Source organism: Bufo bufo, chromosome 5, assembly GCF_905171765.1.
Source record: "Bufo bufo chromosome 5, aBufBuf1.1, whole genome shotgun sequence".
NCBI classification, from domain to species: domain Eukaryota; kingdom Metazoa; phylum Chordata; class Amphibia; order Anura; family Bufonidae; genus Bufo; species Bufo bufo.
In genome coordinates, this window is record NC_053393.1 from 411270024 (window position 1) to 411846739 (window position 576716).

The 576716-nt window shown below is 42.4% G+C and overlaps 2 protein-coding genes across 7 annotated transcripts; one reads left to right on the forward strand and one right to left on the reverse strand.

Moving 5' to 3' along the window:
- The first annotated feature begins 325 nt into the window (after window positions 1-325).
- NR1D2 (nuclear receptor subfamily 1 group D member 2) lies at window positions 326-54615 on the forward strand. 2 transcript variants are annotated; one of them, XM_040433116.1, is made up of 8 exons: window positions 326-697; window positions 18200-18517; window positions 23959-24047; window positions 35586-35730; window positions 38475-39139; window positions 40280-40465; window positions 42386-42596; window positions 51028-54615. In XM_040433116.1, the coding sequence occupies exons 1-8, from the start codon at window positions 682-684 to the stop codon at window positions 51222-51224; spliced, it is 1827 nt and encodes a 608-aa protein (XP_040289050.1). In that variant the 5' UTR covers window positions 326-681; the 3' UTR covers window positions 51225-54615. The 2 variants fall into 2 exon arrangements, with proteins under 2 accessions (XP_040289050.1, XP_040289051.1); XM_040433117.1 differs by lacking the exon at window positions 42386-42596 and having other exon boundaries at window positions 51028-51191.
- Window positions 54616-107055: 52440 nt separating this feature from the next.
- On the reverse strand, window positions 107056-454117 carry THRB (thyroid hormone receptor beta). 5 transcript variants are annotated; one of them, XM_040433126.1, is made up of 12 exons: window positions 453998-454117; window positions 378763-378857; window positions 346948-346980; window positions 274476-274522; window positions 201553-201616; window positions 129389-129489; window positions 123949-124096; window positions 117857-118062; window positions 117463-117609; window positions 116921-117179; window positions 111805-116201; window positions 107056-111774 (listed from the first exon to the last, which is right to left on the reverse strand). In XM_040433126.1, exons 5-11 carry the CDS (start codon window positions 201569-201571, stop codon window positions 115960-115962), a joined length of 1122 nt encoding a protein of 373 aa, XP_040289060.1. In that variant the 5' UTR covers window positions 201572-201616; window positions 274476-274522; window positions 346948-346980; window positions 378763-378857; window positions 453998-454117; the 3' UTR covers window positions 107056-111774; window positions 111805-115959. The 5 variants fall into 5 exon arrangements, with proteins under 5 accessions (XP_040289060.1, XP_040289062.1, XP_040289061.1 ...); XM_040433128.1 differs by lacking the exon at window positions 346948-346980; XM_040433127.1 differs by lacking the exon at window positions 274476-274522.
- Window positions 454118-576716: the final 122599 nt, after the last annotated feature.

Sequence of the window (576716 nt, forward strand, 5' to 3'; positions counted from 1 at the left end):
ATCTGAATACGACATCTCAACAGACGTCTGACAGACAGATGGCTGGAGATCGGCTTCATCCCAATGACTGGGGAATGTCAGTGTAACATCGTGTCCTACAGAAAACATGGGGGAGGGCACCTGTTAGCCCACTTCTGGCAGACATGTGTTAGGACCTGCTGCCTGGGAGCTCTGCCCACCTAGAGGTGGAGCTGCTGCTGGAAGAAGCATGTTCTGCTATGGATAATTCATGTCAAGCACAGAGATCCGCCCCATGGAGGAGGCTGTGTCACAGCACAGAGCAAACCTAGTTCCAGCAGGCTAGACAGAACAGGACACTGGGGGAGAGAAGGCTAGACAGAGCAGGACACTGGGGGAGAGAAGGCTAGACAGAGCAGGACACTGGGGGAGAGAAGGCTAGACAGAGCAGGACACTGGGGGAGAGAAGGCTAGACAGAGCAGGACACTGGGGGACATCCACTCTGACAACTGGTTGTATGGACACCAAGGCGACTTGTTGCACATCCACAGCAGCCAGGAGGAAGCAGGGCACCCAGGGCACCAGACCTTCTCCCCCGACATGGATCTGCGGGCAGAATGAGTAGCTGAAGCCAGGAGGGAGAGAAGGAGGACGCGGGGAGCCCCCACCTGCACGCTGAAGACCCCTTTGTGCACAACCTCTAAGCCGCAGCCGGGTCTAACATGGAGAGTAACGCAGGTGAGGCTGGGATTTCGGGGAGGGAAGAGTTAAAAGGGCACAGGAATAGCCGGGGACGGAGCTTTTTAACACTTTCGTTTCCAGACTGTGCATAACGTAGGGTTACGTAGACTTTTTTTTTACCCCAGCTGTTGTCAGACTACAAGTCCCAGCATGCTTTCTGTAAGCCCCGCTGCCAGTATTCAGGAGCACTGCTGTGACTGGGGGTGATGGAGGTGCTGGCCCGGCGGGCAGGGAATGCTGGGTGACAGGGAGGAGGGGGCGGCCGCCGCCAGCGTCTCCAGTCTGGCTCCTGGCATCCAGCGCATTCACATGGACTGGCCGCCCTGGCCATGTGCGGGCTGTGTTTACGTTCTGCCCCGCGCGCCTTCTGATTGGACGTTAGCGCTCGTGACGTAGTGATTATATAATGAGACAGGGCGCCGAGTGGCTCTCCACGTGAGGCTCCCGGAGGGGATGCGCTGTCGTGACCTACTTTCAGCAACACGTGGATTCCAGACTTGAACCCTCTAGCCAATCAGCGCCGGGTCCGAGTGACTGAAGCCACCCCCCTTCGTAGTCTTTTTCAGGCTGGCTCCTGGCGCTCGCTGATTGGCTGGACGGATGGGACATGTGACGTTCGTGAGAACACGTGTGTCGGGAGCCGCGGGAGAGCGGCATGAGTCGGGCCTTGTGACTGCGGAGGAACGTGGTGCCCGGGGGATTAACCGGACGCGTTTCGTGTTGGTGGTGTAACTGTCACACGGACGGTAGAGTCCGTATTCCTTCACCGGTAGACGGGCAGAATGAATAAACGCGGTTATATGGCACCCACTGATATTACTGTAATATACTAGTTGTTCCTTGTGTACATTTAAAGGGGAGCTCCACTTTAGGATTTTTTTTTTTTTTTTTGCCTATGACTCGGTGATTTTTCTCATTAGTTCTGGTTTGCTGTACTGTGAAACACGGTTAATTACAGTTTTTATCTGCACTGTGTAATAGTTGCATTAACACAATGTTTTTTGTTGTTTAGCCTTAACTGTAGGGCAAGTTCACAGTCACCTGAGGTTTGCAGAAATCCCTCTGCTTGCTGCCTCATTCAAATGAATAGAACTGATTTTCAGTCCCCAAAAATTCTGCATCAGAATCCGCATCGTTGCGCAGGCGTGCTAAGTAGGGATTTTATTTCTTTTTAATGGGCTTGTCCCTTTAAGTAGATGACAAGTGACTGTGGGCTGGGTGTCCTGTGCCCCCTGTATGAAGGGTACACACAGGGGGAGATTTATCAGACTGGTGTAAAGGAAAACTAGTTTAGTTGCCCATAGCAACCAGATTCATTTTCCAAAGGAGCTCTGATATGTGAAAGGAGGAATCTGATTGGTTGCTACGGGCGACTAAGCCAGTTCTACTTTCCTCCAATTTGATAAATCTCCCCTATAAGTCCTAGTCCTATAACAGGGATCGGCAACTTCAGCTCCCAGAATCCGCTTTTCACTTCTAGGGCAGTTACAATAATCGCTGAGTAAGTATGCATGCTGGGAGTTGTAGTTTCACAGCAACTGGGGTGCCGAAGGTTGCTGATCCCTGTCCTATAGTAACCACATTAGGCCTCGTGCACATGACTGTATTGTTGGTCCGTGTCTAATTGCAGGTCACACATGGACACGTTCATTTCTATGGGTCCACAAAAAAACGGATCCGTGTGCCGAGCCGCAAATTATAGAACATGTTCGTTTCGCAGACGAGAATAGGCTTTTTTTTTTTTTTAAAGTGCTTCACTTGAAAATTGTGGTTCACTCACAGACCACATCTGTATGTTGCAGATCTGCTATTTGCGACCCGTGGGAGGCCTAAGACTTCGGGCGCATGCACAGGAATGTGTGCCGTCTGTGCCCGTATTGCGGCTTGCAAACAGCGGGTCTGCAATATACGAGCATCGGCACGTGTTTGTGTGCATGAGCCCTTAGTCAGGCTGGGAATGCTCGTTTGGTTGACAACCATCACACCCAGTCTCCCCATACACATGTCTGCTTGAACAAGCAATCATCTACACTCACCTAAAGAATTATTAGGAACACCATACTAATACGGTGTTGGACTCCCTTTTGCCTTCAGAACTGCCTTAATTCTATGTGGCATTGATTCCACAAGGTGCTGATAGCATTCTTTAGAAATGTTGGCCCATATTGATAGGATAGCATCTTGCAATTGATGGAGATTTGAGGGATGCACATCCAGGGCACGAAGCTCCCGTTCCACCACATCCCAAAGATGCTCTATTGGGTTGAGATCTGGTGACTGTGGGGGCCATTTTAGTACAGTGAACTCATTGTCATGTTCAAGAAACCAATTTGAAATGATTCGAGCTTTGTGACATGGTGCATTATCCTGCTGGAAGTAGCCATCAGAGGATGGATACATGTTCTCATTCTGTTTACACCAAATTCGGACTCTACCATTTGAATGTCTCAACAGAAATCGAGACTCATCAGACCAGGCAACATTTTTCCAGTCTTCAACAGTCCAGTTTTGGTGAGCTCGTGCAAATTGTAGCCTCTTTTTCCTATTTGTAGTGGAGACGATTGGTACCCGGTGGGGTCTTCTGCTGTTGTAGCCCATCCGCCTCAAGGTTGTGCGTGTTGTGGCTTCACAAACGCTTTGCTGCATACCTCGGTTGTAACGAGTGGTTATTTCAGTCCACGTTGCTCTTCTATCAGCTTGAATCAGTCGGCCCATTCTCCTCTGACCTCTAGCATCCACAAGGCATTTTCCTCCACAGGACTGCCGCATACTGGATGTTTTTCCCTTTTCACACCATTCTTTGTAAACCCTAGAAATGGTTGTGCGTGAAAATCCCAGTAACTGAGCAGATTGTGAAATACTCGGACCGGCCCGTCTGGCACCAACAACCATGCCACGCTCAAAATTGCTTAAATCACCTTTCTTTCCCATTCTGACATTCAGTTTGGAGTTCAGGAGATTGTCTTGACCAGGACCACCCCCCCTAAATGCATTGAAGCAACTGCCATGTGATTGGTTGACTAGATAATTGCATTAATGAGAAATAGAACAGGTGTTCCTAATAATTCTTTAGGTGAGTGTATTCTCAGTAGGAAGGTGGAGGAGACTGCTGCCAGTGGAGTCTTCCCTAGGGATGAGCAGATGGATTGTAACTTATGAGCAGGAGTTCTTCACCTGCACGGGGCAGTCCGTACAGGTGAAGAAGCACCAACCTGCCTGAATGACAGGGCAGGACACCTCGCCCGCCCCTGACAATATGGCATCTGCACTGCTGCTCCGAGTAGAGGCACAGAGGCTCTGCTACTGAAGCCCCAACTGCGCATGCTCTGCTAAACCTTGGGTAGTGACGCATGAACAGTCGCTGCTCCCGAACTGGAAGAAGAGCGCCTGTGCCACCACTTGGAGGAGCAACGCAGATGCCAGATTGTCAGGGCTGGGTGCGATGTCCTGCCCTGTCATTCAGCAGGCAGGTGGGCGCTTCTTCACCTGTGTGGACAGCCCCTCACAGGGAAGAACTGCCAATGAGATAAATCAGTTTGCTCATCTCTAGTCTTATCTCCAACAGAACAAGAGGATTGGGCACTTGGAATTCAGCATGTCCAATCCTTATCTACCTGACCTCTGCCCCTAGGTTCCAGCTCCATTGGTCCACCACTGCCTTCACTGTGCTTTGGTCCTTGCGTGTAAACTTCTGGCACAGACGGGGGCACGTGTGACGCTGCAGCCTTAAGCGGCACTTTACTGCAGTGCAGTCAGTCATTCGTTTTCATGTATGGACCAAAGCGCAGTGAAGACAATGGTGGACCCACTGAACTGCGATGCTAGGGAAGCTCGTTCCCATCACCGCCTGCCATTGGCTGTCATCCCGCAACGGTGGATGTTTTCATCCACACGACGGGGAGATGCAGTGGCGAGCTTCAGAAGCGATGCGAGTGCCAGGGAGTGAGGTAAGTACAATGTGTATGAGGGGCCTGGGCATATGAGGGGACATTTCAGGGGTCGGATAACCACTTTAAAGAGGACCTTTCACCAGGATACATGTATTGAAATAGTTATATTACCTTACAGTGCGGCCCCCAGTGATGTCTCTCCGCTTTTTCTTTTTTAAAGGACCCCCCCCCCCCTTCGTCTGCTATGGTCCTCGTTTGTTTTGGCGCCTCATATGCTAATGAGGCGATTCGGTTCAAGTAGGCGAGGACTTGAATTTGTCCTGGTCGCGGTTATCTTCTCCCTGGCTGCAAGCGCATCCAATCAGAGCGCCCCACTCTTAGCCAGGAAGGAGGAGCTCAAGTTCTCGCGAGATTCGTGAGAACTTGAGCTTTTACACATTCCGAACCGTGCGCCATCTTGGAATCGCCGGTGGATGCTGCTGCTGCCGCCTATGCCGCCGCCGCTGCAATGCTCTCCACCGGGGACTCCAAGATGGCGCACGGCTTGGGATGTGTAAAAGCTCATGTTCTTGCGAATCTCGCGGGAACTTGAGCTCCTTCTCCCTGGCTAAGAGTGGGGCGATCTGATTGGATGCGCTCGCAGCCAGGGAGAAGATAACCGCGCCAAATACTGATGTGTTATCACTGAATGTCCTAACACTACAGAGCTGGACACGTGAACTAGTACATGGTTATTATGCTTAGTAGCAGAGTAAAGTCCACCCAGTTAGGGCTTGTTCACACGACCGTGCCGTATTTTGCGGATCTGCAAAACATGTATTCCGCCTGTGTGCCTTCCGCAATTTGCGGAACGGACGGCCCTTTATAGAAATACCTATTCTTGTCCGCAAAACGGACAAGAATAGGACAGTATTTATAATTTTTGCGGTGCCACGGAACAGAGCAACCGATGCGGACAGCACACCGAGTGCTATCTGCATCTTTTGTGGCCCCATTGAAGTGAATGGGTCCGCACCCGAGCTGCAAAAAATGCGGCTCGGATGCAGAACCAAACCATGGTCGTGTGAATGAGCCCTTAATGTGTGCCCTACAGGGGCAGCCCGTCAGTGCCTCTAACATACTGCAGATTGCATTACAAGGGAGCAGAAATAACATATCCGCAGGTCTATGGCGACTTGTACGTTAAACAGATACCATACTCTGACGTCTGTCACCCATACGATTGTACTGCAAAAAATGTGTTTAAATGGGTTGTCCGGTTTCGGGATAAAAAAAGACAACCCTCTGGATCAATCTGCAGTAAAGAACAGGTAAGTACTTACCTCATAGATCCCACACTGCCCCTTTGGCTCTTCCAGCAGACCTCTATCTATTACTGGCCTCAGCGGTACACCCGAGGAGGTCAGTGCTTGGTTATAGCAGTCAGATGTTGATGTGACATCACCGCTCCGGTCAGTTAAACAGACCATTTGGGAGAACCAGAGTGGCATTGTGGGATCTGGCTGGTAAGTACTTACCTGTTCTTTATGGCAGTTTGATCTGGAGGTTTGCCCCCTTTCATTCTGACGCTACATTATTCCATATTTTTTTCCCCAGTATACTGGAGGCCAAAATGACACTGGTTTCACCTCTGGCTAATGTAACCCTATGGACACTTTTAGCGCATATTTCAGGAGCTTTCACCTTTGGCATAGATCTCATAGAGCCCCATAGCAAAACTTAGCATGGGCCCCTATCCTCATCCAGTTTTCTAGTATGTGTGCATCAGTCACTCCTGAGCAATGCAGAATGCTAAGCGCAATGCCCCAGATTTCTGATGAATAACTTTTTTTTCTATTAGGGTCCATTCACACGTCCGTTGTTTCTTGCCTGATCTGTTCCGTTTTTTGCGGAACAGATCTGGACCCATTCATTTTCAATGGGTCCTGAAAAAAATCGGACAGCTCAATGTCTGATTTTTTTTTTCAGGACCCATTGAAAATGAATGGGTCCAGATCTGTTCCGCAAAAAACAGAACAGATCAGGAAAGAAACAACGGACGTGTGAATAAGGCCACCAGCGGACACAATTTTAATAAAAATTCTAATGAAAAAAGTCAGCTGTGGCCTCAATCATTTTATCTGAGTTCTATGTCAGTAAAGTGAACAGGTGCTTCATAAATATGGTACTCATTCTGACCACCATATATTCACACCAGACATATAATTATTGTACAATGATAGATCTGTTTCCCATGTATTACAAAGCTGTCTGCCTGCTGCCACCACTAGAGGGAGCTCAGTGAGTAGGAATTTATACAGGTACAATTGACAGAATTGGAAGCTGTAATCATGTGCAGTAGCTCCCCCTAGTGGTGGCTGCAGTGTTTTCACATCAGAAAAAGGAGTTCGACACTAGGCAGTCTCCCTCCATTGAAGGTACGCCACTGTGTTGTGGCTCCATTTCATGTCTTCTTGTTGCAAAATGTTTAATAAAAAATCTGATTTAAAAGAAAAGATATGCCACTGTGGATGGCTTGGTTTACTCCAAAATTTTGGAGCATGCCCCCTTCATCTTTGTCACGCCCCTGGAGGTGCAAAAAGTGTCTAAAACACATGACCAATTTGGTGCAAGGCATGTGCACCAGCTTTTTGCCACAATTCTTATGCATTTTGCTTCGTAAATGATAGTCAATGGCCGACCACATGGCTTCTGAAAAGAGACACGCAGGCTATAGCAGCACCACTGCCTGTTTCCCTTACCAGCAGTTTTGATAAATGTCCCCCAGTCTGTAAACCGCATCCCTAGAGTTATCTTTTAGGATGAAAAAAAGAAGTTTTAGTGTTTCCAACTGGTCAGTTGACCCACTCCTAGGCTTACAAATACTGAGCAGAATACTACTGTGTGAATTAGGCCTGAGACAGGGCCAATTTTCAGAGGTTGGTAAAACACCACCCTTCCTTCTGTAGTCGATGGTTGCATGATTTTGTGGTTAAAACTGAGGCATTACCTTCAAAATGTTATGGCCATTGGCAGCCTCTGGGTGGGATGTTGGCCTCATGCAGCAGCTGCAGTGTGTGAACTAAGCCTTTAGGTACACTATATGGACAAAAAGTGTGGGGATACTACACATTACACCTACGGGAGCGTTTATGACAGGGGTGGCCAACCCGTGGCTCTTGAGCTGCATGCGGCTCTTTGATTCTTCGAGTGCGGCTCTAGCTGTGGAACCGGGAAGCACTCGGGCGGCTCACTCTCCGTCCCATGCTCAGATCTCTTATCCTGATCGGGCACTGTAGCTCCAGCTCACTCTCTACTATGTCCTGATGCACACAGTTTGAGAACGTAGTACCTGGAGACACGGATTTTGACCTGACGTTGTGCTCATCAGGTCACAGTGGAGAGCGTGTCAGACCTGTAGAGTGGCAGGTGCCCGAGCAGGAGCCCAGTGTCTGATCAGGAGGGGGAAGAGATGTTTTTAAAACGATAGAACTCACCATGGGGCTCTGATATAAGCATGGGAGGTTTTGATCTGGGCAAAGGGGGGTCCTGATCTGGGAAATAAGGGGGGGGGGGGATCTGAGAAGGGGGGAGATCTGAGCATTGGGGGGGGGGATCTGAGCACTGAGGGTCTGACACTGGGAGTCTGATTTGTGTTGTCTGATCCGAGCATTGGGGGTCTTATTTGGAGGTCTGATGAGGTTCGGGGATTTTATTTTAGGTCAGGTGAGGATTGGGGATCTAAATTTAGGAGTCTGATGAAAAATATTTTTTCTCTTATTTTACTTTGTTAAAACCTAGGTGCATCGTGTAGGGTGAAAAATACAGTGACTCGTATGTAAATGTATAGCTTGTGGCTCCTGGTAGTCATAAGTTGTTGTTTTTGGGGGGCTCTTTGTGTCTGTAAGGTTGGCCACCCCTGGTTTATGACATCCCATTCTAGGGGCTGGATTTTATACACCTGTGGCAATAGGAATGAATAAAACTGAATTAATTTGGAAGTGTGTCTCAGTACTTTATTCTAGTGTTGAGCGAATCTATCTCAACAGATCTGAAGTCGATTCGTTCTAACACTTCATTTTAATGCTGTATGCAGACCTGTCTCCGTACAGCCTTAAAATGTGATGCCTCTGTGGAGACCAAATTAGTTTCACCCAAAGTCGCTCGAGACTTCAGTGAATGAATTCGGTATTCAGTTCTACATCTTTAAAAACATTTCAAGTTCGGAATCCGAAGTTAGGTTTAGTACCGGCTGGTACCAAAGGGGTTGCCCCATGACAGACACATCGCCTGCCCACAGGATAGTGGATTTGTCTGATTTACTGGGGCCCCACTGATCACAAGCTTTGGATTCCTGTGTTCTCTAGTTTGCATGGAGCAGCAGTCCATTTAAAGGGGTTTTCCGAGAGTATAAAAAGCCCCCCCACACTGAATATACTTAGCTGGCTCCCCACTCCGCTCCTGGTCCCCGCACTGCCGCTGCTGCTTCTCCCCATGCGCGGATGAAAACATCCGGTGTCGGGGACGAGCAGCCAATGGCAGACTGGAACGAGCCTCCCTAGCATCGCGGGTGATGCTATGGATGCTCATCCCCATCTGCCATTGGCTGCTATTCCCCTCGACACTGGATGTTTCCATCCGTGCATGGGGAGAAGCAGCAGCACTGGTGTGGGGAGTGGGGTAAGTATATTCAGTGTGTGGGGCCCAGCAAATGGGGGGGGGGGGCTTTTTATACTCTCGGATAACCCCTTAACCCCTTTAACTGTATGGGACTGTCAGATGAACGGCGTGTAACTGCTGCACCATTCAAATGGGTAAGTGCATAGCCCTTGTTCTTGTGATCAACAGCAACCTCTATCTTTTTACGTTGCGGAAGAACGGAACCTCAGAAAGCACTCCGTAGTGTTCCGGAACGGGACCTGTGTATAACAGATTCGCAAATGCGGTCCGCAATACTGGCACAGGCTTCACACGGTCACAGCGGCCTCCTTTCTTCAAGTCACGGTAACCACGCCCCCTTCGCTGTGATTGACAGCGCTTATGCACGACAGTTCGGCTGGCTTTACCGAACTGCCATCTGTCAGTCACAGCGAAGGGGGCGTGGTTACCGTGACTTGAAGCAAGGAGGCCGCTGCCTCCGTGACTTCAAGCCTGACTAGAGAAGCGCAGGGGATTAAAGATCGTTTTTACAGATTTTGCTTCATCAGCTCTGCAGCTGCTCCTTCATTATCCTCCACACTGACAGGGAGGGGGCAGCTGGTTTGGTTCCAGCTAGAGATATGGGCTTTATATTTTTTGAAAGCTGACATTCCAACCTTCAGACAATACCAGAATGACAGCAATATGTTCAGGACATGGGAAGATATCACTGATAGAAATCAGGATGCTGTGTTGCTTGGACTTTAGCTGTCATTCTAGAATGTCAGCTTTCAAACAAGACCAGTTGCATGTTTCTAGCTGCTACCATTCAGGAGATATCACCATCTAAAGCAGCCCTCCCCCTCCACTTTCTGTCGTAACCCAGGCACTCGGGGCTGTGCTGCTCCTCCCAGTGCCCTCCCCAGTACTCAGGGATGTGCTGCTCCTCCCAGTGCCCTCCCCAGTACTCAGGGCTGTGCTGCTCCTCCTCCCAGTGCCCTCCCCAGTACTCAGGGCTGTGCTGCTCCTCATCCCAGTGCTCTCCCCAGTACTCAGGGCTGTGCTGCTCCTCCTCCCAGTGCTCTCCCCAGTACTCAGGGCTGTGCTGCTCCTCCCAGGGCTGTGCTGCTCCCCCTCCCAGTGCTCTCCCCAGTACTCAGGGTTGTGCTGCTCCTCCTCCCAGTGCTCTCCCCAGTGCTCAGGGCTGTGCTGCTCCTCCTCCCAGTGCTCTCTCCAGCGCTCAGAGCTGTGCTGCTCCTCCTCCAAGTGCTCTCCCCAGCGCTCAGGGTTGTGCTGCTCCTCTCAGTGCTCTCCCCAGCACTCACGGCTGAGCTCCTTCTCCCAGAGCTCTCCCCAGCACTCAGGGCTGTGCTGCTCCTCCCAGTGCTCTCCCCAGCTCTCAGGGCTGTGCTGCTCCTCCTCCCAGTGCTCTCGCCAGCGCACAGAGCTGTGCTGCTCCTCCTCCCAGTGCTCTCCCCAGCACTCAGGACTGAGCTCCTCCTCCTTCCTGTGCTCTCATCAGCACTCAGGACTGAGCTCCTCCTCCCAGTGCTCTCCCCAGTACTCAGGGCAGAGCTCCTCCTCCCAGTGCTCTCCCCAGTACTCAGGGCAGAGCTCCTCCTCCCAGTGCTCTCCCCAGTACTCAGGGCAGAGCTCCTCCTCCCAGTGCTCTGCCCAGTACTCAGGGCAGAGCTCCTCCTCCCAGTGCTCTCCCTTCTCTTGTTTATATCAGAGAGGAGACGGCTGCACATCACAACGCTGTAAGAAGAGGCTGCAGAATAGGAAAGTAGCACACATTTCTGGGTGTTATTATCATCAGGTAAAACTTATTAAATTTTAAAGCACAAAGGCATTTATACAGCAGGGTGTACTATACAATTAGGGTATAAAAAATGAGACAGCAGTTACACTTTTGGATTTGGCCATTGATTTGCTGCAAAATCTATGCTGGAGTCCCTGCACCAGTATATGCCACGTGTGGCTGCAATCTGTATACCAAAAATTCCTAATATAACTGTCCTATTGATTTAAAAAGGATTCTGGATAAAAAAAGAATTAGTATGTCAATCATTGCTGGGGTTCCCAAATGTAAACCACAGCGGGTAGCCGCATGTGAATCTGCTGTAGAAATCCAAGGTCTGGTATGTCTGGGTTAAAATAAGGAGATAAAATGATAAATTGGGCTTAGTCCAAGAGAGCAGGTGACACATTTCTATAGAAAATGGATTTTCAATGTGTTATACGTGCTGTGCGGAGAAAACACGTGTTCTGTTGCTTTGATCCCACTTAAATGAGACACAAGGACATTCTTAACCAAACATGTGTTTTTAGTATGCGGTGGGAGTGTGACAGCCCCAGGGGAATTATGTAAGCATTAGGAGCTGAAGGAAGAGGGACAAAGGGACAAGGTGTACAATAGAACGCTAGATGGGGAGGAATCGCAGAGCAGTCAGCACCTCAACTATTCTGTACATGTATGAATTTCTAAACAGCCTCAAGGTGTTTTTTTTTTATTTCAAAAATGTTATTAAGAATCAAACAAAATTTTCCATACAAATTCATCAAATTCATATCCAACTCATTATTACTTTTATTCCTTTTTAAGCCTACCCTTTAATACCCTCCCTCCCTCCCACTGCGGTGCGTCTCTCTGAATGAGGAGGAGTCAGGGCAAGGAAATTTAAAATTTCCAATCACCCCATATCCTGATCCATTTTTCTTCTATATTTCTTTGCTTATAGAGAACCTTTTCATATTTTTTAATCTCATTAACCAAGTTAAGCCATATAGTCAGATTTGGAATATCCTGTAAATACCAAACACGTGTAATCAAAAGTCTTGCTAAAAACATTACTTTTATCAAAATAATTATTTTGTATTTATGACATTTTACCTTGGAGAGATCACCCAATATCCAGCATTTCACCCTAAAAGGAATCGCTACTTTCAATTTTTGGGTAATAAAGTCGTGAATCGCAGCCCAATATTCTTTTAATTCTTTTAAACAAAACAAAAAAACGTGAAGTCAGCACCTGGTGAATGACACCGTGGACAATTGGATGTGTTCTTTACACCACATTTATTAAGTCACAGTGGCGTAACATAAATTCCATGTAAAATATTAACTTGAACTAAAACGTGATTAAAGTTGTGGGACACTAATCTTAGATTAGACAATATGTTCTCCCAGTCATCTAATTGTATGATTAAACATTCAACTCCCCAAGCCCCCTGTCTAGGAGAGGATGTGTTATTAAATAGTGCTTTAACTAATCATTTATAAAATTTAGCAATCTTAAGCTTGACCTGCATTTCCCATTAGATCATTTAAAGGTGTAAGAGTATCTACCTGTAAGACAGATTTTTCTTTAACACTGTACAGTGCCGAACGTAACTAAAGATACCTAAACCAAGATAAATTAATTATTTTCTCTCTTTGTATTAACTCCAAAAATGAAAGTATTTCCCCATTACTCACCTGTGCAACATAAAAAATATTTTTCTGCCAATACTGATCTCCTACCAATTCATCTGAAACCTGTAAATAATAATTGTGCCAAAGAGTGGTACAACCCAAAGATCCCTTTATTCCCAACCATCCTCTAATAGTACACCAGGACTTGCTAAACAGTTTTCCAGCCTTTCTATATTCCTGTTGTATTTTAGATAATTGGTCGGATTCTAGTAAGGTAAACATGCTATCATAGGAAGATCTACTCACTAGGATCCTGCATAATGGACTATTCTTCCATTCGCAAAAAAGCCATAACTGTGCGGATATAAAGTAACCCCTAAAATATGTTCAACCCTCCCTTTTCCAAGGGTTTATAAAAGTGTTCCATTTTAAGTCTTACACGCTTTCTTCCCCAAATTAGATCATTAATAATTCTCAAGGTTAATGTAAAGAATTTATCCTCAATCCATATTGGGGAGTTCCTCAGAATGTATAAAAACTGGGGTAGGATCACCATCTTAATTAGGGATATTTTATCGGCTCTAGATAGAGGAAGTCTGAGCCACGTCGCAATTTTGGCTCTCGTTTTAGTTATGAATGGAATCAGATTAAGGAACAAATAGTCTTCGATCTTAGGAGATATCAACGTGCACAAATATTCAAACGAGTCAGAAATCTTCAAGATATTCAAAACTGTCTAAGTGCAAAAGAGTTGACCAATTGATATCCAGACCTGATACTTCACCAAAGGAATTAACCATTTGAATAATTCTAGGGAGTGTAATATTAATAGTCTGTATAAAAAAGAATACATCATCTGCATATAAGGAAATACGATCCTCCCATGTGAGGATCCCAAACCCTTCAATTCCAGAATCTTGCCTTACTCTAGCAGCAAGAGGCTCGATATATCGAATAGTAATGGGGAAAGGGGGCATCCTTGACGGGTACTTCTATTCAATGGAATGCTGTCTGTCAAGCCCCCATTAATATTCAACCTGGCCTTGCGGGACTTATACAGAAGCTTAATCACGTTTATAAACCTAGCTCCGAATCCCATTTTTTCCAAGACCTTCCAGAGGAATCTCCACTCCACCCTATCAAAGGCCTTAGAGGCATCAAGAGACAGGATGGAGCTAGAGACTTCCCCTGAAGACTGCATATTCGCAAATACTCGATGTAAATTATAATGCATACCCTTGTTAGGGATGAAACCATTCTGATCCGAATGTATAATTGATGTAATAACCTTAGCAAGCCTTGTAGCGAGGACCCTTCAAAGAAGCTTTACATTGGTATTTAATAAGGAGATTGGCCTATATGCTTCCATATCTAAGGGGGCCTTGTTTTTTTAAAATATTAATATTATTACGGCTTGTAGCATTGATTCCGGAAGGGTACCATCCTCCACTGATCCCATGAATACCTTCAATAAACAAGTGAGGATAACCTTCCTATATTTACAGTAAAATTCATATGGGAATTCATCTGAACCAGGGGAGGAGTTTCCCGAGCAAGCCTTTATTGCAGCCTCCAGCTCCTGCAGAGAGAATTCCTGATCGAGAGATTCTCTTTTTAGTATGCGTTAGAACTGGTAGGGAAATAGAATCCAGATATGCATCCATCATTTCATCTGGGATATTCTTATCTGATTTATATAAATCCGCAAAATACTTAACAAACATTCCTTTAATAGATTCTAGATCATCTATAATTAATCCTTCAGATGAACGAATACTTGTTGTTTCTTCCTTTTTTTTTTATCCTGATTCGAAACCACTCTAAGCCAACAGTTTCCCTGGGCGGCTCGATTCGTCAAAATATTTTTGTCCCTTAAAGAAAAGCTTCTGCTGTGCCTAAGGGTTCATTCAGACGGCCGTATGCTGTCCGCAAAAATGCGGATTTGTTTTTTTGCGGATTAGATGCTGGCCAATTCACTTCTATGGGCCCTTTTCTTCCATTGCACGGCTCAGCAAAAAAATGAAACATGTCCTATAATTGTCAGTGAAAATCAGGACATGGCCCTATTGAAGTCTACGGATCAGCAAAAAAACGGAATGCAATCCATTTTTTTGCAGACATGCTGAACTGTCTGCAAAAAAACGGATCTGCACTTTTGTGGACGGCATACGGCCATCTGAATGAGCCCTTATCCAGAAGAAAATCTGAATATGCCCGGCTTGCCTTTTCCATAATTTCCCTATTTTTTTCTATTTTATTCCTGGAAGATACCTTCATAGCATCTACAGCTAACTCTTTTAGTTCCCTCTCTTTCATACCATAACCCTTTCTCAAGTTATAAATGTTACTAACAAATAGGCCCCTCATGAATGCCTTAAAGGCATCCTATACCAGTTTGGTTTTTGCGGAATTATAATTAATATCCCAAAAAACAGACAATCTCCTGTTCCATCATTTTGTGGCTATCCATTATTGAAATCCAATGGGCATTTAGTCTAAATGGGGATCTTAGCCGATTTTTATTGTCGGTCATAGATACTTTCAGAGTAAACAGTACATGGTCCGATAGAGCCCTGGCCTCATAATTCATTTGCTTTATACATCTAAGATAGTTTTTATTAGGCCAGATCTATCCTAGGCATGGAGTTTCCGGATTTACTTGCACAGAAATACACTCTTTTCCCCTTCCCTAAATATCCCATACATCTTTAAAAGTCTGCTTCCAAACAAAATCGTGCCAAGGGGGATCCGTGTTCATGGGTATAGGTATCTCCCCCCATTGAGATCCTATCAATTTCTGGATTAATGACAGAATTAAAGTCCCCATTAACTATCAAAGGACATTCAGGCCATTGATCCATAAAGGTTAACAAGCAATTAAGTACATAAAAAGAAAAGGGTGGGGGGGAATATAAATAAAGGCCAAAATACATAGTGTGCCAGCAAGTTTTCCATAGAGAAATACAAATCTACCTTCCTTATCAATAAAGGATGCCCAGCAGACAAAATCAAACTGATTATGAACTAACACTGTCACTCCTCTAGAATAACTAGAAAAAGTTGAGTGATAAATCTGTCTGGCCCATACCCTATCGATCCGCCTGACCGTTTTCTCGGTGAGATGAGTTTCAACTAAACAAACGATCGCTGGTAGATGTCTTTGTACCAAATCAAGAACCGCCTGTCTTTTTAGCTTATCCCCCAAACCCTGAACATTCCAAGTGAAGATTTTAATCGACATCAAATCAATCGATTGATTCCCAGAAAAGAAAACTATTCAAGCTCCCAACCTCCCATTCCCTCCCCGAAAGAGACGCACCGCAATCTATGCCAAAAACCCCCCCAAACCACTTGATCCACCATATTACTGCACCAGATCTCTTTCCCAAAACCACTCCACCCCGCGACTACCACAAAAAAGGAAAAGAAAAAAAAAACATTTAGAAAACAAATGCCTATATATTGTTCCGATCAAGCCAGTCTGTCATGAGACCTGGGGTATCAAAAAAACAGTTTCCCCATTAAAAATTATCCGAAATTTAGCTAGGTAAACAAATGAGTACATCATGTCCCTTTCTTGCAGCCGTTTTTTAACCACAGTAAAACTTCGTCTTTTTTCTTGGATCTCTTTCGAAAAATCGGGGAAAAAAGGACACTTTACTTCCATTGTATAAAATAGGAGGGCATTCCATAGCCCTTCTCAAAATGATATCCCTGTCCCGTGAGACCAATATCTTTGCCAGAAGTGCCCGTGGCTGCCTTCCCAGGATAGGTTTTTCCCCTGGGATCCAGTGTGCTCTTTCGACCAAAAATAATGGCGAAAAATGCTCTTTTCCAAATTTCTCCAAAATTAAGGTTTGTATAATTTCAGCGGAACTTTTCCCTTCTGCGCCTTCAGGTAGACCTATAATTCTCACGTTGCATTGCCTCGACCTGTCCTCCAGATTCACCACTTTTTTTTTATTCACACTCCGTACTCAAAGTAGAAATTTTGGATTTAAATGTTTAAAACAGCCCCATGTTTAAAAATCGTGGATTAAAACAGCCCCAAGGTTAGCAGCGGCTTCCTGCAGACTAAAAGCATTTTTTATGCCTAATTATTTCATATTTTAAAGTGAACCTTACATTAGGCCCAGGGCAATTTGCATTCTTCCAGCAGAGTCATGTGTTGGGCATGTTGCTGTTTGCATTTACTTAAGGGGTTCTCCAGGAATAACAAAAAATGAAAATACTTAAATATTATTTTATAATAAATATATTCACAAATACCTTTCATTACTGAGAATGGCTTGTTTTGTCTAGAGAGCAATCATTAGGAGAAATAAAATGGCAGCCATCCTATCAGTACACAGAAAACCTGTCCTAATCACTCAGGAGGACAAGTTACTTCACCACAAGAGTCATAGTGCTGCCTCATCCTCCTCTCTGCTCTGCCTGTCAGGAATCATGATCCTGAATACAGGTGAATCTCTGTGGGAATGGAGATGATGAGGAGACATGAGAGGAGGGAGAGGTGTGGATAATGAGCAGCAGCTCTTGTATGCAGCCTCCATTACCACAGCTCCACATTACCACAGTCTGTCCTGTCCGTCCTCTCTGTACTTCTGTCTCCTCATGAACTATATTCCCCAGGGATTCAGTTAAAGTTCTTATCATCTGCATTCAGGATCATAATCCCTGACAAGAGGAGGAGGCAGCTCTTTACCTCAGTGTTGTAAAGTAACTTGTCCTCATGTGTAATCAGGACAGGTTTTATGTGAACTAATGGGACAGCCGCCATTTTGTTTCACCTGATGATTCCCCCCCCCCCCAGACAAAATGAGCCATTATAAATAATGGAAGGTATTTGAGAAAGTATTTATAATAAAGAAATATTTAAGTATTCATTTTCTTAATTCCCAGAGAACCCCTTTAGGAACATATTTAACCCCTTGTACCCCGGGCCAGTACACTGGCACCGGCCGCGTGCACCCCGCATCATGGATGCGGAGCCATTCACTTAAATGGTACGGAAGCACGGATCGGAAGCACTACGGAGTACTTCCGTGATGTTTCTGTTCATGCCTCCGCACCACAAAAAAAATAGAACATGTTCTATTTTTTTACGGTGTGGACGGATCACGGACCCATTCAAGTCGAATGGGTCTTGGTCCGTCTCGGCCGCCGCACGGATGTTGCCCGTGCACTGGGGACCGCAAATTGCGGACGTGTGGACGAGGCCTAAATGATACATGCTGCGGTTTTCTCTGCACAGACCATCGCATGTGTGAGTTGGTCCATGGACTATAACGGGACAGTGTTCAGTCCGGATAGCACATAGACGATAACAACGCCTGCATGAATGAACGCTACTTGGGGACGCAGTGCCAGTCCAGTGCTGCAGCCCCTCCATATCTTATCGAAATACCCTTTAAGCATCAATATCCATATTTTGAGGTGTACATTATGGATAAATAGTTGAATTGTGAGTGACAGCACAGATTGTTTCAGAGCAATATACCGTAATATTAAAGAATAGTGTTCTATTGGTGTACATCATGTGTGCCATCATAACTGGCCATGTCTTTTATTGTCTAGGTGGTGTTATTGCATACATCAGCTCCTCAAGCTCAGCCTCCAGCCCTTCCTCCTGCCACAGCGAGAGCTCCAATGGTAGCTTCCAGTCCTCATCCTCCTCTCTTCCATCCTCTCCCAGCAGCTCTGCTTCTGAGGGCAGCAGCGGTGGGAGCAGCGGTGGGAGCAGCGGGAATGCTACAAGCAGAAGTGACCTTCCAAGTGGGACCCTCACCACCATAGAGGAATCTCAGAAGAACCAACAGGTGGACACACTGTGCATAAAAACAACCTATACTAGTGCAGCAATCCTAACCAAAGGCCATGGTGGAGTCACCACTAGTAAGAGATTCTGAATTATTGCTTGTAGTACTGAATCTTGCCTGTGAAATAAAACACCTGCCGTTATGTATGAACCTATAGATGAAGCTTTTAGAGGGGTTGTATGATATTAAAAAATGTACAGGGTCATTTATGACCAGATATACGGTACTTTGGTGGTGTATATCTGGCGCAGATTCTGTCGCACGCCATGGTGTGGCAGAATCTGCGCCAGGTCTAAAAAAACTGGGCTTGGTGAGGAAGGGGACGAGCCAGCAGGCCCGTCTCATTCATCATTTTCTACGCCTGGTTTAGTCATAGAAAATGGTCTAAAGGTAAGACAGCAAGGAAGCTGCCTTACATTTAGAATCGGTGCTGGATGCATTGAATATATGTAGAGACTTGCGCCTCTTCACAACTCCAATGAACCGTATTAACCCAGACATACTGCCTGGTAGGGTTAATTCTGATGATTAAAATTATACCTGTCTTTTGAAGATTGATTGTGGTGTTCCAGAGAAAAATGCTAATTCAGTGCGACCAACACTGGAAAGTTAAGCAAATCTGAGGTGCACAGAGTAACTAGAAAGTCTTTTTTCTCAGGAACTCCGCAACCTATTTTTCACAAGATAGATATCATTTTGTCAGCAGGGTCAACCCTACCAGGTGGTATGCCTGGTTTAATAGGTGTGATCCTTCTGACTGGTCCTCTTTAAAGAGGACCTTTCATGGGTCCAGACATTATAAAATAAGTAGCAGGTTATGTAGGGCATAAAGCAGGTATCTAATAGCCCTTACTATTTTTCCTGGGCACCGCTCTGTTCGCCCGCCATGCCCCTGTTGAATTCTCCCGCCTGGTATGCTAATTAATAGAATTGGAACAGGGAGGAGGAGACGCCTGGGTTTCTCAATGGGCGTCTCCTTCTCCCTGGCTGTAGAGCGGTCCAATCACAGCAGAGAACGTCACAGCCTGGGAGAAAAAAAACCTCACCTCACAGGGAGAAGGAGACGCCCATTGATAAACGGGACAGTCTCCTCCTCCCTGTTCCGATGCTATTCATTAGCATACCAGGCGGGAGAATTCAACAGGGGCACAGCGGGTGAACGGAGCAGCTCCCAGGAAAAATAGTAAGCGCTGTTAGATACCTGCTCTATGCCCTACATAACCTGCTACTTATTTCATAATATTAATTCAAATATAGCCCGCACCTGCTAATTACCTGGCGTTGCCCAGAAAGAGGGTGCTCCACGTAGATCAATGAAAAATCCAGCAAGCCGCGAATATTAATCTCTTATATATACACATAAATTAATCAACGTGACATCATCCACCCCCTTATGGGTGGGAACAAAAAATAAACCAACCGATTTCTTGGTTTCACTATAGAATGGGAACACACATAACACAATATTGAAAATAGCAGATCAGCGAGTCGATAATGTCTACAATAAAGGAAAAGAAAGAAATTATTTGAATCAAGCAGTACGAAAACATACACATAGTCTCATAGCCTTACAACCTCATGATCGTGATTTAGACCCTTGGGATGCAATGTATCAAGAGTATGTATCCAAAATGCCTCTCTACGAAGTAAAAGCTTTTTTATATCGCCTCCTCTCCTTGGTCTCACAACTTGCTCCAAAACCTGAAACCTTAAATGAGATATAGAATGTCTACATTTATCAAAGTGGTAAGGCAACGGCAGTAATAAATTTTTAGTCCTAATTGTGGACTTATGCTTGCATATCCTATCCCTCACCGTTTACATAGTTTCGCCCACATACGCAAGCCCGCATGGGCATTTGATCAAATAGATCACATTTTTTGACTCACAGGTAAAAAAACCTTCAATTTTGAAGGCCTTTCCTGTTTGAGGATGGTATACCTCAGAACCCTTCATTATATGGGAACATTGAAGACAATGCAGGCACGGAAATGGGCCTTTTTTAATTGTTCTCAATGGGCTCTGTCTCAATGTTTCATTATTACTCCCTAAATCTGCATGGACTAATTTATCTCTCAGGCTGGGGTTCTTTTTATTACAAATCAGCGGCGGATTTTTAATTTCCTCCACATCAGGGTACGCTTTGGTTAAAATACTCCAATGTAAAAATGTATTACTGCCGTTGCCTTACCACTTTGATAAATGTAGACATTCCATATCTCAGTTAAGGTTTCAGGTTTTGGAGCAAGTTGTGAGAGCAAGGAGAGGAGGCGATATAAAAAAGCTTTTACTTCGTAGAGAGGCATTTTGGATACATACTCTTCATACATTGCATCCCAAGGGTCTAAATCGCGATCATGAGGTTGTAAGGCTATGAGACTATGTGTATGTTTTCGTACTGCTTGATTCAAATAATTTCTTTATTTTCCTTTATTGTAGACATTATCGACTAGCTGATCTGCTATTTTCGATATTGTAAAAATTCTTCTGTTATGTGTGTTCCCATTCTATAGTGAAACCAAGAAATCGGTTGGTTTATTTTTTGTTCCCGCCCATAAGGGGGTGGATGATGTCACGTTCATTAATTGATGTGTGTATATAAGAGTCACTGTGAATTATGACATGTATCTGTTGATGAAGGCTATATGCCGAAACGCGTTATTTTGAAATAATCTACTGAGCAATAAAGAAGATTAATATTTGCAACATATTGGCGGCTTGCTGGATTTTTCATAATGTCTGGACCCATGAAAGGTCCTCTTTAGGTTAATGGAGCTGAGCAGCAATACTGCACACACAGCTCATGTTCAAGAATAACGCTATGGCTGGAAGACAGCAGCCATTTAGTAAAAATTTGTATGCAATCTCTTTAAAATGGAATGTCTTTTGGTAGACAGTCCACTGACAATTTTCCGATATACTTCTTAGGGGTTTTCCCCGGTATTAGATCTGGCAGGGGGGCTCAAAGGGGCTGCGGGGGCACTGCATCCTCTTCAGATCTGACCCCCACAGATCTCATGTTAATGGCTTATCCTGAGGGTAGGCCATCAATATGCTGATCATGGAAGACCCCTTTAACCACGCAATTAAAAATGATATGAAATGTCTTACTGCTGGGACCTCCATAAATCAAGAGGATGTGGATCACATGTGCGGTGTTTGAATGGAGTAGTGGTCATTCCGTTCAGTCCCTATAAGACTTAGGCTACTTTCACCCTAGCGTTAATATTTTCCGGTACTGAGATCTGTCATAGGGTGTCAGTACTGGAAAAAAAAACGCTTCCGATTTGTCCCCATTCATTGTCAATGGGGACAAAACATAACTGAACAGGACGGAATGCTCCAAAATGTATTCCGTTCCGTTCTAATACCAGAGAGCAAACCGCAGCATGCTGTGGTTTGCTTTCCGTCCTGAGATGCGGAGCAAGACGTCATGACCCACAATGCAAGTCAATAGGGACGGATCCGTTTTCTCTGACACAATCTAACACAATAGAAAACGGATCCGTCCCCCAGTGACTTTCAATGGAGTTCATGACGGATCCGTCTTGGCTATGTTACAGATAATACAACCGGATCCGTTCATAATGGATGCAGATGGTTGTATTATCAGTAACAGAAGCGTTTTTGCTGAACCCTGCCGGACCCAGCAAAAACGCCACTGTGAACGTAGCCTTACAGAGATCGGCGAGTACAGTGCTTGGCTGCTTTCGTCAGTCGTATAGACTGTGAATGGAGCAGCAGCATGTACTGTATGTGCGATTGCCACTTCATTTTAAACAGGGGACATAGTACCCCCATCTCTTGATTAGTGGGGGTCCCAGCAGTGAGATACTAATCATCCGTCCTGTGGATAGGTGATCAGTTATGATTTTAGGAAAAACCCTTTATTTTGACACAATGGGGTAGATTTACTAATTCTGTTTAAAATGTAGACAGTATAAATGTATACAGGTCTAAAGATGTGCCAAAACTTATCACAGAGGTCTACATGGAAAATAGATTTGGTGCATAGTTAGACACTTTTATCTAATTTTAGACAAATTATTGGTTGGCTTGCTCCAAAATTTAGTGCAATATTGGTGCATACAGTGTCACATTGTAAGCCGTGCCTTCTTATGTTACGCTACAGCTCTTATTGAGCTGGAAAATCAAAAGAGGTGAGCAAGGAGTAGTGGATTACCCCATAAATAGGTCTAAAGTTTGATGCAACATTGTTTCCCAGAAATGTGCCAAATTTTGTCACGTTTTACAATAGTCTAGGCTCCATCCCATTAGAAAATTGCAGACTGCTGGCAATTTGTTCATAAATTTCTGGTAAGAATAATAGAGGAATGCCACAATTTAGAGCCATAAGAAAAGATGTTATTCCATTGGGAATACAAGTAGTTACTAAGTCTAGGGCTGCACGGCGACACTGGTCACGGCCAGGATAGCAGAATAGCGGTGATCCCATAGAAATGAAAGGGATCGCCGCGCCAGTAGCAAGAAATGCAGCTGTGTTGGATTTCTTGCGACTGGCGCGGTGATCCTATTCATATTCATTATGGGATGACCACTATGCTGAAAACCTGCCCGCGACCATTGTTGCCTTGTAGCCCTAGTCTAAAACAGACAATCGGGAGAGGTGACAGGTCCTCCTTAGGCTAAATTCACACGACCGTATGTGTTTTGCGGTCCGCAAAAAATACGGATGACTTCCTTTTGGCATCCGTATTGCATCCGTGTTTTTTGCGGATACATTGTAAGAGCAAAACGGACAAGAATAGGACATGCTCTATATTTTTTGCGGAGCTACGGAACGGACATACGGATGCGGACAGCACACGATGTGCTTGTTCGCATTTTTTGCTGACCCATTGAAATGAATGGGTCCCCATCCAATCCGCTAAATAAAACGGAATGGACACGGAAACAAAATACGTTTGTGTGAATGTAGCCCTAATATAATGCAAATTTAAAAGCAGGGCATGTGTGTGTATATATACAGTATATACACACATATTTAAGAAATACAGGTGAAACTCGAAAAATTTGAATATCGTGCAAAAGTCCATTTATTTCAGAAATGCAAATTGAAAGGAATTGCATTAATGCAGCTTAAAATTAGAATTTTGTGAAAAGGTTCAATATTCTAGGCTCAAAGTGTCACACTCTAGTCAGCTAATTAATCCATACCCCCTGAGCAAAGGGGGACCTCAAAATTGTGACTTTGGGGTTTCATAATCTATAAGCCATAATCATCCAAATTATAACAAATAAAGGCTTGAAATATCTCGCTTTGCATGTAATGAGTCTATCTCATATGTTAGTTTCACCTTTTAAGTTGCATTACTGAAATAAATGAACTTTGCACGATATTCAAATTTTTCGAGTTTCACCTGTACATTGACAATATTGTAAATTGTGTCGTGTTCCTCTGGATCAGCTTGCAGGATAACAGGCCGAACTGGATGGACAGATGTCTTTTTTCGTCCTTATAAACTATGTTACTATGTTATGTGTTAATCTTTTTAGAATTCAATGGAATGATTCTTCTGTGTAAAGTGTGTGGAGATGTGGCGTCTGGATTTCACTATGGAGTCCATGCTTGTGAGGGCTGTAAGGCAAGTGTCATTATTTCTACTGTAGTAATTGTTTATGTGGTGGATTATTCGTGTAGATTTCCTGTGGGTATAATATATATTACAGTATGAATATTAGGCTGTTCAAAAAATAGCAGTACCAGCATTTTTCTTTAAAAACTCAAAAATGTAATGTATAAACTGTTTTTTTTTTTTGAGATTTCACTTGACTTTGAATTACTGAACTAATATTTAGTGGCATAACCATTGTTTCCCCTCACCCATGACGGCACCCAGTGCGACTCAGGACCTCCCATCAGGACAGGAAACCTGAGAAGATAAAAAGGACACACCTCCACCCAACACCAGTTCAGGTTTCCTGTCCTCCGGATGGGAGTTCCTGAGAAGCAGCAGTATTTCTGTGGGACGTACCTCAAAGAAGAAGGCAGCGCTGGGGGGGGTCTGTGGCATTGCCGTGGGAAGACCTATCCCTGGGGAGCGGTAGTTCTGTGGCCGTGCCGGAAGCCGCTCCCCACAAGTCTGCCTGCGCCCGCACTCGCTGCCGGTCCTGCGGGGAGCCGCTGTGGCCGTGTTCAGGCGGCTCCCCACGCCGGCTTGCCCAGTTTGAGAATGGCGCCCGCGCGTCTGAGCGCTTATGCGCATGCGCGGGGCCATCTTTCGGAGGGCCGGCCGATGACGTCGGGGGGGGCGGGGCTTCTCCCTCGACGCGCAGGACCCGGAAGTGAGGGCCGAGGCGCGTCTTTTAAATCTATAAATGCGGCGGCAGGTGCAGGCAGCCAGCGGAGGCACAGTGTGTTTGTGCTGAAGTAGGATCCAGCTAGCAAGCATGTCGGAGCCTACAGATGGACGCGCTGAACCCCTGGACCCCTTGAGGCCTGCAAGTCCGGTACTGGTCCTAAGGATGGGGAAGGAAAAATTCACATGGTGAGAACGTTCCTTTTTTACTAATAAGGTGTTTCTGTCTTAGATCCCAAAGCCTCCAAAAAAGTCGTCTTCCAAGTCAAAACACAAAGAGTGTGCAGATTGTAAGACGACTCTATCTGCATCCTATCAGAAACCTCTGTGTACGGCATGTATAGACAAACTGGTAGCGGAACAGTCCCAGACCCTTACAAGATCTATGAGGTCCTTAATCAAAGCATCCTTCAAGACATTCAGTAAAGGCCGTGCCAGATCCCCGGATAAAGCCACAGAATGTGATAGTATGGAAATGGACTCGTCCGATAGTGAAGCCAGAGAATCCGGGCAGTTAGATTCCAGTAATTCAGATTCCTCGGACGAGGAATATTCAGGGAAGTCCTTCTTTTCCCCTGAGGATACGCAGCCATTATTAAAAGCGGTCCGAGCAACTATGCAGTTGGAAGACATTAAGCAGACCAGATCAGTTGCGGATCAGGCCTTTCAGGCATTAGGCCCTAAAAAACATAGGGTTTTTTCTATGCATGAAAGCATGCAGGCGATTATTAAAAAAGAGTGGAAGAATCCTGACAGAAAGTTCTTCATACCTTCCTCTGTTAAAAGAAAATACCCTTATGAAGAAAAAGTGTCCTCAAGCTGGGATAGGGCCCCTACGGTGGATGCACCAGTCGCCAAGATTGCAAAAAAGTCTGCCCTCCCATTTGATGATTTAGGTTGTCTTTCTGACCCGTTAGACAAGAAAGCGGACATATATCTTAAACGGGCTTGGGAGACGTCGGCCGCCTGTCTCAGGCCGGCAGTCGCAGCCACCTGGGTTTCCCGGTCGCTGAGACTATGGATTGACCAGCTAGAGTCACATCTTAAAGAAAAAAGACCTAGAGAAGAGCTCCTAGCTTCTCTCCCCACCTTCTCAAAAGCAGCTGATTTTTTAACGGATGCCTCCACTGATGTGATGCGCTTTTCCGCCAGAGCCTCTGCTATGTCAAACGCGGCTAGAAGAGCTATTTGGCTTAGATCCTGGAAGGGTGACCAGGGATCTAAGGCCAGACTCTGTGCCCTTCCGTGTGAAGGCGACAGATTATTTGGGTCATCTTTAGATGACATCCTGGAGAAGGCCTCTGACAAAAAAAGGGGGTTTCCTGTCCCTCAGAAGCCCCCCTTTTTTCGTAGGCCCCAGCAGAGCTTTAGAAGGCAGAGGGGCAAGCCCTACGATAGGAAAGAGAGAGATCGATTTCAGAGGAAATCTAGCGGCTTTCTTTTCAAATCCCAAGATAATAAAAAAGATAAGCAGCAATGACGCCGGGCTCCAAGTTGGGGGGAGACTCTCTTCCTTTCTCCCTGCTTGGTCAAAGGTCACCCAAAACAAATGGGTTTTGGGAGGGATAGCAGAGGGAGTCAGATTGGAGTTTCTCTCCTACCCCCAAAATTTCTTCACCCACACTCCAACTCCGAAAGATCCCTTAAAATCCACAGTTTTAGAGGCAGAGGTTCAGTTGTTATTGGACAAAGGAGTCGTTTGCCAAGTTCCCATAGAAGAGGAGGGCAGGGGGTATTACTCCCCACTCTTTCTAGTAAAGAAACCCAATGGGTCCTTTCGAATGATTCTAAATCTAAAACGACTAAACAAGTTCCTGAAATACAAAAGATTCCGGATGGAGACGATAAAGACAACTATAGATCTGTTATACAAAGATTGCTGGATGGCAAGTATAGACTTAGAGGATGCTTATTACCACATCCCTATTCATCCCTCCTCCCAAAAGTATTTGAGAACGGCTGTCCAAGTAAAGGGCCAGCTTCTGCACCTGCAATACAGGGCCCTCCCGTTTGGGGTCTCACAAGCCCCGAGAATTTTTACAAAGGTTGTGGCGGAGATGGTGGCATTCCTCCGATTGTCCAGGATAGTGTTAGTACCCTATCTGGACGATTTTTTGTTCATAGCCCAGACGAAGGTACAGTTACAGACGGATCTTGTCCTGGTGTGTTCTCTATTGAAAGATCTGGGATGGAAGGTCAATCGAGAAAAATCTTGCCTAACCCCCTCTCAAAATTGCGTATTTTTAGGGATGCAGCTAGATTCCACGGCTCAGAAAACATTCCTTCCTCAGAAGAAAATAGTTTCAACAAAGGAACATGTTTGGATCCTTTTCCGCTCCTTCCGATGTTCCATCAGGAAGGCGATGGCAGTATTAGGGCACCTGACGGCTACGATTCCCGCAGTGCCGTTTGCTCAGATTCACACAAGATCGTTACAGTGGGATATCTTAAAGAAATGGAATGGTCTTCCACAAACACTAGAGGAAAAATTTCATCTCTCCTCCAGAGCAAGGTATTCCCTCCTATGGTGGACATCCGAGAAGAATCTTTCGGCAGGGATGCCCTGGTCCTTCATAGAACCCATACGGATAACAACAGACGCCAGTCCGTGGGGTTGGGGGGCTCATTCAGATGGGAAATATTGGCAGGGAAGATGGGATTTAAGAACCCGAGCCTGCACATCAAATTACAAGGAACTCAGGGCAGTAGAAAGAGTTCTAAGGGTGGCAGTTCCAGATGTCTTGAACAAAAAACTGGTCTTTTACTCGGACAATTCAACAACAGTGGCCTATATAAATCACCAGGGCGGAACAAAAATACCATCCCTAATCTTCCTCTGCCAGGAAATTTTCAAAATAGCAGAAGACAGGAACCTGCTCCTATCTGCAATACATCTAAAGGGAAAAGAGAACACGGTGGCCGACTTTTTAAGCCGAGTGGAACTCAGCCAGGCAGAGTGGAGTCTGAACGGAGAAGTCTTTTCCCAGATTGTCTTAAGGTTTGGGACCCCAACTATAGACCTCTTCGCTACCCGGAAGAACAGGAAGACAGAGAGGTTCTTCTCCTTAAATCACACAGAGAACCCCACGGCCGTGGACAGTCTGGCCCAGGATTGGAGCCGAGAACGCGGCTATGCCTTCCCACCTATTTCCCTAATTCCACAGGTACTGAAGAAAGTACGGAGGGAGGGAGCCTCTATAATCCTGGTAGCCCCGAAATGACCCAAAAGGATCTGGTACTCCACCCTGTTAAATCTAGCCAGAAGCCCCCCCTGGACGATCCCTCCAAGGGAGGACCTCCTTCTCCAGGGGCCTGTATGCCACCCCAATCCGGAGATTCTACAATTGGCAGTGTGGAGTTTGACAGGGGCATCTGGTTGAGTAGAGGGCTTTCTAACAAGGTGGTTTCCACCCTTTTAGGCAGTAGGAAAGCTACAACAGCCAGGAAATATAATAGAGTGTGGAATATCTTTGCTTCCTTTCTAGGGTCTAGCCCTGATCCATTTAAACCTCCAGAAATACCTAAAGTTTTAGACTTCTTGCAGGCAGGTTTAGACAAGGGACTCAAAGCCTCCACCCTAAAAGTACAGGTATCAGCCTTGAGCTATTTTTTCGACTACCAGTTAGCAATGCATCCTTGGGTCAAACGTTTTCTTTCTGCCGCGGCCAGAATCCATCCTTCTGTAAGGCCTCTTTCCCCCCCATGGGATTTAAACAGGGTCTTGACAGCCCTAACCGATAAGCCATTTGAGCCCTTGTTAGAGATCCCAATTGACATCCTGTCCATTAAAATGGCTTTTCTACTGGCAATCACCTCTGCTAGGAGGGTCTCGGAGATCCAGGCCTTCTCTGCACATCCACCATATACTGTCATCCAGGACAATCAAGTAGTAATTAGGCCCCTGCCTTCCTTCCTTCCCAAAGTTGTCTCGGATTTTCACAGGAGCCAGGACATTGTGTTGCCTTCCTTTTTTCCTAACCCCTCCAATAGCAGGGAAAAAAGTTTTCATTGCTTGGACGTTAAAAGATGCTTGTTAGTTTACCTGGATGTTACGTCTTCATGAAGGAAAGACGAGAACCTTCTTGTCCAGTTTTTAGGGGGGAATAGGGGTAAGAAAGCATCCTGCGGGGTTATTGCCAGATGGGTGAAGAAGGCCATAACAAAGGCTTACATCTCCTTGGGTCTTTCCCCTCCTTCTGGGTTCGGGGCCCATTCTACTCGGGCAGTGTCTACCTCATGGGCTGAAAGGGCTGACGTGTCCTTAGCTCAGATTTGTAGGGCAGCTACATGGAGTTCCCCACATACCTTTCTCAAACATTATAGGTTGCAGCTCCATTCTGACGCCTCATTTGGGCAGAAGGTCCTGCAGGCTGTGGCCCCCCCCTAGACTCTACTTATAGTCTATCTCGCACTGGGTGCCGTCATGGGTGAGGGGAAAACAACATTGCTTACCGGTAATCGTTTTTCTCGATACCCATGACGGCACCCGATAGTTCCCTCCCCATATATAGATACATATACAGATACATTTATAAATATATATAAGGTATCAGTCAGGTCTATATGAAGTAATATAGATTTAAAAAAAAAAAAAGGGTCTTTAATCCCTTATCACTTCTCTCCGGAGAACAATTTATTTCTTCCACTGGTGTTGGGTGGAGGTGTGTCCTTTTTATCTTCTCAGGTTTCCTGTCCTGATGGGAGGTCCTGAGTCGCACTGGGTGCCGTCATGGGTATCGAGAAAAACGATTACCGGTAAGCAATGTTGTTTTCTGAGAACTGCTTGACTCTTGAATCTGCATTGCATGGAGCGAACCAACTTCTGGACAGGTATTCCAGTCCAGGAAGATGGGACTACATTCCACAGTTCCTGCATATTTCGGTTTTGCCTTATAAACCACATTTTTGATGTCACCCCACAAGTTCTCTATGGGGGCGATTGGGCTGCCCTCTCCATTACCTCAATCCTGTTGTCTATAACCAAGATGTGTTCACTTACTAGCGTGTTTTGGGTTGAAAAACTCATTTCAAGGGCATTTCTTCTTCGGCATAGGGCAACTTGATTTCCTCAAGTAATTTGATATATTCAAACTGATCCATGATCCCTCGTATACTATAAATAGGCCCAAAGACATGGTATGAGAAACATCCCCATATCATGATTTTTGCACCACCATGCTTCATGCCGTGGCTTCAATTCAGTGCTCGGGAGTTGTCTGACTTAGTGAGGGGCACTTTATAAGGCCGAATGCACACGGCCGTGAACGGTCCATGGTATCCCGGCCTGGCATCCTGCTGAGAGCAGGAGCGCACGGCGTCATTGGTTGCTATGACGCCGTGCCCTTCATGCCGCCGCTGCACTACAGTAATGCACTCGTATGATCTATACGAGTGTATTACTGTAGTGCAGCGGTGGCATGAAGAGCACGGCGTCATAGCAACCAATGACGCCGTGCGCTCCTGCTGTCAGCAGGAATCTAGGCCGGGATACCACGGCCTAAAGGGTTTAGGCCATTACTGTGGCATAAAAAAGTCAAAAATGATGGCGCATGCCAAGATTGCTCCATAATTTCCGACTTTTTGAGCTTCTCACCAATAAAGCGGGCAGGGCTTCTTACGTAAGTTATAACTGAAGTTTGTGCCATCTTCGGGCTAGCGTAGACTTCAGTTTCTGGTGCACAGATTTCCAGAAGTGCCTCTTAATAAATGACACTCATCTTGTTACGGTGCACAGAGGATGAACAGTGGCATATGGAAACACCAGTCTTTATAAATGTTTCTCACTGTCTGCGGCCACTAAACCCAAAAAGAACAATTTTGCTTTCATCAGTCTACAAAATGTTGCGCCATTTCTCTTTGGGACAGTCAATGTGTTTCTTGGAAAATTTTAACCTATTAAGGACATGTCTTTTTTTCAACAACCGGACTTTGGGGGGAGTTCTTCCTGGTAACTTGGGTTCACTTTTCTGATTGTAGCAGTATTCACTGGTAACTTCAAATCATCTTTGATCTTTCTGGAGGTGATCATTGGCTGAGCCTTTGCCATTTCGGCTATACTTCGATCCATTTGAACATAGTTCCCCACTTCCATCCATGTTTTTCAGGTTTTGGTTGCCACTTCAAGGAATTTGAGGTCATTGTAGCTAAACAGCGTATAATTTGCTTCTATATGTGGATTCCCTCTCTAATCAACTTTTTAATCATGTATGTTCTTCATCAGAAAAATGTCTGTAACAACCAATTTTCCCCAGTATTTCAGAAGGAAATGCACTATAACCAACATGTTCAACATTTTCCTCCCTCCTACTTTAACCCCTCAGTTACCACCAATATGCCTTCTTATGGTGGTCACTAAGGGGCCTTAGGCTCGGCCATCGCCATTTTATGGCAGCCCAGTGTAAGCACTGCACAGGTCTCCCATGCAGCAGAGAGCAGGGCACGGTTGTAACATAACAGTCGAGCTCCTGCTCTAATGGCCTGGATTGGCAGGAGTACCCCACAAATAAAATTTCAGGGTGCAGATGTCAGTGCATGCAGGCAGGGGCCTAGTGAAGGCCTCAGACCTGCCTCTATCGTTTCCCAGCCTACCTGTGAATGTCAGTATAGCACTGACATTAAAATACAATGCAGTACAGAAATAGTGTTAAATAAAAAATCCAAGTGAGAAAAAAAAAATTTTAATTGAAAAATTATCATTTTTTCAATGGAAAAGATTGGAAAAATGAATTCTCCACATATTTGGTATTGCCGCGTCCGTAACGATCCACACTACGCAATTATCATGTAATTTATCCCATACAGTGAACGCTGCAAAAAAAATAAAAAAAGACAGAATTTCTGATTTTTGCTTATTCGTCACAAAAAACTGAATAAAAAAGCGATCAAACCATGTATGTCCCCCAAAATGATACCAATGAAAATGACAAATTTTTACAAAAAAAATTATGCCCTCACTCAGTTCCGTAAAAAGAAAAGTAAAAAATGATGGGTCTTAGGATGAGGCGATGCAAAAATATTTTCTTCTTTGTGTTTTTATTGTGCAAAAATAGTAAAACGTGAAAAAACTATATGTACTTGGTATCGCTATGATCGTACTGACCCAGACAATGAAGTTATCATGTTATTTATACCTGTAGCAGTATTGCTGTTTTTTTCCCATCTCCCTCTCAGAAAGTTAATAAAAGTAATGTGTACCCCAAAATGGTGCCTTTTAAAACGACGTAAAACATATAGCTACATAGACAAAAAAAAAAAGTTATAGCTGTTGGAAGCCGATGATTAGAGATGAGCGAATTTCTCAAAAATTCGATTCGGCCGGTCCGCCGAATTTTTCGAGCAAACTGCAGGTGTCCCGCATGAGCTGCCACTGGCTGACATCGAAGTTACACAGTGAAGTATTTCTGTCCTCTTGGATCATCAAGAAATCGTTTATGGCCTTTCTCTGTATAGTCGGTACAACATATGGAGGGTGGAATTCCAACGAGTGGAAACATCGCATATCAGCCTATGTTGGGGAATGCCATTCTGCCGCTGCAGTTTAAGGAAGGTGTGCTTTGCGGTGTACGAGTGGCTGAAGTGCATGCAAAGTTTCCTGCCCATTTTTAGAATGTCTTGCAGAAGACTTCAGGAACCGCTTGACAACTAGATTGACCACGTGTGCCATGCAGGGTGCATGGCTCAGCCCTCCTTGACGCAGCGCTGACACCATGTTCTTCCCGTTGTCGGTCACCATGGTTCTGATTTTCAGTTGTCGCGGAGAAAGCCAGGATTCAATTTCTTGATGAAGGACACGGAGCAGTTCCTCCCCTGTGTGAGTCCGTTCGCCCAGGCAAACGAGGTACAGAACAGCGTGACACTGCCGTGCCCTGCACATGTGGTATGCTGGAGGGGCACTGTGAATTGTCCCTGCAGTGGAGGCTGAGGACACGGTGGAGGATGAGGAGGCAGAGCCGGACATTGTCGCAGGACCAACGGCGTGAGAACGTGGAGGCGGAAGCGGCGTCACCTGGCTAAGTTGCTGGTGTGGCTGTGCAAGAACCACATTCACCCAGTGGGCCGTAAAGGACATGTATTTTCCCTGACCGTAGTTACAGCGTCACGCGTTGGTGCTGCCGTGCACTTTGGCAGACACCGACAAGCTCAAGGACTGACTCACCTTCTGTTCTACATACAAGTGCAGGGCAGGTACTGCCTTTTTGGCAAAGAAATGACGGCTTGGGACTCTCCACCTTGGCTCGACACAAGCCATCAGTTCTCTAAAAGGTGCAGAGTCCACCACTTGGAAAGGGAGAGACTGCAGCACCAGCAACTTGGACAGGAGCATGTTCAGCTTCTGCGCCGTTGGATGAGTGCACGCATACTGTTGTCTCTTGGCAATCGCTTCAGTGATTGATTGCTGACGGAATGACTGACAAGGAGCAGGAGCATCAGGACCAGCAGATGATGGGAAGGACAGACAGCTCCCTTCAGCTGAGGTGGTGGAGCCTTGACGGCCTGAAATCGGGTGCGTTCCACTGGGTGATGCAGCGGTTTTCGCGACAGGCTGGACCACCACATCGGAGCCACTTTTCTCCCAGGCCACTTTATGGTGGCGCCTCATATGTTAATGCAGGGCTGTGGTGCCAACATTGGCACTCTGTCCACGCTTCACCTTCTGCTCACAGATTCTACAAATGGCCATGTTCACCTCCTCCGGCGGCTTAACAAAAAACTGCCACACTGCCGAGTAGGTGATTTTACCCCCAACACTCCGCACTGACTGACTGCACTGCTACTTTCCGGGAAGGTAAGCTTCTGCAAAGCGGGTGGTCTGCCCCAGGCACATTTGGCTCCCAACCTACCTCTGCTGCCACCCTGCTGACTCCCGGCCACGCTAGTGACTTGCTGGCTGCTGCCTCACGGGCAAGCTGCCACCCTCTTCTCCCGATGATGATGAAGCCCCTAATTCACCCGGCTCCCAAGTGCAATCAGCTGCATCATCATAATCGAGTACTGTCTGCACGTCACTGATGTCCTCCTCAACGATCTCTGGGTCAGGAGCCTGACCGCTCGCAACACCAGCTCCCATGCCACTCTCCTCATCACTACTTGCCCGCATCCCGGAGGAAGCTCCTCCACATCTTGGCTGGCCAGTAGCTGCTGACTGTCCTCTAGTAGCTCGTCCCCGCGCTGTATAGTGGAGCTGAGCCCACAGCATATAATACTTCTCTGCCTGAGGGAACAGAAAAGGACAGAGGCAGGTTGAGGACAGGTGAGGGCACAGGGCCTGCTCCCAGGCCATGCCAACTAAGGGTTGTGTCTGACGAACCCACCTACTCTTGGCTGGGGGGTGTCTGATGTCACTTGGGACGAAGTGAATGATCGAGTCAACCATTCAAGAACCGCTGGGTTGCTGGTCAAGACACGACCGCTAGATGACACCGGGAGCTCAGGCCTCCTGCTGCGACTCCTGCTGCCACGCCCCCTTACTCTGCTGCGACCTGTGCCTGCGCCAGAAACATTTAGGGCTCTGCCACTCCCCTTTGCAGGGCCTGGCACTTCTCTGTCTGACATACTCTTAGATCAAAAAAATAAATAAAAAGGAAATTAAAACACCCCAAAAAAGTCTGTAATTTTCTCACTTCACCACACAACGGCTAATAGGCACTTTTTTTCCCACTTACACACACCACAAAAGGCTTTAGAACATATAACTTCATCGCTGAAGGTAAATAATATATATTTTTTTGCCACTAATACATGCCAAAAAGGGCTTTAGAACATATAACTGCACTGCTGAATGGCAAATAGGCCCTTATTTTTTTCCACTTATTAATGCCACAAAAGGCTTTAGAACATATAACTGCACCACTGAACGGCCACTAATACATGCCAAAAAGGGCTTTAGAACATTTAACTGCATCGCTGAACGACAAAAAAATATATATATATATACCGCTGAACAGCAAATAATATATATTTTTTTGCCACTAATACACACCAAAAAGGGCTTTAGAATATATAACTGCACTGCTGAACGGCAAATAAATATTTATTTGCCACTAATACACGCAAAAAAGGTCTGTCATTTTCTCACTTCACCACACAACGGCAAATACTTTTTTTTGTGCCACTAATACATGCCAAAAAGGGCTTTAGAACATATAACTGTACAGCTGAACAGCAAATATATATATTTTTGCCACTAATACACTCCAAAAAGGGCTTTAGTACATATTCGTGCACCTCTGAACGGCAAATAATATATATGTTTTTTGCCATTAATACAGGCCAAAAGGGGCTTTAGAACATATAACTGCACCTCTGAACGGCAAATAATATATAGACATAAAGATGTGTTAAAGTTATTAAAGGGGTTCTCTGGGCTTTTAATATTGATGACCTATCCTCAGGATAGGTCATCAATATCAGATCGCCGGGGGTCCAACACCTGGCACCCCCGCCGATCAGCTGTATGAAGGGAAGGTGCGCGTGTGCCTTCTCCTGTCTCTCTTCCAGCTCCCTTCATACAGCTGATTGGCTAGGCTGACGGGTGTCGGACCCCTGCTGATCTGATATTGATGATTTAATAGGTCATCAATATTAAAAGCCCTTTAAACATTATGTGACATTTGATAAAATTGATGCAAATTACGGAACGCAGACTCCTGCAAAACTGACTATAAAAATGCTCTCCTCCTTTGTGTAGGCTGAAGATAGGTCAATACATAATAAGATACTATGGGAGGAGGGTGGTTTTTGGAGGTCTTTTCTCCACTCATGGCAGATCATGCATTTTCATGCTGAAAAACTGACTCTAATATAAGGACTTATATGTGTTCTTAGGGTTTTTTTAGAAGAAGCATTCAACAAAACATCCAGTACAAAAAGTGCCTCAAGAATGAGAGCTGTTCTATCATGAGGATGAACCGAAATCGATGCCAGCAATGTCGTTTCAAGAAGTGTCTGTCTGTCGGCATGTCAAGAGATGGTATGTATCAATCGAGCATCCATTGTTTTCCTTCAATATTTCTTTATATTTGACGAACCTTGTAATTATGAAACCCCCACCTCATAGCGTTTTATGGGGTTGTTCTGCAGAAGTTGGAGGTTTAAATAGAAGTGCAAAGTTCTTATCAAAATATACCTGTGTGGAATACTGTAAGAATTGTGTGCTATTATACAGTGTGTGTAGGTGTATAGATCCATATGTACAAACCCTGATGTAAATAACACAACAGTATAAAGCTGGCCATAAACAATGGTGGGCTCAGCCCACACACTAATGTGTGTGAGGAGCTTCAACTCTCCCCGGTAGATGATGTTGGGGGAGACAACAATTGGGCGAAACGAATATCCGAACCTTTTGTTCTCCCGGGAGATAAGCTGTCGCCATAGATGTCTTCGCTTCCCCGATAGAATACACAGACGAAGCCGAACGTGTTTGTGTATATGGGTAAGCCAGGAGTGAGTCTAGAGAGATAGCTGTTGGCCGAACGATCGTTCATCTGACAGTTATTGAATTGATATGGGCAACTTAAAAGGGTTTTCCGAGATTTTATTGATGACCTATCCTCTGGATGGTGCCGCAACTACACAGCTTCTACCAATGTTGCTGCTTTCATTGAAGTGAATCGGGGCAGCTCTGCAGTAACCAGCTCCGTCCACTACACAAAGGACAGAGCTTATATTTCCGGCACAAAGCTGTTCTAAACCAGCTAATCAGAGGGATGGCAGGGTGTGAGACCCCCAGCAATCAAATAATTATGGCTTATCCTGAGGATAGGCCATCAATAGTAAAATCCTGGACATCCCTTTTAAATGGGTTTTCCAACTGATTTAAAAATTTCCAGAAAACCCCCAAATGTGTTAAACTAATATAAGATCATATACAGTCCTGATCAAAAGTTTAAGACCACTTGAAAAATGGCAAAAAATCATATTTAGCATGGCTGGATCTTAACAAGGTTCCAAGTAGAGCTTCAACATGCAACAAGAAGAAATGGGAGTGAGACAAAACATTTTTTGAGCATTCAATTTAATGAAAACACCGAATAAACTGAAACAGGCTGTTTTTCAGCTGATCAAAAGTTTAGGACCACACCTCCCAAAAAAAAACTAAACCCCCCCAAAACAGAAATCCAACTTCCAAACATGAACTCAGTAAGGAGTAGCTCCGCCGTTATTGTTGATTACTTCAAAAATTTGTTTCGGCATGCTTGATGCAAACGTTTCCATGAGGTGAGTGGGAACATTTCTCCAAGTGGTGAAGACGGCCGCACGAAGGCCATCTACTGTCTGGAACTGTTGTCCATTTTTGTAAACCCTTGCCATCCATCCCCAAAGGTTCTCAATTGGATTTAGATCAGGCGAACACGCAGGATGGGCCAAAAGAGTGATGTTATTCTCCTGGAAGAAGTCCCTTGTTCTGCGGGCATTGTGTACTGTAGCGTTGTCCTGTTGAAAAACCCAGTCGTTACCACACAGACGAGGGCCCTCAGTCATGAGGAATGCTCTCTGCAACATCTGGACATAGCCAGCGGCCGTTTGACGCCCCTGCACTTCCTGAAGGAAAAAGCACCCCAGACCATTATGGCACCCCCTTCACTGTGGCGCGTAGAAAACATCTCAGGTGGGATCTGCTTGTCATGCCAGTAATGTTGGAAACCATCAGGGTAAAAAAAATTCTCATCAGAGAATAAAACTTTCTTCCACCTTTGAATGTACCATGTTTGGTGCTCTCTTGCAAAGTCCAAACGAGCAGTTCTGTGGCATTCAAGGAGACGAGGTCTTTGAAGAAGTTTTTTGTTTTTGAAGCCCTTCAGTCTCAGATGCCGTCTGATGGTTATGGGGCTGCAGTCAGCACCAGTAAGGGCCTTAATTTGGGTCGAGGATCGTCCAGTGTCTTGACGGACAGCCAATTGGATCCTCCGGCTCACTGCTGATGAAATTTTTTTGGGTCTTCCACTTGACTTTTTTGTTCCATAACCCTCAGGATCATTTAAGAAATTCCAAATGACTGTCTTACTGCGTCCCACCTCAGCAGCGATGTCGCGCTGTGAGAGACCCTGCTTATGCAGTTCAACAACCCGACCACGTTCAAAAAGGGAGAGTTTTTTTGCCTTTGCCATCACAACATGTGACTACCTGACAATGAAAATGACAATGAATCCACATCTTTGCACAGATTTGGCCTTTTAAAGGCATGTGGTCCTAAAATTTGGATCAGCTGAAAAACAGCCTGTTTCAGTTTAATCGTTATTTTCAATTAATTGAATGCTGAAAAAATGTTTTGTCTCACTCTCATTTCTTCTTGTTGCATGTTGAAGCTCTACTTGGAACTTTGTTAGGATCCAACAATGTAAAATATGATTTTTTGCCATTTTTCAAGTGGTCTTAAACTTTTGATCAGGACTGTATTAACCTCTTTATCCATTGCCATTTCCAGCTCTGCCACTCTGATCACTGGCCTCAGTGGTATATACAGCATGAGACCACTGAGGCCAGTAAATGGCTGCAGTGATTGCATGGAGTTAATGGCTGCAGTCTGTAAACACAGGGCAGAGGTGGCAGCCTGGAGCAGCAGCACTGGAAACAGCAGGAGATAAAGTGGTGAGCATACAATATTTTATCATTTTAACACATTTCGTGACTTTAAGTTTTATGTTTTTTAACAGGCTTGGGAATTCAAGTAACGATCTCTCTCTTTTCACTTTTTATGTCCTTCCTTGACAGCTGTTCGTTTCGGGCGCATTCCAAAACGTGAAAAGCAGAGAATGCTGATGGAGATGCAGACTGCTATGAAAACCATGATGAACAGCCAGTTTGTTAGCTCAGGACACCAAGAAGCACTGCCAGATTACCAAGCTTCACCTTCACTTTTGCCACTTGTGCCCCCACCTGTTCAAGAAAAGTTGGACACTAGTGGTCACAATTACTCAGATAAAAGCCTCACTCTACCTGCATCTTCTTCTCTTCCTCCGCCATCATTTGATGTTAGCAAAGAAGATGTTATTGGTACAGTAACTAGGGCTCATAGAGAAACTTTCATGTATAACCAGGAGTCTTCCAAAATCAAAACCGAAGCAAACCACCAGATAGAAGAAAGAATGAATAATGTAAAATACATCAACAAAAGCAACAATATCTACTCCAATAATGGTCTCAGCACTGCTCACTGTCCCGCTAGTGGAAACCAGAATTATATAAATGAACAGCACAGAGAGAAGAACATGGCGGGTTATTCTAACATCCATGCTGTTTGTTACTCCAATGACAATAATATAAACATTTCCAATGGCTTCTCCCACAAAGATTGCCGCAGAGGAGCCATGCTTGATGTACCACAGGCTGAACATATGAATGGCTACTCATGCAAGAGGGGAAGGAGAATGCATCTGGTACAGAATTCATTGCTTTCCTTTTTATTGCTAGAAAAATCAAAGGGGTTTTCCAGCCGCTGAAATTATTTTAAAACCAGCTCACAGTACCATACCCCCTGCCAATCCCATTCCAGTGCTTTATGGGCCCCCCTTGTTCCTGACTTCGATGGTGACCTACCTCAGCCATTTCCTATGTGTTGAGATGGTACCAGGAAGTGGACACCAGCAGCAGCCCCTAATCCTTGGAATAGGAGTGGCAGGGTAATGGTGCGATGATGGTGAGTATCCCTTATTTTATTGTTTTAGTCCAATCTGAGCCCACATTTTCAGTGGCTGGACAACCCCATTACATTTTCTAATCACATTTTCTTAGTTTGATACCATTTCATCAGTAGTGTAGCTATCTTCTAAAAATCACCCCAATATGTTCATGAGCATTGAAGGCTTTCCTGGTCTGTGTGAGTCTTCTTCCTAGGTTGACGGAGGTCAGTTACTCAGGCCTGTATGGCAAGTTCAGGTTAAACAGGATAATTTTTGGAAATACACTTACTGACAAAAATAAATAAAATAACGCACCATGATAGAACTGTTGGATTGCTGCAAAACTCGGCATGCAGTTATGTCTCAAGTCTTGCCACAAGAGGGCGTAAAAGTGCTTCCCCAGTATTCCATAAAAAGGCTTCTAGAGGCTACTCTTTGGTAGTGTACCTCTTAGCGAGAGATAGTTGACTGTTAGACATACCTCAATTTGCCCAATTGACAGACTCTGAGTGCGCATCTGTGGACCAACAGAAGCAGGATGGTCATTTCGACAAATTGTCCACTATCTAGGCAGTTCTGACCTAGCTGTTAGGAGGTGGTTATTTAGCAGTGGTTATGTGAGGGTGTTCACACAAGGCAAATATTGTGTCCAGGCTAGAGGTGGCCCAACAGGGTACTAGAGCCTCCTTTCAGTTGTACAGTTTTACCAAATAAACCTATCCTTTCACTCTGATATTGTAATCACTTACATCTATCTTTATTACATTTCCTCCTATAATGTTTCATTCAATTCCAGCATCTCCTTGGCGCTTTCTTTTTTTGTCAATGAGTGTCTACTGATTGCCACCTTGATTTGGATTTTGCATCATATTCTTACTACTTTTATACATTTTACAGGTTTGCCCTATGAGCATGTCTCCGTTCATGGACCCAAATAAATCAGGACCTCAAATCTGGGAAGAGTTCTCTGTGAGTTTTACCCCGGCTGTAAAAGAGGTTGTAGAATTTGCCAAGCGCGTTCCAGGATTTAAAGATCTTTCCCAGTATGATCAGGTCAACCTGCTGAAGGCTGGAACTTTTGAGGTTAGAATTTGATTATGAACATTTTGCTTCACTTATCCACAGGATACAATAACAACAATCGAAATATAATTATCCAGTTCAAAAAAGTTCAAAATGAATTACCCAACTGGTTCCCGCAGCTCCAGACTTCAGTCTCCAAGTCCTTCACAATCTTGAAAAATACCGCAACACTCTTCTTTTACCAGAAAAGTGTAAACTTTATTCACCAACAGTGGCGTTTTGAATGATATTGATCTGTGTGATTTGAAACATCGCTGCTATGTATGTTTGGTGAATAACGTTTACAATTTGCTGCTAAAAGAAGAGTGCTGCTGTCTTTTCAAAATTACTTATCCACAGGATAGCCATTAAGGGTCTCCAGGGGTCCCCGATGATCAGCTGCTGTCCGCTTAAGAGCTCTTCTTGGAGTATTGCAGTGCAGATGTTGCTGTAGTGGAATAGACAAAACCGTTATATAGGCAGCCTTAGAGTCAGGCATCAATCCAACATAATTTCACAAGAACCGCAAAAACATTTTTCTTAGTTTTTCATGTTCATCTACTGTTCATGTATCAGGAGGCTGTATTTGCCCATTTTTATTAATTATTTTCAATTATATAAATCTTGTAAAAAGACATTCAAATATATCAAACTCCCTTATTAACCTCCCCCTCTCCCCCATGGGTGTAAGAAGAAAAAAAAAAAAAGCCTTTATCCGTTTTCAGCTTTTATTTTCAAGAATCACTTTTTCATATCACATAATTTCCTCTACTTCTGATCCCTATTCTCCTACTCTAGATGTTTCCCTGGCTGCCTATTTCGTAGATGTTATTAATCGGGCTATAAATACTAATTTATCATTGAGCACAGTGGACCTTCCTATTATGAGGCCTTCATCTCACCTAATATTGCTCATGAAAATCTATCTGGATTTTTTTCTGCATTCCCACCACACATGTTCAAGATCTGCTCCTGTTAACTCACATCTATTACATTTATCCACGGCATGTAACCCCATTTTATATAATCTATTAGGTGAATCATACAATTTAAGTATTATAAAGTTTCTATTACCCTTTGTGACATTGAAGTCAAGTGCCCTATTAAAAAAAAAAACTCCCCCTATTAATAATCACTTTCATCCATTTTGCAATCAAATGCAACTCTGTGTACTGTTACAGTTCAGTCATTAGTGCTTTGTATATCTGTGACACAACTTCTTAAACTACAGATTTAGCAAGAACTAATGTGTGTTATTGACATTGAATCTTTCTTCATCCAACGTGCTAGTGCACCAGAGGCTGCAGAAAACTGCTGATCGGCGGGGTGTTGGACCCCCAACCATCAGATATTGAAGACCTATCCTGAGGCTAGATCATCAATATCAGGAGCCTGATAAAAATGTCACTATACACAATAGTGTACTGGAAAATATGAAGCCTGCACTTTGTAAATTTTCACCCCTGGGGGCCTTTCAGGGGGGACTCCCATGTGGCCAGACCTGTGGAGAAAAATCATACTTATCTGCTCTCCTCTGTTGGGTTCCAGCTTCTTCGCTTTCCCCACACCTTTCGGGTCTCCCCGTGTCAGCATCTAGTTTGACACAGGTCACACAGCCAACTACTGGCCACTGCGGGGACATGTCCCCCATGCATCACGTGACACTATGACATGATGCATTGGGGACACGTCACCACTGCGGCCAGACATTTGCTGCCGCGGCCACAACATCCACTTTGGCATGGGGAGACCAGAGGGGTGCAGTAGAGTTGGGGGAGAAAAGGAGGCAGAACCCAGCGGCAAGGAGCAGGTAAGTATGCTTTCCCCTTTAGGTTTGGCCATTTGGAGGGGCCTCCTAAAAGACCATTGGGGGTTAACAGCCCCTTTAATGATGACCATAAATATCAAAGTTTGTTACCATCTTTTCTTTTGTTTTGCCAGGTATTGATGGTACGGTTCGCATCATTATTTGATGCAAAGGAGCGTACTGTTACTTTTCTTAGCGGAAAGAAGTACAGTGTGGATGAGCTGCGCTCTATGGGAGCTGGGGAGCTGCTCAACTCTGTTTTTGAATTCAGTGAGAAGCTTAGTGCTCTGCAGCTTAGTGAGGAGGAGATGAGTTTGTTTACAGCAGTTGTCCTCGTCTCTGCTGGTAAGATCTAAAGGATATTTTCTCTTTTTCTCCTCTTCTAACAAATCCTGATCACTGTGTCATTTATTGCAAATGCAGTGTCGTTGAGTGCATAAAAATCCTTAAAGAGGACTTGTCACCAAAAAATGCAATGCAATCTGAAAGCACCATGTTATAGAGCAGAAGGAGCTGAACGGATCGATATATGTTTGTAGGAAAAGATTCAGTAAAACTTGTAATTATTACATTTACATCTGCAGCCCTGTGAAGTGCTATTGGTACAGGAGGGAGGTGTTATCAGTGATTGACAGCTATCTCTTATACACACAATGCTGTCCATCACTGATAGCCCCTCCCTCCTGTACTGATAGCTGTTCACAGGGGGTAGAAAAAGCAAAGATATAAATGTATAAATTACAGGTTTTACTGAATCTTTTCCCACAAAACTAAATATCAATCTGCTCGGCCCCTCCTGCTCTACAACATGGTGCTGTCAGATTGTATAGCATTTTTTGGTGACAGATCCTTTTTAAATGGGTTTTACAGTTATCCCCTATCCACAGGGGATGTCATAAATGTATTTTGGTGAAAGCCATCAGAGGTCTCATTCATGTGCATCCTTCAAGGACTCAAAGATTCTTGATTCTTGTGCTTGATGGATTCACATTTGTCTTAAATGCAGTGTGCAAGATATCTACATCATATAAGACACACACAAATAGGTTATCCTTGGGTAAACACTTGTAGAATATGGTTAAAGTGAGTCCCACACAATGAAGCTCAGTACAGAAGGTGGCATCTTGCTGGTAGCATCTACCTGGTGAAGATATTGATATATGTGTCCTTGTCAATCAAGTTTTATATATATATATATATATATATATATATAGTCATCCACAATGATTCCTTGTACCTTCCTACATACCTTCCTTCTTTGTTCAACCCTGAGGGGGTGGACACATGCCATACAGTATACCGGGGACAGGGCATTCGCGTTACCCTGCAACCGGCCTGCCCTGTGTTCTACGGAGAACTTAAAGTTCTGTAAGGACAGGAACCACCTGGTGACTCAGGCATTTCTCTCTTTGGCCTGGCTCATCCACTTAAGAGGGGAGTGGTCAGTCACCAGGTGGAACTTTCTCCCCAACAAATAGTAGCAGAGAGACTTCAGTGCCCACTTGATAGCCAGGCACTCTCCACTATACTGTACCTGGTCTCGGCTGGGGTAAGCTTGCAGATGAGGAAGACAAAGGGATGCTCCTCCCCGTTAACTTCCTGAGACAGTACAGCACCGAGGCCTACTTCGGAGGCGTCCATCTGTACTATGAATTCCCGCTTGAAGTCAGGCGTCACCAAAACTGGGGACCCACACAGGACTAACTTCAAAGCGGAGAACGCTTCTTCCGCCTGATCATCCCTGCGAACCATCACCAACCTGCGTCCCTTCAAGAGCCCTGTCAATGGCGCGGCCACTGGAGCAAAGTGGGGAACAAACCTCATATAATAGCCCACCATTCCCAGGAACGACTTTACATGCCTAGTGGTGACAGGTCGGGGCCAATTCCGAATCGCCTCAATTTTGCTTACTTGGGGTTTGATAACTCCTCGCCCAATGACATACCCCAGGTACTTAGTCTCCTCTAACCCTATCGTGCATTTTTTGGGGTTAGGGGTTAGCCCAGCCTTCCTAAGGGAGTCAACTACAGCCTGTACTTTGGGTAGGTGACTTTCCCAGTCGTTACTGTGGATGACGATATCGTCCAGGTACGCCGAAGCGTACCGACAATGTGGACGAAGTACAATATCCATTAGCCTTTGAAAGGTGGTGGGGGCGCCATGCAAACCAAAGGGTAACACCTTGTAATGATATAGCCCCTCCGGTGTGATGAAGGCAGTTTTCTCTTTAACAGCCTCTGTTAAGGGCACCTGCCAAAACCCTTTCGAGAGGTCCAAAACTGAAAAATATCGGGCTTGTCCTGACCTTTCAATTAGCTCGTCGACTCGGGGCATGGGATATGCATCGAACTTAGAAATCTCATTCAATTTTCTAAAGCCGTTACAAAACGGTAACATTCCGTCCGGTTTGGGTATCAATACTATAGGGCTGGCCCACTCACTTTTAGACTCCTCTATGAGGTCTGGTTGCAGCATTAGTTGTATATCCTCCGAGATGGCTTGTCGCCGAGCCTCGGGTACCCGGTATGGTTTTAACCGGACCTTCGCCTGAGGCTCAGTGACAAGGTAATGCCGAATTGTGAAAGTGCGTCCAGGGAGGTCCGAGAACACATCCGTGTTCCGGCTAATAAACTCCCTGGCCTCCTGAGCCTGTTTAGAGGAGTGGCTGTCAGCAATTCTTACTGTTGCATTCGCTTCCCTTGCTTGAGACAGAGGGGCTGGAACCTCTTACCCTAGAAAACCTGGCCTCAGGCTGCCTTCAGTACAGGTTTCCCTATCTTTCCACGGTTTGAGTAAATTCACATGGTACACCTGCTCCGGCTTTCGTCTCCCTGGCTGGTGTACCTTGTAGTTTACCTCTCCAATTTTCTCAAGTACCTCATAGAGCCCCTGCCACCTGGTCAGGAACTTACTGTCCACGTCAGCACCAGAACCAAAACCCAATCACCCGGGTTAAAGATCTGCACTCGAGCCTGCCGATTGTAGATCCGAATCTGGGCTCGCTGAGCGGCCTCCATATGCCTCCTGACAAGAGGCAAAACGGTCTCTATCTGCTGTTGCATCTTGGTACTCAAGGACACTTTTATGCGGAGTGGGTTGCTGTTCCCACGCCTCTTTGGCTACGTACAACAAACCACGAGGATGTCTGCCATATAGTAATTCGAAGGGCGAGAACCCAGTAGAGGCCTGGGGCATCTTTCGCACAGCGAACATGAGATAGGGCAGAAGAAGGTCCCAGTCCTTCCCATCTTTAGACACCCTTTTTAACATGGTTTTTATTGTTTTGTTAAACCTCTCAACGAGACCGTCTGTTTGCGGATGGTACACGAACGTCCGTAACTGTTTGATATGCAGCAACAGAGTTCCCTCATGACCTTGGACATAAAAGGGGTCCCCTGGTCATTCAGAACCTCTTTAGGTAGCCCCACTCGGGAGAACATTTCCATTAGCTCCTTAGCTATAAGTTTAGCCGATGTATGTCGCAGTGGCACTGCCTCCGGGTACCGAGTGGCGTAGTCTAGGACGACCAAGATGTGTTGGTGTCCTTTAGCGGACTTCGGTACTGGGCCTACGAGGTCCATAGCGATTCGCTTAAACGGTACCTCGATGATCGGGAGAGGTACCAAAGGACTGCGGAAAAGGTGCTGGGGGCTAGTTGCCTGGCAGGTCTGGCAAGACTTACAGAATTCATCCACCTCTCTAGACACACTGGGCCAGTCCTGACACCGCCAGCAGACTATCGGAGCCGGGTCCACAGGGGGTACATCCGGGGCGGGTTTGGTTGGCACAAGTCCTCGGGTCTGGGGTGAAGATTTATGGGGTTTGACTGCCCCCTCCTGAAAGAACCCCCCTTAAGATTCTTAGTAGCCTCGTAGCGCTCCACCAGGTCCACCATCTTCAGGGCATTGCCAGGGGACACCTGGCCGATCCAGTGCTGGAGAGGGGGTGGCAGAGCCCTCCAGAAGATATCTGCCAATAGTCTATCCAGCATAGCCGTGGGACTCAGCACATCAGGCTGTAGCCACTTTTGCAAGAGGTGGAGTAAGTCATAATATTGGGGTCTCGCAGGCTCATCAGGCTTAAACCCCCACTGATGTACCCGCTGGACCCAGAGCAACACATTCACCCCCCAGTCTGGCCAAAATCTCACCCTTTACTTTTTGGTAGTCGGCCGCTTGATCGTCCGGCAAGTCGAAATACACCCGCTGGGAATTGGAGCCTAGGAACGGAGCGACAACCTCGGCCCACTGGTCTCGGGGTAGCTTCTCCCTTGTGGCCACTTTCTTGTACATCGCCAGGTAGGTTTTGATGTCGTCTGCGGGTGTCATCTTAGGAATCGCTGCACATACTGCCTTCCGGGCATCGTGGACGCTCGGGGTCGCTCCTGCTGTCTGCAAAGCCATCACATGTTGTAGCAGCAACTGGTTGGTCTCTTGCTGCTGCTTATTAGCCTCACGTTGGTGCAGGTTTGTCTCCCGCTGCTGCAGATTAGCCTCCATGAGGGCCTTCACAACAGCCTCCATGTTGTCGTGGGACACTGGTAGTAATACAGCTGGTTTAATGTACGACATATATCCGTGCCTGAAAAAATGCAGAAACCAAAAATATCGGCGTTCACGCCAGCCTCACTGTTCTTCCCCGCATCCTCCACCAATTGTGGGGATTCGCTCTGGTAGACAGGACAAGCGGGTGCAGTATAGAGGCAAAGACATGTTTGTAACTCAAAAACTGCAGTGTTTATTCACACTAGTTGCAGGTTCACAGTATGACAGTCCATTTTCAGTATTGGTGTTAGTTCACACCCAAAACAGTTCATACAGAAAAACATTCACCTTTGATCCTTGGTGTTTAATCCACACCCGGCTGAATGCTCAGACTCAGAAAGTCCACCTGCCGGCTTTAGGCGGCCTGCTCGCCCGACAGACTGTCTTCAGCTTTCAGACCACACACAGGCCTAAGATCTCAGCAGAGTTTCACACAGCTCCAGTGTCAGAGAGGAGTAATCCTGACACTGCTGGCTGTGTTTTTACAGGCCTGTCAAAACCCGGCTTGTACCGTGGGGAGTAGTCACCGGATCAGCTATTTACAGCCATACTAGATAGCAAGGTGTCACACAGCAACTGCTGCTGACACATGAAAACTGGCTCTTACTCCACCGGGGCCAGGAACCTCGGTGACACATACCTATCATCCACGATGATTCCTTGCACATTCTTACAATATATGTGTATATATATATATATATACATACATACACACACACATAGGCAGGTGCTGGCTGTATAATACAGCAGGCACCTGGCTGCAATGAAGGGGATCGGCGATTACGCTGAACCCGGTCATTTAACCACTTAGATGCCACAGTCAATAGCTATTGCGGCATCTATGGGTTAGCCCCTTCCCTCTTCCTTCCAATTGGAGTCCCTGCACTGAAATTGCGGGGCTCTGATCGGTTAAATTGACAGCCTGGAGCCTTCTGAAGGTTCCCAGGCTTGCCATGTTTAACTGCCTTGTAAAGCCATTCCCGAGGAATGGCTCAGCAGACAGTGTCTCAGATTCTCACAGACCGCAATAGTATTTTATTGCAGTCTATGGGACAAGCGATCAGAACATTGCAGGTTCAAGTCAACTTAAGGAACTAAAAGTTACTGTAGAGAAAGTTAAAAACAAAAAAAAACTCCTATGAAAATATTAAAAATTTTAATTACCCCCTTTCCTAATTCCAAAATTTGCCTTTTATTCACCTTGCCCCCCCCCCCCCCAACAAAAATTTCATAAAAGTGATCAAAAAGCTATATATACTCCCAAAAATTGTACCAATAAAACTACAGTTCGACCCGCAAAAAACAAGCTGTCATATGGCTCTATAGATGAAAATATGAAAAAAAAAAAAGCTATGGCTGTGAGAAAATGGCGATGCAAAGAAAATTTTGATTGTTTTTCAAAGGTTTTTATTTTTTTAAGTAGTAAAACAAGAACATGAAAAAAGAGAACGTCATTTTTAGTGCATACTGAACGCTGTAATATCCAAACCCAACAAAACCTTGGCATTTTTTCATAGTAAATTAATTGGTGCAATTAAAAAATACAACTTGTGCCGCCAAAAATAAGTCCTCATATGTCTATGTGAATGGAAAATTTAAAAAGGTATGGTTCTTGGAATGTGGGGAGAAAAAACAAGAATGCAAAACTGAAAATGAGCCTGCTCCTTAAGGGGTTAAGCAAGGCATAGGAACTATCAGGAAATTAATGTATTTAGGTGCATTAATGGTGTTACAGAATGACTTGGCTAACATACAGTGATTTCATTATTGTCCATTCCCTGATGCCTATCTCTCTATCTATCTTGTATCTCTCTATCTATCTATCTATCTATCTCTCTATCCATGAAGTACAGTTTCCAGTCTTAGGAACCCAAAGATATCATACAATGTCCATAACTGGCAGCTAAATAATGACCATGATAACAGGCCATCGGTGCCTTACTTCTTCCATCAAAAACCTCTGTTTTCTAATCCAGAGATTCTAAATTTCCTTATTTTTTCATTTCTAAAGGTTAATGCCATTTTGAATATTCGAGATATCGGCTTAAATATGATGCCTGTGTTGTGTTTGCAGTTTTGGAAATTACTTATAACTTGTAATAGTGATATATATACTGTAGTAATACTAAAGAAGCACTCCAGCAGTTTTGGACGTATAATGCAAACACACCAACCATATTCTAGCCATATTTGTTTCACCCCTGCTCAGTTGCATGAAAACATTTTAAGCCTTTTCATTATGGGCAGCTGTCATGTGATCCCCAGTCTGACTACTAGTCCAGAGCTTGCTCTTCTGTATAGATAGGATTTTGGGCTCTTCTGTTTGGCTGACTTCCTGTGAACTACAGGATTACATCATCAATCTAATCCCTCCTAAGGTTCACTAAGAATTTCTGTATGTCCCACCATGCATAGAGTGCTAGGGAAGATATAATTTCTGTGTTATCTAATAGACCAGGAAGAGCCATGTGCAGAATCTCCATTGTATTCTATGAGATGCTGCTTCACACTACTGTCTGTTGCCTCCTACTTGTAAGAGCTGACAGGGAAAAACATATTCCAAGCAGGAGGTAGGGTAGGCAGGTTGAAACTGTATCATATAGGATACATTGAGACTCTGTAGATGGATTAGGAGACAGATGTTCTATGTCACTGATCTATCACTGGCTACTCTTATGTCACAGAGAAAGTGCAGTGTGATGAGACCCTGCCCCCTCTGTCTCAGCAAAGCTAGAGGCAGGATGGGAAATGTAGGCTACAATAGAGGAGCCACATCTGAGGAGAAGAAGAAATCAACATGGCAGAAGACAACCCATAAATGGCACATCAGCTAAAATAAGGAAAACACACATGCCTGTACATAGCCTGTGCTGCACTGTGTAATGCTGAAATGAACTTTTAAAGCGTACCTGAGTTTTCAGGTACGCTTTGCACAATGGCTGTGCTTCTTTGTATAATAATAACTTTGAAGGAATAGATCTTTTTTGGGCTTCCCTATTTTTAGCCATATTATTCCCTGTTTCAACTGCACAGCTAGATGCATTTCTGTCAGAAGTAGAGGGCGTCTCCCTTCTGTGGAATCTGCTGACACTGTACTGCTGTGATGTCCTTTCCTTTACTTCCCACTATGTTTGTTTTTTTCAGGCCCGGAGCTCACAGAACAGATAAGGAGAGGGAAATCACAGTTACGGGCACACAGGAGGCTCCTGTGATGTCCAGAAGCAGTGTAGAAGCAGTTTATTTATCAGGCTCAGGATCTCAAGCTGTGTCTCTGTTAGTAGGGACAGATCTTTCCTGACAGCAGGCATTGTACTGCAAATTAGGTGGAAGTGAGACCCCTAGTGGCCATGACTTCACAGCTTTTTTTTCAGGTGGATGCAGTCATATTTTTTAAATGAAGTGATATAGAAATGTGCTAGTTACACCATTCTCTAATAAATGAAATGGAATTGTGTGAATGTACAGTAACTCTTTAAGCAATGACTAGACCTTGACCTGCTAAATACTAATTTAATGTTACCCTTATCCAAGTTACTTGAAACTTGAAGTATAGAAATAAGGCACATATGTAAGGAAATAATATGAGATGTCACTCCCATCATGTCTCAGAATTAAAGGGGTTGTCCAGGCTTTTTCTATTGATGACCTATCCTCAGGATAGGACATCAATATCAGATCGGCTGTGGTCCGACACCCCCTCCATCTCTCTTCCTGCTCCCTGCAGCTGTTCCATAGACATACAGAAAGAGAGACGGGTGACGTCTCCTCATACAGCTGATCGGCGGGGGTGCTGGGTGTTGGACCCCTGGCGATCTGATATTGATCACCTTTCCTAAGGGTAGGTAATCAATAGAAAAAGCCCGGCAGCCCCTTTAACCTTGGAAGTTACTTTGATCTGATTGGCACTCCTTGCCATGTTCTTCAAGAAACCGACAACAGCCTGGAACACATTTCTGGCCCTGAAGTTCCTACATTTCAAGCCCATTTAACATTTCTTTATCAGAAGAACAATACATGCTAGAATAATGTCCTTAGTACAAGGTTGTGGAGAAGTAGAAGAATTAACATTTCTGACTGCTTGTGCATTTTATGTGCCCCTTCTTCTCTAAACGTCCTTCCACTGAACAGTTAATATACTTATCTACTGGATGTATATCCTGTGCATATGATATCATAACTGGACCTTCCAATTACAAATGATATATTAGTATTATTTTTCTTTTGCCTTCTAGATCGCTCTGGTATTGAAAATGTAAACTCTGTTGAAGCATTACAAGAAACACTGATCCGTGCACTGAGGACTTTAATCATGAAAAACCATCCCAACGAGGCCTCCACCTTTACTAGGCTCCTCCTGAAGTTAGCAGACCTGCGTTCTCTCAATAACATGCACTCAGAGGAGCTTTTGGCTTTCAAAATTCACCCATAGGCCTATAAATGACTAATGTTCGACATCTACTGTATAATGTGTGACAGATTAGGAGTTCCTAAGGGTATGTTTGGAACAATACATCTATTACAAGTGCAAAAATAGCCTATAGAAGAGGAAGAGTCTTTTGTCAACTAAAATATATGTGCAGCCCACTAGAAATTAGTGAAATGACTGAGGCTTTAGTCCCTAGAGGATATTTTTTTTTATGAATATTGGTGCAGCCTACAAATTGGCTACCTCTACACAACGGAGACAGCGTCTGCACTTTATGCTTCATTGCTTTATAACATACAGACTCCTCGAGCCTTATTCTGCGTTGAGTAGGAGGTATTTCGAATTTGGAATGGATCTGTAAAAAAAAAAAACATAACACAAAAAAAATCGAAGAAAAATGTCCGTCCGCCTAGAAGAGAGAGAAATGTGCTTTATGTGCTTTATGTGTTTTAAACCATTTAAAGAACCAAATTTTGTTTCACCAAATTTCTGCTGGCCGTGGTCAAGGCTATATTAGATTTCTTTATTTATATAGCTAAGTACACACCCAGCACGCTTGTCAGCTTTTAGGCGTCTGGAAAATCCTATATCTTACAAAGTATGTATCTTATCATTCCTAATGCTTTGCTGGTCAGTTATGTGCCTCCACGAAGATCTGGATTGTTGTCTGTCACACAGATTTTTAGCGCGCATGAGTGGATCCATTTTCTGTATTTATGTGTTTTGAAGCTGTAAATAGTCCTGGTCAGAGAGTTACAGATGAATATATGTCGGCTTCCTTGCAATATTTTAAACTGTGAAGGAAGCTGTTACAAATCGTTATTATGTATAAGAATTTTAAAAATATGTAAAGATATCCAACTATTGAAAAAATGTATGCTGCAGACATTTGTTACATGGAAACCTCCCAGTGCAACTGGGTCTTTTGCGGCCAAGCTGCAAACTCAGTGACTCGCTGTACAAAAGGACTTGTTGGGCAAGTAACAGCAATGGTTAAATCCAGGCAAATCCAAGAACGTTGCCCACGGCTTGTGCATATAGGTGTTCGCGGGACACAGTTTCACCTCAGTCAGCATCCATGTATAATATTGTATTTGGGCAATATATAATGCCCCCTGAAGTGCTGAATGCAAATGAGCAGCACAAAGGGACACAAACATGGTGGACCCTTCTGCCGTACTTCACAGATTGTCACAAACATGGCGGAAGCTCATATCGTACTTCACAGATTGTTATAAATCCAAATGAGGCCTCTGCTGCACTTTATAGATTGTCACAAACAGGGAGGAAGCTTCTGCCGTACTTTACCGATTGTCACAAACATGGAGGAAGCTCCTGCTGTACTTTACCGATTGTCGCAAACATGGAGGAAGCTCCTGCTGTACTTTACCGATTGTCGCAAACATGGAGGAAGCTCCTGCTGTACTTAACCGATTGTCGCAGAGATGGAGGAAGTTTCTGGCCTGCTTCACAGATGAATGAACCCTTTGTGGATATGTGTCTCCTTTGCAAAGAAAAAAAGATACTTATAGATACTTGTGTGTTCAGCACAATACATGTGCAGCATAAAAAGTATGTAGAAATGTAATTTATAAGTTCTTAGCACTGCGCTAGGTTTTCAGCTAGAGTAGATAAGATATGCACTTTATATTAGGAGCGAACCAGTTTTCACAGTGCTTGTCTCAGTGACTAAGACCATTTTTGCAGTAGTAAGGGAGACATGTAATAACTCATCAGTTATAATAAGATCCAACTTTTAGCAGCGGTGTAAAAAAAAAACATTCATACCCATTTCTCCGATGAGTCACAGGGTTTTTTTTTTTTTTTTACTAACATCTTTTATATTTTCATGTCCCACCATTGGGCTAATTAACTACCCAACACAGAGGGCTAATCTTTCTCAGAGCTGCTGCATTTGACCTTTAAGGTGATCTCTGTAAAAGGATACATTTTTTTTTAAACTTTGGGTAACATCCCTAAATCCTATAAAATCTGATGCAAAGCTGACTTATAACTCTGCATTTATGAAAAAAATGTTTGATTGTGTCTCCCTATTGGATTCATGTTTAACAGTAAAAAACACCCCTTCAGCCCTAAAGAAACTTTAGGACAACACAAAAAATTGCATCATTTCCTAACTGCCATCATTTCAACCACATCAGGGTTTCTGGTTTTTGTGTTATGTAGGGTTGAACTGCAGCCTAGCATGAGGCTTCTCGGTGCCACTCTACTTATATTATGGAGTCCCTCTCTTCTACTGGATTATGTTTGAGACACATTCCCCAGTGTATGTCTTGTACATAGTGCAGGTCAAGGTGGAGTGGGATGCACGAGTGCCCTGACATCAAGGAGACGTTAGATGCCATGCTAAGCCATTCACTGGCAGAACATCCCTAGAAATCTAAGAACAGCAGGCATTTTGGTGGTGGATGTGCGCCAAATATACTGGGTAAAATTGAGCAGTAGGTTTCCTTAAGAAACCACAAAACTTAATATTTTCACTGTGTTGCACCAAAAAGGGCATGATTAAGGTTTTCTTTTGTTGTTATGTTTTGCTAATATATATATTAATGTGGTAAAAAGAAGAAATGTGTGATCAGTAATCCTTTAACCTCTTGATTGAACTCTTGTTATTAATGTTTTTATTTATGTATTGCATTTTATGTGATTCTTTTATTTCATGTGCCATACACATTTTGTTCTGTGTTTCTTAATTTAGAAACAATTTATGGCCCATTACATATAACTTAGAATCGTACCGATCTCTTATATTCTGATGCTCCGTACCTGCACACATCTTGAAGCAGGTTTGTGTTGTGATCACTCACACATGTTGCAGGCAACCATTCTGTCCAGTAAAATGCAGTGCTTACAGATAACCACAGTATCAGTCATTGATATGCCTGCCATTGAATTGATTGGCTGAAGCCAAATGGTAGGCTCAATTTAAACCGAATGGCTGCCATCAGAGATCTGAATGCACTTAGTTATGAGAGTTTGACAGCTATAAAATATTAAATCTATATTCTTTGAAATATTTCAGTATCCCACAATTAATTCAGGTGTACTATTTTCATGACAAGCTTCTGTAGGTTTTCCTTTATTAGCCTGTTGACAAGTTTAAAGGGGTGTTCCAGGCAGAGAAAACTCTTCCCTGTTAAATATATATATACAGTATATATATATATATATAACTGAAGCACTTACTAATGTACTTGTTGTTTGGCAACTGAGCTTTTCTTCGAGATTTTATTTCCCCCTTCCCCAGGCAGAAAGTTTGTTAGCTTTTGATTTCACACTAACTGTTGTCTCAGCCTCCCTGTGTTGAGAGGAGACGATACCTCGTTGCACTTCCCCCAGCCTCTTCCCTTCTGGTTCATGTCAGAGTTGAACTTTAAAGGGCTTCTGTCGCCCCACTAAAGTCATTTTTTTTTTTTTTGGGCTAGTAAATTCCTTATACTGCGATATATGAAAATATAATGGCCAGCCGGAGGAGAAGATCACAGCTGGCCCTGTCAATCAACACGACGAGGGGGCGTTTTTTTGCCGCCCTACTTGCTGGTAGAGACCTAATTTACATATTATAAAAGTTCGTTTTTATAAGAAACTGCTGAAGGAAAGTAAGTAAGACCATTATATTTTCATATGTCGCAGTATAAGGAATTTAACTAGCCCAAAAAAAAAATATGACTTTAGTGGGGTGACAGAAGCCCTTTAAAGATTGTTCAGGAGAGGTCAGAAAGAAACTGGAGACCGAGCCATCAGATGAGCACTCTGATGGATTTATCACAGAGTGGTATTCTGCATCTGCAAAAGACAATCAAACCATTCTTTTTTTCATAAAAACCTATTATAGCCTAAAATATATTGAAATCAGTAAAAAAAAAATAGGCTTTAACCTTAAATGTGTCATTGAGAACATTGACACATGTTATAGGTATGGCCGTTTAATTAAACTACTGGTGGCTTTCCAGCTACTTCTGAATATTCTTTTGCCCATACAAAAATGAAGGACTTATTTTATGGGATGTATTGCCCTGATAAGTTATGTTCACAGATATATTCCCCAAAAATCGGCAATATCACTAGTTCACAAAATTGGCGCTTCTACTGGGTATTGGTAGTAGGTTAACTCTATGGCAATCCATGCTCATAAGCCTCATACATGACCTCACAAGTCACAGGTGCCATATTTTATATTAGACCATTTATAGGACACAGGTTATTCCTCTTATCACATGCCTAACTGAATCTTAGTTGTTTATTGCCTAGTTTAAATATCTCAGAAAGAGTTTGGTCACTCAGATGCCTGGACATTATGTCCAAAAGCTTAAAAAACAAAACAAAAAAGACCCTCTTAATCCCAGGCATCAATTATGGTTAAAGGGGTTGTCCAGGTTCAGAGCTGAACATACCCTTATTTTCGCCCAGGCAGCACCCCTGATGTTGGCATCGGAGCTCTGAACCCGGACAACCCCTTTAAGAGAGAATGAAATTCTAGAACTGCTGCTAAAACCGATGTTAGGATTTTATACCCAATTTACTGTCGCTATCTAGTGTGCAGTAGTCACTCCACTTATAGGTTTTAGCTAACACCCCTCAGAGCCCAGCCTTTCTACAACTGTCTTGGTTTTCATAGTCCTACCTCTCTCAACTTTGCCAGTCTTATTTTTGTTTTTTCATGGGGCCTCATGTGGACCCAAGCCTTCTGAGCACTCCTTTAAGGACAATGTGTTGCATGACCGAAAGAAGACTTAGAAAAGTCATGCAACCAAAAACATTTGTGCAACTTGTCTGTCATTTGCTGTCGCACAACTATTTTAAAGCTATGATTTGCCTGTAAAACTACAACCAGATTGCAGTGAAGTCACAGCAAGCCACAGCTGCATGCATCTTTGAATGAGGTCTATGATGACAAAGTGACATGCGAACAAAAATCCAACATTGATGGATTTTTTGCATCTCGCATTACATTGTCATGGCATGTGACATTTTGCATCGTGACTCTGGCAATCTTTAGATGTGATGCTGCAGTGAGACATTGTAATATTCATGTCTAGTGACACAAGTTGACGTGCCTGCCTAAGTTGTTTGAGTGTGTACATGCCTACGAGGGGTGCTAGAATATTTTCTGTGGTTTCTCCTGAAAGCTAACTAAAGAGGTTCTCCACATCTTCACATGGACAATGTCATGGTGTGTCTGCCAAGCTGCTTAAGCTTCTTTTCTCTATGTTGCATTGTTTTGTCTGACAAACCAGTTACTAATACTAACAACAAAAGTTTGTCAAAGGGGTTGTCCCAGCTCACCATTTCCATGAGGAGATGGGACTAAGCACCAGCCCTGGAGGCCAGGCTTATGGAAATAGCCAAGCGAGTCACCACTCTACTGCTTCTGTAACTACTAGAGTAGCTTGTTGTGCTCCTCGGTTTTTGTAGCCCGGGTATTACAGTAACAGCGGTGTATGGGCCCGCTTGGCTGTTTTGCATAAGCCCAGCCACCTGGGGTCAGCACTCATCATGGAAGCCCAGCCACCTGGGGTCAGCACAGTCCCATCTCATCATGGAAGCCCTTTAAGTTAAATTGCCTGGCAGTGTATCCCAACTTCCATCCCAGGTTACTCAGCTCAAGGCAAAGAGGCAATTAAATAAGGACAGAGAAAGGGCAAAGGACTAAAACTTTATTTTTCTCTACCTCTTATTGCTATTTTACTATTGATGTGAAATAATCAATGACAGTGGAGATCCTCTTTAATGAAGGACAGCTGCTCTGTCCATATTGCTTGGTAGTGGACAAGTGAAATGTCAGCACAGCATGACTTAGTTTCTAAAGTTTTGTGCTTATTTTTTTCTGTGGGCCCTACAATTCGGTCAGACTGCTATGTAATTATGCTGCTTTAGACACAGTGCAAGGTTATGTTAAATGGCAATTATAAATGTGTTTGTTGCATGTAGACACAAAAATACCTTAAGGGCTCCAGAGGATTATAGCCTGTATATCGAAGCAGTATAGACAATTTCAAAACTGGAGTAGGAATTGCTGTAACTTTTTTTATCAGAATATTTTTATATTGCTTTATTAACAGAAGACATATAGACACATACACGCATGCACAAAATAAATATCACAATAAATCTCTCAAATGATTTGTCAATGTTTGCAATGTTTATATGTACAAGATAAAGCCTTAATTTGCATTACAGTACTAATTTAACAATGCATTGAAATCATGGTAAAATTCTACTGTATTTCCACTAGCTTGGATACGGCACGTGAAAAACAACATCATGTTAATACTGTACAGTAATGTAGGTTAAGCTTATACATGCTTGGATTGGCTGAGGCTACATGCTTATGGCATAGGGAAGAGAAAAGCCTTATCTACTAGAGCAGAGGTCCTCAACCTTTTATGACTTGTGAGTTTGAGTGATGGTCAGGAGCTATATTCACGTCAAAATGAGGAACACAAAACCATGGCATTTTCATTTCCAGATTGATATTTCAGCTTCAAATTTGACATGCTGATACTTTACCCCCACTCTGACAATATTTAGGGGGTAGGATATGTATGTGTTATTCATGATCAAGTGTCAATGAATGCAACGAACATGGCAGATCAGAGTAGTCATCAACATGAAAGAGAGAAGATACCATAGAATTTAGCAACACAAGTAATGAATACTCAGTATTATCCTGATGTGTACCTCAAATATGTAGTGCTCCTTGTTGTTGAAGTGTGATTTTGTATATTGTAATAGATAATGCTAAAATAGGGAAAGTCCAAAGTCTAATTCTTAATACACTCCTCAATATTGAAATTGCAACACCAAGAAGGACAAGCCATTAGGTTATGCAAATCGTGGAAGTAGCAGATGTACAATCTGCAGATCAAAAATCAAGTCATATGGAATGATTGGGTGATGCCCCCTGTTCCATCAACGTTGCACCGCTCAACGTTATCACCGATTTTTGCAAATTGAGAGGACAAAATCCTTGGACTGAGAGACCTTGCTTTATCACTCCAGCAGATCTCTACTTTCCTTGGCCGAGATGTCAGCACTGTTCCAATGTTGTGTGTCTCAGTGGTTGAGACAACAACGACGAACTGGACTGACAGAAAGAGGTGCACAGAAGTGAACCTCTGCACAAACAAATCATCTGATTAGAAGAATGGAGCGTAGTGATCCATTCTGTACTGTAAGTAAAGTTGGACATCATATCCCAAGTCTTTGGTGGCAACCATTGTCTACACAATCCATCAGAAGGTTTTTGCACAAGATTGGGCTACAAGCCAGACATCCAGTTAAGGATGCTTTGTTGACCTTATGCCACTTCTCTCAAAGGCCATCATGGTGCACAGCAAGATGGCAGTGGAGGCAGGAATGGAGGTCTATCCTCTTCAATGATGAGTTCTGCTTTTATGGTGAATGCAATGATAAACAGAGATTGGTCTGGAGACCACGAGGGCAACTCCATGAAGAGGTCTTTATAAGGGAATGTCACAACAAGCTTATTCTTGGGATTATGATGTATGGTAACCTGACCCTCTAGTCTTATTTTCAGGTACACTAACAGCTCGGCATTATATTGATTTAGTCGTGGAACCAGTGGCTTTCTCCAAAGTGTCCCAGGAACCATTCAACAGGACTACTCCAGGCTGCATGTTGCTCGTGCTACTGTGAGCAGCCGCGTGGGCCTAAACCTGCTACTATGGCCTGCAGCTGGACATGTCTTCCATTGAGGACATCTGGGACATCATTAGTCAGCAATTGCAAAAGGGAACTGCCAGTAGCAGATCTTGATAATTTGCATGCCAAAGTGCATTCATCATGGCAGAACAATTCTCACACAACCATTAATAACCTCACTGATAGCATGCCAAGGTGTGTAAGTTAATATATTTTTGCGCCTTGCACTCATACTCAATACTGAAAAAATGGAGATGGCAGAACAACAGATGTTTTGAATATTTTGTTTCCATTTTTATCATTTGCATATCATTAACATGTCTTTCAATCCTGTGATTTCCATAATTCCATGACTTTTCCCTCTTGCTGTTGCAATTTCACTGTTGAGGAGTGTATCTTTGCATGTGAAGTAGGCATCCATGCAAAGTCTAATGCCAGCATCTATAACCCGCCAACTGGGGTTTGCTTATAGGAGAACTCCCATATGACTTAAATAAAATCCTGCTGGAAAGTTTTTAACATGAAAAAGAATGCATATATTATTCTTGTGCTGATTGAATTTACAAACCTTTATGAAAAAAGTGTATGTACCTGAGTGCTCTTCTGTACTCTGGCAGGTCAGTGGTGCCATGAAGGCCAGGTTCTCTTCCGTCTTTTCTTTCCTTTTCTGAATTATGGTACAAAAGAACGTTGGAATCTGTAAAACTTGGATTCTGCTTAGTTGCGCTGAGGCGCATTGTCCCCATGACAACAATGAACTGCCAGAGTTCAGGAACAGGCAGTATTGTCATGAGGACGTAAAGTGAAGAAGCTTTTCATACAGGAAATCTGTAACTTCAACTCAGAAAACTGTGCAAGAACAAAGTATTTATAAAAAATAAAAAAAAATCATGTTTTTTGCATAGATTTTAAGGTAGTTCTCTGGTAAATGTTCTCCACCTAAATTTATACTCAAAAATACCTAATAGAAAGCATGTTGAGTACTTCAAGCAATATTGCCCCTTCGTTATGCAGTACTACTTGGGCTTTGAAATGATGGCAGAGATGGCAGCAGAGAAGGGGAAGTGTAGCTTGGAAGCAGTTAGATCAGGCCGTTCTTCATCTCAACCTGTTATTAAGCACATTATTCTAAAAAGACATTTAGGTGGAGAACCTCTTTAATACTTATTTTTAGCTTCATTCTGTATCATTGAAAAGAGTAGGTAAAAGGATTTTTAAATGGCACTTCAGCAGGATCCATTATGCCGTGGAGCTTTGCACTAGCTAACAATAATCTGTTTCATGTCATGGGGGTGCTGAAATGCTGAAATTATTGATACCTCTACCAGAAGAATTAACTCAAATATTGTGTTGTCCTTTATACTGTACTGTGTATTTCCACAAATGAATACAATCAGGTCCCGGGCTGCATTTCTGAGAGATTTTGTACTGTACTACAGTAAAATGACCATTATTGCCTGCAAAGATTCAACGTAAGATATAAGTCTCTATATAGACATTTGTTAGTATAGAAGTGATCCTAGGCTGCATAAGGCTGTGTGCTTTACTGTGGACCCTCTAGCAAGTAGGAAAGTCACTTCCATCCTTTTCTCCACTTTAACTGAATGTATTTTTTCTAGAAGTATAGCGTAGATACTATTGTCTCAAAATATGGTGAAAGAATTTGTATTGATATGTCTGTGCTGATTGATGAATTGCTCCTAAAAACGCTAAAAAGGTGGAGAGGTGATATGTTTGAATGAACCACTTTAACAATCATTGTGGAAAAAAATGGTTGGGGCAAAAGAAAAAGGTGCAAAATGTTTCCACCTGGACATGTAATCCATTAGTTGTAATTTCCTGCTACATGGAGATGTCTGTAAAAGTATATGTTTGTTAGCCTTTTCAAATAAACAAGTTTATACAACCTGTGTCTGTCGTAGATTTATGCCCATCGATTATCTCTAAAGAAGACATGATGCATCAAAATTCTGAAATAAACTGCAAGTGTAACTGGAACAATACAGTGCAGGTTCTCCATACACATTAAAAAGTCAGGAGCGGTCATCCTGATGACAGATAATCTTTCAGGAAACGGATCTCTCAAAGTAGATTCATTCATCCATCAGTTTCATAAGTATGGGGGGGGGGGGGGGGGGGTTCAGTCAAAAATAGGTCTACTGTATGTTTTCTCCAAACCCTTTGGAAGCTCATTGGTACATCTTCATTCCTGGTGGAAATGAAGTTGATGGTGATAAATTTCCATGATTTTTGGATTACATTTTTTAACTTAGGTCAGTGTTGATGGTTGTATTACAACATTCAACAGACCGGCTAATGTTATTTAAGGGGGGTCATTTATGAAGACGTGATTTTCATATGCCAGTCTTAATAACAAGTGCACTGGAGAAAGAGGCATCTAATTTAGTAAGAGGGGCAGACCTCTTAATAAATATATCACATCTTCTAGCAGTCAGTGCACCAGAAAAGCAAATCTATACCAGCTATAACCTGGTATAAAATTGTGTTATAATTTACACTGGTTTCTGGCTCCCACAAAGCCCATCCCACTATTTCAAAAGTGGCAAGGACATGGTAAAATTGAAAAAGTCATAAATTTTTGCAAAAAATGTCCACTTTTAGTACAACAGCCCTAGTCTTTGACAAATTCCCTCCGTTGTCCCAAGTCCTTTGTAAAAGAAGCAGTGAACAATAATATTGTGTATGGCTTGATTGCAAGGTAGGGGCAACTAGATTCCAAGAAAACTATTACTGCATGGTCAGAGTTTGCTGAAGATAAACCTTCTTGAAGCCCCTTAATGTTTTGGTCTCCTTAATGTACACACAATCCCAAAAATGATGTCCTTATAACTGGTGTGCACATCATGTACTGTATACTGCAACGTCACAGCATAGGAAAATAAACATATAGTGACATCACAAACAGGTTAAGAGCTATCCTGGATAAGAGCTTATTTACAGCAATTGGCAGTAGCCATCACTTTACCTCCACTGAACGAGCAGCCAATTGTCGGCAGTGTAAATGCGCCTAAGGGTCCATTCACATGTCCGTATGAATGGTACGGATCCATTCCGCAATTATGTGGAACTGGTGCAGACCCATTCATTTTCAATGGGGCCGGAAAAGATGCGGACAGCACACAGTGTGCTGTCCGCATTCGCATTTCCGGTCCGTGGCCCTACACTTCTGGTTCGCGGCTCCGCAAAAAAATAGAGCATGTCCTATTCTTGTCCGCAGCTGTGGACAAGAATAGGAATCCTCTTTATAGTGCCGGTGATATGCGGTGTCAGTGTTTTGCGGACCGCAAAACACTACGGATGTCTGAATGGACCCTTGAGGGTACGACCAGATGAAGACGTCGTGCTGCAGTTGGGATATGGCTCCTTGGGGCTGTACAAGTCACAGCATCATCATATTAACTAATTACAACTGCATTATTTATTTGGTTTTTATTGTTAATGGCTGTAAGATTTTGTGGGTTACTGTCCAGCCATTCACAATGAAGACCAAATAAACAGTGGGTTTCTAATTATTTATTATAATGCTGCTATGACTCATACAGCCACATGGTAATCAGACCATCCCAACCACGGAAAAGCCGTTCCCTGTACTCTTAGGTTGCTATCATACCCAGTTTTGTGTCACGTGTTTTTTTTAGGTTAAAGCAAGCCTCAAAAATGCCTGATTGTTTTGCATTTTTTGTAGCGGCTTTTGAGGTGTTTTGCCCATATGGTGTGTTTTACAGTAAATGTACTGTATGACTGTTTAGCACTTACTGTTCTCTGTCTTCCCAACACTTACTGATTAACCAAGGACAGTACTTGGAAGATAGAGAACAGCGCTGCAGCTAACAGTAAATGCTAAACACAGGCATACAGTACACTTAGTGTCAGCGCTGATTGCTACAGTCCCACTCCCCTATATCTTCCCAGTAAGTTTTATGGTTAGTGCTGCAAAGATAGGGATATAGGCAGGGACTTTTAGCATAACTCATAATAAACTCCCTATTAAAATACACTGCTCAAAAAAATAAAGGGAACACTTAAACAACACAATGTAACTCCAAGTCAATCACACTTCTGTGAAATCAAACTGTCCACTTAGGAAGCAACACTGAGTGACAATCAATTTCACATGCTGTTGTGCAAATGGGATAGACAACACGGGGAAATTATAGGCAATAAACCCCCCCCCCAATAAAGGAGTGGTTCTACAGGTGGTGACCACAGATCACTTCTCAGTTCCTATGCTTCCTGGCTGATGTTTTGGTCACTTTTGAATGCTGGCGGTGCTTTCACTCTATTGGTAGCATGAGACGGAGTCTACAACCCACACAAGTGGCTCAGGTAGTGCAGCTTATCCAGGATGGCACATCAATGCGAGCTGTGGCAAGAAGGTTTGCTGTGTCTGTCAGCGTAGTGTCCAGAGCATGGAGGCGCTACCAGGAGACAGGCCAGTACATCAGGAGATGTGGAGGAGGCCGTAGGAGGGCAACAACCCAGCAGCAGGACCGCTACCTCCGCCTTTGTGCAAGGAGGAACAGGAGGAGCACTGCCAGAGCCCTGCAAAATGACCTCCAGCAGGCCACAAATGTTCACGTGTCTGCTCAAATGGTCAGAAACAGACTCCATGAGGGTGATATGAGGGCCCGACGTCCACAGGTGGGGGTTGTGCTTACAGCCCAACACTGTGCAGGACGTTTGGCATTTGCCAGAGAACACCAAGATTGGCAAATTCGCCACTGGCACCCTGTGCTCTTCACAGATGAAAGCAGGTTCACACTGAGCACATGTGACAGACGTGACAGAGTCTGGAGACGCCGTGGAGAACGTTCTGCTGCCTGCAACATCCTCCAGCATGACCGGTTTGGCATTGGGTCAGTAATGGTGTGGGGTGGCATTTCTTTGGAGGGCCGCACAGCCCTCCATGTGCTCGCCAGAGGTAGCCTGACTGCCATTAGGTACCGAGATGAGATCCTCAGATCCCTTGTGAGACCATATGCTGGTGCGGTTGGCCCTGGGTTCCTCCTAATGCAAGACAATGCTAGACCTCATGTGGCTGGAGTGTGTCAGCAGTTCCTGCAAGACGAAGGCATTGATGCTATGGACTGGCCCGCCCGTTCCCCAGACCTGAATCCAATTGAGCACATCTGAGACATCATGTCTCGCTCTATCCACCAACGTCACGTTGCACCACAGACTGTCCAGGAGTTGGCAGATGCTTTAGTCCAGGTCTGGGAGGAGATCCCTCAGGAGACCTTCCGCCACCTCATCAGGAGCATGCACAGGCGTTGTAGGGAGGTCATACAGGCACGTGGAGGCCACACACACTACTGACCCTCATTTTGACTTGTTTTAAGGACATTATATCAAGGTTGGATCAGCCTGTAGTGTGTTTTTCCACTTTCATTTTGAGTGTGACTCCAAATCCAGACCTCCATGGGTTGAAAAATTTGATTTCCATTTTTAATTTTTGTGTGATTTTGTTGTCAGCACATTCAACTATGTAAAGAACAAAGTATTTCAGAAGAATATTTAATTAATTCAGATCTAGGATGTGTTATTTTTGTGTTCCCTTTATTTTTTTGAGCAGTGTAGGTTAGTTACACATAGGGAGGCAGTTGCTGTGGCAGACAGAGCAGAGGGAAGCTGAGAAGCCCGTCTCTGCATCTTGCAGAAAGCTGTATTCAGTGCTCAGTAAAATGCTGAAAATAGATTTTCCTTAGCTACGCCCAGGGGACACATTAGAGGCATGTGTTAAATAAAATTATAGATATTTCCCTAATAAAGCATTTTTTAAATGTCAACATGACTGTGCCTACACATTTTTTAAAAAGTTGAAATGACAATTACACTTTCATCTTCATTTTCTTGTGGTTTTGCATTAAAGGGGTTGTGCCATAAATTATTTTTTACTCTAAAGTTGATTTTTATTAATTCCTCCTTGGATAGTTTTTTTCTTCTAAATTTACTAGAGATGAGTGAACCAGTCAATATCGTTTCGGGTCCGGTTCGCCAAATTTTAAAAAAATTTCAATTTGGACCTGAATCGGTTGCTCCAATTGCCCTGAAAGTTGGTATATAACCCCCTTTAGCCTCCTAGGACTCATCATTTTTTAGGAAAACTTGTTATCTCTTTGTTTTCTCTCTCTTGTCCCCAAGCTCTGGCACGCAATGACGGCAATAGTAAATGATGTCTCAGTGACACTGACATACATAGCTATGGGTAAAAGATACTATAACTGACATTATCTCTGGGATAGCCTGACGCGTGTTTGAGGTGAATAATAATATGTCATCAGCAAAGGCTGATAATTTCAACTGGTCCTGTATGAATACCATGGAATAAAGGGAGCGATTGTAGGACTCTAATTGAAGGATCTAGGGCTAAATTAAATAAGGCTACTTTCACACTAGAGTTTTAGTTTTCCGGTATTGAGATCCATCCCCATTCATTGTCAATAGGGACAAAACTGAACTGAACAGAACGGAATGCTCCAAAATGCATTCTGTTTCGTTTAGTTACGTTCCCATACCGTAGAGCAAACCGCAACATGTTGTAGTTTGCTTTTCGTCCTGGGATGCGGAGCAAGATGGCATAACCCCAATGCAAATCAATGGGGATGGATCAGTTTTCTCTGCCACAATAAAAAAACGGATCCGTCCTCTATTGACTTGCAGTGGAGTTCATGACGGATCCGTCTTGGCAATGTTAAAGATAATACAACCGGATCCATTCATAACGAATGCAGCTGGTTGTGTTATCAGTAACGTAAGCGTTTTTGATGAACCCTGCCGGATCCAGTGAAAACACTAGTGTGAAAGTAGCCTTACAGTGGGGATAATGGCCATCCCTGTCTCGTTCCTCTGCCCACTTCAAATGAGGAGGAGCAAAAAGAGTTAACCCATATTGTAGAGCGGGGATTATGGTACATCATCTGGACAGCAGTACAGAACATGGGGCCAAAGTGTCGTAACCGGAGGATTTCCTGTAGATATCTCCATGACACTCGATTGAAGACCTTGTTAGCATCTAGGCTAACTAGGATATTCTTAGTTTGTCGATGTACTCTGCTTTATGAGATCGCCCCAATCGCCGTTCGGATATTGTAGGTAATAGATCTCCATAACATAAACATACAGAGGAGGCTATTTTATATGCTAATAATACAGAGGGGGCTATTATATATACTAATAATACAGAGGGGCCATTATATATATACTAATAATACAGAGGGGGCTATTATATATACTAATAATACAGAGGGGGCTATTATATATACTAATAATACAGAGGGGGCCATTATATATTATAATAATACAGAGGGGGCATTATATATACTAATAATACAGAGGGGGCTATTATATATACTAATAATACAGAGGGGGCTATTATATATACTAATAATACAGAGGGGCCATTATATATACTAATAATACAGAGGGGGCTATTATATATACTAATAATACAGAGGGGGCTATTATATATACTAATAATACAGAGGGGCCATTATATATACTAATAATACAGAGGGGGCTATTATATATACTAATAATACAGAGGGGGCCATTATGTATTATAATAATACAGAGGGGCCATTATATGTACTAATAATACAGAGGCAGCCATTATATATACTAATAATACAGAAGAGGCCATTATATATTATAATAATACAGAGGCAGTGGCGTACCGCCAATATAGGCAGACCACGCCGTTGCTATGGGGCCCGCAGCACAGAGGGGCCCGGAGCACACAGAAGGCCCCGTCCCCTTAGTTTATTTTAGACAGTACACAGACTTGTGGTGCAGGCGCAGCGGGCCCTCGGCACTTGCGTTTGATCGGCGGCACCCGCACCCCAGACCCCCTTCTCCCCCCTTCCCCCCCCCCTTTCCCCCCCCCTCCCCTTCCCCAGCGTCTGCAGTCTTGTCTGACCTGCCTCTTAATTCATCCGGCCGGGCTGTGGGCGTGTTTTGGTTCACACTGGCCAATCAGCGCAAGGAGGCAGCTGCTGATTGGCCAGTGTATTGCAGGCAGCAGGAGCTGCAAGGCGCTGCTCATACATACAGAGTGCGTGAGCATGCAAGGCAAGTAGGCGACGCACACGGCCCCCTGCAAAGCCATGCTGAAAAAGTCATCTGCCACTGCCCTGCCGTTTCCCGGCGACAGCAAGTGCAGTGACACTAGTGAGTGAAGGCCAGACTGAAGGACTGCCCGCTCCTGACCAGACACGGAAGCTGGTCTGTTGATTGATTGGTTGGTGGTTGTGTTGTCTATGGGAAGGGATAATGCCAGCAAGAGAACTCCTAGGGAGGGAGGGGAGGCTCATAGAGGACAGTGTGCTTTCCTCCTACACTGTCCTCTATGAGCCTCCCCCCATGAGTCCCCCCAACCCCTAATGCCCCTCCAAAATGCCAAGGGGGGTGGAGTAATAGGAGGAAAGCACACTGTCCTCTATGAGCCCTCCAACCCCTAATGCCCCCCAAAATGCCCAGGGGGTAGAGAAGTAGGAGGAAAGCACACTGTCCTGAGAATTTTGGGGGGCATTAGGGGTTGGAGGGGCTCATAGAGGACTCAGGAAACCCCTTGCTGCTGATGCTAAGTGTGCACATAGCCACCAATCACATTCCCCCAAGCCACCCATCCCCCAACACATCAGTCACCTTTGGGAGGGGGGGGGGGGTTATGATTGGTGACTATGTGCACACTCAGCATCAGCAGCAAAGAGTTAAAGGGGTTTGGGGTAAGAGAAGTGATGACAAAATGGCGCTGGTAGCAAAGGGGTTAAGATGTGGGGGATAGGCTGGCTTTAGCACAGTGGACACAGGCAGGAGGAGCGATGTGTATGCGGGCTCCGACCCTGCACTCGTTCAGCTATGCTCGCATACATATCGCGCCCTGTGTCCACTGTCCTGTGCCCACTCTGCTAAAACCTGACATAGCCCATCTATGCCCGGCTTTACCAAAGCAGACAGGTATGTATGTGTGTGTGTCTGCGTTTGTGTCACCATCACCATGCCCACAGTGTTCCTATGTCTTGACGCAGCTGCATCAGGACGTTCTGCGCGGAGCAAGAAGATGGAAGAGGAGGCAGCGCCGCCAGCATGGATTCCGTGGAAGAGACACAGGGAGGAACACTAAGGACACAGGTAAAACTACCACATGATCTACTCTAGTGTTATCTGTGGTTTTACATAGGACTGCAGGTAACACTACCACATTATCATCACTAGTGTTATCTGTGGTTTTACATAGGACTGCAGGTAACACTACTACATTTTCGGTAATCAGAGAGCCATCACTGTGTTATCTGTATTCAGAGAGCTATCACTGTGTTATCTGTGGTGTTACATAGGACTACAGGTGGCCTCTACTACATTATCTGTACTCAGGGAGTTATCACTATGTTATTTGCAATGTTACATAGGACTGCAGATAAAACTTTTATGGAATATCCACAGTAGTCCCATAGATTCAGATACCACAGGGTTTTGTTCCTACGACATTCCCTTTGCCGCAAAAATGACCTGTGCCCTTCATTCTCTGGGTCAGTACGAATACGTACGAATGTATGTATACATTTCTTAATTGGCAAATGGGGGGGGGGGGTGGCAGGGGAGGAGCCAGGACAGGAGGTGGGATGGACCAGGGGTGGGTAGTGGGCGGGGTTAGGGGGCCCAATTCAGATTCTTGCTATGGGGCCCAGTGATTTCTATGTACGCCCCTGTACAGAGGGTCTATTATATATACTAATAATACAGAGGATCCATTATATATTATAATAATACAGAGGGGGCATTATATACAAACCGGATTCCAAAAAATATTCAGAATAGAACATAAATCACGGAACAAAAGTTTAAACTGAGAAAATTTAAAATTTTAAGGGAAAAATATGTTGAATCAGAATTTCATGGTGTCAACAAATCCCCAAAAAGTTGGGACAAGGCCATTTTCACCACTGTGTGGCATCTCCCCTTCTTCTTACAACACTCAACAGACGTCTGGGGACCGAGGAGACCAGTTTCTCAAGTTTAGAAATAGGAATGCTCTCCCATTCTTGTATAATACAGCGGGGTATTATATATACTAATAATAGAGAGGGGCTATTATATATACTAATAATACAGAGGCGGGCAGTATATATATATATATATATATACTAATAATACGGAGGGGGCCATTATATGTACTAATAATACGGAGGGGGCCATTATATGTACTAATAATACAGAGGCAACCATTATATATCCTAATATTACACAGGCCCCTCTGTATAATTATAATATATAATGGCCCTTCTGTAAAATTAATGTATATACTGGCCCTCTCTGTATAATATATAATGTGGCCCCTCTGTATAATATATAACTGACTTCTTAGTTTTTTCTTCTATTTATACTGATAATGCCCCCTACCTCCATAGTGCCCCCAGTATGGCCTGCCTTAGGTTCGTTACACAAAAAAATACTAACTCGCCTCTCTTCCTCACTCCATCACTGCTTGTGTCATCCCGGCCCAGGCGGTCAGGAACACATCACAGTGCCCTCCTGCGCCGCGTCATCAGTCATCTCGCGAAACCCGATGCAGGAGGTCACGGTGAGGTAATTGCGATCTCCTGCGCCGTTCTACTGCCTCATAGGCTTCAGGCCTGGCCTGAAGCCTATGAGGCAGAACGGAATGGCCCTCCTTGAAATGCCTGCTGCCTTTCGCCCCCTGCAATTTGGCGCCCTGGGCAATGGCCCCCGCCTTCCCCCATGCTACGCCACTGATCTGGAGTAAGACAAAAAAAAACTTGAAGAATGAGCCAATTCTCCTCATTATAAGTGGGAGTACTAGGAGATGAGCGCTCATCTCCATATCTAATCCATCTGTATCGCCGTCCTTAGGACAGCGATACAGATGCCTGTGCTGTGCTGCGGCAGGGGAGGGAGAGGTGTGTCCCTCCCCTGTTCTTCTGATAGGCCGCAGGCACTAATGCCTGCAGCCTAATAGAGGCCGGCTCAGACGAGATGACGTCATCATCACGCGCCTGAGCCGGGCAGCACACAGCAGGGACACAGGCTGGAGGACCTGCATCGCATCTCTGCTGATGGAGGTAAGTATCAGTGTATTTTTTTTTAGTTTTGTTTTTTTGGAGGGGGGGATCTGGCACTATGGGGGCACTAAAGGGGAGAACGGTACTATGGGGCATCTGGTGGTACTTTTTTTTTTAGGTCGCACTTCTTACTGGCACATTATGGGGGGGGGGCATGGGGGAGAGGAGCACTATGGGGGCTCTAAAGGTTTTTTTTTTTTTTTTTACACATTATGGGGGGGCACTATAGGGGAGAACGGCACTAGGGGGCATCTGGTGGCACTATAGGGGCATTATTTGGGGGGCACCATGGGGGAGAGGAGCACTATGGGGGCTCTAAAGGGGCTTTTTTTTTTTACACATTATGGGGGCACTATAGGGGAGAACGGCACTATGGGGCATCTGGTGGCACTATAGGGGCATTATTTGGGGGCACTATGGGGAAGTGGGGGTTCTAAAGGGGCCTTTTTTTCTTATTGGCACATGGGAGCATTATGGCATCTGGTGGCACTAAGGGGGCATTTTTTACTGGCACATTATGGGAGGCACTATAGGGGAGGGCGGCACTATGGAGGAGTGGAGCACTATTAGGGCATATGGTGGCACTTTGAAGGGGCATTTTTTACTGGCACATTATGGGGCGGCACCATGGGGGAGAGGAGCACTATGGGGGCATCTGGCGGGTCTAAAGGGGCTTTTTTTTATTGACATATTATGGGGGCACTATAGGGGAGAATGGCACTATGGAGCATCTGGTGGCACTATAGGGGCATTATTTGGGGGCACTAAGGGGAAGTGGGGGCTCTAAAGGGGCCTTTATTCTTATTGGCACATTATGGGGGCGTTATGGCATCTGGTGGCACTAAGGGGGCATTTTTTTACTGGCACATTATGGTAGGCACTATAGGGGAGAGCGGCACTATGGGGGAGTGGAGCACTATTGGGGCATATGGTGGCACTTAGAAGGGGCATTTTTTACTGGCATATTATGGGGGACACTATGGAGAAGGGGGAGAGGAGCACTATGAGGGCATTTACTGGGGCACTATATAGGGGTATTTTATACTGGCATACATTATGGGGACATTAGCTCAACAGCGGGCACTAAGTGGGGGTATTTCATGTACTGTCATATTGTAGGGAGAATTATTAGTACTAGGAGGTATTATGCAGAGCTTTGCTAATACTGGGGGGCTATGAGGAACATGATTACTAGTATGGGCACTATAGGGGCATTATTAATACTAAGTGTGCTCTGGCAGAGAATTATTTCTATTTTGGGGAGCCCTGTTACTTTGGGGGGCACCCTGACACAGTATCAGCTTAGCACAATAATTTTTGGGGGACATTATCTTTATACTATTAGTGTCTGGGCGCAGTTATTTTTTTAGAGCACTGTGTGCCAATAATTGTTGAGGGGGGCACTATCTGTGTGGTAGTAGTATTTCCAGGGGGACTGTTTCTGCAGTATAGTATTGGGGGCACAGCGGGCACAGTATTGGGGGTGGCAGGAAAGGGTGTTCAGAAGATGTGAAGATGATGGAAATGTGGGAAACTAATGTCTGTTTGTCAATCTCTGCAGAGACGGGAGATGGCTGAAAAATCATCATGGCGGTCTGGTCTGAATGGAGAAGATGAGGAAAGAGAACATCTACAACAAAGGTGACATCACTGGATGTAAGAGGTATGGGGCGCTATGTAGGAGAGGAGATGCTCCGGCTCCTCCCCCTGCCATTTGCAGAAGGAGAATTCAGAGCTGGGTGAAGACGGTCAAGGGGGGCAGCAGGCCACGGGCGGGTGACAGATGGTGGGGGAACCACAAGCCTTGAGCAGGATCAGGGGAGGGAGGAGAGCGGAGGAGCTTCCTGGCTGTAGCCGGCTGTCTATTGTATAATGTGAAGCAGGCAGTGCAGCCAGGACAGACCTCCCCCTCTCTCCGTATGATGTGTAGAGACAGGCCGCAACTATAGAATGTCAGCTGTACAGTGTTTGTTGGGAGTGGCCTATTATATGTAGGAGGGGCTTTCAATAATGGGCGGGGCCAAAATATTTGATTTTCCTGCCAGGGTTTGCCAGGGTTTTAGAATCGCCAATTAAAGAATCAGCGCAACACACTACACCCTTTCCCTGCATTTTTTAATATAAAGGGGTCTTTGAAAAATTTAATTAGCACAGCGCACTACACATGCCACATTTTTTTGCCTTTCGGACCCCCCCTAAACAAAATTCCTGGGTGCTCCCCTGACCTATTCTGATCAGATATGAAAGTGTAAATTTCTGCAAATTTCCCAAAATATATTGTTACTATGAGTTTGTACTAGGAATTGGAGTTTGTATGTTCTCCTTGTGTTTGTGTGGGTTTCCTCCCAGACTCCAAAGACATACTGATAGGGAACTTAGATTGTGAGGCCCACTGGGGACAGCAAGTAATGATTATATCTGCAAAGCTCTGTGAGATATGTTAGCACTATATAAGTAAGTAAAATAAGTAATAAATAAATGTATAGATATGTGTAGGGGGAGGCCATCAGATCGTCGTGCATCCCTTCACAGTTTGGATCTTCTCATCATCCTAAGTAGAAGCAGAGACATAGTGATTGTCAAGAGCAATTAGAATGAATGACGGGAAGGAGCAGACAACTCCAGGGAAATCACCATCATTATATGTAAGCATAAATACTGTCTGGACCTGGTGTTCAACCAGCTGGATTATTAGAATAGAAAAAGACTCACTAGAGTCGAAACGTTTCTCTGTAATGATGCTTGTTTGGTGAATAAACCCGCTTTGCATGTTGATACGATAAGGAGTGCTGCGGATCATTTGTGGATTGGATTATTAGAATGACACCTCTATTGCATACAGTTGCAATAAAAAGTATGTGAACCCTTTGGAATTATGTGGATTTCTGCACAAATTGGTCATAAAATGTGATCTGATCTTCATCTAAGTCACAACAATAGACAATCACAGTCTGCTTAAACTAATAACACACAAAGAATTAAATGTTACCATGTTTTTATTGAACACACCATGTAAACATTCACAGTGCAGGTGGAAAAAGTATGTGAACCCCTAGACTAATGACATCTCCAAGAGCTAATTGGAGTGAGGTGTCAGCCAACTGGAGTCCAATCAATGAGATGAGATTGGAGGTGTTGATTACAGCTGCCCTACCCTATAAAAAACACACACCAGTTCTGGGTTTGCTTTGCACAAGAAGACTTGCCTGATGTTAATGATGCTTCGCACAAAAGAGCTCTTAGAAGACCCATGATTAAGAATTGCTGACTTGCATAAAGCTGGAAAGGGTTATAAAAGTATCTCCAAAAGCCTTGCTGTTCATCAGTCCATGGTAAGACAAATGGTCTATAAATGGAGAAAGTTCAGCACTGCTGCTACTCTCCCTAGGAGTGGCTGTCCTGTAAAGATGACTGCAAGAGCACAGCGCAGACTGCTCAATGAGGTGAAGAAGAATCCTAGAGTGTCAGCTAAAGACTTACAAAAGTCTTTGGCATATGCTAACATCCCTGTTAGTAAATATACGATATGTAAAACACTAAATAAGAATGGATTTCATTTGAGGATACCACAGAGGAAGCCACTGCTGTCCAAAAAAAACCCATTGCTGCACGTTTACAGTTTGCACAAGAGCACCTGGATGTTCCACAGCAGTACTGGCAAAATATTCTGTGGACAGATATTCTGTGGACAGATGAAACCAAAGTTGAGTTGTTTGGAAGAAACACACAACACTATGTGTGGAGAAAAAGAGGCACAGCACACCAACATCAAAACCTCAGCCCAACTGTGAATTATGGTGGTGGGGGCATCATGGTTTGGGGCTGCTTTGCTGCGTCAGGGCCTGGACGGATTGCTATCATCGAAGGAAAAATGAATTTCCAAGTTTATCAAGACATTTTGCAGGAGAACTTAAGGCCATCGGTCCACCAGCTGAAGCTCAACAGAAGATGGGTGTTTTAACAGGACAACGACCCAAAGCATAGAAGTAAATCAACAACAGAATGGCTTAAACAGAAGTAAATACGCTTTCTGGAGTGGCCCAGTCAGAGTCCTGACCTCAACCCGATTGAGATGCTGTGGCATGACCTCAAGAAAGCGATCCACACAAGACATCCCAAGAATATTGCTGAACTGAAACAGTTCTGTAAAGAGGAATGGTCAAGAATTACTCCTGACCGTTGTGCACGTCTGATCTGCAACTACAGGAAACGTTTGGTTGAAGTTATTGCTGCCAAAGGAGGTTCAACCAGTCATTAAATCCAAGGGTTCACATTCATTTTATCACCTGCATTGTGAATGTTTACATGGTGTGTTCATTAAAAACATGGTAACATTTAATTCTTTGTGTGTTATTAGTTTAAGCAGACTGTGATTGTCTATTGTTGTGACTTAGATGAAGATCAGATCACATTTTATGACCAATTTGTGCAGAAATCCATATCATTCCAAAGGGTTCACATACTTTTTCTTGCAACTGTATATTTGCCAGTACAGGGAGTAACATACTGATGAGTAATGTCTCCATTATATCATCATTGTAGGTAACATGGAGCAGCATTATTATACAACCTCATGTCCTGCCTGATACCAGGTCCAGAGGAAAAATGATAATGACCACAGAGGTGATACTGTTTACATCATCCCTAAAGGAGGTGGATCTTACCAGAAAAAGCTTGGTGACATTTAGGAGAATCCAGCCATGGGTGAAGGAGTGTCGTGTCCTCTGGCCACAGCAGATCTGTGTTCTCCAGAGCTACTTGAATGATATACATGGCAGCAGTGCTGTCCTCTCCTCCAGTTCCTCCTAGCTGATGGTGTTAAAGAATGGATGGTCTCTAATGTTCTGATACACCCCCAGCCACCTCTCAGCATTTTTACACAGGTTTTCTTTTAATAAGGTGTTGTACATCAGTGTCCAGCCAATATGAGATATCTGGCTTGGCTCTGGTGATGGATTTGTACACCTCTTTCGTGATGGGGGCCATACTAAAATGGGGAGCATCCTGACAACATCCTGGAGACTGCAATCCCCAGGCTCCCCCAATCAACTGCTGTCATACTCCATTAATACAAATACCTCAGGGGCCATATACACATGTGCCCGTCACTCAACTGGTCTTATTGGAGGTGGTGACGCCATCTTGGGCTAGTCCCAGGTCTATGATACGGATGTGTCCATCTCCATCCAGCATGATGTTCTCTGGCTTTATACAGTATCTCTGTAATGAAATAAGATGACACATGAAGAAAAGAGAATGGCAAATCTGTCCAGTGAGGCAGTGACACAGGAGACATGGGATAGTAGGACTTTGGGAAAGCTGGGTGCATTACTTCCATTATTACAAGGAACTAGGGAGATGTGAGGAAGTTCTTCTTACCGGTGGACAATGTTGTATCCATGGAGGAACTGGAGGCCACATACAATCTCTGCTGTGTAGAATCTGATGGAGTGAACGGAATATAGTGCCAATGACATGAAATCCTTTTCTACCAACATCATATTATTACTAAAGTGGCTGTGATCACCAGCACAGCGGAAGTGCTGTTTATGGCGGCCTGTAATCTCTCTATTCTCCTCACAGCTCTCTGTCTAACTTGTCATGTCCCCTTTTATTTTTCACCCTTTGGTCATTTTCTTTACAGTGTTTGCCCTTTTGTCTCCAGATCGGTCATTTACTCACCTCCCTGCGTCACCTTTACAAATCAACTGCCCGGGCGCCGCTTCAACCCTTTGCGCCTGGGGCACCCCTCGGTCTGCCACTATGTAAAGTATGCCACTACTGTCAGATAAGGGCGAGTTCACATCCACATTATGAATTCCGTTATTGCTTTCTGTTATAACATGAAAATAATGGAAAATAATGGAACTCGTAAGACGGAATTCAAAACGGAAACCTTTAGAGGTATTCCATTGTGATCCTTCTGATAGAGGTCTATGGGCAAGCAGAACGGATCCGTCTAGTTTCCATTATGCAGGACGGAAAAGAAAGTCCTTTACTCTATCGCAAATTTAATCTGTATATGCCCCTGGACTGCAGCCGAAGATATTTTTGCCAGTAAAAGCAGTGCTTGTTGCTGACACTGTCATCAAGGAATATATTCAAAACTTAGTTTTGATTTTTTAAATATATAGGGTGATGCATAAATTAAAACCGACTTATTCTTTAAGTTATTTACATTATATACAGGCACTTTGAAATCAGCACCTTGGTACCGCTATGGGTACCACACACCAGATTATGCTAACTTTTTAATGGGGGAATTTGACAATGAGCACAGTTGGTCTTTTCTCATCTACAGTCATCATATAGTGTTTTTCAGTAGATTGATGTACATTGATGATTTTATTTTTTTGTGTGATGGGGTAGCACTAGCTCTGCAACTAATTTCTGTTAGCAGCTAAGCTACAATACATGGGGTATTCATTTTATCCTTAAATATACCAAATTATAAAAATTGAACTCTTAGATATTCTAATACTGTACTCCACTATCCTTACCTTTAAAGACTGCATTATCGTCACTTAATTGAGCCACAGTTAGGTCATATAACCTGGAGAACAGCTACACCTTGTGGTCAGACTATTACATTAACTATACAGATCAGGATTAGGATATATACATATTAGGATTTTAACCTATTAAGGCCATTATCATTACTATTATTCAAACTAAGTACTAATTTCCACTTGCATGTGCTTTTTGAATTTTACTTCCTTCTGTAAAGGCATAATATTTAGTACAATTATTTATTTTAATGATTCAGTAATATTTATATATATGTAGTTATGTCACTATATTATGGAATGTTTGACTAGAAACAAATGCTGTCTCTTTACAAATACTCTGTCATAATCTATTTTCAACTTCGTTTCCAGCTGCCCCAACAAACAGCCACCAAGCGCTGCACCACAGATGCCAGCCCTACCCTTCATACAAATGGATACATTATACACAGATAATGAATGAGAAGTCGGATATGCCTATACAAATGAATATATATATATATATATATATATACACATGCTCTCTCTAAACATCCTCCTCTAAGCCAGTTAAAGGAAAAATACTTTTTAAACCAGCACCTGGATCTGAATACTTTTGTAATTGGATGTAAATAAAAATTTTATAGAGTTACTAAAATCTGTATAGTGTCATCTGCTGTTTGCTCTTTTTCAAATTTCTCTGTCCTGCCCACTGAGACAGAAGCACATGCTCAGCTCCATCCTGCCACTGCCACCAGCTGCAGCAGAAAGGACACACCCCATAAGACTGGACCCATCCCCTAAGCTGATATCTTGAAATAAATCTAGCAGAACAAGTGGAGAAATGAATGGGGAGATCTCTGGATCCATTTGAGTTACAGGACTGGTTCTAGCTTTGTTAGAAAAAGGTTGTCTTATACTAGATTATGCATGATTTTGATTTTTTATATTAACAATGGGATAATCTCTTTAATAATAATAGTCATTATATTAATTGTTACTGTTAATTGTTCATATCCACTTGCATTTAAACCGGCTAACTATTACTAGGATTGGAAGAAATGAATGTCATGTTTCTACCCTCTAGTCAAAGGGAGAACACTATGCCCTGCTGGTAGTGTGCCTGAACTTAATTCACCACCATTATTTATCAAATGCCTTTTAACCCTCTGCGTCTAGAGGAAAGAAGGTTTCTACATATTCTGCCCAGCAGAGTTTAAGAATCATTGCAGATCACGTCTGCGTCAGTTTTGTTATTTCTGTAGTGATTAGTGTAGTTATAGCACCATCTAGAGGTGTTAAGTTGTATTACACTTTTTTTTCCTGTTCCAAAGACTACTGCATTGTGGGTGATGCAAAACATTGTGAGAGGGCAAAGCATCCTGGCAAAGAGAAGTCTCCAGTCACCAGGACCCATCAGCAGAGCTGTCCTTCTGCATATCTCTTTCCTAAACTCCACCATCCCTGTAAAAGCATATCTGGTGAGAAATCTACCTTTGTTTTAGGGATATTGTGTGTTGCAGAGCTGTTCAGCTAATCGTAATTGTTACTCAGGGAGTTGTTACTACTGTTAGTTAGACATGTAGTCTTATGTATAGGCAGCCATTTTACCATGTGCTTCAGTGTTATGCAAATGTTACAGTACATGCTATTTTATACGTTATATTTATACATGCTATTTGTATTCTTGTAGTTTTACCAAACAATCCTGCTATGCCAATCAACAATCCTGTTTTATCAATCAATTTCACTTGTACAATCTCTTACTCACGCGCACCGCACAGAGAGTACAACCTGTTGATCAATAAACAAGTTAGACTACAAATACCAGTCCTCTTATTTGGAAGACAGGAATGGTTTATGCTGAATGTCAGATTGCACACTGTGTGAAGGTGTAAGAAGACATGCGTACAAGATTGTAGCGGCTGCCATACAGTCACAAGAAATGAGAGTGCTGACCCTAGCAAGTGCAGTACGATCCAGACCATGATGAAGTACGTTTATACATAGACTGAGTCCACACAGAGGCATTAAGCAGCCAGCAAAAGGCACACAATGTCCGATAGCCAGGCATCATCATACAGGACCAGATCACGAGCAAGCTGCTCTAGCAAGTCCTCAATAAAAGAAAAAGCTGCTCACCAGTGCAGAAGGTGAGGCTGCAAAAGTAATGTCTTCCTTTCCTGCACAAGAGATGCAACTAAAGAAAGAGAGAGCACGCCTACAAGCATCAAAAGAAAAAGAGAGAGCACGTTACTGGAAGAAGAGACAGCACACCTGCAAGCGTCACTGGAAGAATAGACAGCATGCCTGCAAACATCACTGGAAGAAGAGACAGCATTCCTGCAAGCGTCACTGGAAAAACTCTGCGCAGAGAAAGAAGCAGCAGCCGCAGTGACCAAAGCAGAGTTCCTAGAAGCCTTGGAGTTCCCCGAATCTGAGAAACATAGCCAAGTACTTGGGCCAGACCTAGATGAACAAGATCCAACACAGCGTGTCTCAGAATAAGTCCATGAGCATCCCAAAGAAGATGATGACTATGATCCAGAATATCAGTAAGCCTATTCAGAGTGTCAAAGATCCTACTTTGAACCACAGTACATCGAGCAGGACAGTATGCGACAAAACGATGCTGACCACAACTACCGCCCTACAGAACGAAAGCTACAACTTTCACTTTGACTTAAAGGGACAACCTTCGCGTCAGAATGGTATTATACAGACTTCACTAAGCCACAAAGCCCTAAAAGATATGCTGATACATCACACACGCAGCATAACAACAGCACACCGGGTAGTATCGGCGCTAACCAGGCTGCTGTGGACTTCGCTAAGTTCTTTCCCAAATGGGAGCTGGTTACCAAAGGACTTATAAAGTTCACTGATCGCCACGAGAACTACAGGGCATGGCGAGCCTCCTTCCAGAATGCCATAAGGGATTTAGATCTTTCCTATAGTGAGGAGTTAGATCTCTTGGTAAAGTGGCTTGGAACCGAGTCTGCTGAACATGCCAAAAGAATCAGAGACATTAACATAAACTATCTGGGCAAAGGCCTAAAGATGGTGTGGGAAAGACTTGATGAGTGTTATGGGTCAATAGAAGCTATAGAAAATGCTTTATATAAGAGAATTGATAATTTTCCCAGAATAGTGGGTAGGGGTTACCAGAAGCTCAGGGAACTCAGTGACTTGTTGATAGAGGTACAGGTTGCTCAGGCAGAAGATCTGCTGGGGCTAGCATTCCTGGACACCGCCAGAGGTGTCAATCCGATTGTCCAAAAACTCCCTTATAACCTACAAGAGAAGTGGATCACGCATGGTTACCATTATAAACAGTTTCATAATGTACCATTCCCAACCCCCTTTGTGGTGTTTGTAGACTTTGTTACTCAACAGTGAACCTGAACTGTAAAGTTCGGGTTTGTACCGAACTTTACGTTTTTTAGTACACGGACCCGAACCCGGACTTTTTCACTGAAGTCCGGGTTCGGGTTCAGTGTTCGGGTTATTTTATTCTAATACAGAGGCGTTCCCATAGTGATGGGGATGCTTGAAGTTAAAATATACCATCGGATTGGAGAAAACTCAGATCCGATGGTATATTCTAAACCAGAGGTGTTCCCATGGTGATGGAGACACACCTCTGTCAGGTGGGGGGAGGGGCGCACTGCCCACCAATGATTTTAATACTGGGGAGGGGTGGAGGGCGCACTGGCCACCAATGATTTTAATACTGGGGAGGGGTGGAGGGCGCACTGCCCACCAATGATTTTAATACTGGGGAGGGGGGGAGGGTGCACTGCCCACCAATGATTTTAATACCGGGGAGGGGGGAGGGCACACTGCCCACCAATGATTTTAATATTGGGTAGGGGGGAGGGCACACTGCCCACCAATGATTTTAATACTGGGGAGGGCACACTGCCCACCAATGATTTTAATACTGGGGAGGGCACACTGCCCACCAATGATTTTAATACTGGGGAGGGGCGCACTGCCCACCAATGATTTTAATACTGGGGAGGGGCGCACTGCCCACCAATGATTTTAATACTGGGGAGGGGTGGAGGGCGCACTGCCCACCAATGATTTTAATACTGGGGAGGGGGGAGGACGCACTGCCCACCAATGATTTTAATACCGGGGAGGGGGGGATGGCGCACTGCCCACCAATGCAAACATTGTAGAAACATTCCTGGCACCCAACCTCTGACAGGGAGCTGCCACCCGTGCAATTAACCCCTCAGGTGCCGCGGATGGCAGCGCCCTCTCAGAGGTGAGTTCCCATCACCATGGGAACGCCTCTGTGTTAGAATATACCAATAGGTTGGAGTTTTCTCCAATCCGATGGTATATTTTAACTTCAAGCGTCCCCATCACCATGGGAACGCCTCTGTGTTAGAATATGCCATCGGATTGGAGTTTTCACTCAGATCTGAAAAAGCTAATAGTATTATTTTCCGTTATAACCATGTTAAGTTAAGTTCTGGTCCCCATTGACTTTAATGGGGTCCGGGGTCAAGTTCAGATCAAGTTCGGCTCCTGAACTCGAACTTTGACCTGAAGTTCGGCCGAACCCGGCGAACATGAACATCCAGGTGTCCGCTCAACTCAACTTTACATTGTCATGTCCCTCTACTCCTGGTGTCAAACCTCATACAGGCCGTTTAAGTCTTCTCAAGACGAGAACATACCCAAAGATCTTACCAAACAATTCCCCCTGCACAAGAAACCACATCCTCTACTAAAGTGCAGAGCCTTCAGGGAGAAGTCCTTAGAGGACCACAAAGAATTCCTCAACGAAAACAACATCTGCTTCAGGTGCTGCGCTACAACATCGCACTTTGCCAGGAACTGTAAGGTCAGTGCGACATGCACAGAATTCGGTAGCACAGAACTCAACACGGCTTTACACCCTGGACCACCCTGTCAGGTATCACCCCAGACAGAGGAGCATGACGGAAAGCAGATAGACATGGACATAGACACCGCAGTAGTCACTTCTCACTGTACAGAGATCTGTAAAGGACTTGCAGGAAGGAAGTCCTGCTCAAAAATCCACCTTCTTCGACACCTTCAACATCGCAGGGCCCGGTTCTCCCTACTCCTTAAGGACATGTGCAGGTATCGTTGAGATGGCGGGGAGGAAAGCAACTGGGTACAAGGTAGAGTCTGTTGATGGTCAGACCTGCTTGTCACTGCCAATCATACTGGAGTGCAATCACATACCTGACAATCGGTCTGAGATACCTACACCAGAGGTAGCGGCATACCACCCCCACCTGAGGCATATAGCTCACCTGATACTGAACTGGACCCAGAAGCCCTGATAGTTTTACTCCTTGGAAGAGACATACTATGAATTCACAAGGATAGAGGACAGATTAACATTCCCCAAAACGCTCCATATGCCCAGAGACTTGATCTAGGATGGGTCATCATAGGAGACGTCTGTCTAGGAGGAGCACACAAGTCGATCTCAGTTAACAGTATGCTCACCAACACACTTAAAAATGGACGTCCTTCCCTATTCCAGCCATGTCCCAGTAGTTTCCTGATAAAAGAATTGCCCACAGTGCTCCTGTGCCTTGTCCTTTCGCAGATACCTCCTGTGAAGACCACGCCTGCGATGGTGAGCAATATCACTTAGGGTGCACAGTCTTACAAAGGACAAGAGAAGACAACAGGATCGCAATGTCCATAGAAGACAGGTTGTTCTTGGATATCATGGATCAAGGAATAGTAAAAGACAAGTCAAAAAGCTGGGTCACACCTTTACCGTTTAAACCCAGGAGACAACTCTTACCTAACAACAAAGAACTTGTCTACAGTCGATTTATCTCCCTCAAACACAAACTTCAAAGGACACCAGAGACGAGAGAACATTTCTTTACCTTCATGGAAAGAATATTCCAGAACAACCATGCAGAAATGGCACCCATGCTCCAAGACTCCGAGGAGTGTTCTTACTTACCCATATTAGGCGTGTATCATCCTAAAAAAACAGGGCAGATACGAGTAGTATTCGACTCAAGCGCCAGGTGCGAAGGAGTCTCGCTAAATGATGTCTTACTGTCTGGTCCAGACCTCAACAACAGACTTCTGGAGGTACTTCTACGCTTCTGCAGAGATTACATGGCAAACATACAACAGATGATCCACTGCTTCCTCGTCAAGGAAGAACATAGAAACTACTTGAGGTTCTTCTGGTACTGTAACAACGACCCCAATGAATACACTGTACAGTACCGAATGAGAGTGCACATCTTTGGAAACAGTCCTTCCCCTGCAGTCACTATCTACGGTCTAAGACATTCAGCCCGAGAGTGTGAAACAAAGTATGGGTCATATGTCAGATCCTTTGTGGAAAATATTTCTATGTGGATGACTGCTTGAAATCCACACTCACAAAAAAGACCGCAATCAGTCTCCTGAAAAGGGCTCAAGAGATGCTCGCTTTATCTAATTTGAGGTTGCATAAAATTGCCTCCAACAGCCGTGAGTTAATGGAGGCCTTCTCACCCCAAGACCATTAAAGTGATCTAAAAGACTTGGATCTTAGCACCGACTCCCTTCCCATGCAGCGGAGCCTCGGTTTGCTCTGGGATTTAAAGGAATACACATTCACCTTCCAAATCAGCAAGGAAAAAAAATACTTCACACGCAAAGGAGTCCTGTCCACCATAAACAGCTTATATGATCCTCTGGGATTCGTAGCGCCTGTTACCATCCAAGGTAAAATGATGTTAAGAGACTTCACCACAGAGACGTCTGATTGGGATGATCCACTTCCCATGGAGAAAAATGGCCTGTGGACAGGTTGGAAGAAGTCTCTCGAAGTTTTGACCAGCCTTCACGTGGCACAACCCTATGCTTCCGTGCCATCAACTGAAGTCAAGATGCAAAGACTGTATATCTTCTGCGATGCTTCAGTCAAGACAATTGCAGCCGTAGCATACCTAAAGACCATAGACTTCAAAGAACAATGCCATACAGGGTTTGTTATGAGCCGGACCAAACTGGCGCCACTTAACGAACACACGATACCCAGATTGGAACTCTGTGCTGCTGTGCTTGCAGTGGAGTTGGCTGAACTTATAACAACAGGAATGAACCTGGAAATCGAGGAAGTTAAGTTTTACATGGACAGCAAGGTAGTCTTAGGATATATTTGCAACGAAACCAGACGTTTTTACATCTACATCTGCAATTGGGTGCTAAGGATCAGAAGATCCACTTGTCCTAAACAGTGGCACTACGTGCCTACACAGCATAATCCTGCGGATCCCGCGACTAGATCTGTCGCAGCGAGCCACCTTAAGGACACAACATGGTTTAGGGTCCTGCATTCCTGTACTGTTCAACGTATTGCAGTATTGGATCTAACACATTTAAATAGGTAGACCCAGATGCTGATGAAGAAGTCCGACCTGAAGTATCTGTTCTACATACAGTGACTTCGGACCACCAACTTAAATCCCATAGTTTCAACAGGTTCTCCACCTGGATGTTGCTTGTTTGTGGTATAGCCTGTATAGTTTATATAGCTCAGTCTTACAAGTCGACATTTGAAAAAGCTTGATCCCACCATTGACCAAAATGGGTTGCTAAGAGAGAACCGAACCCGAGTTCGGGAAATGTTTTTTTACAGTACAAATTAATTTATGAAGTTATTGCACGAAGTCTCATGAGACATCGCAAAGCAATAACTTCGGCTCATCGGAGCCAATACATTCTAATAGAACAAAGTTTTATGCAAATCGACTTCGGATGTTTCATCCGAAGTTGATTCGCTCATCCCTAAATATAATACATGAAAACTGTCATCCCCATAGATGCTCCTGACACCTGCAGAAAAAATTCCCCATTAAACATGAAGTAGTTATGCTCCAGTAAATAAAAAGAAAGTGTAAAACATAAAACATTAAAAAAAATTTACGTCTTCAGGAAAAAAAAAAATAGACAAAAACCATTACAATGAAGATATAGCCCGATCCTGGGGTATTGTTATCTTTATACCCTGCTCATTGTATTTAAAGAGAATCACTGATAAGATGGCTGACTTGACTACTGAGCTAAAGAGCAGCTTTAACCCCTGTACGTCATGGGTCTGATCCCTAAACATAGCGCCCGCTCGCGCGTGCAGCAGGCGCCTTAGCGGCGGGGTCTCTGCTATTTTAAATAAGGCTGATCGCATACATCTTACCTTTCAGATGCCATGGTCAGATGTGACCACGGCATCTGCGCAGTCCGGAACCGGAAGTCACACGCTTCCGGTCCGGTAACAGCATTTCCCGGCTGAGATCGGGGGACCTATTACTACGATCTAATTGACCGAAGCCCCAAGCGGGCTTCCGAGTCAATTAGATGTATATATCAATACAGGCCACTAGGTGGCAGCCTTGTATTGATATAGTGCAATTGAAGTTTTCAATGATGGCTATTTAGCCATCACTGAATACTATGGGCAATCGAACGATTGCCAGTTATTGTCACCCAAGGTGACTTGAAAAAAGTCAAATAAAAAGTCAAAAAAAAAGTTTTTGCAAATATAGGAAAAAATAAATAAAACTTCAAATCACCCCCCTTTCCTTAAAAAAATAAATAAAATACTTAACCAATAAAAAAACTAACATCATGCGCATCGCCGCGTGCGAAAATGCCCATACTATTAAAATATAACAATATTAATGGCATACGGCAAATGGCGTAGCGGGAAAAAAAATAAAACGGCCAATTTGCAATTTTTTGGTCACTTCAACTACCCAATATTTTTTTATAAAAAGTGATCAAAAAGTTGCACACACTTAAAATTGGTATCACTGACAAGAACAGATCGTCCCGCAAAAAATTATCCCTTACACAGCCCTGTACACATAGCTACAAAAAAGTTATAAGGGTTAGAATATGGTTATGAAAAAAAAAAAGAATTTCCTCAAAGGTTTATTTAATTTTTTTTCAGTATTAAAACGCAAGAAAAATTATTCAAATGTGGTATCGTTGGAACCGTACTGACCTGGAGAATGAAGATAACAGGTCAATTTTACAGCATAGTGTACAGTGTAGAAAAAAAAAAAAAACTTTATCAGAATTGCGTTTTTACAAATTCTACCCCATTTGGATTTTTTTTTACCGCTCCCTACTACATGGTATGCAACCGTAAATCATGCCATTAGAAAGTACAACCTGTCCCGCAAAAAATAAGTGCTCATAAGGCTATGTAAATGGAAAAATAAAAAAGTTAGGACTATGGGAAGGTGGGGAGTGAAAAACGAAAACACAAAAATGGAAAATCCCAGGGTCCTGAAGGGGTTAAATTAATAATTTGCCATAAACTATATATCAACCTGCATTACATAGTGACATCTTCTCTTAAGGTTTGCATTGTAGAATTAATTATCTGTATAAATTTCTCAGGTTCCCAGAAAACAACAAACGTAACTGATGTGCATAATGTTAACAATTACTTTGTTATAGTATGTGTCTGAACTGAGATGATTAGAAAGACTAGTGTTTGGCCACAAGATGTCGCTATGAGTGTGCTGTAATACTGCAATACAGTACTTTTCAATTGTTAACTTTGTTTTGTTTTTCTTTCTTTTCCATTTTCCTTACAAAGTTCTCAGGCATTGCCATGGACAAGAGGATGCACACAGCCCTGTTTAGTGCATTCCACAGTTTTTATAGCACTTGAGATCTTCTATTTCTAAATCAAATGTCTGGATGACTTTGTTATGGGGCTTTGTAGCATTATAATCACATTCAATCACACATCTATCTTTCCTACACATTCAATCACAGTCATTTTTTCTTTAGATGTTTCTACTAAAGCCAACAGGCCTTCTGATTCTCCATCTATACTGATTCTTCTGATCATACCTCCCAAATTTCCCATGATTTGAAACAGACAGTCCCTTATTTTAAAGAGGTTCACTGAGACTGGGAACCCTTGCATAGATGGGTGGGCATGATGCAAAGGTAAAGAAAAAGTTTCACCTGTGACAGGTGCTTTGGTCCAGCATCCAGCTCCCTTCTCCTCCTCTTCCAGTCCTCGTTTCACTGGAAGTGTGACATGCCGTCTTCGAGTCTACATACAAAACAATGGCATCAGCGGTGGCAGCGGTCACGTGCCATGCCTGAACACATCACCACTGAGGCTACAGATTGGCCGGCAGCAGTGATGTACATGGTACATCTCACTGCCAGTCCAGTGGGAACTGAAAATGGGGAAGCTTACTGCTGGACCTGAGAGCCCCTGACAGGTGAGACTTTTTTTTTTTTTTTGCACCCTGCCTGGCCATCTCAGCAGGAATTCCCAGTCTCGGTGAACCCTTTTAAAGTGTAACTGTCATATTTTCACTCAAAATTAAAAATTTAATATTGTTGCTGCTGCAGTAATATACCATAATCACTAATTACAGTCATGGCTGAAAGTGTTGGCACCACCCCTGACATTTTTCCAGAAATTAAAGTATTTCTCCCAGAAAATAATTGCAATAACACATGTTTTGTTATACATGTGTATTTCCCTTGTGTGTACTGAAACCATACAAAAAAACTGAGAATAAAAAGCCAAAAATGATATGGTTTCACACCAAACTTTTTCAAACTGCTCCAAGTCTCTCATATTTGAAGGATGCCTTCTCCCAGGCAAAGCACAGAAAGTAGCCAATAATGTCCCACCTAGCATTTTCTATCTATCTATCTATCTATCTATCTATCTATCTATCTATCTATCTATCTATCTATCTATCTATCTATCTATCTATCATCAGAGCTGTGTCAGCTTGTATTTGTGGAAGAGTTGTAATGTTCATTGGTGCTATCCTAGTGCAATCTTGCATTTTTTGGGAGATGGAATTTTGCCTTGTTTTTTTAGGATGTTTACTGTATGATATAGAAACATAGAAACATAGAAACATAGAATGTGTCGGCAGATAAGAACCATTTGGCCCATCCAGTCTGCCCAATATACTAAATACTATGGATAGCCCGTGGCCCTATCTTATATGAAGGATGGCCTTATGCCTATCCCATGCATGCTTAAACTCCTCCACTGTATTTGCAGCTACCACTTCTGCAGGAAGGCTATTCCATGCATCCACTACTCTCTCAGTAAAGTAATACTTCCTGATATTACTTTTAAACCTTTGCCCCTCTAATTTAAAACTATGTCCTCTTGTAGCAGTTTTTCTTCTTTTAAATATTCTCTCCTCTTTTACCTTGTTGATTCTCTTTATGTATTTAAAAGTTTCTATCATATCCCCTCTGTCTCGTCTTTCTTCCAAGCTATACATGTTAAGGTCCTTTAATCTTTCCTGGTAAGTTTTATCCTGCAATCCATGTACCAGTTTAGTAGCTCTTCTCTGAACTCTCTCCAAAGTATTAATATCCTTCTGGAGATATGGTCTCCAGTACTGAGCACAATACTCCAAATGAGGTCTCACTAGTGCTCTGTAGAGCGGCATGAGCACCTCCCTCTTTCTACTGGTAATTCCTCTCCCTATACACCCAAGCATTCTGCTAGCATTTCCTGCTGCTCTATGACATTGTCTGCCTACCTTTAAGTCTTCTGAAATAATGACCCCTAAATCCCTTTCCTCAGATACTGAGGTTAGGACTGTATCACTGATTTTATATTCTGCTCTTGGGTTTTTACGTCCCAGGTGCATTATCTTGCACTTATCAACATTAAATTTTAGTTGCCATATTTTTGACCATTCCTCTAGTTTTCCTAAGTCCTTTTCCATTTGGTGTATCCCTCCAGGAACATCAACCCTGTTACAAATCTTTGTGTCATCAGCAAAAAGACACCTTACCATCGAGGTCTTCTGCAATTTCGCTGATAAAGATATTAAACAATATGGGTCCCAGAACAGATCCCTGAGGTACCCCACTGGTAACAAGACCTTGGTCTGAATATACTCCATTGACTACAACCCTCTGTTGCCTGTCCCTCAGCCACTGCCTAATCCATTCAACAATATGGGAGTCCAAGCCCAAAGACTGCACTTTATTGATAAGCTTTCTACAGGGAGTGCAGAATTATTAGGCAAGTTGTATTTTTGAGGATTAATTTTATTATTGAACAACAACCATGTTCTCAATGAACCCAAAAAACTCATTAATATCAAAGCTGAATATTTTTGGAAGTAGTTTTTAGTTTGTTTTTAGTTTTAGCTATTTTAGGGGGATATCTGTGTGTGCAGGTGACTATTACTGTGCATAATTATTAGGCAACTTAACGAAAAACAAATATATACCCATTTCAATTATTTATTTTTACCAGTGAAACCAATATAACATCTCAACATTCACAAATATACATTTCTGACATTCAAAAACAAAACAAAAACAAATCAGTGACCAATATAGCCACCTTTCTTTGCAAGGACACTCAAAAGCCTGCCATCCGTGGATTCTGTCAGTGTTTTGATCTGTTCACCATCAACATTGCGTGCAGCAGCAACCACAGCCTCCCAGACACTGTTCAGAGAGGTGTACTGTTTTCCCTCCTTGTAAATCTCACATTTGATGATGGACCACAGGTTCTCAACAGGGTTCAGATCAGGTGAACAAGGAGGCCATGTCATTAGATTTTCTTCTTTTATACCCTTTCTTGCCAGCCACGCTGTGGAGTACTTGGACGCGTGTGATGGAGCATTGTCCTGCATGAAAATCATGTTTTTCTTGAAGGATGCAGACTTCTTCCTGTACCACTGCTTGAAGAAGGTGTCTTCCAGAAACTGGCAGTAGGACTGGGAGTTGAGCTCGACTCCATCCTCAACCCGAAAAGGCCCCACAAGCTCATCTTTGATGATACCAGCCCAAACCAGTACTCCACCTCCACTTTGCTGGCGTCTGAGTCGGACTGGAGCTCTCTGCCCTTTACCAATCCAGCCACGGCCCATCCATCTGGCCCATCAAGACTCACTCTCATTTCATCAGTCCATAAAACCTTAGAAAAATCAGTCTTGAGATATTTCTTGGCCCAGTCTTGACGTTTCAGCTTGTGTGTCTTGTTCAGTGGTGGTCGTCTTTCAGCCTTTCTTACCTTGGCCATGTCTCTGAGTATTGCACACCTTGTGCTTTTGGGCACTCCAGTGATGTTGCAGCTCTGAAATATGGCCAAACTGGTGGCAAGTGGCATCTTGGCAGCTGCACGCTTGACTTTTCTCAGTTCATGGGCAGTTATTTTGCGCCTTGGTTTTTCCACGCGCTTCTTGCGACCCTGTTGACTATTTTGAATGAAACGCTTGATTGTTCGATGATCACGCTTCAGAAGCTTTGCAATTTTAAGAGTGCTGCATCCCTCTGCAAGATATCTCACTATTTTTGACTTTTCTGAGCCTGTCAAGTCCTTCTTTTGACCCATTTTGCCAAAGGAAAGGAAGTTGCCTAATAATTATGCACACCTAATATAGGGTGTTGATGTCATTAGACCACACCCCTTCTCATTACAGAGATGCACATCACCTAATATGCTTAATTGGTAGTAGGCTTTCGAGCCTATACAGCTTGGAGTAAGACAACATGCATAAAGAGGATGATGTGGTCAAAATACTCATTTGCCTAATAATTCTGCACGCAGTGTATGTGGGACAGTATCAAAAGCCTTACTAAAGTCTAGATAAGCGATGTCTACTGCACCTCCTCCATCTATTATTTTAGTCACCCAATCGAAAAAATCAATAAGATTAGTTTGACATGATCTCCCTGAAGTAAACCCATGCTGTTTTTCATCTTTCAATCCATGGTATTTTAGATGTTCCACAATCCTCTCCTTAAGTATGGTTTCCATTAATTTCCCCACTATTGATGTCAGGCTTACTGGCCTATAGTTGCCCGATTCCTCCCTACTACCTTTCTTGTGAATGGGCACAACATTTGCTAATTTCCAATCTTCTGGGACGACTCCTGTTGCCAGTGATTGGTTAAATAAATCTGTTAATGGTTTTGCTAGTTCACCGCTGAGCTCTTTTAATAGCTTTGGGTGTATCCCATCAGGCCCCTGTGACTTATTTGTATTAATTTTAGACAGCTGACTTAGAACTTCTTCCTCTGTAAAGACACATGCATCAAAAGATTCATTAGTCTTCTTTCCTAACTGAGGTCCTTCTCCTTCATTTTCCTTTGTAAAAACTGAACAGAAATATTCATTGAGGCAGTCAGCTAGTTCTTTATCTTCTTCCATATACCTTCCTTCTTTTGTTTTTAATTTGGTAATTCCTTGTTTTAGTTTCCTTTTTTCATTTATGTATCTGAAGAATGCCTTCTGGCCTTTTCTCCCTGACTGAGCTAATTTCTCTTCTGCCTGTGCTTTGGAAGCTCTTATAACTTGTTTGGCCTCTCTCTGCCTAATCTTATAAATTTGTCTGTCATCCTCGTTTTTTTTTTTTTTATAATTCCTAAAAGCTATCTTTTTGTTTTTAATGATTTTGGCCACTTCTGCTGAGTACCACAGTGGTCTCTTCCTTTTTTTGCTTTTACTGACAAGCCTAATGCAATTTTCTGTTGCCTTCAATAGTGCCACTTTTAAGTAGTCCCATTTCTCCTGGACTCCAATGAAACTGTGTTCCAGTCTGATAGGGACTTGTATACCACTAATCTAATTTTAGAAAAGTCTGTTTTTCTAAAATCTAAAACTTTTGTTTTTGTGTGGTGTGACTCAGTCACTGTACTTATAGTAAACCACACTGACTGGTGATCACTAGATCCCAAGCTTTCCCCTACAGTAATATCAGATACCAAATTCCCATTTGTGAATACTAAATCTAAAATGGCCTCCTTCCGGGTTGGCTCCTCCACTACTTGCTGTAGAGATAATCCCAGTAGGGAATTTAGAATATCTGTACTCCTGGCAGAACTAGCTATTTTGGTTTTCCAGTTTACATCTGGAAGATTGAAGTCTCCCATAATGATAACTTCCCCCATCAATGTCATTTTAGCTATTTCCTCAACTAGTAGATCATCTAATTCTTTGACTTGGCTAGGTGGTCTATATATCACACCTACACGAGTTACCTTATGATTATCAAGCTGCACGGTAGCCTAAACTGACTCTAAATTGTTCTCGCTAACTTGTATCAAATTAGATTTTATGTTATCTTTCACATACAGGGTCACCCCTCCCCCTTCTTGCCTTCTCTGTCTTTCCTGTATAGAGAGAACCCTGGTATTGATATATCCCAGTCATTACTCCCCTTGAACCACGTCTCAGTAACAGCCACTACATCTATATTCTCAGATGCCATTATAGCCTCAAGTTCATTGATCTTATTCCCTAGACTGCGAGCATTTGTAGACAAGACTCTGAGCTTGTCATTTCTTAACCTTTGTGCTACTGGCCTCTTCTGGCATTGTTCCGGGGGGCAGTTGGACTGCTGGATTATCACTCTTTTGCCCCCCTTTCCTAGTTTAAATGCTTCTTAGCAAATACCTGGAACTGTTCACCGAGGACATTCGTTCCTTTGAGAGAAAGATGCAAACCATCTTTCTTGTACAGTTCTTTTCCATTCCAACAAGAGCTAACATGAGACACAAAGCCAAACCCTTGGTTCAGACACCATTCACCAAGCCATACATTGAATTCCTTAATGCGCATCTTTCTGTCATGCTGAAGGTTATGCACAGGCAAAACTGCAGAGAATGAAACAGTTGATGCAACCTCCCGTATATCCTTTCCAAGTGTGTGAAAAGCTTCTTTCACCTTTGAAACCTCATTGCAAGCCAGATTGTTTGTCCCAAGATGGAGAATAACATCCACTTCCCTTTCCTGCTTTGCTTGCCTAACAATATTAAGGATCCGTCGTCTATCCCTGCTAGCGGTAGCACCAGGGAGACATCTCACAACACCATTCTCCTCAAACTTCACACCTCTTATGATGGAATCGCCCACCAACAGCTGCTTACTATCAATCCTCACCTTCTCCTTTTTGTCTTTGGCTGCAGTCTTACATACTTTAGGCATGGGAGATGATTGTTTCTCACCCACTGTGCTTGAGCCATCCTCCATGTTCCTCTTGCACTCTGAAAGTGCTGCAAATGAATTATGGAGAGCCACAGACTGTGGGACATGCCTTCTATCCACAACTCTCAGTCTACCAGAACCTACAGTAACCCAACTTCCAATTCTAGGGGGCCTCTGTGGCAGTGGCATTGCAATGTTCTCAGCCTGAGTTTGTTTATTGGTTAATTTTAAAATCTCATATTTCAAAAAGGTAATTTCCTGCTGCATTATGGAGAGCTGTCTACAGATCAGACAGTATCCAAACCTCTGAAGAGTGGAACCTGAAATAAAAGCACAACAATTCCTGCACAGAACCAGGTCTGCCATTGTAAAGAGGGGAAAGATTTTAAATTAGATTGTATCCACCTCCAGATTACCTCCTGAGTATCTCCTGAATATCTCAATGCTCTTGTAGATCAGCTCTTGGTAAGCAGTCTTGGAAAAGCAGCAAGCTATAATTAGCAAGCTAATACTGTGTGGCTATATATACACACCCTCCCACAAAGGCTCCTCCCCCAACAGCAAATTAACACCTTACTTGCCTATGCTCATTTGCAATCAGACAATAGAGATACTGTGTCTAGCAAATTCCTTACCCTGAAGTTCTGCTCTCTTGAAACACAGTGTCTGAGTATTCACCAGAAACACCACTGAAGTTCTGCTACAGTGGAAAAACTCTGAGTTAGACTAAGTTGGTCTCCTGAATATCTCAATGCTCTTGTAGATCAGCTCTTGGTAAGCAGTCTTGGAAAAGCAGCAAGCTCTATCATTAAAGCTGTTTCATATCGCTTATTTGACTCCAAATAGAATAGCCAGGATTTATAATACGGATAATGATAAATGTTATAGAGGGTGTGGGGGAAAAGAAACATTAAAAAGTCACCGTACTTTCACATAATTTAATTTAATAGAGAATGATGTTATCAGCAAATTTATAAATCTCTTACGATATTTTTCAGACTATAAGATGCACCTAGGAAAATAAGAAAAAAATAATATTTTTCATCAGACCCCAAGCTGCATCAGACCCTCATCCGACCCCCAAGCTCCTTAAGCCTCAGATAAGACCCTCAGACCCCCAACCTCCATCTGCCTCAGATGAGACCCCCAACCTTCATCATCCTCAGCCCCCCATCAGAACCCCCAGCCTACATTGGCTTCAGATCAGACCCCATAAGCCTCAGATCTGACCCCCATTAGACCTCAGATCAGACGTTAAAAAAAAAAAAAAATACACTTACCTCGCTTGCTGTAGATCCAAAACTCCCCGCTCCCGGCTCTTTTTGTCGGCCCCGCGCTGCACTGTGACCTGACGTCGCACAGCATCAGGTCATAGTGCGTGTGCTACATCCTGATGCTGTACGCAGTCAGGACAGTGCAGAGCTGTTCCCAGAAGAAGATCAGGGAGGGTGAGTAGAGCCATCACAGTGCTTCCCTCACTGCTCCCTGTGCCTCCTGCATGCTGATGACCGCTTCCATAATGGAAACAGTCATTCACATTTGGGCTATAACACGCACTGCTATTTCCCCTTTTGGGGAGAAAAAACTGCGTCTTATAGTCTGAGAAATATGATTTTAAAAATCTGCCTGTATCCACCTAAAAAAAGTGGTAAAGTGATGGCCACTAGGGGTCTCACTTCCACCCAATTTGCAGTTCACTTCCTGTTGTTAGGTAAGATCCTTCTATTGTAAAAGAGACAGTTCACAGGAAATAGGAGCATGTAAGAGCTAACTGATCTGCCCCTCCTTATTAGCTTTCTGAGCTCCCTAGAAGTAAATAAATATAATGGAAAGTAAGGAAAGTCGGTCACTGCCAGGGGAGGGCTGGCAGCCTTAGTCCTGGGGGGCAAATCCAGTCAAGTGGCCCATTTTTTAGCCCCGCCCATTATTAAAAGCCCCTCCTACATTTAATAGGCCACTCCCAACACACACTGTACAGCTGACATTCTATAGTTGCGGCCTGTCTACACATCATACGAAGAGGGGAGGGTCTGTCCTGGCTGCACTGCCTGCTTATATAACAAGCTACAGCCAGGAAGCTCCTCCGCTCTCCTCCCTCCCCAGATCCTGCTCAAGGCCTGTGGTCCCCCCCACCATCTGCCACCCGCCCGTGGCCTGCTGCCCCCTTTCGTCATCCTCACCCAGCTCTGAATCATCCTTCTGCAAATGGCAGGGGGAGGAGCCGGAGCATCTCCTCTCCTACATAGCACCACATACCTCTTACATCCAATGTCACCTTTGTTGTAGACGTTCTTTTTCCTCATCTTCTCCATTCAGACCAGACCGCCATGATGATTTTTCAGCCATCTCCCATCTCTGCAGAGATTGAGAAACAGACATTAGTTTCCTGCCACCCTCAATACTATACTGCAGAAACAGTCCCCCTGGGAATACTACTACCACACAGATAGTGCCCCCTTAAACAATTATTGGCACACAGTGCTCTAAAAAATAACTGCGCCCAGACACTAATAGTATAAAGATAATGTCCCCCAAAAATAATAGTGCTAAGCTGATACTGTGCTAGGGTGCCCCCAAACAGTGCCCCCCAAAATCCCACCAATATAAATAATTCTCTGCCAGAGCACACTTAGTAGTAATAATGCCCCTATAGTGCCCTAGTAATCATGTTCCTCATAGCCCCCCAGTAGTAGTAAAGCTCCCCATAATAACTTAGTACTAATTTTCCCTATAATATGACAGTACATGAAATACCCCCGCTTAGTGCCCGCAGTTGAGCTAATGTCCCCATAATGTATGCCAGTATAAAATACCCCTATATAGTGCCCCAGTAAATGCACTCATACTGCTCCTCTCCCCCTTCCCCATAGTGTCCCCCATAATATGCCAGTAAAAAAATGCCCCTTAGTACCCCCCAGCAGATGCCCCTATAGTGCTCCTCTCCCCCACAATGTGCCAGTAAAAAAATTCCCCTTCTTAGTGCCACCATATGCCCCAATAGTGCTCCACTCCCCCATAGTGCCCCCAAATAATGCCCCATAGTGCCGCTCTCCCCTATAGTGCCTGCCATAATGTGCCAGTAAAAAATGCCCCCTTAGTGCTACCAAATGCCATAGTGCCCCCCATAATGTTCCAATACAAAAGGCCCCTTTAGAGCCCCCACTTCCCCATAGTGCCCCCAAATAATGCCCCTATAGTAACCCCAGATGCCCCATAGTGCTGCTCTCCCCTATAGTGCCCCCCAGAATGTGCCAATAATTTAAAAAAAAGCCCCTTTAGAGCCCCCAGATACCCCCATAGTGCTCCTCTCCCCCATGGTGCCCCCCCATAATGTGCCAGCAAGAAATGCCCCCATAGTGCCAGCTCCCCCCCCATAGTACAAGCCCCCCATAGTGCCAAGCCCCCCATAGTGGAAGCCCCCCCATAGTGCCACTTCGCCCATAGTGCCAGCTCCCCCATAGTGCCAGCCCCCCCGTAGTGCCAGCTCCCCCCATAGTGCCAGCTCCCCCCATAGTGCCAGCTCCCCCCATAGTGCCAGCTCCTACCCCATAGTGCCAGCCCCCTTATAGTGCCAGCCCCCTTATAGTGTCAACCCCCCCCATAGTGTCAGCCCTCCCATAGTGCCAGCCCCCCCATAGTGTCAGCCCTCCCATAGTGCCCGCTCCCCCATAGTGCCAGCCCCCCCGTAGTGCCAGCTCCCCCCATAGTGCCAGCTCCCCCCATAGTGCCAGCCCCCCCATAGTGTCAACCCCCCCATAGTGTCAACCCCCCCATAGTGTCAGCCCTCCCATAGTGCCAGCCCCCCCCGTAGTGCCAGCTCCCCCCATAGTGCCAGCTCCCCCCATAGTGCCAGCTCCTACCCCATAGTGCCAGCCCCCTTATAGTGCCAGCCCCCTTATAGTGTCAACCCCCCCATAGTGCCAGCTCCTACCCCATAGTGCCAGCCCCCTTATAGTGCCAGCCCCCTTATAGTGTCAACCCCCCCATAGTGCCAGCTCCCCCTATAGTTCCAGCCCCCCATAGTGCCAGCCCCCCCATAGTGCCAGCCCCCTCTATACTAGTGCCAGCTCCCCCTATAGTGCCCCCCCCCCATAGTGCTAGCTCCCCCAAAGTGCCAGATTCCCCCCCATAGTGCCAAATCCCCCCATAGTGCCAAATCCCCCCATAGTGCCAGATCCCCCCCATAGTGCCAGATCCCCCCATAGTGCCAGCCCCCCCATAGTGCCAGCCCCCCCATAGTGCCAGCCCCCCCATAGTGCCAGCCCCCCCATAGTGCCAGCTCCTCCCCCATAGTGCCAGCCCCCCCATAGTGCCAGCTCCCCCTATAGTGCCAGCCCCCCATAGTGCCAGCTCCCCCATAGTTCCAGCCCCCCCCTATAGTGCCAGCTCCCCCTATAGTGCCCCCCCATAGTGCTAGCTCCCCCAAAGTGCCAGATCCCCCCCCCCATAGTGTCAGATCCCCCCCCATAGTGTCAGATCCCCCCCCCATAGTGCCAGCCCCCCTTATAGTGCCAGATCCCCCCCCCATAGTGCCAGATCCCCCCCCATAGTGCCAGCCCCCCTTATAGTGCCAGCCCCCCGCAAAGAAGAAAAAAAAAAAACAACACTAATACTTACCTCCATCAGCAGCGATGCAAGCCTGTGTCCCAGCTGTGTGCTGCCGGGCTCAGGCGTCGCAATGATAATGACGTCATTGCTCTGCCTGAGCCGGCCTCTGATAGGCTGCAGGCATTAGTGCCTGTGGCCTATCAGAAGAACAGGGGAGGGACACGCCTCTCCCTCCCCTGCCCCACAGCACACAGCACGGCCGCAATGACATCCAGGGCCGCGCCGCCTGTGGTGATGATCGGCGGTGCGGCCCTGAAGAATAAAAAAAAAAAAAATTTTTTTTTTTTTTTTAAGACGCGCGGCCCAGTGGCCGTTTATTTCGGGCGGCCTGGGGGGCAATTGCCTCCCTGCCCCCCGGCCCAGCCCGCCCCTGGTCACTGCCGTACAGTACTGGTAGAAACCATAGAAGGGAGACACACCCTGCTTGTTAGAGAAATGCATCTAGCTATACAGCTGAAACAGAGAACAATATAGCTAAGGAAGACATATGGGAAGCCAAAAAGACCTGTTCCATCACAGTTATGCTTCTTTTTTTTTTTTTCTCCTTTTTATTTTGAAAACTCAGGTACGCATGAAAACATATGTGGTGTGATTGTGGTATAGTAGGAAGGTTTTAGAAGGAAGTTACAGAGATGCTGGATTGGTAGGAATATGAGGAACTTGTCTCCTGAAGTGTGTCTATTGGGAATATACTTGCAAAGAGTTCCCAGGGAAATTAATATTTTGATTCAGAACATACTGGCAGCTAGTAAAACATATCTGGTTAGGAATTGGAAGTGTTCTTCTCTTACTATATATGGGAGGATTTGATAGGATAAATTTAATAAAGTGTGGGGAAAGATTAGATGCAGTTAGATATGATAAACTGGCAAGATTTGAAGGAATATGGGAAATGTGGGAAATTTTTCTGTCTAATAGACAAGTTTAGGCTTCAATGTAATTGATGGAAACGATGAATGAGGTTATTAAAATATTTAAAAAAATATTTAGATTTTTTTCTTTCTTTTTTGAAAATTAATAAATTAAATGGAACAGGGTGTTCACTGTATGGTATAAAATGTGTGATCATTTTATTGTATGGGTTGTTATGGATGTGATAACAATTATGTACAGTTTTTTATTTGTATTTTTTTACATAAATAAAGAACTTCTGTATTGTTGTGTATTTTGTCAGTTACAGTAAAACTGACATAATGCCTACCAGGGCCAGCCATAGGCATCCGTACATGGCAGATCTAAGGGTCATTTTTAGGCCACTGGCTGCCATAGCAACTCCTTAGCCACATGTGATCATTATCACAAAGGAAAAATGGGGTGAACGAGGGAGCTGGCCGCAGCTTATTTTTCTGCCTGCAGAGCTTGCACACTGCTAAGGTTTTGTTGGCTGGTACTGAGGAGAAAAATTCCCAAATGTGAGATATCTGCACACAGCCACCACCAGCAACACTCACAACATTTCTACTACTACCTGAGCTTGCCCTGGGTCTCACAGGTTTTGAGCCTGCACCAACAAGCTGTCCACGGTAGAAGCAGGCATTTTTTGGATATCTTGACTGTACATTGGATCTTTATTGTCACTGCCACACTCCTCCTCTGATTTCACCACCTCCTCATCACTTTGATCCAGTTCTCTGTCCAACACAATCACGCAATCATTCATCATAGTTATCAGTGTCATCATCTCTGCCACTTTTCTCATACTGTGATATATCATGAACTTCCTGCTCGATTCTGACCTATGTGTTTGCCCGAGTGGGACTACAACCAAGGCTACCAGTGCTCCTACCACCACCACCACCAAGGCTGCAAGTGCCACTACTAACACCAGCAACACGACTGCATTTCAGTAATTAGGCTCTCTGCCTCCACCTGAATCTCCACCTCTAGGCAATCTAAACACTGACCACTAGTCTGTGATAAGTGGTCATTTTGTAATTAAATGTCCACAACAAAATATGGCAACTGTGACATGGGAGGCTTGGTACACTTATTAAAGAAACTTTCTAACAGTTTTTCATAACAAATGCGTAATTGGACAGAATCCAAAACAATGTACCGTAACTGTGAAAAGGGAAAATATGTCAGTACAGGTTTGGTGCACTTATTAATTTAAAACACATTGCAACAGTTTTTTTTTTAAGAAAGAAAAAATGCGGAGGTTTGTGCAACAATGGCACATAAAAACATTTTTTTATGTTAATTGGGCTACTAGCTGGCTCCTATTACATTAAGAAAAAATTAGTACTGTAGCTTTAAATATTGATATAGAGTGCAAGCAGAGTCTCAATGAATGCCTTCAGCACAATGACATATACTAGTAAACTATGATGAGCCTGACCCTGCCATGTCCCTAGCTAAAATATATCTATCAAGTATATCTAACTAACTACCTATTATCTTCCATAACACTGTCCCTCGTTGATACTAAACTAGCTGTATTGTGTGTCCAAAGATAAGCTATATCTATCTTTGCTGTCCCTCTCTGCCTGACATTCTGTCACATCCATTTACAAGCTCAGACTACACATGGCTTCCCTTACTGGGATCTTATATAGTGCCTATGACACATGTAAATATCATCCCTCCTGATTGGCTGAGGCTGACTGCAAGGCATTATGGGCAAGCCTGCCTGCCAGGACCCTGCCCGGGAGTTGTGTAATCCTCCTTCTTTATCTTCTGTACCCTTCTGAGTTGTGTAATCCTCGGGAGTTGTGTAATCCTTCTTCTTTATCTTCTCTACCCTTCTGATCTGTAAAATAGTGGACGCAATTTCAATCGATTTGCCTGACTCAAATCACAAACGATTTATACATTTATGGGGAAGCTGAATTTTGGGGAAATTATTTGATTAGTTTAGAATCAATTCGCTCATTTCTATTAGGCACCATGCCAGGACTCAATTGTAATCACTAATTAAAGTATTATCTCAGTGTGAGATGGCAGGTGTTTTTTTTTAAATATAGATAGTCATATTGATAGACGTTTTATACTGAACTGCTATGAATTTTGCACACATGGTGGGTGGGGGGTCCTTTACGTAGCATGTGATGCCCTTTTAGCCATAAAAAAGTTACACACCTCCATTTTGCAACTATTTAAGCACCTGTGCGACAATATTTTGACGCATGGGAGTTTTTGCACCACATTCAACACTTAGGAATGTGGAAGCAGTGGCGGCGGGCCACTCCCTCACACATGGAAGCAGACAGGCACTCTCAATAATGTATGCACATGAGCATTATAGTCAGCCTCCTGCTCCAAAGGATTTCGGCCATTTAGCAAGTTTTAAACTTATTTTTACACTATGGTGCAATGTAATCATGTAGATCATTGCTAACAAACGTTCATAGGAACGCTCGTTAGTAATGATCTACGTTTATAATAGCGCCGCCGATTACCCGACGAATGAGCAAACGCAATTTAAGCATGCTTAAAAATCCTCTTTTCCTGTCTAATCACGGTCTGCTGCCGGCAAATAATGATTCAGTATGGGGATGAGCAATGGCAGTAACAATTGCTCCACCCCATATTAAGGAGGGGATCGCCGCTGCATGTAATAGCACTGCGGTCTCCTCTACTGACGAGCAGGCGATTGTCAGGAAGGAACGCTTCTTTTTTTACGATTGTCAGCCGCATCTGCTGGAGTAATACCGGCCTTAGATGTTTATGATATTTATGATATTTATATTATGCAAATTACTAAATTATTTGAAGCAATCATGCTTACTGGTTTATACAAACCCTGGATTTGATTCAATGGCATGGATTTAAATGTTAGGTGATTCATTACGATTGAGAAAGACCCTATAGGAATCAACACATGGTGGTGCATGTACTTCAATAAACTTTTCCATTGCAAAAAGTGGTGTATAGTGAATAAACTTTTTTTTATTAAAAGATGCTAAACAAATTTTTTCACATCAGATTTAATTTAAAATGTGAACTATGAGACTTGGAAGAGATCACATTGCAGAAATCCAATGAGATAGTGTGAGAAGGCTGTCCACACACAGGGGAAGATTTATCATCTCCCTGTGCCAGAAAAGTGGCATTAAAAAGTCACAAACACATGTTTTTGTGACTTTTTACATGTGACTTCTGAAAAAATTGTCGCAAGTGTCTTTTCTTAAGACACCCTTGCCACATTTTCAAAAGGGGGGATGGTCAGCCACTGCAAAAAAATGTATTTTATTATAAGCCAGTTTTCTGGTGCAAATGAAGGCAGAAATCTAGATTTCTATTTAGGGGCACAAATTGATGAACAACTAATTTATGATGAGGCTTTAGACTCGTCATAAATTAGGCGCATCCATTAGTAGCGCAGGGGATATCAAGTCCACAACAGAAAGCCTTGATAAATCTCACCCACAGTTCTCTTACTGAGCAGATCATAATATAGTGCTTCTAGTAAGTATCTCACAGCAAACTTAGAACAAATAATAGACTCATTTTGCTGTATTGTCTGTGTGGTGGAACGAGGGCTGCTATTTCTCTTGTCTTGTGAAAGAGAATACTGATCACAGTACTTCGTTTGGGAGAACATGAGAAGCTCATTGAGGAGATTCATCAGAAACTACTGCAGATGCAGAACTGTAGGATAGGGGACAAGATATAGTGTTTCTAATGGTCCCTTTACACGGGACAACACAGTAGGCAATTGTCGGGAAGGAAGCATTCCCTCCCAACAAGTGCCTGCATGTCAGTGGAGGAGGCCCCTGCATTTACATGTAGCAATCTCCTCCACAGATGGGGAGGAGCGATCTCTAATGCCATCACTCGTCCCCTTAATGACTAGTTGTTTGCCGGCAGCAGATACTGTTTACACAGCACGATCTGCTGCCGGCAATGTTTTGTGTGACCGCATAAATTATCTTTTAACCAATGAACAAGCGTTTCGGGTAACTGCTGGCACATTTACACCGCCAGATAAACGCTAATGATCATTCCTATAAACGCTCGTTAGCGATTATCTGAGAGATTCTCGGCCTGTGTAAAGGGCCCTTTAGTCTGTAAGAACAGGATGGCAGATAGTGCCTGCCCTTTGTGGAGCTGAACTCATGAAAAGGTGACCTTTAGAGCCAGAGTCTACAGAGGGGTAAAACTACTAAGTATATAACATATAGAGGACATTACCAGAAATAGTAGACTACACTAGAAGACACAACTTGCTGTAACTCATGTTTATTTGTAATGCTACAAAAATGACAAAATCTTAGCAATATAACTTAACACTGTTTTCAAAATACAGCCCATCTATAAGTTTGCATGTGATCTAGATTTGTTGGGCAAGAAAATTAAACATTCCATTTCTCCTTTCTTTATTTCAAGAGTAACAAGTTACCATCAAGGTTTGCATGTTACTATCATACAGAGCTTCAAACAACGACGAAAATGCAGATAAGATCTATAGTACAGCAAACGTCTCATCATGTCTGTGTAGTTTCATATAGATATGTCAATGCTAAACCAAAACAATTCCTAATCAAATGTTTCTGCCTAGGAAGGACTTCTTCACTTTGAGTACTAGAGGTTGGGAGGTAGCTGCTCAGTATCAGAGTCTGCCATGATCAATTGCTTTCTACATAGCAGTAGCAATTAACAAACATTAGAAGCCTAATCGTCTGAATCTGAGAGGTACGAACATTAACACCAGTCTGTAGGCCTAATAAAATCAGATAAGGTTAATTGGCGTAGAAAGGATGCATGGATGCTTATTACTGACTTGACTAGGTTAAGAGCATCGAGTCAGGGATATAGTGAGCACCAAAATGTTTGTCTTTCAGTCTACAGTGTAAAATGGACACCCTAGCTACACAAATTAATCTCCACATTAATAGGAGATTCGTGACATATTACTAAGCCAGAAGTTAGAGCAGAAGTCAAAGTTTCTTAATTCACTCACGAAAATATTGACATTTACTGTTTTCTTGTGGCAGCCATTTTTGTGAAATGCCCATATTGGTTGTCATTTTTAAAAAGATCTCAAAATATACAAAATGATTGAAAGTTTTATCAGCTTTTGAAAGTGACAACCAATATGTCACTTTTGTAGGCCTGTTTGCTGCAGAACGTTTACGTTTAAGATAATCATTCAATTAAATGTTTTTGGGTTTTATACAAAGATGACTTTCTCTGTTTTTCCATCATAGCATCACTCTACATGACTGTTTATGACTTACTTAGTATCTGCGTCCACAGAAATGACACATTTGTGATATATTTACAGTTTTTGCTTCAAAAGATTAACAGCTCTTAAATATATATATATATATATATATATATATATATATAATGATCAACTATCAGCCAATGGCTCTAGTCCTGGTTTTTAGTTTGCATACTGTTGTATTTCTGTTATTTCCAGGACAGCTGAACTGACAATTCAAGAACAGACCATTTTGTAAAAAAAAAAACACAATAATGTAGTGTATTCATGTTCTAAATAGGGACTAGCCTATTTTCTTGCATATTAGATAACATCATGGCTGGTAATGTGGACTGGTTTACCACGAGTGCTAACTGAATTGTGCAGGATCTATAATCACATTACATGGCAGCTATGAGTACCTTCCACATGGTAACTTTTATCTTATCTATAGAAAGAAGGAATGCTCCTAAAAACTGTGAATTGTGATTGTCTTTTGCAGAAAATAGACTGTAAAATCTGCTTTTTAGGCAGATAGATTGTGCAATACAAAACCACACGTTTGCAGACAACTGATGAAAGAATTCAGGCTGATGGAGGGTTCTTTAGATATGAGAATAAAAAAATTACCATCTTAAGACATAACTGGATAATTTGTAACCCAAAAGCATTAAAACTAAATGAAACGTGTTAGAATTATTAAAGTGAGTGACTATGAGATATTGTAACATAAAAGGGGCTGCAGCCTCAACATTTTTTTCTTCTTTGTAACGTACAAGTATGTGTACATATATTATAGAAAAAGTGAGTTTGTTGAATCATATCAGGTATGCATCTGTTCTCTGTAGATGTCCTTCCTTGAAAATAAACCTTACGGTGGCAGATTCTCGGCCTGTGTAAAGGGTCTTAAGAGGTTTGTGCCAACAGGCTGGTCCTTTAAACACATCATTAGCCACAGACTATTCATCTGAGTAGACCTTGTTAAAGGAGTTTTCCAGCCAATTCAAATTTTGTAAAAAAAAAAGTCACTTTAGTGATTCCCGGTCACACCTATTTCGACACTTCCCAGTTCCCAGTCAGTCGCAACATTTTGGTCTCTCTTGACCACTCAATGAATCACAACAGTGACTCACCTCTGCCAGTGATTGGCTGAGTCGTCATTCCCTGTGTCCCAAGAAGCATCAGGTAGTAGAGGACTGGCAGGAGACCAGGAATCATTGGAATGGCACGGGATCTGTGAATATGACTTAATGTTTTACACCATTCTGAGCCTTGTTAAAATAATTGTGACAACCCATTTAACGATCTGATGTCATACCTATTTTGTTTGAATTTCTCTCAACTTGGGTGATTTTTGTTTGATCTTATTAATGTGTGGACAATCCGCACTGAAGTCCGCAGGGAAATCCGTGCGGTCAATCCGCATCAATTGGTGTGGATTTGCGTGCGGATTTGGTGCAGATTTTCCACATGCAGATTTTACTCTCCCCATTAAAGTGAATGGAGAAAATCCGGTCAGGAAAAAAAAATATTGACATTATGCGGATTTTAAAATCCCCACCGTAGGTTCAAATCCACATGGAAAAAATCTGCACCGTGTGCATGGGAATTTCAAATTCTCATACAATACAATATGCATGACCTACAGTGCGGATTTTCCGCAATCCAATCCTGATCGTGTGTGTTTACCCTAATACAGTGAGATCCACTATGCAAACTGAGGTCTTCAATTAATATGGATAATTTCACACAAGTGTTTTCGGTCCAGGAAATGCACTCAATTTGATGGCTACATTTCCCAGCCTGAACACTGCTCTTCTGACCCGAACTCACTGCATCATAATGACTTTGGATACTGTGGTTTCCTTCCTGACCGCATGTCTACTATACTGTACTCATGGAATTATAGGAGTACAGTACAGCAGGCCAGTTTCACAGTTCCACACAATTTAGACCAAAACTTTTCTTATTTTATTCTCTGCTGGCATAGAAATATATTTAAAAATATTTTACTATTTTGGATGCTACTGAATATAAATATCTCATAATATAATTAAACTTTCTTTAGGAAAGGTAATATATAAGGATTCTTTTCCATTTACTAGAAGTAAATCTAAATCTATGCTGCTACCTCTATTTTGTAACTCAAGGGTATGCAAATGTCTTTGTTTATATATGGTACAGGTTATAAAGAACAGCTGCACAGAGGGAATGAAATGTGAAATCTTAGGGCTGTATTGGGCCTCATGTACACGACCGTATGTATTTTGCCGTCCGCAAAAAATGGATCCACAAAAAATACGGATGACATCCGTGTGCATTCCGTATTTTGCGGAACGGAACAGCTGGCCCCTAATAGAACAATCCTACCCTTGTCCGTAATGCGGACAATAATAAGACATGCTCTATTTTTTTGCAGAACGGAAATACGGACATATGGAAATGGAATGCACATGGTTTATAAGCTACATGCAGGAGGAGCTGAGCAGATTGTTGTACAGTTTTATGTGAAAATATTCAGTAAAACTTAATTCATTTAAATTCCTGCTCCTTCTGGGCTTTGAAGTCGAGGAGGCGGTTCTATCAGTGATTGACAGCTCTCTCTGTGTACACAGTCATAGAGGGAAGGCTGTCAATCACTGATAGGACCGTCTCCTTGACTTCACAGCCCAGAAGGAGCAGGAATATAAATAAGTTACAAGTTTTACATAAAACTGTACAACAATCTGCTCAGCTCCTCCTGCTCTATAACATGCTGCATGTAGCTTATAAACCATGTTCAATGTGACCAGGTCAATATAACATCTTAAATAGATCTCTGCCCTATTGCACGTGCCCTAATTAGTTCTTATGCTAGTTACAATAATTGTACATGTTATTTCAATGTAGACATCATTTTTCTCACTGGTGGGGGAATTTATCTATTAGGTCAGAAAACATTATATTAAATTAAAATGCAATGACACAAAACTGAAATGCAGTTGAAACTTGAAATGCATCCGGTATTTTTTTGGGCAATCATGTAAGTGTGGTGTCCACATAGTAACTACGGCAAACACAATGAGTAGATAATGATTTCCTCTTTAGTAAACCATTCTTACAGTTAATTACACAGTCCTTTTAGTATCTGATCCAGATATCAAAAAAGGATAGCCTTTAACACTTTTCAGCCCATTCAAAACTGATACAGGTAGAGGTCAGCAATATATGTACATACTAAAGCATAGCATTAAACAATTAAACAATACAAGTGTTTGATTTCACTGAGGGTCATGAAGCACCGCTCATCCCTCTCAGTCACATGTGCATATTTGAAGATACATGGTTCTTGTTACATGTGTTACATGACTGAAATAACATGAGTAACAAAACACTGTGTTGAAAGGACTGCTCACCTTCTACGGACTTGAACGTATTAGATTATTCACCATTGCACATCATGCTCATTTCAACATTAAAAGCTGTATGTTATCAGAAAAATGCTTTTATTTTCCCCAGGAAACAGTACCATTCTTGCATGGATCATGCCTGTCATGGCAGCTAATCCCCATTTACTTAAAGGGGCTGTCTCATCATAGACAATAGGGGCATATCGCTAGGATATGCCCCCATTGTCTTAAGGGTGCGGGTCACACCACTGGGACCCGCACCTATATAGAGAACGGAGCCCCGCAAGGTGGTGGCTGGAGGACTCTGGTCCGGCCACCACCCAGCCTGCTCCCCATAGAGGTGAATGGGAGCGTACCACACATGTACAGCCCCCGCTTCCATTAATTTCTATGGGTCCGATGAAAAAAGCCGAGCCAGCGCTTGGCTTTTTCGCCGGCCCCATAGAAAATAAATGGAGGGCGGCTGCGCATGCGCAGTGCGCCTTCCTTCACTTGCCGGGCTCCATTCTCGATATAGATGCAGATACCAGCGGGGGGACCCCCACCTATAAGACAATGGGGGCATATCCTACCGATATGCCCCCATTGTCCATGATGAGACAACCCCTTTAAATAGGGTTGAGCTGTAATATAAGACACAACTGATGGGCAAAAGTGGTTCTGTTGCTGGAGGAAAAGTAGTTTTTCATCGTATACAACCCCTTTAATGATCAATTTTGTGCTTTTCAGCCAAGTCTTCACACCATATATCATCTGTGTGCACTGTCTGTAACCTAGAAGACAAAGCCGTACTATATTCTGTGCATTAAATAGTATTCTATGCAGATCAGCTTTAGTTCAAGATGACAAGTGTTACTATAAGACACTGGCCAATATAGATGGAAGCAAGATGTATTTGGTGAAGTTTAAAAAAGAGAGTACACCAATAAATAAAGTCCTCTGAGGGTGAGGCATGCATTTAATAGTCATGAGGTTGGCATTTGAACTCCTGAGTGTGTCTGAACTGTCCTGTAGTGTATTAGGATTGCGGTATATAGGCATTGTAATAATCACATGATTGTGTAATCATTTATAGTTTGGAAACATGCTTTAAAACCATAATGTATTGTCATATAATAGAAATATCCTCCCTGGATGTTTCATATTAAATACCAGTAGTGATTTTAGCTTAGAAACTGCATTGATTTAAATTTCACATGTATAAAAACCAGTGACAATAATCTATCTTCTATTCACAAATGGCAATGACTCACTGTTCTGATGGATACAAAATGAATTTCAAGAAATAATGGCTTACATCTACGGCAATTATAGCATCATCTGGAAATATATTTTTATTATTTGTACCTGAATGTGTAGCAGTTTTAGAGATTTTATTTGGTGTACTGTTTAAGGCAAGTGAATATTTTAAAGACATTATAACAAAGAATTATGAAACACATGAATTATTTTATCTCACGATAAAAAGCATAAAGTGCCCACCTAAACACGTAATCCACCTACAACCCTGTTCACTGAGTCTACCTACTCACAGTTTTGGTCTATAAGTAAATGGTAATACAAACGTGTGAAGATTCATATTTGCATATGTAAACATGGCCACAGTACACTATGCGGTATGGACCTGTACTGCAGCCGATATGTTGAATTGTTGGATCTAGGTTCCATATTGTGCATCCACTCCACAATACAGATAGATACAATTTACGTAAATGTGAATGAGAAATGTGTACCAACACCTCGGAACAGACCTGGATTATCATATATAATCTGAACACACACAACACAATTACAACTTCCTTTTTTTATACAATGAGTGTATCATCACTTATGACGATCACTGTTAAATGTAATATAATAGGTTTTAAAGCTCTACTGAGAGATGGTTCCTTCAGTTGATGATGCAAAATATGGTACTAAATATAATTTTCAGAACCAGTTTTCACCTGTATCGGTGGAAATTTTTTGCTGTAGACATCAATCCAACAGCACCCTAATGGTTAATCCAAGGGCCGACTGGCCATAGACCCCATAAAGAACTTTTCCGGAGCGTTGATGCCCCATAGGGCCACCCAAGCTCTTCTCACTGCCACTGGCCAGGTATATAAAACTAGGAGAACTATAGAGATCATTATTAGAGGAAGTTTAGGCAGCATGCTGAACATAGGCTGGCTTGGTGTCGTAGCCCACATCTCACCTCCTAAGCCCTAGAGACAATTGGAGGACAGAACTTGGCAGCTATTGATGGCCACCACAGAGGGACAGCTTGTGGGAGGTATTTTGTGTTGCACTGTGGTAATTAGTTCAGCAGGATGGTATTCTGTGCTGCACTACGGTACTACTAACCCTACCAACTTGTATCGGCCCTATCTACTTGTGTTGCCCCACCTTCTGTTAATTTGGACAAACCTACAACATTGGGGCCACTTTTAGGTTTTTTTCCAGGGCCACCAGAACAAGACCCTCCATGTTTAAGCTCTCCACATGCCTATTTTGCACTGGCTATTCTAGAAGAATAGTTTTGTTCTAATCTGGACATGTCAAAGATATGACTGTAGGACATGGTTGTTTAATAATGAAGAATAGCTTTTATTTTCAGTTTTGCAATACAAATCATTTACATAAACGGCATTCACAAGAAATGACTAGTAAATTCGTTAACAAAAAAAAAAAAATCTGGTAATCCGTTATTGAAAACTGAATATAAGAAACATTACAAATTCACTTTATTGCTGCCACACTGTAGAACAACCAATAGGGCAGGTTCATTGGGTGGCAACAACTATGAAGTGACAACTGCTGCTTACTAGGATAAATGAGCCACATGGCTTATACCAAGACTGGATTTATGCCACGGAGCTTTGAGGTACACCCCATCAAGTAGCTGTATTATTTTCACAGACAGAATATTTTGTAGCTTTCCTAGTCAATTTTGAAAAAAAAAAAAAAACACACATTCCATCTCATCTCATATAAATATAACATGAATTCAATTTCTTGCCAACAAAAGAAAGACATGCATCCTCTGCAAGACATGAGCTGCTCCGAAATCTGTCTGTTGGCACCTACCTATCATGCCTGATGATTCAGTAAATCCAACTCAGCTTGTACAGACAGGTAAAGGGCTTCTCTATTTTAGATATTAATTTTTGTACAAAAAGTGATTAAACTTTCCTATTTACCGCCTGTTGCTATTCACTGTCCCCAAAGATCAAGCTATAGAGACACAATCATGTCCAAACAGTGGACCTGTTGCCCACATAAATGTGCACACTGGGGCAGATTTACTAATACTGTGTAAATTTAGACTACTGTACACAATCAAACTGTGCAAAATTTATCATAGTAGCTGATTCTGGATGATACATTTTATGCATCTTTAGACATTTTAGTCTAAACTTTTACCATCAATTAGTTGATTTACTTTGTGCCAGAATTTCCCACCAAAATTAATGTGCACAGAGTCACAACTTAATCCTTGCCCCCTTTAAGCTGTAACACTTTCCTTCTGAGCCAGGCCTAGTTGCCAAGTGAGGCACAAAATGTGTCTAAGACACTTAGTTAATATAGCTCACTACATGTGTGCAGGATTCAGGTTCAGTTTTAGCAAGAATTCAGGCACAAGTAAATCTGCCCCGGTGTGTTCATAGGCTTTGCTCTTTTGATCAGCATATGTAGAAATAGACCACATGAGTGTAAAAAGCCAGTGAGAAAGATTGTACGCTTTACATGCTGGAACGGTTAACATTTAGAAGAAAAAAAAAAAAAAAACCTTGAAGGGTGGTTTCACATATGTATACTTTAAAAAAAAGTATTCACTGTTTTTGTGTCAGTTTTGATACAGTTTTTGAGCCAACACCAGAAGTGAATCCAGTAGGAATGAAAAGTCCTTCCTTGATCGCTCCCATTCCTTTCGATTCCACTTTCGATTCCATACAGCCACGAAAATGGGGGCTTTTTAAAAAAAAAAAAGAAAAAGAAAAACAATGTGCGGAACCACCCTAAACCCTGAAACACATTGACATAGTGAAACTGTTAAAAAGTAAGTAAATAGAGGTGGCTCATGTATATCTCTAGATGTACCATACGGAACATTTACTACGGTACATCATTGTGAAATCTGAAAATGGACAAAAGTCCTTGATGGACATTATCCATAAGGAAACAAACGTTCTTCATAAAATCTAAGTCTATAAAACCCTGTACCAAGCCTCTTACATATAAGACATTCTGTGCAACAACAGCGCAGTTCAGGAACTCTATCTACTATAAGTGCTAGTTTACAAGATCACTGCTATCTGCCTTTTGGACTGTGACGGTGTCTGCATTGTTTTTTGTGTCGCTTTTGGACTATACACACAGGAGTCGTCAAGTAATGGTTTTCTATGGCTGGAATCATATATGCAGTTTTTGTAGCCAAAACCAGATGTGGATTCAAATTTGTCAAGAAATCTAAAGAAAAATTCCTGCTGGATCCACATCTGGCATCAAAACTGCATGTGTGATTTTAGGCTTATGGCAACATACATTGACAAGCTATGGACAATGTACACTGTAACATTTTTATGTGCTCTGAAATTACAATTTAGCCAAATTTCCATGCTCATAATTGTGTGACGTTTAGAATTGGATTTTACAATAGTAATAAGTGCAACGTTTTGGGTTAAAAGTGGAGTCGCAGTCTGGGACTACAAAAAGGGGTTTGTTTTTCCCAAAATAACCACCTTCTCAAAGTGTCTGGTATGAAGATGACTAGTAGCAGGAGCTTGAGAAAGATCCCACTCCACAATAATATACATGTTTTGCAGCTGAGTCCCATTAAGCTCAGTGGTGGTAATGAGCAATACCAGTTATAACCACTGAACACCACCTAATGTACACGACCGTAATTTCTCGGTCCATGGCTCATCCGTATGCTGTCCGCATAAGTGCGGCTACATGTCTGTCCTGCAAAAAAATAAAATAAAAATAGATCGCCCTATTTTTGTCCATTTTGTAGACAAGAATCTGTATTTTTACAATAGGGTGGGACATGTGGGATGGGAAATTGCGGGACTTACACCGCTGGTATCTGTGTTTTGCAGACCCATGGTCTGCGGACCACAAAACAGATACGGTCATGTGCATGAGGCCTAAGACTGAAGCTGGTTCTAGGGAAACAAACAGTTTTTCTTCTCTCATACAACCCCTTGAACCATTACTGGTATAGTAAGAATGCAGTCTAGCTTTAGTGCATAGGTCCTGAATGAAGATCATGTGATGATTGTCTTCAGTGACAATAGATATCTATTCCACTAGCGTACAATCTAAAGCTTACCTCTTTTGAATTAATATTTGCACAGGATGCATAGTAGGTATATTGTATAGAATTTTTTTTTACTTATATATTTTTTCTGCTTTACCAGTCCCTGGAAACATTCAAGTTTATGTTTTTATAATAAAAAGTTTTTATCGTTATAGCACTCCATACACAAATACCAATTGTAACATTCCAAATAAATGCTGGTTTGTTTCTAAATGTGACACATATATTGTCCATGCTACAAGTAGTCTTTTCTCACTGTGCATGCTAACTAGCCACACTATTAGGGTCCATGCAAACGGCCATATTACATACTATGTGCTACAGATATGTAATATTGGACCAATAGCCTGCTGTAGGCCTGTGCTGTACCTCTGTGCGCCCTCAATAGGGTATGGTGGTTATTCTCACTGATACGTACAGAATCTATAAGAATAAAAATCATAGCCTGTCCAATCACATGCCGTATTACAGCAATATCCAATAGAAGTATTTTATTGAGTAGGCCCAATACAGCTGCAGAGATTGCATATATGATATTTCTGTCCCCAATCGTAGAGAAGAGTATGTGCATCAGGAAGACACCATATGCTTCCACACAAAGCACCCACAGCTCTGTAACATGGGTGCATGGTCCATGCATACTGCTTTACTGTATGCATAACCATAACTCTGTATTAGAAGATCATCTTGGATGTGTTAGTTTAAATGTTTTGCAAAGGTCCTAACATGGTTTACATTTAGTTTTTGCTTAAATGGATATTCCAATCTTAGACATTCATGGCGTATCCACCTCTAATGTCGTCATGCCTGGTGAGGAGGCCACATGGAAAAACAGCCAAGCCAGTGCTTACGTAGAAGTGAATGGAGTGATTCGTGCACATCAGCCTTTCATTCACTCTCTGGCCAGGGAGTGCCTCACCAGGTGGGTCAAGGGACCATAGTTTTAAAGATAGGTGCAGGTCCCAGAGGTCCTGTCAGTTCTATTGATGTGCCATACATGTCTAAGATACCTTATTCAGTCAACAAGACTTCAGCCCTGCAGCAAATAATTTCTTCCATTGGATTGCATAACATATTTACTTGATATTAGATATGATTTTAGAATTAATGTCTGCAAATCTCTCATGTAATATGGCGTTATAAGACCTAGATAATATTTGACAGTGTAAAATATTTTCTATCAGTTGCTTAAATCCTCTGTAAAAATGAATCACCCATCCAAGAATCAAACATGGTGCAATGGAGCCGGCTATAGGAAAGGACTGAAGATCCTTCATAATTCTCTGATACCCAGTATTGACTGAAACAATAGGAGGGTGGGTTTGCAGTGTGAATAATATTCCATTGAAGACTTACTAAAGTGGAGACCCTGCTGTGTTCAACTATTTACACGTTAAAGTCTACATCAACTGTATACATTTAGTATATGATCTCTATATGCCGACATAGACCAATTCCTAAAGCAGAGAAAGTATATATTCAGAGCAATGGCTTTCCCAGAGAGCGTGTGACATGCCTTCCCCAATCTATGTCGCCGAACATATTTGGGGAAATCTCCAAAATGAACATAGGCACAAAATATAAACTATGTACACAGTCTTTTAATTGTGCTTCTAAAAATGTAAAAATAGTGTCAGTTTCAGAAGTCTCTAAAAATAGTCCAGCACTAAAGAGAGTTTGGAGGGACCCCACACCAGAACCCCTGCTTTTGAAAGCGCCACATATCAAAATCATTTTCTTTATGGATAAGCTTTTGAGAGCGCTACACATCTGAAATAATTTCTATATGGGTAAAGTGGCCCAAATTTCTAGATATACAGATAATAACTATATAGTAACATTTATTCGTTTGGGCACAGTGCACAGCATTGGCATTTTTAGCACCAGGGAAGTCCCAGATCTCCCAGCACCAGCAACATTTGTATCTGCACAATCCCTCTCCTTCTCTGCCAGCGCCCCATGGTGCCACAGGTATTCTACCAACAAACATGGTTGTCAATAGTAATAAGTGTGAAAAATTTGCTTTGTACTAACAGGCGGTTCCACCTCATTTCTCCAAAAACTATCCACCAGCCAAAATAATCTCAATTAAGGAGTTCAGTATGGGAAAAGTAATCAGCAAGAGGCCAGAAATAAATTATCCGGGAACATATTATTTAAAATATAAATTTGAATACACATTGAAAAGAGGTGATTAAATACAAATAATTGAAAAAAAAAGCATCTGATTTATAGTCAGCTACCTATGGAGAAGCCATTGCTTTTCATATATCAATAAAAAGCCTCCTCTTCAACACCTTCTCGCCTAGACATATATAACCTTTTATGTTTTACAATAAATTGAATGTGAAATGCAATAGTTTTCTCACACTATTCTTTGTGTAAGCACAAACGTATCTCAAAATGTAATATATGTACTAGAATTAGTGAATGTATCACTATATCAGGCTAGAACATATGTCATGTGTGTAAACAATGATAAAAAACATAGATACTTATATCTAACGGAGGTTTCTGGCTTGTCAGGTGATGTGTAAAGGCACATGGCTATCCTCTCTGGCTTTCAATGACCAGACGTGGGGGCTTTAGGTTAATATAAAATAGAATGTTAGACACATACACGCAGTTTACTTTAAAGTATCTCACCTGAAAATACTATACTACCATGCAAAATATGCACAAGAATATGCAAAATTGAATACAACATATATACTATGTTATTGGTTTTGGTTTTGCTGCCAGTAGCTGGGTAGCTATTATGTATCCATTTTTATTTTATATGTTCATTTTATAATAGAAAAATATGTCTGGCAAAATATATAATCTGGCATGAACTAGAGCCCTGAATGTGTAATGTGGATAGTCTTGCTTTCTGGCACTGAAGCAGATCTGAACATGCCCTAAGTAACTGCTTCTCTGCTAGGCACTGTTAGAGTATGGGTAATGAAGGAGGTAGTACAATAGAGTATATGGATATATCACAGTTCAGGAGTTCAAATGTCATCCTCGTATGGCCTGGTATTACGACAGTGTGAGGTTACCAATTTCTAAAGTGCCAAGTGATCATCATGTGACTTGTGGCACAGTTCATATCGTCATGCAAAAGTAAGGGGACCAGAAAACGGTGAGACAATAATGGAATTCCTAGAGGTTTACTTTCAAATACCTGAGAAGGGAATGTGCAGAATCAAGGAACTAGTTCTGTACAGTCATCCTATTAACACCAACTATATAACCAAGAGTGAGCAATGTAATGTCATATTTTAACATCCAAGTCAGCTTAGCTTGTTTCTTTCCATAATAAAAAAAATAAAAGAGGGTTTTGGAAAAGAGGAGTTAGAGTAAAAAAATACATTCTTTCAGGATTATAATTTTCTGAAGTATAAAGGTAGAATTTTTTAGGGTTTTACCAGGCTAAATTCTCTTTTACAAACCAATTCAAAAACATGCTACCAATTTATCCCCATCCTTGGGCACAGTCTGTGCCAAAAAAGGGGCGTTCTCATTTGTTTAAAAAAAAAATAATTTAAAAAAATATCATCTAATGATAAAATCAAATATCTGCCTTGTTCTAGGAGGAAACGGTGCATATGCAGCTGTGAAAGATTAGAACTGCCCCACATTGCACAAATAAGTGATCACCATGGGAGATGGTCAGTAGGGTTTATAGCCGCAGGCACAATATCTGAGAATACCTTTTCTGTGTAGGATCCGTAGTGCTGGTGAATGCAAGTTAATATAAATTTTTCTCTTTTTTTTTTTGTACATTTTCTTTTTTCCAATAACCACTTAAGAACTGGAAGGACTGTCAAAAGCTCGGATGAATAATGTCTTGACAGCCACTTCAGCGCGAAAGGGGTTAAATGTCCACGGATAAACTTCACATCAAAAGGACAGAATAACAAAAAATACGATAGTCACGAGTACCCGCATTAGAGGAACATTTTCATCCATGTCTATTCAGAACGGACGAGAACAAAAAAAGTGACGGAGGCAATGGAATGGAAGGGGAGACCCCAGTAGTGACGAGAAACCAGAAGCACAGTCTCTTCTAATCCTCAAACACTTCCAAGAACAGTGGTGGAAACAGTTCAGTGGGGCACTCCACTTTCATGTGCAGGAACCGGCTGGCATGGCAGGCTCCAATCATGCGGAGGTCGGTGACTTTCATCAGCAGTTTTGGCCAAAAGTGTGCAATGTTGTGTTTCCTGTAATTAATGTAGTGTTCAAATGCCAAGAGGAAACCTTCTTGACACTTTTCTATTCTTGCCACACTGGAGAGACCAGGGCGATCTGCCAATGAAAAGAAAAGATTTTCAAATATAATTTTTATGAACATTTTTATACATACATACTTGATCCTGTCAGTTGCTGCATACTATACCTTAAGAATAAGAATTTATTTTATCATTAAAGGGGTTTTCAGAGAGGTTTTTTTCTGATGATCTATCCTCAGGATCTGATCGGTGGGGGTCCAACACCTGGGACCCCCACCAGTAAGCTGTTTGAGAAGGCAGCGGTGCTCCTGTGAGCGCCGTGGTCTTTTCTCTGCTTTTCCCTTAGCTGAATGACAACATATTCAAGTGTCACATTGCCATGTTACAATGTAAAACACTGTGCTTGGAAAGATTTTTCATTATAGATGATTTGCTTAACTAAATGCCTGCACAAAGGGTACGGCCACATGTGGCGTTTACACTTTTAATTTGCTGTAGTAGAACTACGGTAGGTGCAGAAATTTCACAGCATTTATGGCGGCAGCAGCAGAGTGGATGTCCCATGTGTCCATACCATAGCTGAACCATGTAACCTCTCACTGGTCCATTCATATAAAATATGCGTCCTTAGGCGCTCACCATCCAGTTGCATACCATTTGATCACAGGTCACCCAGGGACCTCTAGCCATATAACAGGAGGCTACAAGAATATTGTACATTTCTCTTGTTCCCAGCATGCAGTGCACATCAATGTAAAATATAATACTATAATAGACAAATCTACTAGCTCCCACCTGATGACATAAGCAGCACAGCCTGCAGCAAGGCGACTTCGGTATCATCAAGATTAAATGAGGACAGCGATACGCCTAAATCAAAGATGGCATCAGATACCACCCCTAGTCCTCCATTTTTCAGCTGTCCTCTTGTGACTGCCATCTCCCCATTCAGTGTTAATGTTTCACTCTCTGGGTCATATCTCACTGCGGCTCGGAGTGACATTATCTCCATGCAGCAGCCCTTGAGGAGGATGATCTGGTCTTCACATGGCAACTGGAAAAAAAACATCACAACTATAAGTTTTATATAAAAGAAAATGGTGACATTTTACAGCCTCTAAATAACGTTCATGCCCTAGGCTCTCTGCACTCCCCATCCCCTCCCCCCTGCTTTGAGTGTCAGCTCTTGCATCCAGTCCGCTGTCACTCACAGCATAGGGGAGGGTCAGGAAAGCATTCAGTGCAGAGATCTCGTTTAGATTGACTTGTTGCCATTGGACTCATCATGTTTATCTGGTCAGTCACTCTTTGTAACTGTTGCCAACCAAATTTCTCACCTCGCAAAACATAGGTAATTTTTTGGCAAAATCCACCACTCTTGTAATTGCTGGGGTGATTATTTTTGTAAACTGGCTGAAGGCTTCTAAGTCGACCTTTCCACCCTCTGGAGCATTAACTATAGGAGCCTGCCCAATATCTTCTGGCTAGTGAGAGAAAGAACATAATAAAGACATAAAATACTATAACATAACACAAAAAATTCCTCCTCTTGCAATTGGATGAGAACAAGAATGAGAAACATGTATAGTCTCCTAATCTCAGCAGTACACAGCCCCCTAAAGTCTCATACACATGTGGTCAACAAGCCACATGCCATCCTCTCTTCGCCAAGGGCATCGCCACGCAGGCTCAGTAAACCAACACTACCTGTCCTTATCACATTTTACTTACCAGAAATTTTCTTTTCTGTTTCCAGTGACTTCCCTGTGCGTTAGTGGCCACATGAGCTTCAGCGACCACCTGTATGAGCTCCCACTCTTCTGCCGTTGGTTCAGGCTTCTGTACCAGTGATTTTTGCAGTTCATCCTTGCGCCTCTTTTCTCTGTTTTCTTCTATGAGCTTTCTTTTTGCCAAACGTTTGCTGTCATCCAAAACCACTAAAAATAAGAATCAACATGCATATCAATATTCAGGTATCCTGAATATGCTTTTCTGTATGACGCTATATGGATCATCTAGCTAAAGATAATGGGCAACAAGGTGAAATGGAACAGAAATGTTTAGTAAATACAAGCTTTAGTGTAAGCTGACTACATGGCTGGCATTAGCTGGCATATCACCCTGATATTTGGATGCAATTCAATGGTAGCTATTAATCTATAAAAATTACTTTGTACTATGCATTTATACATGATACAATCAGTATCCATGCATAAATGCAGAAATATGGAGAGAATTTGCAGAGAATAAAGAAACACGGTAGCTTTCATTCATACTGTAACATACTCCATATTTAAGTATTTTACCTTGGATGCAGACAGTTTAAATGAGTTTTCCCAAACAAGTTAAGAGTTTTCTGAGATTTTTATTTTTTTTACTGATAACCTACCTATCCTCAGGATAGGTTATCAGTATCTGATCTGTGAGGGTCTGACACCCGGAACCCCCGTTGATCAGCTGTTTTAAGAAGGCAGCGGCACTCCTGTGAGCAACAATGCGTTCAGGCAGCTTACTAAGCACAGGGCCATATATTATATAGCGGCTGTGCTTGGTATGGCCTCTCAGCCCCATTCACTTGAATGGGGTTGAGCTGCTCCTAGGCCACGCGTCAATCAGCTTAGCAAAAACAGAGATGGATGCAGCACTCACAGGAGCACCGCTGTCTTTTCAAACAACTGATCGGCAGGGGTCCCAGGTGTCAGACCCCCACCAATCAAATACTGATGACCTATCCTCGGAAAACCCCTTTAGCCTTACATTCCCGATATTAGATTGTTGCATATCATAATGGCCAATGCTCCAGCTGACATCAGGGTCTGACCTTAACATTTTTACTATGATTTCATGCCTTAATTCCACCAAGTGAGAAGGTCTCTTTTGTAATGTTCCCTTCCATACTTGTTAACCGATTAACCCAAACTTGGTGAATTTGAAACAAAGGACCACTTTTTGCCCACCCTTGACAACTTATCACAATCAGTGATCCTGGAGTCATCCTTTGCAGCCCTCATGTCTCTCTAAGCTTTGGAATGGTTCCCTAACTTGTCAATTTCTGAACTAGGCCCATCAACAAGAGTGACATATTATATGCTACAAATTGTACCAGATTCTCACACAGGTTACAAAGTAATTTTCATCTTTAATTCCTATTTGTCACAGTCCTATTTCTTCTCCTCAGGTCTGTCACGGACTGGCTTAATGTGGTAGAAACTTTAAGAGCTCTCCAAATTTTTTAATTTTTGAAACTCCTTTTTACCACGAGACATACTGTAATAATAAATACTACTATCTTTGAACGACAGTACTTCTATAGGGCCTTATTCAGAGGTACAAACCAACTGAAAAAAATTGCGTGGTGTTAGGCAGGAAGTGCTCAAACCCATATGCAGTTGTGCATGTATATACAGGGGAGAAAATCCTGCACTTGTGGCCCGTTGCTAATGGTGATCCCCAGCAAAAATGTATACAGTGGAGGATGCCCGCAGCGGACCACAATAAACATCCTACACAAGATAGCAGTTATGTGGATGTGATAACCAATATAACAATATGAAAATATTTGCAAAGACAGGTGCACTCTGCGGTCTTACTAAACCCTCAAACTGATGTTAAAATTTAGAGATTAGCCAACATATCCTACTATGGAGGACATGTCTGAGCCCGAGTACCGCGCCAAGGTTTCCCCGAGCTACTTGAGAAACCTTTTAACATCAGTTTGAGAGTTTAGTAAGACCGCAGAGTGCAGTGTGCAAATATTTTTATATTGGTTATCAGATCCACATAACTGGTATCTTGTGTAGGATGTTTATTGTGGTCCGCTGTGGGCATCCTCCACTGTATGCATTTTTGCTGAGGATCGCCATTAGCAATGGGCCACAAGTGCAGGATTTGCTACCCTGTATATACATGCACAACTGCATATGGATTTAAGCACTTCCTGCCTAACACCATGCCATTTTTCAGTTTGTTTGTATATAGAGATGCCTGGAGGTGTATAAACTCCAAATTTAAATGTGCCTGTTTTCCATCCACAGGCTACATTTTGGTGCACCTGCGAGGCCTGGGCCATATCAGCCAGTCTTGGGTGGGACTCGCACTCCTCCCTCCTCCCATTGCAAGCATGGCTACATGCTGGAGGTAACTGGTGAGTTGTCTGTGAGTCTCACGCTCCTGTAATTCGCCCACTGGCCCCTGGTATTGCCCATACGCCACAGGTAGGTGAGTGTTGAGCTACTTGAGAAACCTTGGCGCGGTGCTCGGGCTCAGACATGTCCTCCACAGTAGGATATGTTGGCTAATCTCTCAATTTTAACATCAGTTTGAGGGTTTAGTAAGACTGCAGAGTGCACCTGTCTTTGCAAACCTTATTCAGAGCTTCCTTCGCCTATATCTAGAATGAGTTGAATTCCTCCTCCACTTCCAACAAGTTGGGGTTTATGTATTGTTTGGGAAACAGACTTAGGGGTTGTTTTACCTTTAAGTTTAGAGTGCATGGTTTATGATTAGCTAAGGAAACTGGCAGTAAACCCTGATAGAATCTTCATCAAAAGTATTCCATAGAACATATATGGTCCCATGTAGACTTCATCAAATGTATCCAGGGATTTCACTCCTCTGTTACAGAGGATACCAAAAAATGAGAAATACTCTCCACATCTGGTGGCCCTGGTTTGCAATACGGCATTTCTGGAATTTTATATGACGTGTGTCAAATTTCCCAGGTTGAAGTACCTACCGTATGTCAGCAACCATTTTCTGATGGGAGACAGCCCTCAAAGCTTCCCTATGACTCATATAAATTATCACAATATACAATATATCCCTATGGCTGCAAGGATAAACATTCAGGGACATTTATTAAGACTGGCGCCTTCCTGTACATCAATCTTGATCCTTCCGCACTGGAGTGAAATGCGCCCCTTAATTAATTAGGCGGATCTCTGGCAGTCCGTGCGACAGAAACTGAAGACTACGCCAGCTAGAGGCTGGCGTAGACTTCAGCTATAACGTGCACCAGTTTCTGGAGTAACTCATAGTAAATCTGGCAGGTCATACTAAGCCCCGTCTCCTCCTGGCACTTTTATCACCACTTTAGAAAACTGGTGAGAAGCTTCAAAAGTCGCAAATTTGGGCAAATATTTTCCTCCTAGCATGTGCTGCTGGGCTGATTTATAGCCAGGTGAGGTCAAATACTGGACCGGATTTTGGCAGCACCTGGCTGTCCTTAAATTGGAAGCTGGGCTCAGAAGCCATGTCTCTGTGTTGGGATCTGGGAGCCTTGTGTCTGGATGAAGGTTTGCTACCTGTTTGGCGTGAAAACAGGTTGGTGCTGCTATGGTCAAGGACTCTTTGAGGCAGAATTGCTGCATGGTGTGAATTACCACCAACACCAGAAGGTGACTTTTTGCTTGATTATAACTGCTTGTTTTGTCACTTACCTAAAGTGTGAATAAAACAGTGAACTGTTTGATCCAAAGAACTTGTTGTTGCCTCTATACTGTGTCCGCTAATCATGTCTACCAGAGCGAAACCCCACACTACCTAATTTAAAGGCATATTGTTTTTGATCTCTTTTTACATGAACGACCACACTCATTCTTTTGTGTGTTTATTGTTAATAATCCTTTATGTTTATATATTTTATGCCTCCACATTGTATTACAGTATGAACCATGCTACTGTAATTTCCATAAGGAATGTTTGGATTTTGTGTAATAGATGAAAGTAATTTTGTCTTAAAGCCTTTTTATACGGGATGATTTTAGGGGCAGTTATCAGGAACAAGCGTTCATAGGAATACTTGTTCCCAACAATTAGCTTGTGTAATTTTGCTGTAGATCTGCAGATGTGTAATCAAGTATGTGCTGTCGATAATCAATACAAGTGAATGAGGGAGGAACAATCATGGTAGCAATAGTTTCTCCCTCATCTACCTTGTATTGTCCAGTATAATAGGCCAGTGGAAATGAGCGCTGATCAAGCATTTGTCAATCAGTGCCTGTCCATCTTGATCATCAGACACTATAATAATACCCTTATGCATTGGTTGACACGTTGATAACATAGCCTAATCCAGCAGAACACTGGCATATCCCTGCTTCCATAGCTGAAAGTCCTCTGAAAGTAAGGACTGATTGGGAAGGTCAAACAGTGAGTGCATCACCATGGGGGAGATTAGGCATTATTTGGCTTGAAATCAATGAACCATAGGTGTAAAGCACAGAGGTGCAAGGCCCTCCAGTGTGAGAGCTGCTCTTTCTAGTGACTCTGCTCTGATGGGTCCTGAGAACATGCATTTAAATCAGAATAATTCTGTAGAATGTATTATACAATAATTCATTATTTATAGAGATGAGCAAAGTTTGCAAAAATTTGATTCGGCTACTTTGCCGAAGTTCACAAAGAAATTCGATTTGTGACAAATTACTTTGCCGTGAATCATATTTCATTGTATGTAGCGGGTGCAATGATGGTGAACGGTGATCGCGCCACCACCATCATCATTGAACCCCTCAGATGCCGCGTTCAACCCTGATCTGTCACATTGAAGCCTTTGAGGCCTCACCTCATCCATTTGTTCGCAGAGAGGCCGTCACAGCCATCTTGATTGAAGAAAACGCACAAAATATCATGCGCGCTGACGTCACTACATCATCACACTGGGCAGGCGCAGTGACACCATTACTAATGACATCACCGCGCCCGGCCAGCGTGATGACATCACACGTTTTCTTCAATCAAGATGGTCTTGACGACCTCTCAATGGATGAGGTGAGTATTTATTTTTAGTTTTTTTACCGCCATTTCAGGAGGAAATTGCCAGGAAATTCAGCTTCGTGATGGTTTTACTTCGATATGCTCAACACTAATTACTTATAATATGGATGCTCCAAAAATGCACCCATGTTACAAAACCGGAGTGAATGGTGTAAAAATGCAAAACGTCAAATTTTGCGCAAGTGAGTGTAAAAAGTAACACATTTTTGCATAAGCACATAAATTTTGCACAATCGAGTGCAAAAAAGTTGCAAAAGCCCTATTTTGCGACTTTTTGATGCCAGAAATCTGGAGTGAAGGTATGATAAATCAGGGCCTTTGAGTGTGTTCACATAAGTAAGGCCCTGATTTATCATACCTTTTTCCGCTACTAATCCAGGGGAAAAGAGGGTGACATGTTCCAGAGTGTACCATTCAAACACACTGCCTACGGCTCCATAACACAGAGCTGAAGGAATTCGGATTGGCTCCATACAGCTCTGTGCACTTTGCTGTGTGCAGGGGGCTTATGGTTTAGTCATAGCAAGTAATTTAAAAGTAAAAAAAAGGACATTAATTTGAGATATGAGATATGACTCTAGTAATGAAAATGTATACAACATTTTAATTGCAATCTTACCAACTTAGTGGGGAGTTCATGAGTGCAGTATTCCAGGAAATCGGCAAAGCATGATTAATCTGGGATACAGCTTCAACTTCACAATTTAGTAAAATTTCTTGTTTTTAGTTTACAAAATAGACCCATTCATCAACACAGTCTTGCTTTTGATAAAATGCAGATATCGTCTTTTTTTTATAATTTTTTTTTACATTTTTCAGTAATAGTCTGAGCACAGACTGTCTATTGCTTTCAGTGCTATTCCATACAAATTCTAGTTAACACAAAAGAAGTACTGACATACCGTAGCAGCTTATTTCAAGCCCAAAATATACTGCATGTGATCCATTTATGTGATGTACGCTTCAAGTTATTTTAGAGAATGTATTAAACTGCGTTCAGCACGCAAGACAAAGTAAGCCACAGGCATGGCTTATGAGCTACTTACGATCTGTTGCCATGCCAACGGCAATGCACTTTTTGAATCGACATTCTTGGCACTGATTTCTTGTTACTTTGTCTATCACACATTTTCCTTCATATTTACATGAATAGCTGGGATGAAGGTTCTTCTGAATTGTTCTTCTGAAAAAGCCCTATAATTTGACAAAAATCACTATTATAATACATACAGTATACCTTTTCCAATTCCAAAAACTTTCTTAATGGGATAAAATACTGATGATTTATCCTGAGGGCAGGCCATTAATATCAGATCAGTGGGGTCGGAGTTCCAGGCACTGCCGCAGATCAGTTATTTGAAAAGGCCACGGAGCTCTGGTGACGTTATGTTCTACAGTCACACGGCCTATGTGCAGCTTAATCCCACTCTGGTGAATGGGCCTGGGCTGCAATACCAAGCACAGCCTCTATACAATGTACGGCGCTGTGCTTGGTATGCTGTGAGGAGGCCACAACGCTCACAGGAGTGCCGTGACGACTTCAAACATCCGATTGTGGAGGTGCTGGGAGTCAGACACCGACAGATCCTGAGGATAGGTCATCAATATTTTACCCCTGGAACACTCCATTAATCTTATTAATATTAATAGGGTATATAAATATGTGTTTACATTTTTATATTTTTACATTCACAGTACTTGCTAATTGAGCAAATATACAGGTAATAAATTACAAAATGTTTAAACTGCCAGTCACTGAAAGCTATCTCTGTATACACATTTTACTAAATCTTTTCCCACAAAACTACTGTATTTTTTTAGACTATAAGATGCACTTTTCCCACAAAAAAACGGGGAAAATGGCAGAGCGCCATATGGTGTGAATGCTAATAATCACTCCCATTATGGAAGTGGTTATTAGTATGCAGGAGGTGCAGGAAGTGTTGAGTGAAGCTCCATGGTCTTCTTCTGAACGCTGCATCGCACGTGTCCTGACTGCACACAGGCACGCACTATGACCTGACTCAGTGCAGCACGCGCTGTAATAATACCAGGGATCAGTGAGTTTTAGCACAGTCTGGAGTAGAAGAAGTAAGTTCATTTATTTATTTATTTTGACTGACAGAGCTTGGGGGTCTGATCTGAGGAGGAATGGGGGTCTGATCTGAGGAGGAATGGGGGTCTGATCTGAGGAGGAATGGGGGTCTGATCTGAGGAGGAATGGAGATTTTGTTCTGAAGAGGAATGGAGATATGATAGGGGTCTGATCCAGAGGTCTGATGGGGCTCTGATCTGAGGTTTGATGGAGCTTGGGGGTCTGATATGAGGTCTGAGTTGCAACGGGAGTATAATGGGGGTCTCAAACAGAAGTCTAATTGGGGTCTGATCTGAGGTCTGGTGGAGCTTGGAGGTCTGATTGGGGTCTGATCTGAGGTCTCAGGAGGAATGGGGGTTTGATGGAGGTCTGATGAAAACATTTTTTATTTTCCTTCTCTATATCCTAGGTGCATCTTATGGAGCGGAAGGTGCTGTATATAACAATCTGCTCAGCTCATCCTGCTCTCTTTAAGCAATTTGGCACAGCTACCGAGCTACACAAGTTTGTATTACAGTAACCTGGTATGGTTCACCGCCACTGCCAAAGTGTGCAGCTTGCAAGCCACCGCTGCTTTTTTCATTCTTATGGAGAATTTGTGTCACAAAAAGAGGTGGGAACTTGATAATGGGGATGTAAATTTCCTCCCTAGGCTGCTCAAAAATGATGTCTCTTTCACTCATCAGGTGATTTAAAAGGTTGAGTTCACACACTGCTGATTTGTTGCAGAAATGTCTACAACTGCCCCATTCATTTATATGGGGCTAGCAGAAATCAACCTACACGCTGCAGATTGATTTCTGCTAGCTAATGAATGCCTTGGCTGAACATGTCCTAACAAATTCTTTGGTATTCATATTCAAGTATTCATTTGGCTTTGTGATAGTGACTAGTGATAGTGATTATGATGAATATAGCGACTAGTGATAGTGATTAGGATGAATATAGTGACTAGTGATAGTGATTAGGATTAATATAGTGACTAGTGGTAGTGATTAGGATGAATAGTGACTAGTGCTAGTGATTAGGATGAATATGGTGACTAGTGATAGTGATTATGGTGCATATAGTGACTAGTGATAGTGATTAGGATGAATATACTGACTAGTGATAAGGATAAATATACTGACTAGTGATAGTGATTAGGATGAATACAGTGATTAGTGATAGTGATTAGGATGAATATAGTGATTAGTGATAGTGATTAGGACAAAGTTTGTACACACCTGTTAAAAGGAATGTTTTTTTTACACATTTTAGAATATTACTACAGCTAGAACTAAGCGGTAATACAATGCAAAACTAATTTCTATTTGAGATTTAGGGAAGTAACCCTTTCCTTTATAACGCTTGGCACAATCATGACATTGTTACAACCACATTCATAAGGTAGCTGCCAGCAATGCATTTCTAAAAGTCAACAATGAGTTTCTATTAATGTTACGCACTAGGCATCTCCAGTCCAACTAATCCTAAATCATCTCTATTGGGTTTAGGTCAGGGTTCCAGGAGTTTAGGATGACCAGGATGAGTTACAAAGATATCCTTTAGTGAAATTGCTCCCATACAGCCTGGAGCAATCTGCAATCTGCAGGCAGCACGTTATAGAGCAGGAGGAGCTGAGCAGACTGATATGTAGTTTTACGGGAAAAGATTCAGTAAAACTTGTACTTTATACATTTATACCTCTGCCTTTTTTCAACTTAAGTCAACCCCCATGTACAACTATCAGTGACTAACAGTTATCTATATATACACACTTAAAAGGGTTATGCGAGACTAAAAAATGTCCCCCATATGCGCGGGCCCCTCGCACTGAATGTACTTACCTGGCTCCCTGCACCACTCCTGGTCCCCACACCACCGCTGCTGCTCTTCCCCGTGCGCAGATGAAAACATCCGGTGTTGTGGGGAGCAGCCAATGGCAGGCAGGGACGGGGACGAGGCTTGTCCCTGCCTGTCATTGGCTGCTCCCCCCTGACACAGAATGTTTTCATCTGCACACGGGGAGAAGCAGCAGCGGTGCGGGGACCAAGAGCGGCGCAGGGAGCAGGGATCCAGGTAAGTAGATTCATTGTGAGGGGCCGGGCATATGGGGAGGGCCATTTTTTAGTCTCGGATAACCCCATTAAGGGTGTATTAGATTGGCTGATTATCGGCCAGTTCATCATTAACAAGAATTCGCAGGAACGCTAGTTAACAATGATCTGGCAGTCTAATATTGCTGCCGAATGCCCAATGAATGAGCAAATGCTTGTTAATCGGGCAGTTGTAATTTTTAAGCACGCTTAAAAATCATTGGTTGCCGGCGGCAGATCGTGCTGTCTAATCACGATCTTCTGCTGGCAAACAACTAGACAGCATGGGGATGAGCGATGGCATAATGATCGCTTGTCCCCATACTGTGGAGGAGATCGCTGCATGTAATACAGGAAATTGCCAGGAAGGATGGGTCTGCAGAATCGGACTGTCTAAAACCGCCTTTACACAATGCTATCAATCACTGATAAGACCTCATGTACAACTGAAGTCAGAAGAACAGATATATAAATGTATAAATTACAAGTTGTACAGAATCTTTTGCCACAAAACCATATACATGCATTTTGTGGTATACCTTTAATTCTGTATAAGTTAACAGGGTCACCAGCAAAGCACCTCACACCTTGAAGCCCCTATCTGCCATAATTCACAATGGGAACCAGATATGTAAACATCATCCGTTCAAGCTTTATGTATCTAACAAAGACAGTAGTTAGAGTGAAAATTTTCCCTGTCCAATGACTCTGACTGATCACCTTCAGTGGTGGCTTTCAGGAAGCAATTCTACCATTGAGGCTGGATTTGCACAGTCTTCTCTCTGATGTTTATATTGATTTACTCCTTGAATTAATTTAAGTATTTAATTTTCACTAATCCAAAGGGCATTTGTTTTCAAAATAACTTTGCATAATGGTTGTGCTTTTTTCTACAATCATAAATGTCAAGGAATTTGTCTTTTTTGGGCTTCCCTGGAGTCTTTTTTCAGCTATAATATTCCTTGTTTCAGCTGCACAGCTAGATACATTTCATTCAGAAGCAGGGGATGTATCCCTTCTATGAAATCTGCCAGCACTGTACTGCTCTGACGTCCTTTCTCTTTCCACTATGTTTGTTTTCAGCTCTAGAACTCACAGAACGGATAAGGAGTAGGAAATCACACTAACAGAAAGGCAGGAGGATCATGTGCATTCAGAGGTAGTGTTGAAGCAGTCCTAATATCAGGTTCAGGATGTCAACTAGCTCAGAACAGCCCCCACTCCCTCTCTAATGTCTCTGTTACAACGGATGGATTTTGCCTGACAAGAGGTAGTGGACTTCAAATTAGGTGGAAGTGAGACCTCTAGTTGCCATGAGTTTATGGCTTTTTCTTTCAAGGGGATGCATGCATATTTTTTTGCAAAGAGGGATGACTATTGGCTTTCAGGCCAAGGGTGGCAGTATTTCTGAAACTGCGCAGTTTGTGAACTGTTCTCGTGCTGCTGTGGTGAAAGTGTATTGTGAGTGGACAAATGATACCATAGTGACATGGCAACTGCGGAGCACCATGTATCATTGATATGAGAGGTGAACATTGACTACGAAGGTGCGCAAGGGCAGACCAACAAGATACATAGAAGCAGCTCACTGCCATAATGAACCAGAGGACTATCAAACGTGTGTCTAAAACAACAGTTCAGTGAACCCTATTGCATATGGAGCTTTGAAGCAGACAGATGATCACTGCACCTCTGCTAACAAAGTTGCATTGGCAGACAAAGCTTCATTTTTGTGGCAGTGTGGGAATTGGACCTCAGCTGATTGGCAAAGGGTTGCCTTCTCTGACGAATCACATTTCCTGCTTCATTGAATGGATGGACCTTGGTGTGTCAGGAAGGAAACATCAAAGAACAAACACCCTGCAACCACTGCTGGAAAAACACAAGCTGGTGGTGGCAGTGTTATGGTCTCTAGGTTGTTTTCGTGTTATTCTCTGTGCCCCACTCCATGAGGAAAGCACTCTTAACTGGTTTGGGTATGTATCCATCCGTGCAGATTACGTACGCCAATAAATGTTGATTATCTTCCCTGGGGCGGATGGCATCTTCCAGCAAGACATTGCGATGTCACATGGCTAGAAATGTCCAACACCGGTTGAATCCCCCACGCACCCTCAAGCAGCTGTGGGATTCACTGCAGTCAGGATGGCTTTAGATACCTGTGACAACCTACCAGGACCTTACTCAGTCACTCCCATGCCGTCTAGCTACTCTCTGAGCTGCACACAGTGGTTACTCTGGATATTAGCTGGTGGTCATAATAATGTGAGTAGACTGTGTATATTGCGTGGGCACATATACGTTTTTACTTACCTTGCAGCCTTCACAGGTGATGCATCTATAATGATATCCTGTAGCCTTGTCTCCACACACAACACACAGTTCATCTTTATCTAAGTAGCTGGGTATGTACCCTGTTGAAAAAAAATAATGTTCCATCATCATTTCAGCTAAACTCCACATTGCTCCAAGACACATATCTAGCTTTTAGATTTTGTACTAGAATATCAGCATTTTGTAGAGAAAGGTCACACAGTGAATAAAGTGGATAATGGCATAGCGGGTAGAGAATGTAAGCCCTATTCTCTCATTTAAAAATTCAGCACTATAAACGAATGAAGAGTATAAAACCAGTTTTATTGTAGAATGGGTCAGGTATGTACAAGATCACAAATTGCTATGTCACCTTATTCATTCTCTTTTAAAAGCAGAGGGGACAGGACCTAATGGCTGCTTTTACCTTAAAGGGAATCCATCACTAGTTTTATGGTGTCCTAACTAAGGGCAACATAAACTAGTGACAGATCCCCTTAGTAAAATGACACAGCCATTTTGCTAAAATCTTATGCTAAACAGCTTGAGCACATGCCGAACGAGTCTCCAAATTTATGAGCTCCTGGCTCTCTCTGCCCACCTGCTACTGATTCATATGGGGAAAAAAAACTGTCAATCAGTGGCAGGTAGGCGGGGAGAGCCGTGAGCTCATGAATATGGGGACTCATTGGTATGCGCTGGAGCCGTTAGAGCCCCTCAGCAGAAAACTGGTGACAGATTTCTTTTAAAGGGTTTCTCCAGGAATGATTTAAAATGGCCATCAGCAAACTGTCCTAGAATGTGAGCAGAACTTTTTGCCTCCACTTGCAGAGCTGTCTAGAAGGGTTTGTGGGCGGGGACTCACTACACAATACGCTCCAACACTTGCATATACTACATATTGGTGAGTTTTCCTGTCAGGCTGCTCAGCCATGATGACATATTGTAGGTAGGTTCACATCATTACGATCTATTGTAGAGCAGTGCAGTAAGACTCCGCCCACTCGCCCTCCTAGGCAGCTCTGCAAGTGGAGGAAACCAGTCCTACTCGCATTCTAGGACAGGCTGCTGGCGGCCATTTAAAATCATTCCCAGAGAACTTCTTTAAAGATTTGTACCCATGACACTGGCTGACCTGTTACATGTGCTCTTGGCAGCTGAAGGTAACTGAGTTGGCACCATGTTCATATGTGCCCGCATTTCTGAAATGAAATGATGTTTTAATATATGCAAATGAGCCTCTAGGAGCAACGGGGGCGTTGCTGTTACACCTAAAGGCTCTGCTCTCTCTGCAACTGCCGCGCCCTCTGCACTTTGATTGACAAGGCCAAGTGTGACGATGTTTTCACTGCATGTCCCTGTCAAAGTGCAGAGGGTGCGGGAGATGCAGAGAAAGAGGAGTCTCTAGGCGTAACGACAAGGCCCCCGTTGCTCCTAGAGGCTCATTTGCATTTTCTCAGCAATGCAGACACATATGAACATGGGGCCAACACAGATGTCTTCAGCTGCCAAGTGCACATGTAACAGATCAGCCAGTGTCATAGGTGCAAGTCTGCTGACAGATGCCCTGTGTTGAGGTGTGTCTATTTGTAAAAGTGGAACTGCTCATGTAGAGGTATGAATGCAACATGAGTGTCTGTGTGCAAGGTGCCTGCATGTGTGTAAAAGCATCAGTATGAGTGTACAAGTGTGCGAGCATTCCTGCATGTGTAGAAGTACGAGTGCTTCACACTGGCTCAGTCACTATCACTTTTATCCCACCATTTTGACCTGAGCTCTGAGATTTGCATTTACATGTGTGAATGTTGGTGTCACCGAGGTCAGAGGTTAACAGCGAAAGATCTCTGTAACATCATGTGATGACGTATCTACAGAATGGCGAAAATCCAGAGCTGCTGAAACTAATGAGCAGCAGTATCTAATCCTATCATGTGTGATACATCATCACACATTATAGGATTAGATACAGCGGCTCATCAGACTGTTTCAAATATTACAGGCTTAGGTACAGTGGCTCAGCTGATATTGTCTGCTGAGCTGCTGTATATAAGCCTGTCATATGTGAAACTGATGAGCCACTGTATCTAATCCTCTCATGTGTGATACTGTCTGATGAGCCACTGTATCTAATCCCATCAAGTGTTATAATCACTGATGTATTAACTTTTCAGAAGTGATAAGGTACAGTACAGTAATATTGTATTTGCTATACAAACAATATCATTGATTAGTGCCCCTATACATAACCTTGCTTGGGGCCCAGTAATGCCAAGTCTGCCCCTTCCCATATAATACATTTATAGCATATCCAAAAGACATGTCATTAATATTGTCTAGTAGATGCAGGTCCCACCGCTGGGACCCAGACCTATTTCCACAATGGTGTTCCCTAAAACCTTGTTTTGCCAAGTGAGGTGGCCGCTCTGAACAGAGAGGTGGCTGCCTTTCCACAAAGCCAAGCATACTTGTACACTCATTATTCACAGTGGACACTCACCAGGAGGGAGGGGGTTGGGGCTTCCGTTCTGGAGATAAGTGTGGGGTCCCTTAGGAGAGACCCATATATATCAGATTTTTATGGCATATCGTGTGGATATAATATAAATGTCTAAAATGGATATACCCCTTTTATAAAACGAGAATTAGTTGATAACTGAGGTTGGGCTTGTTCAACTTTGATAATTAACTGCACTATATTATTTGACTTGTTATCCAACATCCGAAGTTCTTTTGAATAAAACTTTATTCCAATACTGTCAAGAGCAGGAGCATCATTCAGTATTAGAATGTATTAGCTTCTATGAGCCGAAGTTATTGCTTCGCGAAGTCTCGCGAGATTTCATGCAATAACTTCATAAATTAATTTGTACTGTAAAAAAAACATTTCCCGAACTCGGGTTCGGTTCCAAGTGGTACCTTGGAGCTCCTGCTCCGTACAGTATTGGAACGAAGTTTTATGCGAATCGACTTCGGATGTTTCATCCGCAGTCGATTCACTCATCCCCGAAAAAGACATTAACTGTTTAAACCCAAGAAGTTATATAGCAACAACCAAAATAATCCCAGTGTTCTGTGTCGGAGTCTGTATTTCCAAAAAGATTACCGCTTCATCCTTATATGCTTTTAAAGATTGGTGTCCGCCAATTCTAGTCCCAAAATACCAAATTTACTCAACAATATTTCATATTTATAATTGCAGAATTTATATTACGCTCATTCTTGGTAATTGGCTCATATAATTGTGCTGGCGATCAGTCGATAAACAAGCAAACGCTTGTTTGTCGGCTCATTTTTGTCATTCATCAGGATCTAAGATGCGCAATTATCGGCACCGCATGTGGATGTGCGGCCGATAATCAGTAGAACTAAATGAGGAAGAACGACTATAGTAGCAATCATTCCTCTCCCATTCACTTTGCATCGGCCTGAGCAATAGATAATATACAGACAGATAAATAGATGGTAAAGAGATGATAGATAGACAGACAGATAATATATATATATATATATAGATAAGTAGATGAGAGAGATAGCGGATAGATGAATAGCTAGACAGATGGACGGACTGACAGATAGATGATAGATAAATAGATATACAGATGATAGAGAGATAACTAGTTGATAGATAGATAGATAGATAGATAGATAGATAGATAGATAGATAGATATATTGTGGTATGAGATACAGATAGCTGGATAGATGAAACAACTTTTCTGGAGCCTGTGGTATGAGGGGACTAAAACTTTGCATCGGCCATGGATGAAGCCACAATCACTTAATTTAATGGACTTGTGATCTTTTCATTTTTTGTGTACCCTGGACCTGCTGACTGGTCCCAAGCACCTCCTTTTTATCTATGTCCTGCTTTGATAGATAGATAGATAGATAGATAGATAGATAGATAGATAGATAGATAGATAGATAGATAGATAGATAGATAGATAGATAGATAGATAGATTAGAATATTAGACAGATTGACAGATGCATTGATAAAAGTTTTTTTTTACCATAGATAGATTTATAGACAGAGAGATTGATAGGATTGACAGATATAGACAGATAAAAAGAGATAGATAATAGATAGATAAATGCATACATTAATAAATAAATAAATAAATAGATGAGAGATAGTTGATGACAGAGGTAGATAATTGATAGATAGTAAATAGAGAATAGAGAGATAAATAGTAGATAGATACAGAGCGATAACAATAGACAAAAATATGCAGTTAAATATATACTCTATAGATATGTAACATACTGAAGGACTTTTTTTTTTTAAATAAAAAGCTATTCTTATGTGTCAGACAATATATTCACTAAGTGTGACAGTTTTCGTTATGCACTGTACCACAATCACAGTGGGAAGGTTGAAAGGGGACACCTGTTCTCTTGTGTTTTAATTGCTATAGAGTCTTCCTTAAATCCAAATCAATGCTGATCAATAAGGACAAGTACGTCCTTTCAGCAACCTTCTGTCCTCACCGCTGGATTAATTGCCCCTTGAAGAAAATTCAATAATGTTGATTTAACACTAAATATATATTTACACTAAGAAGACATGACAGGCTCGGTCAGTACAATAGTGCGCCACATAAACTCCCCATCAACATGTCCACATATGCTGGCAGCTGATGGAAGTGGCCATAGAACTGAATGGAACTAATAATGGAGATAAAATAACATCGGCATTTTCACAGAAATACAGTACATACAATACTTGCTAAACAGAGTTTTGTCATTTGGGACACCCTGCCATGATCTCACAATGCCTTACTGCTGGTTTTCTGAAATGCAATGAGATATTGCTGTGTTTGTTATGAACGAGCAAATGTCAAATTCTCCTCTACTATCCCAGTGTCCAGCAAGTAGGCACTAGAGCAAATATATAGTCTCTGGTTACTTATTTGAGCTGTAATAACCGTAATACACAGCTTGAATAAAAATAAAATAATAATGCAAAAAAAAAAAAAAGTCATCTCTCAGTGCATATGAATACATAGTAGGTAAGTACAGTTAGAAAATGCTCACAGTGTAGAGAGCGGCATCACTGGTGAAATCTAGGAGGCACTGGGCAATACACAGAAAAGATCTGAGCAGAAACTTCAGACGGGCTAAATGCTGGACACGGGGTAAATGTCTGCCTCAAATACAAAGAAGAATGTAAATTGCTATGATTGTACCTTGTAATGGTGACAGTATAGTTACACTTGGATAACCAAGTATGGAATATATCAGAATTCAAAAAATGCATTAATTGATGTGATAGATACATTACGAGAAAGAACTTGTATGATAAGAGTTCACCTGTATCACTATTTTAAGGTGTAGAAGGAAAATCACAGTCGTAAAAGGTATACAATTACTAGATAATTACATACAAAGTAATATCGAGCAGCCTCCAGGCGTCGCTATATAAAGACGTATATTGCATTTCGCATTGTAAATGTACCTCTTGTATATCTATGTGAAAAGTAGGGGTTAATTACACAAAACAGCGCCGGTCATTTCCTCGTCTACATGGGTAATGGAATTTACCGAGCACAGTACACACATAGATCAAGCAGCGGGTATCGAGACCCCCCAATTTGTATCTGCCTTCTGATTAATAAAGAACAGCACAAATCTAAAAAGGCAGAAGAGAAATTCTCTCGAGCCGAGAAATGAAAACGCTTTAATCTCCTAGCAACCTGGAATACGACAGGATGTGAAGGATGGATATGTGTTAAAAATAAATAATAATCAAATGTGCAACTTTAAAATCAAACCTAGCTCTGATGCTGGAAGCAAGCACGCAGGTAAAGCAGACAGGCAATAACACGCACGAAAAACACGGAAAGACAAAATCGTCCCTACCTTTTTTCTGTGAGAACATCGGAGACTGCCCCTGTGAAAAAGTTGCTTTTTCCTCCGAGAAATACTCAGGTTGGTTGTATGAATTCAGGGCCATGTCCATTTCTGAGTACTCGCTTTTAAACATGTTTCCAGGGTAACTAGAGTTATAAGCCTGATTCACCGCCCAGGCCTGATCCATATATATATTATTGTTGTGTAGGACATAAGCCTCACAAGAACTGTAGTTCTCACTATCTTCTATATAAGTGCAATAATCAGTGGGCTGCATGCAGAAGGAGTTAGAAGAGCACTGGGGCATTTCATACATTTCCTGAATGCAGTAGTTCATTTTGATATCTGGGGTGAGCTTCTACTTTACGTATGCACCACACATGCATGCATACACATGGAACGAGGGGAGAAAATGATAAATATACAATAGTCACTGAAGTCTGCCTCAGAGCTAAGCACCCGGTACGATTTGGAGCAGCACCTTGTGTGCTCGGATCCTATTTATATCGAGGATGCTACCGAGAAGCCAAACATGTTGTAAAAGAGATTTATGGCAGTTTAAGGTCCTAATCTATGAGCCATGGATAAATCCTAGGAAGATGGCTTCACAGACAGGTAGCAGAAGGTATTAGAGACGCAACACAAGGCGGGTACACTACAATCCTGACTTTATTTAATTTTGGGCAATAACTTTGAGCATTCATATTCAAGGCTAGTCAGTGTGACATATTTGACAACTTCAGAAGCAAAGCCTAAGTGAGTTTGAGGGCTGTGTAAAATCCTAAAATCAATAGGCTGAAGTTTTTAACTCTATCCTTTAAGAAATTCAATAGGAAAAACCTAGATGACCCATACTAGAATCTAAAAGGTAAACACTCTAACAACATAATCCACAATCAGTTCTATTGATTTGGTGTTACGGCATTAACAACCTTCTGCGTGACAGCAGGTATTGATTGCCATTCATGGACTGCTTTAGTTCTTGATTAAACCATCAAACTTGTGTAAGCTTTTCACACACAAAAAAAATCTATTGATAAGCTTACACAAGGCGGAACATTATTATGAATAGCAAATTGCTCTACATGGAGGTGTAGGTCTTTGTACAAACTTGGGGTCCATTCACACGTCCGCAATTTCGTTACGCATTTTCCGGAACGGAATTGCAGACCCATTCATTTCTATTGGGCAGCACGATGTGCTGCCCGGATATGGAATTGCGTACCCGCACTTCCGGGTCCGCAATTCTGTTCCCGAAAAAATAGAACATGTCCTATTCTTGTCCGCAATTGTGGACAAGAATAGGCATATTCTAATAGTGCCGGCAATGTGCGGTCCGCAAAATGCGGAACGCACATTGCGGCTGTCCGTGTTTGGGGGATCCGCAAAACAGGTTACGGACGTCTGAATAGAGCCTTAAAGGGGTTTTCCAGAAATATTGGTGTTTTATGTAATGCCCCCAGCTTTCCTCCTGAAAAAAAAATAAAGATTCATATGTACCTGCTCAACACCACTCGGGTTCTCTGCTGTCTCCATCTTCTGGTCCCTGCACTATTTACATCTGACTGGTCAAGGGCATGGTCAAATGCTCCACTCCAGCCAAGACTGGCTTCATCGGTGATGTGGTCACAAGCAGCATGTCACCACTGAAGCCAGTCATTGGCTGGAGCAGTGCATATGACCATGGTCATGGCCAGCCAAATGTAAACAGTGTGGGGACCGGAAGATGGAAACAGCAGAGGACCAGAGCAGTGCGGGATAGCTAAGTATGAATCCTCTTTTTCATGAGGCAGGCTGGGGACATCACATAAAATATAATTATTACTGGAAAACCCCTTTAAGTTAGTCCATTTGCTATCAGGAGGTGACACACAGCACAAATCGCTTCCCTGTCCTGATGGTGTGCCACTTCTGCAGAAAACTGCACAATTACATTTATAAGTAAAGGTTGGCAACAGTACAGTGCATATACAGTCAGGTCCATAAATATTGGGACATCGACACAATTCTAAAATTTTTGGCTCTATACGCCACCACAATGGATTTGAAATGAAACGAACAAGATGTGCTTTAACTGCAGACTGTCAGCTTCAATTTGAGGGTATTTACATCCAAATCAGGTGAACGGTGTAGGAATTACAACAGTTTGCATATGTGCCTCCCACTTGTTAAGGGACCAAAAGTAATGGGACAATTGGCTTCTCAGCTGTTCCATGGCCAGGTGTGTGTTATTCCCTCATTATCCCAATTACAATGAGCAGATAAAAAGTCCAGAGTTTATTTAAAGTGTGCTATTTGCATTTGGAATCTGTTGCTGTCAACTCTCAAGATGAGATCCAAAAAGCTGTCACCATCAGTGAAGCAAGCCATCATTAGGCTAAAAAAAACTAAACAAACCCATCAGAGAGATAGCAAAAACATTAGGCGTGGCCAAAACAACTGTTTGGAACATTCTTAAGAAGGCGCGCGCCGGAGAGCTCAGCAACACCAAAAGACCCAGAAGACCACGGAAAACAACCGTGGTGGATGACCGAAGAATTCTTTCCCTGGTGAAGAAAACACCCTTCACAACAGTTGGCCAGATCAAGAACACTCTCCAGGAGGTAGGTGTATGTGTGTCAAAGTCAACAATCAAGAGAAGACTTCACCAGAGTGAATACAGAGGATTCACCACAAGATGTAAACCATTGGTGAGCCTCAAAAACAGGAAGGCCAGATTAGAGTTTGCCAAACGACATCTAAAAAAGCCTTCACAGTTCTGGAACAACATCCTATGGACAGATGAGACCAAGATCAACTTGTACCTGAGTGATGGGAAGAGAAGAGTATGGAGAAGGAAAGAAACTGCTCATGATCCTAAGCATACCACCTCATCAGTGAAGCATGGTGGTGGTAGTGTCATGGCGTGGGCGTGTATGGCTGCCAATGGAACTGGTTCTCTTGTATTTATTGATGATGTGACTGCTGACAAAAGCAGCAGGATGAATTTTGAAGTGTTTTGGGCAATATTATCTGCTCATTTTCAACCAAATGCCTCAGAACTCATTGGACGGCGCTTCACAGTGCAGATGGACAATGAATCAAAGCATACTGCAAAAGCAACCAAAGAGTTTTTTAAGGGAAAGAAGTGGAATGTTATGCAATGGCCAAGTCAATCACCTGACCTGAATCCGATTGAGCATGCATTTCACTTGCTACCCCAAGAACAAGCAGGAACTGAAGACAGTTGCAGTAGAGGCCTGGCAGAGCATTACCAGGGATGAAACCCAGCGTCTGGTGAGGTCTATGCGTTCCAGACTTTAGGCTGTAATTGACTGCAAAGGATTTGCAACCAAGTATTAAAAAGTGAAAGTTTGATTTATGATTATTATGTCCCATTACTTTTGGTCCCTTAACAAGTGGGAGGCACATTCCTACACCGTTGACTTGATTTGGATGTAAATACCCTCAAATTAAAGCTGACAGTCTGCAGTTGAAGCACATCTTGTTCGTTTCATTTTAATTGTGGTGGTGTATAGAGCCAAAAATGTTAGAATTGTGTTTATGTCCCAATATTTATGGACCTGACTGTATGTTCATATACAGTTGTTGTAACATATATTTTGACATTGCTTCCATCCTGACCAAGCTTTTCTCATTTTGTGCTGAAACATGACCTTGAATTGGTAAATAAGTGTCACGACCATGGTCGTGACTTCTGGATCCGCATGCAGTTGCCTGCGGTTTGGTTTTATTGTCAACCACATGGTGAGGGCTGCTGTTATGTTGCCTCACATGTGGTTGCCGCTGGCAACATGTTTGTACTTGGCAGTATAGCAGCCTGAGCTGTTGCTAGGCAGCTTGCTGTCAAGTGCATGCGGTTACACCTGGTTCGGTGTGTGTGTGTATGCGTGCACTTTCCATGTTTGGTGTGCACGGGGTTGTTTGTGTGTTCACTTCCCCTTTTAGTGGCTGTCTTCCCTTCCCTGGTGTGAGAAGGGTTAAATCCCTTCCTAGTATGTGAGCACTGGGTGTGTCTGTGTGGGTGTGGCTACTTGGGCCTATATAGCCTCTGCTGAGAGCAGTAGTCAGAGGGGTACTTCAGCCATGGTCTGCTGGAGTCATCCTCCTACCTAATACCATCTGCCAGTGAGGGCCACCCTTGTGGTCATAGCAAATGTTTATATGTGATGTTAAGTTGATATGGCTTTCCTTTCATGTTTAATGCAGCTATGGATCTGGGTTCCTGTGTGTGTGTATGTGTGTTTGCTGTGTCCGTTTATGTATGGTCTGGACATCAGCTTGTGAGCACGGGATCCAGTCAGCAAGGCTGTGGCAGGTAAATTTGAACTAGAGTTGTTCTCCTGCCATATCCATAGGTCTGTTTATGTACCCCATCTCCTTGTAGCTTGGCCACTTTAGACTCCTGTTTCTCCGCGTCCAGGAGGAACGGGCTGTCTACCCAGCTCCTAGCTCAGGGATCTGCGGAGGGTTAGTAGGGATCCGAGGTTCCGGAGCATGAGCCCTCCTACCATCAAGGTCGGCTCATGCAGCTAGGAGTCAGGGTCAGATTAGGGATGCGATAGGAGGTGACCTGCTCCCTAATTCTGTGGTCCTGGCCAAGTAGCGACCTACCATCTTCTGGCATCGCACGGCTGAGGATTTCCCCCATCCTCAGCCGTGACAATAAGCTGAAACTCAACACAGATATCTGTAGCATGATTGCTAGAGATGAGAAAATTTCTTAAAATTTGTTTCAAGTTTGAATCGGTCAGAAGATTCAATTTGGGTACAAATAAATTTAACCAAAACTGAAAGTGCTCAGATTGCCCTGAAAAGTTGTGTATAACATTCTGAGTTCTCCTAGGAATATAGCTCCTTTCAAGTTCTTTAACACCAAGAGAGCATCAGTAATGTGAAAGTGACAGTGACATATAGTGGCATGCAAAAGTTTGGGCACCCCTGGTCAAAATTACTGTTACTGTGAACAAGTTGAAGATGAAATAATCTCTAAAAGGCATAAAATTAAAGATGAAACACACTTTTCAACATTTTAAGCAATATCGGTGCATTATTTTGGTTTTGTACAGTTTTGAGTAAAAAAAGGAAAGGAGTACCTTCCAAAAATAATGAAACACAAGGGGATTTGAATGCTCAGACCAAGGTCTCAGAAGATTTTAAATGGACTGTTAGGGTTAAGGCTTGTTCACATTCATCATTAGGAAAGACCAGGTGATGCAAATTTCAAAGTTTTATAAAAATACAGACTCCTCTAACCTTGTCCCAAAAAGCAGCAGCCATTGGTTCTTCTAAGCAGCTTCCTTAGTAACAGTAGAGGTCAAAAGAAGGTCTGGAAGACCAAGACAAATTTGTGAGACAACTGCTCATGGGATTGATAGAAGGGAAAATCAGAACCCCTGCTTGATTGCAAAAGACCTTCAGGAAGATTCTGGAGTTATGGTATACTGATCTACTGTTCAGCGACACCTGAACAAATATGGCCTTCATGGAAGCGTCATGAGAAGAAAATCTCTCATTCATCCTCACCACAAAATTCTGCATCAGAAGTTTGCAAAAGAACATCTAAACAAGCATGATGCATTTTGGAAAAAAGTCCTGTGGACCAATGGAGTTAGAGGCTATGTACACCTTCAGAGGCAATTTTGTTTATGACTGCATTTTACAGATTTTTGGACTTTATTAAACATATTGTTACAAAGGGTTAACTGTTTTTCTAACTGTGTGACTAGTACTTTCACTTTCACTTCGTGCTGGTCATCTAATAAACCTCATCTCTAAACTACTAACTACTAAGTTAGCGAGAAATATTTAGAGTCAGTTTGGGTTACCTTGCAGCTTGATAATCATAAGGTAACTCGTGTAGGTGTGATATATAGACCACCTAGCCAAGTCAAAGAATTAGGCTGAGTTCACACGGGCGTTGCGGGAAATGGTGCGGGAAATGGTGCGGGTGCGTTGCGGGAACATGCACGATTTTTCCGCGCGAGTGCAAAACATTGTAATGGGTTTTACACTTGCGTGAGAAAAATCGCACGTTTGGTACCCAAACCCAAACTTCTTCACAGAAGTTCGGGCTTGGGATCGGTGTTCTGTTGATTGTATAATTTTCCCTTATAACATGGTTATAAGGGAAAATAATAGCATTCTGAATACAGAATGCATAGTACAATAGCGCTTGAGGGGTTAAAAAAATATATAAATAATTTAACTCACCTTAATCTACTGGCTCGCGCAGCCCGGCATCTCTTCTGTCTTCATCTTAGCTGTGTGCAGGAAAAGGACCTGTGGTGACGTCACTCCGGTCATCACAGGATCCATCACCATGGTAAAAGATCATGTGACGGACCATGTGATGACCGGAGTGACGTCACCACAGGTCCTTTTCCTGCACACAGCTAAGATGAAGACAGAAGAGATGTCGGGCTGCGCGAGCAAGTGGATTAAGGTGAGTTAAATTATTATTATTATTTTTTAACCCCTCCAGCGCTATTGTACAATGCATTCTCTATTCAGAATGCTATTATTTTCCCTTATAACCATGTTATAAGGGAAAATAATAATGATCGGGTCTCCATCCCAATAGTCTCCTAGCAACCGTGCGTGAAAATCGCACAGCATCCGCACTTGCTTGCGGATGCTTGCGATTTTCACGCAGCCCCATTCACTTCTATGGGGCCTGCGTTGCGTGGAAAACGCACAATATAGAGCATGCTACGATTTTCACGCAACACATAAGTGATGCGTGAAAATCACAGCTCATGTGCACAGCCCCATATAAATGAATGGGTCCAGATTCAGTGCGGGTGCAATGCGTTCACCTCCCGCATTGCACCCGCGTGGAATACTCGCCCGTGTGAACTCAGCCTTAGATGATCTACTAGTTGAGGAAATAGCTAAAATTACATTGAAGGGGGAAGTTATCATTATGGGAGACTTCAATCTTCCTGATGTAAACTGGAAAACCAAAATAGCTAGTTCTGCAGGAGTACAGATATTCAAAATTCCCTACTGGGATTATCTCTACAGAAAGTAGTTGAGGAGCCAACCCGGAAGGAGGCCATTTTAGATTTAGTATTCACAAATGGGAATTTGGTATCTGATATTACTGTAGAAGAAAGCTTGGGATCTAGTGATCACCAGTCAGTGTGGTTTACTATAAGTACAGTGACTGAGTCATACCACACAAAAACAAAAGTTTTAGATTTTAGAAAAACTGACTTTTCTCAAATTAGATTAGTGGTATACGAGTCCCTATCAGATTGGAACGGTTTCATTGGAGTCCAGGAGAAATGGGACTACTTAAAAGTGGCACTATTGAAGGCAACAGAAAATTGCATTAGGCTTGTCAGTAAAAGCAAAAAAAGGAAGAGACCACTGTGGTACTCAGCAGAAGTGGCCAAAATCATTAAAAACAAAAAGATAGCATTTAGGAATTATAAAAAATAAAAAAAAACAAGGATGACAGGCAAATTTATAAGATTAGGCAGAGAGAGGCCAAACAAGTTATAAGAGCTTCTAAAGCACAGGTAGAAGAGAAATTAGCTCAGTCAGGAAAAAAAGGCGATAAAGCATTCTTCAGATACATAAATGAAAAAAGGAAACTAAAACAAGGAATTACAAAATTAAAAACAAAAGAAGGAAGGTATATGGAAGAAGATAAAGAACTAGCTGACTGCCTCAATGAATACTTCTGTTCAGTTTTTACAAAGGAAAATTAAGGAAAAGGATCTCAGTTAGGAAAGAAGACTAATGAATCTTTTGATGCATGTGTCTTTACAGAGGAAGAGGTTCTAAGTCAGCTGTCTAAAAATGAATACAAATAAGTCACAGGGGCCTGATGGGATACACCCAAAGCTATTAAAAGAGCTCAGCGGTGAACTAGCAAAACCATTAACAGTTTTATTTAACCAATCAGTGGCAACAGGAGTCGTCCCAGAAGATTGGAAATTAGCAAATGTTGTGCCCATTCACAAGAAAGGTAGTAGGGAGGAATCGGGCAACTATAGGCCAGTAAGCCTGACATCAATAGTGGGGAAATTTATGGAAACCATACTTAAGGAGAGGATTGTGGAACATCTAAAATCCCATGGATTGAAAGATGAAAAACAGCATGGGTTTACTTCAGGGAGATCATGTCAAACTAATCTTATAGATTTTTTTGATTGGGTGACTAAAATAATAGATGGCGGAGGTGCAGTAGACATCGCTTATCTAGACTTTAGTAAGGCTTTTGATACTGTCCCACATAGAAGGCTTATCAATAAATTGCAGTCTTTGGGCTTGGACTCCCATATTGTTGAATGGATTAGGCAGTGGCTGAGGGACAGACAACAGAGGGTTGTAGTCAATGGAGTATATTCAGACCATGGTCTTGTTACCAGTGGGGTACCTCAGGGATCTGTTCTGGGACCCATATTGTTTAATATCTTTATCAGCGAAATTGCAGAAGGCCTCGATGGTAAGGTGTGTCTTTTTGCTGACGACACAAAGATTTGTAACAGGGTTGATGTTCCTGGAGGGATACACCAAATGGAAAAGGATTTAGGAAAACTAGAGGAATGGTCAAAAATCTGGCAACTAAAATTTTATGCTGACAAGTGCAAGATAATGTACCTGGGGCGTAAAAACCCAAGAGCAGAATATAAAATTAGTGATACAGTCCTAACCTCAGTATCTGAGGAAAGGGATTTAGGGGTCATTATTTCAGAAGACTTAAAGGTAGGCAGACAATGTCATAGAGCAGCAGGAAATGCTAGGAGAATGCTTGGGTGTATAAGTAGTGGAATTACCAGTAGAAAGAGGGAGGTGCTCATGCCGCTCTACAGAGCACTAGTGAGACCTCATTTGGAGTATTGTGCTCAGTACTGGAGACCATATCTCCAGAAGGGTATTGATACTTTGGAGAGAGTTCAGAGAAGAGCTACTAAACTGGTACATGGATTGCAGGATAAAACTTACCAGGAAAGATTAAAGGACCTTAACATGTATAGCTTGGAAGAAAGATGAGACAGAGGGGATATGATAGAAACTTTTAAATACATAAATACAAGGTATAAGAGGAGAGAATATTTAAAAGAAGAAAAACTGCTACAAGAGGACATAGTTTTAAATTAGAGGGGCAAAGGTTTAAAAGTAATACCAGGAAGTATTACATTACTGAGAGAGTAGTGGATGCATGGAATAGCCTTCCTGCAGAAGTGGTAGCTGCAAATACAGTGAAGGAGTTTAAGCATGCATGGGATAGGCATAAGCCATCCTTCATATAAGATAGGGCCAGGGGCTATTCATAGTATTCAGTATATTGGGCAGATTAGATGGGCCAAATGGTTCTTATCTGCCGACACATTCTATGTTTCTATGTTACTAAGAGGTCATAAACGCTAATTAAAGCCACATTCTTATCAGTAAGATAAGAACTGAGCTATAGTGAGTATTTATGTCAGAGAGCAGAGATAAGGAGCCCGTCAGCTCCCCAACTGATGGAAAAGAGAGAAAATCCAGAGGGTGCTACTAGAGCATCTCAGCAATGTACAGAAAAAAAGGCTCCATATTTTTAATAAAGACCAATTAGAAAAATAACTTTTAGCTCACAATGAGTACAATGCAATAATAAAAAAAATGCCCCTAGCAGTTTTTATTTGTTTTTGCGTTTTCTTCCCTATCTTCCTTAAACCGAACTTTTTTTTTTTTCTATTCACATAGCTGTAGGAGGGCTTATTTTTTGCGGGACAAGTTGTACTTTCTAATGCCACCATTTAATATGGCAAAAAAATTCCAAATGGGGTGAAATTGGAAAAAAACACAACTCCTCCACCGTTTTACAGGTTTTGTTCCCACGGCGTTCTGTTTGTGGCAAAACTGACCTGTGCCCTTTATTCTCTGGGTCACATACCACATATGCATAGGTTTTTTATGTATAAATAGTGTGAAAATAAATGTAAACTTTGAAAATGAATTTTTTTAACATCACCATATTCTGACCCCCATAAATTATTTTTTTATAGTTATATCTACTGAACTGTGTGGGAGCTCGTTTTTTTGCGGGACAATCTGTAGTCTTTATTGATACCATTTTGGAGTGTGTGTGACTTTTTGATCACATTTTATAAAAAAATAAATTTAGGTAAGAAAAGTAATGAAAAAATTGCAAATTGGCCATTTTGACCCTTTTTTCTATTACGTATTTCACCATATTGGAAAAATAGTTTTATATTTTAATAGTGCAGGCATTTTCGGTCCCGGTGATGCCCATGATGTTTATATTTTTTGCTATTTATTTATAAATTGTTTTATTCTACAGAAAGGGTTTGATTTAAACTTTTATATTTTTTTAATTTTTTATATATTTTTTAATTTTTTTTTTAAACTTTTTTAAATGATTTTCTAAGCCTATAATTGAGCCTACAAAATCCATTTTTATTTTATTCTGAACAATCATCGGTCTTTTAGACCCATTATTTTTACAGAATTGCTCATTTCTTATGTTGGCCTTCCACCTGCTGGCCAAAATAAGAATTGCAGCTTTAATAACCTGGGCCGCTTCAGAGAGACCCAGCGCATTGAAATCGATTACCGTCATCCTCATTGACTGCAGAGGATGCCGGTAAGAAGCCAGTGAGATCACTGCATCCAAAGGCTTTAATGACTGCGATCAGCATTATTGCCGGTTGTGTTCATTAGCCGTGGGTCTCTGCTGTTGAAACAGTGGAGATCTGCCGGCCATGATGCACGCATGAGCGGGCCCCATGTTTGTCTATCGCTCCAGCACCACACATGTACGGTGCCGGTAGTAAACAGGCTAAAATAGAACTCTTTGGCTACAACGAGCAAAGGTATGTTTGGACAAAAAAAGGCACAGAATTTCATAAAAATAACACCTCTCCAACATTAACCCCTTCAGTACCCTGCCATTTTTCACCTTAAGGACCAGGCCATTTTTTGCAAATCTGACATGTGTGACTTTATGGGGTGATAACTTTAAAACGCTTTTACTTATCCAGGCCATTCTGAGATAGTTTTCTCGTCACGTATTGTACTTCATGACATTGGTAAAATTGAGTGAAAAAAATAAATTTTTATTCATAAAAAAATTCCAAATTGACAAAAAAAATTTAAAAATTTGCAAATTTACAAATTTCAATTTCTCTACTTCTATAATAGTAATACCTCCAAAAATAGTTATTACTTTACATTCCCCATATATCTACTTCATGTTTGGATCATTTTGTAAATGCCATTTTATTTTTTGGGGACGTTAGAAGACTTAGAAGTTTAGAAGCAAATCTTGAAATTTTTCACTTTTTCAGGACAAGTTCAGGTCTGAAGTCACTTTGTGAGGCTTACATAATCGAAACCACCCACAAATGACCCCATTTTACAAACTACACCCCTCAAGGTATTCAAAACTGATTTTACTAACTTTTTTTTACCCTTTAGGTGTTCCACTAGAATTAATGGAAAATAGAGATACAATTTCAAAATTTCACTTTTTTGGCAGATTTTCCATTTGAATAAAAAAATTTCAGTTACAAAGCAAGGGTAAACAGCCAAACAAAACTCAATATTTATGGCCCTGATTCCGTAGTTTACAGAAACACCCCATATGTGGTTGTAAACTGCTGTACGGGCACACGGCAGGGCGCAGAAGGAAAGGAATGCCATACGGTTTTTGGAAGGCAGATTTTGCTGGACTGGTTTTTTGACACCATGTCAAAGCCCCCCTGATGCACCCCTAGAGTAGAAACTCCAAAAAAGTGACCCCATTTTGGTAACTACGGGATAAGGTGGCAGTTTTGATGGTACTATTTTAGGGTACATATGATTTTTGGTTGCTCTATATTACACTTTTTGGGAGGCAAGGTAACAAGAAATAGCTGTTTTGGCACCGTTTTTATTTTTTGTTATTTACAACATTCATCTGACAGGTTAGATCATGTGGTATTTTTATAGAGCAGGTTGTCATGGCTGTGACAATACCAAATATGAAATTTGGTGTTGTTTCAGTTTTACATAACAAAGCATTTTTTAAATAAAATAATTTTTTAGTGTCTCCACATTCTGAAAGCCATAGTTTTATAAATTTTTTGGGCGACTGTCTTGTGTAGGGGCTCATTTTTTTCGGGATGAGATGACAGTTTGGCACTATTATAGGGCGCATATGACTTTCTGATCGCTTGCTATTACACTTTTTGTGATGTAAGGTGACAAAAAATGGCTTTTTTTAACACCGTTTTTTTTTTTTTTACAGTATTCACCTTAGGGGTTAGGTCATGTAATATTTTTATAGAGCAGGTTATTACGGATGCTGCGATACCTAATATGTCTACTTTTTTTTAATTTATGTAAGTTTTACACAATGATTTCATATTTGAAACAAAAAAAATTCATGTTTTAGTGTCTCCATAGTCTGAGAGCCATATTTTTTTAAGTTTTGGGGCGATTATCTTAGGTAGGGTTTTATTTTTGTGGCATGAGATGACGGTTTTATTGGCACTATTTTGGGGTGCGTATTACTTTTTGATCGCTTGCTATTACACTTTTGGGATGTAAGATGACAAAAAATTGTTTTTTTTAAACCGTTTTTATATTTTTTTTTTTACGGTATTCACCTGAGGGGTTAGTTCATGTGATATTTTTATAGAGCAGGTTATTGCGGACGCTGCAATATTTAATATGTCTACTTTTTTTTATTTATGTAAGTTTTACACAATGATTTCATTTTTGAAACAAAAAAAATCATGTTTTAGTGTCTCCATAGTCTGAGAGCCATAGTTTATTTAGTTTTTTGGCGATTATGTTAGATAGGGTATGATTTTTGCTGAATGAGATGACGGTTTGATTGGCACTATTTTGGGGTGCGTATGACTTTTTAATCGCTTGCTATTACACTTTTTGTGATGTAAGGTGACAAAAAATGGCTTTTTTACACAGTTTTTATTTAAAAAAATTTCCGCTGTTCATCTGAGGGGTTAGGTCATGTGCCATTTTTATAGAGCTGGTTGTTACGAACGTGGCAATACCTAATATGTATACTTTTTTTTATTTACCGTATATACTCGATTATAAGCCGACCCGAATATAAGCCGAGGCCCCTAATTTTACCCCCAAAAAATGGGAAAAATTATTGACTCGAGTATAAGACTAGGGTGGGAAATGCAGCTATAATGCAGAGTGTATGTGTATATAATGCACACACTCTACATTATATACACACATCTGCAAGAGGGTGACTCAGATTGATGGGAGTCTGACTCTGACTCCCTGTATTTAATGCAGAGTGTGTGCATTATATACACACACACTCTGCATTAAATACAGGGAGTCAGACTCCCATCAACTGGGCATTTATTTATTTTAATTTTTTTTTATTTTTTTGTTCCCCCCCCCTCCTTACTTCATACTTGGCCAGGGAGGGGGGAATGTCCAGGGGGAGTGGGGGGCTGTCCAGGGGGAGGGGAGGCTGTGCAGGGGGCGGTACTTACTGCCGGTGTAAATCTCGCGGTCTGCTCCTAGTGTAAATCTCGCGAGATTTACACTGGGAGCTTAACAGAGGTGCCGCGCGGACGTGCTGGGAGCTGACTGGAGCAGCTGTAAAGGTAAGTAACAGCTTCTCCGGCCCCCAACATGTCATGGTCTGTATTATGGCAATGTAATTTGCCATAATACAGACCTAGACTCGAGTATAAGACGAGGGGGCTTTTTGAGCACAAAAATATGTGCCAAAAAACTCGTCTTATACTCGAGTATATACGGTACTTAAGCTTTACACAATAACAGCATTTTTCCATATTCTGAGCCATAGTTTTTTTTTATTTTTTGGGCGATTGTCTTAGGTAGGGGCTCATTTTTTGCGGGATAAGGTGACGGTTAGATTTGTACTGCCTTCCATGCCATCGTGTCCCCGTCACAGCAGCACGGAGACCCGATGGCAGCTCCGATCCCCGCCCGACATCGCACGTGCAGCGGTCAGCGCTGACTGCGGCACATGAAGGGTTAATGCGCCAGCATCAGTGATTTCACCGATGCTGGCGCATGCAGCAGGGGTCGGCTATCAATGACTGCTGGACCCCTGCTGCGGATTGTGCGGGCGCAGCTCCTGCACCCGCCCGATCCCCATGAAGTACATGTACCTCACAGGTCTTCAACTCCCGCAAAGAAATGACATGTACATGTATGTCATGGGTCCTTAAGGGGTTAAGCATGGGGGTGGATCAATCATGCTTTGAGGTTGTGTTGTAGCCAATGGTATGGGTAACATTTCATAGTAGAGGGAAGAATGGACTCAATGAAATTTCAGCAAATTCTGGAAGCAAACATAACACTAACTGAAAAAAAGATTAAGTTAAAAAGAGGATGGCCTCTACAAATGGATAATGATCCTAAACACACCTCAAAATCCACAACAGATCATCTCAAAAGGTGCAAGTTTAAAGTTTTACCATGGCCCTCATAGTCTCCTGATCTGAATTCAGTGAAAATCTGTGGATAGACCTCAAAAGAGCAGTGCATGCAAGACGGCCAAGGAATCTCACAGAACTGGAAGACTTTTGCAAGGAAGAATGGATGAAAATCCCTCAAACAAGAATTTAAAGACTCTAGGCTGGCGACAAAAAGCATTTACAACCTCTGATACTTGCCAAAGGGGCTGCTACTAGGTACTAACCATGCAGGATGCCCAAAGTTTTGCTTTGGGCACTTTTCCTGTTTTGTTATTTTGAAAATGTACAAGATTAAAATAAAATAAAAATTGGCGTAAAATGCAAAGGGAATGTGCCAACTTTAACTATGCCTTTTGGAGATCATTTCATCTTCTACTTACTTAACTGTTCACAGTAACAGAAATTGCGATCAGAGGTGCCCAAACTTTTACATGCCACTGTATATATCAGGGCTCCAGACTAAAAAAAATATCAAGGAGCCATTGGCTCCTAACCTGAAAAATTTAGGAGCCAAATTTAAATTTTTAGTCGCTAAATTTAAAATACATATAATTACGGTATAATAAAAAAACAAAAAAACAAAAACACATGTCTTACCTAGGGTTGTCACGATACCCAAATTTTGACTCGATTTCGATACCATAAAAAAGTACTGCGATACTTGATACCACGTAAAAAAAATAAAACACCAAAAAAGCCGCGTGCATTCCAGATTTTATGGAACGTCTGGACCATAATAGAACAGTCCTAACCTAATTTTTGTCGGGACAAGGTTACAAAAAAATGTCAAATTGCAGGTTTTTTATATTTTTTTCTATTACGGCGTTCACCGCATAGGAGATATTTTTAAATATTTTAATAGTTCGCACTTTTTCGGGCGTGGCGATATGTAATTTTTTTTATTGTTTATATATTTTATATGTAAAATTGGGCAATGGGGTGATTTAAACTTAATATTCTGGTGTTTGTTTTTTTAACTTTTTTTTTTAAAACTTTTTATTTAATAACCATATCCCCCTTAGGGGCTAGAACCTGGGATCTTTCATCCCTTGTCCTGTTCACCCTGATAGATCTCTATCAGGGTGAATAGGACTTTACACTCTCCCTGCTACTCTATGCTTTGTGCACACAGCAGCAGGGAGCCAACTATGGCAGCCATGGCTTCAGTAGCTTCCTGGCTGCCATGGTAACCGATCGGACCCCCAGTGCTGCTGGGGCTCTGATTGAAACTGCCACTGCCACCAATGATTATAATACTGGGGGGGGGGGGGGGGGGGGGGTCTGTCCACTGCACCACCAATGAATATAGTTTTTGCTTAATTCAAACGCAGGCTGCGCTGCGGGTGCCGGCCATATCCCATCCCTGGCACCAAGCCACAGCCCCTCCCCTCCTCCTCCCTGCTATCAGCCCATTGGTGGCAGCGGCACAGGGGGGAGGGACTGCCTCCTTCTCTGCTGTGCTATCGAGAAGAACATGGCACGCGCAGCGCGGCCCATGTCATTTCCTCCTGTGTGAGAGGCAGAGCAGCGGAGGGTCTAGGCGCAAATGGCGACAAGACTACAAAGTCTTGTCGACATTTAGCAATTCTAAGTCGCATTGGCGACCATTTTGAACTGAAACTAAATAAGAGTCTTGCAGGTATGATACCTTTTACTGGCTAAAAATGAAAGCAATGATGTTATACATCAAGCTTTCAAGACAACTTAGGCTGGGTTCACACGAGCGGATGCCGTGCGTGGCATCCGCTCCGTGAATGACAGCCAAGACCCGATGCAGACTGCAGAGGCACGGAACATTAACATGACTGATAATGCTCCGTGCCTCTCTGTGACCTCTTTACTACGAAATCACAGTTGTCACTGTGATTTCGTAGTAAAGAGGTCACAGAGAGGCACGGAGCATTATCAGTCATGTTAATGTTCCGTGCCTCTGCAGTCTGCATCGGGTCTTGGCTGTCATTCACGGAGCGGATGCCACGCACGGCATCCGCTCGTGTGAACCCAGCCTTAGGCTTTTTCATCAGAATCCCCAACTTGCCTCAGGATTATAAGATCTCTGGGACATTCACATGTTCTGTTGTGTACCTGATTCGGTGCACTAAATATCGGTCTCTATGTTGGACATAAAGGGCAAAAACTTAAAGCAAAGATGAGGTCCCATCGCCACACAATTAAAGAGACTAAGCATTTTTGTACCTCAGGACACAATGAAGAACATATAAAACCAATCATATTAAAAGGCAATTTCAAATTTAAAATAGCCAGAAGAATGTGGGAATATAAATTTATTACATGGTTTGACACAATGAACAAAGGTTTGAATGTGTCCTAAGGATTCAGTATATTGGGCAGACTAGATGGGCCAAATGGTTCTTATCTGCCGACACATTCTATGTTTCTATGTTTATAGCATACTACAAGATAATCTGTGGCAGATATAGTGGGAGGACCAGGTCTCTGAGATAACATCCCACTGCTTCTCTGTAAGCTTATTATGGACCCATTTTCTAAGCTCTTTTTCTTATTTGGTTGTTTTTCAAATGTCAATTTATTACACCATGTTTCTGCAATTTTGCGTTTATATTAGCGTTTCTTCAAACACTGTTATATTATGCCTGATGAAGAGACTTGCTATATAACATGATAGCTTCTATTTTTGTTAAAACAGACTAGTAAGTGGGTAGGCATGTGTGTGCAATGTGTACATATGCTTGTGAATATATTTATGTAAGTACTATATGTGCATGTGTCATAGTGTGTATATGTGCATGTAAGTGTCACTGTATGCATGCACGTGTGTACACATGCAAATACTATAATGGTTAACATTGTGGCATTTTGAAGCTCACCACAAAGTATTCAATTTGTGCATCTGAAATCACGCTACCACCTGCAATGTATTCCATGTGGAACCATGTGGCTTTGTGCACATGGTAGAACTTTCAGCTTAGAGAGGCAGCCAGCTCTAGAAAGAGTCCTAGTTGTTCCAAACTTTTTCTCATTTAAAGCTGGGTTCACACCAGAGCGTACTGAACGTACGCTCTGTATGCGCGATTGTACGGGCGTTTGCAATCGCGAATACAGAGACAAGCGAACGCCCAGTGTCGCGCGTTCCCAGAAGTCTATGTACGGGAACGCGCGACACTACGCCCCCAAAGAAGCTCCTGAACTTCTTGGGGCGTTGGGCATTTTACAGCGCGATCGTACGCGCTGTAAAACGCCCAGGTGAGAACCATGCCGATAGGGAAGCATTGGTTTCTCCTTGTTGAGCGTTTTACAGCGTAGGAACGTGCTGTAAAATGCTCAGGTCTGAACCGGCTGTAAGAATGAAGAAGTCTACTGTACTCATGGGAAATTTCAGTGCAGAAGAATTTTTTGGTACCTTCCAATCTTGTCTGAGCGTTAACATGCAGTTTTTTCCTCCTCGTGGCTTGGTTTTTTCTCTGGTATGCATTGTCAGCTGTGAGACCTGATACAGCCAGGGGAGACCCTTTCCAATCAACTGAATTTACCATAGGTGGACTCCATTCAAGGTGTAGAAACATCTTAAAGATGATCAAGATAAATGAAAGGCCCCCAGGGCAAAATTTTAAGTGTCATGACAAAGGGTGTGAATAATACTTTTAGTACTTCCTTTTTAATAAATTTGAAAAAAATGTATAAAATGTTTTCACTTTCTCATTGTGGAGTATTTAGTGCAGATTGATGGAGGAAAAATTGTTTATTAATTTTAGTACAAGGCCACAACAACAATGTTTTCATCCGCACATGGGGCGAAGCAGCAGTGGTGGTGCGGGAACCAGGAGTAAGTATATTTACTGTGAGGGGCCCGGCATATGGGGGGCATTTTTATAGTATTGGATAACCTCTTTAACTGTTATATCTTTTTTTTTCATAAATGAAGCAGACAGGTAAATACAAGAAACATACGGTAATATATTTTATCACAGAAAGATGCTTCCTTCTTCTCTTATCAGACTCTTCTCCTGCTCTTCCTTCTGTTCTCTAAATTTCAATTCACTGTTTGTACAATTCAAGACGATCTGCCTGCTGACTGAAGGATCAGATTATATAAAAGTCTAAGGGGTGAGGGAGAGGGAGAAGGGAGGAGCTGCTGCACACAGACAAAGGCAAGAGACAGATCACAAAGAGTGCAGGCTTGTATGTGATATAAAGGGGTTGTCCCACAAAATATATTCTACAGTTTTCAAACCAGCACCTGTATCTAATTAAATGTAATAAAAAAATTTGCATGGCCACTGAGTTATTCAATAAAATGTATCTGTATAACGCCACCTGCTGTTTTTTTTATTTTCTTATTTCTTTGTCCTTCTTACTGAGAAGGCCGCACATGCTCAGTTTCATCCTTCAACTGCCTCCTGAGCTGTGATAGGGGTAGAGCTATAGCAGAGAAGACACTCCCCTTGAGCTGTCAGCTTGATATAAATCTAGCAGAGCAATGAATGTGGAGATCTCTGGATCCATGTGAGGTACAGGCAGGGCCGGCTCCACCCATTAACAGAGTAGGCCACCGCGTAGAGCGCACTCTGCCTGGGGGCGCCAGCACTCTGGAGTCCGAATCCCAAGCACTAGCACCCGGCCACCGCCCGCGCCCCGCCCCCTACTTGTGAACATCAGCTCCTTGACTTCTTCTGTTCCTGTACTTGCCGGCCAGATGCTCTGCGAGTGCGAGCCTGCACGGGCATGAGTTTCTTCAGTCACTTCGGGTGCGCAATCCCACGAGACCCGTGACCTCCCAAGGTGGGTCTTGCGGGATCACGTGCCGAAGACACATGATCTTGGCAAGAGCCAAGGCAATGTGGACCTGGAGCACAGCGAGGAGCAGAACCTGGTGAGCACCCCTGGCAACCGCACTCTGACAACCTGCACTAGGGTGTCAGAGGCTGCGGGAGAGTGACTGGCAGCAGGGTGGCACACACTTGTGTACAGGGGTCAGGGCACACCTGCTGCTTGACTAGGGGCCATAGATTCTGACTGGCACAGGGTGCCCAGCAGTGGCACATGGAACCTAATAGGTGGCACAGACTGTCTAAAGGGCTATAAATGGTACAGGGTGCAGGACAGTGCCAAACTCGCAGAGGGCACAAGGCAGCATACTGTTTTATGTTGCCCTGGTGGCACAGGATTTCAGACAGTGGCTGAATGGCGCATGGCAGTGAATAGGTGGCACTGCTCGTGTTTGGTGTGCCAACCTGCTGAACAGCGCAGAGTGATTGGCATCATTGGGAGGGTACTAGGTGGCAGACAATGGCTGGATATTATATATACATGACCATAGTCAGACTGGCACAGGGTACTTGACCATAGTCAGACTGGCACAGGGTACACAACCATAGTCAGACTGGCACAGGGTACAAGACCATAGACTGTCACAGGGTACACGACCATAGTCAGACTGGCACAGGGTACACGACCACAGTTAAATGTTGCAAGCTTTTGCCTAGGGTGGCAAAAATCCTTGCACCAGCCCTGGGTACAGGGCTGGTTCTAGCTTTGTTAGAAAGAGATTGTCATGCACTATGATGTCTGATTTCAATTTTTTTACATTATTCATGGGATAACCCTTTTAAAGAGGACCTTTCATGGGTCCAGACATTATGAAATAAGTAGGGAGTTGTGTAGGGCATAATTCATGGATGTAATATTGCTTACTAGTGTGTCTGTCCGCCACTCAGTTCCCCAGCTGTGGCCCCCATTCACTTTGCATGCCTGATATGCTAATAAATAGCATCACTACAGGGAGGAAGAGACTGTCCCGCTTATCAATGGGCGTCTCCTTCTCCCTGGCTGTAGAGCGGTCCAATCACAGCGGAGAGAGTCACAGACTGGGAGAAGGTGCGTTTTTTTTTCTCCCAGGCTGTGACGCTCTCCTTTGTGATTAGACGCCGCTACAGCCAGGGAGAAGGAGACGCCTATTGAGAAATAGGGTAGTCTCCTCCTCCCTGTAGTGATGCTATTCATTAGCATATCAGGCAGGAAAAGTGAATGGGGGCCACAGCGGGGGAACGGAGCACCGGACAGACACACTAGTAAGCAATACTACATCCATGAATTATACACAACTCCCTACTTATTTCATAATGTCTGGACCCATGAAAGGTCCTCTTTAAGGTGAATTTATAACGCATAAATATCGAGCCTACGTTTGTATAAAAGCTCAATCTGATCTGACCTTTACGAGCAAAACACTTGTTCATAATGTGAAATCATTGGTGATGCACACACATAAACCATTATTTCTGGACAGCAGATCATACTGTGTAAACAGCAATCTGCAATGAATCTGAAGTAGTAAGAGGAGTAGGCAATTATCAGGAAGGAACCGTTACTTCCCAATAAGTGACTGCTCAGTCGGTAAATGCGCCTTCACCATGTTATTTAACTGCTAGATTCACATATAAAATGCTCAGTTTAGCTGTATAATAGGGATCAGATTATTCTGTTAATCCATGTCTCGTGTTGGAGCATAAGTGATAAGCAGCTAGTCACCACCTACCAGCTCTGAAAAAACTGAAAACTAAAGACAAAAAAAAAAAAAAAAAAAGCTAAAAATGCTAGATATAATGGACAGAAAGTGGCTTTCCTCATGTACACACATGGCAGGTTATTCTGACAACAATTACCTGAAACAGTTACACCTTCAGTATCAAATTGGGCCGCATCTTTAACAGGTTAAATCAAGACTAATTGCAAAGTTCTTTTTTGATTGAAAGATTACTCAAAATGGCTGTAATCTTGGTCAACTCAATACAAAGAACTTGCACAGGATGAATTTGCTCAAAAGACTTTACCAGGGGTTATTCTTTGTGTGTGGAGTAAAGGTGATTCAGACATCAAAACATGAAAGGCTTCTTTACAGTAAATGTAGTCAAACTTAGAAATGGGGATAATCGTACAGTGGCTCACCAATTTGGTATTATGGTCAGAGGTGCTCTGTCATCGGCACACCCAGAAGCCGTTTAGTGAAAAAAATAGGTAAGTATATATATGAAGGCACACTCGCACTTGGTGCTGTACGGAACAAATGGATATACACTGATTGTGCAATTAGCTCCTTTATTAAGACGGTTTATAGGTTGCTGTATATAGGGATTACTCAACCTATGTAATAATATTAATAAAACACACTAAATACCCCCCAAATAATACAGGTAAAAGCAATAGTAATAAAAGTAGACCACATAATAAAAGTACTACCACGTGTTGACGTATCTTATATTTGTCTATATTCTCCAGACAAGCGGTGAAATTGCTGAGGTCACCACCCAGTTGGTGAAAACAGTGACAAATATCCACTGATATAGTCTGATCTGACTTCCGATATGGGACAAATTTAGCATAAAGTTGTTGGGTAAATCAAGCATAAGCATTGTTACATGAAAACATATATAGTGAAAATAAAATGCTGTTTGTCAATTGTTCAAGCCTCTGCACTCTTGTGATTGGAGTGTAGACCTAGAAACCAGAGATATTTGGCAGTTCTTCTGGTCACTAACGAGTTTCCAATTGGAGGTGTTTAGACTGTAGTGCACTTTATGGTGCCAGAAGCCGATTTCCACAGATAATGCGGTTCATAGTTATGTCCCCTTTAAATGTCTAGATCCTTATTGCGACTTATACCCTATTTTTCAGTGTTTGCAGCTTGAGGCAGTTCCAGAGAATCATTTGTGTATAAAACTGTGGTTAGTTACAATGAATCTCTAGTAATTGTTCACCGTCCGGTTTTGACCGTAGTTGTTATATGGAATGAAACGTAATAAACAGCTTATTGTTGAGCTACTAGTAGCTGATAAATATATTTCCAGTACATTACCGCTCCGTCGTCTCTCTGGATTCGGCAAGTGATGCGGTTGAATTTGACCTGAGGGAGAAACTGGTGGTCTGGATCTGCTTGGCGTCCCACGTGGTTGCTAGGTGTCAGTGTAGAGCGTCCTGCTTGTTCTTCCCTAGAGCGCTGATATGGTGCGCTTACACTGTCTCCTTGAGGGCGAATGGCAGTTGAACCCCTTTTTTCTTTTAGAAATGAGGAGTGAATATCGGCAGCAATCAGCCAGTCCACAAGGATCAATAAAATATTTTATACCAAACGCATTTCGGAGCTAATCCCTGCTCCTTCTTCAGTGGCTTATATGGTATACAATATACACTCACCTAAAGAATTATTAGGAACACCATACTAATACGGTGTTGGACTCCCTTTTGCCTTCAGAACTGCCTTAATTCTACGTGGCATTGATTCAACAAGGTGCTGATAGCATTCTTTAGAAATGTTGGCCCATATTGATAGGATAGCATCTTGCAGTTGATGGAGATTTGAGGGATGCACATCCAGGGCACGAAGCTCCCGTTCCACCACATCCCAAAGATGCTCTATTGGGTTGAGATCTGGTGACTGTGGGGGCCATTTTAGTACAGTGAACTCATTGTCATGTTCAAGAAACCAATTTGAAATGATTTGAGCTTTGTGACATGGTGCATTATCCTGCTGGAAGTAGCCATCAGAGGATGGATACATGTTCTCATTCTGTTTACGCCAAATTTGGACTCTACCATTTGAATATCTCAACAGAAATCGAGACTCATCAGACCAGGCAACGTTTTTCCAGTCTTCAAAAGTCCAATTTTGGTGAGCTCGTGCAAATTGTAGCCTCTTTTTCCTATTTGTAGTGGAGATGAGTGGTACCCGGTGGGGTCTTCTGCTGTTGTAGCCCATCCGCCTCAAGGTTGTGCATGTTGTGGCTTCACAAATGCTTTGCTGCATACCTCGGTTGTAACGAGTGGTTATTTCAGTCAACGTTGCTCTTCTATCAGCTTGAATCAGTCGGCCCATTCTCATCTGACCTCTAGCATCCACAAGGCATTTTTGCCCACAGGACTGCCGCATACTGGATGTTTTTCCCTTTTCACACCATTCTTTGTAAACCCTAGAAATGGTTGTGCGTGAAAATCCCAGTAACTGAGCAGATTGTGAAATACTCAGAACGGCCCGTCTGGCACCAACAACCATGCCACGCTCAAAATTGCTTAAATCACCTTTCTTTCCCATTCTGACATTCAGTTTGGAGTTCAGGAGATTGTCTTGACCAGGACCACCCCCCTAAATGCATTGAAGCAACTGCCATGTGATTGGTTGACTAGATAATTGCATTAATGAGAAATAGAACAAGTGTTCCTAATAATTCTTTAGGTGAGTGTATTTATCCTTGTGGACTGTCTGATTGCTGCCGATATTCACTCCTCATTTCTAAAATAAATTATTATTACATAGATGTGTTTTATTAATATTATTACATAGATAGGTTGAGTAATCCCTATATACAGCAACCTATAAACCGTCTTAATAAAGGAGCTAATTGCACAATCAGCGTATAATTATTTGTTCCGTACAGCACCAAGTGCGAGTGTGCCTTCATATATATACCAAACTAAGAAATGCCCTATGCCAGGAGGTATTAATGGCAGATACTATAACAGCATTAAAAAAAGGACTAGATCTAATGGCATACAGCATTGATGGTTATAATTAATCTGGCAATTAATGTGGTTGTGTTGATCTGAGAAATGTTGAACTTGATGGTCTTGTTCCTTTCTGCAACCTATGTATCTATGTAATAATGTACAAAGCCTTTACACAAGTCAAGGCAAAAAGCCACAACTGCCCAGACTGGACAACTTTATATGCGGCATGTTTTTGTACGTTTTTGTTTCTGTACTACAAGGTGCTGGAACAGTTGTTACCTTGGAAACAAATGAGACCTTGCAAAAATCGGAAACTATGATTACTACACTATAAAAGGAGCAAACATTTTGGACAGCATTTTCACATAGGCAGGTGCGTAACATAAAAACCTTTTCCCGGAGATGCTACACAAGAGCTGGCACACAATAATGATTCCAAATGTGATTTAGTTGTACTGTCTAGTCAAGAAATTATAAAATTTTGCATCTACTGGAAGACACGGCAGGGGGACAAGTTAGTCAACCAGTTACTCTGCAATTACTCTTGTGTACATCACTATAACATAGTTGTTACATATTATACTCTTCTAGAAGGGAAGTTTCATCTTTTGTGACACGTTAAAAAAGGATACTATGGAAACACGTTGTGAGTAATTCCCAAATAAGCATCATGCCACATAAAAGAAACGTGAGCATGTCTGAAAATAAAGACACTACCATGGGAAAATCTAATTCTCTGTAGCTTTCACCCGGCCCCATTAGTATTATATAATTACCTAATTTTTGTGTGGCTCTAAAGGAAAGCTTTACTAAAATACATTGCATTAGCAAAATGATAAAATGCCATTATGAGAAATTACATGGGTGTTGTCAGCCCCTGTCCAAATGTAGTCCTTGTAATACATGGACAGCAATTCAGCTAAATAGGAGCCATGCAATGGCTGTGGGGGAGGTGTCAAATGTACTTAAGGCCTCATGCACACGACCGTTTTTTTTTTGCGGTCCGCAAAACGGATTTCTGTTGTTCTGTGATCCATGACCGTTTTTTCTTCCGTGGGTCTTCCTTGATTTTTGGAGGATCCACGGACATGAAAAGTGAAAAAAAAAACGAAGTCAAGTTTGCATTGAAAATGATAGGAAAAACGGACAGGGGATCATGGACGCGGTTGACTATCTTGTCATCCGCGTCCGTGATCCGTGTCCGTGATCCGTGTCCGTTTTTTCCTATCATTTCAATGGCAAACTTGACTTAGATTTTTTTTTTCATTTTTCATGTCCGTGGAGCCTCCAAAAATCAAGGAAGACCCACGGAAGAAAAAACGAACACGGATCACGGAACAACGGAAACCGTTTTTGCGGACTGCAAAAAAAAACGTCTGTGTGCATGAGGCCTAAGTGGGAACAATGGATGACCAACTCTTTCTGGGAGGGAGATGGGGAAAAAAAACAGCAATACTGCCACTAAGTTTTTAAGTTATAGATTTTGCGCCATTCATGTTTTAGCATAAGTAACACAATAATTTGATTCTCTGGGTCAGTACGATTACAGCGATAATAAATACGTACAGTTTTTTTTTACAATAAAACCCCTTTTTTTAAAAGAAAATGTTTTTGCATTGCCACATTCCAAGACCAATAACTATTTTCTTTTTCTTTCTATGGAGATGTGTGAGGGCTTGATTTTTGTAGGACGCCTTGTAGTTTTCATTGGTATCATTCTGGAGTACATAACACTTTTTGATCACTTTTTATTGCCTATTTTTGGGGACGAATAAGCAAGAAGCAGCAATTTTGGCATTTTTGTTAGTGGTTTCTTTCAATAGCGTTCACTGTACAGGATAAATTACATAATAATTGCATAGTTCAGGTCATTACAGACACAGCAATAGTGATGGACAAACATCTGCCGGGACGGTTCGCGAAGGCGATCGCGCGAACGAGATCAAATGTTCGCCAACCGCAAGTTCGCGGCGGGTCCCATTCATTTTAATGGCAGGCGAACCTGAAAAATCTTCAGCTCATATTTGCAGCCAAGAAATAATTACTAGAAGTGCACAAATAGTCCCACAACATGGACAGTGACATACCAGATGTATTATTTGAATTTGCGATCTCCATTCATAATTTTTTTCAATGCGAAATATCGGCAATATAATTTTCGCGTACGCGCATGCGCAAATGCACTATGCAGTATCCAAATGCAGTATAAAGAAAGTATATTGGTATATAACACCCCGCTTCAATCAGTTTTTTTGTGGGACGACTTGTATATCACACCAGTAGAAATTATTTGTTCCAATAACGCTTGTCCCTCTATATACCTGCAGTATCGCAGCAGAACCACACACAACTGCCGCACAATACAAATGCACTATAATATACTTTCTAACATAGAAAGTATATTATAACATTGTACAAGGAAGGCAATCCATTAGAATATACATAAAGATAAAACGTAACCTTTAATAATTTTACTATGAGGGTTCATTCACACTTCCGTAAGTGTTTTGCGGATCCGCAAAACACGGACACCGGCGATGTGCATTCCGCAATTTGTGGAACGCACATCGCCGGCACTATAATAGAAAATGCCTAATCTTGTCTGCAATTGCAGACAAGAATAGGACATGTTCTATTTTTTTGCGGAAACGGAAGCACAAATGCGGAATTGCGGATCCACAAATGCGGCTGTGGATCCGCAAATGCAGATGCGGACAGCACATTCCAGCCCCATTGCGGAATTGCGGAACGGATGCGGACCCATTTTGCGGAAGTGTGAATGGAAAAGATATCCCTCAAAATGAAAACAAATTAAATTATTAAAGTTAAGCAAAATGCATAGATGTGGTAGGCAATAACAAGTGCTCTGCGGCACCAAATCAGAAACCATATGTCCTACCACAATCCGGGGGCTTCCAGTGGACAACCATGAATCCCGGAGGGAAAGCAATAAACATCTATCCCTGGGCTAGATGATGATGTGGTATTGAAGGACAGGGTGGGCAAAGAACTGTCCCTGATATTGCCCTACAGGGGGGCGCTATTCTGGCCCTGATAGCCTAACCACAGACCACCTGTCCGGAACCTTACCCTATATAAAAATGGCCCTAGTAAGCCCCTAGCCCCCTGACTTCCAGGTGATCACTATATAGATCTATGTGTTTTTGACTCATTATAAAAGTATATTATAAGTATATCGCACCCCTCTGTGTATCACACATATCGATAGCACACCTATACCAGTGAATAGTGATCTGGATTATTTAAGTCTTAACATCGTTTTCTGATTTAAGCCACACCTATACTAGTCCTTAAAATGACTTTAGTGTCCCTATTAGTTAGCGTTTGGTGTCCCTAACAGCCTGTCTCTGCTCCACACAGCAACCTCTCCCTACACTGGCAAAACACTGAATGTACAATGGCGGCCAGATTAGGTTTATTTATAAAGTAGGGGGTATGTCCATGTGCTGAAATGTCTCAATTGGCTGTCCTGTACCACCTGATGGATGTGTCATGGGTCAAAGTTCTTCATAATGTAAAAGAACATGGCGGGCACGAATTTCTCCATATGTTCGCATGTTCGGCGAATCACGAACACGCAAAGTTCGCCGCGAAACGACCGCTGGGCGAACCGCAAGGCCATCTCTACACAGCAATACCAAATATGTGGAGGAGATTTTTTTTGCATTTTTTTTCATTGAAATGCTTTTTTCAATGGAAAAAGGTGCATTTTTTTTACTTAGAATTTTATAACTTTTTTTTTTTCCTTTTTTTACCATTTAATAGTCCCACAAGGGGACTATAATAGGTGATCTTTTGATTACTTCTAAAATACTTTGCACTATATTTTATTTGTTCAGTGCTATACTGACATTCACCAAAGAGGCACAGCCAGCTGGGAAATGCTGGAGGCAGGCCTTGGGCCTTCAGTAGGCCCTGGCCTGCATGCACAAATAATGGCATCTGTAATTATTTGAATGTAAGGGGTTAAACAGCCTGGATCGGTGCTCCAGCTGATCTGGGCTGTTAAACCAGGAACACGGCTTTTATGTTACAGATGTGCCCCTGCTCTCTGCTGCACGGGAGACATGCACAGCACTTAGACTGGGCCACCAAAAAAGGCAACGTCCCACTCTAAGGCCCTTACTGACCGCCACAAAAAGGTGTATTTGTAGTCACTAAGGGGTTAAAGGAGTTTTCTGGTACTATATTATTGATGGCCCATCCTTGGGATAGGTCATCAATATCAGATCGCTCAGGGTCTGACACTGATCTGATCAGCTGCTCTGCACAGCCACTGATGCCCGAAACTATACAGCAAAAGAGATGGAAGCACAAGGTTCCATCCACTGTGTAGTGGTCATCACAGAGTACTGCAGAAAAGCTCCTATTCAAGTGAATAAGAGCTGAGATGCAGTATGTCGGTGCCAGAAACTACACAGTGGATGGAATCTTCTATCCACTGTACAGTTTCCCAGCACTGATGGCTGCCTGAAATAACAGACTGGTGTGAGTTCCAGATAGCCCATAAATATCTCAATGTCGGAAACCCCTTTAAGTGTGGGTTGTGAACCACATCTTGAAGCTCTTATAATTATAGGCTCTGGAAGTTAAAAGGCATTTTGAATGACCTTACTTTACAGCCAAGGCCTAAAAATATTACTCTAGCCATACCAGCCCTATATTTGAACACAATGCAACAGTCAGCTTTACAAACAATGGAATATATGAATGAAATTACGTTTTTGTGAACAATAATCCCTGCGTCTAAAGAGTCATTGTTGAAACGTTCACTACACCAAGAAACGACTTGTTTGTCACTCAATTGTACCAATCATCTACTTGTGTAAAGGTCCCTTTACTCTATACCACAGTGATAACTCTCTGAGTACATATATAATGTAGAAGTCACCTGCAGATCTGTGATGGGCATACAATTATTGTATTTTTACTGTTTCTTTCTCTCCATCATCCTCTCTCTTCAATCCAGCTGCATCCTGTCACCAGTTTACTTCCCTGCAGTCTTGTTCTCCGTGCTTCTCTCTGGCTTCCCCTCTTTCCTTCCGGTCCTTCAATCGCCCTTCTGTAGCAGAAAAGCCAATGTTCTTATTTGCCAGCCACATCCTCCTCTGGCTTGCTGAAGATCCAGATGCTGGCAAGGAAGTGGGGCCAGCAGAAATTCCCCCCTGGCCATGAAGTTTTCTAGTACTCCTCTGTCTAGTGCTGCCCTATAGTAGCGCTGTGCTGGACAGAGGACTTAGTCTGTAGGGTATGCCAGGCCCTGATGGTTTGGACCCCCTACTAGTGCAGGGCCCTTAGTATCCGCTACGGTGGTAGTTACACCCCTGTACATAGTGTTTATTAAAATGTACATTAAAAGATGAAATGAAAAAACTCTCCAAATAAAATAAAGTATAAAATGCACAGCACAAGCCAATTCTATAATAGAAAATGGTCTCTGCAAGAGAACTAAAAAACTATAACTACAGGGGGTATTAAGACTAATACAATCAATCGATAATGCTTCCAAGTGACACATTTCTTTTTCTCATTGCATACTATTTAAACCTGTTACTGTAGAACTGCTCGCTATCTGAAAGGTTAGTAACAATTGGCATTTAGAAATGTATCATGGACCATTGTAATATGAACTTAAGAGGTACCATTTTGAACTGCTGCTCAGCATGATTATAACATTGAATCAACAACTCACAAACATCTCATATGAAGAATCTGCAGGGACTTCAATGTACCACTGGCGCCTTGATTTGTTTCCCAAAATGAACAATGTGGTTTGTGCAATCTGATTGTAGAATTATTGCTGTGCATGGCCTCACTAGACGAGACAGGCTAGTTACATTATTTGACCTGTCTTCTTTAATATCACTGAAAAAATTAACCCCTAAAATGTAACCTTTACTAGATACATTTAAAAATGATACACAAAGCTCCAAAATAGAAAATAATACACTTGTGTACACAATACATCAACAACAAATATCCTGTGCCTACTCCTCAGTGTATAATCTTATAGTGTACGCACAGATAATCAGAGATCAGCAAGGACAATATGATGAAACTTAATCTGCATATTAAAGATCACATCTATGATGCAGAAAAAAACATGGTTGTGAACCATAACTCACGGTTACTTGATACCATTCACTGGGTGCCAGGCAGTCTTCAGGGGTAGCAACCGACAAATGGGGTGAAGAGGAGGTTCTATCCTGTCGGGTATTTATCCCTGGGATGACCCTACCGCTATCCCTACCTACAAGCGGAGCCCCCGATAGGGGGCGACCCCATTTCTAGGTGGCTAAACCCTGAAAAGCCCTGGATGTCCCTACTATAATCTCCTCTGCCCGACGCGTTTCCCCAGGTGGCGGTATCCACGTGGTTCATCAGAGGGATAAACTTGCAGCACGCAGACGATGAGCCAATACTGCCAGTTGCTAAACCAGATGGTCTAATGATAAATACACAAATAAAATGTGGGCAGCTAGATAAAAAGAGCATACCCCCATTAGGAGCAGTGCCTCTTTGCTCAAATGTTGCCGGCGTCTGACGTCCCTTCCCCCACTTCCGGTCACATGATATAATGATGGCACTAAGTAAAAGGTAGATAAAGCTCATTATGGGCACCAGAGTGATACAATCAACTGTCCCCAAACAATAAAATAAATAGCTGAGCTCTAGATTAATAATAGACAGTACAAAACTTTTGGCCAAAGGCGATCCAGTGTGGGAGTGGAGTATCCAACTCCCAGTGTAACGCACTGGTGGAACGCCAAGGAGGTGAAACGCCCATGCGTTCCACAGTCCGGAAGTTCCTCGCTGCTTGAGCAGAGGGATCCCGGCCCATACACTTGCTTGGGTCCCATTATGTTAATACAGAAGTATACAAAACAATACAGGACACAAGGCAACCCCTTATGGATCCATAAGGGGTTCTCTCCCTTAAAAGGTCGCCCCACTGTGTCTGCTGTTGACTCCATAACCCAGAACAGAAGTATTTACATTGATAAAATCCTCCGTCCCTTTGTGGTCTCCCCCCCCTTCATATTTAAGGGACACGACAGACTTAATGTTAAAAATTGATAACATCACGGTTGATGATAAAGTTCTTCAAGCCTCAATTGATGTTGAAGGACTCTATACTAGTATCCCGCATAAAAGTGGTCTTCAGGCTGTTGAACATTTCCTTAAATCCAGGGGTACTCATTTTACTAATTTTCAAATCACATAACCTGTTTGTTCTTACTAATTTACAGTTTGTGCTTACCCCTAATTATTTTTTGTTTGAGTCCCGGTACTACCACCAGCTCAGGGGCACGGTGATGGGGAGCCCATGTGCCCTCAGTTATGCCAACTTGCTCCTGGGCTGGTGGGAGGATACCATAGTTTTTGTGGATGACCTTGATCAATTTACATCTCATATTGTTTTTTGGGGTCGTTATATAGACGACATTTTGATCTTGTGGGATGGTGACATTGAACTTTTTAAGAACTTTGTTCAACGTCTCAATGTTAACACCATTGGCCTTGGATTCACAAATGAGGTAGAATGACAAAGTATCGCTTTCCTTGATATCCGGATCTCTAAGGGTACTTTCACACTTGCGGCAGAGGATTCCGGCAGGCAGTTCCGTCGCCGGAACTGCCTACCGGATCCGTCAAAACGCATGTAAACTGATGGCATTTGTCAGACAGATCAGGATCCTGATCCGTATGACAAATGCATTGAAATGCTGGATCGGTCTTCTCCGTGTGATCCGGAAAAAGGATCCGGCATTCATTTTTTTCACTTTTTTGCGGTCTGAGCATGCGCAGACCGCAATGCCGGATCCGTTTTGGCGGAACACCCGGAGCCAGATCCGGCAATAATGCATGTCAATGGGAAAAAAGGCAAGTGTTCCGGAATTTTGGACGGAGATAAAACCGCAGCATGCTGCGGTATTATCTCCGTCCTGATAAGTCAAAAAGACTGAACTGAAGACTTCCTGATGCATCCTGAAAGGATTGCTCTCTATTCAGAATGCATTAGGATAAAGCTGATCAGTTCTTTTCCGGTATTGAGCAGCTAGGACGGTACTCAATGCTGGGAAAAGAATAACGCTAGTGGGAAAGTACCCTAAGACCAATGGTGAATTACATACCACTACCTACCGTAAACCAACATCTACCAATAGTTTGTTACGTTGGGATAGTCACCATCCCTTAAGCCTAAAAAGAGGCATCCCAAGGGACAATATTTGAGAACCAGAAGAAACTGTTCATCTAATGAATCATTTCGGACTCAGGCAAGAGATATGCGAGATAGGTTTATTCAGAAAGGATATCACTGAGAAATTCTAAAGGAGGCGTTTAACCAGTCTCTTCATAGAGACAGGCAATCTTTGCTTATTCCACAGACAGACCTCGTTACCACGAACAACACTATGAGGATTGTGGGTACTTATGATACCCAGAATCAAAAAGTACAGGGTATTTTGAGACGATATTGGGGCATTTTATTATCAGACCCAGACCTGAGGGACAGTATTTCCCCTAAACCACATATAAGAGAGGAAGATCTATTAGGGACCGACTAGTCATTATCAAACGCCTCCTCATATGGGTACGTGGATCAGTAGGAGACTCTGTGGAACTTTTAAATGTGGACAGAATTGTATCTTTTGCCCTCTGATTTGGAAGTCCACAAGCTTTTTGAGTTACTCTACTAATAAAACCTATATTATGAGAGACTTCACAAACTGTAGAACTCAGGGTGTCGTGTACCTGTGTACCTGTCCATGTCCACTTGCTTACGTCGGGACGACCAAGAGGGAACTACGTTGGAGGGTGGGGAACCACACTGGTGATATCAACAACCGGAGAGATAAACCTATAGCGAGACTTGTCCTAGAATATCATTCTGGTAACTTTAAAGTCTTGCGATTTCCAGTGATTGAGGTATTGTGTAAATCGCCAAGAGGTGTAGACTGGCATAAAAAGATTCTGTGTAAGGGGGCCCAGTGGATTCACCGCCTAAAAACCGTGAGACCACTGGGTCTCAATGAACAGATTTCCTTCTCCTGCTTCCTGTAGCTGCCTTGTGTTCTGTGTTGTTTTGTATACTTCTGTATTAACGTAATGGGACCCAAGCAAGTGTATGGGCTGGGAACCCTGTATACTTATCATGGCCAAGAATGGCTTTTATCCATAACAACTATCTAATTTGGAAGACCCTGGGCTTCTATATATTTAATTCAGTGAATACATTTGCCCAGTATGTATATTGGCTGCCTGTCTTTTTGTTTCCCCAATTTGCTAGCACCTTATGTGGCTCTATATGGCACTTCATATCCTTTGTGATGCACTTGTTGGAGATCATGGGTCATGCGCAGTGGATCCATAAGGGGTTGCCTTGTGTCCTGTATTGTTTTGTATACTTCTGTATTAACATAATGGGACCCAAGCAAGTGTATGGGCCGGGATCCCTCTGCTCAAGCAGCAAGGAACTTCCGGCCTGTGGAACACATGAGCGTTTCACCTCCTTGGCGTTCCACTGGGAGTTGGATACGCCACTCCCACACTGGATCGCCTTTGGCCAAAAGATTTGTACTGTCTATTATTAATCTAGAGCTCAGTATATCCAAAGAATAGGCAGCACTCCAAATGTGGTAAAAGGTGATGACCCGTTTATTCCCAGGCAACATTTCAGCCCACTCACTGGGGCCTTCGGCAAGCTTGACAAAGGCCCCATTGTGTGGGCTGAAACGTTGCCTGGGAATAAACGGGTCATCACCTTTTACCACATTTGGAGTGCTGCCTATTCTTTGGATATACTATATTGGAGAAAAGGTTGTCCACCTTTCCAAAGGATTTTGCACCCTTACTACTTTCTTCCAATGTGCTGCTGTTACTCTTTGTTTTTTTTGTTTTTTTATCTAGAGCTCAGCTATTTATTTTATTGTTTGGGGACAGTTGATTGTATCACTCTGGTGCCCATAATGAGCTTTATCTACCTTTACTTAGTTCCATCATTATATCATGTGACCGGAAGTGGGGGAAGGGACGTCAGACGCCGGCAACATTTGAGCTTTAAAAAGAGGCACTGCTCCTAATGGGGGTACGCTATTTTTATCTAGCTGCCCATATTTTATTTGTGTATTTATCATTAGACTATCTGGTTTAGCAACTGGCAGTATTGGCTCATCGTCTGCGTGCTGCAAGTTTATCCCCCTGATGAACCACGTGGATACCGCCACCTGGGGAAATGTGTCGGGAAGAGGAGATTATAGTAGGGACATCCAGGGCTTTTCAGGGTTTAGCCACCGAGAAGTGGGGTTGCCCCTTTCAGGGCGGGTGCTCCGCTTGTAGGTAGGGATAGCAGTATGGTCACCCCAGGGAAAGAACCTCCTCCCCACCCCATTTGTCAGTTGCCACCCCTGAAGACTGCCTGGCACCCAGTGAATGGTATCAAGAAACCGTGAGTTATGGTTCACAACTATGTTTTTTCTGCATCATAGATGTGATCTTTAATATGCAGATTAAGTTTCATCATATTGTCCTTGCTGATATCTGATGAACTGTGCGTACACTATAAGATTATACACTGAGGAGTAGGCACAGGATATTTGTTGTTGATATATTGTGTACACAAGTGTATTATTTTCTATTTTGGGGCTTTGTATATCTTTTTTAAATGTATCTTGTAGTGATGATCGAGCATGCTCGGCTGAACACCTGTTCGGCTCGAGCATCTCGATGCTCGGCACATGGCGGTACTCAGCCGAGTACCGCATGTGCTCGAGCGCCACGCTCGAGTCTCCTCTGCGCGCTTTTTTTGGCTGCTACCCAGGTAAGTAGTGCCCTCACTGTAATGCCAGTAGCCATGTTGGCTACTGCCATTACAGTGATTGGCTGGCCGGAACCCGTCATCGGGTGCTATATAGCACCCGATGACGCATGTTCGGCTTATTTGTAGTCAGAGAGAGCTGAGCATAGGAAGGGACAGAGAATGTAGGGAGTGTAATTGAATATTTTTTTTGGTACCAAAACGTTGCAGAGACCCAAAAGTCCTTGTAAGGACTATTGTGTGTGACAGCAGCAATATATGTTTGTAGCGCAACCTGCGCTAAATTGCTCAGTGTTAGGGAGAGCTGTGCATAGGAAGGGACAGACAGTGTAGGGAGTGTAATAGGAAGATTTTTATCCGAAAAACTTCTCAGAGACCCAAAAGTCCTTTTAAGGACTATTGTGTGTGACAGCAACAATATATATTTTTAGTGCATCCTGCGCTAAATACTGTGTAATAGGCCGCTGCGGACAGTTAAATTATTCGCGCCACATCACTAAAATATCAGTGAAATCCAGTGTACCTTTTTTCGTAGACACTGCGAACAGTGACATTACCTGTGGTACCTGTCCTGTATAACGTTTCCTAATCACAAATACCTTTGTAATTTTTTTTTTTTTTGCGCATACACTTCCAAATCCTACGCTACTGTACGTGCAACATACTTTCAAGAATATATCACATTTAAAATAAAGAAGGCTATCAGTAAGGGACGAGGAAGTGGCCGTGATGCTGATGGTGCACGCAGAGGCCGTAGCCCTGGGCGCGGAGAAACTGTGCCTGCTGCCAGAGCACAAGAAAAACAATCATCCACGACATCTAGCTTAGTTTCCAAGTTTGCAGGGTGGCGTAGGACACCACTCTTGAAGTCAGACCAGTGCGACCAGGTGGTCGGTTGGATTGCAGCAGATAATGCTACCAGTCGGTTAAGCACCACCCTGTCTTCCAACAAGTCCAGTCTCAGTAACCAGGAGTCTGGTCAACACAATCCTCAACCTGATCCTCCTTCCTCCCACCATGTACATTCTGGCCAAACAAGTGATCCCACATTTGGATATTCCGAGGACCTCTTTTCATCACCATTACTTGATTTGGCCCTCTCACCAAGCTTGAAGAGGGACATGAGATCTTGTGCCCTGATTCCCAACCTCTTGACCATCCACCGTCATAAGAACATGATGGTGAGGCACGGCAATTAGTGTTTAATGAGGTGGTTGATGATGAGACACAGTTGCCAATGGGTCACCCGCAATAACTGTCTCAAGAAGTTAATGAAGAGGATGAGAAACAGTTGTCAATCACTGAGGTTGTGGTTAGGTCAACAAATCAGGAGGATGATCAGAGTGAGGAAGTGGAAGAGGAGGTAATGGAAGATGAGGTCACTGACCCAACCTGGGAAGGTGGAAAGCCAAGCGAGGACAGCAGTACAGAGGGATAGGGATCTGCAGCACTGCAACAGTTTGGAAGAGGCAGTGGGTGAGTCTACAACTGTTCCACGGAGCACCCCTTGCGGAAATCTCCCTTGCCAGGGAGTAGATGTTCCGCAGTATGGCGCTTTTTTGAGGAAAGTGCGGATGACAAAAGAATAGTAGTTTGCAACCTGTGCCATACGAAAATGAGCCGGAGCGTGAACACTAGCAACCTCACCACCACCAGCATGATCCGCCACTGGCATCCAAGCACTGTAATAAATGGGGCGAACGCCTGGGTCCACAATCTGTGTCTGTGGGTCACACCACTGCCTCCTCTTCCCCTATGTTACGTGCTGGCCAATCCCCTATCGAAGGCGCACCTGGACCTTCGCAAGCACCATCAGCGACCACATCCACTTCCGTGTCCCAGCGCAGCGTCCAAATGTCCTTACCCCAGGCCTTTGAGCGCAAGCGAAAATACCCAGCCACCCACAAACAGGCCCTAGCACTAAATGCGCAGCTTTCCAAATTACTGGCCTTGGAAATGTTGCCATTTAGGCTTGTGGACACTGAGGGCTTCCGCAGCCTGATGTCGGCGGCCATCCCGCGTTACGCAGTCCCCAGCCGCCACTATTTTTCAAGGTGTGCCGTGCCCACCAACATGTGTCCTGTAACATCACACGTGCTCTGAGCAATGCAGTTACTGGAAAGGTCCACTTAACCACGGACACATGGACAAGTGCATTCGGTCAGGGATGCTATATTTCCCTGACTGCACACTGGGTGAATGTTGTGGAGGCTGGGAGCGAGTCCCAGGGATGGCACAGGTGCTACCGACACCAAAGATTGCGGGCCCTACGTCGATCAGGGTTTCCGCCAACACCTACGTTAGTGGTTCCAAACCCCACTTCTCCTCCTCTACTTCTACCTCCGATTTATCCGCGTGCAGCACCAGTCAGTCATCAGTCGGTAGCTGGAAGCACTGTAGCACTGCAGTGGGGAAGTGGCAACATGCCGTGCTGAAGCGGATATGCTTAGGGGACAAACGGCACACTGCCTCAGAGCTGTGGCAGGGGATAAGAAACCAGACTGAGCTGTGGCTCTCGACACTCAACCTACAACCAGGCATGGTTGTGTCGGATAATGGCAGGGGAGCTGACCCTGTAAAAAATTATATGGTCAGCTCACCTGCAGGCCCTCGCATAAAAATTTTTACAGGGTCAGCTCACCTGCAGGCCCTTGCATATAATGTTTTAGAGGGTCAGCTCACCAGCTGGCCCTCGCATATAATGTTTTACAGGGTCAGCTCACCAGCAGGCCCTCGCATATAATTTTTTACAGGGTCAGTTCATCCGCAGGCCTGCACCTAAAATCTTTTACAGGGTCAGATCACCTGCAGGCCTTTACCTAATTATACCTAATAGGTAATTCCTTGGATGTGGTAGCCATTTCTCAGGCTCCCTCTCCAGAATCGAACCCGTTACCTGTAGTCACCATGGTTTGTGCTGACAATAACATTGAAAGTTGATAGGCCAGACATTCTAATGGATCGTCACCGTCACTGGGATGTGCCATCTGCTCCAGGTTATCTAGAGTCACCAAAGCGGCAGCAGGCCCTCACCCATAATGTTTTAGATGGTCAGATCAGCAGGCCCTTTCTCCAAATGTTTTTGAGGGTCACCAGCAGGCCATCAATCATAATTTTTCAAGGTTATGTATGATGCCCTCATTTATGCGTAACAAAGGATGTATTGTAGTGCCGGTTCCTTGTAATTTTTGGGAGCCCTTTCACTTAGTGCATAGGCTTTATGAGTGTAGGAGTCCCACTACCTGAACAATTGTACCTGTCACGTTGGGGAGTGGGGAAAACCCCCTACCGTACAATGTCAGGACTAAGGGAAAGCAGCTAGGCCAGGACGCCGGAATAAGGGAGCAGGTCACTTCCTATTGCATCCCTATACCTTGCCCTAACTCCTCACCGTATAAGCGGACCTGGATGGTAGAACAGCTCATACCAGGATACCTTTGGCCCTGAATCGCCCTGATAATCCCTCACATAGGAGCAGGGGAGAGATGACCTGTTCTTCCCAGACACGGATGAACAGGAGTCTTAAATGGCCTAGCAGCAGGGAAAGGAAAAGACCATATGCAGCAACAGAGTCGGCAGGTAAGAACACCAGAAACACACTTACCTGCTGCAGCCACCATGACTGGAACCCGTGCAAAAGTACAGGTGCCCACACACCAAATAGGACACCGTACAAACAACACTACACACAGGTATCCAGCACTCCAGATTCTGCCTGGGCCCGAAACAGCAAAGTGCACTGCAGCCCCAGGCAGCACTGCATACAGACTTATGGTTCACCCCTCCGGGAAACCAGCCCCCTTCCGGAGGTACAACACACATAGGATAATGTCTTGCACACATGTAGGGACAAACACCAACAACATTCCAGAAATGTAACAACAAACAAGACGTACAACAAACCCTGCACATAAACCCACACCAAACATACAAAAAGTGAGGTTGGGTACACTGAGGAAACAAGGGAGACAAAATAATGACATCGCAGATGACATCGATGTCCTACAAGGTGGTCCTCAAGGACTGGGCAGATAGAACACCCTAGACTGGAGCAGAGCTCCAGCACCAACGACAGCTGAAGTAGAACTGACTCCAGCCAGGAAGCCACAGGAGATAAAAGCCAAGTGACCACACCCAGTCAGGGAGTTAACCCTTACAGCACCAGACAGAGGGAGGCTACAACTTAAAAGGGAAGTGCACACACCAGCCAACAAGCAACACGTTACCACAGGCAACAGCATGCGTGGCAACCATGTCACGACGCACACAGCAAAAGCCGAGACACTACCACCACATGCCATAACAGCAACACATTGTCCCGGGCAACTGCAAGTGTGGCAAAAGTGTCACGGCGCACACAGCAAAGGCCGTGACAGAACCACAATGTGAATGAGGCCCTCCTTTATGTGATATACAGGTTGTATCAGAGTGCCTCTTCCTTGCAATTTTTGGCAGCACTTGCACTTTAAATACAAGTAAATATACACGAAAGAATGTTTCCTAACAATGTTTCCTCTAAAATCGATTTTATCTTCGGTTTTGTGCGTATTATTGTCAGTCTGTAAAAGTGGCGTACTGCTCGGACAACATCGTTTCCAGCAGCGATTTGGGAGTCCAAGATGCATCCAGACATCCTCCCCATGCTTTTCCTGAACTATTTCAGTGGTGTTTTTTTTATCAATTTCTGACCATTTCCTATGAACCAGGCACCCTCTCCTCTTCAGAGCTGGTAGAGCACCCGAGCATCCCAATGTGTTCGGCCCGAGCCCCCGAGCACTATGGTGCTTGATCAACACTAGTATCTAGTAAAGGTTACATTTTAGGGGTTAATTTTTTCAGATTTCTTTATTCTGTGAGCATGTATCACATGTATTTTTTCCTGCCGTGTCAAATCTGTAAATTTCAATGTGCTTTAAAACAGAATAAGTACCCTTATGCTAATGACACATGTTGAATTTTGCTGCGTATTTCAGCCAAACAGGCCTAATTAACTAATAAAAACCAGGATGTCTGTAAATTCATAAGTTGATCATTTCTAAGACGCAAATTCAGAAAACAGATTGTCTAAACGTGATTGTTCTTCTACTAGTGTATAAAATATCTACAGAACTGTACAACGGCTTACAGGTCTGCATAACTATTCCAACCAAGCAAGAGATCCTACAAGTCCAGTCACCAAAGAGAATAAATTAAAAGCTACTTTTTAGATGGCCTGAAATTTTCAGGATGTGAATATATGTAAAGGGAATTGCGGAATGCAGAACCAGTGGAGGATATTGTGTCAAAGGTTGGAAGTATCTTTGAAGACCTTGGAGATTAAGGAAGAAATCCCCTGTTGGTCATATCTGTGTGTATTGCAGCCCTCAATCAGTATTTGGTGGAAGAAGGTATATAGCAATAGCACCCCTCAATTAGTATTTAGTTAAAGAAGGTATATGGCACCCCTCAAACAGTATTTTGTGGAAGCAGGTGTATCGCAGCCCTCAATCAGTATTTGGTGAAAGAAGGTATACAGCAATAGCACCCCTCAATCAGTATTTTGTAGAAGAAGGTATATGGCACCCCTCAATCAGTATTTGGTGGAAACAGGTATAAAGCACCCCTCAATCAGTATTAGGCAGAAACTGGTGTACAGCAGTTTTTGGTGGAAACAGGTATATGGCACCCCTCAATCAGTATTTTGTGGAAGCAGGTGTATTGCAGCCCTCAATCAGTATTTGGTGGAAGAAGGTATATAGCACCACTCAATCAGTATTTGGCGGAAACAGATATATAGCCCCCCTCAATCAGTATTTTGTGGAAACAGGTATATGACACCCCTCAATCAGTATTTTGTGGAAGCAGGTGTATCACAGCCCTCAATCTGTATTTGGTGGAAGAAGGTATATAGCACTCCTCAATCAGTATTTGGCGGAAAGAGGTATATGACACCCCTCAATCAGTATTTTGTGGAAGCAGGTGTATCACAGCCCTCAATCAGTATTTGGTGGAAGAAGGTATATAGCAATAGCACCCCTCAATCAGTATTTGGTGGAAGAAGGTATATAGCAATAGCATCCCTCAATCAGTATTTTGTGGAGGGAGATATATAGCAATAGCACCCCTCAATCTGTATTTGGTGGAAGAAGGTATATAGCAATAGCATCCCTCAATCAGTATTTTGTGGAAGGAGGTATATGGCACCCCTCAATCAGTATTTGTCGGAAACAGGTATATAGCACCCCTCAATCATGATTTTGTGGAAGAAGGTATATCGCAGTCCTCAAGCTGATTTTTTGGGGCAACAGGTATATCACACCCGTTGCAAGTAGTTACTCCAATAGCGTTTGTCCCTCTATCTAGCTGCAGTATCGCAGCAGAACCGCACAAAACTGCTGCACAATACAAATACACTATAATATAATTTCTATGTTAGAATGTATATTATAAGTATATCACACCTATGGATAGCACACCTATACCAGTCCTAAAAAGGACTTTTGTGGCCCTATTATCTAGCGTTTGGTGTCCCCAACTGTCCCTGCTCCAAAATGCAACCTCTCCCTACACTGGCAAAACACATAATGTAAAATGGCTGTAATATCGGGTTCTGTTATAGGGTTACGGGTGTGTCCATGTGCTGAAACGTCTCAATTGGCTGTCCTGTCCCACCTGATGGATGTGTCATGGGTCAAAGTTCGGCGCTATGCAAAAAACTATGGCCATATGTTTGCATGTTCGGCGAATAGCAAACGAGCAAAGTTCGCCATGAAACGACCGCCGGGCGAACCGCAAGGCCATCTCTACCTGCTAGTTCAGCTTCATCCATCCATCCAAGCTAGGCTTACAGCTTTGTACAACGTGTAAGTTTTATGAACATACAAATAAAGGTTGGAGAATTGTAGAGCAAAAGATGGGCACAGCGTGTCTGCTGTCGTGGTCAGGACCATGGTTCATGATTACTGTCTTTCACAGTAGAAGTAAAGACAACTTGGGGTTTTAGTAAGTTTATTTCCAAAAATGATTCCCATCTCTACATTCTATAGGAGGGAAAAGTCACATGATATTTAACTAACAGTAATTTCCAACCATTTTACCATGGGTGCACACAGAAAAATGTTACTTTGCTACCTCACAACTACTGTAGGAGGTACTACTCTTGCTGTGTTCGGGGGAAACTCTAAATAGGTTACAAGGATTCCCAGGGTTATATGGAGCCAGGCTTGGGAAACACTGTTTTTTACTATTATCATTATGTATATATTATATTTAGTAATTATAATGGAACTGACAGTAGACATATAGGGGGATATTTATCATGAGTTTGATTTGGGAATCAGTTTTGCTCAAATCTGCATTCTCATACTTTGCACCAAATGAATGAAACATCAGGTTTATTAAATTAGGTCTAACACTTTTGTCTAACAAATGCTAATCCAATTTTTCTATGTCACCCCCTATTGGAGTCAGTTTGCAACTTTTTCTTAAAAAAGTCGCAGTGATAACTCTGGAGTGAAACTGATTAACATAGCTAACCATGCCCACTTCACCATCCACTTTTCAAAACTGGAGTGAGTGGTGCAAAGTCACAGTGCCAGTAACCCCAAAAAGTAGCAACTTTTTGAAGTCAGAAGCAGGGTGTGAAATTCCACCCATATTTTATATAATAAGACTGAGCCCACAGATTAGATGTAGATCATATCTTATTTAAATGAAAACAACAAACTGGTGTATACATCTCATGCGGCAGCATTAGCCTTCTCATCAATACACAGATGGCAACTTATCTACAATGGGAATGGAACTGAACTGAAGAAATATCAGTGAAATATGGCATATTTAAAAACATTCTGCTACTATCTGCTTTATATACCAACACAGGAATTAAAATATCACAAAGTAGCATCTTGAGGCCGAGTTAGTGGTTAACACTGTAATCTGGGAGCATCTGTCAGGAGAAGGCATTCTGAGGTAAATAACAGCTAATTCTAAAGCAGCACGGCGCTTAAAACCAGTTTAACTCTTTTCTGAGGTGACAGTCACCCAAAATACCTAATCCCTCCTCGAGTGTCCTTAGATGCCAATAAACTACGTCTGTGGCTACCTCCTGATAAGTGCCTTTTTAAAGGGCACCACATGCTTTCTAAAAGCTCATTTTGACTCTAAAAGCGCACACTGGAAAAAGTGCGTGGTAAAACCTTCATTTCAACATACTGTCAGAAGTGTACATTGAGACATACTGTATATGTGCATATACAGGAAAGGTCCATTATACCTGCACTTGGTGGCCCAGAAATCTAGACAGTAGGGCAACGGTGAAAAATATCTTTAAAGGTTTTGCCTAATTTGACGATTGTACATGCATTATTAAAAACAGTGAATGTTAAAATCCAAGCTGAGGAAAACAGCAAGGAAGTAAAGAAATCTTAGGAGGTGACTACGAGGAGATACAGATCTGTGTGGTAAGGTCAATAATCGTTATAACAGATATATAGTTACAAAAAGCTTGTCAATGGATATGTATATCATACGTCCAAGCAAGCAGTAGGTCATTAGCATGAACTACTGCTCAGTGGACATGTGTATAAAGCATAGTGTGATACAGCATACATATCTACAGATATGGCACATATAGCGCTGTTAGTGACAATAAAAATGCAAGCAGACAAATTGAACCTTACTATGACCCCAATATGTGTTTCATGATGAGCACTTCTTCATAAGGGTTACAAACATTTTAGTTAAGCTATAAAGATTGATACTCTAAAATATAGTAGGTTACCGTTCAAATTGTATGTGTCTTCCTTCACGTATAAATATCTTAATATGCTGGATACATAAGCAGAATGTAATTGTACTATACATAACATTATATATACATCGATTTCTTAGGCCTTCTTGCTTCTTTTCTTATTCCAATGCATAAGATTGAATTTGCCGCACAATAAAGGAAGACAACACTGATCGTCTTCTATGTCCATTATGGCCTTCATTCTGCTCCTCGGTATTGCTCTGTAGCACTCAATAAGAAATGACTCCCTTATATGAGCATTTACCTAGGGTTTTGGGTATATACCTACACAATCTAACCATCTCATTGTTAATAATAAAAACAACTGACTTAGAAATGGAAGCTTTCCTCTACTTCACAACACAAGTTCAAAAAACAGTTCATACTGTAGTTCATACTGAAAACACCACAATATGAATTGAATTACCTTTCTTGTCTTCCACTTTAACACTGCCATGCATATCATTCAGCCTATTTATTTCCATCTGCCTTAATTGAAAGCTTGATTCATTTATGTGTCATCCGGATACATTGTATAGCACTGTTGTAAGTTCATTAATTCATAGTTCTCCCAGCAGCACGTCTTGTCTTCAATTGATTTGTCAAAGGAGTTGCGTGAATGAAACCTCGTCTGCACGTCCCATTTTGTCATTTCTTCCAGGTTTGGGCAGGTTGCCATTTTTAAAAACTTGCTTAGTTGTGAGATGTTGGCCAAAAATATCTTTGTTTTCATGAAAAGTTAGTAATTCTCTATCATTACCACCTGTCCATTCCGATCATCACGACATGCATAGTACATACTGCCTACAAGTTCTCATTACAGTGGTCTTCAGAAACCTCTGCCTTAACAGGCATGCTTCAGCAATATATGAGCTTTTACTCTATGATCATTTAAGGTCTCCCAGGTCAGGGCTGGTCGTGAATAATATTTAGGCTTCTCACAACTTAAAACATTGAGGATTCACCCTGGTGTGACTGTTCTTACCAGATAGTGACCTGGCTCACACCTCCTTCACCTAAGGGTGACATTCCCGGAAACTGACAATGAGCCATCAGCTCTTTCTGGTTTGTACATAATTACTTAAAAACAGACAGCTTTTTACTGGTGACTATGTAAGGGCACACTTAGATGGTCACAAACAAAGTACTGCAAAGGGAAAGAAGACACTTGTTTTAAAAATGTAAAACAAATGTAAAACTTAAGGGAGTTGTATCACTTCAGCAAATAGCATTCATGATGTAGAGGAATTTAATGCAAGCCACTTACTTATGTCTTGTTATCATCCATATTGTTTCCTTTGCTGGCTGGATCATTTTTTTCATCACATTCTACACTGTATGTTTTCGTGGTTACGACCACCCTGCAATCCTTCAGTGGTGGTCGTGTTTGCACACTATAGGAAAAAGCATCAGGCTGTGTGCGCTCTCATGGTCCTGGCCACCAGAGAGGCCAACTCTTTTTTCTATAGCGTGCAAGCACGGCCACCACTGAAATGAGCAGTGTATTATGTGATGGAAAAATGAATCCAGCCAGCAAAGGAAGCAATATGGATAATAAAAATACATTATTAAGTGCCTTGTATTAACTTACATAATAAATACTATTTGCTAAAGTGAGACAACCCCTTTAAACTATGTTTTAAGACATTAAAGGGGTATCTCCATCTCATACATTGATGGCATATCATTAGAATGTCAGAATGAGGCCCTTGAAGTGAAGGAGCACACCATGCATGCGTGGCGTGATGTCTATTCACTGCTATGGGAGATCCGAAAACAGGCGAGCAAGTATGCTCAGCTATTTTCGTATGCGTGCACGGCCACCTCTCCATTCACCGTTATGGGACTGCCAGTAATAGCCGAGCCAGCATTTGGTTATTTTTGTAATTTCCATAGTGGTGAACAGAGAGTGGCTGCGCATGTATGGCTCCTCTCGATTCACATGAAAGGGCCCGTTCTGGAGATTGGAGCAGGTTCCAGAAGCCTAGTGATATGCTGCCAATGTCTGAGATAGAATTCCCTTTTAAATGGGTTTTGCTATTAACAACATTTATCACCTATCAACAGGATAGGTGATAAATGTATGACCACTAGAACCACCAGAATCTCAGAGGTCTCCAAGTCCCCCATGTGAATAAAGCAGAGGTGCTTCACAGGATATGCCATAAATGTCTGATAGAAGGGGGGGGGGGGGTGTCTGGATCTTAGTCTCACACCTGTCTCTAGAATGAGGGTCTCCTAGCCTGCCTGGTGATTCGGCTACTGTGAACAAAGAGGTGGCTGTGCAGCGCTCTCTCTACAGGGCTATGGGACTTCTGAAAACAGCTAAGTAGGTGCCACTGTAGTAATGCACAAAACATTTCTTTGAATTTATTATATCAAGATACTGATATCAAGATTAAAGCACTACATTACCAGAAAATTAAAAATGAACACCCACAAAATGTAATGTGATTGAGCTGAAATTTACAAATTATAAACTGCTAGCGGTGCTTGATCAATGGTCACACAACCACGGTGGTGCAAGCTTATTTATTGGTTCTGCAGCGGGTATATGCTGAGACAGGGTCATATTAATACTGGTTGGCATCTCCCCTTGCTGCGATATAGGCTGCCACTCTGGCGTGGTAATGGTCATATAGATGCTGGATATCCTCCTGTGTATGTCATTTTAAGCTCTTTTAATGTGGACATGTAGTTCAACCAATGTGGTTATTGGCTGCTGTGCATTGAAGATCCGTCGCCACTTCCAGTCACAGACATTATTGATGGTGAGAAATCTTGCGGTTAAGCTGCTGAATACCCTGAAGAGCATGGTGTGTAGCCTGTGCGGTGTGTGGGAGAAGATTTTCTTGTTGGAGCACCGCATGAGGAGTCAAAAAAGGCAGTAGGTCTGTTTCCACAATGTCTTGGACATACTGAAGGTTGGTCAATGGTTCCCCCATGAATACCAGAAGGGAACAGCCATGGTAGTAAACGGCACTACACAGTATGACACCTGGTGTTGGTCCCGTATGTCTCTGCGCTATGCATGAGGGCATTAAACACTCTCCAGCTCTGATGCAGTCATCAATAGCAAACACTAGCATTCAATGATGAAATACTAATGATTAGTGTTGAGCGACTCAAAGTATCAGAGGTGGCCTTCGATTAGAATTTCAGAAAAAATTAAATTAATCATGAAGCCGAATTTCCTCATGCTTCATGGTAACAAATCAATTTTTCCTGAAAAAAGAACTACTCACCTCATCCATTTGCTTGTGGAGAGGCCGTCCGCTCCCGTCTTGATTGAAAAACACCTGCCAAAGGACCTGTGGTGATCACGTTCGCTGCAGGTCCTTTGGCGGGTTTTCTTCATTCAAGATGGGAGCAGACAGCCGCAAGAAAGTGGATGAGGTGAGTATTAGTATTTTTTTTAACGTCCAATTAACCTCTGAAAGGCTGAATGTGAGTCACAGATGCCACGATCAGCATTGAATGTGGCATCTGAGGGGTTATATGATGGGGGCGGCATGATTGCTGTTCCCCATCATTGCTCCCGCTCCATACAATAGAAAGTGATTTGTGACAAAGTAATTCGTAATGAATTGAATTTCTTGTTATAGTTTGGCGAATCAAATTTTTCAAAACTTGGCTCATCCTTACTAACGAAGGCTGCATCAGAGTGGTCAGTAAGGCGCGCTTGTTAATAGTCCACAGGATGCAGAATTTAGGGACTATTAAAAAACATGTCGGTTACATGACTTCTTATTTCATAAATGCTCTGATTAATGCTTTTTTTAATCATATATGATATGAATTCTCTTTTATAGACTGAATTCCTAGTTTATAGACTGTAATATTTTCATAGACTGTTTAATAAAGGAAATGTGAATCAGTTCACCATCAGCTAATGAGCACAAACAGTACAGTTAATGCTTTCATAAACAAAAGACATTAGCAATTTGTAAGAGCGAATAACATCTTATATGCAATATTCTCATGGTATCGTAACATTCAAACCTCCCCTTACATGACCTCAATCTTTCTGGATTAGGTGCTAGTGTAATCAAATGAGAGCAGACCTAGAACTAATAGTATGCTATCAAAAACATCCAGATGGCGTAAATAATTTGCATAATATTGAGCCTCAGCAGTCAGAGATAATGGAAACATCTAACTTTTAATTGGCGAACGGTCCTGCGCACGCTGTGCTACTTTGCTCCCAATTAACATGTAATAAGGCCAGAAATTTCCAAAATAATTCATGGACATCGGAAACTTTCCATTTTTCCATTTCTATTTGCATATGTTCTATTGACCTTTAAAGAAACAATATGATGAACAAATGAACATATATGACCAACATCAACAAATATGGCATTCCATGTTCTGGATCCATAAACCTGGCTAAAATATCATTCATCATTCTTTCTGATAGGTATTCGCAATATACCCAACACAGACAGAAATGCAAATTGTAATTGTTAAAGGGATCCTGTCACTGGGATTTTGTGTATAGAGCTGAGGACATACGTTGCTAGATGGCCGCTAGCACATCCGCAATACCCAGTCCCTATAGCTCTGTGTGCTTTTATTGTGTAAAAAAAACTATTTGATACATATGCAAATTAACCTGAGATGAGTCCTGTCCTGAAAGGGCTGGAGGGGGACAGAAGAAAGATAGTTTACAGACTAACCGGATCCCAATTGATAATTTCCACATATACAAACATGAAGCAAAAACATAAACCAAATGCATGAGTGCATTATGGTGTAATATAGCTACAGTAGAGGTCCATTAGCCTTCTACCTCCATATGCCTCTGATATTGTTGTTATTGGATTCCATATGAATATATGTAGTGGCACACTCCATCAAACACTGTATGTACAGTGGTATTCTGCCGTACAACCCATGTAGCCGTTCCCAATGCCTCCTATAAGCTAGGTGACAATGTTATAGATCACAGGCTATTCCGCCATCCTGCTTCTTTTATTCCAATGATTTCAAAGTCTATCAACTTGGCAAAATGGCTTTAGTGCGTTGTAGAGGAATGTGAAGCAATCAACGATCTCTACCCAAAAGTAGCCTTTGATAGCTTTTTTTTATAGGGCAGCAGGGGAAGCACTTTTATACCTGCTTGTGGCAAGACCCACTGTCTAATCAGACCAGGCCTGTAACGATATACTTATCTGTCAGAGACAGAACTGCAGGCACAATTTTGCAGCAATCCGACATTTCAATCTGGAGTGTTAATTTTTGTCAATGAGTGTAGATATGGAGGAAGGATATTTTAAGTAGGTGATTAGTATATAGAAGTAAGTTAGACTTCATATATGTATTAAAAATCGGTGTTATTTTCCCCCTTGTTTCCTGTAGATTGCTTGCACAGAAAAGACAGCAGGAGAGTGCACACAAATGTATTTTTCTTCTCTTTCCGTTCCATTCATTTTTTTTACAGGTCCGTATAGGGAACCATTTATTTCAATGAGGATTGGAAAAAAACTGAAATTACTCTGTGTACATTCCATGTCAGTATGTGTGTTCTGCAAAAAAATAGAACATGTCCCATTCTTGTCCGTTTTGCAGACAAGGACATGCATTATTACAACGGATCTGCAAAATAAACAGATGCAGCACGGCCGTCACACAGATGTCATCCATTTTTTTTTGTGGATCCGTATTTTGCAGACCGCAAAATACATACAGTCGTGTGCATGAGCCTTAACAAATTATTTGTCTTTCATCTCTCCCAGGCATCAAAGGTTGCTTATGACTATTGTACTGTACAGTCGTGGCCAAAAAATTTGAGAATTACATAAATATTGGAAATTGGAAAAGTTGCTGCTTAAGTTTTTATAATAGCAATTTGCATATACTCCAGAATGTTATGAAGAGTGATCAGATGAATTGCATAGTCCTTCTTTGCCATGAAAATTAACTTAATCCCAAAAAAACCTTTCCACTGCATTTCATTGCTGTCATTAAAGGACCTGCTGAGATCATTTCAGTAATCGTCTTGTTAACTCAGGTGAGAATGTTGACGAGCACAAAGCTGGAGATCATCATGTCAGGCTGATTGGGTTAAAATGGCAGACTTGACATGTTAAAAGGAGGGTGATGCTTGAAATCATTGTTCTTCCATTGTTAACCATGGTGACCTGCAAAGAAACGCGTGCAGCCATCATTGCGTTGCATAAAAATGGCTTCACAGGCAAGGATATTGTGGCTACTAAGATTGCACCTCAATCAACAATTTATAGGATCATCAAGAACTTCAAGGATAGAGGTTCAATTCTTGTTAAGAAGGCTTCAGGGCGTCCAAGAAAGTCCAGCAAGCGCCAGGATCGTCTCCTAAAGAGGATTCAGCTGCGGGATCGGAGTGCCACCAGTGCAGAGCTTGCTCAGGAATGGCAGCAGGCAGGTGTGAGCGCATCTGCACACACAGTGAGGCGAAGACTTTTGGAAGATGGCCTGGTGTCAAGAAGGGCAGCAAAGAAGCCACTTCTCTCCAAAAAAAACATCAGGGACAGATTGATCTTCTGCAGAAAGTATGGTGAATGGACTGCTGAGGACTGGGGCAAAGTCATATTCTCCGATGAAGCCTCTTTCCGATTGTTTGGGGCATCTGGAAAAAGGCTTGTCCGGAGAAGAAAAGGTGAGCGCTACCATCAGTCCTGTGTCATGCCAACAGTAAAGCATCCTGAGACCATTCATGTGTGGGGTTGCGTCTCATCCAAGGGAGTGGGCTCACTCACAATTTTGCCCAAAAACACAGCCATGAATAAAGAATGGTACCAAAACACCCTCCAACAGCAACTTCTTCCAACAATCCAACAACAGTTTGGTGAAGAACAATGCATTTTCCAGCACGATGCAGCACCGTGCCATAAGGCAAAAGTGATAACTAAGTGGCTCGGGGACCAAAACGTTGACATTTTGGGTCCATGGCCTGGAAACTCCCCAGATCTTAATCCCATTGAGAACTTGTGGTCAATCCTCAAGAGGCGGGTGGACAAACAAAAACCCACTAATTCTGACAAACTCCAAGAAGTGATTATGAAAGAATGGGTTGCTATCAGTCAGGAATTGGCCCAGAAGTTGATTGAGAGCATGCCCAGTCGAATTGCAGAGGTCCTGAAAAAGAAGGGCCAACACTGCAAATACTGACTCTTTGCATAAATGTCATGTAATTGTCGATAAAAGCCTTTGAAACGTATGAAGTGCGTGTAATTATATTTCACTACATCACAGAAACAACTGAAACAAAGATCTAAAAGCAGTTTAGCAGCACACTTTGTGAAAACGAATATTTGTGTCATTCTCAAAACTTTTGGCCACGACTGTATATGTCATCTCCCATCTTATGTGGAATAATGTCTTTTATGTAATAACTGATTTAGTCCGTGAGGCATTTTATTGATTGTGGCCCATTGGATATTGATTGTGTGCACATTTTGGCTTTGACAAAGACAAACACTGGTTTTGATTTTAAAGTAATTTCTCCCAAAGAATTTAATCCTCATCTGTAGGAATGTCACCTTCTCTTTCTATGTAGGAGTAAAACCAGATTTAAAAATATATGATATTACTGTAAAATGGATAGTATAAAAATTTTAAATAGTAGTACTACTTAGATTGGAAAAGTGAAGTTTTCCTTTCTTGTGAATTTATTATTGATAGGCGAGGACATGCTTCTCATGTACACGTGGTGTACTTGACATATCACATGCACTCAGCATGTGTGTTTGTGTCAAGTGCATTATATGTACTGTACATGTATATTGTATTCACGTTTAACTGGATATGCATTTTTTGGAAAAGAGCAAGCATGTAATCAAAGTTATAACATTGGGAAAGTTGGGTAATAAAACAAGAACATCTGAAAACAAAATTACCAAGCGGTATGGAGTGTAAATCATCATACTAAGCACAAGGATACATTAGATTCTGTGTGTTAATATTAATATTACACCACTGCATTTGTGGTTTAGTCAATTATCAAAGGCTTATGTTTATACAGATATTATGGATTAACATTTTTATTGAAGATAAATACCAACAAATAAAGATATATTAAAAAAATTTATACTTTTTGTTTCACACCCAGATAATTAAAGACAATGTGTTATAGGTACACATTTAGTATTGAAGCATTGCCAGTCATTGGGTCAAATACTGTACAAATAATTGAGTATTATGAATATATACACAAGTGGTTATTTCTGAACCACTTACCATCCCATTTTGGGTCTTACTGGCCAAGCAATTTTTTTTCATCATCACATTTCAAGAGCTATAACTTTTTTATTTTTCCATCAATGTAGCTGAATGAGGGCTTGTGGTTTTGCAGGACAAGTTGTAGTTTTTAATTGCACTATTTTGGGGGTACACATAACTTACTGATTAACTTTTATCAACTTTTTTTGGGGGGAGGAAGAATGGGAAAAAACACCAATACTGCCACTGAGTGTTATGTTATAAATTTTGCAGTGTTAATTGTTCAGCATAAATGATACCTTTATTCCCTGTACAATTACAGCGATATCAAATACATAGTTAATTTTTTTACATTTTACTACTTTTGCATAATAAAAACTCTTTTTCTAAAAAAGAAAACGGTTTTGCATTGCCGCATCCCAAGACCTATAACTTTTTTATTCTTCTTTCTACAGAGCTGGGTGAGGGCTTGATTTTTGTCGGACGACTTGTACTTTTCATTGGTATTATTTTGGGGTACATAACACTTGGCTTTTTATCCCCGGGGATCAACACAGATGCCTTCAGCTGCCAAGTACACATGCAACAGGTCAGCCAGTTTTATAGGCACAAATCTGCTGTCAAATGCCATTAAGAGATGCAGCAATAGCAAATATGCAGAAGAGAGTCTATTTTTACACTTTTTTCCATTGAAAAAAGGTGTGTTTTCAAACTTTTATTAACTTTTTTTTGGCAGAGAACCTCTATGGTTCCATGGCAACGTTTCTAAACGCAGTGTTGGAGCAACAAAACTATTGGACACATGTTCTTTTGTCTAAAGTGCACCTAGACCTTCAGCTACACTTTATTGAAACCTATTGTAAATGTGCTAAAATAAATATTACTACTTTAATTTTTTTTTTTTAAATCTACTTTTCCTAACTAATGCCCCTTAGAATCCACACAAGGTGTTCAGCACATGCATACTGCACAATACACTAGAAGACTCTATGGCTATCTTGGAGGGGGGGCACTGGGGGTATATCAAGATATCTACATGTAATAGAGGGGAGACTCCAAACAAGACGTCTGTATAAGAAGACTACCCTGTCTATTGCATCTACCATCCTGGGCTCTGGCCAGCAGCATAGGAGGAGATTCTCCAAGATTTTATTTCAGGTTAAGTGACTGTATGTGATCTGTATACAGTATGTTTTTTTATCACTGCTTAGTACATTTTTTATTCACTTAGCCATTGTTTAAGCTATTTATTCCTGTATCTTAGAATCCATTTATTGATGCCATGACCCAGACGTTTACCAGTGTCAAATAATCTGCACCAAACATTTGTACCCCCCACCCACACAATCAATAAAGTTTAAATTTTATACTGTCCTTATCCTGTCCAACTTATAGAGTAAAATATGCAGACCGCTTCTCTAGCGAAACCCGATACATGTTGCAGTAATAGCGCTAACAAGTATTACAAAAGGGGGATATCTAATGTATTTCTGACAGATAGAGAAGGTTTCCATCAGTGTCTCTATAAGTGATTGTTTTCAATTACCTTTACAAAATGAATCAATATGACAAACCAGAGCAAACTGGGCTCCTACACAGGGCTACACGGTTCAGTGGCAGCACTGAAGTAGGTGTAGGGTAGCCCAGCTCCATTGTAAGTGTAGCGGCCATGTTGGGTAACTGGAGCTTAGCTACCATTCATTAAGAGCCTGGGAAGCCCCTTAATAAATTGAAGGTCAGAACCTTTTCCCATACTGTGCAAGCACGGCCACTGCTAGATTGCAGGGTGGTCATAACCAAGGAAACAAGCAGTGTATAATGTTATGGAAAAATGAATCAAGCAAGCAAAGGAGGCAATATGGACAATCACAATACATTAGGAAGTGCCTTGTATTAACTTTCTCTACATGATAAATTAATGGAAACCTGAGGATTGGTTGAAAGGGTCCAACCTTGGGCACCATATTTCATTTTATATATAAAACTAATCTGCATTAAAATGTTGAATTGTAAACCCAGAGCATTATATTGAACGGATCCTGTGTTACAGCCAAGAGATACATTTACAATTCTGTACCATTTAGGCCCCTTTCACACGGGTGTTGCGGGAAAATGTGCGGGTGCGTTACGGGAACACCCGCGATTTTTCCGCACGAGTGCAAAACATTGTAATGCGTTTTGCACTCGCGTGAGAAAAATCGCGCGTGTTTGGTACCCAATCCCGAACTTCTTCACAGAAGTTTGGGCTTGGGATCGGTGTTCTGTAAATAGTATTATTTTCCTTTATAACATGGTTATAAGGGAAAATAATAGCATTCTGAATACAGAATGCATAGTAAAACAGCGCTGGAGGGGTTAAAAAAAATAAAATAAATTTTTTAACTCACCTTAGTCTACTTGTTCGCGGCCCGGCATCTCCTTCTGGCTTCATCTGATCTCTGTGCAGCAACAGGACCTTTGGTGACGTCATTCCGGTCATCACATGGTACGTCACATGATCTTTTACCATGGTGATGGATCATGTGATGACCGGAATGACGTCACCAAAGGTCCTGTTGCTGCACAGAGATCAGATGAAGCCAGAAGGAGATGCCGGCTGCGCGAACAAGTGGACTAAGGTGAGTTAAATTATTTAATTTATTTTTTTAACCCCTCCAGCGATGTTTTACTATGCATTCTGTATTCAGAATGCTATTATTTTCCCTTATAACCATGTTATAAGGGAAAATAATAATGATCGGGTCTCCATCCCGATCGTCTCCTAGCAACCGTGTGTGAAAATCGCACCGCATCCGCACTTGCTTGCGGATGCTTGCGATTTTCAAGCAACCCCATTCATTTCTATGGGGCCTGCATTACGTGAAAAACGCACAAAGAGGAGCATGCTGCGATTTTCACGCAACGCACAAGTGATGTGTGAAAATCACCGCTCATGTGAACAGCCCCATAGAAATGAATGGGTCGGTAGTTAGTAAATCTGGTTTTTCAGTACAGTTGCAGTAATACCCAATATATATGTTTTTTGTCATGTATTAGTACTTTTAAAAATTGATAAAGCAATTTTTATAAATAAAAAAAAAAGAAACAAAATATGAAAGAAAATTCCATTGATGGAGGTAAAGGGCTTGTTTTTTTATTTTTTATTTTTGTGAGCAGTAGTTTTTATTGGTATCATTTTGGGTAACATACAACTTTTTAAATCTTTTTCATTTCTTTGGGGCGATGAAGTGACAAAAAAAAAATCACAATTATGCCATGGATATTTTTCTTTTGTGTTCGTCACACGGGATAATTAACATGATAACATGATAATTAAGTCCCTTAGGGGACTTGAAAATGTGATCTCTTGATTGCTTGCACCATACACTGAAATACTACTAAACTGCAGTGTATGATAAATTTACCGATATTACCGATAAGTCTTAACATGGCAGTCTTCATAAGGCTCCAGGCTGCCATGATAACTGGACAAAGGGAGCGCCCCTCCTCTGTCTAACTGCTCAGATGCTGTGGTTGCTATTGACAGTGGCATCTGAAAAGTTTAATGGCCTAGTTTGGGCTTAACAAATTGGTTTTAGGAGTTTAACACTGGCTGCACCTGCCATCAAGAAGAGGGCTCCCGAGCCCACACCATGCACTCCGTGCGCACCTGTGACATGTTATGTCAAGGTACACAAAAAGGTTAATTAAATGACTCTTTCTGTAGAATATTTCTTTAAACTATAAATCTAGATCTTTGATAATAATGGACAATACAGCAGAAGAATCTTTAAAACATCACATCATGATTTTTAAAGATAATTGTACAGTACAAATAGAAAGGTGTTGTAGTTACCTTTTCTATCCTCTCCCCAAAGAACTGAAATCTTTCTCTTAACACTAGCAGAACTCTGCTGAATCTGACCCTTGCCTCTCATTTGTATACTGGAGCCATTGGCTTTAAGCAGGTAAAACCAGCAGGAAATTGAAGAGACAAACTAAAAAAAAAACAATAACAAAAACAGAAACCAATGATAAAGTAAAGATGTCTAGAAAAAATAGCGATCATTATATGTAGATATGTTACAGGATGTTTAGGATGACTGCTATGGTTTCTACTTATTTGTGGCCCCAAGCTAAACCTAATTTTATTATATACAGCTGTGGAATAAATAGTATGTAGCCATACAGTATTTACCCTGTCCAGAGTCCAGCTGACCACATACGTCATGTTTGTTGAATGGATGTGGACATACCATAAGCAATCTGGGCATTTGTACAGTGGCCCAGTTGGTAAAGGGCACACTGTCAAATAGAAGCAGTTTTAAGTTGTCTAGTAGACTGCATATACAGGACTAATGCATGCCATAGCTCAATCACTAGCTGATTGTTGGAGAGACATGAGGGGATGCTCTAGTCTAGGGTAAGCTGGCAGCCCATACACTATTCTTACGTATGTATATGTTTGCTCCTGAAATAAACTGAAGATTATCATGCTTACAACGTGCTGCGTAGGGGTAAGTTCATATCAGCGTTCAAAATCCGTCAGCCTGCCGTAGTTCACTGTATGCTGCATTGCCGGATAATGCAGCAAACTGCCGAATTCTCATTCAATATAATGGGATCGGGTGGTGATCGCCCGCCTGCAGAGGTTTTTATATAGCCGAAACCTGCCATTTATGACTGAACAGGCTGCCGCTTCTACTAACGCTAGTGTGAATCAGTTTATAAAGAAAATGAAGTTGATCTTCACTGCACAGTCATGTATAGATGTGGAAGCAATACCTGCCTGGTAATAAAACGATGAGATCCGGTTTAACTGGCCATCCATGCATGTCACTAAATTCTTCATTGACAATTTGTCAAAAGAAGTGCGTACGTAATATTCCTAAAATAGTAGGCTTTAATAAGAAGGTTTATTGCTGGAATCCTTTGTGATTCCATGTAATATGTAAGTACATACTAAGTATAACTAGCATATAACAGGATAAGAAAAACAGTTGCTTTTTATCCAAAGCCATTTCATCTCCCTCGTCATAAATGAAGCACGGCATCCGGCAGCTTGCCCGGTTGCCATAGACAGATAATTAAAGACAATGTGTTATGAGTACACATTTAGTATTGAAGCATTGCCAGTCATTGGGTCAAATACTGAACAAATAATTGAGTATGATGAATGTATATACAAGTGGTTATTTCTAAACCACTTACCATCCCATGTTGGGTCTTACTGGCCAAGCAATTTTTTTCACCATCACATTTCAAGAGCTATAACTTTTTTATTTTTCCATCAATGTAGCTGAATGAGGGCTTGTGGTTTTGCAGGACAAGTTGTAGTTTTTAATTGCACTATTTTGGGGGTACACATAACTTACTGATTAACTTTTATTAACTTTTTTTTGGGGGGGGAGGAAGAAAGGGAAAAAACACCAATACTGCCTCTAAGTTTTAAGTTATAACTTTTGCAGTGTTAATCTTTCAGCATAAAATGATACCTTTATTCCCTGTACAATTACAGCGATATCAAATACAAAGTTTATTTTTATTACATTTTACTACTTTTGCATAATAAAAACTCTTTTTCTAAAAAGAGAAAAAAAGAAAATTGTTTTGCATTGCCGCATCCCAAGACCTACATAACACTTTGATTGCTTTTTATCCCCTTTTTTGTGGGGACCAACACAGATTCTATCAGCTGCAAAGTGCACATGCAACAGGTCAGCCAGTTTCATAGGCACAAATCTGCTGTCAAATGCCCTTTAGGGCTGCAGCAATAGTAAATATGCAGAAGAGAGTCTATTTTTGCACTTTTTTCCATTGAAAAAATATTTTTCAATGGAAAAAGGTGTGTTTTTAAACTTTTATTAACTTTTTTTTTTGGCACAGAACCTCTATGGTTCCATGGCAACGTTTCCAAATGCAGTGTTGGAGCAACAAAACTATTGGACACATGTTCTTTTGTCTAAAGTGCACCTAGACCAGGGATGGGCAAACTGCGGCTCTCCAGCTGTTGTAAAACTACAACTCCCAGTATGCCTACAGCAGGGCATGATGGGATTTGTAGTTTTACAACAGCTGGAGAGCGGCAGTTTGCCCATCAATGACCTAGACCTTCAGCTACACTTTATTAAAAAGCTATTGTAAATGTGCTAAAATGAATATTACTACTTTAATTATAAATTTTTTGCTACTTTTCCTAGCAAATGCCCCTTAGAATCCACACAAGGTGTTCAGCACATGCATACTGCACAATGCACTAGAAGACTCTATGGCTTTAGCTGCCCAATTGAGATGGTGTGTGAGGAATCGAAAGAATAAATGCGTTCGTCTTCTTTTTGGGGAGTGTAGACCATGGGCGGATCTTTTCCATTCTCTCGAAAATGGTATTTTTAAGAAGAATATAATAACAAACCCGTTTAGTAGAATGCTTGGGTATATCTGGCAACAAATTAGAGATATGGTGGGCGTATCTGAATCAGTTCAGTACACCCCATTGTGGGGGAATGCACACTTACCACAAGTTATGCAACTAGGTCACGCTGAATATTGGGAAAAACATGGGATATATTTAATTGCACAAGTTTTTCATAAAGGACTGATTAAGCCCTTAAATGAAATTTTACCAGACGTTAAATTAGGACTTATTGATAAATTTCGATATGAACAACTACGTCACGCTATATATTACACGGAGAATAAGAATTATTTGAAGATAGTAAGGAACACTTTTTTAGATTTCTGTCAAGATATGACACTTAACACTTCTATATCACACATTTACGCTAAGTTAAAATATGAACATACAAAAACGACCACATTTAGGGGTGAGGCTAAATGGGAAAGAGACCTACATAAAGGGGAACCTATTATGTGGAACACAGTGTACAGAAATATTAAAAGATCGACTGTGTCACCCGCCCACGCATGGATCCTTTTGAAAATTATACACCGCCTCTATTATACACCAGCACTACTGCATACCATTTATAAAGATAGGAAACAGAATAGGAGATTATAAACATCTGCTGTGGGAATGCCCAGGGATAAATTAATATTGGATTAAAATATTCCGGAAATTGCAGGATTGCTCCCCTATGAAGTACCAGGCATGCATTGATTATGTTATCCTGGGTATACTCCCAGAGACAGACAAAAACAAAACTGAGCAGATACTGTGGTTCCGGGGCATTGCACTAGCCAAAATAACAATTGTTAAACACTGGGGCACCATGAAATACCCCAGTTTTCAGGAGTGGATGGAGTGGATGAATAGGGTGAGGCAGTACGAACATATTCTAGCCCAAACAGCAGGGAAAAAGGCAGTCTGGCTGCGGATCTGGGGTAACTGGAAATAATGACAGTCGAGGTAGATGCGGCAGTTCTGCGGAGGAGAAAGGGGGTAACTGGAAACAATGACAAAGATGTAGACACGGCAGCCCCGCGGAAAGAAAAAGGGGGGGTGGAGGGAGGGACAGGGGGGTTTATAAATAAAATGGAAATTTAGTTTAGGACGAGATGAAGTTATTAATGCATTCATACTTCATTGTGTTGTGATATTGAAACAGAAGATTGTTGTATTCTATCTTTTTGAAAATAAAATATATTTATAAAAAAAAAAAAAAAAAGACTCTATGGCTATCTTGGAGGGGGGGCATTGGGGGTATATAAAGATATCTACATGTAATAGAGGGGAAACTCCAAACAAGACGTCTGTATAAGAAGACTACCCTGTCTATTGTATCTACCATCCTGGGCTCTGGCCAGCAGCATAGGAGGAGATTCTCCAAGATTTGATTTCAGGTTAAGTGACTGTTTCTTTACTTTGTTCTGTATGTGATCTGTATACAGTATGTCTTTTATCACTGCTTAGTAAATCTTTTATTCACTTAGCCATTGTTTAAGCAATTTTTTTTTTACCAGTGTCAAATAATCTGCACCAAACATTTGTACCCCCCCACACACAAACATCAATAAAGTTTACATTTTATACTGTCCTTATCCTGTCCATACTTGTAGAGTAAAATATGCAGACCGCTTCTCTAGCGAAACCAGATATATGTTGCAGTAATAGCGCTAACAAGTATTACAAAAGGGGGATATCTAATGTATTTCTGACAGATAGAGAAGGTTTCCATCAGTGTCTCTATAAGTGATTGTTTTCAATTACCTTTACAAAATGAATCAATATGACAAACCAGAGCAAACTGGGCTCCTACACAGGGCTGCACGGTTCAGTGGCAGCACTGAAGTAGGTGTAGGGTAGCCCAGCTCCATTGTAAGTGTAGCAGCCATGTTGGGTAACTGGAGCTTAGCTACCATTCATTAAGAGCCTGGGAAGCCCCTTAATAAATGGAAGGCCAGAACCTTTTCCCATACTGTGCAAGCACGGCCACCACTGCTAGATTGCAGGGTGGTCATAACCATGGAAACAATATACAGATGACTGGATCTCAGATTGGCGCTCGTAAAGAAATCTTCTTCTTTATTACATATTCTTTTTGCCAAATAAAAACTGATGTTCTATGGTAAGCTGGCAGCCCGTACACTATTCTTACGTATGTATATGTTTGCTCCTGAAATAAATTGAAGATGATCATGCTTACAACGTGCTGCGTAGGGGTAAGTTCATATCAGTCAGCCTGCCGTAGTTCACTGTATGCTGCATTGCCGGATAATGCCGCAAATTGCCGGATAATGCCGCAAATTGCCGAATTCTTATTCAATATAATGGGATCAGGTGGTGATCACCCGCCTGCAGAGGTTTTTATATAACCGAAACCTGCCATTTATGACTGAACAGGCTGCTGCTTCTCCTAACGCTAGTGTGAATCAGTTAATAAAGAAAATGAAGTTGATCTTCACTGCACGCAGTGTACAGTCATGTATAGATGTGGAAGCAATACCTGCCTGGTAATAAAACGATGAGATCTGGTTTAACTGGCCATCCATGCATGTCACTAAATTCTTCATCGACAATTTGCCAAAAGAAGTGCGTACGTAATATTCCTAAAATAGTAGGCTTTAATAAGAAGGTTTATTGATGGATTGATTTGTGATTCCAGGTAATATGTAAGTACATACTAAGTATAACTAGCATATAACAGGATAAGGAAACATAGTTGCTTTTTATCCAAAGCCATTTCATCTCCCTCGTCATAAATGAAGCACAGCATCCGGCAGCTTGCCTGGTTGCCATAGACCGGGGTACACTACTGGCTACGATAAATCTGCCCCAATGTTCGCAGAGTGCCAGAGTGCTGTCACGTGTTGTGTTTGCCTTTGTATTTTAGGCAATGGTGCGCCCCTGCACAAGTATGGCTTCCCCATTCCTTTCTATGGATGGCTCTGTAGTATTCACTTGAACCGACATAGCCATCCCATAGTAGTGAATGGGGGTGCCATACTTGTAATTACACTGGTCACCACTGAAATTGTTGTGGCCAGCAGGTAAACAGAGCAGAGAAAACAGCACTTGTGTGAACGCTCCCTTCTCTTCAAACAGCTGATCGGCAGAGGTGACAGGAGTTGGACCCCCGCTGATCTGATATTGATGAAAATTTTAACTTTTTTACTTTGTCGTTGACATACACTCACCTAAAGAATTATTAGGAACACCTGTTCTATTTCTCATTAATGCAATTATCTAGTCAACCAATCACATGGCAGTTGCTTCAATGCATTTAGGGGGGTGGTCCTGGTCAAGACAATCTCCTGAACTCCAAACTGAATGTCAGAATGGGAAAGAAAGGTGATTTAAGCAATTTTGAGCGTGGCATGGTTGTTGGTGCCAGACGGGCCGGTCTGAGTATTTCACAATCTGCTCAGTTACTGGGATTTTCACGCACAACCATTTCTAGGGTTTACAAAGAATGGTGTGAAAAGAGAAAAACATCCAGTATACGCCAGTCCTGTGGGCAAAAATGCCTTGTGGATGCTAGAGGTCAGAGGAGAATGGGCCGTCTGATTCAAGCTGATAGAAGAGCAACTTTGACTGAAATAACCACTCGTTACAACCGAGGTATGCAGCAAAGCATTTGTGAAGCCACAACACGCACAACCTTGAGGCGGATGGGCTACAACAGCAGAAGACCCCACCGGGTACCACTCATCTCTACTACAAATAGGAAAAAGAGACTACAATTTGCACGAGCTCACCAAAATTGGACTGTTGAAGACTGGAAAAATGTTGCCTGGTCTGATGAGTCTCGATTTCTGTTGAGACATTGAAATGGTAGAGTCCGAATTTGGCGTAAACAGAATGAGAACATGTATCCATCCTCTGATGGCTACTTCCAGCAGGATAATGCACCATGTCACAAAGCTGGTTTCTTGAACATGACAATGAGTTCACTGTACTAAAATGGCCCCCACAGTCACCAGATCTCAACCCAATAGAGCATCTTTGGGATGTGGTGGAACGGGAGCTTCGTGCCCTGGATGTGCATCCCTCAAATCTCCATCAACTGCAAGATGCTATCCTATCCATATGGGCCAACATTTCTAAAGAATGCTATCAGCACCTTGTTGAATCAATGCCATGTAGAATTAAGGCAGTTCTGAAGGCAAAAGGGGGTCCAACACCGTATTAGTATGGTGTTCCTAATAATTCTTTAGGTGAGTGTATGAAAGCTTGTTTTACGTGGGACAAGTTATATTTTTAATGCCACCATTTTGGTCTGACAGTGTGAAAAAACATGCAATTTAGCCATCGTTTTTAGGGTTTCATTTTTACGGTGTTAAGCACGCAGTAAAAGTAAAATTTTTACTTTAATCTGCTGGTCAGTGTGATAATAGATTTATCAAATTTTTGTGTTTTTTGTTATGTTTTACTACTTTTCAACAAATTAAAATGCTTGACATAAATGTTGACATATTCTGACACCTATAACTTAGGCTACTTTCACACTAGCGGCACGGAGCTCCGACAGGCTGCTTCTCGCCGTGTGCTGCCGTGCTTCTGCCGGAACTCGGTCCCGCCCCCATTATAGTCATTGGGGACGGAGCGGCAGTCCAGGGGCACACGTTCACTAGCGGCAGAACGGATCCGACAGGTTGTTCACCCGAGGGAACAGCCTGTCGGAGGTCCGTGCTGCTAGTGTGAAAGTAGCCTTAGTTTTCTACTGATGGATCAGTCAACCTGTATTTTCTATTGATACTACTTTGGGATACATGTAACCTTTCGATAATTTGCTAAATGTCTGATATATAATATATATATATATATATATACACTGCTCAAAAAAATAAAGGGAACACAAAAATAACACATCCTAGATCTGAATTAATTAAATATTCTTCTGAAATACTTTGTTCTTTACATAGTTGAATGTGCTGACAACAAATTCACACAAAAAAAAAAATGGAAATCAAATTTTTGGACCCATGGAGGTCTGGATTTGGAGTCACACTCAAAATTAAAGTGGAAAAACACACTACAGGCTGATCCAACTTTGATGTAATGTCCTTAAAACAAGTCAAAATAAGGCTCAGTAGTGTGTGTGGCCTCCACGTGCCTGTATGACCTCCCTACAACGCCTGATGAGGTGGCGGACGGTCTCCTGAGGGATCTCCTCCCATACCTGGACTAAAGCATCTGCCAACTCCTGGACAGTCTGTGGTGCAACGTGACGTTGGTGGATAGAGCGAGACGTGATGTCCCAGATGTGCTCAATTGGATTCAGGTCTGGGGAACGGGTGGGCCAGTCCATAGCATCAATGCCTTCGTCTTGCAGGAACTGCTGACACACTCCAGCCACATGAGGTCTAGCATTGCTTTGCATTAGGAGGAACCCAGGGCCAACCGCACCAGCATATGGTCTCACAAGGGGTCTGAGGATCTCATCTCGGTACCTAATGGCAGTCAGGCTACCTCTGGCGAGCACATGGAGGGCTGTGCGGCCCTCCAAAGAAATGCCACCCCACACCATTACTGACCCAATGCCAAACCGGTCATGCTGGAGGATGTTGCAGGCAGCAGAACGTTCTCCACCGTGTCTCCAGACTCTGTCACGTCTGTCACATGTGCTCAGTGTGAACCTGCTTTCATCTGTGAAGATCACAGGGCGCCAGTGGCGAATTTGCCAATCTTGGTGCTTTCTGGCAAATGCCAAACGTCCTGCACGGTGTTGGGCTGTAAGCACAACCCCCACCTGTGGACGTCGGGCCCTCATATCACCCTCATGGAGTCTGTTTCTGACCGTTTGAGCAGACACATGCACATTTGTGGCCTGCTGGAGGTCATTTTGCAGGGCTCTGGCAGTGCTCCTTCTGTTCCTCCTTGCACAAAGGCGGAGGTAGCGGTCCTGCTGCTGGGTTGTTGCCCTCCTACGGCCTCCTCCACGTCTCCTGATGTACTGGCCTGTCTCCTGGTAGCGCCTCCATGCTCTGGACACTACGCTGACAGACACAGCAAACCTTCTTGCCACAGCTCGCATTGATGTGCCATCCTGGATAAGCTGCACTACCTGAGCCACTTGTGTGGGTTGTAGACTCCGTCTCATGCTACCACTAGAGTGAAAGCACCGGCAGCATTCAAAAGTGACCAAAACATCAGCCAGGAAGCATAGGAACTGAGAAGTGGTCAGGTCACCACCTGCAGAACCACTCCTTTATTGGGGGTGTCTTGCTAATTGCCTATAATTTCCACCTGTTGTCTATCCCATTTGCACAACAGCATGTGAAATTGATTGTCACTTAGTGTTGCTTCCTAAGTGGACAGTTTGATTTCACAGAAGTGTGATTGACTTGGAGTTACATTGTGTTGTTTAAGTGTTCCCTTTATTTTTTTGAGCAGTGTATATATATATATATATATATATATATATATATATATATATATAATATATTTGGAATTGTACATGGCCTGATGAATATGTGATGTCCACAATGAAACGCATTGCCTTTATCTGTTATTCTATTTAATAATAAAGGAAAAAACTTTTTTATACTCCTTCTTTGGCAGCACCGGACAGTTTTTAGTTTTTTTTTTTCCCCCTTCATTTAATTCACTATTAACTCACTCTAGCTCACTGATGTATTATTACATCACTAAACATAGGTATTTAATGCTTGGTGCCAAAATTGTTAATCATTGGGGATTGTCTATCACCCGCACTGTGTTGTGCTGCCACTATATGCCCTAACAGCATTGTGACTGGTTTTCACAACAACAAGAGGTGATTGTGGTACTACACAGCCTCCCAACACCTTCTGGTGCTTTATCTGGCGATGCGTTATTTTGGCGCGGTGTGTTTTTTATCTATAGATTCGATAGTGAATAAAGGAAGCCCAAAACTTTTACAAAGTGGAGTTAAACAATACGTATCAACTAGACATAAGCATACTGAACCTTCCACAAGTCAGGATTGGGTTAAATATATCAAGTGTCTGTTACAACATGAAAGATATACTGTATAGATCTGGGAAAAGCATTCATAGAAACAGAAAAATGTGCCAATGAGCTGAAAAGTAAGAATATATATAATCTGTTATATATCTACTAACCTTTTTTGCATGGTGTATATGGGAGGGAAGGATGATTTTGTATTATTATTGTAATAAAAGTAGAAAATCAGTGATGTTGCATATGTGAAGTAAAAATAAAATGCATATTTATTTTTCAAATTCAAGTTTCAATATTTCATGCATCATTTTGTAATATGCAGGCCATTAAAATGCCATCAGTTTGAAATTTTCTTTAGGCAAAGTTAATAAAATAATTATTAAATTGATTCTCCATTGTATATTATGAATACAAATCTGTGAACCACCAAATTGGAAGAAACAGTGAAAAGTGAAATGATTTATCTCACACGATGTTGATAAATATGCGTAGAGATGTTTCATTAGTTTTCATGTCACCTACATACTGCAGTGAGATTTCTTAAATATTTTCAACATTTTAAAAAGTTGCAATTCATAAACGTTGCTAAATCCTGGCTACGTAGCAAGTCACAGTCACTTATCAATTCACTTTTAGAAAGTGACGTGCATGGCGCAAATAGCTCTAATCTCTGCCACAAATAGTAAATGCCACAAATAATAAATGTATCTCACAACAGATAAAACACCGTTTTGGATTACAAAAGGCACAAATACAATGATACAATGATAAATATGGGCCATTATTTTCAAACTATCACAGAGCTGAATGGTAGTCCGTCAGTCAGCCTTAAAGGGGTTGTCTGGGTTCAGAGCTGAACCTGGACATACCCATAATTTCACCTATGCAGTCCCCCTGGATCGCGCAGGGCAAGGGCTCTTTTATTTAAAATAACACACTGCCAGGCGGAGGCTTCTGCCCAGCAGTGTGTTCGGTGACGTCACCTGCTCTGATGGGTCGGCTTTAGTGCTGCCCTAGCTGTTTTACAGGCTAGGGCAGCGCTAAAACCCGCCCATCAGTGCCGGTGACTTCACCGGGCTCACTGCCAGGCTGAAGCCCCCACCTGGCTGCCCTAAGGAGAGCCTGGTTCGTCACTAGAACTCCAGAAAAGGCCTTTGCCTTGCGTGATTAAGCGAGAGCATGAACTGCAATAATGCTCAAGTCAGGGGGCATATTCTCTTAGTAATGAATAATTAAAGATCCATCTTAAAAGCAATGGCCATACCTGACATGCTGCTAGGCATTATGGATAGGTAGAGCTGTGCATTCTTCTAAGCATCACAAGTAACCTGAGAAAAGAAAAGAAAACTCATCAGAAATGATTTGCATGTATTTTAACCAGCTATACTGTATCCATGACATCATTTTGCTGTATGACAGTATGTTTGTGCTTTTATGATAATAATACTGGTAAATGATACAGATGCAAGGGTTGCAAGACACAATCACGGGCTCAGAGATGTAAACCTTTCCCCCCCTGATTCCATGAGAGTCTTGATCTTCTTTGCTCCGTGATCAAAAAGCTGGTTGGGCACATTTGAATAGACAGTTCCCATGATCTGAATAATTCTGCACCAAGAAGGCAGCACTATACAGACCAGCATACCCTGGGTGGCTTCCACTACTTTAGTGAGAATAGCAGAACAGGCAATCATCTGACCCTTCTCCCATAATACAACAAGAAGTAGGGAAAGGACTAGTCCAATGTAAAGTGTTTGCGAAAGATGACCATTTGGACACCAAGATTTTTTTGCTGCTTTTTTCTGTTTCCAGTCCAAAAGAGCTCAATGCAGAAATACAAAGATATTTACAAATGTTACTAATAGGCGGAGCTTCACTTTAAAAGGGTTTTCCAGGATTACTATGGTTTTTAACAGATGAGCTAATTTAGTTATTTACCTCATTCTGGTAGGTAGCACTTCCTGTTGCTGTATCCAACCAAGCCCATGATGCACTTCTCCCATCTCTGCCACTAATTCAGCACCGCCCCTAACAACGCCCAGCTAGTTTATAGCTCCTCCCACCCAGCTAGTTACACAGACACTCCTCTATCACTGCCCCTGTTGCTGCTTTGACACACCCATGTACATAACATCACAGGAAATACGCAAGAGCTACATGAACATGGTCATTTGACCACAGCCCAGAATGAAAATAGGAGCAATAAGGGTGATCGTGACAACAGATTTTTGATCAGGAGGGTCTGAATGCTGCAGGAGAGGCAGGGGAAGGAGTTAATAGAAAGTCTATTTGCCTGTCTTGCTTTTATCTCCTTCAGCAAGGAGAGACAGTGCGCTATGTGAGAGCATTTCTCTCCTTGTTCTAGCAATTGGTGGAGGTCTCAGCACTCAGACCCCCACCAATCAAAACCTTTGATATATCATTATGACATAGGAAAACTTTTGTGAAAGCTCAGTGACCCTTTAAAGAATGTTGATTCAAATCGGAAAACCCATCTAAGAAATATTAGTTGAGTTAGGCTCTGTACAGATTGTCAGAGCTTCTGTTGCAAGTTCCACCCTTTTTGAGGAAAACTACACGGCATGAGAAAAAAAAACGATGGAAAAAACTCTGCGTTCTGGCTTCCATTATAAATGGACGAGGTAAGAGGCATGTAGGACTCATGCTATGTTCACATCTGTGTTGGAGGTTTGCTTAGGAGCTTCTGTCTCGGATTCTGTCATTTCTGTATGCAACACTATTTTTCCATCAAACGATGCACTCAAGAGTGGAACCCAACAGGCAATGTTATAGGTCAATAGGGTTCATCCGGCAACGCTGCTGTCCATCATGCGATGGATTTCACACGGCATCATGTTTTCCATTTAAATTTGAAACCATGACCAAGATTTGAACAAAGGCACAGTTTATTTAGGTTGAATCCAGTTATAATAAACTATTGGAATGTCAGAGGTTTATACCTTCAACAAAAGGAATAGATACACAATCTTTTAGCAAAAATGTAAGTCATGTTTAATAAAGAGGGTAAATTGAGGATGGAAGATGAACCATGAGTGATAGAGGGGATTCAGCTCTTCAGGGGAACATTTTAGAGCCATCCAGCAATTGGGACCTCCTGAAGTCCTAGTGGATACAGACTGCTCAATGTACATAGAAATAAGTGGCACCTTTGAAGAAAATATCTTAAAATAATCTGTAAATGGTTTCCCCCCCCACTATTTTGGTTGCTGTCCATATTTAAATAGCAACCATTAACATAATTTGTTGCTTGTATTTTTTCTTTCTTGATGGATTTTTGTAGTGTTTCTGAATAATTCAACTACAGCTGTCAACATTTCACCTGAGAAATGACATTCTGTATTTACAGAGCAAAAGGGAAACTTCAAAAGATAATTGAGACATTCGTGTGGAAATAAATGCAAACCAAAGAAAGTTTGGGAAAAACACTGCATGAAAGTTAAATTGCCTCCTTCTGTACGACAATGTACTTTAAGATATCGACAAATGCTTTTACATTTCTTTGCATGCATAATTATAATCTCTTGGACCATAAAAGTAGTCACAAATACAAAATAGGGATTTTTAACCTGGCACTTGGATTTAAGGTCAGATTACCAACATATTAAACTAACTTTTTTTGATTGGTGGTGCCTTCACAATTCACTACAGTGAGGTTACAGGGGGAATTTAATACTACTAGACAGGGCCACACCATGCATGAGGCAAGTTGGAGATGCCTCAGGTAGCAATCTTCTTTGACCGCATGGAGCATCAAATTAATAAATTAATCAAAATCAGTCCTCATATATTTATGTATACATTTTGCTGAAGTCTGAGCAAAATGGTCGCAAAAATATCATCATGATTTGCTCAAAAACACCTTGTTTCCGACAATATTCTAAGGAAATTGCAGCAAATGTGTAGCATGTTGTAACAATTTTGCACAAATCAGTACAAATCCATAGATTTACATAGTGTCTATGCATGTGTGGAGTAACTGTGTATAGTGTATGTGTAAATATTAAGGAGAGGACCCCCAGTAGAGTCTGAATTTTTTGGTCTGATCCACAGTCTGAATTTATTTAGGAATTATTTTCTAAGGTCTTGTCAGGGTCCGAATTTGTTTAGCAGTTTGGTCTGTGCACTTTATTCATTTTGAAGTCTGGGCCCTGGTTTGAACTCTGAATTAAAGGACTTGTATGGGCAGAAAAAAAACTTTACTGTACAAGTAACACACGCACTAATAAACTGTTGTTTTTGTAATTGCGCTCTTGTGTAAGCTGTTATCTCTCCCTTCCCCATGCAGGAAGTCTTGTAGCTTCTGATTTCACACCAGGCAGTATATTAATAAGTGTTTTACTTGTATCCTATACATTCAAAAGTGAGAAATGTTTAATGCCTAGACAACTCCTTTAATTTTGAGGTCATGTCTTGGATCTGAATTTATTTAGGGGGCGGGGAGTGTCAGAGGTCTGAATTTATCTAGGAGACTGGTCTGAGGACTAAATTAACATTGAGGTCAGGTCTGACTGGGCTAGGTTCTGGTACAGTATTTATGTAACAAGCTTGACTCTCCAGTGCACACTCCAATGGACTGTGCATGGTAGGTAATACAATTCAGATTTTACGCAGCATATAACCAGAAGTTTTCTAAACACTATATACTGTCACCATTCAATCTCAATAGGGCTGAAGGAACCATCTGAACTCGCCTTTCTCTGTTAGCCCCATAGACTTTGAATGGAACAGCTCCACAGATGCTCAACTGAAGCTCCATTCAAACTCTTTCTCACTGCGGTCCTGCGATATAATACACTCATGTATAAGTCTCATGGAGTAACATTATCTCTGCATTGTGGAGAAAAAATAAGGATGTAATATTGATGAAAAAAATGCTTGCGTGAAAACAGCCTAGAAGACTGCGATACAGAATAAGAGTTTGAGATTTTGAAGACCACAAACATACAGAACAGAGGGGGAGATTTACTGTCCCAGAATTATGGCTTAATTTGTGGCAAAAATACCCCACTGTTGTACAAGCCTTGCAGCACATTTATTATTGCTTTTAGATACTTTTGCGCTTCACTCGACAAAAGGTTTAGAAGTAAAGAAAGTGGAAGGACTTAAAATGTGACAGGTCAAGTTTTTTTTTCCCTTTTTTATTTAAAATGCAATTTATTACGTTTCTTTATAACAATTATATTTTTTCTTTCAAAATGTATTTGTATTTTTCAATTCTGGTGAACGTACTGGTGTGACATTGAATGAAATATGAGTGAAAACAAAAGCAGAAAAAATTGTGTTCTGGGGCACTGAACACTACAACTGTAATTTATTGCACATAAGTCATTAAAAACACTTAAAAATAGACAAGCAGAGGGCAATGTGCTTCGGAGGTGGTCCGCCTCCTTCCTCAGGCCAACGAATACAGACACCATTGCCAATTTATAGCAATGCCCCAGAAGTGAAAAATAAGTGCAAACGTCATAGTATGAACCATACTGTATTGAAAAAATTATAAATAAATCATAATAAAAGAGACGCAGATCTAAAAAAAAAAAAAAAACATAGATACTAATATAAGTGTCATATTATGAAATGATTGTGATGTCAAGAAAAATTACCCAAAACACATGAATATTAAATGGAAAAATAAAATAAAAATTATTACATAAATGAATATATGAATGTGAACAAATTATAATAACAATAATAATATTTACCATACATTATTGAATGTTAAAGCAACAAATTCTGCTATTTATCATCATCAATGTTGAGGTTCGGGTTCCAGCATGGATATCCCACTTGGTTGGGTGCAGTGTTCATTCCAGAAGTGTAAGCACTTCTCAAAGTTGTGCCTGAAGTAGCACAACTAGTTCTGGTAAGTGCAATTACATTGCCGGCCATCATTGTTATTAACAGTGCTTCATTAGGAGGCGCCCGGTAGCTCTGTTCATTTTGTACTTGAATGCTGACTGTATATTTTTTTCAACAAATGCATATTTAGTGAAGATTATTTTAGCTCAGTCATCAAATGGTATAATACACATATTTTACATTGTTTTATGAAGAGACATTAGTATCTGACATCCTGATTTTAGCACTTCATTCAGATGTTCATGGAAAGTCCCGATACTGAACAGCACAGTTCAAAAAGACACAAAATATACAAACTGCACCACCTAGTGGAAATTTAGAATATTTCTGCTTGTGTGTACAAAATAAATTATGAAATGGAAGTCATTTGCCATGAACATATATGTATTAGATTGTTTTTGATGCATTAAAGTTTGAAGATTTCAATGCAAGTTAAATTAAAGACTTTTTCATTTATGGCTTTGTTTGATTAAATTAAAGCTAAATATATTTAGATGCAGAAAATATATATTGTGGCGGAAATAACCTCGCCACTGGCTTTTGGAGGGGCCTGTTTGCCAGCCTTTTGCCTCAGGATTATGGCCCATATATTAAAACTTTGAAGGAGAAGGTAGATCGGCCGCACAGCCTAAATCTGTGGAACTCTTTTAGGCAGAAAAGCCATGCTTGTGGTCGGTCAAATGTGACTTGCTCGGATCTGGGTGATTTCTGGATATGTTGTTCGCCCAGATCAAAACTATATAGAGATGTATAATGTATAGGAATATGTGGGGCTTTGGGGTGTTTTCTGTGTTTTGGAGAAAAATGTGTGTTTTCTGCCTGTAAGTGATTCAGTTATCCCATTGTGTTTGGTAATTGTATCACAGGCCGAGCCCATTGTGTTTATTGTGCGCTGCCATTTAGGCTTTGCTGGGTATGGTAAGTACGGATTTACTTTCCCTTATAAGCAATGCTTCCGGAAGAATAAATGAGCTATAATACCATTGTATCCCAGAGCCTTTAAAGGGGTTTTCCAGGATTACTATGGCTTTTTTCTTTTTTTTACAGATATGCTCAAGCAGTTGCTTACCTCATGTATATCTTCCCCATGCTTTTCAGTTTGAACTCTTACCCATTTTCATCATGTAAACCAGTCACTCTGGTTTGTTTCCATCCTATATGCAGCACTTCCTGTTGCTGTATCCAACCAAACCCATGATGCACTTCTCCCATCTCTACCACAGCTCCAGTACTGCCCCTAACAGGGCCCAGCTAGTTTATAGCACCTCCCACACAGATAGGTACATAAGGTACATAAACACAGTACATAAACACTTCCCTATTACTGCCCCTGTTGCTGCTTTGACACACCCATGGACATAACATCACAGGAAATAAAGTGTACGGGCTAATTTTTTGCGGGATGAGGTGACTGTTTTATTGGTACCATTTTGTGGGACATACGCCTTTTTGATCACTTGGTGTTGCACTTTTTGTTTTTTTTTGACAGTTATTATTATTATTTTTTATGGTGTTTATCGGACTTGGTCGATCATGTGATATATTTATAGAGCCAACCGTCACGGACGCGGCAATACCAAATATGTCTATTTTGAGCTTCCTGCTCGGTGAGCGCTGTGTATGCAGCGATCCAGAAGGCAGGGACACCTGGCCACTGTCCCTGCCTTCTCTCTGGGTTGCCCTGCTGTCACTGACAGCGGGCAACCCGATCAGCAGCTGCACGCTTAGTGTGCAGCTGCAGTTTCTGAATGGACGTTCTGGAACGTCCATTCAGAAATAGAGAACCACCTCCCGGACGTTTATAGTCAACGTGCGGACGGGAGGTGGTTAAGGTGAAATAAGTCTGTGTCCTTAAGGAGTTAAACTTAGTTCTGCCATTTTTCCCTAGTGTCATGCATACAGTTTTGGAACAAGGGCCAGTGTAACAAGAGGTTGAGTCTCTATTCACAACAGCTTCGAGACACCATTGTAGACTCCATCAGATTTTCTGCATACAGTGCTTTTTTCCTGAAATGACACACCTCGGCAGAACCTGAAAGACAATTCCATCAGGAAGAAAGCTTGAGCTGACAATGACCAGACACAGGACATGAATAGAACGTACTCTTAGCTACTACTGAAAAACCAGTAGTGAATCCTATTGAAATAATTTTCTCATTTATTTAGGGTACTTTCACACTTATGTCAGAGGATTCCGGCAGGCAGTTCCCTCGCCGGAACTGCCTGCCGGATCCGGCAATCCGGATGCAAACGGATACATTTGTCAGACGGATCTGGATCCGTCTGACAAATGTATTGAAATACCGGATCCGTCTCTCCGATGTCATCTGGAAAAACGGATCCGCTTTTTTTTTTTTTTTTAATAGATTTAAAAGGTCTGCGCATGCGCGGACCGGAAGAACGGATCCGTCAATGCGGCACTAATACAATTCAGTGGAAATTAATGCTGGATCCGGCATTCTGGCAAGTGTTCAGCATTTTTGGCCGGAGAAAAAAAAACTGCAGCATGCTGCGGTATTTTCTCCGGCCAAAAAAACGTAAGAGGGACTGAACTGATGCATCCTGATGCATACTGAACGGAATGCTCTCCATTCAGAATGCGTTAGGATAAAACTGATCAGTTTTTTTCCGGTTTTGAGACCCTGTGACAGAACTCAATACCGGAAAAGAAAAACGCTAGTGTGAAAGTACCCTTAACTTTTCTGAGCTTATAAAGTGCTGAATAACAAGTGACCTCAGGCAAAGGCATCCATCAGCGCTGTGCTCTCAGACAGGATGTGTGATCACACCCAATTTCTAAATGTGCTCAGCTAGTAAACAAGTTGAGGGCTCCAGCCACAGCCTGTCGCACCATAAATACAACACAACAAACATTTCTACTTTAACCCTCTTGCTGCCAGGGGTGTTTGGACATTTTCAGTTGTACAAATAAAACCTAGATTTCATGCAAGGTTATATGCACAGCAAGTTATACTACTTAGGCCTAAATTTACATGCACTTATCTTCATAAAATCACCAGAACTGAAAAGACCAAAAATCTTTTTTTATGCTGCAAATGTTTAAAGAGGACCTTTCACCGATTCTTACCCTATGAACTAAGTATACAGACATGTGGAGCGGCGCCCGGGGATCTCTCTGCACTTACTATTATCCCCGGGCGCCGCTCCGTTCTCCTGCTATGCCCTCCGGTATCTCCGTTCCCTAAGTTATGGTAGGCGGAGTCTGCCCTAGCGCTGGCCAATCGCATTGCAGAGCTCACAGCCTGGGAGAAAATAACCTCCCAGGCTGTGAGCTCTGCGCTGCGATTGGCCAGCGCTAGGGCAGACTCCGCCTACCATAACTTAGGGACTGGTATCTCCGCCTACTATAACTTAGTAAGCGGAGATACCGGAGGGCATAGCGGCAGAACGGAGTGGCGCCCGGGGATAATAGTAAGTGCAGTGAGATCCCCGGGCGCCGCTCCACATGTCTGTATAGTTAGTTCATAGGGTAAGAATCGGTGAAAGGTCCTCTTTAAAAAGTAATCTACAAAATACAGGGACAACACTCCCTAAAAAGTAAGTGACCCACCCAAAACTATATATTTCCTGAAGGCAGACAACCTGGTGGTTGCAATTGTCTTGATGGACTGTTGACAACCACGTCCGCCTTCATGTAATTTTGTGACAAACATGAATTATTTTAAAAGATGCATCAAAACAAATATACGTAAAATGCACATCCAAGCAGAGGTTTACACATAAAAATAATATACTAAGGAATGCAAAACTCCTATATACCACAAGTGATGTCATGATGAAGGACCAATATTTTGCATATGTTTTTGATGTCTGGATTTTATCCTTAACGAATAAAGATCATTTTTTTTGGGGAAGCTGGATTTGTTCTATTTTTGATACCACAAGGGTTTACATCAACAACTTGTGCTGTAAAAAAACACAGGAATGGAGGCCATCTATTATTTGGTCATCATCCACGTTTTAAAAATGTAACTGTACACAGCAAACAGCTACAATGTTACAAAAATCTACATTTGCTGAGAGTACAAAACATACTGTGTATATATATCCTGATATTTAATAAACACAACCACCTTCATGCAACTTTGCAGCAAATAGTGATTGTAACTGGAAAGAAATTCTAATTTGCAACTAAAATGCATATAAGCCCCAATGCAAATAAAAAATAGTCTGCAAAAAACTGTAAGATGCGAGGAGTTTACATACACCACAAATATCTACTGCATGTGTTAAAGAAATGCTGCACGTGATGAAAAAATGAAAAAACTGCAGGAACGTAGAAAACAACTTTGAATGCAAGTACTGGGAATTATGTAGCATACTTGAATACTTTTCCATCCCGCTACAAGCTGTAATCCAAATTAAAAATGATAAATCCTTCACCCTATTGACTTTTATGCAGGTATAATATGGGTGCTGGAGGAACTAAACCTCCAGAAGTTCATCAGAAAATGAGTTAGAGAGCCATACCGCTGGTTCTGATAAACGGCAGGAGGTCCATTTGTCGCATCCATAATATGGGCATAAAATAGCCCCCTGTCTGAAAAGCGGCTAAATGCTGGTTTTAAAAAAAAAATTGGATTTGAGTTGATATATTTCACCTTTATTTATAAAATAATAAAAAATTTACCAAAAATTTGGAAAAATGCACAATTTTCTAAATTTGAATTTTTCTACTTTTAAAACAGATCGTAATTCCTCACAAAATAGTTATCGGTCAACATTCCCCATATGTCTGCTTTATGTTGGCATCATTTTGTAAATGTAATTTAATTTTTTTAGGACGTTAGAAGGCTTAGAAGTTTAGAAACCATTTTTACAATTTTCACCAAAATTTCCAAAACCATTTTTTGATCACCAATTCAGTTACAAAGTGATTTTGAGGGCTCACGTAATGGAAACCACCCATAAATGACCCCATTTTAGAAACTACAACCCTCAAAGTATTCAAAACTAATGTTTCAAACTTTGTTAACCCTTGAGGTGTTCCACAAGAATTAAAGGAAAATGGAGGTGAAATTTCAAAATTTCACTTTTTTGGTAGATTTTTTATGGTAATCAATTTTTTCTTGCAAAACAGCAAGGGTTGACAGCAAAATAAACCTCAATATACATTACTCTGTTTCTGCAGTTTACAGAAATACCCCATATGTGGTGGTAAACTACCCTATGGGCAACGTGGCAGTGGTCAGAAGGAAAGGAGCGCCATATAGATTTTGGAGACAGATTTTGCTAGAATGGTTTTTAGGCACCATTTTGTATTTGAAGAGACCCTGACATACCCCTACAGTGGAAACCCTCAAAAAGTGACCCCACTTTAGAAACTACACCCCCTAAGCGTTTTACAGAATTTGGAAACACTTGGCTGTGAAAGTGAAAAGTTTCATTTCTTCCAAGAAAATGTTGCTTTAGCCCTAAATAATTTTATTTTCACAAGGGGTAACAGGAGAAAAAGCACCCCATATTTTTTTGCACATTTTCTCCTGAATACGGCAACACCCCATATGTTTTGGTAAACTGCTGTGGGGGCACATGGCGGGACTCAGAAGGGAAAGCTCGCCATATGGCTTTTGCAGCGCAGATTGTGATGGATTGGTTTACGGGTGCCATTGGTTTTTATTTTTTAAGTGATTGTCTTATGTGGGGGCCCATTTTTTGCGGGATGAGGTGATGTTTCCATTGGTAGCATTTTGGGGTACAAAAGACTTTTTGATTGCTAATATGTCTATAATTTTATTTTTGTTACGTTTTACACAGGGAAAGCCTTTTTGAGCAGAATAAAATCTTGTTTTTGTGTTGCAATTTTCTGAGAGCCATAGTTTTATTTTTTTTGTCCGATTGTCTTAGGTAGGGTCTATTTTTTTGCAGGATAAGATGACGATTTGATTGGTACCATTTTGGGGTACATAAGACTTTTTGATCACTTGGTATTACACTTTTTGTGAGGCAAGGTGAAAAAAATAGCTGTTTTGGCATAGTTTATTTATATTTTTTTACAACATACACCGGAGGGGACATATAATGTGATATTTCTATAGAGGTGGTTGTTATGGACGCGCTGATACCTAATATGTATATCATTTTTATTTTTGTTAAGTTTTACACAGTGAAAGCCTTTTTGAACAGAATAAAATCTTGTTTTTGTGTTGACAGTTTCTGAGAGGCAAATTATTTAAAATTTTTGGGAGATTGTCTTAGGTAGAATCTCATTTTTTGCGAGATGAGATGACGATTTGATTGGTACCATTTTGAGCTAAATACTCCTTTTTGATCACTTGGTATTACACTTTTTGTGAGGGGGTGGATCATGTGATATTTTTATAGAGCAGGTCGATACGGACATGGCGATACCTAATATGTCTACTTTTCTCTTTTTCCCTTTTTTTTTACTTCATTTTAGGAAAAGGACACTTTTTTTTTTTACTTGAAACTTTTTTTTTTTTTGACTTTTTTTTATTACTTCATTTTTATCTTTATTTTCTGTCCCACTCTGGGACTTCAACTTTTGGGGGTCTGATCCCCTTTACAATGCATTACAATACTTTTGCATTGTAATGCATTGGCTGTAAGTGTATTACCATAGCTGTATAGCACTGGGATTTGTAACCCTGTTTCCAGCGCCGTACATGTACGGCGCTGGTATCCTATGGGTTAAATGATGATCGTTGATTGTGTTGATAGGTCTAGTCATCGTGCCTAGCGGTGAAAGGTCAAACAATGCACATTTACATTACCAAAATTCATTAACGAGAAATGATAATTTAATAGTTGGCATCAATGATTTCACAAGTGTTGAAGGCCATTTTCGGTAAAATTTTTCACTTGTTACATATTCACATTGCAGATTATCATCCACCATGAATGGTAAGCTTTCAAATCATAACGATAATCTACTTGTCTAAAGGAGCCTTAACTTCACTCAAGCCGTATGCTATAAATTAATCTAGGATATTACTGTGTCCTTTTATAGGAGTTACTAGCAGAAGGACAAGGCTTTGCACATGTACATTTCATATATTTTAATTAATGTTTGTGTGTGTTGTTAAAAGATAATCGACAGTATCCACTATTACAGTGACCTCTACAGTACCCCGCCCCTTTAACAGTGACCTCCACAGCGGCCTGCCCCCTTAACAGTAACATCCACAGCGCCCTCCCCTTTAACAGTGACCTCCACAGCAGCCTCCCCTTTATTAGTGACCTCCACAGTACAGCCTCTTTCACACGAGCGTGACGGATTAGGTTCGGATGCGTTCAGGGTGCGTTCAGTTAAACTCGCAACATTTTGCAAGCAAGTTCAGTCATTTTTGTCTGCGATTGCGTTCAGTTGTTCAGTTTTTTCTGCGCGGGTGCGATGCATTTTGATGCGTTTTTCACGGGCGTGATTTAAAAACTGAAGGATTACAAACAACATCTCCTAGCAACCATCAATGAAAAATGCATCGCATCCGCACTTGCTTGTGGATGCAATGCGTTTTTCATGTAGCCCCATTCACTTCTATGGGGCCAGGGCTGCGTGAAAGAAACAGAATATAGAACATGCTGCGATTTTCACGCAATGCAGAAGTGATGCGTGAAAAACAACGCTCATGTACACAGACCCATTGAAATGAATAGGTCAGGATTCAGTGCGGGTGCTATGCGTTCACATCACGTATTGCAACCCACCCCCTTAACAGTGACCTCCACAGAGTTATGATTAAAGACCATGTAAGGTCCGAAACATGTTAACCGTCCACGGTGGTGGGTGTAGATACATGCTGTACGTGATTTTATTTTGAAGACCAATAAAGACGAACAACCGTGTGGATTTACCTTTGTGCTGGAACATTTCCTTTTCACGACCTCCACAGAGCTCCGTTCCCTTAAAATGTGACCTCAACAATGCCCCACCCCCTTAACAGTGACCTCTACAGCACCCCGCTCTTTAACACTGACCTCCATAGAGCACCGTCCCCTTAACTGCGACCTCCACCGTTCCCTGCCCCCATAACAGTGACCTCCACAGCGCCCGCCCCTTTAACTGTGACCTCCACAGCATCCCGCCCCCTTAACAGTGACCTCCATGCATCCCGCCCCCTTAACAGTGACCTCCACAGCAGCCCACCCTTTTAACAGATACTTCCACAGCGATCACCCCTTTATTTGTGACCTCCACAGTACCCTATCTCCTTAACAGTGATTTCCACAACACCCCGTCCCCTTAACAGTGGCCTCTACAGCAATCTGCCCCTTAACACTGACCTCCATAGTGGACCGTCCCCTTAACTGTGACCTCCACAGCAGCCTGTCCCTAGTGTGGCCAGAGGTCTGGTTTTAGGCTGGACAGTCCGGCTTTCAGACTCCCTGTCCTCCGTCCGGTGCAGGCCGTGGGGACACACAGGGATGTCCTTTTGAACAGCTCACTCTCAGACAGCAGCAATGTGCTGTCTGAGCGTGAGCTGCAGGGAGAAAGCCACCCTTCCTTCCACCCCTGCAGCTGACAGAAGTTGATTTTTACCTTCATTTTTTCAATCCTTGTCGGCTGCGGAGTGGGAGGGGCGTTGTCTAACCAAGTTGGGCGTGGCTTGGCGGGCCTGGGGGTGGAGTTTTTAAGTCCGTCTTTTGAGGGTGGCCTGAATGGCCACCCTACCTGCCCCCTTAACTGTGACCTCCACAGCACCCTGCCTCTTTAAAGCTGACCTACAGCAGTGAAGAAAAATGGCTGGGGTGTAAAACTGTGTATGTGGAGACTAAATCAACTATAATAGTTTGACCCAAAGCATATATATGGGTACTTTATATACTTATTTACAAATAGTCTTTTGGACTAATAATTGCCTTGTTTTTACATATGCCTCTTGTTTATTGTTATTAAGACTTAACTTTTATTACATAGTCAATTAAAATATCTCTTAGGACCGAATAAATCAATGTAAAACTCTCAGTTGTGTTGCATCCTTTTTCTTATTCGTTAAGTGGCAGGGCACTGTTCTTTTCATAGCGCTCCTATTATAGCAGTGGATCGTGGCTGCGCGCTGCTACCAGCCTCCTCAATTGTCTCTGTCCCTTTCGATTAGTGAATTTAGACTTCCACTTATAACCATAGAATGCTGCACTCCTGTTCCTAAAATTCCCTTAAACTCTTCCCCCCTGCCTCCCATGTCTATAGCTGGCACCAAACCAGAAATATGAGCAGTTAAAGCAGCTGCCCTCCTTCAGTCTGGAAGAGAATGAGGGACCAATTGCAGAAATTGTTATTTTTACCACATAGTGAACACCATAAATAGATTCCACAAAATAATGTAAAAATAGCTTTTTTTTAATCTTTCCTACTAAAAATAAAATAATAAAAGTTCTTTAATACACTATATATGCCCCAAAATGGTTCCTAAAAAAAAAAATACAACTAATTGTGCAAAGTAAAAAAAAAATTGGAAGAAAAAAATTAAAAAGTTATGACTGCTAGAACACAAAGGGGGAAAATATTATTGGTCCTTAAGGCTAATATCAATTATGTCACTAAGAGGTTAAAAGTGTAAAAGTGTCCCCTGAGTTGTGTGCCAACAAGATTTGGGAGAGTTTTTCCAATTTGAATGTGACTGTTAGGAGGTTAAGGAACACTTGGATCTTGGAAGAAGGCTTCTGGATTGTTCTGGGTATGGTTAGTTTATAAAACTAAAACTAATCACTTGTTTATGAAGTCAAGACGTAACATGGAACAATACAGCAGTGCCCTCAGCTTCACAATACTTAATATTCAACTCTGCCTCTAATAGAAAGACCACATGTGAGAGTAATTCTCCTTCATAACAAAGACCATTGGCTTAGAATTTATTGTGCTGTACTGGCCTTAAGATACCATTGTGATACTGTAATGTTGTCAGCATTTCAATATACTTTGTTTCCCGTTTGTTTTGGCATTCGGTAGGGAAATGAGCAGTGTGTTACTGGTTCTTGTCTTAGATTTAGAGGGAAACAGGCTTCATATCATTTTATGATCCGACAAAAACAGATCTTTCAACATTGCATAGAAACAGAATTGGACAAGATAGGTAGCTTTCTGTGTAAAATCTATTGCAGGAAATAAGAAGTTGCACCCTGTAGAAGTTGCTATTTATTTGGTTCTATGAATAGGAATCTGATCAATTGCTATAGACAACAACCATAACGATTTGTCCAAATATTGGTGAAGGTGCTGCATGAGCTCTCTAGGACATTTATAACCGCTAATAGGGTATATTGACAAGGACTTGATGAGACAGGCCCTTAAATGAGAATTTACACTCATTATGTAGGAATGGCCATACACAAATAATAGGAAGGAAAAGTTTGGTAAGTATTTTTGTTTTACTTAAAGGGGTTATCCCATGCCTAGTGTAAAAAATGAAAATCAGACATTATATAATGCATGACAATCTCTAACAAAGCTAGAACCAGCCCTGTACCTCACATGGATCCAGAGGTCTCCACATTCATTGCTCTGCTAGATATATATCAAGGGGAGTATCTTTTCTGCTGCAGCTAAGGGGGCGTGTCTCAGCTCTGCCTATCACAGCTCAGGAGGCGGTTGAAGGATGAAACTGAGCATGTGCGGCCATCACACTGAGCAGGACAAAGAAATAATAAAAAAACTAAACAAATGTCAGGTGGCGCTATACAGATACATTTTATTCAACAACTTAGTAGCTATGCTAAATTTTTCATTACATGCAATTACAAAACAGTTCAGATCCAGGAGCTAGTTTGAAAAATTTAATATGCTTTGTAATATAGTGGCCCACCCCTCTCGTCACCGTGGTGATGGTGCTCTGCCAAAAGTGATTCACCTAATCGCTTGACTTTGAATGATTATATAATAATAATCTGATCACCATATATTTACACCATATTTATATTTACCACACGCTGCAAGTATATTAGATGTTAGCTCTTTTACTTGATATCATACTGTTTAACTATATGGTCCTATTTTATGCTGTGTGTTTTTATCACCTATTTATCAACCTTTTATCTAATAATATCATATTTATTAATAATGATTAATATTATATAATAAATCTGATATATATGAAATACAGATGGTGAGTGCCTGCTAATTAATATAATATAGTTTGAAAAATGTAGAATATTTTTTGGTGGGCCAACCCCTTTAAAGAGAAACTGGGATTTTTCTGTTTGGTAATGACTGCCATTTTCAGAAAAAAGTGACTACAGGAAACAAAGCCACATTGATTGTCACTTTTGCTTTAACTTTTCAGAAATCAAAACCAACAATCTGTCATCATGTTCTATCAGTAACAACGGGACAATATTTATGCCATACACTAGTGTGTAATGGCATAAGAAACTGCTAAATTACCTCCAGGCTTATCTTAGCGCGCATGGAGTTGCCATCCCACTTCTTCCAGTGCCCATGGGTAGAAAATATAAGTCGGCCTCCATAGCCTTTCTAACATGGCTCCTGTCTAGTTCTGCGCATGCTCTGAAATTGGTCAGGAGAAGCACAGATATGGGACATCCAGAGGAGCATTGTACGTCCTGTATAAGCATCTGAGCTGACTGCTTTCAGTGTATGTATAATAGAAAACAGAAGTGCCCACTTGGAATGGCTATGGAGGCTGGCCATTATTTAATTTGCTACCCCTGGGCACTGGGAAGGAGTCCATTCCACACACGCTAAGCAGCTTCTTATGTAGTATATGGCACTCCTGGAGTTTATGTAGAAAGCAGAAAACCCCTTTAAGGTAACAGAAAGATGACAACCAATGTGGATGCACTTCCTTTTGTCACTTTCACAAAAATGTCAAAGTGTTATTCTCTCTAATATGGCCATTTTAGGTGGAAATATTTTCAGTAAAATAGAAAGCAATGAAAAATGTGAGGAATGCTTATAGCTGTATTCCAGAATACAAATGTTTATAATGAATCAGACAATAAAGTGACACAGCAGCAGGAACCAGCCTGCGTAACCTTATTTTAACCTCAAATTGTCTCAGACTTTGTTATTTCTCTTTACAAGCCAGACTGTCATAGCAACCCGTGCTAGCTTGGCAATTAATAATTTCTGAGCTGCATACAATTTGTATTAGGATGTACTTAGATAAAACAATGACCCATGGTGAACAAGGAACCACCTGTCCTCAGGGTGACACATTAGCTTGGCACAGCAGCTACCATTACAGATTATTATTTCCAGAGGGTTCTGCACCAGACACTGATTGACAACGTGCTCTCCATCTGCAAACATGACCCCAGTATGTTATTGTACTATTATTGGACAACTATTCCCAAAATAAAAAAAACTGACGCCCATTAGATACAAATGAGAGCATCTATTCTAAAATTCAGAAATTAGAAAATTTTAATTTCTCAAAAAGTTCTGATTCTACCACACCCACATTTTGTGACATTTGATTAAGGAGTATCAAAGGCAATAAAGGGACAGAGAGAAATAGGGGAAAAGACTTTTCCAGATGACTTTCTGAGTGAAATGGAGCCAAACTGAATCAGATAGTTGATTCGACCAAATAGGATGAAAATCAAATTTGAAAAAATTTGCTCATCTCCAGTACCCGCTACAAATCAAAGTACTGGACAGTGGTTCGTAGATATATGTCACCCTCATTCAACTTTGCACGAAAAATAAAACAATAAATGCCGCATAAACACAATGTCACATGAAAAAATAAGTTAGAAGACAAAATAATAAATAATAGTTCATTTTACAGGTACACTACAGTTCAGAAATGGATATAATGGAATGTCGCACTCGAATGGGGTGGTGATCTAAACAGAGGTGCTCCCACTAACAGACAACACCCAGTCTGAAAAATCGGATAAATATAATAAATAGAAGTGGGGCACTCTCTTAAGCAAAAAGGGATCTTTAATACATATAAATACAATAAATTCACAATAAAATAGATATCTTCACAATAAAATAAATATACGGTTATTTGATAATAGCAGCAGATAATATATGAAACAGGAATCCTAAAATATGATTAAAAGAGCAAAAATAAAAAATACATTAAATTACGATCAGTATAAATATAGATCCCAAAAGGTGTTCCAGTTTTTAGATATTCAATGTTGTTCAGAATAACTGGTATTCCTTTATATTTTTCCCATTTAAAATATTGAAGCGGTAAGGTGTTATGAATAAGTCCAAATTGGAAACCAATCTCCAATGTGTATCACAATCACTGAGCGATTCCAGAGCTTGCAAACTTATGGACAATCACCGGCTGTAAGTGGATGAACCCGCAATATGTATCAAAGTCACAAACATACAATGATCAGAGTTCCAAAAGATGTAGCCTTCAGTCCTATAATTTGTATCGAATGCGTCTCACAACAGAAGCTCCAAGCCAGTATGGCTTTCAGTAATTCATATAGGCAGTAATGTGACTGCCGATGCGTGTAGCGGCGTCCCGCTGTAGTCAAATAGAGCGATCGCTTAAATAGAATATAAGGTATGCACACTCTTACCCGGTCGTCTTTTGAGCTGGACGGGGAGCCCTCGACTCGGTGAGTTGTGTAGGTGTACTCCCGGTCTCAAGGGCTATTACCTCCAGTTTGAATCCTAGCGCCAAAATGATTTGTTTGTTCCACGTGGTTTCTATGTCACCAGTAGCGTGGTCGACCACGCTACTGGTGACATAGAAACCACGTGGAACAAACAAATCATTTTGGCGCTAGGATTCAAACTGGAGGTAATAGCCCTTGAGACCGGGAGTACACCTACACAACTCACCGAGTCGAGGGCTCCCCGTCCAGCTCAAAAGACGACCGGGTAAGAGTGTGCATACCTTATATTCTATTTAAGCGATCGCTCTATTTGACTACAGCGGGACGCCGCTGCACGCATCGGCAGTCACATTACTGCCTATATGAATTACTGAAAGCCATACTGGCTTGGAGCTTCTGTTGTGAGACGCATTCGATACAAATTATAGGACTGAAGGCTACATCTTTTGGAACTCTGATCATTGTATGTTTGTGACTTTGATACATATTGCGGGTTCATCCACTTACAGCCGGTGATTGTCCATAAGTTTGCAAGCTCTGGAATCGCTCAGTGATTGTGATACATATTGGAGATTGGTTTCCAATTTGGACTTATTCATAACACCTTACCGCTTCAATATTTTAAATGGGAAAAATATAAAGGAATACCAGTTATTCTGAACAACATTGAATATCTAAAAACTGGAACACCTTTTGGGATCTATATTTATACTGATCGTAATTTAATGTATTTTTTATTTTTGCTCTTTTAATCATATTTTAGGATTCCTGTTTCATATATTATCTGCTGCTATTATCAAATAACCGTACACTACAGTTCAGATGCTTCTCTTATTAAAAAAAAAATAATTATAAATAATAAAAAAAACTCAACCACAGGTCATTATCCACATGGAAAATTTAGGCATCGGGTGGATGAAATTTCTACAAATATAATTCACTCTGTTGATTCTGTAATCCGCTGTGGATTTTGCATCCTCCAATCTGAACGTGTGGATAAGCCCAAAAGACTATAATCAGTCATCTTGCAAACCATGAGGCATAGATACACAAAGTATATTAGAAAATTCCAACACTTCATTATTGTAACAAAACCAGTTGCTTGCAAGACTTTACCTATAGCAGCTACCTTTCCCAAAGACCTAAGGGTAGATTCACATGACCGTTAGTTTTTCATGGGGGTTTTACATCAGTGTGTTCATTCTCTTTCTGTTAGTCTCGTCTATCCGTTTTTAACATTCATTTTACATGCATTTTTAATGCCTATTAAAAACTAATGTTAAAAACCGATGACTTCCACTGGCTTTTTTCTTTTTTAAAAACAGCAAACACTGCAGTGCTCTCAGTATGTATTATGCCCCCTTCATAGTGCCCCCAGTATAAATAATGGCCCTCTTAGTGTCCCTAGTAGTTATAATGGCCCCCAGTTGTGCCCCCAGTATCTATAATAGCCCACAGTATAGACAGTGCCAACAAATAAAAAATAAATACTCACCTCACCACAGGCACTCACAGGAACACTCACTCCGCACTGGAGGCAGTAGGACCTGACATTCCCAGTATGGTCAAGTGACATTACAACACTGGGAGCGTCAGGTCCTGCTGCCTCCGGACTGGAGAAAATTTTCCCACGTGTGCCATAAGTAAGGAGAGTATTTTTATTTTAACTCCCTGCCTTCTTCACCACTCATATACACATTTTAATGTTATTAGCAGGTCCATAAATGGGTGCACTTCTACCTAAACAGCCATCACAAGGACATTTTTTTTTTTCTATGAATGTACCTAACTATGGAAATCAAAATCCCCCAGGACTTAAGTACAGCATAATAATATAACAACGGGGCAATCATCAGAAAAGATATACCAAGCACGTATCAGATTGACACACAAAAATATAGCATAATGAACTTATCAACTGATGACAGAAAACTGGATGAGGGTGGCAATGGATGAGGAAGATGGAGTCTGGCAATGGAACAGAGAGCAGATGGGATGGGGTACGGGTTGAGAACAATGAATGCATGTAAGAGGAATAAAACCTAGTAGAAGATGACCCTGAACTGCTAAGTTCAACAAGTCAGTAGAAAATGAAAACCTAAACAGCAAACAAGCTGAACTCACAACAAATATAACTATGGTCACTGCCTCTCTGACTAGCCATGCTGCACTTACCTGCTCCACCACACTGCCCGACGAGCCGAATCAGGCAAAACGTGTCGAAGCCGGGGCTTATCATGGTCTTTCTATAGTATTAGGGAGCATGTTAGGCTAGGGTTCGCTGTTCCCCTCCTCTTTCATCTACTTAGGAATTGTGGCAGTGCAAGCCCCGGAAGAAAAGCTTATGGAATTGCCTGCAATGCAGATGAAGTGTTGAAGAACGATATTTCTTGGAGATTACATGATTGTATTCATCATCTCTGCAAGTGAGGCATTTTCAATCTATTTTTGCGGTGTTATGAGATTAAAGCAGCGCCAGTCATTGTATCTTGTGACAGGAGTCGGGTATGTCAGATTCATAGACATTAAATGGAGAAGCAGGGCACATGCATGATCACAATTCCATTCAAATTACTCAAAGCGGGCCTGTAGTATGGAGGAACAGGGGTTGGTAATCTGTGGGGTTTCCAGTGGTGGGCCACCCAGTGAACATACTTTATTCAACCATCATTATCATGAGGATAGGTGATAAATGTATTTGGAGGGTATAACGCCTTTGAATTACAAATAGTTTATCCTTTAACAAAATGTGAACATAAAAAATACACCTAGACACATGGAGGGGCTTTTACTAAAGATTTTACACCATTATGGTGGCGTACAAACTTGAAAACTGATGTAAGTTATAGATGAAGTCTACACCAGCCAATAGCTGCTCTAGACTTCAGTTTCTGGAGCACGGACTGCTAGAGAAGCTACTAATTTATTGAGAGGCATCTTCCTCTTAATAAGTTAGGTGCATCTCACTCCAGCACACAGGTATCAAGACTGGCGCATGGAAACACCAGTCTTGATAAATGTCTCATTTACTTCAGATTTACCATAATCTGTTGTGAAATAAATAATGCCTTCTAGGAGACAGGCATGGTTGCACCTAGACTTTCTGCAGCCTGAGGTGAAAACTGAAACGGCGCCCGACTCCATGCCAAATTCTCAACCTAACCCCTTCCCTCCAGCCCTACTATTAAAGAAATAATTGGAAAACATAACATAGAGGGTAATACAGCACTACAACCCTCTTACACCCAGTGATATTTCCTCTGATGTAGACGTTTTCTTTCCTCAACTTCTTCATTTGGACCAGACCGCCATCAGGCATCTCTCGTCTCTGGAGAGTTTGACACACAGGCATCTTAGTTTCCTAGTTTTCCATAATCTTCCCCACCTTCTCAACACCTCATCCTTCCACCACAATTCTGTGCCCGCTGTGTTCCCCAATACTATACTGCAGAAACAGATAATCCACCAGAAAATACTAGTACCACACAGATATACAATGCACCCTTTAATAATTATTGGCACACAGTGACTTAAAAAATAAGTTAACCCTTTGTGACAGAATGGCTCAATATTTTTATTAAAGGCCAATTGAAAATATGATTTTTAGGCAAAAATGAGTAAAATGCAATCATAAACAAAAATTGCCTCCAAAGGTGTATATAGCCTTTAACTTTCTCATTTTCAAGCTCCATAACATCTAGTCTTTTGCTTGACCTACAGACAGTTCACACACTATTTTTTAAAGGGGTTCTCAGGGAATAAAGAAAATGAAAATACCTAAATATTACTTCATTATAAATATATTCTCAAACATCTTTGATTAGCTATGATGGCTTGTTTTGGCTAAGGAGAAATCATTAGAAGAAATAGAAAGGCAGCTGTCCTATCAGTACACACAAAACCTGTCCTAATAACACAGCAGGACAAGTAACTTCAGAATAGTGATGTACAGCTGCTTCATGGTCCTCTCTGCTCAGCTTGTCAGGAATTATGATCCTGAATTAAAGGGGTATTCCCATCACAGACAATGGGGGCATATCGCTTATACAACGAGAACGGAGCGGGGAGAGCTGTGGGTGGAGGACCCCTGATTTCCCGGGGTCCGTCCACCACCAAGCACTGCTCCCATAGAAGTGAATGGGAGCGCACCGCGCATGAGCGGCCCCTGCTCCCATTATTTTCTATGGGGTAGACGGAAATAGCCAGCTCGGCTATTTTTGGCGGTGCCATAGAAATTAATGAAGGGCGGCTGCGCATGCGCAGTGCATTCTCCGTTCATTTACCCGCTCTGTTCTCATTGTAGGTGGGACCCACACCTATCAGACAATGGGGGCATATCCTAGCGATATACCCCCATTGTCTGTGATGGGAATACCCCTTTAAGCTAATAAGAACTTCAGTTGAATCTCTGTGGGAATGGAGTTCATGAGAAGACGAAGTACTGAGAGGACAGACAGGACAGGCAATGTGGGGCTGTGGTAATCGAGACTACGTACAAGTGCTGCTGCTCATTATCCACACCCCCACCCTCCTCTCTGTACTTCATGTCTCTTCATGAACTCCATTCCTACAGAGATTCATCTGAAGATCATATTAAACTGTATTCAAGATCATAATCCCTGAAAAGTAGAGAGGAGGAGAAGGATGAAGCAGCTGATTAGCTCAGTGTTGTAACCTGTCCTGCTGTGTGATTAGGACAGGTGTTCTTTGCATTAATGGACGGCAGCCATTTTATTTCCCCTGATGATTGCTCCCTAGAAAAAAAACGAGCCATTATAACTAATGAAAGGTATTTGGGAATATATTTATAATAAAGTAATATTGAAGTATTTTCATTTTCTTAATTCCTGTAGAACCCCTTTAACTGGCCGGGGTTATTCGAAAATGACAGAATGGAGTTTGCTGTCTTCTACTTTACAGTCTGGTTGAGGACATCTGAGAACCTTCATTTACTGGTAGTGTAAATGCTACAGGTAAACAGATCTGAAAAAATGCAATTTAATGTGTAGCAGAATTCATTGAAGACTAAAATAGTAAATTGACTGTGTTCACTAGTTATTAAAAGACTGCTCCCAGGAGCCTGGGAAAGATTCATTTAATCAGTGAACCATCTACTGACTTCAATGATAGTCCATCCATTTCATCCACAAGAATGGTTTTTATATAAACATTTTGTACGCCATTCGGGAAATATGAAAACATTTTCCTCTCCTTCTCCAATAAGATGTGCATAATTATCATCTATCAAGACCCAGCATGAGCTTATTATCCAAGTAAGAGACTGTGCCCAGGAGCTGTAATATACTGTATAAAGTAAAGCAGTATCCATAATAACTTATCTGGCAGTCACCATTCTCTCCATTAGCATATACATTCAGGTCAGCGTGAACTCTGTAATACCGTATATAGGCCTCAGTATTCCATTTATTCTATAAGAAGCACCAATATTTTGGCTCCAGCCGTTGTAATCACTTTCTCCTCCTATATGTGCTACAATCCATATTCCATTGTCACAAAAAAGGAGCAATAGCTAAAATATGATAATATTAACAACAGTTAAACTTTATCTTCTTGCTAAGCAGTGACATTGTGAGAGAAATGAGCGACTATGGATTTGGAACACTATGCCTTTTAATCTACTTTGTATATGATTTGTGTAGCCAGCTTTTTAAAGGAAATTTATCATCAGAAAAGGACATACTATTTAAATCAACTTTTTATGTTAAAGGGGTTCTCCAGGAATTCATAGAATAAAATTACGGAAAGGAAATCTGTCACATGGATTATCACTATTTCCTTTTTTTAGGTTTAATTTGGAGGAAAAACACTAATTATTATTAAAAAGTACCGTATTTTTCACCCCATAAGACACATACTCCCCCCCCAAAGTGGGGGAAAATGCCCCTGCGTCTTATATGGCGAATACTAATAAGCGCATCCATTATGAAAGTGCTCATTAGTACCGGAAAACCAGGAAGTGGTGAAGGCTCTGTACTTACCGCTTCCTAGTCCTCGCCTGTCAACGCTGCGCACAACGTGAGGGCGCTCTGTGGCCTCACGCTGTGCGCACCAGTTCACAGCACAGCCGACAGCAGGAGGAAGAGGATCGCGATGTGAGAAGAGTCGCCCAGGAGCAGGAGAGGTAAGTGGGTTTTTTATTTTGTGATCTGAGGCTGAATTATGGCAAGGGGCTGCTTACATATGGATGGGGGCCAAGTACATACGGCTGGAGACTGAGTACATATGGCTGGGGGCTGATTATATTACTGGGGGCTGATCACATATGGCTGGCGGCTGATATGAGGTATGGGGGTCTCATCTGAGGTCTGATTGGCGGTCTTCTTTATATTGGGCTCTGATTTGAGGTCGGATTGGGGGTCATTCACATTGGGGTCTGATCTGAGATATTATTATCATTGGGGATCTGATTGGAGCTGTGAGCTGAGGTCTGATTAACATTGGGGCTCTGATTGCTGATCTGAGGTCTAATGAAAAATATATTTTTCTTATTGTCCTCCTCTAAAACGTAAGTGCGTCTTATGGGCCAGTGTGTCTTACAGGGTGAAAAATATGGTAATTTATATTCAATTATAGCCTTCTATTTCTTAAATATTGAAACTGACAAAAATGTATTATTGCAATGGGTTCCCTATTTTGTGACGATCGCTTTCATATGTAACATGTATAGGTTTGAGCGAACGGGGCGACGGTTTCGGTTAGCGACTGCATGTTTGTTTTTGTTTTCCTTAAACATTTTTTATTTATATTTTTTATTATTATTTTTTTACTTATATTTTAATTTATTTTTGGCACATAATATGTCCCCCAGGAGGTCATTAAAAGACCTCTTGAGGACACTGACTTTTCTTTCTTCACTGTTTCCACTGTAACTGAGCATCTACAGAAGCCCCAGTTATAGGGGAAAACAGCCCCCTGTGGGGGCATTATACACAGGCAGAGCTGATCAGGGTCTCCTTAGACCCTGCAGCTCTGTTTCTGCCCCTGTCCCAGACACCCCCAGCAGTCATGTGACCAGTGGAACTAACAGAGGAAACGCCTCAGCCGCTTCCTGCTCTCCACCGTGCGCTCATGCGGCACTGTCCTCCCGACACAGGAGAAGGCACAAGCGGTAATAAACCGCTCCTGTCTTCTCCTCAGGGTCCCCGCTGTGTCTCACAGCCGGGACCCGACCTGCTCCTGCTAGATTGCAGGAGGCGGAGCTTTAATTCCATTGCTGATCAGCGCTAGGATTAAAGCGCTGCCAGAATGTTTATATACCGTACGTGCTATCTGAACGGGGCATGTGCAGATAGGACGTATATACTCAGAGGACAGTCGGGAAGAGGTTAAATTATAACTATTGCCATGTAGAACATAATACCTGGCAAAAATCATCTTTGTACGATATGCAAATTAGGCTGTAAGGTGCCCAGAGGGGCGTTATTTTCTTTTAACGGTGCCCTAAGCTATGTTGAAATTTCCTGTTCTGTATAGATCACTTTTCAGCAGTCATCTCATTATCATCACAGCAGGATTGCAACAAAATATACCCCCCTACATATAAGCCTATATATAGATATGTATAGATAACATTTTTATATAGATAGCACTGAATCCACCATTCACAATAGGTAATGGTCACAACTTATCTACTCCCTTCCTGTATGTACAGTGACCTCTGCACAGTTCACAAAGTACGTCTAGAATACTCACCCATAGAAGTCAATGAGTCTCCTCCAGTCTACTATGTATATGCCCCCAAGGCCGGTTCTAGGTGAAATGGGGCCCTTGGGTGAAAAACAATAAGGGCCCCCCCCCCCCATGACACTTGACTTTTACAGAAGAAACTGTATATTGTGGGGCACGGTGTATGCTATATGTGTATAACATAAACATATTTCATATGAAAACTTACAGTTGCTTGGCCCTTGGGGATCTCGGACGCCACTTCAACACTTTGGCTGGGGGGCTCGGTGGAGCTGATGTTGTGTTTTATCCTAATGAGAAACATTTCATAATAAGGATTTGGAGAATGGGCAGAGGGATAGCAGAGCAGGGAGAGGCTGGTGCAGCTACTAGGGGGTCATACCATGAGGGAGTAATAAAGCCCACCATAATGCCCCACAGTAGAAATAATTCTCCTTATAATGTGACAGTGCAAAAAATACCCCCTTGTAATGCCCCCAGTTGAGCTAATGTCCCAGTAGTGCCCCCATAATGTGCCAGTATAAAATTCCCCTATATAGTGACCCCAGTATATGCCCCCAGAGTGCTCCTCTCCCCCCTCCCTCCTAGTAACCCCCATAATGTACTAGTATAAAATGCCCCATATATAGTGCCCCAGTAGATGCCCTCAGTGTCCCCATAATTTGTAAGTATAAAATACCCCTTCTCAGTGCCCCCGTAGATGACCTCATAGTAGTCCTCTCCCCCCTTGCCCATAGTACCCACCATAATGTGTCCCAGTATAAAATGCCCCTATTCAGAGCCCCCATATAAAATAACCATTCTTTGTGGCCTCAGTAGATTCCCCTATAGTGCCCACCAATAATGTGCCAGTAAGAAGTGCCCCCAATGTGCCAGTAATAAGTGCCCCCATAGAGGTCCCCCAATAATGTGCCAGTAAAATGTGCCCTCATAGATGCCCCCAATCATGTGCCAGTAACAAGAGCCCCCCACCATCATGTGTCAGTAACAAGAGCCCCCCCATATCATGTGCCAGTAGCCAGAGGACCCCCCCATCATGTGCCAGTAGCCAGAGCCCCCCCCTATATCTGTGCCAGTAGCCAGAGCCCCCCCTATATCATGTGCCAGTAGCCAGAGCCCCCCCTATATCATGTGCCAGTAGCCAGAGCCCCCCCTATATCATGTGCCAGTAGCCAGAGCTCCCCCTATCATGTGCCAGTAGCCAGAGCCCCCCCTATCATGTCCCAGTAGCCAGAGCCCCACCCATCATGTGCCAGTAGCCTGAGCCCCCCCATCATGTGCCAGTAGCCATAGGCCCCCCTATCATGTGCCAGTAGCCTGAGCCCCCCCCATCAACATGTGCCAGTAGCCATAGGGCCCCTCATATAATGTGCCAGTAGCCATAGGGCTCCCCCTATAATGTGCCAGTAGCCATAGGGCCCCCCTATCATGTCCCAGTAGCCATAGGCCCCCCTTATCATTTGCCAGTAGCCTGAGCCCCCCCATCAACATGTGCCAGTAGCCAGAGCCCCCCATCAACATGTGCCAGTAGCCAGAGCCCCCCATCATGATCCAGTAGCCACCAGTATTGTACACAAAAAAAACAAAAAAAAACAAAAACAAACACTTATACTTACCTCCTTAGCAGCGATGCGATGCAGGCCTCTTCCGGCCTGTGTCCCGCGCTGTGCGGTTCAGGGCTCAGGCGGCGCGATGACGTCATCGCGCCGCCTGCACCGGCCTCTGATAGGCTGCCGGCCTAGTGCCTGCAGCCTATCAGAGGAAGGGGAAGGGACACACCTCTCCCTCCCCTGCCCTGCTGCACAGCCATCTGTATCGCTGTCCTGAGGACGGCGATACAGATGACTGGAGATGAGCGCTTCCACAATGGAAGCGCTCATCTCCGTGTGACACTGACTGTCCTGCCTATAGTTAGTTGCGGGCCGGCGCTGGGGGGCCCCTAAGGACTCCGGGGCAATTGCCCCCCTTGCCTCTATGGAAGCGTCGGCCCTGTATGCCCAATTTGGCTGCTGTACACCATATGGGTGATTTATCAAAACTGATGTAAATGAAAACTGGCTTAGTTGCCCAAAGAAACCAATCAGATTCCATATTTAATTTTCCAAAAGAGCTTAGAAAAATTAAAGGTGTACATCTGATTGGTTGCTATGGGCAACTAATTCAGTTTTTCATTATACCAGTTTTGACAAATCCCCTCCCCCATCTCTCTAATTGCTGTTAATAACAGCTTAGGCAAAATGGATGTAAAAAGACGCATCTAAAATTAGAAAAAAATAGGAGAAAAATAGGGAATACATTTTTCCCTATCTGATTTTAACTGGCAAAATGAAGTATAGGTTACCTGTACTTTATATTGCCAGTTAAAAGCAAATAGGGAAAAATGTATTCCCTATCCTTTATTTCAAATATTTTTTTTCAGTTTTTTTTTACCCTTAAGATTTAAGAGGGGTTCCACAATACCACAGATGAGTTCCAGTAAAATCATGGCATTACTGTGACAGCAGCTTTAGTGTTTCCCTACGTAACACAATGCTTTGGGAAAACCTGAGGCCACATGGGTACAGCCCACCAATATTGCTGCAATTTATTGGGGACTTTGTGGGGCCCTAGTCTTATGGTTTTACACTACACAACACCAAGTCTTTAATTGATGTTTTTTTTTTTAATAGAGTACAATCTGTACTATGAAGGATTCATTGTAGAAAATGTACAGAGCTCTGCTCATTAAAGACAGCTAACTGCAATCAATCTTATCACTCAACCAATTTACACAGCAGAAAGTCTTCTTTTTTACCTTTTTTATTATACTGTTCTTTCAGGACACAGTCGAGGAAATGAAGCGGGCAAGAAAAACATTTCTGGCATTTTAAAATAAATAAATGCACATTTATTCTTCATTTAAATTCAGTACAGAATGTACTCATTTAGGTTGCGCACATAATGTAAACAAGGACACAAAGACTGGTAATAATTTAGATTCTGACTCATCACTCCGCATAAAGATCTCAACAGAACGCAGCAAAGTTACTTGATTCAACCATTGCTGGAGGGGTCACAATGAAGAAGAGAAAAAAAAATAAAGCTCACCTTTAAACGAAGTATAAGGCTCTATTCAGATCAGTTTATGGGATACATCTGCAGTATATATTTGGACAGGAAAAACGACTGCTTAAAGGCGCATGCACACGGCCACTACCAGGCCGTGCCCATATTGTGACCCGCAAATAGCTTGAATGGGTCCGCAATCGGGAAGGTTGGTGCGGAACAGAGGCATGGAACCCCATGGATGCACTATGGAGTGCTTCTGTGGGATTTCTGTCCGTGCCTCCGCACCGCAAAAAAGTAGTGTATGCTCCACTGTATGTGTGTATGATCTGTCTGCAGAATACGCACGGATGTTTTCCGTGCATTGGGGGCTGCAAATTGTGGTCCCCAATGCACGGAAGGGCCGATCAACGGCCGTGTGCATGAGACCTAAAGGGAATCTGTCACCAGTTTTATGGTGACAGGTATACTAAACTAAACGCTTGATCACTTATTTTAATTGACAGCTGTTTTGCCAAAATCTTATACTGAACAGCTCCAGCTCATGCAGTTGAGTCTTCCTGGGTGATCATGAATATGAGGACTCATTGACATGAGCTAGAGCTGATCAGTATATTATGTTCGGCAAAGCAGCTGTTGGTCAGCAGTTAGGCCAGTGTAGAACTGGTGACAGATTCCCTTTAAGCTTGCCCATGGGTTTATATGGGCCAATTGTGATAAATGATCCTCTTCTGGCATACATTTGCCATAAAAAAAAAAATGCATACATTTTTTGTATTGATAATGTATATTGCATAGCAAAGTCAACCATGTTATTGAATACAAGGGAATCCCAAAAAAAGGAAAAAAAACAAGTGTGGATGATGGGGGCATAAAGCCTTCCATGCAGTGTGCATAAAGCCATAAACGTAATCTCTCATGCAGTGGCATATCTATACGGGTTACAGCAGTCACATTTGAAAACTGGCCCCTAAGCCAGGGGGGTCCATGGGCCTCTCTCACCACAAGCTGACTCTCCCCATAATGACCAGCATTCATCATAGTCTTTCTGAATGGTTCTGTGGAAAAAAGGCCCCTGATGTTGACAAAAGTATAATTTGCAAATGGCGACATGATTTCTCAGTTTTGTCACTATTTGTGACTAGCCCTGGCTACCTCCATTTGGCAGACACACCATACTCTGCGCACATCGGCTAGAACATCCCACCCCGTAGCACAGGATGCCCAGTGAAAAAGAGATTGAGGAAATCCTGTTAACTCCATTCCTGTTCCCTTCAGTCTGCTATGATCTTCAGGTATAAATACTGTCGGGAAGGGTGAAGGGATATGAGGTTGGAGGGGAAAGCCCTAAATGAGGACAGATTCTTAATACTAAGGGGGTCATTTAATAATTCTTAATAAAGCCCCGCACTGGATCTATCTTACATTTAGACCATTTTCTATGCCTAAACTAGGTGTAGAAAATGGTAAATGAGAGGGGCCTGCTGGCCCGTCCTCTTCCCTGCCCATGCCACACCCACTTTTTTAGACCTGGCGTGAGCGGGGAAATCTGAATCTGCGTCTGAAATACTCCTAATATAGGTGTATTTCAGGTTAATAAATTACCCCATAAGCTTTGTCCAATTTTTGCATGGCTGTAGAGTTCTTCTAGATCCCTAACCACCAGATCACCACACATCTGCTAACGTCTACAAGTGGTTTCAGGAACCATATCATGATGTTGGTGCACAAGCTTCAATTTATTTTCATGACTGTTCAAATGAAGTATTTAATTTCAGAGGAAACATGTTGTTTTCATGACATGCTCTTTCACAGGGCCCGGACAGGTTTAGTTATGGTTTAGATGACCTTGGGATATACAGCCGGTAGTACAGAACATGGAAAGTATGTATGTCTTTCTCTATAAAATTCATTTCCTTATACACATACTTGGTAGGATATAAGAGGTCAACCCACACTGATGAGGGCCGCTGCAGATTCTGGGCAGTGGAAAACTAACATGGTATTTGCATTGAATCCCCAGCAGCCAATATTACATCAAAAGGTGTGGATTTTGATTAACCTCCCTGGCGGTATGATTATGTCAGGAATTTTGTACCAAAAGTGGGCACAAATGACAGTAAAATGTCAGGCAAGGGGCACTGTACAGTCATCAAATGTCAGATCTGAGGTTATACAGTGTAATCCTCTCAGATTACAATGTATAACCTCTTTTATGTGTGTTTTTCACTTTTTACGTTTATATTTATTTGAATTTCCCGCCCAGTTCGGCTCCCATGCGCAACTGCTGCTCGCAGGAACGGAACCAGGAAGTCAAATGCTGGCCGGTGTTCTGCCAGATCTCTATACCTTGCAAAAAGTCTGTACCGGAAGTGAGGCAGCCGCACAGGAATCAGCTGGAAGAGGGTGTGCATCAGATCTCCCTACCCCTGAGTGCGCACAAATCATCAGATCAAATCAGGATGAACTGCAACTGATGATTTGTGCGCGCGTGCGCACTCAGGAGTAGGGAGATCTGATGCAACATTGTGCGCTGCAAAATCTCTATACCCCTAAGTGCGCAAGCGCGGTGCACGAAGTACTTCTATCTCAGCGCTGCAACGATTCTTTCCTATACCAGTGGATGTGTGCTTGCGCAGCGCCGCGCACACCTTCCTCCACTTCCGGTGCGGCCGCGTCACTTCCGGTATAGACTTTTCGCAAGGTATAGATATCTGGCAGAACACCGGCGCTCTCAGCGGAGGACATCGCCGGATCGCCGGCAGAAGGTGAAGGGACTCTGCAATGTTACCCAGAGAGTGACTCGGGGTTACCGCTCCTGGCAGCGAAAATTAACCCTGAGTCACGCTCGGAAATACAGTCAGGGAGGTTAAGTATTCATGCCATACATTTGGTAAGATTGCTGCAGATTTCACCTTCTGTATTACAATGTTTGAAATCTAATGCTTCTTAATAAATTAGTTGCATCTCTGGCCCTCCGTGCACCAGAAACTCGAATCTACGACAGCTATAACTTATGACAGTTTCTGGACAGTTTCAGGCCTAAGTTATAGTAAATGCGGAATGCTGCACTAAAACCCACCCTTTTTCTAGTCACTTCAGAAAAGTGTCGAGAAACTTAAAAAGTCACAAATTATAGTGAAAATGGTGAGTGCCATAATTAGCAACTTTTTTTTACGTCACAATAGTTGGATAAAAGCTTTCATAAATGTCTCCCACAGTCTTTGTAGAATAACTGAGATGCTGTATATCATTAGTCCCTGTAAAATAGTTTTCTGGGACCGACAAATTGATGAGCTATTCATAGGCCATTCTCAGGTACTGCAGTACCTAAGAACGGCCACTACACATTGTGTGGTGTTCTTGCTCCATACACTGTATACATCAAAAACAAGGGTGGACTGGAAACCTAAACTTAGAAGTGGGATGGTGAGACCAGTGACTGCTGCTGATATCACTGACCTCAGCCATACTCACAGCTCACAAGGGGTTAAAGCTCCTGAACTGTTGGTCTGACTGTAATATCATGTCTGATAAGAACTCACAGCAGAGGGGCCATAAACAGGACAGACACTGGGATTGCTCACAGTTTGTGGTCCTGGCTCTGCTACATCCTCACATGTTGGCAGGATTCTCTCAGTACAGGGGAAACAGAGGGGGCAGATCCTGCAGTCAGATCAGCCATCACAGCTTCTCCTCAGTCTCTCTTCCTCCTGCAAAAGTTTCTTTATTTTAGCTTTTAACAAGTGTCCCTGCTAAGCCCCTGCCAGCCCTTCATAGCCAGGAGTGCCAGTCACAGAACGAAAGCACCTCTGATACAAGGAGGGTGCTTTAGGACCCAGGGAGCAGCACACTCCTTCAGGCATGGACGAGGTAGCTCCTTCATGGCAGTGCAGGGATGGACGAGGGAGGTTGCTCCTTGTAACTTCAGTACAGGGAGATCAAGACTGGTATATGGAATGGCAGTCTTGATAAATATCCCCCCAATATTTACAGTGTTGACTCTTCTTTTTCAAAGATCCTGTCTAATGGTAACCTATTCTTGCCCAATGAGTGATTTGAGGCTACAGAATTTTGGTGTTATTGTTTGTCCACCTGCTTTTTGAGGAGTGACCACAGGTTCTGGGATTGAGACCTGTGGAGTTTCCTGGCCAAGGACAACAAATTTCAATGTTTTGTTCACTGAGTCACTTAGTTATCACTTTTGTCTTATGACATTGTGCTCCATCATGCTGGAAAAAGCATTGCTCATCACCAAATTGCTTGTGTATCGTTGGGAGAAGTTATTGCTGAAGGATGTTTTTATACCATTCTTTATTCATAGCAATGTTCTTAGGCAAAACCGTGAGTGAGCCCACTCCCTTGGATGAGAAGCAACCCCATACATAAATGAACAGGACACGGGACTCATGGTACCGTTCACCTTTTCTTCTCCGGACAATCATTTTTCTAGGTGTTCCAAACAGTCTGATGGGAGCATCATCAGAGAAAAGACATTTACCCCAGTCCTCTGCAGTCCAACAGGATGTCAGTTAGTCCTTGATGTTTTTCTTGGAGAAGTGGCTTCCTTGCTTCCCTTCTTAACACCAGGCCATCCTCCAAAAGCCTTCACCTGACTGTGTGTGCAGATGCACTCAGACCTGCCTGCTGTTGTTCCTCTAGGACAGGGATGCTTAACCTGCGGCCCTCCAGCTGTTGTAAAACTACAACTCCCACGATGCCCTTCTGTAGGATGAAAGCTGTAGGCTGGCAGGGAATTATGGGAGTTGTAGTTTTGCAACAGCTGGAGGGCCGCAGGTTGAGCATGCCTGCTCTAGGAGATGGCCTTGGCACTTGCTGGACTTTCTTAGCATTCTTCACAGCAGTTGAAACTCTCTGCTTGAAGTTCTTCATGATCTGATAAACGGTTGACTTAGGTGCAATCTTACAAGCAGCAATATCCTTGCCTGTGAAGCCCTTTATGATGCAAAGCAATAATAATAATAATAATAATAATACCGTATTTTCCGCCCCATAAGATGCACTTTTTCCCCCCTATGAATGAAGTAGGCGGCGCAGGCACGTGACGTCAGTGAGTTACGGCCGGCTGCCCGCCCTGTTCTGCCTGCTACAGGACATTTAGTAAGTAGTACAGATAGGGCTGGGATAGGAACTTAAATTAAAGTTATTAATATAAAAGGTTTAGGCAATAAAGCAGTGAGTGAGCGGCGGGGCTGGTGTACAGTGACCACACCGGCCCCTCCCACAGGTTTAGTTCCGTTATATTAGGGCATCTGTGGATGCCACTATTATGGGGTGGGGGATCTGTGGGTGACACATATATAGCAGTGCCATCCACAGATCCACCCCCCATAACAGTGCCATCCACAGATCCACCCCCATAACAGTGCCATCCACAGATCCCCCTCCCATAACAGTGCCATCCACAGATCCACCCCCATAACAGTGCCATCCACAGATCCCCTCCATAACAGTGCCATCCACAGATGACCCCCCCATAACAGTGCCATCCACAGATCACCCCCCATAACAGTGCCATCCACAGATCCCCCATAACAGTGCCATCCACAGATCCCCCCATAACAGTGCCACCCACAGATCCCCCCATAACATTGCCACCCACAGATCCCCCCATAACAGTGCCACCCACAGATCCCCCATAGTAGTGTCATGCACAGACCACCATTAGTTCAAAACCTACCAAAAGCACACCTTTTGGTTAAAAATATTTTTTTTCTTATTTTCCTCCTCAAAAACCTAGGTGCGTCTTATGGGCAGGTGCGTCTTATAGGGCGAAAAATACATACATTTTTTTATAGTGCCAACATATTTCGCAGCGATTTACAATTCAGGGGTTCATGTAAAAATAGTCATAAATAACATAGCAACAGACAAGTCAATAATTTGAAGAGGAATAAGGCCCCTGCTTTCAAGAGCTTACAATCTATCAGGGAAAAGAGGTGAGACAAAAGGAAAAAGTGCTTGTTTTGTGCAGAGGTCCAGCCATCTTGGGAAAATAGGAGAATAGATATAAATCTGCATAAACCAGTCACCAGGCAATATCTGTAGTGATTTTGGGTGCATGGGTGCGGTGGAGAGTTTGATGGACGATCAGGTTCAGGAACTGATAATAAATCGGCCATATATAGAGAGGAGTTAGATCAGGTAATGTAATAGGCCACCCGAAAAAAATGTTATTTTAGGGAGTGCCTAAAACTGTATATATTGCGATTTAACCTAATTTCTTGGGGTAGGGTATTCCAGAGAACTGATGTAGCTGAGAAGTCTTGGAGCTGGTAGTGAGAGATTCGGATTATGGTGGATGTCAGTCGTAAGTCATTTGCAGAGTGTAGAGCATGGGTAGGGCGGTAGACAGAGATGAGGGAAGACATTCAGGGGGTGCAGCACTGTGGAGAGCTTTGTGGGTGAGACTAAGCAGTTTAAATGGGATTCTATATGGTATGGGCAACCAGTGCAATGACTGGCACAGAGTTGAGGCATTGAAGTAGCGGTTAGACAGATAGGTGACCCTGGCTGCTGCATAAAGTTTAGATTTTAGAGGGGAAAGTCTGGTGAGCGGGAAGCCAATTAATATTGAGTTACAGTAATCGAGGTGGGAATGGATCAGGGCAACAATGAGAGATTTTGTTGTTTCCATATTGAGAAGGGGCGGATTATAGAGATGTTTTTGAGGTGCAGGGGACATAAACGGGCAAGAGATTGAATATAGGGGTGAAGGAGAGATCAGTGTCAAATATAACACCGAGACAGCTGGCGTGCTGCCTATTCGTGATGGTAATAACACACTGAGATGAAGATATATGGTTTAGGTAGGTTAGTAGATGCGGAGAACACAAGAAGTTCAGTTTTTTTTTATATTCCGTTTCAGATATAGAGTGGACATGATGTTAAAGACAGTGGAAAGACAGTAACTGGTGTTCTGTAATACAGCAGGGGTGATTTCAGGGGATGATGTGTATAGTTGTGTCATCAGCATAGAGATGGTACTGGAAACCAAATCTGATAATGGTCTATCCGATGGGGCTGTGTAGAGAGAGAACAGGAGAGAGCTTAGGACTGAACCCTGGGGAACCCCAACAGAAAGAGTGAGAGGAGAAGAAGTGTAGTCAGCGAATGATATGATCAAAGCAATGATGATTGCTGTTGTGCTGTTTTGCACCAAAATTGTGTGTTTCACATTTCTGGCACAATTCTGGTGCATGTTGTCACATCCCCTTCATGATAAGCCATGCCCCTTGTTTGAGCTGGGAAATAGGTGAGTTAGATGCAGTAGATTATTATTTTTCGTATTTCCTTCATAAATAAGCCTAAAACTTCAACCAACATTTAGTTAAGTCAGTTTCTCTATTCACTCCTATGAGACTGAAAACAAGGTTTTCATAGACATGAATAGACAAACTGACTTCCTGTAGGATCTAGTGAGTCTCACAGGGTGGGGTCATATGTTTCTATTGCCAAAAAACATTGAGGCTGAAAATACATCTACAAATCGATACAAAAGATCCTTAAAGCGTACCTGAGTTTAAAAAGAATTGCATAATGGTTGTGGTTCTTTGTACAATCATAACTGTGTAAGAACTGGTGTTTTTGGGCTTCCCTAAAGTGTCTTTCAGCCATATTACTCCCTGTTTCAGCTGCACAGCTAGATACATTTCTTTCAGAAGCAGGGGGGGTCTCCCTTCTGCCAGTCTGACCTCACTTCACTTACTTCCTACTATGTTTGTTTTCTTCTATCGAGCTCAGAAAAGTGATAAGGAGGGATAAATAATGCATAAAGGCATCTGTGATGTCCAGAAATTGTGTAGAACCAGTTGTTTTATCAGGCTCATGATGTCAGCTAGTTGACACACCACGACTTCCTCTTAGCCGTCTTCTGAGTCTCTTACCAGGAACAGTGGACTGCAAATTAAGTGGAAGTGAGACCCCTAGTGGCCATGACTTTACAGCTTTTTTTCATTTGGATGCAGGCACAGTTTTTAAATGAAGTGGTTTAGAAATTGGCTAGTTACACCATTCTCTAAAAAAATAAAACTGTGTGAAAGTACAGCGACTCTTTAAACAATCGATTATGTACATCAACACATTTACAAACAGGGGAGGGAATTTTTCTTCTGGCAGAGTCTTTAAGAAAAGTAGCAAATTTGGTGCTCGCTCTATATATATATATTTTTTTTATATATACTGCTTTTAAGCAGCTAGAGCACTGCTTATTATGCATGGTTTGATATTGATGATCTTGGTGACATACGCCCACAACCACATACACTGCAAAAGCTGGCTCTAACGTTACCCGAAAATGTTTCTGATATAAATATAAGTCAATGTAATTTGCCTACAAAATATTTTTACAAAATCCATCCTATTAATATAAAGTGAATTTATGCATTACAGTTAGATTTTTTTTCTTATGATTTATTAAATATTTCACCATGACAACCAAATGAAGTGCAAATGTAAAATCTCTTTCTGTTCCTTTTTCTGCAAAATGTGAATCAGACCATCTCATAAACTAAATCAACCAGACGACATTGATGTAATAGGACAATCATGGTACAGTACTCTTCATCCTGTGTCACGGGTAGTACGGGGAAGGAAAGTCAACCAAAGGGAACCACAACAAAACAACAACAGACTAGGCCCCAAACCTAGGGAACAAAGAGGTCACCTCCTAGCAATCCCTGATTCTCTCCCTAAGCTGCTAACAACATGTGCAAATCTCAAAAGGTAGAAATGCACATGCACAGGAACGTGAGACTGCTGAAACACTGCACCAAACCCTCAGCTTAGGGAACAGGGAAAAAGGCTACCGGCTCCTTCCAAACTGAAGGGGCTAGTGTCTCCCTGAAGCCTAGTCAGAACAGACACACCAAGAAAGGGAAAAAGACTTAGCTTGAGAAGCAACTGTGTCACAGTCGTTACCTTTGACTGTGACCTTCCGTTCTTGCTCATTCGGCGCTCCTCGCTGAAGTTCTGTTCCTGTGTCATTTGTGGTTCTTTATGGGTTAACTCCCCTGTGTGCCTATTAGGAGTTAATCCTCTGTCTGCTCCATGGGTGTGGCCCCTTTCTGCTGCACCCATGGAACCTGTATATAAGGCTGAGCTTTCCTCAGTTCTGTGTCAGCTCTCCTGGTGTGTGTTGTCTTGTCTTGCTTTGCTCCTGGTTTGTACTCTCTCCCATGCTGCTGACCCATGGGAACGTTGTCTGTCTGTCTGTGCTCTGTGAGTTTCCCTACTTGTTCATTTGCGTCCTCTTTCCTGTCTTTCTGTTCTGCCAGTTATGTTTTAGTTACTTTGTGTTTATTCTGATGTCTGTGTTCAGCAAGCCTTTGCAGCAGAGTGGCATGACAAGGCCATGCAGTTTACTACTGGTGGAGCAAGTCCTTCTCTGCTCATTGCCACTCCTGCTCCCTTGCATGAACTCCTGCTTGTGTTATTATTTGCCCTGTTTTGTATTTACCTGTATGTTATGTATGCCTATGTGCCGTCGGTACCTTCTGGTACCTGTTGTCCATTCGCTCCTGCTGTCACTGTCTAGGTCACGCTCCAGAGTGGACCCTGGCAACTTCCTGCGGCTAAGTCTAACCCTACCATCTAGGGCTCTAGTGAAAACCAGGAGTTGCTTAGTTACGCCCCTCTGGAGTATTACTAGACAGTGGCGCGGTGGGGGTTTTCTCCCACTGTGCTGACGGTACATAAAGCTCATGTTTTATCTGTGCTGCTTTCCATGTTTCTGTTTGTGCAATAAACTCTTATGTGTCTGTACCTGATTTCCGTTTATTGCATGACGACGCGGTGGTCTCTCCTGGGACCTCCAACTCGTGACAAACTGGAACAGGAGAACCACCACACAAGCAGAGCACTCCACAGAAGAACTATCAGCCGCAGGGAAACAAGTGAGAGGCGGAACATATAAAGAGCCACCTGACTGATAATGAGCAGCATCTGCGAAGGGGTGGAAACCTGTCAGCAACAATGAAAACAAGAGAGATCTGTCAGATAGACTCCTGAGTCTTCCGTCTATCTGAACTTCTAAGATCCGTCCCAGGGTCGGCGGTGACACCCTGCCCTTATCAAGTATTTACCTGCACTGTAAGTTAAGAATGTGTAATACTGAGGCATAGGCCATGTCTGTATGGTCCTGCTAGGCTGCCCCCCAAGCCTCTCATAGCATACACATATGTTCTGTGCACACAACTTTAAAACCCTAAGCTGGCAGACAGCGGTGGACATCTGGATGACTACTACTGCAATGTGTTGCATTTTAGCGGAAGTACACATCAGCGGAATATAGCGCTTTACATAGCTTGTGGATGAAAATCACATGGCAGCTGCTACATTGAGCTGGGTGTGCATTACTAACAATCTTGAAGGGGTTCTCTGGACATTATGACAAATACAAGCATTCCTGACATGTTGAAGAAAGATCATTTCATTAATACTTACCCATCCACTGTGTTCCCGTCTTCGCTACACTCGCATAGTAAATGCTGCTGACCAGGAAAAGAAGCGTACACATCCAGTTGGGACTTGTGCGGAAGAGCTTGCATACTGTGCAGGTACAGCGGAGATGGTGGCACGGTGGACAGGTAACTATTAAGGAAACAATCTTTCTTCAACAGGTCCATGGAATGCTTGTATTTTTCATAATGCCACAAAAAAAACCTCAAAGTACAGATCTTGGTATCTAAGTAAGGCTACTTTCACACTTGCGTCTTTGCCTGATTCGGCAGGGATCAGAAAAAACGGTTCCGTTACTGATAATACAACCATCTGCATCCGTTATGAACAGATCCGGTTGTATTATCTTTAACATAGCAATGACGGATCCGTCATGAACTCCATTGAAAGTCAATGGTTGACAGATTTGTTTTCTATTGTGTATGAGAAAATGGATCCGTCCCCATTGACTTGCATTGTGGGTCATGCCAGATCCATTTTGCTCCGCATCCCATGATGGAAAGAAAACCGCAGCTTGCTGCTATTTTCTCTCCGGTATGGGAACGCAACCAAACGGAATGGAATGACAATGAATGGGGACAAAACGGAAGAGTCGTGTGAAAGTAGCCTAAGAAGAAAACTACACCAAAATCTAAGGAAGGAAGGTTCCAAATTATTGCATCGATATAGTTTCTCCATTTACCTATATCGTTACCTCTCCTAAAATGTCTGCTTTAGTAAATGCTTGTGTTCCCAATGAAACAATTCTGGAGCATCTGTTATAAGAACTCTGTGCTGTACCATTCCTCTGTTATTCCTTTTGGAAATGCATGAATAAATTGACAACCAGATGTTAATGAGAACTATTAGCACTGATTGAATAGTGGAACATCCTTGATGTTGAACATAAGAAACCAAGACTCAAAAGGTATCACATGAAATAGGAGGCAGCATTGTTCATATACCTTTGCATATGGTGTTCCACATCTTTAGATCTATACTACAGGGAGTGCAGAATTATTAGGCAAATGAGTATTTTGACCACATCATCCTCTTTATGCATGTTGTCTTACTCCAAGCTGTATAGGCTCGAAAGCCTACTACCAATTAAGCATATTAGGTGATGTGCATCTCTGTAATGAGAAGGGGTGTGGTCTAATGACATCAACACCCTATATTAGGTGTGCATAATTATTAGGCAACTTCCTTTCCTTTGGCAAAATGGGTCAAAAGAAGGACTTGACAGGCTCAGAAAAGTCAAAAATAGTGAGATATCTTGCAGAGGGATGCAGCACTCTTAAAATTGCAAAGCTTCTGAAGCGTGATCATCGAACAATCAAGCGTTTCATTCAAAATGGTCAACAGGGTCGCAAGAAGCGTGTGGAAAAACCAAGGCGCAAAATAACTGCCCATGAACTGAGAAAAGTCAAGCGTGCAGCTGCCAAGATGCCACTTGCCACCAGTTTGGCCATATTTCAGAGCTGCAACATCACTGGAGTGCCCAAAAGCACAAGGTGTGCAATACTCAGAGACATGGCCAAGGTAAGAAAGGCTGAAAGACAACCACCACTGAACAAGACACACAAACTGAAACGTCAAGACTGGGCCAAGAAATATCTCAAGACTGATTTTTCTAAGGTTTTATGGACTGAAGAAATGAGAGTGAGTCTTGATGGGCCAGATGGATGGGCCCGTGGCTGGATCGGTAAAGGGCAGAGAGCTCCAGTCCGACTCAGACGCCAGCAAGGTGGAGGTGGAGTACTAGTTTGGGCTGGTATCATCAAAGATGAGCTTGTGGGGCCTTTTCGGGTTGAGGATGGAGTCAAGCTCAACTCCCAGTCCTATTGCCAGTTTCTGGAAGACACCTTCTTCAAGCAGTGGTACAGGAAGAAGTATGCATCCTTCAAGAAAAACATGATTTTCATGCAGGACAATGCCCCATCACACGCGTCCAAGTACTCCACAGCGTGGCTGGCAAGAAAGGGTATAAAAGAAGAAAATCTAATGACATGGCCTCCTTGTTCACCTGATCTGAATCCCATTGAGAACCTGTGGTCCATCATCAAATGTGAGATTTACAAGGAGGGAAAACAGTACACCTCTCTGAACAGTGTCTGGGAGGCTGTGGTTGCTGCTGCACGCAATGTTGATGGTGAACAGATCAAAACACTGACAGAATCCATGGATGGCAGGCTTTTGAGTGTCCTTGCAAAGAAAGGTGGCTATATTGGTCACTGATTTGTTTTTGTTTTGTTTTTGAATGTCAGAAATGTATATTTGTGAATGTTGAGATGTTATATTGGTTTCACTGGTAAAAATAAATAATTGAAATGGGTATATATTTGTTTTTTGTTAAGTTGCCTAATAATTATGCACTGTAATAGTCACCTGCACACACAGATATCCCCCTAAAATAGCTAAAACTAAAAACAAACTAAAAACTACTTCCAAAAATATTCAGCTTTGATATTAATGAGTTTTTTGGGTTCATTGAGAACATGGTTGTTGTTCAATAATAAAATTAATCCTCAAAAATACAACTTGCCTAATAATTCTGCACTCCCTGTACATGTCCCTAAAAACACACTCCAAATATTATACAGTGGAAATACCATGTCTATATCTCTTTCAGTCTCAACCAACTAGAAATAACTTACTCCAGACTGCAGATAGATTATATCTCAAACAGTGAAGTTAACCACATGTCACAATGCACATACGCAGCAGCCTCATGTCCAGTATAACAAGACACCCGTCACGCACAGGAACAAACCATGGTTTCCTTTGAATAAGTTTTATCTGAGCCTTAGCAAGTATGTGTCAAATCTGCTTCATTTGACTATGATGTATTAAAAATGAATATAGAAATACCACAGGAATGCCTTTTGCTGTAAAAAAAAAAAAAAAAGGGATATCACCTTATATAGGGCACTTTCTAATATGCTTTGTGCCTCTTAATTTGTCATAACCCCAAAAGAACTACAGTCGTAGTGTACAGAAACAGGCCAGTGTGAGGTATCCATTTTGTCAGGTACCCATTTCTGGTGACCGTTACCTGATGAGTACTGTAAGGGTAATTGAGACAGGCAGACACATATGAAATCTGCCTTAATCCTGGATTTATGCCTCAAAGATAGGACGTCTCTGAGTTTTACTGGATGGATGGCAACGCTTGTTATGACCATGCTTAGTGGTCTATATCTTCCTGTCTCCATCAAGTATGTCTGGGACGGCATCCAAATGATGAGAATTGTAAACAGATGTGTACATCAAAGATATAGTAGTGTAGACCCACTGCTCACTGTAGTGCTGGGGGTTATTTTGCTCCTTTTAGCAGTGATCCATGGGGCTTTACTTTTAGGACATTTTTATTTTTTTGTATAAAAATTTTTCATACCTGGATAGAAGGTATAAAAAGAAAAAGTCTGTTTTTCACCTTTTAAAAAAATATTTTTTAACAGCATCAAGTGCAACTAAAATGCTTTTCTAAATTGTGTCCCCTTTCTGTTATGGTCGTGTTACAGAGGATACATACACTATAAGTACATCTCATCAATAAGTTAATGTATTTCAGTAATTCAATTCAAAAAGTGAATTACTCATATCCGGCAGTCTGTTCTGGCATGGCCGGATCTCTCTGTATCTGGCATTAGTGTAAAAGAAAACTGGCTTAATTGCCCATAGCAACGAAAGGTGGAATCTGGTGGATCTGGTTGCTATGGGCAACTAAGGCTACTTTCACACTTGCGGCAGTGTGATCCGGCGGGCAGTTCCGTCGTCGGAACTGCCCGCAGGATCCGCCGATCTGCCGCTGACTGAAAGCATTTGTGAGGCGGATCCGTCTCACAAATGCATTGCAAGGACGGATCCGTCTCTCCGCTTGTCATGCGGACCGACGGATCCATCTTGTACATTTTTTCACATTTTTACCGATCTGCGCATGCGCATGCCGGAACAACGGATCCGGCATTCCGGTATTCTGAATGCGCTAAATCATTCCTATGGGAAAAAATGCCGGATCCGGCGTTTAGGCAAGTCTTCAGTTTTTTTCGCCGGAGAGAAAACCGTAGCATGCTGCGGTTTTCTCTTTTGCCTGATCAGTCAAAACGACTGAACTGAAGACATCCTGATGCAAACTGAACGGATTACTCTCCATTCAGAATGCATGGGGATAAAACTGATCAGTTCTTTTCCGGTATAGAGCCCCTGTGACGGAACTTTATGCCGGAAAAGAACAACGCAAGTGTGAAAGTAGCCTTAGGCCTCTTTCACACTTGCGTTGTTGGGATCCGGCATGCACTTCCGTTGCCGGAGGTGCCCGCCGGATCCGGAAAAACGCAAGTGTACTGAAAGCATTTGAAGACGGAACCGTCTTCCAAATGCTTTCAGTGTTACTATGGCACCCAGGACGCTATTAAAGTCCTGGCTGCCATAGTAGGAGCGGGGAGCGGTATACTTACAGTCCGTGCGGCTCCCGGGGCGCTCCAGAATGACGTCAGAGCGCCCCATGCGCATGGATGACGTGATCCATGCGATCACATGATCCATGCGCTTGGGGCGCCCTGACGTCACTCTGGAGCGCCCGGGGAGCCGCACGGACGGTAAGTATGCTGCTCCCCCGCTCCCCACTACACTTTACCATGGCTGCCAGGACTTTAGCGTCCCGGCAGCCATGGTAACCATTCAGAAAAAGCTAAATGTCGGCTCCGGCAATGCGCCGAAACGACGTTTAGCTTAAGGCCGGATCCGGATCAATGCCTTCCAATGGGCATTAATTCCGGATCCGGCCTTGCGGCAAGTGTTCCGGATTTTTGGCCGGAGCAAAAAGCGCAGCATGCTGCGGTATTTTCTCCGGCCAAAAAACGTTCCGTTCCGGAACTGAAGACATCCTGATGCATCCTGAACGGATTTCTCTCCATTCAGAATGCATTAGGATAATCCTGATCAGGATTCTTCCGGCATAGAGCCCCGACGACGGAACTCTATGCCGGAAGACAATAACGCAGGTGTGAAAGAGCCCTAAGCCAGTTTTCCTTTACACCAGTTTTGATAACTCTCCCCCATGGTGTCACACTCTAATCAGCCAATCAAAACAAAGCACCTGCAAAGGTTTTCTAAGCCTTTAAATGGTCCCTCAGTCTGGTTCAGTAGGCTTCACAATCATAAGGAAGACTGCTGATTTGACAGTTGTCCAAAAGTCAGCCATTGATACCCTCCACATGCAGGATAAGCCACAAAAGGTCATTGCTGAAGAATCTGGCTGTTCACAGAGTGCTGTATCCAAGGATATTAATGGAAAGTTGAGTGGAAGGAAAAAGTGCAGGAGAAGGAGTCAGTGCTTCAAGAGCCACCACATACAGACGTATCCAGGACATGGGCTACAACTGTCACATTCCTTGTGTCAAGCCACTCATGAGCTAGAGACAATGTCAGATGCGTCTTACCTGGGCTAAGGAGAAAAAGGACTGGACGGTTGCTCAGTGGTCCAAAGTTTGGTTTTCAGATGAAGGTAAATTTTGCATTTCCTTTGGAAATTAAGGTCCCAGAGTCTGGAGGAAGAGTGGAGAGGCACACAATACAAGTTGTTTGAGGTCCAGTGTGAAGTTTCCATAGTCAGTGATGGTTTTGGAAACTATGTAATCTGCTAGTATTGGTCCACTGTGTTATTCAAGTCCAAAATCAGCAAGGTCTTTATAGAGATGCTGATTTCATTTTACAAGACTTGGTACCTGCCCACAATGCCAAAAGTACCAATACCTGGTTTAGTAACAATGGTATCACTATGTTTGATTGGCCAGCAAACTCACCTGACCTAAATGCAATGGAGAATCTATGGGGTATTGTCTAGAGGAAGAAGAGACAACAGAGCCGCCAACAATGCAGAGGAGCTAAAGGCCACTATGAAAGCAACCTGGGCTTCCATAACACCTCAGCAGTACCACAGGCTGATTGCCTCCATGCCACATTGATGCAGTAGTGCATGGAAAAGGAGCCTGGACCAAATATTGAGTGCATCATTTGTATTAAAATGATTTTTAATTCGTCTTATATAATATTCTAATTTCCTGAGATACTGACTTTTGGGTTTTCATTATCTGTAAGCTATAATCATCAACATTAAAATAAATAAATGCTTAAAATAGATCCCTCTGTGTCTCACTTTTTGAATTGCATTACTGAAATAAATTAACTTTCTGATTATATTCTAATTTATTGAGGAGAAGCACATGAATATGGACAAAAGTATTGGGGCACCTACACATTACAACTACAGGAGTTTATTATGGCATCCCATTCTAAGTATTAATATAATCTTGGTCCCCTCCTTGGAGCTCAAACAACTTCCACTTTTCTGGGAAGGTTTTCCACAAGATTTTGAAGTGTGTCTGTGGGAATTTTAGCCCATTCATCCAGAAAAGCATTTGCAAGGTCAGACACTGATGTTGGATGAGAGGGACTGGATCATAATCACTAGAGATGAGCGAATCGACTTCGCATAAAACTTCGTGGTACCTTGGAACCGAACCAGAGTTCGGGAAATGTTATTTTTACAGTATAAATTAATTTCTGAAGTCATTATGCGAAGTCTCGCGAGACTTCGCGAAGAAATAACTTCGGCTCATCAGAGCTACAACATTCTAATACTGTACGGAGCTCCGAAGTACGGAGCTCCGAAGTCGATTCGCTCATCTCTAATAATCACCTTTGTAGTTGATCCCAAAGGTGATTGATTGGGTTGAGGTCTGGGCTCTGTGTGGGGCAGTCAAGTTTCTTCACACCAAACTTACCCAACAATGTCCTAGTGGTACCCTGCTTTGTGGTCTGGAGCACAGTCATTCTAGAACAGAAAAGGGCCTTTCCCAAACCGTTCCACAAAGTCGGAAGCATATAATTGTCCAAAATGTCTTGATAAATGAAAGCATTAACCCTTTCACCCCCGGAGTTTTTTTTTTTTGCGTTTTAGTTTTGTGCTCCCTGCCTTCCCAGAGCCATAACTTTTTTGTCTGTTCACATAGCCATATGAGGGCTTGTTTTTTGTGGGAAAAGTTGTACTTTCCAACACCACTATTTAATATTGCATATGATGTAGAGTAAGTGGGAATAAAAATTGCAAAAATAAAGCAATTCCACCACAGTTTTAGTTTTTTTTTTATTTACGACGTTCAATGTGCGATAAAACTGACCAGTTACTTTTATTCTACAGGTCAGTATGAATCCAGCGATACCTTATATGTATAGTTTTTCTTGCGTTTTGATAGTGATAAAAAAATTACAAAGTGGGGAAAAAAACTGTTTTATTTTTTTGTTGTCATATTTTGACCTCTATAACTATTTTTATATTTTTATACTATGGGCGTTTTTGCACATCGCGACAGCCACGATGTGTATTTTTTTATTTAAAAAAATATATAATTATTTTTATTTTGGGAAAAGGGGGGTGATTTACATTTTTATGTTTTTTTTTAACACTTTTTTTATAATTCCCATAGGGAACTATAACATTCAATCATCTGATTGCTTTCATAGACTCCAATGCACTTGCATTGGAGTCTATGATGATTTTACTACTTTCCTATGGAGCCCTATTACAGGTAAGCGCTCCGTAGGAAATACTATGCAGCAGCTTCCTGTCATTCACAAAGACAGGGGCTGCTGCACAAAAGCTCTGGTTCCTCCGATTGCCACACGTGGGAGCCGGCGCACCACCGAATGCGCGCGCTTTCGGTTTTCAGCGCGCTCAGATGCATCTGAGGGGTTAAATGTCCGCGATCAGCATTACTGCTGGTTGCGGACATGAGCAGCGGGTGTCTGCTATAAGAAACAGGCGGCCACCCTCGGCTATGACGCCTGCAGCGCTTAGGAGCGGGCGCCATCTTTAAAGACCCGGCCAGCGCCGAACTATTACGGCCCTGTTCGGGAAAGGGTTAAGATTTCCCTTCACTGGAATTGAGTGGCTTAGTCCAACTGTGGAAAGACAACCCCAGGGCATTATCCCTCCTCCACCAAACTTTAAAGATGACACAATGCAGGCAGGCAACATTCCACTAGCATTTGCCAAACCCAAAGTCATCCATGAGATTGCCAGAGAAATAAGCGTGATTTGTCATTCCACAGAAGACGGCTCCACTGCTCCAGTCCAGTAGTGGCTTAACATCACTCCATCTGATGATTGGCATTGTGTTTGATGACGTAAGACTTGTATGCAGCTGCTCAGCCATGGAAACCCATGCAATGAAGATTCAGGTGCACAGTTTGTGTGCTGATGTTAAAGGGGTTATCCCATCTTAGACAATGGGGTCATATCGATATGCCCCCATTGTATGATAGGTGCGGGTCCCACCTCTGGCACCCGCACCTACAAGGAGAACGGAGCGGAGAAAGTTGAGGAGGGCGCACTGCGCATGCGCAGCCGCCCTCCATTTGTTTCTATGGAGCTGCCGAAAACAGCCGAACGCTGGCTCGGCTATTTCCGTTGGCCCCATAGAAATGAATGGGAGCGGTGGCAGCGCATGCGCGGTGCACTCCCATTCACTTTGCCTGGTGGTGGACAGACCCCGGGGTTCTCCAGCCACAACTCTACCCGGCTCCGTTCTCCTTCTAGATGCGGGTCCCAGAGGTGGGACCCGAAACCTATCAGACAATGGGGGCATATCCTACCGATATGCCCCCATTGCCCAAGATGGGATAAGTAGGTTTTGAACGCGGTAGTTATTCAGTCACTAGAGCATTGGCGACTTTTATATACAATGCCCCTCAGCAACACAGCCTTGTTACTTTCAGCGTTCTACTATATTGTGGATGAGTTGCTGTGGTTCCTAAGCGTTTCCACTCTGCAATACAACTGCAGTGGCCTTCTTAAAGCGATGACTTCTTGGTTGGGTTTCACTAGACATTTTTTACACATAGCAACACATTACAGCGGTCCCTCAAGTTACAATATTAATTTGTTCCAGGACAATGTTGAAACCATTGTAACTTGAGCAATCGTTCCAAAGCGCCAAAATGTCACCCATAATAAGAGAAAATGAAGATTTTAAGAAAAATAAGCAGCTAACAAAGACAGATAAAGCAAGTCGTTCATACAACAGTCAGGAATTGCTGCTAACTAGCAACTAATCCAGCTATTTCACCAGAAAGGTGGCCTTGATTGGTTGGATCTGAGTCTGAAGCATTGTACGGTGAATCTAATTTCAACCTATGAGGATATTGTATCTTGAGGGATCACTTGTATATTTCTGTCTATTATAGGTCCATAAAAAATGTTGTTGATCCACTTTGCAAATTGTATATAAAAAAACATAAATGAAAGACACGTTATACTGTATGTTTTCCCACTAACCTATATGTCCGTCTGCTGAGCATCTCCTGCTCTATAACAGAGCATCATGCTCAATGTAACAGGCTCCCTTCAGGTAAACTCGAGTCTAGAATAAGATCTTCCTCTTGGACTTGACGTTGCATATTACATTTCACTTTTATTCCGCAAATTCTAGTTAATTTGAAGTGCACACTTGAAAGCTATAATCCTGCAGTTTTTTCACAATAAAAGCAAATATGCCAAGTTCTTTCCTACAATGACATTAGCACATAATACAACAATGCGATGTGGCTATGTTTTTCACTATCTCTTCTTGCGCCCAAACTAAATGCAAATCCAAACAGTTCTCAATTCAGCTCCTTGTATCGAAAGATCCAATCTCTAAACCCGCCTGCCTATTTAAGTGCTATATGAATGAGTAAAACACGTACCTCAGAACACCCATGCCAGCCACGGGAAGAAGGCTGCAGCTTCTCCCAGCCTTGCTACTCAGCTATGAACTATCATGTTGCAATGAAAGCTTTTCCATATTTCATTCTCAGACTTGTGTGTGAATTTGCCAAATCCCTGCATGACAAGGGATAGTTTGATATAAAAAAAAGAAAAAAAAAAAAAAAGAAAAAAGAAGAACATATATGTCTGCGCGAACTGGTTTGGCTGGTTCTCTTCCCGCAGAGTATTACTGTAAGAGAACTTGTGGGCACTGCTCCTGTAGTGAAATGAGTATTTGGCAACCAGTCAAATGCACAAATTCTTTAATAGCTGCGAAAGAGAGAGGTGAAATATGACTTGTCTTGCACAGTAATCAGCAATTAATCCTCATAATGTCTGCAGATCTTTGTACACTAGCAATTAAGAAAAACAAGATTCCTTTTTTAATTCCTTCATAAAAAGTAAAAACAACAGTAATCAATGGGAGTTAATCAGAGGCCTCCTTGTGCCCGGCCCGGGGTAAACTGTAGAACTCATGCGATGATGCTGCAATCCAGATTCTGTCTGTTCTGCATCCAAGAAAACATTCCATAGAAAAAGAGCAGACCCAGCAGTCTTACAACATGATTGCTCAGTTACAGCCCATCCGTGCCCTGATTTCTGAGGATATGTTAACTAAATGATGTCAGTTTTCCTGCCTATTACAAGTACGTGCAGCCGTTTCAGACCGTTGTCAGTGATGAAGCCTCCCTCTAGTTGTGTTTTAGGAATGTGCTACCATCTAGTGTGGACATTGGGAATGAATGCTTCATGTCAGGACAACTGATCCCTATGATCCTTTCATGATGCGGTTTTAACTTCTATTGTAGTAAATGTATTGCACATTAATTCTGGAGCGTCTCTTGTGCCGTTCCTCGGTTATTCTCCCTAGAAATGTATTAATTGACAACTGGGTGTTAACAGTTGGGGGTATATCCTTACAAAGTCTGACATTGTCAGTGCCAGGGACATGCCGCTTTGACAAGGGGAATGGTAAGGTCCAGATTTCAATTTATGGTATTCACAAACTTCTATGAGAAATCCCAGTGGAGAAGCACAATGTTCTAACAGAGAGGCACTACTGTTGTTTTACTAAATTACTAAATTTACTGATATAAAAATAAAAAATTAGATGTTATAGAATCATTGTTTTTCACAGAGGATGAAGCACTTTTGATTTGGGTAGAATTCATTCTGGTCCAATTTAAATCAGATGCGTAATGTGGATGAATTGTGTACGAATCGCATTTCCAGAAATTCACTCATCACTGCTGCCAGGTTCTCCGTAACCACTTCTGCACTGTTCACACCTTCCTCACATAAATACTTTTATCACAGTTGAACATGTACAGTAGCTGATCTGGTTTGATTCTGCATGCACAGTGTGTGCCACCATGTGGCGCCTTTGTGTGCCACTGTATCACATGCATTCTCTCCTACAACAAGTATCTTGCAATAGCTTCATATAATATTGTAGCATATGGAAGGGAAATAGTTCTCCACAGACTTCAATGAGCGCTGTTTTATGACTCTATGCAACTCGTAAGTTCTATGGAGCTGTAATATAGCAGTTTACATGAGCCCTTAGGCCTCCTGCACACGATCGTATTGCTTTTTCAGTGTTCTGCGGTCCGTTTTTCACGGATCCGTTGTTCCGTTTTTTGCTTCCGTTGTGTTTACGTTTCCGTTCCGTTTTTCCGTTCCGTTTTTCCGTATGGCATATACAGTATACAGTAATTACATAGATAAAATTGGGCTGGGCATAACATTTTCAATTGTTCCGCAAAAAACGGAACGGAAACGGAAGACATATGGATGCATTTCCGTATGTGTTCCGATTTTTTGCGGACCCATTGACTTGAATGGAGCCACGGAACGTGATTTGCGGGCAATAATAGGACATGTTCTATCTTTAAACGGAACGGAAAAATGAAAATACGGAAACGGAATGCATTTTTTTTGCGGAACCATTGAAATGAATAGTTCCGTATACGGACCGCAAAAAACGGCCAGTAAACGGGGGAAAAAACGGTCGTGCGCAGGTGGCCGTTTCCCCCCCCCCCCCCGCTGCTGTATATGCCATACGGAAAAACGGAACGGAAAAACGGAACAGAAACGGAAACACAACGGAAACAAAAAACGGAACAACGGATCCGTGAAAAACGGACCGCAAAACACTGAAAAAGCCATACGGTCGTGTGCAATAGGCCTTAGGTTGTAGCTCAGGAGGTTTAATGTAGTATGTGCTTCATATGAAGGGAACACTAACCAGGAACAGCCTTAGGCCTCTTTCACACGACCGTATGGCTATTTCAGTGTTTTGCGGTCCGTATTTCACAGATCCGTTGTTCCGTTTTTTTGTTTCCGTTCTGTTCCGTTTTTCCGTATGGCATAAACAGTATACAGTAATTACATAGAAAAAATTGGGCTGGACATAACATTTTCAATAGGTGGTTCCGCAAAAACGGAAGACATACGGATGCATTTCCGTATGTGTTCCGTTTTTTTTTGCGGACCCATTGACTTGAATGGAGCCACGGAACGTGATTTGCGGGCAATAATAGGAAATGTTCTATCTTTCAACGGAACGGAAAAACGGAAATACGGAAATGGAATGCATACGGAGTACATTCCGTTTTTTTTGCAGAACCATTGAAATGAATGGTTCCGTATACGGTCCGCAAAAAACGGCCCGCAAAACGAAAAAAAAACGGTAGTGTGAAAGAGGCCTAACAGTGGTAGCAAGATTTATAATAGGAAAATACTCGTATGCAGGGGCGTACATAGAAATCATTGGCCTCATTGCAAGAATCTAAATTGGGTCCCCATGCCCCATTATAGCACATCCCAATACCCATTCAGGGCCTCTCCCTTTGCTCCATGAACTGTGCTTGCTGCTGCATGTTATATTGTGTGCCATCAGGGCCGGACTGAAATTACAAAACAGCACTGGCACACAAAAGAAGTATAATAGATGCAGTGTGTACAGGTATATAGTATATACAGCACAGTATTCACATGTGAGGTACGAAGTATAAATTACAGCTCATACCTCACATATCAGTTCACTGCTGTATATACCGTATTTTTTGCCCTATAAGACGCACTCCCCCCCCAAAAAAAGTGGGGGGAAAATAGCACTGCGTCTTATGGGGCGAATGCTGCAATCTTACACGGATACATCGCTGCCTCACAGTGCGGCCGGCGTGTATATCAGCGGGAGGGAGGAGGGACTGGGTGCCGGCATCTTGTTTTGAAATGGCAGCGGGGCCTGGTGCAGTAACTGTATTCTACTACACCGGGCCCCGCTCACTGTAGTAATCATATAGGCAATGTTAATTCAGCTCCAATCCAGGCTGTATTACGGTACTTAATACAGTCCTGATCAAAAGTTTAAGACCACTTGAAAAATGGCAAAAAATCATATTTAGCATGGCTGGATCTTAACAAGGTTCCAAGTAGAGCTTCAACATGCAACAAGAAGAAATGGGAGTGAGACAAAACATTTTTTGAGCATTCAATTTAATGAAAACAACGAATAAACTGAAACAGGCTGTTTTTTAGCTGATTAAAATTTTAGGACCACATGACTTTAAAAGGCCAAATCTGTGCAAAGATGTGGATTCATTGTCACTTTCTGTAAGGTAGTCACATGTTGTGATGGCAAAGGCAAAAAAACTCTCCCTTTTTGAACGTGGTCGGGTTGTTGAACTGCATAAGCAGGGTCTCTCACAGCGCGCCATCGCTGCTGAGGTGGGACGCAGTTGGAATTTCTTAAATGATCCTGAGGGTTATGGAACAAAAAAGTCAAGTGGAAGACCCAAAAAAATGTCATCAGCACTGACCCGAAGGATCCAATTGTCAGTCAAGACACTAGACGATTCTCAACCCAAATTAAGGCCCTTACTGGTGCTGACTGCAGCCCCATAACCATCAGACAGCATCTGAGACTGAAGGGCTTCAAAAACAAAAAACGTCTTCAAAGACCTCATCTCCTTGAACGCCACAGAACTGCTCATTTGGACTTTGCAAGAGAGCACCAAACATGGGACATTCAAAGGTGGAAGAAAGTTTTATTCTCTGATGAGAAAAAATGTAACCTTGATGGTCTGGATGGTTTCCAACGATGTTTTCTACGCGCCACAGTGGAGGGGGCGCCAAAATGGTCTGGGGTGCTTTTTCCTTCAGTGGAACAATGGAGCTTCAGGAAGTGCAGGGGCGTCAAACAGCCGCTGGCTATGTCCAGATGTTGCAGAGAGCATTCCTCATGACTGAGGGCCCTCGTCTGTGTGGTAACGACTGGGTTTTCAACAGAACAACGCTACAGTACTTCTTCCAGGAGAATAACATCACTCTTTTGGCCCATCCTGCGTGTTCCCCTGATCTAAATCCAATTGAGAACCTTTGAGGATGGATGGCAAGGGAAGTTTACAAAAATGGACAACAGTTCCAGACAGTAGATGGCCTTCGTGCGGCTGTCTTCACCACTTGGAGAAATGTTCCCACTCACCTCATGGAAACGCTTGCATCAAGCATGCCGAAACAAAGTTTTGAAGTGATAAACAATAACGGCGGAGCTACTCATTACTGAGTTCATGTTTGGAAGTTGGATTTCTGTTTTGGGGGGGGTTTAGTTTTTTTTGGAGGTGTGGTCCTAAACTTTTGATCAGCTGAAAAACAGCCTGTTTCAGTTTATTCGTTGTTTTCATTAAATTGAATGCTCAAAAAATGTTTTGTCTCACTCCCATTTCTCCTTGTTGCATGTTGAAGCTCTACTTGGAACCTTCTTAAGATCCAGCCATGCTAAATATGATTTTTTGCCATTTTTCAAGTGGTCTTAAACTTTTGATCAGGACTGTACTAACTTCCATAGCAGGCAGGAGGCTGGGCGAGCGGGCGGGAGCCGGCAGCGTAACTCACTACGTCACGTGCCTGCTCCGCCCACTTTATGAATGAAGCAGGCGCGTGACGTAGTGAGTTACGCTACCGCCTCCCGCCCGCTATGGAAGTTAGTAGTAAGTACCGTACTACAGCCTGGATTGGAGATGAATTAACATTGCCTATATGATTACTAGAGTGAGCGGGGCCCGGTGTAGTAGAATACAGTGACTGCACCGGGCCCCGCTGCCATTACAAAACAAGATGCCAGCCCCCACCCCCTGTATTGGGGGTCATTCACTACACAGGGACACTGTTATTGGGGGGGATCTGTGGATGACACATAGCATAAGATGCTATGTGTCATCCACAGATTCCCCCATAGCAGTGTAATGCCATTCCCAGATGACCCCATAATAGTGCCATCCCCAGATGCCCCCATAACAGTGGCAACCACAGATGCCCCCATAACAGTGCCATCCACAGATACCCCCATATCAGTGTCATCCACAGATGCCCCCATAACAGTGTCATCCACAGATGACCCCATAACAGTGTCATCCACAGATGCCCCCATAACAGTGTGTCATCCACAGATCCCCCATAACAGTGCGTCATCCACAGCACACATTTTGGTTCAAAATATTTTTTTTCTTTATTTTCCTCCTCAAAAACCTAGGTGCGTCTTATTGGCAGGTGCGTCTTATAGGGCGAAAAATACGATACTATATATCTGTACACACTGCATCTATTATACCTCGTACCTCACATATCTGTACACTGCTGTATAATATATATCTGTAAACACTGCATCTATTATACCGTGTACCTCACATATCAGTACACTGCTATATATATCATATACCTCTACACACTGCATCTACTATACCTCCTACCTCACATATCTGTACATTGCTATATATATATATACACACACACACTGAACAAAAATATAAACGCAACACTTTTGGTTTTGCTCCCATTTTGCATGAGCTGAACTCAAAGATCTGAAACATTTTCTACATACACAAAAGACCCATTACTCTCAAATATTGTTCACAAATCTGTCTAAATCTGTATTAGTGAGCACTTCTCCTTTGCCGAAATAATCCATCCCACCTCACAGGTTTGGCATATCAAGGTGCTGATTAGACAGCATGAATATTGCACAGGTGTGCTCACAATAAAAGTGGAATGTGCACCGTTTTGCCTTACTGGGGGGGGGGGGGGGGCGGGGGGGCTGTGCACAGGAGATGCCCTCGCAATCTGACAGATTTGGAGTGATTATGCAAAGAAGAGTGGGCAAATCTTGCCAAGTCAAAATGTGCTATGCTGATAGACTCATACCCAAAAAGACTGAGTGCTGTAATAACATCAAAAGGTGCTTTAACAAAGTATTAGGTTTAAGGGTGTGCACACTTATACAACCATATTATTGTATTTTTATATTTTTTCTTCCCTCTACCTAAAAGATTTCAGTTTGTTTTTCAATTGAGTTGTACAGTTTATAGGTCACATTAAAAGGTGGAAAAAGTTCTGAAATGATTTATCTTTGTCTCAGGGGTGTGTAGACTTTTTATATCCACTGTACATACATATATTTAGACCATTTTCTACGCGTAAACCAGGCGTAGAAAATGATGAATGAGATGGGCCTATCGGCCTGTCCCCTTTCCCGCCCACACCACGCCCACTTTTTTAGACATGGCATAAGTGGAAAAAAGTCACAGATTGCGGAGCAACTAATATAGGCGTATTTCAAGTTAAAAAATTACCCCCATAGTACCACACATATCAGTACACTGCTGTATATACTATATATCTGTACAGTAGATATTGCACCTATATTACTGTGTAATATATGCTGTGTGTGTGTGTGTGTGTGTGTATATATATATATATATAGATAGAGAGAGAGAGCAGTGTACTCATGTGAGACATACAAGGTATAATTACGGTCACTGTGTTTGAGGTACATCAGGTAGTGGTCAATGTAACTGTCTGCAGAATTATATATGTGTAAAAACAGGGCATGGGGGGGGGGGGGGATGAAGAGAAAAGTGAAGGACCTCCTCTTACTACTCCATTCCAGTCTCAATGCTTCAATACAGAGCACATTGTGCACTTCTATTCCTTGTTGATAGGGGTTGAAGGACCTGTGATGATGTCATCACAATAGGTCCTGGCAGATGCACTGTTCTAACCTGGGAACTACACTATTCTCTGGGCAGTTCCCTTGCTAGATGTATAGGACATGTGATGACAAAGGTCATCAATCCTGACCATGGCATCTGAATGTTGAAATCCCGGAAGCACACGCTTCTAGGTGTGCTCTGGCTTCCCCTGGCGGGGATCGGGGGAGCTGGAGTGTGTTAGCAGCAGCCCCTGTCCCTCCTGTGTGACAGGAGGCTGCTGCATAGTAATTTTATGGAGCCCTAGCCTGTAGCAGGGCTTCATAGAAATACATGCTCATCAACTGCAATGCTAATGTTTTGGAGACTATGAGAAAAGCAAAACAATGATTGCTTGTTATAGTTCCCTAAGGGAATTATAAAAAGAAGTGAAAAAAAAAAAGTTTTAATAAATGAAAAAATAAAAAAAAATAAAAAAATTCTAGTCACCATCATATGTATCCCAGCGTGCAAAAATGCCCGTACTATTAAAATATAACAAATTTAATCCCATACGGAAAACGGTGAAATGGAAAAAAGTCAAAATGGCCAATTCATGTTTTTTAGTTGCTTCTCCTCCCACAAAAGAATTTAATAAAAAGTGATCTAAAAGTTGTAGACACCCCAAAATGGTATCACTGAAAAGTCTTGAAATAGTTCCGCATACATAAATACAAAAAAGTTATAGGGGTCAAAATATGGAGACTAAAAGAAAAAAAATAATTTTTTTCAATTTTTTTTTTTTTCAGTATAAATGTTCCGCTATACTTCTAATCTCTAATGGCTTAATTTTCTCTGAACAATCCTCTATGTCTATTTGGTGTAACTTATAGTTGGAAATAGCTACTATTCTATAATTTAATTTCCTAGGATATAAGTACATTATCTACTAAAGCACAGATGTATTTTTACAATGATGTGAGAAAAAGGAAAGAACATTCAACCAGGCTGGAGGTGAAATAACGCAACACTGCAATTATTTAAAGTTTACCATCGCCACATGTTATTGCTGTGCACATTGTGTTACTTTTAACACAATAAGAGAGAAATGACCATAAGTTTAGAGGGATGCAATAAGCATAAATGTACCTATACATACACTTGCCAGCTAGAAACCAATCTACCTTCTAATATTTTCCAATCTGCCCTACTAATTACATTTTTAAATATAACGTCAGAATAGCAGTTTTTTGTTATAAAATACCATCATAAAATATTCTTTACTGCCATGTTGAGAGCGAATAACCTCCAAGTAGGTTTGGTTGGATGCCATTTGTAATACAGTGGTCCCTCAAGTTACAATATTAATTGGTTCTAGGACAACCATTGTACGTAGAAACTATTGTAAGTTTAGTAATTGGTTCCAAAGCCCAAAAATGTCATCCAAGATAAGAGAAAATGAAGATTTAAGAAAAATAAATGTCGTAGTTTTATTTCGGCCGCCTCTCAGCATGTTTGCCGTACTGCCACCAGAACTCTGGACCACCCCCATTATAGTCAATAGGGCCAGAGCGGTAGTCCAGGGGCACGCGTGCACTAGCGGCAGCACGGATCAGACAGGCTGTTCACCCACCGGGACAGCCTGCCGGAGTTCCTTGCCGCTAGTGTGAAACTAGCCTAAGCAATGTACAGAAAAAAAGGATTCCATATGTTTAATAAAGCCCAATTGAAAAAAATATAAAAATTTTTTTAGCTCAAAATAAGTACAATGCAATAATAAAAATAAAATTGTCCTCAAAGGTATACATAGCCTTTAAGCAATATACTAACCAGCCAGCCAGTTGTAAGCACTGAATAAAACTTTTTAAAAAACATTTTACTTTTACTTTAGAAATGCTATACAATAGGATAGGTCAACAACATTAAAAGCGTGGAAAACTCCTTTAAGGTGTAGTGGGCAGCACGGTGGCTCAGTGGTTAGCACTGCTGCCTTGCAGAGCTGGAGTCCTAGGATTGAATCTGACCAAGGACAACATCTTCATGGAGTTTGTATTTTCTCCCCTTTTTTTGCAATTTGTAATTTCGGGCATTCCAGTTTCCTCCCACACTCCAAAGACATACTGATAGGGAACTTAGATTGGGAGCCCTAATGTCTGTAATGTCTGCGGAATATAGTAGAGCTATATAAGTGAGTAACACATTAATAATACAGCTATAACCAATGGCGAATGTTGAACTTGTAGTGTAACGGGTCAATCATTTCTCATGAGAGCAACCTCAGCAAAATGAACTTTTCTAAACGTATAAAAGATTCCTCCTGCTGATTAAAATAAAATAAAATGTTGTGTTTATGGAAAATGATACAGTTTCCAAGGATTTTTATTATGCAATTACACATCTGCCCTACTTCAGACAAAGACGGCATTCTACATTAATTTGTCATCATTTTCCAAAGTAACCCGCTGGGCAGCTGGCATAAAACGCCTTGTAAATTTTCATAATAAACTGAATATTCCAGGGAATTAATCATGAATCACAAAGACATAATGTAGCAAAATATTTAGCAAGTTGAGAGTTAATTTTAAAAGGTTACGTAAAATAACAAGGTCCACATCATTCAAAGCTCTGTTAATTAGAGCTGAGAATTAGATTGGGTTGGCACTCTCACTGGTATGCTGTCATGGGCAGCTATTTTCAGATGCAACTTGCTATCCTATGCAATTAAACAGTTTTAAGTCAAGTCAAAATATCTAGGGGTTATGCTATCATGTATGCACTAATCCATTTACGTGGTACTGCTTGTATACTATACCCCCTGATCCTTCGACTTGCTTAGGATACTTTTATCAGGTTTCATATAACCTGCATCCAGGGACCGTCTGTTCAGTATAAAGGTGCTCAGACAAGTTCAATAGCTGTTGGCCAAACACTTGTTCGTCCAAAAGCTCTTCTTCCCAACTTTCCCATACACTTGCATACTTGGTGCATGTACTCTCAAAGGGGAGAGGGGACTAAAGGCCGCCATACACATTATATTAATGATGGCCGAACCCCCAGACCCGCTTCGGAGAGATAACATTGGCGAGGACACGATCAGGCACTGAATTTTAACATCCGTTCCTTTTATTCTACTCACAGAAAAAAACACCGCCAAAAAGCTCAGCCAAACCAAGTGTATTTGTGTAAGGGGAGTCAGCAGAAATAGCTCTTGGCTGAACAAGCACGGTGGCTCAGTGGTCAGCACTGTTGCCTTACAGCGCTGGGGTCCTGGGTTTGAATCTGACCAAGGACAACATCTACATGGAGTGTGTATGTTCTCCCTGTGTTTGTGTGCGTTTCCTCCGGGTTCTCCGGTTTCCTCCCACACTCCAAAGACTATAGAGAATGTAGATTGTGAGCCCCAGTGGGGACAGCTTGATGCTAATACTGTGTAATGAAGTCAGGCGGCACAGCGTACTGGTTGAGGGGTGCTCGGTTTGTGTGGAGGTAATCCCAAAATCAGAAGAATGAAAGAAAACCGGCACTCCCAAAAATCTTTGCTGGTGATAGATTCATATGAGTGACCAATAAATCTATCACCAGCAAAGATTTTTGGGAGTGCCGGTTTTCTTTCATTCTTCAGCTTGATGCTAATGTCTGTAAAGCTCTGCAGAATACTGCAGCACTATATAAGTGAGTATTATAAATAAACTATTCAAAGTGTATGGACACCTTATTCGGCTGCCAGACACCTTTCTTATTTCCCTTGTAAACAAAAGGATTGGATTCTTCTTGTTGGGGGCCCCCAATTTATATAAGATAATCAGCGGGTATGACTAAGATAATCAGCGGGTATGACCAGCATTATTCTTATATATATAGGCGCCCAAATATGCAACAGATAGCACCATAATAGCTCCAAGTGTCTAAAGTTAAAGGGGTAACATTTTACGGTGACCATTTTTTCAGTCTGAAATCTGATGTACATCATCCTTTCCAAAGATACTAACAAAATGCAAGTAAATCCCTTGTTGCATTCCAGCTTTTACAATATCTTTCCCTGCAGCCTATGAGGGATCTCCCTTACTAATGAAATCTACCTAGGGTGTGTCCATTCTGAATGCCAGGGGAAGCTTCAGTGCTAACTACGGACCAGTCATCAAAAGCTAATTCTTTACTGCATTTCAAGTGTGCAATAACTCCCCCAGAAAACACATAATAGTAACATATGGATAACATTTTGAGAAAAAGCCTCAGTTACATCTTGTGTATAAATTCAACAAAACAAAAACCCCAAAATGAATATAAAGTGTGGAATGTCTATCTTTTAAGGCCTATAAAATAAGCACAAGTATGCTCCACATATGTGATTTCTGTTAGGTTGCCTAATATAAAAATAACAATCGTGATTTAGCAAACCATAAATATGTCCAAACCATATTGAAAGGCAATAAATAAACCAAGGGAGAAAAACGGAGATGCACAGTTGACCCTGGCAAAATATCAAGTATGAAATATTCCTCAGAAACCAACAAAAGTCAGAAATTCTGCAAAAAGAATTAGTCTACTCTCCTAATCCTATATCTATTAACAAATCAGACATTTACAAATCTAAAGAACGCACTGTTATATACTACAAGTAGCCAAAAAGTAATAAAGATAAATCTTTACAGGAGGTAACATATGCTGTTACTATGAACTAACAATATTACTCAAATACTAGACAAATGCAACCATAATGGGACGTATACAGCAGCAACAATATTATGATGTCTAAGAAGATATCCATGCCACATAGATGATAGGTAGTGGTAACCAACAACATATGCGGCCAAAGAATAGATTTTTCCTGCCACTTTAATGTTTATGCTGTGTGCCCGATCCAGGTATGGGCCAACAGTTTAGATGGCTCAGTGGTTAGAACTGCTGTCCTGCAGCACTGGGTTCCACAGCTGAAAAATGAAATGTAACATCTGCGTAGAGTTTCTGTATTACAGAATGAGACAATTTTGCTGAAAGGGAACCCATCACCTGGATTTTGTGTATAGAGCTGAGGACATGGGTTGCTAGATGGCCGCTAGCACATCCGCAATACCCAGTCCCCATAGCTCTGTGTGCTTTTATTGTGTATAAAAACCGATTTGATACATATGCAAATTAACCTGAGATGAGTCAGAGCTTGAAAATATGACTCTTCTCTGTTCACACAAGCAAGATATGACTCTTTTATGTTAATTTGCATATGTATCAAATCGGTTTTTATACACAATAAAAGCACACAGAGCTATGGGGACTGGGTATTGTGGATGTGCTAGCGGCCATCTAGCAACCCATGTCCTCAGCTCTATACACAAAATCCAGGTGACAGGTTTCCTTTAAAGGTGTTATCTCATGGGCATGGTAAAAAAATAAAATAAAATCTGACAACCTTCTTCTAAACAAAGCTAGAACCAGCCCTGCACCTCAAATGGTTCCAGAGATCTCCCCATTCATTTCTCCAATTGCTCTGCTAGATTTATTTTAAGCCGGCAGCTCAGGGGGCACGTCCTTTCTCAGAGGGTGTGTCCTGTCTGCTGCAGCTGGTGGCAGTTGAAGGATAGAGCAGAGCATGGACACAGAAATCATAAAAAAAGCAAACAGTAGGTGGCACTATACAGATAGATTTCATTGAATAGCTTAGATCCAGGTGCTGGTTTGAAAACATTTTAATGTTACACATTATTTGTACCCATTGTTAATATGCTGCTTGTCAGAATAATCCTTGTATTAACCCCTTAAAAAAAATGTGTCACCATAAAATACAGTGTAATCTGCAGGCGGCATGTAACAGAACAGGAGGAGCTGAGCAGATTAATATATAACTTTATGGAAATAGAGTATGATGTACATATATGTTATTATGCATTAAGGGGTTAAAGGGGTTCTCCAACTTTTTTAAATAAATTTTGTCCTCCCCATCAGACCTGCGGAGGAAAGCATACTTACTTGCTCCCAGACGCTCAGTTCTGGCTCCTTCGGTCCATCGCTGTGCTCAACACTTGTACACTTCTGGGGGTTGTGTGCGTCTCTGTAGACAAGGAGTGGCTGGGACACTTGCATGCAACTTGGGAGACATGTCACCACTGTGGCCAGCCATTGACTGCAGTGGCACACGTGACCCTCGTCAATGCTTAAAGCTTACAAGCGGGGACCGGCATGGGCAAATGCACAAGTGGAATAAAGGAGCCAGAATCAAGCAGCGGGGAGCAACTAATTAGGCTTCCCTCCACAGGTCTGGTCAGGAAGGTGGAAGCCAAAATTAGTTAAAAAGCTAAATAATCCCCTTTAAGGTAGAAAACACCACTAGATCCAGTGTCAATACTTACTTTTACTGTTTATGGTGACCGACATTTATTGAAGGGGCAAATTCTGTACTACAGAATTGGATAAAAAGGTGCAACAAATGTAGAAAAATAAATGTATGTATTATTCAGGAGAACTGGATCACCAGCAGAATTTCTTGCTGTGAGTAACATCATTTATTCTACTCTAGTATATATATAATAGCTTCCATACAGTGACACTCGAATGCCAAACAATGTACAATGTGAGATGGCTTAGGCTACTTTCACACTGGCGTTTTGGCTTTCCGTTTCTGAGATCCGTTCAGGGATCTCACAAGCGGTCCAAAACGGATCAGTTTTGCCCTAATGCTTTCTGAATGGAAAAGGATCCGCTCAGAATGCATCAGTTTGCCTCCGATCAGTCACCATTCCGCTCTGGAGGCGGACACCAAAACTGTGCCTGCAGCGTTTTGCTGTCCGCCTGATGAAGCGGAGCCAAACGTATCCGTCCTGATACACAATGTAAATCAATGGGGACGGATCCATTTTCTCCGACACAATAGAAGACGGATCCGCCCCCCCATTGACTTTCAATAGTATTCAAGACGGATCCGTCATGGCTATAGAAGACATAATACAACCGGATCCGTGTCATGACGGATGCATGCGGTTGTATTATTGTAACGGAAGCGTTTTTGCAAATCCATGACGGATCCGCAAAAAAAAAACGCTAGTGTGAAAGTAGACTTACCTAAAAACCTCTGAGCTCCATGTTGCAGCTCCATCATTTTATGCCTGAGGTTTACTGTGACAACCTAAAACTTTCTGGTAGCTGGCCACGGGCACTTCACTTGAAATGATATGACAATCTGCCTGCAGATCATATGTTGAACATTTACATTCTGTTTACTCTGTGAATACTGTTTGAAATGGTAAAATTTTTAAGAGATATTCAAGGTCAATCTCAATCAACATTTGGCTCGCTACATGCAAATTCCTATGCAATGTAAGCCTGATATAAATGTTATTGTAAAGAGCCCGGCCAATAAAGTGCCCAAGTAACTTTTTCCCATCGTGATAAAACACATGAATCTTTCAGAAACAAAGGAAGAGCTGTCAGTTTGTTGAACTACAATCACTACTTATAGCATTCCCTGTCAACGTGACAAAGACTAAATGCCACCAAACACTTCTATATCTCAGAAACCGATGGCAAACTGTGATTTTATCAACACGTTCTAATAATACCAGGGTGATATTTGCGAAGAACAATTGCTGAGAAGCTAATTGAATTGTGCCAACCAATGGCTATAATTCCTGTCGTCACCTTTACAAAAATGGATGCTGCTCGGAAACAGAAAGGTAACAATGTGTCTGCCAGTAAAAAAAAAAATGTAATTACGCAACCATTTAAAGGGGCTCTCAGACCAGGACCCCCTTTTAATATTGCCAGGTAGGGTGCAGAGATAAAAAAATTAAAAAAGACTTGTCATGGGTGCTCCCATTCTAGTGCCAAGCTGCCTTCTCCTCTACTTCTGGCCCCCGCTGGACTGGAAGTGCAAAATGATGTCTACACGCATGTCACTGCTGCTGACCAATCACTGGCCTCAGTGGTGACATGTGCAGGCATGATGCTGGACTGCTTTCCCAAAGAGGCCACTGATTAGATGCATGGGTCCTGCTCCTGCCGTGCAATATTAAAAGGGATTGTCGGTAACAGAGGGGTGTTTATGTCATTAAAGGGGTTATCCAATATCTAAAGTAACCCCCCAATGCCCAGGCCCGTTGTATGGATTACACCCACCTGCTCCCGGCAATGACGTCGCTCCGGATCCCTGTGCGATGGGGAGACGCAGCGGTGGCCGTGCAGGGATCCGGAGCGACGTGGGTGTCGGGGAGCAGGTAAGTATAATCCATACAAGGGGCCCGGGCATTGAGGAGGAATATTTTAGATATTGGATAACCCCTTTAACCACTTCAAGTTCTCCATAATTGTATGCCATAACCTCTAATGCACCATTCAGCTAGAATATAAAATATATCTATTTAACCCCTTAAGGACACAGCCTTTTTACACCTTAGGACCAGGCCATTTTTTGAAAATCTGACCAGAGTCCCTTTAAGTGCTGATAACTTTAAAACGCTTTGACTTATCCAGGCCGTTCTGAGATTGTTTTTTCGTCACATATTGTACTTCATGACACTGGTAAAATGAAGTCAAAATAATTATTTTTTTTGCACCAAAAAATACCTAATTTAACAAAAAATTTGGAAAAATTTGCAAATTTCAAAGTTTCAGTTTCTCTACTTCTGTAATACATAGTAATACCCCCAAAAATTGTGATGACTTTACATTCCCCATATGTCTACTTCATGTTAGAATTGATTTGGGAATGATATTTTATTTTTTGGGGATGTTATAAGGCTTAGAAGTTTAGAAGCAAATCTTGAAATTTTTCAGAAATTTACAAAAACTCAATTTTTAGGGACCCGTTCAGGTCTCAAGTCACTTTGCGAGGCTTACATTATAGAAACCACCCAAAAATGACCCCATCTAAGAAACTACACCCCTCAAGGTATTCAAAACTGATTTTGCATACGTTGTTAACCCTTTAGGTGTTGCACAAGAGTTATTGGCAAATGGGGAGGAAATTTGAGAATTTCATTTTTTTGTCTAATTTTTCATTTTAACCCATTTTTTCCACTAACAAATCAAGGGTTAACAGCCAAACAAGACTGTATCTTTATTGCCCTGACTCTGCCGTTTACAGAAACACCCAATATGTGGCCGTAAACTACTGTACGGCCACACAGCGGGGCGTAGAGTGAAAGGTGCGCCGTATGGTTTTTGGAGGGCTGATTTTTATGGACTGGTTTATTTACACCATGTCCCATTTGAAGCCCCCTTGATGCACCCCTAGAGGAGAAACTCCCTAAAAGTGACCCCATCTAAGAAACTACACCCCTCAAGCTATTCAAAACTGATTTTACATACATCGTTAACCCTTTAGGTGTTGCACAGGAGTTATTGGCAAATGGCGATGAAATTTGAGAATTTCATTTTTTTGCCTAATTTTCCATTTTAACCCATTTTTTCCACTAACAAAGCAAGGGTTAACAGCCAAACAAGACTGTATCTTTATTGCCCTGACTCTGCTGTTTACAGAAACACCCCATATGTGGCCGTAAACTACTGTACGGGCACACAGCGGGGCGTAGAGTGAAAGGTGCGCCGTTTGGTTTTTGGAGGGCTGATTTTGCTGGACTGTTTTTTTGGCACCATGTCCCATTTGAAGCCCCCCTGATGCACCCCTGGAGTAGAAACTCCATAAAAGTGACCCCATCTAAGAAACTACACCCCTCAAGGTATTCAAAACTGATTTTACAAACTTTGTTAACCCTTTAGGTGTTGCACAAGATTTAATGGAAAATAGAGATACAATTTCAAAATTTCACTTTTTTGGCAGATTTTCCATTTTAATATTTTTTTTCCAGTTACAAAGCAAGGGTTAACAGCCAAACAAAACTCATTATTTATGGCCCTGATTCTGTAGTTTACAGAAACACCCCATATGTGGTCGTAAACTGCTGTACGGGCACACGGCAGGGCGCAGAAGGAAAGGAACGCCATACGGTTTTTGGAAGGCAGATTTTGCTGGACAGTTTTTTTTTACACCATGTCCCATTTGAAGCCCCCCTGATGCACCCCTAGAGTAGAAACTCCAAAAAAGTGACCCCATTTTAGAAACTACGGGATAGGGTGGCAGTTTTGTTGGTACTAGTTTAGGGTACATATGATTTTTGGTTGCTCTATATTACACTTTTTGTGCGGCAAGGTAACAAGAAATAGATTTTTTGGCACGTTTTTATTTTTTGTTATTGACAACATTCATCTGACAGGTTAGATCATGTGGTAATTTTATAGAGCAGGTTGTCACGGACGTGGCGATACCTAATATGTATACTATTTTTTTTATTTATGTAAGTTTTACACAATGATTTCATTTTTAAAACAAAAAAAATGTTTTAGTGTCTCCATAGTCTAAGAGCCATAGTTTTTTCAGTTTTTGGGCGATTATCTTAAGTAGGGTCTCATTTTTTGCGGGATGAAATGACGGTTTGATTGGCATCTATTTTGGGGTGCATATGACTTTTTGATTGCTTGCTATTACACTTTTTGTGACGTAAGATGACAAAAAATGGCTTTTTTTACACCGTTTTTATTTTAATTTTTTTACGGTGGTCATCTGAGGGGTTAGATCATGTGATATTTTTATAGAGCCGGTCGATACGGACGCGGCGATACCTAATATGTATACTTTTTTTTTTATTTATGTAAGTTTTACACAATGATTTCATTTTTGAAACAAAAAAAATCATGTTTTAGTGTTTCCATAGTCTAAGAGCCATAGTTTTTTCAGTTTTTGGGCGATTATCTTGGGTAGGGTATGATTTTTGCGGGATGAGATGACGGTTTGATTGGTACTATTTTGGCGTACATGCGACTTTTTTGATCACTTTTATTACCTTTTTTGGGAAGTAAGGTGGGCAAAATTTCAATTTCATCATAGTTTTTTATTTTTTATTTTTATGGCGTTCACCGTTCGGGTAAAGTAACATAACCGTTTTATAGATCAGGTCGTTACGGACGCGGCGATACCAAACATGTGTAGGGAATTTTATTTTTTTCATTTTTTTATCAGTGATAAATGTGTTTTTTGATTTTTCCTTTTTTTTTACTTTTTTTAACTTTTTTTTTGACCCAGACCCACTTGGTTCTTGAAGATCCAGTGGGTCTGATGTCTGTATAATACAGTACAGTACAATATATATTGTTCTGTACTGTATTTTACTTACACTGAACAGATCTATGCTTTCAGCACAGATCTGTTCAGCACCATGGACAGCAGGATGCCTGAGAGGCGTCCTGTTGCCATGGGAACCTTCCCCGTCTGCTCAGAACTGCGCAGACGGGGAAGGGTAAGCACAGGGCTGAGGGGGGCTCTCTGGGGGCTCTCTCCCTCTCCCATCGGGGGGCTGCAAAGGCACAGCAGCCCCCCGATGGGAGAGGGAGGGAGCTCCCTGCGCTGTTAACCTTTTCCATACAGCGGTCCGTACGGACCGCTGTATGGAAAGGGTTAACGGCTGACATCGCATCGCAGATGTCAGCCGTTTATACCAGGGTGCCAGCAATGTGCTGGCACCCTGGTATACCCACTAGAAACCAACGATTATACAAGGGGAGGCGGGCGGGGGATCGCGATCCCGCCTGCCGCACCGCCCGCCTCCCGCACCGCCCGCACCGCCCGCAACCCTCCCCCTGCACCTCCCACCAGGCTAAAATCACTCGGGGGGTGCAGGGGGAGGGATACAGATCTATTTTAGGAATACTAAAGTTTCTGATCCCCGCGGTCAGGGACCGCAGGGATCAGAAACTGCAGAAATCGCAGCAAACCGCAGGTCTGAATTGACCTGCGGTTTGCCGCGATCGCCGACATGGGGGGGTCACGGGACCCCCCCGCGCATTTAGCCTAGGTGCCTGCTCGATGATTTGAGCAGGCACCGGGTTCCGATCACTGCCGGCCGGGCGGCAGTGATCGGAACAACACATGACGTACCGGTACGTCATGTGTCCTTAAGTACCAGGACATCATGACGTACCGGTACGTCATGTGTCCTTAAGAGGTTAAAGGGGTCATCAATAACAGATTGGCGGGGGTCCGAAATTAGGCGCCCCCGCCGATCAGCTGTATGAGGAGACGGCGTGCGCAGTGTGCACGTGCCATCTCCCTTCTCTCGTTCTGCTTTGCCATAGACATAGCAGCAGCAGAAGGAAGCGAGACGGGAGACGGCACATGCACACTGCGCACGGACGCCCGCTGATCTGATATTGTTGACCTATCCTGAGGAGCCCAGAGAACCCCTTTAACCATTTTATGGCTGAATACACTACATAGTCTGCAGTCATTAAAGAGAACATGCAGACCTTGTGTCAGCCCAACAAGACTGTAAATTCAATAATTAAGTAAACTTATTTGGTTACATTTATTACACTGAATTAGAAGAAAAAAGGAAACTTATTTTTTCCCCCTATTTCTGCTCAACTTCTCTTTAAAAAAAAAAACTTAAAGGAAACCCGCTTTTGTTTTGGTAACATTTCACAAATTCGTCTATGCCACAAAAATTGTTAAAATGAAACAACGTTCTCCCTTATCAGTCCAAAAGAGGAAATTATGCTGAGAATGACTTGGCATTGGAGGCCTTGTGATAAAAATGCTTAAAATCCCCATAATGATGTAAAGCTCATTATGGTTCTCCTACTAAATGACTCTCATATTATCTGCTAAAAGTACTTCTCATCACTAAATATATCAAAATAATCTGCTAAATAAATAAACCGCACAAACTAGGCATTGGCTTTTAAGGCAACTCCTCAAAACAATGAAAGTTAATGTGAAAATGATGAGTTAGCTAAATGAACTGGACTAATTCACCACATTACGCTATAGCAATTAATATAATGGCGACATGAAAAGTAAAATGTGTGTAATTACTTCTTGGACACAGTGATCATGTTTTTTTACAGACATTACACAGAAGCGTAGGCTAACTACAGTTTTCCATTGTGGACATTTCTGTGCTATTGTATAAAGCGTCATCTTACTGTTCTTTTTCTTTTTTTTTGCAAAATGGTGGCCTAACCAATGCAAACAGCAAGGGTATATGATACAGAAACAGCTAATGCTCTGCTTATCTGACTAGAGTCATGTGTAGTGTAGATGTGGATTATAGGTGAGGTGGTGGTCCCATACGGTAAGCATCTCGCATTGACCTATGTTGTCCATAAATAAAGCTGAGCTGTTTCCCGATCCCCATACAGTATAAGGCCTCACACGTGTTGTCATTTTTTTTCCCACAACTATAGAAAAACAGACAAGAATAGGACATGTTCTGTATTTTTTAGCGAGTTTAAGGAACAGACATATGGATACGGGCAACATACGGCGTGCTGTATATATTTTTTGTGGCCCCACTGAAATGAATGGGTTAGCATCCGATCCACCAAAGATGCAGATTGAAGGCGGACAAAAAATACAGTCGTGTGCATGAGGCCTAATGGAGAGTAAATGACTACTCCTGGGTGCACGGCCACCTCTGTTCTGTAAGGATGGGGTTGGCCAGTAATATAATATAAACCTTTGTGTTTCAACTGAAACCCACACAAATGAAAACTAATAAGCGGTGTAATAATCCATAATGTCAAATCATAGGACCATCTGAATGAAACCACGCACTCTCAAAGTACAGTCGTGGCCAAAAGTTTTGAGAATGACACAAATATTAGTTTTCACAAAGTTTGCTGCTAAACTGCTTTTAGATCTTTGTTTCAGTTGTTTCTGTGATGTAGTGAAATATAATTACACGCACTTCATACGCTTCAAAGGCTTTTATGGACAATTACATGACATTTATGCAAAGAGTCAGTATTTGCAGTGTTGGCCCTTCTTTTTCAGGACCTCTGCAATTCGACTGGGCATGCTGTTAATCAACTTCTGGGCCAATTCCTGACTGATAGCAACCCATTCTTTCATAATCACTTCTTGGAGTTTGTCAGAATTACTGGGTTTTTGTTTGTCCACCCGCCTCTTGAGGATTGACCACAAGTTCTCAATGGGATTAAGATCTGGGGAGTTTCCAGGCCATGGACCCAAAATGTCAACGTTTTGGTCCCCGAGCCACTTAGTTATCACTTTTGCCTTATGGCACGGTGCTCCATCGTGCTGGAAAATGCATTGTTCTTCACCAAACTGTTGTTGGATTGTTGGAAGAAGTTGCTGTTGGAGGGTGTTTTGGTACCATTCTTTATTCATGGCTGTGTTTTTGGGCAAAATTGTGAGTGAGCCCACTCCCTTGGATTAGAAGCAACCCGACACATGAATGGTCTCAGGATGCTTTACTGTTGGCATGACACAGGACTGATGGTAGCGCTCACCTTTTCTTCTCCGGACAAGCCTTTTTCCAGATGCCCCAAACAATCGGAAAGAGGCTTCATCGGAGAATATGACTTTGCCCCAGTCCTCAGCAGTCCATTCACCATACTTTCTGCAGAAGATCAATCTGTCCCTGATGTTTTTTTTGGAGAGAAGTGGCTTCTTTGCTGCCCTTCTTGACACCAGGCCATCTTCCAAAAGTCTTCGCCTCACTGTGCGTGCAGATGCGCTCACACCTGCCTGCTGCCATTCCTGAGCAAGCTCTGCACTGGTGGCACTGCGATCCCGCAGCTGAATCCTCTTTAGGAGACGATCCTGGCGCTTACTGGACTTTCTTGGACGCCCTGAAGCCTTCTTAACAAGAATTGAACCTCTTTCCTTGAAGTTCTTGATGATCCTATAAATTGTTGATTGAGGTGCAATCTTAGTAGCCACAATATCCTTGCCTGTGAAGCCATTTTTATGCAACGCAATGATGGCTGCACGCGTTTCTTTGCAGGTCACACGCGTTTCAAGCATCACCCTCCTTTTAACATGTCAAGTCTGCCATTTTAACCCAATCAGCCTGACATAATGATCTCCAGCCTTGTGCTCGTCAACATTCTCACCTGAGTTAACAAGACGATTACTAAAATGATCTCAGCAGGTCCTTTAATGACGGCAATGAAATGCAGTGGAAAGTTTTTTTTGGGATTAAGTTAATTTTCATGGCAAAGAAGGACTATGCAATTCATCTGATCACTCTTCATAGCAAAATGCTATTATAAAAAATTAAGCAGCAACTTTTCCAATTTCCAATATTTATGTAATTCTCAAAACTTTTGGCCACGACTGTAGTATGCAAAGGTAGGTTTAATTTAATGCTCCTTTATACCAAATAGGTAAGTATCTCCGGAATGTAATCTGTTAGACCTTTATCAAATCATCGCTTAGAAAAGGAGAAGTAATGTGACATGACCTTCTGACACACCAAACACACCACAAAGATGATTATTTTTCAGTCAGTCAGATAGATCTAATGGTTTTCTTTAATCAGAAGCCTCCTTCAAGTCATACTATCATAAATCATAAAACTAATAAAGGAAATACACTTTAAAGGGTTTGTCCACTGAAGGCAAATTTTTTTTGAGGATCTGCCTTATGTCACGCCTGGTTATTAGCAGTTATTAATGCGGAAGCCTTGTCTAGTCACACATATCCCCCATTCAGTGGCTGCTGCAAGAGAAATCTATCATTTTGTGGCAGCCGTTCTGGCACACAGAGGGAGGGAAGCTTTTAAGTGTCTTATTGGTGGAGGTCTGACTGTTAAGACCCCCATAGATCACAAGAGCAAGGATCTCGTGCGACCTGTATGAATGGAGTGGCAGTCAACCAGGCACACTGCCACTTCAATCAATTGTTATGAGACTGCCAGAAATAGCTGAGCACTATGCATGCGTATCTATGCCAATACTGTAGACTTTGAATGGAGCGGCAGTGAGCATGCTCAACCACTGCTCCATTCCAATGAGGAACACGGTACCCTCATTTTTATGACCGATGGGGTACTAGGGATCAGACTCCCATGATCAGGCACTTATCACCAATTCTGTGAATTTTTCACTTTATTTCATTTAAGGACACCCCTCTTTATCTCCGGATCAAGCATCCTCAAGACTTATGGCATCATAGAAAGAGGCATTGGTCGTTATTACCAATCTCTAAAGGCTTTTGTCACACAAACATCTAGGAAGGACAACATTCATAAGGTGATTTCAGAACTTAGTGGGGGCACAGACTTCTTTCATCAATAAAGCTTCAGAAGATGATGGAACAGATAGGGTGCATATGAACAACTTCCAGAAGATTTGAAATCTACTGAAATGAAAACTGTTCAACAAATGGGCAATCATTACAGTTTTATCCTCATGTAGAATATTTTCGCTTAGATTTTACTTATTGAATGTCCTTATATAGACCTAACAGGAATCTGTCACCAGAACAGAATTTTACAGCATCTATAAGATTCCAGAAGAAAAGAAGAGACATTAACAGAGTAGTTAACCCATACAAAATTCCACCCTCAATCAAATAAATGTCCCAGTTATAAGCCAAGTAGGACTATGTGGCCACTTCTACCTTTCCTAACACGAGCTTGCATCAATTAGAAGACTGCCACTCAATTAGCATAGGGGGTATGCTATTTTATGGCACCCAGAAGTGTGGAGTATTATTGAGTTATTCGGATCACATCTTTACACTAGAGAATTATTCACCATGAACGTCACTAATTTTATAAAGTGGTTCCAAACTACAGTATCACTATAAACAAGTGGGACCCACCTCCGTAAAGCATCATTGTACTGTATGTTGCAAGACAAAAAACTAATAATGCCAGCTAGATTTACAGTTCTCTGCAAAGCAAGTAAAATCTCTAGACAACTAATTCACATTGTAAAAGCAGACTGTCAGGTAACAGCGCCATTTAATATTAACCTCATGTTAATCTGTACCTCATGTGAAAAACACGGTCGACTTCTGTGTGGATGCTGCGTGCAATCTGCAAATTGGAAACAAAAAATGCTGTTAATTATACATTAATACATATATGTGTGTCTATGTGTATGTATGTGTAATATATATATATATATATATATATATATATACATACACACACACACACACACACACACAGTATACAGCGCTCGCTTAAGTTACAATATTAATTGGTTCTAGGACAACCATTGTAAGTATGTATTATATTACATTGTATGAATGTAATACATTCATATTTATTTTAATAGTAATAAAACTTATAATAACATTTAATTCTCAAAATTTTAATGTTAGACCTCAGATACACAGACAGGGGTGTACACAGATCTGACAGAGACCCATAGCACGTTTCCCATCAAATACTCCCAGACAAAGTGAAATCCAAAGTGTGCCCCCCCCCCAGAATTCTGATGAATTTGCAAAATACATTTTAATTTTTAAAAATTTCTATTAAAAATTCAGCCTCCATCTTGACCATTTCTATGTTGGAAAAAGGTGCTTCAGAAATATGGTGCTCATTCTGAACGCCACATTTCTCAATGCATTTACACAAATGGCATAAATACATTGATAATACACATCTAAGTCTAAGGCTTTATAATACTGTGTATTATAAAACTGTCTGTCTGCAGCCACCACTAGAGGAAGCTCAGTGTATAAGAATGTATACAGTTACCTCTGACTGCAATGGAAGCTCTAAAAATCTCTTTGCACTGAGCTCCCCCTTGTGGTGGCTGCACAAAAATGCCGTTTTTTTTTATGTCCGGATCAGAAGGAATTCAGTGCTGGGCCCCACTGCAGTCACGTGGTCTGCCTCCAAGGAAGGTATACAACTGTACACATACACACTACTTTAGTGATATGGCAACAAATAATAATACTGCTGCACATCATCAGGATATTCAAACGTTTTTTTCACAAAGATTGCTGCTTTAGATCTTATTGTCAGATGCTTATATGGTATACTGAAGTACAATTATCAGCTTTTCATAAGTTGTTTAACTTTTATTGACAAATACATCAAGTTTATGAAAAGACTTACTATTTTCAGTATTGACCCTTCTTTTTCAAGATTTATGCAATTTGCACTGGCATGCTGGATATCAGCTTATGGGCCAAATCCTGACTGATGGCAACCCATTTTCTGTCTAATCAGTGCTTGGAGTTTATTATAATTTCAGTGTTTTAATTTGTCGCTTTTTGAGGATTAACCAGAAGTTCTCAATGGGATTGAATTGCATAAATCTTGAAAAAGAAGGGTCAACACTGTAAATATTGAATGTAAAACTGAATGGATTACAGATCCTTTGACATCACATAACAATGATCATAACAATTTATTTTCCGAGTGATCATACAGATTGCTGCCCAGAATCAATGATAATATAATAAGTATTACTTATTGTCACTCAGTATTCTTCTTGTATACATGCAAATTATAGCTATTAAGAACACTAGCAGTAAGGCCTCATTCACAAGTCACGGAGGCATACTAAGAGTTGTGTTGGACGGCACTCCTATTTCTTTGGTAGGGTGCTCAATGGTAGTAGGAGTAATATGGTAAAGATAAACCACGGCACTCGTTATTGTAAGTTTTGAATCAATTGTAATTTTTAATCATCAATCCATCCAGACTAGACTCTATGGGGGAAATTTACCATGAGGGGAAAATTTGAAATCAGTTTTGTTTGAGTCTGCATTGGAGTACTTTATGCCACATTTATCAAATGTCGCATGTTACTTGACCTAACACTTAGACCTAACACTTTTGCCTAGAGAAGTTACTCCAGTTTTTCTTCTACCCTCCTCCTGGAGTGAGATTGTGACTTAAAAAAAAAGTCTAAATGATAAATCTGGAGAAAAATCTCCATGATGAATCTGGCATGAAACTTATTAACATAGCTAACCTCACCCACTTTCCCACCCACATTACAAAACTGGAGTGAGTAGTGTAAAAATGCAAAAAGTCGCAAAATGTTGCGCGAGCGAATGCAAAAAGTTGCAAAAGCCCAATTTCTGCGACTTCTGGAGTGAAGGTATGATAAATCAAGGCTTATGTAAGGTCATACAGTGCACAAAGGTTCCATATGTACGATAGCGAAAATGGCAGTGTTTGTATAATGTTTGTACTGATGGAAATTTGAATCAAATAGCATTAGGAATTTTTCAAGCTACCAATGAGTCTTCTGCCATCTGTGCCAAGCTTACAGATGGCAAATCGTAAGCCCCAGCTCTACCAGCCAACCCGGATGGCAAAGTATGTTATCTATTTAACTGCTCGCTCATTAATTATACATTTTGCCACTAATGCTAATGTTTTTTTTTCTTTATAGTCAACATTCTGAACCAGACGAAGAATAAAGACAGATGCGGTAATACATGTAACCTGGGAGGGGATCACCTCTCACACTGTACAGCGCAAGTCTTACTTCACACTTCCCAGTTCGCCATCTCCACAGATCAGCCTCTCATTTTCTCCTGTCCTACAACAGGGTGACAAGCTTGCTCTATGGTAAACAGGGCCCTGGCCTAATTATTTGTGCAGACACCAAGCAGAAGGTCCTGGCAAGACATGTGGTTGGTCTACACTCTCTCCAACATTATATTGTACATGGCAATCACTTTCTAGAGCCGGCCTTGTACCTCCATTCACTGATCCAATTGCTCTGCTAGATTTATTTCAGGCTACCAGCTCAGGGGAGTGTCTTTTCTCAGGAGGCGTGTCCTATCTGTTGCAGCTCTCTCCCTGTAGCTGTCAAAGCTTCTACCAGATGATACGTCTGATGACAGTTGACCAATAGAACTGAGCATATGTGTGTGAGAAAGGAGGAAACAGATATGTTGTATTGAATATCTTAGTGGCTATACTAAATTTTTATTACATTACAAAAGTATTCAGCACACTATAATAAATGACAGTAAAAAAAAATCACTGCTTATGGAATGGTTGTCACCCCATGTTCCTGTTGGTTCTCAGTTGCCCCCAATGCTCAAGAAACTGTTATTTTTAGAAAGAAACTGAGGTAGTCAAACATAAAGAGACGCAAGCTAATGGAGATTATTCTTAACTCATTACTACGTGAAGAAGTAATATGTCCTTTCGTTTTAACCAGGTGGTATCTGCAATTTGAAGGGTACTTTGAGAAATCTTAAGTAAGTCTATTTTGCCCTTAGTATTTTAAAGCACCCATTTATCACTGCAAGGAGAGAGGAAATGCAAGATCTGTATCATCAAAGGCACTATTGTCATGTGTTTATGAACTTTCATTGTGGTTTATGTTTCTTGTACTGTATTACACAGTTTGTTATTGTTTTGTGATTATATGAAGAATAAAATATATATATATATAAAAAAAAAAGGATTTAGATCCAGGGGCTGGTTTGAACAATGTAGAATATTTTTCATGGGACAACCCAGTTACTGGTTCCCATTACACATGAGCTCAGGTGTTTAAGCAATTTACAATAAGTAAAGCAAAATAAAAGTTTCATGCAGATTCAAACTGGGAAATAATGTTTAAGGCCACTTTCACACTTGTGTTAATTCCGGTATTGAGATCCGGCAGAGGATCTCAATACTGGAATTAAACAGATCCATTCTTTATTTTGCACATCAGGATGCAGCCGTTACGTTAGGATGCGGTTGTGTGAAATCAAAACAGAAAGAAACGAATCAGTCACTAAATACATTATAAGTCAATGGGAGACAGATCCGTTAAAAAAAATGGATCCTTCATTATTAACTTACCTTGTTTTCAGTGACGGATACGTTTTCTTTCCTTTTTTTATATGACCAGCCACAAAACTGCAGCGCTTTTGTGTCCGGTAAAAAAAAACAGAATGCTGACAGAACGGAAGACATCCTGATGCATCCTGAGCAGATCTCTCTCTATTCAGAATGCATGAGGACTAAATGGAAATGCTATTTATTTCCGGTATTGAGATCTGGCAGAGGATCTCAATACTGGAAAACAACAATGCAAGCGAGAAAGTAGCCTATGATCCGAGCTATGCTTTAACATAAGTCATGAGGTGACATAATGGGGTTTCATCATCACACCAAAAAGACACGTGTTTTTTTTTCTTTCCCTTTCTTTACATAGTACTGATTTTGAAGCTAGTAAATTAACGTGACCAGACACTACAAAGACTTCTCTCCAGCTATTTTCCCATGCTTGTGGCATGATCATGCATTTGACATGAAATAGTATATTAATCTGCTGTGATACAAGTTCAAACTGGCCCATTTAGGCATTTACCACATAGATTTATCTCACAATTGTACATTGTAGTCAGTGTGGTTTCATGCTGTTTGGTTTGTGGCTGAAATTGTCATCTATTTCCTTGCTGATAACAGAAATTGGTACGTTAGTGAAATCTATCATGTTTGGGTGTGGTTTTCCAAAATCCTTTATTACATACTAACAGTAATAACAGTTTATCATCCAATGGCGTTTTCTATCATTTACACCTTCTCTTTCCTCATCTCCATTCAGCCCAGACTGTCAGCACAACTTCTTTTAGCCATGTCTCGTCTCTGTAGTTTCCACACAGACGTCTTGGATTCCTCACTTTTCCATCATTCTTCCCACCTTCTCTGACCGCTACCTTTGCATCCCCTACAGCTATAGCCCTATGCATGACATTGATACATACAATCTAGAATTTTAGACCTTCAAGATTTCTCGATCTTATAACTGTAGACACAATAAAACAGATGTCAAATGCAAAAGGTTAAAGGGGTTCTCCGGGAATTAAGAAAATGAAAATACTTAAATATTACTTTATTATAAATATATTCCCAAATACCTGTCATTAGTTATAATGGTTCATTTTGTCTGGGGAGCAATTATTAGGAGAATTAAAATGGCCACTGCCCTATATGATGCATGTGACTTTTTGACAACTTTTTGTCAAATTGTCCATTTTGATTTTTTTCTCTCTATTACAGGGGTCACTGTATGGGATAAATACATTTATATTGTTACAGTGCTGCCCATAATTATTCATACCAAACGTTGACTTAAAGTTACTTTTATTCAACCAGCAAGTAATTTTTTGACGGGAAATGACATAGGTGTCTCCCAAAAGATAATAAGACGACGTACAAGAGGCATTATTGTGGAAAAAAAAACATTTCTCAGCTTTTATTTACATTTGAGCAAAAAGTGTCCAGTTGGCGTAAAAAAGGAGAAGCCTTCAACCCAAAGAACACCATCCCCACTGTCAAACATGGTGGTGGGAACCTAATGCTTTGGGGGTGTTTTTCAGCCAATGGACCAGGGAACCTAATCACAGTAAACGGCACCATGAAAAAAGAGCAATACATGAGGATTCTCAACGACAACATCAGGCAGTCTGCAGAGAAACTTGGCCTTGCTCACCAGTGGACATTTCAGCATGACAATGACCCAAAACACACAGCAAAAGTGGTGAAGAATTGGTTAGCAGACAACATTAACGTTTTGGAGTGGCCCAGCCAGAGTCCAGACTTGAATCCAATTGAGAATCTGTGGAGGGAGCTAAAGATCAGGGTGATGGCAAGAAGACCCTCCAACCTGAAAGATTTGGTGTTTAATGCTAAAGATGAATGGGCAAAAATACCTGTGGAGACATGCAAAAAGCTGGTCTGCAATTATAGGAAGCGTTTGATTGCTGTAATAGCCAATAAAGACTTTTCTATTGATTATTGAGAAGGGTATGAATAATTTTGGACTGGACACTTTTTGCTCAAATGTAAATAAAAGCTGAGAAATGTTTTTTTCTACAATAATGCCTCTTGTACATCGTCTTATTATCTTTTAGAAAACACCTATGTCATTTCCCGTCAAAAAATTACTTGCTGGTTTAATAAAAGTAACTTTAAGTAAAAATTTGCCAGGGGTATGAATAATTAAGGGCAGCACTGTATATATTTATCTGCTTGAGAACTACCCAGTCCTCATAATCCCTGATATCTGCCGTCAGCTTTGGTCAACATTATCTAAAGTTTATGGCCAGCTTACGAACTATTGGCTGCAGGCTGGCATATTCCATCACTGGGAAAGGGTGGGTTCACATCATGTTTTGCCATCTGTTTAACGTGTACGAAAAATGTATACGTTAATGGATGCCTCAGATTGATGCCATACAGCGGCGTCTGTTACCATAGAGTTCCATTGTTAAAAAAATCTATACGTTTTTTACCGGACACTGCAGGATACAATGTATCCTTTAAATCGATAGCTAAAACGTGATGTGAACCCACCTCTTAGAATTTTAAGTGCAATATATTTATTTGTATCGTACAAAATACATTTTGGAATAAAATCACTATGCAATGATCTTTTCACAAACAATAAAAAAAATAAAAAAGTAAACACCCAAAAATTTACAGTATCTCTTTAAAACACTGCCAATGCTGGACATATTATAAAATGATGTTCAAAAAGTTGTAAACTCAGTATAAAAACTATTAACCGTTTCATTTACAACCTAAAATAACTGAAATAAATTGCCTTGTACCTAGAAAGATTTTCAGGCAAGCGTATATAGCAGACTGTCTATCATAAGCCCAATATATTATATGTATTGATTCTGCAGTTTGCATGTGAACTTTGCACACAATTGGAAAAATGCCACGATAAAAGCCACGTCCAAGAATTTGAATGGAAATATGACACCATTTAGAAATCCAGAATTGTCATGTTGAAAACAAAAGCTGGATATATGCACGTCCAGCAAAATTAGAACAGTGCACTGCTTACATTAGTTAAAGGGATAATGAGGTCAGGTTCATAATTATGAGAACCAAGACCCACATCTTAACACACATTCCCACAATCATTTCCAAAATACTGCATTTCATGAAAATGAAAATTTAGGACTGTATAAAAAGAAACGTGAAACAACAAATTAATATTAAACTGCTGTTCTGGAAAAAACTTCAGTTGTATCTTGTTCCTTGATTAGGAAAGGCTCAATAAAAAGTCTATGAGCCCCATGTTCGGCTGAGCCCTTTGGCCTCTTTGCTATAACATTCGGGGAGGGGGGGGGGTCTCAGCAGCCAGACAAATGGACGAAACGTATGCATTTCAGTAAGACAGTTAACCCACATACAGTTTCACATATGTGGCACAGCATTCTGGCAGAGAACAGCCTGCTAAAGTTCTCCCCAGATTCAGCATTGCAGGATGCTACCAGAATGATCGGTGGCCCCATTAACTATAAAGAGGTCCAAGCGGAGATCCAGACACAACCTGGAAAATACGGTGAGAAGCGGCTGGACAGAAACCACTGCATGCATGGTTTTTCTCCAGTCGATCCCCAGCATTCCATGCCAGTACAGCCTGCTGGAAGGCTGTACTGCATAAGTGAAAGTAGCCAATCCGTTAATAACCAAAAATAATTAAAGGGAGTCATCAGGAAGTTCACTGTCAAACCAGGCACAATGCTCCATTCTGGAGAAAAAGTACTTTTCATTCATATTTATTGTGTTTATTTGTAGTCCATCTAGCTAACTATCACAAGGTTTTAAAGTAAAAACAAATTTCTTGGCCATTTTTATCTGCTGCTTATTCTTAGTAGTGTGAGGTTTTAGTTTATATATATGCTGACAATACACTGTTGAAAGTTCAGAAAGTTCATTTTCTAGCTTCACCATACACTTGCCTATTTCAAAGGGAGAGTGGAAAGAAATGCTGCAATAGAGTTAATTTCAATTTTATCCTAACATTTGCCATTGAGGAAAAGTCAGGAGATCCGAATCCAAATGAGAACATTGGCTTTTATCTCAACTGGGGCTAAAGGTACTTTCACACTTGCGCTGCTGGATTCCGGCAGGCAATCTGTATGCAAACAGATACCATTTGTAGACGGATCCGGATGCAGATCTGCCTCATAAATGCATTGCAATACCGGATCCATCATTCCTGTTGTCATCTGGAAAAACAGATCCAGTATTTATCTTTTACACATTTTTAAAGGTCTGCGCATGCCAGATCCGTTTTTCCGGAACAATTCTGGTCGGATCCGGCATTAATGTATTTCAATGTAAAATAATGCCGGATCCAACATTTCGGCAAGTGTTCCGGAATTTTGGACGGAAAAATACAGCAGCATGCTGCGGTATTTTCTCAGTCCAAAAACCGTACAGTGACTGAACTGAAGACATCCTGATGCATACTGAACGGATTGCTCTCCATTCAGAATGCATTAGGATAAAACTGATCAGTTTTTTTCCGGTATTGAGCCCCTTGGACAGAACTCAATACCGGAAAAGTTTAACGCAAGTGTGAAAGTACCCTAAGACACAATCCAATCATCCAGTTCATAAATGCAAAGAGCTATTTTTTTTTTAAACTCAAACAACCCCATTAGTAATATCAGTAACACAACCAGAACTAAGCTAGTCATACTACTACACCCAGAAAAAGTATAGTCGGGAAACATATTTCTACAACCCTTCAACAAGACAAGATAAAGGGGTTCTCCTCTTTTCCTATATTGATGAGCTCATCCATTTATTTATTGGGGTTGTGCTTGCACATTGCCACTTGTCTATGTCAGTGTGTGGGAGTGTTACACATCTACACTTCCATGCGTTTGTGGAGGATAGTCTTTGAGCAAGTGCAAGGGTTATAGCCAGTTTTATTAACTTGTACATATGTTATTATCCACTATTCACACCCTAAATCTGTGCTATTTATATTTATATCCAGGAAGTAGCTATTTTTTTTAATCTTTGTTTAAATATATTGAACCACATTCTACAAGTAAATTTATGGACTAGAAATAGTGCACACTGGAATAACATGTGTATACAATTGCCGGAAACAATATGTACAGTAATTGTATAATAAAATAATATATAACCACCAACTTACATCTCATCTTAACACATTGCCATAATAGCTATGGGATGTATGCCAATATTCTCTCATTTATTGTGCAAACTCCTGCAAATCTGGAGGAAATGTATTTGACACATAGACAAAACATAAAAATGATGCAAACAATATAATGTAAGCTTGTTTAGAACTACATGTTCTCTGATAAATGTCTCCATTGTACTCATGATGTTTTTTAGCTCCAGTTGAGTGTTACTGATGTAGTGGAAAAACACAGAACAGTTTTCTAGAGAATATATATATATATATATATATATATATATATATATATATATTTATATATATTTCTGTTGTCTTTTCTTTATTCACAGCTAGGGCTGCAGCTATTGATTATTTTAGTAATCAAGTATTCTACTAATTGAGTACTAATTAACCATTTTCTATAAAAATTTATCAGTCCCCCTGCCATCAGTTCCTCCCCTAGTGCCACCAGCTCCCCCCCAGTGCCATCAGCAACCCCCTAGTGTCACCAGTTCCCTATCCAATGCCACCAGCTCCTCCCCCAATACCATCAGTCCCCCCACTCCTTCTAGCCATCAGTGCCCAGCCGCAGCGCCAGTGAACTAAAATACTTATCTTTCCTGTAAGGGTGCTGCCGACACTGCAGAGATCTTCCATCCTCTTCTTCACGCTCTGCACTGGGACCTGACATCACACAAAGAGCGCTTACGTGCCCTATGTCCTGACGACGTGTGTACATCAGGATCCAGTGCAGCGCTGTGCGGGCAGGCAAGCAGGTGACCACGGAGAGTGAGTAATAGCAAGCTCTTCACTCACACGGTACAAACGAATCATCGATGCAAAAAAATTTGCATCAAGGATTTTTTTGTGTCTAGTTAATCGATTAATTTGAGTAATCATTTCAGCGCTATTCACAGCCAAACACCTGGACCAATCCGCACCAAATTTGGCACATAGGTAAATCAGGCGCTTCTCAGTACTCTAGGACCTACTGTTTTTGACATATTCACAAAATGTCAGGAGCAAATATGGGACCAAAGGTTTCCACATAAAGGGCTTTTTTCCATATCACATGAGATGACCCATATTAGCTAATATTAGCTTGCAGGTCCTTCATTCTTTTCTTTACTGTCATAAACACAGTCTGATGTCTCCTATTGGCCAATAGAAGCTTGCAGAATCTTCATTCTTAGTCTCACTTAGCCACACAGATGACCCATATTAAAAAGTCACAGAAAAAGGAATTAGCACCCAAATGTTAACCTTTATTAACATTATTAAATATTCCCCAAAAACGCAAACCAATTTACCCAAGTAAAAAGCCTAAGGTGTTCCCTACTTGTCCTTACCTAAAGAGGAGCTGCTACAACCCAGCCATTTCCATAATTTTTCTTTACTTGTCATGAACAGACTGTACCTATACTGGATTTGAGCATGATCATAAATTGAAGACAGCTTGAGCTGGTGAAACCTCTCACCAGACCCAAGCCCGTCTCCAGGCTGACAAGATGTTAAGGTGGGGAGTGGGGGAAACCTCCCACCATACAATGTAGGGAATATAGGGTAGCAACTAGGCCTGGATGCCGGGAAAGGGGAGCTGATCCCCTCCTACTGTAACCTTCATCCTAGCCCTGACCTCCTAACCGCATGAGTGAACCCAGATGGTAGGAGGGCTCATGCACCGGAACTTCAGACCCTAACTGGCCCTGATGATCCCTGGGATAAAAGTCAGGAAAAGGAGATGACCAGTTCATCCAGAACACGGATGAACTAGAGTCTCCAGCAGGCTAAGGTGCAAGGAAAGGAAAGGCAGAAAACAACAGCTGGATAGGCAGGTAAGAGCCAACAACAACAAGCACGGCGGCACCAGGCAAAGCTGTTAACTGACTGGTAGTTCCCCCACGGGGAACCCAGGGACCCCCCCTTCCGGAGGACACAACAGACAGGGGAAATGTCTAGCTACCATGCTGGATAACAACACCAAACATACCAGACATGGAACACCAAACTAGACAGTACAACACACTTAAGACATAAACCCATACCAAACATGTAAGGAATGGTACAGAACAGAGGGAAGAAAGGAAAGACCTAAAGGTGACATCGATGTACAACTAGTTGGCCCTCAAACTGGATCGATGACATATCCCTGACAGGAGAAACTCCAGCACACACCAAGGCTGGAGGACGGCAGACTCCAGCCTGGAAGCCACAGGCAATATGAACCCAGTGGCCACACCCAGTTCTACCACACAAAAACCGCTACAGCAGCAAATATCGACCAGGGAAGAATAAAACACTATTATCATGAACACCTTCCCATCATTCTAAAATATACCTTTTATTAAACAATCATATAAAAATTGGCCCCAGGCCAGACTAAATTCCAAGGATCAAGATGACACATACATATTGCCTTCAGTATTAAAGATACTCCATGGTTACTCACGGTTAGCTGAAATCACAATAGGTAGGGTGATTTTCGACTGAGCGGAGGGATATGGATGATGTACAGGAGATAGTCCAGGGATAAAGATGATAAACAGGACCTTGTAAGTGGTGTCAAGGATTAGAAATCCACCAACATTGTATTTGGTTAGTCAAACACGATGAAAGACCTAAAATATTCCCGGTAAATCCCTAGCTGAGCTAAGCCCAGGGACACCCCTTGAAGGTAGGGGCTCCATGTCCTCGTTCCTAGTCTAGTATTCCCTAGACACCCCTATCCTAAGGAAGGAAGGCTGAGCACATAAACATACAAAAAGGACATACTGAATGACAAACAACACAAACTAATCCCAATGTTACGTTTCCCCAGCCGTTATAAATCATGACTGGTTCGTCAGGGGAAGAGGAGTATGATACTCCAACCAAAAGGTCTCACAATGAAGACTAACATTCAGTGTCCCGCAATCGAGACCCTCTAGGAGAAGAAGCCCCAGGATGTAGGCTCAAGATGACCGGTGTCCCCATGTCAGTTCAAAAACTGGCGCCTTATAACATGTCCTCCCATAATAAGTCCCTCCCCCTCATACGGCCTCATCATCAGTTCCTCCAATGTTTCATCCCAGATCACTTCACACAAAGGGCCCACTCATCCATAATACATATTATGTACAGATAATCGGCCCAGATTCAGAATCGAGGAGTAACTTTACAGAAATATCATATCATAGCCCAAACAGGACGCCGTTTTGGAACGCATATGCGTTCCACCAATCGAAAATGATGCACACAGCCAGTGTCCAAAACGGAAATTACGTCAGTCGCTACAGCCCTGAAATCAGGAAACGGCTCTGGAACGCAAATGCGTTTCACTGATTTGATGTAGGAGCGACGTCGGGCTCAGAGACCGGAAGTGATAATTTCTCTATGCGTTCCACAGTCCGCCAATTACATTTGATTACTGGTTCTTGATGCGTTCCATCAGGGACACTCATATATAGCTATACAGAACGGAAATATATTATCACGCCCTATCCAGCCAGAATACTATTTGCATAAGGTACCCCCAATAATAAATATCTTTTTAATCCCTTAATTATACAGACATATGAAAAGTCTACAGGTTACCATAGTACTTCTGGATAACTATTCAGATAGAACATGACAAGACGGAGGGGACTCCAGAGACTGACACAGGGGGAAGAGGGAGGACAGACAGTAAATATACCAAGGAGGAAAGACCAATATATCCAATTCACCGGACATTTATTTTAATTGCCCACATATACCAAACCACAGAAAGGACAACCACATATGATAAGGGTGACCCAGTTGTGGCTTTACAATATATTTTTTTTAGATCTCTTGCGATCCGATAACAAGTAAAATGGCATGAATAACAATACATATAGGATCCCCATTGGAAGCTGGGGACAGATAAGAGAGGAAAGGGAAGGGAAAGAAAAAGAGGGAGGGAGGGGGGGGGACCATAAGGGAAAAAACAGGAGAGGTGTATATATATATGTAGAAAGAACAGGGTATGAGGAGGAGAGAGAGAGCATCCGAGTATTATAAGAACAGCCAAATGATAGCTGTTCATTCAAGCCATCGGGACTGGATGATTTTAGTCTATAAATCCATTGGCATTCTTTCTGTAAAATCCTTTTGTCCCAATCGCCCTTACGTGGAGAGGATGGGATTAGCTCAATGATCTGAAAACCTAAAGAATTGGCATTCCCCCCATGAAACTCAGACATGGTTTGCCACAGGTTTATCTCGTCCACGCTTGATATCTCCAAGGTGCTCCCCCACTCTCCTCCTCAATTCCCTCTTGGTCTTCCCCACATAATTCATGGGGCATTGACATGTGATCAAGTAAACCACTCCACAACTTCTACAATTGCCAAAATCCCTCATTTCAAAGACTCTCCCCGTTGAGAGACTTCTAAATGTTTTGGATACAGTAATGTATGGACACGCTATACAGCCACTGCACTTAAACGTTCCTAACGGTCTTCTTTCTAGCCATGTTCCTTCAGTTCTTGGTGTAGTATAGAAACTGTGTACTAGATGATCCCTGATGGATCTCCCCCTCCTGAAGGTAATCCATGGTCTCTGTGGGAGTACATCAATGAGGTCCCTATCGGTACGTAGGATACCCCAATGTCTTCTAAGGATTTCAAAGATCATCTCATGGGAGTTATCAAATGTCCCGATCACTCTAATGATCTTATCCTGCGATTTTTCCTTTTTCTAAGGGTCCAAGAAACAGTCTCTAACTGTGGCCAGGGAATGTTTAAAAGCTTTTTTCAGTGTCTCATCCGGGTAGCCTCTACTCAGAAACCTGTCAAGTCCCTTGATTGCGTCACAAACGTTGACGTACTAGTGCAGATCCTTCTAATCCGAATGTATTGGCCCTTTGGGATGCCTTTCTTGACTGGGTTTGGATGGAAACTTTCCCAGTGCAAGAGGCTATTAGTAGCTGTCGATTTCCTGAAAGTCTCAGTACATAACATACCCTCCCTTTTTGAGATCTTTATGTCCAGGAATGAGATTTCCTTATTTCTGATCCCACAGGTAAGGCTGGTTTCACACGGGCGTTGCGGAAAAATGTGCGGGTGCGTTGCGGGAACACCCGCGATTTTTCCGCACGAGTGCAAAACATTGTAATGCGTTTTGCACTCGCGTGAGAAAAATCGTGCGTGTTTGGTACCCAAACCCGAACTTCTTCACAGAAGTTCGGGCTTGGGATCGGTGTTCTGTGGATTGTATTATTTTCCCTTATAACATGGTTCACCATGGTAAAAGATCATGTGACGTACCATGTGATGACCGGAGTGACGTCATCACAGGTCCTTCATCAAAGGAGACACAAGGAGATGCCGGGCTACGCGAGCAAGGGGAGTAAGGTGAGTTAAATAATTTTTTATTTTTTTTTAACCCCTCCAGTGCTATTTTACTTTGCATTCTGTATTCAGAATGCTATTATTTTCCCTTATAACCATGTTATAAGGCAAAATAATAATGATCGGGTCTCCATCCCGATCGTCTCCTAGCAACCGTGCGTGAAAATCGCACCGCATCCGCACTTGATTGCGGATGCTTGCGATTTTCACGCAACCCCATTCACTTCTATGGGGCCTGCGTTGCGTGAAAAACGCAGAATATAGAACATGCTGCGATTTTCACGCAACGCATAAGTGATGCGTGAAAATCACCGCTCATCTGAACAGCCCCATAGAAATGAATGGGTCCGGATTCAGTGCGGGTGCAATGCGTTCACCTCCCGCATTGCACCCGCGCGGAAAACTCGCCCGTGTGAAAGAGACCTAAATCTCAATCCATTTGGATTGTGATTTAGTGACATGACAAATGACCTAAAGGCAACCTCTGGACCATCCCACAGTAGAAATATATCATCAATATACAATAGGTAAGATGTTGCACTAGGAGAAATGGACACCAACAGGTGCACCTGTAAATTGAGACCACTCACTCAATACAATAGAAAAACTTATAATATATAGGATATAGGAACAGGGCACTGAAAAGAAACTGTGACCATGTGGTTTGAGCAAATCTGAGCTTTTATTTAATGCTAAAACAGATATATCCACAATTTATTATACTGTTATCATAAAAACAACTTGTGTTGTCTATTAACAAGCAATTGGGTATTCAGTCCACAACAATAAACAGTCTATAGCAATATTCCATATAGTGGTGGTAGCTGATTGCAAGCTAGTTGGATATAGGATAAAAAACGGACTAGATATTCGATATTGTAAGAAGCAAAATATTCAATATTCTTCGATATAGCGCCAAAAAATAAATCGGTCCAATGATTATGAGCAGCCTAAGAAATGTCACTGAATGTCGATAAAATATATTCCACTTATTATCGAGACCAAGACCAATGTCCCACACCTGGTTACAGTGGCGTCCCGCCGGAACAGAGTGGGTAGCGGCGTCCCGCTACTAAATTACTTGCAAGTAAGAGATTTCTTTACCTTATAATCGGCCGAAGTTTTCATCAAGACCTTGAGGTGTTCTCACTCCCCGGATGTGCCTTTATTAGTGCAGCACTGTTTAATCGGGAGGTTGAAGACGGCTCTGTAGATGGTTTTAGCGTCACTGCTTGGGCCAATGGATCCTGGCCTTCTGGTGAAAAATCCGCAGTGGTATAATGCCAGAGACTTTCGTCGATCAGTAGTGGTTGATTATTTGTACTAGGTCTTTCGGTACATACTCAGGTGTCCATCATTATTGCTGAATCACATTCATAGTGTCATGGTAAAAAACTAAAAAGGTACTTTTTAAACCTTTAGCAATACATCATACTTCTACAATTTCATCCATTTATATATTTTGAGCTTGTTCATCTCTTAAAGAAAAAAACGCACCTGTACACTCTGCGTTTTTGGTGTGGCATCTGTGCGTCTTCTACTTTCTCCATTAAACAAGGACAATACATATTTGCCTAACATTCAGCTAATAGATATTATGGTTAAAACAATAAAATACAAAATAGAATTCAATAAAAGTAGAATTCAATAAAAAATCTTACTTGTTACATTCAAAAAGAGATATTAATGTATAAATACGTTAGTGACAGAAAGGGATATTGCCCCATTTCATGCTTCTTTTAAAAAACCCATCTTTCCTCAAAGAGAAAAAAAAAACTCACATGTGGCAGTCTCATTATTACTACAACACATGTGTATTTTTGTTCATATATAGAAATTAAAACACAATAAAATCAATGAGTGATTAAATATCTTAAAATATGGCATAGATCAATATTAAATTGAATGGCATAGTTCGACACATGGGTGCCCACTAAAAATTCATAAAAATCCAAAGAGCTCGAACTCCGCATTAAGGCCCTTGGGTATCAGGGTATCAAATTCAAAAATTCGCTTAGTTTCGAGTCTGGACATCCTTTCTATGTGGTTGCCACCTCTCCACTCTTTTTCCACTTTGTCTATTGCAAGGAACCTCAAACCTGAGGGTTCCTGGTTGTGGCTAATTTTAAAATGGTATGATAGCGAGTGGTTTTCGAATCCCTTCCGTATATTATTTATGTGTTCCGAAATGCGTTTTTTTAAAGATCTCTTAGTCCTACCTATGTATAGCCGTTTACACGGACATTCTATGGCATAGATTATGTTTTTGGAATTACATGTTAGACAATCCTTGATTAGATGGCGATGATTATTATTAGTAGACATTAATTCGTTGGTTCTTTTCTGGAAGGATGTTACTTTACAGTTGCCACAGGTACCACACCTAAAGAAGCCCTGCAGACCCATCCAACTTGAAATGGTGGATTCCCTATTTGGTTGTCTCTTAACCGTGGGGGCCACTTACAAACCTAAATTGGGGGCCTTTGAAAAGGTAATTTTTGGATTTAGTGGCATTAATGTACCTATAATATTGTCCTTTTGTAACAAATGCCAGTGTTTTGTCACAATCTGACGTATTTTCTTATAATCGTCACTAAAGGGCAGGATTATCCGCACTATTTCTTGTGAGGGATCTGATTGTTGCGTTATTTTTTCTCAAAAAAAAGAATTCCTGTCCATACTTTTGACTTGTTGCAGTATGGACAGAAATTCTTTTTTTGGAGAAAAAATAACGCAACAATCAGATCCCTCCCAAGAAATAGTGCGGATAATCCTGCCCTTTAGTGACGATTATAAGAAAATACATCAGATTGTGACAAAACACTGGTATTTGTTACAAAAGGACAAGATTATAGGTACATTAATGCCACTAAATCCAAAAATTACCTTTTCAAAGGCCCCCAATTTAGGTTTGAAAGTGGCCCCCACGGTTAAGAGACAAAGTCTTCTTTTCCTTCCAGAAAAGAACCAAAAATTAATGTCTACTAATAATAATCATCGCCATCTAATCAAGGATTGTCTAACATGTAATTCCGAAAACGTAATCTATGCCATAGAATGTCAGTGTAAACGGCTCTACATAGGTAGGACTAAGAGATCTTTAAAAAAACGCATTTCGGAACACATAAATAATATACGGAAGGGATTCGAAAACCACTCGCTATCATACCATTTTAAAATTAGCCACAACCAGGATCCCTCAGGTTTGAGGTTCCTTGCAATAGACAAAGTGGAAAAAGAGTGGAGAGGTGGCAACCACATAGAAAGGATGTCCAGACTCGAAACTAAGCGAATTTTTGAATTTGATACCCTGATACCCAAGGGCCTTAATGCGGAGTTCGAGCTCTTTGGATTTTTATGAATTTTTTGTGGGCACCCATGTGTCGATGATTAACCAATTGTTTGTTTGAATACACTCTGTTTCTCCTCTACACATGGGTTTTCACTTCTACACAACCCTCAAGATAATACACACTTTTTTATACTTGTACAGTTTTTAACTTGATCTAGTTAGGTTTTAAAGTGAACTATGCCATTCAATTTAATATTGATCTATGCCATATTTTAATATCTATGCCATATTTTAATATCTATGCCATTAATTTTATCTTTGAGGAAAGATGGTTTTTTTAAAAGAAGCATGAAATGGGGCAATATCCCTTTCTGTCACTAACGTATTTATACATTAATATCTCTTTTTGAATGTCACAAGTAAGATTTTTTATTGAATTCCACTTTTATTGAATTCTATTTTGTATTTTATTGTTTTAACCATAATATCTATTAGCTGAATGTTAGGCAAATATTTATTGTCCTTGTTTAATGGAGAAAGAAGAAAACGCACAGAGGCCACACCAAAAACGCAGAGTGTACAGGTGCGTTTTTTGTTTTAAGAGATGAACAAGCTCAAAATATATAAATGGATGAAATTGTATGATGTATTGCTAAAGGTTTAAAAAGTACCTTTTTAGTTTTTCACCATGACACTATGAATGTGATTGAGCAATAATGATGGACACCTGAGTAAATTGACGAACAGGATCTGACGTTTGAATATTGACCAATGAGACCATGGAAGATTCAGTATAAAAGAGGGGCTTTCAAAGGGGTGATGCATGCCACTGAGGAAGGGGTGAATGTTGGACCCCGAAACGCATCTGGTGCTACACCCCCATCTTTGTACCGAAAGACCTAGTACAAATAATCGACCACTAATTGACCAGAGGTGCACTACTGATCGACGAAAGTCTCTGGCATTATACCACTGCAGATTTTTCATCAGAAGGCCAGGATCCATTGGCCCAAGCAGTGACGCTAAAACCATCTACAGAGCCGTCTTCAACCTCCCGATTAAACAGTGCTGCACTAATAAAGGCACATCCGGGGAGTGAGAACACCTCAAGGTCTTGATGAAAACTTCGGCCGATTATAAGGTAAAGAAATCTCTTACTTGCAAGTAATTTAGTAGCGGGACGCCGCTACCCACTCTGTTCCGGCGGGACGCCGCTGTAACCAGGTGTGGGACATTGGTCTTGGTCTCGATAATAAGTGGAATATATTTTATCGACATTCAGTGACATTTCTTAGGCTGCTCATAATCATTGGACCGATTATTTTTTGGCGCTATATCGAAGAATATCGAATATTTAGCTTCTTACAATATCGAATATCTAGTCCGTTTTTTATCCTATATCCAACTAGCTTGCAATCAGCTACCACCACTATATGGAATATTGCTATAGACTGTTTATTGTTGTGGACTGAATACCCAATTGCTTATTGTTAATAGACAACATAAGTTGTTTTTATGATAACAGTATAATAAATTGTGGATATATCTGTTTTAGCATTAAATAAAAGCTCAGATTTGCTCAAACCACATGGTCACGGTTTCTTTTGAGTGCCCTGTTCCTATATCCTATATATCATCAATATACCTTCCCCAGAAGGTGATGTGAGTGGTCCAGGGTTCCTCCACGTCACTAAACACAAGTTGGTCCTCCCACCAGCCCAGTGGCCACACCCAGCCAGATAGTTAACCCCAAAGACACTAAACAGGGGAGGAACCAGGAGAAGGGGAGAAAAGCACATACACGCTGAGACAACAACGTGTTGCCGCAGGCAACCAGCATGCACAGCAAAAGTGTAATGGCGCACAACACTGAGGCCGTGACACTCCCACCCCTCAAAGCTCTCCCAACTGAAAAAGGGGGAACTAAATAGGGGGAGTAAAGAATCAGCGTCAGTGCAAGTCTACCCAAGACTGCTGCCAGCACCCCGGACCCACCAAACAGGGGAGGAACCAGAAGAAGGAGAGAAAAGCACATACATGCTGAGACAACAACGCGTTGCCGCGTACCAGCATGCACGGCAAAAGTGTCACAACGCACAACACCGAGGCCGTGACACCAGACGTGTCACAGCCAAAAGCAAGCTGCTAAAATTCCCCAGCAGAATGAGGCATGACTGCAGTTTCAACGAGACAGACAAGCAGCAGAGACTTCCCAGCAGACCCAGATGTACTAAAGCCAATAGCGAGCTACTGAAACCCCCTGGTAGACTGAGACACGACTGCTGCGACAGAAGAACAACAGAAACTCCCCAGCAGACCCAATCCTGTCTCCAGGCTGACCATCAATGAATATTTATTACATTACGAATATAAGACTGCAATTTTTTTATTTTTTATTAGGGGCTGAAGAGTGGTGGTGCTCCAAGGCTTCTGGCCAGCCCTGTGGTACTTGAACCAGCTAATTTTCATATTGGTAAAAATGCGGACATCTCGGGAATGCTGCAAGCTACAAACATAACTAATGTATTCAGCATGATCAACCCTACCAGGCAATATGCCTGATTTAATAGGGCTGATCATGCTGACAAAAGTTCTTTAACCCTTTCAAAAGTTCTTTAACTCCTTCAGTTCTTTAGCCCCTTGTATGGAGTAGGCAGCTGCAGTGAGTTCATCCTGCAAAAAAACAAGCCCTTATACAGCTCTGTGGACGGAAATATAAAAAGCTTATAGCTGTCTGAAAATGGCGATGAAAGAAGATTGCAGTGAATGCCGTAATATCAAAAACCCCAAAAACATTGGCGGAATTTTTTATTTTTTTCCAATTTAACCCCACAAATAATATTTTACTCATTTTCCAATTAAATGGTGTCATTAAAAAATACAACTTATCCCGCTACTCATGTGACTATATGAACAGAAAATTTAAAAAAATGAAGGCTATTGGAATGTGGGAGGAAAAAATTAAAATGCAAAAACAAAAATGGGCCTAGTACTTAAGGGGTTAAGGAGGAATCAGAGGTTATTTTTACAACAATAACACTGTTCAGGCAGAGCACTCCTGAATTGCTGTGTTTGATCATAGGGAGACCTATGCAGCTGTACATTTGCACTCTGCACTCATCTCTATGATCAATACAACCGTATACAGCATTAAAAAAAACAACTGCCATTGCCCTTTACCAGATATATTAACCTTAAAGGGATCCTGTCATCAACTTTATGCTGCCCATACTAAAGGCATCATAAAGTAGAGACAGGTGAGTTGATTTCAGCGGTTAAAAGTTAAAAGTAAGTGGATTGCGAGAACCAACATCACAATCATTGCAGACTGGGCCTGGAAAAGAGTCCCGGCCTCCTGAGAAGAGTCCTGGTTATTCATGAATTCCTGCTCTCCTGCCCACCTGCTGATGGCTGACAGTCTTCTACCTAGTTTTCTCTCTTTCTCTCTAGGAGAGAACTGACAATCATCAGCAGATGGGTGAGAGAGCAGGAGATTATGTATAACCAGGACTCTTCTCAGGTAGATCTGACTCTTTTCAAGGCCTGGGCTGAAATGATTATGATGCTGGTTCTCAGCAACCGCTTACTATTAGCTCATGAGTGACACACCGCTGACATCAGCATTTCTGTCACTATTTTATGCTTCCCACAGTGAGGTCAGCATAAAGTTGATGACAGGTTCCCTTTGACTGTTCTAAGCCTTCAGAGAGTCTTACATTAATCCCTTCATTACCCTACACCAGCAGGTGCATTGGCAATTAACTACCTCACTGCCCTAGACCACCAGGTATCCTGGAATTAATCCCTGTACTGCCCTAAATCACCAGGTTTACTGATATTTGCCCCGTTCACTGCCCTAGACTCTCAGGAATGCTGACACTAACTAACATCTTTAGTGGCATAGAACACCTAGGATGTGAACATTATCCCCTTTGTTGACCTAGTCCTTCAGGGATTTAGACTATAACTTTCTCTGCATAAGGCCTCATGCACACGAATGTTGTTTTGGTCCGCATCCGAGCCGCAGTTTTTGCGGCTTGGATGCGGACCCATTCACTTCAATGGGGCTGCAAAAGATGCGGACAGCACCTCGCTTGATACTACTTGCCTGGATGCTGTTACCCTGTATGTCTGGCTGTTTTATAGCTTATTATTATTAGGGTTCTGTATGCTAATATGGATTTGTTGCCGTTCTGTATTGCCCAGCTTAGAGTTCCTAGGTTCCTAACTACCTCACTCACTAGCTACAAAGGTTTAGAGGGAACTTTTCCAGCAATTCAGCTGAAACAAACACGGAGGATATGGCTGGCTGGCATTAAATGAATTAGCATAAGGAAGGTGGGTGGGCCAAGATAAACGTCTGCACCAGGGCCCATGAACCTAGTAATGTTATAATAGTGCTGTAACTTTTATATTCATAAAATGTATAAAAATGACATTTCTTAGAAACGATAATCTTGTGGTTCAGTTTACAGAATTACCTCACAGTACCCAACGAACAATGAGTGGAGTCATAAATTCTGCATGCAGCTATGCTTTGGCTTTAACAGTTTCCTTCTCCAAATCAACCCTGTTTAATCAGTGCTATCAAAATAACACTGAACCAGAATACAAAATCTGCACTGTCTCACTGATTAAACAGTGTGTGAAAAAAGGGATGTTAATGTTCCCTCCTAGTTGTAACGAGTGATGTGTGCAGAAGAAATAAAACAATTCCAGAGTTCTGTGCTGTAAAGGTACTCAGCAACGCAGATGATGGATGAACATGACAAATCAAAATCATCCAGTATCATGGAAAACCTCAAAAGGGGCAGGACGATGAGGTTGATAAAATACTTTGAAAAAATTTAGCAGGTTTCATATGCCTGCTTTTGATAATATGCGAATGCTTCAAATCAGTATAGGATTTATATAAAGAATCAACATCAGATTTACACAGGCTTTAATAATTTTTTCTATTAGTTTGAAAAACCTAAGAAAAACACCTATATTGCTTATGTACTGAATCCTTACAAGGTGATGCCACCATAAATCAGAGGTAGCTATTTTTTATTTTTATCATTCTGTCCAGCTCTTTGCTGCACCTTTGTTTTGATGATACTAAGGCTTGCAGTAGGCAAGGCTACCATGTAAAGAACGATAGTTTTCATGATTCCTTTGCCCGCTCACAGTCATTGCCTCTATTTCAGCTGCCTGCACGCTTGATTATTATAAGGTAGGAGTCAGTGCTGTACTTGCTCATTGTCAGCACAGCTCTGTAACTCTGTAAAAATTCTGCTACCTAGCAAGAGAAATACTTCTCCTATAGAGACGAAGATGAAAGGGATTCAGTCAAAGGGGAATTGAGGCATTTGATGCGTGACATCCTTTACTGGGAGAATAGAGGTATGGAGTGTTTACTGTATGGTGGGGTGGAGGGGTGGGAAGGTCACACAGCCAGAAGATAAAACATGTGAGAGTGGCTTACATTGGCATCTCAGCTACAGACACTACATTAATAAGTCACTCAACTTATAGCATGTAAACCATTGGCACCATTTTAAGAGTTGGAAAGCCTTTTGAAGTAATATTTCATTCAAAGGTCAAATTTGAGTTTCACATAAACTCATGACGTTCTGGGAGTGGAGTTAAGTGTTAAGGACCATTAGAATACAAAGAGCAATATCCATTATATGGCTGCAACACACAAATAATGAAAGCGAGGTACACATGGACCTGGCAACTATGGGAGACAACAGTCACCAGTGTTCTCCATGTTCTTTTTCCTTGGGACAATGACCAAGTGGCGAATGCCCTCGGTTTCTCCCAGAGGTTATGCTGAACAATTAGGTTTGAATAGCACTATTTATTTCTATGGGTCTGTCTGCTGTTTTTTGCACAGTGGACAGCAACTTGGATGAAGAAAAATGCCTATCTGAATGAGACTTTTAAAAGAATCTGTCAATATGACAAACATTTTTAAATGGCTGTATCTGTGCCTTCCTCTAATACAGTTAAACTAGTGACTGCAAATTCCTCTTCTAAACAGCTCCCAAAGAAACCAAATGGTAGTGGGGTACTGAAAAGAAAAAGTTCCACAGGAACAATTTTTTCCTTCTAATAGTTAATCAAAAGTTATCAGTTAGCAAAAAATCAATTAGCACATTTAGCTGATCTTGCAGTTAGCTTGCAGAATATACAAGGTCATTTATCAAACCGGTGTAAAGTAGAACTGGCTTAGTTGCCGATAGCAACCAGTCAGATTCCACCTTTCATTTTCCAAAGGAGCTGTCATAAATGAAAGGTGGAATCTGATTGGTTGCTATAAGCAACTAAGCCAGTTCTACTTTACATCAGTTTAAAAAATGAACCCAATAGTATCTATTTTAGCACTAGCTTCATGACGTTCACCACTGTCTAGGCACACGGTAATAAATAATCTTCTACAATGCAAATACAATCACGATTTGAAATGAAAATATTAGCCAATATTAGAAAAAAAAGTGAAAACTGAATTTAACATTATGTCCACTGATAGACAGAGGGCTGCTGTCGTGCTGCTTCACCCCACAATACCTGCCACATGAGGTCCAGGCACCCCATCCCATTTTTATGATTCTTGCATTTGCATTTCCATTTACTTATTTGCTAACATTACAGAACCTGTGAAGACCGCAACACATATTAAAATAAGCACAAAAATGACCATGGAATGGCCTCCCTTTCTCCAGGCCACATATCACCCACATGGCCTGTCTCTATGGTATGTATCCTGTTGGTTATAACAAATTATAGTATCGTTTCCTTTTTTGTTTACATAGTCAATATGTGCACTAGTGGCAATTATGCAATTCAGGTCCCATAGTACAACAAACAAATCCAGCAAAAAGCTTAAAAGAACTTTAAAAATTACTTCCAAACGCTAGTATTAAATCTGCTCTGAGCTGTAGCAACAGTCTGAGTAATTTCTATATTCTTATAATTCCTTAACTTATGTTAAACTCTCTGGACAGGCCCCAGAGATGCTGTCTGTCTAAAGAATCTTCTCCTTAAGATTTCTGGAGAATGTAACAAACACGATGAGCACAAACATGCAAGAGACCATCAGACTGAGAACCGACTTTGCCACCCTGAACATTCTCGCTTTCTCCATTGCAAGATGTCTCTGCCTCTGAATAAAAAAGGGTTCTATTGAAAATGATAGCAATCACACTGGATTTTTTTTCCAGTTTACATCTCAGCAAAGACTGGAAAAGCTTGAAGAAAATGAAATATTACAGAATAAAATTCAAATGTGGCAAAAGGTGAATGTTTCTTACATGAGCCGTTATCCCTGTCAAAATAATGGAGAATACTGCATAGATTCCAGAAGTGTTGAAAACTTATGCAATCTATATGATAGTATTGATCCCTTAGAAACTGAAAGGCGATGATACCTGGGCCAAATATTAGAGAGGGGAGGATTTCTGCCTTAAAGAATTTAAGATGAATCGCTGGATCCATCAAAAAATGTGAATTTATCCGGTTCTCGGGTTGTCATTTTTATGTTGTACACTGTCTGCTTTGGAAATCCCCTTCTTTCTTTCTCCAATATGCCATATAGATCAGAACCAAGAATTCTCTACAGGGTTGTCAACCATTTGTAAAGTCAGACAGTCTCTAAAATCATAACAGGTTTTTTTTCCAGCATCTGCGAGAGCTATTGATGTGTCCATAATTTTCTGAAGTTGGAGGAGCTTGCACAGTAATTCTAATATTTTTACCATAAATACAGCAAATATTACGAGGTTTTTAGAAAACAATATTTTAAGATACTGTATATTGAAATCCAATATGGCCAATCATACTTATTTGTCATCATTCATCATGCACGTTAGTCAGCCGATCCCACCAAATCCAATGGAACTTGCCTACATGAGGAAGACTTCCTGAGCATGTTGATACTTATGACCCATCCTTAACACCAAACCAGTGAGAAAGACTAGGATGTAGATTTTGCTCTCCATATTTGATAAAAAGGCTCTCCAAATTTGGAAGTAAGTGAGGGAAACTAAAGGAGGATTCCTAGACAGGGAAAAATGAATGACCCAAGAGCATAAAAAACATTTACTAGTGCACATTCAAAATCATAAAAAAATTAAAAATCACTTGAATGGGACTGAGTTGCGTCTAGGCCATATGACCGATGAGCGTGATGACATCACTTGGCCTAGGAAGTGCTCACATAGTGCATCATCCTCTTCATACAGCTGATTGGTGGGGGTGCTGGGAGTCGGACCCCTGCTGATCAGATACTGATAAGCTATCCTGAGGATAGGCTATCAATTTCAAAATCCTAGAAAGCTCCTTTAATGTACTGCCACACAGCTACACAATGACACAAAATGGCTTATTTTTTAATATCAATATACGTACATTAATCTCGAATCCGACCAAGGACAACATCTGCATGGAGTTTGTATATTTTCCCCATGTTTGCGTGGGTTTCCTCCGGGTTCTCCGGTTTCCTCCCACACTCCAAAGGCATTCTGATAGGGAACGTAGATTGTGAGCCCCATTGGGGACCGTGTGATGGTAATGTCTGTAAAGCGCTGAGGAATATGTCAGCGCTATATAAGTGAGTAAAATAATTAATAAATATGAAGACCAGACAAACTTTTTCAACAAGCTGAAACAACCTTCACTTTCATTGAAAGGAATGATATCAGCATTATCATTACTTGGGCATAGGTATGAGGTTTCATTTGTTGTATAATCGGGCCAGAGACATATTTTAAGACCTTTTTATACTTATTAGTTACTGGAGAAATACAGTACCTAAAAAGTGGCTTGGTTGTAGTCATTGAGATGTCATGCATAATTCTTTACATAAAGATGACCTGTCACCGCTCCTGATATCTCCGATTTAGTATTTACTATTAATTTAGTATTTCCCATAAAATAACATTCAGAAACATATTTTCTTAGAGCTCTGCAGTTCCTCTGATATTCATCTTAGAGATGTATTGATACACTGCCAAATAGGCATGACTATTTTCCTTGTCAAAAAAGTCTGTCCCCACACAGTCTGTCATGGGCAGCTCTGATTGGACTGTATCAGACTTTGTATGGACACCCCCCCCCCCCCTCCAAAACGGTAACATCCAGATTTAAGTTTATTCATGCATTTATAGTATTGTCAATTTATTAATACATTTCTAGTATGATTAAAAGGGGAACAACACTACATAGAGTCAGAAGAAAAGGTGCCCCAGAATTGTTATTTTAAGGGAACACAAGTATTTACTAAAAGAGACATGCCAAAAAAGCTAGCAGTTCCTCTTCATACATGAAGAATTTGACTGTGATATTACATTAGATTACAGTGTAATTAGAGTTACCAGCAAACTGTATACAAAAACATGCAGAGAAGATACAGAATACTGGGGTTATTTATCAAACTGGTGTAAAGTAGAACTGGCTTAGTTGCCCACAGCAACCAGTCAGATTCCACCTTTCATCTTCCAAAGGAGCTGTCAAAACTGAAAGGCGGAATCTGATTGGTTGCTAAGGGAAAATAAGCCAGTTCTACTTTACACCAGTTTGATAAATGACCCCATATGTGCTCTGTATGGCTTCCAAACTCTTTGCCACAGGAAATCTACATCACATCATTAATGACTAGGGTGTGAAAGTGTCAGTTCCCTGTCACAGCACAGGTTTGGGCGGAGTGACAGTTGCATTCAGCTTATGGTACTTGCTTACAATTTTAATTTTTCAACCCTGCTCAGTATGAGACAGTAGAAACAGAATGGTTTAAAAAAAAAAAAAAAATGAATTACATACACAAACTTTAACCAAGGATAAAAGAAAATATGTAATTTGCTTGTAGTGTCATTTTAAACGTTATTACTATACTTATTAGTAATCTTCTTTGAGAGTGTACAACAGAACTACAGACACAGCAGAATCCACTCCCACAGGTTTAGGTTAACGTAATCCTCTTTAACCACCTTAATAAAGCTGACCCTATTTCATCCCTATGTGAGACTGTGATATATAATGGTGATTGTCACAATACTAGACATTTATGTCAAATAAAATAAATAAAAAGTAGTGTTGCTTTTCCATATTTAGAATAAATAACAGAGGAATTATGCATATGAGGTATTATTTGCCATATAATTTTGTTGTAATTGTCTGATTACAGTATTCTAACTATATATATATATATATATATATATATATATATTATACAGTAATGCAGTTTATACTTTCATGTATTCACCATTCCCCTGTGACTTTGTGCATTAAGCAGTGTGCTGCTACTTGTAGTTCTACCTATTGTGTTGCATCCAAGGTAGCATGCACCTGTGCCCCTTTTTTATATATATTTTGGAGGTGCTGATTTAAGTTTCTTTTGTGTTGTATATGTGTGTGTGTGGGGGTGGTAGTTTCCCCTGTGAAACTACCCATCTACCTGGTGATTTTAATCAGAAGTATCACAGGTGATAAAGGAGCCAGGTGAAGTTCTCTGTAATTTTGTGTGTGAACTAACACCAGTGATGGCCAGTTTGCCGTGTTCGCGATGCACAGGTAAGTCCTTACCTGTGCCTGTGCACGAGCCGGTCTGAAACAATTGCGGTCACCGGGAGCAGGCAGTTCCGAGAACAGCCGCCGGGGGCCTTCATCGGGCTGTTCTCTGAACTGCCTGCTCCCGGTGACCGCATTTGTTTCAGACCGGCTCGCGGTGCAGGCACAGGTAAGGACTTACCTGTGCATCGCCGGACTTGCGAGTTAAGATGGCAGCCCGCATGTGTTCGCGGGCGAACTGGCCATCACTGACTAACACCAAGTGACTGTTCTGCTTTTTCTGTTTGAGCAAGTGTGAAATAAACGCTCTTTTGCTTCATTACCTGGTCTCCATTTGCCTCTATACTGCACCCTCACCCCTGTCTACCGGAGTAATTCCCCACAACCCCTAGAGTAGAAAATCCACAAAAGTGACACCCAGGGTAGATAAAAATCAATGATTTAAAAAAAAAAAAAAAAAAATTTGGGGGATTTAAATCGATTTTTTTTAATATAAAATGCTTTTTGAGGAAAATATATTACCATCTATAGGTTATTCCATCATGAAATAAAGATTAGTTTTTTAATTATGTAGAATGAGCCTGAATATGTTTAATTCTTTTGGTAAATAAAACCCATTAATCCATTCACAATGTCATGCTCTTCCAGAGGTTTTTGTAAGATTATTGGGCAGTTTCTCTGCCTACAAGATATTATCACAGATGCTTGGTTTACTTTTGCAGTTCTCAAAACTGAATTTGACTCAGCAGAGATCACATGCCTCCTCTTCACGGCAAAAATGTTATAACATGAACAGAGTTGAGAAAAAGACCTTAATCCTAACTTCTACAAACCTATGAATACAGAATCAACCTAATCAAACTAATATGAAAAGTTGTTATTCTAAAAATCTTCATCTACTTGCATATTATAAGTTATACCAGCAAGAATTAGTCTTTATGTAGAAAACTATTATTTAAATCAAGCCTTACTGACTAGTGATTTAAATCAAATCCACCCTGGTGACGCCATTTTGGAAACTACACCCCTCAAGGTATTCAAAACTGATTCAAATGGGACATGGTGTAAATGAACCAGTCCAGCAAAATCTGCCTTCCAGAAACCATATGGTGTTCCTTTCCTTCTGCGCCCTGCCATGTGCCTGTACAGTAGTTTACGGCCACATATGGGGTGTTTCTATAAACTACATAATCAGGGCAATAAATATTGAGTTTAGTTTGGCTGTTAACTCTTGCTTTGTTACTGGAAAAAATGGATCAAAATTGAAAATTTGCCCAAAAAATGAAATTCTGAAATTTCATCTCCATTTGCCAATAACTCTTGTGGAACACCTAAAGGGTTAACAAAGTTTGTAAAATCAGTTTTGAATACCTTGAGGGGTGTAGTTTCCAAAATGGGGTCACTTTTGTGGAGTTTTTACTCTAGGGGTGCATCAGGGGGGCTTCAAATGGGACATGGTGTCAAAAAACCAATCCAGCAAAATCTGCCTTCCAAAAACCGTATGGCATTCCTTTCCTTCTGTGCCCTGCCGTGTCCCGTACAGCAGTTTATGACCACATATGGGGTGTTTCTATCAACTACATAATCAGGGCAATAAATATTGTGTTTAGTTTGACTGTTAACTCTTGCTTTGTTACTGGAAAAAATGGATTAAAATAGAAAATTTGCCATAAAATTGAAATTCTGAAATTTCATCTCCATTTGCCAATAACTCTTGTGGAACACCTAAAGGTCTTGAATACCTTGAGGGGTGTAGTTTTCAAAATGGGGTCATTTTTGGGTGGGTTCTATTATGTAAGCCTCACAAAGTGACTTCCGACCTGAACTGGTCCTTAAAAAGTGGGTTTTGGAAAATTTCAAGATTTGCTTCTAAACTTCTAAGCCTTGTAACGTCCCCAAAAAATAAAATAGCATTCCCAAAATGATATAAATATGAAGTAGACATATGGGGAATGTAAATTAATAACTATTTTTGGAGGTATTACTATGTATTATAGAAGTAGAGAAATTGAAACGTGGAAATTTGCAAATTTTTCAAAATTTTTGGTAAATTTGGAATTTTTTTATAAATAAAAATGAATTTTTTGGACTCCATTTTACCAGTGTCATGAAGTACAACATGTGATGAAAAAACAGTCTCAGAATGGCCTATATACGTAAAAGCCTTTTAAAGTTATTCACACATAAAGTGACACTGGTCAGATTTGCTAAAAATGGCCTGGTCCTTAAGGTGAAAATGAGCCCGGTCCTTAAGGGGTTAAGCATCGTCATCTAATTTACACATTCTACTAGTGCAGCGGTTCTCAACCTAGGGGTCGCGACCCCTTTGGGGGTCGATCGGCCCTTTCCGGGGGGTCGCCTGAGGCTTCCTATTGTGGGTCCAGGCCCGTCGCTAACAGACAGGCAAAACAAGCAATTGCTTGGGGCCCCGAGCTGGCCCGGGGCCAAGCAGAGCCGATGCTTGTTTTGCGGCTGAGTAACTCAGAAGATCCGATGGTATATTCTAACCCCCAGGCGTTCCCATGGTGACGGGGACGCTTGCCTGGGGGTTAGAATATACCATCGGATCTGAGTTTTACGAGCTCAGTGAGATAGTAAAAACTCAAATCCGATGGTATATTCTAACCCCCAGGCGTTCCCATGGGGACAGGGACGCTTGCCTGGGGGTTAGAATATACAGGGCCACGCCGCTCACAGCAGTATATTTATAAACTAATCAGTAACTAGTAACTACTTTAACTTTAATCATTGCTCATTGCTGAGCTCTTTACTTGGATTATTTGGATATCTTACTCTGTCTTAGCTCCGGTAATAGCAGGCAGTACGGGGGGCGGCGCCCACTCACTGACGTCACGCGCCTGCTCCTCCCACTAGGCGGCGCAGGCGCGTGACGTCAGTGAGTGAGCGCCGCCCCCCACACTGCCTGCTATTACCGGAGCTAAGACAAAGTAAGATATCCCATATCCAAATAAATTATAATCCAAGTAAAGAGCTCAGCAATGAGCAATGATTAAAGTTAAAGTAGTTACTGATTAGTTTATAAATATACTGCTGTGAGCATCGGGGAGGGAGATCTGTGAATGGCACTGTAGGGGGATCTGTGGATGGCAGTGCCATCCACAGATCCGCCTACAGTGCCATCCACAGATCCCCCCTCCCCTAAACAGTGCCATCCACAGATCTCCCCCTAAACAGTGCCATCCACAGATCCGCCTACAGTGCCATCCACAGATCCCTCCTCCCCTAAACAGTGCCATCCACAGATCTCCCCCCTAAACAGTGCCGACCACAGATCTCCCCCCTAAACAGTGCCATCCACAGATCCCCCCTAAACAGTGCCATCCACAGATCCCCCCTCCCTAAACAGTGCCATCCACAGATCTCCCCCCTAAACAGTGCCATCCACAGATCCCCCTAAACAGTGCCATCCACAGATCCCCCCCCTAAACAGTGCCATCCACAGATCCCCCTAAACAGTGCCATCCACATATCCCCCCTCCGCTAAACAGTGCCATCCACAGATCTCCCCCCTAAACAGTGCCATCCACAGATCCCCCCTTAAACAGTGCCATCCACAGATCCCCCCTAAACAGTGCCATCCACAGATCCCCCCCTAAACAGTGCCATCCACAGATCCCCCCTCCCCTAAACAGTGCCATTCACAGATCTCCCCCCTAAACAGTGCCATCCACAGATCCCCCCTAAACAGTGCCATCCACAGATCCCCCCTAAACAGTGCCATCCACAGATCCCCCCTTAAACAGTGCCATCCACAGATCCCCCCTAAACAGTGCCATCCACAGATCCCCCCCTAAACAGTGCCATCCACAGATCCCCCCTCCCCTAAACAGTGCCATCATGGCACTGTTTAGGGAAGGGGGGATCTGTGGATGGCACTGTTTACGGGGGGGATCTGTGGATGGCACTGTTTACGGGGGGATCTGTGGATGGCACTGTTTAGGCGGGAGATCTGTGGATGGCACTGTTTAGGGGGGAGATCTGTGGATGGCACTGTTTAGGGGGGAGATCTGTGGATGGCACTGTTTAGGGGGGATCTGTGGATGGCACTGTTTAGGGGGAGATCTGTGGATGGCACTGTTTAGGGGAGGGGGGATCTGTGGATGGCACTGTTTAGGGGAGGGGGGATCTGTGGATGGCACTGTTTAGGGGGGATCTGTGGATGGCACTGTTTAGGGGGGATCTGTGGATGGCACTGTTTAGGGGGGAGATCTGTGGATGGCACTGTTTAGGGGTGGATCTGTGGATGGCACTGTTTAGGGGGGGATCTGTGGATGGCACTGTTTAGGGGGAGATCTGTGGATGGCACTGTTTAGGGGAGGGGGATCTGTGGATGTCACTATTTAGGGGAGGAGGGATCTGTGGATGGCACTGTTTAGGGGGGAGATCTGTGGATGGCACTGTTTAGGGGAGGGGGATCTGTGGATGGCACTGTTTAGGGGGGATCTGTGGATGGCACTGTTTAGGGGGGGGGATCTGTGGATGTCTTTGTGATTAATTACTCTGCTTTAATTATGTTCAATTTGTAGCAATAAAAATACATCCTGCATATCAGATATTTACATTACAATTCATAACAGTAGCAAAATTAGTTATGACGTAGCAAGGAAAAAAATGGAATGGTTGGGGGTCACCACAACATGAGGAACTCTATTAAGGGGTCACGGCTTTAGAAAGGTTGAGAACCACTGTACTAGTGAAATAGACTTTTCAAAATGTTAAAGGGAACCGGTCATAAATTTTATGCTGACCTCACTGTGGGAAGTATAATATAGTGACAGAAATGCTGATTTCAGCGGTTTGTCATTTATAAGCTAAAAGTCAGCGGTTGCCGAGAACCAGGATCATAATCATTTAAGCCCAGGCCTTGAAAAGTCAAATCTAATTGAGAAGAGTCATGGTTATTCATAATCTCCTGCACTCTCACCCATCTGCTGACGATTGGCAGGTCTCTCCTAGAGAGAAAGGGAGAAAACTAGGTAGAAGACCGTCAGTCAACAGCAGATGGGCAGGGAGAGCAGGAATTCATGAATAACCAGGACTCTTCTCAGATGGCCGGGACTCTTTTCCAGGCCCAGTCTGCAATGATTGTGATGTTGGTTCTCGGCAACCACTTACTTTTAATTATTTATAAATGAAAGACCGCTGAAATCAACTCATCTGTCTCTACTTTATGATGCCGTTAGTATGGGCAGCATAAAGTTGATGACAGGTTCCCTTTAAAGCCTACAGTAAATAGAGATGTCGCAAACATAAAATTTTCCGTTCGAGAACGGCGAACGCGAACTTCCGCGAACGGGTGAACTGGGCAAACAGCCATAGACTTCAATAGACAGGCGAATTTTAAAACCCACAGGGACTCTTTCTGGCCACAATAGTGATGGAAAAGTTGTTTCAAGGGGACTAACACCTGGACTGTGGCATGCCGGAGGGAGATCCATGGCAAAACTCCCATGGAAAATTACGTAGTTGACGCAGAGAGTGTGGTAAGTTAAATTCGCAATGCGATTAATATAACCTGTATTAATCGCATTGCGATTACAACTTAGTCAAATTTGTGACACTGCAGCTTCAGAATGAATCTAAGATGGATGATGTCCTTGCTTTTTGATAGGAGGTGGGAGGGTCTGGGAGGGAGGGTCTGCTGCTGATTGGCTGGAATGTGTCTGCTGACTGTGAGGTACAGGGTCAAAGATTGCTCAATGATGATGTATAGGGGGCGAACCGAACATCGCATATGTTCGCCCGCCGCGGCGAACGCGAACAAGCTATGTTCGCAGGGAACTGTTCGCCGGGGAATAGTTCGGGACATCTCTAACAGTAAACAAGTCAACTCAACAGAGCATAAAACAAAGTATCTGAAAGATCTGCTTCATTTAAATGCAAGTTGGTTGAAATAAGTCTTCAAGTGGGTTAACAGCAAAAATAAAATTAAATAAATACTGGGACAAAATAAGACAAACTCCAATTTAGAGAACTCCATTTCAAAAAAGCATCCTGTCAAACATCATTAAACATACTTCCATACTTGAGACACATTAATTAGTCATGGTATGGTTCGTGTCATAGATTTTAGCAATATGTAATATATATATTTTTTAATAAATTATATATAAATATGTAAATTATGACATTTGTAAAAAAAATTGCTATGCATTACTTCAGAGTTACAAAATTGCTATCACTGCATGATAAGTATATTTATTTACTTTACTTAAATGGGTTGTCCAAGTTATTTTTATTAGAGACCTATCCTTAGGATATGGTAGGTCATCAATATCAGCTGGTTGAAGAGAAGGCCGCACTCCGTATGAGCGATGGCTTCCCTTCATTGTTTACCTGCTTGCCGTCTATATTGCAGAGGCGAGCAGGTGTAATTACAAGAAGCCGTCCCCATTCACTTCTATGGGATGGCTCCTTCCTATTCAAGTGTATAGGTATGAGCCGTCCTATAGAAGTGAATGGGACGACTTCAGTGTCGGACTGGGGTGCTTAGGGCCACCAATAAAATTCATTTTGGTGGCCAACCGTACAGATACATGCAAATGTCTGCTTACATAGGAGGGAAGGGGAACAGCAACCGGGCCTGGAAACTAGGGAAGGAACAGGTCACCTCCTAAACAACCCTAGGCTCTGATTTCCCTATAAGGCCCTGGAAAAAGGTTAGGACCAGAGACAATCCATTCCCCCCCCCTCCCCAGATGGACAAATGGAAGTCTCTGCCTCAGGCCCAGATACGTACAGGGAATATACAAACACAAACAAACGTGACACTTAACTTCTGTAGAGATGGACAAGCAGGAACACCAGAGACGACCTCACACCAGCTTCATTTGGGTTTGGCTGAGCTGGTGTGAGGTAGTCTTTGGTGTTCTTGCTCGTCCTTCTCTACAGAAGTTAGGTGTCGAGTTTGTTTGTATATTCCCTGTTGTTTGTATCTGGGCCTGTGTCAGAGACTTCCATTCGTCCATCTGGGGAGGAATGGGTTGTCTCTGGTCCTAACCTTTTTCCAGGGGCTTATAGGAAAAAAATCAGGGCCTAGGTATCCGGCACATGAATATTCCTACCTTCAAGGTCTATTCATATTGATAGGTAGTTAGGGCCCTGATTAGGGTTGTTTAGGAGGTGACCTGTTCCTTCCTTAGTTTCCAGGCCCAGTTACTGTTCCCCTTCCCCCCTGTGTTCAGTGTGGAGTTTTTCCCAGTGTCACAGCTTGGTAGTTTGCTGTGACACTTTCGCCGCGCATGCTGGTTGCCGGTGGCAATGTGTTGTTGTATTGCATGCATGAGTACTTTCCCTTTAAGGCTGTTGCCCTTCCTTTCCGGTGTGCACGGGATTAAGGTGTGAGCAAGGTGGAGCTGGGTGTCGTCTCAGGTCCCTTCATATACTGTTGATGTGAGACTGAGATCTTTTTTATGTCTGCCTTTGTATGTGAAGGAGCTTGCTCCTTTCGTGGATGCTATCTGAGGGCCAAATTCCCAAATTCCCTACATTGTACGGTGGGGGGTTTCCCTCACTCCCCACTGTGACAGGTAGACAGAGGCAAAATGCTAGAAGATGATTAATTATGGGGGTCGCTGCTGCACATTCGAGAAGGTAGGTCCCTGGGAAAAAAGGATACTGGCTAGCCGGCACCTGTACCTACAAGTCATCTCTGCCATCTGAAACATCTATAATAATAATAAACAAGAAAGTCTGTCATATAAGCTACCCAGTTTTATATGAATATAGGTTGGTTGAGATTCTCTATGCAGCCTATCTATAAGTAGTGCAGTCAGTTTATTGTGTCATGTGCCACATGTGCAGGTGATGGGGTACTAGGGGCCCACTTTGCTCAGGGGACTACCGAGGCTTTCACCTGTACCCCTGTGGGCCAGTCCAAGCCTGGACGGCTTGTAATTACACCCGCTTGCAGCTACTGCGATGCAGAACAGGTAAACAATGAAGGTAAGGCTGCGCAGGCACAGCCTTCTCTTCAACCAGCTGATCGGTGGGGGTGCTGGGTGTCGGAATCCTGCCAATCTGATATCGATGACCTATCCTGAGTATAAGTCATAAATAAAAATAACTTGGACAACCCCCTTAACTATGTTTGACATAGTGCTTTAAAAAGATAAAAATATAATTAAAAAGACATTACTATTACAGGTATATACTAATGCATGCTTGGTGCACGACTTATCGGGACAAACAACATGTATAATTCTAGTAATGGTAGAACTGGTGCTCTCTGTCCAAGTTATTTCATTACATTTACAGTAAGAAATGCAAAGAGGTACGTTAGGGCCCCATAAAAGTCTCACATTGCAGTTATATGTTTCTGTAAAACACTTGTGTCCTAAGGCTTCAGATATGTTGCCATAAGAAACCCCTATAGTTCTGTAATACTCCACAGTAAGCTATCTATGGTGCTTCCGTTCTGCACTATATTCTAGAATTCCTAACATTTGATGGAAAATGACAAAAACAATTTCTGTCGGTTTCATACACAAGAGACTGGAGGCAGAGGTACTGTATTGGGCCTATAATAATCTTTGGCAGCTGTATTATGGCTTCATACAACTTGAAGCTTGTATGGATCCATTGGCTGGGTGATATATAATTGAATCAGCTCTTGGAACATACTTAGACATCACCAGCTGGTTCTCCAAAAAACATACAGTACCGTCCAAGAGCTGTTTTAAAGGCACTTACTCAGCCAACTCTGTAGCCTACTCTGAAACAGTGTTGTGTACAGGCGGGTGTCTCTGTTGTGGCTGATTTTCTTAAGTCATGTTTCAAGATAGGTACTTACAGGTTTTCTGGAGGAGGGTTACTTTACAGTATAATTGCCTCATGATTGCCGTGGTTAGATGTCAACAAAATAAAAAAAAAAAAAAAATTTACAAATGCAGTAAACAATAAAATGATGTTATGGAAATAGGGAGTTTGACAAATTATTAATGTATTTTTATCTACTAATCCTATTTAACACATTTCTGCAGATTGTCACACATGAACACAACGGAAAACGATCTTTTCTAATGATTTTCCTTATATACTTCAAACACCAACACGTTCATTCCCATGGGATTGTTTCACTTTAACATGAAATTGATGAAATAGCACTCACATACAAGGGCACGAGTAACAATTATAGGAGCCTCTCAGACTTTGCATTACATCTATGATTAATTCGTTACTTGTTTGGTTTCTGCTTTGCTACTTTTCACCCAGTCACTGAATAGACACTTGTTATCAAGGATATTACTGTGGTTTCCTTTGACTGGGAATGACTTTCCTGGCACATTACAATTTCCTCAGCTATTTAGATCCAGGATTTAAGATGTTTGTACTATACACTGGCTTCTAGTTTAACAGCATATTTGAGGTAATACTAATAAATTATGAGAAAACCAAAGGTTATAATATCTACAGCGCTGAGTTGAAAAATCAGCTTTTCAGTGTACAAACCGAAGAGACATCCCAGGATCCATCAGATGCACTGTAAAGATTCCAGCCACAGCGATTTATAGATGTGGAATCAGAGTACACTATACTACATGTCTGTACCACTTTAGCTATCTTATAAATGGTGCCAGGCGGGGGTTTATTGGGCCCACCAGAGAAAACTATTCTCAATCTTTGCAGAACATATGTAAATGTTATTAGCACACACAGGACATATCATCAATAAGATCAACTAGGCAAGTGCTTGGTTCCAAAGTGTTCTTCAACTGGAGTTGTCTCCTGGAAGCTTGGAGCTTATTTTTGCTTGATACACTGATGCACTGGCGAGCCAACTGATTTTTGCAACTTACTAAAATACTAAATTGTTTTCTAGGCTATATAACACCTCTTCCTGCTCAGCAGATGAAAGACCCAGACATATTTCCCACTTACTAGTTTAGACTCAGACAGTTGGGAGGGATGGCCTTTAATTTATATCTGAGCCAGCAAAGTGTGGGATTCAGACAAGAGAAGCCGCACTGAATCACAGGGGTGCTAACAACTCCCTCTCACCATGCATTTCCATCTTACAAAACGCAAAGATTAACGGTCAAGTTTAAGCATTCTTTCCTAAACATTCTGAAACAAACAGGCAAAGGAAAGAATACTTTTTTAGTGAATAACTAGCAAAAATACTCACCGCACCAGACAGCATCGTTTTAGCTAAATGCATGTACAGTAGACTGAATTATCATAACAAAGAGCATTAAATATCCCTTCTTACATATTTGTGCGCTGCTGCGATTGTGTAAACACTCTTTCTGGCTTATATTTCTGTTTAGATTGTTGATTAAAAGCATAATGAAGCAATGTGTTTGCAGCCGACTGCCTGTGCCAACTAGAGGCCAAAAGCAAACTGATGAATGTGGATGAATACTGAATGTGGTCGCGTAGCAGGAATGAATTCGTTGTATAACACTCTCAGTTTAATCGTAGCCTCTAGAAACACATGGAAAAGTGAGTGGTACTGTGTATGTTGACCTCAGAATAATAGCAAAAGAATATTAGCCAGGTTTTCAATGAGACTAGCTGCTTTACAGTGATAGAGTAGATCACATAAGTACATTTAACATATTGCGTGCTTAAATTACAAACAAGTGCCCTTTTAAATGGGTTCTCCAGGACTATTACTAAAAACTTGTTTTTTTTTAAAATAAACTCTTAAACACCTTTAATTATTTATAATGGCTCATTTTGTCTAGGGGATAATCAGTGAAGGAGTTAAAATGGCCACCGTCAGATTTCTGGGCATGGAATCCATCCTCCTTATGCCATGCAGGACGGCCTGTGTGAGAATGCAGAGCACGATCACTTTGCAGGCTCCATTCTCTGCCTGTATGAGCACTGTGAGCACTGTGCCTCAGAAAATAGCTGAAGTCACGTAACCTCGAACACACAAGCTGAATGGTTTTCTAATGACACTCCTCCCTACTCTTCAGCTTGTGAGTACGACCCGAGGAGAGCTCCGAAACACACGGACACAGCTGAGCGCTAATCTCAGCTGTCATTTGCACATAAAATAGAGCTTCACAGCTGATACTGGCAGAGACTGGAGTTTACATAGGGCTTCTGATCTGTATTCTCACACAGTCCATCCTGCAGTGTCATTTGGAGGACGGATTCCATGTCCATGAATCTGACAGCGGCCACTTTAATTCCTTCACTGATTGTCCCCTAACAAATATATATATATATATATATATATAGCTTAGCTCAGACCTAGTTAGGCAGTTCAGCTCAGTTCAGAGTTCATTCTAGAACAGTTCAGTTCTCCCATGAGTTTAGTCAGAAAGCAGCAGCAATGTAGCTGTATAGCTGGAGAGAGGCCTATTCACTGCCTCTCTGCTCTGTCCCTGTCGGCTCCACAGTCCAGGGTTTTCAAGCCTGCAACTATTCTACCTAGAGGTGAGCAATCCACTCCTATAGATCGCTCCTCCGGAGTGACCAGTGTCCAAGCTGCATTCAGCCAAGTATTCAAGGGATTACTACAATTTATTCAGGACAAAGGATCAGTAAGACAGCCATTACTTGAGGGCGTACTAGGCACCTTTGTACCAGGTGTAGGAGACAGCGTCAGGCATCCACACCGCCAGTTAAAACTCTGAGGACAGTCTAGGCCAACTGTCAGAACAACATTGGAATAGAAGTTCAAGGATTTAGAAAAGCACCTTCAACCAAGGTTAGAATAAGGCCGGAGTTTTTACCAGTGTAAGACTTTTATATTTTATAAGCCTAGTCTGATGCAGTAGCTTTCATATTCATTACAAAGAGTTTCCACTAAGGACTTGCATCCTCCTTCCCCCCCATATGCATTGGAGACTGTATTTAATATCTGGCTGTACCAAGAAACTGTTATTACTTGGATGTACTGTTACCAGGATTTATCTTCAGTAAAGTTCCACCCTGGATTTCATCCTCCTTGTCTCAGCCTCAAGTTCCTCAATTAACACTACAGTAAATGGTTGTACCTCCATACAAAAGGTAGTGGCGTCACGACTACAAGGGACCTTGCCATAGGCACATTAATACAGACCATCAAGGGCACCTCGAACCACCATCTGGCCTGTGTCCCTTACACCAGAGTGTGCCCCAGAGAATCCTTGTGCTGTTCTCCTCTTCACTTATTCGAGCCTGCTCAGGGATGACTTAACCGTGAGTAACCAGAACTGTATTTACCTCGGCCCACCTATTGCTCACACCGTGACCGCACGTATAATTCCCCTGTTAGGTCTGGCATACCGCAATGGGCTTATACATACTTAGTTAGGATATGTTTCTCTATTCTTATAGGTACAAATTAAGCCCTGTTCACATCTGTATTGGAGGCTCAGTACGGATCTTCCATCAAATTAAAAGGGACTAATACCACTGCATGCATGCATTTTTTTTTCCAGATTAAAGCATCGACACAGTACTAGAAATTGATGATTATTGGTCAATAGGATTTGTTGGGTGCCAGTGATATCCATTATATGATCTAACAGATTGTTGTGGCTTCCATTATGAAGGGAAGTCACAACACAAATGAGATTCAAACCTTACATTTGTATATTTTACTCCAATTTCAGAATTATAATTGCTTGGATGACATACATTATATGCATACATAGCAAAGACGTCTTGATCATCACCTTCAAATTCAGGAAGTAGAAGTTTAACCCTTGAGATCCATAAAGAATATTACAGAAGTGTTGTATAAGAGCTACTAATGTCTTCTACTATGTATGTAAATTTTCTCCGCAAACCTCAGTGTAGAAATATTCTTGGAAAGAGCCGTGTAGTATAATACCACATCCTTAAATGAGTAACAACGCAGTCATTAATCAAAATTGTCCAGTTTCACTGGTGGATAATCTGAAAGCATATCAGAGGAGCTGGTGGACTATTAAATTACTTATTGCTGGGACGGTTTCCTCACATGATACATGCTCCTGCCAAATGAAAGATGGCAGAAACTGCTATTTCATCAAAAGTAAGAGGTATACAGCCACCTGGTCAATAGCAAATTGAAAGCAACTTAGAAACTGGAAACTCTCTAGGCAGTTAGTTTAATAATGATTTCCAAACATGTTCCAACCAAAATACTGCAAGAAAATCCCAAACTACATGTTCTGGAAACTGTTTAGTAGACATAAGTAAATATAGAGATTAACTGATTTGTGTGCTAGAAGAAATAGAGACAGGATTAAACCAATGGGTTTTGTGCTCTATTGCTGGTTTACAGTACCTACTAATGGTAGAATATGGTGCCATATGGTGTGCAGTGCAGATTCATAACCACTCAATATGCGGCCATACTCAAGAGTCGCATAGAAAATAAAGCCCATGGCAGAAAGTAAAAAAGCGCCCCTAAGACCACTATTTATAGACAGGTTCTCATGTAATTTCTAGATATGGATATGATTTTTTTTTTATCTGGCAGTTCATACAGTATTGCCATACAGTGTCAAATAACACTTCCATAAATACCCACTCAATATTGGCATTCAGTGATCATATAATACTGACATATAATGCCTAAATGTTAATGTCTCTGCTGAGAACTATAGCAGTGAAGGAGTTAATAAAGTTCATACTGGCCCAAAACTGCCAATGTTTACACCTTGTTTTTGGGGGTCCAGTCCATGAAGTCCCTCTAGAAATTCAGGCCCTGGGCAAATGCCTAGCTCGCCACCCCTAAAACTGGTCCTCACCATACAGGGTCCATTCATGCTTCATCTCATTAAAGGTATGGTACAATTATGAGAATTCTCTTATGTAACCATCCTGAATTCACTGATGTCATGTATAACATTCATTATCAATGCAAATGGGAATGTTTATAGAATGGTTCAAAAAACTTGACTGCAACAAGGATATGTTCCCAAGTTGAGCTCAGAATTATGACTTCTCCATACTTGTTTCTAACAAAGTCATAAATATGCTCTTGTAAAGCTACAGTTGATAAGAAAACTTGGCAAACCTTAATAGTAAGATATTTCTCTAAACAAACTGAAAGTGTAAAACTAAGATAACAAAGCAATAAGAATAACAATAAAATATAAAGTTGTCCTCCTCTGCAAAAAAGATATATAATAGTTTCAGGCCTTGCCGCCATATATTTATTTTGCTTTATGATAATAAAAAATATGTTTGAACAACCAAGATCGCAAGTGATAATTCCATGTGTAGAGACCTTTAAATATTTGGGTATTAACATATCTCCTAGAATCAAGGACTTTGAAGAATTGAATCTTACTCCGCTACTAACTAAATTCTGCAATAAAATTAAGGCCTGGTGTAAACTCTACTTATCAGTGGTGGGTAGGAGGAACATTCTTAAGATGGTTTTGATGACGCAACTTTTATATATTCTTCACAATGCCCCGGTCTGGCTGCCAATGGACAGGGTTAACAAGATTAATTCGGTATTCAGGGACTTGATATGGCATAAGGAACAACCCAGAATAAAGCTCGAGACCCTGCAACATTCTAAAACGGAGGGGGGGCCTAGCAGTTCCTAATCCTTGGGTGTACTATCTGGCGGCCCAGAGTCAGCACTTTAAAGGATGGCTAGAATTGGGGGCCACAGATATGACTATTCAGATTCTTAGGTCTCATCTGAAAGGATGGGATTTAATGATACTATTGGAGGGGTTAGATGTGAGATCGGAGAGATCAAAAACTCCCATACGGCGTACAAGGTATTTAGTTTGGCAAAATATCAAACACTTGAGAGGGGTTACTGGAATCACGGAGTATGCCCCACTATGGCACAATCCAGCCTTGACTGAATTTGTTTCTCTGGCAGGGTTTGACGAATGGAAGGAGAAAGGGGTGACAAGAATGGGACATCTTCTAGAGGTTGGAGTATTTAGGTCCTTAACTGGCTTGCAGGACATTTATGGCATTCCTACAGGTTATATTTATCAATAAATACCTGCAAATGAGGCATGCTTACAACACTGTGATTAAGAACGGCACTGTGGTGTCACAGCAGGATACAGCGTTACATCTTATAGTTTCAGGAGGAGAGAGATGATATCCCTGGTATACCAGTTGTTGCTTGACAAATTCTTAGAGTCTCATCCATTGACCAGGATGCACAAATGGGAACAAGATGTGGGTGCAATTTCGAAGGAACAATGGTCTGATATACTAGAAGTGGTGCCTTGAGTGAAAGTGGAAAGCTCTCACAATTATTTATTATCCATAGAGTGTACAAGACTCCGTTTTTTTTTTTTTACAATGGATGGGCTTCAGATCTGATGCTAAATGTCCTCGTGTTCTATGGAATCTGCGGATCCAATACATACAGTATGCTACGGCAATGTACGGCATTAACTGTATTCTGGAGAGAGGTACTTGATGTCCTGCAGAGAGCTTTCTCAGTACATATACTACAGGATCCTAAGGTATAGATTTTGGGATATGTGTCAGAGTTGAAAACTGAAAACATGCTCAAAGTGGCTATAGGTCGATTTTTATATGTAGCTAGGAAGTTAATAGCTCTACACTGGATACAAGCTGACGCTCCAACAGTTGAGCAATTTAAGAGTAAGGTTAATAACATATGAATATGAAAAGGCTGTCTTCCAGAAAAGAGGATGTCCCCTCAAATATGAGAAATTATGGGAGCCGTGGCAGGCGTTTGTGCGGTCGAATAATATTATGGGGTAAAGGTACAGCTGATACCAGAATGGGGGGGTTGTGGAGGGGGTGAAAGTTATGGGTTCAGAGAGGGGTACTATATGCAATTAGAATATGTATGTCAATTTACATGTAACACTGCTTATGTTAAGACTTACTTCTTGATGCAACTTTAATGTATGATGTTTCTACTTTCTGTAATACATCCTTATGGAAACTAAGACAAATGATCTGATTATTAAAAAAAATAGATGTTTGAACAGTAAGTTATGACCAAGTGAACTGGCGCTATGGAGTGAAGGGGACAGAGTTGAGTCAGTGGCCCAGATATGTTTTAATGTTTATGAAATCACTAATTACTAAAGTACTTTATTGCCACTTTGATGCGCTTTCATGGTCCCTGCATTCCTTCCAACACATTAAGAGTTCTCCCAATTATCTCTTTGCCAGTGACATGCTTGAAGGGAGCTGGCTGCCTGAATCAGTTGTAAGGGATAAAGTGCAGAGGCAGGGTTTTTCGGTGGCCCCAACGCTATGCGGGGTCCCTGGACTCCCTTGAGGTGTCACCAGGTGTTGCTGTTCTCCGGATGGGATGGTAAGACATAAAGCACCCCGATGAATACGTCTAGAGAGTCAGGGTTTGCAGTAAACCAGTTTTCTTTTATATTGGAGGAACAGTAGTGCAAAACAATACAGGCAAGGCACTGAGACGGCTTCTCCAGTCTCTTCCCTGGCAGAAGAAGGTTTCTTGCTGAGGAAAGGCCTGAGCTAGCTCTACCTCTTTTTCTCTCTCAGATGGCTGGTTCCCTGGCCAAAGGCTGGTAACCCGGGGTCTGTGACTCAGCATTTCCATTTCATCATCTTCTTTTGGATACTCATGCACAGGGGGAGCATTATATGCTTGCACTATTGGGGGATCATTAAATACTTGCACTACAGGGGGAGCATTATATACTTGCACTACAGGGGACATTATATATATTTACTGCTACTATGGGGGTCTAGATATACTGGCATTATGGGGGGGACAGAGGACCATTATATACTGGAACTATGGGGGGGATCATTATATATTAGCACTACGGAGGACTTTATAATATTATAGTAAGAGTATTACAGTGGATTTATAATTGCAGGGGGCATTAGAACCACATGGGGCACTGCACAACGGGCTTTATAAATACTGAGAGGACTATGATTATATTATTACTACTGGGATACTGTAAGGGCATTATTATTATTAGGCACAATATGTAGGCATTGCAACTACTGGGGGGCACACGGGGAGTATTATCACTATTGGGGGCACTATTACTAATAAGGGCAGTCTGTGAGCAGTATTACTATGGGGTATCTGTATGGCACTGTTATTTTTTAAAGGTAAAGTGTTTGTGCGCATGGGGAAGCACAGCAGCAGGATGACAGTGGCCTGTATAAATTAGGGGGCTGATATGGAGTCTGTATACATTTGTGATCTAATTTGCAAAATCTGTAACAGTTCCAAACTTACTATGTGCCATATAGTAAAACTGGTGTCTTCTTATGTGGCAGGGGGGATGGTGTAATATGCCTGCTCTGCCTAGGGCACAAAAATACTTTGCCCTGTCCCTGCTCATGCAGTCTGGCAGAGTCTTTTCTACCAAACACTGGCCTCTATCTGAAGACTGGCACTCTCTGGTCACTATCTGTAAGGGCTCTGAATGCTCTCCTCATGTACAGTTTCTAGCTGAACTAGAACCTTCAAGTGGAAGGGTGGAGTGGAAAAGCACAGCCTAAATAAAAACATTGTTACAATATCTTTCTATCATAGACTCGTATGCAAGTCTATGGGAATGAATCAGCAGTTTTTTTTCCAGACATAAACAAGCATAAATAGCAAAGCTAAACCAGACACTCGGAAGGTCAGTGTGTCTGTTTTCTGCCGCCAAATCTTTGCACAGGTAGAAAGTTATAAAGTCTCTCAGTATTAACTGGCTGTGCAGTAACCCTTTCCAAAGTGCAGCGCAGCTATATTGTAATGAACAGGATATATTACAATAAACATATAAATGCAGTTCAAAAATACCCAGCCCCTTTCAAGCATTTTACCGACACATAAAGAAGGGTGGGAAGAGGGTTCCTGCCTGTGTCGGAATGAATGTGGAAGGGAAGCTGCCAGGAGAAGAGATCTGAAATAGAATTATCCATGCAAATTTCAACAATAATGTTTTTACATTTCATAAACAAAATGTTTTTTTTTGCTTCTGGACAACCTCTTTAATTAAGTAGCCAATAATGTGCATTTAACTGAGAATTTCCCCTTCAAGTTGCATGTTCATCTTTACAAATCCATAACTCATATGGAAGTTGAAGGAATAAGCTGTAGATGCCATCAATGCCATTTCTCAAGCAAGAAGCAGAAGCATGGGCCAGGTAAAGCTTATACTACCTGTCCCAGAGAATGGATACCCAAGGGCCTACTGTAAATGCCCATAAAGACAATTAAATGGTTTTCAAGTTTTATTGCAAATAAAGCTTTATCAATATAGTTGTACAAGATGTACCGTTCTATGGCTTTTAATATAATTTATGTTTAGTTCCTCATCATTATTAAGATATCTGCTTAGTTTTATTGAATCTTTACACACAGAAGAACAAAAAAAAAAAAAGAAAACACATCTTTGTCATGTTCACCATGCCTACGGATTTCTTTCAAGAGATCTCTAATTACACTTAAAAAGGTTATCCAAAAGTCTGTTTAAAAAAGTAACGACCTAGCAATAAACTGTTATCACATGGAAGTCACTTGTTTATTCTGTAATTAAATAGTATTTCATATCAATTGTATTTTTCCTCCAAATTGAATATAATTAATAGGTTTCTAATAAAAAAGCAAAAACACTAATTCCGGTAATAGTCTAGAAGGCCACTGAATACACTAAACACAGTGCCTTGCAAAAGTTTTCACCCCCTTGACTTTTTTCGTATTTTGTTACATTACAGCCTTAAGTTCAATGTTTTGCTAATCTGAATTTTATGTGATGGATCAGAACACAATTGTCTATGTTGGTGAATTGAAATGAGAAAAATATATAAATAAAACTATTGTTAGGAAGCCCATAAAAAGCTCTGGTGCAACCACTTATCTTCAGAAGTCACATAATTAGTGAAATGATGTCCACCTGTGTGCAATCTAAGTGTCACATGGCTGTAATTACATATACACACCTTTTTTGGCACCAGAGACTGCAACACCTAAGCAAGAGGCATCACTAACCAAACACTGCCATGAAGACCACAGGACTCTCCAAACAAGTAAGGGACAATGTTATTGACAAGTACAAGTCAGGGTTAGGTTATAAAAAAAATATCCAAATCTTTGATGATCCCCAGGAGCACCATCAAATCTATCATAACCAAATGGAAAGAACATGGCACAACAGCAAACCTGCCAAGAGACGGCCGCCCACCAAAAATCACGGACCGGGCAAGGAGGGCATTAATCAGAGAGGCAGCACAGAGACCTAAGGTAACCACGGAGGAGCTGCAGGGTTCCACAGCAGAGACTGGAGTATCTGTACATTGGACGACAATAAGCCGTACGCTCCATAGAGTTGGGCTTTATGGCAGAGTGGCCAGAAGAAAACCATTACTTTCAGCTAAAAACAAAAAGGCACATTGTGAGTTTGAGCCATGTGGGAGACTCCTAAAATGTATGGTCTGATGAGACTAAAATTGAACTTTTCGGCGATCAAAGAAAACGCTATGTCTGGCGCAAACCCAACACATCACATCACCCAAAGAACACCATCCCCACAGTGAAACATGGTGGTGACAGCATCATGCTGTGGGGATGTTTTTCAGCAGCCGGGACTGGGAAACTGGTCAGAGTTGAGGGAAAGATGGATGGTGCTAAATACAGGGATATTCTTGAGCAAAACCTGTACCACTCTGTGCGTGATTTGAGGCTAGGATGGAGGTTCACCTTCCAGCAGGACAATGACCCCAAACACACTGCTAAAGCACCACTTGAGTGGTTTAGGGGAAACATGGAAATGTGTGGGAATGGCCTAGTCAAAGCCCAGATCTCAATCCAATAGAAAATCTGTGGTCAGACTTAAAGGGATTCTGTCACCAGGTTTCACCCCTGTCAGCTAAACAGATGCTGATGTTCAGGGCATTATCAGGATTCCTTTCCAGACTACTGCACCGCCTCCTAATCCTCTATTTTTTAGCAAAATAAGGCTACGGATCACATTTAGAAGCCCACATTAGGAATCCTGATGAGGCCCTGAACATCAGCATATGTTTAGCTGACATGGGTGAAACCTGGTGACAGAATCCCTTTAAAGATTGCTGTTCACAAGTGCAAACCATCCAACTTGAAGGAGCTGGAGCAGTTTTGCAAAGAGGAATGGGCAAATATCCCAGTGGTAAGATGTGGCAAGCTCATAGAGACTTATCTAAAGCGACTTGGAGCTGTGATTGCCGCAAAAGGTGGCTCTACAAAGTATTGACTTTAGTGGGGTGAATAGTTATGCACATTTACTTTTTCTGTTATTTTGTCCTATATGTTGTTTGCTTCACAATAATAAAAAAAAAATTTAAAAAAATCTTCAAAGTTGTGGGCATGTTCTGTAAATTAAATGATGCAAATCCTCAAACAATCTATGTTAATTCCAGGTTGTAAAGCACCAAAATACCAAAACAGTCAAGGGGGTGAATACGTTTGCAAGGCACTGTATATGCAGTTTTTACCTGATGAAGGGGAGATAACTCCCCAAAACGCATTGTTTTATTCTGCTCAATAAATCATCAATAACCTGCAACAACCTGGATCCTCTGGCTGGTTCCTTGTGCCGAGGGATGTTCTCCAGTTTGTGAGCACTGAATACACTAAGACCATGCCTTCATAATGATTCATTTATAATATTTCTTTACACATACAGGGAGTGCAGAATTATTAGGCAAATGAGTATTTTGACCACATCATCCTCTTTATGCATGTTGTCTTACTCCAAGCTGTATAGGCTCGAAAGCCTACTACCAATTAAGCATATTAGGTGATGTGCATCTCTGTAATGAGAAGGGGTGTGGTCTAATGACATCAACACCCTATATTAGGTGTGCATAATTATTAGGCAACTTCCTTTCCTTTGGCAAAATGGGTCAAAAGAAGGACTTGACAGGCTCAGAAAAGTCAAAAATAGTGAGATATCTTGCAGAGGGATGCAGCACTCTTAAAATTGCAAAGCTTCTGAAGCGTGATCATCGAACAATCAAGCGTTTCATTCAAAATAGTCAACAGGGTCGCAAGAAGCGTGTGGAAAAACCAAGGCGCAAAATAACTGCCCATGAACTGAGAAAAGTCAAGCGTGCAGCTGCCAAGATGCCACTTGCCACCAGTTTGGCCATATTTCAGAACTGCAACATCACTGGAGTGCCCAAAAGCACAAGGTGTGCAATACTCAGAGACATGGCCAAGGTAAGAAAGGCTGAAAGACGACCACCACTGAACAAGACACACAAGCTGAAACGTCAAGACTGGGCCAAGAAATATCTCAAGACTGATTTTTCTAAGGTTTTATGGACTGATGAAATGAGAGTGAGTCTTGATGGGCCAGATGGATGGGCCCGTGGCTGGATTGGTAAAGGGCAGAGAGCTCCAGTCCGACTCAGACGCCAGCAAGGTGGAGGTGGAGTACTGGTTTGGGCTGGTATCATCAAAGATGAGCTTGTGGGGCATTTTCGGGTTGAGGATGGAGTCAAGCTCAACTCCCAGTCCTACTGCCAGTTTCTGGAAGACACCTTCTTCAAGCAGTGGTACAGGAAGAAGTCTGCATCCTTCAAGAAAAACATGATTTTCATGCAGGACAATGCTCCATCACACGTGTCCAAGTACTCCACAGCGTGGCTGGCAAGAAAGGGTATAAAAGAAGAAAATCTAATGACATGGCCTCCTTGTTCACCTGATCTGAACCCCATTGAGAACCTGTGGTCCATCATCAAATGTGAGATTTACAAGGAGGGAAAACAGTACACCTCTCTGAACAGTGTCTGGGAGGCTGTGGTTGCTGCTGCACGCAATGTTGATGGTGAACAGATCAAAACACTGACAGAATCCATGGATGGCAGGCTTTTGAGTGTCCTTGCAAAGAAAGGTGGCTATATTGGTCACTGATTTGTTTTTGTTTTGTTTTTGAATGTCAGAAATGTATATTTGTGAATGTTGAGATGTTATATTGGTTTCACTGGTAAAAATAAATAATTGAAATGGGTATATATTTGTTTTTTGTTAAGTTGCCTAATAATTATGCACAGTAATAGTCACCTGCACACACAGATATCCCCCTAAAATAGCTAAAACTAAAAACAAACTAAAAACTACTTCCAAAAATATTCAGCTTTGATATTAATGAGTTTTTTGGGTTCATTGAGAACATGGTTGTTGTTCAATAATAAAATTAATCCTCAAAAATACAACTTGCCTAATAATTCTGCACTCCCTGTATCTCCCACTATTTGGACTGGATACAACCAAGACATGCATATTCTATTATGTGTATCTCGGCTCCCATGTATTCCAGTGTTATCCAGAGGCTTTGCAATAACAACAGTGTCTGTTATACTAAAGGGCGCAGTTCTAGAATTTAGTGTAGGCATAATGTGGAGGCATCCAACCAGAGATGCATCTTCAGCAAGGGTATGTAACGCTGCTCTTTCAACCCTACAAGACAAATGTAGGGCCTCAAGATCCCCTCTATAAACTACAGCCGAGTGGCTTCTGCTATGACGGAATCAACAAGATTATGCAGAACACTCTGAACCACATCGGCAACATGGAAAACCACCATTTACTTGCAGCAGATGCTATGGATAGAGAAGTTGAACTCATATGTACGAGTTGATCTGCTCTAATATACTTGTATTTTTAAAGATCAATAAAATGTTTTTTCTTTTTTTTTCTTTTTGTGCAATATACTGGAAATGGTATACAGAATTTACTTTTTAGATGCAGGGAGTGTAATTCCTGGTTTTGGGTTTGCACTTTGAATTACGTGATCTTCACTTTCAAAGCAGCATCTTCCGAAAAAACTCCTTTGGATTCTGTGAGTTTAAATTGACTGTGGCAAACTTCCATTTCCAAAAAAAGTAGAGGAGAAGGGAACTTTATAGTGTTTCATAAATCTGAGGATGCAGTGTTTAATCAAGAAGTTCACTGGCAGACGCTTAAAGAGCCAACTTGGAAACTAGGGAACCAAAATCATGTACATATTTTTGTATGAAAAGTTACTCTGTTCATAAAGTCAGGCCGAAGGCTACTGTACATTTAGGAGAATCAAATGAAAAGCAAACAGAGCTGAATGAACTTTACACAGGTTCATTAGTCTTTGCTGTTTCGTTTGGCTATTACGCGAATTAACACAATGTTGACAGTTAAATACAAATACATTTAGTAAGTCAGATACATAGAGGGCAGAAGATTATTGCTGTAGAGTATGTGCTGAAGAGGGGAAGGAGTCTATGATCCATATAAGTTGTCTCATTGTATAGAACTTGTTAGATGAAGTCTCAGGCTAAGTTCACACAGCAAAATCTGTGGCAGATCAGTGGCAAATTAGTAGCAGATTACTAGCTGAAAATAGGTCATTTTTGGAGGCAGATGTGTAATTTGGTGGGAGGTTTTAGAGTAGTTTTTACAAGAGTATTAGAAGAGTATTTGGTTGAAGTTTCTCTGCTTTCCCATTGACTTCTATGAAAACCACAATCAAATCTGCTTCCAAGAAGTAACATGTCACTTCTCAAGCACTTTTTCAAATCAGCTACTGAAAAAAACCTCCACCATTTTTACACTGTGCACAAGGTGGAGCTTTCAACATTAAAGTCAATGTAGAAACTGTGAATTTTGAATCTGGATTTAGTGGGAAATGGCCTTTACTCTGACCCACCTTTTTTTACTGCTTAGGAAGAAGTACGGTAAACTGGTATGCTTTCTTATACAGTAGACCACTACAAAAAAAGTCATACGTTTTTTTTACACTAGTGATCTCTGAATAATGAATGCATCCGCACACATTATACTGCATTCATTAGAGCTTTATGTGATATACCTCTGGATATTTATGTGTCCAAAGTATAGTGGAAATGCATTGTGAAAAGAGGCTTATTTAGACTAATAATGTATTCTCCACCAAAGGCACTCTATATCATCATACACCATGCAGCATGCTGCAATATAAGCCACTATTAGAACTCTATAGCAATCCTGAAAACTAGAGATTTTACACCTCCCCCAATAGTTTGTACTCTCTAGTAAACAGTACATTTCAAAACTAATTATTACATGCGGGAATAAACCTAGCATTCAACCTGCGAAGCTTGACTATTAGATCCAACATAGTGTCAAGACTATAAGGGAGTTGGGATCATGTTACATAATATAAAAAAATCCACCACTTCCAAATTCCAATGTTGCAGTTGTGACTTATTTATTAGTAAATGTTCAGCAAAATTCTGTAAAATACTGTATAGATTCTCAACAAGCCTTCTGTTTTGCTTGAGAGCGAAGGGTCCTAAAGCTCCAGGACAGCTGAATTGTCACGGTTCTCAGCCTTGTGCAGGACTCGGCTCACACAATAGGCTACATTGTATACTGTACGTGACACAAAGTAAATGCCACACAAAACCCAAATGGAAGATCTGTAGGTTCCCCTTCAATCTAGCAATTAAAGCACAAAATTCTGCATCACGTGTCATGCAATGGCATGATGATATCAATCCTCCCTTCTGCATTCAGAGAGTACAGTAATAATATAGGATTGCAGCATTGAGAAGCTGTCCAAAAGAGCACAGCGAGTGCATACTACACTAAAATATAGCTAAAGGCAACGATAACAGAGCTACAATGAAAACCGATCTGCTCCTTTATACCCGGCACCACAAATTCACAATGACAGATACTATGGTGCAAAGTCAGATAGCTGCATCCTCGCACACTGTTACATATTGCCCTGAGTAGCTCCAAAGAAGTGGGCTAGACAACTGTATTGCAGATACATAGACATCTGTTCTTAAAATGTCAATTCCATTCAAAGCAGTCTGAAGGAAATACATTTATACAATATGAATTTTTGTATCTGACTGATCACCGTGTTCCAGTAGCAAAACTAAAGGTCGATTTAAAATGGAGTGCTAACGGCTGGTTTTCACAGGACATGATTCGAGTAAATGAGAACAGCAATTTAGCGAAGGGGAGTAGATAACCTTTTAACATCTAAAACATACATTTTACCGGCTCATTTTTTTCAGATGATAAATTCTTTGGTTAGGTGCACAGACAGTGCTCACAGTGCACTAAGGTGACCGGAGAACTGATCCACATTTTCTACAATCTTTTTATTCATATCTGCTTGTGGCCTTGCATTAACTAAAATCCCCCTAATTAAAGGGAATCTGTCACCGGGATTTTGTGTATAGAGCTGAGGACATGGGTTGCTAGATGGCTGCCAGCACATCCGCAATACCCTGTCCCTATAGCTCTGTGTGCTTTTATTGTGTAAAAAAACCAACGATTTGATACATATGCAAATTAACCTGAGATGAGTCCTGTCCCTGACTCATCTCACGTACAGGACTCATCTCAGGTTAATTTGCATATGTATCAAATCTTTTTTTTTTTACACAATAAAAGCACACAGAGCTATGGGGACTGGGTATTGCGGATGTGCTAGCAGCCATCTAGTAACCCATGTCCTCAGCTCTATACGCAAAATACTGGTGACAGGTTTCCTTTAAAGGGATTCTGTCCCCTCATTTTAGGTTATAGAGATGCGGACATGCACTGCTAGATCGCCGCTAGCATGTCCGCAATATACCTGTCCTATAGGGCTGTGTGCTTTATTGTGTTTAACCCCTTAAGGACATAGGACGTACCGGTACGCCCTATTTCCCGAGTCCTTAAGGACCAAGGACGTACCGGTACGTCATAACTTTAAATAGGCATTCCGGCGCCCCAGGGGTTAATCTGAACAGGATGCCGGCTGAAATCATTCAGCCGGCATCCTGTCACAACGCCAGGGGGGGTCATGTGACCCCCCGTGTCGGCGATCGCAGCAAACCGCAGGTCAATTCAGACCTGCGGTTTGCTGCGCTTTTTGCAGTTTCTGATCCCCGCGGTCCCTGACCGCGGGGATCAGAAACTTTACAGTGCCTAAAATCAATATTTTTCACCCCCCCCCTGCACCCCTGCACGATTTGATGCCGGCAGGTGGTGCGGGGGGGGGTGTCGCATGCGGTGGGGGCGTTGCGGGAGGCGGGATCGCGATCCCCCGCCCGCCTCCCCATGAACGATCGTTGGCTTCTAGTGGTTATACCAGGGTGCCAGCACATTGCTGGCACCCTGGTATAAATGGCTGACATCTGTGCAGATGTCAGCCGTTTAACCCTTTCCATACCGCGGTCCGTACGGACCGCTGTATGGAAAAAGTTAACTGTCATCGGTCAGGGAGCTCCCTCCCTCTCCATTGGGGGGCTGCTGTGCCTTTGCAGCCCCCCGATGGAGAGGGAGAGAGCCCCCCGACAGCCCCCCTCAGCCGTGTGCTTACCCTTCCGCGTCTGCGAAGTTGTGGCAGACGGGGAAGGTTCCCATGGCAACAGGACGCCTGCTCAGGCGTCCTGCTGTCCATGGTGCTGAACAGATCTATGCTAAAAGCATAGATCTGTTCAGTGTAAGTAAAATACAGTGCAGTACAATATATATTGTACTGTACTGTATTATACAGACATCAGACCCACTGGATCTTCAAGAACCAAGTGGGTCTGGGTCAAAAAAATGTAAAAAAAAGTGAAAAAAGTTAAGATAAAAAAAAAACATTTATCACTGAATAAAAATTAAAAAAATAAAATAAACTACACATATTAGGTATCGCCGCGTCCGTAACGACCTGATCTATAAAACGGTCATGTTATTTTCCCCACATGGTGAACGCCATAAAAATAAAAAAATAAAAACTATGAGAAAATTGAAATTTTGCCCACCTTACTTCCCAAAAAAGGTAATAAAAGTGATCAAAAAAGTCGCATGTACGCCAAAATAGTACCAATCAAACCGTCATCTCATCCCGCAAAAAATGAGACCCTCCTCAAGATAATCGCCCAAAAACTGAAAAAACTATGGCTCTTAGACTATGGAAACACTAAAACATGATTTTTTTTGTTTCAAAAATGAAATCATTGTGTAAAACTTACATAGATAAAAATAAAGTATACATATTAGGTATCGCCGCGTCCGTATCGACCGGCTCTATAAAAATATCACATGACCTAACCCTTCAGGTGACCACCGTAAAAAAAAAATAAAAAAAACGGTGTAAAAAAAGCAATTTTTTGCCATCTTACGTCACAAAAAGTGTAATAGCAAGCGATCAAAAAGTCATATGCACCCCAAAATAGTGCCAATGTAACCGTCATCTCATCCCGCAAAAAATGAGACCATACTCAAGATAATCGCCCAAAAACTGAAAAAACTATGGCTCTTAGACTATGGAGACACTAAAACATTTTTTTGGTTTTAAAAATGAAGTTATTGTATAAAACTTACATAAATAAAAAAAATTGTATACATATTAGGTATCGCCGCGTCCGTGACAACCTGCTCTATAAAATTACCACATGATCTAACCTGTCAGATGAAAGTTGTAAATAAAAAAAAAAAAATACGTGCCAAAAAAGCTATTTCTTGTTACCTTGCCGCACAAAAAGTGTAATATAGATCAAACAAAAAATCATATGTACCCTAAACTAGTACCAACAAAACTGCCACCCTATCCTGCCGTTTCTAAAATGGGGTCACTTTTTTGGAGTTTCTACTCTAGGGGTGCATCAGGGGGGCTTCAAATGGGACATGGTGTAAAAAAAAACAGTCCAGCAAAACCTGCCTTCCAAAAACCGTATGGCGTTCCTTTCCTTCTGCGCCCTGCCGTGTGCCCGTACAGCGGTTTACGACCACATATGGGGTGTTTCTGTAAACTACAGAATCAGGGCCATAAATAATGAGTTTTGTTTGGCTGTTAACCCTTGCTTTGTAACTGGAAAAAAAATATTAAAATGGAAAATCTGCCAAAAATGTGAAATTTTGAAATTGTGTCTCTATTTTCCATTAAATCTTGTGCAACACCTAAAGGGTTAACAAAGTTTGTAAAATCAGTTTTGAATACCTTGAGGGGTGTAGTTTCTTAGATGGGGTCACTTTTATGGAGTTTCTACTCTAGGGGTGCATCAGGGGGGCTTTAAATGGGACATGGTGTCAAAAAACCAGTCCAGCAAAATTAGCCCTCCAAAAACCAAACGGCGCACCTTTCACTCTACGCCCCGCTGTGTGACCATACAGTAGTTTATGGCCACATATGGGGTGTTTCTGTGAACAGCAGAGTCAGGGCAATAAAGATACAGTTTTGTTTGGCTGTTAACCCTTGCTTTGTTAGTGGAAAAAATGGGTTAAAATTGAAAATTAGGCAAAAAAATGAAATTCTCAAATTTCATCTCCATTTGCCAATAACTCTTGTGCAACACCTAAAGGGTTAACAACGTATGTAAAATCAGTTTTGAATACCTTGAGGGGTGTAGTTTCTTAGATGGGGTCACTTTTAGGGAGTTTCTCCTCTAGGGGTGCATCAGGGGGCTTCAAATGGGACATGGTGTAAATAAACCAGTCCATAAAAATCAGCCTTCCAAAAACCAAACGGCGCACCTTTCACTCTACGCCCCGGTGTGTGGCCGTACAGTAGTTTACGGCCACATATTGGGTGTTTCTATAAACGGCAGAGTCAGGGCAATAAAGATACAGTCTTGTTTGGCTGTTAACCCTTGCTTTGTTAGTGGAAAAATGGGTTAAAATGAAAAATTAGACAAAAAAATGAAATTCTCAAATTTCCTCCCCATTTGCCAATAACTCTTGTGCAACACCTAAAGGGTTAACAATGTATGCAAAATCAGTTTTGAATACCTTGAGGGGTGTAGTTTCTTAGATGGGGTCATTTTTGGGTGGTTTCTATTATGTAAGCCTCGCAAAGTGACTTCAAACCTGAACTGGTCCCTAAAAATTGAGTTTTTGTAAATTTCGGAAAAATTTCAAGATTTGCTTCTAAACTTCTAAGCCTTATAACATCCCCAAAAAATAAAATATCATTCCCAAAACAATTCAAGCATGAAGTCGACATATGGGGAATGTAAAGTCATCACAATTCTTTTGGGTATTACTATGTATTACAGAAGTAGCGAAACTGAAACTTTGAAATTTGCAAATTTTTCCAAATTTTTGGTAAATTAGGTATTTTTTTGTGCAAAAAAAATATTTTTTTTGACTTCATTTTACCAGTGTCATGAAGTACAATATGTGACGAAAAAACAGTCTCAGAACGGCCTGGATAAGTCAAAGCGTTTTAAAGTTATTGGCACTTAAAGTGACACTGGTCAGATTTCCAAAAAATGGCCTGGTCCTTAAGGTGAAAATGAGCCTGGTCCTTAAGGGGTTAAAAAATGATTTTATATATATGTAAATTACCCTGGTAACGTGCCCAAGGGGCTGTACTAACCTTCTTGGAGCCCAGCGACGCCGCCCTGTGAAAGGAGCCCAGCACCGCCTGCGTCCTCTGAATCTCCTCCTTGTTCACAGTTAGATCGCCGTAACCTCGCGATGTGCGAGCTCACGCATGCGCAGTTCCTTCCCTGAGGCTGATGCCAGCACAGGGAAGGAACACTATACCGGCACTGTGCATGCGCGAGCTGGTGCATCGCGAGATTACAGCAATCTAACTCTGAGCTAGGAGGAGATTCAGAGAACGCAGGCGGTGCTGGGCTCCAAGAAGGTTAGTACAGCCCCTTGGGCTCCTTACCAGGGTCATTTACAGATCTATAAAATCATTTTTTAAAACACAATAAAATCACACAGCCCTATAGGACAGGTATATTGCGGACATGCTAGAGGCGATCATGGGCGTCCGCAGGGGGGGCAAGTGCCCCCCCCTGGGGCCCTGGAAATCTGTGAACGGAGTTCTGCCTCTGCTCTGTAGCACTGGCGGATCCAGGGGGGGGGGGGGGGGGGGGGGGGGGGGGGGGGGCGACGGGCAATCGCTGCCAAGGAGGTAAGTATAAGTGTTTCTTTTTTTTGTGTACAATACTGGTGGCTACTGGCACATAATGGGGGTCTCTGGATACTGGCCCATAATGGGGGTCTCTGGCTACTGTCACATAATGGGGTGCTCTGGCTACTGGCACATAATGGGGGGCTCTGGCTACTGGCACATAATGGGGGGCTGTCATTACTGGCACATAATGGGGGGCTGTCATTACTGGCACATAATGGGGGGCTGTCATTACTGGCACATAATGGGGGGCTGTCATTACTGGCACATGATGGGGGGCTGTCATTACTAGAACATGATGGGGGGCTGTCATTACTAGAACATGATGGGGGGCTGTCATTACTAGAACATGATGGGGGGCTGTTATTACTGGCACATGATGGGGGGCTGTTATTACTGGCACATGATGGGGGGCTGTTATTACTGGCACATGATGGGGGCACTATAGGGGCATCTACTGAGGCCACAAAGAAGGGGTGGTTCTGTATAGTAGAATTTTATCCTGGGACACATTATGGTGGGTACTATGAGGAAGGGGGAGAGGAGTACTATGGGGTCATCTACGGGGGGCACTAAGAAGGGGGTATTTTATACTTGCAAATTATGGGGGATACTGAGGGCATCTACTGGGGCATTTTATACTGGTACATTATGGGGGGCACTAGGAGGAAGGGGGGAGAGGAGCACTATGGAGGCATTTACTGGGGGCACTATATAGGGGCATTTTATACTGGCACATTATGGGGGCACTATGGGGACATTAGCTCAACTGGGGGCATTACAAGGGGGTATTTTTTGCACTGTCACATTAGAGGGAGAATTATTTCTACTGGGGGGCATTATGGTGGGCTTTATTACTCCCCCATGGTATGACCCCCTAGTAGCAGCACCATCCTCTCCCTGCTCTGCTATTCCTCTGCCCCTTCTCCAAATCCTTATTATGAAATCTTTCTCATTAGGATAAAACACAACATCAGCTCCGCCGAGCCCCCCAGGCAAGTGTTGAAGTGGTGTCCAAGATCCCCAAGGGCCAAGCCAAGTAACTAAGTTTTCATGTAAAATATGTTTATGTTATACACATATAGCATACACTGTGCCACACAATATACAGTATATCGCTACACTGTGTAGTCTGTTCCATAAGCACCATTGTTTTGTGGTGGCGGACAGAAAATAATCTGGAAGTGCCCCTCCCGAGACCAGGCTCTGGATCCGCCACTGCACAGCTCATGCGTTATTATACTTTGTGATAATGAATATGCCCCATCCCTTCATTACATTCTCAGAAACAAGCAGAGCATGGATGTCAATAAAATTATGCCGCCCCCTGAAAAAATTTCTGCGGATGCCCATGGAGGCGATCTAGCCATGCATGTCCGCATCTCTATAAGCTAAAACGAGGTGACAGAATCCCTTTAAGTTGTTTTAAATGGCAAAAATCTTTCCAGATTCAACTGTAATAATTTATCTAAATCTGTATCTGCATTTTTAACTTTTCTGTATGAGGCCAATCGCTGGTCGCAGCAGTGACTGGCTAAGCAGTCATATTTCCTTTTTTCAGAGGGACAAGGGCAGTGGAGACCGGCAGGGGAGCTGGAAAGCATTGAAATGGAGGAAGTAAGAGATTGTTGAGATGAGTGGTACTTTTTGTTTTTTAAAGCCTATAAAAAATTTTTTTTTTTAAATGGAGATCCTTTATTATCAATTGCTTGGTGTAAAAAAAGCTTAACTGTTTCTGGGAGTATAAAGAGAAAAATAATATTTAAAAAGAATTTGAAATGTTTGTTATGGGCTCAGATTATGGTGGATTAAAAAATATTAACGTTTGAGGCAAAGAATATTTTCCAGCCTGCCTTTGTTTTCTAACAGCTACAATCTGGTAGGTTGCCATGAAGAGTTGTACATGGGGTAGTGGTCCTGGTGGGGTAACATAATAACCAGAATACACGTAATTTGCATGGCAGAGATAGAACTGGCTGGACAATCTATGTTAACAACCAGGACTACTGTGTGACTGATCCCCAGTTACTTATTATTCTGCCAGTGCACCAAAAGTTGGAGAGTCATGCTTTACTTTGAGGGCACCAACTTAACTCTTTCCCTAGCTTCTTCCCTACGCAGCATTACCTTTTAATTCACTAGTCTTGTTTATACAGCATGAGTGGACATTGGTGAAGCTGCGCCTGGGCCCTTTAGGCAAGGTGTGCCCATAGCACTACAAAAAGAACACTGGGGTTTTGATCCATCAGATGACAGATTGACTATAGACTTATAAAAAGGAGTAAGGAGTGCTATGATGAGCACCCATATGCTTGATAAATAAGCTGCTAAACAGCCAGGGAGCCTAAATACTATTCTTGCATTGGGGCCACTCTATGTCTGCCTCTGTTGTACTGTACCTGATCTCAAGTGTTTCTCTGGGTGTTTGGCTTGCAGTAATATAAGACAGCTTGGACCTGTCATACAGATGTTTCCCCTCATGCAAATACTGTATGTAGTCCAAATAAGATGCATACACAGACACCAGTTTAACCCTTGTGATGCTAATTTATCATATCTTTGGTCTGAGGTCCCATAATGATAGGATTTCCTGTAGCACAGCTGGAGAAAACAGGCTTGTATTTTGTTAAACACATACAGACTAGACCGACTATTTAATCTGGCTTATGTGTTTTCTATGTGCATAGGTTATTAGCATGGCAGCCTCTACGTGTTGATTTTGTGGCATGAGGCTCGGTTAGTCAGCCTTTGATTCCAGGGATATTCTATCTATTTATAAAAGTAGTGTGTTTAAGTTTCCATAAAATGAAAAGCAACACCATTACCGCAAAGTACTGAATGGGTATACAGGAGTCCTCCAGTATTGTGGTCAGCCTGTGGTTTGCTGTCCGAGAGGCAGGCCTCATGTTTTAGAAGCAAAGGTAAAAGAATGATGAATATGTGGACTTGCTTCTGAAAACAGACTCTACAATGTCTTCAAATACAGACAAGCAATGGTAATATAGCATCCTTCAGGCATGGCATAAAATAAATATATCTATCTATCTATCTATCTATATTTATTTCTGCCACACAATACACACTAATGGGGTCATTTATTAAGACCAACATTTTAGACACCAGTCTTAATAACCCTGTGCTGACGCTTGATGCACCTCAGTTATGTAGAAGTGACGGCCTCTACATAACTTAGGCGCCCAACAGCCTTAAATCTACACCAGCTCCCTTGCTGGCGTAGATTTAGATAATTTTTCATGCAAAAAACTGGCGTAGAAAATAATAAATAAGACGAGCCTGCCAGCCCTACCTTTTCCCCACACACGCCACACCTCCGTTTTTTTTTAGAACTGGTGTACGTGGTGTGGAAGAAGTCACAGATTTGGCCGCAAATTCCCTTGGCAACCGAAACTGCAACGGATATACGCCAAATAAGTGGCATATATCTATTCATGAATGATAAGTTTTAGCAGTGTATTTTGAATTAGAACTTAAAAAAAGTAGCTGCAGATACCAGGTAGGTTATACATACCAAGCACCTCATCCATCCAGCTCTTCTAAGTCTTCTCCAGGACAGCTTGAATTTCTTAAAGACTATGGACATTTTTGAGGACCTATTTTTTACTCAAATGTATGTATTTTGGACTAAAAATATTTTGATCAGAATTTTGTTTAAATGAGAATTCATGGGCGCTCAGAAGAGCCAATACAGGGGATATGGGTAGAGTTGGCAGACAGCTCACCTTTTGGATTTAACTAAAACTGGGACATAGGAGCCTGTAATGTATGTGAAAACATGCAGGCTGCAGACTAAATACTGGTGAAAATTTTCAATAAAAAACTTTAAAAAAAAAATTCAGCCTGCATTTGTACAATACAAAAATTTCATCCTTAAGGGTGTCCATAGCCTCTAAGTGAGATCTACAGCATATATATTTGACAATATATAATTATTTTATGCTATTATTTAGGGGTAACATGGGCTGCAGATTATATGCAAGGATTTCCAAGCTGTTCCTCAATCTATCCAAACTTATGTACCTTGACCTTTACTGGTTGAAGAAAAAAATAGGTTCCATAATCCAGAACACTGCCAGTCGTATTGGGTTTTAGTGTGTTTTTATATAAATAAATATGGGAACATTATTTTATACTCAGATATTATAGGATAACTGTCATTTTTTATTTTATTTTTTGCCAAAGTGTAGGGCAAGTGATAGGTAACAATTTTGCAATAGCCAAAATGTTTATTTTTGGTAGAAAACTGGGGCTGAAATGGCCCTTAGCAGCACTCTTCAAAAGAGTGTTGCTAAGGGCCAACCGTCTCCGATTAGAAAAGGCGGGCTGTGCAGCCAGACGCTATGCTTCTGCCTCCCGTGCTTCCCTGGGAGACACAAGGCTGGGCACAGGAGTCTTAGGAGTTAAAATTACATTTATATTCCCCCTTTCTATGCAATCTAATGCTCCGTTACATTCACTGACCTGTGATCCCTGTGATAATAATTCATGAAGCAGCCGTCGGAAGTAGAATCACTCTGCACAGTGATCCGGCGGCTGCTTCATGAATTATTATCACAGGGATCGCAGGTCAGTGAATGTAACGGAGCATTAGATTGCATAGAAAGGGGGAATATAAATGTAATTTTAACTCCTAAGACTCCTGTGCCCAGCCTTCTGTCTCCCAGGGAAGCACGGGAGGCAGAAGCACAGTGTCTGGCTGCACAGCCCATCTTTTCTAAATCGGAGACGGATGGCCCTTAGCAACGCTCTTTTGAAGAGTGCTGCTAAGGGCCATTTCAGCCCCAGTTTTCTACCAAAAATAAACGTTTTGACTAAATAAAGTCTATTGCAAAAATGTTACCAATTGCCCTACACTTTAGCAAAAAATAAAATAAAATAATAATATGACAGTTATCCTTTAAGTTAAAAAACTGGTCCAGTTATAACTTCTCTTCCCTAATGATAAGTTATGGAATATGAACACACAGGGGCTCATTTATTAAACAGAAAAATGCCTAAATTAGACCTTCTCGCCGCAATCTGCGACTTCTTCACGCTCACGACAGGTCTAAAAAAGTAGGCGTGGCATGGGAGGTTAAGGGGACGGGACGGTTAAAATTTTCTACCATTTTTGTATTCTATATATATATATATACACACACACACACACACAATACTCCATCACAAATTCAGAGTAGACTACATTAAGTGGTTACTAACTTTTCACACAACTTTGCATAAATCAATAGTAGAAGCAACTGTAAGAAACTGTGTAATTAATATCTTAGCAGATAAAAATGTCTTGTTCTAGAGTTTAACTGTTTCTGCTCTCTTTTCTGAAATGACTTTATCTCTGCAAATTATGAGAAATCGGACTTAGTGAGACCGGAATGGCTTTTTACTCACTTAAAGATCAAATTACATTATCCAATACAAGTCTATGGGCAGGGGGCATAAAATAAAGCTAGCGTGGACAGAAAAGAATTAAACTGTTTGTGATAATGCTTACTTGTATTGAAGGTTCTTGATCCATCTAAAAAGACAGAATGCTTTGGCCCCAACTACAGTAAGTAAGAATATTTCTATTGTTTCACTTGCATCATTTAAAGGGAATGTGTCATTAGAAAATAACCTGCTTTTTCAATCACTTTTTTATGTTTAACATATTTTTAACAAATTTTTGATGACGTTATTTTTAATTTTCCATGTCACTTTATATATTTAAACTAAAACCAAAAATCCTGCAGTTTTCGCACTGGCCACTATGTCTAATAATTTCCGCCATTTCTTGGTTTGTACAGATCACTTTACTGCAGTTAACTCATTCTAATCCTGCCTATAATGATATCACCTCTGTGTATAGATAAGACAAGATCCACCATTCACAATAGATGATTGTCGGAGCTTATCTGTTCTTTCCATGTACAATGAGTTCTGCACAAGTCACAGAGCATGTCTAGAAAACTCTCCCATAGAAGTCATTAGGGTCCCCTCCTGACCATTGTATCTATGGACCATGGGGCTGTTGTAATTTTTTTTTTAATGCTGTGTAAATGCTGTTAAAAAGATCACAGGCAAGATGGCAGCCCCCCATGATCATGTTCAGGATATCAGAAAATAAAAAACTGATTAGAAAAAAATGAGATGTCTACTATCTGATTTTAACTGGCAGATAACATTTTTGGTGACACATTTCCTTTAACAATTCTAATTTGCCATTCACTCCAAATGTTGGTTGTGTTACTAAAATAGGTGTGCATGGTCAAATGAAAGGGGTATGTCAGCAGAAAAAATAATAATTTGCGATTATACTAATCTCCCACCGCTGCTGTTCTAAGGCTCCTTTCACACGGGCAAGTTTTCCGCGCGGGTGCAATGCGTAAGGTGAACGCATTGCACCCGCACTGAATCCGGACCCATTTTCATGCATGGTTTCTAGGGGACGATCGGGATGGGGACCCGATCATTATTATTTTCCCTTATAACATGGTTATAAGCAGTGATGGCCAGTTCGCATTGTTCGCCCGCAAACACATGCGGGCTACCATCTTTTCTCACAAGTCTGGCGAGGCACAGGTAAGCCCTTACCTGTGCCTGTGCGCGAGCCGGTCTGAAATCAAATGCGTTCACCGGGAGCAGGCAGTTCCGAGAACAGCTGCTGGGGGCCTTCATCGGGCTGTTCTCGTAACTGCCTGCTCCCGCTGACCGCATTTGTTTCAGACCGGCTCGCGGCACAGGTAATGGCAGCCTGCATGTGTTCGCAGGCAAACAACGCGAACTGGCCATCACTGGTTAGAAGGGAAAATAATAGCATTCTTAATACAGAATGCTAAGTAAATTAGGGATGGAGGGGTTAATAAAATATAATAAAAATCACCTCATCCACTTGTTCGCGCAGCCTGGCGTGTCTTCTTTCTTCTTCTTTGATGACCTGGGAGGAAAAGGACCTTTGGTGACGTCACTGCGCTCACCACATGGTCCACCACAAGAAAGAAGACAAGCCGGGCTGCGCGAACAAGTGGATGAGGTGAGTTTTATTTTTATTTTTTTTAACCCCTCCATCCCTAATTTACTTAGCATTCTGTATTAAGAATGCTATTATTTTCCCTTATAACCATGTTATAAGGGAAAATAAAATCTGCATTAAAACGCTTTGCACTCGTGCAGAAAAATCGTGTATTTTCCGGCGACGCACCCGCATCCTATCCAGCCCTCACACGCGAGGCCTAAGGGTATGGCCACGCGGTCAGGTTTCTTGATGCCAGCTTTGGAAGCCAAAATCAGGAGTGGCTCAAGGGGAGAAAGTATAAAGGACGGATACAACTTTTTTTCTTTATTGTCTATTGTTTCCAAAACAGCCAGCAGAAACCCAACGATGTGTCCCTACCCTAAAGCTGCACATTACTTCCTGCTCCTGTCTTGACGTGGCAGAAAATGACTGTTGCAGCCAGTGATTGGCTGAGCAGCTTTCAAAGTCATTTCCTGTCTGGCCAGGACAGGATCTGGAAGTGGAGTGCAGCAGGAAGCCGGGCACCACTGGAATAGCAGCAGTTCACAAATATCTTGTGTATGTAAGACAGAAAAATAAAATGTAAGCACAAACTGCATTAGTTATACTGGCTTCATCTACACATGAAACTGCCTATATTTACAGATGTAATTCATAAGATTTTAAATAACCAAACAAAAATTTATGATGAGCAAATACACATTAAATTACTGTTGGCCATATGTCCTTAATGCAATATCTCATTATTATGAACATGGCCTCCTTCCCATGTAACAATCTGATTGCTAAACTCACATTTACTGATCAAATAATGTATATGTATATAGTGGAAAGTCTGTTTTACTGAGACGTTAGTTGAGTGAATGAAGTCCTTGTAGATATGCATCTAATTTTACCATGAACAACGTTGTGTCTTTTTTTTGCCACACAGACTTCATAATGTCTGGATTCAAATCTCCAGCACATTCATTAAATGTAAATGTGATATAAGGATAGATGTGAAATCAGCAATGGCCAAAAACATCAAGCCGTATAACACCCAATCCTCCATCTTGAAAAATTTAAGATGTGTTAGATGACTGGAAATCTGGACCTAAAGCCTCACTGGAGAAACCACAGAAATAACGTTCCAAGATTATACATTACACTCCGCTTTTAAGGGAAAATGATTCACTAAAAAGTTTAAGGTCAGGGTGGTTAGCGTGATTTTAAATAAACTAAAACACTAACTTTTTAATTACCTTTTTTAAAGATAGATAAAATGAAATGAGAATTCCATTCTTCAACATAAATTCTCAAGAATATTAGGCGCACAGTGGGCTACAGGCCTAATAGGCTTTCCATTATAACTATACAGTGTGGTATATACTGCTTATAACCCTTTAGAATATTTTACTCCACTACTTTATAGAATATTGTAGTCTACTATACTATTCGATTCTTAAAACCGTATACCAACATACACAGGACTGACAGAGGCTAAAAGGACACTTGGGCCCAGGACCCCTTTGGGTAGATTTGGTGTTCAGGAGCTTTTGCTGCCGTATACGCTAAATGTAGGGTCCAAATGTGATGTGAACATAACTAGAGATGAGCAAAGTTTTGTAAAAATTCGATTTTGGCTGCTTCACCAAATTTTACAAAAAAATACACTTTGTGACCAATTACGATTTACAAAGCACATGTCTTTGTAAGTAGTGGGTGCAATGACAGGGATTCTCTCATCACTAAAGATAACTTAATTTTGAGTGGACAGTTTGCCAATAAATTTATGTGACGGTCAAGGAAAACGTAGATAGAAAATGTGTGGAATACTTGAAATATCTGTGATGTGCACTGCTGTGTGTACAGCATCATGGTGTATCCAAGAGTGTATCTACCACAAAGCCAAACTGCTATGGTTCCTTGGAGAGAGGGACCCAGTCCTGATTGATCCCATCCCCTAAATTATTAGGTGACAGCGATAATCTGTGCCTCCCCTCTACAGAACAACTGCATTGTTATCAATCGAGTAAGGGAAGAATTGGCGTGAAACGGGAAGCAAACAGACCCCTTTTCGTAATGTGGCAATGCAGGCTCTGAATTTTGCTAGGAGGCCCCCTCTAAATGTATTCTCTATATACAGCATGTAATTTGGTGTATTACATCTTATGTGCCGCCTTAAGCCAAGCCATTAGAACACCTAACCAATCAAGATCAAAGCATTGTCCGCGCAAGACTGATTTAGATTAATTTTAAGAACTGTAAGAGAAAAAGTTCAACCTTACCGTATACATATCTATTCAAATGCTACCTGTATTCTGTATTCATGCAAATAGTTAATTTCCTTTTCTTGCCTTAATCCAGACCTAGCCAAAAATATTATTCCTTTGGAAAAAATACCCTTCCAACATTCTTTTCGGTCTGAGGCCACTATAACAACAAATTCCACACTACAGTCAGGACTGTGAGCATCTCATCCACTTTGTGGGGACTCATACTGAATATGCTGTACAAGTATCTAAACTGCCCAGATGCACTGCAATACTGTGTGTGATGATGATAAACTCTAAAAGATACCAGATAGGGCACTGTGGGGTCACTTAAATATAAACTGGCAGATCCTCTGAATTTCCCTTGATTTGCAACACAAAGAAGCAGATATGAAACAACAATAGGTTGGATTTATGCAAACTTTACAGATATTCTTCCTGCTATAGTTATAACATAACATGCAGTGAGATCAGATTATACATTTGTCTAGAACAGTGATGCCCAACCTATGGCCCGCGGGCCAAATCCGTCCCGCGAAGCTGTGTCATGCGGACCGTGCAGTGCCGCCGGCATCAGGCAGCGAACTATGTGTGAGCGCTCATCTCGGCCGGCCATTGCCATTCAGTGAATCATTAACTGAATGGCTCAGGCGGGATGAGCGCAGCCAGCAGTGACAGACAGAGGAGGGGAGGTCACGTAGGCAGGTCCGCAGCAGGGGGATTAGCCTATGAAGTAGTGTGCATGCTCTGAATCAGGAAGCGTGCGCGCACCTATCTCACTCACTTCTGTGCTTGCCGCCGGCCGCAGCTCACCCTCCTCCAGGTAGGAAAAAACTTTCCATCTTTGCAGCCACTTGCTCGATCCAGCTCCTCTCTAGTCCTCCTGAAAACTGCTGTGTGCCTTGTAGTGTACACTGCAGCCGAGCTGAGCCTGCTGCTGCTTCAGTAAAAAAAAAAAAAAAAAAAAGCACCCACTGTGGTGTGTGTGTCAGGGCATATTACTGTGAAGGGGGCACAATGGGCATTATTAGTATGGAGGGGGTATAATGGGCATTATTACTGTGAAGGGGGCACAGAGGACATTACTACTGTGAAGGTGGCACAGAGGACATTACTACTGTGAAGGGTGCACAGAGGGCATTACTGCTACAAAATGCCCAGATTTGCCCCCTTTCACAGTGGTAATACCCAGATGTGCCCCCTTTCACAGTGGTAATACCCAGATGTGCCCCCTTTCACAGTGGTAATACCCAGATGTGCCCCCTTTCACAGTGGTAATGCCCAGATGTGATCCCTTTCACAGTAGTAATGCCCAGATGTGACCCCTTTACAGTGGTAATGCCCAGATGTGCACCCTTCACAGACAAAATGCCCAGATAAATATGCCCCTTTACAATAGTAATGTTCATAAGTGCCCCTTTACAATAGTAATGCTCATATGTGCCCCCTCACAGTGTTTGCATTTCTTTCTGGCAAAGCTACCTGGTTCTGGCCACGCGAAATTTATACCATGTCTAGTGCGGCCCTCAGACGAAAAATGGTTGGGCACCACTGGTCTAGAATATATTAGGTTCCAATATCCTTTATCCTTCAAATGTTCTTCAAGTTTTTCTAATTGCTGACAGCTGCAAATTGTAATGTGCACCAAAGATCTCACAGTGGTCATTAGGTCCAAATTTGGGAAAAAGTCAGAAGTTGATATACAGTACAGACCAAAAGTTTGGACACACCTTCTCATTCAAAGAGTTTTCTTTATTTTCATGACTATGAAAATTGTAGATTCACACTGAAGGCATCAAAACTATGAATTAACACATGTGGAATTATATACATAACAAACAAGTGTGAAACAACTGAAAATATGTCATATTCTAGGTTCTTCAAAGTAGCCACCTTTTGCTTTGATTACTGCTTTGCACACTCTTGGCATTCTCTTGATGAGCTTCAAGAGGTAGTCCCCTGAAATGGTTTTCACTTCACAGGTGTCCCCTGTCAGGTTTAATAAGTGGGATTTCTTGCCTTATAAATGGGGTTGGGACCATCAGTTGCGTTGAGGAGAAGTTAGGTGGATACACAGCTGATAGTCCTAATGAATAGACTGTTAGAATTTGTATTATGGCAAGAAAAAAGCAGCTAAGTAAAGAAAAACGAGTGGCCATCATTATTTTAAGAAATGAAGGTCAGTCAGTCAGCCGAAAAATTGGGAAAACTTTGAAAGTAAGGGCTATTTGACCATGAAGGAGAGTGATGGGGTGCTGCACCAGATGACCTGGCCTCCACAGTCACCGGACCTGAACCCAATCGAGATGGTTTGGGGTGAAGGCAAAAGGGCCAACAAGTGCTAAGCATCTCTGGGAACTTCTTCAAGACTGTTGGAAGACCATTTCAGGGGACTACCTCTTGAAGCTCATCAATGAGAAGGTGTGTCCAAACGTTTGGTCTGTACTGTATGTTTAAGGGTACAACCACCTAATTAGGTTTCTGCATGAAGTTTTGGAAGCCAAAACCAGCAGTTAAAAATAAAATTAAAAAAATTGTATCTGTCCTGTATACTTTATCTTCTTTCATGATCCACTCATGATTTTGGCTTTTAAAACTGCATAAGAAAACCTGACTGTGTGGCTGTAGCCTAAGACATTTTTTCCTTTTTAGTACCTGTGTGGTCAATTACTATATATATACTATTTGAAAGTGGCTCGTATAGTCGCGTTGAGACTTTTGTATTACAGTAGTTGTCCAGCCCCTTAAAATCTTTCACCAAAAGCTTAGAATGCTATAAAGTAAAGTCATTCTCACCTTACTGATTTCCTGCCAATGCTTCTCGGGTCCTCCACTGTTTTCTGACTTGGGCATGTGACCAGTGAAGCCAGTTACTCACTGTAGCGTTGACCACAGTGGTGTTCACTGAAGCCAGTAATTTCCCCAATTGGTTCAAGTGTGTGCTGAAACATAATTGCTGGAGGCCAGGATAGAGAGGACGCTAAAGTACCAGTGAAGGGGTGGCATGGGAGTGGCAGGGTTATGTAAGGAGGTTTGATTCAGTCAGTTATTTTACAGAATTCTAAGTTTTTGGTAAAAAAATTCACAAGGCTGAAAAATCCCTGTAAGGTGACCCTCATGTAAACCAGTGCTGGCCAATGCAAGAATAGGGCTGGATAAGTAGGACGTGTCTTGGGCTACCAAATGCATAGTATGCATTAGGTAGTTTGAAAAACAGTGTGGCCATCTTGAATGGCAGAAGAGAAGTCCAGGGATTGACGGCTCTGCAACTAAAAAGATGAAACAAAAAGTGTTCTGTTCGTTCCCCAGTTAATGTGATTTTTTTCCTCTTGAACCGGAGGGTCGCTTTCATAAGAATAACAATGTTAGATATACTTTTAACTTATGCAACAATTTACATTTTTGCCACCATATCACATGGACAATTCCACTGCCGAGACTACTTACTATGCAGAAACCGACGTCAAGTCAAATGCTGGACTTTTGAAATGTTAGGGCATTGTTAAATTGACCATTTTCATATAACTCTACGCTACAAGAGAAACAACCAAACAATAGTGAAACATACATGGGACAAGCAGTCGGTCTTCTGTCTCATGTACTTTGTGCATGTTTTGTAGAGGACATGAATACCAGTTAACAAGACATTACTATAATAAAAAGGAATGGTCATAGATAAAGTTGAACCAACGCCAACCCACTAAGAAGGTCATATCACCAGCACACTTGCCCAATGATAATGCGTTACATGGTGATCGTACACAAAGACAAATTACGTTAAATAGAATGAGGAAATGCGCTGAAAGGAAGGTTTTACATTTATTGTCCTCCATGATGTGGAAAATGAAGATTACAAAGTGTAAAGCGGTACTTAGGTTCCCATGGAAACAATCTGCATGTATTTAATTTTTACTTTTTCGAAATACAGTGAAGGTCATGGCACAAATGCATTAGCCTTTCCTGCCTAATTTCCTCCAATGGCTGGTGTATGTGTGTCTGTGAGGGTTCAGGCTAAACATTCATTTTCTGACCTCTCCTTACTTCACTAGTTTATTTACTCATACCACAGTGTAGTAACAAAATGTTCTGGTCCACAGACTCAAATGTCCAACCACTTCTACGTGAGAAGAGTCTGCACAATTATTTACAGATTTACAAAAGTCCAAATTTTTACTAGCTGAGAAAGATCAAAATGATGTCCAATCCTCAGTTGTGAACTAAAGAATATTTCATATTAAAAGAATAATCAAATATTAAAGGAGTTGTGCAAAATAGCAAAAAAAACTCCAGTAGTAGCAGTAAATATCATAAAGTCATATTCAGCCCTTTCTCTCTACCATTTCCAGCCTGCACTCCGATCCTTCTCCACTGAGGTCATCATCCTTGTCAACATGCAGCCAATTACTAATCCCAGTAGCATACAAGACGTCACTGCTGAGGTCAGTGATGAACTGCAGTCGTGACATGGCGAGTACAAGACGTCACTGCTGCAGCCAGGAAAACAAACACCAGTGGGGAAGACCGGAGTGCTCGGCTGGAAGAAGCAGGGGAAAAAACTAAAAGCTACTGTAGACCCCTTTTTAAAAAAAAAGGAATCTGTCACCAGCGACCTCCCGATCCAGCTGTTTGCAGACAGCTGTGGCTCATCTGATTAAAACACCGTTTTTTTTTTGTTAATACCAGGCTGCATTCCTGAGTTCTGATATTTTTTGTTAATATGCAAATTAGGAATTTGGTGCAATGAGGTTGTCACCGTTGCTCTTGTTGCACCCAATTTCTGCTTCTTTCTAGGGCCATCCACTCCCTGGCTGCTTTGATTACCAGGGCCAGACAGTGGCAAAGTATCCAGGGAAGGAATGGCCATAGGACGGAGTGAAGTTTGAGTTCAACAAGAGCAATGATGACGACCTCTTTACACCAAAAGTCTAATCTGCAAATTGAGAAAAAGTATCATGACTCAGGATCGGAGCCTCAGATCAACAAAATAAAAACAGTGTTTTAATAAGGTGAGTTACAGCTATGTCTCTATGCAACCAATTTAATAGGGAGGCTGCTGGTGACAGATTCCCTTTAACAAATCCGGGAAATATATTTACACACCAATACTTTGAAAAAAGTCAAATAACAAATGTTGGCATCATAAACAGCCTTTCTCTGTGGGCAGACTTACTTTTCTGCCCAGCCAAGTGGCTAAAAGCAAGGGATGTGAATTGTTGTAGGCCCATCCAGAAAAAACACTGGGTGGAGGGATAGAATGTTGGCCACTACTTACACCATACCAAGATGGATGGTGAGAGAATATAACATTGACCACAGGGCTCTGTGTCTGATAACATCGTTCAGTGTCAGGGAAACATGCATTGATCACTCACCACTGATCACATCCTGAATATCTGTTCAGATCCCTGATGGAAAAGGAAAAAGAATAATGCATTATTTTATATGACTCTTATACAGTCCTAACTGTTAAACTCTGGTTTACGTGCCCTATTACTGTATATAATATTTTGGAAGATGATTAAATGATTGTTCCCCCCCCCCCCGTTATTACAGCCACTGTAAAGCAGTTCATGAGTTGGATCTATTACACGTATGGATTGCTACTCTTTAATTTGAATCTTGAATGGGTGGCATGTGCTACTACATCTCTGGAGCCAGCAGGAGCCTCCTTTGGCAATAACAACGATGACTGCCAATGTGGTGTTTGCTGGAGCAGCAAAACTTTAGCTAAGGGGTTGTCCAGACTGCACAACTCTTAACAAATAACTGTTTTGTGGGAAAACATGGTATAGGACACTATTGTTGAGAAATGAGGTACTGAAGAACCATAAATTGGCCACTGTCATATTACACTATTATGTGGTGTGGAATATGTTGGCACTACATAAACAAAGATCATTTTATTATTAAAAAGGCCCACCAGCTATCATGCAGCATTCATGGTGCCCCCCTCAGGCTTGAAGGTCCATGTTGACTGCAATCTTTCTACCTCTTATAGTTAGGATTTGAAGTCAAGGAGGCAGTCCTATCAGTGACCGACAACTCTCTCTGTATACACAGTCATAAAGAGAAGGCTGTCAGTCACTGATAGGACCATCAAAGGGACTTCAAAGCCTAGCATAGACAGGAATTTAAATGAATAAAATACAAGCTATCCAGAATCCTTTCCCACAAAACTAGAAATCAGTCAGCTTCTGCTCTATAACATGATACCTGCAGCTCAAACACAATGTTCAATGTGACAGGTTCCCTTTAAGAAGGTCTGGAAGAATTTACAAGGATTTTTGTGATTTGAAAAAAGAATTCTTATAAAATAGGTTAAAAAAAATAAGGGTGAATATGTGATAACATAAATATAAAACAGATTTGCAGTTGGTATCCATTGTAAGACAAAAAAGTTTGAAAGAATACATTTACTGAATATTTTCATCGAGAAGGAATAGTCAAGGTTATCTCCATTTTATATAGATTGCTCATAAATACATCTATTCCTGCAGGAAAGAATGAAGGAATGAAAGAAAGAATGTGAATTGGAGTGGAAGAAATCCTTCCCAATAGAGGAATGTAATAAAGCTATAGGTTACTCAAATAATATTAACCATCACGTATTAACCATATGGAACACCCCTGTAACTTATGATCGTGACAATATCTTTGCCCTGTGTTCCCCAATGTATCTGAGCTATGCTGGAGAGGACACTATTACATATGTGGTGGGAATGCCCACAATTATTGCCTTTCTGGAACTCAGCTTTTAATCTCATTAATCAAGCAATACGTCCGACACTACCGAGATTACCAGAATTACACAACAAGCAGGCCAAGCGAATTGCATCGTTAGGCAATGAACATTTTTCTTGCTGTTACGGTGCGGTTCACCTTACCGTGTGATGCCGTGCAGGCTGGCTGCATGCGCCCTGGTGTACTGGCTGCAGGCCGAAATCCTGTGCAGGCTGGTTGCTAGGGGCTGCGTGCTGGATGCGGTATCTGGTGTGAATCTGCCCGTGTACGTGTGTACCCTTTTGACCGTGTCTGTGTTTGTATCTGAGTATCCTGGTTGCCAAGGGCAATACCCTGTTCTGTTCAGTGTTCCTGGTTGCCATGGGCAACACCCAGTACTGCAGCCTTGCGCTGTGTTCTGGTTCCCTGATCTGTAAGGGTTAATCCCCCTGAGTTGCTCTGTGGGTGTGTTTCTCCCTGTGATCCGTGTGTTTCTGGGTCAGTCTTCCTGGTTCTGTTCTGAGAGTCTGTTCCTTGCTATGATTTGTTTTGCCCCTTGCTGCTGATCCTTGGGGTTCTGTCTGCCATACTTTGGTGTGGTTCCACCTTGCTCTGCATTGTTGTTTTCATTCTGTATGTATGCCATGTTCTGTCCATAGCTTAGCAGAGCTAATCTGCGTCTGTTTCTGTTATGCCTGTTTCTGTTCTTGTTTGTAGGTTTACTCTGCTCCTGTTCATGTCAGTTTGTCTGCCTGTGGAAGTGGGTTCCTGGCTTCCCCGGAGGGGGAATAGCCATCCATGTGCAGCTCTGCCTGGGGCCGCTTAGCTCCCACTGATTGCGTCGCAGGTAACTGCTTATGACTCTGTCCTGTCTATTCCTGGTTTCTGTCATGCCTGTACTACTGTAGATACCTTCGTAGGTATCTCCTGGTCTACCTGACCAGTTGCTACTGTTCGGGTGCAGCTCTGGAGTGGTACCTGGCAGCTATCCTAACGGCAAAGTCTATCCCCACCATCAGGGACTCTAGTGAAGTCCAAGTAGCTGCTTAGTCATGTCCCTTCAGGGTACATACAGTCAGCAGCACCAGGGCCATTTCTTGGACCCGGCGGGCCGGGCAGCCGCTCGGGGCGCTGTCAGAAGGGGGGGGGGGGGCGCCGGCAGGGCACAGCAGGAGATGAGCGCTGCGCTACCACTCATCTCCAAAGACATCTCATCTGTATCGCCGTCCTCAGGACGGCGATACAAATGTCTGTAATGCGGCAGGGCAGGGAGAGGTGTGTCCCCTCCCTGTTCCTCTGATAGGCTGCCGGCCGGTGCAGGCGGCGCAATGACGTCATAAAAATTACAATACTGCCACATAAGGGGGGCTGCTGGCACAGATATAAGGGGGGCTGCTGGCACAGACATAAGGGGGGCTACTGGCACATAAGGGGGGGCTACTGGCACTTGATAGGGGGCTACTGGCACTTGATAGGGGGGCTACTGGAACATGATAGGGGGGCTACTGGCACATGATAGGGGGGCTACTGGCACATGATAGGGGGGCTACTGGCACATGATAGGGGGGCTACTGGCACATGATAGGGGGGCTACTGGCACATGATAGGGGGGGCACTCTGGCTACTGGCACATGATGGTGGGGTGATGGTGGGAGGGCTCTTATTACTGGCACATGATTGGGGGGCATCTATGGGGGCTCTTATTACTGGCACATGATTGGGGCACATCTTACTGGCACATGATTAGAGGGCATCTATGGGGCACATCTTACTGGCACATGATTGGGGGGCATCTATTGGGGCACTTATTACTTGCACTATAGGGGCATCTACAGAGGCTAAAAAGAAGGGGTATTTTATATGGGGGGCTCTGTATAGGGGCATTTTATACTGGGACACATTATGGTGGGTACTATGGGGAAGGGGGGAAGGGAGCACTATGGGGTCATCTACGGGGGCACTGAGAAGGGGTATTTTATATTGCCACATTATGGGAACATTAGCTCAACTGGGGGCATTACAAGGGGGTATGTTTTGGACATTATAAGGAGAATTATTACTACTGGGGGGGCATTATGGTGGGCTTTATTACTCCCCCATGGTATGACCCCCTAGTAGCAGCACCAGCCTCTCTCTGCTCTGCTATCCCTCTGCCCCTTCTCCAAATCCTCATTATGAAATCTTTCTCATTAGGATAAAGCACAACATCAGCTCTGCCGAGCCCCTGGCTAAAGTGTGGAAGTGGTGTCCGAGATCCCCAAAGGCCAAGCCAAGTAATTGTAAGTTTTCATGTGGAGTATGTTTATGTTATACACATATAGCATACACTGTGCCCCACAATATACAGTATACCGCTACACTGTGTAGGGGTTATACTGTTTATTGTACAGCATGGCACAGAGGTTATATTGTCTGGCATGGTGTAACCTCCATACATTTTATGTACAGTATACAGTAATCCGCCTTGCCATCTATGCTTTGAATCTGGTTTTATATGTTACTTGGTTTTTGTACATTTACTTGCGTGTGCTAGTTGAGACCTGCTGTGATTGGGTTTTAGTTAGTTATTAAATGCTAACATGACAGTTTTTTGGTTTTGCACATTATTGATGATTGTATTTCATGACTACTCTTCTAAGGGTATTGCCTTCCTTTATACTGCAGTTGTCCTGTACCACTCTGCCTGCGACTTTTAGCAGTTTAAGCAGTAATTTATGATTTTCTTTTGCTCTCAATAAATCTTGTGTTAAAGGAAACCTGTCACCGGGATTTTGTGTATAGAGCGAAGGACAGGGGTTGCTAGATGGCCGCTAGCACATCTGCAATACCCAGTCCCCAAAGCTCTGTGTGCTTTTATTGTGTAAAATAAAACTATTTGATACATATGCAAATTAACCCGAGTTTTGACAGGGGAGGGGGGGGGGGGGGAGTTTTTTTGACACTCGCCCTGAGAGAAATTTTACCTAGAAACTGCACTGAGCAGCACAGTGGGTTTTCACCCACTGATCTGTAACAGTACTCTGTGGCACGTTTGTCATGGTCATGTGCTTCTGTCACGTTGCATTGAAGTTTCCGTGTTCCGTAGCCTGTTTTGCCGTGTCCTGACGTCTCGGGGGCTCCCCGCGGGATCCCCGTCACGTTACACTTGCAGCCCGATTATGTATAGCTAAAAGTTGGGTAAATCAGCGGCCCAACCAAACCTTCAGGGAGCTGTGAATACTATAAATCAGAATACATTATGTGAAATCTCACTTGCATAGGATTGTAAAGCATATTGCAGAAAATTAAGGGATTGGGAGCCCTGGGTGCAAAGTAAATTTGCTATGATATTTGCAAAGTGAGATTTTCCCCTGTTTACCTGTAAGTTTTTTTTTGGGGTGCCCTCCTCTCTTGGATATGAAAGAAATTTGTATTGCATATGATTAATTTAACAGCTTTATGAATTTAATAGCATGATGTTTTGTACTTTCTTTTATTTTTTGCTGTATTATAATCTGCTAAAAAAGATTAAGGAAAAAGATAAGTATAAATCATTTACTCACTTGATAAATACCTCACTCCGCCATCACCCCTGGCCCGGTGGTTCCTATGATATGTGTTGATTTTCATGCAGTGGTGACGTGCTGCAAACACTACCTCAGCATTACCTGATTGGCTGCAGCAGTCATGTGGGTGTACAACATATCACTACTGTATGAAAATTAACCAAGCCTGGCACGAACCACCAGAGCAGCAGCACTGATACGATGGGAAATTTATGAGTTCAGTAAATTTTTCAAATTTTGTATCACACTTCTTCCGATAAGCTGATTCTTTTCAATTCCCATTAAAACCCTCTAGTTTACCCCGTTATTTATCTCCTACTGCATAACTGGCCAAAAACCCAGAACCTGTTGAGCTTGCCGAAACTGCATATAATGAAGCAGTAGAAGAAGCTCCAGCAATAGTTCTGAAGAGGCCACAGACATAAAATCAATGCTTTCAGTTAATAATCTCTGTTTCACTGATGATGATCTATAAGGTTTTCAACTTATGGAAAGCCATGTCACTAGTTTATAGATGTAGAAGTGAAGCTAAAGAAAGTGCCTGAAGAAGCAATAGGCGAAATGCGCATTGAGGGGATGCAGTCATTCTCACTTCCTAAGTCTAGGTATGTCACTTATTAAGAGGTCCCTATACTAAGGCATTGGCTGTTATTACCTTTACATTATGAACTAGTGAATATGCATGTATAGGATAGGTGTGAGGGATATTTATCGTGGAGATACATTTTTTTGACCGCCATAATAAATTTTTTATGTCACATCCCTACACCCTAATCCGGTAATAAACAGGTATCTAAATGGCAGAAAAAAGGTTGTTACTTCTCACAGGATTGAAATAGATGTGGATGATTTGCTATTAATTTCTGGTACTGATGGACTTTATGAACATTAATTAAATATAGAAGATAAGATATTACATTTATTTGTATCCCTTCTGCAATTATAAAATAATAATTTTAATTGTATTTAATGAAAAGTGAATTTTTTCAAGGAACTTGATAGCGCTCATTTGTTTGTGAATTATGAGAATTAACTGAGTCTTCCGGTTAGGGGTCACATTGTGGATCTAATATAGTGTGAACTGCAATATTCTGTTCCTTCTGATGTGAAGGGCTCAACACTGAAACCAAACAGCAACTTCTGTGACCATCATTTCCACGTTAAAGGCCATGAACACCTTTGGGGTCAATTATTTAATGATTGCATTTTACACATATTTTTAAAGTTTTTGATGATCATATTTTTAATTTTCCATGTCAATATCTATATTTAAACAAAAACATATAATCCTGCAGTTTGGAACTGGCCACTAAGCCTAATAATTAGCTCTACTTCTTGGTCTGTATAAATTACTTCAGTTATCTGCCTTTCTGTCATTCTAATCCTGCCTGTAATGATATCATCTCTGTGTATAGATAAGACACGATCCACCATTCACAATAGGAGAATATCTACAGGGAGTGCAGAATTATTAGGCAAGTTGTATTTTTGAGGATTAATTTTATTATTGAACAACAACCATGTTCTCAATGAACCCAAAAACTCATTAATATCAAAGGTGAATATTTTTGGAAGTAGTTTTTAGTTTGTTTTTAGTTTTAGCTATTTTAGGGGGATATCTGTGTGTGCAGGTGACTATTACTGTGCATAATTATTAGGCAACTTAACAAAAAACAAATATATACCCATTTCAATTATTTATTTTTACCAGTGAAACCAATATAACATCTCAACATTCACAAATATACATTTCTGACATTCAAAAACAAAACAAAAACAAATCAGTGACCAATATAGCCACCTTTCTTTGCAAGGACACTCAAAAGCCTGTGGATTCTGTCAGTGTTTTGATCTGTTCACCATCAACATTGCGTGCAGCAGCAACCACAGCCTCCCAGACACTGTTCAGAGAGGTGTACTGTTTTCCCTCCTTGTAAATCTCACATTTGATGATGGACCACAGGTTCTCAATGGGGTTCAGATCAGGTGAACAAGGAGGCCATGTCATTAGATTTTCTTCTTTTATACCCTTTCTTGCCAGCCACGCTGTGGAGTACTTGGACGCGTGTGATGGAGCATTGTCCTGCATGAAAATCATGTTTTTCTTGAAGGATGCAGACTTCTTCCTGTACCACTGCTTGAAGAAGGTGTCTTCCAGAAACTGGCAGTAGGACTGGGAGTTGAGCTTGACTCCATCCTCAACCCGAAAAGGCCCCACAAGCTCATCTTTGATGATACCAGCCCAAACCAGTACTCCACCTCCACCTTGCTGGCGTCTGAGTCGGACTGGAGCTCTCTGCCTTTTACCAATCCAGCCACGGCCCATCCATCTGGCCCATCAAGACTCACTCTCATTTCATCAGTCCATAAAACCTTAGAAAAATCAGTCTTGAGATATTTCTTGGCCCAGTCTTGACGTTTCAGCTTGTGTGTCTTGTTCAGTGGTGGTCGTCTTTCAGCCTTTCTTACCTTGGCCATGTCTCTGAGTATTGCACACCTTGTGCTTTTGGGCACTCCAGTGATGTTGCAGCTCTGAAATATGGCCAAACTGGTGGCAAGTGGCATCTTGGCAGCTGCACGCTTGACTTTTCTCAGTTCATGGGCAGTTATTTTGCGCCTTGGTTTTTCCACACGCTTCTTGCGACCCTGTTGACTATTTTGAATGAAACGCTTGATTGTTCGATGATCACGCTTCAGAAGCTTTGCAATTTTAAGAGTGCTGCATCCCTCTGCAAGATATCTCACTATTTTTGACTTTTCTGAGCCTGTCAAGTCCTTCTTTTGACCCATTTTGCCAAAGGAAAGGAAGTTGCCTAATAATTATGCACACCTAATATAGGGTGTTGATGTCATTAGACCACACCCCTTCTCATTACAGAGATGCACATCACCTAATATGCTTAATTGGTAGTAGGCTTTCGAGCCTATACAGCTTGGAGTAAGACAACATGCATAAAGAGGATGATGTGGTCAAAATACTCATTTGCCTAATAATTCTGCACGCAGTGTATTCTTTCCTTGTACAATGACCTCGGCATGCCTAGAAAACTCTCCCATAGAAGTCTATAAGGTCCCCTCCTGACCATTGTGGCTTTGGCCCATGGGGCTGCCCTAAACAATTTTCTTAAGGTTTCCTAAATGCTGTTAAGAACAGCTCAGGCAAGATGGCCGCCCCCATAATCATGTTCAGGAAACAGAATAAATAAATCTGCAATCAGAAAATAAAAACAGATTAGAAAAAAGGAGATGTGTTGTTATCTGGTTTCAACCAGCAAATAAAATTTGTGGTGACACATTTCCTTGAAATGAGTGTTTCTGAGCTGTCAGGAGGTTCAGTGATAAGGGTTATAGAGCCATCAGGGCAGCAACCTGATGGGTTCAGTGTGAAACTGAAAGCAAGATACTATGTAGATAGACTCAAACTTGAAGGGGTTGTCTCATCTCACTGTTACCAAGGCGAGATGAGACACAGCCCAGACCACCTCCCGCCCGGGAAGCAGCGGAGCGCTCTGGTGCTCGCTGTTTCAGTAGCTCTCATTGCTGTGCATGACCGCTACTTAAACAATGCACCACAACAAGCTATGCTGTTTCTGAGTTAACAAAACTAAAAAAAAATATAAAAACTGTTGAAAAATTTGAATGAAGACCAATTGAAAAAAATAATCATTAGCCCAAAATGACTAAATATGTTCTCTGTCTAGTTAATACGTTCAACAGCTTCGCCTTCGGGCTTCCTGTTCAGTAAACTCTGTGGAGACAGAGCTGGTCATCCTGTATCTTATAATGAATTATTTAAGGTTGCTAAGAACACTGCTCCAGACACAACAGCTAGGTCAGATTCTAGCAGTCTTTTTCATGCATAAAACTAAAAAGATCTGAATGTTCACTGTTACCTTTCATACAGACTTTTATTTATGTCCTTCAACAAGAACAGAATACAATTTCTGCAGGGGCTACTTTGGCTATCATACTTTACAGCCATCCAGTTCACACTTCTTCGAAAGACAGTGATTAGATCTAATCTAAAAAGGTAAATCTAAAGAAATTCAGGCAGTAAATCTAGCATTGCAGCTGTCTGACACAGTTCCTTGATGTGGTCGTGCTGGAAGACACAACCACAACCCATCACGTTTCACACTGATGCCTCCAATTAACCTTGATGTAACCATACTGTTCCAGCGCTCTGTCCATGCAGGGGACTGCCAACTACAAGCTTCTAAAACAATGTTTCTTCGATAGTGTTACTCACTGATGCTATTATTGACCTTGTACAGAAAAATGGAAACTACTGAATTTTTCAGGCATGATTTCTCCATTTTGATCTCTCTCTCTCTCTATATCTATATATATATATATATATATATATATATATATATATATATATACACACACACACACACACACACACACACACAGATGTCATTTATCACAGTAACTAGAAAAGGTTTTAAGACACTGTACACACAATCATTACTCCAAGTCTTTGGACTATGCAACTGTGATGGCATCTAGGGGTAAAAGGGGTCTGGCGCTAAACTCCTTCTGCTCCCAACATAAAACAGCTGCTATATCCAGCAGCCATTAGGGGTGCTCAATGCAAAGAGATTTTACAGCTTACATTAATTTTCATGGTAACTGTATAAAATCCTAAACACTAAGCTCCTCCAGGTGGTGGCTGCATGCGGCCAGGTTTATCATGTATTATGTGAAATGAATAAGAAAATGTATAACTATGCAGGGGAAGATTTATCAATCGATTTTTGCCATTCGTCTAGCGTCAATAAATTGAAAAATATCAAGCATTTACAAATATGGAGCACCACCATGTGCTTTGGGGCCATGAAGAAGCATAATTAAACTTGGAACAGCCGCTGATCGTGGACTAAGGGTACTTTCACACTAGAGGCAGGACGGATCCGACAGGCTGTTCACCCCTGTCTGATCCGTCCTGCCGCTATTTCGCCGTGCCGCCGGACTGCCGCTCCGTCCCCATTGACTATAATGGGGACAGGGGCAGAGCTCCGGCGCAGCACGGCGAGAGGCCGCCGGACTAAAAAGTCGGACATGCAGTACTTTTAGTCCGGCGGCCTCTCGCCATGCACTGCCATGCTGTGCCGGAGCTCCGCCCCCATTATATTCAAGGGTGACGGAGCGGCAGCCCGGCAGCACAGCGAAATAGCGGCAGGACGGATCAGACAGGGGTGAACAGCCTGTCGGATCCGTCCTGCCGCTAGTGTGAAAAGTAGACTAACATCCCAGCAGATCTTATGATGTTTTGCACACAATAAACCTTGGGTGACAGATGTGGCTTTCTTGCCTATCTGGGATTATTGATACTAGAACTGTTGCTGAAGAACTGTGTCCTATGAACACTAACGGGTATGATCCATACTCTCAGGTGTACCCACAGCCATTTCTGGCTTTTGGTATGCTACTGTACACTTCTTTTTCCAACTTTTTACACTTTTGACAGGATGAGCACCTGAATTCATTCATCTTTGCACATGGATTTACAATTTTTACTCCTAGGTGGTACTAGAAAGAAGACTTATACATTGAAGGGTTACCTAGAAAATGTATGCCAGCAAAAGGCAGGTGACAAATGAAAATGACTGCTGGATTAGGCTACACCGTGTGTATTTGTAGTCTGTAACCACAGAAATATACATGCACAAAATGGTAGGATATTTTAACTAGGGCTATTTGCACCATGTTATCAGTTTTTACTTTAGGTGTATGAGGACACAAGCTATGTATACAAACTGAATGGCCACAATAAGAGACACCTGCCCGAGTTTCCCTCCATGGCAAATTAGACCTGTGACCCCAGGGTGCAGCATAATGCAGTTTCATTATGACTCTACATTACAATGGAAAAATCAAGCGATCTGAGTGACTTCCAACGTGGTCATCGGTGTTAGACTAGCTGGGGTGTTTTAAAAACTGCCAACCATCCAAGGTTTTCCCATGTGACAGTGTCGATAATGGTGGGAAAGAGAATCATGTGAAACTAAACAACTCATTAACAAAAGGGGTCAAAGGGGGATGTCAAGAATCGTTCTTATAAACTGCCGGGGCACAGTCAACAAATTGCAGCCAAATATAATGCTGATGCTCCAACTCATGTGTCTACATGTACAAGTCATCGCTGTATACCATGGATGGGCTATAACAGCAGACACCAGCTTCAGTGGCACTTCTGTATAAGGGAAACAGAAAGGCAAGACTCCAGTGCGTGAACAAAGGCAAAAACATCACCAGGTCAGATTAATCCAAATTTCTGCTGTGCCATGCTACTGGGAGGGTCAGAAATTGGCACAAGTAGCATAAATCAATGATCCTTTCCTGTCAGGTGTCCACAGTTTAGCCTGGTAGAGTAATGGTGTTGGGATTGTTTTCTTGGCACGCCCAGCCTCCTCTGATACCTGAGAATGGATGTTTAGACAGTAGAGCTCACCTAAGTATTGTGGCCAACCAAGTTCATCCGTTCATGGCAACTGTTTACCCTATGACAATAGGATATTATCTACCATGCCACAAGGATTGTATACACATTGATCGGCTCTAGGAATATGACAGCAGGTTTTCCTTGCCTTCCTGGCCTTCAGTCTGAAGATCTTAAGCCTATAGGGCATCTCTGGGATGAGGTAGAATGAGTTGATGAGAACATCAACTCCTAATCTTCGGCAACGACAAGAAGTTGTTCTGTCCATGCGGACCAATATTCATGCAGACTAAGGCTACATTCACACGTCCGCATAATGGGTCCGCATCCGTTCCACAAATTGCGGAACGGGTGCGGATCCATTCATTCTCAATGGAGACGGAATGGATGCGGAGAGCACACTATGCGCGCTCCCGATCTTCCGGTCCGCGGCTCCGGAAAAAATAAAAACATGTCCTATTCTTATCCGCAATTGCAAACAAGAATAGGCAGTTCTATAGGGGGGCCGGCCAGGTGTATTGCGGATCCGCAACTGGCGGATCCACAATGCACTACGGACGTCTAAATGGACCCTTATTTCAACACCTAGTGAAATCTAGGCCACAACAAATTGCTGGGGTTCTGAAGGCCAAAGAGGTCCTTTGCACTACCAGATGGACGTCTCTATTAAAGATGTCATTTAGCAGTGTTCCTCAACTCCAGTCCTCAGGGCCCACGTGTCAGTCATGATTTGAGAATATCTCATAGAATAAATGTCTGTGGTAAGTCCTGATGCACTGACACTAATTATATCACCGGCTTAATACTAAGGAAATCCTGAGAACATGACCGGCAGGTGGGCCCTGAGGACCGGAGTTGAGGAACACCAATTTAGTGTATATGGTATTACACCACCCTGGAAAAGAAACATCAACATTTTAGCAAACAGTCAGGGTGCCAGGAAACAGTATCTTGATCCAGGGTCCCAGATAAATAGAAAGTTAAGGAATCACAGAGCTCCAAGAAAGTTATTACATGAAATATGTTTATAAAGGCCCAGCATATTAGCCCATTTCTAAAGTTTCTTTAAAGGTTTGAATTTATTCCATATTGTACTATTCATTATGTCACCTCTTTATGGTTTTTCTTTGATCTGTGTGGGCAGAATTTTTTCTTTATATAATGCCTGAACATTATCGCCTTGAGTATCCTCACATGAAGTGTTACAAAGTGCAATATCCAGTAGGTTTATCACTCACTTATACACAATTTGTTTTTTTTACTACGCCTTTTTCTTAAATGCCTATTAGCATCTGCTGGAGTCATTTAAACCCTTTCTGCAGTCCAGTTTCTCCCTGGGTACACTCTGTGCCATAATAGATATTTTTCACCTGCCTCCATTAACTTTTAGAAGACAAAGTAAAGCATAGGGACTGGAGTATTACACAGTAAGTGCAATTCCATTTGGTAACAGTGACTCAAATTCTGATACACTATAAAATAACATAGGCATGTTTCCTGAGGTAATACAAGTACATAGCTAACCAATTACACACTTTTATACCTGTATGGTGTCATCTCAAAGTGCTTAGACACATTTGTAATTTTCCTCCTTAATCTTAAAGGGGTATTCCCATCTGAGACAAGGAGGACATATTGCTATAGGTGCAAGTATCACCTCTGGGACCAGCACCTATATCAAGAACAGAGCAGGGGAGGCGGTTGCTGAAGGACCCCGTGTTCCGGCTACCGCCAAGCACTCTCCCCATAGTAGTGAATGGCTTGCGCAGCCACTGCTCCCATTCATCTCTATAGAGCTGGCGGAAATAGCTGATCCAGTGCTAGGCTATTTTCGGCGGCCCTATAGAAATGAATGGAGGGCAGCTGTAAATGCTCAGTGCGCTCTCCACCACCTTCAGGGCTCTGTTCTCAGTGTAGGTGCGGGTCCCAGAGGTAAGACCCGCACCTATCAGACAATGGGGGCATAACCTAGTGATATGCCCCAATTGTCTGAGATGGTAAAACCTTTTAACATCAGCCCTGAACAACTAGTCTGCCCTCTGGCAGCGTCTTGTTTTCCCTGTCTTACATTTGTCTTCATCCTTGGATTCCAGTGGTCATGGACTTTTCAGTAATTATTTTACCATTACAAAAACTAGCTTTTTTTTATTTTGAACTACTGAATCTCATTCTCTTCACTATTTTCTGCAGGACATGAAATTAGTACATTAAAATTGTTTCAGCAAAAATAGGTTATTGATGTATCATGAAAAGTTAGAGATTGTTCAATATACGTTCTACATATATTCAATTAAATGGAATTTGTCACCAGTTTTAGTGGTGGCCAACTAAGGCCTCATAGTGTGTGCATCCGTGGGCCGTTGTGCCGTTTTCCGTTTTTTTTCGCGGACCCATTGACTTTCAATGGGTCTGTGGAAAAAAATCGGAAAATGCACCATTTTGCAGCCGCATCCGTGATCCGTGTTTCCTGGCCGTGAAAAAAATAGGACCTGTCCTATTTTTTTCACGCCCAACGATTCACGGACCCATTCAAGTCAATGGGTCCGTGAAAGAACTCGGATGCACACAAGATTGGCATCCGTGTCCGTGATCCGTGGCCGTAGGTTACTTTCATACAGACGGATCCGTCTGCATAAAAGCTTTTTTCAGAGCTGAGTTTTCACTTCGTGAAAACTCAGATCCGACAGTATATTCTAACACAGAGGCGTTCCCATGGTGATGGGGACGCTTCAGGTTAGAATATACTAAAAGAACTGTGTACATGACTGCCCCCAGCTGCCTGGCAGGTGCTACCAGGCAACAGGGGGCAGACCCCCCCCCCCCTGTTTTTAACTCATTGGTGGCCAGTGCGGCCGCACCCCCCCCCCCCCTGTAGTTAACTCTTTGTTGTCCAGTGCGGCCGGCCCCCCTCCCTCCCCTGTAGTTAACTCATGGTGGCCAGTTGGCCCCCCTCCTCCCTTGTAGTTAACTCTTTGTTGTCCAGTGCGGCCGCCCCCCCCTCCCCTGAGTTAACTCGTTGGTGGCCAGTTGGCCCCCCTCCCTCCCCTGTATGTTAATCTTTGTTGTCCAGTGCGGCCCCCCCCCTCCCCTGTAGTTAACTCGTTGGTGGCCAGTGGCCCCCCTCCCTCCCCTGTATTTAACTCTTTGTTGTCCATGTGGCCGGCCCCCCCTCCCTCCCTTGTAGTTAACTCGTTGGTGGGCCATTGGGCCCCCCTCCCTCCCCCTGTAGTTAACTCTTGTTGTCCAGTGCGGCCGGCCCCCTCCCTCCCTGTAGTTAACTCGTTGGTGGCCAGTGGGCCCTCCCCCCTCCCTCCCCCTCCTAATTAAAATCCCCCCCCCCTATCATGGTGGCAGCGGAGAGTACCGATCGGAGTCCAGTTTAATCGCTGGGGCTCCGATCGGTAACCATGGCAACCAGACGCTACTGCAGTCCCGGTTGCCATGGTTACTTAGCAATTTGTAGAAGCATTATACTTACCTGCGAGCTGCGATGTCTGTGTCCGGCCGGGAGCTCCTCCTACTGGTAAGTGACAGATCATTAAGCAATGCGCCGCACAGACCTGTCACTTACCAGTAGGAGGAGCTCCCGGCCGGACACAGACATCACAGCTCGCAGGTAAGTATAATGCTTCTACAAATTGCTAAGTAACCATGGCAATCGGGACTGCAGTAGCGTCCTGGTTGCCATGGTTACCGATCGGAGCCCCAGCGATTAAACTGGGACTCCGATCGGTACTCTCTGCTGCCACCAATGATGGGGGGGGAGATTTTAATTAGGAGGGGGAGGGAGGGGGAGGGAGGGGGGAGGGCCCACTGGCCACCAACGAGTTAACTACAAGGGAGGGAGGGGGGGGCCGGCCACACTGGACAACAAAGAGTTAAATACAGGGGAGGGAGGGGGGCCCACTGGCCACCAACGAGTTAACTACAGGGGAGGGGGGGGGGCCGCACTGGACAACAAAGAGTTAACTACAGGGGAGGGAGGGGGGCCAACTGGCCACCAACGAGTTAACTACAGGGGAGGGGGGGGCGGCCGCACTGGACAACAAAGAGTTAACTACAGGGGAGGGAGGGGGGCCAACTGGCCACCAATGAGTTAACTACAGGGGAGGGAGGGGGGCCGGCCGCACTGGACAACAAAGAGTTAACTACAGGGGGGGGGGGGGGGGTGCGGCCGCACTGGCCACCAATGAGTTAAAAACAGGGGGGGGGGTCCTGCCCCCTGTTGCCTGGTAGCACCTGCCAGCAGCTGGGGGCAGTCATGTACACAGTTCATTTAGTATATCTAACCTGAAGCGTCCTATCACCATGGAAACGCCTCTGTGTTAGAATATACTGTCGGATTTGAGTTTCACGATCTAAACTCATATCCGACAGTATAGTCTAACATAGAGGCGTACCCATGGTAATGGGGACGCTTCAAGTTAAAATATACCATCGTATTGGAGAAAACTCTGATCCGCATGAATAAAAGGGACTCCTGACTTTACATTGAAAGTCAATGGGGGACGGATCCGTTTGCAATTGCACCATATTGTGTCAATGTCAAACGATCCGTCCCCATTGACTTGCATTGTAATTCAGGACGGATTCGTTTGGCTCCGCACGGCCAGGCGGACACCAAAACGACTTTTTTTTCATGTCCGTGGATCCTCCAAAATCAGGAAGACCCACGGACGAAAAAACGGTCACGGATCACGGACCTACAGAATCCCGTTTTTGCGGACCGTAAAAAAAACGGTCGTGTGCAAGAGGCCTAAGAGTAACATAAACTTGTGACAGACTCCCTTAGCAAAATGCTGGTCCCTTTCTCTATTAACGCAGCCGTTTTGCTGCTATTTCAGTTAGAAAATAAAACTTTTCAATCCCAGTTGGAGGGGGGCGGAGAAGGCCAGAGACTCATGATTAACATGGGACTCGTTGGCATGCACTGGGTGCTGGTCAAACCGGCAGCAAAAAAACTGCTGACAGATTCCCTTTAAAGATCTCATCTTCAGGCATTCAAAAGAACCTTTACTCTTTACTTCCAAGGGCTTTAAAATAAGTTTTGGCCATGTGACAGACACACACGTATACGACTAAATTACCATAACTCTAAGGAGACCGTCACCTGTGTGATCATATCATGACCAGGACACAATTTCATCTCCTGAATGTAAGTTCCTACTGAATGGTTTTGAAAAGTACAAGAAATTGATACAGAACGTATATTTGAGAAAAGTATAACTTTTCATTACACAACGAATAAGCTTTATTTGATGACACTGTCATTTTCCTTAATATATATACAGTACAGACCAAAAGTTTGGACACACCTTCTCATTCAAAGAGTTTTCTTTATTTTCATGACTATGAAAATTGTAGATTCACACTGAAGGCATCAAAACTATGAATTAACACATGTGGAATTATATACAAAACAAACAAGTGTGGAAAAACTGAAAATATGTCATATTCTAGGTTCTTGAAAGTAGCCACCTTTTGCTTTGATTACTGCTTTGCACACTCTTGGGATTCTCTTGATGAGCTTCAAGAGGTAGTCCCCTGAAATGGTTTTCACTTCACAGGTGTGCCCTGTCAGGTTTAATAAGTGGGATTTCTTGCCTTATAAATGGGGTTGGGACCATCAGTTGCGTTGAGGAGAAGTCAGGTGGATACACAGCTTATAGTCCTACTGAATAGACTGTTAGAATTTGTATTATGGCAAGAAAAAAGCAGCTAAGTAAAGAAAAACGAGTGGCCATCATTACTTTAAAGAGGACCTTTCACCGATTCTTACCCTATGAACTAACTATACAGATAGGTAGAGCGGCACCCGGGGATCTCACTGCACTTACTATTATCCCCGGGCGCCGCTCCGTTCTCCTGCTATGTCCTCCGGTATCTCCGTTCCCTAAGTTATGGTAGGCGGAGTCTGCCCTAGCGCTGGCCAATCGCACTGCAGAGCTCACAGCCTGGGAGAAAATAACCTCCCAGGCTGTGAGCTCTGCGCTGCGATTGGCCAGCGCTAGGGCAGACTCCGCCTACCATAACTTAGGGACTGGTATCTCCGCCTACTATAACTTAGTGAGCGGAGATACCGGAGGGCATAGCGGCAGAACGGAGCGGCGCCCGGGGATAATAGTAAGTGCAGTGAGATCCCCGGGTGCCGCTCTACCTATCTGTATAGTTAGTTCATAGGGTAAGAATCGGTGAAAGGTCCTCTTTAAGAAATGAAGGTCAGTCAGTCAGCCGAAAAATTGGGAAAACTTTGAAAGTAAGGGCTATTTGACCATGAAGGAGAGTGATGGGGTGCTGCGCCAGATGACCTGGCCTCCACAGTCACCGGACCTGAACCCAATCGAGATGGTTTGGGGTGACCTGGACCGCAGAGTGAAGGCAAAAGGGCCAACAAGTTGCCTAAGCATCTCTGGGAACTCCTTCAAGACTGTTGGAAGACCATTTCAGGGGACTACCTCTTGAAGCTCATCAAGAGAATGCCAAGAGTGTGCAAAGCAGTAATCAAAGCAAAAGGTGTCTACTTTGAAGAACCTAGAATATGACATATTTTCAGTTGTTTCACACTTGTTTGTTATGTATATAATTCCACATGTGTTAATTCATAGTTTTGATGCTTCATAGTCATGAAAAAGAAAGAAAACTCTTTGAATGAGAAGGTGTGTCAAACTTTTGGTCTGTACTGTATATATATATATATATTTTTTTTTTTTTTATTTTTTTTTTTTTTATTAATGCTAGGGATAAAAGTGGAGGTTTGCAAATTTCACTTTGAAAAACAAGCGTAGTTTGAATTGGGCAACATCTACAGGTGTCCTAACCCGCTGAATATTTCCATCTCATTTAGTTCTATATTTAACATGGCAAGCAGGCTGTGATTTTAAAGTACCACAGACTATGCATGTCTGGTTACATTCCTATTTGCTTATTTGCTTTTTAAGTTGTAATACTTATTTGATATTGCAACATTTTACATAGTGTCTTAAAAGGATATGGCTGCACCTACAAAATATCATGCAGAGATGTGAAAAAAGAAATAACTAGTAACCACTAGAATGATAATTATTTGTGAAGTGCAGGTGATAAATTGAAAAAAAGAGGTGAAACAGTTAACATTAAGGTTAAACTCATTGCTTATCAAAGGCAAGTAGAAGGTTATGCTGCTCATGGACAGACATTTGCAGCTGAACCCCATAACAGGATAAATTGGCTGATGATCAGCACACGCTGCTTACAAGGGCTCAGGCAGGTCGAATAGGCCCACTTCTGAGAACTTGGGGGAAAAACCTTGTAAAATCCTTTTAAGGTCACCATTGCACACACTGACCCCGATTTATCAAAAATGGGGCAAATGAAAACTGGCTTAGTCATCCATAGCAACCAATCAGATTCCACCTTTCATTTTTTCAGAGCTCCTTTGGAAAATGAAAGGTGGAATCTGATTAGTTGATATGGCCAGCTAAGCCAGTATTCCTTTGCACAGGGTTTTGATAAATTAGGGCCACCATGTATTATGTGTGGATTTGCTGTGCTGATTTGTATACAGCAAATCCACAGCATCATACAATATCAGCTAAAGAGATGAGATTTTACAAATCTGATCTACACGTTGCAGAAAAATGTTGGATGTTGTGTTGAAATCAGCAGCACACCATGCAAAAGGTGAAATCCGAGGAAATCGGCAACAAAATTCACAAGCAATGCATGTAAAGAATGTGGATTTAATGCATTCTGCAAAAATAATTTCCTTGCGCCTGTGGCCTCAGCTAAGTTTACGCCTGACCCTGTCAATGGAGAGGAAGCTGAGCATCTAGGAGTAATGGCAACACCCCAGTTGCTCCTAGAGGCTCATTTGCATATATTAAAACATCATTTTTCTCAGCAATGTGAGCACATATGAACATGGGACCAACACAGATGTCTTCAGCTGTCAAGTGCACATGTAACAGGTCAGCCAGTGTCATAGGTACAAATCTGATGCCTTTTAATGTGTGTATTTACACATCAGTGGATCTATGGTATCACCAAGGAAGCATGACCTATTTATGTCCATGATTACAGATCCCTCACATTATCTCCTATAGGTCTGTTAAAACCACACAGACACAACACAGATTCCATCCATGCTTGGTCCCTGTGATTTTACGAATCATTGCTAAGAGAAGCTCTAGAAATGAATATTCAGCCTAGCAGTGTCTGTGGAATATGGATGACACACAGAGGGCAAAAAATGGGCACATGGACCAAACAGGAATTATTCAAGGACATCTTCATGGAAGAACCACTGACATGGATACAGATATGTGAAAGAGACCTAACATTTGTAGGTAGCTAGTGCAAGTCTAGAGGTCTATAGCCACGTATTTTAAATTGTCCAAATAAATGTTTTGCCGGTTTCAAAAACGTTCTTTTTCATTTGGAAATTTTGGGCAATTAATGTTTACACAAGTTTAACCTTCTCACCTCAGTTTTCACCATGGCATTTTATTATAGTATACAAACATACACTGCCTGTCCATCTGGATTTAACTAAGCAAATAGTTATGAGCCTCCTATTGGATAATTACTGCATGGGCGATTATCTTTCAGCTGGTAACAAGTTATTTAACCCCAACTGATGCAATGAGTTGCTTCTCATTTCTTAAACAACCATGTCGAAAGACACATCTCGTGGTCGTGGAAAAGATGTTAGTCTGTTTGAGGGTGAAATCATTGGCATGCATCAAGCAGAGAAAACATCTAAGGAGATTGCATAAACTACTAAAATTGTCCAATGCATTATTAAAAACTGGAAGGATAGTGGGGGACCCATCGTATTCGAGGAAGAAATGTGGCAGGAAAAAATTCTGAATGATCGTGATCGGCGATCACTTAAATGTTTGGTGAAATCAAATCGAAGAAAAACAACAGTAGAACTCAGGGCTATGTTTAATAGTGAAAGTAAGAGCATTTTTTCCACACGCACAATACGAAGGGAACTCAAGGGATTGGGACTGAACAGCTGTGTAGCCGTAAGAAAACCACTAATCAGTGACGCAAACCAGAAAAAAAGGCTTCAATTTGCTAGGGAGCATAAAGATTGGACTCTGGAGCAATGGAAGAAGGTCATGTGGTCTGATGAGTCCAGATTTACCCTGTTCCAGAGTGATGGGCGCATCAGGGTAAGAAGAGAGGCAGATGAAGTGAGGAACCCATCATGCCTAGTGCCTACTGTACAAGCCTGTGGGGGCAATGCTATGATCGGGGGTTGCTGCAGTTGGTCAGGTCTAGGTTCAGCAACAGTATGTGCTCCAAGAATAAGGTCAGATGACTACCTGAACATACTGAATGACCAGGTTATTCCATCAATGGATTTTTTCTTCCCTGATGGCACGGGCATATTCCAAGATGACAATGCCAGGATTCATCGGGCTCAAATTGTGAAAGAGTGGTTCAGGGAGCATGAGACATCATTTTCACACATGGATTGGCCACCACAGAGTCCAGACCTGAACCCTATTGAGAATCTTCGGGATGTGCTGGAGAAGGCTTTGCGCAGCAGTCAGACTCTACCATCATCAATGCAAGATCTTGGTAAAAAATTAATGCAACACTGGATGGAAATAAATCTTGTGACATTCCAGGAGCTTATTGAAACAATGCCACAGCGAATGCGTGCTGTAATCAAAGCTAAAGGCTTTTTTTTGGTGGCGACTTTTTTTTGGGACAGGCAGTGTATATAGCAGTTACATTTTTACAAATACTATACTGTAGTTGCGGTATACCTACTCAATTCGTATTCTATTTGCTACCTCTGAGTACTACTACTTGTATAATGATAAACGTTTACTTCATCAAAGCCCTTGAAAATTAAAAGGTATCAATCCACAAAATGATTTGTCTTAATTATTCTGCCCACTTCATAAGGTTTAATTTATCTTTGCAGACTTTGATTTTGTCAGCATTAAGGTATTCATGGGTATAATTCAGACTGTGGTCCAGAAAGCCACACATTTATATTTCATGATAAAATTACCTCATTCACGAGGTCGAAGGCAGAATTAAATGCCAAAATTTAAGTATGCCTCTGTTAGTCCCGGCAGTCACGTGACCACCGGGGGTGTCTGGAGCAGGGGCAGGAGCAGAGCTGCAGGGTCTAAGGAGACCCTGATCAGCTCTGCCTGTGTGTCATGCGCCCACAGGGGGCTGTTTTCCCCTGTAACTGGGGCTCTGTGGATGCCGCAGTTACAGTGGAAACAGTGAAAAAAAAGTCAGTGTCCTCCAAAGGTCTTTAAATGACCTCCTGGGGGACATATTATGTGCCAAAAATAAACTAAAGTATAAGGCTACTTTCACACTAGCGTTCGGGGCTCCGCTTGTGAGCTCTGTTTGAAGGCTCTCACAAGCGGCCCTGAACGCATCCGTACTGCCCCAATGCATTCTGAGTGGATGCGGATCCGCTCAGAATGCATCAGTCTGGCAGCGTTCAGCCTCCGCTTGCAGCGTTCGGGTGTCCGCCTGGCCGTGTGGAGGCAAACGGATCCGTCTAGACTTACAATGTAAGTCAACGGGGACGGATCCGTTTGAAGTTGACACAATATGGCTCAATTTTCAAACGGATCCGTCCCCCATTGACTTTCAATGTAAAGTCTGAACGTATCCGTCTGAACAACTTTCACACTTAGAATTTTTTCTAAACTATAATGCAGACGGATCCGTTCTTAACGGATCCAAACGTCTGCATTATAGGAGCGGATCCGTCTGTGCAGACACCAGACGGACCCGCTCTGAACGCAAGTGTGAAAGTAGCCTAAGTTAAAAAAAATGATAATAAAAAAAATGTAAAAAAAATTATAATTCAGTCGCTAAGAGAAACCGTCACCATAGATGCCCCATTCGCTCAAACCTATAAATAAGAAAATGATTGTCACAAAATAGGGAACCCCTTGCAATCATAAATTTTTGTGTAATTTTTAATATTTAAGAAATAAAAAGCTATAATTAAATAAATTACTCCAAATTAAACCTAAAAAAAGGGGAAAAAAATCTCTAAAAACAAACAAACATTCTAATAAAAAGTCCTAAGTGTCAAGTAAAAAAATAAAAATAATTATTTTGGTAGTCAAACAAATAAAAAAGCTATGGTCACTAAACCACCACGTGCACAAAATCACAAAAAGTTGCCTGGACATTCAGGCCTTTTTTGGGCCCAGTCATAAAAGGGTTAACATTTAAAGATAATCTGTCACCAGTTTTGAACATACTAAACTGCTGACAGCACTAGGTAGGGGCTCAGGAGAACAGTACAAACATGCCTTTTGTTGAATTTTTATTATCAGGAGTAATGTAGATGTGAACTTTTGAACTTTTATTCTCCCGGGTGAGTCTCTTACAAGTGAACTGGAGGCAGAGCTTCACTGTGAAATGTTCTCTGCATTGACCTGATTCACAGCCCTTCCCCTCTGAGTGACAGGTGTAGTGTTTTCCTGGTTGGATGCTACAGCTGTCACTAACAGTGGAGCAGAGGAGTAGCTGCTCAATGCAGAGACTTCACAGTGAAGCTCTGCCTCCAGTACACTTGTAGGAGACTCACCTGGCAGAATAAAAGTTCATATTTACACCACCCCAGATCAGCAGGGGGCCAACACCCAGCACCCGCGCTAATCAGCTGTATGAGTAGACGGCACATGCTGATCTGATATTGATGACCTATCAAGAGGATAGATCATCAATAGTAAAAGCCCGGACAACTCCTTTAAATTCAGTGAGGTAGGGAAGTGAAGCTGTACAAAAAAGCCAGGATCAGAGTCAATGCATTCCACGGAATTCAATGTAGACAAGGCTCAGTCAAGTTCTTCTACACCAGACTCACAAAAACTGTTTTATAGACCTCACTTTATGAGTCATCCTGAAACTAAAAAGGACTTTCCAAACTGGAAACCCACAGTTCTCTAGAAAACAGTTGAACAAATAACTCTAGGCAACAAACTGTACAATTTACACTATGCATTTGTCTACATGGGGGTCTTCCAGTAAATTCTAAACCCAGATTCCATTATCACATTCTAGATTCACCAATGTAGAATCCATTGGTAATGTACAGTATATAAGCTCTTATCTGGCTGGACAGAGGCTGGCTCTGTAGTGCCGCCTACTGGATGGCTACCATATAACTCATTATCTTTTAAAACATACCTTAGAACAAATATTTTTGGATATCTGCCCAAACCAGAATCTTGTCCATTAGAGCAGGCATGCTCAACCTACGGCCCCCCAGCTGTTGTAAAACTACAACTCCCACAATTCTCTGCTATAGGCTGATAGCTGTAGGCTGTTTGGGCATGCTGGGAGTTGTAGTTTTGCAACAGCTGGAGGGCCGCAGGTTGAGCATGCCTGCATTAGAGGAAGACACCTATCTGCAGACATCTGTTTCAGGGTTTTTTTTCCCTCATCAGTGCCGAGCAGGATGCTTGTTTGTTGGGCAGAATACAATGGTGATGTTTTATAAAACTCCATTGCATGTGGTGATCTCAGAGTGTGAGTGTGTTTGGTCACAGGAATCCAAGTTATGACATTCCCAACAGGTTTGAAACCTAGTAGAAAGCAGCTGATTGTTATTCTCTGCATGCTTCAGGACTAATTCATATTCTTTTGTATCATAGCAGCACCAACACTTGGATGGGACAACTTTCCCATGCAAAACATTTCTCAATCTAGCTTGTGGCAAGGTGGCCTCATATGGGGGTCCTTGGGCCCTTCCGTGTAATCCATTCTGCTGCCAATGTTATCTAGAGCGTTTGCATATATGTTTGACTGCAGCACTTTGTAGTGACTGAAATGGCCAAATCTACAGTCGTGGGCAAAAGTTTTGAGAATTACATAAATATTGGAAATTGGAAAAGTTGCTGCTTAAGTTTTTATAATAGCAATTTGCATATACTCCAGAATGTTATGAAGAGTGATCAGATGAATTGCATAGTTCTTCTTTGCCATGAAAATTAACTTAATCCCCAAAAACCTTTCCACTGCATTTCATTGCTGTCATTAAAGAACCTGCTGAGATCATTTCAGTAATCGTCTTGTTTTAACTCAGGTGAGAATTTTGACGAGCACAAGGCTGGAGATCATTATGTCAGGCTGATTGGGTTAAAATGGCAGACTTGACATGTTAAAAGGAGGGTGATGCTTGAAATCATTGTTCTTCCATTGTTAACCATGGTGACCTGCAAAGAAACGTGTGCAGCCATCATTGCGTTGCATAAAAATGGCTTCACAGGCAAGGATATAGTGGCTACTAAGATTGCACATTAATCCACAATTTATAGGATCATCAAGAACTTCAAGGAAAGAGGTTAAATTCTTGTTAAGAAGGCTTCAGGGCGTCCAAGAAAGTCCAGCAAGCGCCAGGATCGTCTCCTAAAGAGGATTCAGCTGCGGGATCGGAGTGCCACCAGTGCAGAGCTTGCTCAGGAATGGCAGCAGGCAGGTGTGAGCGCATCTGCACGCACAGTGAGGACGAAGACTTTTGGAAGATGGCCTGGTGTCAAGAAGGGCAGCAAAGAAGCCACTTCTCTCCAAAAAAAACATCAGGGACAGATTAATCTTCTGCAGAAAGTATGGTGAATGGACTGCTGAGGACTGGGGCAAAGTCATATTCTCCGATGAAGCCTCTTTCCGATTGTTTGGGGCATCTGGAAAAAGGCTTGTCCGGAGAAGAAAAGGTGAGCGCTACCATCAGTCATGTGTCATGCCAACAGTAAAGCATCCTGGGACCATTCATGTGTGGGGTTGCTTCTCATCCAAGGGAGTGGGCTCAATCACAATTTTGCCCAAAAACACAGCCATGAATAAAGAATGGTACCAAAACACCCTCCAACAGCAACTTCTTCCAACAATCCAACAACAGTTTGGTGAAGAACAATGCATTTTCCAGCACGATGGAGCACCGTGCCAGAAGGCAAAAGTGATAACTAAGTGGCTCGGGGACCAAAACGTTGACATTTTGGGTCCATGGCCTGGAAACTCCCCAGATCTTAATCCCATTGAGAACTTGTGGTCAATCCTCAAGAGGCGGGTGGACAAACAAAAACCCACTAATTCTGACAAACTCCAAGAAGTGATTATGAAAGAATGGGTTGCATCAGTCAGGAATTGGCGCAGAAGTTGATTGAGAGCATGCCCAGTCGAATTGCAGAGGTCCTGAAAAAGAAGGGCCAACACTGCAAATACTGACTCTTTGCATAAATGTATGTAATTGTCGATAAAAGCCTTTGAAACATATGAAGTGCGTGTAATTATATTTCACTACATCACAGAAACAACTGAAACAAAGATCTAAAAGCAGTTTAGCAGCAAACTTTGTGAAAACTAATATTTGTGTCATTCTCAAAACTTTTGGCCACGACTGTACTGATTAAAATGGGCATTCACATACTCTGGGCTGTGTAATTTGAGAATTTTTACATGCACTTATATTAAGTAGCAAAATAACTTGGTTTTGCTCGTTGATTTTGATTCCCACCTTGTATAATTTCATCTGTATTTCTTAACGTTCTAAATAAACTAAATAAATTCAAATTCTTACAGCTTCTGAACATTAAGTTTTATTAAGAGATTAGGGAGGCGTAATCATAGATTTTTGGGCCAGCACTGAAAGCACTTACATTTTTGGAGGTGTGACAGAAGCAAAAAATGACCAAATAAAATATGTTGCTTTATTTAACAGCACAGAGCTCGCTTGAAGGACATAAGGAGGACCCTTCATAAAAAAAGAATATGTGCCTCTATCATAAATAATAATAATTCTCTTCCAAACATAAAGGGATTTTCTGTGATTTAAAAATCTATCAATGTATGCTAAAAATGGAAACATAACAAACTGTATAATATATGCACCTACTGATCATGCTCAGGTTTCCCGCTATAGCTGTAATGCTACTGTTACTCCTCTGTACACTGTATAGATACAACATCAATGATTTGGCCATATGATAACAGGAGAGTCATAGCACGAGATTCATTATGTGGGCTTCCATGTTCTTCCGGGTACGCGTGGCCATGCCGCCAAATACAGGACATGTCCTATCTTTGGCTGTAACATGGAGATTGTGGAGCCATTGAAGTCAATAGGTCTGCACCGTAATACAGGCTACACACGGCTGGTGACGGTGTTTTGTTGATCTGCGGTCCGCATAATGGACACAGCCATGTGACCCCATCTGTCCAGAAGTATACAGGATGGGGACAGGAAGATAGAAAAAGGAAACCAGAGACCTATTGAGCTGAAACATAGCACCAGGGAGCAGGTTAGTATGATTTGTTCACCAGATACAACAGGCCCCTACTGACATTTAAAAAAAATATATATGTAAAAACTGGACTACTCCTTTAAGTACACATCATGTTAGTAATGTACAGTGGGCTTATTGTGTATGCCTGGCCCCCAGCATACATGTATGTTATTTGTATCCTTAAGGCTCCATTTACCTGACAGAGGCCAAAAGAGTGAATGGAGCCCCATAACCATAGGGTTCCATTCATATGATAACGGCCAAGAGTGTTCATGAGTTGATACTTGTCAGAATATGAATAAAAAAAAGTAAGGTGTGACGTAGCATACTTCACTATCCCATACAACAGTATAGAGCAGGGATACCCAACCTGCGGACCTTCAGCTGTTTCAAAACTACAACTCCCAAAATGCCCTGATAGCTGTAGCCAGTCCAGGCATGCTGGGAGTTGTAGTTCTGCAACACCTGGAGGGCTGCAGGTTGGGCACCCCTGGTATAGAGTAAGAAAACATACCTCACCGTAAATGTGTTTGTGCAGTGGTAACCTATGGACCTATAGAGACACTTTAAAGTCTTCCGCTGAAAGTATATGGTACATTACAAATTTGTTATTTCCTAAAGGGTACACCAGTCACCTCTAATGACGTTGTGTATTTTAAGAAATTATTATATTTCATGTGAAATAACAATTCTGCAGAATCTATTCTTAGAGCAATGCATTGTGCCATTGTTCTGTTATCCCTTGTAGAAATTTTTGAATAAAGTGACAACTGGGTGTTGCCAGTTCGGAGTATTTTCCAGTCACTGGCAAACTGGGTAGGGACACACCATTTGAAGAGGGCAATGGTAACACCCAGTTGATTATTTATAAACTTCTAGCAGGGATAAAAGAGGAACTGTACAATGTAGCGTTCTAAGAAAAGATGTTCCGAAATGTTTCTTTCATAGGAAGAACTATTTACTAAAACAGATGTCAGGAGAGGTGACGGGTCCTCTTTAATTCAGTTATAAATTGTTAATATTTAAATGAATGGAATTGATTGGAATGCTGTCCGTCTGAAAAATGAAACATTCATTCCTGAAATCGTACATTTTGGTTGCGACAGTTTTATTTATGCCCCAACTGAGAGCAATGAAGACCTGTACAAAAAATGCCTTTGTGCCAATTGGTTATTTTCATGACAACGGTGCAAAATCTGCCAGACGGGAAATATTTTTGGAACATGCTCACTGAAGATCACACAAATGTCAAAAAAGAACTCAATGTTCAATCTAGTGTTTTTTCACAAATGTATGGCATAAGCTGTTCAACAGGGATTTTTACTATTGAAGTCAGCCCTATTCACTAAAATAGTATAATGATTGTATTGAAATTATGATTCAAAAAGGACTACAGAAGCAAAGTATTGTGCAAATAGATTAAAAGTGCATGCTTATAACAAACCTTTCATTTTACATTACCGTCCAAGGCTAGGTTCACATCTCTATTTTGTAAATTCAGTAGTCTATTCCGGCAGATTAACAGACTACGGGAATTATTGTATCTGCCACAGCCGAGCACTGTCAAGAATTGCCGGATGTAGAGATATTCCTCTGACAGAAAGATAGCATTTATGCCGAAACCCCCCGGAACCTATTATAGTGAATGGAGATCGACTATGCTGGATACAGTAACTCCAGTAGTTTGTTCCTCGTCCAGAACAGAGTACCTGATGTACAAAACAGAGATGTGAACAAAGCCTAAGGCTGTCTGTGCTGATGCTTCAATACAGTCAGTTATATACTAACTTTCAGCTAATTAGAGGGATAAATCATAGGTCATTAAAATGACACACGTTAAGTGTTCCTTTATGTGAACTGTATAAACAACTACCACTATTTAAAATGTGCGATCTGTAAATACATATCCACTCAAATTTATTTTGGGAGGATTTTCCAAACTCATTTGTTGTTGATCGTTCAAAACCCAAATTTTTACATAATAAACAGAGGTAAGTTCTGGCTGGGGCTACACATCACTCATAGCAAAGCTGGGACATCCAGTGATTTTGGCCACGACACCCGTTGCATGACCCTAGACTGATGTGCAGCCACTGAACTGAATGGGGCTGCAACGCAACTTGCAAGTTGCTGCGACTGGAAACCCAGAATCACAAGAAACATCTACAACATAGGAGACAGAAACAGATATAAACCGATTCTGTCTTCTCCTTGGCTAAGACCGCTGGGCACCAGACATCATCCTGCAGGATGTACATTTTCTATCATGCAAGTTTAAAGCCCAAGACCAAATGTCATACATTTATGTTTTGTGGCCCTTTACAAGTTATACACAACGACCTACAATATTCTAATGTGATTGCACCTAGAATGAAGCAAATTGTGGCAAAATTTGTCACACATTGGCGCCTTCTGGTGCATCTAGTTTACGTCTTGCACAATAAGGGGCCAGAGAGTGTGGCTTAGAGAGGAAGGGGTACGTCCTAAGATGCACAATTTTGCATCACATTTGTCGCACAAATATCTTCGACGCGACTGTCTCTCCCTGCACCACATTTGTCCTCCAGCCTGAACCCCTGGGAGAAATCTAGTCCAAGTCTGGACAGTCTGTCAGTTTACGCCATCCATAGGATTAGTAAATCTGCCCCAATAACATGTTATCTATAAATCTACTGGAGCCTGTATTTTAACAATCTTTACAATAAACAATACAGTCCCCACAATTAGCAGTTGAGGGCGAGCAGAATTTGACCAGGAAGAGGAAGAAAGCCTATAGACTGGGGGGGATGGGCATGCATGTAGTTGTACATTTGAAGACAGTAATCTAATAGTAAGTAAGCCGAAAAAGGTTATTCATGTTTGGGACTAAAGATGAGCGAATTTCATGTTATGAACCTACATCACTGCACTTGGAAAGTGCCATCAGGGGCATGGCTCAATGTTAGTGAACAAGTAGCTGTTGCAACCAGGTCCTGAGCATAGGGGGTGCGCGACATAAGAAAACAACAATATTTTAAATGGCACATGAACGACATGGCCTTTAATAGAGTATACATTGGGACCCAGCAGCTTTAAGCTATGTCTCCGGACATCAAAAAGGTTTATTTCTTCGACAAATCTACCCACTTTCTATTCTGCTGAAAATGGTTACAACTACAATACTTGATAGTAACATGATCAATATCTCAAAGATAAAGGCAGGAATGCTGATCCATCTGCAAAGAAAAGCTATAAAATCCAGGATTCCACATTGTGTACAGGAGTGGCCCACTATGTCCATCTGGTTTAGAACATACACACGTGGGCAATGGTTGGTACTCTTCCGTTAAAGAAAGAAAAACCCACAGTGGTCAGTGAAATAACTTGAAACTGACAAAAGTAATAAAACATTTTAAAAATTATGTAAATCCGCTAATGAAAATCAGGCATTGCTTTTGAATTGTGGTTCAACAGAATAATCTATAAAACAAACTAATGAAACTGGCCCGAACAAAAATGATGGTGCCCGTAGAAAAGACTGAAAATAATTTTACCATAAGGAAATGTTAAACTATAGTGTGTCCTGTAATCAGTGTCTTCAAACTTGTAATCAGTCAGTCTGCCTATTTACAGGGTGAAAAGTAGTCACTGGGCTGTTTGGTATCATGGTGTGTACCACACTGAACATGGACCAAAGAAAGCTAAGGAGAGTTGTCTGAGGAGAATAGAAAGAAAATTATAGACAAATATGTTAAAAGGTAAAGGCTATAAAACCATCTACAAACAGCTTAGTGTTCCTGTTACTACAGCTGCCCATATTACTCAGAAGTTTAGGGTCTACAGGACTATAGCCAATCTGCCTGGATGTGGCCGCAGGAAAATTGTTGAAAAAACGAAGAGATGGATAATACAAATGGTAACTGAAGAGTCCAGAACAACAAAGAGATTAGAGGTGAAGGTCAAGGTACATCAGGGTCAGATCGCACCATCCATCACTCTCTTAGTCAAAGTGAACTTAATAGAAGACGACCAAGGAGGAAACCACTGTTGAAAGCAAATGTCCTTTTGACAAATAAGACAAAACTGGAGCTTTTAGGCAAGTGACATCAGCTCTATGTCCACAGATGCAAAAATGAAGCAAACTAAGAAAATAACATTGTACCTACTGTGAAACATGGAGGAGGCTCACTCATGCTCTGGGGCTGCTTTGCTGCATCTGACACAGGGTGTGTTGAATCTGTGCAGGGTATAATGAAATCTCAAGACTATTAAGGCATTCTGGAATTAAATGTGTCAGAAAGCTTGGTCTCAGTCATAGGTCATGGGTCCTCCAACAGGATAATGACCCAAAACACACAGCTAAAAACATCCAAGAACGGCAGCAAAGGATTGGACTATTCTGAAGTGGCCTTCTAAGAGCCCCAATTTAAATCCTATTGAACATCTGTGGAAGGAGCTGAAACACGTAGTCTGGAGAAGGCCCTCGTCAAACCCGAGACAGCTTGAGCAGTTTGCTCACGGCTTGTGGGCCAAAATACCTGTGGACAGGTGCTAAAGTCTCATTGAGACGTACAGAAATCACAAAACATTAAGTTAAGGGTACCATCATTTATATCCACGCCAGTTTCATTAGGTTGTTTTATTAATTATTCTGTTCATCCACAATTCAAAAGCAATGTCTGATTTTCTTTCGTTGATGTTCAGTACATTTTTATTTATTATTACTCTTGTCATTTTCGAGTTATTTTTAAGTGAAAATTTTGTTTTTTTTCTTTCTTTAACGGAAGGGTACCAACAATTTTCCACATGTGTAAGAATAAAAAGCCACTTGCTAAAAGACTGCATGTTTCTAACACCTCACCATGCATGGTAAAATGTGCATTCTAAATGCAGTATAAATGAGTAGGCAAAATTTGAAAGCAAATTCTACCAGCAAACACCACTTCACTAATAAATAAATAAATATTTTGTTTGACCCAGCATACCAATTATCACGTATATTAATCACACATACAAACCTTATACCATTATACTATACCACAACTAACCTGGCAGTATGGCCAAAGCGGTGGAAGAACCCAAAAGGAATACAGAGAAAACACACAATTTCCATGGACAAAGAATATTTTACTAAATCCGTGTTTACAATCTAAAGTGCTAACTTACCACTCACATTTATTTAGCAAGCACTTTACAGTTTTTTCCATGCAAATTTATAAAATGAATACTTACTAGGCATTCATCACCAAGAAAAACTTCTACATGTGACCATGAAAATAGCCTTCAGCCTTGCCTTGCTGTAGAAACGGCAAAATGCGTCTTGGATGCTAAAATAGAAGAACAAGATATAGAAAGTTAGATACTAGTTACAAACAGAAATACAGGTATGCAAGATACATTTTTGTGATTCGGTGGGCTATTTTTCTTGCGTTTCCACCAAATTCAGTATATATATAGCATGTGTAGTATTGGGGCTAATATACTGTATATAGCAAGAAACATTTCACTTTATGTTTTTCTATGTTTATAGCACTAATCCGTAGTCTGCACTGTTGCAATTTATATGTAATAGTTCAATTCATGACTTCATGGAATGAATTCATGGACTATAGTAACATTATTGTGCCCAACTACTTCCACAACTACTTCCACTTCTCCCACAAATCAGTTACAAACTCATCCATTAGGTCTCATGCACACCTAAATTACGTTTTCGCAAAACACGAATACCGGTTATGCACATACCGTATTTTGCGGAACGGAACAGCTGACCCCTAATAGAACAGTCCTATGCTTGTCTGTAATGCAGACAATAATAGGACATGCTTTATTGATTTGTGGATTGGACATATGGAAACGGAATGCACACAGTCATTTCCGTTTTTTTGTGGCCCCACTAAATTGAATTGTTCCGCATACAAACTGCAAAAAAATTGAACAGACACTAAAAAAATATATTCATGTGCATGAGCCCTTAGGCTAGGTGCACATCTGCACTGAAATGCCAGCAGATGCCAGATACCATTGGTGCCTGATAGTTCCCGACTATAACGGTGTCTGCATAAAATGTAAAGGATGAAAAACAAGCATTTTATTGTTTGTCATTTGATCGATGGACACCTTTACACTGGGCAATAACTGTGTGAACAAACATTCGTATGAACAATCAGTTGACCAGTCATCACCCCGTGTAAAAGGCCCATAACCTGAAACAGCCTTCAGGCCTATTCTGGCCTCTAATGACCACATTTTTAGATTTTCATCATCACATTCCAAGAGCCATTACTTTTTTTATTTTTCTGTCAACAGAGCAATATGAGGGCTTATTTGTAGTCCTCATTGGTATAATTCTTGGGTGCATGAGACTTTTTGATCATTTTATATTATATTTTTTGCAAGGTGGATGAACGAAAAAAAAAGCTATTTTTACTTGTCTTTTACTCCGTTCACCATTCAGCATCAATGATTATTGTATAATTCAAGATAGTATGGATGCAGTGATACCTAATATGGCTAGCTTGTTTTTAAAATTTTATCTGTTTTTCATAACCCTTTATTGATTTTTAACAACATTTTTAGTCCCACAAAGGGACTTGTTCCTTTGATTGTTTTATCACTAAAATAACACACTTTACTACCTATGTAGTATTGTGTATTATACCTGTCATTTTACATGGACAATCTGCCTATTAGACCCTGCCTGGGCCATGGCCTCATAGACTTCTGTAGATGACAGACCTGGGAGGCTACTGTTAGGTATCTGGCTGGCATAGCAACCATCAGTACCCCGTGATCGCATTGAAGGAGATGGGGGTGTGAGAGGGATCCCACTCTCTTTGAGAACACTTAGATGCCATGTTGACTGTTGATCGTGGCATCTAAGGGATTAAATGCCGGGCTCGAGGTTCCTCTGTTCCTGAAGGTTAGAGCAGGATCCACACTGTCAAAAAATACAGTCCAGTTGGCATGGGGCACCCATGCAACAGTTAGACTAGGCCACAGTAGAAAGGCAGCAACCTAGCCTACGGACCCTTAGTGACCACTTTAAAAAGACATGTAGGTGATCACAAATGGGTAACTGGTCCACAAGGATCATTCTTTTTAAATGGTCAACAAACCTAAATCATTCAGACTATAAAAGTGCAGAGTATGAACAATACTGCTAATCTCATCACAAGAATGCTTCTAAAGTACTATGTGAGATATTATAGTGATCATGGGGGATGAAATGGCTGCTTCTAGAGAACAATTAATTGTAGGCATCTGCGCAGCAACTGTAGATAAGGTGCACAGGTGAATTGACCTTAGCCCTAAAGCAAAAATCTAACTACAGCTCTCCCCTGTACATTTCTAACACACATTTTCTTAAATTTCTTAAATTTCTCAGTTGAGTCTGAGTTTCTAAGTAAATCTTGTCTACCCTGAATGAAGACATTCCACCAATTAGAACTAGGAAAAGTGCTTGTCAAACCACCCAAGCATCTAGCATCACATCCAAGGTACCTAAAATAGCTGATGATCAGTGTCTTCATTGGTCCCTCTGTATGAGGCATTAACTCTAGAAAAGGTATTCAAAATATATAAAATAAATGAAGTAATGCTATCCGATATCTTGATAAGGCCTCATGCACACGACCGTTTTTTTTTTTTCCGTGATCTGTGACCGTTTTTTCTTCCGTGGGTCTTCCTTGATTTATGGAGGATCCACGGACATGAAAAGTGAAAAAAAAAACTAAGTCAAGTATGCATTGAAAATGATAGGAAAAACGGACACGGATCACGGACACGGATCACGGACGCGGATGACTATCTTGTGTGCATCCGTGATTTTTCACGGACCCATTGACTTGAATGGGTCCGTGAACCGTTGTCCGTGAAAAAAATAGGACAGGTCATATTTTTTTCACGGACTGGAAAAACGGATCACGGACACGGAAGCCAAACTGTGCATTTTCAGATTTTTCCACGGACCTATTGAAAGTCAATGGGTCCGCGAAAAAAAACGGTCGTGTGCATGAGGCCTAAGGCCTATGATCGATTCTAAGCAAGTTTTAAGAGAAAATGGATCAAATTTGAATGGATCTAACTGTATCTTCGGTAAATGCTCCACTTAAATTTGTATAATATGGTTACTATATCCACAGCACCTCACATAGTTGATCAGGTCATGGATCTTTGATGAAATTTCATCCAAGGCCAAAACCAATGACAGTCTGCTTGGCATGTTCTCCCCTAAACTCAGTCATTAGCCCATAAATGCACTATACACAAGACATTCTGCATATGCAAAGCTTGTGGAGTCTGATATGACTATTACAAGAAGTGTTGTTTTAGCAATTTGAGGAAATGTAGGATCTGTCAAAACATATGCCAACTGATGGCATTTGTAAGACTAATCAGGATCCTGATCAGTCTTACAAATGCATTGAAATGCCGGATCCGTCTTTCCGGTGTCATCCGGAAAACAGATCCGCATTTATTTTTTTCAATTTTTTTTCGGTCTGCACAGGAAGGACGGATCCGGCATTCCGGTATTTTGAATGCCAGATTCGGCACTAATACATTCCTATGGAAAGAAAATGACGGAATTCAGGCAAGTGTTCAGTTTTTTTGGCCGGAGATAAAACCGTAGCATGCTTCGGTATTATCTCCTTCCTGATCAGTCAAAAAGACTGAACTGAAGACATCCTGATGCATCCTGAACAGATTGCTCTCCATTCAGAATGCATGGGGATAAAACTGATTAGTTCTTTTCCGATATAGAGCACCTAGGACGGAACTCAATGCCGGAAAAGAAAAACGCAAGTGTGAAAGTACCCTTATGCAGTAACTTTTGGTTGGAGATGGGATGTACTGTTGTGACCAGGGTGGAGAGACCGATTTCTTGATGGTTGCTGTCTATTGAACTGTATTTGCTATAACTAGGGCAACAACTTTAAAGAATTAATTGATATAAATGTATCTGACCTAACACATCATTTATAGATGTAGGATTGTGACACTGCCTGAATATGTTTAACGACAATGCGGTCCGGCATTCATTTACCTATGCCCATTCCATTTCTAAAGTGAGTAATAAAGAAAAAGCAAATTATATTCCAAACCTGGCACGCTTCCTATTTTAAGTATGGGGACATATCAAATGAGGCCACAGAGAATATTCTATTGAATCGTAGCATGCTGAATTTTCCATGAATAGCAAAGCTGAAACTGGAGGGAATTGGAGGTGTTTTAACAAGAAACCTAAAGTCTTAATAAAAGACACAGGTTTTACAAATGACTTCTGTGTGTTACCTATGCAATATTAACAGTGTACATTTGATTAGGAAGGTAACATGTTTACTCTGTAGGTTTTCTATCACTGTTTGTGGTGGTTGAGGATTGTGCAAGTTGTGACCTGACAGTTTAATCTACACAGCATATGTGAAAAACAGATGGATTTAAATAGCTTATGATAAGGAATGCTAGTAAACCTGTAGATACTGTAAAAAAGTCGACCAAATGTGTCCTAAGAAAAAGTTCAAGTTAAGATATGTGGCAATATATCTGGTATGTGTCTGCTGAAATACGCAGGAAAGATTGACTATCACCTTTCCCCGTCACTGATACTTTGACTGTAAAGCTAGGAGTGGCACAGTCTATGAAATAATGCACAAAGAATGTATACTGCTATATGCTGCACAAAGGTAGTTTTGTTCCTAAAGTGAATGTTACTAAAGTGTTCCTTTTAACACTATGTTGCCTTTAGGTCCAAGGTTCTATGTTTCATTTCTTAATAACTTTTATACACATAGAAGTCCTTTTTTATACAGAGCTCTCCTTCTGCACACACAGATCAATAATTGATAAAATTCTGACTGCCCTCTGACACCACTAGGGGGAGACATGAAGCTTAGCCCTCACTGTTTGTACATTCAATCCAGTAATAAAGCAGTATGATGTAAGCTCCAAAGCTTCTACTAGTGTTGGCTATAGGCAGCCAGAATTTTATCATCCTACGCTGTGGCCTACACTTATTAAGACTGTTGTAATTTGTGCCAGTCAGAGCAGAGCAGAGAGTTGGAGTTATTTGAGCCAAACTTATTAGGTTACTTTCACACTTGCGTTAGAGGATTCCGGAAGGCAGTTCCGTCGCCGAAACTGCCTGCCTGATCCGGAAATCTGTATGCAAACGGATTGCATTTGTTTCCGGATCCGGATGCGGATCCGTCTGACAAATGCATTGAAATATCCGATCCGTCTCTCTGGTGTCATCCGTAAAAACGGATCCGGTATTTATTTTTCTCATGGATTCAAAGGTCTGCGCATGCGCAGACCGGGAAACCGGATCCGGTTTTCCAGAACACTTGGTACCAGATCCGGCATTAATACATTTCAATGGAAAATAATGCCGGATCCGGCATTCCGGCAAGTGTTCCGTAATTTTAGCCAGAGAAAATACCGCAGCATGCCAGATACATTATGTGGGACTGAACTGAAGACATCCTGAACTGAATGCTTTCCATTCAGAATGCATTAGTATAAAACTGAACTCAATACTGGAAAACTTTAACGCTAGTGTGAAAGTACCTTAACCTGCTTAACGACATCGGTTATTTTGTCCTTTAGGACACGGCAATATTTTTTAGTTTTGTCACATTCCAAAGCCTGTACAATTACAGTTGGCAATACAAAATTTATATAGTTTATGTTTTACAACTTTTGCATAATAAACACTTTAAAGGCAGTCTGCCACCCCCTTCAAGCACTATTAAGTCCAGTACTACTTGAACAGTACTGCTGGAATGGACTCCGGATCGATAACTAGTGTGTTGATAGTTTACCTCTTTCCACCTCTGTGCTGCTGTGCGCTGAGAAGATCCTCTCCATTATGAGTCTGGCTCAAAAGCCCTGTCAATGTATTCCAGTGGCGCAGTAGGTGACTATCAATAATTAATTAGCAACCCAGAGTTCATTCCAGCAGTACACTTTATCGTACCTTCAGAAGGTGAAAACACTCCCTTATTCTGAAAGTCTTAACTTTATTTTTCCATCAACAAAGCTGTACTATTTTGGGGTACATACACTACTCACAAAAAGTTAAAGATATTTGGCTTGTGGGTGAAATTTCATGATGAACTTAAAATGCACTCTAAACTTTACATGTGAACTTAATGTGACCTTCTCTAAACTTTTGAATGCACATGTCCAACTGTTCAAATACTTTTTGCACAACTTGCTGTTTTCTAACAAGGAGCTTAACAGCAAAATTCACAATAGCTGTTTAATCCATGGATCGCCCAATAAATCTCCTGGTTCAATGAGAATTGGTATTTAAACAGTCCTCCTCATCATGTTGTTTGCATTTTGACATCATGAGACCAAGACACCTAACAATTGATAAACAGTACCTCGCCATTGCGAGGCTTCAAGCAATATGTTCTCAGACAGAAATGGCCACTGAGCTTAGAGTGTCATGGAGTGTCATCAGCAGGTTGTAACAGAGATACAAAGAGACTGGAAGATTCACACAAAGGCATAGAAGTGGATGTCCTTTGGCCACATCAAACACAGATGACTGCTTCATTCTGAATAATGCCCTGTGGAACTGCAAGATGAATAACACACAATTCCAGCCACATTGAAAAGTGAGGTGAGAGACACCCAAGTGTCACTTCAGACCATTCTAAACCACTTACATCAGCGTTAGACGACCTGCAAGGGTAACTAACCACAGGCATCATCGTCTTGCCTGGACCAGGGAATATCTACACTGGACGAGGGACCAGTGGGCCTCAGTGTTGTTCACTGATGAAAGTCGATTTAGGCCTAATGCCCACGGCCGTGTTCCGCAGATGAGAGCGGTCCGTGGTATGCCGGGCTGGATCCTGTTCAGAGCAGGAGCGCACGGCGTCATTGGTTGCTATGACGTGGTGCGCTTCATGCCGCCGCTGCACTACAGTAATACACTCGTATAGTGTATTACTGTAGTGCAGCGGCGACATGAAGCGCACGGCGTCATAGCAACCAATGACGCCGTGCGCTCCTGCTTTGAACAGGAATCCAGCCCGGCATACCACGGACTGCTCTCGGCCGCGTGCATTCGGCCTTACTCTGATGCCTGTCAACGATGTTGGAGACGTCAAGGAGAGCGCTATGAATCAGCCACTGTTGTAATGGGACAAGCCTTTGGTAGAGGTGTTACAGTGTTGGGCAGGTGTGTAAATACAGAACTGCCCTACACTTTGGTGGTGGTGGTATTACAGTGTAGGCAGGTGTGTCTAGTCAATACAGAACTGCCCTACACTTTGTGAATAGTACAGTGACAAGCCCATACAACTTGAATAACATCATTAATCTAGTCATTGTGCCTCAGCATGAACAACACAGACCTAGTTTCAGCTTCATGGACGACAATGCGCCAGCTCATCGAGGTCCCATCATTAGGGAATGGCTGCTGGAGACTGGGGTACCTCAAATGGAGTGGCCTGCAAATTCTCCAGACCTGAATCCCATTAAAAACCTATGGGATCAGCTGAGTTGACGTGTAGAGGCTTGTAACTCTGTACCCCAGAGCCTAAATGACCTGAGGGCCGCCCTTCAAGAAGAGTGGGATGCCATGCCTCATCACACAATAAGTGACTTGTGAACAGCATGAGATGTCATTATCAAGCTGTAACTGATGCTCAAGGCCACATGACAAGTTTTTGAGACAGTGACATTTTTGTGGGGGTATACACACCACTGGTGTTGGCTTTTGTTTCAATAAATTGTTTGAGATGAGGAATTCACCATTGCATGCTTCTACTTAAATGCCCTACTTTAATGATATAATATCACTGTAGTATTAGCATTTTATGTTTTCCATAAATTTCACCCGAAAGCTAAATATTCCTAACTTTTTGTGAGTAGTGTATGTCTTTTGGATCTCACATGCCATTATTATTGTTAATCTATGTTTGTTTGTTTTTTACAGACTGGATATGTCATAATCTGTAGAGTGGAAGCAAGCAAAAAGTTTTCCTCTACATATGGTGTCAGGGGACTGTGACATAAAAAATGAATAACTCACAGTTCCGACCTACTCTTCTGTTCCTGGGCTTAGATAAATTTACTATTAATTGCTGTACTGTACACAGAATGAGCAATTTTCTCAACAATCCAGTATTACCAAAACCTTGTACCGAACGGTGTATGGGAACACTGTTCCTGTTTCACAGGCCTCAAATCTGGACTATGTCTAAACTGCTCTGCTTAATATATTAATCTGTAATATTTTCATCATGCTGCTAATTTCCATTAGTTTTTATAATGCCGAGATTTCCTGTAATTTTCTTAGGATGTAATGGAGAACACAGAAAACAGTCTAGACATTCATTCATTTCATAAATATCATATCAGCAATTAGCTTAAATGTGTCCTGGGAGAATTTCCATTAGATTTCAAATTACACTATAACAATTTTAAGAAGTATGGTAGATGACAGATTTCTCGCAGTCCTATATTTAATGTCACTGTACAGTTGTGAGTTCTTTTCTGTAAAGGGACAGTGAATTGTAAACTGTAAAGCGCTCTACAATCTGTCCCCATGCCACCACTGATTAGTGATCAGTATTTACAATAAAGTATATGAAAAAGCATAAGAAACAGCTTTAGGGTATAATCACACTATAGTTATTCACATCTGTGTGTTGTCTATGTTGTCCATGGACGACACTCCGATCCATAAAAAACTATATATGTATTCAAAAGTCCTTTTTTTCTGAGGACCATTGGTCCACAGGAAAAATAAATGAGCATATACTACTTCACTCCATTTTGCAGACAAAATGCGCCCATTCTATTCAATGGGTCTATGAAATTCATGGACTGCACATGCATGCCTTCCATGTGTGGTCTGTTTTTCACTAATCTACTGCATAGAAAATTCATGTAAAGTTTATTTTTAAAAAAGTCACAAAAACAGATAAACCACGATCCAATCGATCAAATGACTAAGGCTCCTTTCACACGAGCGAGTTTTCCGCGCGGGTGCAACGCATTGCACCCGCACTGAATCCGGACCCATTCATTTCTATGGGGCTGTGCACACGAACGGTGATTTTCACGCATCACTTGTGCGTTGCGTGAAAATCGTAGCATGTTCTATATTCAGTGTTTTTCACGCAACGCAGGCCCCATAGAAGTGAATGGGGCTGCGTGAAAATCGCAAGCATCCGCAAGCAAGTGCGGATGCGGTGCGATTTTCACGCACGGTTGCTAGGAGACGATCAGGATGGGGACACGATCATTATTATTTTCCCTTATAACATGGTTTTAAAGGAAAAATAAAAGCATTCTTAATACAGAATGCATAGTACAATAGGGCTGGAGGGGTTAAAAAAAAAAAAAATTAAATTTAACTCACCTTAATCCACTTGATCGCGCAGCCCGGCTTCTCTTCTGTCTACATCTTTGCTGTGCACAGGAAAAGGACCTTTGATGATGTCACTGCACTCATCACATGGTCTGTCACATCATCCATCACCATGGTAAAAGATCATGTGATGGACCTTGTGATGAGGGCAGTGACGTCATCAAAGGTCCTATTCCTCAAAGAAGCAGATAGAAGAGAAGCCGGGCTGCGCGATCAAGTGGATTAAGGTGAGTTAAATTTTTTATTTTATTTTTTAACCCCTCCAGCCCTATTGTACTAAGCATTCTGTATTAAGAATGCTACTATTTTCCCTTATCACCATGTTATAAGGGAAAATAATAAAATCTACACAACACCTAACCCAAACCCAAACTTCCGGGTTCGGGTCTGGGTACCAAACATGTCGATTTTTCTCACGCGCGTGCAAAACGCATTACAATGTTTTGCACCCGTGCGGAAAAAACGCAAACATGGAACGCAATCACAGTGAAAACTGACTTGTTTTAGTGTCAAAATCGCACCATTTTCCCTGAACGCATCCGGCCCCAATCCGCAACGCCCGTGTGAAAGAGGCCTAAAGGTCCTTTACACGGGAAGACCCAGCAGCATAATGTCTGGAAGGAAGCGTTCTGCCTGCTCGTCAATGTAGGAGACGGCTGCATTTACATGCAGCAATCTCCTCCACAGTATGGGGAGGAGTGATGGCTAATGCCATTACTCTCCCCATACTGGCTCGTTGTTTGCCAGCAGCAGATGCCGTTCCTAAGAATGCTTGTTAGCGATTATCTTGTGGATTTTCAGCCCGTGTAAAGTCATTACATTTTTTTGTAACTGAGTAATTTGACCTATTATGTCACTTCCTGTTTCACAGTGAAGGTCATTATTGATTTTACGTCCTCTTTATTGTGTATATAGGAAGAAGGGAGACCCCCTTGAAAATGCTTTATCCTGTTCCTGTTTTTATTTAATAATGTCCAGTCCGAAGCGCTCAGAATCCCTTTTTTATTTGGGCGATTCTTCTGTAGGTTGGAATGATGTCATAGGTTGTTCTATACTTGCAAACAATCATCTGAAGTCTGTAGGAGTATATGTACTGATTCAAATCCTTCAGAATAATTAGAAGCGCTTTGTGCTGAAAAACCACATCAATGTAACTAATTAAAATGCTAATAAATAGTACATTATCAGCACAGCAACTCAAAGATGATGACAAACCCATTCAGAAGGTTCTGAATTAAATGCACAACTGAGGTCTACATGAATGCATATATTTAATAATCTAAACCAGTACTGTACTTGCTTCTAGGACTACAACATTTCTCCCAGATTCTTACAGATGTCTAATTTTGAGATGTCATTTCAACATCCCATTAGGCATCCCATGGCAAAAACCAAATCTTTTGAAACTAGGTTTCTATCATTTAATAATCAAAACTGGTTTTAAAAATTATTCATACGAGAATCTGCCAACAAAGTTGGTATCTATATTGTATGGCTGCCTTTTATCTCGCAGTGTCACAGGGGTCGCAGCTTTTGTTAGGACCTGAGAGAAGAAAATTGAGAGGAACTTTGCAGACCACAAAATTGCCCAGATTCAATCTCAAGGTGTGTACACACTACAAAAAAACTCATAAACATAAGACCTTAAGGGATTCAGCTGAAGACGTCTGCCATTTTTATGTCTCCCGATGATTGCTCCCAAGACAAAACGAGCCAAAGTAATATTTAAAGGGGTTGTCTCATGACAGACAATAGGGGCATATCGCTAGATTATGCTCCCATTGTCTTATAGGTGCGGGTCCCACCGCTGGGACCCGCACCTATATCGAGAACAGAGCCCCAAAAGCGAAGGAGGGCACACTGCACATGCGCAGCCGGAGTTCTCCAGGTAACCACCTTGTGGGGCTCCGGTCGCGATATAGGTGCGGGTCCCAGTGTTGAGACCTGCACCGATAAGACAATGGGAGCATATCCTAGTGATATGCCCCCATGGTCTATGATGAGACAACCCCTTTAAGTATTTTCATAGAAATGAGGCTTATGAACTCTGACCTCTGCTGGCGCTGAGGGTTAATGCTTCACATTGTCTTTTGGAAGTAGATAGATATATACGCTCCTTCTATAAATCTGTACTTTCAGACAAATCTTTTCTGACTCCCACATGGCGCCCAACCAATCAAACTATACACACCTGATTCAGGCTGCCAGTCTGCTCATAATTCTGAAATGGTTAAGCAAGAGCCCGTTAGAGCAGGGGTACTGTGAAGTCTGGACATTTGCCCCTGTTTCCCCTATGCAAAGTTATAAACGTCTTACTTTATTTCACTTGAAAGGGTTAACTTGCACTGTTTAATGCTGTATAATTGCATTTTATATATTGTGATATATATCCTGTTCATTTGCACTATATTTGTGAGGCTCTGTTGAAAGGGTTAATGAATACTGAGAGACTCTTGGGACTTTGAATGAGAAGCTGGTAATTTTCCACAGCTGCCATAGGGTTTTAAAGAAGAGCATGTTTTGGAGGGAAAAAGACAGACTTATTTACCACCAAAACCAGACACTCACCTTTTGAATGTCTGGTTTAGCTCTGTTGTTATGTCTGAAAACCTGTCAGAAAAAAAACTACTGTGTCATTGCCACGGAGTATCACTGAAGCTGTAATGTAAGTCTATGAGAGATGGGAGTGGTAACTTTGTATCTGTTTGTGCTGAGATTCTCCACTCCACCACTCCCATTAGAAGGTTCTAGTTCATCTAGAAATGGTATATAAGGAGAGCAGTCAGAGCCTGTAGTATTCTGCACTTAGGGAACAGTGCTTAGAAGAGGAGACTCCGCTAGACTATTGAGTGACCAGAAGAAGACGTTGCAACGGAAATACTCTGCCAAAGACCCTGGGCCTCCAGCCTTTGGCCAGGGTACCAGCCTTCTGAAGAGAGAGGGACAGCTAGCTCAGGCCTTTCCTCAGCATCAAAACTTCTGCCAGGGAGGAGATTGGAGAAGCCAGCCTTCACCAGAATTCCCCAAGTAAAGAAGCACAAATGTTTACTGCAGACCCTATATCTCTGGACTAATTTCCCATTGGGGTGCACCATGCCTTACCATCCCTTCCAGAGAGCAGCAACATGTGGTGACACCTTGACGGTGTCCGGGGGACCCAGCGTGGCATTGGGGCCACCCCAAACCCGGCCACTGCACTGCCACTTCTCCACATTTTTCCAGAATACTGCATGATACGTATTAATGAAAATTGATGTATACTGTATAAACCAGTGTTCTGTCTACATCCACCAACCCAAATGCCTCTACCAGTCTCTAAAACTAACATGACTTGGTGTTTTCTCAACTTATGTATCAATGTTTATTCGGCGACGCATAGTGAAAAAAAACGCTGAGATTTTAGGGCATGCTGTTGTATATTTAACTAAGGAATATCTAAAGAACACCAGCAGCAAAATTTGTAGCAACTTTTTAAAATGAGGAGTAATAATATGATCTTCATGAAGCCTCTCAGGCCAATCACATATTTAGAGGAGGGGGAACAGAATGCTAACTGGACTTGAACATGTACACTTATGTGAAACGAAGAATACCATATTGGGAGCCAGATTTGTACATCACTGTGTTACAGCGGTGGCCCGTGGTTGTCTTTACTAGGCTCACCCACTTCAGAGCTCCCGTCCCAGGCTGCTCTCTCTCCCCTGCTTCCCAGCAGTGCAAGCCACTAGAGTAGCTGTGTCCCGCCACATACACTGCAGTCTGCTGCATGCCAACTAGGCCTCTCTCACCCTGCCTGTAGGGTCTGCACAAATGCCCCCCCCGTGCTTAAGGCATCTTCCCCTGTGGGAAGGTGCCTGAGCAATAGGTACTAGTCCACTAGTGTCTTGCAAAGGTGTGTTGTTTTCCATTTGTTTATCTGTGTACGGTCTTCAGCCTGTTTTCTGGATCTGACCCTTTGCTTAGTGATCTGACTTCTGCCTGATCTTCATACTGAAGCTGAGCTTCTTGCTCTGTCCTCGGACTGTTAAGTGGATTGCACGTAGTCTACCTGCCCGGATCTCAGCCTGTCCCTGACTACAGTTTTACCTGAACCCACACTGCTCTGCATCGCTGTCTCGTGAACCCAATGGGTCAGCAGTCAATTGAACAGAGGCTACTCCAATAGGTAGTGGCCTGCAAAGTCCATATCCCTGGGATTAAAGAGTGAATACCACTGGCTCACTTAGATAAAGCCCTTAGGAGTAGCCCCAGGACAAATCTGTTCAGATGGGACAGCGTATCCACATCTGCTTCATAACACACTGACTGTTGCTCACTCTTCTATGGACCATTTCAAAGCACAGTCTACAAATGGAAATGGTTAAGTTAAAGTAGAATCAATTTGAAGTGTTTGGTTCTGATCCGGAGCAAATTCAACTCATGACTGCAAGAATTGAGGACCTTTCTAGAGATGGATCCTACGTGAACTATCTGCATAAGTTGTCACTGCCTTATAAGGGGACAATTTGTCTTTGTTGCATATCTGTACAAAGTTTCAAAGAGTCAACATGCCCCTTTTAAAGAAGGCATATTATCTACTGAAGAAACAGAACATTGTGTTTAGGTCTAAGATACATGAAGTAGCCCTAGTTTTCAGATTTTTTTTTGTAATATCAATTCAGTTCAGCAATACTAGTTATGTCAATGACAACAGCACTGTGAAAACACAATCCCTTAACAACAGACATTACATCATTGGCAATAATTCCAGATCTTTTCTGCCAAGAAACATAGTTGAAAAATATGTCCCCAGACAGAAGTCAGGACATCAGAAAATGCAAAGCTCTTGATTACTACAGTATCAGTCATTATGTACGTAGTACATTAATTATTTCCAGATAGCTATTAAAGAGATAATGAAAGAATAATTAAATGTTGAACAAGAAAACAACAGAGTTCGGTGCAAGTTGTATGATGTAGCATAGAGGGAGAAACTGTATGCTTAATCTATGCATATAGAATGCCTATAGGAGAATTGTGCTTCTCCTTACGTTTCCTTATGAAATGAAGAAAAATGATGGTTTAATATATGCAAATGAGCCTCTACTGCCACTGCTGCGCCCTCAAGCTGCCAAGCGCACATGCAACAGGTAAGCCAGTTTCATAGGTACCAATCTCCTGACAGATGCCCTTTAAGTATTAAAACAAAACAAACTATAAAAATGTCAAACTTGTCCAAAACGCATAAGGTGCTGCTACACAAACATTTGGTATATGCCTATTTATAATGCAAGTATAAATCACTTTTAACTAAAAGGTCAGGTGGCCCTGCTTAACCATTATACAAGTGAAAAGTTGTACAATTCCTCACCATTTTGAGATATTAGTTTGCGGTCTGTGAATGAGAACGCCCAATACACAGATAGTCCGGCTGGTAACTAAGAGGTGGATGCAACTGTATCCCACGACTAGGCTGCAGAATGAAAGAAATTTTGATTTAGGTGCAACAGCGTTTTAAAAGTCACAAATCTGGGATATGCATCATTTTTGTGCCAGAAAACTGGCATAGGGCCATTATAAATTCCCCCAAAAATACATTAGAAAAAAGCAATAACCTTTATTCGTACAACGATTAAAAGGGTTTTCCAAGATCTTACAACTGGTGACCTGATCGGTTGGGTTTGACACCCAGAAAGGCCAAGTGACCGATGAACGTGTCATCACTGGCCTACAAAAAGCTGTGAGAAGGCAGTGGCACTCACAGGAGCGCCACTGCCTTCTTGAAAACCTGTTCGGTGGGGGTCCTGGGTGTCAAACCCCCACCGATCAGATACTGATGACATATCCTGAGGATAGGTTATCAGTTTTTAAAGTCTTGGTAACCCCCAATTAAACATTTTCAACCTCAAATCTGTTTAAATAATATAATATCCTGATCAGTTGCTAAACATTTCCAGATCATTAGAAATTCCAAAAATAGCATAATGAAAAATTAGAAATGGCTGGAAACATACTGTATATACAGTAGTATATGTCACAGTCCCTCCTGTGACAGAGGTTAGAAGATCTGAGAGACAGGCTGTCAGATAACCTAACGTGCAGCCAATCTGTTTTCACTTGTTGCAGTGTTGTTGGTAATGACCACACCTTTTGTCTCAGGTGTAGCTTGTGGTCATTACTGCTCCTCTATTTAGTCTGGACTCACACTTCATACCATGCGGTTAATATTATCTGCCTGGAGTTGGAAGAGCTGGTATGTTGTCCTCATCCGAGTTCCTGCTCATCAATTTTCTATTGAAGATAAGTGTACTTCCCTTTGTATTTTGTTGTTCCCATTTGCTCTTTGTTTACTAGGCCTCAGGGAGACGCTGGTTCGTTCATCTGGGAAGGAACCAATGGTCTCAGACCCTGTTACTACTCCTAGGGATATTCAGGGTTACTAGGGCCTAGGTTTACGGTGTATGAATATTCCCACCTTCAGGGTCTATTCATACTGACAGGAGTAAGGGCTAGGTTTAGGGTTTCCTAGGTGGTGACCTTTTCCCTTTTCCTAGCCGTGAGGCCTAGTTTCTGGTCATTTTATGTACCTCACCTCCCTCTACATTGTGACAGTGTATATCTAAATCTTCTCTGAGATCACTTTACAGGCCCCTAATTTCAGAGACTTACTAAAATAGGAGAAAAATGGTAGGGAGGTTGACAAATATATATATATTTTTTTAAGTGTAATTATTCCTAAAAATACATACCCGAATTTGCACTGAAAATCTCTACTAATATGACGGCCTACAATGTATTATAGGATGCTATACTGAAAGACCTACTTAGTTTTTTTGAACATGACAATACAAATGAACAAAACATGTCCATCCTCCCTGGTCAGATTATGTTAATCCTATGGAATGACCAGAGTATACATATATTAAATCATTAATATGATAGGGGGCAATCTTGTGTCAAACCTAGTAGCAGACATTTTTCTGGACTTCCTGCCATCGAGGACCCTTTCATCAGCCTCTCCCAGCCCAAAAGGGCTGCACCCGTAAACAGAGACAGAGTAAAGGTTCAGTGCCTCTTTAAAGGGAATGTTCCACCAGAAAAAATTATCTATTGTTTAAATAGTGTTTTATGTTGAAAATATTTTTTTGCAGAATTTTTATTTTGATCCTATTGTTTTCACACTGGCCATTAAGCCTAATTATATGTTGAGACTTCCTGTTCTGTACTGATCATTTTTTAGCAGTCATCTCATTATCATCACAGGGGGATAACAATGACAAGTAATTTCTCTATACAGCTTCTTGACTCCCTCCCTGTACAAAGACCTCTGCACAGGTCACAGAGCATGTCTACAAAATCTTGCAAAGAAGTCAGTGAGTCATCTCCAGGCTATTATATCTATGACCCATGGTGGCTGCTGTAAAGCACATTTCTAAAGGCTCAGGCAAGATGGCTGCCCTCATAATCATGTTCAGAAAATAAAGGCTTCAATCAGAAAATAAAAACAGATTAGAATAAAAAAAAACTATCATGTTTTAACTAACAGAAAAAATTACGTTACTTAGTCTATGCTGAAATCCAGTCTGTACGTGAGGACGTAACCTATTGTTAGTAAGACTTATATGTTAGAGTGTCGTTCATATGTTAGACATTTGAGACTTTGGGGGCCCCTATGTCTGTAACAGGGCCCAAAAAGTGAACAAGGACGCACCGCACAAGCGCACATAGGTTGGCTATTTTCAGAACTCCCATAGAAATGAATGAAGGGTGGCTGTACGCTCTTCTTCACTTTTGGGTGGCCCATTCCCATCATCTGGGACCCTCACCTATCTGACATTAGTTTTATATCCTAGCGATATTCCACCAATGTGTGAGATGGGCCAACCCCTTTAATGGTATATTGTAATCTCATGTTTGCAGTGCTTTCTAAAATGGCTCTGTTCAGCTCATCATATTTTTCATGTTCCGTCTGGGATCTGGTGTTTTGATGTCAAGAATAACAGTTAATGAAATCTGTCAAGATTCATTTAGATCTATTAAAGCATTTGACTCACAAGCAACATTTATTACCCACCCACAGGATGCGCTAAAAGTATGACTGCTGAGGTCTGACCACTGGGAACTCTACCAGTATAAGAACAAGGCTCCCCTAAGTCCCCTAAACGGAGCAATACTGTACAAACATGACCACAGCATTCACATACGGATGTAATAGAGTTACCACACATGCTTTATGCTTTAAATGCGTTAAGAAAACACCTTCAATTGCTTTTGTTTCAAGATAACGCGATGAGTTAAGAAATTTGAGTTAATAGTTTGTGTGTTAACCCTGCTACATCTGTAGCTGAGCACTGTACTTAACAGTGAATTAAGCAGTGTCACACATGTGCAGTACTGTTCCATCCACGCAGGGTACTCAGGGACCACATTCTTGTGACCAAGGGGGTTCCAGCAATTATCATCCATCACCTACGTTAATCACCTATAACATTTTTTTGTTTGTGGGCCAACTTCTGTAAGGCTGGGTTCACACCAGAGCGTTCTGAAAGGAGCGCTCTGTATGCGCGATTGTACGGGCGTTTACAAGCGCGCATACAGAGACAAGTGAACACACATTGTCGCGCGTTCCCGAAAGTCTATGTACGGGAACGCACGACAAACGCCCAAAAAAACGCTCATGTACTTGTTTGAGCGTCGGGCGTTTTACAGCGCGATCGTACGCGCTGTAAAACGCCCAGGTGAGAACCATTCCCATAGGGAAGCATTGGTTTCTCCTTGTTGAGCGTTTTACAGCGCGTAGGAACGCGCTGTAAAACGCTCAGGTCTGAACTGAGGGTAAGAACAGAAGCCATGTCTGTAGAGCAGAGACACTTCCATGGGTTACCTTACAAAGATAGTAACTGCACAGCCACACGTTAAGGTTTCCTGATGCAGTTTTGGAAGCCAAAATCAGGAGTGGATCATAAAAGCAGAGAAAGTATAAAGGACAGATATGACTTCTCCTCTTTTTTGAATTCACTCCTGGTTTTGGCTTCCAAAACTGTACCAGGAAACCTGACTGCGTGGTCGTACTCTTAAACTCACACAACTTTATTCACAAAAAGTTTATTCAGTAATACAGCAGTACACATTCCACACAAAAATAATAATTCTGCCTGAGCTGGAAACTTCCTGTAATATTAACAACAAAGAGAAGACTATGTAGGCACTTGGATAAAGAACATGACAAAAACTCTCCAAATCTAAACTCTGATCTAACAGTTTGAATCACACCAAACTGATAATGAAATCATCGTTGCTGTGTCTGCAAAGATGGCCTCAATGTTCAGGGAAAGCTCACAAAGACCATTCCAACAATTCCTTCCATTGTGTTTGATGCATCATCATGCGCTATACATCCCACAAGCGAGAAATGTTGAAGACAGCTAGAAAATATACTGTCTAGACTGACATAACTGCACGCAGCAAACAAGTGCTGTCCTGAGAGAAGTCTGTATCTGTCATACTAGATATCCTTGTAGGTTCACACTAGGACACATGACTAATGACCTTCTACAGTGCAGCACATTTGTGGAGGTAATTGTTCTCTAAACATTGTTTATTGCTTTAATTGATGCAAGTTCATTCCTCTAAACGCTTTACATGTACTTATGCTGTCTGTCCCTATGACAACACGTAAAAAATACTTCATGTCAATGCATTTTCTCACCAAACTACTGTACATCATCATGGCTTCGCGATAAGCAAATTTCCCATGAGTCGATCCATTGACGCAAAGAAAACCAATAGATCAGAAGTTATGTTGTTGGTACAAATTTAGCTTCTACTTGCAGTATTACTGCATAATGCTCTTCCTGTGCAGCAAACGGTTCCCAAAGGATAAAAATTAGTTGGCATTATCCAGATCATTCCCTTCTTACCCCCTAACGAGCACAATGTGGCCCAGACTGCTCCACATGTAACGCATGACAAAAAGCCCTTCAGTATGTGAATGTGGGTAACACAGGACATGTGAAATTCCAGTTCTTTTTTTGTAGCACTGCCATCTAGCAGCTAAACAAGTGCAATCATTTCTGAAGAAGATGTGCATTGTCCATGGCAGTGGACTCTACGGCAGTGGACTTCACATCTGCAGAGTTGTATTTTTTCTCAGCTAGAGAGCCACAGGTTGGAGACCATTGAGCTATTATATGATATAAGGCATTCACCATACACATACATAAAAATACAGTGCAGACAGCATCTTACTCTACTTACAGAAAAGGCACAATCTTAAAAAAGCATGCTACGATTTACTGTATGTTGACCAATCGATGAGTGGCATCAGCTTCCTATTGTTTTTTTTTTTTTTACCAAACCCAGCAAGCTTTGCTCTGTAATATTTCTAAGGGCTTGCTCCGTTTGCCATACTGTTCTCTCTGCAGTAGTCATGCCCCCTACTACTCTTCTCTCCATTTCAGCTAGGCAGAGCAAGCCCTATGAAACATTACAGTGTTGGGTTTAGTTAAAAAACCCAACAGGAAGCTGATGGAAACCAGAAGTTCAGCATGTAAACTGCCTAATATTATTTGCAAAGACAGGTGCTCTCTGCGGTCTTACTAAACCCTCAAACTGATGTTAAAATTAAGAGATTAGCCAACATGTCCTACTATGGAGGACATGTCTGAGCCCGAAGCACCGCGCCAAGGTTTCTCAAGTAGCTCGGGTCCTAACACTCACCTACCTGTTCCGTATGGGCAATACCAGGAGCCAGTGGGTGAATTACAGCAGCGTGAGGTCCGACTCGCAGACAACTCAACAGTTACCTCCAGCATGTAGCCATGCTAGCAATGGGAGGAGGGAGGAGTATGTGAGTCCCACTCAAGACTGGCTGATATGGCCCAGGCCTCGCAGGTGCACCTAAACGTAGCCTGTGGATGGAAAACAGGCACATTTAAATTGGAGTTTATACACCTCCAAGCATCTCTATATACAAACAAACTGAAAAAATGGCGTGGTGTTAAACAGGCAGGAAGTGCTCAAACCCATATGCAATTGTGCATATATATATATACAGGGGAGCAAATCCAAGATGGGCATAAACCTTTATGTTATATCTCTTTCTAAAATGAAAAGCATTGTTAAAGTGGAGTTAGGGCTCTTTCACACTTGCGTTCTTTTCTTCCGGCATAGAGTTCCGTCGTCGGGGCTCTATGCCGGAAGAATCCCGATCAGGATTATCCCCATGCATTCTGAATGGAGCGAAATCCGTTCAGGATGCATCAGGATGCCTTCAGTTCCGGAACGGAACATTTTTTGGCCGGAGAAAATACTGCAGCATGCTGCGCTTTTTGCTCCGGCCAAAAATCCGGAACACTTGCCGCAAGGCCGGATCCGGAATTAATGCCCATTGAAACCTTAAGCTAAACGTCGTTTCGGCGCATTGCCGGATCCGACGTTTAGCTTTTTCTGAATGGTTACCATGGCTGCCAAGACGCTAAAGTCCTGGTTGCCATGGTAAAGTGTAGTGGGGAGCGGGGGAGCAGTATACTTACCGTCCGTGCGGCTCCCCGGGCGCTCCAGAGTGACGTCAGGGCGCCCCACGCTCATGGATGACGTGTCGCATGGATCACGTCATCCATGCGCATGGGGCGCTCTGACGTCATTCTGGAGCGCCCCGGGAGCCGCACGGACGGTAAGTACACTGCTCCCCCGCTCCTACTATGGCAACCAGGACTTTAATAGCGTCCTGGCTGCTATAGTAACACTGAAAGCATTTTGAAGACGGATCAGTCTTCAAATGCTTTCAGTTCACTTGCGTTTTTCCGGATCCGGCGTGTAATTCCGGCAAATGGAGTACACGCCGGATCCGGACAACGCAAGTGTGAAAGAGCCCTTAACTATATATGTAACTATAAACTTAAGACCCTCAATGATCCAGGGACCATGTAGCAGCCAAATGTGAGCAAAAACAATTCTTGACACATGTAAGGACCACAAAAGTGTACAAGGAAGTTACAGTATTAGGCCTCATGCACACAACCGTTGTTGTGTTCCGTTCCGCAAAATGGGGTTCCGTTGTTCCGTGATCCGTTTCCGTTTTTGTTTCCATGTGTCTTCCTGTATTTTTGGAGGATCACCAGACATAAAGGAAAGTAAAAAAAAGTCTAAGTCAAGTTTGCCATGCAAATGATAGGAAAAAAACAAACGCGGATGGGCAGACGCGGATGACAATCTTGTGTGCCTCTGCGTTTTTTCACGGTCCCATTGACTTGAATGGGTCCGTGAACCGTTTTCCGTGAAAAAAATAGGACAGGTTATATTTTTTTTGACGGACTGGAACCACGGATCATGGACGCGGATGACAAACGGTGCATTAGCCGAGTTTTCAACTGACCCATTGAAAGTCAATGGGTCTGCATAAAATCACGAAAAACGGAACAACGGACACGGAATAAAACAACGGTTGAGTGCATGAGGCATTAGGCTGGATACGTTGCAAATGTAGTGGACAAACGTGATGTGCATTCAGGCTAAGACATGCAGCTTAAACTAAACCCATGCCCCAGGTAAAGATGGAGAGAACCAGCAGAAGGCCATTTCTTTGGAGCTTGTGGAAAGTCTGAAAAGTCTGCATTTTTGTGAGGTATATATTGCATTTAGTTCAATGTTAATATGGTTTTATTATGGGAAGGACGCACATATCAATGGAAAAAAAATAGACTAACATGCTAGGAGTAAGTTTACTTAATCTTGCATATCTGATGAATGAGACATTAACCACAATTATGTGACCCTGATTAATATAAATGTTCCTCATTTATTCTAATGCTAAATTCACTGTAATAGATCAAAAAAACTCTTTCCACATGAACTGGCCATTACAATTTGGCAGTCTATCCTTGTATTTGCTTTTTTACTGATTGGGATTTGTTTTATCTAACCTACAGTACATATGTTATTCATTTGGACCATATAGTTCTGTGCACTGATAACCTAGGTGTGTGCCAGCAGCCACATTCTTACTTCTAACAGAACTGTTAATCACCTTGTATTAGGGATTACATTATTGCTTCGCAAAGTAAATGTCGACCATTTATTCCATTTTTTTCTTTCTTTACCCAAAATCCTGTGATGATTAAATGTAATAATATATTTCATGGCCGTCAGAATTCCATTTTTGTTTTACAGCGCTCCAAATTCCTATTAATTGTTACATCGTTTTAAAGTTTTTTTCCACTAACAACATTTATCTCCTCTACTATCCATATAGGATCCATATCTCCTATGACTGCTAGGGGTCTGACCACTAGGACCCCCGCTAATCACAAGAATGAGTCCCCTGTGTGAATGAAGAGGTAGAGCGCATGTGTGACCATCGCTTTATTCACATCTAAGGGACGGATGAACCTAGCCAAACACTGTACTCCTGTAAAATGAATAGGAGCAGCTCCATCCACTACACTGTGTAATTCCAGAGCCAATTTTTAGTGCCAGTGCTACGCGGACACAACTGATCAACAGGACTCTAGGGTGCTAGATTCCTGCAGATCAGATATTGATGGCGATCAATGTTAAAATCCTGGAATATCTCTTTAAACTGTTCTTTTGTTACATTAGTATGGATTTATTTTTTTGTAAAGTCTGGAAAATGACATCTTGCACAATTTTCATTTGACACCCCCAATCAAAATGGGGAACAGTTTAACAGGAATCTTTGATGAAAGCATATGAAGACCCTTCACAAGTACCTATGGGGCCTCATAGCAAAACTTGGAATGGAGCCCCATTCCGCCATAATGTACACAGTGATGTAATAACAGTGCAATAATGTGCACAGTGAAGTCACAATATAGGGATAGTTCACACACTGATGTCACAATATTGGCATACGTGTAGTAGAGATTGAGGCACTCAGATCATTTGGTTTTGCATTAAAGAGGAGATTTATTATCCAGTTGCCCAATTTTCACCAAAATCAAAAGAAAGAAAGATGACCGGACGTTTCGGTCTCAAATGGACCTTCCTCAGCGGTCAAATTTTTATCTGTAAAGGCATGTGGAGTGATCGGCAGGGCGCTGGATGTGCACAGGAGTCCTCTCTATAATGTCAGCACAGCACAGCAGTCCGCACTTTGGTTTTCAGAGCAGCTTTGAGAGCTGACAACAGGGAAACAAGGGGCAGTAGGAAAAAAAAAAAAAAATGGCAATCTGACTTCTTGCACTACTCATGTATTTCTGCAGATAACAGTCCAAGATCACAGTGACAGATTCCCCAAAAAAGGGGAAAAAAAAAAGAATATGCACTAAAGACCAAGTTGGAGTTCATTTACTGTATCACGGTACATCATTGCACAGGCTTTAGTCTGTGTTCACAGTGCAAAGCCAGCAAACATCACTACAGACAGTTGTTTTGATCTCTCTCAATACTGTGCTGATTCACCGACTATGCTGAGGACAAGGTTAAAGCCTATGCACGCTATGCCTCTGACTGTGAAAAGGCTCATACTGTATACATTTACAACATACCAGCTATTGAGCTCCTCAGTATTTTATATAGATAGTTCCTGTATTTCTGAACATTTTCAAATGTGGCGATTATTATGAGCTAGAATAATACAAAAATTAGTGCGCAGTCAAGTGGATTAACGCGAGTTAACCCCTCCAGCGCTATTTTACTATGCATTCTGTATTCAGAATGCTATTATTTTCCCTTATAACAATGTTATAAGGGGAAATAATAATGATCGGGTCTCCATCCCGATCATCTCCTAGCAACCGTGCGTGAAATTCGCACCGCATCCGCATTTGCTTGCGATTTTCACGCAACCCCATTCACTTCTATGGGGCCTGCGTTGCGTGAAAAATGCAGAATATAGAGAATGCTGCGATTTTCACGCAACGCATAAGTGATGCGTGAAAATCACTGCTCATGTGAACAGCCCCATAGAAATGAATGGGTCGGTATTCAGTGCGGGTGCAATGCGTTCACCTCACGCATCGCATCCGTGCGGAATACTCGCCCGTGTGAAAGGGGCCTTACTGGATCCGGCAGGGTTCAGCAAAAACGCTTCCATTACTGATAATACAACCATCTGCATCCGGTTGTATTATCTTTTACATAGCAAGAACAGATCCGTCATGAACTCCATTGAAAGTCAATGGGGGACGGATCCATTTTCTATTGTGGCAGGTTGTGGCAGAGAAAACGGATCTGTCACCATTGACTTGCTTTGTGGGTCATGATGGATCTGTCTTGCTCCACATCCCACGACGGGAAAAAAAACGCAGCATGCTGCGATTTGCTCTTCGGTATGAGAACGCAACCAAATGGAACGGATTGCATTTTGGAGCATTCCATTCTGTTCACTTACGTTTTGTCCCCATTGACAATGAATAGGGACAAAATGAAAGCTATATATATATATATATATATATATTTTTTTTTTATGCTTTCTTTTATTTTTATTTTAGTAAACGTATACCAGAAAAAAGTATTAGAACACCCTCTACTTTTTTTGCTTTAGTAGTTTTGATACATGATCTCAATAGTTTTGGAAGATTGTGTCAGGTTAATAGTACACACTAAACATACATTTGTAAAGTTAACAAGAATCACATGACAGGATCTGACTACACAACGTTTGTTTTCAGTCTGTTACCATGGTCTACTGCACAAAGGAACTGTAGACACAAAATCTATGACAAAATACCAAGATCAACTGCAACATGGCTTCATAAAGCCATGTTGCAAAAAGCTTGCCAAGGTAGATATACAGTGGGGCAAAAAAATATTTAGTCAGCCACGAATTGTGCAAGTTCTCCCACTTAAAAAGATGAGAGAGGCCTGTAATTTTCATCATAGGTACACTTCAACTATGAGAGACAGAATGGGGGGAAAGAATACAGGAAATCACATTGTAGGATTTCTAATGAATTAATTGGTAAATTACTCGGTAAAATAAGTATTTGGTTACCTACAAACAAGCAAAATTTCTGGCTCTCACAGACCTGTAACTTCTTCTTTAAGCGGCTCCTCTGTCCTCCACTCATTACCTGTATTAATGGGACCTGTTTGAACTTGTTATTAGTATAAAAGACACCTGTCCACAACCTCAAACAGTCACACTCCAAACTCCACTATGGCCAAGACCAAAGAGCTGTCAAAGGACACCAAAAAACTAAATTGTAGACCTGCACCAGGCTGGGAAGACTGAATCTGCAATAGGCAAGCAGCTTGGTGTGAAGAAATCAGCTGTGGGAGCAATTATTAGAAAATGGAAGACATACAAGACCACTGATAATCTCCCTCGACCTGGGGCTCCACGCAAGATCTCACCCCGTGGGGTCAAAATGATTACAAGAACGGTGAGCACAAATCCCAGAACGACACGGGGGGACCTAGTTAATGACCTGCAAAAGAGGGACCAAAGTAACAAAGGCTACCATCAGTAACACACTACGCCGCCAGGGACTCAAATCCTCCAGTGTCCCCTTGCTTAAGCCAGTACATGTCCGGGCTCGTCTGAAGTTTGCTAGAGAGTATTTGGATGATCCAGAGGAGGATTGGGAGAATGTCATAAGGTCAGATGAAACCAAAGTAGAACTTTTTGGTAAAAACTCAACTAGTCGTGTTTGGAGAAGAAAGAATGCTGAGTTGCATCCAAGGAACACAATACCTACTGTGACGCATGGGGGTGGAAACATCATGCTTTGGGGCTGTTTTTCTGCAAAGGGCCCGGGACGACTGATCCGTGTAAGGCCTCATGCACACGGACGTGTTCCGCGGCCGAGAGCGGTCCGTGGTAACCCGGCCGGGATTCCTTCTGACAGCAGGAGCGCACGGCGTCATTGGTTGCTATGACGCCGTGCGCATCATGCCGCCGCTGCTGTACAGGGATACACTCGTATAGATCATACGAGTGTATCATTGTACAGCAGCGGCGGCATGAAGCGCACGGCGTCATAGCAACCAATGACGCCGTGCGCTCCTGCTTTCAGAAGGAATCCCGGCCGGGTTACCACGGACCGCTCTAGGCCGCAGAACACGGCCGTGTGCATGAGGCCTAAAGGAAAGAAAGATTTTGAGTGAAAACCTCCTTCCATCAGCAAAGGCATTGAAGATGAAATGTGGTTGGGTCTTTCAGCATGACAATGATCCCAAACACACCGCCCGGGCAACAAAGAAGGTCCTGGAGTGGCCTAGCCAGTCTCCAGATCTCAACCCCATAGAAAACCTTTGAAGAGAGTTGAAAGTCCGTGTTGCCCAGCGACAGACCCAAAACATCACTCCTCTAGAGGAGATCTGCATGGAGGAATGGGCCAAAATACCAGCAACAGTGTGTGAAAACCTTGTGAAGACTTACAGAAAACGTTTGACCTCTGTCATTGCCAACAAAGGGTATATAACAAAGTATTGAGATTAACTTTAGTTATTGACCAAATACTTATCCACCATAATTAGCAAATAAATTCTTTAAAAATCAGACAATATGATTTTCTGGATTTGTTTTTCTCATTAGGTCTCTCATAGTTGAGGCATACCTATGATGAAAATTAGGGGCCTCTCTCATCTTTTTAAAATGGGAGAAATTGCACAATTGGCGACTGACTAAATACTTTTTTGCCCCACTGTATGATTCAAGGATGAATCATCAATAGTCAATGGCGTTTTCCAGTATTTTGATATCAGATCAGCAGCAGGGTCTAGTGCCCAAGATGTTCAGGAGTACCTCTGGCACTGGAAGTAGGCACCAGAACCACAGAGCTCCGTCCTTTGTGTACTGGGTGGAGCTGGTTACTGTTACTGCGTTCAGCCGGGGATAGGCCGTATGTATCAAAATACTGGAAAGTACAAAACTGCTTCAGTAATAAATAGGGGAGAAGGCTTAGATTTGTCTAGAATCATAAAAAAAAAATTGACTTCCAGACATATAAAATGAATGTATGTAGGTCTCTATTATTTCATGCAGCTGCTTCATGTGCTCAATGCTAGGGTTAGCCTACACATGATAAAACTTTATGAAAGCTCACATGGAAGCCATAGATACATTTTATTTCCCCCGAAGTCTCCCTTCACTAGTCCAATATAAATAGCCTAAGGGTTGTCCTACAGAGAAATCATGGCAAAACCATATTTTGCTAATAATATGGACCACATCACTGTAAGGCTACTTTCATGCTAGCGTTAATATTTTCCGGTATTGAGATCCGTCATAGGGTCTCAGTACCGGTAAATAACGCTTCCATTTTGTCCCCATTCATTGTCAATTCATTGCTCCAAAATGCATTCAGTTTCATTCTCATACCGGAGAGCAAACTGCAGCAAAAGCCCTGAGGTTGCCAGGTTAGCTGGCGAAACATGTCGGGGGGCAGTGAATGAGTTTTTAGACAGCCAGTGCCTATGGTTACAAGTGACAAAGGAGTATATGAATTAGCACGATGTGCAGGGATAGAAGCTTAGTGAGCTTGTAGCAGACGCTATTATGACTCACTGCATCCCTGTGCTTGGCATAATACACCGTGAAGTGAAACAGTGTTACAATACTGATAAATAACAAAGTATCCACAGACACAGCTGATATTTTTAGCAGTTTTTTAGTCAGTAGACGATTAACATGAAGCAAATAAAAGTTATGTTTTAAAAATCCAATAACAGTACATGGTATAAAAAGGCTTAGATCCGTTTTCTCTGACACAATAGAAAACTGACTAGTCCCCCATTGACTCTCAATGGAGTTCATGACGGATCCGTCTTGGCTATGTTACAGATAATACAACCGGATCAGTTCATAACGGATGCAGATGGTTGTATTATCAGTAACCAAAGCATTTTTGATTAACCCTGCCGGATCCAGTAAAAACGCTAGTGTGAAAGTTTAGTTTTCTATCGTGTGACTTTTTAAAGTCCATAAATGTGTCTCCCAGTGGGTAGCAGCTCTAAATAACCACAGTGCCTAAGAGCAGTATGTCATGGTATTACTGCTAAATGGCACCAGCGTCAAAACGATATCATTGGCGGCTGAAGCCTAAATCCACTTCCAACTGTCTTGTCTGTAATCTAATAACAATAAAATACTTTGCAAACAGCAGCTGTACATTTACCACTTAGACCCCCGACCACCACCACCACCACCCTAGCACAGTCATAAGACTAAGCCATATGTTTGATAGAGTTTTTTTCTTTAAATAACCAGTATGGCTCAATACCACCTGTCACATCAGAAAGTGGTTGGCCAGCCAGAAAAGGTTGGAGACCTCTGGTCTACATCATGGAACCAGTGCAGACTGTGTTGACAATTATTTAATTCCTATTGAAATGACAGCTGTTTACGTGAGAGACTTTTCAGAATGCACAAGGACATATAGCTATAGCTTCATGCTATTGCCAAGTTCGAGTCGTAAAGATTGTGAAACATCAGACAAAGCAAATGCCTTCACCTTTCTATTTAGTCAGCATGGTTAATAGTAATTACTTAGGGTAATTTGCTGACCAATACATGAGGTTTTTTTTTATATCTCACCACAACAAATGTTCCTGATTAAAGCAAAAGATTTAACAGTTTCCATCTGCATGAGCAACTAGGTTAAGAACATAAATACTGTATTTCAGCTGCAGAGTGACAAGCAGCATTTCAGCACTTGATTTGGCACAATACTATAAAAGGGAAAAGTTTGAGGAAATTTGGCTTAAAAAAAGGCAACTGCAGTTGTAAAATCAATAACGCCAAGTTCCCATACTATCAAAAACAACAAGGACTAGCGATGAGCGAACCTCTGATTTCAAGTTTAGCGTACAAGGTTCGGGTTCGTTTTATCTAAGAATTCCGTTATGGATTCCGCTACCACCGACCATAAGTTGTGGTCCGTGGTAGCAAAATCCATAGCGGAATTCTTAGATGTCTCGAACCCGAACTTTGTACGCTGAACTTAAAAACAGAAGTCAACTCAACACTAACAAGGACACATCTTGTGAAAATGCTATAAAAAACTGAGACTGTTGATAGGAACTACCATATCCATACCCAAGCAAAATACTGTGGTCCAGATTATTGATATTGTCTGAAGAAAAGACAACATAAGCATAGAGACAGGAGACGTGCCAAATTTATCATAGTGGCCCACCTTGTAGACACGTAAGATACATGTCCCTTACACCAGCCTCTTGGATTTCTTACTTTAAAACAATATTTTGAGTTTAATTCATTTGGTGCATTGTAAGACTCTACCTGATGCATCTTTCTAAATAGTTTTGAAAAATGTTTATTTTGATGAAAAAACTGTTTAAACCACCTAACAAATCAGGCTCATGGCATGCCTTAATGAATCTGCCCCAGCATCCAACCCTAATGACCAAGGGCTGTCCCAGGGTTTAACTACTAGCTCCTAAAACATCTGCAAATTATTTCAACTGATTGATACTACTTGCAGTTCAGATTTTTTTCTACCAGTTAAATTCCACACTGTATTAATCTACAAAGTGGTCAATCTCATGCCATCTTAAAGCTGACCATATACGAGATAACGGTCAGCCTGTAACAGCAGCAGCAGCGCTGCTTTGCTCCCCTGTCTCAGTCTCCTTCCCGGTGGCACGGACGCGCCTCCCTCCTTTCCAAGGGGCTTGGCTGCCAGAGTTGCTCTGTCCCTCCAAGCAGGCTGCCGATGCTTGCTGGAAAGGTCACTCTGGCTCATAAAAGGGCCAGCGCATGCACCCTAATTCTCATCAGCCAATGACTGGCAACCTTGTGGTACTTTAGGCACCCTCCCCTGTAAAAGCGTGCCTGAGCAACAGGATCCTAGTCCACTAGTATTCTGCTAGGTGGGCTGTATTTTGTTTTCTGCCTGTGTACCAACTTCTGCCTGTTTTTGGTTATGAATTCTTCTCTGTATGACCAGACCTGTGGCTGTACTCCATAGTGATCTTATGTTGCCTGCCCTGACTTTGGACTGTTTACTGTATAGCTCGTACTCTGCCTGCCCTGACCACCAACCTATTCCAGACTATGGTTTGCCTGATCCCTCAGTGCTTTGCAATGGGGTCTTGACCCCCATTGGATCAATAAAAAAAAAAGAGACTACTCCAGGAGGTAGTGGCCCTGCTGAAAAGCCCCCATCCCTGTATAGGGGTTAAAGAGTGAATACCAGGGGACTGCCAGGATAAATCCCTTGGGAGTCACCCCAAGTCATATCTGTTGGTTGACACAGTGTTTCCACACCCACTGTGTAACACAGCCAAAAGCTGGTTTGACTGACAGCTACCTCTACTGATCCTCCCACACATAAGAATATTCAACTGAGCATGCACATTTAGTGAATAGGAAGAGGAGACAAAGTGGCTGCCAGACACCACAAGAGGATCAGGTGTTGAAATCCAGCATGCTGATCCTCATCTCGCCCAACATTGGTGACTGGAGGAGAGCCTGGAGGTTCCATATACATTTATATGGTCAGTGTAACCTGCTAAAATTGCCTGGTTTGGCTGACACACTGTAGATCAGATGTGTAGAAGTGACTTAATTGAAAACTTTTAAAGGGGTTGTCCAGTCAGTCATAAAAAAAAAAAAAACACTGAGAATGCTTTAAAAAAATGAAAATATATAATACAAATCTCTTGCTTTCCAGCTCCCCCGCTGGTTCATAATTCCTTATTGACATGGACATTTAACCGCTGCAGCCAATCACTGGCAGTAACACAATTATATGCATGTTTAAAAGCATTGCCACATTTTTAGTTGACCCAATAGTGCTCTATTTTGTACAATCTCAAAACATAGTTAGCTTCAGTCAGATGTAGATAATTCCATAACTTAAAAAGATCTCAGGAAATCATCCTTTTTAGGAAAATACCTTATTAGGGAATTCTAAAAACCCTTTACCCTGGCCGAGCATCGGCAAGATGATTGTTAACAAGCGTTTGATGGAGTGATCATTAGCGATTATGTGCTGCTGTAAATGTGCCACCAATAAAAAGCTTGTTCATTGGATAAAAAGATCATTTGTGGATCTAGTAGCCTTACCGGCCAGGAAAGAAGATGCTGGTGGACATTGATCATCAGCCAATTATAGGTTTGGGAGGGATATTCTGGTGGCTGTGCCCCGTCAGGAGAAGGAAGACTCTGGTAGGCAGAGACTGCTGGCATTACAGAGGATAAGGCCATCCTTACATTACAAAAAGATCCCAATGGTTTAAAAGGGAACTTTGTAATACTTAACTTTCCCTGAAATGGTGTCAAAAAGAAATTTTACATTTTCGGATAGGGTAAACCTCGAGAGAACAAGTAATCTCTGTGGGTTCCCAGAGGTGCACAGAGCAAACTACTCCTTGAAAAGGTATACCATGCATTTTTTATCATTCTAATATCATATTATGTTCTTCAAGCTGCTACCAGAATGTTTAAAAAATATATTTAAAAATATAGTAACTCATAACAAGTAATGTGTGGCGCCACTGTCTCCAAGGCATTATCGCAGATCCATAGAAAAATAACACAAAAGCCAATCAAACAAATATGCTGCACAGACGCAAACAGAAGCTCCTATTAATGAAGATGGGCCTTTAAATGATGCTGAACACAACCTTCAAAACTCTACAAAATTAGATAAAAGGTGTATAAAGGGTGTATTAGACACCCTGACCACAATCGCTTGCTGAGGAGACCACTGCTATTACATGCAGCAATCTCCTCAGCGCTGTGCCATCGCTCGTTCCCATGCTGTACAGTGGTTTGCCGGTGGCAGATCGTATTTGGCAGCACGATCTGCCGACGGCAAATCCTGATCTTTCACCATGCTGAATCTGGATTGCCTGTACATCGTGCAACGCTCGTTCATCGTGCAATCGGTGGCAGTATTACACTGCAAGATGATCGCTAACAAGCGTTCATGCGAACACTCGTAAGTAATCAGGCAGAAAATCTGCCCGTCTAATACACCCTCAACTCTTCTCCATGTAAAATGGTGCCTTTCACAATGCAAGCAATACACATACATGGTTCATTATTAAATCATAACCTAAACTATATACAATACCCATATTGTTAAAATTACATTATCCCTACACATCTCATTTTCCAGCCGGCAAAGTCATTTATCTCTGTAATTCTAGTGGCAGAATTTCTCCTCTTCTGATCTCTACGGCAGCCGGTTCCCGTCACTGCAGGACAATTTCATGCGATTTACATCCTTCAACTCAGAGCTTATCTAAACTAAGCTCAGTAGCTCACCCTGTTGCTATTGTATATTACAGAAACCTCAACTAATTGGCTTTTTAAATTACATTTGTTCCATTTCAGCACATGTCACAAAGTATAACTTGTAAGAACAATTTGTGCATTAACAGCTCCTCAAATTATTAGTTCGCCCCAGTTTACACACATACGTTCCTCACATTTATGCGTTATGGAGATTTTGCCAGATGTCTATACATGCTTTGATTTGAAAATTGTTTCAGCATTACACAACACTGACACAGTAAACTTTAGTAACTCCTGTAGGTCTAGTTTTTATCAGTACAATATGTCCCATGTAGATAGGACATAATACTTAGAAAATGTTCTTAGGGCGTACTTAGGGTGTGCTGTAACAAAAGTGCATTACTACTTTACTGCAGTACTGAAGCAACAGTAAAATAAAAAGTCAGATTTGTACATAAAGTCAGGATTTGTCAGTATTCTGCGCTTGCTTTTGTGCCAGTAATTTCACTATACAACGAATAAGCAAAACTGTTTGACTCCGTCAGCTAATCCTTGCCAGACCATAAACTGTGATATGAAGAGAAGTCGAACTTCCACCATAACAACATCACTGACAAAACAAACCGCCAAGTTATTCTGAAGTCTGCCCAAAATGCCTTCACAGCATGAATATCTGATTATTTATTTATAGGAGGTTTTAATTATAAAATTAGGTTCATTAAAAGATGGTTACAACGAAGTCCCACAATTTTCTGGGACTTTATTGTAACAAAAGTATTCTTGTTTTTTGTTTTGTTTTTACAAAGGTTTAAAGCCTGTCTCACTTGCAGGGAAAATATTTTTCATTAGGCACAGGATTCCTGTGCCCATATGGGGGTTTTCCAGAAAGAGCACCTCCAACTGCATCTAAGTATCTTCTATATCAGGTGCCGGCAACCCGCGGCTCCGGAGCCGCATGCGGCTCTTTTGAACCTTTGCCGCGGCTCCGGGGCGGATGCTAGCGAGGGGAGGAGGCGCACTGTGACACTTACCTGCTCTGGCGTTGCCGCTGCTGACAGGTCGCCGCTCCGCTCCACACTGCCCGCCTGGTGACAGTCAATAGCGTTGCAGTTGCTAGGTAACGCTACATGGCTGCCTCCATCAGCTCCGCTCCTCAGCTCCGCCTCGCCGCTAGTACAGTGCCTGGTGACGTCAGGACGCCTGCGTGCGAGGGGGAGGAGTGACTGACCCGGAGCCAGCCTGAGCCAGCACTGCGCGGGAGTGAAGAACACACAGTGAGTGACGCGCCGGCCGCCCGGCCTGCCTGCATTGTACAGGAGCTATTAATTACATCCTAATAATTAGGATGTACGGTACTATTAGGAGTGAGGGGGCATGTGTAATAACTTTTAATTGAATAAGACATTTTATATTTGTATATTGGGGGGGCGGCGGCAGGGATCGTTGGCACAGTTAAGGGGTGGGGGTCTGTGGATGGCACTGTTATGGGGTGGGGGGTCTGTGGATGGCACATATATAACAATGCCATCCACAGATCCCCCCTGTAACAGTGCCAGCCACAGATCTCCCCTGTAACAGTGCCAGCCACAGATCCCCCCTGTAACAGTGCCAGCCACAGATCCCCCCCTGTAACAGTGTCCGTCATCTACAGATCCCCCCATAACAGTGTCCGTCATCCACAGATCCCTCCATAACAGTGTCCGTCATCCACAGATCCCCCCTGTAACAGTGTCCGTCATCCACAGATCCCCCCTGTAACAGTGTCCGTCATCCACAGATCCCCCCTGTAACAGTGTCCGTCATCCACAGATCCCCCCTGTAACAGTGTCCGTCATCCACAGATCCCCCCTGTAACAGTGTCCGTCATCCACAGATCCCCCCTGTAACAGTGTACGTCATCCACAGATCCCCCCTGTAACAGTGTCCGACATCCACAGATCCCCCCTGTAACAGTGTCCGACATCCACAGATCCCCCCTGTAACAGTGTCCGACATCCACAGATCCCCCCTGTAACAGTGTCCGTCATCCACAGATCCCCCCGTAACAGTGTCCGTCATCCACAGATCCCCCCATAACAGTGTCCGTCATCCACAGATCCCCCCATAACAGTGTCCGTCATCCACAGATCCCTCCATAGCAGTGTCTGTCATCCACAGATCCCCCCATAGCAGTGTCTGTCATCCACAGATAGATGACAGCTGACTGCACGATCCTGTATATAGCATTAAGGTAAGAAACAATATATGCAGTGTTATATTTGTTTTAAATGTCGCAATGGTTTTGCGGCTCCCAGTTTTTTTTTTCCTTTGGAAACGGGTCCAAGTGGCTCTTTATGTCTTAAAGGTTGCAGACCCCTGTTCTATATCAATGAATGGTGGGAATCATGTGCTCTGGTGAAGCTTCGGAATGGCTCTGTTCACTTATACTGTATATGTGAACAAAATACCTGAAACCAAACTTTTTTAAATTGGTCTTTATTAAACATTTTCAAGAGTGTTTGTTCCACTGGGTTAAGATGCAGTAGATCTGCAGAGTATCTTGCTTTCAGTTTTACCCTGAACCCGTGGGGTGGCTGATCTGACAGATCAATGTGTAGCCCTAATCTTTAAATTCCTGACAGCTCATAAACACACATTTAAGTCATATTCATATCAGCTTCATAAGAATTATGCTATAATGAGTGTTTATGAGCTGTCAGGAGTTCAGAGATAAGGGCCATTAGAGCAGCAACGTGAAAGTAAGATAGTCTGCAGACAGACTGAACCTTAAAGGCTATGTACACATGTATGGGGGCAATTTTTTATTATTGCATTGTACTCTTTTTTTTTTTTTTTATTGGTCTTTATTAAAAATATGGGGCCCTTTTTTTCTGTACAGAGTTGAGATGCTCTAGTAGCAGCCTCTGGATTTTCTCTCTTTTCCATCAATTGGGGAGCTGACGGCTCTTTATCTCTGATCTTTGACCTTATAAACACTCATAGCTCAGTTCTTATCTTACTGATAAGAATGTGGCTTACATAAGTGTTCATGACTTCTTAGTAGTTTAGAGATAAGGTTTATTTGATGACGGGCCAGTACCAGTCACACAGTTAGAAAAACAGTTAACCCTTTGTGACAGAACGGCTCAATATTTTTAATAAAGGCCAATTGAAAATATGATTTTGAGCCAAAAATGAGTGAACTGCAATCATACAAAAACTGCCTCTAAAAGGTGTAAAAAGCCTTTAAAGCCTCATGTTTTGGTCCGTGTCTGATCCGCATTTTTCGCAGATCGCACATGGACCCATTAATTTCTATGGGTCCACAAAAAACATGTCCTATTCTTGTCGGACAAGAATAGCCATTTCTATAAATAAGACTGAGAAAAATGCAGATTACACATGGAAGGTATCTGTATTTTGGCAATCCATGGTTCACGGAACCCCAAAACGGATACGGTCGTTTGTAAGTTACCTAACCCTGTAGAACAAGAACTATTGAAAATTTTTAACAAACACCAACTGAAAAAAAATCTGAATTAGTCTTACCGGTAATTCGGTTTCCATGAGATCACCATGACAACATAACAAGGAGATTTACCCATGACCTATGTAGGAGCAGGAACAGAGAGAGGTTAAAACGCCCCCTCCCTCCACCATACACCAGTGTTTCCAAAATTACAAAAGAGCAAGATGGTGGGGATTCAAATGTAGTGAATAATAATATATGCATATATAGGTTTAGGTAGTATTACTTCATACCAACAATGAACCTTCAGAAAAAAGAAAAGTAGGAGGGATTTACGTGCCATCATGGTGATCTCATGGAAACTGAATGACCGGTAAGACTAATTCAGATTTTCCATCTCATCACCATGACGGCATAACAAGGAGATCTACAAAATTATACGTTAAGGGGGGGCTGGCGCCTGGAGGACCTTACATACAAAGGGCAACTCAGAACAATTGGAAAAATCTAACCTATAGTGTTTGATGAATGTATGCAAAATGGACCATGTTGCCGCTCTGCAAATCTCATCTAACGAGGCACCTGCTTTCTCCGCTTGGGAAGAGGACATAGCCCTGGTGGAATGTGCTTTCAAGTTATCAGGACATGAAAAACTCTGAGAATTATAACAGGAGATTGTGTCTTTTATCCACCTAGCAATAGAAGATCTGGACACTTTCTGACCTTTATTCTTTCCTGAGAACTGATGAATAAGACTTTTTAAAAAAAAAAAATTAAATTCGAAGTACTTCAGAACCGTACATCTAACATCGAGTGTGTGAAAGGCAGCTTCCTTACACTGCGTGCAGAATTATTATGCAAATGAGTATTTTGACCACATCATCCTCTTTATGCATGTTGTCTTACTCCAAGCTGTATAGGCTCGAAAGCCTACTACCAATTAAGCATATTAGGTGATGTGCATCTCTGTAATGAGAAGGGGTGTGGTCTAATGACATCAACACCCTATATTAGGTGTGCATAATCATTAGGCAACTTCCTTTCCTTTGGCAAAATGGGTCAAAAGAAGGACTTGAAAGGCTCAGAAAAGTCAAAAATAGTGAGATATCTTGCAGAGGGATGCAGCACTCTTAAAATTGCAAAGCTTCTGAAGCGTGATCATCGAACAATCAAGCGTTTCATTCAAAATAGTCAACAGGGTCGCAAGAAGCGTGTGGTAAAACCAAGGCGCAAAATAACTGCCCATGAACTGAGAAAAGTCAAGCGTGCAGCTGCCAAGATGCCACTTGCCACCAGTTTGGCCATATTTCAGAGCTGCAACATCACTGGAGTGCCCAAAAGCACAAGGTGTGCAATACTCAGACATGGCCAAGGTAAGAAAGGCTGAAAAACGACCACCACTGAACAAGACACACAAGCTGAAACGTCAAGACTGGGCCAAGAAATATCTCAAGATTGATTTTTCTAAGGTTTTATTGACTGATGAAATGAGAGTGAGTCTTGATAGGCCAGATGGATGGGCCTGTGGCTGGATTGGTAAAGGGCAGAGAGCTCCAGTCCGACTCAGACGCCAGCAAGGTGGAGGTGGAGTACTGGTTTGGGCTGGTATCATCAAAGATGAGCTTGTGGGGCCTTTTCGGGTTGAGGATGGAGTCAAGCTCAACTCCCAGTCCTACTGCCAGTTTCTGGAAGACACCTTCTTCAAGCAGTGGTACAGGAAGAAGTCTGCATCCTTCAAGAAAAACATGATTTTCATGCAGGACAATGCTCCATCACACGCGTCCAAGTACTCCACAGCGTGGCTGTCAAGAAAGGGTATAAAAGAAGAAAATCTAATGACATAGCCTCCTTGTTCACCTGATCTGAACCCCATTGAGAACCTGTGGTCCATCATCAAATGTGAGATTTACAAGGAGGGAAAACAGTACACCTCTCTGAACAGTGTCTGGGAGGCTGTGGTTGCTGCTGCACGCAATGTTGATGGTGAACAGATCAAAACACTGACAGAATCCATGGATGGCAGGCTTTTGAGTGTCCTTGCAAAGAAAGGTGGCTATATTGGTCACTGATTTGTTTTTGTTTTGTTTTTGAATGTCAGAAATGTATATTTGTGAATGTTGAGATGTTATATTGGTTTCACTGGTAAAAATAAATAATTGAAATGGGTATATATTTGTTTTTTGTTAAGTTGCCTAATAATTATGCACAGTAATAGTCACCTGCACACACAGATATCCCCCTAAAATAGCTAAAACTAAAAACAAACTAAAAACTACTTCCAAAAATATTCAGCTTTGATATTAATGAGTTTTTTGGGTTCATTGAGAACATGGTTGTTGTTCAATAATAAAATTAATCCTCAAAAATACAACTTGCCTAATAATTCTGCACTCCCTGTAATGTTTTTAGGATTATTGTAGAAGGAAGGGAGGATGATTTCTTGATCCCTATGAAAATCTGATACGACTTTTGGAAGGAACCCTGGGTCCAGTCTAAGAACTATTCTGTCTTCTAGAATCTTAAGATAGGGCTCCCTGATAGAAATGGTCCGAATTTCGCCCAGCCTCCTTGCAGTTGTGATTGCTATCAGAAAGGCCTTCTTGAGAGATAGAAATTTGATGGGGCAGTCATCAAGAGGTTCAAACGGACTCAATGGTAGACCAGTTAGAACTGTGTTGAGATTTCATGTAGGTACTCTTGACTTCAATGTGGCTCTCTTATTCTAGATACTGCTCTCTCATAAACCTTCTGATCCACCTATAGTTAGCTAAATCAGAATCAATGAAACAACTAAGAGCCGACACCTGGAGTTTTAAGGTAGAGGGTCTGAGACCTCGTTCTAACCCCTGCTGTAGGAAGTCTAAGATTTCCATAATTTTTGGCTTTTTAAGGTTCGGGTTTGGCTCCCCCCAACTAGGAACAGAATTTCTTCCAGATTTTCAAATAGATCCCTGAGGTCGCTTTGTTCCTACTTTACTATCACCTTATCCAAGAGACCCTGGCGTCTCAGTATTTTGCCCTCAGGATCCAGGCTGTCAATTTTAGAAATTCTGGGTGAGGATGAAGGATGGGTCCTTGATGTAGAAGGTCCCTCCTGAGTGGAAGAGTCCAAGGGTCGGAGATATAAAGTCTCTTGAGGGAAGAGAACCATGTCCTTTTCGGCCGAAAGGGGAATATTAGAATGAATGTTGAATTCTCCTTTTCGATCTTCTGAACCACCCTCGGGATTAGCGAAAGAGGTATAAAAGCTTAGCTTAGATTCCAGTTCCATGTCAAGGCGAAAGCATCTATAGCCCAAGGGTTGCCCCTGGGATCTAGGGAACAAAACCGCTCTACCTTCCTGTTGTCCTTTGAAGCAAACAGGTCTATATCTGGAGATCCCCATCTGTCGACTATCATCCCGAAGACCTCCGTGTTCAAGAACCATTCTGTTTGGTCTATTTTCCATTGGCTTAGGTAATCCGCCTCTTGATTCAGAGAACCCTTGAGATGGGTTGCTGAAATAGATTTTACATTCTTTTCTGCCCAGTAGAATATTTTGTTTGATAGGTCTAGCAACTTCTTTGATTTTGTTCCCCCTTGGTGTGAGACATAAGCAATTGTCGTTGTATTGTCCGAAAGTATCCTCAGATGGTGATTCCAAAGAATGTCTTTCGCTGTATTTAAGGATTCCCATACAGCGCTCAGTTCCCGGAAGTTTGAGGATTGGCTGTTCACTGACGGGGGCCAAGGACCCTGGTAATAGTAATCTCCAATTTTTGCACCGCAACCCAACAGGCTTGAGTCTGTTTTGATCTGGATATAGGGAGATTTTTCCCACACTACTACGCCTGAGAGGTTCCTCTGAATTTTCCACCAGCACAGGGATGCCTTTACTGAACCTGGAATGAGAACTTTGTGGTCTAGAGACTTTTGTTGTCTTGCCAAAATTCCCAAGATCCAAGATTGCATAGTACGGAAATGGAATTGACTCCATGTTATTGAAGGAATGCACGCCGTTAAACGGCCCAACAAACTCATTGCCTCTCTTACGGAACAGTCTTTCCTTTCTAAAAAAGCCCTGACCTTTTCTTTTAAGGACTGGATCTTGTCCTGGGGAAGAAAGGTGGCCTGTACTCGTGAGTCTAGGAGAACTCCCAGGAGCCAAACCTTGGTTGATGGCTGTAGAACAGATTTTCTGTGACTTATAACCCAGCCTAGCTCTTTCAGTGTGGATAAAAGAATATTTAGTAAAATATCGTCCAGATATGGTACTAAGACTAGGTCTTTTTGTCTTAGATACGCTACTATTTCTACAACCAGTTTAGTGAACAATCTGAGGGCCGAGGAGATCCCAAACGGAAGAGCTGTGAATTGAAAATGGTGAATAGTGCCTCTCTGGTCTTTTACAGCAAATCTTAGAAATTTCAGTTATTTGGGATGAATTGGAATGTGGTAATACGTATCTTTTAAATCCACTATGCACATTAAGGCATTCTTTTTTATCAAGGGGATTATAGACCTCAGGGATTCCATTCTGAATTTCCTGTAAGAAATGGATCTGTTGAAGAATTTCAAGTTGATTATTGTACAGTAGGATCATTCTTTTTTTTTTACTAGAAAGAGACTGGAATAGAATCGCTGACCCTGATCTGAGAGTGAGACCTGCACTACTATCCCAAGTTTCCTTAGATCTTGAACTCCCCGCTAGATGTTCTTCTGGGCGTTTACAGATCCAAGGTTTGTCACCAGGAATATTTTTGGGGGGACTGAAGCAAATTCTATTTTGTAGCCCAAACAGACTAATTCCCGGGCCCAGGGATTCACAGTTATCTTTTCCCAGGATGTGTGAAAATACTTCAGTCTCCCTCCTACCTCTAGCCTCATTGCTTGTCTTCGATTTGTTTTGGGGATTAAGGAGAAACCCTTTTCCTTTACCCCCTTTAGGGTAGCTCCAGCGTCCTGACTTTCCTTTACCTCTATAGGATGTGCCCTGACCTGCAAAGGAACAAAAGGAATATTTTCTCTTATATGGTCTATCCTCAGGGAAACCTTTTTCTTGTCTGACGCTTTTTCCAGAATTTTGTCTAAAACTGGGCCAAATACATATTCACCTGAAAAAGGGATAGAATGTAACTTCATCTTTGAAGTTTTATCCCCTGACCAAGACTTCATCCAAAGCGCCTGTCGGGCCGCATTGGACAGTCCTGCGTCTTTGGCTGAAAACTTGACCGACTCTGCAGAATCGTCTGCCAAATAGGCCGTCACAGATTTACAGAGTCAGGAGGAAAATGTTATATATATTGTGACACAGTGAGAGGTTTTGTCTGGGAAAACAGGTATTTTCCTCCCAGCATGTGGTGCTGGGCTGATTTACAGCCACGTGAGGTCAAATACCGGACCGGATTTTAAGTGCAGGTTTGGGTTTTGGCAGCCCCTGGCTATCCTTAAATAGGCAGCTGGGCTCAGAAGCGAGGTCTCTGTGTTGGGATCTGGGACCCTTGTGTCTGGATGAAGGCTTGCTACCTGTTTGGCGTGAAAACAGGTTGGTGCTGCTATGGTCAAGGACTCTGAGGCAGAATTGCCGCATGGTGTGAATTAACACCAACACTTTTTGTTTGATTATGACTGCTTGTTTTGTCACTTGCCAAAAGTGTGAATAAAACACTGAACTGGTTGAGCCAAAGAACTTGTTGTTGCCTCTATACTGTGTCCGCTAATCCTGTCTACCAGAGTGAAACCCCACAATATATAAATATAAATAAATAAGTGCTGCCGGGTGCAATGTCACCACTTGTGCGCAATAGGACCAAGAGGGAAGATAATGTTATAACTCCGTCAAGCCTAATCAGGGTGAACCCCCTGTGCCCCCCTACCAAAGTGTTTAAGTGCATATAGGAAGAAAGACATTCCTTTAGGGAACTTACAGGAGGCAGAGAAGGAGCATCAAGCTCTCTAGGCGAACGAGGCTCAGGAGCAGACATCCTGATCGTCAGACCTCAGATCAGCTTCTGACTCGTGACTCCCCACTTTGAAATGTCTGGAACCACCACATGCTTCTGCCGCACGCCGCCTCCTGGGTCGTACCAGAAGTGACGATGTCTCCGAGCACTTGTTGCACCGGGCGCTCACTACCAGCTTAGCCCACCAAGGGGAAGGAGAAGGATGCCTCCCTAGGAGCAGGCCCCAGATCAACCAGAGCGAGCCCTCCCGTTTCTCCCCTGCTCAGCATTAGTACAAGACCGCCGGCGAGCAGGGGACCACGTGGAACAGATAAGTGCCGTAACTCCATGACACCTCACACCAAAAATAATAAAAACTTCTTCCTTCTTCATCTCCCTGACACGCAGGGAGACTTTTCTCTGCCCTGGCCTCTGTAGGGACAGGAAACACTGGTGTATGGTGGAGGGAGGGGGCGTTCTCTCTGTTCCTGCCCCTACAGAGGTCAGGGGTCGATCTCCTTGTTATGCCCACATGGTGATGAGATGGAAAATATATTTGTAGCCCAAAAGGAGTAAAATGCAATCAAAATAAATGTCCCCGACGGTGTTCATATCCTTAAAGGGAACCTGTCACCATGATTTTGTGTATAGAGCTGAGGACATAGGTTGCTAGATGGCCGCTAGCACATCCGCAATACCTAGTCCCAATAGCTCTGTGTGCTTTTATTGTGTAAAAAAAACCTATTTGATACATATGCAAATTAACCTGAGATATGTCCTGTACATGAGATGAGTCAGGGACAGGACTCATCTCAAGTTAATTTGCATATGTATCAAATCATTTTTTTTACACAATAAAAGCACACAGAGCTATGTTCACTGGGTATTGCAGATGTGCTAGCGGCCATCTAGCAACCCATGTCCTCAGCTCTATACCCAAAATCCAGGTGACAGGTTCCCTTTAAATAAAGGGCTTTTCCCATTAACAACATTTAACACCTACCCATAGAATGCTTGATAAATGTATGATCACTGGGGGTCTGACCGATGGGACCTGATGTGATCATGAGAAAGGGGTCCCTCAGTCTCCTGTGTGAATGGAGTGGTGGTGCGCACTCATTACCACGGCTCCTGCCACTTCAGTTTCAATGCTGGAGAAGTCACTACTCCAAGCACTGTAATTCGTCAGTCCTATATGTAAGTGGATGGAGTGGTGGTCATGCATGTGCACCACTGCTCCATTCACACATGGGACTTCAGGACCTCTGTTTCCATGATCAATGGGAGTCATGCCTCAGCGATATATATATATATATATATATAGATATAGATATAGATATATACACTCATCTAAAGAATTATTAGGAACACCATACTAATACGGTGTTGGACCCCCTTTTGCCTTCAGAACTTCCTTAATTCTACGTGGCATTGATTCAACAAGGTGCTGATAGCATTCTTTAGAAATGTTGGCCCATATTGATAGGATAGCATCTTGCAGTTGATGGAGATATGAGGGATGCACATCCAGGGCACGAAGCTCCCGTTCCACCACATCCCAAAGATGCTCTATTGGGTTGAGATCTGGTGACTGTGGGGGCCATTTTAGTACAGTGAACTCATTGTCATGTTCAAGAAACCAATTTGAAATGATTCGAGCTTTGTGACATGGTGCATTATCCTGCTGGAAGTAGCCATCAGAGGATGGATACATGTTCTCATTCTGTTTACGCCAAATTCGGACTCTACCATTTGAATGTCTCAACAGAAATCGAGACTCATCAGACCAGGCAACATTTTTCCAGTCTTCAACAGTCCAATTTTGGTGAGCTCGTGCAAATTGTAGCCTCTTTTTCCTATTTGTAGTGGAGATGAGTGGTACCCGGTGGGGTCTTCTGCTGTTGTAGCCCATCCACCTCAAGGTTGTGCGTGTTGTGGCTTCACAAATGCTTTGCTGCATACCTCGGTTGTAACGAGTGGTTATTTCAGTCAACGTTGCTCTTCTATCAGCTTGAATCAGTCGGCCCATTCTCCTCTGACCTCTAGCATCTACAAGGCATTTTCGCCCACAGGACTGCCGCATACTGGATGTTTTTCCCTTTTCACACCATTCTTTGTAAACCCTAGAAATGGTTGTGCGTGAAAATCCCAGTAACTGAGCAGATTGTGAAATACTCAGACCGGCCCGTCTGGCACCAACAACCATGCCACGCTCAAAATTGCTTAAATCACCTTTCTTTCCCATTCTGAAATTCAGTTTGGAGTTCAGGAGATTGTCTTGACCAGGACCACCCCCCTAAATGCATTGAAGCAACTGCCATGTGATTGGTTGACTAGATAATTGCATTAATGAGAAATAGAACAGGTGTTCCTAATAATTCTTTAGGTGAGTGTATATATAGAAAAAGAAAAGAAAAAAGCAGCGCACATTAAACGCGGGTGCAATTCCTTGTGGGGCGCCTGTGACCAAGGTCCCAAATGTATAAAGACTCCAAAGGCTGGACAAAGGCTCCAATGAGAGAGCTGAAACGTTGCTGCTAGATGGGTGAATAAATCATCCACTTTTTTCATTACTAATCTGGAGTGCTGCCTTTTTTCTTCATATATATATATATATATATATATATATATATATATATATATATATATACAGTACAGACCAAAAGTTTGGACACACCTTCTCATTCAAAGAGTTTTCTTTATTTTCATGACTATAAAGGCATCAAAACTATGAATTAAAGGGGTTATCCCACTTAGCAGTTTCATACTTACCTGCTGCCACCGCGCGTTCACTTCCTGGATTCTGGCTGGGGGCGGGCTTCATCTTGATTGAAGTCTTCTCCCGGCCGGGCCGCGCGCTGGACTGAACGCGCACGCTGCCGCGCATGCGCAATGTGACTTATTTCTGGCCAGTATAGTACAGAGCCGGCGTGCGCGTTCGCAGCTCTGTACTATTCTGGCCGGGAAGAAGTCACCGTCGCGCATGCGCGGCAGCGTGCGCGTTCAGGACAGCGAGTGGCCCGGCCGGGAGAAAAGAAGAAGTCTTCTGGGCAAGCGCGACCATCGGGATCTTGCGGAAGAGCGGTGGTCGTAACCAGGGGAGACCGAGTCACAACAATAAGGTAAGTGGGGATGAATTTTCTCCTAATCGGTGGGAATTTGTTAATAAAGTATATTTACAAAAATGATCACTGTCAAATCATTAACAGATTTAACAGTGATCATTATGATGGGATAACCCCTTTAACACATGTGGAATTATATACATAACAAACAAGTGTGAAACAACAGAAAATATGTCATATTCTAGGTTCTTCAAAGTAGCCACCTTTTGCTTTGATTACTGCTTTGCACACTCTTGGCATTCTCTTGATGAGCTTCAAGAGGTAGTCCCCTGAAATGGTCTTCCAACAGTCTTGAAGGAGTTCCCAGAGATGCTTAGCACTTGTTGGCCCTTTTGCCTTCACTCTGCGGTCCAGCTCACCCCAAACCATCTCGATTGGGTTTAGGTCCGGTGACTGTGGAGGCCAGCTCATCTGGCGCAGCACCCCATCACTCTCCTTCATAGTCAAATAGCCCTTACTTTCAAAGTTTTCCCAATTTTTCGGCTGACTGACTGACCTTCATTTCTTAAAGTAATGATGGCCACTCGTTTTTCTTTACTTAGCTGCTTTTTTCTTGCCATAATACCAATTCTAACAGTCTATTCAGTAGGACTATCAGCTGTGTATCCACCTGACTTCTCCTCAACGCAACTGATGGTCCCAACCCCATTTATAAGGCAAGAAATCCCACTTATTAAACCTGACAGGGCACACCTGTGAAGTGAAAACTATTTCAGGGGACTACCTCTTGAAGCTTATCAAGAGAATGCCAAGAGTGTGCAAAGCAGTAATCAAAGCAAAAGGTGGCTACTTTGAAGAACCTAGAATATGACATATTTTCAGTTGTTTCACACTTGTTTGTTATGTATATAATTCCACATGTGTTAATTCATAGTTTTGATGCCTTCATAGTCATGAAAATAAAGAAAACTCTTTGAATGAGAAGGTGTGTCCAAACTTTTGGTCTGTACTGTATATATATATATATATATATATATATATATATATATACACACACACACACACACAGTAATAAAAAACTGTGTAGTTTATTCACCCATGTATTACAATCCTCCCCAGGATTTGTACTACATGGGTGAATAAACGAGACTGCTTTTTATCAATGGATCCCTTGGAGTGCCGTGGACTCCATGCTACTGCTTATGGTTCCTTGGTCAAGGTTGTATACACGGCCACTCACAACTTTACATGTATAGAGAGTGCTGTCTTTTCTTTTATATATATATATATATATATATACATTGGATACTTGATAAATGTTGCTTATAGGAAAACTCCTTCAGATTCAGGATCTGCTGCCATTTATGAATTTATAGGCACAGATATAAATATAGAGTACACAGCTTTTCTTACTGATAATCACAAGGGACATACGATATCTGTTCACTTGCTCAAATGATATCAACAAACCTGTATATTTATGCTGCAGCCTGAAATTGTCACAGGCCCCACAGCTGTCCCTGGAGACAAGGAGCCTTCAACTGATTTAGCAGACAATAGCAACATCTTTGAGATATGCTTATATTCCTATTCCGAGCAGAGCTAAAATTATATAAACAGCTAAATATATTATACTTTGAATTAGGGAAAGTGTGCACTGCCAGGTGTTCACATACTGTAGCTACACTACACCATAAAACAGTTTACCACCTCTTCTTACAAGGCTAGTTTCACACTAGCACTTTTAGAGCCGGCAGGCTGTTCCAGGAGAGATCTTTCTACATTCTGGCACTGCTGGAAGCTACCGCATCGCCGTTCTGCCCCATTCACTATAATGGGGACTGGCAGAGATCCAGCTGCAACCCGGTAAATATGCAGAGAATTGGGCAGACGAAAACCATTGTGCGCTGCGGTTTCGTCTGATTCTCAGCATGTTTGCCGGGTTGCAGCCAGATCTCTGCTGGTCCCCATTATAGTGAATGGGGCCCGCAGGTGTCAGGTAGCATCTGGCAGTGCTAGCCCAGATATCTGGAACAGCCTGTCGGAGATGTCTAATACTGGTGTGGAACTAGTCCAAGGCCTAATTCACATTTGTTATATGACCATTGTAAGAAGGTACAAGGAATCATTGTGGATGATGGGTACGTGTCACCGAGGTTCCTGGCCTCGGTGGAGTAAGAGACGGTTTTTATGTGTCAGCAGCAGTTGCTGTTTGACACCTTAATACTTAGTATGGCTGTATAGCTGATCCGGGACAGCTCTTACTTGGAGTAGTCAAAGTGCTGGGTGGGTGACTACTCCCCATGTTCCAGGCCGGGTTTTGCCAGGCCTAAAACAGCCAGCACTGCCAGGTGAGGAGGATTACCTCAGTCTGACAGTTGAGCTCAGGAGGAGTGTGTGCTGGGATCTGAGGCTTGTGCCGTGCTGGAGGGCTGAGACCCATCTGTAAGGGAAACGGGCCACCTAAAAGCCTGCTATGGACTGCTGGAGGCAGAACTGCCAACAAGGTGATTTTTGTTATGTGGACTTTCCATTGTGTGTGAACAAACACCAAGACTGCCAAGTGACGTTTTGTTTTTGCTTTACGTGAGAATAAACACGGACGTTTGATTTAAGAACTGGAAATTTGCCTCTGTACTGCGTCCGCACACCCTGTCTACCAGAGCGAATCTGCACATCATGAACAGGATTATTTAAAAAATCCCATTCGCAGAAAGCAACACAGAACTTTGCTTATCATAGAGCACTGATTTCCAATCCTATCACTGCGGGTGACTCCCTGATACAGCCTCAACCACAGCACAACGTCAAAAACACTTAAAAAGTACACTTAGTACACACATAAGGGTACTTTCACACTTGCGTTGTTTGATTCCGGCAGGCAGTTCCGTTGCCTGAACTGCCTGCCTGATCAGGCAAACTGTATACAAACGCATGTCATTTTTTCTGACTGATCTGGATCCTGATCAGTCAGAAAAATGCCTGATCAGTCAGAAAAATGCATTGCAATACCGGATCCGTTTTTCCGGTGTCATCAGGCAAAACGGATCCGGTATTAATTTTTTTCTCATTTTTAAAGGTCTGCGCATTCAGGCAAGTCTTCAGTTTTTTTCGCGGGAGATAAATCTGTAGCATGCTACAGTTTTCTCTTTTGCCTGATCAGTCAAAATGACTGAACTGAAGACATCCTGATGCATTCTGAACGGATTACTCTCCATTCAGAATGCATGGTGATATACCTGATCAGTTCTTTTCCGGTATAGAGCCCCTGTGACGGAACTCTATGCCGGAAAAGAAAAACGCTAATGTGAAAGTAGCCTAAGTGGAGAAGGGCCATAATAAGCCCAAATCTCACCCATTATGGCCCTTCTCTGGTAATATGTGTACACTCTAGTCTAGTGTTTGTATATTTCCTTTCTGACTATGGGAAGCACCTCCGTGATACAAGTGGTGCCTTCCTCTTATAGCATTACAGGAACACCTGAAATAGGTTTTTGCAGGGAACCTCCATTCCTACCTAAAAGAAACCTGTTGTAGATAAAGGTAAAACATTACATAATTTTATATTTTGTCCCTTTAGGCTAGTCTAACACTAGCATTAAAACCATCAGGAGCAGTCTGCCACAGTTCATTGTATCCAATGTGCTGGAAACAGGCCGGATCCCTGCCGGGTTCTATTATAGTCAATGGGGCCTGGCAGATGAACTCTGGTAGGCTGTTCTTCTGCCGGAACAGCCTTCCAGATGGTTTTAACGCTAGTGTGAAACTAGCCTTACCCATGGCAAGCATCTTTGAGTAGACAGAGTTTGCCATCTTTGGTAAAAACATGCCAGATTTAGTTGGTTTGAGGGAAGCACTAACCAGGTTCCAAGGAATACCAGAAGAGCAGGACTAAAGAGGAACCCATAGCTAGGGTGATGGAACCCAGAGCTGTATTCATATAAATCAGCCAGATGGTTCTACACAAGGTCTGAACTGCCGCTGGTGGAATTTGGTAAGGATTACTCTTCACAGTAAGCAGCTGCCTCCTCTTCTGATGCTCGACTCTGCAGGGCGCCTGGACAGGTCTCCAGCTATGACAGGGGATCAGGGCCCGTTTTCATATAGACATGTTATACAAAATGTTCCTCTATCTGCTTCAATGGAAGACGCGTCACATTACTACATGTAAGAAAAAAAAAAAAACTTCACTACAATTTAATATCTGACCACTGTGGCCAAAATGGCATTTGCGAACATGTACATGTAGACAGCAGAAAGTGTCCAGAATATTATTAAAAGGGGTTATCTGACACTAACAAATGCTCCCCCATATGTCAGGCCCCTCACAATGAATATACTTACCTGGCTCCCCGCTCCCTGTGCCCCTCCTGGTCCCAGCATAACCGCCGCTGCTTCTCCCTGTGCGCGGATGAAAACATCTGCTGTCACAGGGAAGGCAGCCGATGGCAGGCGGTGACGAGTTTCCCTAGTATTGCGGGTGACGCTAGGGAAGCTCGTCCCCGTATACGCCAAACCCTGCCCCCACCGGATGAAAAGCACGGGGAAAAGCAGTGGCGGCAATGCGGGGACCAGGAGCGGTGCAGGGAGCAGGGGGCCAGGTAATTAGAATCAGTGTGAGGGGCCCGGCATATGGGGGAGCATTTGTTAGTGTTGGATAACCCCTTTAATGTCAAAGTTTAGAAAGATTTGCAATAATAAAGATATTTTCTAGCTAAAGAATGTGTATTTGTCCATGTCGCATTCACCATTTGCTGCTTTCTCCCTCCTACCTGCAGCTCTGCCTCTTCAGATTGGCTGCTGTGTATTAAGGCAAATGAGCCCGAGTAACGGGGGTCTGGATGGCCGCTATAACCATATTTAAAATAGTGAAACATGTTAATAGACTTTACATGTGAACTCAGTTTCTTGCCCATATTATGTATACACTTTTTTCATAATTACAGTAAGTGCATTACATTTGATAGAAAAACAATATTGTGTATTCAACGTCCGCCACAAATAATACATACATAAACCGGCGAAAATAAAGAAATGTTACAATGTTCAAGCTTAATAGCAATCTTGGAGATTCCAGATAAGTTGCGAAAGTAGGAATAACAATATCTAATCATTAGGATATGAATTATAAGTGAGCAGAGTAAGCAGAATGTGAAAGCACAAAGAAGGAAATAAAGAGAACAGACATGAGAAGACACACCAGACAAAACAAAGAGGGGGGGTGCAGGGGAATTTCATAGAGAGCGTTGTCTGTGCAAGTTAGCTTTGGCTCCAAAAGAGTCTTAGACACTCATTATGGGCGTTCAACTGCCATCGGGGAGTTAATTGGAAAGGCTAGGCCACAAACCTGTAGTCTCTCTTGATATCTATAGAGCACTGCCGAAGGAGTGCAACCTTATAAACTATTATAAGCTTCAGCCATTACTTAGTCCATTCTCATAAAGAGTTCTCCTGAGGGGATCCCCTAGGAAGAAGTGACTGCAAAACAGTGCTGGGGGCCGTAGGAGCCATTGGGGTCTGTATTTATCAATTGATTTATGCATATTTCATGCACTTGGGTATCCTGATTTAGTATAAGGCCCTTTGGGTAATGTGATGGGTTTCCACTGTGCTAGATATGTAATGGATGCAGAGATTTAGATAACTGACTCCACATGTTCTCTCACATTTATGTGGGTATGGGTCTATTATATATCTCTTTGTCATTTTAATCATGTATTAATAAAGATGATTGCAGTTTTTAGAGCTTTGTGTGGTGTTGTAGCTGTAGGAGGCCATTCTCAGAAGAGGGCACATTTCGAACAACCACTCCTGCAGTGTAGGTCCATGAGTGAGTTTGCAATGGCAAGGCCTAACTGTGCAAGCTGCAATTAACATACGTTGACAAATGGAGCCTAGGGTAAGAGATAGCAAAGCCACTTGAGCAGAAGGAGTAATCTGTTTCCCTGCCAGAAAAGAATATAAAGAAAAGATAGACCATGGGATAGATTTAGTGCAAAGCATAGGAGCGCCTATACCACCTAGAGAGGACTTTAAAGTTCTCCTCCTGGGCCCAGAGAGCAACTGACAATTTATGGAGGGAAGGAACACTTTTAGGCACTCTTCACCTGTCATGTGGTTGCCATTATGCATCTCCCACTTGCTCATGCATGTGAGAGCAACACCATATGTAAAGGGTAGAAAGTACATGTGACAGATGCGAAACCTGGGTCAGGTTTCAGACATTAAGATAAATTTAAATTGAAAGGATCCTATAAAGGACTTCAGTTGTGTATACGCCAACCAGGACAAAGTCCTCTCCAAACAGGCACTTTTCGTGGAGGATAAAGGCTGTAATTGCAGAACATCCATCATCACTTCACCCACCCTGAGCCCTCTCCAAGGTCAACCAAAGAAAGTGTCTTGGTGGATAGGTCGGATTATCATATAAGGGAGACATGGGACTCCCAAGAGGAATGCAACCATTTGGTCAAGCCCCTTTTTCAAGCAGAGAGAAAATGCTCATCTTTTGTTTAAAGTCCTGAAGGATAGGTCTTAAAGTAGCTGTAGCTGTGCCCAATCAAAGGAAAAATGTGGACCCAGCACACTACATCTCAGGGTCCTACGAGATCAATATTACAGGATTCTATTGTGCAGTGGGTTTGATCAATTTCTATAACAGTATCTTCAGGATTTCCTAGCATCACATTAAAAATTACCTGTAGCATGCAGATGTAGCCTCCAGCAGGCCTCTCATTCGATTATTATATTCCCAATTGAAATCGTTGGCATCTTCAAGCATATAGAAGATGTTCAGTATATATCTGGAGTTCTGATCTATCGAAAATTGTTGAGAGCCCTGGTGTCTCCCAAGGGTTTTCATCTTAAGAACAGTGAACTTGTTGGTGAAGTGAGCAAAGTTGTCCATCAAGAATATGGGGCCAGCATGTAACGAGGAGCAGGTTTTGTCATAAATAACTGTACCTGCCCTCTCCGGACCTCTGTGCACCAGAATGAAATGTATGGCAGTTTCTGGTGTAAATAATGATGACTTAGCGGGGGCGATGGCCTCGTTCTTGCAACACCCTCACTCCACCCTAGCCACAACCCTTTTTAGAAAACTTGAAAGGGCAGCATAAAATTCAAATTGCGACTAGAAAAGTTGCAAATGCTTTGCAAAGTTGCAAATCTGGTGGATTTGCGACTTTTCTACACCAAAAGAAGGCATAATAGGAATGATAACTTCCCCCCTTAATCTCCAGCTTACAGAATGACTCAAGCCTTGCTACATATCCCACAATGTAAAGATTGCATTGGTGCCACTAAAAGCAGAGGTAGGAGAGGGAGGATCCTGCAGTGTGAGGGGAGAAATGTCCAAGATTTCTGCTAGGAAACTTTTTGCACTATGGAGTGCAGACTCATCTCCCACTTTGTTGCCCTACGGCTATGAAAGCCCATCCATGATGGGCTCCAGAAAAAAAAAAAAAAAAAAAAACACTGAATACCGCTTCCGTTTGCTTGAGGATGCCATCCAGTGGGAGTCTGGGATCTGAGTTACTTTGCCTGACCTATCAGGTTAGTTTGGGGTAGCTAATGTGTGCTAATTAGGCATGATGGACTACACTGCGACTTAAGCCCTAACACCATGCAGCTGTCCAGTGCCATGTCCAGCCATGTCCCCCACTTACACAGCTTGTGTGGTCATGTGGCACCTCCATTTTTTTCTTAAGTATTCAAACTTAGTACTGTACCTCTGTTTTTGTCCGTATAATAGCAGAGGCATACAAAAGTACAGTATGTGGTCCAGAGAGTACAATGGGTGCCGTAACCCAGATCTACGATACAGCTAGGAGCATGAGCATGCAAGATATTGTTATCTAATAAAATAATATATGTGAGCTCAAAATGACTGCAACAAATGTGAATGCCCAAATTTTTATGAATATCAGGCTAAACAACAGAGAACGTTACAAGTCACACCATCCCACAAAAACAACATTGCCTGAATATTCTGCACTCCATAAGAGAATGCATGGCTGCTATCACACAATATGTTTGCTCTGGGTTGATTTAGCACACATTTGCCATGTTCCTTTGTGTCTGCCTGTAGCAGGTCATACCTACTCAGTAGATTTGAATTACTGCACAGTCTATCTACACAATCAGACCTATTATCTGATATAAGCTACAATATTACAAGGTACAGAAGCCATTTATGAATATATTACAATACACATAGCAGTAAGAAGGGGACACGTTTATTTCACAATTTTGGATTACACAATTTATTATGGATTGAACAACATTTGTAATCTATCCACAGGATAGGAGATAAACGTATGATCGCTGATCACAAGAAGGGGGTTCCCTGAGTGCCCTGGGTGAACGGAAGAGTGGGGTGCAAGTGCCTATAAAGTGCAAGGAAAGAAAAGAAGAAGGACAACATAAAAAATCTACATATAAAATCAATGATTACTGCGCTTTGTTTGAAAAAGCTAAATGCATCAGAAATTTGGCACAGTTTTCATAAAAAAAAAACTGGCATATATGGCTTACCCCAGATTTATAGACACACTGGGGGAGATGTCCTGCGCTGCTGGATGATGCACCAAATACATCACGAGGCGCAGGCCTCACCATATATTAGGCTCATTGTCCGGCAAGTCACGCGCCAGAATGAAATCTATGGCAGGTCAGAGCTTGAGAAACCCGGCCGTCTCCTCCTCCCTGTACCGATGCTGCTAATTAGCATACAAGGCAGCAGAGGTGTGCAGGGGGCACAGTGGGGGAACAGAACAGCCAATGTGAAAAAAAAGCGCCCTGACATCTCCTAATAAAGCCCTACACTGCCAGGTACTAATATTGTAACCTCAGGACCAGCGAAAGGTCCTCTTTAGGGCCTCTTTCACACTACTGTATGGCTATTTCAGTGTTTTGTGGTCTGTTTTTCATGGATCCGTTCCGTTTTTTGTTTCCGTTTTTCCGCATGGCATATACAGTAATTAAATAGAACAAATTGGGCTGGGCATAACATTTTCAATAGATGGTTCTGCAAAAAACGGAACAGATACGGAAGACATACGGATGCATTCTGTTTTTTTTTTTTTGCGGACCCATTGACTTTAATGGAGCAACGGAATGTGATTTGCGGCCAAATATAGGACATGTTCTATCTTTGCACGGAACGGAGATACGGAAACACGGAAACGGAATGCATACGGAGTACATTCCGTTTTTTTTGCGGACCCATTGAAATGAATGGTTCCGTATACGGAACACAAAAACGGCCCGCAAAACTGAAAAAAAAAAACGGTAGTGTGAAAGAGGGCTAAAGGGCATCCGTCAGCAGATTTGTACTCTCGGTGCAAGGGGGCATTGCCGTTATTACTAGAGGCTCTGCTTTTTCTAAAACTACCTAAATATTAATGACATGCAATTACAAAAATATTCATGTCCAGGTGCTTGTTCGAAAGATATATTTTGTGGGACAGCCAGTACAAGGGACTTTTACATGATGCAATAATGTCCCAAACAATTGTTGGTAAGAAGATGCTTTGTCGGCAGAACAATCCCTCGTGTAAACATGGAAGGTGCTGCCAGCAAGAATGTTACCTGTATGAGAGGCGACTGCACGAGCAGATCGACTTACTATGCTGCACAGTTGCTAACATCATTTCAGTCATATAATTGACCACCCCAAAATGCCAGGAAATGGCCACAACCACCCCAAAATGCCTTGCAGTTGGTGGTCCCCTGTATCCAGGACTGCTGGCAGCTATGTCTATCTATCAGCAGCCTTTTCGTGTTGGTCTGCGTATATATGCACTGTCCTATACCCAATACATTCGTGTGACATGACTGCGAGAACACTTACAATCATCTGCTGATCATGTCACAAACTAAGCAAAAAGTTTTCTTATCTGCTCATCCTGTGCAAGTGACCAGAACAGAAAGCGAGTTCTTGCACACGAATGCTGACCACACATGGAGTACAGATCGCAACTGACGTCAGGCGCCTTTAAATTCCCGAGGAAGCAAAGATTGACTTTTCACTTTAGTTTGAAAGCAGAAAGCACATAATGTGGAAACCAAAGGACAAGCAGCTATTAACACGTGGATCGAACTCTCCAAACACAAATGCGGGATTCTTTACCGCCTATTAGGCAAATACGTATCGTCCACAAGAAGTGGCGCAATCTCGCACAGAAGTGATAGCCCTGGGGTTTGGGCACCGAATTGGCGTTGTTTAATCTCTGATCCATAAAAAGGGAGTTTATGATCCTATTGTCTCTTCCGTTTTATTGCTACTCATTCATTTGATATCTCACCAGTTGTGAAACCAGAACTGCTTGTTTTGGCTACATGACACTACTACAACACTTATCATCTGACTACAAGGCTTCGGATTATGAAAACGAGAACGACCCCACTGTAACCTGAAGGACAGACAATTGAGTAGAGTTAGAAAAGGACCTATTATTTAAATTTTAATTGCAATTTTTTTTTTTTTTTTTTTTTTTTTTTTATATAGGACATTCATAACTACATTAACCCTTTAAGGGCTGTTCTATTTTTGGGCCTATTTTGGGGGAAGGGCTTTCCATTTTTTCATAACTTCTTTTTTTTCTCAGTTAACAAAGCTGTGCGATGGTTTGGGGTTGTAGTTACATATAATTCATTGACTTTTATTAATTGTTTTAAAGGGTGAACGGAACTAACGTGCAAATCTGCAATTTTATGTGTTTTTCTTACACTGTGCACTGTCAGGTATAAATAATAAAGTTAATCTTACTGATCCATAGAATAAAGTTAACTAACGTTTTAGTACTTTTTATGAAAACATTTTTTTTTGTTATAATCCAGTTTAAATGATATTATGTATTTTCTACGTGTCTTTATAAATACTGAAGTACAATATATCTATTTACATAGTTTTATAATTTTTTGGTGGGTTAGGTTTTAAAAAACTTTTGTGATGTTATTATAACTTTTTAATGTCCCACTAAGGGACTAGAAGTTGCAGTCGTTTGAGCACTAGAATAATGCTTTGAAATACTTCGCATTCCGCAGCATTAAGGGCTCGTGCACACCCCCGTAGCCTGCTCTGGGATCCGCAAATTGACGTAAAACGGACAAGAATAGGACATGTTCTATTTTTTTTTGTGTGGCCGCTGAACAGACATACGGATGTGGACAGCACACAACGCCCCACCATTGAAGTGGATTTGGCAAAAATTTGTATGTGGAAAAAAATATACAGTCGTGTGCATGAGCCCTTTTTGCCTGGCATTGGTACACTGGCAATCTGTGAGGCCATGCCTCAACCATGACTCAATAGGATTTTAAAGCGTGATTGTCCATATTGCCTCCTTTGTTGGCTTGATTAAATCAAATCAATGATTTTTCAATCACATTATACACTGCTCATATCCAGGGGTTACGACCATCCTGTAATCCAGCAAGAAAAAGCACCAGCCTCTCCTGTGGCCAGGACGGTGGGAGTGCACATAGGCACTTTGTTCTATAGTGTGCAAGTACAGTCACCACTGCAGGATTGCCTGGTGGTCATGACCCCTCGATACGAGCAGTGTATAATGTGAAGGAGGCAATATGGACAATCACAATACATTAGTAAGTGCCTTGCATTAACTTTCTCTACATTATAAAAAGGCATTGAAGTAAGACAATCCCTTTAAACATATCCCATTATATACTACATCCTACTGCACTGTATTATTGAAGAGGCTATAGTTATACCGCAATATGTGGGAAACCATAGCATCCATGACAAAGAAACGCAGCACTGCAATTGCTTTATAATCACCAATGCATATATTACGTTAAATATTAAAATAAGATCCCGGCACACAAACGTTCTGCATTATATACTAGAGGTTACATGACAAGCTGGTGGCTAGTGTCGGCTTGGCATCCACATTTTGCTGTGTTACAACCACTAATGCCAAATATTTTCTTACAATTACGCAAGTTATTAAGACTAATATGGTATCTTATTTGTATTTGTCACAATATGGTTTATCATTCGGGTCATCATCCTGTGCCATGTACGGTTAGAAAGTTTTTTTTATTTCCACATATTCTGCTTAATAAGGTTGGCAAAAATGCATGCCATGAGTTCTACCAAAATGGCAAACTAGCGTAAGACCTACACAACAGCAGCTTGCGCTCGGCCTCTCTCCTTGGGAACATGTAAACCAATCTGCTCCTGAAGCATACAGTACATTTGTAGACAGAAGCTATAAAAGTGTTAATTATGATATATGTGCCGTTACAATCTCAAATTTCCATCCAGCCGTTGCCAGCACTAACAAATGCGCAGACACATACCATGGAGCCCTGGTATATTCCATCTGCATGTTATGCTATCCTGGCTTAAGAAATACACGTAGCAGTGCAAAGAAAATGAATGGGGTTTGCCAGGACCTTCAGAAGGATATAGCTGGATCATTGGATCCGTATCGGAAGATTTGATGATTTGCCCAATATCAGAAAAAAAAACATTACTAATTCCCTGGACTGGCACTGTCACAGGTTGGCAACTCCATGCATTATAAGCAATATACTTCAGTACACAGAACACTTGTACAATCCTAATGGAATGGATTAGAAAATGAAGTGAAGAAGAAATGAAAAAAAAAAAAAAAAAAAAATGAGAAAAACCGTATATACTGGCAATTCTTCCGTATATGGATTATTGTGTACTAATTTTTTACTGGTTTCCAGGACTTTGCTATTGATGACCTTTCTTTAGGACAGGTCAACAGTATCAGATTAGTGGGGTCCGACACCAGGAGCCGTAGCCAACATAAGACCTCACAATGAAGTAGAGGATCCAGCATCGCCAGATCTGTGTGATCCGGCAGGCTGCTCTGTGCCTGAACCGGCAGGCTGCTCTGTGCCTGAACCGGCAGGCTGCTCTGTGCCTGAACCGGCAGGCTGCTCTGTGCCTGAACCGGCAGGCTGCTCTGTGCCTGAACCGGCAGGCTGCTCTGTGCCTGAACAGCCTGCCAGATCTCCAAATGGAAATGTGAGCAAGGCCTATGTAACACAGTGTACAGAGCTGGAAGCATGCAGAACGGGTGCGGAGCTGCAGTACCCTGGCACAACCACTACACAGTGTACAGAGCTGGAAGCATGCAGAATGGGTGAGGAGCTGCAGTACCCTGGCACAACCACTACACAGTGTACAGAGCTGTGTGCTTCCAGCTCTCTACACTGGGTTAGTTCCAGTGGCCATGCCTCCCACTAGCAGCTGATCGGTAGGGCTGCCGGGTGTCGGACCTCCACCAATCTGACACTGATGAGCTATCAGATAGGTTATCAATAGCACAGTCATAGTAAAAACCTTTAGTGGATGGTTACTCTCTCCTGACATGTCTGTTTTAGTAAAATATAAACAAAACAGCCCTTGCCCTGCGCTGATGCTACCTGGGTGAAGAAGGGGATATGTCGGGGTTCAGCTCTGAACGCAGACTAACCCTTTAATACAAGGGGCTTGTATTCTGAAAACGGCCGTGGGATGGTCATTTTTCACTTTTGTGCAAATGTACCCTATGGGTGCTGACACACATTCAGGTTTTTTGATGCAGTTTTTGAAACCAAAAATGTCTGATATGAAACCTTGATAACATCTTAAAATTGTTGTCTCACTTCAAGCAAATAGCATTTATGAAGGCACTTACTAATGTATTGGGATTGCCCATATTGCCTCCATTGCTGGCTTGATTAATTTTTCCATTGCATTATACACTGTTCATTTCCAGGGCTTATGGGATGGGAGCTACTGCGCATGTATGGCTGGGTGGACTCCCACCGTCCCGACCACCAGAGAGGCTGGCGCTTTTTCCTATAGTGTGCAAGCAAGGCCACCGCTGATGGACTGTAGGGGGTGGGGGGGTCGTAACCATGGAAACGAGCAGTGCATAATGTGATGAAAAATTTATCCAGCCGGCAAAGGAGACAATATGGATAATCACAATACATTAGTATTAACTTTTTGTTTAAAGAGATAGTGACACCCGCGCTAAGGTCAGTGTCGTCCTCCCTCTCCCTGTCGGGGGCCGCTACTGGGTATCTCAGAGGAGTCCGCTGCTCTGACTCACTAGCAATGTACACAACAAGGAAGAAACTTCCAATCAGAGTTAGATGCCCGCGCTGGTGAGAGAACTAACTGAGAAATGTAACCCTCAATAGAGCATGTAATATGCTTTATCTTCAAATAAAGTGGAGTCTCTTTTACCTGTCCGCCAATCACGGTGTCGCTCCGGCCGGCAGCAGACGTTCGTGCGAGGGAGCTTGCAGATCCGATCCGGTATCCGATCTGCAAGCTCCCTCGCACGAGCGTCTGCTGCCAGCCGGAGCGACGTCGTGCTGGGAGGTTGAGCAAGAACTTTCAAAAGCCACTCAGCTGGATACTAAAGGCACGAAGACACTAACACTATTCCCCCCATTGGCGGACAGGTAAAAGAGACTCCACTCTATTTGAAGGTAAAGCATATTACATGCTCTATTGAGGGTTCAATTTCTCAGTTAGTTCTCTTACCAGCGCGGGCATCTCACTCTGGTCTTTCTGATCGGAAGTTTCTTCCTCATTAGTATTAACTTTATCTACATGATAAATGCCATTTGCTGAAGTGAGACAACACTTTTAAGATGTTCTAAAGGTTTCAGATATTTTTGGGATCAGATATTTTTGGCTTCATAGGGTACATTGAAACACAAGTGAAAAATGGCCATCACATGGCTGTTTTCAGAACCACTGCAGTCTATGGCGCTATTCACATGGGTGGTTTTTTAACAGCCAGTGCATAGCGGGCGTCAAAAAAAAAAAAAAAAAGGACATGTTTCCTATTTTTGGCCATTTTCATGGGCCAGTTTTTAACGGCCAGTTAGACAGAAGTGCACCCATCTAACAGCAGTTAAAAACAAGCAGATGAGCGGCACAGGAAGCAGGGAACTAAAAAAAAATACATCACCATTTGTGTCCCTAGTAGTTATAGTCACCCCCAGTACAGATATTAGCCTACTTAGTACCCTCAGTATCTATATTAGCACCCAAGCTGTGCCCCCAGTATATATAGTGCCAACAAATAAAATAGGAAGAGGAACACTCACTCCACACTGGAGGCAGCAGGACCTGAGGTCACATGATCACGCTGGGAGCATCAGATCCTGCTGCCTTCAGTGTGTTTCTGCAAGTGCCATAGGTGAGGGGTTTTTTTTGTTTATTTTTTATTTGTTGGCGCTATATATCAACTGCCACAATGAAGAAACCATGCTGGAAGTAAAAACACAGGAAGCACAAAAAACTTGTACAGTGTAAAGTTACAGAACCCATGGCACACCACTAGTCTTTGCGTTCTAACTCGTGTACATTACATTGGTAACGCTCCACAAGTCTGAGAAACAGGGTAACGGCTCTTTCACATCTGCATTATTTATTTCCGGAGCAGAAGAACGAAAATAAAAGGACATGCCACATTCAGCACATACCTGACAGTAACTGAGTCTAACAGCTCTCATTGACTATGGTGGGGTCAGTTAGGTTTCTGTTCGGGAGAACCCTTATTTTAGTGGGCAAAAAAAATTTATCTTGGAAGACTTGGAAGTGCTGCAGTTTCTCTTTATTTTTATGCGTGCACCACTTTCTATATGGACTTACACCGGATTTGGTAAGGCGTTGTGCTGCTGTTCTGTTGGTTTCTCTGGTTTTCACTTAAAACATATTCTTATTTACCCAACATACAATACACACAATGTGCTAAACCGGAAGTACAACGCTTTTTGTTTGCTGCTCTTCTTCCTTAAGCAGAATATTATACAATGTCATAAATCCTTGAACTGGAAAAATACAGACCTAAATATTTTTGTCAGATACTTAAAAAGAACACTGCCTGGACACATTTCATAAGTTTGAATCCCTGCCAAGTGGGAGGGGTAAACGCCTACATAAAATATGCAACGTGCAACATACAACATGATACAAGTGAAACTAGGTACAGTAAGGGCGCGTTCAGGTCCCATTGTCTCCAGAGAAGTAAGAGTCGGGCTTTTAGAAGGATAGTCCTCTACAACTAAGACTCCCTCCGCTCTTCATCCTTCTAAAATATCCTCTTGTGTATTAGTTTGGATATACAGCAGTCTTATACAGTACGTAACTACACATTATTGGGTATTTGGTAGCTTGTTTTACTATACAGTATACTTTTAGGCTGGTAGACTATAGCTAAACCATGGATAATTTAGATAATAATACGGTTTCTAAGGACTGCTTGAATTGATAACCATTGTACGTAGGCTACCAAATGTGCAACCTTTATTAGAACAGTTACAAAGACGCTATTTTTTTCTCCTGGCACATTGTAATCTCCCTACTATCCTTTCTAGAGGCCCAGTCTCATTCATTGATGAATGAGCAAGTGGTCCTCATTTCTGAGCAGCAGACCATCCTGTGTAAGCAGGCCTCTGCCGCCAATGAATGTGTATGGGGACGAGCGATCCTTCTTCTCCATACAGAACAGATGATTGCAGCATTTAATAGTTCTCATCTCCACTAATGATTAAGCAATTATTGTGAGTGTTCAGATCATCCTGGTAATTGTCTGTGCATCAGCCTTTGTAAAGGGGCCTCCCTTCACCTACGCATGGAGACTGCACCAGTGACTGCTTGATCGGAACCGCACTAAAATCTGCTCCAGTTCTAACCGAATAAGTCTGGTTTCTACATAACCTGAGCTCATTTTGTAGAATTAGTCCAGAAAAGAGAGAGGCAAGTCTCCTGTTGTACAGGTACACTGTGTTGTGAGAGGTTGTCGTTGTATGGCAGGTGGCCTCAAAGAATTTATTTGACCAAAAGGTGCACTAGGAGCTTCACATGATAGTATATTAAATATAACCGTAATATTAATTCAAAATGATATAAAAGCACGTCTGCAGTATGCATTTTTAGGTTTATTTGCTTGTTCATTGCAAGGTCAGCAGATTTCCTCTTGCCCAGTTATTTTACTTCACTACACGAGCCAATAATCTCCCTGAGAACAGTCGTTCCTGACAATACACCCATGTAAACGTGCTGCCCATCACCCGATGAATGAGCGAAACATTCGTTCATCGGGTGATCCTCTCGTCCATGCAGACACCACCGATCATAGTTCCTGCTTCTCAGAAACCATGATTCTGCATGATAGTGATCTTCCGTCCTCATACAGTGAAGGAGATCGCTGCATGTAAATGTGCGGTCTCCTTCACTGAACGAACAGCCGACTGCCGGGAAGGAACGCTTCCTTCCCGACAATCAGCTGCAGAATTGTCCAGTCTAAATCCACCATAACTCTGTCATTGGCATCTTCCTTCCCATTACAATTGGTCGGACAGCAAAACTCCTTTTTGCATGCACAGAAACCTAAATGGCACATAGAATGGACCATCTTATTTCCACCTGCACACTCTTTAGGCAATGCAATGCTTGTTCCTAATAATGTGTAAGTACCATGATCAGCCGAAGAATGACCAGACGCTCATTGGGTGATCACATCTTTAATGTACCGCCTAAAATTCTTGATCGTTGGCAGTAGGGATGAGCAGCAGGGGCTATATTCAAATTCGCAATATTTCACGAATATTCTGTAGAATATTCTTCATATATTCGAGAATTTGAGATTATTTTATTGAATGCGAAAAATTGGCAATGTAAAAATCGAAATTGTAACGCGAAATACAGGCATGGGTCACTTTGGCTACATTTTTCAAGCTGGTATAGGTTTCCTGAGACTAGAGAAAATGGTTGGCACGGCCGAACATTACAATGGCTTTATGTGCAGATAGAGTGAAGTGCTCCAATATATTCGCGATTGCGCTAATCGGCAGTGATTAGAATATTTTATCGCACTACGTGCAACTTCACATTTTAGCAGGTCTGACTACAGATTACTGATTGGTGCACTAAGTATTGTTGTGAACTTGACGTTGCTTCCTTCTCATTGGCCCACAAGCAAGAAGCAGAGAGGAATCATGTGTTCAGATGGAAAAAAATGCTGAATATTCGATATAACAAGTACATAGCACTATATTCTAAATATTCACTATTCGAATATTTGTGCTCAACACTAGTTGGTAGCACATCGCCCTGTGCAAACAAGGGATGCTCTGCCAACAAACAAGAGAACAATCATAGTAGTGCCCATACATCTCCAATCATTACTCCAAGTGAATGCAGCTAAAAAGCGGGTGAGGATAAGAAGTAAATGTTCATAGTTCGTTCCCGATCATTGCCCTATAAAAGGGCCCTGTACCATGGTCTGCAGGCTATTATCAGAGCGGAGCGAGCGCCGGACAGCAGCTGTCAATATCACATCGCTGCTCTTCCTGCTCCAACTCTGCTAAAGCCTCAAATACTATAGATTTTACCAAGGAGCCGGCGGAAGGGACAGGTCAAAGGCTGGGTTCAGACCTGAGCGTATTTGATATGCGCGTTTAACGCGCGTTTTTGTCGCGCATTTTTGTGCGCGTTTTTGTCCATAGTCAACGCGCGTATTACGCGCGTTTGTTTGATTGACAGCAGTGTCCTATGGCCGCAAATGCGCAACAAAACGCCCCAAAGAAGCTCAAGAACTTTTTTGAGCGTAGGGCGTTTTTCAGCGCGTTCAAACGTGCTGTAAAACGCTCAAGTGAGAACCAGGGCCATAGGGAAGCATTGGTTTTCATGTGTTGAGCGTTTTACAGCACGTTTGAACGCGCTGTAAAACGCTCAAGTGTGAACCCAGCCAAACACCCCCAGAGATTCCAGTCACAGACTAAAATACTAAGCTGTAATAGGAAAAAATAATCCAGCTCACCTAACTGGTCTGCATGTAATCCCGGCTCCAGAGGCCCTGGGGAAGTGTTCCCGTAGCAGGCAGAAAATAGTAAAGGAAGGGTCCCGGAGACAAATAAAATCCTCTTTCAGCTCTTCTTTATTAGTTATGGACATCGACAGACATAACCATCAGGTGCACGGCAAGGTTGACGCGTTTCGGGTGAGTACCCTTAGTCGTAACCAACGGACCCTTCCTTTACTATTTTCTAAAATACTAAGCTGTTTGCTTTAAAAACCCTTCCAGACCCATGTATGCCAGCCATGCCTTAGAAGATCAGCGCTGATACAGGCAGGGGCAGCAATATTCCAGCTTGTACGGCCAGAGGGAAATCTGTACTCCTGCACATTAATGCTGATGACACACAGCGGTGGACTTGTCTTCTGCTCTCCAAAATTCATTGAAGGTCTATCGGCTGTTTTTGCTGCATTGTCCTCTCAGGAACTATAATTCACTTTCTCTAAAACTAGGCTTCTTCTGTTTCCTCATTCTTCTTAAACACCTAATCCAGATGTGTTCATTTCTGTGAGCAACACTAGCATCCTTTCTAAACCCCAGGCATCATGTCTGAAAGTTCTACTTGATTTCAAAACCATCCTTTATTACATTCAGCTCACTGAGAAATCCTGTCAACTTCACCTAAAGAATATATCCCACATTTGTCCTCGCCTCACTATTGACACTAATCTTGGCCACAGTCATTTCTTGTATAATGATCTTGATATAAATAATAATAATCTTCATAAAAATGCCTTGGCTCTGCTACTAAACTAAATAAATTTCTACAATGCTGCACCTTCGGCCAAACCCACAAATTTCAATAGGACGGCCAACCATCTAATGCGTATGGGGGCCTCCTGACTCTCCTTCGACAACAAATGTCAGGGTAGATAAGGACTGAAATCCAACTGGCCATTCCTTTTGTTCAGGGAGATAAGCTTCCGTCAGAGGTGCCCAGCAGCAGCCTATTCCCCTCTAGTCGGGTCAAGCATGTACGTGTAGGAGGGGGTCAGAACGAGATACCTTGTTCGAGTGATAGACTCCTAAAATGTGTGGCCAGCTTAGGTTTCTTCTCTTTTCTCTACAGTGCCTTGAAACAGTATTCATAATCCTTGACCTTTTCCACATTTCTTTATGTTACACCCAAAAACTTAAATGTATTTTAGGCTTCTTTCACACTGGCGTTAGGCTTGTCCGGCAGGCTGTACCGGATCCGTACTAATGCTTGCACAAGTGTGATGCCGGAAGTCTGGCCCGGGCCCATTCACTATAATGGGGACAGGGGCAGGAGATGCGGCGGCAGCACGGCAAACATGCCGAGAGCCAGCCAGACAAATACTGCAGCACCCTCAGATGTTTGATGACACCTTCCAAAAAGGAACACTAATCTGAATAAGCAAAAGAAACAATCTGACTCACATATAACCAAGAGGTCCGGGCTTAGCGGGCCGACTTCCTTCGCAGATTGGGTCTGCAACCAGACATGATTGCGAGGAAACAAATACAGTTACATCATCATGTACTGTAGATACATACAGATTTTCAAAGTGTCATAAAAATGACAGTATATATTGTGGCAATTAGCTCTGTAACCGTGGGCAAAATGGGATCAAATGAAGTCAGAGACAAGGACATAGAAGTCCATTTCAAACAGGGCTTTGTCTGGTTTTTATTTTGCTGCACACAATAAACCTCCAGCCTTCACATTCAGGACCAAAAACTCAACCACTGCTAACTAAACACATGAGCTTCCCTGACGATACAAGTGGCTTTCTACCAGACACGCCAACAAAATGACATTAACATGTGTTACCTCACACACCAGGAGTAAATGTCCACTTTGAGGCTAGAAATGTCAGTAACAGTCTCTCCAGACAGGTTCTGTCTCATCAGACGGCTCTCTTTCTCTCGAGCACACCTTGCACATTAATAAGGCCCCTTTCACTCGGGCGAGTATTCTGCGCGGATGCGATGCGTGAGGTGAACGCATTGCACCAGCACTGAATACCGACCCATTCATTTCTATGGGGCTGTTCAGATGAGCGGTGATTTTCACGCAACGCAGGCCCCATAGAAGTTAATGGGGTTGCGTGAAAATCGCAAGCATCCGCAAGCAAGTGCAGATGCGGTGCGATTTTCACGCACGGTTGCTAGGAGACGATAGGGATGGAGACCCGATCATTATTATTTCCCCTTATAACATTGTTATAAAGGGAAAATAATAGCATTCTGAATACAGAATGCATAGTAAACTAGCGCTGGAGGGGTTAAAAAAAAAAAAAAAAAAAAAATTAACTCACCTTAATCCACTTGACCGTGGAGCCCGGCTTCTCCTTCTGTCTCCTTTCTTTAGGACCTGGGTAAAGGACCTGTGGTGACGTCACTCCGGTCATCACATGATCCATCACATGATCTTTTACCATGGTGATGAATCATGTGATGGATCATATGATGACCGGAGTGACGTCACCACAGGTCCTTTACCCAGGTCCTGAAGAAAGGAGACAGAAGGAGAAGCCGGGCTCCGCGGTCAAGTGGATTAAGGTGAGTTAAATTATTTTTATTTATTTTTTAACCCCTCCAGCGCTAGTTTACTATGCATTCTGTATTCAGAATGCTATTATTTTCCCTTATAACCATGTTATAAGGGAAAATAATACAATCTACAGAACACCGATCCCAAGCCCGAACTTCTGTGAAGAAGTTCGGGTTTGGGTACCAAACATGCGCGATTTTTCTCACGCGAGCGCAAAACGCATTACAATGTTTTGCACTCGCGCGGAAAAATCGCGGGTGTTCCCGTAACGCACCCGCACATTTTCCCGCAACGCCTGTGTGAAAGAGGCCTAATAGTCCAGTAATGAGCTGGACTGTGTTACAAAGAGTACTTGTACTGGTCAGGAAGGGAATGATAGACCCTACTACCAACCTGCTTATCATTCCATAAAAACCCAGGCCCGAAACAGAACTTACCATATCCATTAGCAAACTACTCTTTGCTAGGAACAGTCGGCTTTCCAGGATTCATTATATCTCATCCAGCTTTCCCTGGAGGAGATACATACTTTCTGGATCCCCAATCATGTTTTCTGTCACCATCTCACCATACACACACATATATATATATATATATATATATATATATATATATATATATATATATCTCTCAATAACGTCTGTCCTCAGATGACTCACTATGGCTTGTTCTTTTCTTTCTAACAGGTTATTTGGCATTATAAAGCGACATTGTGTAAGCTGTCATACTGTATATAGGGAGTGTACGGTTTTCTGATGAAATACAAAGACTAGCAAATGAATGAGAAACTGTGTGAGCGCCATAAATGATCGCAGAGTTTTAAAAGGTAATATATGTGATAAACTCAGTGGCCCTGCAAAACCCTTGCACTGATTTAAAGGGGTTGTCAAAGTTAAATGAATACGTCCCCAGCGAAAGTAAATATGATAAAATGACAAAGTCATACTGCCCGTTTTTCTCCCTGCAGCTTCCAGCTTCATGCTCCGATCCTGCAGCTCTGATGTCATTTTCCTGGCTGCATCGGTGACGTTCCAGGCACAGCCGGTCACCGTGCAGCCAGTCACTGACTTCAGCAGTATACAGCCACTGAGATGGTGTGCATGGAACGTCACCACTGCGGCCAGGACCAGGGCATGACACAGTGGTCAGTGTGACTAATTTAGGGCCATTCTGCAAATTATAAAACATGTCCTACTCTTGTCCATTTGCTTTCAAGAACTGAGCAAAGTGTGGGCTGCACGTGGCCGGAATTTGTATTATTAGGATCTCCGGTTTGCGGACCATACGGTCATGTGCATGAGACCCTAAAAGTAATGTTTCCTAACGGGACTAAAAAGTGAGTATTAATAGCAGGAGTTTTAATATTTTTAAACAAGAATATTTGCAAAAGTTGGTTTTTATTTTACATACACTGGAGCGATAAAAACATGTTGGACATAACTAGGGGGGCATCCAGCCTTTCTGCTGCCTGAGGTGAAAATTGAAATGACGCCTGCCCCCCATGCCAAATTCTCAACCTAACCCCTTCCCTTTAGCCTTACTGTTAAAGGGGTTGTCCGGCTTCAGAGCTGAACCCGGACATACCCTTATTTTCCCCCAGGCAGCCCCCCTGAGGCTAGCATCGGAGCATCTCATGCTCCGATGCGCTCCCTTGCCCTGCGCTAAATCGCGCAGGGCACGGGTTCTTTTGCTTTCAATAACACACTGCCGGGCGGAAACTTCAGTTTGTTCGGTGACGTCACTGGCTCTGATGGGCGGGCTTTAGGGTTGCCCTAACCGCTTTACAGGCTAGGGCAGCTCTAAATCCCGCCCATCAGTGCCGGTGACGTCACCGGGGTTCCTGGCAGCCCCATGGAGAGCCCCGTTCGTCACCGGATCTCCAAAAAATGCCTTTGCCCTGCGTGATTTAGCGCAGGGCAAAGGAGAGCATTGGAGCATGAACTGCTCCAATGCTCAAGTCAGGGGGGCTGCCGGGGTGAAAATGGAGGGATGTCCGGGTTCAGCTCTGAACCAAGACCACCCCTTTAAAAAGGCATGCTTGGAAAACATTACATATAGTGCTACAAAACATTCTGGTTAATATGGCGAGACGGTTGAATATGCAGACATGAACGCTTTCACAACTAAAGCACTCAATGCCCAAGGCCTTTCCGCTGCCCCCCACTTGTCCCTACCTGGTGCTGCCTGAGGCAATCGCCTCACCTCGCCTCATCGGTGGTGCACCCCTGGAAACAACCTTTAAGAAATGTTAACACAGTTTGGCACTACTGTTCCGTATACTGTATTAGAATTAATTGCTGACTAGAGTTACTGCCGAACACAGACGCCGTTTCCCTTAAGTAATAATTACCAGGCTGTCATTAATCAAACACAAGAAATGATGTATGTTAATGATGTAATGAGAACCATTAACCCTCATCAGCTGCAAGGCAATATCTCGTATAAAGCAGCTGAAGTTTATAGGAGCCATCCGTACTGGTTCCAGTATCATCTTCTGCAGATTCACACACCTCCCTCATTGTTCACTAGGTTAAGGGAGGTTTTTCCTGAGGTGGAGTTTTTCCTGCCATTTTTTCTTTTTAAATGTTGGCCTTAGGTGTTTGACTTAAAGTGGAGTTTTTACTCAGTTCTGGTCTTTGGGTCAGCGGCATGTTACTTCTTAGAAGCGCACTGTTACTGGATTCTCTCTTCTTTTCCGTCCTGCATAACGGAAACCAGACGGATCCGTTCTGCTTGCCCACAGACTTGTATCATGAAGGATCAAAACGGAATGCCTCTTAACGGCTTCCCTTTTGATTTTCGTCTTACGAATTCCATTATTTTCCGTTACAACCATGCTATAACAGAAAGCAATAACGGAATTCATAACGGTGAGCTGCCCTTACTAAGTCGTGAGCTGCTGTTTTTGTGGATCACAATTTGTTTTGGTCCTTTAGGCCAGACACAGATGACTGAGTTCAATGCCCGAAACACGTCCCATGTCCATATGTGCCTGCATTGCTGAGAAAAATGAAGTTTTGACATATGCAAATGAGCCTCTAGGAGCAATGGGGGCGTTGCAGTTACACCTCGAGGCTCAGCTCTCTCTGCAAAAAAACATCATTTTTCTCAGCAATGCGGGCACATATGAGCATGGGACCAACATAGATGCCTCCAGCTGCCAAGCGCACATGTAACAGGTCAGCCGGTGTCATAGGTACAAATCTGCTGACAGATGTCCTTTAATATTTGGAAACGGTCACGCTTATGCACAGCTTTCTACCCTGCAATCTATGGGAGTTATGGAAAAAAGTGAGCTAGTGTGAAGACCTCCACATCTGGCCTCCCCCTGTGTGCGGTCGCCTTCGCCACATTCAGTGGCAGAACAGGACTGGTATCAGGCACTCGGTCTGTCCCTTACACTCTATCTATATTATTCTGGAGGCAAGGAAAGTCCTGTAAAGGGGCCGTTTCATCTCAGACAATGGGGGCAAATCACTAGGATATGCCCCCATTGTCTTATAGGTGCGGGTGCCAGCAGTGGACAAGAACGGAGTCCCAAAAGTGTTGGCGGATGCACTGCACATGCGCAGCCGCTCAACATTCATTTTCTATGGGGCCGCCGACAATAGCCGAGTGCTGGCTCAGCTATTTCCGTCAGGCCCATAGAAGTGAATGGGAGCGGGGGCCAGTCATGCGCGGTGCGCTCCCATTCACTTCTGTGGGGAGAGACCTTGCTGGTGGCCAGAGTCCTCCAGCCACCACTTTGCGGGGTTGGACCCGCAACTATAAGACAATGGGGGCATATCCTAGTGATATGCTCCATTGTCTGAGATGAGACAACCCCTTTAATTCAACTATAACCTACTGCCAGGGTCTATTGTTTCTGTCCAGTATATCATGGCATGATCATTGTTGTATACGGCATCTGAAAGGTGGCAATAGCATAAAGAATAGTCATCGGGCTCCTTCCCTGAAAATGAGATTTCTGAGATTGTCAAATTATGAAGGATTCAAGAACATTCAAAAGTCAGTACTATGCAATATTTCTAAATTTGATGTAACGACTGCATTTTTTTTTTACATTTTTCACAAATACAATGTTTTCTAGTATTACAGATGACACTTTCTAAATGGAGCAGAAAGACAAACAGTCCGGTGTCAGGACAGAAAGAACTGCACCTATTGTTGTACTGTGCACAATGCAGGGGAAGGGCATCATGGCCACAGACTGGCATCAAGAACGTTCCAGTCGGCCAGGAATTGTGCGGAAAGAGAAAGAATGGACCAGCCGCTCAACCACCAAAAGGAAAATCACAAAACGTGCTGCTTTTGTTCATTTAAGATGCTCTGTGCTGCTGTGACGTCCTGAAATCAGAACAGGAAATGTCTTAAGAATCTCTATCATGCAGCCTCAGGCCTAAGGCCTCCAGTGGTCTTTTCCCACACAGAAGATACATACAACATTTATCATATTTTTTCATCAAGCATTGCCGCCCTAGACAATCTGCTGGAAGAGTGAATATATCACGTGGACCGCGCAGGATTAAAGCTGGGTGAACCCCCGGACCTTCTTATGTGTATCCTCCCAACAACTGATATTAGGGGACATTGGGTTTAAACTGCCTGACCCTTTTGTTCTATGAGAAATAAGCTGCTGCCAGAGGTGCCTTCTCCCCTCTCCCTGTTAAAGGGGCTCTCTCACTTCAGAAAGTGGCATTTATCATGCAGAGGAAGTTACTACAAGGCACTTACTAATGTATTGTGATTATCCATATTGCTTCCTTTGCTGGCTGGTTCATTTTTTTAATCACATTATACACTGCTCGCTTCCATGGTTGCGACCGCCCTGCAATCCATCAGTGGTGGTCGTGCCTCGGCCTCTCTGGTGGCCAGTACCGCACATAGCCTAGTACTGTTTCCTACAGTGTGCAAGCACGACCACCACTGATGGATCGCAGGGTGGTCGTAACCATAGAAATGAGCAGTGTATAATGTGATGGAAAAATTAATCAAACAGCAAAGGAGGTAATATGGACAATCACAATACATTAGTAAGGGCCTTGTAGTAACTTTCTCTATATGATAAATGCCACTTGCTGAAGTAAGACAAACCCTCTAAGTCAGTCAGGAGACACTTTCCCTTGGAAATGGAGTCTCAGACACTGCGTCACTGTTAAAAATAAATTACTTTTCTTTTGGCAGCAATTAAACAGCAATGAAATGAGCAACAGAAGCGATCACATGAGAAGGGAAATTCTCCAGCCTGCTGTTCAGGAACATAGCGACAGTGCCGGCTAATCCTACCGAGACCGCTGACCTGAAGAGCCTGCTGTAGACAAGGCCCAATGGAAGAGAGCGGGGAACCACAGCCACCGGAGTGGAAGCCCGAGGAGCGCAGGCCTGACGAGGGAGCAGATCCTGCAGTCTGTGAACTTCACAGTTGGCACAATGCCCATGAAGGGAGGGAGCGGGAGGGTGGACAGAACTGGGTTAGTTTACACAAAAATGTCTGCAATAAAAGACTGGCTGGCACGCTCTGCCATCCGACCTGTCTCCCTGCAATGTCTTCATCAAGAATGCAGGAATCTGCTCCGCCGGGAGAACAGGCTGTATCCTTCCGAAAAGCTAAAAGGGAAAAAAAAAAAAAAAAAAAACCCTCTCTCTTTCAGTTAATCCAAACATAATCCTTTCTGGCATCAGTGAACTGTTCACCCCTTCAGGACCAGCAGGGGACCCGGCTCGGGGTACCTAGAAAGCGATGCCTATGACAGCTGACCATGGCCGAGCTACTCTGCAGCATGCTGACTGTCTCTACCTCTGACCTCGCGACTCCTCCGCTGACATCATCTCAATAGCACCCAGGCTTCTAACTTGGCACCAAGGATGGCAGCACCTCACCCAAATGACCAGACTTTTACTAAGAGGGCATACAATGGCAAGGCCAACTTTCTGATCCACGCAATGTAGAAAGTAGATGAAAACCGTCGTGGGTATATATATATATATATATATATATATATGACACGACCATAGAGGTCAGCATACATAATATACTGTGTATACTGCCCACGTATATAGCACTCACACATACCACCGCGGTGTACACAGAGTCTCATCTCCCCCATGAGGAACCTATCAGAGTATTTTTGGCAATTTAAGACACACTGACCCCCATGTATCTCTGCAAGACAATAATGAGCACTGACCCCGGCAACGAACCCTAAATTATCAGCCCCTCATATAAGTGTCCTGGCTCTATCCATATACACATCATATATAAGTAATGGCGTCATATAATATTCAGAGAGAAGAGATGACAATAAAACATGTATGACACGTATGAGAAGTGGATGGAACATGTATGACGCATATAAGAAGTAGATGGAACACGTATGACACATATAGGAAGTAGATGGAACACGTATGACACATATAGGAAGTAGATGGAACACGTATGACACATATAGGAAGTAGATGGAACAAATGACACATATAGGAAGTAGATGGAACACGTATGACACATATAAGAAGTAGATGGAACAAATAAAACATAAGAAGTGGATGGAACACGTATGACACATAAGAAGGAGATGGAACAAATGACACATATAAGAAGCAGATGGAACACGTATGACACATATAAGAAGTAGATGGAACACGTATGACACACATAAGAAGTAGATGGAACATGTATGACACATATAGGAAGTAGATGGAACACGTATGACACATATAGGAAGTAATTGGAACAAATGCAACATATAAGAAGCAGATGGAACACGTATGACACATATAGGAAGTAGATGGAACAAATGAAACATATAAGAAGCAGATGGAACACGTATGACACATAAGAAGCAGATGGAACACGTATGACACATATAAGAAGTAGATGGAACACGTATGACACATAAGAAGTAGATGGAACACGTATGACACATAAGAAGCAGATGGAACACGTATGACACATAAGAAGCAGATGGAACACGTATGACACATATAGGAAGTAGATGGAACAAATGAAACATATAAGAAGCAGATGGAACACGTATGACACATAAGAAGCAGATGGAACACGTATGACACATATAAGAAGTAGATGGAACACGTATGACACATATAAGAAGTAGATGGAACACGTATGACACATAAGAAGCAGATGGAACACGTATGACACATATAGGAAGTAGATGGAACAAATGAAACATATAAGAAGAAGATGGAACACGTATGACACATATAGTAAGTAGATGGAACACGTATGACACATATAAGAAGTAGATGGAACACGTATGACACATATAAGAAGTAGATGGAACACGTATGACACATAAGAAGTAGATGGAACAAATGAAACATATAAGAAGTAGATGGAACACGTATGACACATATAGGAAGTAGATGGAACACGTATGACACATATAGGAAGTAGATGGAACACGTATGACACATATAGGAAGTAGATGGAACACGTATGACACATATAGGAAGTAGTTGGAACGAATGCAACATATAAGAAGCAGATGGAACACGTATGACACATAGGAAGTAGATGGAACAAATGAAACATATAAGAAGCAGATGGAACACGTATGACACATATAGTAAGTAGATGGAACACGTATGACACATAAGAAGTAGATGGAACAAATGAAACATATAAGAAGTAGATGGAACACGTATGACACATAAGAAGTAGATGGAACAAATGAAACATATAAGAAGTAGATGGAACACGTATGACACATATAGGAAGTAGATGGAACACGTATGACACATATAGTAAGTAGATGGAACACGTATGACACATAAGAAGTAGATGGAACAAATGAAACATATAAGAAGTAGATGGAACACGTATGACACATAAGAAGTAGATGGAACAAATGAAACATATAAGAAGTAGATGGAACACGTATGACACATATAGGAAGTAGATGGAACACGTATGACACATAAGAAGTAGATGAACAAATGAAACATATAAGAAGCAGATGGAACACGTATGACACATATAGGAAGTAGATGGAACAGGTATGACACATATAGGAAGTAGTTGGAACAAATGCAACATATAAGAAGCAGATGGAACACGTATGACACATATAGGAAGTAGATGGAACTAATGAAACATATAAGAAGCAGATGGAACACGTATGACACATATAGGAAGTAGAGGGAACACGTATGACACATATAGGAAGTAGATGGAACAATGACACATATAAGAAGTAGATGGAACAAATGACACATATAAGTAGATGGAACACGTATGACACATATAAGAAGTAGATGGAACACGTATGACACATATAAGAAGTAGATGGAACACGTATGACACATATAAGAAGTAGATGGAACACGTATGACACATATAAGTAGATGGAACATGTATGACACATATAAGAAGTGAATGGAACATGTATGACACATATAAGAAGTAGATGGAACACGTATGACACATATAAGAAGTAGATGGAACACGTATGACATATAAGAAGTAGATGGAACACGTATGACACATATAAGAAGTAGATGGAACACGTATGACACATATAAGAAGTAGATGGAACACGTATGACACATATAAGAAGTAGATGGAACACGTATGACACATAAGTAGATGGAACACGTATGACACATATAAGTAGATGGAACATGTATGACACATATAAGAAGTGAATGGAACAAATGACACATATAAGAAGTGAATGGAACAAATGACACATATAAGAAGTAGATGGAACATGTATGACACATATAAGAAGTAGATGGAACACGTATGACACATATAAGAAGTAGATGGAACACGTATGACACATATAAGAAGTAGATGGAACACGTATGACACACATGAGAACTGAATGGAACATGTCAGCTGTCAGTAACACGCCAACTGCTGCCTGCGGCTTCTCCTCCGCGCACATTACCATGGCAGTCACATGACACACCGCCCGCATTAACCACCTCAGCACATACATGTTTCCAGCGGCACAGACATAATGCAACTTTGACATGTGGAGAAGCAGGCAGAGCGCACATTGCACAGCCCGCAGAGCAGCGCCTGTCCCGGCCGGAGGACACGGAGCTGCACGGCGGGTCAGAAGGGAAGGCTCTCACCTGACAGTCAGAGGCACCGGCAGCGCAGGCGGCACAGGGAGGACAGCTCCACAGCTGATTCTGCAGCAGGGCGCCGAGCTCGTCCTCAGATGACCCTGCCTGGGGAGGACGAACAAGGAGAGGGAGGGCGGGAGTGTGAGGAGGAGGAGGAGGAGGGCGGCAGCCTCTGCTTCCCATCAGCGCAGACATAGCTCGTACGTACACAGGGAGGCAGCTCCGCTCTGCTACATGCTCTACAAGTGGGGGCGCTGACATAGGCTGTCACGTGAGCAATGTCAGCTGGGAAATATGGAGACTGTCCGTCCAAAACACCCATAGGAGTGTGTGGGTGACAGAACAGGGACCCCTGAACCCGCACTGTGCCAGCAGTCTCCTAAGACAGATGCCCATTCTACACATGAAGTAACAGAACATGTAACCTAACATGTGTAAGGTTCCCTTTACAGATTTATATCCGCATATAGCACGTCAATCGAAGGGTATGACCACAGAGCATAGCCGTAACAGGGCCACATTGCGGCTGAGTATAAGGCCTCTTTCACATGACAGGTTTTTTTTTTTCCGTTTACCGGCCGTATGCATTCCGTTTCCGTATTTCCGTTTTTCCATTCCGTTGAAAGCTAGAACATGTCCTATTATTGCCCGCAAATCACGTTCCGTGGCTCCATTCAAGTCAATGGGTCAGCAAAAAAAACGGAACACACACGGAAATGCGTCCGTATGTCTTCCGTATCCGGGCTGTTTTTGCAGAACCATCTATTGAAAATTTTATCCCCAGCCCATTTTTTTCTATGTAGTTACTGTATACTGTATATGCCATACGGAAAAACGGAACGGAAAAGCAGAACAGAAACGGAAACAAAAAATGGAACAACGGATCCGTGAAAAACGGACCGCAAAACACTGAAAAAGCCATATGGTCGTGTGAAAGAGGTCTAATACGGCTGTACACGTTGTGGCTGAGTATCATACGGCTGTACACGTTGTGGCTGAGTATAATACGGCTGTACACATTGCGGGTGAGTATAATATAGCTGTACACGTTGTGGCCGAGTATAATACGTCTGTACACGTTGCGGCTGAGTATAATACGGCTGTACACGTTGTAGCTGAGTATCATACGGCTGTACACGTTGTGGCCGAGTATAATACGGCTGTACACGTGGCTGAGTATAATACGGCTGTACACGTTGTAGCTGAGTATCATACGGCTGTACACGTTGTGGCCGAGTATAATACGGCTGTACACGTGGCTGAGTATAATACGGCTGTACACGTTGTAGCTGAGTTTCATACGGCTGTACACGTTGCGACTGAGTATCATACAGCTGTACTCGTTGCGGCTGAGTATCATACGGCTGTACACGTGGCTGAGTATCATACGGCTGTACTCGTTGTGGCCGAGTATCATACTGCTGTAGATGTTCGGCTGTACACGTTGCGGCTGAGTATCATACGGCTGTACACGTTGTGTCTAAGTATCATACGGCTGTACATGTTGCGGCTGAGTATCATACGGCTGTACACGTTGCGGCTGAGTATTATACGGCTGTACTCGTGGCTGAGTATCATACTGCTGTAGATGTTCGGCTGTACACGTGGCGGCTGAGTATCATATGGCTGTACATGTTGCGGCTGAGTATCATACGGCTGTACATGTTGCAGCTGAGTATCATACGGCTGTACACGTTGCGGCTGAGTATCATACGGCTGTACATGTTGCGGCTTAGTATCATACGGCTGTACATGTTGCAGCTGAGTATTATACGGCTGTACACGTTGCGGCTGAGTATCATACTGCTGCAGATGTTCGGCTGTACATGTTGCAGCTGAGTTTTATACGGCTGTACATGTTGCAGCCGAGTATCATACGGCTGTACACGTTGCGGCTGAGTATCATACGGCTGTACATGTTGCAGCTGAGTATTATACGGCTGTACACGTTGCGGCTGAGTATCATACTGCTGTAGATGTTCGGCTGTACATGTTGCAGCTGAGTTTTATACGGCTGTACATGTTGCAGCCGAGTATCATACGGCTGTACACGTTGCGGCTGAGTATCATACGGCTGTACATGTTGCGGCTTAGTATCATACGGCTGTACATGTTGCAGCTGAGTATTATACGGCTGTACACGTTGCGGCTGAGTATCATACTGCTGTAGATGTTCGGCTGTACATGTTGCAGCTGAGTATTATATGGCTGTACATGTTGCAGTGGGCTCTAGTCAAAGAGATGTGTAGCGGGTGAACGCGCCGTTGCTGCTACTTAGAGCAGCGTCTCAGGAGCGAGATTTTCAGGGCAAGCCGAGATGTCGCCCGGTCAATCAAGCGGCGAGGGAGCATCCTCAGCTTCGGTGACACCCCGTCACAGGTGCAGAACCCTGCTTGATGAGACAAATCGATTCAGTCATCTCTAGTTATCCCACAAGACATATTCTACATTTTCCAAAGCACTACCTGGATATGAATACATTTTAATTGCAAGTTATTACAAATTTTGTATAGCCCCACCTGCTGTTTGATCTTTTTCTCATCTCTTTGTCCACCTCACTAAGGTGGGCGCACATGCTCAGTTCCTTCTTTCAGCTGCCATGAGCTGTATCCTCTGTTAAAAGCTGTGACAGTTACAGGACACGCTCCCTGAGCTGCCAGCCTGAAATAAATCGAGCACAGTAAGGCCTCATGCACACGACCGTTGTTTTGGTCCGCATCCAAGACGCAGTTTTTCCGGCTGGACGCATTCACTTCAGTGGGGCCGCAAAAGATGCAGTACTTGGGAATAACCATCCCCCCGGTCCTCTCCCGCCTATACCAGCTAAATCACATTTCTTTACTGGAAGTGATTAAGTTATGGCCGGACTGAGGGCGTAGCCTTAGGGGAGGGCATCATGACGGGGGTTTGGTTTAGGGAGACCCCAAGTTAGGAGGTTAGGTGGAGTTTAGAGGGGATCGGAGGAGGAATTGGAAAAGTAGGGGATTGGGTGGTTTGAGTGTAGGGGTGTGGTTAATGGGTTAAATAGGGAAGCTGAAGGAAGTTCGGGGGCCATTTTGTAGAATCCTAGAAAGAGCTGGTACCTGTAAAGTGGAGCTGGAGACCATCATGGAAAAACTGGAGGAGACCAGCTGCGGAGGTCTGCGGCGCCGACTGGATCCAGGCGCAAATGCAGCAGATGCTCCAGGGGGCGGCTGAGGCTCCGGCTGGGCCTCAGTCAGTGTCAAACCGGCCGCGGCGGGCCAGGCCGCCGGCGAGCTACAGCCCGCCAGCTTCTCAGTCGGCTCAGCCCCCTGCTAAGGCTCAGCGCCGCAAACGGAGCCCCTCAAGGGACCCTCCACGCCGGGGGTCGGCGGGGAAAGCTTCCTCCGTTACTCCCCGGCGTGGGAGGAATCCGACCAGTAGGCGGAGCCTGCGAGGTGGCCGGGCTCGGTCACCTCGTTCTTCAATGACAGACGGCGAGGGAGAGGGACCAGATGCGGGGGTCTCCAGCCCGGGTTGGAGGCTGTCACCCCCCAGCGTGTGCAGGACGTCAGGAGGAATGGGGCTGCTGCAGTTGAGATGGCGTCCGGTGGCAGGCCCCTGGCTTCGGTGGTCACAGTCCCAGGAAAAGAATGCTCCGCCCACTTTCCTGCAGCCCGGGAAGATGGACGTCCTAACATCTCTAGCCTGGGCCTGGCTAGGGGACTGGAGGAAGAAGCGGCGTCGCGGAGGGATGATCATCAGGAGTCCGGATCTACGGCTGGTGGGGACACAGCACCCAGGCAGCCAGGTGAGGCCTCTTGGGGAACGTTAGCGCAGTTTGTTGGGGGGTCCCCAGTAGATGTAAGCAGGGGTTTGGGGCAATTGTTAGGGGGGCTGGCAGGTTTGCTTGCGGGATGGGGTATGGGGGGGCATCTCCGTTACCAGCGTGGGGGGTGTCCGGTCCCTCTGGGGGAGCGAGTGCGGTTGTGGGGGCCGGTTCGGTTGTGGGGTCTGCGGTGGCGTCGGTGCAGATGCAGGCGGGGGGCGTGGTTGAGGATGAGGCGGTTCGGTTGGACGATAGGGCAAGAGGGGAGGTATATGTTTGCTTTGAGGGCCCATTGGGGGCACATTTGAAACAGGAGGTGAGGGAAAAGATTTGGAGGGGAGAGTACGTTGAGATTTTTTCTTTCCTTCCTTTAGACAAATTTAACTTGGATAGGGCGAGACGGGATGAGGGTAAGAAGGAGGAGGAGGAGAAGCGAAGATACCGCCTAATACCGCGGACGTTTGCAAACTGGCTGCAGGCGTTCGCGATATTAGTGAGCGTGATTGGGGAGAAGGCGCCGGAGTGCTGTTCGGCGTTGTTTTGTTATTTGCATGCTGTTGGTGAGGCGTACAGGGTGTATGGGGGGATAGCGTGGCTGCGGTACGACGAACAGTTCCGGCAGCGGAAGGCGGTGCGGCCCGAAATTAAGTGGGACCACAAGGATATAGCTTTGTGGTTGAAGGTTACCGCGCCGGTGAGACAGGGCCAGTCCTTTCGGGGGGAGGCAGGAGGCGGTGGGCAGTCCAATGTTGCGACAGCTTCAGCAAAGGGGCTTTGTTTCGCATTTAATGACGGAACATGTAAATTCGGAGCGAAGTGTAAATTTAAACACGAGTGCTTGGTGTGCAGAGGTTCACACGGTGCGGCACGGTGCTTTAGGGGTAACAGACAGAGGGGGGGGGGATTTCAATAGCAAAGGGGGAGATGCCGATACGTCTGGGAAGGATGGGCCCGTTCCTAGACAGATATCCGGATAGGGAGGCGGCAGTTTTATTGCGGGAGGGTTTTTCGGTCTGATTTCGGATCCCGTTTGTTCATGGTGAAGCGGTTTTGGTTAGAAAAAATCTGAGGTCAGCGTTGGAGCATCCGGAGGTGGTGGCGGAGAAACTTAGCAAGGAGGTCAGTCTAGGCAGGATGGCGTGCCCCTTTTCAGCCCCACCATTGCCGAATTTGCGGGTGTCACCGTTGGGGGTGGTTCCGAAGAAGGAGATGAATACGTTTCGGCTTATTCATCATCTGTCTTTTCCAAAGGGCTCGTCGGTCAATGACGGTATAGACCCCGCCTTGTGTTCGGTGGTTTATACCTCATTCGATGCGGCAGTGCAGTGGGTTAAGAAGTTTGGGAGGGGGGCGCTATTAGCAAAGACTGACATCGAGGCTGCGTTTAGGTTGCTGCCGGTTCACCCAGAGTGTTTACACTTGTTGGGGTGTTTTTTTGGGGGGGGGAGTTTTTTGTGGATAGGGGTTTGCCTATGGGCTGTTCCCTGTCCTGCGCGTATTTTGAGGCATTTAGCTAATTTTTGGAATGGGCGGTGGCGGATTCGTCGGGTTGTCAGTCTATTATTCATTACCTGGACGATTTCCTATGTATTGGTCCGTCGGGTTCTAGGGTGTGCGCCTTGTTGTTGCATACCTTAGAGTCGTTGTTTGGGGTTTTCGGTGTACCGTTGGACACGGAGAAGACTGTTGGGCCGGTCACGGAGTTGAGTTTTTTAGGGATAGTGATTGACACGGATAGGATGGAATGTAGGTTGCCCTTAGATAAGCTAGGGGACTTAAAGGGGGAAGTTGCGAGGGCGTGTCGTTTGAAGAAACTGCAGTTGCGGGAGTTTCAGTCGCTGCTCGGTAAGCTCAATTTTGCGTGCCGGATTCTGCCTATGGGGAGGGTGTTCTGTAGGAGGTTGGCTATGGCGACGGCGGGGGTGGTCTCACCACATCACTATGTGCGTTTAGGGAAGGAGCTGAGAGCGGACTTGAGAGTGTGGGGTTCCTTTTTGGAATGTTATAACGGTCGCTCTCTATTTCAGGGTGATGTGGTGAATTCGTTTGATTTTGAGTTATTTTCAGATGCAGCAGGGAGCGAGGGTTTTGGGGTCTATTGCCGGGGGCAGTGGTGTGCGGGGCGGTGGCCGGACAGCTGGGTGGAAAGAGGTTGGGTGAAGAACGTGGCTTTGTTGGAACTGTTTCCCATTGTGGCGGCGGTGGTGTTGTGGGGGGATGTGTTCCGGGATAGAAAGGTACGGTTTCACTGTGATAACTTGGGGGTGGTGCAGGCGATAAATGGGTTGTCAGCTTCGTCAGAGTTGGTGGTGCGGTTGTTGCAACGGTTGGTGTTGGAGTGTCTGTTGATCAATGCGTGGGTGGTGGCGGTTCATGTGCCTGGAGTGGATAATGGCATAGCTGACGCTCTTTCTCGTTCACAGTGGGACCATTTCCAGCAGTTGGCTCCAGGCGCGGAAGAGTTTGGGAGGGAATGCCCGAGCTGTCTTTGGGAGGTACTGGAAGAACGGTAGCAAGTCTCATTCAGGCATCGCTGGCGCCTAGGACGTGGGAGTTGTATCTGAAATTGTGGCGGTACTGGGAGGATTGGTGCAGTAAGTTGGGAGTTGGGGAGGGGGAGCTAGAGGTCCGGATGCTGTTGTTTGTGGGTCACTGTAGAGAGGAAGGTTGGTCCGTGGCAAAGATGAATAGTTGCATGGCCGGATTGGCGTTCGGGTTCAAATGTAGACAACAGCCGGATGTGACTAAGTCATTCTTGGTAATGCGGGCGTTGAAGGGGTGGCGCAGGGCGGGTACGGGGGGAGATAACAGGAGACCTGTGTCCTTCGGGTTATTGTTGAGACTGGGGGAGCAGCTGGGAGTGGTGTGTAGTTCCGCCTCAGAGGTCCGGTTGTTCCGTTTGGCTTTTTCATTGGCGTTTTTTGGGGCGTTACGGGTAGGGGAGTTGGTTAGTCCGTCGGTGAGTAAGGCTGGGGGGTTACAGAGGGCGGATGTGGAGCTATTTCAGGACAGGCTAGAGTTCGTTATTCGTCGGTCTAAGACGGACGCTGAAGGACGGGGGCGGAGAGTAGTTCTGTTTGGTGTCCCGGATTGCGCCATGTGCCTGGTGCTGAGTTTACGTGACTACTGGGGAGGCAGGAGGAGCGGGATGTTGCCGTTGTTAGTACATGGGGATGATTCCTTTTTATCGCGTTTTCAGTTTGTAGCGTTTTTTTCTAAATGTCTGGTTCGGCTGGGTTTGGGGCCTGACGGTACTCGAGTCATTCTTTTGGAATTGGGGCGGCAACGGAAGCAGCGAGGTGGGGGTTGGGAGACGAGATTATAAAAAGGATTGGGCGGTGGGAATCTATGCGGTTTAGATCGTACATTCGATTGCACAGTTTATAGGGGAGCGGCCGGGGGTGGGGGGGGAAGGGTAGGAAGTCGGTGTATACGCAATGTCATTACTGTTTGTTTTTGGGTTTGTTGTTTTTCGTTGTAGATGCAGTCCCGGCCCTAGTTTGGATCCTCGGACATTCTTATGTCTTTTGGGGGGCTGTCCGGGCAGCGGTTCGGCCGGATGGTCAGCAGCTGGGCTTATCGAGGTCCATGGCGGTGGTGAGGTGGCTAGGGCGGAGAGGTATGGTTTGGGCGGGGGTGTTGCCGGAGATTCACAGGTTTGTGAGGCAGGATAGGGCACCCGAGGTGTTGGTTCTGCATGTGGGCGGTAATGACCTGGTGGCGCGGCCGTTCCACGAGTTGCTGCAGGGTATTAAATTTGATTTGCTGCGGATATGGGCTTTGTTCCCGCGGATGGTGACGGTCTGGTCGGATATAGTTCCTCAGATGGTTTGGAGGGATGCACGGTCAGTGGTGGGGGTGAACAGGGCCCGTATTAAGGTTAATAGGGCAATGGGCAGGTTCATGGCCAGGAATAGGGCGGTGGCAGTGGGCATATGGAACTTGAGAAGGGTGTAGGGGGGTTTTGGCGAGCGGATGGTGTGCATTTAAATGCGGTTGGCCTGGACATGTGGAGCTTGGCAATCCAGGAGGGGATTGAAGTAGCCTTACGTTTGTGGAGGGACGCGCAGACTTAAGGCAGTCAAGTCGGCGCGTCGGTGGCGGGGGGAGGTCCTTGAAGTTGGTCAGATTCACAGAGGACGATGCTGGGAGGGCTCCATGGTTGGGGCTGGACTCCCAGTGGTGACGGATTTAAATGGGGCCATTCAGTGGTGCTTCTGAGCTGGTGGGCAACGGCTGGAGGCAAGATGGCTTACCCGGTGGGGTATTTGCAGTTGTTTAGAGGCTTCAAGGACCTCCCCTCGGGGGAGAGAATTGTTATTTATTATATGTTATGTTTATACACTGCTCAAAAAAATAAAGGGAACACTTAAACAACACAATGTAACTCCAAGTCAATCACACTTCTGTGAAATCAAACTGTCCACTTAGGAAGCAACACTGAGTGACAATCAATTTCACATGCTGTTGTGCAAATGGGATAGACAACAGGTGGAAATTATAGGCAATTAGCAAGACACCCCCAATAAAGGAGTGGTTCTGCAGGTGGTTACCACAGACCACTTCTTAGTTCCTATGTTTCCTGGCTGATGTTTTGGTCACTTTTGAATGCTGCCGGTGCTTTCACTCTAGTGGTAGCATGAGACGGAGTCTACAACCCACACAAGTGGCTCAGGTAGTGCAGCTTATCCAGGATGGCACATCAATGCGAGCTGTGGCAAGAAGGTTTGCTGTGTCTGTCAGCGTAGTGTCCAGAGCATGGAGGCGCTACCAGAAGACAGGCCAATACATCAGGAGACGTGGAGGAGGCCGTAGGAGGGCAACAATCCAGCAGCAAGACCGCTACCTCCACCTTTGTGTAAGGAGGAACAGGAGGAGCACTGCCAGAGCCCTGCAAAATGACTTCCAGCAGGCCACAAATGTGCATGTGTCTGCTCAAACGGTCAGAAACAGACTCCATGAGGGTGATATGAGGGCCCGACGTCCACAGGTGGGGGTTGTGCTTACAGCCCAACACCGTGCAGGACGTTTGGCATTTGCCAGAGAACACCAAGATTGGCAAATTCGCCACTGGCGCCCTGTGCTCTTCACAGATGAAAGCAGGTTCACACTAAGCACATGTGACAGAGTCTGGAGACGCCGTGGAGAACGTTCTGCTGCCTGCAACATCCTCCAGCATGACCGGTTTGGCATTGGGTCAGTAATGGTGTGGGGTGGCATTTCTTTGGAGGGCCGCACAGCCCTCCATGTGCTCGCCAGAGGTAGCCTGACTGCCATTGGGTACTGAGATGAGATCCTCAGACCCCTTGTGAGACCATATGCTGGTGCGGTTGGCTCTGGGTTCCTCCTAATGCAAGACAATGCTAGACCTCATGTGGCTGAAGTTTGTCAGCAGTTCCTGCAAGACGAAGGCATTGATGCTATGGACTGGCCCACCCGTTCCCCAGACCTGAATCCAATTGAGCACATCTGGGACATCATGTCTCGCTCTATCCACCAACGTCACGTTGCACCACAGACTGTTGAGGAGTTGGCAGATGCTTTAGTCTAGGTCTGGGAGGAGATCCCTCAGGAGACCGTCCGCCACCTCATCAGGAGCATGCACAGGCATTGTAGGGAGGTCATACAGGCACATGGAGGCCACACACACTACTGAGCCTCATTTTGACTTGTTTTAAGGACATTACATCAAAGTTGGATCAGCCTGTAGTGTGTTTTTCCACTTAAATTTTGAGTGTGACTCCAAATCCAGACCTCCATGGGTTAAAAAATTTGATTTCCATTTTTTTATTTCTGTGTGATTTTGTTGTCAGCACATTCAGCTATGTAAAGAACAAAGTATTTCAGATGAATATTTAATTAATTCAGCTCTAGGATGTGTTATTTTTGTGTTCCCTTTATTTTTTTGAGCAGTGTATGTTAATAAAAGACGGCTGCTGTGGCCGATTTATTCCAAGCCCGGTGTCCGTGTGTCATTTCGGGGCAGGTTAGAGAGGAAGTAAGGGTGGAGGTAGGTTATGAGGGATTGGTGGGAAGGAATGGAGTAGGGTTAGGGGTCGGACGGCAGATAACCAATACCACCGTCAAGTTATGGCCGGACTGAGGGCGTAGCCTTAGGGGAGGGCATCATGACGGGGGTTTGGTTTAGGGAGACCCCAAGTTAGGAGGTTAGGTGGAGTTTAGAGGGGATGGGAGGAGGAATTTGAAAAGTAGGGGATTGGGTGGTTTGAGTGTAGGGGTGTGGTTAATGGGTTAAATAGGGAAGCTGAGGGAAGTTCGGGGGCCATTTTGTAGGATCCTAGAAAGAGCATCCCACCCACCATGCATTTGTTTGGGGGTTTTGGGGTTGGAGCTTGGGGGGTAATGGGAGCATGTGGGGTGGTTTAGGTGTCACGGTGGCTGTGGCGGGGGAGGTCCTTGAAGTTGATCAGATTCACAGAGGAGGATGCTGGGAGGGCTCCATGGTTGGTGCTGGACTCCCAGTGGTGACGGATTTAAATGGGGCCATTCAGTGGTGCTTCTGAGCTGGTGGGCAACGGCTGGAGGCAAGATGGCTTACCCGGTGGGGTATTTGCAGTTGTTTAGAGGCTCCAAGGACCTCCCCTCGGGGGGAGAGAATTGTTATTTATTATATGTTATGTTTATATGTTAATAAAAGACGGCTGCTGTGGCCGATTTATTCCAAGCCCGGTGTCCGTGTGTCATTTCGGGGCAGGTTAGAGAGGAGGTAAGGGTGGAGGTAGGTTATGAGGGATTGGTGGGAAGGAATGGAGTAGGGTTAGGGGTCGGACGGCAGATAACCAATACCACCGTCAAGCAATCTACCTACAGCAAATTTTAAGTATCTTGGATTGGTCGCATTGCGTCCTTCCAAATGCTTATCCTACCAAAACTCCTATTCACATTTAGTAACATCTCCATAAAAATACCCAGCCAATTTTTTAGAAGGGCTCAGGGCCTGCTTAGTAACTTTGTTTGTGCAGGCAAAAAAACCCAAATTTCAGCAAATACTCTGTCTAAACCAAAGGCCATGGAAGGGTTGGGTCTCCTTAACTTAATTGATTACTTCCTGGCATCCCAAATCCAGTCCCTGAGAAACTGGTGGTCGTGGAGACCTCTGCTCCATGGGTCCATATAGAAGCCACCCAGACCCCCACTAAGCAACTAAGAGCCCTCTGGCGGGAATCCGATCACACGGGATAAGACTCGCCGAATAGGTGAGCTGGACAAACAATGTTTTATATACTTTCACACTAGCATTATTCTTTTCCGGCATTGAGTTCCATCCTAGGGGCTCAATAACAGAAAAGAACTGGTCAGTTTTATCCTAATGCATTCTGAATGGAAAGCAATCCGCATTGACGGATCCGCTATTCCGGTCTGCGCATGCGCAGACCTTTAAAAATGTGGAAAAAAAATAGAAACGGAACCCGTTCTTGCAATGCATTTGCAACGGAACTGCCTGCCAGAATCCTCTGCCGCCATTACCCCGTTAGTAATTACCAATACGCTTTTTTACAACGATCACTAACGGGTCTTAGGCTAGGCTGCCACCTTTTTATGGGTCTTCCATGAAGCGGAGAGCTGAGGCTCGACTCTCACGTGAGACCCAGGCTCCTACTCTGATGGCCCTGATCAGCAGAATTGCTGACCCGCAGTTTAACCCTTTAGATTCCACAGTCAACAGCGACTGGGTTAATCTAAATGGCTCCTGTCCCTGACTCATCTGACATACAGGACTCCTCTCAGGTTAATTTGCATATGTATCAAATCAGGGTTTTTACACAATAAAAGCACACAGAGCTATGGGGACTGGGTATTGCGGATGTGCTAGCGGCCATCTATAAACCCATATCCTCAGCTCTATACCCAAAATCCAGGTGACAGGTTCCCTTTAAAGCCCCCTTGTGGGACTAGTAAATGGTTAAAAAGTTTTATTAAATTAAAAAAAATTAAAGAAAAAAAAAATACACAAAGAACTTTCCAAAGGGTCGATGAAGCAGGGAGACCCCCTTTGAAATGGTTACCACTGAGGAAGGGGTCATTCAGAGAACCCCGAAACGCGTATGGTTAAATACCTTGTACCGGCATGCTGAAACAGTAGCTCCCCTGGACTTTTGAAACCGAATAGCTGTGATTGTGTCACAGTCATTACCGCTGGCTGTGACCTTCTGTCTATGCTCTCGCTGCAGCTCCATTCCTCTGTATTATTTGTGGTTCTGTATGGGTTAACTCCCCTGTATTCCTATTAGGAGTTAATCCTCTGTCTGCTCCATGGGTGTGGTCTCTCTGCTGCACCCATGGAACCTGTATATAAGCCTGAGGTTTCCTCAGTTCTGTGTCAGCTCTCCTGGTGTGTGTTGTCTGTCCTGTTCCTGGTTTGTACTCTCTCCCATGCTGCTGACCCATGGGATCTGTGTCTGTCTGTCTGTGCTCTGTGAGTTTCCCTACTTGTTCATTTGCGTCCTTTTTCCTGTCCTCTTTCCTGTCTTTCTGTTCTGCCAGTTATGTTTTAGTTACTTTGTGTTTTGTATTCATATGTCTGTGTTCAGCAGTAGAGTGGCATGACAAGGCCCTGCAGTTTACTACTGGTGGAGCAAGTCCTTCTCTGCTCATTGCCACTCCTGCTCCCTTGCGTGAACTCCTGCTTGTATTATTATTTGCCCTGTTTTGTATTTACCTGTCTGTTATGTTTGCCTATGTGCCGTCGGTACCTTCTGGTACCTGTTGTCCATTCGTCCCTGCTGTCACTGTCTAGTTCACGCTCCAGAGTGGACCCTGGCAACTTCCTGCGGCAAAGTCTAACCCTACCATCTAGGGCTCTAGGGAAAACCAGGAGTTGCTTAGTTACGCCCCTCTGGAGTATTACTAGACAGTGGCGCAGTGGGGGTTTTCTCCCACTGTGCTGACGGTACATAGAGCTCATGTTTTCTCTGTGCTGCCTTTCATGTTTTTGTTTGTGCAATAAACTCTTATGTGTCTGTACCTGATTTCCGTTTATTGCTTGACGACGCGGTGGTCTCTCCTGGGACCTCCAACTCGTGACAGATTGAGAGCGACGAACACCGGAGGAATCCCTGCACAAAAAGCCACAAACACAGTTTCGTGAGTGGATATCCAGGTGACATTGTGCCCACAGTGTATCTTTTCAGATCTGGACGTAGGATAAGGACATACCGGCCAGGTAAAACAAAGCAACATAGTTGCTCAATTAGGAGGGACGCCACCGTTGTGCACAATTGCACTTTGTGACTACCGATTTAAGACCGGCGAGTGTTCATAAGACTTTTCACAATATATGGAATTACGATCTCTTCCAGACTGGAATAATGGCTGCAGTATTTAAAATCTAAGCCGCATTGCTATCTTAAAGTATATGACTACCATTGCTGCTATTTGATCAGTGTTTTCCGTTCATGTGAATTTAAGTGATTTTATGGTATTTTATATTATTTTATTGGAACATTTTATTAGTATATTCTATTGCTATTGTGGGAATCTTCGCTTAAATAAATAGTTTGATCAATTTACCCCATATTGAGTGCCTGGTTTAACATTTACATTTTTTTGCAACTCTTTCCGTGACTGGGTGGGTCACATAAACCAAGAGCACCTTGAATCCATTACCCAGCTGTAGTGATCCACAGACACCGTATTCTGATTCCCCTTTGAAATGCGTTGTCTTGTTCCTTGTATTTTATTGTTTATTAATTAAACTTTAGTGTGTCGAGTAAGCGCCCCGAATTCCCTTTTTTAAATTATTTTAACTTTACTGACACGCTAGATGTTGCACTTCCCATTGGTATATGCAGGAGGCGTAACATAAGGAGCACCTAATTTTACCAGATCCCCTAAACCCACATTCTAAATCCTATGCATATATATTTCCACTATACAGCTAAAGTAATGTCACATATGCTTCTTCTGTAATAGCAGCTCTGAAATATGGAGGAACAGAGTTAAAATAAATTTTTGCATGAAGAGGCACTGTTTTTACCAAATTCTCTACATTATAAAAAGTAGACCTTGGTTGTAATCATTTCTTTAGTCTGCCGTAAATAAGTTATGTTTTAGGATTATGTAGGACCTACTCTATGACCTCTTATGCAGCAGTTGTATAAAATAAAACAATGCTTTATATTTATATTGTTACTGTATAGTATGATCAAAAAATGATACACAAAAACTTACAAGGTGGAGAAGGTACAGTACAATACGTTCATCATAGTGTAAATGATACCTTGCCTATGGCATAAATAATTTATTCCAGAATATATAATCTTTTATTTGCATGTTAGATGTCATATTGCTTTCTTCCTAAAGTGGTTATCCAAGTTCTCCAACAGCCCCCATGTGCCAGGCCCCTCTCAGGTAATATACTTACCCCGCTCCCGGCGCCGCTCCTGGTCCCCGCACTGCTGCTTCTCCCAGTACACGAATGAAAACATCAGTTGTCGGGGGGAAGCAGTCAATGGCAGGTTGGGACGGGGAAGAGCCTCCCTAGTGTCACCCGCGATGTTAGGGAGGCTCGTCCCCGCCTGCCATTGGCTGCTCCCCCCGACACCGGATGTTTTAATCCATGTACAGGAAGAAGCAGCGGTGCGGGGACCAGGAGCGGCGCAGTGAGCGGGCTAAGTATATTACATGTAAGGGGCCCAGCACATGGGGGGACTGTTGGAGAACTTGGATAACCCCTTTAAGCACATCACTAGCAAAGCTTTATATCTTGTTACTTACCTTTTACATTGCTGGATCCTGAAGGGATACAATATCAGAGATCAATGTTGTTTTCTTATTCCCCTGCCCAGACCTACAGGTAGGATATTACTGCAGGTCTGCTATTGGCTGTGAGTATTAAAGGGGGTGTCCAGCTACTAAAATTTCTTTAAGGCCTCATACACACCACTATGTCTGTATTTTGGTGCGCAAACCACAGATCTGAAAAATATATTCCACATTTTTCTTACACTCATCAATAGAAATGACTATTCTCCACTACAATGTGGACCAGAATAGGACATGTTCTATAATTTTCAGAACGGCTACATGGATTTGCCAAAAAATGCCAATGTCTGCATGCCCCACAAAAAATAAATGTGGCTAGCACACAGATGAAAAGTAAAGAGATAAAATTGCATAAAAATACAAAAGAAGTGATACATTACTGATCCTTGCTGGTTTCTACTTCCAGGTCACTCTCAACAGACTGGAAATCCCTGCTCAGCCAATCACTGGCGACATTAGCGACCCGCTTCAGCCAGTGATCGGATGAGTGGTAATTTCCTGTCACCGCCAGCTCTCTGAGAAGCTTTGGCAGACGTTCTTTTGTACCTCTTGCATGATGTTCTTTGTTTTGGTTTCACTTTGTCATCTCTTTTCCTTCTCCCAGCTGTCATCTATTTACATTGATTGCCTCCCTTTATATTCCCTCCCATACTGCCTCACTTTGCGGTTTATACTACTTCCTGGATTGTGTTCACTGCTAGAGGCTGCAACTGCTGGTTCCTCAGATAAGTCTTTTCCTTTATTTGTGTTTCCGTGCTGGCTTGATTCTAGGTGACCCTGACTCCCTCCGTATTAAGTGCAGGGAGAGGGTGATCGTGTCCCCTCACTATTATAGGTGTCACACAGTCTAGGTACGAGGGCATGCAATTATCTATCATAAAGATCTTTGCATGGGCATAGCAGTCAGGGAGAGCTCTAAGGGTTTTATAGGCTCACCCATATGTTCCTTAGTTTGGGATCAAGTCAGTTGGATGTTTATTTATAACTTCCAGTTTTCTGCAACACCATCCGTGACATTTCCTGTGTGTCAAGAGTGAGCAGGAAGTAGAGACCGGCGTTGACTTAGAAAGCATTATAAGGGAAGCAGTGGGGGATTGTGAGGTGAGCATTTTTTTATTTTATGGCATCCTGATGCTTTAAAAAAATATTACCAACTGGACAACCCAATGCAGTGGTTGGTTGCAGAGGTCCCGTGGCCATGGACAGGACATCAACACTTCCAGTTTTCCGGGATTCAGAAACAAGGGAGACAAAACCATTGGCACTGAAATCAAGGGGCTTTCAATAGGTTAGTGGATTTATTAATGCAGTTACCTGGCGGTCAGTATTTTTATATTTTTTTGGGTGATTGGACAACCCCTTGATAAAAGGATTCATATAGATCATTTAGGTGCATTTCTCTCAGTGTTTCCATCAAAATGTTTTCAGGCTTTTGTTTAGCCTGAAGACATACAGTATACTTGCTTTTAGTATTTGTGGAAATATGACTATATTGTCTAGTGAGGCTCAAAATTTGTCTAAAATAAATAAATGTGGTGCACAATATGTCTGCCAAAATTCTTGCTCAATTTTTAACCAGAATTATGTCATATTCTGGTTCATAAATCTGCCCACTGCTTGATGGCTTACACCGAAGATAGACTATCAGTATTGTAGTTCCAAATAACCCCTTTTAACCCCTTTAGGAGGACCTGCCACCATATTTCACAAAATAAACTATTCCGAGAGAGATTTTGTCATAAAATGCTTGTTTTAATAGTTGGCAAAACTTGGACCTGAAAAAGGGATTAAATAGCCATTCTTTCATGAAATTTAATAGTAAGTACACCGGCCTCAGCAGGTCTGAGTGATCTTTTTACTAGTGTATGCAGTTTGTGTTGTGAAATCTGGTGACAAATCCTCTGTAAAGAAATTGTAAACCAACACATTAATGCTATAGTTAAAGAAGGGTATTGTTTTCCAGTTTGTTTTACTGTTTGACAGTCTGCAGCATGACAATCACACAGCATGACAAGTTACTTCACACTGAGCTAAAGAGCTGCCTTATCCTCCTCTCTGCTCTGCTTCATAATCCCTGACAGGTAAAGCAGAGAGGAGGATGAGGCAGCTTTTACCTCAGTGTTGTAAAGTAACTTGTCCTGCTGTGTGATTAGGACAGGTTTTGTGTGTACTAATAGGACAGCGGCCATTTTGTTACCCCTGATGATTGCTCCCCAGACAAAACGAGCCATTATAACTAATGTAAGTTATTTGGGAATATATTTATAATAAAGTAATATTTAAGTATTTTAATTTTCTTAATTCCCGGAGAACCCCTTTAAACAGTCTTGTAGAACTATTGCAGAGAACACAGGGGTTAATCTGTTGCTGATCTCTTCCATCTTCAGCTGGTGGCTGTCTGAGACGGTAGGGTTTGGAAAATGGGTGAGGCTTAACAATCTTTTGTCCTATCGCAGATTGGGCACAGCAGGTAGGGGTGGTTGTCGGCAAGGGGGGGGCACATAGAGAAGATTTCTTTATATATTATTTCTATTTTTCAGTCATTTTTTGCAGGGCAAGTTGCATTTTTTTATTTCACAATTTTGTAGTTTATATAATGTTTTCTATACTAGATATAATTTTATAAATTTTGGGGAGATTAAAAAAAAAGTGCAATTCTGCAATTATTTTGAGGGGTTTTGTTATTATTGTATTTGCAGTTTGTATAAATAAAATAATTTAATTCTATGGCTCAATATAATTATGGTGAAACTAAATTTATATAGTTTTTGCATAACATTTTTATTTTTCTGTTGATGGAACTTTAGGAGGACTTCTTGTTTTCCTGAATAAGTTGTAGGTTTTTTTTTTTTTTTGCATCATTTTGGGGGGTACATTACTTTTTGATCACTTTTTACACCATGTTTTGGAAGGTGGGATGAACAAAACGTTTTGTGTATTTTTTTACTTTCAAAATGTAATCCCACTATTAGATTTGAATGATTGCATTTATAACATACTGCAATACAGTATTCCTGTATTGCAGTGCATTATGCCTGTCAATGTTTACTGGCAAGCAGTCTATTAAGCCCTGCTTTAATAGTGCCTAATAGGTTCTCGACCTTTGTTAGGCCCCTGGCTGCCATGGCGAACCATCGGCACCTTATAATGACATTGCAGGGCCTCTGATGGGCTTACAGTGGTAGCCCATTTCCACTCTAAACTTACTTAGATCAGCTCCTCAGCCCTTACTATTAATTTATGATGCTGTGATGGAAGTACCAAGCATCAGCACCATAAATGTATGGCACGGTATGGGAAGATATTAAAAAACACTGCTTTATACTACTTTTGCTAACTAAATAGTAGTCTAAAAGTTATTTTAAGTGGTTCAGCTACTTTCACACTAGCATTAGACTTATCCGGCAGCCTGCCGGAGACTGCTGGACGCTACCTGACACACCCCGGACAGCGATGTGGTAGCCGGAATGCAGAGAGATCCGTCAGGGGCCAGATCTTAAAGCGCTAATGTGCTAGCCTTATTGATAATGGCATTAGAACTGCATTACAGTTATTGAATCATCCTGCATCATGAGTCTCATTCCCTGAATGTAGATTTCTAATTGGGTGATGTTTTTCACATTTGCTGCATGAAAAATGAAAAATATTTGCTTTTTGACCAATCTCTTGACCACCCAAATCATGAAAGTGGTAAATCTCACACAACATATATATTTATTTGCAAAATTTCCAAATTGTCAATATAAAATAGATAAGAACATACACACTGAACAGATTACCTAAACGTCCTATTCTTAATAGAAACATATCCATTCCAAAATTCTTCCAGGTTAGATATTAATATTGTAACATCGTGTCAGCTTTACACAAAGGTTACATATTCAAGGATACAAGGAATAAGAGAGATTATGTTCATAATTCAACGTGTGTGACTAATTACTGAAACGCAAATACTGGATGCATGAAGATTAGGTGTAGATACAATTTTCAGTGCTGAGATTGAAATCAAAGTACTTCAAGGGTCCATCATATCTTAGTATTTTAGTAAGGATTTAGGGTTTTCTCTACAAATACATTTTACAGAAAGCTCCTACATGAAGCATCTCCAATAGCTCCTTCTGTGAAGTTTTAAATGACTTCCAGTGTGAGCATAACACGATCATCCTTTATGATGGTAATTACTGCTGTAATTGAGTTTTTATTTGACAAGCAGTTTGAAAACTGAATAGAAAAGGAGGCAAAATCCTTGTAATCCAGAAGCAGTAATCCTGCATACAAAATGTCACATTTTTAAGTTCTTAAACATGCTTGAAGGTCTTTTGGTGGATGGAGGTAATATGAAATCGCTAGGGTGAATACCCGAAAAGATATTTCAATACAAAGAGTTTGAGGCTGACTTGGTTTCCGGCAAGTGGTCATAAAATCTGTCATAAAAGGTCATTACCATACTCCCTGGCCTCCTCTGACACACAGATGTGGGGGAGGGGGGTTATGGGTGGAAGATACCGACCCTTCTTAACACATGCAGGGAGAAAAGCAAGCTGTCATTTCTTTGGGGATCACTAGTTTGATGGACTGACCGATATTTCTGCTTCCCCAGGCAACATATTAATTTCTGTTTTTATCCCTATTATTTTCCAAACTGTTATTTTGCACTGTAGGTATATGTCTGTATATTTTATATTTTCTCTGATTACCCCATTGTTTGTACGCACTGTCCTTTTTTTTATATTAAAACTTCACTTTAATAAGAGCCTTCTTCTTTCTTCGTTCTATTCCATGACCATGACCTTAGAAGAAGCGTTACCTAGATTGATTTATTAATCCTGTGAATGCTAGCAGTTGTAGAGAGTACTTTGGTGTTATTTCATGCAAGGTGTCTCGTCAGCCTGGTATGACGAGTGGTGGCAGCTAAGATTGATTAGTTTCAGGAAGGAGTGCTGACGGAGGGAGGTCCAGCGTGACCCTGCAGGCTCCCCTCCTGAATCCAAGTCCCTGATCCTGACATCACCCCTTTCAGAACACAAAGGGGGTCATTTACGATCAGAAATATGTATAAGGTGTATTTCTCACGCAGATTGCGGCGCAAAGGTTATTTGTGCCACAGTCTTTGACTTTTACCCGCTCATGCCAGGTCTAAAAAAGTAGTGTGGCGTGGGTGAGGAAGGGGATGGTCCCTTCTCATTCATCATTTTCTACGCCTGTTTGAAAGTAGAAAATAGTCTAAATGTAAGCCAGTAAGGAACCTGGCTTACATTTAGACCGGCGCTAGATACACCGAACTTATGTAGAGGCAGCACCTAACTTTGGCGTCTCCACCGCCAGCACATGGGATTATTAAGACCGGCGTCTAAAATGCCAGTTTTAATAAATGACCCCCAAAATACCCATATTGGATCTAGAATCCCTTTTAAAACAGTCAATGTCAACAGTTATCTAAATTCCATAGTGACTACTACGCTAAATGGTTATGTAACATTTCATATGGCCAATACCGGAGAGTGAGGAAAAATTGTTTTAGCGATGCAGATTTTAAACGAGAGGCCAAGATACTTCATAAAAGGTTCTCTAAAAAAAAGTATGCCAAAAGAAAATCATATCAACAGCTTACCAAAAAATATGTAATCTCACACAAAAGGAGTGTTTGGCAGTGAGATCTAAACAGAGTCCACCACAGGGAATAAATATAAGGCAAACTTTATCACCGAGTATAATTACTCACACCATAAAATAAAATAAATTTTAAATAATCTCTAGGATATTGAAAACATATTTTAGCACCTAGTGTGGTCACCTCTCAGGACCCTAGAACTGCGCTTCCCGGGACTCCATTAAAGGGAATTTTCTCTGTAATAACACTGAATGCATGTGTTGTAATATCATCTCCCATGGAGGAAATACATTTGTATCTTAGGTCTTGAATAAAACATTTTCCATCAAATTTATATTATGGGTCCTCCTACATCATCTATCAATTGGAATGCCCCTGTAAAATACAATATGTGGGGCTTACTACTACAAACTAGGATTAATAATCACAGAAACAATATCAGGAATAGAAAACTACATCATAGTGTCTGACATCATTTTTTTTTAGTTCACAATAGTGACCTGACTTTATTGTGTCTGACTGTCCTTGATTGGATCCCTCCACATGTGAGAAATACTGTAGACACCAACAACTTTTTAATAAAGAATCCTATTGGATTTTTAGATTATTGACGCTTGTGCCTGATGGTCTCAACAAGACAATAGAAAACATTAAATAACACATACCGTACTTCCATCTCTTTTTGGTTATTATATTATTCCTATTTTATTATTACTTCTTCTGTTTCATTATAATTGGCATTATACAGTCCACCAGAGGATCTATGTGTGTGTATGCATACATGTGTGCATATGTGGAGATCTATGTACATTGTAGGGATTTGCTCTGGTAGGCAGGGTAAGCGGACTCAATACAGAGGCAAGACCACTGTTGAAAAAGCAAAAGTGCAATGTTTATTCACACAGAGAAGGCAGAAAAGAAAAACAATGCTTTACAGGGTCCTGGTGTTAGTTCACAAAACAGCATAAATCACCTGGCAGACCACAGTAGGCTTTAGGGCGCCTGACTCCCAGCAGGCAGCTCTCAGCCTTGCAGTATGGCGGATCTCCTCAGCTCCCAAAAACACAGAGCTCCCACATCTCCACTATCACTTGGAGGAACATACCACACCCAGCTGAGGTGCTGGCTGGGTTTTTTAAACACAGCCCAAAACCTGGCCTGGACTTGGGGAACAGCCTCCCACCCTGCTCTTTGGCTGCTCCCAATAAGAACCGGCCCGGATTGGCTTTACAGCCACACTAAGTAAAAACAGTGTCAGCGAGCACTAGCTGCCGCTGACACACAAAATTACCGGTTCTTATCTCACCGAGGCCAGGAACCTCGGTGATACGTACCTTCCGTCAATGACGGACCCTTGCGCCTTCCTACAATATATATAAATATGTGTGTGTGTGTGTAGATAGATAGATAGACAGATAGTATACACATTGTTTACAATATTCAGTGAAAATTATTTTCTTGGAGAAGTTCAATAACAGACTATGGGGGTATTAATCAGGTGCAATACACCTGCTAAAGTATAGTAGAACAAGAGAAGACAGGATAGAGACATGACTACATTCATGATCTATCTTAGTTATAATTAAGATTTATTGTATCCTTTAGAATTGTATTCATCCTTTTTATAAGCAGTGACTCATCTGTTTATACTCATTTTATACTATTTTGCACTTTTTACTCATTATTTTTCTTTACACAAAAATGTATTTATCGATTATTTTATATCCACATTAGGTCATTTTATCTTGTGCAAGTTGTATTTACCACCGATCCTCACACGTATATATTCTACATGTTTAAGGTTTTTTCCAGGTTGTCTTTTCTGGAAGTCATCCACACCTTTCATCAATCCAGCAATACATCACTCACATCATATTAAGCCTCCACTTTCTATCACTTCATCCAACCCCCCCCCCCCCCCTAAAACTTCTTCATTGTTCCCTTTACATCAGCTTTATTAATACTACAGCTTTTACCTCCACTGCTCTCAGATATTACTGTTCACACACACACACTCAGACACTTTACCCACACAGCACTGCCACCATTGATGAAGGTTGTGACCTATTTACTCCTTCCTGTTCTTGGGGGTTTAAAAACCACCATAAGCACACTGTTCATATGCCTGATGAAGCTGGCAGGCCTCCAGCGAAATGTGTTGCATGTTATCTAATCTTCCTTTATGTCTGAGTTTTATTTACCTTGCCCTAATAAATCAGTTAAACAAGCGCCCCTTGATCTGCTTATTTTTTCGCTCTCATTTCATTTAACCAACGTTCCGACGAAACTATGGACTACATGAGTTCACTTGGGTTCACCTATGTGAGTCAGAATGGAGAAGTACTCCATAAGTGGACCATGTACTAGCGAGTTGAGTCTGTAATAATACAGCGACGTCTACTGGGGATACGCCTGTCCAACTGCATCTTTCCCCAGAAAAATCCGCTCCTTGTCGGTGTATCAGTAATGGGACATGACTGCATTTTGAAAGGGGTTGTCTTTGATGAGAGACGACCCTTTAAATACCCATGACTTTGGAATGAATTGTCAGCCAGTCCAGCACAGTCAGGATCATATCGATGTAGGAGAGACTGGCCTACCAGAGTACCAGAGGATTCTCTTGTAAACCCAGGCCCTCACACAATAATAAGAACTTCTTTTGCAGCCAATGATTTGCTTCTAGGTTCTATTTCTTAACTATGCCCCACTTTTTATGTGTTTCAGAGGTCAGACCTCTCTTCACCACCAATATGCCATCGGTGTTTATGGTGAGAAACAATAAAAGTACTTTGAAATTATAAAATAGAAAGCAACATGCTTTTCCAGGTTTACTGGTTATGTTCCACTCCCTTGTATCCCAAGTACTTGACATAAAAGTCCTTATTTCCTTCGTCCATGCTTTTATCACTTGTGACATTGGCCATTCTTAATGTATACGTAAAGTATCCTTCACAGGATATGCAAGTCATGTGTCCTGCTTCTTCCAGGCAGTGCTTCACTGACCCATAAGAGAGCTAATAAATCTTCCTAATCCTTGGTGCCCAAGAATAAGCATAGCCCGAAAGTAAAGATACCCTCTGATCAGGGGGAGCCCTCTAAGGATTTTCCAAAGCAGATAACGATTTTTAACTCACTAAAGGGTATAAAACTAAGAGTAGTTTATTACTGGGACATACTCATATTGGGTCATCTTTACTGGTGTGTATAGAATTAAAGGGGTTATCTCACTTCAGACATTGGGTGCATATCGCTATCATATGTCCCCAATGTCTGATAGGTATGGGTCCCACCTCTAGAATAATCAAAGGACTAATTTATTTTAAGACTTTTTTTATAACACCATGTCAATACCAGGCTTTATATAGTAGAGGAAGCTACAGTATATGGATTCATCTCCTGATCTCCAGTGGGCTATGAAGTACTAATTTCACTTATGAGTGTTATTGAATTGATTGTTTTGTTTAGTTTTTTTAAGGAAAATTTAAGGGGTTTTCCAGGCTTCTGATATTGATGACTTAATGCAGGACAGTCCAACATCCTGCACCCCGAGCTATCAGCTTTTGGCGCTGGAACTAAAGCGATCCAGCTTTCCCAAAAGCCATCTGCACACCACAGATTATACCACTAAGGAAGGTCCTGATTGGCCGAAACGTCCAGTGACGTATACTGTGGATAAATCTACTATCTACTTTACTTTTTGATGTCTTCTGTAAAATAAAATTACACCCTAATTGCATCACACCATTGGAGTTCAGAGAGGGGTTATGTCACCGCCGGCCCTGGGAGAGATCTTGGAGGTTCAAATAGACGGAAGACTCAGGAGTCTATCTGACAGATCTCTCTTGTTTTCATTGTTGCTGACAGGTTTCCACCCCTTCGCAGATGCTGCTCCTGTTCCAGTTACATCTCAAGCTAAGTCCTTTCCCTTTTCTTGGTGTGTCTGTCCTGACTAGGCCTCAGGGAGACACTGGCTGCTTCAGTTTGGAAGGAGCCAGTTGCCTCTTTCCCTGTTCCCTAATCTGAGGGTTTGGTGCAGTGTTTCAGCAGTCTCAGGTTCCTGTGCATGTGCATTTCTACTATTGAGATTTGCACATGTTGTTAGCAGCTTAGGGTGAGTATCAGGGAATGCTAGGAGGCGACCGCTTTGCTCCCTAGGTTTGGGGCCTAGTCTGTTGTTCTTTTGTTGTGGTTCCCTTTGGTTGTCTTTCCTTTCCCGTACTTCCCGTGACATTATCAGCCGCTGAATACCGTTACTGTTTCCCCCTGCTCTGTGTTGTCATGGATCCTGTCTCTGCACTGGTGGATCGCATGCAGGGGTTGTCGCTGGAGGTAGCAGACCTCTGTGAATCTGTTGCAAGGTGTCAGGTGTCTGTCTCCGCCAGTGGGGTCCAGACCTGCTCTGAACCTAAGATCGCCCCCCCCGGACCGATTTGCTGGAGGAAGTGACAACTTTGTTCGGTTCAGGGAGTCTTGCAAACTTTATTTTTGCTTACGCCCTCACTCCTCTGGTGACGAGAGTCAAAAGGTGGGGATCTTTACTTCTTTATTGAAGGGTGACGCTCAATTCTGGGCCTTTTCTTTGCCGACCGGATCTTAATCCCTCCGGTCGGTGGATGATTTTTGACGACCCAGACCGAGTTTCTTTGGCTGAATCTATGTTGCGTGGCTTGCAACAGGGAAATCGGTCTGCTGAGTCCTATTGCTCTGAATTCAGGAGGTGGGCAACTGATTCTGAGAGGAATGACCCTGATCTCCGGAGTCAGTTCTGTCAGGGGCTATCTGAGAGACTAAAAGATGCCCTAGGGAAAGGTGCAAGGGAAAGGTGCAAGACTCCGTTCTCTCGAGACGTATTACCTGAAGGGAGGTCAGTCCCATGTTTGGAGATTAACCTATGCAAATGGGACGGGTCTCTCCAGACCCTGGTGATAAGAACTTCAGGGCTAAAAAGAGACTATGTTTTTTTTGTGGTAAAGAGGTTCATTTTGTTAATGTTTGTCCCTATGTAAACTATCATGGAAAATGCATGGTTTTAAAGGGCTTCTGTCACCCCACTAAACAAATTTTTTTTTTTTGTGTACTTATAATCGCTATACTGCGATATTGCTATACATTATGTTATTAATAATTTTCGCTCAGTAGATTTGGCAAAAAACTTACTTTTATGATATGCTAATTACCTGTCTACCAGCAAGTAGGGCGTCTACTTGCTGGTAGCAGCCGCAGAAAACCGCCCCCTCCTCTTGTTGATTGACAGGGCCAGCAGCGATCTCCTCCTCCTCCTCAAAAATCGCGCGCCTGTGTTGATTCGGCGCAGGAGCTCTGAGATAAGGAGGCTCGCCTCCTCAGCACTCCCTCAGTGCGCCTGCGCCGATGACGTCACTGAAAGAGAAGGCATCATCGGAGCAGGCACACTGAGGGAGTGCTGAGGAGGCGAGCCTCCTTATCTCAGAGCGCCTGCGCCAAATCAACACAGGCGCGCGATTTTTGAAATGTTGACAGGGCCGGCCGGAGGAGGAGATCGCTGCTGGCCCTGTCAATCAACAAGAGGAGGGGGCGGTTTTCTGCGGTTGCTACCAGCAAGTAGACGCCCTACTTGCTGGTAGACAGGTAATTAGCATATCATAAAAGTAAGTTTTTTGCCAAATCTACTGAATGAAAATTATTAATAACATAATGTATAGCAATTTCGCAGTATAGCGATTATAAGTACACAAAAAAAAAAAAAATAGTTTAGTGGGGTGACAGAAGCCCTTTAAATCGAATGAACTGGACAAAGAGATCTCAGTGTTCGCTATTGATTCTGCCCCCCTTTTTCAAAAATCTTTGACTCACATGGTGCAGGATATCCATTTAAGAGTGGGGGATTCTCATGCTGAGGGTATTTCTTGTTTTATAGTAAAGGGTCTGCCGGCTCCTCTGGTGCTAGGGTTTCCATGGTTGACCAAACATAATCCTATCATTGATTGGCAAGCAAGACAGGTCAAGGACTGGAGTGATTACTGTATGGACAACTGTCTCGTCACATCTCTTGCTGGGATATCCACTAAGATGTTACCCCCGTTTCCCTTTGATTTTTCTGATGTGTTCACTGAGAGTGTGGATCAGGAGTTGCCCCCTCATAGATAATATGATTGTCCGGTCAATCTGATTTCCGGAGCTAAGTTGCCAAAGTCTCGGTTGTATAACCTTTCTGAACCCGAAAAAGTTGCTATACGAAAGTATATCACTGAGAATTTGGCAAAGGGACACATCAGACCATCTAAGTCACCTATGGCGGCGGGGTTCTTTTTTGTACAGAAAAAAGATGGTACATTAAGACCGTGTCTAGATTTCTGAGAGTTGAATCGCATCACTATCCGTGATCCTTATCCCCTTCCCCTGATCCCAGATTTGTTCAACCAGATTGTTGGAGCTAAGGTGTTTTCTAAATTAGACCTAAGAGGGGAATATAATCTGGTAAGAATCAGAGAGGGGGATGAATGGAAGATAGCTTTTAATACTCCTGTGGGTCATTTTGAGAACTTGGTCTTGCCTTTTGGTTTGGCCAATGCCCCGGCAGTATTTCAACATTTCATCAATGACATTTTTCATCATTTGGTGGAAGGTTTGTTGTCGTATACCTGGATGACATTTTGATTTACTCGCCCGACATGGAGAGTTATCAGGATCATTTGAGACAAGACTTGCTGATCCTCCGGGAGAAAAAGTTATATGCCAAGTTAGAAAAATGTGTGTTTGCTGTTCAAGAGATTCCTTTTCTGGGTTACCTGCTTTCTGCTTCGGCTATCGCATGGATCCCGAAAAAGTCAGTGCGGTCTTGGAATGGGATCTGCCCGAGAATCAGAAAGTGCTTATGAGGTTTTTGGGGTTTACCAATTACTACAGAAAATGTATCTTGAATTATTCCACTGTTGTCAAACCTCTGACTTACATGACTAAGGAAGGGGTGGAGTTCTCTGTCTGGTCGGAAGAGGCGTTACATACTTTTTCCACTATAAAGAAATGTTTTTCTTCTGCTCCCATTTTGGTGCAACCTGATGTGTCTCAGCCATTTATTGTTGAGGTGGACGCATCAGAAATGGGAGTTCGTGCAGTTCTGTCGCAGGGTCCTTCTTCTGGTAAATGGCGCCCTTGTGCTTTTTTTTTTTTTTTTTAAAACTCTCTTCTGCTGAGAGAAATTATGATGTTGGCAATAGAGAGTTGCTGGCCATTAAATTGGCCTTTGAGGAATGGCGTCATTGGTTAAAAGGAGCGATTCATCCCATACTGTATTTACCGATCATAAAAATCTGGCCTACCTGGAGTCGGCTAAACGTTTGAACCCAAGGCAGGCCAGATGGTCTTTGTTTTTTACCAGATTTAATTTCATTGTCACTTTTCGCCCTGGGGTCAAGAATGTCAAGGCGGATGCCTTGTCGCTTAGCTCCCCTGAGGGGGGGGGGGGGGGGGTGATACTGAGGATCCTGGTCCGATTTTGGCTGATGGGGTGGTTGTATCCGCCCTCTATCCTGAACTGGAGGCGGAGGTGTTGGAAGTTCAGGGAGAGGCACCTGATTCCTGTCCCCCAGGGAGGTTGTTTGTTCCTTCTGAGCTTCGTCACAAGGTGTTTAATGAACATCATAATACTGTCCTTGCTGGACACCCTGGGAGCAGATCCACTGTTATCTTATTTCTCAGAGATTCTGGTTTACGTAAGAGTGTTGAGGGCTATGTGGCAGCTTGCGAGACCTGTGCACGTGCCAAGGTGACTCATACTCGGCCCTTAGGATCTCTTCTTCCTTTGTCCATCCCATCCCGTCCCTGGACGCACTTGTCCATGGACTTTATCACCGATTTGCCCAGTTCTTCGGAGATGACGGTGATTTTGGTGGTGGTCGACCGCTTCAGTAAGATGGCACACTTCATAAAATTTTCTGGTTTACCCAATGCCAAAACTCTGGCTCGGAAATTTGTTGATAACATTGTGAAATTACACGGCATTCCCTCTGATGTGGTGTCTGATAGAGGGACTCAATTTGTATCCAGATTCTGGAAGGCTTTCTGTACTCGCCTGGGGATTTGTTTGTCCTACTCTTTCGGCTTTTCACCCTCAGTCGAACAGACAAACTGAATGCACCAACCAGAATCTGGAGACATAATTGAGGTGTTTTGTTGCTGAGAATCAGGAGGAGTGGTCCTCATTTTTGTCTATGGCTGAATTTGCTGTGAATAACTGTCGTCAGGAGCCCACGGATAAGTCACCATTTTTTGGTGCATATGGGTTTCACCCTCAGTTTGGTACGTTCTCTGTGAATAGTTCCTCTGGTATACCTGATGAGGAGAGATTTGCTTCTTCCTTATCATCTATCTGTCGGAAAATTCCAATCAATTAAAAAAAAAATGGCCGATAGGTATAAGCGTATGGCTAACAAGAAACGTGTGTCTGGTCCGAACCTGAATGTGGATGATTTGGTGTGGTTGAAGGTGAAGAACATTAAGTTGAAGGTGCCATCCTGGAAGTTAGGTCCAAGATTTATTGGTCCATACAAGATCTCTGCCATTATCAATCCGGTTTATTTTCGCCTTGAACTTCCGCAACTTTGGAAGATCCATAATGTCTCCTGTAAATCTTTGTTAAAGAGTTATGTGGAACCTGCTGTACCATCTTCCTTGCCACATCCACCTGTCTTGGTTGACGTGAATCTGGAGTTTCAAATTTCCAGAGTTGTTGACTCTCGTGTCCTTCGGGGTTCCCTTCAATACCTGGTTCATTGGAAGGGTTATGGTCCGGAGGAGAGAATGTGGGTCCCGGCGACTAATGTGAATGCCAGTCGGCTTCTGAGGGGCTTTCACAAAGCCCACCCTGATAGAGTTGGTCCTGGGTGCCCTGAGGTCACCCGTAGATGGGGGGTACTGTCACCGCCGGCCCTGGGAGAGATCTTAGAAGTTCAAATAGACGGAAGACTCAGGAGTCTATCTGACAGATCTCTCTTGTTTTCATTGTTGCTGACAGGTTTCCACCCCTTCGCAGGTGCTGCTCATTATCAGTCAGGTGGCTCTTTATATGTTCCGCCTCTCACTTGCTTCCTTGCGGCTGATAGCTCTTCTGCGGAGTGCTCTGCTTGTGTGGTTCTCCTGTTCCAGTTACATCTCAACGAGTCCCTATCAGATTGGAACAGTTTCAATGGAGTCCAGGAGAAATGGGACTACTTAAAAGTGGCACTATTGAAGGCAACAGATAATTGCATTAGGCTTGTCAGTAAAAGCAAAAAAAGGAAGAGACCACTGTGGTACTCAGCAGAAGTGGCCAAAATCATTAAAAACAAAAAGATAGCATTTAGTAATTAAAAAAAAAACGAGGATGACAGGCAAATTTATAAGATTAGGCAGAGAGAGGCCAAACAATTATAAGAGCTTCTAAAGCACAGGCAGAAGAGAAATTAGCTCAGTCAGTGAAAAAAGGCGATAAGACATTCTTCAGATACATAAATGAACAAAGGAAACTAAAACAAGGAATTACCAAATTAAAAACAAAAGAAGGAAGGTATATGGAAGAAGATAAATAACTAGCCGACTGCCTCAATGAATACTTCTGTTCAGTTTTTACAAAAGAAAATGAAGGAAAAGGACCTCAGTTAGGAAGGAAGACTAATGAATCTTTTGATGCATGTGTCTTTACAGAGGAAGAGGTTCTAAGTCAGCTGTCTAAAATTAATACAAAAAAGTCACAGGGGCCTGATGGGATACACCCAAAGCTATTAAAAGAGCTTAGCGGTGAACTAGCAAAACCATTAACAGATTTATTTAACCAATCACTGGTAACAGGAGTCGTCCCAGAAGATTGGAAATTAGCAAATGTTGTGCCCATTCACAAGAAAGGTAGTAGGGAGGAATCGGGCAACTATAGGCCAGTAAGCCTGACATCAATAGTGGGGAAATTAATGGAAACCATACTTAAGGAGAGGATTGTGGAACATCTAAAATCCCATGGATTGAAAGATGAAAAACAGCATGGGTTTACTTCAGGGAGATCATGTCAAACTAATCTTATAGATTTTTTTGATTGGGTGACTAAAATAATAGATGGCGGAGGTGCAGTAGACATCGCTTATTTAGACTTTAGTAAGGCTTTTGATACTGTCTCACATAGAAGGTTATCAATAAATTGCAGTCTTTGTGCTTGGACTCCCATATTGTTGAATGGATTAGGCAATGGCTGAGGAACAGACAAAAGAGGGTTGTAGTCAATGGAGTATATTTAGACCATGGTCTTGTTACCAGTGGGGTACCACAGGGATCTGTTCTGGGACCTATATTGTTTAATATCTTTATCAGCGAAATTGCAGAAGGCCTCGATGGTAAGGTGTGTCTTTTTGCTGATGACACAAAGATTTGTAACAGGGTTGATGTTCCTGGAAGGATACACCAAATGGAAAAGGATTTAGGAAAACTAGAGGAATGGTAAAAAATCTGGCAACTAAAATTTCATGTTGATAAGTGCAAGATAATGCACCTGGGGCGTAAAAACCCAAGAGCAGAATATAAAATCAGTGATACAGTCCTAACCTCAGTATCTGAGGAAAGGGATTTAGGGGTCATTATTTCAGAAGACTTAAAGGTAGACAGACAATGTCATAGAGCAGCAGGAAATGCTAGCAGAATGCTTGGGTGTATAGGGAGAGGCATTACCAGTTGAAAGAGGGAGGTGCTCATGCCCCTCTACAGAGCACTAGTGAGACCTCATTTGGAGTATTGTGCTCAGTACTGGAGACCATATCTCCAGAAGGATATTGATATTTTGGAGAGAGTTTAGAGAAGAGCTACTAAACTGGTACATGGATTGCAGGATAAAACTTACCAGGAAAGATGAAAGGACCTTAACGTGTATAGCTTGGAAGAAAGATGAGACAGAGGGGATATGATAGAAACTTTTAAATACATAAAGCGATTCAACAAGGTAAAAAAGGAGAGAATATTTAAAAGAAGAAAAACTGCTACAAGAGGACATAGTTTTAAATTAGAGGGGCAAAGGTTTAAAAGTAATATCAGGAAGTATTACTTTACTGAGAGAGTAGTGGATGCATGGAATAGCCTTCCTGCAGAAGTGGTAGCTGCAAATACAGTAAAGGAGTTTAAGCATGCATGGGATAGGCATAAGGCCATCCTTCATATAAGATAGGGCCAGGGGCTATTCATAGTATTCAGTATATTGGGCAGACTAGATGGGCCAAATGGTTCTTATCTGCCGACACATTCTATGTTTCTATGTTTCTATAAGCTAAGTCCTTTCCCTTTTCTTGGTGTGTCTGTCCTGACTAGGCCTCAGGGAGACACTGGCTCCTTCAGTTTGGAAGGAGTCAGTTGCCTCTTTCCCTGTTCCCTAATCTGAGGGTTTGGTGCAGTGTTTCAGCAGTCTCAGGTTCCTGTGCATGTGCATTTCTACCATTGAGATTTGCACATGTTGTTAGCAGCTTAGGGTGAATTACAGGAAATGCTAGGAGGTGACCTCTTTACTCCCTAGGTTTGGGGCCTAGTCTGTTGTTGTTTTGTTGTGGCTCCCTTTGGTTGTCTTTCCTTCCCCGTACTTCCGTAGGTTAGTGATGTAGCTATCAATTATGAGAGCTTGGTCTACATTTAGTGTGTAATTTCAGCATAATCTTACATTATTTTATTAATATCTGGTAAGAGGACAAGGACACTTTACTAATAACATCAGTGCATTATTGGAGGGTTGTGTGCTACAGTTTCATTAACAATTATTTGTCTTCATTTAGGAGTATGTGCTATCAATTTGATTCGGATACGGTTGTGCCTTTCTTAAGTTTGATCAGTAATACATCTGTGAATTAATCTTCTAGGCCTACATTTTGGTGTATTTGGTTATAGTTACAGGTAGAAACTCTGGGGGTCTACAGCTGCCAGAGGGAGTTTAGTGACCGATAAACAAAGTCAATAATCATGTACCTTATAAAACTGTGTAACTAAAAGTCCAAAAGTTAGACACACCGAATTAGAGGGGTTTTATTTATTCTTCTTCTGATTTCTGACTTAGTAAAAGTCATTACAACTAATATGTGATACAAACTGAACAATATAGTGACCATAAAATGTAATACGTTATATTTTTATAGTAGCCTCCCTCTGCATTGATAACAACTTGGCACACTGTTGGCATTCTCTCAATCAACTCAGCTACTAGGCATGATTTTCCAACAGTCTTAAAGGAGTTCCTTCAGTTGCACTCTTGTTTTGCCAAGCAGCTTTTTTAGGCCTCGATGTCATCTTTTCGGCAGTTTTCCTATTACGAAATAGATAATGGCACAACTAAGCGTAAACCAGATGGAATGAGGCAGTGTCAGACTGGGGTGCCTAGGGCCCACCAGTAAAACTTATTTTGGGGGCCCACCATACGGATACGTTCAAATATTACCTACTCATATAAGCAGTAAGATGCTACCAGATTAAATATGGGGGTCCCTGCAGCAACTTTGAGAAAGTAGGTCCTGGGGAAAAGAGGATACTGGCTAGCTTTCCTCTATACCTAGAATACATCTCCGCTATCTGATCGTGTCTATAATAATAAACTGGGGAGTTTCTTTAATCTAAACATAGGCTTGTTGAGGTGCTGTACATTGAATATATGTATGTAGTGCAGTAAGTCTACTGTGTTATGTGCCACTTGTGCAGGGGATGAGAGACTAGCGGCCCACCTTGCTCAGGGGCCCACCTCTACCCCTGTGGGCCAGTCTGAGCCTGAAATGAGGGTATTGATGCTGAATCTTGTGGTAGCCATGCTGAGTTTCTTGGCCCTGACTATTCTCTTCTTCTTATATGTCTATTTCAGTAGTATTTTTCTTGCAGTAATTCTACCATGTAGGCCTGATTCACACAGTTTTGTCTGTGGTTCATATTTAGATATGCTCGCTACTTGAACTGTAATCTATGCTAATCTAAGAGTCTGTTATTTTACAATTTCAGAGCCAAGTGATTTAACCTGTGCAGTACAGTTCACTCTTGGCTTACCTTAACTCTGGCACAGCTAGAACTGTTAATATTATGTGGCATTTTCTTGCAATTTGCCATATTAACTTAGCTGCATTTCTTAGATAGCTTGTCTGTTTTTCTTCTTAGGCTGCGTTCACATCAGCGTTTTGAAATGCAGCAGGCTGTTCCAGCGGAGGAACAGTCTGTCGGAGTTCACCGCATTTGGCATAACTGGATAATGGCAGTATTTCCAGGAACTGTCAGTTCCCCGTTGACTACAGTAGGATCTGATGGGGATCATAAATGCCGGCTTCCAGCCAGACAAACAATCCTGCATGCATGACTTGCATTATGCTGGAAAGCAGCCGGATCCCCATCAGATCCCATTGTAGTCAATTGGGTTAGGGTGGCGCCTGGCATTACCTGGTCATGCAGGATATGGTTAACTCTAGCAGGCTGCCCCTCTGCTGGAACAGCCTGCCGGATTTCAAAAAGCTGATGTGAGCATAGCCTTAGTTGAGTTGTTATAGCTGTATCATGGACTACTTCAAAATGAAAAAAATCTAAGTGCACAATTTAATACACACCTACATTGTTGATCTTGTGCTATTAAATGACCTTAGGCATCAATGAGGAATGACAATCCACTAATGAACTTTTACAAAAAGCACACACATTATGTAAAGTATACACTCACTTATTATGTACATTATACACACACTTGATTCATATATATAGTTTTTTGAGAAAACATTTAGTAAGACCTGTACTTTATTAATTTAACCTCTTCCCGACCACCGCCGTACATGTAGAAGCAAGGCTCCCTTGAGGTAGTGGGGATGAGCAATGAAGTGACAGTGCAGATGGGCGATGCAAGGTAAAGATGAGGCTGGTTTTGGTTGAAACAATTCCACTGTAATTTACTGAAGCCATTTGGCAGATGGCACACAGAGGTACTTGCAAGAGTAGGATCAGTCTTTACAGGTTGCAAAGACAGTTTCCTCAAGGCTGCGTATAGGGAGCAATAAGCAGTAGGCAATGAGGTGGTTTTCTCTGAGTCCCTTTCCAGTTCATTCGACCAGTGTTCTCAATTCAGCCAAGGGGTGCAATTTCTCTCTTTTTCAATAAATTCTCCTTCTCAGTATGGCACTACAATGCCCAATTGCGGGGTGTAGCCTTTAAACAAATGGGCAGGCTTTCTCTTAAGTATGGAAGGGTGTCTGAAACTACTAAACCAACCAAATACAGTGATGCCCACAGCCAACATACATGTATTACCTTCACTAGTTTTAGTCCATACACCCCTTTAAAATGGCCCTCCACCTTCTATAAAGTTTAATGTCTCTTTCCCTCAGAGGGTGGCTTGACTTATAGTCACTTTTCTGGTGGCTTACAGGGGCTGGTGTGTCCTTGTCTGCTGCTTCTCGTTGCAAATATTTCACTGCCTACACTTAATACTGTTCCTCACTCATCCGCTGCTATTCACAGACTACCTATAGCTGCTAGATCAGAGAGGTGGGGTCAGACCACACCTAGCAACTGCATCTAGGGCTGGTAAATTAACCCTTTCTCCAATGTACAGCCCTTGGACTCACAAATAAGGCGGTAAAAATACATTACCCCCCCTTTAGCAGTGAACCATTGGCTCACTGCAGTAGTACAAGCAAGGGGTACTGTAGATAAGATGTGACCATCACCTACTGCTAATGGTGGATCCAGCGTTATCTACATATAGATGATATCTCATTGCAATCCTGGCTTTGATGGTAATGGGAAGACTGCTGTAAAGTGATCTGAACAGACCAAGAAGTAGTGCCTATCATTATGCTTAGTGGCCAGTGTGAAAACTGCAGGGTTTTAGATTTTTTTTTAAAGTATATGGAATATTACAAATAATATCACCAACATTATTTAAAAGTATATTTAAAGGGGTATTCTCTTCTTATTGATCCTATTTTAATAAATTATATACCCCCCAGTGAGCTTTTTTAAAAATATATTTCATTAAAAAAAAAAACTGTCTTCTTTAAATTCTTCTTATTAAAATTCATTGTTGATCTGCACTGCCCATGGATACGGCCACTGCTTGCCGGCCGCATCCATGGGCCGCGCTTGCACAGAAGAACTCCGGCATCCAGCGAGAACGAGCACGGCTCCGGGCGGCCGCGCATGCGCAGATCTATATTCCTTTGTGCCGCGTCTGAAACAGAGCCACGCATGCGCGGCTCCATTCTAAACGCGGCACAAATAATTATAGATCAGCGGAGGAGGAGGGGAGCTGTCCGGTCTTTGAGAGTTCAGCAGCGCAGCCCAGATCTCCTCAGGACGCTACTGAAGTCCTGGCTGCCATGGTCATTTACTCTACAGCAATATACTTACCTGCGCTGTGGCCGCCCGCGCTCCTTCTTGTAACTCGCCACTGGTCTGTGCGGTGCATTGCTATAAGCATAAGCATTGCGCCGCACAGACCAGTGAGTTACAAGAAGAAGGAGCGTCGGGCGGCCACAGCGCAGGTAAGTATCTGGAGGCACTATGGGGGCTGATTGAGACACTATGGGGGCTGGATTGAGGCAATATGGGGGCTGGTTTGAGGCACTATGAGGGCTGTATTGAGGCACTATGGGGGCTGGATTGAGGCACTATGGGGGCTGGATTGAGGCACTATGGGGGCTGGATTGAGGCACTGGAGCTGGATTGAGGCACTATGAGGGCTGGATTGAGGCACTATGGGGGCTGGATTGAGGCACTATGGGGGCTGGATTGAGGCACTATGGGGGCTGGATTGAGGCACTATGGGGGCTGTTTGAGGCACTATGGGGGCTGGTTTGAGGCACTATGGGGGCTGGTTTGAGGCACTATGGCGGCTGGTTTGAGGCACTATGGGGGCTGGATTGAGGCACTATGGGGGCTGGTTTGAGACACTATGGGGGCTGTTTGAGGCACTATGGGGGCTGTTTGAGGCACTATGGGGGCTGGATTGAGGCACTATGGGGGCTGTTTGAGGCACTATGGGGGGTGGCTGATGGATGTAGCAGAGCTGAATATGCTGCTGTTCAGCCATAGTTCTGTTGGGGAAGGGAATAGACAGATGTAGCAGAGCTGTATATGTGGCGGGTCAGCATCAATGCTGGTGGAAGAGAGAAACTGATGTAGCAGAGCTGAATGCGCTGCTGTTCAGACACAGTTCTAATCGGGAAGGGAATAGACAGATGTAGCAGAGCTGTATATGTGGTGGGTCAGCATCAATGATTATGGAAGAGAGAAACAGATGTAGCAGAGCTGTATATGAGACTATTTAGCCACAGTGCTGGTTGAAGAGATAAACAGACACATGTAGCCGAGCTGTATATGCATCTATACATATACATAGTGTAAGGTTTATAAACAACTGGAGTACAGGTGTAATGTAAAAATATCTGCATCAGTGCTGGTGGGTGGGGGATGGTCATGTTTTATGGGAGACAAAAGCACAAATTATACGTTTACTAGCTGACAAGCTTTTGAGCTAATGTATAATATGGAATTATATTTTTTGATAAACAAAATGGGTTTGTAAGAGATCAGACAGAGATTTTTTGTGTAAGGGTCCATTCACACGTCCGCAAATGGGTCTGCATCCGTTCTGCAATTTTGCGGAATGGGTGCGGACCCATTCATTCTCTATGGGGACGGAATGGATGCGGACAGCACACAGTGTGCTATCCGCATCCGCATTTGCGGAGAGCGGCCCCGATCTTCCAGTCCGCAGCACCGCAAAAGACAGAACATGTCCTATTCTTGTCCGCAGCTGCGGACAAGAATAGGCATTTCTATAGGGGTGCCGGCCGGGTGTGTTGCGGATCTGCAATTGGCGGGTCCGCAACACACCACGGACGTGTGAATGGACCCTAAAACTGTGCAGAACAGCCACGTGTTACTATACACTGAGCTCACTTATCACAGCTCAGGATTTCACAGCAGGGATAGGGGACTCACAGACACTGCTGGCTGCCAGACTGATGACTCATACTATCCACATAAACGAGCACGCAAGGACTGAGTTCTCAGTGTGATGTCATAAGGAGGTGTGGCCAGGGCCGCTGATAGGCCAGTACAGCTGGCCCAGTTGTACCGGGCCCGGCTGGCAGGGGGGCCCGGGCTGCCGACTCCCGAGCCCAGCTCCTACCTCCGGCTCCTACCCCGGGCCCCCCCTTGACACGCCACCCCTCCCTGTCTGACCTCCGGGCTGCGGGCTCCCTCCCTCCTCCAGGCTGAGCCTGCGCTCATCTGCATTTCACACTGGCCAATCAGCTTTTAGCAGCGCAAAGATCCTGCTGCTGATTGGCCAGTGTATAGCTGGCACAGCAGGAACAGCGCAGGCTCAAGCACGGAGTGCCCGCCATCTGACTGCCGCCCTCAAGAAAAATCATCAGTGTGCCAGTGAGTGCAGCCCCCCACCCGGGCCCATAATGAAGGAAGGACCGCTCCGGTCAGTGGACATAGAACCCGGGGGATGGAATAAACAGACTTGTGTGCCACATACAGTAAGAGGTCTGACAATAAAAAGTTCATATATGTGTATCAGGATGGGTATTCTTGATGGGGGAAGAAACACCAAAGAAAAAAGGCCAGCACAGAAATGAATATATGATTAATCTTTATTATGGTCTCAAACCAGGACCAGAAGTAAAAATACAGATAAAATACAATACATTGTAATGTATTGTATTTTATCTGTATTTTTACTTCTGGTCCTGGTTTGAGACCATAATAAAGATTAATCATATATTAATTTCTGTGCTGGCCTTTTTTCTTTGGTGTTTCATCCTACGTGCAGGCTTGGCACGAGTACTCACTTCAGTGAGTCATATATTGGTGTACATTGATGGGGGAAGGCAGCAGCAAGCATTGGGATTTTTTTTGGGGGGGCCTGTGGGCTCATAGAGGACTCAGGAGGACAATGTGCTTTCCTCCTACTCACTGTACTCCTGAGTCCTCTATGAGCCTACAGGGCCCCCCAGCACATCAGTCACCTTACGGGCGGGATATGATTGGTGGCTATGTATGTGCACACTCAGCATCACACTCAGCATCATCATAACAGTGCCATCCACAGATCCCCTCCATAACAGTGCCATCCACAGATCCCCTCCATAAAAGTGCCATTCACAGATCCCCTCCATAACAGTGCCATTCACAGATCCCCTCCATAACAGCGCCATTCACAGACGACCCCCCAGCGCCATAAATATCACTTGTAGACAAATCTGCATGTTGTTTTAAGGCGGCGTCTGGGGAGGGGCCAAGGGCGGGGCCAGGGGTGTGGCTGAAGGAGGGATCAGGGGGTGGAGCTGAAGGGGGCCCCGTCATGTATGCTGTACGGGGCCCCATGATTTCTATCAGCGGCCCTGGGTGTGGCCGTCCTTCACTCTAGGTGCCTAAGCCCGCCCAGCCTTAGCTGCAGAAAACCAGGAAGTGAACAGCTAGCTGGCAGCAGGTGAGGATGAATTTGCAAGATGAGAATACCCCTTTAACATAGATTTGAACAATAAGTCATTTTCTGATGACATAGTCCTTTTAAAGTGACTGTCCAGTCAAGAGCTCAGCAATGAAATGTACGTCTTTACTTCCAGGGAATGATTGCCTACTATTTAGTTTTCTCAATGCTTCAGCTTGGCAACTTTTTAACTCAACTCCATTAGATCAGAGCTGTGATATGTGACTACATTTTATCAACGGGGACTAAAGGGAGTCTGAAACACACCTGTTGTCTCATTACTAGTTTACTCCTGGCAGCTTTTCCTCCTCAGATTGGCTGCTGTGTGTAATTTCTTCAAGTAACACTCTTACTGCTGACATTTGTTAAGATTTGTTGGACGCCAGACCTCAGTGGTCAACCTCCCTACCACTAGACAGACTTTCAACTAGAAAAAGAAAGAGGTTAGCACTCCAAGTTACAAGTGATATCAATTAATAAAAGCTTTATAATTCATGTTGGACATACAGTAACACCACTGCAGATTTTAAATGTAACAAAATTTCAGGCATAAGCTCTTCATTAGGCTTAGTAAATAGCTATCCAGCACAGCACAGTGGTGACTCTTTTTGTTTTCTTGGGATGCTGTGTGTAAACACATGTCTATCATGAAATCACAGAGAAGTCAATGCATGAGGAGCTGATTTCTATTACAGTAAGGAAAAAAAGAATTAATGTACAGTAATATTGGGCAAGCATGCTCGGCCAAACACTTTTTTACTCGAGTCTCCTCCCCGCACGCTTGTTGGCTGCTGCACAGCCAATAAACATGCGTGGAGGTACTGGCACTTTCTGTAATGCCGTAGCCATGTTGGTTACTGGCATTACAGTGATTAGCTGGCAGGAACGCGTCATGGGGTGGTATATAGCACCCCATGACACGTGGTTCAGCTCAGTCTTAGTCAGGGAGAGCTGCAGCAGAAGGGACTGATAGGAGTTGTATTTTTTTTTAGGCAGGGTTTACTGGTGAAAGGTGGTAGAAACCCAAAAGTCCTTTTAAGGACTATTCTTTTATCTGGCTGAAATATATATTATTAGCGCAACCTGCGCTAAATTGCTTGCAATTGTTTGGCTGCTGCTGACAGTGACACAAACTTTTCTACATCTGTTGTGTTACATTTGCGCTGTGAAATTCAGTGCAATTGTTTGGCCGCTGGTGACATCTCGTGTATAACGTTAGCGCATCCTAAATATCAATGATATTCAGTGTAATGTTTTCGCCGCTGGTGGCAGCGACATTACCTGCGCTACATCTCCTGCATAACGTTTGCACATCCTAAATATCAGTGACATTCAGTTTCATTTTTTCGCCGCTAGTTACAGCGACATTACCTGCGCTACATCTCCTGTATATATTTTTCCCAATCCTAAAGATCAGTGACATTCGCCAAATTTTTTCACCGCTGGTGACAGCGACATTACCTGCGCTACATCTCCTGTATAACGTTTGCACACCCTAAATATCAGTGACATTCAGTTTAATATTTTTGCCACTGGTGACAGCGGCATTACCTGCACTACATCTCCTGTATAACGTTTGCACATCCTAAATATCAGTGACATTCAGTTTAATTTTTTCACCGCTGGTGACAGTGACATTACCTGCTCTACATCTCCTGTATAACGTTTGGGCATCCTAAATATCACTGACATTCAATAAAAATTTTTTGCTGCTGTTGACAGCGACATTACCTGTGCTGCATCTCCTGTATAACGTTTGCACATTCTAAATATCATTGACATTCAGTTTCATTTTTTCACCGCTGGTGACAGCGACATTACCTGCACTACATCTCCTGTATAATGTTTGCGCATCCTAAATATCAGTGACATTCAGTTAAATTTTTTCGCCGCCGGTGACAACGACATTACCTGCGCTACATCTCCTATATAACGTTTGCACATCATAAATATCAGTGACAGCCAGTAAAAAAATTTTGCCACTAGTGACAGCGACATTACCTGCACTACATCTCCTGTATAACGTTTGCGCATCCTAAATATCAGTGACATTCAGTTAAATTTTTTTTGCCGCTGGTGACAGCGACATTACCTGCGCTACATCTCCTGTGTAACGTTTGCACATCCTAAATATGAGTGACATTCAGCTAAATTTTTTTACCGCTGGTGACAGCAACATTACCTGCGCTACATCTCCTGTATAACGTATGGGCATCCTAAATATCACTGACATTCAGTTAAATTTTTTTGCCGCTGTTGACAGTGACATTACCTGCGCTGCATCTCCTGTATAACGTTTGCACACCCTAAATATCAGTGAAATTCAGTTAAATTTTTTCGCCGCTGGTGACATTACCTGCACTACATCTCCTGTATAATGTTTGCGCATCCTAAATATCTGTGACATTCAGTTTAATTTATTTGGGCATACACTAATAAAACCTGCGCTACTGTACGTGTGACATACTTGCAAGCATATATACCATTTAATATGCTCAAGGCGAGCAGTAAGGGACGGGGAAGTGACAGTGCTGCTGATGGTGCACGCAGAGGCCGTGGCCCAGTTTGCAGGGCGGCGCAGGACACCACCCTCGAAGTCACACCAGTGCGACCAGGTGGTCGGTTGGATTGGAGCAGATAATTCTTCCAGTCGGTTAAGCACCACCCTGTCTTCCACAAAGTTCAGTCTCAGTAGCCAAGAGACTGGTCAACAGAATCCTCACCCTGATCCTTTTTCCTCCCACCAAGGAGAGTCTTGGCAAACAAGTGATCCCACACTCGAATATTCAGATGAGCTCTTTTCATCGCTATTCTTTGATTTGGCCCTGTCGCCAAGCCCGCTTGAAGAGGCACATGAGGAGATCTTGTGCACTGATTCACAAACTCTTGAGCATCCACAGTCAGAAAAAGATGAAGGTGGGGAACGGCAATTAGTGTTTCACGAGGTGGACGATGATGATGAGACACAATTGCCAAAAAGTCAACCGCAATTAGTGTCTCAAGAGGTTCATGATGAGGATGAGACACAGTTGTCAATAAGTGAGGCTCTTGTTAGGTCAACTAGTCAGGAGGATGATCAGAGTGAGGAAGTGGAAGATGAAGTGGTGGATGATGAAATCACTGACCCAACCTGGGAAGGTGGTAAGCCGAGCGAGGATTGCAGTACAGATGGGGAGGGATCCACAGCACCGCAACAGGCTGGAAGAGGCAGTGGGGTGGCAAAAGGGAGAAGGCGGGCCACACCAAACAGGCCCGCAACTGTTCCCCGGATTGCTTGCGGCAATCTACCTTGCCAAGGGGTAGGTGTTCCGCAGTCTGGCGCTTTTATTAGGAAAGTGGGGATGATAAAAGAATTGTCATTTGCAACCTGTGCTGTACCAAAATGAGCAGGGGCCTGGGTCCACAATCAGTGTCTGCGGGTCACACCACTGCCTCCTCTTCCCCTGTGTTACGTGCTGGCCAATCCCCTGTCCAAGACGCAGGCCTGGATGCCTCCCGCCCTGCACCTGGACCTTCGCAAGCACTATTAGCTAGCACATCCACTTCTGTGTCCCAGCGCAGCGTACAGATGTCCATACCCCAAGCCTTTGAATGAAAGCGCAAATAAGATAGGATAAGATAAGATGCCTTTATTGTCACTGTACAATACAATGTAATACAATGTACAATACAATGAAATGTTGTTTGGAGCAATCCTAGAAGCCATGGACAGAGGAACAAGAACTGACATTTAAACTAAAGCATTGCACTAGAAAGCATTACTATTCACCAGGGGCGTCGTTAGGTCAAAACATTCGGGGCTTGAGCCCCGGATGTTTTGTCCAGTGCCCCGAATGTTATGCTGGCCCCACCCCCCCTTGTACTTGTTCCGCTACTTGCGGGCTGCGCGGGCATGAGTTCAGTTACTTCGGTGCGCAATCCCGTCCTGCAGCACGTGATCCTGTGAAGGTGGGACTGCTGAAAGGGGTTAAAGTACAAGGGGGGTTGGGGGATGATCTGTGGGGTTGCACAGATGGCTAGGCCCTTCACAGTAGTTATTAACCCCTTTCAGCAGTCCGCCATTCACTGAAGGGGGGACTGCTGAAAGGGGTTAATAACTACTGTGAAGGGGGGACTGCTGAAAGGGGTTAATAACTACTGTGAAGGGCCTCCCCCCTCCCCCCTGACAATGGGGGCGTGGCTTCATGGGGTGGGGGTGGGGCTTCACAGGGCGTGATACAGTGGGCTTGTGCCCCAGATGTTTTCAAACCCTAGCAACGCCCCTGCTATTCACAGTTCACAGCATATATATAGCAAGAGCACAGTAGGAAGTGCTTATGAGTATATATACACACTGATTCAGACACCACTGCAGACAAGAGATCATCATGGGTTCATAAATGCAGCAGTCACTTTCAGTCTGTGGTAGTTTCTATCCTAGGAAGGGGCAATAATCTCTGAGACTGATTGTTTTGGGGTAAAAGTTGTTCTTCAGCCTAGTGGTGTGGGCATGTAGGGCTCTAAGACGCCTCCCACCCACAGGCCATAGCACTAAACACGCACCTTTCCAAACTACTGGCCCTGGAAATGTTGCCATTTAGGCTTGTGGACACTGAGGCTTTCCGCAGCCTGATGGCGGCGGCGGTCCTTCGTCACTCAGTCCCAAGCCGCCACTATTTTTCCCGGTGTGCCGTCCCTGCCTTACACCAGCATGTGTCCCGCAACATCACCCGTGCCCTGACCAATGCAGTTATTGGGAAGGTCCACTTAATGACTGACACATGGACAAATACTTTTGGCCAGGGACGCTACATTTCCCTGACGTCGCACTGGGTGAACTTTGTGGAGGCCGGGAGCGAGTCGTACCCTGGGATAGCACAGGTGCTACTGACGCCAAGGATTGCGGTCCCTACTTCCATCAGGATTTCTGCCACCACCTACATTAGTGGCTGCACCCCCCCTTCTCCACCTCCACTTCCTCCTCCACTTCCAATTCTCATCTTGCAGCACCAGTCAGCCATCACTCAGCAGCTAGAAGCAGTGTAGCACTGCAGTGGGGAAGCGGCAACAGGCCCTTCTGAAACTAATTTTCTTAGGTGACAAACAGCACACCGCCGCAGAGCTGTGGCAGGGTATAAGGGACCAAACTGAGCTGTGGCTCTCGCCACTCAACCTACAACCAGGCATGGTTATGTCTGATAATGGCCGTAACTTGGTGGCGGCTTTGGAGCTCGGCAAGCTCACACACATACCATACCTAGCCCACATGTTCAACTTAGTGGTTCAGCGGTTTCTCAAAACCTACCCCAATTTGCCAGAGCGGACGCTTTGCATGTGGAAGAGGTGGAAATGGGGGAAGACAGTACATAGGGTGATAGCCAGACCACCCTCCATTCGTCTTCTCAGCACGAATTGGATGATGATGAGGAGGAGGAGCAGGAGATGGTTGCCTCCGCTACAGAGGCTAGTACCCATAGCAGGTTTATTCCATCTGTTCAGCATGGATGGGCCAAAGAGGAGGAAGAGGATGAGGAGATTGAGAGTCATCCTCCTGATGAGGAAAGCGAAGTCTTGTCTGTTGGGACTCTGGCACACATGGCACACTTTGCTGCCTTTACCGTGACCCTCGCGTTATATGCATTTTGGCCAACACCAATTACTGGTTGTTCACCCTTCTCGACCCCCGCTACAAAGAGAACTTATCATCTCTCATTCCTGTGGTGGAGAAGCCAAGCAAAATGGTGCAATACCAGAAGTTCCTTGTGGAACAATTGCTCCAAAAATTTCCAGCTGGCGGCAGAGTACGTGGTTCCTTGGGCAACCGAGGAGGGGAGACGAGGGGAACATACAGCAGTTCCAACAGAGGCAGGGCAACACTCTCCAAGGCCTGGGACAGTTTCATGACACGCCGCTAGCACCCTCACCCTGATGCGCGGCCTAGAGTCACAAGGAGGGAAAAGTTTTGGAAGATGGTGAAGGAGTACGTAGCAGACCATGTCAGCGTCCTCAGGGATCCCTCTGTGCCTTACAACTATTGGGTGTCAAAGATGGACACGTGGCACGAACTGGCGCTCTACGCCTTGGAGGTGCTGGCCTGCCCTGCCGCCAGCATTTTGTCAGAGCGGGTATTTAGTGCTGCTGGGGGCATAATAACTGATACGCGCATCCGCCTGTCAACTGAAAATGCTGACAGGTTGACTCTTATCAAAATGAACAAAGCCTGGATTGCCCCTGACTTCTCTACTCTACCAGAGGAAAGCGGCTGAACATAAAGGCACTTTAAATGTGGCTTTTATGGTGTGCACCCCTTCCACCACAAAAAAGGGTATATGGTTCAGTCTTCCTTTTCTCGTCCTCCTCCATCATATCAACATACTTATTAGGCTACCCTCACTCCTAATGTTTTAGAGGGTCAGCTCAGCAGCTGACCCTCACCCCTAATGTTTTAGAGGGTCACCAGCAGGCCCTTGCCCTCAATGTTTTAAATGGTCAGATCAGCAGCAGGCCCTCGCCCCAAATGTTTTAGAGGGTCAGCTCAGCAGCAGACTCTCACCCCTAATTTTTTAGATGGTCAGATCATCAGCAGGCCTTCGCCCCTAATGTTTTAGATGGTCAGCTCAGCAGCAGACCCTCACCCCTAATGTTTTAGAAGGTCATATCAGCACCCCTAATGTTTTAGATGGTCAGATAAGCAGCAGACCCTCACCCCTAATTTTTTAGATGGTCAGATCAGCAGCAGGCCATTGCCCCTAATGTTTTAGAGGGTAAGCTCAGCAGCAGACCCTCATCCCTAATTTTTTAGATGGTCAGCTCAGCAGCAGACCCTCACCCCTAATTTTTTAGATGGTCAGATCAGCAGCAGGCCCTCGCCCCTAATGTTTTAGAGGGTCACCAGCAGGCCCTTGATCCTAATGTTTTTGAGGGTCACCAGCAGGACAACATCGCTGGCGACCTGGAAGTCCAAGATGCATCCAGACATCCTCCCCATACTGTTCCCAAACCATTTTGGTGGTGTTTCCATCAATTTCTGACCTTTTCCTATGAACCAGACACCCTCCCTTCTTCAGAGCAGGGGTTGCCTGGTTTAATGCTCGGGTTCTCCCATTGACTTTCATTGTGCTTGGGTGCTCTGTAGAGCACCCGAGGATCCCAAAGTGTTCTACTCGAGCACCCGAACACTTTGGTGCTCGATCAATGTACAGTTTACTAAACCACCAGTGAGAAAAGATGGCTATCAGGTACAGTAAATGCTACATGTATACTGTACTGGGACAAACATGGTTTTGTCTGTGGAAGCCTGGATGGTCATTTTAAAGAGGTTTCCCTGTTAAAAAAAAATTATATTTAAATTTTCCAAAAAAGGAACTGAGTATTATTTTTCAATTATCCATGATGCCAGATACCCTATGTCATGTGCAAGCATGAAGTAGAGGTGTCATGACCCAGGACCAAAGAGGATATCTGAAGATTAAGACTTAGATAGATAATAGTTATATATTAGCTGATCAAACTTTTCTGTTTTACCGGGAATATGTTTTAAAATGTTATACATTTTTAAATGAGTAGAATTTGACAGTAATTGGTTAAGTTTGTCTCAGTTTTTTGGTTTACAAAGCAGATTGTCATATTACTGCGTAATTACAAAATATACTTCTCATCTTGTGTATACCTACTAATGAACATAATCTTGTAATCAGAGCTATTTCCTAGCCTGAATTCAAATTTGCCTTGAAAACTGTCCAGGATCACTAACTTTTCAAAAAAGAGACATATGAAAAGTTTAGATCTGTGGGGGTCTGAATGCTGTGCCCCCACTAATCTCTGGGGCAGAACGAAGGGGAGCGAAGTGCTTACATATCATGCTCTCTCTCCTTGCTGCATGAGATGGGCTCCATAGAAGTCTAAGTGCCTGTCTCAATTCCATCCTCAGTAGCGAGGAGAGAGAGCATGATATATGAGCTCTTCACTTCCTTCTTTCTAAGGTTTATGGGGGTCTCAGCACTCAAACCCCCACCAATCTAAACTTTTGATATGTCTCTAACACATGTCAAAAGTTTTTTGAAAAGTAAGGGACCCTTTAATGATATTTCATTTGCTGTTTGAAGCACAAAATATAAACTATACTGGAGCTGATCAAAACTAAGGTTGTTTGAATAACCTCAATGCAATATTTTGTATACATTTTATAGTTCTAATGTCCTGATGTGGAGAATTAAATACAGATGTAGAAGTGCGTCATCTTTGTTGCACGGGTCATAATGTATAACATGTTGACTCATTTTGAATGGGTTTCATACAGGTTTTTGTTAAATTAGCAAGTGATATAAAATGTTTTATGTACTCAGCATTTCATGTTCTATCATTTTGCTCACTCTAAATGTTATTGAACAAGCATATCACTTGACAGTATATAATAATAAATACAACTACAGCATTAGGATTTTAATCTTGATAGTAGAGATTTTTTATTTGACATACGGCAATATTCATTTCTGACGTTTCGGCCGCAGGCCTTCCTCAGACACTGCCCATAAGAAAAAACTTAAGGTAAGTATAGGACTGACCAGAGTACATATAAATATATATAGTCAAATAACTTAACAAAAACAGACATAAAAATAAAGGAAGACATAATTTCCGTATTAATACCGTAATGTGATTTCTAATGGCTTTTTGCTATGCTAGAGCTGTCACTCTTGAGAGATGAAACTTTGCTCCATGGTATATTACAGATGCAGAAGGAAAATGCTGATGTTATCCTGAATACAATCTGGTGAATACAATAGGATAAAACACAATTGTTGTCCCAATCCTCTCACTGGTGTTTGGTTCGAAACTGGGTTAAGCTCTGTATATAACATAAGGAAGGAATACCCAGTATAGAGAAATATACCCAAAGTTGTTTTTAGTGATATTTTGCCAAATTAAGTTTCAAGTACTTACCTATGCTGCAGTGATGAAGTAGAAAGGAAAGACGCAGTATAATGGTAGTATGTGCATCTAGGTTTTCCTGTTTTAGTAAGGGAAGAAGGGGAAGTACCCCCTCCCGTTTGTAGTGCTCCTGTGTATGCGTTCCACTGTACCCGGAAGTTGAGGGCATGTGGAACACATATAGAAAAAATGCTGTAGGCTGGGGAATGAAGATGAAAGTGCAGAGTAGAAAGTAAATGAAGCGGTAAATGAGTTAAAAAAATAGGACCAGTACAATGTACGCGTAGTATGGGGGGCTTAAAGAAGTGTACGATATGTACGAAGGTAATCCCCCAGTGTGCATGCGCAGTAGGTGTGCATTCCACCAGCCGCCGCTGTGGAACGCACAGAGCGAGCTGTGCGTTCCACTGGTCATATCTGGTCCGGTGGATAGATTAAAGAGGAGATAGAGGAAAATTAGTGAAAGATAGACTAGAGAAGAGAATCTGGAGAATGAATAATGTATGAAATAATGTAGTAAGGTGATTTACTAATGTGATAGCATATAATATTAGGAAGAAAGATGATGTATAGAGGAAAAAACAAGAAAATAAAGAAAATGAAGTAGAATGAAAATAGAGGAAAAAGGAGAAAGGAGAAAAATAGGATGGGATGGAACAGAACGATGTGAAAGAACGATGTCAAAAGAATTATGTAAAAAGAATTACAGTAAGGTAGTATAATAAAATAAAATGAGATACACAGAGATGGAAAAATATGGATACAGGGATGATGGGAGTGGAGGAGATGAAAAAGGAGAAGGAGAAAATAGAAATAGAGAAAATGGTAAAATAGAAAAATAAAACTGAAAAAAATAGAGAAAAAATAATAATAATAAAATAACAAAAAATGTTACAATTTTTTTTTTATTGAAATGAATGAATAAAAATAAAATAAAATAAGGCCTGCGTGCCGAAACGTCACACATGAATATTGTATGTCAAATAAAAAATCTCTACTATCAAGATTAAAATCCTAATGCTGTAGTTGTATTTATTATTGCAAACGGGGTTGGAACCCTACTTACAGCAAATCCTATGGAGTGCGACAAAGATTTAATGTAACTTGACAGTATATAGCCAGTTTATAGCTCTGTTACTTGTGCACTGTTTGGTACTATTACTTGAACATACTTTGGCTAAGCTATTTGCACACTAGTATGCCCCTGGTTGCATTGCATAGTCTTTTCCACACTACTGTTTATAGCACCATTATTTGAAAATTGTTTGGCATTGCTGTTTGTTCACTGTAGTGCCCTGTTATTTGGAGATAATTTAGGAATGGTTTTGCCTTCTGTGTGATTATGTAATTAAATGTGTTGTCTTGTGAAAAATATTTTATTGAATACTTTTGTAATTGCATGTAATAAAAAACTTTGCAACTGAGTTTTTTAACCCCTTAAGTTCTGGCTCATTTAGCATTTTTCCATTTTTCTCCTTCCCATGTTCAATAGCCATAACTTTTTAAATTTTCCATGATATCTATACGAGGGCTTAATTTTTGCAGGATAATTTGTATTTTTAAAGGCACCATTTAATTTGCCATGTAGTGTATTGGAAACTGGAAAAAAAAGTATTTGTAGGGTTAAATTGGAAAAACCCACAATGCTGACATGCTGATGCTCACTGTGCGCTAAAAATGACATGACCTCCTTATTCTGTGGCTCAATATGAAAACAGCCAAACCAAATTGGTATAATTTTCTATCTTATGATTTAAAATAAAATAAAAACCTTTCTAGTGCCACCTGCTGTTTGTTTTTTTCTTTGTCCACTTTTTATTTACTCTCTTTATATGAATTTTTTTTATGGTACTACTTAATATGAGGCATTTCTGGTTAGTGGATCCTCTGGGTTGCCACAGTTTGATCAGTGGCTAATGTGAATAGAAACTAGTTTGCAGTAGCAAAATCTGAAGATGGACTTCTTAGTCGATGAAGCACAAGGTCAGGGCTGGCAGAGTTCATGCATTACAACAATCCAAGCAGACAAGGTCAAAAGCAAGCAGCAGAAATTCAAAGTCAGGGGCAATCCAAATCGAACGCTACAGAAACTAACACACCTGTTGCTCAGGCAAAGTGCAGGGGATATAAGCACTTAAATAGCTATATAGTGTAGTACTGAAAGAGTTTTTATTTTATTTAACTTTTAATTTTAGTAAATTGCCTGGAGCCATGTAAGATAATAGGCAAACATACCTTCCCTTCCTGCTCCAATCCAGTGTCACCACTCTGTTATCTTCCATTAAGTTACAGCTAGTGACATATTCTTTGGCTGCTGCAGTGACATTTTGCACGCTGCTGCAGCCAAACAATAATCTCAGTGGTCTTGTATCGTACTCCTCTGAGGCCAATGCTGCAGCCATACTATACATCACTGGCTGCACTCCAGTGAGTGCCAGCACTGGATTGGAGCAGGAACAGGAAGGGAGGTGTTTTTATTTTCATTTTACTTAGTTCTTGAGACTATAGTGAAATAAAAATGGGTTGTGCAGAGAGATTATATTAATGACCTATTCTCAGGATAGGTCATCAATATCAGATCGGTCCAATTCCCGTAACCTCCACCAATCATCTTTTTGAAGAGGCCATGGCACTCTCCACAACCCATTTAAGGGTTGTTTAGTTGCTGAACTGGATATGGCCAGGTAACATACAGGGAGTGCAGAATTATTAGGCAAGTTGTATTTTTGAGGATTCATTTTATTATTGAACAACAACCATGTTCTCAATGAACCCAAAAAACTCATTAATATCAAAGCTAAATATTTTTGGAAGTAGTTTTTAGTTTGTTTTTAGTTTTAGCTATTTTAGGGGGATATCTGTGTGTGCAGGTGACTATTACTGTGCATAATTATTAGGCAACTTAACAAAAAACAAATATATACCCATTTCAATTATTTATTTTTACCAGTGAAACCAATATAACATCTCAACATTCACAAATATACATTTCTGACATTCAAAAACAAAACAAAAACAAATCAGTTATTTATTTTTACCAGTGAAACCAATATAACATCTCAACATTCACAAATATACATTTCTGACATTCAAAAACAAAACAAAAACAAATCAGTGACCAATATAGCCACCTTTCTTTGCAAGGACACTCATCCATGGATTCTGTCAGTGTTTTGATCTGTTCACCATCAACATTGCGTGCAGCAGCAACCACAGCCTCCCAGACACTGTTCAGAGAGGTGTACTGTTTTCCCTCCTTGTAAATCTCACATTTGATGATGGACCACAGGTTCTCAATGGGGTTCAGATCAGGTGAACAAGGAGGCCATGTCATTAGATTTTCTTCTTTTATACCCTTTCTTGCCAGCCACGCTGTGGAGTACTTGGACGCGTGTGATGGAGCATTGTCCTGCATGAAAATCATGTTTTTCTTGAAGGATGCAGACTTCTTCCTGTACCACTGCTTGAAAAAGGTGTCTTCCAGAAACTGTCAGTAGGACTGGGAGTTGAGCTTTACTCCATCCTCAACCCGAAAAGGCCCCACAAGCTCATCTTTGATGATACCAGCCCAAACCAGTACTCCACCTCCACCTTGCTGGCGTCTGAGTCGGACTGGAGCTCTCTGCCCTTTACCAATCCAGCCACGGGCCCATCCATCTGGCCCATCAAGACTCACTCTCATTTCATCAGTCCATAAAACCTTAGAAAAATCAGTCTTGAGATATTTCTTGGCCCAGTCTTGACGTTTCAGCTTGTGTGTCTTGTTCAGTGGTGGTCGTCTTTCAGCCTTTCTTACCTTGGCCATGTCTCTGAGTATTGCACACCTTGTGCTTTTGGGCACTCCAGTGATGTTGCAGCTCTGAAATATGGCCAAACTGGTGGCAAGGGGCATCTTGGCAGCTGCACGCTTGACTTTTCTCAGTTCATGGGCAGTTATTTTGCGCCTTGGTTTTTCCACACGCTTCTTGCGACCCTGTTGACTATTTTGAATGAAACGCTTGATTGTTCGATGATCACGCTTCAGAAGCTTTGCAATTTTAAGAGTGCTGCATCCCTCTGCAAGATATCTCACTATTTTTGACTTTTCTGAGCCTGTCAAGTCCTTCTTTTGACCCATTTTGCCAAAGGAAAGGAAGTTGCCTAATAATTATGCACACCTAATATAGGGTGTTGATGTCATTAGACCACACCCCTTCTCATTACAGAGATGCACATCACCTAATATGCTTAATTGGTAGTAGGCTTTCGAGCCTATACAGCTTGGAGTAAGACAACATGCATAAAGAGGATGATGTGGTCAAAATACTCATTTGCCTAATAATTCTGCACGCAGTGTAGTAGAGTCAGTGACAACGGACATATCGGACAGTTTGGATGTATGAGCTGGGTCACGGGCCCCTTTGTGCAGCAGTTGTGTGCGGTTCTTCTGCAATACTGCAGCTATATAGAGGGACAAATGCTATTGGAATAACTAATTGCAAAGGGTGTGATATACCTGTTGCACCCAAAAAATGATTGAGGGTTGTGATATACCTATAATATACTTTCTAACATAGAAAGTATATAACTCATTTGTATTGTGCAGCAGTTGTGTGAGGTCCTGCTGCTATACCGCAGCTATATAGAGGGACAAGAGCTATTGGAACAACTATTTGCAATAGGTGTGATATACTGATTGAGGGCTGCAATATACCTGTTGCCCCAAATAAACATGGTGGTGTTATATAACTGTTGTGGCAAGAAAAATAATTCAGGGGTGTAATATACCTGCTTCCGCAAAATACTGATTAAAGGGGTTCGATATACCTGCTTCCACCAAATATTGATTGAGTGGTGCGATATACCTGCTTCCAAAAAATACTGATTAAGGGGTTCGATATACCTGTTTCCACCAAATATTGATTGAGGGCTGCGATATACCTACTTCCACAAAATACTGATTAAGGGGTTCGATCGATATACCTGCTTCCACAAAATACTGATTGAGGGCTGTGATATATATGCTTCCACAAAATACTGATTAATGGGTTTGATATACCTGCTTCCACAAAATACTGATTAAAGGGTTTGATATACCTGCTTCCACAAAATACTGATTAAGGGGTTTGATATGCCAGCTTCCATAAAATAAAGATTGAGGGGTTTGATATACCTGTTTCCACAAAATACTGATTGAGGGCTGTGATATACCTGCTTCCACAAAATACAAATTAAAGGGTTTGATATACCTGTTTCCACCAAATATTGATTGAGGGCTGCGATATATCTGCTTCCACAAAATACTAATTAAGGGGTTTGATATACCTGCTTCCACAAAATACTGATTGAGAGTGCGATATACCTGCGTCCACAAAATGATGATTAAGGGGTTCGATATACCTGTTTTCACCAAATATTGATTGAAGCCTGCGATATACCTGCTTACACAAAATACTGATCAAGGCGTTTGATATACCTGTTTCCACCAAATATTGATTGATGCCTGAAATTTATCTGCTTCCACAAAATACTGAATAAGGGGTTTGATATGCCTGCTTCCATAAAATACTGATTCAGTGGTTTAATATACCTGTTTCCACAAAATACTAATTGAGGGCTGTGATATACCTGCTTCCACAAAATACTGATTAAGGGGTTTGATATACCTGTTTACACCAAATATTGATTGAGGGCTGCGATATACCTGCTTCCTCAAAATACTGATTAAGGGGTTTGATATACCTGCTTCCACAAAATACTGATTGAGGGCTGCGATATACCTGCTTCCACAAAATACAGATTAAGGGGTTTCATATACCTGTTTCCACCAAATATTGATTGAGGCCTGCGATATACCTGCTTCCACAAAATACTGATTAGGGGGTTTGATATGCCTGCTTCCACAAAATACTGATTGAGGGGTGCGATATACCTGCTTCCACAAAATACTGATTAAGGGGTTTCATATACCTGCTTCCACAAAATACTGATTAAGGGGTTTCATATACCTGCTTCCGCAAAATACTGATTAAAGGGGTTCGATATACCTGCTTCCACCAAATATTGATTGAGTGGTGCGATATACCTGCTTCCAAAAAATACTGATTAAGGGGTTCGATATACCTGTTTCCACCAAATATTGATTGAGGGCTGCGATATACCTACTTCCACAAAATACTGATTAAGGGGTTCGATCGATATACCTGCTTCCACAAAATACTGATTGAGGGCTGTGATATATATGCTTCCACAAAATACTGATTAATGGGTTTGATATACCTGCTTCCACAAAATACTGATTAAAGGGTTTAAAATACCTGCTTCCACAAAATACTGATTAAGGGGTTTGATATGCCAGCTTCCATAAAATAAAGATTGAGGGGTTTGATATACCTGTTTCCACAAAATACTGATTGGGGGCTGTGATATACCTGCTTCCACAAAATACTAATTAAAGGGTTTGATATACCTTTTTTCACCAAATATTGATTGAGGGCTGCGATATATCTGCTTCCACAAAATACTAATTAAGGGGTTTGATATACCTGCTTCCACAAAATACTGATTGAGAGTGCGATATACCTGCGTCCACAAAATAATGATTAAGGGGTTCGATATACCTGTTTTCACCAAATATTGATTGAAGCCTGCGATATACCTGCTTACACAAAATACTGATCAAGGCGTTTGATATACCTGTTTCCACCAAATATTGATTGATGCCTGAAATATATCTGCTTCCACAAAATACTGAATAAGGGGTTTGATATGCCTGCTTCCATAAAATACTGATTCAGTGGTTTAATATACCTGTTTCCACAAAATACTAATTGAGGGCTGTGATATACCTGCTTCCACAAAATACTGATTAAGGGGTTTGATATACCTGTTTACACCAAATATTGATTGAGGGCTGCGATATACCTGCTTCCTCAAAATACTGATTAAGGGGTTTGATATACCTGCTTCCACAAAATACTGATTGAGGGCTGCGATATACCTGCTTCCACAAAATACAGATTAAGGGGTTTGATATACCTGTTTCCACCAAATATTGATTGAGGCCTGCGATATACCTGCTTCCACAAAATACTGATTAGGGGGTTTGATATGCCTGCTTCCACAAAATACTGATTGAGGGGTGCGATATACCTGCTTCCACAAAATACTGATTAAGGGGTTTCATATACCTGCTTCCACAAAATATTGATTGAAGCCTGCGATATACCTGCTGCCACAAAATACTGATTAAGGGGTTTGATATGCCTGCTTCCACAAAATACTGATTGAGGGCTGCGATATATACCTTCTTCCACAAAATACTGATTAAGGGGTTTGATATACCTGTTTACACAAAATACTGATTAAGGGGTTTGATATGCCTGTTTCTACCAAATATTGATTGAGGCTTGCGATATACCTGCTTCCACAAAATACTAATTAAGGGGTTTGATATACCTGTTTCCACAAAATACTGATTGAGGGCTGCAATATGCCTGCTTCCACAAAATACTGATTAACGGGTTTGATATACCTGTTTCCACCAAATATTGATTGAGGCCTGCAATATACCTGCTTCCACAAAATACTGATTGAGGGCTGCGATATACCTGCTTCCAGAAAATAATTATTAGGGGGTTTGATATGCCTGCTTCCACAAAATACTGATTGAGGGGTGCGATATACCTGCTTCCACAAAATACTGATTAAGGGGTTTCATATACCCGCTTCCACAAAATATTGATTGAAGCCTGCGATATACCTGCTGCCACAAAATACTGATTAAGGGGTTTGATATGCCTGCTTCCACAAAATACTCATTGAGGGCTGCGATATATACCTTCTTCCACAAAATACTGATTAAGGGTTTTGATATACCTGTTTCCACAAAATACTGATTAAGGGGTTTGATATGCCTGTTTCTACCAAATATTGATTGAGGCTTGCGATATACCTGCTTCCACAAAATAGTGATTAAGGGGTTTGATATACCTGTTTCCACAAAATACTGATCGAGGGCTGCGATATGCCTGCTTCCACAAAATACTGATTAACGGGTTTGATATACCTGTTTCCACCAAATATTGATTGAGACCTGCGATACACCTGCTACCCCAAAATCCTGATTGAGGGCTGCGATGTACCTGCTTCCACAAAATACTGATTAAGGGGTTTGATATACCTGCTTCCACAAAATACTGATTGAGGGCTGCGATATACCTGCTTCCTAAAAAAAAATGATTGAGGGGTTCGATATACCTGTTTCCACCAAATATTGATTGAGGCCTGCGATATACCTGCTTCCATAAAATACTGATTGAAGGCTGCAATATACCTGCTTCCAGAAAATACTGATTAAGGGGTTTGATATACCTGTTTCTAGAGATGGCCTTGCGTTTCGCCAGGCGGTCGTTTTGCGGTGAATTTTGCTCGTTCGCGATACGCCGAATATGCTAACATATGGAAATGTTCGTATGCACCATATTCTTTTGTATTGCGCCGAACTTTGACCCATGACACATGCATCAGGTGGGACAGGACTGCCAATTGAGACGTTTCAGCACATGAACACAGACCCACCCTATAACAAAACCCGATCTGGAAGCCATTTTACATTCTGTGTTTTGCCAGTGTAGGGAGATGTTGCTTTGTGGAACAGGAACAGACTGTTAGGGGCACAAAGCGCTAGCTAATAGGGCCAAAAAAGTACTTTTAAGGACTGGTATAGGTGTGCTATCAATAGGTTTGATATACTGAGGGGTGTGATATACTTATAATATACTTTCTAACATAGAAAGTATATTATAGTGCATTTGCATTGTTCAGCAGTTGTGTGCGGTTCTGCTGTGATACCGCAGCTATATAGAGGGACAAGCGTTATTGGAACAACTATTTGCAACGTGTGTGATATACCTATTGCCCCCCAAAAAACTGATTGAGGGGTGCGATATACCTGCTGCCACAAAATACTGATTAAGGGGTTTGATATACCTTTTTCCATAAAATATTGATTGAGGGGTGCGATATACCTGCTTCTACCAAATATTGATTCAGGGGTTCTATATACCTGTCTCCACAAAACACTGATTGAGGGGTGTAATATATCTGCTTTTACAAAATATTGATTATGGTCCATTCACAAGTCCATATGTGTTTTGCGGATCCGCAAAACACGGACACCGGCAATGTGCGTTCCGCATTTTGCGGACCGCACATCGCCGGCACTGTCATAGAAAATGCCTTTTCTTGTTTGCAATTGCGGACAAGAATAGGACATGTTCTATTATTTTGCGGAATGGAAGTGCGGATCCGGAAGTGCGGATCCGCAAATGCGGATGCGGACAACACATTCCGGCCCCATTGAAAATGAATGGGTCCACACCTGTTCTGCAAAATTGTGGAACAGATGTGAACCCATTTTGCGGACGTGTGAATGGACCCAAGGGGTTCTATATACCAGCTTCCACAAAATACTGATTGAAGGGTGCGATATACCTGCTTCTACAAAATACTGATTAAGGATTTCTATATACCTGCTTCCACAAAATACTGATTGAGGGGTGCGATATACCAGCTTCCACCAATTATTGATTCAAGGGTTCTATATACCTGTCTCCACAAAATACTCATTGATGGGTGCGATATACCTGCTTTCACAAAATACTGGTTAAGGGGTTTGATATGCCTGCTTCCACAAAATACAGATTAAGGGGTTTTATATATCTGCTTCCACAAAATACAGATTGAGGGGTGCGATATACCTGCTTCCACAAAATACTGATTAAGGGGTTTGATATACCTGCTTCCACAAAATACACATTTAGGCTTGCGATTTACCTGCTTCCTCAAATACTGTTCTTTTCTAGGGATTTTGGCTCAGGGTCATTTTGAAAATGACAGGCAAAGGAAGAGGCAGGCCATTCCATCAGGTTGGTAGGGATCCGGCAGGTGCACCAGGCCGGAGCCTAAGTGGAAAGTTGGAAAAAGTGCGTGCGATAACATCAAACGACGCACCAGAGTTGGGTGAGTGGCTCACTCAGCCTTCCGCTTCTGCACCCTCCTCATCCTTTGTATCTGCACCCTCCTCACTCTCTGCTGTGTGCACCCCCAAAGACACCACCACCATGACCATAGCCCCTCCACTCGAGTCAGAGGAATTATTTTCCCATCCATTCCCAGACCTTACCGATGCGCAGCCATTCTTGCCATCGAATGAGGAAGAGGAGGTATCAATGGCCGCCACCCAGTGGTCTGACAACAGTACCCACATAAGCCCAAGGAGGGTGGTCCCGCTTTTGCTGCCTATTCCGAGATCTCTAATGTCAGTGGTGGTGAAGGTGATGATGATGACGTGTTGATGGACGTCACGTGGGTGCCCACAAGAGAGGAAGAGGAGGGGAGTTCAGAGGGAGAGATGGAGCAGCAGATAGGGAGGAGAAGGAGGAGAAGCAGGCAGAACTCGCAGTGCACAGGAGGCAAAAAGCAGACTGCAAATGTATCTGGAGCGAGCCATCCACCATGCACGGTCACATCTTGCCCTCCCAGGACGCCGGCACATGGCTCTGCAGTGTGCGCTTTTTTTTAATGTGTCATCTGCTTACAATAGTGTTGCCATCTGCAGCCTGTGCTGTCAACGCATAAGTCGCGGTAAGCCCAACACTCACCTAGGGGCGACCGCCTTAAGAAGGCACCTGGCCCCCCATCACCGAGCCCAGTGGGAGCAACGCCATCAGAACCCACAAAGCCACATTCCTGGCGCTCCACGTCCTGCCTCTTTTCCTTCTCCTCTCTCCTCCCATTTGTCCTCCACTCCACCTTCCACTGTGCCGTCATCACGTTTATCTGGCAGAAGGCAGGCTTCCGTGGCCCAAATGTTCGAGTGTAAAAAGTTGATGACGCCGGATAACCCTCTTGCCCAACGGCTTACCGCTGGCTTGTCGGAAATGCTAGCCCGCCAACTACTGCCATATAATCTGGTGGACTCGGAGGCCTTTAGAAAATTTTTGGCCATTGGCACACCACAATGGAAGGTCCCCAGAAGAAAATATTTCTCCAAGAAGGGCATCCCTGAGCTATATGGCCACGTATATATCTCTGGCACACAGTGTCGGTGCCAAGATACATCTGACCACAGACACGTGGTCTAGCAAACACGGGCAGGGAAGGGACATAACTTTCACTGCCCACTGGGTGAACCTTCTGACGGCCATCAAGCATGTATCCCGTGGCACCCGTGTGGATTTGGTGTTACCGCCACGGATTGCATGCAGGCCTGCCTCTTCTTCCCCTCCTCCTACTTCATCTTCCATCTCCTCCTTGGTTGACTCTGTTTTCACTGCTACCGCCTCTTCTGCTGCACCCCCCAAGCTCCCCAGAACCTATTTAAGATGCCAGGTGTAAAGTTGCCATGCTGTGCTGCGGCTGTTGTGCCTGGAAGCCAAGAGCCACACCGGTCCTGCACTCCTTTCAGCTCTACAGTCACAGGCCGATCAGTGGCTTACCCCGCTCAATTTGGCAGTTGGTAAAGTGGTGTGCGACAACGGTGCCAATCTGCTGAGTGCACTGAAACTGTGCAAAATGACACATTTGCCGTGCATAGCACATGTCCTGAACTTAGTCATGCAAGGTCCAGGACGTCTTGCGGCAGGCCAGGAAATTCTCTGGCCATTTTAGAAGATCTTACATGGCCATGGCTCGCCTTGCTGACATTCAGCGGCGACACCACCTTCCCGTCAGACGTCTGATTTGTGACATCCCGACGCACTGGAACTCCACCTTGTATATGCTTGATAGGCTGCTCCAGCAGTAACGTGCCGTTAACAACTACCCGTACGAACTCTGCAGCAGGACAGGTTCTGGGGAACTTGGTTTCTTTTCACAGCTCCAGTGGCTGCTCATGTGCAATGCATGCAGACTTCTGAGATCACCAAACTGGTCAGTCACAGCCAGGGCACCATAAGTGACATCGTACCTTACGCCTTCTTTCTGGAGCGTGCATTAGGTCGTGCTATTGATCAAGCCGTTGAGGAGCAGGAGCTAGAAGATGCGGGAATCGCAATACTGAATGGATTCCCGGAGTCAGAGGAGGATGGTGGATGGGGGGAGGAAGAGGAGCAAGAAGAGCAGGCTCTGAGGACGACTTTAAACTTTTTGGGGATCCCTGGTGTTGTCCGTGGCTGGGGGGAGGAGACCGAGGACGACTTTCTCCTGGGCAATGAGCAGGAGCCAGGGTACTCCATCGCTTTCAATTTAGTGCAAATGGGGGCCTTCATGCTCCAGTGTTTGAAGAGGGACCCCTGTATAAAAAGCATAGAGGGCAAGGACCAGTACTGGGTGGCAACATACTTAGACCCCCGGTACAAACACAAAATGGCGTACATGTTACCAGCATCACAGAGGGATGACAGAATGCAGCATTTCCAGGCCTTGCTGCGTGAGATGCTGCATTCTGCTGTTGCGGGCGCTGGCAGAGGAATTTCCACCCACAGCAAAACAATCCTACAGCGCCTGCAAGAAGAGGGCGGTTTGAAGATATGTTGGTCACTTCAGATATAAGATCATTTTTGCAGCCAACCCATCGACAGTCGCCCTCCGGATCCAGCCTCAGGGAATGCCTAGACCGACAGGGGACCGACTACATCAGGTTAAGGGCCGATGTGGACGCTCTGAGAAGCGAGGAACCCCTGGACTACTGGGTGTGCAGGCTTAACCTGTGGCCAGAGCTGGCACAATTTGCCATGGAACTCTTGGCTTGCCCCTCTTCGAGTGTCCTGTCTGAAAGGACGTTCAATGCAGCAGGGAGGATTGTGACCGATAAGCGGACTCGCCTATCTCACGACAGTGTGGACTACCTCACATTTCTAAAAATGAATGAGGCATGGATCTCGTGTAATTGAATTTCCTCATGCCATCCCACACATATCCGCCACCACACGGAACAAAGAATGGTCCTTGTCTTATGTATATAAAGCGGCCTTTTCTGTCAGGTGAATGCCTAATTTTTGGTGCCTGTACTGGTCTACAGTAAATTTTGTATTCAGTGACCGCCTAATGTACCTCCAGCCACATCATCACAAGTTCTTTTCTGTCAGGTAAATGCCTAATTTTTGGGGCCTGTACTCCAGTGGCCTACAGTAAAATTTTTAGCCAGTGATCGCCTAATGTACCGATGTTTGGCCATCACTAGTGGTGCACCCCGATGGGAAAAAGGTCCAGGGTCTGCAGTAAACCAGGGTGCTTCTTTATTGTAGGAATTTAGGTACAAAACAATACAGGTGAGGCATTGGGCTGGCTTCTTCAGTGTCCTCCCTGAACCAGGGTGCTTCTTTATTGGAGGAATTTAGGTACAAAACAATACAGGTGAGGCATTGGGCTGGCTTCTTCACTGTCCATCCTGGCAGAAGAAGGGTTTGATGCTGAGGAAAGGCCTGAGCTAGCTGTCCTTCTCTCTCTTCAATAGGGTGGTACCCTGGCCCAGGGCTGGTGATCCAGGGTCTGTGGCAACATATCCCCATCTCAGCGTCTTCTTCTGGTCATTCAGTAGACTGGCAGAGTCATCTCCCTGGGAGAAGAAGGGTTTGATGCTGAAAAAAAGCCTGAGCTAACTGTCTGTCTCTCTCAGAAGGCTGACATCCTGGTCAAGGGCCCACGGTCTGTAGCTCAGTATTCTGGTGGCTCCTTGGTCACAGTGTTTGTGACCCATGGTCTGTGGCTCAGCGTCCACATCTCAGCGTCTTATTCTGGTCACTCATGCAGGCTGGCATGAGTCTCCCCTCCAAGCACTGGTCCCTAACTGCAGCAAACTAGGGCCCTGACTGCTCTCCTTATATGCAGTTTTTAGCTGGACTAGAACCTTCTAGTGGGAGGGGTGGAGTGGAGAAATTCAGCACAAACAAATACATTGTTTCAACTCCCGTCAGGTATAGACTTACATTAGAGCTTCAATGATACTCAATGGCAATGACAGAGCAGTTTTTCCAGACAAAAACAAGTTTTCAGACATAACAACAGAGCTAAAACCAGACATTTAAAAGGTCAGACTGTCTGCTTTTTGTGCTAAACAAGTCTTGGGTTTTCCCTCCAAAACAGGGTGGTAAACAAGTCTGTTTTTTCCCCTGCAAAACATAGTCTTCTTTAAAGCCTATGGCAGCTGTGGAAAATTACCAGCTTCTCAATCAAAGTCCTAACAGTCTCTCAGTATTTATTAATCCTTTCCACAGAGCCATGTAAATACAGTGATAACGAACAGGATATATATTACAACATATATACAGGGTGGGCCATTTATATGGATACACCTTAATAAAATGGGAATGATTGGTGATATTAACTTCCTGTTTGTGGCACATTAGTATATGTGAGGGGGGAAACTTTTCAAGATGGGTGGTGACCATGGCGGCCATTTTGAATCCAACTTTTGTTTTTTCAATAGGAAGAGAGTCATGTGACACATCAAACTTATTGGGAATTTCACAAGTGTGCTTGGTTTTAACGTAACTTTATTCTTTCATGAGTTATTTACAAGTTTCTGACCACTTCTAAAATGTGTTCAATGTGCTGCCCATTGTGTTGGATTGTCAATGCAACCCTCTTCTCCCACTCTTCACACACTGATAGCAACACCGCAGGAGAAATGCTAGCACAGGCTTCCAGTATCCATAGTTTCAGGTGCTGCACATCTCGTATCTTCACAGCATAGACAATTGCCTTCAGATGACCCCAAAGATAAAAGTCTAAGGGGGTCAGATCGGGAGACCTTGGGGGCCATTCAACTGGCCCATGACGACCAATCCACTTTCCAGGAAACTGTTCATCTAGGATTGCTCGGACCTGACACCAATAATGTGGTGGTGCACCATCTTGCTGGATAAACTCAGGGAACGTGCCAGCTTCAGTGCATAAAGAGGGAAACACATCATCATGTAGCAATTTCGCATATCCAGTGGCCTTGAGGTTTCCATTGATGAAGAATGGCCCCACTATCTTTGTACCCAATATACCACACCATACCATCAATTTTTTTGTTCCAACAGTCTTGGAGGGATCTATCCAATGTGGGTTAGTGTCAGACCAATAGCGGTGGTTTTGTTTGTTAACTTCACCATTCACATAAAAGTTTGCCTCATCACTGAACAAAATCTTCTGCGTAAACTGAGGGTCCTGTTCCAATTTTTGTTTTGTCCATTCTGCAAATTCAGTGCGCCAATCTGGGTCATCCTCGTTGAGATGCTGCAGTAGCTGGAGTTTGTAAGGGTGCCATTTGTGAGTAGCTAATATCCGCCGAAGGGATGTTCGACTAATGCCACTCTCCAGTGACATGCGGCGAGTGCTATGCTGTGGGCTCTTGCTGAATGAAGCTAGGACAGCCACTGATGTTTCTTAATTAGAGACAGATTTCATGCGTCCACATTTTGGCAAATCCAACACTGAAGCATGGGAGATGGGTGGTCTCGTAGGGTGTCTTGCATTGAAATCTTCTGCAATGACCCGGTTACTGCGTTCACCAGACATCAACACAATTTCTATCCGCTCCTCACGTGTTAACCTCGGCGACATGTCAATGGCTGTAAACAAAAAGAAATTTGTAAATAACTCATGAAAGAATAAAGTTACGTTAAAACCAAGCACACCATTGTTTTTCGTGTGAAATTCCCAATAAGTTTGATGTGTCACATTACCCTCTTCCTATTGAAAAAACAAAAGTTGGATTCAAAATGGCCGACTTCAAAATGGCCGCCATGGTCACCACCCATCTTGAAAAGTTTCCCCCCTCAATTATACTAATGTGCCACAAACAGGAAGTTAATATCACCAACCATTCCCATTTTATTAAGGTGTATCCATATAAATGGCCCACCCTGTATATAAAATGCAGTAACACAGTAATAAACAGTATAAGTTAATCCTTTCAAGATAAATAAAGCAAGAAGTTTTAAATTTGCATAGGGGATATAGGCAAATGTCCACGAATGTCCAAATGTCAAAGTACTCCCTGCTCCAGGGCACTTCAGATGTTATACAGACATCCATACACAGAGGACAAAAATCTGAGTGCCCATCTTAACCGCCTTTCCTTTGTAGGGCTCTGATATTCTGACAATGCTTAGAACACTTATTTATACTTTGCATATCACTCTTCTTATTTGTGCCCTAAATGGGCAGAGTCCTGAAAAATACTGGTGTGTATAGAAGTTAATATATACAATATATGGCAAATCTTATTCTACAGATTATGAGATGACTGCTGGGTTGATTGTTTTTACTGTGTATTCATCTGGTTGTAACTCTTTATGACTCTTTGTGACTGACCATGTAACCTCTGTTTGAACATTCTTGGTACCCCAATTGTTAGTCTACATTCATATGATTGCTGCAGCATGATTACTGGCACATTAGAAAATTATTTATATACTATATTAGACCTCAACAACCTAAAATTCTACAAAAAGCTCATAATACTGGGAAATGTAAAAGTTCTCAGACCCAGCCTGTTGTCATATTGCATCTTGATCAAGTTTTCATTAAATTGGGTTTATGTGTATGAATATATATTTACCACATATCATACGGTATGTCTTTTTTAGGTAGTGACTGGAAACTGTTTACTTCTATGCAAGTCAGAAATTAATGTAATAATTTTGTGCTTGTCTTTTATTTTAGATGTAGTTATACTTTATTCAACATAAAGTTGTCCTTAGGTAGGACAGATAATACAGTTATAACTACATTTATTAAAAAAAAAAGAAAAACCCTACAGATCACAAAAGTGTCAAGCTTGACATTGTATTACATTTTCTTCAAAATTACTGTAATAATGAACTAGAAAGATGAGCAATTTCGCAAGCAACTTACAAGTGTTATTGGCTGGACCACAAAGACTCATTTCCTCTTAATCTGACTGTTATGTGGTTGTAAAGTGTTGGGTTTCTGTTGGAATAAATAGCTGTAGTAGTGGAATTACAGTGACAGACTGTTTACACTACTTGAAGTAGTTTTCTGTAGTCTAGACGCCTTTCTGTCTTATTTAACTCTGTCCACTGTAGAGATTCTGGGCAACCTTAAAACCCAAATCCGTATCTGTTGTAATTTAGCATTTAAGCATGAAACTGATGTCAAGGTTACTGTGCTATCTATTTTTAATTTAATTAAGGTTATTCTATAATGGGACAGACTAAGTCTGTTATATGAAGTTCTACACGGAAATCTTTCCCACAAGATCTCAGACCTCAAATGGCTTACAGGTTATAAACTGGGTGGTCTCCAGTTCGTTGGTGGGATTTGGGAGAATCTTTTGCTGCTCCTACTGTACTACCACTGTATATGCATCTCTAGATATCAGACTACAAAGATATTGGTTAAATCTGGTACATATTTTCTTCCTTAAGATTTTAATCGGTATAATATGTAGTGTAAAGTGAAACGCAATTAGTTATGGCTGTCACTTCAAGCAACCATGCAGGTTTTTAGTTTTTGTAATTTTGTGAAAACTGTGCAATCATATGTGAAATAGGTAATATACAAGTAAAAACATAGGCTTATTTTATTATATTTTAACCCCTTAGTGAGCAAGTATTTTAATGCAGTTATTTCCATTTATTGCTTTTCTGCAATTCGGCAGCTGAATCTTAAAAGAAATGTCATTGACATGGTGGTATGAAGCCTTTTTTTTTATATCTTTATTGGAATTTTCAATATAATAAGACAAAAACAATATAACACAGAGTATTCAGACTTCATAAAATACACAACTATGGTTTCAACACGGGAGCTGAGATTCCCATATACGATCTACACTCACCTAAAGAATTATTAGGAACACCTGTTCTATTTCTCATTAATGCAATTATCTAGTCAACCAATCACATGGCAGTTGCTTCAATGCATTTAGGGGTGTGGTCCTGGTCAAGACAATCTCCTGAACTCCAAACTGAATGTCAGAATGGGAAAGAAAGGTGATTTAAGCAATTTTGAGCGTGTGAAAAGGGAAAAACATCCAGTATGCGGCAGTCCTGTGGGCAAAAATGCCTTGTGGATGCTAGACTTCAGAGGAGAATGGGCCGACTGATTCAAGCTGATAGAAGAGCAACGTTGACTGAAATAACCACTCGTTACAACCGAGGTATGCAGCAAAGCATTTGTGAAGCCACAACACGCACAACCTTGAGGCGGATGGGCTACAACAGCAGAAGACCCCACCGGGTACCACTTATCTCCACTACAAATAGGAAAAAGAGGCTACAATTTGCACAAGCTCACCAAAATTGGACTGTTGAAGACTGGAAAAATGTTGCCTGGTCTGATGAGTCTCGATTTCTGTTGAGACATTCAAATGGTAGAGTCCGAATTTGGCGTAAACAGAATGAGAACATGTATCCATCCTCTGATGGCTACTTCCAGTAGGATAATGCACCATGTCACAAAGCTCGAATCATTTCAAATTGGTTTCTTGAACATGACAATGAGTTCACTGTACTAAAATGGCCCCCACAGTCACCAGATCTCAACCCAATAGAGCATCTTTGGGATGTGGTGGAACGGGAGCTTCGTGCCCTGGATGTGCATCCCTCAAATCTCCATCAACTGCAAGATGCTATCCTATCAATATGGGCCAACATTTCTAAACAATGCTATCAGCACCTTGTTGAATCAATGCCACGTAGAATTAAGGCAGTTCTGAAGGCAAAAGGGGGTCTAACATCGTATTAGTATGGTGTTCCTAATAATTCTTTAGGTGAGTGTAGATGATTCATAGATCAACTTAAAAATGTTGGTGCATAAGGCCCGGCTACCTGAAGAGATACGATAAGGAACACAACCCCCAGAGTAAGACCAGTAAAAATAATGAAATATGTGCATAGATTAGCCCCTCCCTGCAGCTCCAATTTAAAATTACGCTGGTGGTGGGGGCAGTGTAAAGATGGTGCCCACTCGCAAGCGCAGTGGGCGCCATAGCTGCCAGCTGCCTGCTGTTTTAAACAGAAGGCACCCAGGACTAATGTATGAGATCGATGATAACGTCAATCGCATACATTCAACCTTTTATATGCCGTGGTCAAATGTGACCACACCATCTGGGAAGTCAAAAACCGGGAGTGCACGCTCCCGGCCGTGCACCAGCTCCCCCAGGCAAGGATTGTGGGAGCTAGATGTAGTGTGCGGCAGCATCTGTACTCCTAATCATATGAGGCTGCTGGACATTAATTTGTATAGAAAGCCTGTGGCAGGGCTCCATAGGAATTCAGTGTAATCCTCTTAGACACTAATGCATTGATGTCTATGAGAGAAGCAATATAATCTAATCTATTGCTTAGTTTTCAAATATATTTAAAAAAATAAAAAAATTTAAAATTCAAATCACCCACCTTTGCCAAAATATTTTATATAAACACATAAACAATTAAAAAAATAAACATAATGATATGGGCTAAAGTTTCCACCAGGGCCTGTGAGATACAAATAGATCCACTGTCCCTCATCCTCATGGGATTTGGCCCGTACAGTATGAGAAAAGGTCTTTCTTATCAAAATCACCACCCCAGTTTCCCATTAAATCCGAGTAAGGCCTCATGCACAGGACCGTTCCGTTTTTTGCGGTCCGCAAACCGCTTTATTTTTTTTTTCGGGGCCACGGAACGGAGCAAAGGATGCGGACAGCACATGGAGTGCTGTCCGCATCTTTTGCGGCCCCATTGAAGTGAATGGGTCTGCACCCGAGCTGCAAAAACTGCGGCTCGGATGCGGACCTGAAAAATGGTCGTGAGCATGAGGCCTAAACAATATATTTCCCCCATCCAGAGCTTACACATTCTAAGGAAGTCCTCCTCTAAAATATGGGTCTCCTGCAACATAGTCACATCCACTTGCAACCTCTTCAAATGTCTTAGAACTTTTATTCTCTTGTTAGGGGATCTTAACGCCTTGATATTCCAGGTTACTGACTTAATATTAAATTAAGATATAGCCTGGATTACAGTATGAGAGCACCTGAAACGCCAAGAGAAGAGTCGGAAACACCAAATACCGACCAGGTCTCCAGCCCTCATATTATAGAGGCACACATCATCTCCTCATCCACCCCATCAAACATGCATATATAAAGATAACTACACTCTGGACCACAAAAACTGTAGTAAAACATAACAGTAGAATAAACTGAACAATAAATGTCCATAAAGACAGTTGAGATTAAGGCCCCTTTCACACTGGCGAGAATTCCGCGTGGGTGCAATGTGTGAGGTGAACGCATTGCACCCGCACTGAATCCGGACCCATTCACTTCAATGGGGCTGTTCAGATGAGCAGTGATTTTCACGCATCACTTGTGCGTTGCATGAAAATAGCAGCATTTTCTATATTCTGCGTTTTTCACGCAACGCAGGCCCCATATGAATGGAGATGCGTGAAAATCGCATAGCATCCGCAAGCAAGTGCATATGCAATGCGATTTTCAAGCATGGTTGCTAGGAGATGATGTTAGTAAATTGATAAAAGTCAATTTACTGTATTATTTTCCCTTATAATTAACTCACCTCATCCTCTTGTTCGCGCAGCCGGCATGTCTTCTTTCTTCTTCTTTCAGGACCTGAAAAAAGGACCTTTGATGACGTAATTCTATCTTCATTCAGCAGGACCTGCGCTGACGTCACCGCTCTCACCAGTGAGAGAAGGACGCTCGGCTGCTGCTGGCTTCCTCACTGCGCCTGTGCCGAACACTGAACGGCGCGAGATTTACACTGCAGACACGACCGGCGGGAGGAGAGCAGCGATGCCCTGGCCCTGTCAATCAAGAGAAGAAGGGCGTGAAAAGAGGTGGGCAAATGAAGCCTCCAGGAGCAGGTGCAACGCCCTCCCCCCCCCCCCCCCCTGTTCCTAGAGGCTAGTTAGCATATTATAAAAGTTAGTTTTTCTCAATAAAGGCTTTAGGCAGTGAGATGGCACTAATATAGTTATGTTCAGCTGACATTGGCACATCGCTAATGTCAGCCAGCTTAATACCCAGTTTTCAGGTGACAGAAACCCTTTAACTTTCTCTACATGATAAATGACACTTGCTGAAGTGAGACAACCCCTTTTAATGACCAAGTCTTTTAATGCAGCTACTTGTTTCCTTTTTATATTGCATTTCAGCAGCTAAAACGTTTAATTTTTTTTTCCTTGACATGGTGGTATGAGGCCTTGTTTTATGCCAGAGGGTGTATTTCATATACGCATATTTAAATTCTTTTGGGATTGGCAGTGAATACAGAAAAATACAGTATCTTCTGTTTTGGTTCTTTTTTTATATCATTGACAGTTTACACTAAATAAGCTGTTATTTATTATTTTTTACTAAGTATGGTCAGTTGGAAACCGGCTTTAGTTTTCATGTAACTTAGGCTACTTTCCCACCTGCGTTAGGTGCGGCTCCGTCTGGTATCTGCACAGACGGATCCGCACCTATAATGCAGACACTTGTATCCGTTCAGAACGGATCCGTTTGCATTATTCTTTTTTTTAAAAAGTCTAAGTCAAAACGGATCCTTCCTGACTTACATTGAAAGTCAATGGGGGATGGATCCGTTTTGAATTGCACCATATTGTGTCAGTGAAAACGGATCCGCCCCCATTGACTTACATTGTAAGTCAGGATGGATCCGTTTGGCTCTGCATCGCCAGGCGGACACCAAAACGCTGCAAGCAGCATTTTGGTGTCCACATCCGATGCGGAATGGAGGCGGAACAGAGCCAAACTGATGCATTCTGAACGGATCCTTATCCATTCAGAATGCATTGAGGCTAAACTGATCCGTTTTGAACCGTTTGTGAGATCCCTGAAACGGATCTCACAAACGGAATTCAAAACGCCAGTGTGAAAGTAGCCTTAGACATAAGAAACTTTGTTTTGTACTAAATAATAATGCTTATTGTATTTTTTTGGTTTCTAACACTAATTCACGTTTATTACATATTTTAAATTGCAATAAAGAATTGCTATTTTCGTTTTTCGTTTTCAACTTATAATGTGGCATACTTCTGTTTGCTAATAAAGTGTACTTTGTGTCATTATGACACAGGCTGATGCTAGGGCAATATTTGATGTGTAAAGGCAGCCTGGGATCCTTTCTAACTCCCCAGGGATGACTGTATCCTCAATCCCAGATCCCGTCAGCCTGATGAAATAAACCCATTTATCTTGACTTTTTTAATGGCATGTTCCCACAATATTGTCATTTTGATGTGTTATTTGTATATTTGTAAAAATCAAAGATGGTGGCTCACTCCAAACGAAATGTAGGAACAGGTGCTGCTAGCCTAGTTAGAGGGACACCCACCCTCTCAAAACAAGGAATTGCAAATTATAGTAATAGGCGAGCACACTTCATTTGGCATATGGATAAAATTTAATTAAATCACTCAATAGTAATACACGTGTATATGCAGGTAAAATAGAACAATGATAAATACTAAAAACTATTAAAATAAATAGATGACCATATGTAGGGTATAAGCCTCAAAGCTATATAGTCCAGCAAAAGTTCAAAATGTAGTTCCCAATACGTGCAATGTTGGTATGCAATAGGTGGTATTAATTATGATCCCTTAGGGAAAAGTCCATAGATGTATATATGGATTTGTATCCAATAGATTGCTGTGCAAATATTGGAGGACTCAGTTATTCTCTGAGTAGCTTAGGAGATCCGCTTTATGAATAAAGTATTCCAATCGACATCAAAAGTTCAAGCCTTCATATGTTTGTAGCTTGCAATAACAGCTTAGACGTTCTTACCTTCCTCTGTATCGAGGATCCAAGACGCTGGTGTTTGTTGGCGTCTTCCTCCTTGCCTCTCTAGCCGGCTTACCCGAAATATCGCGGGAGTTTGAGTGAGACTTGCAACTTGGTCCGTGCTTGTAGCTCTTCCGGCTTGGTGCAGAGGAAGGAATCTTACGGTCCTTGGTTCTTTAGTGCCGATGTCAGTTCGACTGTCCTGGCAATTCAATTTTCATAGCGTGGCCACGCTTATGACTACGGAGTACCTCCGTAGTCATAAGCGTGGCCACGCTATGAAAATTGAATTGCCAGGACAGTCGAACTGACATCGGCACTAAAGAACCAAGGACCGTAAGATTCCTTCCTCTGCACCAAGCCGGAAGAGCTACAAGCACGGACCAAGTTGCAAGTCTCACTCAAACTCCCGCGATATTTCGGGTAAGCCGGCTAGAGAGGCAAGGAGGAAGACGCCAACAAACACCAGCGTCTTGGATCCTCGATACAGAGGAAGGTAAGAACGTCTAAGCTGTTATTACAAGCTACAAACATATGAAGGCTTGAACTTTTGATGTTGATTGGAATACTTTATTCATAAAGCGGATCTCCTAAGCTACTCCGAGAATAACTGAGTCCTCCAATATTTGCACAGCAATCTATTGGATACAAATCCATATATACATCTATGGACTTTTCCCTAAGGGATCATAATTAATACCACCTATTGCATACCAACATTGCACGTATTGGGAACTACATTTTGAACTTTTGCTGGACTATATAGCTTTGAGGCTTATACCCTACATATGGTCATCTATTTATTTTAATAGTTTTTAGTATTTATCATTGTTCTATTTTACCTGCATATACACGTGTATTACTATTGAGTGATTTAATTAAATTTTATCCATATGCCAAATGAAGTGTGCTCGCCTATTACTATAATTTGCAATTTGTATATTTGTACATAAATTTTTGGGTGCTTTTTTTTGCTGAAAATACACCACCTTCAGATGTTATTTGAAAGTCTATTGCAATTATAAAGTGCAAGACACACAAGCGTTTTTTTAAATAGTGGAGTTTTTTTTTCAGTTTGTGAGTTATGTCCATGGCTACATCTATTTTTTGAGACAGCATGTTGAAGCGAAGGCATTTGTCAGGCGTTTTCCAGGTCACATATGGTTTAGTATTAAAAAAAAGGGCACTAAAGAAATAAATGCATGTAATTTTTTTGCAGTTAAAAACTACCAGACCAAATATGTGTGTGTGGTAGGTATAAAGAGAGGAGATTTATGTGTTTATTACTATCTTCTTGGATCTGCTCCTGACTTTGGCTCATAAATATGGTTTTACTTCCTTTCTTTCTTTTTTTTAAGGAAATCCGTAGTTTTTGTGATAGTCTTTTGAGCAAAAATCTGAAGTGGATTCAAAAGGAATGAAAAATATAAAGAAATGACTTAGGCCTCTTTCACACTTGCGTTGTTGGGATCCGGCATGCACTTCCGTTGCCGGAGGTGCCTGCCGGATCCGGATAAACGCAAGTGTACTGAAAGCATTTGAAGACGGAGCCGTCTTCAAAATGCGTTCAGTGTTACTATGGCACCCAGGACGCTATTAAAGTCCTGGCTGCCATAGTAGTAGTGGGGAGCGGGGGAGCAGTATACTTACAGTCCGTGCGGCTCCCGGGGCGCTCCAGAATGACGTCAGAGCGCCCCATGCGCATGGATGACGTGATCCATGTGATCACGTGATCCATGCGCTTGGGGCGCCCTGACGTCACTCTGGAGCGCCCCGGGAGCCGCACGGACGGTAAGTACACTGCTCCCCCGCTCCCCACTACACTTTACCATGGCTGCCAGGACTTTAGCGTCCCGGCAGCCATGGTAACCACTCTGAAAAAGCTAAATGTCGGGTCCGGCAATGCGCCGAAACGACGTTTAGCTTAAGGCCGGATCCGGATCAATGCCTTTCAATGGGCATTAATTCCGGATCCGGCCTTACAGCAAGTCTTCAGGATTTTTGGCCGGAGCAAAAAGCGCAGCATGCTGCGGTATTTTCTCCGGCCAAAAAACGTTCCGTTCCGGAACTGAAGACATCCTGATGCATCCTGAACGGATTACTCTCCATTCAGAATGCATTAGGATAAAACTGATCAGGATTCTTCCGGCATAGAGCCCCGACGACGGAACTCTATGCCGGAAGAAAAGAACGCAGGTGTGAAAGAGCCCTTACAGTGGATATAAAAAGTCTACACACCCCTGTTAAAATGTCAGGTTTCTGTGATGTAAAAAAACGAGACAAAGATAAATCATTATACAAGAAATAATAAGCAGGTGGCTCACTCTGATTTGTCACGTAGGTGCGCAGGTTCAAAAAAACACCCCTAGGTTCTGGTAGATATAGTAAAATAGAATAGAACCGGCACTCAAACAGTTTGGAATACACGTAGGATTCAGATAAAATTATTTATTAAACAATCAAAGTCGTGTCCTGTGTGCACCAGGATAAAATCCTAAAAATCACATAAAATGTATATATAGCATATATATAAGCCAGAGATAGGTATCTCTAATATATCAAGTTCTGACCGCTAACCGCAGCAGGCTGCATCCGTGTCCCCTCCGTCAGGTAGGGCTATTGGATCGCAGTCGTCTGCGTAGCAAACAGAAACCGATATTTGCTGTGCTGAAAATAGATCCAATAATAGTTATCTGGTACAAATGTATTCAACACTTTGAGATGTTATCTAGGCAAGAGATGGATATCTCTAATGTGTCAAATTCTGACTGCTGACCGCAGCAGGCTGCATCCGTGTCCCTCCTATCAGGTAGGGCTATTGGATCACAGTCATCTGCAGGGCAAACAGAAGCCGACAGATACTGTGTTGCAAATAAATCCAATAATACTTATCTGATACAAATATATCAACACTTCATATATGAAGGCACACAGTCCTAAATGTATCAATTGAGATCTTGTGACGTCTTCTAGAATACAAAATATTGAGTGGTCTAAGATGAAATGTTATTTGAGACCAGGAACAGATTGTCCATTATCTGTGGCGGTATCGGAGTCTCAGTACGTTAAATACACAGAGTTAGTTATCCAGCACGTTTGGAATCTCAGTGCTGATACCGCTTTTCTTGTAGCGGTTCGGTATATTTCCACTTATCTTTAATGTTACTCACTGCGTCCTCTATGGGCTCACTCAGGTCTGCGGAAGGACTTCTGCCGTGGCGTCCCACGCTTCAGCCTTTCTCCGCTGCGCTTGTTCCGGGTCCGGTCTTTGCTGGAATCCCGTCTCAACTCTCGTGAGAGACCTGAATTGGCTGCTGCGCTTGCGTGAGTCTCCCAACTCTCCGTTTATCTTTCGTGGGTAAGTGGATATCGTCTCCGTCCTTTAGTACATGGCCATGTACCGCTGTTATATTTTTCTTTCACAGGTAATACGCCCAGACGCGTTTCGAGATACCTTATCTCTTCCTCAGTGGGTATACCCACTGAGGAAGAGATAAGGTATCTCGAAACGCGTCTGGGCGTATTACCTGTGAAAGAAAAATATAACAGCGGTACATGGCCATGTACTAAAGGACGGAGACGATATCCACTTACCAATCAGAATAACTCCCTGGATCAACGACCCCTCTCTAGTAGCTATAGCCTGTAATATTATTACACTCCAGAAATACATCCAGGCCCCTCTTGAATTCCTTTATTGTACTCACCATCACCACCTCCTCAGGCAGAGAGTTCCATAGTCTCACTGCTCTTACCGTAAAGAACCCTTTTCTATGTTTGTGTACAAACCTTCTTTCCTCCAAACGCAGAGGATGTCCCCTCGTCACAGTCACAGTCCTGGGGATAAATAGATGATGGGATAGATCTCTGTACTGCCCCCTGATATATTTATACATAGTAATTAGATCTCCCCTCAGTCGTCTTTTTTCTAACGTGAATAACCCTAATTTTGATAATCTTTCAGGGTACTGTAGTTGCCCCATTCCAGTTATTACTTTAGTTGCCCTCCTCTGGACCCTCTCCAGCTCTGCTATGTCTGCCTTGTTTACAGGAGCCCAGAACTGTACACAGTACTCCATGTGTGGTCTGACCAGTGATTTGTAAAGTAGTAGGAATATGTTCTCATCACGGGCATCTATGCCCCTTTTGATGCAACCCATTATCTTATTGGCCTTGGCAGCCGCTGCCTGACACTGTTTTTTGCAGCTTAGTTTGCTGTTTATTAAAATTCCTAGATCCTTTTCCATGTCAGTGTTACCGAGTGTTTTACCATTTAGTATGTACGGGTGACTTGCATTATTCCTTCCCATGTGCATAACTTTACATTTCTCAGTGTTAAACCTCATCTGCCACTTATCTGCCCAAGCCTCCAATCTATCCAGATCCCTCTGTAGTAGTATACTGTCCTCTTCAGTGTTAATTACTTTACACAGTTTAGTGTCATCTGCGAAAATTGATATTTTACTATGCAAGCCTTCTACAAGATCATTAATAAATATATTGAAGAGAATAGGGCCCAATACTGACCCCTGAGGTACTCCACTAGTGACAGTGACCCAATCTGAGTATGTACCGTTAATAACCACCCTCTGCTTTCTATCATTGAGCCAGTTACTTACCCACTTACAGACGTTTTCTCCGAGTCCGAGCATTCTCATTTTATATACTAACCTATGGATTGAAAGATGAAAAACAGCATGGGTTTACTTCAGGGAGATCATGTCAAACTAATCTTATTGATTTTTTTGATTGGGTGACTAAAATAATAGATGGCGGAGGTGCAGTAGACATCGCTTATCTAGACTTTAGTAAGGCTTTTGATACTGTCCCACATAGAAGGCTTATCAATAAATTGCAGTCTTTGTGCTTGGACTCCCATATTGTTGAATGGATTAGGCAGAAGTGATGAGTGGCAGGGGTCATATTCGAATTCGCGTTATTTCACAAATATTTTGTAGAATATTCGTTGAATATTCGTGAATTCGAATATTTTAGTTATATTCTACAATTTCTTTACTCGAAAGATCGGCAAGGTAATGATCACGTAATATGCGAATTTTCATAATACGAATTTTTATCGCACATTTTTCAATTGCCGAGTAAAAACATGATTCCTCTCTGCTTCTAGCTTGTGGGCCAATGAGTCATTGGCCCACAAGCAACTTAAGCAGGGAGGAATCATGACTTTAGATGGGAAAAATGACGAATATTCTAAAAAACTAATATATAGCACTATATCAAATATATTTGTTTTTTCGAATATTTGTAATATTGTAAAACAAGAATACATAGCAATATAGCGAATATTAAAAAAAAACGAATGTAGAGCAATTTAGCTAATATAGTGCTATAATCTTTTTTTAAATAGTTGTACCATATTTTTCGCTCTATAAGACGCACTTTTTCCCCCCAAAAGTGGGGGGGGGAAATAGCAGTGCGTCTTATGGAGCGAATGCTGCTGATTTTGCCGAATTTTTAATGATACACCTGCCGCGATGCCGCGCGGCGGGTGTATCAGCTGAGAGGGAGGAAGGGCTGGGGGCCGGCATCTGCTTTTATAATGACAGCGGGGCCCGTGCAGTGACTGTATTCTACTACACGGGCCCCGCTCACTGTATAGTCGTAGCTGTAATAGATAATTATGTATATACCGGTAATCGTATAATCAGTGCCTGTATTACTTACAACTACAGGCGCTCGGTAGGTAGCAGAGAGGAGGGAGGAGGCAGGCCAGGAGGATGGGCGCTGGCAGCGTGAGTCACTACGTCACGCGTCTGCGCCGCCCACTTTATGAATGAAGCAGGCGGCGTGGGCGCATGACGTAGTGACTCACGCTGCCAGCGCCCGTCCTCCCGGCCTGCCTCCTCCCTCCTCTCTGCTACCTACCGAGCGCTTGTAGTTGTAAGTATACAGGCGCTGATTATGCGATTACCGGTATATACATAATTAACTATTACAGATACGATTATACAGTGAGCGGGGCCCGTGTAGTAGAATACAGTCACTTCACAGGCCCCGCTGTCATTATAAAAGCAGATGCGACCCCCACCCCCTGTATTGAGGGTCATTCACTACAGGGACACTGTTATGGAGGGGATCTGTGTATGACACATAGCATAAGATGCTATATATGTGTCATCCACATATCCCCCCCATAACAGTGCCATCCAGAGACCCCAATAAGAGCCACCCACAGATCCCCCATAACAGTGCGTCACCCACAGATTCCCCATAACAGTTCGCCATCCTCAGATCCCCCATAACAGTTCGCCATCCACAGATCCCCCATAACAGTGCTCCATCCACAGACCACAATTAGTTCAAAACCCACCAAAAGCACACCTATTGGTTCAAAATATTTTTTTTCTTATTTTCCTAGGTGCGTCTCATGGGCCGGTGCGTCTTATAGGGCGAAAAATACGGTAATTTTTTTCCAATCTGAACTTCAGATGAAAAAAAAAAAGACAACTATTAGATAAAGAACATTATAGCACTATATTAGCAAAATTGCTCTATATTCGTTTTTTTTTCTTCGAATATTCGATATATTGCTATATATTCTTGTTTTAGAATATTACGAATATTCGAAAAAACTAATATATTCGATATAGTGCTATATATTAGTTTTTTAGAATATTTGGCATTTTTCCCATCTAAAGTCATGATTCCTCTATGCTTAAGTTGCTTGTGGGCCAATGAATCATTGGCCCACATGCAAGAAGCAGGGAGGAATCATGTTTTTACTCGGCAATTGAAAAATTCGCGATAAAAATTAGCATTACGAAAATTCGCAATTAACACTACTCCTAAAGTCAATAATACTGCAGCCTTCTCATTGGCCCACAAGTTAGAAGCAGGGAGGGATCATGTGTACTGATTAAAAAAGAATCTCGAATATTCGAAATTACGAATATATATCACTATATTCTAAATATTCGAGAATTTTTGAAGTGCCTATATTCGCGATAAAAATTCGCAATTCGAATATTCGTGATCAACACTATTAGGCAGTGGCTGAGGGACAAACAACAGAGGGTTGTAGGCAATGGAGTATATTCAGACCATGGTCTTGTTACCAGTGGGGTACCTCAGGGATCTGTTCTGGGACCCATATTGTTTAATATCTTTATCAGCGAAATTGCAGAAGGCCTCGATGGTAAGGTGTGTCTTTTTGCTGATGACACAAAGATTTGTAACAGGGTTGATGTTCCTGGAGGGATACAACAAATGGAAAAGGATTTAGGAAAACTAGAAGAATGGTCAAAAATCTGGCAACTAAAATTTAATGTTGATAAGTGCAAGATAATGCACCTGGGGCGTAAAAACCCAAGAGCAGAATATAAAATCAGTGATACAGTCCTAACCTCAGTATCTGAGGAAAGGGATTTAGAGGTCATTATTTCAGAAGACTTAAAGGTAGGCAGACAATGTCATAGAGCAGCAGGAAATGCTAGCAGAATGCTTGGGTGTATAGAAAGAGGCATTACCAGTAGAAAGAGGGAGGTGCTCATGCCGCTCTACAGAGCACTAGTGAGACCTCATTTGGAGTATTGTGCTCAGTACTGGAGACCATATCTCCAGAAGGATATTGATACTTTGGATAGAGTTCAGAGAAGAGCTACTAAACTAGTACATGGATTGTAGAATAAAACTTACCAGGAAAGGTTAAAGGACCTTAACATGTATAGCTTGGAAGAAAGATGAGACAGAGGGGATATGATAGAAACTTTTAAATACATAAAGGGAATCAACAAGGTAAAAGAGGAGAGAATATTTAAAAGACGAAAAACTGCTACAAGAGGACATAGTTTTAAATTAGAGAGGCAAAGGTTTAAAAGTAATATCAGGAAGTATTACTTTACTGAGAGAGTAGTGGATGCATGGAATAGCCTTCCTGCAGAAGTAGTAGCTGCAAATACAGTGAAGGAGTTTAACTGCCTCCGGACCACGGATGCGTCCTGGCGGCGGTCGATTCATTCCTCCTGGACGCATCCGTGCGTCATCTCGCGAGATGCGAGATTTCCTGTGAACGCGCGCACACAGGCGCGTGCGTTCACAGGATTGGAAGGTGAGCGAGTGGATCTACAGCCTGCCAGTGGCGATCGTTCGCTGGCAGGCTGTAGATGCGATTTTTTTAACCCCTAACATGTATATTAGACGCTGTTTTGATAACAGCGTCTAATATACCTGCTACCTGGTCCTCTGGTGGTCCCTTTTGCTTGGATCGACCACCAGAGGACACAGGCAGCTCAGTAATAATTAGCACCTTACACCACTACACTACACCCCCCCTGTCACTTATTAACCCCTTATTAACCCCTGATCACCCCATATAGACTCCCTGATCACCCCCCTGTCATTGATCACCCCCCTGTCATTGATCACCCCCTGTAAGGCTCCATTCAGACGTCCGTATGTTTTTTACGGATCCACGGATACATGGATCGGATCTGCAAAACACATACGGACGTCTGAATGGAGCCTTAAAGGGGGGTGATCAATGACAGGGGGGTGATCACCCCATATAGACTCCCTGATCATCCCCCTGTCATTGATCACTCCCCTGTAAGGCTCCATTCAGACGTCCGTATGTTTTTTACGGATCCACGGATACATGGATCGGATCCGCAAAACACATACAGACGTCTGAATGGAGCCTTACAGGGGGGTGATCACCCCATATAGACTCCCTGATCACCCCCCTGTCATTGATCATCCCCCTGTCATTGATCACCCCCCTGTAAGGCTCCATTCAGACGTCCGTATGTTTTTTACGGATCCACGGATACATGGATCGGATCCGCAAAACACATACAAACGTCTGAATGGAGCCTTACAGGGGGGTGATCAATGACAGGGGGGTGATCAGGGAGTCTATATGGGGTGATCACCCCCCTGTCATTTATCACCCCCCTGTAAGGCTCCATTCAGACGTCCGTATGTTTTTTACGGATCCACGGATACATGGATCGGATCCGCAAAACACATACAGACGTCTGAATGGAGCCTTACAGGGGGTGATCAATGACAGGGGGGTGATCACCCCATATAGACTCCCTGATCACCCCCCTGTCATTGATCACCCCCTGTAAGGCTCCATTCAGAATTCTTTTTGCCCCAAGTTAGCGGAAATTGTTTTGTTTTTTTTGTTTTATTCTTACAAAGTCTCATATTCCACTAACTTGTGTCAAAAAATTAAATCTCACATGAACTCACCATACCCCTCACGGAATCCAAATGCGTAAAATTTTTTAGACATTTATATTCCAGACTTCTTCTCACGCTTTAGGGCCCCTAAAATGCCAGGGCAGTATAAATACCCCACATGTGACCCCATTTCGGAAAGAAGACACCCCAAGGTATTCCGTGAGGGGCATATTGAGTCCATGAAAGATTGAAATTTTTGTCCCAAGTTAGCGGAAAGGGAGACTTTGTGAGAAAAACTAAAAATTTCCGCTAACTTGTGGCAAAAAAAAATATATTCTATGAACTCGCCATGCCCCTCATTGAATACCTTGGGGTGTCTTCTTTCCAAAATGGGGTCACATGTGGGGTATTTATACTGTTCTGGCATTTTAGGGGCCCTAAAGCGTGAGAAGAAGTCTGGGATACAAATGTCTAAAAATGCCCTCATAAAAGGAATTTGGGCCCCTTTGCGCATCTAGGCTGCAAAAAAGTGTCACACATGTGGTATCTCCGTACTCAGGAGAAGTTGGGCAATGTGTTTTGGGGTGTCATTTTACATATACCCATGCTGGGTAAGATAAATATCTTGGTCAAATGCCAACTTTGTATAAAAAAATGCCGAGATATTTCTCTCACCCAGCATGGGTATATGTAAAAAGACACCCCAAAACACATTGCCCTACTTCTTCTGAGTACGGCGATACCAGATGTGTGACACTTCTTTGCAGCCTAGGTGGGCAAATGGGCCCACATTCCAAAGAGCACCTTTCGGATTTCAAGGGGCATTTTTTACAGATTTTGATTTCAAACTACTTCTCACGCATTAGGGCCCCTAAAATGCCAGGGCAGTATAACTACCCCACAAGTGACCCCATTTTGGAAAGAAGACACCCCAAGGTATTCCGTGTCACAAGTTAGCGGAAAATGATGATTTTTTTTTTCTTACAAAGTCTCATATTCCACTAACTTGTAACAAAAAATAAAAACTTCCATGAACTCACTATTTTAAAAAAAAATTTACAACTGAAAGTGAAAAATTTCGTTGAATTTTGATTAATAACAAAAAATGTTAAAATGTCAGCAGCAATGAAATACCACCAAATGAAAGCTGTATTAGTGAGAAGAAAAGGAGGTAAAATTCATTTGGGTGGTAAGATGCATGACCGAGCAATAAACAGTGAAAGTAGTGTAGTGCAGAAGTGTAAAAAGTGGCCTGGTCATTAAGGGTGTTTAAACCAGGGGAGCTGAGGTGGTTAAAGTATAACTGTCGTATTATTTTTTTTTGGAGTATTGGATTGTGGGGAATAATATCTCCTTGGTGGCCCTATTTCAACTTTTCACTGTGTATTCAATTACCCCTTAATTCCACAGTTTTGTTCCCTGTACTGCCTACTTTTACCTGTGCTTAAAATAGAGTTGCTAGGCATTGTCCGTTTTTCATAGAAGGACGGAGGACGCTGCGTGCAAGGTCAGATTACAGACAGCCAGGGACTGTAAGTAAATGATTAAAGCCAGGTCCTCCCCAGCAGCTGATAACAGTGCCTGGTCTGTGTGCACTTCTCCCTGTCCCTGCGCTTGGCAGACGCTCCCTCACTCAGCAGAGCTGGAGAATGCAGAGTTAAAGCAGCGCACAACAGGGAAGGGAGATCTGCCGTCTGCTCAGTGTATAAATGAAAGCAACATGTGGTAAGAGGACCCCTTTGTGCTGCAGGAGATTAACCCTTTAGGGGGGGAGGGCTCTGGTTACTGACACTTCTGGGGGGCTATTGTTACTGGCTAGTGAGGGCAGGCGGGATTAGCCTCAGGGTGAGGGCAGTGGCGGCCATCTTAACTGAATAGTGAAATTGCAGTTTTATGCAGACTGGTTGCTAAGGGCTGAATCTTATTAAATATGGGGTAAGTCAGTCTAATAGTAACTGATTTTGGAATATCATGTTATTAGTAACTACATATATGAAAATTGAAATTAGGGTCTAAGTGTGACAGTTATCCTTTAACCACCTCAGCCCCCAGTGCTTAAACACCCTGAAAGACCAGGCCACTTTTTACACTTCTGACCTACACTACTTTCACCGTTTATTGCTCGGTCATGCAACTTACCACCCAAATGAATTTTACCTCCTTTTCTTCTCACTAATAGAGCTTTCATTTGGTGGTATTTCATTGCTGCTGACATTTTTACTTTTTTTGTTATTAATCGAAATTTAACGATTTTTTTGCAAAAAAATGACATTTTTCACTTTCAGTTGTAAAATTTTGCAAAAAAAACGACATCCATATATAAATTTTGCTCTAAATTTATTGTTATACATGTCTTTGATTAAAAAAAAATGTTTGGGTAAAAAAAAAAATGGTTTGGGTAAAAGTTATAGCGTTTACAAACTATGGTACAAAAATGTGAATTTCCGCTTTTTGAAGCAGCTCTGACTTTCTGAGCACCTGTCATGTTTCCTGAGGTTCTACAATGGCCAGACAGTACAAACACCCCACAAATGACCCCATTTCGGAAAATACACACCCTAAGGTATTCGCTGATGGGCATAGTGAGTTCATAGAACTTTTTATTTTTTGTCACAAGTTAGCGGAAAATGATGATTTTTTTCTTTTTTTTTTTTTTTCTTACAAAGTCTCATATTCCACTAACTTGTGACAAAAAATAAAAACTTCCATGAACTCACTATGCCCATCAGCGAATACCCTGGGGTCTCTTCTTTCCAAAATGGGGTCACTTGTGGGGTAGTTATACTGCCCTGGCATTCTAGGGGCCCAAATGTGTGGTAAGGAGTTTGAAATCAAATTCTGTAAAAAATGACGAGTGAAATCCGAAAGGTGCTCTTTGGAATGTGGGCCCCTTTGCCCACCTAGGCTGCAAAAAAGTGTCACACATCTGGTATCTCCGTATTCAGTAGAAGTTGGGGAATGTGTTTTGGGGTGTCTTTTTACATATACCCATGCTGGGTGAGATAAATATCTTGGTCAAATGCCAACTTTGTATAAAAAAATGGGAAAAGTTGTCTTTTGCCAAGATATTTCTCTCACCCAGCATGGGTATATGTAAAATGACACCCCAAAACACATTCCCCACCTTCTCCTGAGTACGGAGATACCAGATGTGTGACACTTTTTTGCAGCCTAGGTGGGCAAAGGGGCTCATATTCCAAAGAGCACCTTTCGGATTTCACTCGTCATTTTTTACAGAATTTGATTTCAAACTCCTTACCACACATTTGGGCCCCTAGAATGCCAGGGCAGTATAACTACCCCACAAGTGACCCCATTTTGGAAAGAAGAGACCCCAGGGTATTCGCTGATGGGCATAGTGAGTTCATGGAAGTTTTTATTTTTTGTCACAAGTTAGTGGAATATGAGACTTTGTATGAAAAAAAAATAAAATAAAAAAAAAATCATCATTTTCCACTAACTTGTGACAAAAAATAAAAAATTCTAGGAACTCGCCATGCCCCTCACGGAATACCTTGGGGTGTCTTCTTTCCAAAATGGGGTCACTTGTGGGGTAGTTATACTGCCCTGGCATTTTCCAGGGGCCCTAATGTGTGGTAAGTAGGTAAATGACCAGTGAAATCCGAAAGGTGCTCTTTGGAATGTGGGCCCCTTTGCCCACCTAGGCTGCAAAAAAGTGTCACACATCTGGTATCGCCGTATTCAGGAGACGTTGGGGAATGTGTTTTGGGGTGTCTTTTTACATATACCCATGCTGGGTGAGATAAATATCTTGGTCAAATGCCAACTTTGTATAAAAAAATGGGAAAAGTTGTCTTTTGCCAAGATATTTCTCTCACCCAGCATGGGTATATGTAAAATGACACCCCAAAACACATTCCCCACCTTCTCCTGAGTACGGAGATACCAGATGTGTGACACTTTTTTGCAGCCTAGGTGGGCAAAGGGGCCCATATTCCAAAGAGCACCTTTCGGATTTCACTCGTCATTTTTTACAGAATTTGATTTCAAACTCCTTACCACACATTTGGGCCCCTAGAATGCCAGGGCAGTATAACTACCCCACAAGTGACCCCATTTTGGAAAGAAGAGACCCCAGGGTATTCGCTGATGGGCATAGTGAGTTCATGGAAGTTTTTATTTTTTGTCACAAGTTAGTGGAATATGAGACTTTGTATGAAAAAAAATAAAAAAAAAATCATCATTTTCCACTAACTTGTGACAAAAAATAAAAAATTCTAGGAACTCGCCATGCCCCTCACGGAATACCTTGGGGTGTCTTCTTTCCAAAATGGGGTCACTTGTGGGGTAGTTATACTGCCCTGGCATTTTCCAGGGGCCCTAATGTGTGGTAAGTAGGTAAATGACCAGTGAAATCCGAAAGGTGCTCTTTGGAATGTGGGCCCCTTTGCCCACCTAGGCTGCAAAAAAGTGTCACACATCTGGTATCTCCGTATTCAGGAGACGTTGGGGAATGTGTTTTGGGGTGTCTTTTTACATATACCCATGCTGGGTGAGAGAAATATCTTGGCAAAAGACAACTTTTTCCATTTTTTTATACAAAGTTGGCATTTGACCAAGATATTTATCTCACCCAGCATGGGTATATGTAAAATGACACCCCAAAACACATTGCCCAACTTCTCCTGAGTACGGCGATACCAGATGTGTGACACTTTTTTGCAGCCTAGATGCGCAAAGGGGCCCAAATTCCTTTTAGGAGGGCATTTTTAGACATTTGGATACCAGACTTCTTCTCACGCTTTGGGGCCCCTAGAATGCCAGGGCAGTATAAATACCCCACATGTGACCCCATTTTGGAAAGAAGACACCCCAAGGTATTCAATGAGGGGCATGGCGAGTTCATAGAAATTTTTTTTTTTTGGCACAAGTTAGCGGAAATTGATATTTTTTATTTTTTTCTCACAAAGTCTCCCTTTCCGCTAACTTGGGACAAAAATTTCAATCTTTCATGGACTCAATATGCCCCTCACGGAATACCTGGGGGTGTCTTCTTTCCGAAATGGGGTCACATGTGGGGTATTTATACTGCCCTGGCATTCTAGGGGCCCTAAAGCGTGAGAAGAAGTCTGGAATATAAATGTCTAAAAAATTTTACGCATTTGGATTCCGTGAGGGGTATGGTGAGTTCATGTGAGATTTTATTTTTTGTCACAAGTTAGTGGAATATGTGACTTTGTAAGAAAAAAAAAAAAATTCCGCTAACTTGGGCCAAAAAAAAGACTGAATGCAGCCTTACAGAGGGGGGGGGATCAATGACAGGGGGGTGATCAATGACAGGGGGGGTGATCAATGACAGGGGGGTGATCAGGGAGTCTATATGGGGTGATCACCCAACTGTCATTGATCACCCCCCTGTAAGGCTGCATTCAGACGTCCGTATGATTTTTACGGATCCGATCAGTCTATCAGTGGATCCGTAAAAATCATGCGGACATCTGAATGGAGCTTTACAGGGGGGTGATCAATGACAGAGGGGTAATCAATGACAGGGGGGTGATCAGGGAGTCTATATGGGGTGATCACCACAGTCATTGATCACTCCCCTGTAAGGCTGCATTCAGACGTCCGTATGATTTTTACGGATCCGATCAGTCTATCAGTGGATCCGTAAAAATCATGCGGACATCTGAATGGAGCTTTACAGGGGGGTGATCAATGACAGAGGGGTAATCAATGACAGGGGGTGATCAGGGAGTCTATATGGGGTGATCACCTCCGTCATTGATCACTCCCCTGTAAGGCTGCATTCAGACGTCCGTATGATTTTTACGGATCCGATCAGTCTATCAGTGGATCCGTAAAAATCATGCGGACATCTGAATGGAGCTTTACAGGGGGGTAATCAATGACAGGGGGGTGATCAGGGAGTCTATATGGGGTGATCACCACAGTCATTGATCACTCCCCTGTAAGGCTGCATTCAGACGTCCGTATGATTTTTACGGATCCGATCAGTCTATCAGTGGATCCGTAAAAATCATGCGGACATCTGAATGGAGCTTTACAGGGGGGTGATCAATGACAGGGGGGTAATCAATGACAGGGGGGTGATCAGGGAGTCTATATGGGGTGATCACCACAGTCATTGATCACTCCCCTGTAAGGCTCCATTCAGACGTCCGTATGATTTTTACGGATCCGATCAGTCTATCAGTGGATCCGTAAAAATCATGCGGACATCTGAATGGAGCTTTACAGGGGGTTGATCAATGACAGAGGGGTAATCAATGACAGGGGGGTGATCAGGGAGTCTATATGGGGTGATCACCACAGTCATTGATCACTCCCCTGTAAGGCTGCATTCAGACGTCCGTATGATTTTTACGGATCCGATCAGTCTATCAGTGGATCCGTAAAAATCATGCGGACATCTGAATGGAGCTTTACAGGGGGGTGATCAATGACAGGGGGGTAATCAATGACAGGGGGGTGATCAGGGAGTCTATATGGGGTGATCAGGGGTGATCAAGGGCTAATAAGGGGTTAATAAGTGACGGGGGGGGGGGGGGTGTAGTGTAGTGGTGCTTGGTGCAACATATTACTGAGCTGCCTGTGTCCTCTGGTGGTCGATCCAAACAAAGGGGACCACCAGAGGACCAGGTAGCAGGTATATTAGACGCTGTTATCAAAACAGCGTCTAATATACCTGTTAGGGGTTAAAAAAATCACATCTCCAGCCTGCCAGCGAACGATCGCCGCTGGCAGGCTGGAGATCAACTCTCTTACCTTCCGTTCCTGTGAACGCGCGCGCCTGTGTGCGCGCGTTCACAGGAAATCTCGCGTCTCGCGAGAGGACGCACCGGCGCGTCCACCCAGAACAACAGGACCGCCGCAAAGACGCAATCCTGCGTACGGCGGTCCTGAGGAGGTTAAGCATGCATGGGATAGGCATAAGGCTATCCTTCATATAAGATAGGGCCAGGGACAATTCATAGGATTCAGATATATTGGGCAGACTAGATGGGCCAAATGGTTCTTATCTGCCGACACATTCTATGTTTCTATGTTTCGCACACAAATTAGTTCCTGCATGTTTTTAATGGCGTTTTTTTTTTTAAAAACACGTGCGTGGGTAGTGCTTTCTGAAAGCATTCTTTACCCTATAAAGGAGATGAAAAGTATCTAAAAAAACACTATTGCTTCAACATTCTGCATTTTAAAATAAATGCCAGAGACACAATGACTGCCCCCAAATTAAAAGACGTGTCCTGCATTTCATATTTCCCATAGACTTTCAGCTAACATCTATAGCTGGTGTTTTTTCAGCAAAAACTGCACCATACTACGACAGCTCGTTCCTGATAACTGGCTTGATAATCTAAAAGTGTAATTGGGTTCTGTTAATTGCTGTCATTTTATACTGCTTTTATTCGTAGTAATAATTACCGGTAACTAGTTTTTATGCATTACACAATCATTGTTATTTGCTTTTCAGTTACCATAGCATCCTTCGCATCTGCATTTATCATTGTAATATGTGTGAATATAGCTGTGAACAAATTTCTATTATTAATTTTCAGAGATCAAAGTCGGTGACTACATACCAAACGTTAGTATATGATAGTTTCTGCTAGTGCAGTATTTGGTATTTACAGAACTGCATACATTAGATTTTTAATCATTGAGCCCCCCTTCTTTTTAATTAAGACATGATAAAAAATATTATACTCAAGCCAAAATCCCAAGGACAGTGTTTTACATGCTTAGGCTATATTCACATCTCCGGCACATAACTCCGGTAGTCTGTTCCAGATGAGGAACAGACTACCGGAGTTACCGTATCTGGCATGGCTGATGGTTTTGCTGCACACCATTGTATCCTCATTGACTATAATGGAATGCCGACTTCCAGCGAGACAATTACCGCTGCAATTTTTGATCAGCTGAAAGCTGGCATTTATGCTGGAAAGCTGCCGGATCCCTGTCGGAGCCCATTATAGTCAAAAGGGATCCAGCGATGTGCTGCAATATCCAGCCATGCCAGACGGTAACTCTGTTAGGGCTCATGCACACAAGATATACAGATGTGAAGCTACCCTTAGGCCTCTTGCACACGAACGTATTTTCATTCCGTTTCCGTTCCGTTTTTTTTGCGGACTGTATACGGAACCATTCATTTCAATAGGTCAGCAAAAAAAAAACGGAAGGTGCTCCGTGTGCATTCCATTTCCGTATTTCCGTATATCCATTCCGCTAAAAGATAGAACTTGTACCTATTCTTGTCCGCATTACGGACAAGGATATTACTGTTCTATGAAGGGCCAGCTGTTTCGTTCCGCAAAATACGGAATGCACACGGATGTCATCCGTATTTTTTGCGGATCCGTTTTTTTGCGGACCGCAAAATACATACGGTCGTGTGCAAGAGGCCTTATACTGTATATTTTATAGTATACTGTATATTTTATAGAGATCTTCAAAGACCCTCATCCCTTGACCCTGAACACGTCCTACACCCACCAAAACCACAGGTCAGTGAATGGATGCAGTGTATGGCACCTACACATTATGTAATTAATTGGTTTCTTTGTGAAACTACTCCACATATCTCTTGTAGTCTCTTCTATTATTCTGGTTAAAATCTGCTGCGGATCAGGAAGAAAACCACTCCAGCAATATCTGCCCAAAATGGGCTGATTTACGTAGGGGCACCTCTGCCGGGATCTTGGGGTATCCCCCACAATGCAAAGATTGAAAGCTGCAGATACAACAACAATTGTCATGCTGTTGGTTGGAAACCCGCAGCACACGTCAGGTTACACTGTGGGGTTTTCTCCACAGTGTGTGGATGATATCTCTAAACTTCCATCCACTATATACAGTACAGACCAAAATTTTAGACACACCTTCTCATTCAAAGAGTTTTCTTTATTTTCATGACTATGAAAATTGTACATTCACACTGAAGGCATCAAAACTATGAATTAACATATGTGGAATTATATACATAACAAACAAGTGTGAAACAACTGAAAATATGTCATATTCTAGGTTCTTCAAAGTAGCCACCTTTTGCTTTGATTACTGCTTTGCACACTCTTGGCATTCTCTTGATGAGCTTCAAGAGGTAGTCCCCTGAAATGGTCTTCCAACAGTGTTGAAGGAGTTCCCAGAGATGCTTAGCACTTGTTGGCCCTTTTGCCTTCACTCTGCGGTCCAGCTCACCCCAAACCATCTCGATTGGGTTCAGGTCCGGTGACTGTGGAGGCCAGGTCATCTGGCGCAGCACCCCATCACTCTCCTTCATGGTCAAATAGCCCTTACTTTCAAAGTTTTCCCAATTTTTCGGCTGACTGACTAACCTTCATTTCTTAAAGTAATGATGGCCACTCGTTTTTCTTTACTTAGCTGCTTTTTTCTTGCCATAATACAAATTCTAACAGTCTATTCAGTAGGACTATCAGCTGTGTATCCACCTGACTTCTCCTCAGCGCAACTGATGGTCCCAACCCCATTTATAAGGCAAGAAATCCCACTTATTAAACCTGACAGGGCACACCTGTGAAGTGAAAACCATTTCAGGGGACTACCTCTTGAAGCTCATCAAGAGAATGCCAAGAGTGTGCAAAGCAGTAATCAAAGCAAAAGGTGGCTACTTTGAAGAACCTAGAATATGACATATTTTCAGTTGTTTCACACTTGTTTGTTATGTATATAATTCCAAATGTGTTAATTCATAGTTTTGATGCCTTCAGTGTGAATCTACAATTTTCATAGTCATGAAAATAAAGAAAACTCTTTGAATGAGAAGGTGTGTCCAAACTTTTGGTCTGTACTGTACATGAAGATAAAACGTAACCTTTAATAATGTTACTATGAGGGTCTATTCACACGTCCGTAAGTGTTTTGCGGATCCGCAAAACACGGACACCGGCAATGTGCATTCTGCAATTTGCGGACCGCACATCGCCGGCACTATAATAGAAAATTCCTAATCTTGTCTGCAATTGCGGACAAGAATAGGACATGTTCTATTTTTTTGCGGAAACTGAAGCACGGATGTGGAAGTGCGGATCCGCAAATGCGGATGCGGATCCACAAATGCGGTTGTGGACAGCACATTCCGGCCCAATTGAAAATGAATGGGGCTGCACCCGTTCCGCAAAATTGCGGAACGGATGCGGACCCATTTTGCGGACGTGTGAATGGAATAGATATCCCTCAAAATGAAAATAAATTAAATTATTAAAGTTAAGCAGAAAGCATAGATGTGGTAGGAAAAAACAAGTGCTCGGCGGCACTAAATCAGGTGCACGCTGGCACCAAATCAGAAACCATACATCCTACCACAATCTGGGGGGTTCCAGTGCACATTTCTGAATCCCGGAGGGAAAGCAAAAAACATCTATCCCTGGGCTAGATGATGATGTGGTTTTGAAGGACAGGGTGGGCAAAGAACTGCCCCTGATATTGCCCTACAGGGGGGTGCTATTCTGGCCCTGATAGCCTAACGACAGACCACCCGCCCTGATAAGAGCGACCCCGTCCGGAACCTTACCCTATATAAAAATGGCCCTAGTAAGCCCCTAGCCCCTAGGCCCCTGACTTCCAGGTGATCACTATATAGATCTATGTGTTTTTGACTCATTATAAAAGTACATTATAAGTATATCACACCCCTCTGTGTATCACACCTATAGATAGCACACCTATACCAGTCCGTAAAAGGACTTTTGTGGCCTTATTAGTTAGCGTTTGGTGTCCCTAACAGCCTGTCCCTGCTCACACAGAAACCTCTCCCTATACTGGCAAAACACTGAATGTAAAATGGCGGCCAGATCAGGTCTATTTATAAGGTAGATGGTATGTCCATGTGCTGAAACGTCTCAATTGGCTGTCCTGTACCACCTGATGGATGTGTCATGGGTCAAAGTTCTTCACAATGTAAAAGAATATGGCGGGCGCGAATATCTCCATATGTTCGCATGTTCGGCGAATCGCGAACACGCAAAGTTCACAGCGAAACGACCGCCGGGCGAACCGCAAGGCCATCTCTAGTGGTGAATACTTTCTGACAGGTTCTCCCAAAGATTACAGCCGAACGCTAGGGGAACCCATCAGTGGGACACCATGTGATCGCCTTAGTTTGAGGGCACCCTTCTAATGAAAAAGGATTGTTCAACTCCAGATTAGTTTCTTTAGATCATTTAAAAAAAAAACAACTTTAATTCTCAGAAACACCAGTGTTCACTGCCATATTGCAACCATATGAAACACTGAGGAATAAACTTCATAAATTTCCTTTTCTTTCCGATGAACTATTGAACTGTTTTGTAAACTCTTTTAAGTGGTCTTAAAATAGTTAGTGGTATATTTATCAAACTTTTGTGGATTCTTTCTTAACTTTGAAAAAGATCTGTTATTTGATAAGGCTGCAATTACTCTTACAGAACAAGTAAACACTCTATTATTAAAGCCAATGCACATCTAGTTAAATAGCCAACAGCATAGGACATATGTATCCTCAGTCTTTGTTAAGACCACCAAACATGTTATTCACTAGCTTTCTCACAACTGACTGGTTTAAAAAGCAATTTGTGGGATATTTCCAATTGAACGTAAGAGGAATCCATTTATTTCAGACAATACCATCTAGCTCATTAAGATAATCTGGTTACTACATACCATAATATAAAATATTTATAATAACTAATACAACTATTTAAGGCCTAGTTCACACGAACGTATGGCTTTTATAGTTTTTTGCGGTCCGTTTTTCACGGATCCGTTGTTCCGTTTTTTGTTTCCGTTTTGTTTCCGTTTCTGTTCCGTTTTTCCATATGGCATATACAGTATACAGTAATTACATAGAAAAAATTGGGCTGGGCATAACATTTTCAATAGATGGTTCCGCAAAAAATGGAACGGATACGGAAGACATACGGATGCATTTCCGTATGTGTTCCGTTTTTTTTTTTTTGCTGACCCATGACTTGAATAGAGCCACGGAACGTGATTTGCGGGCAATAATAGGACATGTTCTATCTTTTAACGGAATGGAAAAACGGAAAAACGGAAACACATAAGATGGAAATCTCCATTGACTCCCTAGATAGTTATTATTTATTGATAACAAAATAGTACAACATTTATAACATGTATCAATACCTCCCTTTAGGATACTTCCTGTGAGTCCACCATGTTGTCTCGGTAGGACATATTGTATTTTTATCTTATAATTCTATCTCAAAGTTTAGCAAAAAGTTAAAGTAAAGAAATAGCTAAGGGCTCTTTCACACCTGCGTCCTTTTCTTCCGGCATAGAGTTCCGTCGTCGGGGCTCTATGCCGGAAGAATCCTGATCAGGATTATCCCAATGCATTCTGAATGGAGTGAAATCCGTTCAGGATGCATCAGGATGTCTTCAGTTCCGGAACGGAACGTTTTTTGGCCGGAGAAAATACCGCAGCATGCTGCGCTTTTTGCTCCGGCCAAAAATCCTGAAGACTTGCCGCAAGGCTGGATCCGGAATTAATGCCCATTGAAAGGCATTGATCCGGATCTGGCCTTAAGCTAAACGTCGTTTCGGCGCATTGCCGCATCCGACGTTTAGCTTTTTCTGAATGGTTACCATGGCTGCCGGGATGCTAAAGTCCTGGCAGCCATGGTAAAGTGTAGTGGGGAGTGGGGGAGCAGTATACTTACCGTCCGTGCGGCTCCCGGGGCGCTCCAGAGTGACGTCAGGGCGCCCCAAGCGCATGGATCACGTGATCGCATGGACACGTCATCCATGTGCATGGGGCGCTCTGACGTCATTCTGGAGCGCCCCGGGAGCCGCATGGACTGTAAGTATACCGCTCCCCCGCTCCCCGCTCCTACTATGGCAACCAGGACTTTAATAGCGTCCTGGGTGCCATAGTAACACTGAACGCATTTTGAAGACGGATCCGTCTTCAAATGCTTTCAGTACACTTGCGTTTTTCCGGATCCGGCGTGTAATTCCGGCAAGTGGAGTACACGCCGGATCCGGACAACGCAAGTGTGAAAGACCCCTTAGTTATTAGTTAATATTTCTGTAATGTTATTTTGTTAGAAAACAGAGGTCTCCAGGTGATCAATTAAAACTTATGCTTTTTGGACTAGCCATGAGATCATGGAGTCTTAGTGACAGATTAATGTAAGGCTCCTTTCACACTGGTGTTTTGGCTTTCTGTTTGTGAGATCCGTTCAGGGCTCTCACAAGCGGTCCAAAACTGATCAATTTTGCCCTAATGCATTCTGAATGGAAAAGGATCCGCTCAGAATGTATCAGTTTGCCTCCGTTCCGTCTCCATTCCACTTTGGAGGCGGACACCAAAACGCTGTTTGCAGCGTTTTGGTGTCCGTCTGACGAAACTGAGCCAAACTGATCTGTTCTGACACACAATGTACAGTTCCTTGCAAAAGTATTCACCCCCTTGCCTTTTTTAATGTTTTGTTACATTACAGCAGAGTGACAAACACTATTTAAAGAAATAATTTCTACTGGTGTGATTTACCAGTTGCCCCCCAAAAAAAACTGATTGAAGCATGGGTGTTATATACCAATTATATCCATTCTATATAGTGCATTTGGGTAGTGCAGCATTTGTTTGCGGTTTAGCTGTGTTACCTCAGCTACACAGAGTGACACCATACGCCATTGGAATAAATAATTTCTACAAGTGTGATATACCAGTTGCCCCCAATTTTTTTTATTGAAGCAGGGGTGTTATTTACGCTAAAATCATTTGCAGTCATTTCTTGTGAAAGAGCATAGGGTGGTATTTCAGTAATACACAAAACATTTAAACGCACTGCACGGTAGTGTTGAGCGCGAATATTCGAAAAGCGAATATTAATCACAAATATCGCAACTTCGATAATTTGCGAATATTACAAATATACTGCTATATATTTGTTATATCGAATATTCGTCATTTTTTACATCTGAACAAATGATTCCTCCCTGCTTAAAATGCTTGTGGTCAATGAGTCATTGGCCCACAAGCAAGAAGCAGGGAGGAATCATGACTTTAGATGTTGAAAAAAGACGAATATTCTAAAAAACGAATATATAGCAATATAGCGAATATATTCGTTTTGACATTTTTTTGAATATTCGTCTATTTTTTTTTCTCCAAACAGTACAGTTAAACCCCTTTGGCATATTCCTTCCCACAAGCGTCCCCGTCACCATGGGAACGCCTGGTGGTTAGAATATACCATCGGATCTGAGTTAGATCGTGAAAACTCAAATCCGATGGTATATTCTAACACAGAGGCGTTCCCATGGTGATGGGGACGCTTGAAGTTAAGAGTATATCAACAGGCGCATACATACTGGCCCCCTGCTGCCTGGCGGCACCTGACCTCTGACAGGGCACTGTGATCCACACAATTAACCCCTCACAGCACCCTGTCAGATGTCGGGTGCCGCCGGGCAGCAGTGTGCCCCACCCACCCCCCACTATTAAAATCATTCATGGGCAGTGCACCCTAACGCCCCCTTCCTCACCAGTATTACAATCATTGGTGGCAGTGCGCCCTCAATATCCCCTCCCTCCCCAGTATTAATAATTGCTGGCAGTGCGCCCCCCTTCCCATCATTGGTGGCAGCGGCAGTTCCGATCGGAGTCCCAGAAGTGTAATGATGGGGGCTTCGATCGGTTACCATGGCAACCAGGACGCTACTGAAGTCATTGGCTGCCATGGTCAGTTAGTCAGCATTGTACTTACCTGCGCTGGGGCCGCCGGGCGCTCCTTCTTCTCAAACTCACAGGTCTGTGCGGCGTATTGCTATAAGCATACGCCGCACAGACCTGTGAGTTTGAGAAGAAGGAGCGCCCGGCGGCCCCAGCGCAGGTAAGTACAATGCTGACTAACTGACCATGGCAGCCAGGACTTCAGTAGCGTCCTGGTTGCCATGGTAACCGATCAGAGCCCCAAGCGTCCTGGTTGCCATGGTAACCGATCAGAGCCCCAGCATTACACTTCTGGGACTCCGATCGGAACTGCCGCTGCCACCAATGATGGGGGGGGGGGGTGTGCACTGCCAGCAATGATCAATACTGGGGAGGGAGGGGGGATTGAGGGCGCACTGCCAGCAATGATTAATAGGGGGGCAGGGATTGTCAGCGCACTGCCAGCAATGATGTTTAATACGGAGGGGGGGATCTGCACTGGCCATGAATGATTTTAATAGTGGGGGGGTGCTGCCTGGCGGCACCCGACCTCTGACAGGGTGCTGTGATCCGCACAATTAACCCCTCAGATGCGGCACCTGAGAGGTTAATTGTGTGGATCACAATGCCCTGTCAGAGGTCAGGTGCCGCCAGGTAGCAGGGGGCCAGTATGTATGCGCCTGTTGGTATACTCTAACTTCAAGCGTCCCTATCACCATGGGAACGCCTTTGTGTTAGAATATACCATCAGATTTGAGTTTTCACGATCTAACTCAGATCCGATGGTATATTCTAACCACCAGGCGTTCCCATGGTGACGGGAATGCTTGTTTGGAGAAAAAAAAAAAGACGAATATGCAAAAAAATGTCAAAACGAATATATTCGCTTTAGTGCTATATATTAGTTTTTTAGAATATTCGTCTTTTTTCAACATCTAAAGTCATGATTCCTTCCTGCTTCTTGCTTGTGGGCCAATGACTCACAAGCATTTTAAGCAGGGAGGAATCATTTGTTCAGATGGAAAAAATGGCGAATATTCTAAAAACAAATATATAGCAGTATATTCTATATATATGTATAACACCTTTTTTCGCATAAAAATTCGCATTATGCTGTTTTTTTTATTACAGATTTTTGGCAATAAAACGAATATCTCGAATACGAATATTTGCGAATATATGACGACTATTCTACCATATATTCGTGAAATATCGCAAATTCGAATATTGCCCCTGCCGCTCATCACTACACGGTTGCATTCATTTCTGGTGAAAGAGTATAGGGGCTTATTTCATAAAAAAAATTCAAATACATACGCACTGCTGGTGAAAGCGTATAGTGGCCTATTTCAGTCCAACAAGAAAAATCTATTTTCAGTTCACTTCTGCAGTTATTTCTGTTGAAAGCGTATAGTGGCCTATTTTAGTCCAACAAGAAATATATATTCTCAGGTCACTTCTGCAGTTATTTCTGGTGAAAGCATATAGGGGCGTATTTCAGTACTACAAGAAAAATAAAGTAAAGTCTGGTAAAGTCTTTACTGGCGTATAGCAGTAGAAAAAAAAAATCTACATTCGCCATTCACTGCTGTATAAAAATAAAAATAGATTCAGCTTTTACTGTTGCAGTTATATAGGTAAAGCCTTTAGTGGCGTATTTCTGTACAAAAATCAAGATCTATTCAGCGTTCAGCGCTGCAGTTATATGTGGGAAAGTCCTTTTTGCAGTATGGACTAAATTACATTGTGTTAAAATTTTGTATTTCCGTTTCACACACTGCGCACTTACGTTACGACGTCCATAAGAGCGGTGCACCAATACAGGTGAATACACTATGCACTAACCCTGCACAAAAATGCAAAATAATTCACACCAGCCCACATCTATCTACGGTATTGCTTACTGGACACTACGGGACTTTTCTGCAGCACAGAAACAGCACGAGGTCCGCGTCTCGCTCTTCCAGCGCGAACCTACTTCCTCCGCTACGTCACATTCACTTCAGAAAAAATCTTGTATTCGGGGTTAAGTGCTGCACTGATATGCGCTAAAATCTCTTTTGAAATATTTTGTTGGGAAAAAAACTTGGATTCGGCGTTAAGCGCTGCACTTATATGCGGTAAAATCTTTTGTGAATTATTTCAGTGGAAATAAAAATTTCCACCTCCTCCATTAACTTCCTCATCTCTTCATTAACATCGGACACACTAACTTTTCACCTCCCCCAGCTATATATCCAAGTGGTTCCTGCACCACCTAGGAGGGAATAAAGTTAAATAATACTGCCTGTCTGTTTACAGCATGATACCACAATACATTTGATATGACATTTAGCAAGAGTTTAAAGTGCCCACATATAGGACATAGTGGGACACTGCATCAAGATGAATCAGGCGTGGATCAGCCAGGATTTCAACACACCAATGCCTGATGCATCAGACTAGATCATCCATGGTGCCACACCAACATTTAGACAAAAGAGACCTTTTTTATTCTGGCTACTACTATTCTGATGCTGTTAACCACCTGATGCCAAACATCTGATGCCAAGTGCTCCTTCTTTCACCCACCATCTTCATTAAGTACTAGTATTGCCACCCACCTCCACACTGTCACCTTGCCACTCTGTGGCCTCCTGGTGTTGCCATATCTACACTATGTCACCGTGCCACTCTGTTGTATCATGCTGCTGCTGCCATCTCCACACTATGTAACCTGGCAACTTGCTGGCCTCCACATACTGCTGCCAACTACATACTCTGTGATTGTGCCACTCTGTGGCCTCCTCATACTGCTGCCACCTCCACACTGTCATTGTGCCACTCTGTGGCCTTCGGATGCTGCCACCACCTCCAGACTTTGTCATTGGGCCACTGTGTGGTCTCCTCATGCTGCTTCCACCTCACCACTCTGTCATAGGGACACTCTGGGAGGACACCCTCCCCACTTCATGACTGGGCCACTATTTTGGCTTTCGGCCCGGCGGACATCATCATTTATTTGACCTTTCTTCTGATCTGTCAGAAGGAAGGAAAAATGAGACGCACAACAGATCCTGTCTGTGTAGCAGCTGTAAGGCCTGTATGGTCCCATCAGAATTGGCTTATGATTTGGTAGACAAAAGCAGGAGTGGGTACAAAACACAGAAGACATGCAAATATTCCATTCAAGTGTTATCTCTGTTTTAGATCCACTCCTGTTTTTATTGGCATTAGCAATACTGAGCAAATGCTGACCGAGTGAAGGCGTATGCTCCACAGACAGGATCCGTTTTTTGTGGGTTATTGTTCTGACGGATTAGAGGAAGGGCAAATTAATCAGTGACGTCAACACAAACTTACTGTTGACACCCTCTCCACTCTGTCAGGGGGGCTCTACTTGTGTAAGTGTGTAATAGAACAGGTTCTGTAGACATCTATATGGAATCAGCTGACAAGAGTGTAAAAGGAGTGCTCTTCTTGACACTAACATCGACCTATAAGGCAGAGTTCATACTTGAGTTATTAGGCTAGATTGGCAAATTTAAGTATACTTTCTTCTAATTTTAATCAAGTTTTGGTTTAATAAAATTCATGTTAAAATATTTAATAAATTTAATAATAAAAATTAAATGTTGCGTAAGACAGGAGAGAATCGGCCAGTCTTCTGTTTATTCAACGACGTGGTGTTGCAATGGAGAAAGCATTCCAAAAAATATATATTACTCTCCACCTGGAGCCGAATCCTGTCAAGATTGATGCAAGTGCTGTATTGGCTGCTCATCCAGCAAGATACTTCTGGGGGAACCTGCCTGCCATGCTTAGACCTCTACTAGCGAAAGACAATGAGAAGAAGACAAAGCTTGTTCTTTTCTGTACGGTGAATGCCTAATGTTTGGGGCCTGTACTCCACTGGCCTGCAGTAAAATTGATATCTAAAGACCGTCTAATGTACCTCAAGCCACATAATCACTTGATGTTTTCTGTCCGGTGAATGCCTAATGTTTTCTAGGCTCCAGCATTGTACATTTTTGAGAGTTTCAATTTAAGACGCAGAAAAATGGCCCCTAATTAAAATACTTTTTTTTTGTGAGAATTTTTGCCATTGATCCCCCTCTGGTATGTCACTATCAGTGTTGTGGGACTATTTGTGCACTTCTGTAAGTGTTTGGTAGCTGCAATAATAGCCTGAAGGTTTTTCAGGTTCGCCTGCCATTAAAGTAAATGGGGCTCGCCGCGAACTTGCGGTTCGCAAACATTTGATCGCATTCGCGAACCGTCCTGGCCGATGTTCGTCCATCACTAGTGGGGATGTTTTTCAGCAGCCAGGACTGGGAAACTGGTCAGAGTTGAGGGACAGATGGTGCAAAATACAGGGATATTCTTGAGCAAAACCTGTACCACTCTGTGCGTGATTTGAGGCTAGGACGGAGGTTCACCTTCCATCAGGACAATGACCCCAAACACACTGCTAAAGCAACACTTGAGTAGTTTAAGGGGAAACATGTAAATGTGTTGGAATGGCCTAGTCAAAGCCCAGATCTCAATCCAATAGAAAATCTGGGGTCAGACTTAAAGATTTCTGTTCACAAGCACAAACCATCCAACTTGAAGGAGCTGGAGCAGATTTGCAAGGAGGAATGGGCAAAAATCCCAGTGGTAAGATGTGGCAAGCTCATAGAGACATATCCAAAGCGACTTGGAGCTGTGATTGCCGCAAAAGGTGGCTCTACAAAGTATTGACTTTAGGGGGGGGGGGGGGTGAATAGTTATGCGCATTGACTTTTTCTGTTATTTTGTACTTTTTGTTGTTTGTTTCACAATAAAAAAAAAAAAAAAAACATCTTCAAAGTTGTGGGCATGTTCTGTAAATTAAATGATGCAAATCCTCAAACAATCCATGTTAATTCCAGGTTGTGAGGCACCAAAACACGAAAAAAGTCAAGGGGGGCGAATAATTTTGCAAGGCACTGTAAGTCAATGGGAACGGATCCGTTATCTATGACACAATCTGGCACAATAGAAAACGGATCCGTCCTCCATTGACTTTCAATGGTGTTCAAGACGTCTTGGCTATGTTAAAGATAATTCAAATGGATCCGTTCAGAACGGATGCAGACGGTTGTATTATCTGAACGGATCCGTCTGTGAAGATCCATGATGGATCCACACCAAACGAGAGTGTGAAAGTAGCCTAATTCCATGATTTTTCTAGATGCTTGATTATTTAGTATTTGTAAACTTCAATATATTATGACCAACAAAACACTTTAAATGACAATGACATCACAGGAAGATGGATCAAAGGTTAAAATACATAAGATAATTCTGAAATGTGCTCGGAAACTTTTAAACAATCACCTATCATGAAGTATAAAGAGGCGTAAGTCTTCCTTATGCATCTTGATCTTTGGAGCTTGTCATATAACAAGTACTTTTACCCTATCGAGAATTTCAAAATGTACAGGAGGTGTGACTTTTCTTATGTATGGTATGTATATTAATCTGAATTAATATTAATATAACATGTATGAAAGGACATTGAGGTCTATAAACTGTGGTACACTGCGGCAAATAACTTATGTTAATGACAGCCCTTTATCTGGGGTATAAGAACCTGTTGTTTGGAAGATATATTATATTATTCAGACCACCTTGTTGCCATGTTCTGCCTGCCTCCTTCATTATTTCCTGTATCCTGCCTTGCTGCTATGTTTCCAATAAACATGTAAAAACCTTCCCAAGAAGAATTTGTCTCAAGAATTTCATAATGCTGTGGATGATTTCCAACAGCTCTCCCCCCTCCATGACCCAAAGCCCATATTGCCTGTTCAGAATGGAGTGGGGAAAACATACCAAAAAGAAAACCCACATCCTCCAGAACTAATTTCATATTTCCAGTTTACCATCTTTACTGTATCAGACCTTTTTGTACTCTCTTACCCTTTTAATTATATTCATCCACTGTATTTTAGTAGGAATCTTATGAGCACTAGTTCCTAGCAATTAAACGTCTAGCCTGGAAATTCTGCAGTAAATAGCAATTTAACATGATTCTTCTCTGCTTTATTATGTACACATCTTTTTTTTTTTATGAACACAATTATAGCTTCTGTCTAGAGATGAGCGAAGTTATGGAAAAGTCGATTCTGCTGCTTCGCCGAATTTCACAAAGAAATTTGCTTCATGACGAATTACTTCGTCGCGAAGCACATTTCTTTGTATCTAGCGGGCGCAATGACGAGGAACGGCGATTGCCCCACCCCCTTCATTGAACCCCTTAGATGCCGCCTTCATTGCTGATCATGGCATCCAAGGCTACCATTTAGGCCTTTCAGGGGTTAATCCAGGCAAAAAAAAAATAATAGTCACCTTATCCAATTGATCGCTTCGAGGCTGTTGCGGCCATCTTAATTGAAGACACAGTGCAAAATCTCGTGCGGTGACACGAAGACGTCATCATGCTGGCCGGCGCCTTGATGTCATATGCTGCCTGCAAATGAATAAATTAGGTGAGTATGTTTTTTGTTTTTTTTTAACAGCAAGGGAAAATTTATTCAATATCACGAAGTGCGAGGAAATTTGGCTTCACGGCAAATCAAATTGTTCCTGAAATTCGGATAGAAGTCACTTAGTTTGACTTTGATTTGCCCAACACTACTACTGTCATAGACTGGGTCACACTACCATTTTCAATGCATTCATTAGGAACATAGAATAACAAGAAATAGTTTCTCCATACGTCCTATCAATTTTCAAACTAAACGCTATCTGGTCCAGGAGATGAATTACCGAGTTGCTCTTTCTCAGCTTTTGACAGAGTAGGAAAGGCCCATTATATTGTAGAAATTTTCTGATGAGTTCTAACTGCAGAGATATTGTGCCTCTCCTGTTGATTCTCTACACTTGTGACTAAGTTGAATAGGCTTGCCTCCCTTACAGAATTATTATACATAATACAGTATTTTATGCCAGAAAAAAAAAATTACTGCACCTTATCCACTTGAAATTCCTTATATTTTTTTGAGCATCTAAAAATGTGTGTGGTACAGAGTATCCTCAGGGAACTCTCTACCACATTGTATAACTACATTTTTAAGTACCATGTTCACATTTAGCAAAATCTTTTCTCATACCTGTAACACTATTACAGGTTCTCATACCTGTAATACTATTATCTTAGCGACAATGCCGTCTCACCAAGCAGAGGGAAATAAAAGAGAAAAAATAAAGAGGAAATTTTTTTTCTCCCGGGCACCTATTCCTTCTCCCTATTTCCCCCACCATGACCCAAAAATCAAGTTAAATGACACTCTTTTACCATACTAATGCCCTCCCCATCTTTCTTTTTCTGATTCATACAAGAGTAGCCAAAAATATTCATTTTACAGCGCAGAACATATTTTTTCCCATACTGAATACAATTTAGCAAGAAACATAAGAGTATGGTGAATTGTAGGTTGGACTAGACTATCGTATTTTTAGTTTCTTAATGCTGTTTCTCTTGAACTGTATCTCTCTACCAAAGTCTGGATTCAGTGAAATCGTTGTACCATTCCAGACCCTTCTGTGGCCATTCTTAGAAATACATCCCGAAATAATTTTCCCCAGGATTGCACAGGGGCACTGCCAGGAAGTCTTTTTGCAAGAATCCCATGGGCCTTTTCCACACCATTGAGTGATGACATATTATCTTGGCCAACTGCCTCCATAAGCCAAGCCATGTTTGCTTGAAGGAAACTATGTAAGAAATGTTTTCAGTTACAACTTCTTGTTTTTGGCATACAATAGTCTCAAATGTTAGCGCAAGTTCAACTTTGCACCTTTTTTCTGTTTTACACCAGCTTTGCCACTTTCTAAAGTGGCATAAAATGGGCGTAGTTTAGTATTTCTTTTAAATAACCATCATTGTGACTTTCTCACCAGCTAATAGTGTGAAAAATTGAGTAAAATTTCGAGATAGTTTTAAGAAGTGCCAAATTTATCTACCAATTTTGGTAAATTTGGTACACACAGCTCTGTATAACAGAGTAATGAAAAGTCAACAATGGTATAGAGAAAAACTCATATCATACACTCTACTCTACTTTGTATCTTTTTCCCTTTATACCTTCCAGAAATCCAAGTAAACTGATATTACGCATGTTATCTGTCTTTCAAAGTAATTATTTTTTTTTGTTTTTTGTTATCCATCGCAACACACAATGGCTGTACAGACACTTCCCATTTATGTTGTAAGATCTGCCAAAGATGCATTAGGCTACTTTCACACTACCGTTCAGAGCGGATCCGTCTGGGGTCTGCCCAGACGGATCCGCTCATATAATGCAGACTTTGTATCCGTTCAGAACGCATCCGTCTGCATTATATTGTAGAAAAAATTCTAAGTGTGAAAGTAGCTTCAGACGGATCCGTCCAGACTTTACATTGAAAGTCAATGGGGGACGGATCCGTTAGAAAATTGAGCCATATAGTGTCAAATTCAAACGGATCCGTCCCCATTGACTTACATTGTAAGTCTGGACGGATCCGTTTGCCTCCGCACGGCCAGGCGGACACCCGAACGCTGCAAGCAGCGTTCAGGTGTCCGCTTGCGGAGCGGAGGCTGAACGCTGCCAGACTGATGCATTCTGAGTGGATCCGCGTCCACTCAGAATGCATTAGGGCAGTACAGATGCGTTCTGGGCCGCTTGTGAGCCCCTTCAAACGGAGCTCACAAGCGGAGCCCCGAACACTAGTGTGAAAGTAGCCTTATTTATTCACGCCATCCAGTACTTCCTCTAAGATATGACCCTCATTTTCTCTATTCTTTGTGCCCATCCAGGAGGAGGACTAAAAGATTTTAACGTCAGCACCCCCACAACAGTATTATACAATGACATTATATACAATGACACTGTAGGAAACGAATGCAGTGGCTGCTAGGCTTCTTCTAACTAACCACAGGAGTGAAGGCTGCAAAGAAGATGTTGGGGGGGGGGGGGGCGTTAAAACATTTGCTGTGGGGCCCAGTGATTCCTAGTTATGCCACTGCCAGTACTTGTGTGTATTTAGCAATGTATCTCAGCAACAACACACTGTGGGGGAGATTTATCAAAACTGGTGTAAAGGAAAACTGACTTAGTTGCCCAAAGCAACCAATCAGATTTATTTTTAAAATGAAAGGTAGAAGCTGATTGGTTGCTATGGGCAACTAAGCCAGTTTTCCTTTACACCACTTTTGATAAATCTCCCCCTGTATCTTTGCTTGAGATGCTCAAATGATAGAAGCAATCCATGGAAAACATTCAGTAAACACTTTTCAAGCATTTGTCTTCAATGCTTTCATCTAGCAATTTATCAAATATCTGTTGATTTTATACATTGCTGATAAAGAGATACAATATAAACTTTCCATAGACCGCCCCTTCGCCCTATACGATCTATATAAAAAACTTGCACCTTTTTTCAATCATAATATTTTTCACAATTATCGCATAGTACTTTTCTCCATAGTACTTTTCTCTCATGACCAGACCTTTTGAAGAGATAATGTTCCAAATTAATTACTCCTTATCTATAAACAGTTATGTAAGGGAATTACTTCTGTCTCATATCCAGGGAATAAAGTCAGTACTGTATTAAAGAGGTTGTCCGAGTTATAAAACAAAATATATAGCACTGTAAATCTGATGGTCAGCAATATATAACTAAACTAAGCAAGTTTTAGGCAAAAAAAATTATATTTCCTAATTTTCCTGGTTCTTTTGATCTGAGCATCGAAAAAACTATGGGCGAGTGCCTGCTGCTGAGCTGACAATTGTAAAAATTATGGGCGAGTGCCTGCTGCTTAGCTAACCATTGAAAAAATTATGGTCGAGGGCCTGCGGTGAGCTGACCCTGAAAAACATTATGGTGGAGGGCCTGCTGGTGAGCTGACCCTCTAAAAGATTGTAGGTGAGGGCCTGCAGGTGAGCCGACCCTTTAAAATATTGTAGTTGAGGGCCTACTGGTGATCTGACCCTCTAAAATATTATATGCGAGGGCCTGCTGGTGAGCTGACCCTCTAAAACATTATATGCGAGGGCCTGCAGGTGAGCTGACCCTCTAAAAAATTGTAGGTGAGGGCTTGCTGGTGAGCTGTGTAGGTGGCCAACTAAGACCTGTCCTAGGTTGCTAATATAGCTTATATGTTTATACAGCTAGACCTGCCAATAACCTTAATACAGTTCCTATGTCTATGTGTTTGTCACGACCATGGTCATGGTCGTGACTCCTTGAGCCGCATGCAGTTGCCCACGGTCTGGTCTTGTGGTCAATCACAGGTGAGGGCTGTTAGTATGATGCCTCACATGTGGTTGCCGCTGGCAACATGATGTTATTTGGCAGTATAGCAGCCTGAGCTGGTTGCTAGGCAGCTTGCTGTCAAGTGCATGCGGTTGCACCTGGCAACCTGTCTTTGTAGGTGTGCACTTTGTATGTTTGGTGTGCACGGGATTTTAGTTATGTGTGCATTTCCCCTTTAAGTGACACTTACCTTCTTTGGTGTTGGAAAGGTTCATTCCTTTCCTAGTATGTCTGTGTGGGTGTGGCTACTTGGGCTATTTAGCCTCTGCTGGAAGCCTGTAGCTGAGGGGTACTCTAGGCATGTTATGCTGGAGTCATCCTCCTGGTATCCTGATGCCATCTATCCAGTGAGGGCCACCCTTGTGGTCATAAAACTAATGTATTGATGTTATGCTTATGTTTGTGTGGAGTCTCACCTTATTGCAGTTATGGATCTGGTTTCCTGTGTGAGTTATGTTGTGTGCTGTGTCCTTTTGTGTTTTGTGTGGATAACAGCTATTGAGCACGGGTTCCAGTCAGTGTGTCTGTGGCAGGTAGGTCTCGAAGTGGTTTCACTCGCCTGCCATATCCATATGCTGTTGATGTTCCCCTTTCCTTGCAGCTTGGCCAGGGAGACTCCTGTTCCTCCGTGTCTAGGAGGAACAGGTCGTCTTACCCTGCTCCTAGTCCAGGGATCTCTTGAGGGCTAGTAGGGACTCAAGGTTCCTGAGTATGAGCCCTCCTACCATCTGGGTTGGCTCATACAGTTAGGAGTCAGGGTCAGAGTTAGGGACGCTTTAGGAGGTTACCTGCTCCCTAATTCTGTTGTCCAGGCCTAGCAGCTTCCTAATCCTTAACATCGCATGGATGAGGGTTTCCCCCACTCTGGTCCGTGACAGTGTTAAAGACAAAAGCAGAGTTATTTACTGTGACATCATGTTTTGCTACAAATTGCAAGCATACAATTGCATATTGCATACAATTGCACACTACAAAGTTCACAATCCAAATTCAAATTCCATATTGCAATCCAAATTGCATACAACCATACCAGATCATACTCAACCAATCTGCAAATAGTTATTGCTAACTGCATACTGCAAATTGTGACCATATTCAGCAAGTAGAACTATTAGTTAGACCTCAAATATACCTCTCAGAGAGATCATAAAGTGCTTAAATAACTTAACGTGAGAGTACAGATACTCAAGAGAAAAATATATCCACCATTTTATGTTGAATGACAAGATTGAACAGTTGAACCACCATATTAATCATACCGCCATTTTGTGATACTTTATTCAACACGTGTTTTGTACATGGACTATCTGCTACGGATGCAGCAATGTTATATATGAAGAAAAGTTGAAGTTAATAAATAAGTTATTTCAAGCATTTGTTGTGCTCTTTAAACCCACTGTTTCCATAGAATGGCGCTAGAGGAATTACAGAGTAATAGACAGTCTGGTTAGACTAAAAAGTCAGAGATATCAAAATTCTTCTAAATGCCACAGCGCAAAAGGCACTTCATAGTGCTGCGCCTGCCACAGTGGAACTATTGCCCTTAGAGGGCAAAGTGATAGCGCTCCTCAACTTGCACAGTAAAGAGAGCATTAGAGCAGTGGAGTGCCAGCATATACCGCCGCGCAGCAACTGTTCTCTGAGTGAGCAAGCAAAGATGCCTCAGTGGAGCTACCATAAAGGCCATAGAACGTGTGCATTAGTCAAACTGCAGCCGATTTTTAAAGTGGCAGAACGGCAAAGGCAAAATAGTCAGAGAAAGAGCGCCAACCCTCCTGCGATCCCTAGAGAGAGAAAGAGACGCATGGTGGGAGGCCAAAGTCCAGCGCTAGAGTGCCTGCACCATTTTCCAAGGAGAGACCACGTACTGCAGCCAGCTAGTTTCCCGCCACTAGGCCCAAAGCCTGCAGCAGCATATCCAAGCCAGCGCATTGTAAGTCATCACAGATCATCGCAAGTCAGCACAAATCATCGCAAGTCTGCAAAGAGCATCGCAAGTAATCACAGAGCATTGCAAGTCAGCGCAAGCATCGCATCATATCAAGAAAAGACATGTCTCCCTTAAGATTGACATTTGTTCCTACTCTTCAGAATAAGGTCAGAGCTTTCCTTTTATTACTTATCATTGCATATAGGCTTCGGCATAAAGAGATATTTTTTGTGTTCAGAAATAAGAGACTTTAAATAAAAACAAAGGACAGTTTGTAGTACACGGACTCTAAAGCATTTAAAGTGAAAGTCATTTATTACCTGCATTTATCGCTGTTGCATTTAAAGTGACAGTAATTTATTTCTGCATTTGTCAGTATTGCATTTAAAGTGAAAGGACTCTTAATATTCGTATTGATTGTCAGTATTGCATTTAAAGTAAAATGTCTGAACCTAGTATTACCATGCCACTGTTAGAGGATACAAAGATAGATAGAGTAGAGGAGGAAGAGCAAGGGAACCTGTCTGAGGTAGAAGAGTCTGATGCAGCATTAGTCTTGCCTCAAGCAAATATAGCCCAAGCAGATGAACTAAGACGTTCATCATGTGCCAGAAAACCGACCCCAAAGATGCTGGAAAATTTGGAGCAAGAAGCAGCACTGAAAGGAGAAAAGTTCGCCAGAATGTATGATAAATGGAAATTATACATTAAAGACATTCGTAAAAAGCTAAAGCAAGAAAGTATAAAAGGGAACTTGAGTGATATGGTAGAGACGGTAGAAGAATCTGCATCAGAGCTTATGGCAGCATATGTCAACCTGCGGTCATTTAGGACACCTTCCCAGGATATTGTAAGGAACATGGACACATGCACTGTGGTCACTAAAGATTTGGTAAAGTTCATGAGAGAACTACCATCTGCAGAAAACTATGATGAAGTTAAAGCAAGAAGCAGAATGAATGAGCTTTTTATGAGAAACTATGCTAGGTCCTTAGGGGGAGCCACAATTTCAAGTGGGACTTCCTTCGCTAGCAGAAGTGCCACCCACATATCAGAGTCCTCAAATACTTCAGCCAAAATAAATAAATTAGTTGAACAACTTGCTGTCAAGAGAGCAGAAATTGAAATGGAAGCTGCCATCGAGGCGCAGGGCCAACTGATGTCTGAAAAGGATACTGAAATGGAGGTACAGCACCATCAGATAGAATCTGAAATGGAGGCAAAGCACCATCAAATGGAAGCTGAATTGAAAAGTCTGGAAAGGCAAAAAGAAGTTAAGATCATAGAAGCCAGACTCAGAGTACACAAAGAGGATATGAATCAGAGTAGTCATAGGTTCAAATCTGTATTAAGTAAAGAAGCAGACTCCTACTTTCCTACTTACTCTCAGGAAAATGGAAGGAAATCTCCAGCACTTAGTGAGGAAATAAGTCATTATCCTTCCATCCCTGCTCAGAAAGACAAAGAGAGGCTTAGTCCAGTATTAGGAAAAAGGTGTGTGTATTTACCCTTTATCTCTACCGGAAAAGATGAAGAAAAGGACTCACTTAATTCAGAAGTAAGTGAGAAAATAGAACCGGATGATTCTATTCCTAGATGCCATGGCAATGCTTAGGAGAGTGTTACAACCATTGTCCCAGCAAGACCACAGAGAACAGTCCTAGCTAGACTTCCTGTTCCGGAACCCACTGTATTTTCAGGAGACGTACTGAAGTTCATAGAGTGGAAGGCAAGTTTTGAGAAGATCATTGAGCATCATTGCTTCAGTCCAGTTGACAAGTTATTCTACCTTCAGAGATATGTTGGTGGAGAAGCCAAGGAAGTTCTTGAAGGTAACTTTTATAGAAAAAACGAAGAAGCCTACAAACAAGCTTTGGAAAAGAGTCTTTAGAGAGAAACTGAATAAGGCTGCATTCACACTTCAGTTATGTGATCAGTTATTTCTATCAGTTATTGTGAGCCAAAACCAGGTGTGGGTCAAAAACACAGAACAGGTGCAGATCAAATAATTACACCTGATCTCTGTGAAGGCTTCACTACTGGTTTTGGCTCACAATAACTGATCAAAATAACTGACCAAATAACTGAAGTGTGAACACAGCCTAACTGGCCTAAAATAGGTCCTAAAGAACACTTCAAACTCCAAAAGTATGGTGGCTTCCAGCAAGCATGCAGCAATTCCATCCCACATGTACAAGGACTAGAAGTACTAAACGATTATCTAGAAAACCACAGGATGCTAACTAAGCTACCTGAAGAAGTGGCTTCTAGATGGAATTGCTATGTGACTGAACAGTTAGATCTAGGTAAGAACTTCCCAAGTTTTAAAGAATTCTCTGAGTTGATCAATAAGGAAGCACGGATATCATGTAATCCAGTAACAGCATCTTACGTCTTAAAATCCTTAGAAGAAAGGCCTGTGAGAGATATAAGACGCACAAGAGCAACTAGCTTTGCAACCAACACAGCAGCTAAAGGTCCAGATACCTACGAGACCAAGTCCAAACTTACTACTGGGATCAGTAGAGAGACAGAACCGACAAATCTTCAGACTACCTTCAAATGTATATTCTGTGGAGAGAATCACTCCATACACAAGTGCCAACAATTGAAGGAGAAGTCCCCAGATGAAAATAAAGAATTTGTCTAAGAAAAGGCCATGTTACTAAGGAGTGTAAGAAAAGGTCCACAAGCCACGTTTGGAAAGGACGCCATCCTACTCCCCTACATGAAGAATGTCCAAATAAAGATAAATCCTCAATACCTAAAGATACTGAGGAAGAAAAGAAAGTATTGGTATTCTCTTGCGGAATCAGGGAAGGAGAAAGCAACGGCACATCATTGGTTGTATCAGTGTGCATTTCAAATCCTAAAAGGAGGAACAAGAAGGTATACGCCTATTCGCTACTGGATGCCCAGAGTGATGTCACCTTCATTGATCAAGAAATCTGAAAGAAATTACAAGTGGCTACAGAACCAGTGAAGCTCAAACTCTCCACAATGACGGGGAGAGACACATTAGTGAACAGTCAAAGGGTCAAAGGACTGAGAGTTAGAGGACTTCATTCAAACTGCACATTAGATCTACCTCCAGCTTATACAAAAGATGATATACCTCTAGATCGAGATCGCATACCTACCTGTGAACCAGCCAATGAATGGGATCACCTATCTGTCATATCTCATGAAATGTCCCCGCTGAAGGAGTTTGGTGTTGGACTGTTGATAGGTTACGATTGTCCCGAAGCCTTGGTACCATGAAAGGTAATAACAGGAGGAAATGGTGAACCCTACGCTGTTCAAACTGATCTAGGATGGGGTGTTGTTGGAGGAAAACAGCAGATCGCAAACTCAAGACTGTGTCATCGAATATCTGTCCAAGAGTTACCAACTGTAAGTCCAGCGAAAGTAATCAAGATCCTTGAATCTGACTTTGCAGACATAAATTGTAAAGAAAAGAGTGTATCTCAAGAAGACAAAAAGTTTGCACACACTCTAGAAGAAAGTATTCAGCAGAATCAACAAGGTCATCTTGAAATGCCCTTACCTTTTAGAGAACGACCTTGTTTGCCAAATAAGAGAAATCTTGCCCTAGCAGGATTGAAATGCTTGAAGAAAAAGATGGGAAGAGATCCCAAATTCAAGCAGGATTATTTGAAATTCATGGAAGGCATCCTCGAATAAGGACATGCAGATAAAGTTAATAACAAACCTAAAGAAGGAGAAGTGTAGTACATCCCACATCAAGGTGTTTACCCCTCAAATAAACCAGATAAGATTAGAGTAGTACTTGATTGCTCAGCAAAGTACAATGGTGTTGCATTAGTAACATAGTACATAAGGCCGAAAAAAGACATTTGTCCATCCAGTTCGGCCTGTCATCCTGCAAGTTGATCCAGAGGAAGGCAAAAAAAAAACTGTGAGGTAGAAACCAATTTTCCTCACTTTAGGGGAATAAAAAATTCCTTCCCGACTCCAATCAGGCAATCCGAATAAGTCCCTGGATCAACAACCCCTCTCTAGTAGCTATAGCCTGTAATATTATTACACTCCAGAAATACATCCAGGCCCCTCTTGAATTCCTTTATTGTACTCACCATCACCACCTCCTCAGGCAGAGAGTTCCATAGTCTCACTGCTCTTACCGTAAAGAATCCTCTTCTATGTTTGTGTACAAACCTTCTTTCCTCCAAACGCAGAGGATGTCCCCTCGTCACAGTTACATTCCTGGGGATAAATAGATGATGGGATAGATCTCTGTACTGACCCCCTCAGGTCGTCTTTTTTCTAAAGTGAATAACCCTAATTTTGATAATCTTTCAGGGTACTGTAGTTGCTCCATTCCAGTTATTACTTTAGTTGCCCTCCTCTGGACCCTCTCCAGCTCTGCTATGTCTGCCTTGTTCACAGGAGCCCAGAACTGTACACAGTACTCCATGTGTGGTCTGACTAATGATTTGTAAAGTGGTAGGACTATGTTCTCATCATGGGCATCTATGCCCCTTCTGATGCAACCCATTATCTTATTGGCCTTTTGCAGCTTAGTTTGCTGTTTAAATTCCTAGATCCTTTTCCATGTCAGTGTTACCGAGTGTTTTACCATTTAGTATGTACGGGTGACTTGCATTATTCCTTCCCATGTGCATAACTTTACATTTGTCAGTGTTAAACCTCATCTGCCACTTATCTGCCCAAGCCTCCAGTCTATCCAGATCGCTCTGTAGTAGTATACTGTCCTCTTCAGTGTTAATTACTTTACACAGTTTAGTGTCACCTGCGAAAATTGATATTTTACTATGCAAGCCTTCTACAAGATCATTAATAAATATATTGAAGAGAATAGGGCCTAATACTGACCCCTGAGGTACTCCACTAGTGACAGTGACCCAATCTGAGTGTGTACCACCCTCTGTTTTCTATCCCTCAGCCAGTTACTTACCCACATACAGACGTTTTCTCCCAGTCCGAGCATTCTCATTTTATATACTAACCTTTTATGTGGTACAGTGTTAAATGCTTTGGAGAAGTCCAGATATACGACATCCATTGATTTGCCGCTGTCAAGTCTAGAACTTACCTCCTCATAGAAACTGATTAAATTAGTTTGGCATGACCGATCCCTCATGAAGCCATGCTGATATGGCGTTATTTGCTTATTTCCGTTGAGACGCTCTAACATAGCATCTCTCAGAAAACCTTCAAACAGTTTACCCACAACAGATGTTAAACTTACCAGTCTATAGTTTCCAGGCTCTGTTTTTGGACCCTTTTTGAATATTGGCACCACATTTTCTATGCGCCAATCCTGTGGGACATTCCCTGTTAGTATAGAGTCTGCAAATATCAGAAATAAGGGTCTGGCTATGACATTACTTAATTCCCTTAGGATACGGGGGTGTATGCCATCCGGTCCTGGCGATTTGTCTATTTTAATCTTTTTAAGTCGTTGTTGTACTTCTTCCTGGGTCAGACAGGACACTTTTAATGGGGAATTTATTTTTACATTCAGCATTTCATTTGACAGTTTATTTTCCTCATTGAATACATTGGAGAAAAAAATATTTAATAGCTTTGCTTTCTCCTCGTCCCTCTCTGCGACTCCCTCCTCATTACTCTTTAAAGGTCCGACACCTTCAGATTTATACTTTTGAACATTTATATAATTGAAGAACATTTTAGGGTTAGTTTTACTCTTTTTGGCAATTAATCTCTCGGTCTCTAGTTTGGCCGCTTTTATTTGTTTTTTTACATGTTCTATTTTTTTCCTTATAGTTTTTCAGTGCTTCCGTGCTACCCTCCTGTTTTAGTGTTTTATATGCTTTCTTTTTGTCATTTATTGCTTTCTTTACAGTTCTGTTTATCCACATTGGTTTCTTTTTGTTCCTTAACCTTTTATTCCCATACGGTATTTACCTCTCACAATGAGATTTTAGGATGCTTTTAAAGATATCCCATTTTGTGGCTGTATTTTTATTTTTGAGGACTTTGTCCCAGTTAGTTAGGCCTATGGCCTCTCTTAGTTCGCAAAATTTTGATTTTTTGAAGTTCGGTATTTTTGTTCCTCCCTGTAGAAACGCTCTTTTGAATAATAATTGGAAGGTTATTACTTTATGGTCACTATTTCCCAGGTGTCCCCCAACCTGCACGTCTGTTGTTCTGTCAGGTCTATTGGTTAATACTAAGTTCAGTATGGCTGTCCCTCTAGTCAGGTCCTGAACCAATTGGGAGAGGTAATTGTCTTTGGTTATTACCAAGAACCGGTTTCCTTTATGAGATATACAAGTTTCAGTTTCACAGTCTATATCTGGGTAGATGAAGTCCCCCATAATAACCACCTCATTATGATTTGCCGCCTCGTCTATCTCATTTAGTCGTAGATTTTCTGTGGACTCTGGTATATTAGTTGGTTTATAGTAAACTCCTATTAGTAATTTATTGTTGTTTTTAACTCCATGTATCTCTACCCACAGTGACTCCACATGTTCATGTCTCTCACTTATATATTCCCGGAGTGTGGGCTTTAGACAGGTAGACCCCTCCCCCTCTCATTGAACAAGCATCTACTAAAAGGACCAGATCTTACACTCTTCCTGGAGTACTCTGTAGATTTAGAAAGTATCCCGTAGCGGTCATGTGTGATGTTGAAAAGATGTTCCACCAGTTTCATGTGAAGAAGGAAGATAGAGAGCCAGCAGAATACAGAATGAAAGTACAATTGTTTGGAGCAGCATCATCTCCAGGTTGATTATGGTATGAAGTACCTAGCTAATCGGAATGAAAAGGATTGCCCAACAGCAGCAAATTTTCTGAAGAAAAACTTTTATGTAGATGATGGTCTTATAAGTCTAGAGTCCACAGAATCTGCAATCAAAGTAGTGAAAGAAAGCCAAGAGTTATGCGCAAGAGGAAACCTGCGACTTCACAAATTCATCTCAAACAACAGAGAGGTACTGGAATCCATCAGTGACTCTGAACGTGCAGCAACAATGAAGAATGTAGATCTCAATTATGATCATCAGAACGTACTTGGATTGGGATGGAATGTAGAGAACGACAATCTTCTTTGAAGTATCTATTGAAGAGTAAGTTGCAACTAGACAAACCATTCTTTCCGCAGTGGCTTCTATATTTGATCCATTGAAGGAAAAAAGAAAGAGAGGAGGCAGCGCCTCGTGTGTAGAACCTTACAGCACAGTATATAAGCACAGAAGCTACTGATTATGCTTACCAGAAAGGGTTGTGAAAGGTCACAACACCTCCGAATCGCTTGTCTGGATGCTTATCCGTCCAGTTTGTGGGAGAAGAGAAGACTGCGTCTGCTGCGTCTGCTGCCCCTGGTCTGTATCCCTTGCCATGGTTGCGGTTGTCAGGATAAATTGTATGCAGAGAAGTGAAGAAAAGATTAGACCATTCTCGGTGGCGCTGGTGCAGTAAGGACTCGATGCTCAGAAGGTACCAATAAAGGTAATCTTTTTATTAACCACCTCCGGACCGCCTAACGCAGATTCGCGTTCCGGAGGTGGCAGCGCTGTGCACAGTCACGCATATACGCGTCATCTCGCGAGACGCGAGATTTCGCTCAAAGCCGGCCCGCGCATGCGCATCGCGGGCCGGAAAAATTTAAAGAACAATTTAGTCACCAGCCTGCCAGCAATGATCATTGGCTGGCAGGCTGGCGATTTTCAAAAAATCCAATCACAAGCCATATAACAGATCATATTAGTAAATATGATCTGTTATATGGCTTGTCTGCTCCTCTGCTGGTCCTTTTCGTCGGTTGGATCCAGCAGAGGAGCAGACTGAACTGTGAGTAGCACCAGCAGTACACTGTAGCCCCAGATCACCCCCCTGCACCCCAATTAACCCTTTGATCACCCCTTTGATCGCCCCTGTCAATCACTAGTGAAAGGAAAAAAAGTAATCAGTGTAAACTGTCACTTTTTTTTTTTCACTGGTATTGACTGTTAGGTTATAGGGATAGTTTAGGCCCCTTGGTTAGGTAGTTTAGCGTGAGTTAGCGCCCAGCCCACCGCAGTCACTTATTCGCTGTTTAGCGTATCGCTAATCAGCATTTGTACTTTTATAGTATCTGTAAGTGATCAAAACTGATCACGGTCAGATCTATAATTGTATTAGTGTCACCTTAGCTCGCCCTCCACCCAAAACGCAGTGTTTGCCCGATCAGGCCTGAACACGTGCGTTCACCCACGCCCGCCCCACCGCAGTGACAAAAAATATATATTTTTTTGATCACTGCACATTCATTTTACACGCACTGCGGCGATAAAAAAATCAGTTTTGATATTTTTTATCAACCGCAGCGGCCTCCGGTACTTCGCTAGCCTCCCCTTTGTAAGACAGGCTTGCTTTTTTTCTTGGGTAGTCTCAGGGAATACCCCTAAATTTAGTAGTCCAAAATGTCAAACAGGGGGTATTCTTCTGAAGAGGCCTACAGGATTCTGACCCAGTCAGATGAGGAGTGGGAACCCTCATCTGACGAATCTAGCGGGTCAGAATATGAACCTGTGGAAAGCAGTGGCTCTCTGACCCAAAGTTCGGACGAGGAGGTGGAGGTCCCTGATAGCACCAGGCGTACCAGGCCCCGTGTCGCTAGACCACAGGTTATGCAGGATCCACTTCAAGAGCAGCAGAGTGGGGCTGTCTCTGCCGGATCACGTGGTGAGGCATACACCAGCAGCGCAGCCCTCCCTGGACCTAGTACCAGCACTGCCGTACAACATGGTGACGTGGCGAGCACCAGAAGGGCAGTTGAAGCTGGTACGGTGGCACGTGCAGTAGTTACCCCGTCGCAGCCACCGCACAGACAGGCCCGTAGAGCCCCTAGAATCCCTGAGGTGCTGGCAAACCCTGATTGGCAGTCACCAACTTCAGCCGCACCATAAGTTACCCCTTTCACCGCCCAGTCTGGAGTTCGGGTTGAGACGGCTCAAATCGGTTCGGCCCTGGGATTTTTTGAGCTGTTCTTGACTGCGGAGCTCTTGGACTTAGTCGTGGCAGAGACAAACCGGTATGCCACACAATCTATATCCGCCAACCCGGGAAGCTTTTATGCCCAGCCTTTCCGGTGGAAACCAGTCCAAGTTTCCGAAATTAAATTTTTTTTGGGCCTTCTCCTCAACATGGGTCTAACTAAAAAGCATGAATTGCAGTCATATTGGTCCACGAACCCGATTCATCACATGCCCATGTTCTCTGCTGCTATGTCCAAGGCACGATTTGAGGCCATCCTCCGTTTCCTGCATTTTTGCGACAACACCACCTCCCGTCCCAGAGGCCACCCAGCTTTTGACCGGCTCCACAAAATTCGGCCCCTCATAGACCACTTCAACCAGAAATTTGCAGATTTGTATACCCCAGAGCAAAACATCTGCGTAGACGAGTCCCTAATACATTTTACCGGGCGCCTTGGCTTCAAACAATACATCCCAAGCAAGCGTGCCCGGTATGGGGTCAAATTGTATAAGCTCTGTGAAAGGGCCACAGGCTATACCCACAAATTTCGGATCTATGAGGGAAAAGATCAGACCCTGGAGCCGGTCGGTTGCCCTGACTACCTGGGGAGCAGTGGGAAGACAGTCTGGGACTTGGTGTCACCCTTATTCGGCAAGGGGTACCATCTTTATGTGGACAATTTCTACACAAGTGTGGCCCTCTTTAGGCATTTGTTTCTAGAACGGATTTGCGCCTGTGGCACCGCGTGAACTAGTCACGTGGGCTTCCCCCAACGGCTTGTAACCACCCGTCTTGCAAGGGGGGAGAGGGCTGCCTTGTGTAACGAAGAACTGCTCGCGGTGAAATGAAGAGACAAGCGTGACGTTCACATGCTCTCCTCCATTCACGCAGACACGACAATACAAGTTGAGCGAGCAACCCGTGTCATTCAAAAGCCCCTCTGTGTCCACGACTATAATGCGCTCATGGGAGGGGTGAACTTCAATGACCAGATGTTGTCTCCGTATTTAGTTTCCCGCAGAACCAGACGCTGGTATAAGAAGGTGTCTGTATATTTAATTCAATTGGCGCTGTATAATAGTTTTGTTCTCTACAGTAAGGCTGGGAGAACACGATCCTTCCTCAAATTCCAGGAAGAGATCATCGAGAACCTCCTTTATCCAGGAGGTTCCGTGGCCCCATCCACCAGTGTAGTTAGCCGTCTACACGAGCGACATTTCCCCAGTGTTGTTCCTGGTACCTCAACCCAACCGTCACCCCGAAAAAGATGTCGTGTCTGTAGCAGGAGTGGAAAAAGGCGTGACACCCGCTATTTCTGTCCTGACTGTCCTGACCACCCTGCCCTATGCTATGGAGAGTGTTTCCGGAAGTACCACACACAGGTACACTTAGCATAGGGATTGCATCTCACAGGACAGGCACACAGGGCTATTAGGGCCCTTTTACTCACAGCTGCTGCAAACCTCTCCTTTCACCTGGGATAAAGTGCATAACGTACTTCGCCACATCTTTGGGCGATTTGCGCTTTGCACATTGTCCCATGGGGAAGGAGAGGTTTGTTCTATAAAGGTAAAAAAAACTAAACAAAAAAAAAATACCGGTAAGTAAAAAAAGTTAACGTTCAGTTAAAAAAGTTAAAAAAAGTTTATATGTTCTGTTCAAAAGTTAATAAATTTATTGCGTTGCGGCCTGGTTTTTTCTTTTTTGTTTTGTTTTTTTTACCTTCCAGGTGGACCAACCGATCGACTAGCTGCAGCACTGATGTGCATTCGGACAGAAGCATTGCGCTGCTGTCAGATTACACGCAAGTCGGTGTATGCGGCGCTGCAAGACGAGATTTCTCCTCTGCAGTAAAAGATACGTTTGCCGAGGCATATGAGCTGAGGAGGTGGCGGTGTTCATATACTTTGGCAAACACTTTGTATATATAAAAAAAAAAATCCCGGCAATGATTTATTCATCCACATCGATTGATGTGAATGGAGAAATCTGGTTTGCCAGGGCATACGAGCTAAGTGGGTATGGATGTTGGGCGGAGCTCCTATGTCCTGGCAGACACCTTTCCCCTCCTTTTTCTTTTTTTGGCAGAGATTTTTTCATCCACATTGATCGATGCGAATGAAGAAATTTGTGCCGTTCATTTTTTTCTTTCAGCCCAGAGGCTGAACGGAAAAGAAAAATCTCATTACCTGTATGCTCAATATAAGGAGAATGGCAGAAACTCCTAATGCTGGGCATACATGTAATGATTGCGGAGACCCTCAAATGCCAGGGCAGTACAAACACCCCACAAATAACACCATTTTGGAAAGAAGACACCCCAAGGTATTCGCTGAGGGGCATATTGAGTCCATGAAAGATTGAAATTTTTGTCCCAAGTTAGCGGAAAGGGAGACTTTGTGAGAAAAAAATCAAAAAAAGTTTTTTATATGAACTCGCCATGCCCCTCATTGAATACCTTGGGGTGTCTTCTTTCCAAAATGGGGTCACATGTGGGGTATTTATACTGCCCTGGCATTTTAGGGGCCCCAAAGCGTGAGAAGAAGTCTGGTATCCAAATGTCTAAAAATGCCCTCCTAAAAGGAATTTGGGCACCTTTGCCCACCTAGGCTGCAAAAAAGTGTCACACATGTGGTATCTCCGTATTCAGGAGAAGTTGGGGAATGTGTTTTGGGGTGTCATTTTATATATACCCATGCTGGGTGAGAGAAATATCTTGGTCAAATGCCAACTTTGTATAAAAAAATGGGAAAAGTTGTCTTTTGCCAAGATATTTATCTCACCCAGCATGGGTATATGTAAAATGACACCCCAAAACACATTCCCCAACTTCTCCTGAATACGGAGATACCACATGTGTGACACTTTTTTGCAGCCTAGGTGGGCAAAGGGGCCCACATTCCAACGAGCACCTTTCGGATTTCACTGGCCATTTTTTACAGAATTTGATTTCAAACTCCTTACCACACATTTGGGCCCCTAGAATGCCAGGGCAGTATAACTACCCCACAAGTGACCCCATTTTGGAAAGAAGACACCCCAAGGTATTCGCTGATGGGCATAGTGAGTTCATGGAAGTTTTTATTTTTTGTCACAAGTTAGTAGAATATGAGACTTTGTAAGAAAAAAATAAAATAAAATAAAAAATCATCATTTTCCGCTAACTTGTGACAAAAAATAAAAAGTTCTATGAACTCACTATGCCCATCAGCGAATACCTTAGAGTGTCTACTTTCAGAAATGGGGTCATTTGTGGGGTGTTTGTACTGTCTGGCCATTGTAGAACCTCAGGAAACATGACAGGTGCTCAGAAAGTCAGAGCTGCTTCAAAAAGCGGAAATTCACATTTTTGTACCATAGTTTGTAAACGCTATAACTTTTACCCAAACCATTTTTTTTTTACTTAAACATTTTTTTTTTATCAAAGACATGTAGAACAATAAATTTAGAGCAAAATTTATATATGGATGTCGTTTTTTTTGCAAAATTTTACAACTGAAAGTGAAAAATGTCATTTTTTTGCAAAAAAATCGTTAAATTTCGATTAATAACAAAAAAAGTAAAAATGTCAGCAGCAATGAAATACCACCAAATGAAAGCTCTAATAGTGAGAAGAAAAGGAGGTAAAATTCATTTGGGTGGTAAGTTGCATGACCGAGCAATAAACAGTGAAAGTAGTGTAGGTCAGAAGTGTAAAAAGTGGCCTGGTCTTTCAGGGTGTTTAAGCACTGGGGACTGAGGTGGTTAAAGTAGGTCTACGCGTTTCGGGGGCAAAACATCCCCCTTCCTCAGGACAGTAAAACTTAATACATCATGTATTAAGTTTTACTGTCCTGAGGAAGGGGGATGTTTTGCCCCCGAAACGCGTAGACCTACTTTAATAAAAAGATTACCTTTTCTTCACTTCTCTGCATATTTGATCCATTGGGATTCTTGGCCCCAGTAATCCTCAGAGCAAAAGAAATACTACAAGAAATATGCAGACAGAAGTTGGGATAGGATGAGCCCATACCTGAAAATTTGAGGCCAAGGTGGGAGAGTTGGATAAGAGACTTGCAAAACTTGAGAGAGGTTCGGATACCCAGATGTTTTGTACCTCATGATTTTGGAAAGTACAAGAAAATAGAACTTCATGGTTATGGTCAGTGCTCCTACATGGGAGTAATAGGAGAAGAAAAGATACACTGTGCCCTGGTTACAGGGAAGGCCAGAGTTGCACCTACCAGTATTCAGACAATACCAAGACTTGAACTGACAGCAGCCGTAGTTTCAGCATCAGTAAGCAAGTTTCAGAGAGAAAAATTGAAAATAGATGAAGAATATTTTTGGACAGACTCACAAGTTGTCCTAGAATACATAAACAACGAAGCTCAAAGATTCCATATCTTTGTCGCCAACAGAGTCGAGAAAATTCGGAAAATAACAAATCTGGAACATTGGCATCACATTTACACAAAGCATAACCCAGCAGATCATACTTCAAGAGGCCTGCATGTAACAGAATTAAAATTTCTAACTGGTTCACCGGTCCAGAGTTCCTTTGGGAAAAGGAAATCACACCCAGTAAAGGTTACACCGAATTGTCTATGGGTGATCCAGAAGTAAAAGTTGTACAAACATTGAGCACTGCTGCCAAGTGTCAAGATGACATACTTAAAAGACTAGCCAGATGTCCAAAATGGAATACAGTCATAAACGTAGTAGCTCAAATTCAACATTTGGCAAAGGGAATCAGAAAGAAGGAATTGTTGAATGTAAAAGAAAGAATGAAAGCTGAAGAAACAGTCATAAGACTCATTCAACAGAGATTCTACAGTGGAGTTGAAGAGACTTAGTCAAGAACCTAAAAGGCTTCCAAACAACCACCCATTGTACAAGCTTAATCTTGTTCTTCAGGATGGTATACTGAAGGTGGGAGGGAGACTGGAAAATGGATAGTTACCTAGCAGAGTGAAGCATCCAGCAATTCTACGCAAAAACTCTACCTTCACAAGATTGATTATTGATCACTACCACAACATATCCTTGCATCAAGGAAGAAGCCTTACCCAAAGCTGTTTGATAGAAGGTGGTTACTGGATTGTGAAAGGAAGTAAAGTTATAGCAAAGTATATAAGTAAATGTGTAGTCTGCAGAAAGGCACGTAGACCGACAGAAGAACAAATAATGGCAGATTTACCGTCAGATTGTGTAAACCCATCACCACCATTTCTTTATAGCGGAATGGATTGTTTTGGCCCATTAATCACCAAAACAGAACCGCAAGGAGTACAAGAGATATGGACTAATATTTACATGTCTGAGTTCCAGAGCGATTCACCTGGAGTTGTTAGAGGATATGTCAACTGACGCATTCATGAACGCCTTAAGATGTTTCATAGCCATTAGAGGCACCATCAGAGAGCTTAGATCTGACCAAGGATCTAATTTTGTCAAAGCAAAGAATTAATTGAAGAAAGCGCTAAAATAAATTAATAAAGAAAAAGTAACTGAGTATTTGTTAGAGAAACAGTGTGATTTTTACATGAATGCTCCACATGCAAGCCATACAGGAGGAGTTTGGGAAAGACAAATCAGAACTGTGAGAAATGTGTTAAGTTCAGTGTTGAAAAAGAACGCCAGAAGAATTGATGATGCTTCACTTAGGACCCTATTCTATGAAGTAATGTCTATTGTTAACAGTTGTCCACTTACAGTTAATAACATCGACGATCCAACAAGTTTGGACCCTTTAACTCCCAACCATCTACTTCACCTTAAGTCGGATTACATACAGTCACCGTCTGGCAAGTTCACCAAAGAGGATTTATATGCTAAAAGGAGATGGCGAAGAGTTCAATATCTATCAGAACAGTTTTGGAATAGATTGAGGAAAGAGTACTTAGCCAATCTTATGCTAAGAAGTAAATGGCAAACACCCAGAAGAAATGTCCAAGTTGGTGACATAGTGTTAGTGAAAGCAGAAGATTTACCTAGAAGTTAATGGAAATTGGCAAAACTGTTCTAGAAGTTCAAAAGGATGAAGACAAACTAGTAAGAAGAGTGTTGTTACAATTAGGAGACTCAAAACTTGACAAAAAAGGAAAACGTCTCACTACTCCACTCAAGTTGGAATGTCCTATACAGAAGTTAGTTGTTCTACTTGAGAGTTATAAAAGACACTTGGAAGTTGAGAACCTGATGGAAAATTCCTCAAATTCATGTTTAAGTCCTACTACTAAAAACATAGAATTATAGGTACTTTTGGTGGGAGTGTAGCTGGCCAGCTAAGACCTGTCCTAGGTTGCTAATATAGCTTATATGTTTATACAGCTAGACCTGCCAATAACCTTAATATAGTTCCTATGTTTATGTGTTAATGACAAAAGCAGAGTTATTTACTGTGACATCATGTTTTGGATGTCATAAAACTGTTGTATTTTGTGTTCACAGAGGCAGAAAAAAATAATATGCCTTTAAGATTCATTTTGTAATGTAAGGTAAACTCAGTCACACAGCAGAAACAAAAGAAAGCATAGTGTTAATCTGTTGTTGCTGGGCAGAAGTCTAGACCAATCAAAGCCAGCTTCTCACATAGGAAGAGTTTTCACCAATCACAGCCAGCCTCACACAAAGCCTGTCTGGGAATTCCCCTAGGAGGAGCTGCTAGAATCTTTATTCACCAGAGACAGGAGCTGAATAGACATTCACTCCACTGAGAGCTGTGTTTTTATGGAAACAGAGAGGCCAAAATAGGTATTAAAATCACCATCTTAATCATACCGCCATTTTGTGATACTTTATTCAATATGTGTTTTGTACATGGACTATCTGCTGTGTTATATATGAAGAAATGTTGAAGTTAATAAATAAGTTATTTCAAGCATTTGGTGTGATCTTTAACCTCTTCCGGACACAGGGCGTAAACTAATGTAAGGTAAACTCAGTCACACAGCAGAAACAAAAGAAAGCATAGTGTTAATCTGTTGTTGCTGGGCAGAAGTCTAGACCAATCAAAGCCAGCTTCTCACATAGGAAGAGTTTTCACCAATCACAGCCAGCCTCACACAAAGCCTGTCTGGGAATTCCCCTAGGAGGAGCTGCTAGAATCTTTATTCACCAGAGACAGGAGCTGAATAGACATTCACTCCACTGAGAGCTGTGTTTTTATGGAAACAGAGAGGCCAAAATAGGTATTAAAATCAGTTATATATAATTTTCCTACTGTTAGTATAGTTATTAGAACTGTATACTGAACCAGTTATATGTGTGTTTACTTACAGTTCCACTAAATTCAAATTTCAAATACAAATTGCAAGCTACAAATTGCAAGCATACAATTGCACATTGCATCCAATTGCAAACTACAAAGTTCACAATCCAAATTCAAATTCCATATTGCAATCCAAATTGCATACAACCATACCAGATCATACTTAACCAATCTGCA

What these genes read in the sequence shown, in the direction of transcription:
- NR1D2 (XM_040433116.1), top strand. An exon ending in ATGCTTGTGAGGGCTGTAAG is followed by an intron (nt 24,048 to 35,585) that starts GCAAGTGTCATT and finishes ATGTGTTCTTAG; the next exon opens with GGTTTTTTTAGAAGAAGCAT. An exon ending in TGTCGGCATGTCAAGAGATG is followed by an intron (nt 35,731 to 38,474) that starts GTATGTATCAAT and finishes CTTCCTTGACAG; the next exon opens with CTGTTCGTTTCGGGCGCATT.
- THRB (XM_040433125.1), bottom strand. Translation starts at nt 135,574, where the DNA reads ATGAACTACTGCATTCAGGAAATGTATGAAATGCCCCAGTGCTCTTCT. An exon ending in TCACCTGTGAAGGCTGCAAG is followed by an intron (nt 124,097 to 129,388) that starts GTAAGTAAAAAC and finishes GTCAAATTATAG; the next exon opens with GGCTTTTTCAGAAGAACAAT. An exon ending in CGTTGGCATGGCAACAGATC is followed by an intron (nt 118,063 to 123,948) that starts GTAAGTAGCTCA and finishes TCTTATTTTTAG; the next exon opens with TGGTTTTGGATGACAGCAAA.